Below are 576,716 nucleotides of genomic sequence, written 5' to 3'. Positions count from 1 at the left end.
GTGGAAAGTCACAGTAGGACCCCTGGTCGATGGTACATAAATCACGCCGTCTGCCTCAATGTCTTCCTTCAAACGAATAGCCGTCCCACTGTCACCGTCAGCACACGGCGTGTGGTAAGAAACACAGCCAGAGATATTAGGAAACGTCGCCAGGCGAACTTCCTGCAGAAGGGCAACATCGAGGTCTGACGCCCTCAACATTTCACGGAGCAATTTTAGTTTCACAGGGGTGCCAATGGTTTTGACATTGATGGAGCCAATCCTGTAAGTCTGTCGTGGAATTGGAACTGCTGGGACGCTCATGGAGGCACGAAGAGCACCAGCGAACAGGAACGTTTTCCCAGTAGGCTGCACATCCCCATCCAGTAACCGTGTCGATTAGCAGCCGCGGGTTCGTGCAGCAGCATTCGCTGCTGTCTCAACGGTGGGTGTTTCGTCGTCTACATCGTCAGACCACGAGAAGGTACGTGGATGGTGTGCGTCCAGTGGAGTACCTGTGGATTCCGAAGGCGGCGTCACGTCGGCGGTGGAAGAGTGGTGCTGGCTCAGCTGCTGTTCAACGTCTGTAGTTACAGCACCTGGTGCATGCAAAGATGGGTGTACCTCCGACGGGGTGCAGACTAGTTCTTCCACCACGGAATGGCCATGGGGGCAACATCTTGATAGTTGTGATCCTCATCGTGTTCAGACTGCTTCCTGCAGGTGTCGGACGGGGCGAACTGCTGTTTTCGACGTCTCTTCGGAGACCGTTGCTTGCGCACGTGATCTTCAGTGTCCGAAGACGCCTGGGGATCCGGATGGTCAGGCACAAAAGCATCGGCTGGCACAACTATGAAGTCAAGGGTCGTCCCCTGTCCTAGAGATTGCTCACCACCGTGCATGTCGGTAGGAGGAGGCAAAGGCGTCGGTCCGTCCGCAACAGCCTGAGTCATTGCTGGAAACGACGATGTGTCTGTAGTGGTGATCGCGGTCGAGGGTCGTTATGGAGAACTTCGACAAAAGGTCAGCAGTAGCGTCGTGCAAAAGGTCGTGGCCGGCAGGTCTTCAGGCGGCATCTGTGTGATTCTGCGTTGCAGACAGCCGGAACGGAGGTGTCCTCCTTTGCACATCCTGAGTGTCTTTGGCTGTCCATCATAAATTATAACTGCACGGTAGCCACCAATATTTAAGTAGGACGGTACATGTTTGGCTGGCCCTATGCGGATCTGTCGCACTCCATTGAGAACCGGGCATGTAGTGAACGAACCCATTTTTCAGCTGTATGACTAATCACCTTTCCATATGGGCGGAATGCCGGAGGCATCTGGGACTGATGTTCAGACTGTACTCCGAAGAGTTTTAGTTGCTCAGACTGTTAGCGCATGACTTACTATTAGGCACCAATATCGGCACGGTGAAGTAGGCTTGAAACACAAGCATCAGTCTAAATTACTGTTGCAGACTGTCATCTTGGTTCTAAACAATGTGAGCGGCGCTTTTCTGGTAAAGTTATAGAACCTGACGTTTTACAATGCAGTTTTGGGTTGGCCTTTCTGTATTTAATGATAATGTTTCGTTGGGATGGCATGAAGAATAAGTAATCTCTTTATTATGAAATCATTAATTTTTGTTTGTTATCATGATCCATAATTTATCATGAGATTAAGTTACCTTAAGGATAACAGCGTAATTGTTTTCTACAACTCACATTGACAAGGCAGTTGCAAACTCGATGTTGGATTAAGAAAAACTTGGGTTCAGCATCCCAGAGATCAGGTCTGTTCGAAGTTTAAATTGTTAGATGATGGGAGTTCAGAACGGTGTGAGCTAGGTTGGTTTTTTTCGTAAGATAATTTACCCACATTAGTACGAAAAGGCCATGTGGATAAAACATGTTTTATATTATTGATTGATGCTAATTGATTACTATTTTGAAAGATTAAATTTGTTGAATTTAGAATGCTTTTACGTAGATTTCATTTTTACAAGTAGTATCGATACTTCATGATTTATTCATATTGTGTTTTAATTAGTGTAGTTTTTTCAACTTTATTGGAGCTCAAGGTTGTAGGTTGTATTCAGATTCAAAAGGGTTAAAATAAAGTAGGATTTGTTGATATACCCCAGCCTTTTAGTTATACAACCAAATTAATTTGTAGGGAGCAGCATAATCTTATTATATCAAATTATAGGCTTTATTATTTTTCTCCTGTTTTTAATTTAATATTGTCTTTGGCTGTTTGAGTGATTTTTTCCTTATTTAACACATATGTGTTCTTTCTGTTATAGGTTTCTATTTTTTTGTATTGTACTAGATGAAAAAAAATGTTCAAATGTGTGAAATCTTATGGGACTTAACTGCTAAGGTCATCAGTCCCTAAGCTTACACACCACTTAACCTGAATTATCCTAAGGACAAATACACACACCCATGCCCGAGGGAGGACTCGAATCTCCGCCGGGACCAGCAGCACAGTCTGTGACTGCAGCGCCTTATACCGCTCGGCTAATCCAGCGCGGCTGTACTAGATTAGGTGTGTATATTTTAACAATGGCTGGTCGATCGTCAAATTCAAATATTTTCTTTATTTCGTTCTTCGCGTTCTTTTGCTCGAACTATTTCATATGAAGTTAGATTAGCTTTGATTTAATTATGTTTCATTTTCTTAATTTGTAGTTTTAATATATTTGATTTTATAAGTTATCAACTTTATTGCTGATATATGTTATTTCTTTCCCTTTGGCTTTACCTTGTTTTGTTTGTTGTTTGGCTGAGGCCAACCGAGCTCCTTTGGATCTTACTGGGGATTATTGACGCATTAAAGGAATCTGGAGAGGTCCTCATTCCGCACCGATGTTGAAGAACATGGTTCGGAAGTTGGAATTCGTTGACGCCACAAAGTCTTGTCAGGACAGGGAACGCTTGACGTAATGTGCGATCTTTAAGCTGTGCACGAACTATATCGCCACAGCTGAACGTGCTGTGCCCCACTGTCAAAAACTGTGGCGAACAGTTGTGAAATTGTATTTATAATGCGGTTGTAGCCTGTCATAGTTGCAGATGGCCATTACACTAAGCATCGTACGTAACAGGGAACATTAAAATAGTATGTAATTAACAAATGTTACCCTCTCATGTGGAAATTAAAACTTGTTTACTTCAATAGTATAATCATTTTTTCTCTTCCGCATGCCATTACCAATATTTCCCCGAAGTTTCACTGTCCTGCCATCAGTAGCTTTTCGTGATGGGTCTATTAAATAGCGCAAGTTTAATTATAGCCACCCTGCTTCTTTCGAAACCTTACGCGTATAGGGGACTTATGACCTAAGATGTTGAATCCCATAGTGCTCAGAGCCATTTGAACCATTTGAACCTTACGCGTATTTGTTGACAGAAATGTTTCAACACCGCCTCTAAAATCAAATTAGTCTGTTGCATCCATTGGAATTTCATGGAATGGCTTTTCTAACTTGATCTGTCTCAGCAGTCTTGTGCAAACCTTGCGGAATAGAGACATGAAGGGACGAAAATGGAACTCTTAATGGGAGCCTCCACCTTTTAGTCATGAATGTTTGAAATACTTACTCAATGATTTGACACTTGAAACAAGTCTAGCGACATGGAACAGAGTGTCTAGAGCAAAATAGCACTGAAAAAACTTAGAACGTTCTCTATTTCTTCTTCGCAATTCTTTTGTGTAATATTATTGTCTGCAAACTGGTTCAAATGGCTCTGAGCACTATGGGACTTAACTTCTGAGGTCATCAGTCCCCTATAACTTAGAACTAATTAAACCTAACCAACCTAAGGACATCACACACGTCCGTGCCCGAGGCAGGATTCGAACCTGCGACCGTAGTGGTCGCGCGGTTTCAGACTGAAGCGCCTAGAATCGCTCGGCCACTCCGTCCGGCCATGCATATGCAGAATTATTTTTTGATGTGATGTACATGAATGACCAATGTGCTTCTCACTTCCTTCAGCGGTAACACAGTGCTCGTCTCATTTTTTTCTGATGTTAACTCGATTAGCTAATACCTCAGTGAGTGCATCAGGAGATCTGTTACATTCTAGTGGCATTTCAATAGCTTTGAAGTGTAGATTAGTGTTCAGTCTTTGAGCTTTGCATAATACCCATGCATCACCATATTTCGGTGCACAAGTCGGCAATGCAATAAACATTCATTTTGAAGACTTTGAACAATACTTGGTGGCATAAATCTTTTAATCTTCAATGACTGTATACAAAAGTGTTCGGATAACGAGAGGCTATTGATCTTCGTCTCTTCCTGTGTTGTCTTTCAGGTGAACTTGTCACATCAGCGCAGTCATTATCGTAGCAGACAGCCTTTCCGAAACCCAATAATGTGATGTATGAAATCTTTCATACAGGATAAGCAGCACGAGTCAGTGGTTCAATAGAGCACAAATTAATTTTTCCATTGCGTAATGAACCTTCGTCAATATAGTGCTATGGGCAGCTTAAGCATGTAATGAAGCTCACGTATCTCAGTCATTTACTCATCATCCTCGATTTCTGCAAGAAGGACTATGGTCAATATGTAGTGGTATCACGAGCTGTATTTGATTAGTTTGTCCTGTGTTTTCAGCATATTGCATACAGCATATCCACACTTGTAAACAGTGCACTGAGGAAACAGAAGTGACGGGTTAGTAATACGCTCGTACACAGATGGCAGTAGTATCGCCTACGCGTGGTAAAAAAGGGCAGTGCATCGGCAGAGTTGTCATTCGTACTCGGGTGATTCATGTGGTAAGGTGTCCGATGTGGTTACGGCCGGACGAGGGGAGTGAAAATGGTTCAAATGGCTCTGAGCACTATGGGACTCAACTGCTGAGGTCATTAGTCCCCTAGAACTTAGAACTAGTTAAACCTAACTAACCTAAGGGCATCACAAACATCCATGCCCGAGGCAGGATTCGAACCGGCGACCGTAGCGGTCTTGCGGTTCCAGACTGCAGCGCCTTTAACCGCACGGCCACTTCGGCCGGCGAGGGGAGTGAAGACGTTCAGTGTGGAATAGTAGTTGGGGCTAGACACACGGGACATTTAGTTTCGGAAATCGTTAGGTAATTCAGTACGCCGAGATCCACAGTGTCAACGTGTGCCGCGAGTACCAGACTTCAGGCATTACCTCTTACGACGGACAACGCAGTGGCTGAAGGCACAGTACGGCGGAATCTGACGTTAATGGGCAGACACCGACGTGAGCGTACTTTGCTAAGAGAGCGCCACCGACTGCAGCGCCTGCCCTACGCTCCTGACCACATCGGTTACACCCTAGACGACTTGGCAACAGTGGCCTTGTCGGACGAGTCCCGATTTCAATGCTGATGGCAGGTTACGAGTGTGGCGTAGACCCCACTATGCCATGGACCAAGTTTGTCAAGAACGCATTGTGCAAGCTGGTGGTGACTCAATAATGGTGTGGGCTGTGAATTTGGTCCTCTGATGCAGCTGAGCCGATCATGGACTGTAAATGCTGTCTTTCGGCTAGTTGGAGACCCTTTTTCGGCCATGCGTTCACTTCGATTTTTGAGGCTGAGAATACGCCACGTTATGGGGCCACAACAGTTCGTAATTGATTTGAAGAACATTCTGGACAGTTCGAACTAATAATTTGGCCACCTAGATCGCCAGACATGTGAAGTAATCGAGAAGTCGATTCGTGCACAAAATACTGCATCGCCAATACTTTCGCAATTCTGGACGGCTATAGCGGCACCATGGCCCAGTGCTTCCATGGGAGAGTTCATAAAGGTGTTTGGCTGACGACCGGTTTCTGCCATCAGGCCATGTTCAAGCGTTTATGAATTATTTAAAGAGACAAGACAACAACTGTATTAAATGATCTATATGAACCTGAAACTGGCCTAATCTCCAAAACCGATGTTCACTCAAGTTGTGTTTATTGTAAGCAGTTATTTGTTCAACATTTTTATTTTATTTAAGGATGTCAGGGAGGGAGTGTCAATTACAAGCAATTATGCTGTGTACCCGAACAAAATGACTGCCAAGTTTTACGCCATTACCTGTTGTACGTTCCACTTTAATTTTATAACAAATGTATGTTCTGCATGTTAGATATTAATAGCATATTTTCGTATTGTGCCTGACTACATTCGATACGTCAGGCAGCGGTTCAAGACATTGATTCGATCCACACCTGCACCAACTGCTTGGGTCAGTGCCGCCGAAGATACTCTCGATAGTTGCTAGGGGACTGGCTTGGCGTCAGGTGTTGGTCCTTGCGGTCTTCAGCTACGAGTATCTGCAACGTCACTGCATATAATTGCTGAACATGGATACTTATCCACAATTTGTTCCTTAGGACCCCCCACTACAACTCATCGAAGTTCGTTCCTATCGTTTTGTTCGCTTTTCAACTTACTTACATCACACATCTAGGAGTGATAGGTCACACAACGATGGACAAACCTTTCTAAAAGACAAAGTGTTCATCGTCTCTTTCCCCACGGTGTGCGTGTACCTTGTACGTAACTTACCAGCCAGTCATTAGTTCCATACTACAGGGATAGACCCAAGAGACTTTTCCTCTTGTAGCACTCGTTCTTTTTTCCTTGTTCATGATTACTCAACCAGTTGACGTATGTTTGTAGTACACAGCGCAGTTGCTTAGCAGTCCCTGATAGTCCACTGGATTCCCGACGTCCAAGGCCAGCGAATGCTGATGGGCACCTACCGTCGTCATGAGGCGTCATCGAAAAGGTCTCTAACAATAGTTGTTCAATATGCTGTGACGCTTGATGTTAAGACGTAGAAAGATATATGCACGTGATTGAACTGGCAAAATAGGGTTCTCCAAATATAGGGTATCAAACTGAAGCAGGAGACAGTGGGTCCAACGCCGATTTCGCCGAGATGACAAAAATCATGGGATGCCTCCTAACACCGTGAGGCACCTTCTTTTTCCCGGCGTGGCATTGGCTCAAGGCGTCGTTGAACTTTATATTGAACTACGCTGCCTCTATAGCCGTCTATAATTTCGGAAGTGTTGCCAGCGCCTGAACTGACCTCTAGAATGTGCACAATTAATGATCGATGGGATTCGTGTCGGGCAATCTGGGTGGCCAAATCATTCGCTCGAATTGCCCAGAATGTTCTTCAATGCAGTCGCGAACAGTTCTGGCCCAGTTACAACTCCGTCGTTGTTACGGAACATGACGCCGATGAATCGCTGCAAATTGTCTGCAAGTAGCCAAACATAACAACCTCTGAGACGATCGGTTCAGCTGGACCAGAGGATACGCTCTGTTCCACGTACCGTTATGGAACCGCTACCAGCTTGCACAGTGCCTTGTTGAGAACTTGCGTCCATGACTTCGTGGGGACTGCGCCACCTAGAACCTGAACATCAGCTCTTAACCTATGGGTCTCATCTGACCAGTCTACGGTTTTCCAGTCAACTAGGTTCTATTTGGTAAGGTCACTAGCTCAGGAGAGGGGCTGCAGGCGTTGCCGTGCTATTAGCAAAGCCACTCGCGTCGGTCAACTGTTGGTAAAGCCGCTAAATTTCGCCGCACTAACTGATATGTCGGTCGTTCGTACCACATTGATTTCTGCTTTAATTCCACGCAATGTTGCTTTTCTGGCACGACTGACAGTTCTAGGCAAATGTCGCCACTCTCGTTCGTTGAGCGTCGTCCACTGCGTTGTCTGCAATGGCGGTAGTGCCTGAAATTCGGCACACTGTTGACATTGTGGATCTCGTAATGTTGACTTCAGTAACGACTTGCTATATGAATTGTCCCATGCGTCTTGCTCTAACAACCATTCCGCATACAAAGCCTGTTACTTGAATTCGTGCGGCCATAATCAAAATGGTTCAAATGGCTCTAAGCACTATGGGACTTAACAGCTGAGGTCATCAGTCCCCTAAACGTAGAACTACTTAAACCTACCTAACCTAAGGACATCACACACATCGATGCCCGAGGCAGGATTCGTACCTGCGGCCGTAGCAGCTGCGTGGTTCCGGACTGAAGCGCCTAGAACCGCTCGGCCACCGCAGCCGGCCGGCCATAATCACTTTGTAATTTTTCTGACATGAATCGCCTTAGTACAAATGACAGCTCTGCTAATACTGTACCCTGTGTTGTCAGCGAAAGAATGTATCAACACGACGGTGTACCAGGCCACGTCGATGTTAATGTCCGCTAGCAACTGGACAACACCCACCCTCATCACTGGGATTGGCAGTGGAGGTGCTGTCCCACCAGGTCACTACGATGTTAGTGTCCGCTATCAGGTTAACAACACGAACCCTCGTCGCTGGGATTGGAAGTCGAGGTTCTGTCCCCTGGCCAGCGCGATGGCCAGATCTCACACTTCTTGATTTTCTCCTTTGAGGTTACTTCAAGATGTTGATATGTGAAACTCCAGTAGAAACGGACAAAAACCTGCTTCCTACAGTCTAAGCTGCCTTTCACCTGGTACAACACACACTACGATATTTGAGAGAGTGCGGAAGTACATCATGCACCGTTGCAGTATATCCATCAAGACGGGCAGGTAGTCGTCACATTGAAAAATTACTATGAGCTACGTTGTTGTTATGCAGTGTACGCTATGTATGTCCATAACACAATAAATATGCGATTCCCAACATTGGTTACCCATAGCAGTATAATCAGTTGTGGACCCACAATTACCTGTGCCAATTTCATCCAAAAGGTTTGAGACCCCCAGCATAACACCCATCATACATGTTCTTCCATAAATGTTGTGACAAACTTCTAGAGACTGTAGGGGATGTCTTGAAAAAAATACATAAAACGAGGTTGGGAATCAGTATCTGGAATAGTCATCCAGTGAGGCTACAGGCATCGTAGTTATAGGCTCCGCCAACTGCCACGAGACCACTCCTCGGCAGAAAACATGACATTGTACGCCGTCGGATCGTAGGCGGAACGTCTCTGATGTTGTTTGTTGCTTGGTAATCCATCTGATTATCATGATCGCCAGTGGAGAATATAGGGCTAGCTGGGCCGTAGACAGGCCTTGCTTCCTGAGAACGTGATGCTGCCTTGCGATTTCGAACATGGATTTCCATCCACAGTTTATCGTTCTTCTGTATACCTAAAATATTGCATAGTTTAGAGGGTTCCAGGAGAAGATCGAGATGCGGGTGGACACCTGTGTCCGAAAGTGTCATGCACCGAGGCTTCGCTTTCATAGAAGACAAGGCCTTTCTACGCAGCAGCTAGCTTCATCTTCCGCACTGGCAATCATAGCAATCAGTCGCTATCACTGAATAACAAACAACACTTTGTGATGTTTCCCATCGGTCCGTCAGCGTGCAAATTCACGTTTGCCGTCGAAGTTGTGTCCTAAAAAATTCCTAGGACATTTTTTACGCACGGGGTACTCGGAAATACCCGTTACAAATATCTAGGACTTGTAGAGGGGAGCAAGTACATAATATTTTGAACCCTTGTCTGGGAACACACCGTTTTCGTCCTACGACGGCTTCAGGCCAGATGTTTAACTCATCCACTTCTGCTTGAGGAATTTCATTAGGCGTGTCGCAATACAGTTGTTAGGCAGCAACTGGAAAGGAAATATGCCGAAACATCCATTTATCATTTAAACGCATTTGTTTGTGTTAACACTAGAATATTACTTTCTGTACGTGCAGTATGGTGGGTTCTGTTCTGTTATGGGTTAATGTAAACAGTAATGTTTATGTGTTAATTCAAAACGGGTGTGCTTAAGTGATTAATGGATGCTTCGTTACGTTTCCTTTCGAACTGTTACCTAATAATTGTGCTGCGTCACGCCTAATTCAATTCTCCAAGCAGAAGCGGACGAATTAAACCTCTGAACTGAAAACGACCTAAACCGAAAACAGTACATTTCTGGAAGTGGATTCCTATTCAAAATATAATGTACTGACTGCCCTCCAGAAGTTCTTGAAGTTCCCAACGCAGTGTATATTGAGATGTGGTTTCTCCGAAGTTATAGCGGACAGTGCAAGGGATTTCCCCACATCCGCAACTATTTTTAAAGTTTATACCTTCGGAATCATGACACCGACCTAGTTTTCCTTCCAATAGAACTGTGTACTGTTTTTCTAGTACTGAAACGACCTTCAAAGAAGGCCTCAGTGACATAGCATGAGCTGAACTTGGTTGAACAGCAACAAGATAATTGCGCAGCAAAGCACAGTTCCTCCGTCAGGAGAAGATGTTCGAAAAACTTCTGCCGCACTGTACCAAAGGGTGGCAACAAACGCAGCTCGGGTACGATTCATATGTTAGCTATTATGAGTGTCATATCAAGAGCTGAAAATGTTTATCTTGAGCGTTGAAACACGTTATATGGCGGTTCTAGGCTGCCACTACTGTATGTTTAATTCATGTGCATTTACCGTGTGACAGGAACAAGTTATTTGGCACTTCTGAAATCATGGTCCTTACAGACGTTTTGCTCTAATTACTACTTGTAGAAGTTTCAATGCTCCACTACAGCTTGCTGATAGTAATGCTCGGATGATAATCTCTTTTATTGGGGCTTTCAAATGAGAACGAGGCAGATGGAAAAAAGTAAGTAAACTTTTGACTGTTTCAAAAGCAATCGCCATAATTGTTACTATAGGTACCGCACTGTGAGACAAGATGGTGAGTGCCTTCGTGGAAAAAGTTAGCGGATGCCTATGGAACCATTATTGTACCCAGCGGTGAATCACTTCGTTCAAATCACATCGATGGCCACGAATATCTTTTTCAGGGCTCCAAAGATATGGAAAATGCATGGGCGGAGATCGAAACTGTGTCGGAAATGTGTAGAGCTACTTAGCGAAACTTCGGAAGCTTACTTGGGTATATGTGGACCCGCTCAAACTAAATTTACGTCCTGGTATCCTGTTATTTGGCTTATAAAAATTGCCGTATCCTATTGGGAAAATGCAGTCTTTATCAGAAAAGAAATGAGAACTGACACTTTTGAAAAATGGACAAGAAAAATCGAGTAGACTAGAAATACAATAAATTTTTATAACTAAACCACAGTTACGACGTTCGGAGACTGAGAATGTCGTTTCCACCAGTAAAAACAGCAGGCAGAACATATTTCCCTTACGACTTACTCGGCGCAGAGTTCAATATCCTCACCAGTAAAGACAACGTACACAACAAATTGTTGTCACGAATTTCCATCTGCTATGAGAAAATACTGGTAAAATTATCATCGTATACAAGTCACAGCGTACCAGTTTCGGTTTGTACACTTTGACCACAAGAAAGATAAACTTTGATTTTTAAATGCCATTATTATCGTTGTTATTTGACATGTGATATTTTTTCTACATTTGTTTAATTTTCTGTTGCGACAATCATTTGTTGCCTTCTAATGCACCGTACCAAGTTTACAAAAAATAAATATAGCTATCCGCCAGTGACAAGTATCAAAGTTCAACTCATATTGCAAAATATTATTTTCGGTTAATGCTTCCTGAAACATTGAAATGGTGTACCGGACGGGTACGTGAATTATAGTTCTTCGAATTTCACGGGAAACTCTTGACTAATTGTGAAGCATGTTCAGAAGGCTCAGGGTTTAGCAGTAAATAAGCGAAGTCATGGAATGAATTCTTCGTTTGTCGTACAATTCACACGTGTCAAGATGTTTCATTTAAGCGCACATTCTGCTGGAGATTTCAATTTGCTTTCGGATGCGTTTACATTCAGAAATGATCAAGAAATGTAGCAATGTGTTCTTTTGTGACGGGTCATTTAAAGTCATGAAAACTCACTAAGCCTACAGCAATCTGTTAATATTATACCTTTCTTTGACTGCCAAAGAATCTAGCTCGTAAGAAGGCCAAGGTTTTGGCCATCCGATATTACTATGTAAATTATTTACTACAAACAGCTAGATATTCCAGTTCAATCGACATAGTTCTGGTCATCAAACCATTATTGAACTGCAGTGGCAGAAGTCACAAGCCATGCTGTATCCTAACTGTTCAAATCCACTTGGTGTACGGGAAGTTTTGCCAGTTGTGTAGTTTCACGGTCTATTCCCCGCGAAGATTTTATTACACGCACATGTGACAAAAATCTTCGTCAGATATTAATTCTTTTAAGGCTGTAGTAACGCAACCGACTGGCAGCAAACCTTCCTTGGATGATGCACTGGCAAAACGACCCATTGACTGAGAGCTTACTATAAAATATCGCAGAATCGGTAACGAAAGCACTAAGAAAATTCCAGACCTATCGATATTCTTTACCTGTGTACTACTACACTTTACTGGTTTCTATTTCGGGACATCAGAAAGTAAGTTACACATGTCGTCTCTCGCTAAGACCATTGCACAATAAATGTGGCGGTTTTGGCACTTTGTCTAAACTGCACACAGACTCACCGTGAAATTTTGGAATAAATGGACCAAATGCATTATCATTTTCAACCGCAATGAAAGCAAACCTTCTGCACCGAGTGAATTCAAACCTTTCGGTAGTTTGAGAGTTCAGCCGCACGGAATTGGAATTTACAATTATGAGAACGTTTACTCAGCGGTTCTCGAATGGCTGTGTGAGTAATGGAAGGATCTGTCGTCGAGGATCGATAGATCGTTCCGGCGGTTGTTCACGGGGACTTCATAACTATATCGTTTCATGTTCCTGTTCACTTCGTAGTGTCGTGCAGCATTCAATAAAAGTTCCTTTGCCTGGCATATTAACGTGTAACTTACTTGTCGAGGTCCCCTCGTATAATAGGTGCACCAATAATTCTCACCACAAGGGCCAAACTATTAAGTGATTTCACAGGTTGGTTTTGTTAATCCTGAAAATAGTACCTGAATTTCATCTGATAGGAAATTAAGATTAAACTGGTAACTCACACATGAGAAAAGCTTTTATAGCTGCAGTCGTCTCAGGAACGCATCTTCAGATGTACGTATAAATTTTGATACTGAATGTAACGTTTTAGATCGTCTTTTATATGTGACCAGAATGACTATTCCTATGAATTCAGACACAAACTTAAGACTACTGTTTCTTTTTCAGCCCGCATATTGTTAAAGATAATTGGCTCGACTCATTTCAACGGTAAGTAAGCAGTTTTACGTGAAAGAACCCTAGGACAACCATGATAATGTTTTATGCGAACTTTCAAAACTGTTACGTTCTCATCATGCATCCCTTTTATTATTATAGTCTCTACTGTGAATGTTGTGGATTCCTTTTATTATAATAAATCAAGCCTTAAATGATTAGCGCTTCAATTATAGTAAGTAATACTCTGTGCTTAGCATATTTCAATCTTTAAGGGTGACTTTATGAAGCTACAGAGAACTAAGTAATTCAATAATTTCGTCTAATAATTAGTAATATCCTAATTTTCTTTCAACTTCAATAATTTTTTGTCTAATAACATTGAGATGTATGATTGAAATAATACAAAAAATTCGCTGCAGATTGTCAGGCTGCCTTTAATTTCGTCTCCGTGGTACTAATTGTTCTCCACAGCGTATTTCAATTCTTCCTTGAAAGTGTAACGTACCATTGGGTCCAAAATAAAAACATAGTTCAAATGGCTCTGAGCACTACCTAACTAACATAAGGACATCACACACATCCATGCCCAAGGCAGTATTCGAACTTGCGACCGTAGCAGCAGCGCGGTTCCGGACTGACGCGCCTAGAACCGCTCGGCCACAACGGCCGGCCGGGGTCCAAAATCGATGAGGAACTGCGAAGTATCACAAAGCCATGACCGGTTGGCAAGAACAGAACTAAGGAAAGAATTTTTTCTGTTCATTGGCCTGCGGTTGCACCTATACAGCCAGTAAAACATACAGAGTTTTAGGAAACTAAAAAACAGACTTCAGTTACATGTCGAATAATGCAAAAGAATAAACATACAGTGTCTTTGTATAATACTGAAATACCGCTACGGTCGCAGGTTCGAATTCTGCCTCGGGCATGGATGTGTGTGATGTCCTTAGGTTAGTTAGGTTTAATTAGTTCTAAGTTCTAGGCGACTGATGACCTCAGAAGTTGAGTCCCATAGTGCTCAGAGCCATTTGAACCATTTAATACTGAAACAAATACATCGGTCCCTTAATATAACAATCACATCTCAAACCGAACGAAAGACCACCTTTACACAAGCGTGCACACACACACACACACACACACACACACACACACACACACACACACACACACTCACACATATATCCACACACAACTCTAACTTAGCAATTACTGTTTAATTCCAACTTTTTCAACAAATGGCACTAATACTTTATGAATATCAGAACTTGAGGTTTAATACGGGAGAAGGAAGTGAATGAAGGATGCAGAACAGCTCCCTTATTACAGTCGGATTTCGTTCTTCGTCGAGGACAGCCTATAAACATCTAATTAATGTCCTAGAGCGCGGCACAGTCGCAATATGTCGATGTAAAGGTGTTATCAGTGGCAGCAGTGCTTGAATTTCAACCTGTCAATGATCTTCAAACACTGTCTTTCGCTCCCTCCACCAGGTAAACAGTAGTTCAGAGCCCCATTCTCAGCACACTAGTGGCTTTCGGTAAATGCTGATAGGTTCGCCTGTATCAAGCGACCATTTGTGCATCTTTAGTCTCCCATGCCTCGTTCCAGACACTTTTGGTCAAGGCTCCAACCAGAACAATGAGGTCTTCCGTGGGAATGCGTCGCTTCTGCATGCCGGTCGTCACTTTGCCCTTATCAAATCGGTTGGCTTTTTCGTTTCACACAATCCCAGCATGGCTCTTGATCCAAAGACATATACAACAACTATTTGCTATGTAAAGTAAAACCTCCCTTTGTGCTTACCAATTAAAATTCTCTCGCCGTGATTGCGAGTCCGTGAGTAAAGATGGCGAGCCGCTTCGGTCATGCTGCAGCTTAGTGCTCTGACAATGGCTATGATTTCAGCAGTGTAAATTGACGCCTCTTTCACTAGACAAAGTAGTAGACTGTTGTTAATTTTGATATCAACATAGGCATAGCCGACAGAGTCCTGAACCAGATTTTGTTAGCCTCCAAATCGATTTGAGCGTATTAAATGGACAAGAAAACTTAACGTCCTTCAACAAATTGCTTTCACAACAAAGTTTTACGACATCGTCTGACTTTATTTTGCAATGGGCATTTTTGCCCAAACTCAAAGATTTTGTAAAGAACTTACCCGTTCTGTAGATAATGAAGTAGTAAGACGGAGTCGACAAGTTACAGGTAGCATGAAAAAGCTTTTAGACTGCGGCAGATCCGGGGTTGGCAAACATACACTTACATATTAAACTAGTAAATCTCTGAATGTCAAAGGACTTGGAGATGATACTTAGATAACAACGGAAAGAAACTCGATCTCCTTGAGGAACTTGAAATAGCAATGCATGGCGTTTAAGTTGATAATGAATATAAAATACAAACTAACGAGAATCGTAATATCTACAGTGAGATTTTGGATACCTTTCAAGGCTGGCATTAGTACGATAAACGTGAATAATCCTGCATAAATAACCGTTGGTATGGTGTCTCACATCTTTGTCACGTTATGGAACGGCTGAAAGCTCACTGCAGTCGGCCGGTGCTGTACGTACGGGGCGTAACATGTATACTACTGGTGACTGAGGATGCTGTGCTCAAGAACATTTTATCAGAATTAACGTCATTTGCATACTAAAAATCATAAACATAACAAGCAGTGTGTTTTTAGGTTGGTTGTACCTCCGAGTACATGTGGCAAGAGCAAGCAATTAATGCTCATTTTCCCCCAGGGAGCAAGTTAGGTGTTGAAGTGTGAACTAGTGCACGCTAAACGGCTGGTTTACACAGACAGGCCAGACTTAATCCACTTCGTGGTGCAGTACCACCACGCAAAAAACATGAGGTCGAAAAGTTTGTTATGTGGCTGTGGAAAGACTGTTCGACACAGAGGGAAAAAACCATCACACTGTTGTGTGCACGTATTAAGATGCCACATGGAACTATTTGCACATATACCCTTTACTCCCTGCGTGTTTACGAACAACCGATGCATGGACAGGAAGCTCAAATGGTTCAAATGGCTCTAAGCACTATGGACTTAGTATCTGAGGTCATCAGTCCCCTACACTTAGAACTACTTAAACCTAACTAACCTAAGGACAACACACACATCCATGCCTTTGGCACGATTCGAACCTGCGACCGTAGCAGCAGCGCGGTTCCGGACTGAAGCGCCTAGAACAGCTCGGCCACAACGGCTGGCGAGGGGCAGCTGATGCGAATAACCACTTTATTGAAGGTGCGCTTCGATGGAAGGACAGTAACATGATTAAGTGCGGTCTAACGCACCGCTTTCCGGGCGGGAAGGCGTGCCCGTCCTAGGTACGAATACGCCCTGCGGATTAGTGTCGAGGTCCGGTGTGCCGACCAGTGTGTGAATGGTTATTAAGGCGGTTTTCCATCTGCCTCAGCGAATGCGGGCTGGTTCCTCTTATTCCGCCTCAGTTACTCCATGTCGTCGATCGCTGCCCAAACACTTTCTCCATGTACCCGTACACCATAATTACTGTGCCACACAAACATTGGGATTACATTCGTCTGGTGTTCCCGAGGGGGTGGGGTAGAGGGGGGAGCCTGTTGTGGGGTTGTGAACCGCTGAGGGCTACGGCGGTCTCGAAGCCCCTCCGACGTTTCTAGGTCCCCAGTTCCATACAATTCAATACAAACATGGATAAGCAGAGAATAGAATATGGAGGTGCCATTTTTAAAGTAAGACGTTGACTACGTGTCAACATAGTTTCCTTTGTTTTTATATTCTGACCGTGTGTTCTTTGGAGATATATGTTATGTAGGAATACCTTAGCCAGCCAGATGACGGAAGACTGACTCCAGTAATACACCTGCCTAATATCGTGTAGAGCCCCCGGAAGCACGCAGAAATGCCGCAACAATGCGTGGCATGAACTCGAATAATGTCTGAAGTAGTGATGGAGGGAAATGACACCACGAATCCCGCAGGGTTGTCCATAAATCCAAGAGCACGAGGGGATGGAGATCTCTCCTAAACAGCACATTGCAAGGCTTCGCAGATATGCTCAATAATGTTCATGCCTTGGGAGTTTGGTGGACAGCGGAAATCTTTAAGCTCAGAAGAGTCTTCCTGGAGCCACTCTGTAGCAATTCTGGACGGGTGGAGTGTCGCATTGTCCTGCTGGAATTGGCCGAGTCCATCGGAATGCACAATGGACATGAATGGATGCAGGTGATCTCACAGGATGCTTGCATACTTGTCACCAGTCAGAGTCGTATCTAGAAGTATCAGGGGTTCCATGTCACTTCAACTGCACATGTTCCATACCATTTCAAAGCCTATGTCAGTTTGAACAGTCCCCTGCTTACATCCAGGGTTTGTGGATTCACGAGGTTGTGTCCATACCCGTACACGTCCATCCGTTCGGTATGTCTGAAACAAGACAGCCAACATGTTTCCAGTCATCAACAGTCCAATGTCGATGTTGACGAGCCCAGTCGAGGCGTAAAGCTCTGTGCCGTACAGTCATCAACGGCACACGAGTGGGAATTCATCTCAGAAAGGCGATGTTGAAGATGTTTAGTTGAATGTTTCGCACGCTGACACTTGTTGATGGTCCACCATTGAAATCTGCAGCAATTTTGTGGAAGGGTTGCCCTCCTGTCACGTTGAACGGCTCTCTTCAGTCGTCGTTGGTTCCGTTCTTGGAGAACCTTTTGTGGCAGCAGATATGTGGGAGATTTGATATTTTACCGGATTCCTGATATTCACAGTACGGGATAATCCCCACTTCATCGCTTCCTTGGAGATGCTGTGTCCTGTCGCTCGTGTGCCGATTATAACACCGCGTTCAAACTCTCTTAAATCTTGATAACTTGCCATTGTAGCATCAGTAACTGATCTAACAACTGCGGCAGGCACTTGTTGTCTTATATAGGTGTTGCCGACCGTAAAGCCGTATTCTGCCTATTTACATATCTCTGTATTTGAACACGCATGCCTATATCAGTTTCTTTGGTGCCTCAATGTATATTGCTAAGGTTTCTGTTCCTAATGTTATTGGTGGTTGTATGCTAAAGTTCTATAACAGTGGAAATGCATCTAGTGTGTCGTCTATAAAATTCCCAGAGAGTATTGTGCGTAGCGTGAAAGAGTAATTTAATTTCAGCAACGAAGAAATGAAAACTTTGTTTCGTATATGTGACAATTCAATTTCGTCACTTCCACGAGCTAGTTTGAATTCCTGAAATCTGTCGCGATATGGCACACAGCAAGAGACATAATTCGATCAATGAATAAAATGCAATATTCAGGTTTGTAAAGCCATCATACCTGACTGGAAAAACCACACGCAACAGTTAGGATCATGGCGCACACAAGTTACATAATTTACGGACTTAAATTAACGGAAAACTGATGTACTTGTTGGATGAACACGAGAAAATAACTCAGCATCCTAAAATATAGACTTACGTTGGAGAATTTCCTCGTTATTCCAAAATGTAAGGCTTATGATAATATTTTGACATCAAATCTCAAGAAAAATAAGAAACGTAATGTGAATTCTACAGAATGTCGTCTAAGAAATAACTCAATGGACACTTTCTTGCAGATTTCTCTACAAAGTAATGACATGTGAATGTGTTGTAAGGTATATAATTGTTCTTAAAAAAATGGGGCGTTGCCGGAGTAATGCTGCTTTCTGGGAAGATCTCAGTTTCTGTCGGAGCTGCCAACAAGTAAACGTTTAATGGACAGGGTGAGCTGTACAGGCGCAGCTTCCTGTACGTCTCGGGCCGGCGACAAACAGAACCCATCAACGGATTTTCCAGTCACCATGTGATTTAGAGCAAGTTGTCTGATCTTGCGGCTGTCAGTTGCCTTGCATTGTTGACTCTCTAGAATTCTGTCCATTCCAAGGTGCTCTAATTGGCAGATGGTGGATTAACTTCGTTTTCGCAAAGTTAAGGTGGTGACTGTTTTTGGTGCAAACGTTTACTATCCACTGGCATTTCATAGCGAAAGAGCTATGTTAATTTGTTGAATGTCTGATGCAGCGGGTTCCTTACAGAAGGACTGTGAATATTGCTTAGGTTTGTATTCTCCCTTGTGTTGTCTGTAGTGTATTTGGTGGGCCCCATTTAAGTTAAAATACTGTGCATTCATTAACTGAAGTTTCTTTTGTGTAGCTGTCAGCATACAACTGAAACTGCATCTGAGGACTTTCGATGTTGATGTTTTAAAAACATATTTTACATAACTATGATCTCAATGCTATTTGCTTTAACTGTACTTCGGTAATTGTGAACTTAAATTTTGTAAATTCATAAACACCAGTATAAGTGGTTTATTTAATTGTTGTTCACAAAATGTGGTAATAAAATTGTTAAGCTAACTGGGGATTCGCACCCTGAGCTTTTTTTTTTTTTTTTAGATGTATACTTTTGAGTTGATAATGAAAAATCATTTACTCTGGAATGCTGTAGCGCACATCTCTTATCATGGCACCATCAGTCTCATCTCTGTCACAGTATGAATAGAGTTTTGTGGTCATTGGTAACTTAATGTGTGCCCATTTCTGTGTTACTCTTTCTCTCTCTGTGCCTAATAGTCTTCCCCTAAATGCATCACATAATTTACTGTCTGTTTCTTCCTGCACAACCGTAACCGTGCCACTAAATGTGGACTGCACCTAACCCTATAGACTTACCATTTTGCAGATATTCATCCACACTTCTACATTTTACCTGCTGCCCAGGGAAAATAAGGATTTATGGCTTGCTCTTGCCTCATGTACTTGAGGTACTAACCAACCAAAAAACACTCCACTACTAATGGCTATTGTTATTAGCCTACAAATGACGTGAATACTAATGTCATATACACTCCTGGAAATTGAAATAAGAACGCCGTGAATTCATTGTCCCAGGAAGGGGATACTTTATTGACACATTCCTGGGGTCAGATACATCACATGATCACACTGACAGAACCACAGGCACATAGACACAGGCAACAGAGCATGCACAATGTCGGCACTAGTACAGTGTATATCCACCTTTCGCAGCAATGCAGGCTGCTATTCTCCCATGGAGACGATCGTAGAGATGCTGGATGTAGTCCTGTGGAACGGCTTGCCATGCCATTTCCACCTGGCGCCTCAGTTGGACCAGCGTTCGTGCTGGACGTGCAGACCGCGTGAGACGACGCTTCATCCAGTCCCAAACACGCTCAATGGGGGACAGATCCGGAGATTTTGCTGGCCAGGGTAGTTGACTTACACCTTCTAGAGCACGTTGGGTGGCACGGGATACATGCGGACGTGCATTGTCCTGTTGGAACACCAAGTTCCCTTGCCGGTCTATGAATGGTACAACGATGGGTTCGATGACGGTTTGGATGTACCGTGCACTATTCAGTGTCCCCTCGACGATCACCAGTGGTGTACGGCCAGTGTAGGAGATCGCTCCCCACACAATGATGCCGGGTGTTGGCCCTGTGTGCCTCGGTCGTATGCAGTCCTGATTGTGGCGCACACCTGCACGGCGCCAAACACGCATACGACCATCATTGGCACCAAGGCAGAAGCGACTCTCATCGCTGAAGACGACACGTCTCCATTCGTCCCTCCATTGACGCCTGTCGCGACACCACTGGAGGCGGGCTGCACGATGTTGGGGCGTGAGCGGAAGACGGCCTAACGGTGTGCGGGACCGTAGCCCAGCCTCATGGAGACGGTTGCGAATGGTCCTCGCCGATACCCCAGGAGCAACAGTGTCCCTAATTTGCTGGGAAGTGGCGGTGCGGTCCCCTACGGCACTGCGTAGGATCCTACGGTCTTGGCGTGCATCCGTGCGTCGCTGCGGTCCGGTCCCAGGTCGACGGGCACGTGCACCTTCCGCCGACCACTGGCGACAACATCGATGTACTGTGGAGACCTCACGCCCCACGTGTTGAGCAATTCGGCGGTACGTCCACCCGGCCTCCCGCATGCCCACTATACGCCCTCGCTCAAAGTCCGTCAACTGCACATACGGTTCACGTCCACGCTGTCGCGGCATGCTGCCAGTGTTAAAGACTGCGATGGAGCTCCGTATGCCACGGCAAACTGGCTGACAATGACGGCGGCGGTGCACAAATGCTGCGCAGCTAGCGCCATTCGACGGCCAACACCGCGGTTCCTGGTGTGTTCGCTGTGCCGTGCGTGTGATCATTGCTTGTACAGCCCTCTCGCAGTGTCCGGAGAAAGTATGGTGGGTCTGACACACCGGTGTCAATGTGTTCTTTTTTCCATTTCCAGGAGTGTAGTTGCAGTTTGGTTGTGTTAGTCAGTAACAATGGACGCATAGGCTTAGATCAATGAGGGTACTTGTTGCCAAGTGTGTACTTTGCTGTGCTTTTTGGCACCATGTAGTATGAGTAATTACGGTTAATGAGAAAGTGTGTGGTTTGAACTGAGCTACCCAAGCACGACTCACAACCCGTCCTCAGAGCTTCAATTTTGCTAGTACCTCGTCCCCTACGTTTCCAACTTCACAGAAGATGTGAGGACGGGTCGTAAGTCGTGCTTGGGTAGCTCAGTTGGTAGAGCACTTGTCAACGAACGGCAATGGTCCCGAGTTCGAGTCTCGGTCCGACACACAGTATTAATCTGCTAGGAAGTTTCATATCAGCGCACACTCCGCTACAGAGTGAAAAATCTCATTCTGAAAATAAATTACCGAATTTCCTCGGATAAGTATGTGTGACAGCTGCTACTACACAATCCTTGTAAATGCTAAATGCATCTCAACCGTCAGCTGTACTTTCTAAACCAACCTTGTTCTACCCATCCTTGTTCTACCGCAACAGTCCACATTCTTTTGGAAGTGCACGGGAACTACTGACTTTTGTCGCTCCTCTTTGCTACGCATGTCGACGAGATGATGTATTCCGCTAAACAATACAGTGGGAACGTCTCTTCTGTTCCTGTCTAAGGGTGCTTTAAGCCTGTCAAATGACTGAAGTATATACCGGAACACAGAGTTTCTTGCTTTTTGTTTGCAATATATTTGTCACTTATCTGAATCATTAGAAGGTTCTGGTTTAACTTGAAACTTGAGTGCGTACAGAGATCAGCTGAAGAATTGTAAGACAAAGAAGGGGAGGCTGGGCAGCCCACAAGAAACCTTCATGTCCAATTATAACATTCCTTCGATGGACCGCTGTGTTTGCTCAAACAAAAGCCGCGTGTTGGAGTAGTTCTGCCAGAGTAAACGGACGGTGGCCTAGCCGCAACAGATTTGCTGCCAAGTGGCACTAGAGCTGTAAAAGTATTTTTGTGTTCTTGCTACTCAGCGAACGCCAGTAGACAGTCATTTTATCGGTAGAGTTTAAAAGTCACTTATAATGCTGAGGTGATCAACTTCGATGCTGAACAGGTACTATATGCACTACCATGTTAAAGCATATTTGGGTTGTAGGTGGCAGATAAAAGAACTGACACGGGTGTTTAACCTAGAAGCTTTACTAGCTATTCTCTTAGTTCAGCAACAATACAGCTATTCTGTTGGTATGGCTTTGGAAATCTCAAAAGGTTGTGAAGTAATTTGTATCGGAAATCTCTTCGTTTTGTGATAGTGTTTGTTTATGGAGCATAGCATCTAGGAAGAGAGAGAGGAAGAGTTAGTATTTGACCTCCTATCGGCAGCGGGTTCATTGCAGCTGTAGGAACCAAGAAGGGCAGTAACACTGCTAGATCAAAGGAGAGACGCTCGGATTAAAAAAGACACAAGACAAGGATTTGCGCTTTCTCCAGTAATGCTCAACTGTACACTGGGAAACAAAATTACGGAAATGCAAAGTTTATGAGTATGATTAAAATTTAGTTTGAAAAGTTATAATTTAGTAAATGCAGTCGAGGTCTCATATCAAATGTTACTTTTTATCTGTCGATGACGGGTTTTGATCTACGAGGTGCATTCAAGTTCTAAGGCCTCCGATTTTTTTTCTCCGGACTGGAAAGAGATAGAAACATGCGCATTGTTTTAAAATGAGTCTGCGTTCATTGTCAATACGTCCCAGAGATGGCAGCACTGTACGGCAGATGGAATTTTACCGCCAGCGGCGCAAAGAACTGTTTTAAATACTTAAAATGGCGACGTTTTCCTTACTTGAACAGCGTGCAATCATTCGTTTTCTGAATTTGCGTGGTGTGAAACCAATTGAAATTCATCGAAAGTTGAAGGAGACATGTGGTGATGGAGTTATGTATGTGTCGAAAGTGTGTTCGTGGGTGCGACAGTTTAATGAAGGCAGAACATCATGTGACAACAAACCGAAATAACCTCAGGCTCGCACAAGCCGGTCTGACGACATGATTGAGAAAGTGGAGAGAATTGTTTTGGGGGATCGCCGAATGACTGTTGAACAGATCGCCTCCAGAGTTGGCATTTCTGTGGGTTCTGTGCACACAATGACGACCTGAAAATACGAAAAGTGTCAACCAGGTGGGTGCCACGAATGCTGACGGACGACCACATGGCTGCCCATGTGGCATGTTGCCAAGCAATGTTGACGCGCAACGACAGCATGAATGGGACTTTCTTTTCGTCGGTTGGGACAATGGATGAGACGTGGATGCCATTTTTCAATCCAGAAACAAAGCGCCAGTCAGCTCAATGGAAGCACACAGATTCACCGCCACCAAAAAAATTTCGGGTAACCGCCAGTGCTGAAAAAATGATGGTGTCCATGTTCTGGGACAGCGAGGGCGTAATCCTTACCCATTGCGTTCCAAAGGGCACTACGGTAACAGGTGCATCCTACGAAAATGTTTTTAAGAACAAATTCCTTCCTGCACTGCAACGTGTGCTGTTTCACCAAGACAACGCACCCGACATCGAGCTAACGTTACGCAACAGTTTCTTCGTGATAACAACTTTGATGTGATTCCTCATGCTCCCTACTCACCTGACCTGGCTCCTAGTGACTTTTGGCTTTTTCCAACAATGAAAGACACTCTCCGTGGCCGCACATTCACCAGCCGTGCTGCTATTGCCTCAGCGATTTTCCAGTGGTCAAAACAGACTCCTAAAGAAGCCTTCGCCACTGCCATGGAATCATGGCGTCAGCGTTGTGAAAATGTGTACGTCTGGAGGGCGATTACGTCGAGAAGTAACGCCAGTTTAATCGATTTTGGGCGAGTAGTTAATTAGAAAAAAAATCGGAGGCCTTAGAACTTGAATACACCTCGTAGTACAGACACAGTCATCAGCTCTACATTCGTTGGTGGTAGTAGGAACCGCTGCCGTGGAGCACTGTCGTAGTGTTCTGGAAGGCAGCGCGCGCGTGTCTGGCCCATGTCAGCGGCGCCTGCTGTCACCAAGGAGTGTAGAGCTGATGACGACCTCTGCAGGAGGTCGGAACCAGTGATCCACAGATAAAGAGTAATATTATGTGAGACCACGACTTCGTTTACTAATGAATTATAGCATTATTAGATCGGTTTTTACTGGAACAACGTTCCAAAAAATTTGAATGATTATAAATTATAAAATTCGCTGATGATGCATATATCTTCAGTGAAAGTGAAGAAGAATTCCAAAACCTACTTACTGGAATAAACAGTCTAATGGATACAGAATATGGATTGTAAGTGCAACAAAGAAGTATGAAAGTAACGAGGAGTAACAGAAATGAGATTAGTAATATTGTTTACATTGAAACTGAAGACCATTGATACCTTTGAGTTAATATGGCATATGCCGGACATTACAATAAGCAGAATAGCACAAGCGAAAAGGACCATCGTCATCTGTAAGAAGGCTACCAGTGTCAGTCATGGGCCTTAATTTCATGAATAAGTTTCTGAAAAAGTAGGGCTGCAACACAGCATTATATAGCTGTGAATCACAAAAAGGTGGAGTCCCGAAAAGAGGAAAATTGCTGCGTTTAAGATGTCGTGTTACAGAACAATACTGAAAATTAATTAAATTGGTAAGATAAGGAATGGGGCATTGGTAGTATTGTCATATTTGAACATCAGCTTTTGTTTAACTCGTTCGTAGTTCTACAAGTATGTGCAGAATTTGAAAAATAGTTTGTTATGGTCTCTATTCAGGTTGTTAGCATTCACATTAGGCATCATATAATGGAAATGTTCTCGTGGTTTGTTTGCTTTTAATTTTATAATCCATCGTAACTAAAATCAATATTAACTTCCACTGTTGTCATCCTAGTGTACTGCTTGAAGCTGCAATGAACTCATCTCATTTCTGCGATTTTCCTATAGCACATGGGTTTTCTGTAACATGGTTGCAGGGGCTGTAACACATTACCATGACACTGTTAATAATATGTAATAACACTGTTTCATTGCATCTATTTTAGCTGCCATTGAGTGCATGCCTCGGATTCTTAGCTGGCTTCGCCCGGCCGTTTGGCTCCCAGGAGCTGCTACTCGCCGCATGAGTCGGATTCTAGTGATGCCACACTTCCTCTTATTCTCTCTCTCAGTCGTCCTCGCACTCTGTGCATCTGCCTTCTCGCTTCCTTCGTATTTCTGTCTCTTTACATACATATTTCCCCAATTCTTATCTTTTTCCCAAGCTCTCTGTCTCTGCCACTTTCACATGTCTCTATTTTGTATATACGCACGAACACCGGAATCACTAAAATGTTATCTAGAAGAGGGATCTGCCCTGTTTCATGGTGAACAAAATGGTTCATCGTGTCATGTGACTGGGATATTTTGGACACCATGCTGGGCGTTGTCGCCGTACGTATGCTTTGATTATGCAAGACACTTTTAATGTCAGAGCGCTTGGTGCTGGCCAGATTGTTGATGACCACCCTTGGAAGCTCTAAGGATACGCCATGAGCGGAAACTATACCTGCAAGAATGCGAAGGTTACACTGTGCGTACCTGGATTCAGGTAACATCACAGCTGCCTAATCTAGACAAAAAACTGCTTTGTGTCACGGTCTCCAAGTATAGCTAGAGTCACTATTTAATGTGTCAAATGGAATAACTTTGTAAGGCGATCCGCTTTTCAGTCTGACCATTCAACGACAATGCATATTTGGAGAAACAGCTTCAGCAGGGAGCACATCGAGAAAGCTGTAACATATCTGATAAATGTTTATAATGATTGTCGGAGGCGTTATTTTGCTTCTTTGGGTGATAACGTTTCTACTTTAGTATTTGTGTAACTTCTACCGTCCATGATAAAGTAAGGGGTTATTTTAGTCAAAATCCTGAAAACAATCACAATACGATCGTATCATGTCGAACGCCTTGTCTTTTAACACTGTTAGGTGTCAAAAAACTATGCTGTCGAAGACACAGACGTCCTGTGTCACGCATGACTGTTTTCCTGAAGTCATATGCCAGTCTGTTACCGTCACAAGAACACAATCGAGATCATAATTTTACTTATTTTCGCCGACCTTATTCAGTCTGTCCAGTCCGTCTTCAGATCTGAAAACTCATCGCAGCAACTGCTGCGCGTTGTTCACTGAAGTCTACTCAGAAGAGAGCTCAGTTGCAGAGTATTGCTCATCAGTCTGGAACCATCACCAGATTGGTTTAACAGAAAACATGTAGCAGACCCAACGAAGGGCGGCGTGTTCCGCCACGGGGTCGTTTATTCGGCTCGTGAGCGGTACTGAGCTGCGCAGCAACGCAAGCTCTACAAGAGAAGTGTTGTGGATCACGGAGAGGTTTATGTGCTCAAATTCCGGAAAGAGTAGGGCAACTAATTAGTTTCTGTCAAATAGAATTCGCGAAATGACAACAAGGAAATAACCGAAAATACAACTAATACACACTGAAGGGTGGGCTGTGGGTTACTAATGTAGACGTATCACAAGCTGCGACATTGTCGCAAATAAAACAGTGACCCGTGCATACAATAAGTTTCCTTTAATTTACGTCTATGGTCACAAACATTTTGTTAACAGATTATCCGTTTCGGTCGATAATGACCATCATCAGATCTGCAGCAAAAAATAAGAAAAACATAAATATACTCGCTGATTGTCTACAGCTTGAAAACAAAACATAGTCCACAATGAAAAGTACTACTGACAAATGTATGCATTTGTGCGCTTTTAAATATGAAGAGGCACACCTGTTTTATAAAAACAAAATCCTAATGCACAGCAGCGATAGTGACATCGTCAAATGTTAAATGCAGAATCAGTCACCTTCTAGTTTTAAACGAAGGAGACTGCTTTCTTGTGGATTAACCAGTATTTCATTATTACTACTCTTCATGTCTGATATATTCTACAATCATTCCGATGACCAAAGCCTTCCTCTTTCCTTGTATCTCTTTCTGTCACTGTGTGTGTCTCTACCTCTCTCTGCTTCTCACCACCCTCCATACCCCAGCCCCCCCCCCCCCCCCCCCCACATATACACAGAACTGCATGGCAGTTCATCCACGCGCGAGCAGCACGCTCGTTGACGGACTTCTGGATGAATACGTAATTTCTGTTGGGAATTGGGAATGAGACAGGGGAGATGGAAGAGCAGGACATATTACGTTGCTGATTGCTGTCTCTGAACCCTACATATGATTTGCACCCGCAACCTCACTAGCTGTTTTCCTTTTGTTCGAGAGTGGAGTGCCGGGTATGTAATTATCTGCCGACCCTCCCACGCTCTCGCACCTTCGTTCCTTCCATACGTTCTCAGACAGCATTAACAATGAGCCCAGCCTCTGATATTTCCGTCTGTTTTCTCCCTTCTGCCCTCACCAACCTTATACCAACTACTGAGGAAAGCTTCGGTGAACTGTTTCGCGCTTTTTAAAATTAATTCAATTCCTTCGATTTCTCTACTTCAGTAGCGAATCCATCACAAGAAACCAAGGTTGGTCCTTAATTATCCCCAACGATCCTTATTAAATTATGTCGCTAAAGATCAGTCAGTCAATAGGTACAATCCAGAGCCCGACTATGATTTCCTTTGAACAAAGCGTATTTCTGAGGTGTCGAACATCCGAAATTTTAGTCATTAGGCTCTAAACAAAACGCTATTATCCCTCTTTGAATAATTATCTATCATTTTTGTAGATTTTTAAGTACTTCTCAAACTAAGAAACAAACTTTGTACTCTAAACTATGTTTCATATGTTAAAAGATTCCGGGTAAGTGCGAGTGGGACTGGTTCAAATGGCTCTGAGCACTATAGGACTCAACATCTGAGGTCATCAGTCCCCTAGAACTTAGACCCACGTAAAACTTAATTAACCTGAGGACATCACACACATCCATAACCGAGGCAGGATTCGAACCTGCGACCGTTGCAGCAGCGAGGTTCAGGGCTGAAGCGCCTAGAACCACTCGGCCTCAGCGACCGACTCGAGTGGGAATCGAGCACCAAAGGTGTATGTGGATAGTTCATCTATCCCAGGAGTCTAGAATCCCGTCTGTTTTTGTGCGTTATCGACGACGATGCTGGGCCGACATCGGTCCCAACAATTCCAAGGCTTTCCAGTACGGCAAAAAAATTTTTTTCGTGTGGCATACTTAAAAATCAACACTTTTTTGATTTTGTCCTTTACTTGTTCTTTGAAACCTTGCTTTCTGCCAAATTACATGATTCTACGTCAAAGGGAAGTGTTCTCCATACTCTGATGAGTATGCGAGAACCAAAATATGTGACATAGCTAACCTTGACTTAGAAGATTACATTTATTACACCACCAACGGAATATAAGCCTTAGTATATGACACAAATCTCAACTTGACACGTCAACCAGTTCCTGCGAAAAAGAAGTCTTAAAAGAGAGACGAACGGACAGTAGGATAATAATTGGCAAAAAAATGTGTCTTCCTGTGAGATAATTATATATTAATGATTCTTGGATTTTATCATTCACTTGTACCTTAAAACTTGGCTTCTTGACAAATTTCATGATGCAAGGCCAACATGGGGTACCGTATAGGTTTTGATGACTGAAATTGGACGTATCAAACTATGTGCCTTAAATGGCTTTATATTTCGACTGTTTTGGTTTAGAAGCATAAATTTACTACACCGCTAAGAGGTTATTGTCTTTAGTATGTGGCATGAAATTTTGACTGGCACGTCTACCCGTTACTGTGAAAAAGAGGTTTCACAGAGGAAAGAACAGACAGACAATCACATAGCAAATAACAATTTTTTGTGTGAGATAATTATAACTACAACAACAATAACAACATAACCACTATCGGATTATTTTCTATACATGTAGTGTGAAACCTACCTTCTAGGTGGACAAGAAGTACTTTGCAGATTGTGGTGCGTGAGTTTGTGAGTATCAAAATGTGAAACATAAGTAGCCGTACCTTTCGATAAAATTGCCGTAAAGGCTCCTATTTTCACATCGCTTAGGGACCATAGACCCCAGTATATGCTACCGTTCCACGGCAACAGCAGTGCGACGATCAGCTCAGATGATTAGGTGATCATCTTTCTAACACCAGATGATCGAACTTTAAGTATTCCCAAATCGGTTGTGTACACAACGAAAAGTTGTGGATTAAGCAACTGTCCTGCAGTCCCTTTACTTTTCAAATTACATCTGTACAGCTGCGGCTGGCCCATTAGGAGAACTCTTCGTGGCACTCATATCCGATCTCTGTCATTCAGTATCAGCGTACAGCTTCTCATCTTTTACATTCTTGTTACATGACTGCTCTACTCTGATGAACCATCTCACCACTCAGCTGTATTCGCCATGTGGCCATGAGCACTTAGAAACACGAAAACTCCTTTCAGCTTTTCTGCCACGTCTCCATCATACAGACCTGATTCGATGCAGCTGACAGGCACACCATGTTACCAACACGTCTTACACCAGCGGTCAGCAGTGGAAGGTCGGGGCATCTGAGAAATACGGGCCCACAACCAAGTTGTGACGTAGCACGTTGCCTTGCCCGACGAACATCGCGACCGCTCGGATACATCTGCTTCAAATGGCTCTAAGCACTATACTACTTAACATCTCAGGTCGTCAGTTCCCTACACCTAGAACTACTTAAACCTAACTGACCTAAGGACATCACACACATCCATGCCCGAGGCAGGATTCGAACCTGCGACCGTAGCAGCAGCGCGGTTCCGGAATACAGCGCCTATAACCGCTAGGCCACAGCGGCCGACGATACATCCGGGGCCAGGTGGTTAACCAGTATGCGAATGAAAAGGTACCAACTAAAGCTGAAACTTATATCACCTATAGCTTCACCCGCTGTGACACACGCCACAGGGCTCGTATGTCTTGTTCGCCCTGGGGAAGTCCCAGTATCAGTTGTACACTATCCACAGCTATCCAAAGCCACCACTGAGCTCACTTAAGGGGCAGAAAAATATTTGGTGAGTTTACTTACATCTTTTACCGCTTGTTATCCACAGAATCTTTAAGTTCCACTCCCAACCGGAGACCAAAGTTTAGTTCAGTCCTTTTCCACCTACCATTAATAATTATATGCCTTTTTTCCATTTCATAATGTCGATACAACAAAATTACAGAGCAATATTTGCTTAATGAAGATGTAGATTTCACAGTACTAAAAACTAGAATAATTTCCTGAAAGTAACCATGTGTGGTGTCACCGCCAGACACCACACTTGCTAGGTGGTAGCCTTTAAATCGGCCGCGGTCCGTTAGTATACGTCGGACCCGCGTGTCGCCACTGTCAGTGATTGCAGACCGAGCGCCGCCACACGGCAGGTCTAGAGAGACGTCCTAGCACTCGCTCCAGTTGTACAGTCGACTTTGCTAGCGATGGTTCACTGACAAATTACGCTCTCATTTGCCGAGACGATAGTTAGCATAGCCTACAGCTACGTCATTTGCTACGACCTAGCAAGGCGCCATTATCATTTGCTATTGATCTTGTGATGCATGTACCGTCAGACCGATGTTCACCAATTATGGATTAAAGTTAAGTATTCCAGCAGCTACGTACTTTTCTTGCTAGTATAACTCCTTTAACTGTTCCAGACCTCACGCCAGCCTGCGTGAGTTTAAACGCGTGCCTTTCGGCTACCCGTCACTGTGGATTGGCTGTCTTGCCTGTCCACAACACCACGCTTCTCAGAAAATACTAAAATAAAGAAGTGGTTTGTCTCCTTTGCAATTAACATCAATAATTCGATCTGTCGTTGAGTGACTACAGATCACCTTCAATTAAAATAAAATTTCGAATTTAATTTACACGCAGAGCTGTTTGGGCGTTTCCTCATAATCTGCCAGTTTAATAGCAGTGGATGTACAGTTTTTTGCAGACGAAGTTATATACTCTGCTGGAGGATATTTTGTCAAAGTTCTGACATGAAATATGCTGCTACTTTGGGGTTCTCACTAAATGTCTCGCTGATACTCGCCTTCAACGTAGCGCCCATGAGTATTTACACTTCTGTGTGCCTTTCTTCCATTACTTCCGCTGTAAACGTCTTTTTAATACGCTGGTGACATTCACTGACAGATCATTCTGTTGATAAGTGGGAACATTAACTAATTACATGCGCCTTTGACCTCGTTATCAACTGTAAGAGGAATATAGGAATATTTATGAAATTAAAAATTTTGTCACAGAAGTCGCCTCTCGTAGACACAGAACCATTTTCAGTTTTGTTTTTTGTTTTTTTCATCACTTTATGGATGGTTTGATGGGACTGCGACGGATTCCTTTCCTGTACCAACCTCTTGTTCTCACAGTAGCGCTTCCAACCTATGTTCTCAGTTGCCTGTTGTGTGTGTGAGATTCTCCGTCCTCCTCTACCGTTTTTGCCTACGGAGCTGTCTGTCAAGTATCAACGAAGTTATTAATTGATGTGTTAACAAGTGTCCTATCGTCCTATCTCGTCTTTTTGGCAGTGTTCTATAAGTTCGTTTCTTCGACTACTTCGTGCAGAACCACCTCATTCTCTATTTTAGTCCACCTATATTTCCACATTCTTCTGTAGCACCACATCTCAATCGAATGGATTCTCTTGATTGCCTATTTTCCCAGTAACCATGATTCATAACCATACAATGCTGTGCTCCAAAGGTGCATCCTTAGCATTTGCTTTCTCAAATTAAGGCCTACATTTAATACCAATAGACTTCTCTTCTTGGTCATTGCTTCTTCGATGTATAGACTGAACGTGGAGGTGAAACACTGCATCCTTGCCTTACACCGCTTTTAGTTTAAGCGCTGCACTCTTAGTCTTCCTATCTTAAGGTTCACACTTGGTATTTATACATGTGGCATATTACGCCTGTTTCACTACAGCTTACTCTTATTTTTCTCTGAATTTCGAAGACCTTGCACCATTTCACATTGTCGAACGCTTTTTCCAGGTCGATAAATCCTATGAGCGTGCCTTCATTTTTCTTCAACCTTCCTTCCATCATCAACGGCATAGAACTGCCTCTCTGGAGCCTTTACCTTTCCTAAAACCAAACAATCTATCAGATCCTCAGTTTTCTAGTCCATTCCTTTTTGCATTATTCTTGTCAGCAACTTAGATGTATGAGTTGTTAAGTTGATTAAGTGATAATCCTCGCTCTTGTTATCTTCAGAATTATTTGGAGAGTATTTTATCGAAAGCCTGATAGTTCGTCGTCAGTTTATAGATTTGCACACCAGCAATGGTCGTTTGGTTGCCATTTCCTCCAACGATTTTAGAAACACAGATATGATGTTATCTATCCCTTCTGCCTTATTTGATACAAATTATCAAAAGCTCTTTTAAATTCTGACTCGAATACTGGTTCCCAATAGCTTTCATATCGACTACTGTTTCGTCTTCTATCACGTCATCAGACAGTGCCTTCCTCTCAATAGGCCTTCACTGTACCCTTTCCATTTATCCGCTCTCTCCTCTGCGTTTAACAGTGATACTCCCATTAAATTCTTAACGCAGCGTCCCTTGCTTTTAATATCACGGAAGGTAGTTTTGAATTTTCCATAAGCTGAGACAGCCCTTTGCGGACATCAAGCGCGTGCCTTAACGTCCCTCGCTACTTTCCTAGCTCTACCATCACCAGCTTTCCTGGGAAATCTTGGCTTTTATGTATTTATTTTTTGCAGTAGGCGAAGGCAGGTGTTTCGACACCATACTCTGCCGCTTACACCGTGGTTCGTAGCGTTTGACCACGTTTCATCAACGGTTACTATGCAACAGTGAATGTCTGCTCTCTTCCCTTGCAGAGCTATTGTATGTCCTTTCGATATTTCCAAACGTACATGTTTGCAGTTCGCCGCTTTACATCGGAGGCTGTCTCCCGCAGTCGGAGACGAGACGTCAGGGGATAGTTTTACACATCGACCACGGCGTATCAGCCCGGAAGTTTTAAGGGAAGACAATGCCGGTCGTGAAAGCCTGCATTGAATGCACCTGTTTCTGTTTGTTAATTTTGTCCCTGGAGCACACAACGTACAGATATGGCTTATTGGAAAATGATTTTCGCCTTCTTCTGTCCGATGAAGGAACACCTGCTACAATACACGTTTTCGTCGTGTGAGGAGTTCGTGCAGGTGGTACAAGCGACATTAAGAAGTTTGTAAAGAGACCATCTGAAACAGATGTTGAGAGAGGTTATCGAGAGATATGATGTTTCTTGCAATGTGGTTTCTCAATAACTACTTCCTTTCCAAAATTTTTCCTTTACTTTTTTCTTGCCCTGGTGGATCATAAACATTCCTGGTAAAAAATGCAAAGCTCTCGTGACTATGTTCAGTGAGACCATGGCATAATACGTATGTGCATAGGGAAGGGTGGCAGTGTTAGTGGCTCTTTTTCACGGTCATCAGCAACGAGATGGAGCTCAGGAGGCCTCTCTATGCACACATTGTTTCCACTGTGCACACACTAACTTTGCCGAGTTTAGAGGTGATTACTGTGTGATACATTCATTCTAGGGTACTACCATGCCCCAATGTCAGGGACATACTACTGGGTAACGCCTTCAGCCATTTTGAACGGAATGGCATTGTGGGCCTGCGGGAGGATGGATGGACGTATTGCTGCGCAGGTAGAGCTCAAAGTTTCCACGATGTGTCTTTTCTTTCAGCACTGGTCTGTGGAGCATTACCACACGTTTAGACCCCATTTTGGACATCAGCGTAGTGTAAATGAACGAGAAAATGTCGGAGCTGGACCGAATATCATCCAGGGACGATGGAAAACAAGCAGCTTTAGAAGCTGTTGTGTCATCAGGACCATTAGCAATCGTATTCCTGTAGCAGGATTAAGACAACTGAGAGTACAATATCGCCAAGCGTAATTACTGTGGTGATGTGAAAATGTTGACTGGAGAGTAGTGTGGCACTCTGTTATTTTCAGTTACGAGATACTTTCTGTATGGAAGTGATGGATGCACACGTACATGGAGTGTACCTAGTGAGCTTACCATTACATATTACTTTCGACCACGACCCACTGGTCTAATCGGAGGCCTCATGGTGTCTGTGTGTGTAGGGGGGAGGGGGGGAGGGAGGGAGGGGGAGGGGGGCATCAGTTTCGACTCGCAGTGACATCTGGTGTTTCTGCAGGTTAAACTAACCAGGGTCCGGTACATGGACAGACAGTATTTCCTACGCTATTACCATCTCATCGACGGGAACGTGATGTGCTTTTTCAACACGACAGTGCACGTCAACACACGGGTGCTACGTGGTACTCTTCGTGGTGTAAAACGACTGTCGTGGCCACCAAGAGCCACAGATCACTCACCAGAAAATAAATCCACTCGTACAACAAGACCCTCTCTTATAGGCAAAATCTGGCGGTCCGTTTCTCAATTAACAATCTTCCAGTGTGCGCCTGTAGGATATGACGATATGTGCCCACACACGCCACCTATTTACCGTTCATGTAATGTCTGGCTGTGCGGTAGGATGCTTGCCGCTGTTTTTTCCTGTGGTGTACTTGAACCACGGTAGCACTTGTTCCTCGCCACTCTTTAGCACAAATTTTGAGCAATTTTTAGGGGTTTCACAAGCAAATATGGTGCCGCCTCCTATGAGTGGAAAGTATTCTCATAATATTGGTGGCCTGTGTGCATATTAATAAGAATTTTTCAGCAGTATGTAAACTAATGCCAAAGGCCTTGCTACAGTGGTAACACCGGTCCCCGCCAAATCACCGAAATTAAGCGCTATCGTGCTAAGCTAGCACTTGGATGGGCAACTGTCTGGGTCTGCCGAGTTCTGTTGGCAAATGGGGCGCACTTAGCCCTTGCGAAGCCAACTGAGGAGCTACATAATTGAGGAGTAGCGGCGCTGGTGACGAAATCTGACAGCGGCTGGGAGAGCGGTATGTTGACTACATGCCCATCCGCATCCGGTGCTGCCTAAGGGCTTAGGATGACACGGCGGCCGGAAGGTACCACTGGACCTTCACGACGAATTAGGACGGTGTTTGTTTTATTTTTGTGCATGTAAACTTATGCTTACGTACTTCATATCACTGATTAACAGGTGTACACACAGTGGTACATTGTCTTTGCAATGGCCTTTTGACACATTGAAGATGCGATGATGACAATGATATGCTATCGTAATTCGGCATTATGAAATAAAATAATAACAGCACTGATCTTGGCTGCAGAAGTTCTCCTATTTCTCACTGACAGATTGCTCCCTATGAACAAGTGCAATCTGTGTAATAAAGAAGTAACTGTGATCTCAGTTGTCAGTAAAAGTAACATGTACATGAGGGTGTAGCACTTTTTTCCGATATCTTACGTTGCAAAAGAAATACATACCAGAGGCGTGCACCGAGCTTGCGCGGTCGTAGCGTTGGATGCCGGGTGAGCCTCGACTCGCGCTGCCAGTTCAAACGGTGGATCCGCACCAGCAGGGCCCGCAGGGTTGAGCGGTGGCCCGCCAGAACCCGAGTCCCCGCGGCCGCGCGTGCCGCTCGGCTGCTCGGTAAGTCGCGCGCCCGCCGGGCATCACACTCTTGCGGGCGTGGAACGAGAGCCCTGTGGCCCGTTTGCAAGCAGTTTTTTACTTCGCACAGTATTTACCGACAAAGTAGAGGCATCATGGTGGACGTCAGTGGCGCCTTCGGCAACCTGTGGGGGCCTTCGCTCTTCTCCTGCCTGCGAGAGGAGTGTCCAGGGCCGCTATACGGCTGTCTTAGGAGCTATTGTATGGAAAGAGAGGTCTGGCTATTGTCCCCTAGCAGGTGAATTGGCAAGAAAATCACGAAGGGGTGTCCACAGGGCTCTGTCATGCGGCCACTCTTTTGGGATATAAATATGGAGCCTCTCCTGGAGAGCTTGGAGAACAGTGTGGATGTGCTAGAGGCGATAGCTTACGCAGACGACCTCCTTCTGCTGGTTGGCGGCCGGAGTCGCGAAGACTTTGAACCCAATATCAATAGGACACTAACAATTCTCACACAGTGGTGCCAGAACACGAGAGTGACTATTGCGCCTAACAAGTCGACATATCTATTACTGAAAGGCCAATTGGCCAGGAATCCAACTGTAAGAATCGAGGGCTCACCGGTGATTCGGCGTCGTGAGGCTCGGTATCTAGGAGTGATAATTGATGAAACGTGGAACTTTGCCAAACATATTGAAACAGCAACACAAAGATCATTAGAAGCCCTAAATAGTTTGATCATGATAGGACACAGCAGATTTCATCTTCCACCAGAACTCATAAAGTTGTATCATAATACCATTCTTCTTTCCATCGTGGGCTACGGATCTGGAGTGTGGGCACACAGGCTTACGAGGGTCGTGCCCTCTATGGCTGTGAGGAGGGTGCAACGCAACATGCTTCTACGCGCCATTGGAGCATACAGAACATCTCCGGGAGGGGCACTACTAACACTCATGGGGGTGTGTCCCCTGGACATTAAAATCCGGGAACAGGCAGCCTGGTATTGGGTGAAAAGGGGAGATGTAGAAAAGACTGAGAGCATCTTGGGAGTGCGGGTGGGGGACAAGTTTGCAATCAAATGGAGAGGGGAAGAGCTATGGCAAGAACTCTGGGACGCAGAGGCAACAGGCCGAAGGACTTACCAACTGCCGGCCGAAGTGGCCGTGCGGTTAAAGGCGCTGCAGTCTGGAACCGCAAGACCGCTCCGGCCGCAGGTTCGAATCCTGCCTCGGGCATGGATGTTTGTGATGTCCTTACGTTAGTTAGGTTTAACTAGTTCTAAGTTCTAGGGGACTAATGACCTCAGCAGTTGAGTCCCATAGTGCTCAGAGCCATTTGAACTTACCAACTGCTCCCAAACATCAAAGTACGCCTCCAACTTTCGCATTTCCAACCGAGTAAGGGACTGCTGCACTTCCTCACAGGTCATGGACCGTATCCGGCATATCTTTGCCGGTTCGGGGAAAGGGCTGCCCACCCCCTCGTGTGACTACGGAGACGAACAGGGTACTCCGGATCACGTGATCTACGAGTGCCCTATCTTCGATGACGTAGCCAGCGATTTAAGAAACCAGCTACCGAACAACGACACATATCAGCTAATTAGAGACCCTACCACATTCGACATAATAAACAGCCTTGCCAGCGAGGTATCAGCAAAGGTCCTGCGAGAATATCGAAGGGAAAATACATGAACCACCAGATATGACATGACTGTAGGCGACCCATCCCATTCCTCCAGGGCGTGGACTGGCCAATCGCCGTGACGGTAGGAATCCGCCACGCTCTGGAACAGGGGGATGGAGCGCCAACACCCGAATTTGACAACTGCGCACAGATAGTGACCTAGTAGTTATTTAACTTTTCAAGTAGATAGTAGAACGAACACCACAAACAGAAACTGCAGCGATCTTCGAAAAGGCCAGCCCGGTACCAGGGGCATGCCCACTGGGATTAGCTCAGTGGGCGCGGCCACATAGTAGGTTTATGTACAACTACTGGCACGCCTGTAACGCTGCAGGAAGTATCCCTTAGATTAGTTAGTTAAGACTAGACATTAGATCTTACCCATTAAGAAACTAACTCATCATCTCCTGTAGGAAGTAAGCTCACTAACACCTAGAAATAGAAGTAAAAATGCTGCTAAAACTAATAAAATGTAATGTAGATTTAAGACCCACTAATGTATAAGGTGGTGGGTTATGGTGTGTGAAACAGTTGGATAGAATAAAGAATTTTCTTTTTTTAAAAAAAGGTAGAGGCATATGGAACAACTCCAGGGGGGACACTAACAGTATTGATGGGGCTTTGTCCTCTCAGCATAAAGATCAGGGAATAAACGGCGTGGTATTGGGTCAAAAAGGGAAACACGGACAAAATAATTGAGTTAATGGGGATTCACGAGGGGAATAAATTAGAAAATAGACGTAGGGGGGAGGAGCTTTGGTAAGAACAGTGGGATATTGAGGACAAAGGTAGTAGAACATATGAATTACCGCCCAACATCAGGGAGCGACTACAGTTAAAACACTTCAAGCCATCAAGAGGACTGCAGCACTTCCTTACTGAACATGGACCCTACCCGTCATACCTTTGCCGGTTTGGGAAACGGGCTACACAAACGTGTGACAGTGGGGCCGCACTACGCACCCCACAACATGTGGTGTATGAGTGCCACCTCTTCGACGACATAGCGGCACAATTACGACAACAGTTACCAAACTATGACACGTATCACCTGCTGAGGCATGAGGACCACTTCCAAATCCTGAACAAGTTAGCTAATGAAACATCACACAAAGTCATAAATGAATTTCTACGGAACAATAACTAACAGATCACCTTACTAGACTCCGTAGACCTGTCCTGTTCCGCCGAGGCGTGGACTTGGCCAGCCGCTTCACGGCTGGGACTCGACACGTTTGGGATTAGGGGGATGGTGCACCTCTTACCCGATTCTGACACTCATCGGATTTGACATAGGACTAAGTATAAGGTTAGATGTAGGTCAAGCTAGGATAGCAACACTAGAGCAGAACTGCAGCGATTAACCACTGTGGGCCAGCCCTGTGCCAGCGGCATGCTGACCGCGATTAGCTCGGTCAGCACGACCAACTAATGTAGGTTTATATGCGCTGGCACACCTGTTACGCTGCAGGTAGAGTAGACTAGCATAAGTAGTAGACATAGTGAAATATTGGTAACTTTAAGACATAGCAGTAGTGCCCATAGTGGAAGAGTAATAGAACTAACATTCTTAGAATAAAAAGCTACCGTAGTAATAATTGTATTAGTATCAAGTAGGACCCAGTAATGTATTAGGTGGTGGGTTGCTTATGTATCATGTATTGAAGAATAAAGAATATATTCCAAACAAAGTACTTCACTTTCGGTATTGTGTTAAAGTAACTGATTGCTGAAACATCAGCAACAAGATGGTTACTGAAATCTCTAGGATTACTTGAACTTATTAAATCAACTTATTGTTAGTTGCGTGTAAAAATCCTCTGTATCTTTCGATGCAGTGAAAATAGATAATTTAGTTAATGGTCATCCTACTAATTAGAGCGTTTTTGTGAAACTGGGTATTTAGAAGTTTTTATTGACTAATAGGCATGTAACATTATTATATTACAAAAGAACTGTTATCATGTTTTATGTCGTTGATCTTTTCTCGCCATGTACATCTTTCCCTAGGCAGAGTTTGGCTTCCCACTGTAACTTATTTGAAAGAAATCTTGTTAAAAAGTCAACACTTGAAAATTATTTCTTCACGGACTAAATACAAACCTGTGTAACGAGCAAGACCATATGAATCGTTTATTAAAAGCCTTCCTGTTAGTGAAATACGTCTAAATTCCAGTCAAACTGAAGGCTTCGTTAGACTTCACGATTTTCTAGTTGCAATTCACTTTACTTCGGATGAAAATGTCAAGAATAAAATCACGGAACATTTGAAGGGACTTGGAAAAATGTCAGACACCATTTCCCTGCTGTATCTAATAAAAAAAACTGTGTTCGCAATCGCTTGGAAAACAATAATTTTGGAATCCACATGAACTGTAAATTAAAACGAGCAGCTACTCGAAACTTTTAGTGACTAAGTCACAGAAAATAAATCTTTGTCACAGATATGTTTCTGATTAGTCTTAAAGACGGAATTTCCAACGCTAACAAATGAAGCGGCAACAAGCTTAGTTGCTGTCGCTTGCCCATATCTTACCAACACATACACTAAAAATAAATCCAGAAGGAGACTCGAAGGTGAAAGTAATTTGAAACTGCCCTTATTTCCTGTGGTTCATAATTTCAAAGTTACGTCATCTGCAAAGCAGGCGGATCTTCCTCAACGAATTCCGAGAAAGGGTTGAACCAGTCAGTTCCATAGTGAAAACTCTTAGATCAATAGAAAAATAACCTATACATTGAACAATCAGAAAAGAAAACAAAAGAAAAATATGAAATATGAATTAAAGTTCACGGAGGAAAAATAAAAACTTTAAGGTTTGCTAATCACTTTAAGGTTTGATGATGCAATCCTGTCAGAGACAGCGAAGGACTTGGAAGAGAAGCTGAACGGAATGGACAGTGTCTTGAAAGGAGGATATAAGATGAACACGAACAGAAGCAAAACAAAGATACTGGAATGTAGTCGAATTAACTCAGTTAATGCTAAGGGATTTAGATTAGGAAACGAGAAACTTAAAGTAGAAGATGGGTTTTGCTGTTTGAACTGCAAAATAACTAATGATGGTAGAGGTAGAGAGGATATAAAATGTAGGCAATGCAATGGCAAGAAGAGCATTTCTGAAAAAGAGAAATTTGTTAACATCGAATATAAATTTAAGTCTTAGGAAGTCTTTTCTGAAGGTATATGTCTGGAGTGTAGGCATGTATGGAAATGAAACATGGACAATTAACTGTTTAGACAAAAAGAGAATAGAAGCTTTCGAAATGTGGTGCTCCACAAGAATGTTGAAGAACAGGTCGGCCGATCACGTAACTAAAGAGGAGGTACCGAATAGAATTGGGGAGGCAAAACATGTGTAGCACAACTTGAGCAAAGCAGCAGATTGGTTGATAGGTTCCATTCAGGAATATCAAGGGATCACCAGTTTAGTATTGGAGGGAAATCTGTTGGGTAAAAACGTAGAGAGAGACCAAGAAATGAATACAGGAAGCAGATTCAGAAGGCTGTAGGTTGCAGTAGCTATTCTGAGGTGTAGAGGCCCGCACAGAATACAGTAATATGGAGAGCTGCATCAGACCAGTCCTCGGACTGCAGACCAGAACAACAACAATGACAACAGAAAAGTGTATAATACTTAAATGATGCATACGAGACCTACCCATTGTGCAAAAGCTTCATCAGCCCTTTTGATGTGACATGGGTGAAATATAATAGGGCTCTTAAATCACTTGCTTTGAATTTAATTACTTCTGTGTTATAGTAAGTATTTTTTGTGTCATATCCATGATTTTAGATTGTTGTTGTTGTTGTGGTCTTCAGTCCTGAGACTGGTTTGATGCAGCTCTCCATGCTACTCTATCCTGTGCAAGCTTCTTCATCTCCCAGTACCTACTGCAACCTACATCCTTCTGAATCTGCTTAGTGAATTCATCTCTTGGTCTCCCTCTACGATTTTTACCCTCCACGCTGCCCTCCAATACTAAATTGATGATCCCTTGATGCCTCAGAACAAGTCCTACCAACCGATCCCTTCTTCTGGTCAAGTTGTGCCTCAAACTTCTCTTCTCCCCAATACTATTCAATACTTCCTCGTTAGTTATGTGATCTACCCATCTAATCTTCAGCATTCTTCTGTAGCACCACATTTCGAAAGCTTCTATTCTCTTCTTGTCCAAACTAGTTATCGTCCATGTTTCACTTCCATACATGGCTACACTCCATACAAATACTTTCAGAAACGACTTCCTGACACTTAAACCTATACTCGATGTTAACAAATTTCTTTTCTTCAGAAACGCTTTCCTTGTCATTGCCAGTCTACATTTTATATCCTCTTTACTTAGCCATCATCAGTTATTTTGCTCCCCACATAGCGAAACTCCTTTACTACTTTAAGTGTCTCATTTCCTAATCTAATTCCCTCAGCATCACCCGACTTAATTCGACTACATTCCATTATCCTCGGTTTGCTTTTGTTGATGTTCGTCTTATACCCTCCTTTCAAGACACTGCCCATTCCATTCAACTGCTCTTCCAAGTCCTTTGCTGTCTCTGACAGAATTACAATATCATCGGCGAACCTCAAAGATTTTATTTCTTTTCCATGGATTTTAATACCTACTCCGAATTTTTCTTTTGTTTCCTTTACTGCTTGCTCAATATACAGATTGAATAACATCGGGGAGAGACTACAACCCTGTTTCACTCCCTTCCCAACCACTGCTTCCCTTTCATGTCCCTCGATTCTTATAATTGCCATCTGGTTTCTGTACAAATTGTAAATAGCCTTTCGCTCCCTGTATTATGCCCCTGCCACCCTTAGAATTTGAAAGAGAGTATTCCAGTCAACTTTATCAAAAGCTTTCTCCAAGTCTACAAATGCTAGAAACGTAGGTTTGCCTTTCCTTAATATTTCTTCTAAGATAAGTGAAACGTCCCCTTGGAACAATTATACACGACTGTCCTTAAACAGACACACAATATTTTTAGCGCAACGCAATCTGACTTTCAAAAATCCCTACTAAAGAATGGCCCTGACTAACATTAACCTATACCTTTCACAAATCACTTACCTCACAAAAATCTTCGTTACTGGAACTACTGCAATACAGCGAGCGCCACTACTGCCAGCTAAATAAAAGATTCAAACTACGGAAGGAACTAACTACTGATAGGCATAGTTAGCAAATGAAAGATTTTAATAGAGAACAAACAATGTATTTACCTTAATAGTGTTGAAAATTAATAATATACATAGCAGTTGATGACATCCAGTCTTACAAATTTCAAAACTCCGCCATCTCTCACCCCACATCTACCGCTGCTGGCGGCTCACCTCCAACTGCGCAACGCTACGCGCTGTTAACATCCAGCTGCCCAACACGACAATGGCGAGTATTACAGCAATGCCAACCAGCCACAGACTGCACACAGCACAGCCAGTGATTTTCATACAGAGCTCTATGTAACATTGCCAATAAGAAAACATAAACAGCCTACTTACATAAGTCGTAAGAAGAATGCCTGTATTGCCTCACGTGTTCCAATATTTCTACTGAATCCAAACTGATCTACCCCGAGGTCGGCTTCTACCAGTTTTTCCATTCGCCTGTAAAGAATTAGCTTTAGTATTTTGCAGCTGTGAGTTATTAAACTGATAGTTCGGTAATTTTCACATCTGTCAAAACCTGCTTTCTTTGGGATTGGAATTATTATATTCTTCTTGAAGTGTGAGGGTATTTCGCCTGTCTCATACATCTTGCTCACAAGATGGTAGAGTTTAGTCAGGACTGGCTCTCCCAAGGCTCTTAGTAGTTCTAATGGAATGTTGTCTAATAACGGGGCCTTGTTTCCACTCAGGACTTTCAGTGCTCTGTCAAACTCTTCACGCAGTATCGTATCTCCCATTTCATCTTCATCTACATCCTCTTCTATTTCCATAATATTGCCTTCAAGTACATCGCCCCTATATTGACCCTCAATATACTCCTTCCACCTTTCTGCTTTCCCTTCTTTGCTTAGAGCTGGGTTTCCATCTGAACTCTTGATATTCACACAAGTGGTTCTCTTTTCTCCAAAGGTCTCTTTAATTTTCCTGTAGGCATTATCTATCTGACCCCTAGTGAGATAAGCCGCTACATTCTTACATTTGTCCTCTAGTCATCCCTGCTTAGCCATTTTGCACTTCCTGTCGATCTCTTTTTTGAGACGATTGTATTCCTTTTTGCCTGCTTCATTTACTGCGTTTTTATATTTTCTCCTTTCATCAATTAAATTCAGTATTTCCTCTGTTACCCAAGGATTTCTACTAGCCCTCATCTTTTTACCTACTTGATCCTCTGCAGCCTTCACTACTTCATCCCTGAGAGCTATCCATTCTTCTTCTACTGTTTTTCTTTCCCCCATTCCTCTCAATTGTTCCATTATGCTCTCCCTGAAACTCTGTACAACCTCTGGTTTAGTCAGTTTATCCAGGTCCCATCTCCTTAAATTCCCACCTTTTTGCAGATTACGCGTTATTTTTGTTTGTAAACGATCTAGAACGCCGCTTACCAGCATGTCAAACATTCACCAAAGGAGTGCAGACGATTCAGAAAGTAGTCCCTCGCGTGTGTGGCCAGTCAATCCCGCCATCCCAGAGCTGCCTGTTTTCCGGTTGCACCGAGCCCTGTTGACGCCCAGGCTCAGCCGGGGGCCTCGGCTGCGCATCGCGGCTCGCGCACTCCGTTGCCGAAGAAGCTGAGCTCGACTAACAGCAGTGCAGGCGACAGGACAGAGCGGTCGGCGGCAGCCGGGATAAGGCGAGTAAATATGGCAGATGCACGGCTCTGGTGCATGTACTAATGTCAGTCGCATAGACTTCTGATTTACATAAATGCCGAATTGTTACCTCGTGAAAGATTCACGAGTAATTACGAATTTGAGCGGTTATGGCATTCTAATTAAGAATTCAACTGGTGTTATCTTATTTCTGATCCTTTCCAGTGACTTATATGCGAGAGCTCCAGTACCAGACTTTTCTTTCTCTGGGACTTCTCTTTCTTCGGTAGGTCTGTGTTACGAAGGGTATGGACTGGATTCTCAACCGTTTCCCCATCCTTGAGTCTCTTTCTTAATCTGTTGGTAATTCAGTCCATGCCTGATGTTTCATCTAAATCTACACACACAAATGTTCGACAGAAATGAAACACCACGAGGAATGCATGCTCGGACATAAATGCAGATGCTAGACAAGCCTGCAGATTTAGGCTGTTGTATTTGATCACAAATGGTACCTGTACAATTTCTTCAATAGGTTGAAAGTGTAAGTCATGGTCGGGACAGTTTTCTGTGTAGATGTGAGGGCGTTACATTCGAGCTAAGTTAATTCGTAAGTGTGCGAATTCTTGGTTCTGGCATCCTCCGTGCTTTTCTAACCAAGATAGTCGAATGGGATAAAAAGAATATTAAAGAGGACAACTTCAAAAGTTAGTGAAGAACATAATGTCGCACTATGGAGTTCTAGAAGGTGAGAGTTGTAGGGCGAGCTGCAATTCCAAAATCACATGTTAGTGATGCAAATTCACGTAGCAGGAAAACTCATTGGCGGATGTATAAAACCTAGACTATGGAGCAATGTATGAAAATCATTTGGTCTGATAACTGTTGTTTCACACTGTTTCCAACTTCTGGCAGAGTCTACGTCTCAGGAGTCGTTTCGGTGATGATTTGGGCAGCAATACTACGGTACTGCACGAGCCCCCTGGCTACTCTGCGAAGTCACATTACTAGGGAGAATTACGTGAGCCTTTGGGTTGATCAGGTCCACCCCATAGTGCAATATTTGTTCCCCAATGACGACGCTGTGTTCAAAGACGAAACTTAGCCACCACAGTCACCAGACCTAAATACGAGTGCTATCGGCTCTTAGTGGTCTACTTTGGGGACAAGGGTGCGCTATCACTCTGCATCTCTATCGTTGTTACCTGTAGTTGTCACTATTTTGGCGGAAGAATGGTACAATGTTCTTGTTGTGTCTTCAGTCCAGAGACTGGTTTGATGCAGCTCTCCATGCTACTGTATCCTGTGCAAGGTTCTTCATCTCCCAGTACCTACTGCAACCTACATCCTTCTGAATCTGTGGAGAGTTCCTCTCTTGGTCTCCCTCTACGATTTTTACCCTTCACGCTGCCCTCCAATACTAAACTGCTGATCCCTTGATGCCTCAGAATATGCCCTACCAACCGGTCCCTTCTTCTGGTCAAGTTGTGCCACAAACTCCTCTTCTCTCCAATTGTATTCAATACGTCCTCATTACTTATGTGATCTACCCATCTAATCTTCAGCATTCTTCTGTAGCACCACATTTCTAAAGCTTCTATTCTCTTCTTGTCTAAATTATTTATCGTCCATGTTTCGCTTCCATACCTTCCTGATACTTGAATCTATACTCGATGTTAACAAATTTCTCTTCTTCAGAAACGCTTTCCTTGCCATTGCCAGTCTACATTTTATATCTTCTCTACGTCGACCATCATCAGTTATTTTGCTCCCTAAATAGTAAAACTCATTTACTACTTTAAGCGTCTCACTTCCTAATCCAATTCCCGCAGCATCACCCGATTTAATTAGACTACTTTCCAATATTCTCGTTTTGCTTTTGTTGAAGTTCATCTTATATCCTCCTTTCAAGACACGAATGGTACAAAAGTCCCTTCGAAACCGTACAGTACTTGTATGTCATTACGAGACTACCTGAAGGTGTTTTGAATGGCAGCGATTTACATACACTGTTTCAGGCATGGTAATGCATTCTCTTTTTGCGGTGATTCCATATTTTTGTCCGCTCCTTGTATATTCAAGAAGCTAGCTTGCCAATATTTTTTATTTTCTTTCTTGTTTCAATCCCATATTGAGTGATGGAGATTTACTGTTACATGTTTCTCTGCGTGCCCTGATTTCTATATTATTCCCATGATACCTACGTGAAGAGTACTGTGATGGCAGAAGTCACACTGATTTCTTCAGGTAAAGGGATTCTGGATTTACCTAACAGAAGTTCGTGAAAGCCATTTCGTTTTTCTCACGAGGATTCCTATTTAAGTTCCGCAAGTACGAACCTTGTCTTTAAAATAAGACCGTTTTAAAATTCTGCCTCTGCATCGCCGCAGTCAGAATTTTGCGCATGCGTGCTGTGTACCGCAGTGTTGATAGGCCCCAGACGCTATTAAGAGTCATTCGGCGTGTCTAAGTTTGTTTGTACTTCAAATTCCTCCCCCGATAGCAAATCCCGCAGACTGTGAAATACGGGCTGTGATTTATTTTCTTAGCGCTAAAAGCGTTAAAGCGTCTGAAATTTATCGTCGGATCAGTGAAGAGCACCGAGAAAGCATTAGGAGCGGTGGAATGGTACAGAAATGACTGAGAGCTGTTTAAGATGTCCATACGAATGTCCTTGATGAGGAATGAAGTGGGGAATCTTTAGTCAGTACTGACGATTTGGTGCAGAAAGTTGATGAAGTAGTAAGGAGGCAATAGACGCCTTACGATTTCGACATTACTTGAGATATTTACTCAATTGCCAAGAAATGTGTTTCACGTAACTGTTATAGAACGTTTAATTTATCAAAGTTATGCTCACGCTGGATACCGAAAATAGTGACTGAGGTGATCAAAGCAAATGTTTAGCCAGTTCTTTTACATTTCTAGAGTAGTACAGCGGGAAAGGTAGCGAGTGCTTAAGCCAAATCGTTGCAGGTGTTAGGCTTGTTTCGTTAACTTCCTTTTTTCCGGCTTTCGGCCGTATTACATCAGGAACACTGGAGGCGTCCAGTTTCCTCTCACGAGTAACCATAGAAGTCCAACATTACAGACACTTCAAAGACCGGGGCCTACCGTACCACCACTCGAATGCCACTGTCAGCGACGTCTCTGGCTGCGACTGTGATGACAGAGTGGCGGCGCAGCTGATGATACCACGGAGGGGGCCGTGTCCTCTCTCCGGCGAGTGAAGAACACTCTGCTCCGGAGGCGGCTGCCCTCGTGACGTAGGGCAGGCTGCCATGTCCCGTGATCAAACAGCAGACTGTATTCCGGGATGTCGTTTCGGGTGTCACATGTCCGTGTTGTAAGCTATGGCACTGAAAGGAGGATATTTTAGTATACATATGGCTGAGTACTTAAGTGCTCCGGGCTATATTCGTTCAGGGCTTAAGGGGATACGGAATCACCTATCCCCGCAATGTTAATATATGCCTACTATAGGGAACATTTTCTCACAAACTACTGGAGACAGAGAGGTAAAAATTTTACTGTATGTGCATTCATATGTTACAACAATACTGAAACAACAGTTTATTGTCAAAGTATTTTCTTACAGAGATATTGTACATTTATTTTTAAGTAAATTTTTTCCATCTCTTTTTACTAGACTATCACCCCTAAGTCTTTTGTAAATCAAGTAATTAAAAAATCGTTGTTTCAGTATGTAATAGGGACCTATGTCACTACGTCATAAAAATTTCAGACTTCTAGGTTGACCAGTACCTGAGATAATGTTCCTAGATGAAGTAAAAAGTAAACTTACGGGAAACGGAGAAAGAAGATTAAAACATTCCTGATCCGTAGCTAATACCCCCTTCACAGTCTTCATAATCATCTTCAAGTCTTCTTTTGGCACCCCTCTGCACCTGTCTTGCTTTTTTCACTAATGTCTTGATCATATTATCAGCATGCCTTAGTCTGTGATGATCTAAAAAGAACATAGCACGTACCGTACGGGAACCAACACACATACCCAACTTTTGAAGGACCTGGCATTTAGTTATATTTCCAAGATTGAAGGTTGCCACAGCATCATACACACCAAAATGTAGTGTATTAATTCCGACAAACACTGTTTTTGGGAGACGATGCCATATCACACTATTGAAGCACTCGTTGGGGTTCTGCGTTTTTCCGTGAAGACATTTCATCAGAAGACTTCTGTCAGCCAGATCTCTGAAAATGGGCTTTATTTCTGCCATGATGGCTGATGGTAGACTGTGATGGTGAATGTATTTCTCTCCTGTTGTTAGTCCCCTATTGTATTTACACCAGCTATTTTCACCTTTGGGGCACAAACCATGTTGTGGATGCTCATCCGTGGATGCGGTGTGGAAATATAAAGCCCATATAGCTCTCCTCATTTCTTCAAGATTGCCTGTATTTTGCCTGATTGCAAGGCCATAGCAGTTCTGAATGTGGTCTATTATGGAATCAGTCAATCTTCCTCTGCCATCCAAGGTTTCCCCATCATCTAGTTTTTTCCCTTTCATAACTGATTTTAACCTTCTCAGCCTGGCACCCATTCTCTTCTGCACATGTCCTATACATTCAAGTTTGCTTATATTTACACTGTTCCCATATGGTTTGCTTTCCAAAACTTCTTTGAATGCTTTAGAGTCACCATCTCCCAGATATTTGACATAGCGAACATTATACCACTGTGAAGAGCGATGAAAAATTTTCTTCACCCCAGCAACCTCCATGCCACCACTACTACCATAATAATTAGCAATACAGTCATCACTGTGTTCATTTTTCAGCCTGCCTGTGCACCTACAGTATTTAGACATTATTGCAACATCAATAACCTTGCCAGTATCAACACTAGTTGCTGTTACAACACCATTGTTGGAGGTGTGGCCCCTTTTCTGCCACGTGCCATCAAACGCCACTGTGAGGTCACGACTGCCGTCATTTTCTTCCACTGCTTCTTCCACAGCAACCTGCATTGACTTCTGTGCTACATCTTCAACTGCAGATCCTAGTACATAATTGTAAGCTTTGAAGGTGCACTTGGAAGATTTAGAACACCACATAGCATATCACCAGCTGCTTTGCCCTTACCAATTGCTCGCAATCCATAAACTAACCTAATATTTACACTATAAAGTTCAGTTTTCTTGTATCCATTATTTACAGTTACTGAAACCGAACTTGGAAACTTACAGCTGTATTTACAAACACTGCATATTAAATTAAACTGGGCAGCCAGGCCAACATGGGATTCTACTTTCAGAGAAACGTTTCCATGACATTTTTTGCAGCACAAACTGTTTTCAAGAGCTTCACACAATATATTCGTATCAATGAGTTCAAAAACTTCATTCCCTCTATCAAGTAAATTATATTTCTCTTCCAAATCTCTTAGTTTTTTATGAGAAGCACTGTTTTCATTTGGTGTAAGTTCGTTCGGCAAATCAGTAATAAGTGGATTCACATTTTCCAACAGTGATGATGATGAACTGCTTTGCTTTGCTAATGAATCATTATTTCTTTTCTTTTACCAGTTCACACGCTTTTTAAATACTTTTGCTTTAGCTCTAGGCATTTTCACTGCGAAAAATGAAGCACTAAATACGAAATAACTCAACAACAACTACTTTCTTATATCACACTGTTTACAAAACAGTCCCGCCACAAAGTCAAAGAGTAACTTGAGGAAACCAGAGAGAAACATTTTCGGGCAACTAGTGTATAAATAGTCGCTGGAAACCGGGATATTTGAATTCATGTCACTTTAAAGGTACTGCCAAAAAGTTCATGGTCAGCCACGAGAGACGTGTATAACTAAAGCGCAATACCCGATCTCACAAATATATAAAAATAAAATAGTTATAATTGTAGTAGAGCTATGTATGATACGTCATTTTAAAGAGGAAACATGGCAGAATATAATACGCCAATAAAAAAAAATTCGATTTTTTAACCCAAAATCCGATTCCGTATCCCCTTAAGGCATGTACTCTAAAAACAAACGGCAGGTGAGAAAGGCTTCCATTCTTCCGGTTGTGGACTGCAGTGTCGGATGTTTCTATATCGTGCCCAGCTGTTTCCGCTTCGCAATGCCTGTCGGCCGTGTTTCGCTTGGCGACGCATAACACTTTGGCCTTCCTGTGGCTGGCTCTGTTGGAAATCACTTCAGTTCTGGTGTAATTCTTGACCGAATGCGGTCGACACGCTACACAGGCGACGAAACGAGATTCGCTTACGTTACACCTGCGAAAAAGCAGCAGTCTATGGAAGGGCAACATTGCGTTCAATGTCACCCAAGAAGGTGAAGTTCAAGCAAACAATTTCAGCCCAGAAAATCATGTGTACGGTATTTTAGGAAGTGAAATGGGTGTTTTTTGTGAAATTTTTTGCCTCGTGATGACACCATAAAATCTACGAATTACTGTGATAACGTACAATAACTGCACCTTGCAATCCAAAACAAAAGGATGGCGTGCTGAGAGGATCCTTTGCCTCATAAGACTGTAAGTCCACACAGCCAATCAAATTCAAGACCTTATCAAATTATTTGGATAGAAACAATTTGATCACTCTCGGTATATCACCCTCTGTACATCCACAGTCTAGCGCCAAGTAACTACCACGTGTTCCTGCAAATGCAGCCGGCCGGGGTGGCCGAGCGGTTCTAGGCACTACAGTCTGGAACCGCACGACCACTACGGTCGCAGGTTCGAATCCTGCTTCGGGCATGGATGTGTGTGATGTCCTTAGGTTAGTTAGGTTTAAGTAGTTCTAAGTTCTAGGGGACTGATGATCTTAGAAGTTAAGTCCCATAATGCTCAGAGCCATTTGAACCATTTTTGCATATGAAGCTGCATATGGGTAGCCAGCGCCACAACGACGATGTCAATAGAACTCTGTTGCAGTGGTTGTCTGATCAAGCGGCAGATGTGTACGAGGATGGTATTCGGAAGATGGCTGTACGATAAATGTCTTAATACTGGCTGAAATTAAGTAAAAAAGTAGATTAAAGTACGCATAAAAATAAAATTGCTAAGAAAAGCCAGCTTGTTTTCTTTTTATTTCAAAGTGATACTGAAATGTTCGCCTCATACATCTGTACTCTTTCATGTGGCCTATACCCACCTATTGAAATTCCTGTTCCAGATCTTTTCACGTGCTTACTTGATGTTGTTGTAGTCTTCTGTCACAAGACAGGTTTGACGCAGCTCTTCCAGCTACTCTGTCCTGCGGAATCCACTTCATCTACACAGAAATACTGCAACCAACACAGTTCTGAACCTCCCAGATCTGCTGAAGCCCTCGCCTCCATGTACGATTTTTACCCAACACATGCTGTGGTGTACCGAGAGGTTGTAACAATGGAAAAATTGTAGGAGGATCTGCAGTGAATTGACGCATGGTGCAGGGAATGGCAATTGAATCTCAGTGTAGACAAGTGTAAGGTGCTGCGAATATATAGAAAGATAGTTCCCTTATCATTTAGCTACAAAATAGCAGGTCAGCAACTGGAAGCTGTTAATTCCATAAATTATCTGGGAGTACGCATTAGAAGTGATTTAAAATAGAATGGTCATATAAAGATGATCGTCGGTAAAGCAGATGCAAGACTGAGATTTATTGGAAGAATCCTAAGTAAATGCAACCCGACACCAAAGGAAGTAGGTTACAGTATGCTTGTTCACCCACTGCTTGAATACTGCTCAACAGTGTGGGATCCGTACCAGATAGGGTTGATAGAAGAGATAGTGAAGATCCAACGGAGAGCAGCACGCTTCGTTACAGGATCATTTAGTAATCGCGAAAGCGTTACGGAGATGATAGATAAACTCCAGTGGAAGACTCTGCAGGAGAGACGCTCGGTAGCTCGGTACGGGCTTTTGTTAAAGTTTCGAGAACATACCTTCACCAAAGCGTCAAGCAGTATATTGCTCCCTCCTACGTATATCTCGCGAAGAGACCATGAGGATAAAATCAGAGAGATTAGAGCCCACACAGAAGCATACCGACAATCCTTCTTTCCACGAACAATACGAGACTGAAATAGAAGGAGAATCGATAGAGGTACTCTGGGTACCCTCCGCCGCACACCGTCGGGTGGCCTGCGGAGTATGGATGTAGATGCAGATGTAGATTTTCTTCCGTTACCACGTTGAAAAATCCTTCCTTCCTTAGGATGTATCATGTCAACCGATCGCTTCTTCTACTCAAATTATGCCACAAATTTCTTTTTCTCCAGTTCTATTCAGCAATCATTAGTTACCTGATCTATGTATCTAATTTGCAGCATTCGTTTAGAGCCAATAACTTCAGAAGCTTGTATTCTCTGCTTGTCTTCACTAAGGTTTTCTGACGCATAACTTCAAATTCAACGTTAACAAATTTGTTCTTTTTTTTCATCAACGCATATCTTCCCAATGTTTTTTCACATGTTATCAGCGAAAAATACAGTTGAATCATAGTTTCAGAACAGACTGTCATTTTTGGGGAAACGAACATATAGGAAACAGAGCACACAACGCGATTTCAAGAAAAGAACAACAAACTTTGGAGAATTTTCTCGTTTATCCTAAGCCCGTATGATAACGATGTGTCACAGTACCTGCAATTATGTGGATTGAATTATTCATTTATTTTGCATTCAATAGCACGCTGCTTCGCCCGTGTATTCATCTTTGTAATATGAATACAGTGCACCTACAAGCACAAAAACAAGTGATTGTTAAGTCAAAAGACAAAGAAGAGAGTATATATTATATTATGAGACATTAAATGATAATGCCTGGATTACAGGTCAGGCATTCAAGTGAAATATTACTAAAAATACCGTTGGGTCGCCCTAATAACTAGCAAAAGTCAACGGAAATTAAGAAAAATTAATATATAGCTAAGAAGAACATGGTACAACGAAACATTTTATCACACCACCAGATATTAGAATTAAATGCTTGACTTCAATGTGTCTTGAGCGACAATGATTTACCATACCATTCTGTAAAAACGTGCTGGACTATGTTGGGCGTCACTTTGCTCCCGACAAGTCAGAGGGAAAGCGAACAACAAGATATGCAATGTGTGTGACAATACTCTTTCGATATGTTATTTTCTAGAGATCAATTAATGGCTTTTTATTTGTGTTTTAACTATTTTGTAGACGTAACTGATTTGAGTTATATACATTAGCCTGAAGTAAGTACCTATGAAGCTGAAACTGGACAGTTATTGGTGTTCAGTGCAGGGATATTGTAACCGATCCATTGTGAATGATAAAACCATTTCAAATGTCCTCCATAGGCTATCATATCTTTTATACAGACGAAGCTTCTTGCATCAACTTGTGTTACATTACTGGCCAGTTTCGGCCTGTGTCCATTAAAATGGCCTACAACGTGATGGCCCGTTTACACAATTACATTTATCTTTGCAGACCATGTCTGCACCCATTGTCTGCACATTTCGTCTACAGTATTCATTTACCATGTATATATTTTCAAGCCACAATGCAGGTTCCGCACAGTCTTGAATCAGTAGTCTAATAGTGAAAACTATTTCCTTGCAGCGGGCAGATTAAGTAGATTTGGTTACAAGATAATTCCGCATAGTGCAGTTATTTCGGAAGCTATGTTGGAGCTAAATACGAAAAAAAAAGACTGGTTTAACTACCTAAGACGAAGGGACATTATTTGTGGTGTTGTAGTATATGACACCATAAATAAGGAGAAATGACAATGTAATGAGCAAATGGATAAATGCTTACGATAGACTGATAGTAGTAATGACATACTGACAACTGCCAGAAGCTATGAAGATTTGAAATTTTCTGTTTCAACAGCCTCATAATTGAGCCACATCCTTCCGGGAACATGTTGCGCCGTGTATGAATTACACAAGCGCTTCATCTGGCCTGTACGCCTGGTCTGCGTTAATTCAAGCGCCTCCGGGCTTCACACAGGTCGAATTCAGACATTAACACAAGCAATTTTTTCCGTCTGCTCTTCACTCACACAAAAAACAGTTTCAGAGCACTCAGAAAATACTTCGAGGATGTGCTACCACATACAAAGAAACTGAGGGTTCCAATGTGAAGTTCTGTGGTAGGATATTGTTATGCAGCCAATTTGTATAAGTTCCGCACACTATTCTACTGAAATGTTTTGACAAATCGTTGCAGCATCTGTGCTAGCAGCCGATAAATATGCGGTTTAGGGCCCTAACGCATTTGGCCTCGGTTCCGACGTACAGTTGTGGGAGCACAGCCGTGAGGAGACGACAGGAACGCAAACACAGTACCCACAAGCGGAGTGACGCGGGAGTAAGCAAGCAAACAGTGGCCTTTCTCGACCTCCGCGATCGTAAGGCGTGTCACCTGCGTCGAGTTCCGGATATTTTGATCGTGAGATCAAAAACAGCGCTGCCGCCAACTCCGTAGCGGTGCTCGTTGATGCGCTAGCCAGCAAACGCAGGAAATGCCTCATTGGCTGTGTACAAAATTTGTAGTACAGTGCGTTTCAGCCTTGGAGGTTCATCTTCAGGTGCTTGATATCAGTTCACATCATGGTTTGGAACAAGCTACCACTATTCCTGTAAAGTGTACATATGCATATTATAAGGTGATACAAAGGTGTGAAATTTCTATCTACAGGATGTAACAGGTATTTGTGCAGATAACTGTACATGCAGTAACTTAGTGTGGTGGTTTTTTTCTGCGTCGAACAGTCTTCCCACAAACATGTCACAAATTTTACAAATGACGTCTTTTGTCTCCTGCTGCCCAGCGGAAAATAGTCGTTAATGGCTTGCTCTCGGCACATATTCTTGGAGGTACTAACCAACCAAAGAGCGTACGACGAAATAGTTATGATTAGTAATCTTCAAATTACTAAATACTGCTGTAGTGCCGTTCAGCGCACCGTCCGCAGTCATCAAGAGATACATCAGCACTTACACTGGGTACATCTTGCATATACATATATTGTTTCTAAGATATATATGTTGTTTGCAAAATGAATTTCTTTCTGCAGACATGTGGAATGGTTTCACCCATTAAATTCTGGCTTTTTTCCTGAAAGAGCGACTACTGAACAGTTGCAGCCACTTTACAACATAGTCACTACTGATATCTGCAGTAAATATATTGTTTCGTGAATGACATTTATGTACTGATAAAACTGTAGCGTCTTAATATTATCTTCCAAATAACTATAACCTGTGCACATATAACAATGTAACATATTTTCATTCATATACTCTTTGACGTTTTGAGCAAGTGTGCTGTCAAACTTAAAATGTTAGCAAACATGAAAGTACTTATACACATACTGTACCTAGGAACTATGTAACGTCTGCTGGAAACAATCTTCTTTCAGTCATCAGTCTCATTTCAGTTTACTGTGCATAGGCTGAACCCGATCCAGTGCAGTCAGGTATAATGTGACAATCACATCTGTGAGAAAAATTGTTACAACTGCATACCATTTGCTTGTACATATTTCTGTAATAGGCTGTGTTCACAAAAGATTTTAGAACTTGTTAAATGGTATGATTGAAAATGAAGTTGTTTTTAACAAAACAATACTATTATATTAGGGTGGTATGTTGGTAACAATGAATATGGTAATAATGAGTAAGTAATAGTAAAAAAACAATTACGTATTAGTAGTAACATTCAGCTTAATTATCTACACATATTGAATGTTATTACAGTAATGAATATTAATGAGGCAATATTTAACAGTATGCATCATTTTTAACATTGTTGTAATTAAGAGGACTAAGAACAGAAATGAGGAGTTACTGTCACCCAATCACCCGATAAACATATGAGTGCATTGTAAAGTTATGAAATCATTAATACCTATTTATATACACAGGGTGATTTTTTTCCACCGGTACAAGCTCTAGGGACCGACAGCGCGTATTAGACTGCCGTCTCTGTAACAATGTATGTTTGAAAAAATACTCTTTAGCATGGAAACCATGCATTTACAGACTTAAGTTGATTAGGCCTTTTTTTTCCTATCCTTTTATCGATCGGTCCCTAGAGTTTATAAACAGTGGAAAAAATAATCCAGTATATGACCCAGATGAGCTGGAATGGCGTCAGAGCACATCACGTAGTTAGGACGTGTACTATGTCACTTATCCCATACTGCTGTGATTTGCCGCCTTGTTGTGTTACAACTTTGGCAAATCACGCTTCTGATCGATTCACACTGAACAGAAAAGCGGTACTGAATCGGACGATCACAACTCATGAATGCTATTTCATTTATTACTCACGTTCTCGCAAGACATGTTTATGTCAATGGACATCCGACCCGGCGGCCTGACCCTACACTAAATATAACTGCAGTGGTCAGAAAACAATATGTCCAACATCAAACCCCCATCAGTTAATTTCACTGTGGGCAATAATCACATGTTTTACAATACAATAAACATAAAAAGTAGCATTTCATTTGAATATTGTACGACGTTGGCCATCAGAGTTGTGTCAAGCTAGTTACAGTAATTCAACGTCGGATTTCGTATCGCAATTGAAGTACTGAGGTACATGACGTTTTTATTAGAGAATCAATACATAACACCAAATCGACGCTTAGATATAATTTGTGATGCACACGTTCTCCACAAAATTACTATATACATTTCTTAATGACCACTATTTACTATAACTACCATTAAAAAGTGGACCATTTGCAGTGCACATAATCAATGCAGGTTGCAGCAGTTAGTGTTTTCACCCACGTAATGGAAACAAATTTAAATTTAACTACAAATCCATTCTGTCATTCTAGTTGCACAATTACCCTTAACCCTAATCACAAATGAAATCACATAATTTGACGCAACTCTGCAGTGCAATACAATGTACGTAATAATGTTTCAACTGAACAGATGCTGAAGAACTTGGATTATATAATTTACAAATTTCTCAATGATTTAAGCTTAGAACAAAAAGTTAGTTCAGTTATAAAAACTGATAGCTTTTACAAATCATCTCTAATGATCAAAAATTGGGTTATTTGTTATTCGTCATTGATTAGCAAGGAGACTACGCAGTGATCGGTTTATTGTAACTTTTTGATACTTATGGTACGTGGAGATCAAAGCTCAAATATCAGTCCACCAAGCTGTTAAATGCAACTTTCAAAAATTCTCGAGAAATTCGACTTAGAAGATTTCCCAACCATCTGTAACACAATGAAGTAAGATCGATTTTTGACAGGCAGCATGGCGTTGTGGTAACTTGCCTGCCACGTGTTCAAGATTACACTGTGGTAAAATATTTTTAAACAAAGTTGAATGTTTTATGTGTGTCTCCGTATAGAATACAATACACAGAGATAAAAATAATTTTAATATCTAAAGTTTCTCGTTAATTGAAGCAAACTATATTAACTATCTTTTAAAGATGATCAGTAATCACGTATTTCCATTTACAATGAAAACTCGACTTTTGTGTGATACATGTAATTAGAAGTAAGGGGACGCGCATTTTTCATAAAAATGATAATTATCTATGTGTTAAGTAGCATACATTTTGTGCATTTCGTGTTTTAATTGAACTGTAGGGGAAAAAAAAGAAATTACCGAAACGAGAATTTTACCAGCGATTACCGGTCTCGGGCTCTGCCGATTTTTTGCCCACATTTATGTCCTTTGCGCTTCGCGGAAACGCTCGTCGAACTTGCAACTTTGATCAAAAATTTGCGTCAGCTAGGAATCGAACGCAGACCACCCACTTGGCAGACAGGACTCTACCTCAGACCCATGCTACCTGTCGAAAACTAGACCTGACTCTGGGGTACTATGATGTTAGGAAGAATTCCTCTAACGCGTGGTAAAATTCTTGTTTATTAAAACACAACCGGTTTCGCGGTCTAAAGCCGCATCATCAGTTGCAGCCTACAGGGTAAAATGGAAAGTAGAATGTCACCACATTTTGTGGATATCAAAATTAATAAACGATTGTCTAAAATATGCTTGCAACGTTAAAAGATCGTAGGCATACACATCGCACTTCGACAAAATTTTACTGTTCAGTGAATAGTGTCAATACTATGGCGAATAACAGGTAACGAAGACGTGCTCCATTCATGAAGGACAAACTGCTGTTAAGGAAACCTGGGGTTTCATAGCCGTGTTTTAAGATTTGCCTGCATATAAAAAGAAAAATAATTCGTAGAGAACAACACTAAAAGTTTTGAAAGGGGTCGGACTAGCGATAGAAGATTGTCACTGCTAGCATGATTAGCCATGACACTATGCAAATTTCTATGTGAAATTCATCAGGTGGCTGTCTCTTACCCTTCTGACGGCGAGACAACTCGGTGTTGCACAAAGTAAAAGCGACCCGCACTAACGACAAAGAGAAACTAGCTGGCTGGCGGGACAGAAGCTGTTGCTGTGGGCGTGTGACTAGGAGTACTGCATACTAACTCCACACGGAAAACCTTAAAAGTCGATTTCCTCCAAAACATTTGGGGGCTGCATTGACTTGTTTTGGGGAAATTGGTACTGTTCTGTGGAATTAAACTTCACGTACTATAACTATCAAAAAATACAATTTTTGATTGCTGTAAGAAAGATAGGAAATTGTCAAATAATTAAGCACACTGGACAAAGAATTAGTTTGAACAGAAGATACAGGAATATCTGATAGGTTTTGTTCAGAAAGGATGGGTGCTACCAGTTTTGAATATCTATTCAGATATGAGTGTGTGTTAGAACACTATCAACACTTAATACATCGCGCATAAACGCACGTTCTAGTGAATGCAAGAGAACACATGTGCTTCATTATACAAAGGTTACGAACTCAGACGTCATGACGCTATGTACCGTATACTACACTGTAAAACGGACCACACAGTGGAAATTCCCGTCGAGATCAATCAACTACAAGTAAATTAAAATAGGACTTAGTGTCTATTATGCAGCCAGATCATGTTATGCCGAGAGCTAGCTTGTATTTCGGAACGTAGTCGATCATTTGCTTTCCAAAAAATCCTTCTCGTAATTAGTCTTAATTAACTAACGAAAAGAGAGGACACCTAGTGTTGGCGGCCATTTTTGAGCTCCACTCCTCCAGAAATGACAGACTGATGAGTAATCTGCATCACCTCGTTTATTCTGTCGAAGTCATTACTGACAGGGTATCCTGCGAATATTACGATGCTGGAAGGAGTCAGCCGTGACGAAACCGTTGAAATGGTAGTGGCACTCACCTCAGAGATGGATGGAAACGCTGAAAAACCCAAGAATACATGGCTATTACTGTAATTTTAACCCAGATCCTACTGTCAGGTACGTATTCACGAGTGAACATTCGTAATCAAGTTAAGACTGATCCTTGCAGATGAGATATATCCAGAGAAATCGATTTCTTGTTTGAGATATCGATGTGCAGCCTCACTGCCGTCACGTAGAAGTAACTATACCTCTGTTACCTACATCACTTGTTGCAAGGACGATTTTGTGGTAGAAACAACCAGAAAAACGCAGAATTAAAGTGTCTTTGAAGATGTAGACGGATGATACATCAGTTCCGTGCCTCTCTTGACTGGAATCATTTTATACCCACGTAGGTTTCCTGTGCTGATAGAGGCCGTCATAGTACGGCCGAAATGTCGATTTTGCAGATTGACTTTTAAAGTACTTTAAGTTTCATGCGACGACGCACTACAGCACCCAGAAGAACTTTTTTTTTTTTTTTTTTAATTCTCATTTTGTTCGCTTTTGTTCGTTGCATCTGCTCGGGGCGGACGTCGTAAGACAGCCGTTTAGGTTCGTTGTTGATCGATTAACTCAGTTTTTTATTACAGAGGGCTGCTAACCCTCTGACCGAACACGCTGAGCTACCGTGCCGGCAGGAACTCCATCATGCGGAAACACTTCATCGCATTACCCCTCACAACTGTAAATCCTTGGCGAAAGGAAAAAAAATGTTCCCTTCTAGCTGCTGCCCGAGAGAGCAAAACAGAGAGAAATTAAAATGACCTTTTATTGTGTTTTACATTCAGAGCTGTTTACACATCATTTAATTTCCTTGTGTTCCGTTCCGCATCTCATGAGCTCCCAGTAGGAAACAATTGGAAGGGAATGAAGCTGGAGTCCTTTTTATAACGTCTTCAAAGTTTCAACGCTCAGCGTAAGAGGATTGGTGGGAAAGTGGGTCACCAAGTTACAATGCACAGCTTTCCATTGCCTAGTTTGTATCACTCCTTTCACACGTAAAACTTTAAATATAGTTTGAAATCTCAGTCCGCTAGTTAAAACTCTTGAAAGCAGCTTTGAAGAATGTGTCTCTTGAACGTAACCAACTTGTCCTGCACGAGTGTTACAATTACCCATGCACTTACAAGCGTAAGCAATTTACAGGTACGCTTTAGGGATGTAAATGAAAATTCTGCAGCTGCAGTATTTAAAACCTATAAGCCACTTAAAAGCACTGAGATGTAACGAATGTAGAACACCAATCTCATAGAAGTAAATTTTATCGAAATGAAAAGTAATCTTCTATTTGGACACTGCACTTAACCTACACGTGGAGGTTTGAAATCATTGTTTGGTGACAATATCTACGATTAAGATGTGCACGTCACCAAAAATAGGCAACTGCTATTTAGAAATCCTAACATAATAACAAAATGTATGAATGTGTGTGAGTGTGTGTTGTGTATGTATGTATGTCCCACATCTCCTCCTACATCACTATTTCATAAAAAATTGTTATACATATTTTTTGCTGTCATGAAACAATTGCTGTTCAGGAGGTATGACGTTATAAGCAATGAGATGCGTGAACAATTGTCACAGCATGCATGACGTTTATAAATTGATTATTTCTGAGCTACTAACTCGATTCGCAATAAACTTCCCTCACATCATTCACATATGGAGCTAAATGCACCTAAAAACTCATATCATTGTACTAAACGTTTTTCGCGAGATGTGGCGCCATAAACTCTTAGGTTCGTGTAAAACTGCCTCATCCTGCACGACGTTTAAATTAATTTCTTCTTTGTTACTGCATCTATTCCCAACACATTTTGTGTACAATATCCACATATGCCGCTTAATGCGGCTGTAAAATTATTCTGTGACACACACACCAGAAGATTGATATCATAGAACTGAGAAGCGTGAGAAACTGCCATATGATGTATGACGTTTAAATTCATTACTTCTTTGCTAGTGACTCTATTCACAACATATTTCGAAGACGGTATTCAAACTATGGCTGTGAATGTGCCAAAAGCACATAGTTCTATAGGTATGACGTCATAAGCACTGAGATGCATGGAAAAAAGGCCAAATCACACATGAGGTTTTAATACATTTATCCTTTTAATAAAGACAATCATACAGTCAGGCCAACTTAAAGAAAACCCTGACAGCTGTCAGTGGTTTTGACAGCTTCCGGCTGCGGAACGCAAACTGCTGTAGGCGAAAGCAGTAGTCGTCTGTACAGCTATGAAACGGGGTTGCCATAGATAAGTTCAAAAAATTCCGTAGTAGCACCACCACCTAAAGAAAAGATTGCGGCCCCCTCAGTGTGACGTCACGCAGAGAGGACCAGGCTTGGGGAGTGGCTACACTGATAGAATCGACGCTCAAGTATCGATGCGGAAGTCCTGCAGTCTTTCCCAGACGATTTTACAGAATCTTTCTGGTATGAAAATTTTTCTTTTTACGTTGTTTGTAGCTTTTTATGTAAGCTTCATGGTGAAATGCCCACAGTTTCATTAATAGTCACAACATAAGAAATTTCATGTTTTTCATACTAGGAAATTCTCTTTTCACAAGCTGTCCATCACTCTTGAGAAAATAACGGTTCTGCTTTTTTTTTTAAAAAAAAGGTGTAGTAGTAAAATAAAAACTATAGCTTCTGCAATGTCAATGTAAGTAGGGTTCTGTATGTCAACCATGTTGCAAAACACTGCCGACCGCTGTGGCCGAGCACTTCTAGGCGCTCAGTCCGGAACCGCGCGACTGCTACGGTCGCAGGTTCGAGTCCTGCCTCGGGCATGGATGTGTGTGATGTGCTTAGGTTAGTTAGGTTTAAGTAGTTCTAAGTTCTAGGGGACTGATGACCTAAGATGTTAAGTCCCGTAGTGCTCAGAGCCATTTGAACCTTTTTTTTTTTTTCTTTTTTTTTTTTTTTGCAAAACACTCTCGTCTTTGCGTGCTATCATTCGCGAAAGTATCGTTTCGGTATGTAGAACGGTTTGCGACATGTTAGGAATGTGCGATCGGCTATGGACATCGTACTTGAATCCGTTTTCTCGAAATCGGAGACACACCCTCCTCCCGAGACTAAATAAAAATTAAACATCCTAGCTAAATTTGATTCTCACCTACGTATGGTACAATATGCACGAAACGTAAAATCATAGTGACACCTATTTTTTATTTCGCCGTTCTCGAATTTGTCATTTATATAGAAAATATCACAATAACGATGCCCATGAACGAAATGGTGGGCATTTCATCATGAAGCTGACATATAAAGTTTCAAATGACGTAGAAAAGTAGTTTTTTTACCGAACTTATTTTGTAAAATTGTTTGAGAAAGACTGCGTGGTGTCCGCCTCGCTCCTGTCAGCGGAGAGACTAGCCAAGTCTAGCCCTCTCTGGGTGACGTCACACCAAGTATCCAGCGGCCTTCTCTTTGGGTAGTGCTGCTGACTGTAGACAGATAATGTACATCTGTACATTATGCATATTTCTTCGTACGACTGTTTCATAATGTGAAATGTGTTTCACAAATTTTTTCGATATTACCCTACAAACTGACTTCAGTTTTTGTTTCCGTTTCTAATAGAAAACTATCAACATGAATATCCGTGCAATGAAAAGTTTGTCAGCTAGTACAGTATATTGTCTTCAGAATGGTGAAAACCCTGCGTCGGCCGAATGTGTTGTCACTGAATGATCTGAAAAGTACTAGTTAGTTATTTAACTTTATGTTGCATTCATTATTTCAACGATTTATACCAGAATTACCTGGAACCATTCCATGTGTAGGCCACAAATACACGGTTATTTAGTTTCTTGTTCCCTTACAAAACTATTGCGGTCATTTTATAAAAATAACATCAGACGCATGCTGGTACATGAACATTTTGTGGCTTAGGTTTCTTGCAGATTGATGATTTCTGTTTTTGAATAAAACTAAAAAATAAAATAATCCATATCTTACAAGATACAAGCAATGAGTCACTATTATACAATGCTCTGCTCCACATACACTCTCAGTAATTATGCAATTAAAGTGATAAAATAATTTATAAAACTATACCGAAAAAGCTAACGAATGCAAGTATTTAAAATCAGACTTTAACTCATCTTTCCTTGTTGTTAGATATGGATTGGTGAAGGAGTACCCAATCGCCGTCTCGTTCAATCAGATAAGTAATCGTACGTGCAAATGACTCTGAGTAATGACTTAACATCTGAGGTCATCAGTCCCCTAGAACTTAGAACTACTTAAACCTAACTAACCTAAGGACATCACACGCATCCATGCCCGAGGCAGGATTCGAACCTGCGACAGTAGCGGTCGCGCGGTTCCGGGCTGAAGCGCCTAGAACCGCAGGCCACCGCGGCCGGCCAATCGAATGTGCAGGGCGGCAACACTTTGTAGTCGCTGGGGCGGAGGCAAAACTTTCTGAAGGCACTGCTAACATCGCGTGAGCTGGGGTACTCCTGCAAGCAACGCGAAGGGATTTGGGGAGCGAGGGGATGATGGGGGACTAAATCTGGGCAAACGTGTACCTTATGTGACGCGATACATTTTTTCCATTGATGTCACGGAAACTTTTCTTGTCGATCCTTAGTCGAAAACGGTTGAGGGTATTAGTTGCAGTAGGGTCAAAACCAGTGGGGTCACTCGTGACAGAGACATAAGCTACACGTACACGACCGTCGTGGAATGAAGAAGGTAGGTCCAATGCGACCTGGACGCCGGATTGTTATTAGCAATTGCAAGTTTCTGTATTTAACAATAATTTTACCACGGCGCCGCATTATTTTACGACATACTGATGGTGGATCTACAGATTTGACTCTCATTCAAGCGTGAGGAAATTTAGTGAGCTCACGTGTTACTTTTCAGTGGCTGCTTCGTGTCACATCTGGGGGTATTGCTTAGCAGGATCAATTTCCGACAGAAGAAACTCTCTTGGTGAGGATTATTATTAACGTGGAAATGTTCTCTTTCTTCAGAAATTAGCAAATATTCGTGTGTTTACGAACTTATCATTTTGAGAAGTTCCGTAATATCTACATCTCTTCCGATTCAAATTTTCACCATTATTTATTATGCTGAAATATTTGGAATATTCAGAGTTATTTGCAGACTACTGTTGATATGCTATATTTATCTTTGCTCTTATTCTGTTCGTTTTAGCCAAATTAATATGGTGCAATCACTAAATATTATTATTTCACAATTTATGACTACATATAAGTAATCCTTGTTGAAATTCAGCAGTATTGCGCGGTAAAATGCATTAACCACCCAGTCAATTTGCACGACCTTCAAATCCTACGGTCATCATTTTACCATAATCAATGTGACCCAGAGCCTAACTGTCCAGGAACGGCAGCACAAATTTCTAGTTTTTCTGGAATGTTCCGAATGTCGTCTGCAGTTTTCTGATATTATGCCGTCCGAATAACCGTGATGTTGAAACGAGAAATACAGTATCGGTCTTACGCTGTTCCTTCTACAGACTTTCTACGGACTAATCTGCTTGAACCATACCGTTCTACAAAGGCTGCCTCCACTTCAATTACCTGTATAGTTAATCTAGAACTATGACTACCGCCGATAAAGAATGAATACTTAAGCGATTGTACTCTTCTGAGTCACCATACAGTGCACAATGCTAACGCAGATTCTGAAATGAGAAGTAGAATCTTGCTTTCATTTGCGAAAAGCTCTGATCTAATGGTTAAATTTGCTGCAAAGTGTTCCGTAACAATGTAACCTTATAGGATCACTTTGTTGTGCGACTGTTAAGAAACGTTTTCCTCAGGAACGATTACACGTATGAAGTTTAAATTTATGTCACATACTAAGGTCTTCGGTCCCTTGACGGCGTAAAACATTTTAGCTTCTGATGCAGGGAAAAGACCCTTTATGTCATACGAGGGGTGGAACTTAAATAGTGGCAACTATTTATTCACAACCGAAACAAAAGAGTTACATGTTTGGATCTGTTACTGTCCTTCAGAGTAGTCACCAGCGTTGTGTAGAACCCGTTGCCAGCGATGTGGAAGGCGTAGAGTACCGTTAGCAGAGCCTGTTCTGTTGATGGTGAAAATGGAGCGGTCTAAAGTTGTGGTGATTCTTGTATATGACTGTGATGGTGTTACCCTAACGCATTACGTTCCTTCACGGCAGAGAGTAAATGCACAGCTTTACTGTTCGTGTTCGGAGCGTCACCTGCGACCAGCTTTGCGAAAGAAGTGGCGACACTTTCTGCGCAAGCCACCCATCATTTTGCACGACAATGTGCGGGCGCATACAACGCAAGCTGTGGCTGCTCTGTTCAGTCGATGGGACTGGGAAGTGATGTACCATCCACCGTACTCCCAGGACTTAACTCCTTGTGACTTTGATTTGATTCCGAAGATGAAGGAACCACTTAGTGGCATTCGCTTCAGAATTGTTCCAGAGATTCGACAGGCAGTAGACCGCTCGCGTTACTGATGTGGTGCCCCTGCTCATTAACCTCGTTACTCGAGGCACCTCGCAATTCCTGTAATAGTTGGGGCTTTGTGTGCATCTGTACTGAAGGGATCATTGGCCGTTATCGCAAGATAAAGGTGCCAGACCGAGGAAAACGATGTAGTAGCTATGAAACTGTTATGTCAAAGTGTGGGAGCTCAAACTCACGACTACTCAATTAGATTTAATGTCCCCGTGTTTCCCTAAATTACGTAAGATGAATGCCGTGTCAGTTCCTTAAAATATACAACCCTTTCTTTTTATTTCGCCGATTTTTAAATGAGCGGTTCCTTGATCTCAGGAGATCACGGCATTATTTTCGACACACCTTAACAATACGGCCATATATTCGTTTAGGATGACTTCATCCGTTTCCCATCGAACTGTAACGGTGACTACTGTGGCCAGGTTTCCGTACACAACTTTCGTACAACAAAGAGAAAATATATGCAACTGCTTCCACGTTATTAGTCAGCAATTTGCGTCCATCGTTTTGCTATGACAGAGAAGCAAGAATCTTCCATGTAACTTCACTCTTATTAATTAAAGGAAATAAATTCCCTAAATGAGACTGCGGTCATTGAGAATTATTGCTAATGAAACCGCCTTATACATTTTCGTTTATTACGAGGTTACAGCTACTTTCATCGTGAGAAGGAACTCTGGTGATGGTAATACCTGAATCGTAAAAATAAATGAAGTATATTTAACGATCTAGACGTCTTTATTTGTTTAAAAAATTAATCTGAGTTACACAGGCGAAGTCACGATAAGTAAAATATTAGTTGATATAAACGAGACCGAATCGTGCCCAATACTGACGAATACAACAAATAAAAGACGAATACGATTACTAAAAGTTACGAGACGCATTCTATTAAAGCAAATCCGCTGATGTAATCTATCTCATGTGAACTGGCGTTGGCGCTTCACATTACGTTAATGATGCTTTCAATCTCTATGCAGCTGAATCTATTTAGGGGTTGCCGCTGTGAAGTTGTGCAACAAGTGGGAACCTGAGCTGTTCATACGAACCGGTATTTTTTTTCGTTGTCCATTTTCAGTTTAAAATCCCATTTCGTAATTCGTTTGAGTCACTACAGCAGCTCTCTGTAGATTGACCCACAGGAATAAATATTCTCCATTCACGCTCCAGTTCGTGTGTTCGCTTCCGTTATATTTCTGGCGTGCTCCATCCAACGTAGTCTTGCCGTTCTCCAACACAACACAATTTTTAAACTGTGGAATATATTTCTCAATCCACGCATGTGGAATATAATACGAAATTTCTTTTGTATATACCATACACGGAATACCTCTCTCCTGGTGACAATATAGGAAGCGATTAACAACGGAAAGTATTTCTAGTTTTCTGCGGTAAGCTTTTTTCTGTCATGGAAACCAAAAAGTACACGGAAGCAGATCGGATGTTGTGCTACAGTAGTACGTTAATACGTGTGCAGGTGATGGAAAATGTCCGCAAATCCTGCAAAGTGAAACGCAAAGATAGGGTAAATACAAAGTCTTTGAAACTCTTTACTATGATTAATGCTAGTTAGAGGGAAACTAGCTGAGACATTGAGGAAACGTTAACATAGTTGTGGATGGAGCGGGTGGCTGGTAAATTTTATAGGACAAAGAAATGTTACCGTGTATATCGCATATTCAGAAGCGATAGGATCATGGGAAGATATGAACAGACTGAGTGCGATATCAGGTTAGTGACTCATAATAAAACGAAAGCAAAGAAATAAACGCGGGCAGTGAGACCTCAGTAGTTCCTTTGAGGATGATACTCTGAATTTCCTGGCAGAACCAAAACTGTATGCCGGGCCTTCACACGAAACCGGACACTTTTCAGCGACACATACTACGTGCCCTACCAACTTCAACACTTCACTCAGTTTTTTTATTTCTTTTTATTTATTACAGAGGGAAGCCAGCCCACTGGTCGTACACGCTGATCTACGGTCCCGGCGGTAACTAAACTACCCTGGCACGATTCGCGCCCTGTCCTCACAGCTTTAGTTCCGCCAGTAGCCCGTCTCCTACTTCCCAAACTTCACAATACTGGGTCGTGAGTCTTGCTTGGATAGCTTAGTTGGTGGAGCACCAGCCCGCGAAAAGCTCAATTGGTGGAGCACTAGCCAGCGAAAGCCAAAGATCCGACTGGGAGAATGGGTCCGGCACACAGTTTTAGTTCTGCCAGGGAGCTTCATATCAGCGCACACTCCGCTGCAGACTGAAAATTTATTCTGGAGATGTGATTCTGTGTTTTGTCCTCCAAATAAAACTCGTGCACTGGTGGGGAGCGCCAAAGATGACCTCGGTTTGAGGAAGGCCAGCGTGTACCAGATTCCGTGTCAATGTGGCAAGTCGTATATTGGTCAGACGATGCGTACCGTCGAGGATCGATGCCGTGAACACCAGAGGCACACTCGACTGATGTATCCGAGCAAGTCGGCGGTCGCTGAACATTGTTTGTCGGAAAATCACGCCATGGAGTATGACCGCACGAGGATTCTGGTACAGACGTCGAGATACTGGGACAGCGTTGTTAGAGAGGCCATCGAAATTCGCACCAATGACGACCTCATAAACCGTCACTGTGGCTATAATCTTAGCAAGGCATGGGAACCAGCGATCGCGTTAATCAAGAGTAAATCGAGCAAACGTATAGTTGTGACGACCACGGCGGACAGAGCCATCACACCGACGTCATCTCAGACGACGTCGCAATCTGTTCCACCGCGCGACCGTGGCGCGGGGCGCGGACGGCGGAGGGAGCGCGCCGCGGGCGGAGGGTATTTAAATCGGCCGCCGCCGCGACCGAACCCAGTTCCCTCTGAGCAGCCATAGCGTACGGATCTCCGTGCCGGCACGTTCACAGGAGCTCAGTCCGTCAGTTCACCTGATGATGGCGACGTGTATGATCGCCGAAATATTGTGCCCGTTGGACACTATAGACCGGCAGCATACCCGTGGATATTTTGATTATTCTGGAGATGTTGCAGTGGATGAGATTTTCCATTGTATAATATAGGAATGTCATGTTGCAATGCAACTCCATCACAAAAACAATCCATGTCCGATATGACGTATTAGGATATTGAAATATCTTTCACACCTACGAATGTTGTATCTACGCGCTTTGCACTGTAGGTCTATGTGTTATTCTTCCTAAACGGCGCAACGTATAATATTCAGCACAAACGGTGGTCAAAGTTTCTTCAGTATTGGTGGAGCAATGTGAAGCCATGTTTCGTCTGCCTTGTTAAATTTCCGTTAGTGTCAACTCATTTTTATTTTCACATTTGCAAAGTTCTATTGACATAAATCGACACTAAGCACCATAAAGACTAGAACGAACTGGATTTATGTCGCCTCTTGCCCTTCGCATTATTCTGAATCTTTGTACTGAACAATGATTGGCACTGATGTTCACTCGAAACATTACAGCACTCTGAGCGCCAATGTAATTAAACGAAGAAGTACAATATTTTTGCACCGATTTCACATTACAAATACGAACAAAGACATTAAGCGTCGACCGTAGTTATACGAGAATAGCGACCACAGTCCGTAGTCTGCTTAGCATTTAGTTTATAGACTGATTAAACTACAGCAACAAATGGTAATTAATTAAAGAATAGTTAGCTGGGTGTCAATCATTCCATATTAGTAAACGGTGGTCGATGGATTGGGATTACAGTAAAAACACATGAGACAGGGAAAGGTATATCGGATGACACTGTAAGTAGGCTGTGTAGGTTCTTTTATTGGTAACGCCACCGCCACGTAGCGCTCTGTATGAAAATCACTGGCTGTGCTGTGTGCAGTCTGTGCTTGGTTTGCATTGTTGGAATTTGCTATTCTAGTGTTGGGCTGTTGGCTGTTAACAGCGCGTAGCGTTGCGCAGTTGGAGGTGAGCCGCCAGCAGTGGTGAATGTGGGGAGTGAGATGGCGGAGCTCTGAGAGCTGATGACCTGGACAGAGACAGTAAATTTGTAAGACCGGACGTCATGAACAGATATATATATTATGACTTTTGAACACATTTAAGGTAAATACATTGTTTGTTCGCTATCAAAATCTTTCATTTGCTAACTATGCCTATCAGTAGTTAGTGCCTTCAGTAGTTACAATCATTTATTTAGCTGGCAGTATTGGTGCTCGCTGTATTGCAGTAGTTCGAGTAACGAAGATTTTTGTGAGGTAAGAATTCATGAAAGGTATAGGTTAATGTTAGTCAGGGCCATTCTTTTGTAGGGATTATTGAAAGTCAGATTGCGTTGCGCTAAAAATATTCACTTTAGTGAATGTCTGAGTACGTTCAGTTTTGCTCAGCTATTTGAAAATCAAATAACATAAGATGTTTATCAGCACAGTAATTCATTAATTTTTCGAAGGGGACGTTACAACACGAAAAGAAAGAACAGATTCAGTTGTTTATTGCAGAAATGCTATAAAAGACGGAAACACGTTGCGCATGCCACTGGACAGAGGAAGTTTCGAAACAGGTGCGCTGCTGTTAATTTGGCGGCTACACCCACAAGAGAAATCATTTTTTGTATTGGCCTTGGGCGATGTCAGTGTATTGTTCAAGTGCAACGTGCATTCCGCCTTCGATTCACCAAGAACCGCCTCTGTACAAGCAATTTATGACTGGCGTACAAAAGTGGTGGAAGTTGGTTACATATGCAAGGGGAAGAGCACAGGACGGCCACTCACGCATCAGAGATGCACTTTGAATTCCCAAAGACAGACAGGCTAGGATCTTCAGCTTCCTCAAACAACGGTATGACGTGTTCTGTAACGAGGTTTGCATAGGACGCCTGCAGTCTGCAGCAATTGCGTCCTGGAATCGTAACGGAAGGTACAAATTTTCCATTTCATTTCTCCAGGAGATGGCAGAGGTCACCGTTTCTGAACGACTTATCTTCTCGGATGAATCGCCATTTAATCTATCCGGTAATGTAACCCGCCACAATTTAAGAACTTGAGGTTCGCAGAACACTGGCACGTCGAACATGAAAGAGACTCGTCAAAAGTGGACGTGTTTTGAGCCGTTTCTATTCACAAATTTATGAATCTCTAATTTTTGCGGAGGAAAATGTGACAGGAGTGTCTTACCTGGACATGCTGGAAAATTTGTTGTTTCCTCAACGTCACAAAGCTTCCAATGATTGCATTTTTTAGGCATGACAGCGTCCCGCAACATTTTCACTCGATGTGCGACGTTATCTTAACGACACCGTTCCACAAGTTCCTGTTCACTGCTTTTGGTCTGCAGCCTCACCAGATCTCACTCTTTGCGATTTTTTTCTTATGTTACATAAAAGGCAGAGTCTTTGTCCCACGTATGGCAGTCACTCTTCAAGAACTGAGAAATCGAATTGTTGAAGCTGTCGGTTCAATTACCAGGGACTTGCTGATTCGTGTGTCGAATGAAATGGACAACCGTTTCGTTGTTTCTCGAGCAGCGCATGGTACTCCTGTTGAGTGTATGGTGCTGTGTCCGTGTGACCATACAACTGTGAACCTCCCTCTATCCTGTAACATGCGCAATGTGTTTCTTTCTTTTTAGCTCGTCTGTAATAACAATAGAAATCTGTTCTTTCTTTTTGAGTCATCCTCTATGTCAATAAAAGCACAGTTCAACTTCAGATTTTATGAACAACGAAATGACACGTAAAACTCATTTGAGGAATTTCGTCATCCGACTCGGGTTTTCTCCAAAGTAATGTCCTTGAAAGGGCTTTGATCAGTGTGTTTGCGTTTTAAGCAAAGTCCAGGACAAACTGTATGACACAGGATTCGTTTCGCACAAGGCGGAAATGTCGGAGTACGAGAAGTTAAGATGTTTATACATATGACGCTGTCAACGTAAAGTTTTGTGAGTTATAGAACACTTTTATGATATATAAGGGATAGCCAAATTCAAAGGGGACATTTGTAAAAAAAAAATTGACCGTTCATTCTTTCGAAGCTAACGGTCATAACTGTTAATACATTCGCCCCACTGTGACACAAGATGGTCAGTGGCTTCGTGATACTATGTTTGCGATTGCCTACGGAACCATGATTGTACACACCTATTCTTCCAAAGCAAAGGGGGTCCACGTGTTACCAAGTTTGTTTAAACTATGCTATAGAAGTTTCACTGTTAAGTTTGTACAGCCCCCGTCTCTCCTCAAAAGGTTCCCATGTTTTGGGCCCTGAAGAAAGGCATCCGTGAACGTCGATTTTTTTGCGACCAACGGTACACAACCGCTTACAATCGTGGTTCAATAGACGACGGCAAACATTTTTCCAAGAACGCATTCACCGTGTTGTTTCAGACTTGGATAAATGTATTAACATTTATGATGATGATTTTTTAAATAGTGAAGTTACTTTTGTTCTATGTGTTTTGATTTCATTTAACTGCCCCTTATATAGCAGCATATCACTTTATTAGCATGAATGAGTTCGTTCACAAGATCCTTGTAATTTTCGGTTCTCCTGCTTCCCAAGATCAATGTTATCCAGTTACAGAAACAATGTCATACATGCAACTGATCAGGGCGTATCCTCCCTGTGCTGAGTCGTGGAAATTTCTTATGAAAATACTGAAATGCTGCTTCATTCCCGTCCACAGCGTGAACAAATTCTGTCATGAGCCCGAAATTAATGTGCAGTAGTGGGAGAACTATTTTGCTTGGATTCACTACAACAAGTTCGTCGGCAACAATTTTCGATTCAGTCACCAGAGCTACTCCTGGTGGACATTTCCTCTGTGTGTAGTGTTTTTATTTTAAGCAGCTGTCTCACTCACACAGGTAGCAGCAATATTTAGCAAACCCCCTTGCAAACAAACAGCATTGCGATGACGGAAATCTCCACACACCACCCATTCACGCTTACTCTAATTAGCATACTTGACAACGGATTTCAACAAGATACAACTTTCTTTACTTAAGGCAGAATATGCGACATGAATAGATGAACTTTCATTGTTGCTGTATAGCAGAACTACCTTCAGGCCTGTTTTTGAGCCACGTAAAGTCTCCACTCTATTTAAGTTCTATGTAGTGTTCAGATCTTCCGACAAACCGTCAGTGTCAAAGCAGAATGTAATGTCGCCTTCAGTACTGAACTGAAGCTCAAGTTTTCTCTGATGTTCCCGAAACAGAGACACATAGTGTCTCAGCTTGGAGATTCCCTTGTTGCAGTTGTGACACCAAGAGTACGGCTTTACGCTTTGGAACATGCAAATTCCTAATCAGATCACTGATTTCACGCTGTTTAATATTGTGCGTTTCTCCAGAAGACGAAGTTGATGGAAATGTATGGTCTGTTACTGGCGCATGACTGCACATGAGTCATAGTGTTAAGCAGGAATACCAAATTGTTCTGGAAGCGTCCAGCTTACTCAGTCATGACAAAGGAATCCTTGTAGCTATTCCTTTGCCTGTATCTCTTATAATTCCCGTAAGTGTGATTGTGAAGCGTAAAAACCTTACCTACAAGCCTCAGCGACAAGACAATTTCAACCTTGATATTTGTGTTCAGCCTATGTACATCTATAAAGCGCGGCCACTATTATTTCTGTAAAAAAAAAAACTGAAAATGTGTAGGTCAGTGCTACTAATGAAATTTTAATTAGTTCATGTCCGTAAAACTCAAACGGAAAAGATGACCGGGAGTATCATTTTGACAACATGTGGAAGAACATCCAATGTGTGGCGTTACGGTCGCACAAACGAGCCACATGGTTCGGTGTAGTAAGTAGTATCTTCCCCAAGGATGAAAGGTTATTCACGTTAAAATTCAGATTATCTAATTTATTCAATTTGACAAAACATACGCTTCAGCACAGGATGAAACTCAAATACGAGGCTGGACAGAAAAGAAATGGGCTGTAACAATTAGAGCCATCGAGTCGTAATCTCCTTTCAAAACCGTGCAACGTCCCGACTAATTTCATTTCCCAGGCACCGAGAACGACAGTTTCAGGTGGATCTTTGTAAGTTATATGTACAGGTTGCTTTCGAAATGATACTATTGCTACGTGTCTGTGCAACGCATATTTACATCATGATCTAGATTTCGCCCTTAGGTCATTTTCTAGTGTTACAATCGAAATACTAACCGTAAAAAGTAAAAATTATAAAGAGCAGGGCAAAAGTACACAAAATGAATATCAGTGTATGAGCAAGATGCCTTGTCACGTTACTTACACGTCAGAATACGGCAGAATTGTGTTTTACACAAGTGGTCGCCGAAAAATACTTATCAGGATGTTTAAACCAGTTGCCTCGTAAGTAAGTGTAAGAACATACGTGTGATATGGAAAATAGTTGGAAAGTTGCATGTCTGAAAAGTGTTGTGAAATTGTGATATAAATTGGACGCCCAAAAGAAAGGTATTAACTTCATTTCACTACATCTAAAAATCAGCTGACGTGAGCGTAATGGAAACGATCGTCAAAAATCATCACAGAGACATCACAATCTACACAATGTACTCTACGATACGTTAAGGAACAAAATAGCGAAACTGTTTATTTAACATGCTGACAGTTCTGAGGCCTAAGAGCTAGATCGTGATTAAGGTCACTCTGTATAGCGGTTACATCATTTCGAAAATGCTGCATGACTGCGACTTCACAAAAAGAAATAAATCATATACACGTTAGTCACAAACAGTCTGAAAGGCTTGTATGTGTGTTGCAGGGTAGGTTCGGATGAGAAATAATTGTTAAGGAAAAAATTGTAAAGAAAAAAATTTGATACGTTGGCAGTTTCCGAGTTAATTATCATCGAAGTCAGCCAATCAGGTTACTGCGCGCTCAGATACAACTAGTGTCAGTTTTTCTCACAGCGCAGCTGATGACATCGAGTGAGGTGGAGCAGTGGTTGGCGCACTGGACTCGCATTCGGGTGGACAACGGTTCAAACCTACGTCCGTGATTTCCCTAAATCGCTTCAGGCAAGTGCCGGGATGGTTCCTTTGAAAAGGAACGTCAGATTTCCTTCCTCAGCCTTTCCTAATCCGGCCGTGACCTCCTTCTCTAACGACCTCGTTGTCAACGGGGCGTTAAACACTAATCTCCTCCTCTTCCTCCTCCTCCTCCGAAATGTAGATCTGATAAAAATATGCTCTAGATGGTGATAACATCATTTCGAAAATGTACTAGACAAGAAGGAAAAAGTCGTAGACAGGAGTGTTAGAAACGGACTGGAAACATTATAAGGGTGTTGTGCTATTTAAGAAAACAGTTTTGTACTTTGCACTGTTCCCGAATTAATTATTATTGTATTTGGCCAATCAGACTACTGCGCGCGCAAATTCTAAAGACCCAGAATAAAAGTAGCTTCAGTTGTTCTCACAGCGTAGATGATGGCCCACGAGACTGCTGAGTCTTTGGCTGGGATTCGATGCTCACTACCATCCTATTTCCAGTTTTTGTATTGCTCTCTTGTTCTGTTTTAGGAAACCAATCCAACAACACGTCTGGTGACAATGACTGGCGGATCACTTAATTTTGCGTAATCTACAACCTGACTGACTAATTGCAGTGCTAATTAACTCGAAAACGACTTAACGTATTATTTCTCGGAACAACCCACCCTGCAATACCATTACAAGCTTTTCACACTGTCCCTAACCGCACTGTATATTGCACATTGCAGAATGAAGATCCATTCTTCATACACTTTGTGCAAAATAATATCAGAAAATGAACGTTATTTCATAACTACTGTAATGTAGGATTTAAGTGGAGTAAGTTTCGGGTTTCGGGTTGTGTAGGACTAGGCTTACTTTGAAAAACAATTTTTATCAAACCAAAAGATACCTTGCTCGCCGATGAACAAAGTAGCCATTGCAAAAACTGAATTTAAGTATTTGGCCCAGATATAATTCCTGAAACATGGCCATTAAAACAGCACAATAAATACAATAACATTTCTTCATCACAATAATAACACAAGTTGTCATTGAGAGCATCCCAAAACACTCAAATTGGGGCAACAACTAGAACACAGTTCACTATACTCAACCTCTTGACCGAAAAATACAGTAATCAGCAAATAAAAGTAGCTGCCAAACGGAACCAGTTACTACAAACAATGGATCAGAAAGCAGCTATCAGATTTAACTGGGCTTTCAAAGGTATTCGCGGGACATTACACTTGTCTACATTGAGATTCAAATGCCATTCCCTGCACCATGCGTCAATTCGTTGCAGATCCTCCTCCACTTCAGCACAATTTTCCATTGTTACAACCTCTCGATATACTACAGCATCATCAGCAAAAAGCCTCAGTGAACTTCTGATGTTATGCACAAGATCATTTATATATGTTGTGAGTAGCAACGGTCCTACGACACTTCCCTGCGGCACACCTGAAATCACTCTTACTTCGGAAGATTTCTCTCCTTTGAGAATGACATGCAACGTTCTGTTACCTAGGAACTCTTCATCCAATCACGCAATTGGTCTGATAGTCCATATGCTCTTACTTTGTTCATTAAACAACTGTGAGGAACTGTATCAAACACCTTGCGGAAGTCAAGAAACACGGCATATACCTGGGAACCCGTGTCTATGGCCCTTTGAGTCTCGTGGACGAATAGCGCAAGCTGGGTTTCACACGACCGTCTTTTTCGAGACCCATGCTGATTCCTACAGAGTACATTTCTAGTCTCCAGAAAAGTGATTATACTCGAACCTAATACGTGTTCCAAAATTCTACAACTGATCGACGTTAGAGAAATAGGTCTATAGTTCTGGACATCTGTTCGACGTCCCTTCTTGAAAACGGGGATGAGCTGTGCCCTTTTCCCATCTTTTGGAACGCTACGCTCTTCTAGAGACCTACGGTACACCGCTGCAAGAAGCGGGGCAAGTTCCTTCGCGTACTTGTGTAAAATCGAACTGGTATCCCATCAGGTCCAGCGGCCTTTCCTCTTTCGAGGTATACACATTGTCCAAATACTAGATCTACTAACCACCCCCTCAACCAGTTACTCACTACTAACAGTACTATGAACCAAGTAAAATAGTATTAGCGGTCATAATCCCCTGTACTACAGTGCACACAGTTCTGCCTTCTCTCGCAGCGCAATAGTGATAGAGAAGATTGCCACAGCTCTCCTCTAGAGAAAACAGCTGCACGTCCAGCTAGTATACAAACACAGTCACCTCAACACGTCACATTGGGCTCAAAGTCATTCTGTGTGGAATAGGACGGACAAATCTTTACACTCAATGCACATCGCATCAGCCATTTGCGGAGCACAATAACAGCTTGAATAAACTCCACCGATCAATATGACATACCTGCGCTCGCTAGAGCACACTGTTAGTTCTCCTCTTACAGTACATAGATTACAGCGCGTTCTCTGTAATAGCCATGCTCTCGCCGGGGAAAACACCAACTGCCTGCACGTGCCACGAATTGCGGTAGGATTGTACGTAGCAGGGAAGACAAATGGTCAACTTCGGTTTCCTGCGATAATTTTAGAAAAGTGTGTTTCATCTGTGAGGAAGAACACACATAGGACGCATGTGCGACCCGTTATTGAGTACTGTTCGAGTGTTTGGTATCCGCACCAGGTCTTTCGTAAGAGCGCTATTGAGAAAAATTAGAGAACCACCATTTGGGGTTGCCTGCTGAACGATTCTGTTGACGCCAACGTACGTTTCGCGTTAGGAGCGTAAAGATAAGATCAGAGAGATCACAGCTCTTACGTAGGCGTATAGGTAGTTTTACCCTCACTATGTTGGGAGTGGAGCAGGAAAGTAAATTACTAGTATTGGTTCAGAACACGCAGCGCACGTAAATGTAGAATTTCAGATTCATGGCACAAAATAACTAAGCTTGTATCAACATTAGTAAAATTGCGCTGCCGTTGTAAATAAACAAAGCGACAGTTGAAAAAGCAGCATATGGAATAATTTAAGTTTTCTTTTTTTCTGTCTTCATTCTTCTGACTGGTTTGAGGCAGGCCACCACGAATACCCATGCTGCGCCAATTTTTTCATCTCAGAGCCGCACCTGCAACATTCGTCTTCAGTTATCTGTTGGGTATATTCCAATGTCTGTCTCCATTATCTACAATTTTTGCTCTCTGCACCTCCCTCTAGTACCATGGAAGTTATTCCTGATGTCTCAAATTGCGTCTTATCATTCTGTCTCGTCTTCTTGTCAGCGATTTCCATATATCCCTTTCCTCGATGATTCTTCGGAGAACCTCATCATTCCTTACCTTATCAATCCTCCTAATTTTCAAATCAAATGGTTAAAATGGCTCCGAGCACTATGGGACTTAACAGCTGAGGTCATCAGTCCCCTAGAACTTAGAACTAGTTAAACCTAACTAGCCTAAGGACATCACACACATTAATTCCCGATGCAGGTTTCGAACCTGCGACCGTACCAGTCGCAGCCTAGGAAACTGAAGCGCCTAGAACCGCTCGGCCACAGTGGCCGGCACCTAATTTTCAACATTCTTCTGTAGCACCACAACTCAAATGCTTCGTTTCTCCTCTGTTCTGGTTTTACCTCAGCCCATGTTTCACTACCATACAATGCTGTGCTGCAAGGGTAGCCTACATGTTATACATTTTTTCCTCAAATTAAGGGCTATGTTTGATACTTCTAGACTTCTTTTGGCAAGGAATTCCCTTTTTCTGCCAATGCTAGTCTGCTTTCAATGTTCTCCTAGCTCCGTCGGTCACTGGTTATTTTGCTGCCTACGCAGTAGAGTTCTTTAAGTTCACCTACTTTGTCATCCGCAATTCAGAATTTAAGTTATTCGCTGTTCTCATTTCTAATACGTCTCGTTACTTTTTTCTTCCTTCGATTTACTCTCAATCAATATTCTTTACCCAGCAGACTTTTCATTCCATTCAACAGATCCTGTAATTCTTCCTCGCTTACCCTCTTGGTTCTTGTACTTATTCTATATTACCCGAGATTCCTTATAACTTACTTATTTTTCTTAGGATTTCGAACATATTGCACCATTTTGCTTCGTCGAACGCATTTTCCAAGACAATGGATCATATAAATGTGTCATGCTTCCACGATCGACAGTGTACGCAAACGTTTAAAACACATTTTCACACCTACACAGAGAATTTACTCTACACGCCGTCACCCTTTGGTTGTCAAGAACATGCACTTACAAGGTATAGCTCCATCTTCTGACCTCTGACTGGCTGTAATTTGAGGAGGTCTGACGGTGAACGTTCAGGCAGATAGTCAGTACGAGTGTGCGCCTTATTCTATTTCCTCTGAGTTCGTTACTTTTACGACGCTTTTGATAAAGAGTGGTGCACATTGCACAATGATAATTAATAAATATATGATGTTATTCCTAAAAGTACGTACTTATTCATTGTCAGTAGCTCAGCAGACACTTAAAATTATGGCTCTATTCGCTGCTGTGAAGGTGAGCTTCATCAACGGACCTACAACCGCCGATATGTTCTGGATAAGTGACACACCTATAGAAGAGGCAACATGGATGGATAGTGCATTTACGCCCTGTTCTTCAACAGTACATTTCCACCTGCATCGCTCACGTGAAATGTATGGCTATATAATTGTTCGCTTGAAATGTTATAGTGACAAGCTTCTTACGTTTTGTTTCGGCTTGATAATGGTCTACTGATCGAAACCGGTGCAATGAGCATAAGAGTAAAGAGCTAATGATCAACTATGATGAAGTTCGACACATTTCTGATTTGTTACGATCCCACGTCCTCCGGATTTCGGCGTTAATGTCTAATGGAGATGTAATATCGTAACTCAATGAAATGAATAAATCTCTAACAATTATTTCACATTTTAGAAGTGTATATATTCACGTCAACGATGTTCAGGAACGTTCTATTTACACCACTTATTCTGCCCACCTTCTCTCGTACTCTATACTTATGTTGTGGACAAGAGTATCTGACACATGAACGAGGTGGCGTAGTTATAATTCTGGTCCCGGGTTCCGAAGGTCCCTGATTCATTCCTCATTGTGCTACACTGATTCGGGTTTCTCTTTGTTTATCATAAGGCTAGGGCTGGATTAGTTCCTTTGGAAAGGTCAAAGTAGATTTCTTTCTCACCGTTTCCCGACGTGACGTACTTTGTCTGTAATGAGTTCGCTATCAAACCCAAATACTGATTTCAAAATGGTTCAAATGGCTCTGAGCACTATGCGACTTAACTTCTGAGGTCATCAGTCGCCTAGAACGTAGAACTAATTAAACCTAACTAACCTAAGGACAGTACACACATCCATGCCCGAGGCAGGATTCGAACCTGCGACCGTAGCGGTCACGCGGTTCCAGACTGAAGCGCCTAGAACCGCACGGCCAGACCGGGCGGCCTACTAATTTCCACTTTTAAATTTTGGACAACAATGAAGAATGCTTTTCACTCACTGATAATGCATCCTATTCTGTTAATGAACAATGCCGTGCCGTCAGCGACAGAAAGCAGAGCGCACGGAACACGACAGCGAAGCTTGAAAAACTAATTAAATCGCATAAAAGACGAAAATATACGTGCTGACATGTCAGAGACTAAATACGAACACACAATGTTGCTAATCAAATAATAAATGTCAGTGACGAGTGTAATATCAACTCTTTAGCCCGCTGACGTATTTGTGCTGGTGTATTTGGGCTGTCGTAGAGGAGAACAATACATGTCAGTCCCGCGCATACACGGTGCATCTGCTCCTGTGCTTCACGTATACAGAGTACATGGTTTGCAGAGAGCACAAATTAAAGAGATATAATATACGCTGAATAAATATCTAATTTAACCTCTAAATTCAACAAAACTAAAAGCTAAACGTATGTAAAGAGCTGACAATTATTCGCTTGACCCGTTCTAAGAGATACGTTCCACTCCTTCCAAACTAACTATGCAAGCATAGAAATGAAGTCGCTTACATTCACTGATATATGCTCGACATCAGTGGAGAGATTTACACCAAAAAAAGTAATAAGAGACGGAACTGATCCCGTATGGTACACGAAATAAGTCAGAAGTAGTTTAAAAGAACCTACAATCTACAGGATTTGCTATGTTCTACTGAAGCTCTGTATTCAGCGCGGATCAATGCGAGAAGCTCTTAACAGTTTCTACGACGTAACTCTGTCTCGATATCTGGCAGAAAATCCAAAAATATTCTGGTCGTATGACACACTCAATACCTGCACTCCTTGATAGCAACAGTAAATTTTACCGATGACTGCCACAAAAGCCGACAAACGGGCCGACTTGGAGCAGGAGAGGCACCACAGGACATTTTAATTTTCACTGTCTATGCTTTTACAAGTAAATTCATAAAACTGTGTCACCATGACCTGGAAGGATTCAGGATTCACACTCGTAGCAGCGGAAGTTCAAAAACATAACAAAATTTTTTTTTTACATGTGAAATTTCATCATTTTTTTCACTTTGTTATAGGTGCACTTTTCTTCATAAGAGAGACTGTTCGATGAATTTTGCACAGAATACAAACCATACTTACAGGTGTCTGAAACTCTAGAATCTATTTAATTTATGAAAAAATGAATGAGCTGTTACGTTTTAAACTTTATGTTTACAAAAAAAAAGTAGTCAATTATCTCAATTTTTACCACAGTTTTTAATAGATTTGGAAAATTCTAGAGTTTCATACACCTGTAAGTATGGTTTGTATGCTGTGCAAAATTCATTAAAGAATCTCTCTTACTTGTGAAGAAAAATGCACCTGTAGCAACAAATGCAGCCAACAATAAGTGAAGAAATTATGAAATTTCATATCTTAAATATATTTATTTTGTTATGTTTTTGCACTTCCACTGATATGAGTGCGAATCCTGAATCCTTCCTGGTCATTCTGACAAAGTTTTATGAATTTATTTGTAAAAGTGTAGACAGTAGAAAATAAAATGTCCTGTGGTGCCTCTCCTGCTCCAAGTCGGCCCGTTTGACGTCCTACCCCCCTTAAGAGTGTGCTGACATAATAGATCCATACTTAGAAAACATACATCTGTTCGCTTCACGAAAGATTGGTACCTAAAGACTGCAATATTGCTCAGGTCACATCAACACTCAAGAGGGGAGGTAGAAGTAACTCAAGACAATCGTTCTTCCCGCGAACCATACGCGACTGGAACAGGAAACGGAGGTAATGACAGTGGCACGTAAAGTGCCCTCCGCCACACACCGTTGGGTGGCTTGCGGAGTATAAATGTAGATGTAGATGTAGATGCAGATGAAGAAGGGAGGTGGAAATAACCGCTGAATTGTAAATACGAGTAACACTGACGTCAATTCGCAGTAGGATTTTGGAACATATACAGAGTTCAAATATTGTGAATTACCCTGAAGAAAACGGTCTCTTGACAAATAGCTTGCACGTATTTAGAAGATATTGTTCTTCTGAAAAACAATTAGCTTCGTACTTACACAATGTACGGGGATCTAAAAATTATTCATCATTTATAAACATCCAGATTGCTTTTAACAACGTCCGTCACAACAAACATCCAACTGATTTGCCTCCCTATAGAGAATTGCCTCAGTTGTGTGACTTGGTTCATGATTTTCTGTCTGAGTGATGACATTGCGAAGTGATTTAGACAAGATATCTGCGAGGTACGTTAAGTGGCAGTTCACTCAAAATAATGGAAAGTGAGAGCTCATCCACATGACTACTTAAAATTTATCAATAAAAATTCAAATCTCATGCACTTATTCGAGAAGGAATTATAAAATGTGTAATAGCGCACTGTACAGATAAATTACTTGAATATTTTAGTCAAAAGATGGATAGAAAATAAAAATATTATTTTTATTTGCAACCATTTCTCCTCAGATGCTGTTTTAATTATGCTTTATCATATAGATATTATAATAGGTCTACTGATCTCCTGTAGGAAACTTACAGCTATTTATACGAAATCTAGATGCATTATGTTAGTAGTTCATTAAAAAGTCAATGTAGATGTCTTACAAAACACGGAGAGAAAAAACGAACTAGAATTATTAAATCCATTAAATTTCGTTTACACGATAAATCAAACAAATCTGAAGGGGGTGAATTCATCTAAATCCTTCAGAACTACAATTAATAATATATTGTAACGATCACACACATAATGTTGTGGAGAGAGAGAGAGAAATAAAGACTGCCATATATGGGAAGAACAATAAGAGAGTGTAACAGTTCTCCACGGCGCTTGTCCTTCCCATTCTAGAGTGTTGCTACGCGGTTTGGATCTGTATCAGATAGGATTGACCGAGGACACTGGAAAGGTTTAGAGAAGGGCAGTTCATTTCATGTTATCGCGAAATAGGGGAAAGAATGTTGTGAATATGATAGGCGAAATCTTTGCCTTTCGCAGGCAAGTGCCCCAACCACTGAGCTACTCTAGCACGACTCACGAGCCGTCCTCACAGCTTTAATTCCGCCAGTACCTCGTCTCCTACCTTCCAAACTCCCCACAAGCTCTTCTGCGAACCTTGCAGAACTAGCACTCCTGGAAGAATGGATATTGAGGAGACATGGCTTCGCCACAGCCCCAGGTCGTGAGTCGTGCTTGGGTCGCTCAGTTGGTAGAGCTGTTGCCCACGAAAGGCAAAGGTGCCGAGTTCGAGTCTCGGTCCGACACACAGTTTTAATCTGGCAGGGAGTTTCATATTAGCACACACTCCGCTGCAGAGTGAAAATTTCGATCTGGAAGATAGGTTTTCGTTGCATTGAGATCTCTTCACGAGGTTTCAGTCACCATCTTTCTCCTCCGAATGGTTCAAATGGCTCTGAGCACTATGGGACTCAACTGCTGAGGTCATTAGTCCCCTAGAACTTAGAACTACTTAAACCTAACTAACCTAAGGACATCACAAACATCCATGCCCGAGGCAGGATTCGAACCTGCGACCGTAGCGGTCTTGCGGTTCCAGACTGCAGCGCCTTTAACCGCAAGGCCACTTCGGCCGGCTCCTCCGAATGAAGAAATATTTTGTTGGCACCGACGTACGTAGGGAGGAATGATTATCGTAGGAAAATAAGAGAAATCTGAGCTCGCAAGGAAAGATTTATGTGTCCATTCTTCCCGAGGGCTATTCGAGAGTGGAACGCAGAGCTGTTGTCTCCAGGTGGTTCGATAAATCGTGTATCAAGCACAGTAGCCATGTGGATGGAAATAGAGAAATATCTCAGATATCTTTCGCATGGATTATAATTTGTAATACATTAATGTATCAGTAAAAAAAGACTGTAAAACGAAATTTGCAAATCGAAATGTTACACCAATATTTCTAGCAAGAATATGAATAAGAATTGCAATATATGATCTGGTTATCGTACATTGCTTTTAAATAGCAAAGATTGTGACAAAAAATGAATAATCCATGATAAATTCTAAGAGAAACAGTTAAAATATGAAATTTAAAATCATTAAATATTGTGAATTAGAAAGATCGTAAGCAGAAGAAAAAAAAATAACAAAATGGAACTAGTAATACCTAAACTTAAAATTTATCAATAAAAATTCAAATCTCATGCACTTATTCGAGAAATCTGAATTATAAAATGTGTAATAGCGCACTGTACAGATAAATTACTTGAATATTTTAGTCAAAAGGTGGATAGAAAATTAAAAAATATTACTTTTATTTGCAACCATTTCTCCTCAGTTGCTGTTTTAATTATGCTTTATCATATAGATATTATAATAGGTCTACTGATCTCCTGTAGGAAACTTACAGCTATTTATGAGAAATCTAGTTCATTAAAAAGTCAATGTAGATTTCTTACAAAACACGGAGAGAAAAAACGAACTAGAATTATTATTTGGGTGAGTCAATCTAATTTCAGTAGTCTGTTTTCTCCCGTGTGTAACAATATAGTACGACACTGAAAGATAACATTTTTATAGAGAATGCTCAGTCTGCAATAATTAATATCAGTGCTCAGACTAAACTATTAATGTTTACCCAATTACTAATGAATTATCTAATCATGATGATCAACGAACAGCACGGCACCTTATAAGCTGGAGATAGGCCCACGGAAAGCAGTGAGGTTTATTGATGAGAACAGGATAAAATATTTTAAGAGTAATCTAAAGGGGGGGTGTATGGGGTGAGGTATTTGTAGAGAGAGATGCTAACGTCAAATTCGATTTATTACTTAGTAAATTTGTATCAAATTATCCAAAAGATTCGCTTAGCACAAGTAAGCCAACGACAACTACGGGAATTAAAACCTCATATAAAAGTAAGAAGGAAATGTATGTAAAGGACAGAGTAACTTAATATCTTACATTCTTTCACACTAGAGAAGGAATGTAGTATTTTAAGGAATGTCATTGAAGAGCCAGAAAGATGTATTTCCTGACAGAGATAAATAATACAGATAACAAGATTAAAACTATATGGGACATTGTCAAATGAGAGACAAGATAGCAGCTCAACATAAAAGATTCCATAACAAACTGAAAGACAATGTAGTGACTGATAATGCACAAGTTGCAAGTACTTTCAGAAATCACTCTCTAAACGTAGCAGCAAATACAGCATTAAATGGTTCAGTCGAAGAAGCAAGAGAGTACATTGAATTGTCATTCCACAAAATTTTAAGCAACTTGATGTAGCACCAACATTCTTCACGGAAATTAATACAATTATAAAAGTTCCAATAATGGAAGCTCTTGTGGGGTTGATGGAATTTCAAACAGAATTCTGAAAAGTTGTTTCAACTTAATAAGTAATATCCTTACTGATATATCCGATGCATCAGAGGCACTGGGAATGTTTCCAGCCAGGGTAAAACATGCAATTATTAATCATTTCATAAGATAGGTGGGTGAGAAGACAGACTGGAGAAAATTATCTTTCAATTTACTGCTAACATATTTTTCAAAATACTCCAAAATATTCCATTTTCAGAGAACCACTTAGTAATTCTTCCGAAAATACCGTTTACTAACTTTTCTGCTACTTTCTCTCTGACAGGGTTTATTATAACACTAGCATCGTCTGCAAAAAATACCACTTTTCCTTGCTGAATATTAAGTGGAAGGTTGGTCGCAAATATAAGGAACAGAAGTGGACACACAGCTAAACCCTTTATGATTTTTACCCTAGTCACTAAAATTTTCTGTCTTCCCGACATTGTCTGGATTACGAAGTAGAATCTTTTGCATTCTGCTTGTCAAATATGAAAAAAACCAGCAGTGTGTAAAGATATTACTTTCATAAAACTTGAGTTTTTCTAAAGGAATACCACGATCTACGCTTTCGAAGGGACTCAAAGAGCAACCGTCGTCTAGTAGTTTCAATGAGAAACTGCGCTGTTGCCTTCCTCCTCCAACGACACTTTATGAATTATCAATTATTTTTCAGAACGATAAGCGTATCGATCTGGCTGTTACGCATGTCTTTAATTTTTCCATGCCAAGTTCATACAGCTGTAATTCGGAGACATCCGACAGCCAAATTCAGTTTTTTTTCCTCTTCACATTTGGCCATATTGTTTAGTCCCGTATTTTCTTACAATTTATTAGTTCTAAGTAACACCCCATTCTGGGAATGCAGGTTTGCGCTCTGCCTAGGACTGCGCAAACAGTGAACATCTGATCTGAGCATGTGACTCTCGGTGCAGGCGACATAGTGCTGATTGTGGTGACAGAAGGACTTTGGTTGAAACTTACTGATAATCGTGTCTGATTAGTGCTAAGGACGGCGTACTGTAATCAGAGAGCATAGTATCACTTTGAACCATTGTTTGTCAGCTTGTGTGAGATCAAGACAGATCTCTAGTTATTTGTGTTCCAAACAGTAAACTATTACTCTTTATTGTGTGAATATTACCTTGGCTTTCAGTACTATTCATGTCAAGCTTTCTTTAAGTTTTTCATCGGTTGTTACATATAAATACGTACATATAGAAACAATAATCTCAAATTCTGAAGAGAGAGAGAAAAACAGAGCAAAAAACGGAACAGAGATGGAGTTCGGATTTTATAATATGTTTATGGCTAGTACGTATTTCGCAAAAGATTTGCTATACCTATAACGATTTAAAATCTGTCTCGCAAGATATTTTGGTGGCGTTACTTCATTTATTCAAAAACCATTGATCAATCCGTGTTCTGCTTTCTATTTGCAGTGTCTGGAACAGTGGAACCTCGGACCAGTGTAATTCTTATGGCAAATATATTTCATTATATCCATCTTTGCAGATAATGAAAACTAAACTGACGAAAAGGAAGTTCAATAGGTTTTCTGCCTAATCTGTGTAATATGAGACTACCTCATTCTGCTGTGTTATTAAACGACGTCCGTTTATTTACTTATCGCTGATTAAATATGTTGACGCACCGGAAGTCCACTTTGACTACATCATTCGCAATTTGTTAGTTAATGCACATATTGTAACAATAGTTTCTGTTGAAAATATTAAGAATGCGAAGTAGATAACACCTGACTACTCGTCCACATAAAAAATGGTTCAAATGACTCTGAGCACTATGGGACTTAACATCTGAGGTCATCAGTCCCCTAGAATTTAGAACTACTTAAACCTAACTAACCTAAGGACATCACGCACATCCATGCCCGAGGCAAGATTCGAACCTGCGACAGTGGCGGTGGCGCAGTTGCAGACTGATGCGCCTAGAACCGCTCGGCCACACAGGCCGGCCGTCCACATAACTTTTGCATTTCTTATAACTTTTTCAAAGTTCTCACAAAATATTAAATTTTCTTATATCACACCATGGAAGTACAGCCACTCTTGAACGCATTTCAGACACTCCGTCATCATGTAAATAGTACAGATGTCCACGAAGAGTCTCAATCTTCCCAAGGTTTGCCGTATTATGTTATTTTCCTCCACAGTTGTTCCTACTAAAGAGCGCCGTGAATGAACAGGAATGTGAGGTCTACGTAAGCAATGTCACAGTGAGAGGTGAGGCGCGCTGGCTGTGGGAAATGAACTTCTCGTTGTTGACAGTCCTGCTCCACTATAAACAAAATTAACCCGTTTCTCATGTACTGGGATCTGTGTCTTTACCGCTCTTATGAATGACATGAAACGATATTAATTCTGTTTCAAGGCGATTTGATTTCTTCTGCGCATACAAAGCTTGTGCGCGATGTTCTTATATGAAACTCGACTTACCATCTTTTATTGATTACTGCTACATTACCTTCCAAAGAGCCATCGTCCGCCTTATTACTGCACTGCTATTAATTCCCCAATGTGAGTGCAATTTTGCTGCTGTATCGAATCGCAAATATCCAGTGTAACAGGACTGGGTCTTTCTGTTGCTAGCCAGGGAGGCGCAGATGCTGAGGGCGGAAGGAGCGAATGCGCAGAGCGACAATTCAATATTGGGGCTGCCTTGGGCTACGCCGGTATAATGCCGTTGCAGAAACCCAGATCCCGATACGAGGGCTGCGCATTCGGAAGCAATAAGCGCAGAGTTTCAAGACGGGAAGCCAGACGGTTCCCTTCGCCCGCAATAGCTGTGGTCACGACTAATCATAGCAGGTACAGCGGAAATCCTGACTGGTTGCATCCCATAATGTAACGCGGCACGCCAAGGCTACATCAGCTGCATTTTTTCTTACTGCGGTATTTTTATTTTATTTTCAATGTCTCAAGTACACACAATCGATTCCGAGGCAATACTGCCTCGTCTTCAGGCACCCGTTGAATGTGCTTTATTAATCGTTTGCCGTAAGTACTGCAACTGTCATTATATGAAGAGTGGCGTCTATACTGCATCTACCACACAGACTAAAAATTCGTGTCAAGCAGTCTCTGAAAACGAGAAAACTGTCAAACTGCTACACATCCCCCATAATTTCGCATAGTCTTGTCTTTGTCTGCTTAATCAACTTTCTCCTCTACTGCTCAGGCCAGTGTCAAGTTAGCTACCGCGGATTCTTTAAGACGACAATTAACCTGTACATTTTTATAGTTATGATTTCCCGTATGCTTCCTTCAACATCTATGCTTCCTGATAGCTCTTCAATCAAAAGCAGCTCGTGTTCGTATCTAATTTTTAAACTTCATCGATAGCACCATATTCCTGATTTTCTTCTTCTTTTTATTACTCATGGAAGACATTTCACTTCAGAGGCCCCCGCCCCTACGAGGTGAAAAATTTCAAAATATTCTTCTTACCACCAGTTTCACATTTCTTACATAAAAACGTCTTGCACCGGAGGTACCTACATCAAACTATCGTCTCACATCAGCCATCCCTTGTCGTCTCCCTTCCCAGATAAAGGAATTATTTCACTTTTTGTACTTGTTGCTCCTATTTTTGCTACATAGATGTCTGAGTATAGTCAACCGTCTCTGGGCTTTAGCCACAGTCCTTTCAGAAATGCAAACATATACCATACCTTACAATGTAGTCGTCCTCTTACCGTCCAGAAGTTAAGGATGTGCCTTTTTAATTCCATTCGTTATGTATCACAGTTATAGCTCTGATATGTTTTCCTTTTCTAGAGATAATGTAATCTTAAGTCAGTATCTCTTAAATTTTTTTCTTCTACTTATATGGATTATTGCAACCAGCGATCAGTAGCACGACGAACCAGAAAGCTCGCCCTATTGTTTTCATATTTATCCGGTTCTGTAGCTCTCATTTCTCTAAACCTTATGGTAGGTAACCGGTTTCGTAGAGTTAATACACCTTTCCAGATACTTTCGTAGCTCCAATATTTCCTACGCAATTAAGTAATTCTGAAAGCATGTCAACAAGTGCTCACTTGTTTGAGCTAACAGTGCTTGACTGCTTCGTGAAACCAGTTTACTTAATCACCTCTTTCTTCCACATTATTGCCCACCTGTTGCTCTCTACTTTTTGATGTAGCCACTTTCTGCGAAATGAAGGACAAAAGTGAAACAAAAATGAAAGAGGCATCCAACGCACGGCATCAAACAGACCACAAAACCACGAACGTAACACACAGAAACAAACGTTAACACCTTCTGCTAATCACTTTACTTTGAATTGCGGAATATACAGGGAGAGGCAGCTAAAAAGGGCTGTTCGAAATTTATGAATAAACACATCGAGGTGCTGTTTTCACCATACTATAGCGGACAATATGGCAAATTTCCTGACGTTCGGAAATGACATTTGCCGTTAATAGTCACCGAATTACGACACTGTAACGTTCTGTCTGTGGCATTTGAAAGAAGCTTCTAAGAGAACTTTAACGACGTAACATGAATGGGAGTCGATGAAATAGTATGAACATGAGAGTGCTGCAAGCCACTGCGCCGCAGTCAGGGGAGAATGTTTACCAAACATCTACCCTATTATACCAGACGTAAGCAAGCACTCAACTCACTAACAGTTGGAGTGTTTGTTATGACGGCTGTCACACTAAATGCTCAAAATGTTGACCTTGAACGTTGCCACACGCTATAAAGTGCTTCTGTAGAGACATTGCTGCATTTGGAGTTAACGGTGGCGCAGGACCATGTTGTAAGGGATTTCGTGCCTGGGAGACGTTCGGTATTTCCTAACAGAACTGTTGCTCTAATTTCCGCCACAGATAAAATCACTGCCACGAGGCAGTAGATGCAATGAATATGAAGAGGATTGAAAGGGTCGGAATGTGATTTTATCAGAAAACTCGTATGGTCGATCCCTCTCCTACCTCGAGACCTACCTAGTGGCTTTTGCATTGTTTGTTACTGCCACTAAAATGCTAGTTTCTGTTCTTTCTTCAGTCGCTCATCTTTTCTCTTGGACCATTTTATTTTCCACACTTTAGGCTTCTGGCACTCTTTTTTAAAATGTTTGCAGATACAGTCGCCAGTGCTTGGCATGACCTGGATACTCCTCAGCAAACAACCTCAGCGCTGCTCTGAAGGTTTCACGACGTTAGCCATAAATGACATTCACTTTCACGACTGTCTTATAGACTGTGAAAGCGTCAGTAGCTTATCTGAATGCTACAAGAGCAGAAAGCAGACTGATGGCCTTCGCGCGAACACGTATAAACAACGTGTTTTCTTACATTCGGTAAAATAGGGCAGACGTTTGTGAAACCTCGCCGGCCGGGGTGGCCGAGCGGTTCTAGGCGCTACAGTCTGGAACCGCGCAACCGCTACGGTCGCAGGTTTGAATCCTGCCTCGGGCATGGATGTGTGTGATGTCCCTAGGTTAGTTAGGTTTAAGTAGTTCTATGTTCTAGGGGACTGATGGCCTCAGAAGTTAAGTCCCATAGTGCTCAGAGCCATTTTTTTGTGAAACCTCTTCTTCTGACGGCGGGATGGTGGTTTACGGCACGTTATTGGATCAAGTCTCATACATGTTATGGCAAGTTCTCCTAGAAGCTTCTTTCTAACGCCGCAGAAAAAGTATATAGTTCGATCAGGACGGAAACAAGTGTGTTGTCGTAATTCGGAGACTGAAAACCACAAAAATTACTAACGTCAGGAAATTCGCCTTCTTGCCGCTATAGCTTGCCGGAAACCGCATCTTGATGCATTTTTTTATTCAGGATATATTTGTGGTGGACTATCGTAGTGGTCTTTCCCTTGTATATTTCTGTGATTCGCCACAGCTTTTACACGAAATATTTGTTGCGCTCCTGATTATTGGGCAGTATTATGCTCTATAAGTCGCTTTTAAAGCACTTTGAAAATCATAATATTTATTTACATCTATAAAACTGTATTTAGCCTATTTGAGTAATGGTATAGAACCTCTGTACATGGTTCTTCAAACCACCGGACTATACATATTTCCGGAAAATCAGCGTCACCTACGGCCATAAATACGTTCTCGCCCACGAGAGGCTGGGATGGGCGATGGGATTGTACAGAGAGTGGGTCGTAAATTCGCGTGCAGTCCGATCTCAAACAGGGTGTCGAGGCAGAGGCGAGAGACCGAGGTGGCCACGAAAAACAGCCGGCGCCAAAACAAACACTGGCGAATGTTTTGGTCGGCTATTCCGGTAAACTGCTCTCATGTGACGTGAAGGTTCGCAGAACGCAAATGTTCCCCAGCCAGGATCGATCTATGCTTTCCGTTGCCTTGTAGCTGAAATGTAAGCTCACGTGGAGGACACAATTTAGCACTGACGCTAAATTGTTTGTGACATTTTGTTGAGCTATCACACAAAACGACAGTTACATGAAATGAATACACAATCTTAGCGTGTTTCAGAACTGCAATTAACTAGCTGTTGCTTAAGAAAGATGAAATTAAGAGCCTGAAGTTTCAAATTTTTTTTCCAAATAAAGTAAGCATAATTCAAGTCTTTGTACAATGTAAACGGCCACAAATGTTACAGTTAATAAAATATTCCGGACTGTTATGCCGTGGTCGGGTGGATTTTCCATTAAAACCCAACATTTCGTTCCCATCTGCGGAGGTATTTTCAAGAGGGATCCTAACTTCTTTGAGTGTCCGAGTCACGCCCTCTGTCGCTACTGACTGCAGCAAAATTCCGCTTACACCTGCTCCCGTTCATTGACGTGACGTCACTTGCTTTGATAATCCGAACACAATTGGCTTTTATTTGTTGTCGCCGTGTACTGTTGCTCTCACACATGTGGGAAGACGTGTACACATTGTCTTCTGCACAGGTATCCAGACGCTATTTAATTTCACGATATTCTCCTTCCTTTTGATATTCCTGATGTGGTTAACAATCTCTACGGCTTCCCTGCATAGCTTTTCATTGTATCTGCTCGCGACGTCCAGTACTTCCAGTACCTGAATACCATCAAAATGATGTGCCAGTTTTCAAGACAGAAGACGGCAGCTTAGGCCATACTATTTACCGGAAACCCACGCACTTACACCAAGATTCGAACCACCGCCCGCAACAAAAGCAAAGCATCATATAAACTTCGGCGGATAGAGGAAAGAACATTGCGAACCAGAGCTGCTTGATGAGGAATTAATACACCTCGCCAGTGCATTGCTTAAGAGTAGTTATGGATTCGCTGAGGTGAAAAGAGAATTACGACAGCCGAGCAAATATCGAGGCCCCTCACAGGCGCCGGTGACATCTGAAGTTTTCCTGCTTTTCGTTATACATGTTACTAACCGCATAGCAAATATCTTTGGTAAGCGGAACATCGCAGTAAACGTCAAGCCGAACTGAAACATGTAGAATCACCTAAAATCAGCCAAGGATGCTCGCAAAATTGCTGAAAAAATGGGAATTTATAGGATTTCGTTTAGTTGTGGGGAAGTCTACGTAGGTACCACAAAAAGAACGATGAGAAAGCACAAGCTAGGAGACCAATGCATTCATTTTAATAGGACTCAAGTATTGGCAGCCACAAGCGGATACATGAAATGCTATACAGTGAGGCCATAGAGATTGCTTAACACCCCAGGGTTTTCAATAGTAAGGTGGAGCGCAGGAAGTTGAATAGCATCTGGATCCCGGTGCTTAGTTGTGATAATTCATTGCACCCAGGCCTTTGATACGTTTTTTGGTAACAATTAGTACCTGTATGCTTAACCAGATCTCGAAGTTGTATTTGCAGCAGCTTGAGAAGGAGTTCTGAACCTCATGGAAAAGTCAATACTTCAGTAAAGTTTTATTCGTCGGATGATGAAATTAATGTGGCTGTGGTAGGATTATACTGCAAGAATTTTAACTTTTTCAACGCCACATTTTACACTTCTGTAGAAAACAACCACATGCATTTCTTTTGTCAACTCGAAGGGTACCTCACAACTAATTTCGAATGATTTTCTGTTAGCCATGCATGTCGAAGATTGTATTAGTATAATATGTATCATTAAACATTCGTGGATATAACGGATCTGAATAGCGTAAAACGACTTTGTGGGTGACTACAATCTTTCTAAGCAATATGCTGCCAAAGAATACGTTTTATTGCGCCTTACGTTAAAGTTTTCCCCTGTCTCATTCGCGGACGGGGCATGAGAATATCGACGTAGTGCTTCCCACGACTGTGATGATTTTGTTTGCGTGTTTCCGGTTGGAGGGGTATGAAGAGACTGAAGAACATTTGAATATTCATACGTGGAAAACAAATGCTTACGACGTAGTGTTTATTAATGTTTTCCTGTCATCGAATGTCCCATCATCTTCGGGCGTGCACTCCGCGCGAGAATATTGGCAATTCTTGTTCCAGTTTTTCAGTTGGCAGCCTTAGAGACATTCCCGACGTGAGTCTTTTGCAAGATTTTTAAATCACTTTACAGAGTACTGCAGAGCAAATGGGCATGTCTCAGAGATAACACTGATGCTAACAGGAGCTTCAGGTACACATAGGAGAGCTTCTGTAAAGTTTGGAAGGTAGCAGACGAGATACTGGCAGAAGTAAAGCTGTGAGGACGGGGCGCGAGTCATGTTTGGGTAGCTCAGATGGTAGAGCACTTGCCCGCGAAAGGCAAAGGTCCCCAGTTCGAGTCTCGGTCCGGCAAACAGTTTTAATCTGGCAGGAAGTTTCACATCAGCGCACACTCCGCTGCAGAGTGAAAATCTCATTCTGGACACATAAAGCTTTGCCTCAAAGCGTGAAACAGAGCAAGTGTAGAATCAGCAAATCCACAGTGCTTACAGTGCATTTGTTTGATTATTAGGGACAGCGTATCATGGAATGCCATGCAATGAAGACTTACATCAACAGTTCCATTGAGAGCGCAGACATGAAATGATGGATTTCCATGACTTGACGAGCTGGAAACCTTCGTTTCTGTAAATCAAATTGTCCGCTAACTGTATTTAGAAAGCGGCCTTGTCCACCGAACCCGAACCAATCTGTGCTCCTCAGTCCTCATGTAGCATACATGCTACATCGTTTTTGTTTTGCTCAGGCAGATAATTAAACTTTCTTGTGTTTGATTGTGGGATTTACTTTACACCTTGTGCTTTCTTTCATTCCTGTATGTTAATACTAAGATACCGAGGAGTACAGCACACTGGACTCGGAATCGGGAAGATGATGGTTGAAGTCACCATCTGGTGATCCTGATTTAGTTTTCCCATCGTTTTCGTACATCGCTTAAGGCAAATGCTAGGATGATTCCTATGATAGGGTATGACCGAGTTTCTCCTCCACCCCTCTTTAATCCGGACTTGTGCTTCGTCTCAAATTACCTTGATATCGACAGGACCTTCAAAACGAATCTTCCTTCCTTCTTCCTTTCTTGCCAGTAAGTGGCAGCATCGGCTTGAATGAAGCTGTTTACCGCAGTATCAGCGTGTCTTCGAGAGATAGAGGTAATTTCTGTTTATTTTCAACAGTTCTTCTCTAAGCTGTGCTTAGAATATACTGTAATATGGTAATATAACCTAGGCTAACGAATAAGCGAATTTTCATTTGATCACAGAAATATAGTCAATATTTTTTTATGTAGCCTTGGGCTTACATCCCGCAGCACTCCTCACTTTCTTATTCTAGGTGCACTGTTTTCAATATTTTATGTCGTTAGTATTGACTTCTATGACTGGTACATGTTTCAGTTATTTTCTAACCAAAATATTATTCCCTTTGAACCAGTCCTAAAATTTTCGTGAACCTCACTGTTTTATTAAATGTAGTGTTTTAGTACTAGTTTGAACGATAACAATGAATATCAACTTTTAATTTATAAGATTTAAGCTGAGGACTAAGGAGATTTATTACAGATACGGAAGCTCCAGCCTGAGATGTCGCCGTATCCGAAAATGTTGGTTACGCAACAAACGATACTGCACGGGAAGTTATTTCGACTAATCGCATCCCGAAAAACTGCTGTTTTAGCTACTATAATAACTTGCGCGCTCTGCGCTGATTAAAAAGACGTAACTCTGCTCCGATCGTTGACAGCCTATCATATACTTCAGCCATACAATTTCGTGAATCTACAGCAGTCTGTCGGATGTCGCGCCGCCAGCTGCCGCACTGAGGATAACGTTATGTGTCGGTCGTACGTGACAGAGCAGCAGAAAGTAAAACAGTTGCTCTCGCCAACAGCTTTCTAGAAATTTCTATCACTGCACTGAAATTATTTTCTTGTTTATCAAGGTGCATAAACGGTGAGCATTCCCTCTGTCTTTATTTTACCGCGACAAAAGTCTAAAATTTTGTTAATAATGTTAATAAACGTGACTGGGCGCCTACATACATGTGCGTAGTTTACCACTATGAGAATGCAAAATGACATATCCCACTTTTCTACGAATTAAAGAAGCAAATTTCTTTAGTACGAATTTGCCTGTGCGATCTTTCGACTTCTTGTTGCCACACTTTGTTATTGGAGGTATATGTTCAGCATAACTGACTCCAGCCATCACTCGTAATCATTTAGTAAGAGACAACAATTTTTTACTACTCATTAAAACAAGTACAGCGTTCGGCCTTTTCACTAACATTTCTTTCAAGAAACCGAATAATTTATAAATGTTAACTGCGTCATCCTAGAGATGTACGTATGGGTTTCAGCCAGTGTTTGCCACGTCATTAGTAATAGCACTGTAGCCCAGGTTAAAACCCGCTGAAGCTTCCCAAAGGTTAGTACATCACACACTGGACTCAAAGGACCGGAAATCAGTTTTTCCGCAAGTGTATGTAGGGGTCCTTTAAGATTTCCGCTCGTCTCTTAAAATATTCCTTTCTAATCGACACGTTCGGTTCCCTACCTCACTTCTTCCCATTCCAAACACCTGTTCCGTTCCTAGAGGGGATGTCGTCGTCGTGAATGTCGTCGTCGTCGGCGCGTTAAACAGCATTCCTCCTTCTCTTTTACTTAGTTGGCACGGAATTCTTTGATTTATGCTTACATCGTGAGCCTATCGGCACAACTGCAATTGGTTCTACGTCCACACAACGGTGTACGTTCCAGACGCTACATCTCACATTGCTGACGTCAGGAAATATTCTGCTCGCTTCCTTCCACAACCTTATTACTCTTTCACTGCATAGGGCCTTGAAGCAGGCTTAGATCTGTGACGTCGGTCGGTAGAATTTTGGAACAACTTCTACGCTCGCGTATTCCGAAATTTCTTGTGACCAAAAATCTCCTCCGTAGCAATTAAAAAGGGTTCCGAAAACAACGATCGCGTGAGTTCAAGCTCGCACTGCTCGTCCACGAGACTCAAAAATAGACGCGCAGGCAGACACCGTGTTCTTTGGCTTCCGGAAGGCCTTCTATATAGTTCTGCACTGTCGCTTGGTAAGCAAAATGTGAACGAACGCAAGGACAGACCAACTCTGTTACTAGACTGATAAGTTCTAATAAATACAACACAACATCCTGAAACAAGAAAGTCTTAGTTGCAAATTGTTTTTTCTATTTGTCGGTTCAAATGGCTCTCAGCACTATGGGGCTTAACTTCTGAGGTCATCAGTCCCCTAGAACTTAGAACTACTTAAACCTAACTAACCTAAGCACATCACACACATCCATGCTCGAGGTACGAAAAGAACCTGCGAGTGTAGTGGTCGCGCGGTTCCAGACTATAGCGCCTAGAACCGCACTGCCACTTAGGCCGGCTCTGTTTGTTGGCAATGATTCGTTTCGCACTTGTGTGGCATCTTCCGATTAACGTAGGAAGTAAAGTGAGGAGACAACATCTCTCCTCATTTTCAACGGAGAGACATTATCAAACGTAAAAGCAGCTAGTGTCGTGCATCGAAAGATTGTTTCAGGACCACTGCTTTTCATAACTTACACGGGGTGAGTCAAAAAGGACTTTGCCGGCCGGGGTGGCCGGGCGGTTCTAGGCGCATCAGTCTGGAACCGCGCGACCGCTACGGTCGCAGGTTCGAATCCTGCCTCGGGCATGGATGTGCGTGATGTCCTTAGGCTAGTTAGGTTTAAGTAGTTCTAAGTCCTAGGGGACTGATGACCTTAGAAGTTAAGTCCCATAGTGCTCAGAGCCATTTGAACAATTTTTGAAAAAGTGCTTTACAAATTTGGAATGAATATAGAAATTTATTGAGAGAACTTGCAGACTCGATAGATGTGTCATTTTATAGCAAACCTCAAATTCCAAATTAAAGTGTCAAGTGTCATTTTGGTTCGATGTGAGTACCACTTGTGATGGGGCTAACGTCCCACCAGTAGTCAATTTGTCCCACACTCGTTGCAGCAAATTGGGCAAAACATATACAACCAAGCGTAGATGTAATTTTTCAGGTCGACTAAACTGTTTGGTAGGTGAGAACGATACAAAAGGTCTTTCACGAAGCCCCAGACAAAGTAAATTCAGTGATGTGAAGTCTGGGGAGGGACGCCACCATGCTATTGGCCCTTTACGGCAAATCCACCAACCTGTTTATCGAGGAAATCTATAACTTCCGTGATGAAATGAGGTGGTGCATCGTGTGGCCTGTAGTACCCGCCAGGTTAGCCTAGAGCTCTGCTACCTGGACTCGGGTAGGCGCGCCGGCCCCAAAACGAATCCGCCCGGCCGCTTAACGACGGAGGTCGGTGTGCTGGCCAGCCTGGATGTGGGTTTTAGGGGGTTTTCCCCATCCCACTAGGTGAATACCAGGCTGGTCCCCAAGTCCCACCTCAGCTACACTCTGACATCTGAACACATTTGCACTATTCCATGGATTACACTAGACACAGACAGTTGGGTTACACTAATTCCATCCCGGAGGGTACGGGTGGCGGCAGAAAGGGCATCCGGCCACCCCTTCAATTAATGTTGCCAAATCCGTTTAACCTTGGCGACCCTGCGTCATTGCAGGAACAAGGCGCAAGCAAAAGAAAGAATCGTCTGACTTGTAGTAAACCATTTCATTTCCATCATCTTCATTGATCTGTGGAATTAAAAAGTTTTCCAGCATATCCAGATACACAGTACCAGTGGCAGTTTTCTCTATGTAGAAGGCTGTACTCTTTCAATTTGCTCAGGGCACAGAACAGTAACATTGTGGCTGTCACGTACATGTTTAAGGGTTGTGTGTAGATTTACGCTGCCCCATATTTTGCAGTTGTGTGTTCACCACGGCACTACTATGAAATGTTGACTCATGGCTGAAGTTATTGTGTTTAGGAATGTGTTGTCGTTGTCTATCCGACGCAACATTTCTGCAGAGAATTCGCCACGAGCAACCTTATCTGCATCATTAATTTGCTGTTCCATTGTGAATCTGTATGGATTCAAATGTAAACGTCTATGTAGTACTCGCTAGACAGTCTTTCGTGGAATGTCACTCTCGCGAGACGCACTTCGCGTTGATCTCTTTGGACTGCGGGGAAAGCTCTCTCTAACCCGTTCGACATAATAATGAACAAGCAGGCCAGCTGGTGATTATCATGTCACTGTGAACAACCCGACTCAGCAAAGTTCTTGTGTCAAGAGCTAAGTTTTGGCCAGCTTGGAGGTTCTTTGGCGTATTCAGTGAGAAATTTACCCTGGAACAGTTGTTGCAGCGTTCGTTTCATGAAGCAAAAACACAAAGCGAACGCGGTCCACACCAGTGAAAGTAGACAGTGTAACGGTACACGAAGCTGGCGCAGCCGGCCGGAGTGGCCGTGCGGTTCTAGGCGCTACAGTCTGGAACCGAGCGACCGCTACGGGTGCAGATTCGAATCGTGCCTATGGCATGGATGTGTGTGATGTCCTTAGGTTAGTTAGGTTTAATTAGTTAAGTTCTAGGCGACTGATGACCTCAGAAGTTAAGTCGCATAACGCTCAGAGCCATTTGAGCCATTTTAAGCTGGCGCTCCTGGTGGTGGATTGGGGTACTGATACACTACGTGAATCGCACTTGAGTTAAATTGCTACAAAATGATGCATCTACCGATTCTGTAGGTTACTTCAATAAATTTCAATACCATTCCAAAGTTGTAAATGCCTTTCTAACTCATTCTGTACTAATGACCTAGCTGATAACGTCGAAAGTTCCATGAGCCTTTTCACGGTTGGTGCTGTTCTATACATAAAGGGTGTATCCGTACCTGGGGTGGGGGTAAGCCTCCGTAAGGAGGTAATAAAAATAAGTTGACATTAGTGTGTACTTTTTTTCTTTACATTAGTTACAGTTAACTGCAAATACCATCATTGACACAATCGACGTATAGTTCGTACTGCGTCTTACAAACTTGCTGAAACTGACGGCCATCAACCTCAATGCAAGCATGACATCGGCAAACAAGATTCTGACACATCCTGACGAATATCCCTGGTGTGTTTACAGCTACAATTCTGGCAACTAATTCCATCTCCGTATCCACTGGGATCTCATACTTAAGCGACTTTAGATGTATCCATAGGAAATAATCAAGGGTATTCAGGTGAGATGACCTCGCAGGCCATGGAATAGGACCTCCCAATCCAGCGACTTGGAAGTACAGCACTGAAATGGTTTCGGACATCCACAGTGAAATTAGGCGTTGACCGGTCATGCTGTTGATTCGTAGCACGTTCTGGCATGCAACAATGTAAGTACGACACAACAGCGCCACCTGATGGACAAGTGAAGAAACAAAACCTGCGTCATGACTTCCTAGTAATCAGGCTCGTCCTCCCCGTTTCCTTGCAGGGAATAAAAAATATATACCCAAATAACCAGCACAATACGCTTAAACTTGTACGCGTGTTAGTTGTAAATAAGCTGGAAAGCATTAATGCCACACAAAGCGGTAGACGAGTTTACTTGCATATCTTCTTAAGCCGGCTTCTCCGATGTCAGATTCCCTCCCTGAAATTGTTCAGTCAAGCATTCTGTATGTCGAATTACACTTTTGCACGCTCTTATGGAAACACCCTCTGTAAGTAGCAAGATTATAAAATTGTAACAAAATGCCGGAAGACCTAAAGAGGATCAACGCTTGGAGCGTGGAGTGCCAGTTAACCCTCACCCAAAACAAATGTGTCGTATAAGAACGTACCCAGAAGAATTTTAATCACTATCAAAATGTATCGTGATCTGCATAAAGACCCATAATGGTCCGATTACACGATTGCAGGACGATAGCTGGAAGCATTTACATCCACCGAATATGTAGCGTTATGAGTGCGAATCGATTTAAAGTGGAACAATAACGTAAGAGTAATCGCAGGTGAGGTAGATTCCAGGTTGAGATACAGCGGAAGAATGCCCAAAAAAGTATCCCGCCCGCAAAGGAGGTGACATGGGAAACTCTCGTTCGACCAGTATCTGAATACTGTTAGTCACTCTGGAATCTGTAGCAGATGGGATTAATAAAGGAAATTGAGAAGAGCGGCGTGTTTCTTTGCAGGTTCATTTAGTAAGCGCAAAAGCGTCTTGTAGATTAGCAGCCAACGCCAGTGGCATAGACAGAGAGGTGTTCTGCATCACGAGGTAGTTCGCTGTTGAAATTCCGAGAGCGAACGTCCCTAGAAGAGCCAGCCAATATATAACTTCTTCCTACACATATCTCGCGACAAGGTCGTAAGGATGAAATTAGTCATTCGGGCACACTATGAGCCTTACCAGGAATCATTTTTCCCCCCCGATCTATTCACGAGTGGAACAGGAAACGGGGGAGGAGACAGCAGCAGTACTCTCCACGACCAGCCGTAAGATGGCCTGCAAGGTGTAGACGTGAATGCTGCCTGCAATGATTTTCATTACTTCGGTTAAAATACCTCAAGCTCCCTCATTCCCGACCCGTCTGCAGGAACAGATCGTTATCGCAAGTACGCGGCGACATTGCAGTAGTAAACAAGTGCAGTCGTCACTAAGGAAAACTGCTTTCAGGTCAGTTCTTTCCACCCCGATTATTCATTCTCACAGTAAGTCGGGCGTAGCACCTTCACTCCCGAATAATATTAGTTCACCACAGTATTATTGCACCTGAAAGTGTGGGCATTTCGGACGGCTTATTGTGAACTTTTATCTTGATATTTCACGAGGACACGCTGAAACATCGGACAGTGTATGCGCAACTGTCTTGAAACCATTGACAACGGGATGCATTTGCTTTAGCCCCGACTGTACTTGTTTACTGTTACGTGTTTTCAGTAACAAAAAATGGTTCAAATGGCTCTGAGCACTATGGGACTCAACTGCTGAGGTCATTAGTCCCCTAGAACTTAGAACTAGTTAAACCTAACTAACCTAAGGACATCACAAACATCCATGCCCGAGGCAGGATTCGAACCTGCGACCGGAGCGGTCTTGCGGTTCCAGACTGCAGCGCCTTTAACCGCACGGCCACTTCGGCCGGCTTTCAGTAACAGCCACGGAAGACCAAGTGCAGTGATATCGTGGTCGGGTAGCACGAAACTGCTGAGCATCTCTTGAAACAAGTTTTCAATAGCGGGGCGGCAGATCAATAAATTAGCGTTTCTCAGTGTACACTGGTAACTGAGAGCTTCTCCTTGGATTTTTTTTAAGGTAAATTACATATCCGCAAAGTATCCCCTCCTCACTGTTTAAAGGACTAAGAGGTCGTTTTCGACACAGTGCACAGCATCTTATATGACACGTAAATTTAAGATGGAGGGGCCGGGTTGTGGTTGGATAAGGAAAGAGAGAGCAAAGTGATTATTGATATCAGCGGCATCGGGACATTAAGCGGAATCAGCAGCACCGAGTGAAAATGTGTGCCGAACCGTGACATGTGCGAAATGACGGACACCACATATTCATGTAATTGATTCGCCTAGATAGGCTATTAATCCACCTTCTTCAATATGGATGCACAAGTGCGCACGACCTCTTGCGGGAATCTCAGAGCAGCGAGCATGGAGAACGTGGACGAGGAATACGAGTAAATGGCACTCGGTGGGAACGTGGGTCGGCCTGGAGGCGTGCCAGGATAGTCCACGCAAAGGTGATAGCGCTGTGTCCGGATGGCACAGTGGTTAACATATCTGCCACGTAAGCAGGAGATTACAGTATCGAAACACGCGTCCGGCACACATTTTCACTCGTCGATGGGGATTGCGCGTAATGTCCCGTTGCCGCTGACATCAGTAACTCCTTCCCTTCCCTTTAATTTCCCTTCCTTTCTTCCCTCTCCACCTTCAGTTTACGTATAATGTATCACAGCTACCGATTCCGCATGGTGTCTGTTCTATCGGACATGTGCGAAAGAACACGACGCATTCGTATATATGGTATGAGGTGATCTGCAAACGTCAATTTACTTCCTACGTTTCTGATTTTTAATTTTGTGTGTTCCTTACATCACGTTCTGGTAATCCTTTCCGCTTGTTCGATGTAGCTAGCCTTAATCTTATAACAACAGCAAATTTTAGTATATGGAACCATTGTCATATACGTCTTGCGTTATGTTAATGTCGCGACTTGTTGAGATTTATACACGGTGCATACATTAAGTTCCTTACGTTGTTTGTATGGAATTGTACAGGGTTTATAATCTTGACAGGCCCATGTTTTGTGCGTGTAATTTAAGATTTTCTGCAAAACTCTTTTCAGCCCCCACAGCAGAAATGTTTAGTCTAGGTTTATCTCCATCAGATGGATGTCATGCGAGACGACTGGGAGCTTGTATCAAGCTTAGCACAACATCAAGGTCAATGTTGTTCCCTCGAGGTAACGGTGACCATTACGAATTGTGGGACCTGAATAAAACGATGCTTTAAGAAGGCAATGACAGTATGGCATCAAGGGGAGAATGAACCAGGAGCTCGCTGACGACAGCATCAGAATTCCTGGAATCGATGATACCAGCATCAGCATTCCCGAAATTTCCTCTTCCTGCTCCACATTTCTCGGAGTGCCTCCCCCCCCCCCCCCCCCCCGGCACCCTAGACTTGATGCAACCCACCTCATGTTGCTATTAACATTAGCACGTTAAAGAGTTAGACGTCAACCGTATGGAGGGGCAATGCTTGATTTTCAATCTGAGGGTACAGTCTGACACATTAAACAATCAGGTGTGGTGAATGTAAACGACCTCTACAAACGTTTTACTGATGGTAGCGTGCGTGGTATGAATATAAATCAATTTTTAACATTGTATAAATGTTTGTTTTCGTTCAACACAAAATTTACATCTGAAAACCCTACAAAAGTGTAGTGTATCGTACTTTTGATGCAAATGCAGAAGAAGGTTTTACTCTTCGCCACACCCAACTATTTGTAATGCGCAGAGGAAACACTACGAGAGGAGAACACTGAAATACTCATAATGATTACTGACAAGAACACACGCATTTATTGACGAATACTCAACTCTGAACTAGTCGGTTCATTCAGTAGATTCTGAAGTTCAACTACAATTTACTTATATTGATTTTTACTATTATGATCTAACTTGATACGGTAAATAACCTCTGTGCAAAAGCATATCATACTCTGTAGAAGACCTACAATGTTATCTCTGTTGACTTCTTGTAGGAACTTCTTTGTAACTGTTTTGTTTATGTAAGATATTTTCTATGTATAAAGTGTACAGCAAGTTGTATGTGATGTTTAGTGTTGTGAGACTCTGCACAAATGGACCACAAGGAAACTGTAAGTACAAATTCTTCTAAATTTCGCCAGTAACTTGAAAAAAGATCGACGACCAACTAAAGATCGCGTGTACCTTATATGCTGCAGTAAAGTTAACGTAATGTAGCAGAATCTCAGATACCGAAAACATCACATACAAATGGCATAACAAAAACAAAAAGACGCACTTGAAAACGGGAATAATTTTCTGAAACGCGTCGTGCAAAAAGTAAAATAAAGAAAATCGTGAATGGTAGCAGAAGATTAGTTTATAAACAGACTAATAGCTTTCACAGGTGCAGGCTTTCAGAACCATTTATAATGGATCTAATCAGGTTCCCGGAATCAGTGACATCACATTGAGCATTCCCTGAATTCTGCTGTTAGCAGAGTATAAAACAATGAACTGCATTAGTGTGACATAACTACGCATATAAGCAATGTATTTTTAAAATCTTCCCACGAAAAATCAGTCAGCAGCTTTCTCCTCCGAGTGCGAAACTATGTTTTTTCTGGCGACCCACATACATAGGGGGGAATGATCATTGTAATAAAATGAGATAAATTAGGGCTTTCACTGGAACATTTATGAGTTCTTTTTTCCCGGATACTGTTAGAGTGTGGAACGATACGGAAATAACCTAAAGGTGGTTCAATGAACCCTCTGTGACGCATTTAATTGTGAATTGCAGATTAGTCATGTAGATGCAGATATAGATGAGAAAAAGAATAATTACGAAAGAAATATTGTAAATGTATCTGAAGAGCTATACTGTTAATGATAATAAACAGTACAACGACCCATCTTATATCCTACATATTCCCTACCCTCCACTTTCCTCAGTTACCACTCCTTTCCTCATCTAATTATCTTGGTACCACTTCCTTGTGGTTAGTCTCGGGAGGTATGAAGACTAAGGGAGAAAACCCCGAAAGAAAATCGGGAGTGAAACCCCAAAGGCCGCTGGAAGGCGTACTGCGTCCCCTCCCGGCAGCTCCTGCGACCTAAGTGATACCAGACGTATCCTCTGGACACTATCACTTAGGTCGAGAAGAAGACCGTGATACCTGGGCGACTCGCGTGTCTTCGTATTTATCGCCCAAGCATGCATCATCCTGGAGAGGACACTTCAGTGACACCTAAAGACATCGGAACATCACGGGAAGGGGCAGTCACCGGTTATAAGCTCTGTCAGAGTGGCGTCAGAGCTGAGCGCGAGGGGCCCCTTCCGACGTTGGGAGTGATCATCGCGTGTCACTGGACAGCTACCCGCCCGCCTCAAGCTGGGCAGCCCCCAGCCAATAAGGTGCTGTCGCTCCACTACCCGCCTGTTTCACGGGGTGTGTGGAACTTATGAGTGGTCTTCAACAAGCGGGTAGATAAAGTACACCTACGAAAAGCAGGAAACAATACAGAAACCGCCATTTCGTTTTTCCAACTGCAGTGTCAGGACCATGTGTCCAAGATACATTGACGATAGCCAAAAGGTTGATTTCATTCGTAAGACTGTAGTTATTGATAGGGAGCTCCGTCGCTTGAATTTGAACATGGTGAGACTACAGGAAACGCGGCTACCAGACACGGGCTCTATTAAAGATAAGTTGTGGTCCAACTGTCAGAAAAACAGCTCCTCCGAAGACGAAGACAAGAGACGTTATTACTGATGAAGGCAAGCAGATGGAGCACTGGGTTGAACACTACCTCGAGATGTATGCAACTATAAATGAAGTATGCAAGGATGCACTTGATGACATCAAACAAATGCCTGTTATGGAAGAGCTTGATACAACGTCCACTATGGAAGAAATTGGCAGAGTGATAGATTGTCTAGCTAATGGAAAGGCTCCAGGTGAAGATGGGACCCCTGCAGAGATTATTAAGTATAACAAGCCCATCCTCCTACAGCACCTACATTCACTTCCCACAACCGTCTGGGAAGAAGGCTATGTCCCACTAAGTATGTGAAATTCGAAGATTGTTACTTTGTATAAACAGAAAGGAGACAGAAATGATTGGAACAATTGCCGAGGCATTTCACTGTTGAGTGTAGCTGGGAAGGCTTATGCAAGAGTCATCGTAATGCGATTGCAATTCGTAGCATCTAGAATCTACCCAGAATCTCATATCAAACTCAGAGGATGAGCTGCAGTGTCTAATCAACTAGTTACCAAATGCATGTGGAAAATGTGGTCTTACCATCAGCTTCCAAAAGACTAAGATTATGGCGCAGGGAACCACTAACCTTCCATCCATCAGCATTGACGGCAATCCTCTACAGGTAGTTGCTTTTACCTCCCTGGGATCTACAATATGTAGCAACTTGTGTGTGGGCACTGAGATTGCCAACAGAATTGCAAAAGCATCGGCTGTCATGGATAGATTGAAGAACAGAGTATGGAATAATGGACTACTCACCTTAAAAACTAAATTGCAAGTATATAACACAAGTGTAATCTGCAACTTTTGTATAGGTGTGAGATATGGACAACTCTTGATCAGCACGAATCCCGACTGAACAGCTCTCATCCCCGTTGTTCTTCAGATCCTTCAGGTCTCTTGGAAGCCTCGTGAGCACAAACAGCATTCATTCACTCCTGAGCCACCCACGTCTAAGGTGGTTGGGACATACCAGGCGCGGATCCTGAGCGAATACCGAAAAAAGTGCCGTACAGAGAACTTAGGGAAGGTGTGAGACCAGTAGGAAGACAGCACCTAAACTTCAAGGATGTCTGCTAGAGAGATCTGACCAAGGCCAGCATTGATCTAAGTCAGTAGGAAAATACAGCTGGTGACCGTGTCAAGTGGCGACAAGCTGTGTGCAATGGGGTTGAGCTTGCAGAGAACGAACACATGCTAGAAGACAGCAGGGAGAGGGCAAGACAGCAGGATAGAGCGGCCTCTGGTGGAAGTCCTTTACATTTCGAGTGCCCAAACTGCAGTAGAGACTGCCACTCTCGAGTGGTACTTTTCAGCCATAGCAAATGTTGCAGAGTCTGCACAAACTATGCTGCACCATCACCCTTCGAGGATGGATGGATGCCATAAGAAGTTAGGAGAAGACCTGAGCAGCCTTCTAGATTGTGTCAAGATGATTCTGTGATTTACGGTTTCATAAAGTCATCCGAAGATCAAAACCAATTGCTAAATGTTTTGCACAAGATATCCACATGGTGTGAAAACTGGTAAATCACTGTAAATGAAGAAAAGTGCGAAGTCATCCACCTGAGTACTTAAAGGAATAGGCTAATTTCGTTTGCATCTTAAATCGTACTATAAACACTGAGGTGAAGAAAGACATGGCGTAGCGATACGCACTGTGAAGAGTTTTCCGACGTGATTATGGCAGCGCGACGGGAAGTAACAGACTCCGAATGCGGAGTGTTAGCTGCAGCTAGGTGCATAGGGCTTCTGTTTCGGAAATCGTTACGGAATTCAGTATTCCAAGATCCACAGTGTCAAGAATGTTTCCAAATTTCAGGCGTTGCCGCTCACAGCGGACAACACAGTGGCCGACGACCGAGAGCAGCGGCGTTTGCTTATACGAGGGTTGTTTTTTAAGTAAGTGCCGTTTTAATTTTTAAAAAAAGATACAAATACTTTTTTAAAAAAACTTTTATTTTCTGATTCTACACACTTTTACCTATTTTTCCTCCGAGCGAGGTGGCGCAGTGGTTAGACACTGGACTCGCATTCGGGAGGACGACGGTTCAATCCCGCGTCCGGCCATCCTGATTTAGGTTTTCCGTCATTTCCCTAAATCACTCCAGGCAAATGCCGGGATGGTTCCTGTGAAAGCGCACGGCCGACTTCCTTCCCCATCCTTCCCTAATCCGATGAGACCGATGACCACGCTGTCTGGTCTCCTTCCCCAAACAACCAACCAACCAACCTATTTTTCTACATAGTTGCCTTGCTTATTTAAGCACTTGTCATACCGTACAACTAAGTTTTTAATTCCCTCTTCAAAGAATTCGGCCGCCTGCTCCGACAGCCAAGAGTTCACGGCCGCTTTCACTTCATCGTCGCCATTGAAGCGCTGCCCGCCAAGATGGTGTTTCAGGCACCGGAAAAGGTGAAAATCGCTAGGAGCAAGGTCGGGGCTGTATGGTGCATGGTCCAAAACTTCCCAGCCAAAAGAATCAATCAAATCCCGAGTCTTTTGAGAGGTGTGAGGCCTAGCTTTATCGTGCAGGAGCAAAACTTCTTTTGCCAGCATGCCGCGCCTTTTGTTTTGAATTGCTCTGCGGAGCTTCTTTAGAGTTGCACAGTAGGCATCTGAGTTGATTGTCGTTCCTCGTGGCATAAAGTCCATTAGCAAAACACCGCGCTGGTCCTAGAACACAGTTGCCATAATCTTGCGCTTTGACAGCGTCTGTTTGGCTTTGACCTTGACGGGTGAGGTTGTGTGTCGCCATTCCATCGATTGTCGCTTGCTTTCGAGAGTGATATGGGATACCCATGTTTCATCTCCAGTGACAATTTCACTCAACATGTCATCCCCTTCTTCCGCGTAACGAATCAAAAAGTCCAATGAAGTGGCAAATCTCTTCCCTTTGTGGTCCTTTGTGAGGAGACTGGGTACCCACCGAGAACACAGTTTCTTAAAGTTTAGGTTTTTAGACACAATTTTGTACAAAACCGATCTTGAAACTTGTGGAAATTCCGAAGAAACAGTGGAAATTGTGAATCTTCTGTCCTCACGAATCTTTGTTTCTACTGCAGCCACCAAATCATCAGTGATCATAGAGGGCCGGCCTGAGCGTTCTTCGTCATGGACGTTTTGACGGCCATTTTTAAAGTCTCTAACCCATTGACGCACTTTACCTTCACTCATTGCATTTAAGCCATAAACTTCTGTTAACTGACAATGAATTTCTGCAGCTGATAGGCTTCTCGCGGTCAAAAAACGTATCACTGACCGTATCTCACACGCGGCGGGCGATTCAATAATCGTAAACATTATAAAGTAGCACAGCGATGCGTACACGTCAGCTACAGAGTTGCAACTTGCAGCAGTGTGAACGGGAAGGATACCGGAAAGTGGCGCGGTGGCTTGTTGCGGCGTCCGCGCGAACTACGGGACTATACGCGCGAACGGCCCTTACTTAAAAAGCAACCCTCGTAGTTATTAATGCTGACTGACATACAACACTGCGTGAAACAACCGCAGAAATCAATGTTTGACGTACGATGAACATATCCGTGATGCTACGGCAGCAGGCGACAGACTCTAGAGCCTCTGCTAACAGCACAAGACCGCCTGCAGAGCCTCTCCTGGGCTCGTGACCGTATGGTTTGGACCCTTGACGACTGGACAACTGTCGCTGGTCAGATGATTCCCGATTTCAGTTGGTAAGAGCTGACGGTAGTGTTCTATTGTGGCGGAGACCACATGATGCCATGGACCCAAGATGTCAACAAGGCACTGTGCAAGTTGTTGGTGGCACCGTCATGGTGTGGGTTGCGTTTACACGGAATGGGCTGAGTCTTCTGGTCCAACTGAACCGATCATTGACTGGATATGGTTACGTTCGGCTACATGGAAACAATGTACTACCATTACTGTACTTCATGCTCCCAAATAACCATGCGCCATGTCATCGTGTCACGTTTGTTTGCGTTTATTTTGAAGAACATTCCGAAAATTCAGGCGAATGATTGGACCACCCACCGAACATTTATGCGACATGATCGAGAGCTCACTTCGAGCACAAAATCCTGCACCGGCAACACTTTCGATTGGTTTCAAGAGTAATCCGAACAATTCTAGCGAATGATTGGACCACCCATAGAACATTTATGCGACGTAATCAAGAAGTCACTTCGCCCACAAAATCTGCTCTGGCAACACTTTCGCAGTTACGGACGTACACAGATATTTGTGCATAGGACTTCCAATGACTTGAGTGTATGCCACGTCGAACAGCTGCACGCTATGCGGAGGTATCCTATATCCTCAATGCAAAGGCATTCAGTTCAACTAAATACATGACAACATAACTTGCTGCACGTGAAGAAGAAGTATTGTACATAAAATGGAAACAACAACTTGGCAGAACACCAAGAAGTACAATATTGGGCAATCGCACCTGAGATATCACCTAAATTCTTAGGGATCGCAGTTGCGAATAGTTTACTTTTGAACGATCTCTTAGATTACGTTTTCGGGAAAGCGAACCAAAGACGGCGTTTTGCCGACCGCTGTGGCCGAGCAATTTTCAGCGCTTCACTCCGGAACCACGCTGCAGCTGCGGTCGCAGGTTAGAATCGTGCCTCGGGGCATGGATGTGTGTGATGTCTTTAGGTTGGTTAGCTTTAAGTAGTTCTAAGTTCTAGGGGACTGATGACCTGAGATGTTAAGTCCCATAGTGCTTACAGCCATTTGAACCATTTAGACGGCGTTTTATTTGCAGACCATTTAGAAGATGCAACAGGTCTTCTAAAGAGACTTGCTACACTACTTTTGACCGTCATCATGTAGAGTACTGCTGCACGGTGACGGGTCCGCATCAGATAAGATTAACAGAGGACACCGAAAAAGTTCACAGAAGAGCAGTTTGTTTTTTATTTTTGTGAAATAGCAGGAGGGGGGGGGGCGATATCATGGATATGAAACGCGAGCTGGGGTGGAAATCATTAAACCAAAGCTTTTTCTTTGCGGATGAATCTTTTCACGAAATTACTAGGTTAAACTTTGCTCCGGGCGTTAAAATATTTTACTGTTGCTCAGTTACGTTTGGAGAAATAATCATAGTAATGAAATAAGAGAATTCAGAACTCGCACCGAAAGATTCAAAGGTTTGTCCTTACCGTGTGCTGTTCGATAGCGCAACGGTATAGAAACACCTTAAGGTGGTTGATGAACCCACTCCTGGGCACCTACCTTAGAATTGCAGGTCACTCATGCGGGTGTAGATACAGATGTTACTGCTCAGTGTTATGGTGAATACGCAGAATCCCTCGTAAATCAACTTAAGCAAAGCCCGTTTTCAATAAATATTGGGCGATGAGAACAATGAGAAGATGTAAGTCGGTAGTTTTCCTCTTAAGGGAACGTAGACGGAATACATATTCATGGATTTTAGAAAACTGGAACAATGACGGCTGAACGAGAGTTCGGTGCCCGCTCCTTCCAGAACCCGATAAAGCTAATCACTGCACCATTGCACTCGGTGTAGACAAAAAATGGCTCTGAGCACTATGGGACTTAACAGCTATGGTCATCAGTCCCCTAGAACTTAGAACTACTTAAACCTAACTAACCTAAGGACATCACACACATCCATGCCCGAGGCAGGATTCGAACCTGCGACCGTAGCAGTCGCGCGGTTCCAGACTGAAGCGCCTAGAACTCGGTGTAGTCATACACGTGACAAACAACGTCCTAATAACAGTGACTTCGGTTGTGAAAAAGCTGCGTGTAAGCGCTATGATGGGAGTTTGACAGGGAGACTGATAACCTGAATGGAATTCTCCTGATATTTTAATGAGCATCGTTCTAAAATAACTGAAAACCTTCGTATATTTTTTACGAAACCGTTACGAAAATGTCTATATAATTCATATGCAGTGAGTGGAGAATTGGTGTCATGTTTCGAAAGGCAAGTAATACGTGCGACTGCTGCAGCCGCTTAAGATAATGTGACTTGATAAACACGGCAACAACACGCAAAAGCAAAAGGCCACAGTGTAATAGACCTCTATCTGGTGCTCTGCTCTTGCTAAAATGATCGCTGGGCTTACACTTTCCTGCCCTGACCGTGATTCAGACATTAACTTCCACTGCTACTTGCAGGCGTAATTAGTCATGGCCTGCAGCTAAATCACTGTGATTATGATCAAACTACTTAAGTAAATTAACAGGTCGAGCGATTATACAGCTACATTAATGAAAGTCTGTGATTGACTCTAATAAAGAGATGCGTTAAATAATACCCTTAGTTCGTGAAACAAGAAGCTCACTTAATCAGGTGACACTATAACACTGATTTGTAAAACATGCTTCAACTCTTCAACATTCACACTCATTGGATCGGCAGTCCCTGGTCGGCCAACAAGAGAAAATCACAGACCATATTTACTGCTGTACGCGAGAAAATGAAAGTAACTGAGACGCATAGCCGGCTGCGGTGGCCGAGCGGTTCTAGGCGCTACAGTCTGGAACCGCGCGACCGCTACGGTCGCAGGTTCGAATCCTGCCTCGGGGATGGATGTGTGTGATGTCCTTAGGTTAGTTAGGTTTAAGTAGTTCTAAGTTCTAGGGGACTGATGACCTCAGAAGTTAAGTCCCATAGTGCTCAGAGCCATTTGAACCATTTTTGAGACGCATATTTTCTCAGATTATGCAAAGACGGAAGCAGAACTTCCTTTAGCGTCAATTGTTTCATACGTTTTGTCCAAGTTAAGAGAAAGTTTTATGGCGTTAACTTGTACGTGTACCATCACAAATTATGACACTGCACAAAAGACTTCTGTCGTTTAGCTTATGTAACAGTCTCTTACTCGACAAGTAATGACCACAGCAATAATGAAATGTACACATCATATTTCATTCCAATAAGTCACGGAGATTAATAGGAAAGCATTACGCCAGACCGACAGCGCAGATTACAAATGTAATCATAGTGCTTGTTTCAGGTTCCAACAAGTGCGCTTGCTTTCTGAAGGTTTAGGGCTTAAATTGTCAACCATTTTCAAAAACCATTCGATTGTGTTTCAGGTAAATCCTGTGGCGGTTCCTTCAAGCATCAGGTAACCAACCAACCATGGTTTCGAAGCCTTGTGCAGGATTGGCTCAGGTGGCTGATAGTATTGGGCAGCTATGTCGCGTGAAGTCCAACGTAAAATCAACACGTTTCATAAAAAAAAAATTTCTTAGGACCTGAAGATGACAGAAAAGTGCGTGGAAACCAGTTGTCTTAAATAAAGAAATATTAATCCCACCTTGGCTGTTGAATGTTTTTAACAAGTAAAACAGATCACTCTTTCCGCCTCCTCAAAATGAGATTCAGTCTATAAGTTTAGTTGGGAATAGCATTATATGCGAAACAAGATTGTAAGTAAGGAAGAATCACTACTAATTAAACTATTTATAACTTCCCTGGAATAATTCATTATAAAATGTCAAATCTTTCATTTAATTTAATCTCTGCACGCATTGTGAAGTAGGGTTAGACATTCAATTAGAACACAGTTCTAAGTGAGAAATTTTATATAAAGTTGGAGAAAAGGCTGTACACAGAAGCGGAATAGATTCCCATGGGTTTCCTTTTCTCACTTTAGCTAGAAACCTTTGCCTTCTGCTGTATCGTTATCGTTTGGCCTATTCGTTTTGAAGGATACTGTGGACACATGATTTGGTTCAATAAATTATCTTGGGGCTGACGCTGCCAATTGAACACGAATTTTTTATAGTTTTTTATTTGTGTTTACACTGTTTTAATGTCTACCTTATGTTCACACTTACATTGCCTTGTAGCTTTAAAGAAAGGATAGCTGCAGCAATGACTCCATGAATTATTAGTTTTGGTTCGCGTCTTAGTACGTATAGATATACAAAATTATCCACTACAATGCCATCAACAAAAATTGCTCAATTGTACCGTTGTTCATCTCAAAAGAAATTTCAAAGAAGAACGCTAGGTGAAGACCAATCTGTTCTTGAAACAAGCTTCGTCTTGTACGACCAAGCTACAATACACTAACAGGCATAAACGGAAGAGAAACAACTAGTTGGTATCGTTGTGCAAGCAGCTTTTAAACTAGTAGTAGGTGTAATTGCTTTACGTATAAGCAAAGCAGACAGGAGAAGTATGGTTCTTCAAGTACTTAAAAAATTAATCTTTTGTGTTTTGATAATCTGAGGCTTGGCATTTGGAAAGTAGTGATACTATCCGCATCTATATTAATAAAAATATCATATTTTGTTTAGTACACAACTGTGGAGAGAATGCGCATCTTCCTTTGGGATATCGAGAACATCTGTAGACGGGACGGGGTGTTCTTTGACACAGGATAGAATTAACGGCTTTAGATTTCGTGGCTTGCCTAATCAGTCCCGATCGCTACAAATACGTGAGAAGAGTACAACGGTATTCAGTCTGCTGATTGAGTGTAATATGAATAGTTTGATGGATGAATCCAGTTAGAAGTTTTTGTTTCCACGATGAAGTAATTTGGGCTTTGCAGTAGAAAACGTGACTAGCCACACATGAATAACTTCTCGCTCATCAGTAATTCAGCGTGGAGAAAGTGTGAGTAGACTTTTTAGTACAGAAATGTACTGCTGAATTGTTAGACATGTTCGAAATATGCTGATTACATTGACGGTTTGCACCGAAACTAAAACACGGTCGATGAAGATTATGTCCTTATGTTTAACTATCGTAAAAATAAGAATTTAGCTAAATACGTCATTCATTCACCTACCTTCGACATGTGAGCATCAAATCTAACATTTTATACTTAAAAAGACATTTTCAAGTAATATCTTTATTTGTGTGTGTCAGTATCTTTGCATTACCCGACTTTAAATCGTAATCTCCACTTTATGTCGCTGCGATGTCACATTAGTGACTTGGTGAGCAACAAGAGTCAGGTCGGAGGCGCTGGGTTAGTTTCAACTTACTGTTCGCGTGAGAAATTCTAGTGGCGTTGCGGTTCATGTTATAAGATCTAGTTGCTCACCGGCAGTATTCACGCCACCATTAACATGCAAATATGTTGGGTTTCGGACTTGGTGTGTTACCATCAGCGGTTGGTCTAGGGCGTTGCTTACATGTTATACAGTTTATCTGTACACTAGGTGGACCTGTACGCACTTACACGTAGTAAAGTGTGTGAACAACGTTCCGATCAGGTTGTAACTACCATTGAACGGCTCCAGATGCAGTTTCTGCGCTCGATAAACCGTTTCTCTCTCTCTCTATCTCTCTCTTTCTCCTGTCATGGTTAACAAAAATCTGGTGCACCTTAGTTCGCTTGCCTTGCAAACACAGCCCGTCCTGTCTACACAACGTTCTGTTTACGCTCGTGCACATCGCATTAGACCATCCCTCCATGCGGTATCGTGATTGCAACGTTCGTGAACTAGAAGAACGTACTTTAAGCACAGCCAGCTGAATTTTGCAACTGCAACACATTGTCTTCGTAGTAATTGCGCTGCCACAAAAGGTGGAGGTGGCTGCTATTGTGCCCTACGGCGGCTATACGGGGGATCCAAACAATGCACTGGTGTGTGTACGTGCTTTATAGGTGCAGAATGGAAACGGGTGCTTATAATAAAGTGCACGTGCCCACGTAGGTCCAGCATGGGCTGTAATTATCATATGAAGCGAAACCTGGTAGATGTGCTAACACGTTAATGCGGAACCGATTTACTCTGGAAAACAGTTAAAGTTGTGGCTACCAGGTGCAGATCAGGCACAGTATTGTTTGCTCGACGGTGTGACATCCACGCTGTCGCTTGAAATGCCGTAAGATGAGTGAACAGAATGGTTATCGAGAAGAGAGACCGTGCCCTGTTAGCGAAACTGTTTCACGTGAACGGCAGCAATTTCTGTGCTGCATTGAGAAAGTATCGCTGACTGAAAGGTCTGAGGAGAGGGCCGATATCATTAAATGATAATGAAATTAGAAAACACGGATAAGCTAGATGTGGCACCTGGAAGACGTCCTACTCTCGTACAAGTTGTTGACGGGGTTGCTGATCCTGTAACCGACCATGCGGCACGTGCCCCAGGTAGCGCTAGTGTCTCGAGAACTGTCCACCCCATAGTCAATAGTATGGAAAGTAGCAGTGCAAGATCCAGACGGCATATTAACTGAAACTTCATGATCCGCAGCAAAGTCCTGAAGTTACTTTTAGAAACCTGGCGCCGATCGAAGTTGACGGCGTGTTGCTGGGCAATATTCTGTGGAGTGACGACGCATGTTTTACGCTACTGGATACTGCCGCATTTGGGATACTATGAAACAGCGTGTTATGGACGAAGAACCGTTGCACTAACCGTATGTAAATGCGGGGTATGGATTCAAAAGCATTTTTATTTTCGATTGGACCTTTTTTTTGAGGAGAATACACCCACAGGGTCTGTCGGGTGTACCGTGACGTCTTCACTTTATTGAGACCTCATTGTACAGAATGTGATTTCTGCTTTGGAAGAGTGCAACCGTATGGAAACCAGTGTTTCCATGCAAAATGTTACAACGTCTCATGTCACTCGCCCAGTGATAAATCTACTTAATGCAACCTTCAACCAACGTGTTATCCCTGGTCGTTCTCCAGGTGCATGGCCTGAGCCGAACCCATGGGACTTTTGGCTGTGGGGACATAAAAACGAACGCGTTTATCACGAGCACGTTTGGAATCTACCTGATCTGAAGGCCAATATACAGGAGCATGTAGCTCAGATTCCATCGGAACTACTGCGATCACCTGTGGATCACGCCAGTTTACTGATGCTGCAGGTCGTTTTCGGTGTTCATATTGAACGAATCATGTAAGCTGCGGTTAATAATGAAATAAACATTACGCTATTCTCACTTGTTTGATCTTTATGTCCTCGTCCCGTTTATAATAAAATACATAAGGGAGTTTTTCTATGCAATAAATGCGTTCGCAGTTGAGAATATGGGCAACCATTACCTGTGTAATGGATTGACGACAATGAGAAGAAGGCCACGTACTGGCAGAAGTAAAGCTGTGAGGAGGGATCGTGAGTCATGTTTGGGTAGCTCAAATGGTAGAGCACTTTCCCGCGAATGGCAAAGGTCCCTAGTTCGAGTCTCGGACCGGCACACACATTTAACCTACCGGGAAGTTTCATTGACAATTTGTGCCGGATCGGTTTTCGACCCAGGATTTCCCGTTTGCCGTGAGCTGTCACTTTACATTAGGCTATCCGAGCATAACTTACAATCAGCCACAAACTTCCATACGTCGTAACCATGTGTGTCCGAAGGAACACATATCGTAATTCGGAATAATACACGCACTGCAATATCGTACATTTCTATACATCTTTCTTGCATTAAAAGCGCCACATTTGCACCTGGTGACTAAAACTGGACCTAATTTTATTTGCATAAATCGCTTCCTCGTTAACGTATTACATTATGTACTTAGTTTCACTGCCATACGGAAAATATAGGCCACACAGGATCTACGTTAGTAGCTCCACTTTAATTATAACCACCCGGTATGCCGAATTACTTTAACTTCTGCAATAAATGGGAAGTCATTAAACTATTAAATACGCGAATCTGTGATTTCGTACGTGCATTCCCTGTGCATACTGTGGAGTATCCAGAGGATGCGAGGTGGGGTGGAATGACGACCCGTTATTCGTCCCCCTCAGCAGCTAGCCAAAGTCCTCCCTCGGTGGTGATGAGTCCGTGAAGTAAGTAGACATAAAACGCTTGGTAAATGCCTTTAGGGAAGGGCATCGTTCTTCTTAACAACACAGGCATTGCAGTATCATATTTACCTGCCAACACAGGGTGGCTAATTTTAATTACAATGTCCTCGCCTGTGCCTGAATTACATGTGTGCGCGAGCACAGAGTGTGACGGAGGAATAACCACAAATGGAAACTTGTGTCTGGTCGCGAGTCGTGCACGAATAGCCAAAAGGGTTAAGGCGACCGCTCGCATGAAGGCTGATATCCGGGTTCTAGATTTTCATTGTCGTTATACTATTATACAGCTGACATTTCAAATATTCTGTTTATCTTTCTTAGGTGAAATTTCTGACACTGATATGAAGGATTGTTTTCTAAAAGAAATGTGCGGATTTCGAGAATGAATCTTTCACTCTGTAGCGGAGTGTGCGGTGCTTTGAAATGTACCCTTAGATTAAAACTGTGTGTCTGACCGGGCCGCTCGCTGGCACTGCTCTTATCAGGTGAGGTTTCAAAGCACGTCTCACAATTCACCCTCACCGCTTTAATTCCGCCAGTACCCCTCCCCTAGGCTCCGAACCTTAGGGAAGGGCCGGCCGGTGTGGCCGAGCGGCTCTAGGCGCTACAGTCTGGAACCCCGCGACCGCTACGGTCGCACGTTCGAATCCTGCCTCGGGCATGGATGTGAGTGATGTCCTTAGGTTAGTTAGGTTGAAGTAGTTCTATGTTCTAGGAGAATGAAGACCTTAGAAGTTAAGTCCCATAGTGTTCAGAGCCATTTGAACCATTTGAACCTTAGGGAAGGTCTCCTGGGAATCATTGAAGGCAAGGGAAGGATAATGGCGGAAGTGAACACATGAGGTAGGGTCGTGAGTCATGTTTCGATACCCGATGGAACAAGTAAATTAATTTTTAATGTAAAATTGAACATTTCTAATGAAACCCAAGAACATAACACGTGTTACACTTCACGTCTTAATATTATTATTTTTAGTTATATAGAACTTGGGCAAATGACTTGCACCACATCATATTTGGACAAACCGTTCATATCATTTACGTAAATGTCCCACGTTCACTTTCTTGTAATACATACCTGGTTCCTTTTTTACGATATCGTACGGGGTGGTACCGTCATAATGTCACAAACTTTCGGGGAATACGGAAGCTATAAGCGAAAATCGTTATGATACCTCCTGCTGTGGAATACGTGTACCGGCCTAGTGTTGCTAAGACATGGGATAGAGAGTACGAATCAAGAAAGGGAAAATTTCCAGTAAATATAGGGTGCACGGTACAAACGTTACATGTTATGAGCACTTATTCTTTAGAAGAGAAGTGTTTCACAGAAGCGACGATGAACAACTGCTCAGGTCATAGCTCTGAAGGTATGTCAAATGGTTCAAGTGGCTCTGAGCACTATGGGACTTAACATCTGAGGTCATCAGTCCCCTAGAACTTAGAACTACTTAAACCTGACTAACCTAAGGATATCACACACATCCATGTCTGAGGCAGGATTCGAACCTGCGACCGTAGCGGTCGCGCGGTTCCAGACTGAAGCGCCTAGAACCGCTCGGCCACTCCGCCCGGATAAGGTATGTCATTTAGTGTCCTTTTGTGCGACACACTTTTTCTTGTTGTGGTCGATTCTGCCACTTCTGAAAGTTGCCTACTGTAAAATCTTAGACATAACAGTACCGGTACATTTATTCAAATGTCACAGGTATCACAAAGATTTTTGTTTATGGCATTTTCGACTGTATTTTCCGATTTGGTCCTTCCCGGGCCAGGGTCCTATGCATCAAATTGATACATTTTCCGTTGCCCGCAATGCCTGAAAGTTTCTAACATCAGCACGGAATGACCCTGTATATTTTTTGTCTCTTGGTATGATTATGTTACTTAATTACTAGCATTTACATATAAAAGCAGTTAAAATTGTGTATCAATATCCCGGAAAGAAAGTGTTCCATAACAAGCAAAAGTCAGTTCATGTAGTTTAAAAAGATGTTATTGTGGGTACGTTGGCATTGTCACCTGTTTCTCTGTTTCTTTCAACTCCTTGCTAGAGTAAATAACCTGAAATATGATGTGTTGGTGATGCATTAGCCTTATATTGAAATCTGTACAGCATTGTAGTTGTTATAATTAAATTACAATGAAATGAATACCCCTAGCTGCATACAGGAGTTGATATGAATCAACGGGGACAGTTGAAAATATGTGCCCCGACCCGTCTCGAACCCGGGATCTCCTGCTTCCATGACAGACACCCTATCCATTTTTTTGTTCGATATAGTTTATAGTTCATTGCGTTTAGTCTGGGCGGACGTCACAAGACATTCGTTCAAGTTGGTCGTTGATTTCTTGACTCAGTTTCTTTATCACAGAGAGCACGCAGCTCTCTGACCGAACACGCTGAGCTACCGCGCCGGCTCATGACGATGTTTGGTTTGTGGGGTACTCAACTGCGTGGTTATCAGCGCCCAAACAAATACCCAACCTTTGCTCAGTCCAAACTCGCCCCTTTCATGAATGATGATGAAATGATGAGGACAACACAAACACCCAGTCATCTCGAGGCAGATCCATCTGAGCCACCGAGGACACAGAGGATAGTGCGACTGCAGGGACTTGTCTCTGGCACGCCTCCCGTGAGACCCACATTCGCAACTTATTGGCCCGCACTATAATCATAGTGCCCCTGCATATCATACTCATTGCTCGCGGCTTTACTGCCGATTCCCGTAAGAGTTCGGGCTCTGTCCATCCGCACAGAACAAGATGGTCATATGACTGGTGAACCTTAACTATATATATATATATATATATATATATATATATATATATATATATATATATATATATATATATATATATATACTCCTGGAAATGGAAAAAAGAACACATTGACTCCGGTGTGTCAGACCCACCATACTTGCTCCGGACACTGCGAGAGGGCTGTACAAGCAATGATCACACGCACGGCACAGCAGACACACCAGGAACCGCGGTGTTGGCCGTCGAATGGCGCTAGCTGCGCAGCATTTGTGCACCGCCGCCGTCAGTGTCAGCCAGTTTGCCGTGGCATACGGAGCTCCATCGCAGTCTTTAACACTGGTAGCATGCCGCGACAGCGTGGACGTGAACCGTATGTGCAGTTGACGGACTTTGAGCGAGGGCGTATAGTGGGCATGCGGGAGGCCGGGTGGACGTACCGCCGAATTGCTCAACACGTGGGGCGTGAGGTCTCCACAGTACATCGATGTTGTCGCCAGTGGTCGGCGGAAGGTGCACGTGCCCGTCGACCTGGGACCGGACCGCAGCGACGCACGGATGCACGCCAAGACCGTAGGATCCTACGCAGTGCCGTAGGGGACCGCACCGCCACTTCCCAGCAAATTAGGGACACTGTTGCTCCTGGGGTATCGGCGAGGACCATTCGCAACCGTCTCCATGAAGCTGGGCTACGGTCCCGCACACCGTTAGGCCGTCTTCCGCTCACGCCCCAACATCGTGCAGCCCGCCTCCAGTGGTGTCGCGACAGGCGTGAATGGAGGGACGAATGGAGACGTGTCGTCTTCAGCGATGAGAGTCGCTTCTGCCTTGGTGCCAATGATGGTCGTATGCGCGTTTGGCGCCGTGCAGGTGAGCGCCACAATCAGGACTGCATACGACCGAGGCACACAGGGCCAACACCCGGCATCATGGTGTGGGGAGCGATCTCCTACACTGGCCGTACACCACTGGTGATCGTCGAGGGGACACTGAATAGTGCACGGTACATCCAAACCGTCATCGAACCCATCGTTCGACCATTCCTAGACCGGCAAGGGAACTTGCTGTTCCAACAGGACAATGCACGTCCGCATGTATCCCGTGCCACCCAACGTGCTCTAGAAGGTGTAAGTCAACTACCCTGGCGAGCAAGACCTCCGGATCTGTCCCCCATTGAGCATGTTTGGGACTGGATGAAGCGTCGTCTCACGCGGTCTGCACGTCCAGCACGAACGCTGGTCCAACTGAGGCGCCAGGTGGAAATGGCATGGCAAGCCGTTCCACAGGACTACATCCAGCATCTCTATGATCGTCTCCATGGGAGAATAGCAGCCTGCATTGCTGCGAAAGGTGGATATACACTGTACTAGTGCCGACATTGTGCATGCTCTGTTGCCTGTGTCTATGTGCCTGTCGTTCTGTCAGTGTGATCATGTGATGTATCTGACCCCAGGAATGTGTCAATAAAGTTTCCCCTTCCTGGGACAATGAATTCACGGTGTTCTTATTTCAATTTCCAGGAGTGTATATATATATATCGGCCGTATGTCAGTATACGAGACCGGTGCCGCTACTTCTCAGTCAAGTAGCTCCTCAGATTGCCTCACAAGGGCTGAGTGCACCCCGCTTGCCAACAGCGCTCGGCAGACCGGGTGGTCACCCATCCAAATGCCAGCCCAGCCCGAAAGCGCTTAGCTTCGGTGATCTGACGGGAACCGGTGTTATCACTGCGGCAAGGGTATTGGCCCTCCACTTTAAAAGGCTTTCAATAAAGAAATGGAAGGTAGCTGTTTCGCTTAGAGCTATGGAGTCCAAGCTCGAAACTGCGATCCATAATTATTACAATATTTACTCTCTTACTCATTAATATCTTCCTCGAGTTACTTAGTTACTTGAATGATCCACTAATCAAACTCAACATTTCGTCATGGTGTGAAACATTTTAGTTCATTTAAGAAAGTAGTACATGCGGACGAGCCACGTATGTGATTTTTTATTTAAATTTTAATTACTCAGTATCCTAGTAAATTTTTTTATGGAAGCTAATTAGCTTCTGGTGTATATGTTAATGTAGAACTACCTTTTGCCGGCCGGTGTGGCCGAGCGATTCTAGGCGCTTCAGTCTGGAACCGCGTGACCGCTACGGTCGCAGGTTCGAATTCTGCCTCGGGCATGGATGTGTGTGATGTCCTTAGGTTAGTTAGGTTTGAGTAGTTCTAAGTTCTAGGGGACTAATGACCTCATATGTTAAATCCCATAGTGCTCAGAGCCATTTGAACCATTTTTGAACAACTACCTTTTGTATTTAACATTACTGGTGTGCGCACGTTGACCCACTTCAGTTGATGTCAGAGTAAACGTCATCCTACAGTGCTGAAATGCCTAATAAAATTAACGCCTCCCACAGGAAGCGTGCGGCGACATCAGAGTCCCAAAGGACATGGTTTATCTTCTGAGCGCCCCAACCCAATAACAATGCTTCAATTACATTATTGTCAACGATTATATCTTACGCGGTCCACGAACCACTGCAGATGCAGTCGCTCCCTTTTGTCGCTGCTGGTAGACCGAGGACACGCAAGCACAATGATAAACTGTGATTAGAGTTCCGAAGAGGAAAGTTTTTAATCCGCGCCGTTGCACGGTGCTCACGAGCGAAGAGTAGTCAGTATAGAATTTACCAGATTATTACTGAAACGCCACATTGCTTTTTTTCAGCCTTTATCCTCGTGATGAAAGAGCTCCCTTTATCAAATTTATCGAAGTTCTGATTACTTTCCAACAAGTCTTCCAACACACACACACACACACACACACACACACACACACACACACATACAAAAACACTGCAAGCTTGGAACCACAACGCTTCTCTTAATATACTGAACACACAGAAAAACGACGAGCTAAAATTTTCGTAATTTCTACCAGTAGGAATCTGCTCTTCTATAAAATTCAGGAAACTTTTTATTGGATATTAGACACACGGTACGTAATGAGAACAATATGGACCAGATATTTTGAATGCTGACATCGCGACCTATCTTACCGTACTGCACATACAGAAGGCACAAAAGGACTCTACACACCGCATCGACACCGGTTTCTATTTTCCTTTCTTGTTCATTTCTTTCTCCCTCGCGGTGGGCGAGCTGTGAGCAGCAATATAAGCTTTCATACGCTTAGGTGATCAAAATACACTCCTGGAAATTGAAATAAGAACACCGTGAATTCATTGTCCCAGGAAGGGGAAACTTTATTGACACATTCCTGGGGTCAGATACATCACATGATCACACTGACAGAACCACAGGTACATAGACACAGGCAACAGAGCATGCACAATGTCGGCTCTAGTACAGTGTATATCCACCTTTCGCAGCAATGCAGGCTGCTATTCTCCCATGGAGACGATCGTAGAGATGCTGGATGTAGTCCTGTGGAACGGCTTGCCATGCCATTTCCACCTGGCGCCTCAGTTGGACCAGCGTTCGTGCTGGACGTGCAGACCGCGTGAGACGACGCTTCATCCAGTCCCAAACATGCTCAATGGGGGACAGATCCGGAGATCTTGCTGGCCAGGGTAGTTGACTTACACCTTCTAGAGCACGTTGGGTGGCACGGGTACATGCGGACGTGCATTGTCCTGTTGGAACAGCACGTTCCCTTGCCGGTCTAGGAATGGTAGAACGATGGGTTCGATGACGGTTTGGATGTACTGTGCACTATTCAGTGTCCCCTCGACGATCACCAGTGGCGTACGGTCAGTGTAGGAGATCGCTCCCCACACCATGATGCCGGGTGTTGGCCCTGTGTGCCTCGGTCGTATGCAGTCCTGATTGTGGCGCTCACCTGCACGGCGCCAAACACGCATACGACCATCATTGGCACCAAGGCAGAAGCGACTCTCATCGCTGAAGACGGCACGTCTCCATTCGTCCCTCCATTCACGCCTGTCGCGACACCACTGGAGGCGGGCTGCACGATGTTGGGTCGTGAGCGGAAGACGGCCTAACGGTGTGCGGGACCGTAGCCCAGCTTCATGGAGACGGTTGCGAATGGTCCTCGCCGATACCCCAGGAGCAACAGTGTCCCTAATTTGCAGGGAAGTGGCGGTGCGGTCCCCTACGGCACTGCGTAGGATCCTACGGTCTTGGCGTGCATCCGTGCGTCGCTGCGGTCCGGTCCCAGGTCGACGGGCACGTGCACCTTCCGCCGACCACTGGCGACAACATCGATGTACTGTGGAGACCTCACGCCCCACGTGTTGAGCAATTCGGCGGTACGTCCACCCGGCCTCCCGCATGCCCACCATACGCCCTCGCTCAAAGTCCGTCAACTGCACATACGGTTCACGTCCACGCTGTCGCGGCATGCTACCAGTGTTAAAGACTGCGATGGAGCTCCGTATGCCACGGCAAACTGGCTGACACTGACGGCGGCGGTGCACAAATGCTGCGCAGCTAGCGCCATTCGACGGCCAACACCGCGGTTCCTGGTGTGTCCGCTGTGCCGTGCGTGTGATCATTGCTTGTACAGCCGTCTCGCAGTGTCCGGAGCAAGTATGGTGGGTCTGACACACCGGTGTCAATGTGTTCTTTTTACCATTTCCAGGAGTGTACTTGCTGTAGTTTACTAGCTATAAGAAATTCAGAACGCCCATGGCCAGCTGTGCAGTAAAGTTTATCCTGATTTGGTTAATCATAATTAAATGACATCTGGCGTTTGCGAATTAAGCTGCTTGATGGAACAGGTGTGCTTAATGCTTCCAAAACGTAATCCAGACTGTCCAATAGCTTTGCAAAAGAAACAAAAAATTTTCTAGGTTAAAAAGGTGACAATATGTGGAAGCCATATAATTCATAAGATTAAAATAAGCAAAGATTGGAACAAGTTTGCTCTCCAAAGTGGTATAAGAGAACGTATTTTAACAGCTCTTACTAAGAACTATGAACTTAAACACAAACACTAAGAAAGTTCGCTCAACAGCTCGGCCTCAGTTCATGTTCAAAAGTTAGTTTCGAAACACCAGAGACCAAAGGCTGTCATGCATATCCCTTGCATTGCATTCACCCAAACTGATAACTTCCGCCAGAACACAAACGCGAGCGCGATGGAACTGCGCTTCAGATTTGTAGTGTTTCATATAATGCAATAGAACAAGCTGCCAATGCAAATTGGACAGCCAGTCTAAAACTCAGTAACATGTCGGCAAACCTCAGAAAAACTGCAGCGTCGGGCTACACAAACAAAAAAACTGCTCAGGAAATCAATTTTAGTCATGACGAACAGCCAACTGGATTCATACATGCGCTTTTCCGGTACAGGCAGTTGACATAAAAGTGCATGAAATCCAGAGCGAAGCGTTCCATCGATCAGGGCAACATGGCACGTGTCAATAAGTATGCATGTGGTTCGGTGCACGATCCGGGGTGGCCAATCATCTAAAACCCCCTCCTACAACCACGCCACAACTATCTCTGGCTCGCCACTCTTGCACTCGGTATTGCCGCTCTCTTCGTGGTGCCTGGCTGAGCCATCAGTCCACGACTGCCCCTGACTGGTCCAAACTCTTTGAATTTACACCGCCTTCCGCTTTCCACGAACACCCTCTTGCCCAACTGTGATACTCGCTGCCCCATTACCAGCTCACCTGGTATTAGGCTGAGAAGTCTATCACTCTTCAGTGGGCCATTAAATTAAACTGAATGTCTTAACTTTTTATTTCGTTAGTCTTTCGACTGGTGCGATGCGGCCCACCACGAATTCCTCTCCAGTGCTCGAAGTAGCCCCTGAACTCTACGTCTTCATGTGTTGGATGTATTCCAATCTCTGTCTTCCTCTACAGTTTTTGCGCTCTACAGTTCCTCCTGGTACGATGGGATGCAGTCGCGCGCGCACGTCCTTTTACTTTCCTGAACCAACTTCAGACCACGGTTCAGTCTAAAAATCCACGTTCGTTGTTTCACTGCTGATAATTCAGTCCACCTGCCGTGATAGGCTTTTTGAGTCAATCCCCCTCACTCTCTGTTGATAACATTGAGTCGATGAAAAGCAGAGTTCAAGAAATATCAACTACCTCCCAAGGAAAAGCAGTATAACTTAAGCTTGGCGACAATATCTCTAAGTTCGTAAAAAAGCATCGGACGTTTGGAGTTCTAACTGCATGCATAAAAGGTTTAAGGCCCACTTAATTCAGTTTTGTCGTCTTCGAAACAAATTTCAACTGGCTATCGGCTCTACATTTAGGTCAGGAAGTATTATGACTGCAAGTTTACTATCTATCCATTTTAATACAGTCTCCACATGCAAAGCAGCCAAATCTTACACGTGCAACCCGAATAAATTCCACCTTCTAAGCAGTGACTGATCCAGAGATACTCGCGATTTATTACATCGAGTCGTTCAGTGGCCTTCTTTAAAATAAGTCCTCGCCATAGTATTCCATGAACGTACACGAAAGAACCCATGTGCAGTCGTTAATCGACCAGATATTTCACACGCAAAAAAACTCCTAAACTGATGCACATAAAATTCTAAAAATTTCACCAAAGGGTTCAAAACTGTTGTCGCTTCATATGGACGGTAGTGAAACAAAAGAGTAAATGATTCTGTTCAGCTTAGCCGAAATATATGTGGTGTGGTTTCACATGTTCTCCTCAATAATTCGTAGAGCTGCAGGCCCTCGGGTAAATAGCACGGCCTTAGTTTCCCCCCGTTTTCAGCTGTTCGCTGTACTAACACAACAACGCCGTGTTTGGTAATGAAACAATGTCAGGTAAGTCAATCATGCAGGCTGTTGCCCCTACAACTACTGGAAATGCTGCTGCTGCCCATCAGAAACATTTAAGGTTCGTAGGAACCAGCAGTTAGTATGCCCTCTCCAGGAATGCCTGTCCGTTGTGGTCGCACTTAAATATGGCTATCCGAACAGTGAGGACACAGGAGTCCACGCTTCGTTACGGTCTATGGTTCATGGGCCGTGGTTGCTTACATGCCTCTTCATAACGAATATCTGTCTCACCAGAGGTTGTTCTTTCCGTTTCACTTGACTAACATACTTTCTAACTATACTCAAACTTTGGATCTCCCTTTTTAGATTTTGTAGCTTCCATAGCACATTCTGACATTCCACACGCCTTCCGTCAGTTATTCAATCTGTTTCCAATACTTGTTTTCACCCTAGCCGTCCGCTCCTGGATATAAAACTGGGGAACAACTGGGGAATCTTTTGCCAGTGGGGAGATCATCATGATTATTTTTCTGTTATAAGCCACATAGCCTATGGATACACATTACGCCTCTCTATTTCCGTGGTTCTCATGTCCTTCTGTATCCCCATGACGTTAATCATTGCTAATACGTAAGACTTTTAGGGGCAGTTTCTTACTACAAGGGCAAGGGGTGCTTTAAAACCGACCATTTCTCTGTTGTCTTTGACAAAGCCGTTGATGTGGGTGGCTCTTTGCAGCGCAAGTCTTCTGCTACCGTTGTCGACGATTTTAATTCAAAGTTTAAGCAACGGCTGGGATCGAACCATGGACCCAGAGCGTTTTGGTTATTGATCAACTTCGGTATCCCTATACCAAGGAGGTCACCCTCGCTCTGATACAGACAAAAACTTAAACAAAAAATATTAGCCAGGTGCTACTAAGAGTCACTTTCTGATGTTTCCGTACAAATTTAGTTATGTATATAGACCGTTCATTCAGCCTGTGAATAGAGAATCTCGACGAATTTGAGCTATTATCGAAATTGATACTGTCAAGATATCGGGCCTGGGAATTCTCGAGAATTTCGAGAACGCTTTAATTTTAATTTTAAGTATGCAAATGAAACAAGGAATAAATTTACAATTTTCTAATTTTTTCCTTACTTGCACTGCAGAACCTTGCTTCTTGCCCAATTTCGTGATTTTAGGTCAGTGTGTTCCAACCTTTGTTAGACCATTAGCCCTAGTCCTGAGTGCAATCAGACATTAGCGAGAACACCCTTCATACCCTATACCTCTGCTACCTTTTGCCCCCCCCCCCCCCCCTTCCCCGCATCCCGTCCTCCACATTATCATCAAATTTAGCGTTCTTGGAACGCTTTTACTTTCAAAATGAAGAAAGATGTGAAAGATGAATGATATTTAGTGTGTGTGTGTGTGTGTGTGTGTGTGTGTGTTAGCATGAAAGGTGAAGCAATTTGCGGTCTATGGCTACACACGATTCCTTCTCACGTAAGAACGCTAATTACCCTCAGTGAAGATAGACGCATGCTACAAAACATACTTACCCTGCATTACTCCTCTCCATATCGGCATGTGCTTAACCTATACTCTGCAACCACACTTTAAATCATTAAATCAAACAAGTTCAGATGTGTGCGTTATACTTACTGTTTGTGAATCGCTTAACTGCAGGATTCCGCGCTTCTGAACTGGCAATAATTGGATGACTTCAGGCTGTTAATGGTAGCCAGTCTAATAATAACAATAATAATAATAGCACTGCGTACAGCCTTACGTAGCTGCTGTGTAGTGTTGTCAATTAATTCATTTACTGTTTCGAAGAGAGTAATGAAGCAATTTCTGGACTATGCTAGGTGCCATCTACAACTTGGAGAACACATTTTCTTGAGATATTTAGCGTTTGTTATGTATATGTCTCACTTTTATCATCAGCAATATACAGACAAAGTACATCATATTTGTGTACTGGGTGGACTATATGAAGAAACTGTAACTTCCACCGCATGAATGCTACTAATTGAGAAAAAGTAATTGTTGATATCTTACATTAGCTGTATTAGATTCTCATAAAATTGTGCTAATAGTAATGATATATTTAGTTTCGTGACTAGCACAGAATCAGATCGTTTATGTTTTATCCCTCACAAAATTTCATTTTACCCCTCAGGGGGTAATTATCGCCAGGCTGGGAAACACTGTTCTAGGTCAACGGGATGTACTCTTTGGGTTATGATGAATCAGTTTGCGAGCATCAAAATATGTGACATAAATGGCCACATCTTTTGATTGTATTGAGCTATAATCTTTAGATTTTTACAGGGCCAAGTGACCATAGATTTTAGTATGTGACATAAATTTCAACTTGATACTTCTAAACGTTCCTAAGAAAGGAGGTTTCTAACAGTCGGACGAACAGTAAGGTTATACTATAAAGGTGCCGCTACTACAGACTAAGGTCTGGAGCCCTTAACAGAAGCACGTTATACTATCCGAAGTCGTGAACAGATCACTTTAAATTCGCTATTAATTTCAATGGTATCTGTTGGAGGCTCCTAATGCAGAGAGGGGAGAAAAAGTGCTGAGTGCTACGAAACAAAGGAATCAGGAGTTTCAGCTTCCGGGATTAAGCTGAGAAAGCTTTTGTCGTCGCAGAGAGCTCTCGAAATAAATATAGGCGTACCCCTGCTTCCAGTAGAGTTTTCGGAGAAGAGGCGAGCCGCTGAGCAGTGAGTTTCCGAATGTCAACTAAGGGCTTGGTGCGACGACCGCAGAGAGCTGTTAATCTCTGTATCTCGGCACGTGTCTAGGGAGGGGGGGGGGGGGGAGGGAAGCGAGGACATATATTGCTTCTACAGAATTCCCCTCGTCAGTCATTTCACTACCAAAGAATCACCATATCTTTGTCCTTCATCCTGGATGGTTTTCTCATCATACACTGAAGAGCCAAAGAAACTGGCACACCTGCCTAATATCGTGTAGGACCACCCTTGCACGCAGAAGTGACGTAACACGAGGTGGCATGGACTCGACTAATGTCTGAAGCAGTGCTGGAGGGAACTGACACCAGCAAACCTGCAGGGCTGTCTACAAATCCGTAAGAGTAAGATGGGGTGGAGACTTTTTCTGAACGGCTCATCGAAGAGCACTCCAGATGTGCTCAGTAATGTTACTGGGAGTTTGGTGGCCGTCGGAAGGTTTTAAACTGGGAGTGTTCGTGGAGCCACTATGTGACATGTACGTAAACTTCCTGTCTGATCACTTGCATCCATTCATGTCCATTGAACATTCCGACGGACTTGGGCAATTCCAGCAAGACAATGAGACACCTTACACATCAAGACTTGCTACAGAGTGGCTCCAGGAACACACTTTCTGAGTTTAAGCACTTACGCTGCCTACCAAATTCTCCAGATGTGAACATTTATGAGTGTACCTGGAATGCCTTACAACGTGCTGTTCAGAAGAGATCTCCACCCTGTCTTACTCTTACGGGTTTATGGACTGCCCTGCAGGATGCATGGTGTCAGTTACCTCCAGCACTGCTTCAGACATTAGTCGAATCCATGCCACCTCGTGTTCCGGCACTTCTGCGTGCTCACGGGGGCCCTACACGTTATTAGGCAGGTGTACCAGACATTTTGGCTCTTCACCGTGTTATACTAACAGTAGGGTTTGCAAAGAAATTGCCCTGTTTACACTTGACATTACTATGTTGGAGCATGCCAAATATGAAGCTGAAGTTGGTGGCTCAATCTTGAGCATTTTTTACCAGCAACAATGCTGCCATCTAAGTAGAAGATCATCCCCATCACCTATCAGGCTAGATGACCTAAGCAGTATTGTGGTGGCAATGTCACAGAGAAACCGATGTATAATCGGTTTCTCTATGAAGATTTTAATTATTACACTAATAACCAAGATGTTTTTGATGTCTCATTTATTTCAGGTTGAAAAAGTGCATCACATAAATTAATTTTTGTGAACTTCTTGCTGCTTCTGGCGCCCATATAATGTCTTCTATTTTAGGTATTGGACAGGCATCAACGACAGACTGTGTGTTGAAACTTCCTGGCAGATTAAAACTGTGTGCTGGACCGAGACTGCACAGTTTTAATCTGCCAGGAAGTTTCATATCAGCGCACACTCCGCTGCAGAGTGAAAATCTCATTCTGGAAACATCCCCCAGGCTGTGGGTAAGCCATGTCTCCGCAATGTCCTTTCTTCCAGGAGCGCTAGTTCTGCAAGGTTCGCAGGAGAGCTTCTGTAAACCTTGGAAAGTAGGAGACGAGGTATTGGCGGAAGTAAAGCTGTGAGGAAGGGGCGTGGGTCATGCTTGGGTAGCTCAGATGGTAGAGCACTTGCCCGCGAAAGGCAAAGGTCCCGAGTTCGAGCCTCGGTCCGGCACACAGTTTTAACCTGCCAGGAAGTTTCATATCAGCGCACACTCCGCTGCAGAGTGAAAATCTTATTCTAGACTGTGTGTTAATCATGATACGGAGCTCACTACAAAGTCTTAGAAAACGTTCTGAATTTCCCATAATGATGACAGGAATGGCCCACTGACCATTGGAGGCTGAAGTCAAGACGTTCTCATTCTGCAGGTGTTAAAACTCGCTGTGAAGCTTATTCCAGAGTGCAGACGTGCGTGCTTTAAGAAAACAGTGAAGGAGTGCAACATATACCTCAGAGGGTGTGATGCCGGTAGAGGGATGCGAAAAATCTGATATTTGTCTCTGATAGCCACGCATGAATGGTTGGATGCTGTTAGCAGAATAGTGAACTCCTACGTGTGGGATAACCTAAGAATGTTTGTAGCACCATCACATCAACCACGAGGAGTTGTACTGTAAATAAGACTGACTGGTACTAAACCTACACATTAAAGTGGTCGCCTGGAATTGAGGACATCCAGAGTGGCGAAATGTTTCCCAATTGACAGTGGTCGTTCATGAGTCTGTATCGATGTGCAAAACCACTTTAACGGCGTTAGGAACCTATTATAGAAGGGAGAATGGCCTGTACGCGCAGTGCATCGGTACATAAATCACTGATCACCTCAACTGATCTAGAATCCGGAGGGTCCAGGCATCTGCCATTCTCCAATCATTTTGAGCGGTGATTCACGAAACGTCCGCTTTGTGACCCATTCTTCCACAGGTCGCACATTTGGCACGGCGAGGGCAGGCAGCACTGTTGACGCTGGTGCGTCACAAAACAATTAGTGTACGACGGCAGCTGTTGAGCGCATCGTCTGAAAACTGTGTCTTCGCCTGTGTGACAAGTTGCTCGGCCTGTTGTGGAGACCAAGATGTGCTGGGGGGTCTTATAACACTGCCAAGGATCTCAGAGATTGTTTGAATACCCTAATGATGAGAAGACAGAGGGGTCCTTAAGCTTAAGGAGAACATTGTGCAATCCTTCATCAGGCGAGTGGTCGGTTATCATGTCCCTAACTAAATACATTGTGTACAAATGTTTGTAAATGACTGTTGACTGAATTTGTGGCAGCTAAAAATCGTTTGACAATCATCCACAACATGCAATTGGAATTAAAATAGTCTATTGATCGTGATTTCACATGAGCGTGAAGATCTGGATAAGCTTCTAAAGTAAATGTACACTTCTGGACTTCCATTGTTGTTGTTGTTGTGGTCTTCAGTCCTGAGACTGGTTTGATGCAGCTCTCCATGCTACTCTATCCTGTGCAAGTTTCTTTGTCTCCCAGTACCTACTGCAACCTACAACCTTCTGAATCTGCTTAGTTTATTAATCTCTTGGTCTCCCTCTACGATTTTTACCCTCCACGCTGCCCTCCAATGCTAAATTTGTGATCCCCTGACGCCTTAGAACATGTCCTACCAACCGGTCCCCTCTTCTTTTCGAATTGTGCCACAACTCCTCTTCTCCCCAATTTTATTCAATACCTCCTCATTAGTAATGTAATCTACCCATCTAATCTTTAGCATTCTTCTATAGCACCACATTTCGAGAGCTTCTATGCTCTTCTTGTGCAAACTATTTATCGTCCACGTTTCACTTTCATATATGGCTACACTCCATAAAAATACTTTCAGAAACGACTTCCTGACACTTAAATCTATATTCGATGTTAATAAATTTCTGTTCTTCAGAAACGCTTTCCTTGCCATTGTCAGTCTACAGTTTATATCCTCTCTACTTCGACCATCATCAATTTTGCTCCCCAAATAGCAAAACTGCTTTACTGCTTTAAGTGTCTCATTTCCTAATGTAATTCCCTCAGCATCACCCGACTTAATTCGACTACATTCAATTATCCTGGACTTCCATAGGCAAACAACAACCAACGCTGCAGAACATCATCCATGATAAGAAGCCTCAGCAAATGTTAATCAAGCCACACTATGGAGCTTGCCCGAGGTTTGATGTTTTTGTCGAGTGGCTGGAATGGCAGCGACAACATTCAGAATCCTTTCACCAGTATATCAGTGTGCGACAGATGGCTGGAGATTTCTGGTGCCGTTTTTTTGATGGCAGCCATCTTCTCCAGCAGCAGTTTTTGAGTTTGTTTCACATTTTGGAGAAGATGTAACACTCTGACATGGTTCATCCATGTTGGAACAGAAGGTACATGTCACTTCACTCGAAACTTGGAAGTCACATGAAAAAACCTGTTTACCTGCGATGTAGCGCATATGTGATTAACTTAGTTGCACAAAAAACACCTCACTGCCTTCTAATACATACCATGCCACTGGAGGTGCAATAAGAACATAGCTCCAGAAAACAAAGCAGAACATATTTATTATTAAAGACATGAGCTCATATCTATTCGTTCAAATAAGTTTAAGTTTTTATATTTGCAGCACTTGATTAAGTCAGAGTTACACTTGAATGGCGCAATAACTGGTGAGTTCACGTTGGTATGAAAAGGTTAATAACACAAGGCACTACCACGACCAGTACCAAAGTCCACTCAAGTGTCTGATGCAGTGACAATGTCTGGCAAAGTCGAGTGACAGCACCAGCTGTTCCACGCAGAGAATGTTGGTGGTTGGAATACAGCATTGAAGATCCTGCTCGTTCCTCCGTGAGTCACTGTTATACAGTTACTGTATTTAGCACCTGGCCCACAGAGCTTGGGGGGGGGGGGGTAATGAGCTACCCGGCTAAGTCTGCACACCATCCTATTTACCGTGTAGGCGCCAGGATGCCGCCAGGTCTATTTGTGGCCAAATGACCTCAGGAAGGCAAGTAGATCCGAGGAGTCAGTGACCACTTGTCGCGATCATGCTGCCTTCTGCTGGCCGGTGGGCGCTCGAAAGCTTCTGGTTGTCGTCAGCTGGAGGGCCCCTGTGACTTTGCTGTATGGGCTTGACGCAGATATCTTGCTGGCTGCTGTGTCAGGTGGCGAATGACCACGACATAGCAAAATTTGTGAACCAACGGACTGAGAAAATAACATATCTGAAATTGACTGGCATGCCCAGCATCCATTTTGAAGCCAACTGGACATATTTAGGTATGTTAGAACGTCAGTGGACTCCCAGCGTCCATCATCACAACGTCCACTGGTTTCAGTTCTTGGGGAAGAACTGTGCTGCCACTCCCTCACAGACATTCAGACACCTCGTTGAAAATATCTTCAGCAGAGTGGAGACATCGAAGAGCTGAAACGAGAGAAGGTAGTGACGCTGGGTGTCGAAAGGACTCCATGTACTAACATATCTAAATGTCTCTGTATGTCCATCTCTTTAGCGATGGTCGCGGGACTCGGCTCTTCGATTGAGGATGTCAAATTAAACACCTTTCAGCCGTCAATTTACAACCTTATTTTACAAGGGAACCAGTTTCGGCGCTTTATTACACCACCTTAAGGCCCCGACCGACGTTTAGGAATAATGTAACTCGCTTGTGATCGAAGCAGGGGCCAGCAATACTGGTGATGCGTGATGTCTGATGGCTCTAAGCGCTATAGGACTTAACATCTGAGGTCATCAGTCCCCTAGGCTTGGAACTAACTTAAAGACATCACATACATCCATGCCCGAGGCAGGATTCGAACCTGCAGCACGGTTCCGGACTGAAATGCCTAGAGCCGCTCGTCCACAGTGGCCGAGTGACACAGAAGGCAAGTCACTATGTGAGCAGCCCATAGTGACTTGCCTTCAATGTATTCTATTTCAAAAAATTTGTGACTAAACTTTATCGCTTGATATTTATTTTTATACATGACATGCCAGTTTGAGTGTTTTACTTCTGATGAAGGCACTCATAGCAGTGCCGAAACGTTGGTCAAAAGACTTCTTTTTTGTGGCCAAGGGCTGCAATTGCTTTAATTTTTACTGTGATTACAATTAGAACATGCTGTAACATCTACGTGGGTTGAGTAATGTCCTGAAACAAACCGATTACTCTGAAAGAAATCTTTGTCTAAAATTGGGTAAAGTGGTGGTACGATCTTTCATTTATGTTCGTGAGGTCAGGGATTCAAATCACCGTCCAGCTATCGAAGTTTATATTTTCCATAGTCTACAGCAGTTACTGGTGGCGCCTCTCTTATATTGAAGAAGTTAGATTTTGTAGCTATATTTCACCTAAATAAAGTTTTACTGGGTCCCTAGTGGCATCATAATCGAAAGATACGCTAAACACTAATCTTCGTTGCTTCCATGAATAGTATTCCTCACACATATGATAAAAGCCATTGTGATTTGATGCAGTAAAGTGGAGTGGTGGTTGTTGTAGTACTGGTGGCTTTACAAAGCACTCTGAAATAAGATATTGTTCGACCACAATATTATGGCATGTGTGGAAGAGGGTACATAGGTTGGCTGGTCGTGAACCAACGTATAATCGGGGCTGGTAGTATATGCACAACTGACCTGAAACCATAGAGAGTGTGATGTGTTTTCCGAAGTTACTCGTTTACTGCAACGTCACCGCGTGTTAACGGTACAGGTCAAGAGCAATAATATCATAGATGAGTAACGCCTTTGCTTCCTAGCTTCACCTGACTGTGTTGTTTTTGGTGACGTTGCCGTCTTCACTCCAATGACTGAATTGATGTCGCTCTTCATGCTTGCCTATCGCATATCAGTTTCTTTATTCTTGTGTAACTACTGCAGTATACAGCCATGTGAAACTGCTTACTGTATTCAAGCCTTGGGGCCTCCTTACAGTTTTAACGTCCAAATTTCCTCTCTGCTTTCTTTACCGCTTCCTTTTCATATCCTTCGAATATGATGACTGCAGTCTGGTTTGTGCACTAATTGTTGATAAATTTTCGCTCTCTGTGTTTTATCCCTGCTACGTTTAGGACTTCAAAGAGTGCATTGAGGTCAACATTGTCAGAAGTTGCTTTATCATTTAAACAACTGAATAAATTTTGTGGTATGAAACTGTATGAATGTCCTGTTTACTGCATAATACATAACGTTTCTTGCAGGTGTTTTAGAGGCTTACAAACATTAGGGCCACATGTTGGATCAAACGAATGCTGGTGAATCTACTCCACTCAGACAGTTGATCTATGCTGCTTTATAAAGACAAGACGTTGTTTGAAATTGTTGCCAAATATCTTGAAAAGTTCTTGACCTATTTACTCCAGATTTTTACAAGATGCTTTAATAAATACTTGGATTGACATGGGTTACATGTTTTAATATATACGTTATTTAAATACATAATATGTGAAGGGGAAATGCTGTTAACAAAAGTCTCGAAAAGATCTTGACACATGTACTTCAAATATTTATAGAAAGATCTAATAAACATTCAGATGTATATAAAATCTCGAAAAGATCTTGACCCATGTACAAAAACTTGAAGTACATGAATCAAGATTTTTGTTAACAGAATTTACCCTTTGTATGTTATATATTTAAATAACGTATGTATTGAAATATCTAGCCTATTTCAATCCAAGTAGTTATTGAAGTATCTTGTAAAAATCGGAGGTATATGTGTCTATGGTCGCCTTCACAGACGCCGACATTAAGGTCAATGGCGACTCGAAACGTGCAGCGCGCCACGGACGAGGATTATTATAATAGTGTTTTCTATTATGCTATGGGAGACATTCTCCTGGGCTTGCATGGAACCGGTGGTACTAATGGTAGACACGCTGATAGCAACGAACCACCTGCGTTCGTGTTTGATGTCTTCCCTTATGGCGATGTCACCTTTCAGCAATATAATTGTCTGTGTCTTAGAGCCAGAACAGTGCTACAGTGTTTGAGGAGCATTATAGTGAACTCACGTTGATGTTTCGGCGACCAAATTAGCCTGACTGAAATCCAGTCTGGTGCCATCAGCGCGTACGCAAATCAGTGGCCCGTTATTTACACGAATTCCATGGCCTGTGCGTAGTGTCACATACCTCCACAAACCTACCAACAAATTGTCGGATCCCTGATACGCACTATCAGTTTTGACTGCTTTACTTCAAATTTTTTTACAATGCTCCAATACGTATTGGCACAGACGTAGGCTATATACTTTTAATATAAAAATATATGCATAAATAATATATATATATATAATGGAATAAATCTTAGTAAAAACATTATAAAGTTCTTGAACGATTTACTTCAAATTTCTACATTATGCTCTAATAAACGTTCAGATGGGCATAGGCCACGTATTTTGAACATATATAGCACTAAAACGGATGTATGTACTATGTAAAAGAGAAAGATTGTTAGGAAATATTTTAAAAAGTTTTTCAGCAATTTACTTCAAACTTTTACATAATACTTTAAGAAATCATTCGGATTGACGTAGGATTTAAGAAATAATTGGAATTGATGCCCTTCGGAATTTTTTCCTAAAGTAAATATGTATGAAAATTGGATGTATGTCCTAATCTCTTCTCCTACCTCTCTTTGTCCAACTCCTTCCCCCACCCCCCTCTCATAATATCTCTCTCGCTCCTCTCTCTCTCTCTCTCTGTCCATCACCTCCGTCCCCCTCTTCCTGTTCCTCTCTTATTCCCCCTCTCTTTGTTCTTCTGCGCCCTCTCCCTCTGTCCATCTCATCCCCTTCCTCCTGTTTAAGTCCATTTCCTCCCCCCTCCCTGTCCAACTCTTCTTTCTCCCCTCTACGAACTTAAGCCTTTTTTATTGCTATATTCTATATCCATACATATTTAGCAATTGCGTGGCATAGCCGTGTTCACTAGTAAGATTATGGAGTATACTTGATTTTAAACCGAGAAGTATTATTTTAACGACATATAAAAAAACAGCAGATAACAGGCTTCCAGCTTAGGCCGATCGACAATTCAACTGTCAGCCGAAGCCAAGTACTCGGTGCTGAATTTGAAATGGCAGAGGTCGAGAACTCTCAAGCGAGTGAAATTGTACTTGAAGTTGCAGACTACCATCAAACTTAATAACCTCCGACAATTCAGAAGTCGGAAGGAATAATCGTTTTTCAAGAAGCGAGAAGAACTCCTCTCGTCGCTTCAGAATCACAGAATGAGAATAAATTTACAACCAGACTGTTCGCCATAGCTTTTGATTTTATAATTCTTATACGCATGGCTACTATTGTGAAAAGAAAAAATAATATCGAAAGAATGACAACTGCAACGAAAGATCAGAACATCGGTAATTCAAATTCATGGCAGAAAGTAGGGCGTGCATTAGATCCGAATAATAGTGGAAGAAAGAGAACTGTGTATTTACCAGTTAAACCGTGATTCTTTAAAGAATAAAGCAGCTTCAAACGTTTGATTACCGTTCGAATGGTTCAAATGGCTCTGAGCACTACGGGCCTTAACTTCTGAGGTCATCAGTCCCCTAGAGCTTAGAACAACTTAAACCTAACTAACCTAAGGATATCACACACATCCATGCCGGAGGCAGGATTCGAACCTGCGACCGTAGTGGTCGCGCGGTTCCAGACTTTAGCGCCTAGAACCGCTGGGCTACCCCGGCCGGCGATTACCGTATAAATGAGTTAATGTGTTAAATATTTGAAGTTAAGAATGTGAGCGACAAATGTTTAAAAGGAGTTTGCTGTTGTGCTTAAAATTCGTTGGAAGTCGGTAGTGCTTCCATTCCTGGGTAAATGAAGCGGCATCAGCTCCGTTGCCTCGAGACAAGAAAAGTATTACAGTTTGTTACTGTAATATTTGTCTCACTACGTTAATTAATTAACATAAGATAATACCTCTTAACGAATATATTATGACATATTTTAAATTTTTAAATTCATTTGGTAATTATTACAGTCTAAGACAAAAAGAGTGACACAACACGAAGGAAATACCAGAGTGTGGGAAAATCGGTGGGTGTGATGTACATCTACGGGAAAACAAATAACACAATTTCAGAAAAATCGGATGCTTCATTCAAGACACAGAGTTTCACAAACTGGGCAAGTCAATGACGTGTTGGCCCACCTATGGCCCTTAAAAAGGCAGCTATTTGGCTTGGCATTGATCGATGTCCTCCAGAAGGATATCGTGCGAAATTCCTTCCAACTAACGAGTTCGCCAACATCTTGGGCTAGTGGGTCTAATCTGCCAAAATGCACCAAACGTTCTCAACTGGGTGGAGATCCGGCAGACTTGCCGGACAAACAAGGGCTCGGCAAGCAAGAAGACAGACGGTAGAATCCTTCGCTGCGTGCAGGCTGCCATTATCTTGCTGACATGGGAGCCTAAGATGGCATGCCGTGAAGGGCAACAGAAGGGATCATAGATTATTACCGGCGGACTGCTGTGCTGTAAAGATGCCTATACCAAGTTATTCGGGTCTCCTAGGTGGCAAGGATTAATTAGACGTAGTATAGTTATTAATACAAACGTGAGAGAAACCTAGAATGTCAGATAAATGGTTCTGCTATGACAACAAATGGCACCACAGACCATCACTACTGGTCGTCGAGCCATATGGCGGGCGATAGCTTCCTCAGACAAGTCTTCGCCGGTCATCGGGACTCAGTTCGCAGCGGAAATCATCAATGAAGTTAATTCTATTCCAGTTACTAATATCCCAGGCCCAAATGACCACAGGATGTATGTTGGAGACCTCCCAGATGGCTGTGGGGTACCAAACACAACCGTCGTCCGTCACACGGCCCAACAATCAGGTGTGGCACACTTTGTTTTGTTGGTCCACATGTGGCCCTTATGCAAGCATTGATTGATAGACTTGTTGTACCTCCTTCTGAGGGACACATTGTCAAATCCTGTCCAATTATAGCGTTAAATCGTCAAAATCCTAACTGGCTGAGGGGCCATGACGATAATGCTGCAAACGTTGTCAATTGCGGAGAGATCTGGCGACCTTTCTGGTCAATGTAGAATTTCGCAGAACTGTTTCGAGCAGTCTGCAGCCGGGCATTATCTTGCTGAAATGTAAACGCAGGATGGCTTGACATGAAGGGCAAGAATGTGGACTTTAGAAGCTCATCGACGAAACGAAGTGCTGCAAAGGTGCAGCGGATGATAGCGAAAGGGTACTGGCTATCGAGCTGTATGGCGGGCGACAGTTTGGTATCTCGCCACTGTCTTGGCCATTTCCGGACACGTCTTCGGCCTGGAATCGCACTCACTCGAGTAGAATTATCTGCAGTGACGGGTCGCGCTGCGAACTGAGTTCCGATCAGCGAAGGCTTGCCTGAGTCGCCCCGGCCAGCAGAGGGATTCCAACCTGACTGTCATCCTCCATACTTGTCTACAGACAGGAGTGGTGGCATGGGATGCCATTTTCTTTCATAGCAAGACCCCTTTGGTTGTCGCCCGCGGCACATCTACAACACAGCGGTGCATCGACGATATTCCAAGCTCCGATCTGTTGACCTTCGTGGCATTCCATCCTGGGATTACATGTCAGCAAGATAATGCCCTTCCACACACGGCGAGAATTTATACTGCTTGTCTTCGTGTCTGCCAACCACTACCTTTGCCGCCAGAATCTCTTCCCACTTGAGTTGGAGCATTATGTATAAGGCCATCCAGCCATCTCACGATATTGACGATCTAATGCACAAATTGGACAAGATTTGGCACGATATTCCTAGGGAGCACTTCCAACAAATCTGTCAATCAGTGCCAAGCCGAATAACTGCTTCCATAATAGCCAGAGGCGGACCAACGAGTTATTGTTGAATTTTGAAGCTCTTGCTCTTGAATATATCATCCCATTTTTCTAAAATTGCAATCATTTGGTTGCCTGTGCATGTACATCACATCTACCATTTTTCGTCCCATTCCAATAGTTCCTTCTTTGTGCGTCGCTTTATTAGGCTCAGAGTGTATGCGAAATCATTGTTGTCTCTAGAAGCTGTTAGATAGGAAACCTGCAACAAGGAACGTGCATCATGAATCATGAATTAGGTTCGCCGTTTAGTAATAGAAATATTCTAGAGCTTCAACACGACATCTTCCGAAAATATCATATTAAACAAAATTCTCCAAATCAATTACAGCTGGCTGTGGTATGCTCTTCCGTTGCCACGAATTTACTGAAGCGAAGTCATAGCACGCATGGGAGCGGGAAAATTTTTTCACGGAGAGACCGACGAATAAGCAGTTATACAAATTCCAGTCTTCGTCTCCCTCAGGACGCTCTCCACCCACAGCTTTACCCAGCACCTAATTTCCCAAGCCTTGATTCTATTGCCAGTCATTCCTACTAGTAAGGATTTCTCGTGGACATATTTCCTCGCCGACCCTTCTAGTAAATTTTCTGCACGTTGAATTTTCCACAATGACTGACTGCATCACTCTCCAAATTATGTCATTCTCTTCTTCTTCAGATATTCTCTATATTTTCTTTTCAACATAGTAATGTGCTACGATGAATAATGTCAAGAATGTCCTCTTAAATTCGGTATCAGACTTTTGCACCGATAGATCTATTTCATTTGTGAAGGATTCCTTCTCCAGCACCAATCGTCTTCTCGTTTGCTTCGCTCCGTCAACCGGATTCCAGCAAATTATTACACTCCTCTGTACAAGTGAGCATCAACTGTGTCTTTGCGTTGGTTACCCTTAAACCGTATTACGCACTAAATACGTGCCAAAAGTCACTACCAACTGCAACCCATTGAAAGCACTGACACATTTTTTTTTCAGATAATTATCGATACAAGCGTCACGGTGCACCACTATTAAATCAAACATCACTGTCATTGTTCATTGTTGGTTCTAACCCGTTCTGAAGATGTTCTAATGAATAAATAGTTTTACTTCAAAAAATGGGTACAAAAATGGTTACAGTTTAATAATAAAAGAGTGGAATAATAATTTCCATACTGTTAAATCTACGAGGAAGGCTGCCTGCAATTTACAAAAACGTTTTGAGGAAAATGAATCTGCAGCGTATTGTCACAGTCTGGTAGTCCGTCAGTGATTGATGAAACTAAGCTCACAGGTTTACTAGGGTATATCTAGAGCCCGGATATCTATTCGCAGGTCATCTCTCGAACAAAATATTTCTAGAACTTTCGTGTGGAGAATTTTACATCACTCAACATTCAAACATTACACACCTCGTCTCATAAGCGAGCTATTGGAAGACGATATGATCATAGGCATTAATTCTGCGAAACAGTGTTAAATGAATAATGAGAAGATTATGATGAGTTGTTTTATAATTTGGAGTGGTGATGCAAGTTTCAAATCATCAAGCCATGTTAACAACCGCAATTACAACTAATGATATACAGAGAGTGACACTAACTGGAGAAAACTACCTGGAAATGGTGACAACTTGTGCGGTTCCTGCACGAGAAATAGCATGGGATGACTTGAACTAACTTCCCTTTCGAAATGATGGCGTATCAACACATACACAACAGCTCTGCGAAAATGCGTTGATGAGGTATTTGTTGGGAACCCAAAGGGGCAGTAGAAATATTATTCAGATCTTCTGACCTTGCACCAATGGATTCTTTTCTCTTGGTTTGTGTTGGAATATATGCTGCAAAACAGCAAACGATTGACGACTTGAAAGAAGCTATTTACAACCATTTTGAAGACTGATTCTAATGAACGACTGTGCATGCAACTGTGGTCTAGGTGTGAAGCTGCCCTCCGGAACGTGTTGACTGGTTGCGGAAGGGCGGTTGCGGCGTGGCGGCGACGGACTCAGGAATTCTATTTCATCAATCTCTGCGTTCGTCAGAGCGCCAGGCGATGGTGAATCCTGCCAAACCACAGCTCACATCCCTCTCTCGCCGACATCTTGAGGGAGGTATGGTCAGGGCGAGCACACACGATGGGTTAATGAAACAGCGTCCATCTATGCACGCTATGTGATCAAAAGTATTCGGACAACCCAAACACATACGTTTTTCATATTAGGTGCATTTTTCTGCCACCTACTGCCAGGTACTCCATATCAGCGATCTCAGTAGTCATTAGGCATCGTGAGAGAGCAGAACTGGGCGCTCCACGCAACTCACGTGGTCAGGTGATTGCGTGTCACTTTTGTCATACGTCTGTACACGGGATTTCCACCCTCCTAAGCATCCCTAGGTCCATTGTTTCCTATTGATAGTGTTGTGGAAACGTCAAGGAACACGCAAAGCACAAAAGCATACACGCCCAACTCGTTTGTTCACTGACAGTGTCCGCCGACAGTTGAAGAGGACCGAAATGTGTAATAGGAAGACATTTGTCCAGACCATCACACAGGAATTCGAAACTGCATCAGGATCTACTGCAAGTACTTTGACAGTTAGGCGGGAGGTGAGAAAACTTGGACTTTATGGTCGAGTGGCTGCTCATAAGCCACACATCACGTCGGTAAATGTCAAACGACGCCTCGCTTGGTGTACGGAGCGTAAACATAGCGCGACTGAACAGTGGGAAAACGTTGCGTGGGGTGACGAATCACAGGCCACAATGTGGCAATCCGATGGCAGGGTGTGGGTATGGCGAATTCCCGGTGAATGTCTTCTCCCAGCTTTCGTAGTGCCAACAGTGAAATTCGGAGTCGGTGGTGTTATGGTGTGGTCATGTTTTCAATGGCGGGGCTGACACCCCTTGTTGTTTTACGTGGCACTATTACAGCACAGTCCTACACAGAAGTTTTAATTCGGGGATTGCGATTGCATCTTTCAACACGATCGAGCACCTGCTCATAATTCACGGCCTGTGACGGAGTCGTTATACGACAATAACATCCCTGTAATGGACTGGCCTGCAATAGTCCTGACCTGAATCCTACGGAACACCTTTGGGATGTTTTGGAACGCCGACTTCGCACCAGGCCTCACCAACCGACTTCGATACCTCTCCTCAGTGCAGCACTCCGTGAAGAATGGGCTGCCATTCCCCAAGAAACCTCCCAGCATCCGATTGAACGTATGCCTGCGAGAGTGGAAGCTGTCATTAATGCTGAAGGTGGGCCAACAACATACTGAATTCCACCATTACCGATGGGGTGCGCCACGAACTTGTAAGTCATTTTCAGCCAGACATCAGGATACTTTTGATCACATAGTGCAGCATGTCATAGCGGAACGACACCACCGTGGGAGGACTCTGATTAATGTACTTACGACCGATGATGGGCAGCGTTTTGATACCCAATGGGATATGGGGGCTGCCCTTCACGCACATTACGTTATGCTGTACTCTGAACAACGTCACCACCCTGACAACATCACGGCGGTCTCCAGACTCTGCTTTGGCTCGGTTCCCGAGCATACGAAGATGGATCTGCTTGCTAACCTCGCATAGAACGAAGTCGCAATGCTATCCAGGCGGGATCTTCTATCAGATAGACTTTTCCTGACGGCCTCCCACTGGAGTGTAATCAGACATTTCGTCCCCTTCTGACGCCTCTACGGACGACAATTTGTCAGGACGTTCTGTCACCTTTTGTCTCGATTCCAGATGGCTTCTCCGATGGTTTCCCCATTCCCATCCAGAAGCCTGGGGGTACCTCACAGATATGAGATTACCGTCTGTTGACGTCACTCAACAGCGACACAAAGATATTTACCCGGCTGTTGGCTGCGCGGCTTAAACGGACAGCCCGGTACGTGTTTTCCGCCGATAAAACTTATTTGGGAGGTGCCAATAACATCCGCACAGCCTCTGTCGTTCTCGGGACATAATCGCTCGTGCTCGCGCTCATGGCATGCCTGGACGTTTGGCAGCTCCTGACTTCAGCCAGGCGTTCGATCCGGTCGATAACGACTACTTGGTAGGGGAGCTCCGCAGTATGGTCTACCCTGATACTATCGTCGATGTCGCAATGCATCTCCCTCGTGGAGCTGCGTCTCGTGTGCTCTAGAGTGGGCGTCTCACTCTGATCATCTCGAACCGTCGATTAGTGCGTCAAGACTGCCCGCTCTCTGCACTGATGTATGCTTTCGCCATGGTAACTTTGCTCTGTGGTCTCCGTCAACGCCTCTCTGGGATGTCTCTCGGCGAACATGTATTCAGCTGCACTGTTTAAGCAGACAATCTTGTCATCGTTCTTCGTAGAAGTGGTGAGGTGAGGTAGTCACCGGCAGGGGTACCACCTGCGGTGAAGGTTTTGGTAGCTGCCTAAAAGGCCGCAAATCGAGCGCCATGGCTATAGGTGGGGGGCTTTCTGCGGACAGTGGTACTCCTTTGCGTGTAACTGATACCATCCGATGGTTAGGACTTGATTTCGCAAGGGATCTGGGGCCGACAATTGTCCTCAAGTGGCGATGCGTACTTTTGTAACTACGGGTTGGACTCTTAGATCACCGGTTACGAGCACTCGATCTACTGCAACGGACACAATATGTAAATGTATAGTTGGGGCACGTATTCTCCAAGTAGCACACCACTTCCTGTTCCGCCATGGCCCGCCGCATATTAGCGGCATAGGGTTCATTTGTTTACCAGGGCGTCCTGTTCAGGATAAGGTACGAGACCCTCACCACCCCGTGGTGCAGGGGCTGTGTAGGTCTGCGTCATGTGCCTGATAGAGTGGCAACCCTTTTCCATTGGCTCTCGAATGGCATCGTGGCGTCGTAGTCCGAGGTGCTTTGCCCTACTATTTCTGGAGGCCCTTGCACCACACACTGTCTCAGTACCTACCAAGCTCTCGGAAGTCCAACACCTTCTTCTACTGCAACCAGCTTTTCCTCAAACTGGGCTACGTCCGTACTGTGATATTGCAGGTCACTCAACAGCGACACAAAGATATTTACCCGGCTATTGGCTGCGCGGCTTAAACGGACAGCCCGGCACGTGTTTTCCGCCGATCTATGGTTTCCTTCAGCAGCACAGGTCACGGAATGTGATGGAGGGGAAGCATCCCCATGTCGACTGGCGTACCGTTTGGCGATCGGTGTGCGCTCCTTATCTTGAAAGTGCGTCCTGTCTGCGTCGTATCTTACTGTCAATGGGAAGCACGTATGACGGTCACGCCTTCACAGGATTCACCAAGCAGACACCCCTTTGTGTGTCACTCCTGAGATATTTTGGACACAGACGAGCACCGCCTGATGTGCAGATCGCAAGAGATGTCTGGTTCTTGGTGCGACAGATGTTGTCTCTAATTAACCATACGACTCCTCATCAGATACCTCCTCTCTTAACAAGCGAAGACGAGCTCTGTGAAGTGGATCTGTGTACGCGCAGCTCACTACTTGTTTGCTGATGGCAGTTCTTTAATGAATATCAATATGAAGTTATCCGCAATCCAAAATACAGACAGTTCTTCTCCATTTATCTATGCAGCTTATTTGCAGTGTATTCCTTAACCCACCTCAGAGCTGGGTTGTTCCTGTCATGAAGAGTTGACTCCCACCTCTTCTACACTTTGAACCGATACATTCTCTGATCATAGGAATGTTCTTCTACAAAAAAACTATACATCGATAGTCTCAACGTGTCTGTTCTCGCTGCGCCTTCCTCCTCGCGACGTCGGTTTCCTGGTATTCTCTGTGATACTAATATTACAAAAATAAATAAATAAGAACAAAATGAAATAAAATCAAAGAAAATAAATAATAAACGATGTTCATTGTAACTGCACTCCGCGTTCCTTACGCTTTCTCCTTGGTCCCTGGAGGGTGGGTACGAGACATGGTGGCCAGGCGTCGGAATGCGACCTTTACCCACTTTGCCCCCACCCCTCCATTTGGGCGCCGGGAAGGTCGTAGAATGTCAGAAGTTTGAATGTGGTAGGGAAGCTAGAATATCTGAAAAGGGAAACGCAAAGGCTCAATATAGTAGATATAGTAGGTTACAGCGAAGTGAAATAGAAAGAAGACAAGGATTTCTGGTCAGACGAGTATAGGGCAATACAAACAACAGTTGAAAACAGTATAACAGGAGTAAGACTCGTTATTAATAGGGAGGCTACAAAGATAATGTGTTACTGTGAACAGTTTAGTAATAGGATTGCTCTCATCAGAATCGGAATCAAACAACACCTACAACGATAGTCAGCCTATATATGCTGACATCACAAGCTGCAGATGAAGAGACAAATTCAGTGCCTGAGGATATTGAACGGGTAGTTCTGTACACAAAGGGAGGTGAAAATCTAATAGTTACGGGGGACTGGAATGTGGTTGTAGAGCAAGGAGTAGAAGAAAAATTTACGGGAGAATGGGAATGGAAGAGGAGGAAGAATAATTTAGTTCTGCAATAAATTTCAGCTAACAATAGTGAATACTCTGTTCAAGAATCACAAGAGAGGGTGACATACTTGGAAAACATCTGGAGGTAAGGGAAGAATTCAGTTAGATTACATCATAGTCGGACAGAGATACCGAAATCACATACAGGCTTAGGTTACTAATTAGTAACGATGAAGGTCGGTTGTAGTTTAAGAGATTAGTCACGAAGAATCAATACGCATATGATTAGGACCCGGATGTACCAAGGAATAAAGAGATACGTTTGAAGTTCTCTAAGGCTATAGAAACTGCAGTAAGAATAGCTCAGTAGCAAGTTCACTTAAAGAAGAATGCACACCTGGAAAACAGCAGCCACAGAAGCTGGAAGGAAAGAGACAGGTACAAATAAGATAACGACAAAGAAACCATGGGTAACAGCAAGGACACATAAAAAGCCGACTAGTACAGATGAGAGAGGGTATTACTGGCCAAATGCAGTCTACGAATACAATATGTCGACCCCAGTTTATGAAAAAAAATATCTGAGAACATGCATTTGGAACGAAGGATTGCATGGAAGTGAATCGTGGAACGTGGGGAAAACAGGAAAAGAAGAAAATCAAAGCATTTGAGATGTTATTCTACAGAAGGATGTTGAAAGATAAGACGTTTGTTGAGGCCAGAAATAAACAGGTTCTCCGCAGAATCGGCGGAGATTGGAACATATGCAAATCATGGACACGATAGTGGGACAGGATGAGGTGACGTGTGTTAAGACATCAAAGAATCACTTCCAGGGTACTTGAAGGAGCCATAGAAGACAAAAACTGTACGTGGAGACAGAGATGAAACTACTGCAGAATCAGAATTCGTGGCTAACCTCATCAAACCGGTCGGCATAGTGTTGACCCCAAAAAAATCAGCAGGCGTCATTGAGAGTTGATGAAATGTGTGTGGGGGTAATATGTGTTACGTTATTTGAATTTGTACCAAAGGTTTTTCCAAATATATGACTTACGATCTGAGATCCAAATATTACCATCAGCCACAAAATGAGGAAGTGTACACCATCCGTCGAGGAGACTGAAATGTCACATTTGTAACCTGTTGAAGAGAACAACGCAAAGAAAAATTTGAAAGCCAAATGTGAAGAGGTACCGGATGAATATTGGTTTCGCTTCGGTAAACGAATAGGTACAGGTTAGCAATGTTGATTTTACATTTATTAATAAAAGAATAAATAAAGAAGGAACCTGAATACTACCTCACACAAGCAGAGAGGAAGTTTTTACATTATCTTACATTGAGCTGGAAATGGCGTGGCGCTTTGCGCTGATGATAACATCGAATCGTTGCAATCTTCAGTAAAGCGTTTCACAGAAAATTTCTCAACGTAAATTTGTCTCATATTCCCATTTGAAACACTGAAGTCTATTAGATCTTCTCCACTTGCTAGCACTTTGCAGTAACTGAAAATTTAATACGCCGTTCTCGGATTTCCTTAGCAGAAAACCCAATGTATCATTTCCAAGGAAAACTCCTAAGAGCCCTGTTCAGTATCAGTGCAGGGATTAAGTTACTGGAGAGAGCTCTGCACGATGCAGTAACGACATTTCAACGAAGGGCACCATATTAACTGTTGACACACATTCGTATTCCGAGTCACTCCTACTATTCTTTGTTTGGCAACAAGTTGTTCTAACAGATAGTATTTACCAGATCTGCGAATTACGAGTGCTACGAGCTCGACTTTGCGGTTTTCCAAATGGCTCCGCACTTTAGGGAGCCAACGAGGCATCACTCCTCAAGCGCTGCACTTCAGAGGCCAGCGGTAAAGTTAAACTCTCTGCCGCGCTGCGTGCTCCCGTTACATCGCCGGCACATTAAATGTTCATCGGGACCCGAGAGCAAACTACGTCGCTTGTAAGCACCCAGATTTCAAGGAAAATACTAGAGTGAATGCGGTGTAGCAGGAAATCGGTAATGCGTTCACTGAGACGTTACAGACGTACGTTACCGATGTTACCTACAAACTTCTGATTACACAAACAACCTAAAAAAATTATCATGCCGTTTGCTGACATTACATGCAGAAACACCAATAAAAGCTGTAAGAATTAAAGAGCTGGGAGACACGGAGCCTGATGGATACATTTCATCACGAATTTTAAAAGGCCACTTACTCAGAAGTAGCGATCTGTTATCTACAGCACCTCGTCGCACTTTATGATTGTGAATCAAAAGTGGCAAAAGCTGAAAAATTATAACAGACATAAATTTTAAACTTTGTAGATAACTTTGGAGCTCAGACAGTTCGCCTTTTGACCTATACTCGAGACACATAATACCACTATTAAACAAAGGTCGATTTTATAACCTCCGGCGAATGTATCCCTAAATACCAATAGCCTTTATTCCAACACTCCTTATTTATGAGAGGCTAGACATGTAATATCTGACATGCAGATCCATATTAACACGGAAGGAAAAATTCTGAACAGCGAAATGAGTGGTATGTGCAACACGTAATGAAGGAACGGAAGGAGAATGCATCGAACCAATTCCGTGTCGAAATGATAACGATATTATATTCACGTTCTGGACGTAGTACACTATGGATCAAAAGTATCCGGACAACCATAAAAACATACGTTTTTCATATTAGGTGCATTGTTCTGCCGCCTACTGCCAGGTAGTCCTTAACAGCGACCTCAGTAGTCATTAGACATCGTGAGAGAGCGGAATGGGGCACTCCGAGAAGCTCACGGACTTCGAACGTGGTCAGGTGATTGGGTGTCACTTGTGCCATACATCTGTACGCGATATTTCCTCCCTCCTAAACATCCCTAGGTCAGTTGTTTCCGATGTGGTAGTGAAGTGGAAACGTGAAGGGACATACACTGCACAAAAATTGTACAGGCCAACTGGTCTATTGACTGACAGAGACCGCCGAAAGTTGAAGAGGATCGAAATGTGTAATATGAAGATATCTATCAAGACCATCACACAGGAATTCGAAACTTCAACAGGATCCACTTAGTTAGCCGGGAGATGAGAAAACTTGGACTTTATGGTCGAGCGGCTGCTCATAAGCCACACATCACGCCGGTAAATGCCAGACGACGCCTCGCTTGGTGTAAGGAGCGTAAACATTGGACGATTGAACAGTGGAAAAACGTTGCGTGCAGTAACGAATCACAGTACACAATGTGGCGATCCGACGGCAGGGTGTGGGCATGGCGAATGAGCAGTGAACGTCATCTGCCAGACAGTGTAATGCCAACAGTAAAATTCGGAAGGTGTGGTGTTATCGTGTGGTCGTGTTTTTCATGGAGGTGGCTTTCTACCCTTGTTGTTTTGCGTGACACTGTCACAACACAGACCTACACAGATGTTTTAAACTGTTGACATACAATTAGGGTATGGCGATTGCATCTTTCAACACGATCGAGCACCTGTTCATAATGCACTGCCTGTGACGGAGTGGTTACACAACAGGTAATGGACTGGCCTGAACAGAGTCCTGACCTGAATCCTGTAGAACACTTTTGGGATGTTTTGTAACGCCAACTTCGTACCAGGCCTCACCGACCGACATCGATATCTCTCCTCAGTGCAGCACTCCGTGATGAATGGGCTGCCATTTCCCAAGAAAACTTCCAGCATCTGATTGAACGCATGCCTGAGAGAATGAAAGCTGTCATTAAGGCTAAGGGTGGGCCAGCACCATATTGAATTCCAGCATTATCGATGCTAGAGGGAGCTGCCACGAACTTGTAAGTCATTTCCAGCTATGTGTCCGGATACTTTTGATCACATATTGTATTTGTTACGTGTGCTGTATTTAGAGTAAAACAAGAAGAGGATGAAGTTTCAAATCCGATATTGTTTATAAAATCTGCAGATGTGTGATGTATGTCTTTATACTTCTGTATGCTCTCGTTCTTTTCTTTTCTATTTTTAGTCACCAGCGTTATGACTGGTTTGATGCAACCCGCCACGAGTTCTTCTTTTGTGCCACCCTCCTCAGTTCAGAGTAGCACTTGCAACCTACGTTCTCAATCTCTGTTTTCCTCTACAGTTTTTGCTCGCTACAGCTCCCTCTAGTACCCTTGTAGTAGTTCACTGGTGTCTTAAAAGATATCCTATCATCCTGTAACTTCTCCTTGTCAGAGTTTTCCATATTTTCCTTTCCTCTCCGATTCTGTGCATATCCTGCTCATTCCTTACCTTCTCAGTCCACCTAATTTTCAACATTTTCATCTCAATTGCTTCGATTTTCTTCTATTTCGGTTTCCCCACAGTCCATGTCTCACTACCACGCAATGCTGTGCGCCAAAAGTGCATTCTCAGATATTTCTGCCTCAAATGAAGGCCAATGTTTGATGCTAGTACACTTCTCTTAGCCAGGAATCCCCTTTTGGCCAGTAATAGTTTGCTCTTGATGTCCTCTTTGCTCCGTCCATCATGGGTCATTTTGCTGCCCAGGTAGCAGCATTCCTTAACTTAATCTACTTCGCAACAATCAATACTGATGTTAAGTTTCTCGATGTTCTCATTTCGGCTGCATCTCATTACTTTCGTCTTTCTTCGATTTACTCTTTGTCCATATTCTCTACTCGTTAGAATGTTCATTCCATTCAGCAGATCATGTAATTCTTCTGTATTTTCAGTCGGACAGCTATATCATCAGCGAATCGTATCATTGATATCCTTTCACCTTGAATTATAATTTCACTCCTGAACCTTTCTTTTATTTCCGTCATTGCTTCCTCGATTTACAGATTGAACAGCAGGGGCGAAAGCCTATATCCTTGTAACACACATTTTTTATCCGAGCACTTCGTTCTGGGTTGTCCACTTTTATTATTCCCTCTTGGCTGTTGTCCATATTGCATATGATCCGTCTCTCCCTATAGCTTACTCCTGCTTTTTTCAAAATTTCGAACATCTTGCACCATTTTACATTGTCGAATGCTTTTTCCAGGTCCACAGACACTATGAACGTGTTTTGATTTTCCTTTAGTCTTGGTTCCATTATCTGACCCAACGCCTGTATTGGCTTTCTTGTGCCTTACCTTTCCTAAAGCGCAAATGATCGCCATCTAACACATCTTGAATTTTCTGTTCCATTCTTCTGTATATTATTATTGTCAGCAATTTGGATGCATGAGCTGTTACGCTGATTGTGTGATATTCTCGCACTTGTCAGCTTTTGCAACACAGTCGGTACGTCGCCAAACTCACACAGTTTACACACAAACGTGAATAATCGTTTTGTCTCCACTTCCCCCAACGATTTTGGAAATTATGTTGGAGTGTTATCAATCTCTTCTGCCTTATTTGATCTTAACTCCTCCAAAGCTCTCTTAATCTCCAATTCTAATACTGTATCCCCTGCAATTTCTAAATAGATTTCTGTTCTTTCTTCAATCACATCAGACGAATATCCCCCTCGTAGAAGCCTTCAACGCACTCTTTCCACAAATCCTCTCTCTCCTGTGCTTTTAACAATGGAAATCCGTTTCACTTTAAATGTTACGACCCTTGCTTTTAATTTCACCGAAGTTTGTTTTGACTTTCCTATATGCTGAGTTAGTCCTTCCGACAACCTTTCCTTTTTCAATCTCTTCAGATTTTTCACGCAGCCATTTCGTCTTAGCTTCCTTGCACTTGCTATTTATTTCATTCCTCAGTGATTTGTATGTCTGTATTCCTGAATTGCCCTGAACATTCTTCTACCTCCTTGTTTCATCTTTCTACTGAAATATTTTTCCTGTTACCCATGGTTTCCTCGCATTTACGCTCTTTGTACCAAAGTTTTTCTATCCAACTTCTGTGATTGCCCTTTTCAGAGATTTCCATTCTTCTTCAACGGTACTGCCAATTGAGCTATTGTTTACTGCCGTATTCTTAGCCTCAGAGAACTTCAAGTGTATCTCTTCATTCTTTAGTACCTCCGTATCCCAATTCTTTGCTTGTTGATTCTTTCTGACTAACCTCTTAAACTTCAGCCTGCTCTTCATCACTACTGCTTTGTGATTTGAGTCTATATGTGTTCCTGCATACGCCTTATAATCCAGTATCTGATTACGGTATCTCTGCCTAAAATCATCCCGTATTACCCGGCGTTTTCCACCTTCTCCTCTTGTGGTTATTGAACCGAATATTCGCTATTATCAGCTGAAATGTGTTACAGATACCAATTTGTATTTATGCCCTCTCATTCCTTGTCCAAAGCCTATATTCTCGTGTAACGTTTCTTCTACTCCTTCTCCTACAACCGCGTTCCAGTCCCCCGTGACTAATAAATTTTCATCTCCCTGTATATACCGTATTACTCTTTCAATATACTCATATATTTTCTCTATCTTTTCATCTTCAGCTTGCGACATAGGCTTATTTACATGAACTACGTTGGTTTACTGTTGATTCTGATAAGAAAAACCCAATCATTGAACTCTTCACAGTAACACACTCTCTGCCTTCCTTCCTATTCATAATGAATCCTACACCCATTACACGTTTCTGCTGCTGTTGATATTACCGTATACTCATCCGTCCAGAAATCCTCGTCTTCTTTCCATTTCACTTCACTGACCCCTTCTACATCCAAATTGAGCATTTACATTTCCCTCTTCAAATTTTCCAGCTTCCCTACCACGTTCCAACTTCTGACATTTTTCGCCCCGACTATTTCAATGTTATCGTTTCGTTGGTTATTCAATCATTTTCTCATAGCCACCTGTGCTCTGGCATAACCCCCCCCCCCTACCAGAGACCCAAATGTGGGAGTATTCCAAAATCTTCTGCCAATGGAGAGATCATGACAGTTGGCCGCTGTGGTTCTAGGCGCTTCAGTCTGGAACCGCGCGACCGCTACGGTCGCAGGTTCGAATCCTGCCTGGGGCATGGATGTGTGTGATGTCCTTAGGTTAGTTAGGTTTAAGTAGTTCTAAGTCTAGGGGACTGATGGCCTCAGATGTTAAGTCCCATAGTGCTCAGAGCAATTTGAACCATTTTTTAGATCATGACCCTTTTTTAATTACAGGCCACACGTCTTGTGGATACAAGCTATGTGTTTTTAATGCAGTGGTTTCCATGGCTTTCTGAACCTCATGGCTTTGACTATTGCTAATTCTTCCACCTTTAATGGCAGTTTCCCTAGGCCCGCTCTTCCGACCTCTTTGACAAAGCCGTTTGCAGAATGAGGGCTACTTCTTACTTCTTTTAATTCATAGCGACGCAATCACTAAAACATTTCACAACGCGTGAAAGGCTTATGTGACTTTGTGATAAAGAGATATAAGAGGATACCCAATCATGCCTATCCTTTGACATGCGTTTCCTCCGAACTCAGCTACAGCACGCCTTTTTTTAATTACATAATATACAGGTCCGTCGTCATAATCATACGTCTTGTGGCCTTTACGTAAGACATATGTTCACAACTCCGAAAGAGGCGTGGTCGTTGAGAGGAGAGGGGGGGTGTTACAGTCTGATAATCATTTGGTTTTATATATTGATGACTAAGTAAAAAATCTGATGGACTAAAAGGTTTCGCTGATTATATTGCTAGAAAACACGCCTGTGTGTCCAAAATCTCTTCTGTAAACTTGCACGGAGACTGTAGATTCGGGGAACCAATTAGAAAGCTAAGAAGCGAGAAGAAATGTTCTCGCCGGAATTGCGACAATAGGGGAAGGAGGAGTGTTGGCGAACCGTTTCTGATCGCCAGATCATGCTTCAGCGTCTTGGGCTGGATGTCGAACCTCTTTGCAGGGTCTCATGGACTGAGAACATGAAAAACTGCTTATGGTCATGCGTCCCTTCTATGGGGACGTTAACCCCGACGGCCCCATTGGTGCATTTGGAGAGGTCTTGGTGATGTACCACCATCTCATTGTTATCACCCATCGGTATAAACAACACAAATAGACTGCTAACTCTACAGGTTCTACGTCTATAAGTGCGTTCAGACTCTGTTAGCTGCTGTGAAGTGATTGACTGAAAAACTCCCTAGTGTCCCACGAATTATCATTTGTTCGGTTCCATTCCGTGTGGATCGTGGGACATGTGACTGCTTAAATGCCTCTGAGCTCGCAGTGATTACTGTAATTTTGGCTTTGTAAATTATTGGGGGGTGGGCGGAGGGAGGGATATGTAGATATTATGTTCCTAGATTCCACACTTAATCCTTGTCCTTGGAACTAACGCAACGGTATCTCGGTGAGAAATGCCGTGGACCATTACTTTTTTGTTATTACTGGATCCTCAGTTACTGTTAAAATTTCCACTCGTCAAATAACCCTATTCAGTTTTCGCCTCCGTCAAATTTCTTAACACTGTTTCTGTGTCTACAATGAATACGGTTATTGGAATAGTGAGCACATATTTTTCTGATACGCAGCAAATTCCTTCGGTTGTAATGCAAGCATTTTTTTTTTAGTTACTTGGACATTATTACAAAAGGAATGCTAAATCATCCAACGTGCAGCTATCCGCTTTTTGTTCTGAGAGAAGGAAAAGCTCTGTTACGTTCCAAATGGATATATTGTGACTGAAATAATATTTGAGACTGACTTGAGGACTTTGGTGAATTCTGTTTTATGGATAATAGTCCGTGGTCTAGGTCGTGTTTCTGCGTCTAACGTTTCATGTCATGCTGAATATATCCTCACAGTGTATCAAAACTAGTTAACTTTGTAACTTAAAAGAACTAATCTACGTTTCTGCATTCCCTGAGTTTGTCCAGAATTGAAAGACGGTAAGTTAATTAGAGAAACATGCCTTAGATCAAGGATAAGAGAGAAATCATCAAGTTGTAAATCTAGTCTGTGGAAGTCTGCGTCATTAAGGGTGTCGCAACAGCAATGGGCAATATTTCGAGACATGTCAGGAACAATCATTCGAAGCAAAAATTTACATACGGACGTAAGCCCCCTCCCTAATGCTTTCCGAGATAGAAAATATTTACAAGTATTTGGACTGAACTCAGAATTGAATCCTGTGTGGCGCCTTTTTTGATTTCTCCGCAGTTCTGGCCAGGAAGATCACCAGACTGTAGGCCATTAGATTTTTGTTTGTGAAATTGGGTGAAGTCTGAGGTGTACAAAAGAGTGATGAGTACACGAGATGAGCGACAGCTTCAATATGACACATACGTTAATGATTAGAGGTGAATGTTTCAAGAATACATATTTTTCAGTCGATACTTCGTAAAAAGCATATTGTAACATTTACTAAGTTGTACATATGTACGCCAGACAACGTATTGAATAATACGAGAAATAAACAGAAATGTACATTAAATGTGTTCTTTCCTGAAACCATTATGAATAGTGCATATGTTCCTATGAAGATATTTCCTTCAAATTACTTTTCTTGTCACATCGTTGAATATTATCAATATCTGCTAGGACTCCTTGTATTTTGAACAATGTTGATCCGCTATAACTATCAAGTGTCACCATACTTCAGGTGATGATGCGAAAGATAGTACATCACAATACATTATCAGTAAATAACATTATTCCCCAATTATCAATAGTCTTATCTCCAAAAATTGGAGGACAATCGCGAATCAAGTTATCACAAGGTTCTACAACAAACTATCTAAAGCAGTCTGTTTTATGAATTGGTTCAGTAGTTCCTCGACATGGCAACACGATGAATCTGTATTGCCGAATGTCGTAATCTGCAATATGCACAGGGAACAGTTTAAGCTGCGCTATTCGCTATAAACTGTGTGCAGTGGAAATTGCGTGTATTTACGGCTTATGTGAATCACAGAAGGGCGAACGCTGTTACGATTTAGTGCCTCGGGAAAGCTCATTAAAGTGGCCATAATGAGATACCAGTACTTCATTTAAGCGGCATGAAACTATATAAAGTGTGCAACTGCTCTGGACAAATACCGAATTAATCAAAAAGTCAGATCCACTCAATGTCTAACTGAACGCAATTACTGGTAGTATTCCGTTATCAGATACACTGTGACAAAGGTCGTGGGATAGCGATACGCGCATATACAGATAACGGTAGTATTGCAAAACAAAACATAAAAGGACAGCGGATTGGTGGAGCTTTCATTCGAACTTCGGTGATTCATGTGATAAGATTTCTCGTCGGATTATGGCCGAACGACGAAATTTAACAGACTTTCAACGCGGGGGACATTCCATTTTGGAAATAGTTGGCAAATTCAAAGTTCCGCGATCCACAGTGTTGCCAAGAATACAGAATTTCAGGCAAAATGCAGTGGCCGACGGCCTTCACTTGACGGCTTAGAGCAGCGGCGTTTCAATGATGAGTTGTCATTGCTAGCAGACAAGCAACAATGCGTGAAATAACATCCGAGAACATTATCGGGCGCACGACGAACGATACACGTTAGGTCTGTGGTTGGTAATCTGGTGGTAATGGGCTGCCTTTGCCAACAGCATGATAACGCCTGCACCACCTGTCCTGGGCTTGTCACCATATCGGTTCGGTCCTAGTCTACAGCCCCGTGGCCTGGTCAGATGACTCCAGATTTCAATTGGTAAGATCTGATGGTGGGGTTCGAAGGTCGAGCAGACCGCACGAAGCCACGATCCGAAGCTGTCAGCAACACACAGTGCAAGGTGGTGGTGGTCCCATGATATTGCAGGCAGCGTTTTCATTAATGGACTGGCACCTATGGTCCAACTGAACCGGTCATTATGTGCAAATGTTTAAATAAGGCTACCTGGACAGCATTTGCAGCCTTTCATGGACCTCCTTTTCCCAAACAACTGTGGAATTTTATCGATCACAAAGAGCCATTCCGCAATTGTTCGTGGTTGGTTTGAAGAACTCTGGACAGTTTGAGCGAATTATTTGGCCTTCCAGATCGTCCTACATGAATCTCATCGAACATTTATGGCGCATAATCGAGAAGTCAGTTCGTGCACAAAGTCCAGCAACAACAACTGTTTCACAATTACGGACAGATATGGAAGTAGCTTGGCCCAGTGTTTTTGCAGGGGACTTCCAACGATTATTTGAGTCCATGCCTAGTCGAGCTGTTTCTCTACGCTATTCAAAACGCGGTCCGATGCACTTCAGTGTTGTTGTTGTTGTTGTTGTGGTCTTCAGTCCTGAGACTGGTTTGATGCAGCTCTCCATGCTACTCTATCCTGTGCAAGCTTTTTCATCTCCCAGTACCTACTGCAACCTACATCCTTCTGAATCTGCCACTTCAGTGTATTACTGAAATAAATCTCAGGATGTAGTAGTTGGTGCTGGTCTCTGATAAGGGTCGCCCAGCAAATAACTCTTTCACATCTATGACGACAATTACGGACTTGAAACAGAAAAATTATTCATATTTGCTGTAGCAATGGAAATTTTCAAAGAACTCACATTGCTGTATACATATACAATGTGTTACGTGCGTTTACTAGTTCGCTACACATTATTCGCTTAAATTATTCGCACTTCTGCCGTCTACGATGAAAGGAATGTCGTTAATATATGCAGTAAGCCAACCGCTACTACAAATCTTAAGCCGGCCGCGGTGGTCTAGCGGTTCTAGGCGCGCAGTCCGGAATCGCGCGACTGCTACGGCGCGGGTTCGAATCCTGCCTCGGGCATGGATGTGTGTGATGTCCTTAGGTTAGTTAGGTTTAAGTAGTTCTAAGTTCTAGGGGACTGATGACCACAGATGTTAAGTCCCATAGTGCTCAGAGCCATTTGAACCATTTTGAACTACAAATCTTAAGCTGAACTTCTGAAAAGTAATACGTCTCTCCACATAACATGGTGGAAATACGGAAGCCATAAATTAAGGTATGCACTTCACATTAGCACAAGTGTTCCACACGGCCACTATTCATGTGGTGGCAGGATTCAGCACGTCTCCTCTAAGATGCGCGTGTTCATCAATGCCTGACGTGTTCTGAGTGCACTAACACTCACCCAAAATGCGCTCCCGGTGTCTTCAAGACTAGCAACAGGACTGGAATGCACAAAAGTTTTATGTATCCCCCTTTTAAAAAAAACCACAGATCATTGCGGAGGACCTGGGAGACCACAGTATTGCCGAACAATGACCGATACACTGTCCTGGGTAGAGGAAGCCAAAAATCTTGAAAGAACTGAGAGCACTGCACGTAGCACTTCTAAAAGGGTCACTTGAAATGAATTGGGCCTTTGTGGTTCAAACCACTTTCGGGCGTGGACCATCTTGAGACTGTCAAACGGTCTGTATTCATACGAAAAATGGCGTTATATGCATACGTCCTCGCCATTAGCGTCAATTGTTCAACAGTGTTAAAAGAAGTCATTCAAAAGATACACTAGCTGTCGAAAGTTTACTTTCTGCAATTTACGCTTGCGGTATTTAGAAGTAAGCGTAGCCTTAGACATTATCAGCGTTATAGGACTGGCATCAATGCACTTGAGCATACGTTATAACGGAGAAACCACTTGCTTCCGGGCTATGTTCTCTCTTATTGCCCTCTAATCGCCCCTTTAATTTGTACCTGTAGTAGTCACATTGTGCAGAACAAACGACTAATTTTCGTCAGTTCCATTATTTGCAAGTACAACTGCGTCAAGAATTAGTCTTGACTGACATAGCCACTATGCTCCAACTGAGAGTCCCTTTTTAAAAATATACTCCAAAGACGTGCTGACAGACAAAACATGTGTGCCAGAGAAGGCCTGAGACGTAAATCATAGCTCGTCGCTGACAATGTTCTTACCCACTAACCCTCAATGCGATTCGTAACGACAAACCTCCAGTAACTGTATACTAGTTCACAAATTGCTCACAAACTCTCCTGTACACCTGGATTAAGTATAAAGACGGGAAGTAACGATTTGATTCTCTCTGGATCAGTAATACCTTTGGATTAGTTTCCACAGAGAACATTTTACCCTTCAGTCACATTGCGCAGCAGAAAACTTCTTGACAGAATATACCTATACGGCAGACTTGTTGTTGTTGTGGTCTTCAGTCCTGAGACTGGTTTGATGCAGCTCTCCATGCTACTCTATCCTGTGCAAGCTTTTTCATCTCCCAGTACCTACTGCAACCTACATCCTTCTGAATCTGCTTAGTGTATTCATCTCTTGGTCTCCCTCTACGATTTTTACCCTCCACGCTGCCCTCCAATACTAAATTGGTGATCCCTTGATGCCTCAGAACATGTCCTACCAACCGATCACTTCTTCTGGTCAAGTTGTGCCACAAACTTCTCTTCTCCCCAATCCTATTCAATACTTCCTCATTAGTAATGTGATCTACCCATCTAATCTTCAGCATTCTTCTGTAGCACCACATTTCGAAAGCTTCTACTCTCTTCTTGTCCAAACTATTTATCGTCCATGTTTCACTTCCATACATGGCTACACTCCATACGAATACTTTCAGAAATGACTTCCTGACACTTAAATCAATACTGGATGTTAAGAAATTTCTCTTCTTCAGAAACGCTTTCCTTGCCATTGCCAGCCTACATTTTATTTCCTCTCTACTTCGACCATCATCAGTTATTTTGCTCCCCAAATAGCAAAACTCCTTTACTACTTTAAGTGCCTCATTTCCTAATCTAATTCCCTCAGCATCACCCGACTTAATTAGACTACATTCCATTATCCTTGTTTTGCTTTTGTTGATGTTCATCTTATATCCTCCTTTCAAGACACTGTCCATTCCATTCAACTGCTCTTCCAAGTCCTTTGCTGTCTCTGACAGAATTACAATGTCATCAGCGAACCTCAAAGTTTTTATTTCTTCTCCATGAATTTTAATACCTACTCCGAATTTTTCTTTTGTTTCCTTTACTGCTTGCTCAATATACAGATTGAACAACATCGGGGAGAGGCAACAACCCTGTCTCACTCCCTTCCCAACCACTGCTTCCCTTTCATGTCCCTCGACTCTTATAACTGCCATCTGGTTTCTGTACAAATTGTAAATAGCCTTTCGCTCCCTGTATTTTACCCCAGCCACCTTTAGAATTTGAAAGAGAGTATTCCAGTCAACATTGTCAAAAGCTTTCTCTAAGTCTACAAATGCTAGAAACGTAGGTTTGCCTTTCCTTAATCTTTTTTCTAAGATAAGTCGTAAGGTCAGTATTGCCTCACGTGCTCCAGTGTTTCTACGGAATCCAAACTGATCTTCCCCGAGGTTGGCTTCTACTAGTTTTTCCATTCGTCTGTAAAGAATTCGTGTTAGTATTTTGCAGCTGTGACTTATTAAGCTGATAGTTCGGTAATTTTCACATCTGTCAACACCCGCTTTCTTTGGGATTGGAATTATTATATTCTTCTTGAAGTCTGAGGGTATTTCGCCTGTTTCATACATCTTGCTCACCAGATGGTAGAGTTTTGTCAGGACTGGCTCTCCCACGGCCGTCAGTAGTTCCAATGGAATATTGGCAGACTAGAAGTACGAATTTCTTTGTAGTTCTTTCGGCTTGCTGTCGCTACTGAAGCTAGGATCGGATCGTTCGTGAAAAGAACTACGCTTCCTTGAAAGTATGATATTGGCGGTATTATACAAGAAGGTGCTGGCCACAGCTAAGGGCCTTAAAATGTATTCATTATTAATTATTCGATTTTTGTACTGCTGCTGTTTAAGAGTCCTAATACCCCAATCAAAAGGGTAGCTCAACCAATGCTAATGCGAAACGTTTTGTCGAAGCTAATCACAATTGGATATCGGTCATTTCTGCTGGTCGTTCAGCTAGTTATGGTCAAAAATTTATCCATGTAGTTTCCCTCAATGTAATTCTCTCCATATGAATTTGAGAGTATCGAGACTACTACTGGAGGATCAAAGCCAAGACAAGCTGCTCTAAATATTTGTATATCGAACACACACTTCTAAAATTGGCCTAAACGCTGTTGATATGGAGCTGGTATCCGTACAGATATCATTGGTGATCTTGCAGCTCTCAAACAATGACATTACAATTTCCCCGTTGATATTTATCAACGCCTGTAAGGAGGTAAAGTTCTACATTTCATTGTAATTTCATTGTTCGAGAACTGCAAGATCACCAATCGTATCTGTTCTTTCGGACATGTCCGATACCATCTTCATATATATAAGGCTTACCATCCAATGATCTTCTTCAGTGCGGATGTACTCACATTCCCCGAACTCTTACGAGAATCGGTAGATTGACTGCCGCGAGTAATGAGTATAGTAGGCAGTGGCACTACAAATGTAGTGAGTGGACTGTAAGTTGGAAATGTGGGTCTGACGGGGAGCGTATTAGAGATAAATCTCTGCAGTTGCGCTGTCCTCTGTGTCCTCCGTGGCTCAGAGTGATCCGTACGCAAGTTCGTCTCCATACCTTTCGAACACTTGACTTGATCATGCGAGTACATACAATGAAGGGTTTCACGACCGGATGGTACTGTTGTTGATAATTCTTCCTGGTTATATGGCCATGGTCCATGGAACTCTTCTATTCCTAACGTTTCGTCCAATACTACGTTGGACATCCTCAGAGGTATGGCTGGTCCTGCTGAGTCCAGCCGACTGGCGAGTCGGGCGCCGGAGAGCGGCCTAAATACCGAGGAAAGTGGGCGTGGTCTAGCTTGCACATGGTAGCAGAGAGAAAACTAGTCAAAGATAAAATGTAACTACCGATAATAGTCCGTCATAGATAAAAATCACTTATCGATTCTGTAACGCCTCTGTCCATATCTCGCTTAATTTCAAGGCCTCTTCCTTTCTGTTAAAATTATCTTCATGTTTATAAATTTCAATAGCCTCCCTATACAGTCGTGGATAATAGTTCGTGGTAGCACTTAAAACTGTAGTTTCAGAAAAATTAAGTACATGGTCGCTTGACTGAAGTGCATGTTCCGCAACGGCCGATTTATCAATTTTTCCCAGTCGGCAAAGACTTTTATGCTCCTTTACACTCGTATTTACACTTCTTTTCGTAGTACCAATATAGACCCTGCCACAAGTACAAGGAATTTTATACACACCGCTAGATGATAATAGTGGCATTCTATCTTTCCTACTTTTTTGTTAGGTTTGAATGCCGGTTTCACTACCTACCAGAAAAATAGGACAAGTACATCATTCTGTTAAAGATAGAAGGCCACCATTATCATCTAGCGGTGTGTATAAAATTCCGTGTACTTGTGGCAAGGTCTATATGGGTACTACGAAAAGAAGTGTGAATACGAGGGTAAAGGAGCATAAAAGTCTTTGCCGACTGGGAAAAACAGATAAATCGGCCGTTGCGGAACATGCACTTCAGTCAAGTGACCATGTAGTTAATTTTTCTGAAACTACAGTTTTAAGTGCTACCACAAACTATTATCCACGACTGTATGTGGAGGCTACTGGAATTTATAAACATGAAGATAATTTTAATAGAAAAGAAGAGGCCTTGAAATTAAGCGAGATATGGACAGTGGCGTTACAGAATCGATAAGTGATTTTTATCTATGACGGACTATTATCGGTAGTTACATTTTATCTTTGACTAGTTTTCTCTCTGCTACCATGTGCAAGCTAGACCGCGTCCGCTTTCCTCGGTATTTAGGCCGCTCTCCGGCGCCCGACTCGCCAGTCGGCAGGACTCAGCAGGACCAGCCATACCGCTGAGGATGTCCAACGTAGTATTGGACGAAACGTTAGGAATAGAAGAATTCCATGGACCACGGCCATATAACCAGGAAGAATTATCAACAACATCCGAGTACAATTTGTCAACGCGTACCTCGCTCCGCCGGTCGAAATGGCCGAGCGGTTCTAGGCGCTTCAGTTTGGAACCGTGCGACCGCTACGGGCATGGGTGTGTGTGATGTCCTTAGATTGGTATAAGTAGTTCTAGCGGACTGATGACCTCAGATGTTAAGTCCCATAGTGCTCAGAGCCACATGAACCATACCGCGCTCCGAAACTTAATCATTACGCACACGTTCTCCCGATGACCGCTACTGTAGTTACCAAGTTCCAGGCGGCCTACGGTCATTTCGTCAGCGAGTGTAGGGTGTTCAAGAACCGTAACGAGACACTAACGAGGTGGCATTGGAATGATAAACGTATACAACAGGGAGCGCACTCTCTTCCTGCGAACGAGTCATCGCCTGCGTGCTGCGGACAAGGACGCCCTTCCTGGTTCACTGATTGAGGAGGTGTTGCCGGATCATAGAACCAAGGACTTATACAGTTACTTTCACCGGACACTGCCTGCTAATTTGATTGAACGCCGACATCCGGCAGTTGGCTGGAGGCGGACGTGGAGTAACTGACACTCACCTTCCTTCCCACTACGGTCAGGGCGCTGTGGTATGTGATAACGACTGAAAAATTCCCCACCCGACAACGTTTGCACATGATCCATCTTGTCCAGGATCCTCTCTGCTCCAGATGCGCCGTTGTCGACACCGACGTACACCGTTTCATTTGTGGTAAGGCTACCGACTGCTGGTTCCCCACACGGCGCATGTTGGCATTGTTGTTGAGACAGACGCCTCAGTCCGTATAGCCCACCGAATTGATCCACCCCGACCTAGCTTACTTCCCTGCGGCTCGTCATAACGCCACGGTGTGGGTTAAGGGTGTGGCATTGTCATACTTTTTTAATGAGAGCGTTGCATGATTGTTAGCTTACTCTCATTACTTAACGAGTAACTACTCGATTTTACGGCACAAAGCTTCGTATGGTCCGCTCTTTGCGAATTACTTGGGGTCGTTCTTTACGCGCCCTCCAGACGATTGGGGTGTACCGGGTGTGAGAAGAGACTGAGATATTCAACATGATGGACTGATCAGACACATAAACGGTAATTATAGGGTTTTTCACCCTCGCTGAACGTGAAGATGACCAGGACATCCCGCCGCTGCTGTGGACACCCCCGATAAAAAAAAAAGAAAAGATGTAAAAAAAGTATAACAAACATAAGAACAAAATGAACAACAAATAACATATAAGAAAGTATTGTACTCCTTCCGTTATCCTCTTATTCTTTTTTTAATAAGCTGTAAACAAAAAAAGCTGGAAGGAGCGTCTGCCATGTAAGCAGGTGATCCCGGTTTCGAATCCCGGTCGGGGCATGCATTTTCTAATTTTCAACATTTTTGATATTCATCAACGACTCTAAGCATCTAAAGGTCTAGACTTAACTATAATTTCATTAAAGGCTGGTAATCCTTGACACGTAAGATGGGAACAGTTTTTTTCTTTTCTTGTATAGTGTGAATGTCTGTAACATTAATTTAAGTATAAAAAAATGGGATCGTGATGACCGTACCGTTGAAGGAACAAAGTCCTCACAATACTAACTACAGTCTAATACAATTGTTTTCAGCTGCAAAATGTTTTTAATTCATCCTCACTGCACGGAGAATACTAAGTACATGTAGATCAAGTCCTCTTCTCCTTTTAAAATGAAAATGCCAACGAAACTTAGCCACTTGTTTAGTCCCTGTGAGAAATGTTTTACTCGCCATGCAGATTCTTACACGAGACACGCAGTAACGGCGGAAGCGGCTAATGTCTTAATGCCCTTAATGACAGCAGAGAAACAATGCAACTTCTTAACACCAAACCACCTGTCAAATTAAAATTTCAGTCTTGCTCTAATCGCTTTACAGCGTGAGCCTCCCTGAAGGTACGCACTTTCGGGTAGGAATAAAGATGAATCCAGCCATCGTAGTGCACTTTCCACGTTCAAAAGTACCTAAACGTGTACTCAATCGAATTATCACGAGATAAAGTCTCTATCTGCAGACACCGCGTCACTGCCCGCCGAGATCTGGCGTCCTGAAGCTTTGTAGCTTCTTTGGATGTGATCATTACTGGGCTCCCTGGTATACATGGTGACATAGTTCTATCCAGTTCTCAACTGCCTATCAGCGTGAGTCTAAAGCACTCACTTCTCTGTGTCTGTCTGTCTGTCTCTCTCTCTCTCTCTCTCTCTCTCACACACACACACACACACACACACACACACACTCAAACCAAGGAGTGGGGTGACGGCTTCTGCGAGTCACATAAAACGGCGCACAGCGGCTCAGTTAATCTGCTCGTACCCGGCCAGAGTTTCTTTGAGAGGGTAGGTTTTTGTTTTTTTAGAAAAAAAGAATTTTATTTACGACAACAAACACTATAATCACCAGTCACTTTTACATATTCACATACACCTTTATCTTTTACCCAAACACTAACACTTTTGTCAGAATTTACCTTACGTCTATTACAAGCATACAAGGTGAAAGGCAAATTAGACGTATAGTAGAACTTTCCAAAATCCTTATTAGCCTGTTTCGCAACATGATAGGTTCTAAATACAATTATATCACATTCAGAAAAAATCTCCAGACAAATAACATTACTAACACCACTATGTCGCCTAGCATCGGTGCAGTAAACCAACCATTTACATGAGAAAAATTTAGATGATACTAAACTAAAATAAAATTACATCCTACAAAAACCACAGGACCATGAAGAGTAGCATTAGCAGCAACAGGTTTAACAAGTGTTTTATTCTTCGTACTAGCAGCGGTAGTAGTCAACTCTGTATATTGAACGTCGTTCAAGACATACAATGTGTAGAAGTGTATTGATAATGTAGAGCTGACGACTACCGCTATTGATAATAAGAATAAAATACCCATTAAATCTATTGCTGCTCATGCTGTTCCTGATGGCCCTGTACTTTTTATACGATGTAATTTTAATTTTAGTTAGTTTAGTATCATATAAGCCTTTCCTCATGGCAATGGTTGGTTTACTGTAGCAATTCCTAGGGAACATAGTGGTGTTAGTAATGTTCCTGGTCAGGATAATTTTTCTGAACGTGATGTTATTGCATTTCGAAACTATCATGTTGCGGAACAGGCTAATAAGAATTTTGGGAAGTCCTCCTATGTGTCTAATGTGCCTTTCGCTATGTATACTCGTAAAAGACGTAAGATAAATTCTGATGAAACTGTTCATGTTTGGGTAAAAGGTAATGAAGGATGTGAATATGTATAAGTGAATGGTGATGGTAGCACATCAATAGGAGTTATTGCATTTGGAACCTATCATGTTGCGGAACAAGCTAATAAGGATATCCGATGCCGCTCTCCACGCTATGTTATCTTGCACAAGTATCTTGAACTATGCAATCTATGCATAACTGCTACAAGAAAAAAAAGAAAAAAGAGCCGACGCACCAAGAAGGAATTATCCAAATGGAACAGAAAGCGGTAGATGCATACAGGTATTGACAAACAAATATTACAATCTCAGAAAATTTGAATGATTTACTCAAGAGAAAGAGTTTCACAGACTGAGAAAATCAGTCTACCTCTGACCCTTGTGCAAGCAATTACTCAACTTGACATTGACTGACAAGGTTGTTGGATATCTTCCTGAGGGATACAGAGCCAAATTCTGTCCAATTTGTCTATTAAATCATCAAAATCCCGAGGTGGTTGGAGGGCCCCGTCGATAATGCTCCAAACGTCCTCAATTGGGGAGAGATAAGGTGACCTCGGTGGCCGAGGTAAAATTAGGCAATCACGCAGACAACCAGTGGAAAACCTCGCCGACTGCGGAACGGTATCACCCAGTGGAAATTCAAATGAAGTATGGCTTACCATGAAGGGTAACGAAACAATATACGCCGACGTTATTGTATGGCTCCTTCTGAGGGTCAGCAAGATAATCCTATAATCCTACCCTGCACTCAGCGGAAGTTTCTACTGTTGCTCTTCGTGCTGGTCAAGCCGAATCTCTCCCCAGCTGAGAGTGTTTGGTGTATTACGGCAGGTTCCTCCAGCCAGCGCGAAATTTTGAGGAACGCGCCAGTTGGGAGAATTTGGCACGATACTCCTCAGGAGGACATCCTACCACCGCATCGGTCAATGCCAACCCGAACAACTGCTTGCGTAAGGGCCAGAGGTGGCCAACACGTTATTGACTTGCTCCTCTTGAACAAATGACCAGTTTTTTCTGAACCTGTAGTCGTTCCTTTGTCTGTACATGTGTCTCTACCGATTTCCAACCTGTGTGGTTTCTTCGCGGTGCGTCTGTTTTTACTCTAAGAGTGTGTATTCGTTCGAACCTGCTTACTATGTTCGGAGCCTTGGACTTCCTCTACAATTTTTACTCTCCACACTTTTCTCTATTACCAAACTAACGATTACCTGATATCAAAGGTTGTGTTGAATCAATCGGTCCCTTCTTTTAATCTTGTTGTGCAATAATTTTCTATTTTCCTCACTTAGGTCCCTCTAAAATCCAGCATCCGTCTGCAGCATGACATTTCTAAAGCTTTTATTATATTCTTGTCTGATCTGTTTGTTACCTGTCACTTGGCTGCATAGCTGCACTCTAGACCAACGCCTTCCTAAAGGCTTTGTAACATTTAAATTTATATCCGATATTAACATCTCTTTTCCAGAAACCGCTTCTCAGTCTTCCATGGCTCACTTGAAGGTGACTGGCAGATATCTAGTCGAAACATAGTGGAGTGAAATTCACGATGACCGGCTGCATCCCGAAATCTCTTCGAGTGTTTAATTCGCCGAGAAAGTTTTAAATTTCACAACAGTTCTCTTGCTATTGCAAGTCTGCAATATACTGATTATCCTCTCTATATCGCCCTTCATCAGTTATTATGCTGCCAAAATAACAAAACGCACCTGCTCCCTTTTGTGTCTCATAATGAAATCTTATTTCCTTAGGACTGCTTCATCTGATTGGATTACATTTCATTACCATTGTTTTGTTTTTGTGGATGATTATCTGAGAGCCTCTTTTGAAGACGCTACCTATTTTATTCAACTGCTTCCAAGTACTTTGCCGTCTGTAACAGAATTATAAAGTCATTAGTGAACCATAATGGCTGTACTTTTCCCCGTGAACATTAAATCACTTTCGAAATTTATCCTTGTTCTCCATTACAGCTTTTTCACTGTGTAGATTTCATAACTTCGGACAAAAGTTACTATCCTGTCTCACTCGCTTCTCATCTGCGGCTTCCCTTTAATTTCCTACGACTTTTATAACTTCAGTCTGCCGTCAGACACCTTACAAATAAACTTACGCTGCAATTTATCCCTGCTACGTTCATAATTTCAAATACTATAGTACAGCGAACGTTGTCAAAAGCATACTTAAAATCTACAAATTCTATGAACGTAGGTTTCTCTTTCTTCAGTCTTCCTTCTAAGACATGACGTATTGCCGAGTGTGTTCCTTCATATCTCCTCAACTCAAAACTGATCCTCCCAGAGATCGACTTCATAGTTTTTTTTATTTTATGTTTTATTTAAACGTCAAGTTCCGTAGGACCAAATTGACGAGCAAATCTCCAAGGTAATGGAACGTGTCAGTACATGAACTTACAACATAAAAGTAATAACACATAAAAAATAAATGTTCATGAACCTGAAAAAAAGTCTGTCCATAAGTTTAAGTAAACGCTATCGGCAATTCAAAAAATCAGCTTAATTTTTCAAGAAACTCCTCGACAGAATAGAAGGAGTGGCCCATGGGGAAACTCCAGTTTCTGAGCCAAAAATATCCTACTAGAATGGGAAGAGTTACCCCAAAACATAATACCATACGACATAAGTGAATGAAAATAAGCAAAGTATACTAATTTACGTGTCGAAGTATCACTCACTTTTGATACCATTCGAATAGTAAAAATGGCAGTATTAAGTCTTTGAACAAGACCATGAACGTGGGCTTTCCACGACAGCTTACTATCTATCTGAACACCTAGAAATTTGAACTGTTCAGTTTCACTAATCATATGCCCGTTCTGTGAGATTGAAACGTCAGTTTTTGTTGAATTTTGTGTTAGAAACTGTAAAAACTGAGTCTTACTTTGATTTAGCATTAGTTTATTTTCTACAAGCCATGAACTGGGGTCATGTACTGCACTTTTCGAAACCGAGTCAATGTTCCACACAACATCCTTTACTACCAAGCTAGTGTCATTAGCTCTGAAGGAATGACAGCTAGTCCTGTTTTGACTTAGGTCTTCCAGTACTCGGTCAAATTCTTTTCGCTGCATCAAATGTCTAATCTCACCTGTGAATCTAACTGACTGTGAATCTAAACTGGTAAATTTGGACGTCAGCAGTGCTAGAACTTAGAGCTACTGAAACCTAACCAACCTAAGGACATCACACACAAAATTCAACAAAAACTGACGTTTCAGTCTCACAGAACGGGCATATGATTAGTGAAACTGAGCAGTTCCTAGTCATCAGCAAACAGAAATATTTTAGAGCTACCCATAATACTAGAGGGCATATCATTTATATAAATAAGGAACAGGATCGGCTGTTTTACATTTTCTTTCCATTCTGTAATACACTCTAAAATAAAAATATCGGAAGGGGGTAGAAATCGGCAGAGAAAACAGAGAAAAATATGTCACTAACATTCAATGTAACCTCCCAACAGTTTGGTATTCCGTCACCTCGCAATAATAACGTGACTAACCTCCCAATAAAAAATGTGACTCATATACAACCTTTCAATAATAGCATCACAGTAAGACTCAGTTTTTACAGTTTCCTGATGACCTCGGAAGTTAAGTCCCATAGTGCACAGAGCCATTTTTTAGCAGTGCTGCGTCATGGTCCTGAATGAATTGAAAACTCGTACCTCAATGAAGTCGCCGGATAACGCCTATATATCTGCTCCCATAAGAAGTTTTTCTGGTACAGCCCAGTGCAACGCTGGCCGCAACATTTGACATGTATAAAAAGAAACAACTAATTTTTCTTTACGATAATCAGGATGACCATGGATTGCAGAAATTAGTAAATTCTTTAAATTCAGATGATTGATTGTCAAAAAGTTAGTTTTATAAAAAAGATTATTTATTAAAAGATTTTTTCAAACATTTACGTGGGACTTGATACAACAATAGTACAAATTTAGTTGTAACAAACTACATATGCGCGCTGCTGCTTTTACCTTATGCTACATCGCTCAGGCAGCGCCATTGGTCCCCACGACCGGCCCCGCCAACTCCATACACCCAACTGTTAGCTACTACTTACTCCTAATGACACTGCTCTTACTGCAGGCACGGGAGGACGACGGTTCAATCCCGCGTCCGGCCATCCTGATTTAGGTTTTCCGTGATTTCCCTAAATCACTCCAGGCAAATGCCGGGATGGTTCCTTTCAAAGGGCACGGCCGACTTCATTCCCCGTCCTTCCCTAATCCGATGAGACCGATGACCTCGCTGTCTGGTCTCCTTCCCTAAACCAACCAACCAACCATCTTACTGCAGGCAACACTGCTCTCTGGTCTGCGATTCTCTTATAGCTTACATATCGCAAGCAGCACGTGAGCAATCCATCGAAATTACATCTGCTCCAGTGCGCTAGCAATAAATTCCATAATCATGGACCTCTTACACCATGTACAAACAAGCAAATGATTGCAATTTCAGAAAAATTGGATAAATTATTCAAGAAGAAAAGCTTCACAAATTTAGGAACCCAATAATTCGTTGGTCAGCCTCAAGCACATACGCAAGCAGTTCTTTTCAACTTGTTGGTTATCCGCCTGAGGCATATCGTCACCTGTTTTGTCCAATTGGCACGGTAGATCGTCAAAATCCCGAACTGGCTGGAGGGCTGTGCATATAATACTCGAAACGCTCTCAACTGAGGAGAGATCCGGCAACATTTCTGGCCAAGGCAGAGTTTTGCAAGCATGAAGAAAAACTTCAGAAACTCTCTCCGTGTGCAGACTGGCACTATCTTGCTGAAATGTAAGTGTAGGGCAGTTTTACATTAAGGGCAATAATACGAGGCGTAGAATATCGGCTACGTACCGCTATGTGTACGTATGATAACCAAACGCATCCTAATATTAAAAGACATGGCACCAAAGACCATCACTTCTCATTTTCGGGCCGAATGATGAGCGACCATTAGGTCTTAACCCACGACTGTCTTTGTTGTCTCCAGACAAGTCTCCACTGGTCATCGGGCCTCGGTTGTAATCAGGACTCATTACCGAAGACAGCTCTACTCCAGTCAGTGAGGTCCCAGACCAAAGACGTGTTAGGTAGCTCTCCGGACGGCGGTGGGGCACCAACCTGAGTGTCGGCCGCCATACGGCCTGACAGCTGGGAGCGATGGTCCGGGGTGCCACTTCTCTTCGCAGCATCACGCCCTTGGTTGTCATCCGCGGCACCTTCACAGCACAGCGGAACGTCGACGGGTCGACGGTCTTCTACGCCACACACTGTCGCTCTTTATGGCAGTCCATCGTGAGCTTACATTGCAGCAAGATAATGCCCCTCCGCGCACAGTGAGAATTTATACTGCTTGTCTCCGTGCTTACCAAACACTACCTTTTCTGGAAAAGTCGTCGAATCTCTTCCAGTTGAGAAAGTTTGGAGCATTATGGGTAGGACTCTACAGTCATCTCGGGAATTTGACGATCCAACCAGGCATTTGGACAGAATTTGGCATGAGACTCCTCATCATGGCACCCAACAACTCTATCAATGCCAAGTCGAATAATTTTCTTTCATGGACCAACTCGTTACTGACTTGCTGAATTTGCGAAGCTCTTACTCTTGAATAAAACATCCAACTTTTCTGAAATTTTAATCATCTGTTTGTCGTAAATGTGCATTACTTTTACCGATTTCCGTTCCATAGGGATAATTCTTTCAGCGTTTTGACATAGACAAATCAAAGTACAAAAATTGGCTGGTTTCCGTATTTCTTCATCTATAGTACTTCAAGGTTTTACGGAACATTGATTTGACGTTGACACGGATATATATAAAAACTACAAAGATTTATTACCGGTATTGCATAAAACTGAGAAGGTAAATGTATAAAAACGAGAAAAAATAAAACCATAGTTCTGGCAGACAACTAAAAGTCAAATGGACCATGAATTTGCGGAAATTGAGCTGTAACCAAATTTGTTAACCGGTAGGTGACAAAGCCTTTTTACGGCTGAATTTTCTCTGTTTTATGGACCAAATGATATGCTGTGATAACATGAATGCTAGCGTAAACGGCCAGTCTACACATATTTGATGATCTACGTGACCAAATTGACAACTCATGCTTGGGTGTTACACAAGAATGAATGAATCTCGTAGTTTCCGGCAGCGCGAAAGACATCTGCACTTTGATATTAAGCATATGGTGCTGTTCACCATTTACGGATTATTTATTTATTTATTGCAAATTTGTAGAGCTGTCACCCGATATTTTAAAACGTGTCGTACATATTATAACTTTCGTTTGTGATTTTTTGTTTTGTTTTTTGTTTTGTTTTTCTCCTCAACATTTGACACGGATTATTATTTTTTAAAATAACAACAATTTATAAATAAAAACTGTGATACGATAGAGAAGAGATTTGTTAATGCCATCACCCATTCTGACTGGCCGTGTATCTCTCGATATAGTTCCTTCGAGTTGCTAACCACCAATCTGTACAAAATAGTTTATAGTTAGTAGCAGAGATATGGTACTGCTAGTCGTATGCATTCACTTTAGGTATTCATCCATGTACAACACTGGGTGCTTTTTGGGGTAGATTTCCAGGGCCTTACACTACATTTACTCAAGTATTCGGTATTCTGACAGTTATTTGACTGATACGTGTAATTTGTCGGTGCTTTTTGACATGTTTTGTCTGATTCATAATTCCAGGTGTCTTATTTACTGTTACATCTCATCGTTCTTCTCCACCAGCTTCTCTTCAGTATCACTGATATCGCAGTGGGTGACGCTGTCCACTCTCTGTTGTGTCGCCTGTATAGACATGTCTGTTATGTCATGTGCAGAGGTACTCGTCATGAGTCGATTTTGAAATACGGGTTGTTAATGCATTTAATTGTGCCCATTGATGTTGGTCTCTTATCGCTGTTTATGTATCTATTTCTGTTTTTGTGTGGTCTAAGTGTAGTGCGAGCCTGCTCTTCATGTACTGCCCGCAGAAGAACACACTGTGTTCAGGGGAAACTTGTTCTTCGCGTGTGTATCTTGGTGTCTGTTCATGTTCAACTAATGACAACTTTTAGTTTTAGAATCAATAAATGCGATATAAATTACTTTGCTAACTAATGATTATTCCAGAATATGTAGTAACTTTGTAAAAAAGATCTTCATGTTACTGAAGAGAGATCTCAATTCTAGTTTTCACTTTTTATCCGTTTTGGTAAATTCAGTGCACAATCTATCTTTACCATCTTTCATATTTAAAAAGTTTGTGCAAGACTCCCATTTGTCGACTGTTAATGGTAGATGATATTGGTCAACCAGCACTAATTACCTAAATCTATTCTATAGTCTGCAAGCCACTTAACATTGTACACTGACAAATGATGCATTCAGACATGCCTAGCATAAGAATTAATTGTGCAGTCACGGTAAGTCGTTTCGAGAAACAAGCACACGTGCAAGGACTGGCGGAGACCCAACAGCGCTGCGTCACCTCTCTCGTAAGACAGGAGGGACGAGGCCGTACATTTGCAAACCTGTCGTCGGAGTGGTTTCCGAGAACTGTTTCAGACAGCTTGCCGAAAAACACACGGAACTGCAACACATTCAGTCAGCGGCCTGACTTGAATTTACAAATCGCGAGGTGCGTGTTATGAGTTGCGGGCGTTGCTTCCCCTCTGTTTACAGTGGCTGTGTTTAAGTCCTCGTCGCGGAGTGGTAAACAAGTCGATCAAACCTTAATCACTTCTCCAAAACTGTTGCGCCGTTAATTACTTGAGAGAGATGTCAACCGACATGTCTCTTACATTTATACGAGACACAAATAATCAACATTATTCCGTCTTAGAATTCTTTATTATTTGTTCTGTTTATCCTACAATAAAGGTAAGTAATTTTGTGACCGGAAGCGGTGTTAATTTATTTTTAAATGGTGTGACTAGTCGTTATGTGGTAGCAAAATACAATGAATATCCTTATGTCGTCATAAATGTGATTGACGATTACTTCTTGTGCACAGGGAAATCCTATTTCCAACAGCATTCTTTTCTCATGCACGGCCACTTGTGGAGAGAGTCATAATGCAAAACACCTACAAGGAGAATATGTTCTAGAGTCATCAATCCAGTGATTACAGTTTTGAAATTTACGGACTACTGAATTAAAATTAATAGATCTGCAAGTTCTTTATTAAAATCTATGTATGAAACGTATTACATGCTCGGTCTAGTCACATTAAGGCGACCTCAGCCTACGTCCGACGTCAAAATCCCATAACCACTCACAGGCGGCAGGTGGCAACGAAGTGCACTAGCAACAGTGCAGTCCTCGTCACGTGGAAAAAGGAGCGAATTATGTGAGTCAAAAGAAACATGGTCATTGTCTTTCGGACCAAGGGTGGAAGCATTTCCGAAACAGCTAAGTCTGTTCGCGTGCTGTCCTAGTTAGGGCATGGCAAAGTGGCGCTATCCAAAACCGGCGGCGAGGTAACTATGGTGCACAAGGGGCCACAGATGACGTGAGTGAAGGACGGCGGCGGACATGTGTACTGGTGACTAGACATGCAGCTGTTGAACAACAGACTGCACTTATGAACCAAGGGGCTACCAACTGTTTCTCCTGAATGACCATTCGTCAAACATTGCTGCATATCGGCCTCCCCAGCTGGAGTTTGGTTCGTGCACCCACACTGACTGCTGTTCAAGGGCGATGAAGCCTGGAATTTGCACGCCAGTGCCGCAACTGGGAGTCCGCTGAGTGGAGACAGATGGCCCAAACGAGGTTCAAAAAATGGTTCAAATGGCAGTGAGCACTATGGGACTTAACATCTACGGTCATCAGTCCCCTAGAACATAGAACTACTTTAACCTAACTAACCTAAGGACATCACACATCACCCAGTCATCACGAGGCAGAGAAAATCCCTGACCCCGCCAGGAATCGAAACCGGGAACCCGGGCGTGGGAAGCGAGAACGCCCCAAAGGAGGGACGGTGCCACAAGTATAATCTTGCAAAAGAGTAAAACAGTAAAAACAGGAAAAAATAACGCACCAAACCGTAGAATTCTTAAAAATAAAGTTGATTGACCTAATATAATAACCTTTCTTTACAACTGAATTTGATCCTTGTTTCGAGTCCTTAGTATTGGTTGGTTAATCTTCTATTTTTTTTATGTTTATACTTACGTGGAACTTGTTGAAATCGTACTGAACACTATGGGACATAACTTCTGTGGTCATCAGTCCCCTAGAACTTAGACCTACTTAAACCTAATTAACCTAAGGACATCACACACATCCATGCCCGATGCAGGATTCGAACCTGCGACCGTAGCGGTCACGCGGATCCAGACTGAGGCGCGTACAATCGCTCGGCCACTCTGGCCGGCCCGTCGACTAGTGATGCATGCTTACAACCGGTTATTCTCATGTTACTTTAATCTTAACTACAGATCTGGTGATGGCAGTATCAGGAACATCGAAGTAAATGAAGATACCGGGTGATCAAAAAGTCATTATAAATTTGAAAACTGAATAAATCACGGAATAATGTAGCGAGAGAGGTAAAAATTGACAAACATGCTTCGAATGACATGAGATTTTATTAGAACCAAAAAAATCCAAACGTTTAAAAAATGTCCGACGGATGGCGCTTCATATGATCGGAATAGCAATAATTAGCATAACAAAGTAAGACAAAGCAAAGATGATGTTCTTTACAATAAATGCTCAATATGCCCACCATCACTCCTCAACAACAGCTGTAGGCGAGGAATCATGTTGTGAACAGTACTGTAAAGCATGTCTGGAGTTATGGTGAGGCATTGGCGTCGGATGTTGTCTTTCAGCATCCCTAGAGATGTCGGTCGATCACGATACACTTGCGACTTCAGGTAACCGCAAATCCTATAATCGCATGGACTGAGGTCTGGGGACCCGGGAGGCCAAGCATGACGAAACTGGCCCCTGAGCACACGATCATCACCAAACGACGCGCGCAAGAGATCTTTCACGCGTCTAACGATATGAGGTGTTTTTTTTTTTTTGGTTCTAGTAAAACTCCATGTCATTCCAAGCATGTGTGTCAATATTTACTTCTCTATCTACATTATTCCGTGGTTTTTTTAAGTTTTCAAATTAATGCTGACTTTTTGATCACCCTGTATATTGAGCGGTAATTGATTCATCCTTAAACGTGCACAGTTACTGCAGGCTCTTCTTTTTTGTGCCTGTTTTCCACATCGGCATGATTAGTTTAAGTAGATATCGGACGAAATAGTTCAAATGGCTCTGAGCACTATGGGACTCAACATCTGAGGTCATCAGTCCCCTAGAACTTAGAACTACTTAAACCTAACTAACCTAAGGACATCACACACACCCATGCCCGAGGCAGGATTCGAACCTGCGACCGTAGCAGTCACACGGTTCCGGAAGATATCGGACGCCCTTATTCTTTGCATCCCATTACCCTCCTGGGACGTAATATGTATACCTCCATCTGTCTGAGTGTGGATTAATTCAAGTCAAAGTGAGCGAAAGTTTTCTAAATCTTTGCGGATCGTTTAACCGGCGGTAGCTGGATACCATCCCGTTAGTCATCTAGTGGGAAACCGCCTAGAAACCACATCCAGCCTGGCCCTCCTCGCTAATTCGACGGACGGCTTAGACCTGGGGCCGACACACCTCCCTGTGCGGCAACCGGCGCTCTAACGTGTACGGCTACAAGGGCGGATGCACGAAGTTCAAACTCATTTGCGGAGTTGATTTCCTTAATTGACGGGGCGGTAAATCAGACACATCTTCGCTGCCGAAGTTCTTGCAATTAAGGGTGCCTTTCGTTACGCGGCGTTCAGTTATTATGGGTCAAGGGACACTCTAGTATCTCGTGTAACGAGTTGTTGAACACCTGTGGAAACAAAGAGTGACTGACGTCCACTCCCGTCATTCGCACAGTGCTTTTTTTCTGGCATAAGGAGAAAAGTCCACCGAGAATGATCACAGACGTGAGAGATCTCACATCAGTTCCAAGGAAGATATTTTGGCGTAACACAGTCGAGTACGACGCTGAAAACCTGATTCTGCCATATCAACCTATGTAGACGTCATACTATTACTATAAAACGCATCCGGCTGGCTTTCCTGCAAAGGACGAAAGTTCAGCCATCTCCTTGTTATGAAGTCCAAACAAGACAGACAACACCGGAACTTTTCCAGCGTCTTAATCAGAGCAGGAATTCCCCGACCTACATCTGTGACGAACCGGTACCGTCCGCTGCCCACAGCCGACGATATCAGTATTGCCTGGTCTCTGCAAGAAGCCGATATCCAAATATAAGTTAGACACAAAGGACCCTGCTCAGAAATTGTGATTTATGGATTTTGTTGAGTGTGTGAACGTCCAAAGTCTACTATGAAGTTTAACTTAATGTAAGTTCTAATTCGAATGCTGTACATATGATTTTGTATACCAATTCCGCAACTACTCATTTGTCTGACTAAATGGTTAATCCCAGAGCCGATAAAAATCCAGACACATCTCAGTACCTTAAAGTAATTTTCATTCTGTTTCCCTACTTATGCGTCAAATACATTTTTGTTAGTGATGATAGTTGGACCTGGTGTCAGTCCCTGGAATTTTAACTTCTTCTCATTTCACTGTAGTTATGAGACGACTTCATAGTCGCATCTGACCTCTTTCAGTCTTTTCCCTAGCACCTAAATTCAGTCCATTGTTTCCTTATTTGCTTACTTTCATTCGTGGAATCGCCTGGCGGGACTCAGATAGTAGTCACACGCCATCCCAATCGAGGCCTACGGAAGTAGGTAACAGCAGCTAGGCCTACCGCTATAGTGATGGCTCTGGTCCGGGATGCCATCAGCTCCGACATCACCTCATGATGCCCTATCCAGTTCCCAGTATTTGTTTCCAATATATGAATCGTGAATTGCTTCGTATTGCACTCAATTTTTTGTTGCTCCCTCTCAGCCCATCCAAGACAGAGATATAATCAGTATTTGTTTCCGAAGCCTATAGTAAATTGGCACTCTGGACTTTTCTCTCCTCTACAACCTACTATCAGAAAAATGTGGTGAAACTTTTTGCCGAACGTGTTTGAACGTAGTTTTCTTTTTACACTTGTTCAATTTATGTACCTAAGTAACCACATTATCATAGCTTGCAAGATATCACGAAATGACTTTGAGAATCAAACCAAGGATGGAGCGATATTTCAGTGAAAATTGGAGCATGATATTTATCATGTAAGGCGTCACTGTCTTTGTAGGTCTTTCTTTGTTTCTAGGAGTTGTTTATTTAACTTGATATCATATTGCGTTTTATTCTTGTAACCTCCCCACAAAATTCTTTTCTCATTTAGCTTAACCTCAAAACAGAAAAATTTCTAAACTTCTCAACAGTAAAAATTATAATTATGTCGTTCACATTCAGTATAACGTCCCAACAAAAAAATAAATTCATTAACCTGGTAATTATACAATGTAACTAACCTCTCAATTAAATTGTCGCTCACTTATAAATTTTCAATAATTGACTGTGAATTTAACCTGGTAAATTTTGGACGTCAGCAGTGCTGAGTCATGGCCCTGAAGGACCTTTCTCAATAAAAAAAAAAAAGAAAATTCTTACCTCAATGAAGTCACCTGATAACGCATATATATCTGCTCTTACAATAAATTTTTCTGGCACAGCCCTGTGCAATGCTGGCCGATAGATTTGTCATTTATGAAAGGAAATAACTGATTTTTCTTTTGCAATAATCGGGATGATCATGGATTGGAGAAATTAGTAAATTCTTTAAATTGAAATGAATGATTCTTAAAAGTTACTTTTTATGACAAAGATTGTTATTAGGAGATTTTTAAAACATTTACATGGGACTTGAGATAACAATACTACACATGCACGAGGCTGCTTTTTTACCTTATACAATAATGCTCAGGCTCCGGCATCGCTGCACCACGACCGGCCCAGCCAACACGATACACCATACCAGACTGCTCGCTAGCAACAACTTACTGCTACAGCTACACAGTTCCTACTGCAGTCAACACTGCTCTCTGGTCAGAGATTCTCTTATACCTTACATATCGCAGGCAGCGCGTGAGCAATACATCGAAATTACATCTGCTCGGACCTCTTACATAGCCCTCCACTGGGGGGGCAAAAATTTGGCAGCGATGGTGAGTCAATTGGACTTGCCACGAGCCACAAATTTTTGCAAAATCTATTTAGTTACTAAGTCTACAGTCACAGAGTATGAACATATATATAAGTGCAGAACATGAAATGAAATAGAGTACACATGCACTGAGTACAGAACATATCAAGAAATGACAAAATGTATACGCAATGAGTACAAAACATATTAACAAATGACATAAAGTGCACACACACTGTATATGTCTTTAGCATACTTAGGAGAACGGATCATATTAACAAATGAAATAAAGAGCACACGCACTGTAAAAGTCTTTAGCATATTTAGGACAACTGATCATATTAACACATGAAATAAAGTGCACACGCACTGTAAACGTCTTTAGCGTATTTAGGACAACTGATCATATTAACAAATGAAATAAAGTGCACACGCACTGTAAAAGTCTTTAGCATATTTAGGACAACTGATCATATTAACAAATGAAATAAAGTTTACATGCACTGTAAAAGTCTTTAGCATATTTAGGACGACTGATCATGTTAACAAATGAAATAAAGTGCACACGCACAGTAAAAATCTATAGCATTTTACAAGAACTAGGAAAGGAATGGGAAGGATTGCATCATGGTTGTAGCACAGTAGGTTGCACGTAGTTGCACCGAAAGTCCATATCTTTCTACAGAAGCACAACACCAAGTGAGACAATCTGAAGTTCTCTTCCCTGAAGTATTTATCAGTGCAGCCAAGACACTGAAATGTTGTATTAATATTCAATGTAAACACTTTGGTAGTACATTAGGTACACCAAACAGCAGGACCATAATAACATGTCCATCGTTCAAGGTGGTGGACAGAATGATGTGTCAACACCACACTCTTGTAGAATCCATACTCTTTCACCAACGTAGAATTAGTGCAAAAACCAAATATAGTGCTCCATGATCATGAGGATGGACAGAACAAACGGATATTGCAGTAATATCTGGTAATTAGGTCAGAAGGTGAAGGGCATTAAGTCTTATGCTAGTCATCATTGAGAATTGCACTAGTCTATCAACCGATTTGAGTAATTATTGGCTATTTACATAGAATTTAAGTAGTATGTATGGAGTATTACTGAACATTATTCATAAGTCATCTCAATATAGTAATTATTGGCACTCATTGGCCAGTTACAAAACATTGTTTTATTCATTATTCAGAAGTCATTATTCAAAATGAGTTAATTATTGGCATAGCATTTATACATAATTCATGTAATTATAGTAATCATTGGCATTCATTGGCCAGTTACTAAACATGTAGCAAGTATTGAATATTACAAAACACTATTCATAACTCATCTGATTGCGGTAATTATTGGCACTTATTGGCCAGTTACAAAGTATTCATATAGTTTTACAAAACATTACTCAGTATTATTCACAAGTCATCATTCAAACAAGAGTTAATTATTGGCATAGCATTTATAGAGTATAACAAAAATATTATTTATAGAAATTATTGGCATAGCATTTATGCATTATTACAAAACATCATTCAGTATTACTCTGAACTCATCATTCAAGTGACATAGGACATATTTAAAATGTAACACACTGTAACCATTACTCAAGGTCTGTGGTCCAATAATACATAGATGTAATGGATTCAATACATCTGAGAAATTTGAATTATATCTAGAACTAGAAACGTATCTTAAACTGGTAGCGTTATTTCGTTGTATATTGGTAACAGTTGGGACTGGTAGTAATTTTTATTTTTTTTGCTAGCAATGCATTGCGTTGGGATGGATAATTAATTGCTGGGGCATGAAAATATTTGCTTTTGACTTATTACTGCAAATAACGATTAGTAACATCATTCGTCATGAGTCAGCTGTAGCAAGGTTATGAAACAAGTAGAGTATATGTGATCACATTCATGAATGATACACACAAATGGTAAAAAAAATGCAAGTACTAGAACAGGTTTAATGACTAACTGCTTATAGCACATTAATTTCATGAATAGCTTCTCCGGGAAAAAATGCAAGATGGATTACTGAGCTGAAAGAAGAAACGCATATTATGCTGAAAAGTAGTGATCTTCGAATTAACAGGTAATGAAACGTGTAGTCAATATGTATGTACTCTAGCTGTCTTTTCCAAAACATTCAGTCATTATACCATGCGACATAAGACATACTGTCAAAACGAACTGCAACAAATACTTAAATAACTACATAGCATCTCTTAACTAATAGTAAATATATAAACGTCATCATTATCATCATCTGCAAAGAAAAAACTTCATTATTCATATTACCATAACTTCATCACTATCATCACCTGCAAAGAAAAACCTCATTATTCATATTAGCATATTCTTCATATAATTATTCATCATCATTTATTATCATCTGCAAAAATGGACACTTCATTATTCATTATTCATATTACCATTTACTTCATACAACTATTCATACTTTAGGGTTTCTTATTTCTAGCATATTTCATCACTAAAACTAAAATGTGTAGTTCTGTCTGGCAGCCTGCATTGATCGCCTCGTATTCTGAAAGAAAAATAATTAGTCAAGACTGCTATCATATGATGTGCATAGTATATTCTGGATAATGCTTGTTAATTCTGATCCATTTACTCTTCATGAGAAGATACTGCATTTTCTTTCGTTCACTCCGATAGTAAAATTTCCATTTCAGAGTAGACCACTGTCGTTTGTTTAATTTATTTCTTGTACACGTTATTGCTTTCTGAAAATGATGTATAAGGATTAATATCTTGCATTTAAATCATATATACGAGGGCAGTTCAATAAGTAATGCAACACATTTTTTTTCTGAAACAGGGGTTGTTTTATTCATCATTGAAATACACCAGGTTATTCCCCAATCTTTTAGCTACACAACACTATTTTTCAACGTAATCTCCATTCAATGCTACGGCCTTACGCCACCTTGAAATGAGGGCCTGTATGCCTGCACGGTACCATTCCACTGGTCGATGTCGGAGCCAACGTCGTACTGCATCAATAACTTCTTCATCATCCGTGTAGTGCCTCCCACGGATTGCGTCCTTCATTGGGCCAAACATATGGAAATCCGACGGTGCGAGATCGGGGCTGTAGGGTGCATGAGGAAGAACAGTCCACTGAAGTTTTGTGAGCTCCTCTCGGGTGCGAAGACTTGTGTGAGGTCTTGCGTTGTCATGAAGAAGGAGAAGTTCGTTCAGATTTTTGTGCCTACGAACAAGCTGAAGTCGTTTCTTCAATTTCTGAAGAGTAGCACAATACACTTCAGAGTTGATCGTTTGACCATGGGGAAGGACATCGAACAGAATAACCCCTTCAGCGTCTCAGAAGACTGTAACCATGACTTTACCGGCTGAGGGTATGGCTTTAAACTTTTTCTTGGTAGGGGAGTGGGTGTGGCGCCACTCCATTGATTGCCGTTTTGTTTCAGGTTCGAAGTGATGAACCCATGTTTCATCGCCTGTAACAATCTTTGACAAGAAATTGTCACCCTCAGCCACATGACGAGCAAGCAATTCCGCACAGATGGTTCTCCTTTGCTCTTTATGGTGTTCGGTTAGACAACGAGGGACCCAGCGGGAACAAACCTTTGAATATCCCAACTGGTGAACAATTGTGACGGCACTACCAACAGAGATGTCAAGTTGAGCACTGAGTTGTTTGATGGTGATCCGTCGATCATCTCGAACGAGTGTGTTCGCACGCTCCGCTATTGCAGGAGTCACAGCTGTGCACGGCCGGCCCACACGCGGGAGATCAGACAGTCTTGCTTGACCTTGCGGCGATGATGACACACGCTTTGCCCAACGACTCACCGTGCTTTTGTCCACTGCCAGATCACCGTAGACATTCTGCAAGCGCCTATGAATATCTGAGATGCCCTGGTTTTCCGCCAAAAGAAACTCGATCACTGCCCGTTGTTTGCAACGCACATCCGTTACAGACGCCATTTTAACAGCTCCGTACAGTGCTGCCACCTGTCGGAAGTCAATGAAACTATACGAGACGAAGCGGGAATGTTTGAAAATATTCCACAAGAAATTTCCGGTTTTTTCAACCAAAATTGGCCGAGGATAAAAATGTGTTGCATTACTTATTGAACTGCCCTCGTACATGTATATATACGAAAACTTGTTTCTAGTGGTACAGCTAAGCATACAGCATAGCATGACAGAAAACGTATTAGGTCAAAAACATAGACAGTTTTCAAGTGCAAAAAATGTACACACAGTATCATAATGTAGTGGCAAAAAGTGTAGAATAGTCAAGATACTGAGATATCATAAGAAAAAATCTCAAAGTCAACTGGTGTTTGTTATATCTTAAAGATCACATAGTGCATACGGACAAAAATTCTACTTTCGATAGGAAAACAATCATACATACACAAAACATGGAAAACATGCACGGTCTGATATATAACTACAAGAAAAGCGACCTGCTAACCTTACCTTGCCGGGCACTTGCCAAGAAAGAAATACGATAATCATCAGTAAGTAGTCACATAGATAGAATTGCGTAAGTGGTCATGAAATATGTAAGTTTATCTGGAAAAATGTGCACGGTCTGATGTGTAACGACAAGAAAAGCGACCTGCTAACCTAACCTTGCCGGGCACTTGCCAGGAAAAAATATGATAATCATCAGTAAGTGTTCATATAAATACCTGGAAATGGCATTACAATGTGATAAATCATGAAGTGTATTCATTCAATAAAGAGTTTAATATTGGAGACAAGGTGATTTCCATTGCTTTTTGTGGTTCTCAAAGTTTCGACGTGTACTGCATTGGGGTGACGAATGCTGCGAATTCGATATGGACCTGTGTATAGAAGCTCAAATTTACTGCATCTACTCTTTCCTCTGTTGGATAAGTAGTGTGTATGTAGTAATATCTTCTGTCCAACGTGAAAGTCACGGCGTGTACAAACCTGTTTTTGCTGTCTTCTCCGGCGCTCTGCGGCACGTTTGATGTTGTTGAGCGCAATGTCAATTATTTCATGGTGGCGTAGTAGACGAGATGTAGGAAAAGATACTAGTTCTTTAATTTTGTTGGGTAGTTCAACATTTTTCGGTATAACAGTCGGAATAGCATAGTAGATTCATTTGGTATGGAGTTAATTGCATCCTGGAATGAGAGTATGTGTGTATCCCAATCAATATGTTTTTTTACGGCAGTATATTCTACATAGTTTACCAATTTCTTTCATTAGACGTTCACAAGGGTTCGAAGAAGCGTGATACTTGGATATATAGATCCGACAAATGTTTCTAGCTCGTAACATACGTGTCCATATCGCAGATCGAAATTGTGGTCCATTGTCGGAAATTACTTTCAATACATGCCCTACATGAAATAAAAAATGTTTTACAAATGCATTGGAAATAGTTTTAGCAGTAGCTTTGCGTAGCGGAGTGAAGGTAACAAATTTCGAAGTGAGTTCAACAGCGACAAAGATGTAGCAAAAACCTCTATTAGTTCTGGGAATCGGACCATAAATGTCTAAAGCGGCCATGTGTCTCAATTTAACGAGTACAGTGGGATGTAACGGAGGAATATGTGAAGTCGTGTCTGATTTAGCTTTCTGGCAGATTTTACATGACGCTAAAACTCGTCGAATACGTTTCTCCATGCTGGCAAAATAACAGTTCTGTCTCAGTATAAGAAAACATTTTTTGGCTCCGTAATGTGCGTAACTTAAATGAGTATACCAAATTAATTTGTTAACAAGTTCGTCAGGAATGCATAATAAGCAATTGTTGCTGTCAGGGTGAGAGCGGCGAAACAGAATATTATTGCGTACAGTGTAATGGTTTCTGATTGTAACATTATTCCTGTCTTGCCAAAGGCGTTTAATTTCTTTCCATACGTTGTCTTTGCTCTGTTCTTGTGCTATGTCTCGTAATGATGCCGAAATAAAATTTTCGAATGCAACTTGTTGAATATACATGAGGCTAGAATTTGCTTGGCAGAAGTTGGTTGCGATGTCTTACTGATTGTTGCTGAGAGAACGGGATAGTGCGTCTGCTACAATATTTTGTGTACCGGGAATGTGAACAATTGTAAAATTAAATTCCTGTAAATAAAGTTTCCATCTACTTAATCTGTCGTGTGTAAATTTTGCGGAAAGTAAAAACTGTATAGCTCTATGATCTGTGTAAACGGTCGTATGTCTTCCATAAAGAAAATGCCTAAATCTCGTAAATGGCCATACAACACATAATGTTTCAAGTTCTGTAACAGAATAATTGCGTTCAGCAGGTGACAGAATGCGACTTGCAAAGGCGATGTTTTTAGTTACTGTAGCGCCATCTTCTTCAATTTCCTGGAAAACGTGTATGCCTAAAGCGGTGTTAGAACTGTCGGTGGCAATGGAAAATTTTCTAGTAAGATCTGGGTGTGATAAAAGAGGTGCATTCAACAAGGCATGTTTCTAATTAACAAATTCAGACTGCGCGTGGCTATCCCAGGACCAAATAGTGTTTTTACCCGTCAACTGGCATAATCTAGGTGTGTCTAAAGCAGCGTAATGAATAAAATTACGTAAAAAGTTAATTAATCCCAGAAAAATGCGTAGTTGTTTCTTCGTCGTTGGAACAGCAATGTCACGTAAAGCTTGAAGTTTCTCCGGGTCAGGCGCAATGCCTTCTGCTGAAATTACATGTCCAAGAAATTTTGTGGTAGTTTTGCCAAAGTGCGATTTGTTAAGATTAACTGTCAGTCCTTGTGCACGAAAAGTTTGTAACAGTTGTTCCAGAATCAGATTGTGTTCAGACCAGTTAGCTTCTGCGATAAGGATGTCGTCTACATATGTTGTGATTCTGTCGGAAGTATAGAACTCAAACCGTGAATAAATGCTGCTGAAGAAATAGTTAAACCGAACGGTAATTTGCAAAATTGATAACAGTCACCAAAACAGAGAAAAGCTGTGTACTTTCTGCTGTTCGGATGGAGCTGAATTTACCAAAATCCCGATTTCAAATCTAACGTGGAATAAATAGCAGTACCATGATATTTCTGTAGAAGTTCTTCTAGTGTCTGTGGGCTATCTGTTTCATTAATAATAATGTTGTTCACATGACGTGAATCAAGTACGAGGCGAAGTGAGCCATCCTTTTTCTTAACAATATGGAGCGGGTTTATCTACTGACTAACTGCCGGTTCAATAATTCCTTGATCTAGCATAGCTTGTAATTCTTTCTTAACTTGCTCTCTGTGAATATATGGAATGGGATAATGTTAGGCTTTAAACGTGTCGTGCTGTTTAACTTGAAATTCATACATAAAACCGGACATAGTACCGGGGACGTTGTCAAAAACTGGGGCTTGCTGTAAAAGTATATTGCGTAGCTGTACGTTCGTCGTCTGTATTTGCACTGCTTTGCTTTGCTTTATCAGAAATCATTTGCATAACGTCATAGTCGGCTTCGTCTGGTGAATTGTAGTTGTGTACGTACATATCTGTGAACAATGTGGAATGACAGTCTATGTACACGATGTAGAAATGACCTCTGTTCGATTAATTGTTTGTTCTTCTACAGATAAAGAGGGTTGAAATTCTGATGCCAGTTGTACATTTTCATCCTTTAACATTAAATAGGAATTTTGAAAGTCAATAATTGCGTCATGTTGTACCAAAAAACTCGTACCTAAGACAAAGTCTGTTGTCAATAAGGGAACAATCCAAAAATTTGAGTGAAACGTATGATCTGCAATACAAAATCATAAGTGTGTCTGTAACTTTACATTTACTCCTTTACTAGACACTGCTCCTTTTACTTTAGTTTTGCATAATGGTAACGTAGTATAGGTATTCTCTTTGTTACATTCGTTGAAAGTTTCTTCGTTTATAACTGACATAGGTGATCCAGAATCGATTACTGCTGGAAATTTGGATGATCCAATCTTTACTTCAATGACAGGATGGGAAATGGTTTTTTGAATAGCTGGTTTTTCATGCAAAAGTGTGTCTCGGATGTCGTCAAAAATATAACATTTTCGTGAACGAGATTCTGTGTGTCAAAAGTATTGCTTGCGTTGCTGGAAGGTGCAACCTGTACTGTATCTAGTCAAATTCTATCTGACGTGCTGTTATTTGCGGGAGGATGCTGTGGCATTTCCACTATTTGTACTGTCCTGTTACTTCGTCCTGACGTATTAGGTTCGGGATGACACCTACTGTCTGGTTCATTCATGATAATCTGTTGTTGTGGTTGATTATGCTGCTGGTAAGACCGACTGTTATTAAACGTACGCTGAAAATTGTGCTCATTACTTTTACGGCTGTCATGATAGTCATTTCCATGAGGCGCGTTGCGATAGGAGTTGAAATTTTGTGTTTTCTGTATGTACTGATTTCCTTGTTGCGGTGCGTTACTATTTGGCGGAGCCGACGCTATACGTGTAGGCGGCGAAACATTAAAGCTTGGTTGACCTTGCAGACTACATTATTGGTTAGGTATGCTAACCGCCTGGTTTTGTAGATGTTGTGGGGAAAAGCCTCTATTGTTGCCAAATACGTTTGCTGTTGCTGATAATTATGAGGGAACTGCTGATTAAAATTTTGTCTGTTATTGAAATGCTGGTGATTGTCGTTCCTGGAGCGTCTAATGAAAACTGTCACTTTCGGATAAAACTTGTCGTATCAGGTTTTCTTTACTCATACGTAGTCCTAGATAGATCAATAGTTGAGGAGCTGTTTTGATAGATATAAAGAATAGTAGAAGAGAAGGCAGCAGTGCAGAAAACTAAAGATGAAACAGCACTACTACGGCTCGGGGCCCTGTGCACGCTATGGCACGTATTCATCAAAGTGTAATGAATCCCCTGAGGTCAATTACGTGCTGCAAATAAATTTTAGTTTCTGCGCTACAGGCAATGTTGGTGAAAATTCAACAGTAAATTGTTGTATCCAGTCCAATTCTAGTTTCTGCATTACAGGCCAAGCTGGAGAAAATACACAAGCAAATTGTCGTATCCAGTCCAAAGGGTGTATTTGTGTTCTGTCAGTTTAAAATACCTTAAATTTTTTCACGGATAAAAATTGCTTATAATCAACGCAATCGTCTCTGAATGTCTGAACAGGTTCAGGATTGTATGATAATCTGTTTATCTGTGACTGCTCGGAATCTAAGTCACGTACACTCTGTAAATTACCTAAATTATACTGGCTGTGTGAGTGTGACAAATGTTCAAGATGTGGCCGATGTTGTGACGTGTTACTGACTGAAACATTTTTCGTTTCTGACATTCTAAAATGTTCGTCAATTTGGCTGTTCTGTTGTTCAAATTTCTTATCGACTTCCGCATCCAGCGTGTGTTAAAGTTCTGCTGACATTAATTTAAACTCGTCGCGTAACTGTGTTGCTTTTTCAGAGCATTGTTTAGCGACTGGACTACTTTCATCTGTAATTTCGTTGTGGCTACATGTGTATTACTGAATTCTTGTGAAACAGATCTAATTTCTTCACTACTGTTCCTAGCACAAGCCTTACTTTCCTCACGTAATTGTTCGTTAGTATCATGACGTTGCATGGCAACGGCTGTAGTCTGTTCACTAAGTAGTTTGTTCAGTTCGTTAAGGTTGTCGTGTTTTACATTCCACTGTGTGAAACTTTGGTCAAGTTGTTCGTTCGATTCATTAAATTGTTTATAACTGTTGTCTTGTTTTTCATTAAGTTGTTTGAAACTGTTGTTTAGTTTTTCATTCCATTGTTTGAGATTTTCATTACGTTGTTTGTACGATTCATTAAGTTGTTTGAAATGGTTGTCTAGTTTTTCATTAAGTTGTTGTTTAAGATTATTCATTATTTTCATTTATTTGTAGCAATGATGCCATAACTTGATCCAAGCCAAAATTAGCGGCTCTATTCTCTGTACTGTGTGATGGTGTATCTGCATGTGTCACGTTTTGTGTAACCATTTGGTCATTGTCTGACTCGCGAAAAGGTTTGCTAATTGGATGTGCACTGTTGGTCATTACATCGGAATCAAATAAACTTGACGTGTTTTGTGTATATTGTTCACCTTCGTTAGAAACAATTATCTGTTCGCTACGTAAATTTTGCAAATCGGGTGTGTCAAGCTGGGCAGCTGGGCAGCGTTGTAACGGAACGTGCCTCGTCATCATTTGCCGTTAAATTAAGTGTGGACATAAATGAATTTGTTTGCTCATCATCTGGAATAAAATCATTACTAGTGATCGGTACACACAGATTATCTGTAATTAGAGGATTATCACTATTACACAGAGTGTCGCTAGTATTATCGGTCAAATTATTCGAGTCGGCTATTTCACTCATTGCACATCGCGGTGTATTGTTAACAGCTTTTCGCGGCATTTTTCACAAATCAAAACTAAGCACAAAATGAAACAAAGACGAAGCAAAAATGAACAAACACAATTACAACAAAGACCAATAAATTGCCGATGGTCTGTGGAAGAAAGAGTGACAAATTAGTAAATGCGTTGCGCCAGATGCAAACTACATTTAAGTAAATAAGAGCAGATATATAATTGACTACTTCCCAGAAATTCACAAACAAATACGATCCTGGCCGGTTGTCGCCAAGTGTAACCTCCCCACAAAATTATTTCTCGTTTAGCGTAACCTCTAAACAGAAAAATTCCTAAGCTTCTCAACAGTAAAAATTGTAATTATGTCGTTCACATTCAGTATAACGTCCCAACAAAAAAAAAAAAAATTCAGGAACCTGGTAATAATACAACGTAACTAAGCCCTCAATTAAATTGTCGCTCACTTATAACTTTTCAATAATTGACTGTGAATTTAACCTGGATAATTTTGGACGTCAGCAGTGCTGCGTCATGGCCCTGAAACATCATTCCCAATAAAAAAAAAGAAAATTCTTACCTCAGTGAAGTCGCCGGATAACGCATATATATCTGCTCTTACAATAAATTTTTCTGGCACAGCCCTGTGCAATGCTGGCCGATAGATTTGTCATTTATGAAAGGGAAACAACTGATTTTTCTTTTGCAATAATCGGGATGATCATGGATTGGAGAAATTAGTAAATTTTTTTAAATTGAAATGAATGCTGTTAAAAATAATGTGTGTTCCTACGCGAATTTCTCAGAGTGTGATTGGTCTGTACCATCGCGCATAAAATAGTTACAGAGGATTGGTCACTGATGACTCCAATAAAGAAAATAAAATAAAATAAAATAAAACGCGGGCATCATGCCACCTTCGCCACTAAGGTGTTGGCAGATATCTTGGGGGCCACGTGGACAATCGTGAGAGGTTCGTGGGAGCTGGAAGGGCAGTTGGATGTTTGCGCAATTGTATAAAATGTAGTCATATTGCGCTGGGAAGGTACAGAGATTATAGAGAATAATTTCGTAGCTGGTTGTGGTCAGATAAAACCATGGAGCAACTGTGGGTAAATTCAGTGTTGAGGTTCTCAGCTAAACTTTGGGCGACGCACTAGTAAGATTCTTGTTGGATTCAACAGATGAGTGATGGAAGACTGCAGAGGTGTGGAGCTTCTCCACTCTGCACGGTGAAGTTGTAAGAAACATGTTTAAGTGTGCTTAGTGGCGAGTTGTGGACGACAGAGTAATTGATAGTTTCGTCAGTATTTCACCATTCCTCTTTTGGAGAACGGTGTAGTATCACTGTTTCAGTTCGTGTTAGTGTCTAATTTGTACTTTCAGACAGAATCTTACCTAGTGGAATTCTAACTAGCCTCCCTCTGTGTGCCTCGTACACTCTTCGCTTTCGTATCCCGTAGATTCCTCGTGCTTGCAAGGGTAACATCCCCTCCAATGTAGCATCCATTTTCTCAATGCACAGAGTACGCCCCAAGGTGATCTTTCTCCCATTCAGTTTTCAGTCAATTGTGAATGTGTCCGGTATAGTTAAATAAATTAAGTTTCCATTCTTTTGCTGTCAAATGCCATGTCTGTTGGTCTAGAGAATAGTAAAAATATGTTGTAGTTTGAAAGAATTCTTAAAAATTATCAGTTTCCCCACTCGTCGTAGCTGTAGTCGGTAGTACAATAATAAGGAGTTTGATGGACTATGGGCGTAAATCCGAAAAGTGAATTTCCGGTAAAAGTAAGATGAAGATTTGCATGATTGTATCTTATTGAAAAACAGTTATATTTTAATGGTGTAATAATTCTTAGACGCCGGCCGAAGTGGTCGAGCGGTTCTAGGCGCTACAGTCTGGAACTGCGCGACCGTTGCGGTCGCTGGTTCGAATTCTACCTCCGGCATGGATGTGTGTGATGTCCTTAGGTTAGTTAGGTTTAAGTAGTTCTACGTTCTAGGGGACTGATGACCTCAGAAGTTAAAGTCTCATAGCGCTCAGAGCCATTTGAATCAATTCTTAGACCATACTTTTAACTTACAGGATCATTCCTTACAACTGAAGATATTTCTTCCATTTGTAATATATTATCCAAAATATGATGAATGGTTTACGCCCTTTTTTCCATCAAACCATGATACCTCTACAAAATATCATGAAAATTGAATGGAAAATTGATTTTATTATTTTATCATTCAGTTTAACTGTACATTAACAAAAAATATATGTTCATGGCCATTATAGTTTATGTTACTGTTCAGGATCAGTAGCTCCTTCACTGTTTACTCTGTCTAGAGGTTCTTCATACTTTTACTGTACCAGGAAGAAAGCGGAACTGGTCTTGAATGTCCTTCAATTTTGCTGCTGCTACAGTTTCTCTATAAATGACAAAAATGAAATATCTTCAGGGAGTTTTGTTTATTTCTTAATGAACTTAAAGGGTATAAAGACCTTCCAATATGATTTTGAAGCACCGATTGTACCATCACTGACAAAGTGCATCCTCACATATCACTGCAACTGGAAACGAAATTTCCTCTGTGGCTTTGATGAGAAGAAGCCCATTAAACTTTTCTTCCAATCTTTAATAAGCTCACTTCCGTCATTGACTTGAAATGGCTCTGGTTTCTCCCTGCATTATTTAAGGATCATGACACACTCTACTCTTCTTTTGAATGTGCAGTCTCCCTCTTCTTCAACTTTCTTCAATAAATGGCGAAATTCCGGTCACACTGACTTATTTTTGTCTGTAAAGTCAGTTTATGACTCATTACCACTCACTTCACTCATTATATCACACAAGTTAACATGCAACGCAGCTGAGAGTCGAACAATAACCTATACGAATTAAACATGGTGACAACTGCCTTCTTAAGATGATTGCTTAGCCAACACCAAAAATATTGAGCTGAAATTTTCAGTGTGAGTAATTCAAATATGGAGGTATCGATTTAGCACTTTGACGGAAATAGGGCGTAAATCAAATTACGCCCATAGTCCATCACACTCCTCTTGCGAAAGGTACATATTGCATGCAAAGATCTAGTAGTAGTCATCCTAAGGTTGTGACGAGTTACCGTTGCCTTAGTGGTGTTATATTAAGATATCCCTCTTAAATTCAAGGTTTGAGTGATTCATTTTTTCTATGGATGAACGTGGTACGGCCATTGCACTTATAGTTAACGAACCATTCAAAACCATAGCAAATATAGTTTGGATGTTTGATGAGGGAAGACACTACCACACCTTTATAGGTCAGGAACGATCATCTGGTAGACATTGCCAAGTTTTTTCAGTCATATTAACCAGACATCTCCAACGATTTGTGCTACCACTAACCATAATCAGTCAACAAGTACCTTTTAAAGTGAATTAATACAGCGAACTAAGGCCTCAAAAGTTAATTCGCCTCTGCAGGCGACATTGCGACCAAGTTAAGTAGATTAGATTCTCGTTACGATGGAGAATAAAGGAAGCTCAGATGATCCAAAAGTTGCAGGGAGGAAGGCCAGCAGTACGAGAGGGGCTTCTCCGGCGACAAATGGAAAATGGAGTTTGAAAGGAGAGTAGAACCACGATTTCACGATACCAGTAGTCCCATGAAATATTCATAGGATGATGTGCGGCATGAGTGTCGCTGTAATCTGCAGTGGCAAGTCGGGCTGTAGTTGATATACGGTGTGGTATTCGCTAAACGTGCGTTACAGATATGAACTAAATTCGATTTAAAAATCACTGAGGCGAAATCGCGTTTCTACAGTTCTGGAACGGAGAGAAACCATTGAAAGTGATCGCTGATTTTGAATGCAATAGATTATGATAAAGAACAATATGTAAAAATATAGTCGGTAACGGACAATGATTTAGTTATAGATCATCTGATAATGACGTTATCTAGATGTGTTTTTAAGCATGGTTCCACAAAATTATTACGTTTGTGATATCACGACCTACAGCTGAATTATAAAATAAACTTTCACTGTCGACTTGTAGCTATATACAGATTATTTTTTGTGAACTTCACGCCTCCCCCTCCAATAAATAACAATAATGATGTCCATAATAGCCACATTATTACGCATGTACGTAATAAATTCCAGAGGCGGACAATGATTTTGTTAGTGATCATCTGATAATAACGTTATGTAGACGTGTTTTTAAACATGGTTCCATAAAATTATTACGTTTGTGATAACACGACCTACAGCTGAATCATAAAATAAACCTTCACTATCGACATGTCGCTATACATAGATGTCAATTTTTATGAAGTTCGACGCCTCTTTCTCCAATAAATAACAATAATGATGTCCATAATAACCACATTATTACGAACGTACGTAGTAAATTCCAGAGATAGATAAATAGCTCTGTCTTACACAGAAAGCATGGAAGAGTTAGAATTCACTTATTCCAATTTTGAAAATTATTGACCTCATGTCCTCTACACCTAATAAGAGTATGTGAGGTAAATTTAGATGTGGCTTCAGTATCCTCAGTGGCATCAGAGAGCATTATCCTTTATGTTATAGGATAACTACAGGTAAATAATCACATCTCGGAACTATTTATTAATAAGTGGACAATCAATACCCATTTTTAACAGCATAAAACGATAATGACAATTTAGAAATTAGAAAAGAAATACTTCGCAAGTATGTGAGGCAGTACCAATATCTTCACTCAAAGTTAAATAAATAGTACTAATTCGTAGAAGAAAAATAGGTAGTTTAGTGTCGAAGTACTTCATATCACTCTTTAATTGTAAGATAAGACAGATATAAGGCTTGTCTTGTAAGTGTGGTAACGGTCATTGTCAAAGAAAACGGTTTTTGCATTTCGATCGTTAAGCAGAATAAACTGGTTTTACATACTCGTACACAAACAAAAATTAAAAACTAGATTGTGATATATTTTACAATATCAATTCGGGATTTCAGGTACGATCAACAAGTTAATCGTGAGTTTTAATATACAAACACATTTAACATTAATAATTTATTAACCATACTGAGAACGAAAGAAACTGTAATGTATTTCAGTCAGTAATATTTATACAGGGTGAGTCACCTAACATTACTGCTGGATATATTTCATAAACCACATCAAATACTGACGAATCGATTCCACAGACCGAACGTGAAGAGAGGGGCTAGTGTAATTGTTTAATACAAACCATAAAAAATGAACGGAAGTATGTTTTTTAAAACAAACCTATGTTTTTTTTTTAAATGGAACCCCGTTAGTTTTGTTAGCACATCTGAACATACAGTCCTGGAAATGGAAAAAAGAACACATTGACACCGGTGTGTCAGACCCACCATACTTGCTCCGGACACTGCGAGAGGGCTGTACAAGCAATGATCACACGCACGGCACAGCGGACACACCAGGGACCGCGGTGTTGGCCGTCGAATGGCGCTAGCTGCGCAGCGTTTGTGCACCGCCGCTGTCAAGTGTCAGCCAGTTTGCCGTGGCATACGGAGCTCCATCGCAGTCTTTAACACTGGTAGCATGCCGCGACAGCGTGGACGTGAACCGTATGTGCAGTTGACGGACTTTGAGGGAGGGCGTATAGTGGGCATGCGGGAGGCCGGGTGGACGTACCGCCGAATTGCTCAACACGTGGGGCGTGAGGTCTCCACAGTACATCGATGTTGTCGCCAGTGGTCGGCGGAAGGTGCACGTGCCCGTCGACCTGGGACCGGACCGCAGCGACGCACGGATGCACGCCAAGACCGTAGGATCCTACGCAGTGCCGTAGGGGACCGCACCGCCACTTCCCAGCAAATTAGGGACACTGTTGCTCCTGGGGTATCGGCGAGGACCATTCGCAACCGTCTCCATGAAGCTGGGCTATGGTCCCGCACACCGTTAGGCCGTCTTCCGCTCACGCCCCAACATCGTGCAGCCCGCCTCCAGTGGTGTCGCGACAGGCGTGAATGGAGGGACGAATGGAGACGTGTCGTCTTCAGCGATGAGAGTCGCTTCTGCCTTGGTGCCAATGATGGTCGTATGCGTGTTTGGCGCCGTGCAGGTGAGCGCCACAATCAGGACTGCATACGACCGAGGCACACAGGGCCAACACCCGGCATCATGGTGTGGGGAGCGATCTCCTACACTGGCCGTACACCACTGGTGATCGTCGAGGGGACACTGTATAGTGCACGGTACATCCAAACCGTCATCGAACCCATCGTTCTACCATTCCTAGACCGGCAAGGGAACTTGCTGTTCCAACAGGACAATGCACGTCCGCATGTATCCCGTGCCACCCAACGTGCTCTAGAAGGTGTAAGTCAACTACCCTGGCCAGCAAGATCTCCGGATCTGTCCCCCATTGAGCATGTTTGGGACTGGATGAAGCGTCGTCTCACGCGGTCTGCACGTCCAGCACGAACGCTGGTCCAACTGAGGCGCCAGGTGGAAATGGCATGGCAAGCCGTTCCACAGGACTACATCCAGCATCTCTACGATCGTCTCCATGGGAGAATAGCAGCCTGCATTGCTGCGAAAGGTGGATATACACTGTACTAGTGCCGACATTGTGCATGCTCTGTTGCCTGTGTCTATGTGCCTGTGGTTCTGTCAGTGTGATCATGTGATGTATCTGACCCCAGGAATGTGTCAATAAAGTTTCCCCTTCCTGGGACAATAAATTCACGGTGTTCTTATTTCAATTTCCAGGAGTGTATAAACAAATACGTAATCAGTGCCGTTTTTTGCATTGTAAAATGTTCATTACATCCGGAGATATTGTAACCTAAACTTGACGCTTGAGTACCACTCCTCCGCTGTTCGCTCGTGTGTATCGGAGAGCACCGAATTACGTAGGGATCCAAAGGGAACGGTGATGGACCTTAGGTTCAGAAGAGCCTGGAACAGCCCATTGCGCCCACATGCTAACACCTTTTTATTGGTGTTTTTCACTGACGGACATGTACATTATCATGAGAGGTGAGGTACACGTACACACATGGTTTCCGTTTTCAATTACAGAGTGGAATAGAGTGTGTCCCGACATGCCAGGCCAATAGATGTTCAATGTGGTGGCCATCATTTGCTGCACACAATTGCCATCTCTGGCGTAATGAATGTCGTATACGCCGCAGTACATCTAGTGTAATGTCGCCACAGGCTGCCACAATACGTTGTTTCATATCCTTTGGGGTTGTAGGCACATCACGGTACACATTCTCCTTTAACGTACCCCACAGAAAGAAGTCCAGAGGTGTAAGATCAGGAGAACGGTCGGGCCAATTTATGCGTCCTCCACGTCCTATGAAACGCCCGTCGAACATCCTGTCAAGGGTCAGCCTAGTGTTAATTGCGGAATGTGCAGGTGCACCATCATGCTGATACCACATACGTCGACGCGTTTCCAGTGGGACATTTTCTAGCAACGTTGGCAGATCATTCTGTAGAAACGTGATGTATGTTGCAGCTGTTTGGGCTCCTGCAATGAAGTGAGGACCAATGAGGTGGTCGCCAATGATTCCGCATCATACATTTACAGTCCACGGTCGCTGTCGCTCTACCTGTCTGAGCCAGCGAGGATTGTCCACGGACCAGTAATGCATGTTCCGTAGATTCACTGCCCCGTGGTTTGTGAAACCCGCTTCATCGGTAAACAGGTAGAACTGCAACGCATTCTCTGTTAACGCCCATTGACAGAATTGCACTCGATGATTAAAGTCATCGCCATGTAATTGCTGATGTAGCGACACGTGAAACGGGTGAAAGCGGTGACGATGCAGTATGCGCATGACACTACTTTGACTCAGTCCACCGGCTCTCGCAATGTCCCGTGTACTCATGTGTGGGTTCATGGCAATAGCAGCTAACACACCAACTGCACCCGCTTCTCCTGTGACGGGCCTGTTACGGACCCATTTGCGTGCTACGGCCATACCTGTTGCATACAGTTGGCGGTATGTAACGCCGGAAATGCATATCCTCCTATTTCCATCTATTGTACTATTATTTTTTTCCTTGTTTTGTTACCTCAAGATATGACATTTCTGTCTCTTTATATATTGTAATTGTTTTACTGTTTGTATATATATATATTTATGCACTCATGTCGATGTATAATTGATTTGTTTCGTAAATATTATTTGTATTTTTACGCTGGGTCTTGCCTAGGCAAAACTGCTATCGAACGATTACATCGATAGGTCGTGTGAAGAATCAAAGTGTGTAGGATCTTTGGTAGTGTGAACTCTGCCGCGTGAAGCGCGGGCGGAGGAGTGAGAGTCTGGCGGGGGTAGCGAGTGGAGCAGATGTGTTGTGTGACGCTCCCGCGAGTTGCCGCGCTTTCGGGGTTTGGCAGCATGTAATTGCGCTCGACTCGCGATGATAGTTTCTGACATGGTGTCGCGGACGGGAAGCATTAGCTGGCGCACATCAAGAGCCCGTTTCGCCTGGTGACCGTGTCGAGAAGAAGGCGCGCCAACATCCAGCTTCTGCAACAGCGACGGCCGACAATGAGTGACTGTCGCCACCTCCTCGATCGACGGCTTCGAACCTTCAATCAACCAACAAGGAAGACTGGAAGCACGTAAAGTTTTAGAACTGTATGGCAGACCTCAGCTTTTAATCTTGTTCCATTTGCCTCGCAAAATTACAGCAACTTAGCATGAACCTTTGTTGCTCATTGTCCCAATTGCATTACCAAGCAAGGTCCCTTCCTTTTCCGGAATGAACCCGAGTGTCGTTGAAATTCAGACGCCAGCATTAAAGTAACATCATTTCACTGCTTTAATCTCAAAGGTATTCATAGCTGGCTTCAATATTCAGATTACACAAGCACAAATTAAGAGTGCGAGTTTTGTTATCGTATTTTAGCTTACCTGTGACTGCAGCTCAGCTTGGTACGTACTAAATTTTACTATTGTTAATTGTTCAGGATCATTTAATTCAAGTTCAAAGTTAAATCTCTTATTTCTAAATTGCGTAGATTCAAGTAGTTTTTGAAATGATTGTTGAGGTAGTCCAAGACTAACTGCATTTTACTGAATTTCGATGTGCTTCAGAAAGAAAGCTCACTATTAACTTCAGTCACTAAATTAACTTTCGATTTTCCGGTTTTATTAATTCTTTTGCTAAATTAAGTCAGGGTGTAGCGAAATTTATTACTTCTGACAAACTTTCAGTTTTCACACTACACGTGTCAACCTTCAGTTGCCACGCTTCTAGTGCTAATTATATGTGTAATAATCTTTCTTTTTCAGTTACTATAGTAATTGTCCTTAGGACTGGCGACCGTGATTTCCCCAAATCTCAAATACCTAATTACCGCTAGTTAATTGTTAATGTAACGGCTGCACATTTACTTTCTTTATTAACTTTACCCCTTTTCAAAATTAATTTCCACCAGTTTCATTAGCACATTTCCTTTCATTTAGATGTAACCCTTTCCTCCCTCTCTACCGACAGGTTAACTTCGGTGACGATTGCTTTTCCAAAACTCCCATTAGGTACACGCGGTTTCATTTTTCACTGTCATTAAGGTCGGTAGGTGAGGGGGAGGTTACACGTGGCGACCGTGACAGGACAATCTCCAAATTTGAGGTTGTTCTGGACACGAATTTTCTTTGGTGCAAATGTCGTAACAAAGTACTGGTTACATACAGGCCGTTACGTCAGCGAGAATAAGTAGTGGGAGTAATCCTAATTACATTTGAGATTTGTCATTATATTGAAAATTATTAAAATGAGTGAAGGCAACAATTACCAAAATTTGGTAGACTTGGATACGGAACAATCGGTCGAACAGTGGGAAACGCGCACGGCGGTTCCCATTGTTCAGGGGCAGGCGGCTAGCATGAAAGACGCGACCGCCGAAACGCAACAAAGAGAGAGAAATGGAATTCCAAACTTTAGAAAATGTTTCGGAATCGGAAGCGAAAATCAAATCTGTACCCCTTGATGATGAATACGGGGGAACATATATAGAGGAACCAGCTACGGAGGTAAAACCGGTAGTCTCTGGGAATTTAACTGATTTATTGAATGCTTTGATTAAGGAAATCAAGAGTCAATCGGCAGAAATTATAGCTCTGTCTGCCAAGCAAGAAGCTCAGTCTGAAAAGATTGAACGAAAGCTAGACAATCAGAACAAAGCTATTAATGTTGTTAACAACAATGTTGGAGTTGTTAATACAAAAGTTGATAAAATCAAAGAAGATATTGTTGTAATTAATACCGAAATCGGTAATCTTAAACAGGAAATGATAGGCGTTCAGGCGGAAATTGCGAGCATAAATACTCGTTTTAATTCTGAAATTAGCAGAATCGAGAAAAGTGTAGGAGAAGCAGTTGCTCCGATCATCGAGAATAAGGTGACGGAACAAATTCAATTAGTGAAAAAAGAGGATCAACAGAAGGTGGAAACTTTAAAGGCTTTAGTGTCCGAAGTAGACACTAAAGTGAGGGAGCAGGCTAATACCTGTGAAGAGAAAAAGAGGGAAGTGGAAACGCTTGCGACAACCACTTGCCAAGTAATTACGAGAGTGTCGGAATTAGAAAAGAAACTTGGCGAAAAACAGAGCTATGTGCCAATCTGTACACATAGTTCGGAATTGTTGACGAAAGAGGAGCGGTTCGACCCCTTGAAAAAAGGCGGTATACACGCGACGGATTTCATTAAAAATTGTGAAAGAGTTTTACCCAGATCATGGACTGATGAGAGAAAAATTAATGCGATTATTGATGTGTTGGCTGGTGATGCCAAGCGTTGGGGCTTAAACCTCAACATTACGAACCTGACTTTTGACGAATTTAAAAATTTGTTTCTGGCTGAATACTGGTCAGAGCAAAAACAGCAAAGTGTCTGGCGCGAATTTGTCGTATCGAGGCCTTTCGATGCGAATTCGCGCGGTTCGATGAAGGAGTTTTGTGAGGGCTGGATCCGCAAGTTGGAATATTTGCGTGACCGCCGCTCGGAATCCGAAATAGTCTGGGAACTCTACAAAAAGCTTCCAGATGATACAAAACGCTACGTAGGGAGCAATCACAGGACAATCAATGATTTCCTGGGAAGAGTTGAGGACGACGACTATTGGCGCAATAATCGCGACAGTGGTAGAGGCCGTGGTAACAACAACGGGTACCACAGCAACGATAACCATGGGAATAATGCATACCGCAACCATGGCAGCAATAACAATAATGGTTCGGATCGTAACAACAATCGGTACAATGCAAATAATAACAGGAATGACGGAAACCAGTATCATACTAACGTGATACGGGCTTCACAGAATAGTAATAACGCCAGAGGGTGTGATCAGCCGCCTCAGCAGCATCCGGGGACCGTATCTGCTGGGACGAGACAGGGAAACCATTAGCCGCGCCGGTGAGGGGCCGACCGGGCGTGGAGAAATTTTGGCGGCCCAATAGCAGGAGAAAACCCAGGTGTCGTCGGTATGAAAATTCCGTGTGGAATAATCAACGGCGGGAGAGTGTGCCAGTGTTAGGAGAAAGGAGTGCGCCCACAAGTAGTAAATCAGCTGTATACATGGCAGCAGAAAATGCATTCACTGTCAGTGAGAACAATTTAAGTAGTGTTCCGGAAATCGATTATAAAGTGGCAGCTGTAATACCCACAGCGGAACTGGAGATTGAGTTTAAGAATGATTCGCAATTGTTGAGAGAAGATCAGATGTCGGATAAAACGTCCGTCATCGAGCGAGGGGATGCAGAGAGGGATGAGGTCTGGTTAAGGCAGTTCGGTCGCTTATACGACGAACTAAGAGATTATAGGGGCCTGTACGGGAGGAGTGTTTATAGGGAGCGCGGGCAGGATTTGCCGCGTCTCGTCCCACAGGAAGATAGTATTTGTGAAGTGATGGAAAGTTCTGGCCCTAACCGGCAGACTTTACCAGAAATAGTTAATGTTAATGGGGAGCACGAGCAAGATTCGTCGTGTTTCGTCCCGCAGGAGTTAGATGTTGAAGTAGTAACGGAAAGTTCTGGCCCTAACCGGCAGACTTTACCGAAAGTTATAGTGGTAGAAGTAGCCGACCCATCCGACGCAAACCTCCAGTTTAAACATTGCGAGAGTATTAAGGAGAAAGATTACGAAAATTTTAGTGATAGCCGGACACGATTGGTAGAAAAGCACATAGATTACAGCGTGTATGAGGTTAGAGCTGACATTATACAGTCAGACGATAGCAGTGTGGGCTGCGCAGATCCAGAGGAAGTAATTTCAGATGCTACTGGGCACATTCCTCCAGGTAGATTGGCGGATGAGATTAATCTGACCAAAGTGGAATCAACGAAGGTGACGATTAGTGAATTGATAGCAAAGCAACACTCACTAGTTGACGAGTTACAGGAAAAGGTTTCGGTATTGGAGGCGAAGCTACAGACTAAGTCTCAGGACAGACGTGTTGAAATTAAAACTGTATGTGAACAGAGGCTGAAAAAGCCGCCAGATAAACCGGATTTAGGATCAAAGCCGGATGGTTTTTTCTGGAATGACCTGGATATAGACGAAGATTTACTGTGGGAAAATAAAGAAACAGTCGAGGACAAGTGTAGACAGATAGTAGTGTCTGTTAATATGCACGACCTACAACTAAACGTGTTGATTGACGCCGGTGCAGAATTGAGTGCTGTATCTGGGAAAATATTTGAGTTACTGAAAGACAGACCTGGCATCGTAGTTATGCCAGTAACAGGAGTGAAAATTATCGGTGCTACTGGGAAGGCCAGTAAACCGGTCACAAAACAGATTTTTGTCAACTTCGAGATATGTGGGGCACGATTTGAACAAGAGTTTGTCGTCGTGCCAGACTTAACTACGGAAGTAATTATCGGGTTAGATTGGCTGTTAAAGTACCGTGCAGTGATTAACTGCGAAAGCAAAACGTTGACGTGTACGTCCCAAGATAAAACAATAGTAGTTAGTTTTGACGAGGCAGGAGACGGTGTGCATAGGCAGTACTTGAGACATGAATCTACGGGATTTTCTCCAGAGGAAATCCTGTTGGGTGACAGAAGTACAAGTTTAGTGGAAGAGATAATCAAATTCCCTCCACGGATTGACATTAGTATTGGTGTGAAAAAGGATCGTTTGCGAGAAGTAATGAAGCTAAAAGCCGATGCTCGCATACGTCGTCATGACACTAAAGCGCGTTTTGATTAATCAATTTAATTTTAATCAATTTAATCATGATCTAATCAACTGAAAAATCCAAGCTGCTAATTTAAGTTTTCAGCTGAGTCACAGTAGATTAAGCAACGTAAATATGATTTTGTAACTAGCTGTAAGATTTCATGAATATGTGTTTTACTAGTCATTGCCGATGTACTTAGACGCTGTTTTAAGTTTCAGGCTAGTACATGCGTGTGATGATGGACAGTGTTGAGTTATCCACTGTGATAGTATTAAGGGACTCCTTGAGATTACTCGGGAGTGAGTTTTTCCTAAAGAATTCAGTGAAACGGACGTTCTGGAAACGCCGTCACAAGGGCGAGTGAGATCAAGCGTGCCGCACACGCGGGCGCAACAATACTGGCGAGGCGAGCCGCTGTCGGCTCTTGTGCCGCTGTTGGCTCTTGTGCCGCTGTCGGCATTCTTTGTACTTGCGAGTACGAAAGGCGGAATAGTTTTTCTTCCCGGACAGCTGATGTGAAAGAATTCTGCTGTCAATATTTATGTTTTTTTCGATCTACTGAATATTATTTTCTTGTTTAGCGTTAAGTGGAATCTCATGACGAGATATTAATTATGAAAAGGTTATGTAAAAATGTGTATTCTATGTAATTAATTATTAATTTGCGTACTTTGATCTACCTGTTTTTATGACCATGTACTCTGATTAATTTTGCAAATAGTATTCCATTTCTCATAGTGTTACGAATTTTAATGATTTTGGAATAGCTAAACCATTTTCTATATCTTCTATGAATTTTAATATGTTGTCAACCTGTTTTATTTTGTGCAAGATGACAGAGTGGAATAAGATTAGGAGTTTCTCCACTCAATTATTATTGTCTACAAATTGGTTTATGGTTAATTAGACGAATGCTAAATTTTTTTGATGTTTTGAGCATATGCATTTCCGCTGTTTCTTTTTTGGGACATTTTCTGAGTCTGTTTACGTTACACGAACATCCTCAGACAATGTGGGGCACGTGTAACGCCGGAAATGCATATCCTCCTATTTCCATCTATTGTACTATTATTTTTTTCCTTGTTTTGTTACCTCAAGATATGACATTTCTGTCTCTTTATATATTGTAATTGTTTTACTGTTTGTATATATATATATATTTATGCACTCATGTCGATGTATAATTGATTTGTTTCGTAAATATTATTTGTATTTTTACGCTGGGTCTTGCCTAGGGAAAACTGCTATCGAACGATTACATCGATAGGTCGTGTGAAGAATCAAAGTGTGTAGGATCTTTGGTAGTGTGAACTCTGCCGCGTGAAGCGCGGGCGGAGGAGTGAGAGTCTGGCGGGGGTAGCGAGTGGAGCAGATGTGTTGTGTGACGCTCCCGCGAGTTGCCGCGCTTTCGGGGTTTGGCAGCATGTAATTGCGCTCGACTCGCGATGATAGTTTCTGACATGGTGTCGCGGACGGGAAGCATTAGCTGGCGCACATCAAGAGCCCGTTTCGCCTGGTGACCGTGTCGAGAAGAAGGCGCGCCAACATCCAGCTTCTGCAACAGCGACGGCCGACAATGAGTGACTGTCGCCACCTCCTCGATCGACGGCTTCGAACCTTCAATCAACCAACAAGGAAGACTGGAAGCACGTAAAGTTTTAGAACTGTATGGCAGACCTCAGCTTTTAATCTTGTTCCATTTGCCTCGCAAAATTACAGCAACTTAGCATGAACCTTTGTTGCTCATTGTCCCAATTGCATTACCAAGCAAGGTCCCTTCCTTTTCCGGAATGAACCCGAGTGTCGTTGAAATTCAGACGCCAGCATTAAAGTAACATCATTTCACTGCTTTAATCTCAAAGGTATTCATAGCTGGCTTCAATATTCAGATTACACAAGCACAAATTAAGAGTGCGAGTTTTGTTATCGTATTTTAGCTTACCTGTGACTGCAGCTCAGCTTGGTACGTACTAAATTTTACTATTGTTAATTGTTCAGGATCATTTAATTCAAGTTCAAAGTTAAATCTCTTATTTCTAAATTGCGTAGATTCAAGTAGTTTTTGAAATGATTGTTGAGGTAGTCCAAGACTAACTGTATTTTACTGAATTTCGATGTGCTTCAGAAAGAAAGCTCACTATTAACTTCAGTCACTAAATTAACTTTCGATTTTCCGGTTTTATTAATTCTTTTGCTAAATTAAGTCAGGGTGTAGCGAAATTTATTACTTCTGACAAACTTTCAGTTTTCACACTACACGTGTCAACCTTCAGTTGCCACGCTTCTAGTGCTAATTATATGTGTAATAATCTTTCTTTTTCAGTTACTATAGTAATTGTCCTTAGGACTGGCGACCGTGATTTCCCCAAATCTCAAATACCTAATTACCACTAGTTAATTGTTAATGTAACGGCTGCACATTTACTTTCTTTATTAACTTTACCCCTTTTCAAAATTAATTTCCACCAGTTTCATTAGCACATTTCCTTTCATTTAGATGTAACCCTTTCCTCCCTCTCTACCGACAGGTTAACTTCGGTGACGATTGCTTTTCCAAAACTCCCATTAGGTACACGCGGTTTCATTTTTCACTGTCATTAAGGTCGGTAAGTGAGGGGGAGGTTACAGGTAGATGTTTTGCAATGTGCGGCACGTTGGATGCTCTCTGTCCGGGTACCGTTCTGCATACACCCTGCAGGCTTCTGCTGTATTTCGTCGACACTCGCTATAGATGAGTATCATCTCCGCCTTTTCAGAGTTGGAATACACCATGGTCACAGTTCCTACAACACTACACTATCACAGACGTCTGGTAACACGGTGTACTACAGTTGGTCTGCATGCGGAGACAAATACAGAATAACAATTGCAGAAAGCGCTACATGCGGACACTGCGACAGCTAGACCAAACCACAACAGAGCACTACAGCCACATTCGTAAACACGGTCGTCATCGTAAACATGTCCCTGCAGATGCTGCTCGCCGACCGTGGCTGGTGTTTGTTACAACACGCAACTGAACGTCGGAGGTTTCAAGCGTCAACTTTAGGTTACAATGTCTCCGGATGTAATGAACATTTTGCAATGCAACAAACGGCACTGATTATGTATTTGTTTATATGTTCAGATGTGGTAACAAAACTAACGTGGTTCCATTTAAAAAAACGTAGGTTTGTGTTAAAAAACATACTTCCGTGCATTTTTGTATGGTTTGTATTAAACAATTACACTAGCCCCTCTCCTCACGTTAGGTCTGTGGAATCGGTTCGTCAGTATTTGATGTGGTTTACGAATTATATCCAGCGGTAACGTTAGGTGACTCACCCTGCATACTAAGAGTATTAGTACAATTTGTTTGACATTTGCAGACTTATTTCTCCACCCAACAATACGGCAAGGCCATTAAATCCGATTCCCAAGTCTTAAGATGAAGTAAATACATAAAATCAGCTGAATAATGCTCTTGTCAGTGGAAAAAAAATGCGATTGTGTTCGTCTTTAAGACAATCTGCACCAGGTGCCACAACCCTCATTCCATCTTCCTCACCAAAAATTTTGGTATTCGAACATATTTTTGCTCTTTAAAGGCAGGACTTTCTAAGTGATTCTACCCAACCTCTCTTTGTAGAGAAGCCTCCAACTGAGAATCTTCCCGTAATTGCCACTGTCTATCTGTTTCTCTCTCCCACTGTCTCTCCCATTGCCACTGTCTTCATCCCTGTCGCTCGCTCTCCCCTACCACTGTCTCCTTCCTAGCCACTTTCGTTGTCTCTCAGTCCCACTGCTATTGTCTGTGTCACATTCGGTTTCTCTTATATTGCCACTGTTCCATTCTCTCTTACAGTCTGCTATCTTTCCCTTCCTCTCTACACTCGTCGCTAGGGACGGTTTGCTCGGGGGTTTGGTCCCAACACCGGGAAATAATAAGACAAGGGTACAGTCGTTGATGAAAGCATGCAAATTTTTCCATGTTAAATTTGCCGGGCTGTGGGACACAGGGTCGAGCCACCCTCCCCTCCCAAACCTATATGCGGTCTGTAGTCATCCCTGTTTTTCATTTACACTGTCTCCTCGTTCATTTGCTTCTACTGCTACTGTCGCCATCGATGTCTCTTTCTCTCTCATTGCCACTGTCTCTCACAGACTGTAACTATCTCCTCTCTTTGGTTTCAGCACTGTTGTCTACATCCGTCTCTCTTTGTCTTTCACTACCACTTTCTCGCTCTCACCACCACAGTCTTCTGACTCTTTCTTTCCCATTGGCAGTGCTATCTCTCTCTTCCACCGTCACTGTCTGTCTGATACGCTCTAACACCACAAAAATGCAAAAAAAAAACAAAAAAAAAACGCGAAGATGTCGCACGCCAAAATGTCAGAAAGGCGGTATGAGGATTGAGGGAGCTAATTTCCCATATTTCTGTCAGTCTGTCAAAGAGGCATATTCGTCTTTTTTGTGCTCCCTCGGGAGTATTTTTCAGCTGGTTTCCTTGTTTTCCCTGTTACTGCTGTGTGTGCTGGCTAAATAAACGAATTTTTGTACGTCAGTGACATTTCGAGAGTTTATTTATAGAACCCGCCACATTTTTGACCTTTGACACACATAACCAACAAATAAGTACGCATTATATTAAGTTGACAAAAAAATCATTTCCCATCCAACGCAAGTTCATTTTACACTTCTTTAAATAAAAATGCACATGCGAGACAGACAGTATAGCAAAAAATACGGTGTTTAATTTTCAAGTACTAATAATTTTGTATGAGAAAATAATTTTTTGTAATGTAAGGTGCTTATACTGCCAGGTGAGACTATCGAGTAATTTCTAGTATGGTATGGGCGTGTGTCCATAACAAAGAGACAGTGCGTTGTAAAGTATTGCTGGCGAAAAACTGGTGATTAAAAACATAGTTTTGCGACACACAGAATTCTTGAAATGACCCCAGAATCCTTGTCATGTGTTAACTACGTCAGTTAAAACTACATTTACGCCTCAGAGCGGATATTAGGCACATATTTTACGTGCATTACTATGATAACTCTGAACCTCTTGATAACGGTAACGGATAATGATACCAAAAATAGTTTCAAGTTTCGCAGAGAAAATCATCTTGTGAACATATAGCACAAATTTCAACGATTTGTCATCAAAATAAATTAGGGAATTAGCCTAATCAACAACTAGTACTCTTGGTACGAGAAGATTGTGGTTTTTCTGTGCTTTTTCAGGAACTGTCAAACAACAGATGGTGTTTGGTGCTTTTATAAGCCGCCTGAGGCCTACATTAGCACACACCTAAAGTAAAAGAACCTAGCTATTTGCTCAATTTACTTGGGCGTAATTTTGCAATTTTGGGCCAGTGCTGTAGGATCGATAGAACATGTCAGCTCTTCCTGTGATTATAAAAATGGTCGCAAGGGTAAGGGATATACAAAATACTTCACATTTTATCTCTGTGATCGCAGATAGAAGACCCTCTCGCACACCCACAACAACGAACCCAATCATTTTAACTGACTTCAAGAACGCGCGATACGAAAAATCGGGATTTTACTGCGCGCCATTTTGGAATAAGTTGTTACTGTGCATATGGGTAATGACTTGAAAAAAGCATACGCCTTCACTGGTACATGTGCTTGTAAACCCTGCCCCTAGGTATTTTTATATTTGTTTTATTCATGAGAGTTCACACGATGAGTGAAAGGGGTGGTGTTTACCATAGATATGCATGCAGGTATCAAATTTTACCGTGTGCCTAAACCAACCTTCGCACTGTTTCCTCTGTATGTATTGTTCTCTGCTTAACGATAATACCTTAATGGTGACGGTCTCAGAAGGGTACAACTCCTTCGAAATTTTATATGACCTCTTTTTGCATCCAATTATAACGACAGCTACATTTAGAATATTTAAATTGTCATGTGCCATCCGTGGCTGCCACTCAAGTGTTACTGCAAGATCGTCTTTTACTACTTACAACTATCGCTGCTTCACTTATAAAATCACAGACTTGTTGCGCAAGTACACAAATACATCCTCTGTTCAGGATACTTCCAATATTTTCACTCGATCTAATATTTCGTCAAGTATAAAAATTAATTCCGCTTCTAGTTTGCAGTCCAACAATCACCTTGGGGTCACTAGTTACCCACCGTTCAGGGGCAATGAGATGCACGGGCCCTGCGATGTACATCAGAGCACAGGACACTACACGTCTCCCGAGCTGTAGCAACCGTCTCTGGTGAGGAACCAGTTACCACTTAAGACCACGTTATACTTTGTAACTACCTGTTTACATAAAATCACGCTCTTGATAACATATGGCAAAGTTAAAGACTTTATTGGGTACCTTTTCACTGATTTACTTATTTCCCGCCTAGACCCAGACGTAGCCAAGTGCTTGCACTGTATTGCGGGGAAGACAAGTAGTGTGACCCCACAAGTTCGTTGGAAGGGCCGTATTTCCCGTGGACTCCGCCCACTGTTGTAAAAATGTGCAAGATTCCAAGTAGTTCCCGTTGTTCTCGAGAACCGACGTCGGTTCTCAATTTTCAGTTCTCGTTTTGTAGAATCAGAAAACTATTGACACAAACATTTGTACTCGTACCACTTGCATGACTACAGGTGATGTAACAGCTAGCTATGCACCTTTTGACATAGTAAACTTAATGCTAAAGCTCAGAACTGACGTGTAGAGTAAGGGAATAACCTGCATTGGTGTTGTGTTGAAGGTTATAGGATGCAAACAGCTTGAGAGCGTCAAAACCTCGATTTAAATTGTCTTTTCTGAAATAACTGATAAATCTTTATGTAATATCTTGTCATTATTTTTATTTACTTATGTGGTTTGAATGTAAGCCAGCCGGGGTGGCCGAGCGGTTCTAGGCGCTACAGTCTGGAACCGCACGACCGCTACGGTCGCTGGTTCGAATCATGCCTCGGGCATGGATGTGTGTGCTGTCCTTAGGTTAGTTGAGGTTAAGTAGTTCTAAGTTCTAGGGGCCTGATGACCTCAGAAGTTAAGTCCCATTGTGCTCAGAGCCATTTGAACCACTTTTTGAATGTAATTAAATGTGTCAATTTAATTGTACTAACTTTTTTGCTTTTATTTTTTTTGGATCACTCTTTCTTCAATTGGAATTTTTGTCTACGTAACTTTAATTATTTTTATATATTAACTTCGATTTGCAATCATTATTTACATTTCTCATTCGACTTAAATTTTGTTTTATTTGCAAACCCCAATTCGTTTGAGTTTCGCCTCTGTTATTTTTTCGATACAAAAGTTGTGATTTCCGGAATCACCTGTATGTTTTCGATTGACTATTCTCGCTTTCTACTTCTCGGTTCTTAGTTCTCGATTCTCAGTTCACGTTTCTAAGTTATCGGTTTTGGCTCTCAATTTTCAATTGTTCAATCACGTTTCCCGCCTATCAGTTCTCGACTGTGCATTCATTTCCGTTGAGTAAAACAAGACGAATGCTCTCAGATCCGTATTTGTTTCTCTTTTGTGGCTGCTACCCTCTATAACAAGAATTCATAAAGCATAATCGATTTATTCATTTGTTAATCAAATTAGAATGTTGAATTTAAATATGTAAAAAACATATAAGGTGTTTGCAGCATCAAATACATGGAACTGTGAAACGAAACGTACCATTAACTTTCAATAATGGTTGCGGGTGTAAGGATTGTGAACAAAATATTTTGCAATCAAACTGTGATGAAAATGATGAAGTTTTTTAAAGATTTACGATATGGGAAGCGGCAACAATGTGCGTGGCTGCCCCGCAAGTACGACTAAAAGCCACAGGAAAGGTAGCAGTGGTTCGATCCCTGTCTGAGCAAGGGACGAAAGTTGTTAGCTGGCTAGGCGTTTGTGGTCTTGGGATAGTTCAGCGAATGCTGGAACGGTGGTTAGGGTTCGAATCCTGCGAGGTCATTGATTTCAGTAATGTATGTGCCAGTCTCTTTGAAATTTGAATTCGTTGAGTTATTCATATATGAAAAGAAAATCTGATAGACATGATGCATAATTTGTGAGATGTAAGGGCAACGAAAGAATTATACGAAGAACGGCCAATAATTCGGAACAAGAGCCCCGTGCTGACGCTAGTGGCATAACGCAGCCTACCTGCATACCATCCCCACCGCTACGACGCGCTGTTTCGGCGTGAAGAGGTGAAAACTGCAAACATGCCGAAACTAAATGTCAACGCAGTCACAGTTGTTATAACTTTATAAGATTTTGGAGCTCAGGTTGCCACTTAATCGTGACTTATTTGGTTTCACAGCCGGATTAGGTCATTCACACTTATACAATCAAGTGACCAAAGACGTGTGACATCTCCTAAGATCCCGTCAGACGTCATTTTGTCCAGTGTTGTGCAGATAGCCGACGTGACAGAGACTCAAAAAAGTCGCTGTACGTCCCGTGCAAAAATACCGAACCAAACTGCCTCTATAGCCATTTACAATTACGAAACTGTTCCCAGTGCAGCATTTTGTACGTGAAGTGATCTCTCTATTACTTTCCGTACATGTTCGCTGGGATTTATGTCAGGCGAACTGGGTGGCCAAATCATTCGCTGGAATTGTTCAGAATGCTCTTCAAACCAGTCGAGAGCAACTGTGGCCCAGTGACATGACATGTTCCTTGGGAGCTTGAAGTCCATGAATGGCTGCAAATGGTCTCCAAGAAGCCGCAAATAACCACTTCGAGCAAACAGTTGTTTCAGTTGGACAAAAGGACCCAGTCCATTCCCTGTAAACACAGCTCACTCCATTACAGAGCCATCACCACCTCGCACAGTATATTGGGTCTATGGCTTCGTGTACTCTGGGCTACACTCGAAACCTACCATCAGTAGTATATGGGTACGTTGAGCGCAAAAGCGGTTGTTTGGAAAACGATTAAAAAGGAAATAATGTAAAAGCGTTATTTTATATACAGTTAATTACATATTTATATACTTACAGGTTTTCAGTTAATATCCATATGAAAGAATATGATAATTTCCTAGAAGTACTCTTATATCGAATTGAATCGATTCTATGTTGTGCATATTAAGTGAGATTTTTCTTCCATATATAATTACATAAGCAAGAGCGTCATCTGCTATTTTTTCATGAAAAGCAGCACGCAACGTAATTGTCGTTTTTTATGTAGCTACTACATAATTTCTACATGTCATATTAATCACATAGAGAGGATAGTTTGTTATAAAATTATTTGGACTTACATCAACATCTCCTTTCAATTCACGAAATGTATCATAAGCTTTCAGATAATCATAAGGTGGATCTAAATTCTACATTTCTTGAGGATATACTTCATTTCTTCCGTTTTTAAAATACAATGCACATACACATTACAAGGTCAAATATTGATGAATCAATCAACTGATAATTTTTTGATTATTAGGAAATACAACAAATATAAAATAAGGCATATCAAACTCCACTGAACTATGGTAGTTTGCGATATCTAGCTCAAAATTTTTCCTGCCACTCAACCCAGTCACCTCTGTAGCTTGTAGTTCATAAAAGGATATTGGAGTTTTAGGGTTTCTCAGTATATTTTCTCTTTGCTCTAGTTCATAATTAGGCTCATATTTAACAACTGGTACTCTAAGTTCCATATTTTCTACTTCAATTTTACTTTCCTTTGGTAGTGTATCCTTTATTTCAACACCAACATTATTAACATCAGCCCATCTAAGAATACAGCCTTTTGCACTACAAGTCCATGTAAAAATTACAGTAATGTCTCCTTCCCAAACCATCTCTTTGCAACCTTCGAAAAATCCACCAAATATTTCTAGAGGATATAGTACTTCATTTGTTTTCTTTCTCATTTTATCATTATTAAGTACATGTCCTTCCAGACATATTTTATCGTTAACAGATGATGTAAAATTCAATAAAACTGATGATGAAATGAGAAGATGTTCAATTCTAGATAAAACATTATTTCACTTTCTTAAGGTTTGAAAGTCAAATAGTTTTATCACATGGTTGTCAATCAATATTTTTCTGCATTTTCCATCATATGTTGGATAATCAGTACCATCAGCTCCAATAATACTGAAGTTCATGTACAGCTGAGCACTATTAGGATGTACCTATCCATCTACAATATGAATATGAATTTCTGTATCCTTGCTAGGAATATTCAGGTTACTTTGGTTTCCTCATTTACAGGAAATGAGTAATACTGATAGCTTTCAGTCTTGTTCCTTTATAAAGAACAAAAATATCATTTCATCTCTAAAATAACTGTTACATTAGCACCATTGAAATCGATCATATCATCAATTTCATCAGTTATAGTTACAACCAAATCTTGAATTTTATCATGAAGTGGAACAAATAAAGGACAATAAGGCTCATAGATTGTAGTTGATTCAAACCCTACTCTTGGCTTAAATGAAGCAATAATATTTGTGTCATGATGGAAAGGATTATTAAGCTTAACATACATCCCATCCGCTAAATTAAAATTACATTTATTAATTCAAATGGTATAATTTTTGGAACATTATGAGCAACAACCATTTCATTAGCTCCTATAATTTGGTTACTAAATCCTAACACACTTCCTGTACTATCTTTTATATCTATATATCTATATACAATTTAACGTTACATTCAATAATAACTCTATTTAACAATTCATCAGCTTCAGTATGTATATTGGGCTTTTTTGAATAGATATATTTTTCTAGATTTTTCAAATTATATTGGCCAGTTGGAATTATTATTGTTTCAGCATTGCAATATAGTTTATTAGTATGAAATCCTACCAATGCTAAACTTTTAAAATTATCTCTTATAGGTGCAGTTAATCTTTTTAAGCTATGCCAAATTGTCACATAGTTGTATTATTCTACTCGTTTATTGGTCATTAAATGAAAACAGCCTGCATCCAAAAATGAGTATTTCAGAAAACAAGTGAAAAAAATAAACATGGTAAATTATTACCTAATTCTATTAGATGTGCTAGTATTGGTCCTAGTGGATGTGGTAAAACAATGTTCATGACTGGTAATTATATTTTGGCACCAGGATGGTTAAATTGGGATAAAATTCATCATCTAAACATCTATTCAAAAAGCTTAAATCAATCAAATTATCAAGAATTTATTGAATAGGTGTAAAAAATTGTAAGACAAAGAAGGTACTGAAATAGCTTCTTTTATTAGTAGCAATGATGAAATAATACCATTAGATGAGTGTAAAGATAATACAATTGTAGTAATTGATGGCTTCATATTGGAAAATCATGATATAGTAAGAGAATATTTCACTAGAGGCAGAGATAAAGGAATAGATTGCTTTTATTTAGCTCAAAGATAGTCAAAGATACCAAAACAACTAGTCAGAGATAATATCAATTTATCTAATATTTTTTCGAGTAGATGAAACAAATGTAAATCACCTTTCTCATGAATTTGTTGGTGGTGATTTAAGATATGATGAATTCAGGTATATGTGTAGTAAATGTTGGAATGATGATTTTGGTTTTATAACAATAGACTTGACAGATAAATCAAATGATGGTAAATACTGAGCACAAATTAAACATTTCACAATAACACAAGGTAACAAATTGCTACCCTTGAACATAAACATAAATGTAAACATAAACTGTTTCACATTATGTAATTGTTTACAAAATAGAATCTGCAGCTTGTTAAATAAGCTTAATGAAATAAAAAGAAACAAGAAGAATTAAAAGAAGAAATTAAAAAAGGTAAAAAGAACTGTGTGCAGAATATGAAAAATACAGAAAGGAAGATCAACCTGTTATTGATGCAATAGAACAGGTAAAACAAAGAATCAAAGATTTAGGTCATAATGTTTTGAAAGGTATTGAAGAAAACAGAGAAGTTGAAAAACAAATGATTCCTTATCATCATCATGTAGAAGACTTTGGCGATTGGTCTGATGATATTCCTCGCCAGTATGATTTTATATTAAGTAAATCAGAAATTCAATCTGCCTGAAGTAAATAGAAAAAAGTTAGAGGATGACAATGGTGTTAAAAAGTGTTAGTGAAAGAATGTTAAATATGTTAATCATAGTTAAGACCTGTTGGTACATTTAAAAATATTGGTAATTAGCCAGTTGAATTTAATGGAAATAAATTAAAAATTGGTGAAAAGACATGTGAAGGTACAGATGGATTAATGAACCTTTTAACCAAAAAGCAGATTACTATGAATGATATGAATGAATAAATTAATGGTGTAGATTTATCAAATCATGCAGATATATATGTCAGGAGCATTGAATTTTGATAATAATCCAAATAAAATAAAGTCAAGTGGAGGTGTTAAATACAATAATTTTATAAAAGAAATTGATGTTGTTTATTTTCCAAAATTATGATGATCACAATCAGATGCTACAATAAGTTCAGATGAAAAAATGGGTATTGGTGTAATAAAGAAATATACAGAAAAACCAGTAGAATACGTTTGGATGTATAATGTTAGATATTTAAATGGTAGATTAGCAGTAAGCCTAATCTGTCAAGAAGAATCTGCTGGAAATAAAAACTATCACAATGAGAAAGTTGCCATAGTACAGCTGTTAACGAAAATGAAAGAAAGATCTGATTATATAAAGGTGGTTTCCTACAATTACTATTAGCAGCATTACCAGATTCACCTACTATTGGTACATCAGCAGGTGGTGCTGCAGCATTTGCAAAATGCAGTCTTGAACAAGAAAAAAGGTGATAGAGAATTAGATGAGCAAAAGAGATGTATTGTAGAAATGGAAAAGAAAGGTACAGTGTTAAAGAAACGTTGCAAAAAATAATTAATAAGCGTTCTACTGCATTAAGTAATTTTGATGTAGAAAAGCTTGCTATAAAAATGATAATTAAATACTTTTGTGGCCTATTCATGATTGACAAGTAAAATAAAAAGCCAAAAAATTTGGGATGTGGAATCGTTAATTTGATACATCTGATCATGTTTGTACACACTGGATATGCTATTGCTGGAGTTTGTATGGCTATATATAGATCTAAATATTTACCTAGTAGAAAAATTGCAGTAATAGATAGAGAGCCAAAAGAGAATTATAGTAAAGAACCTACAGCGTGTTCAAATGGTTTAAATAATGATAATATTCAACATCCTCTTAATGGTGGTGAAATAAATATAGCTGGAGCAAAAGTAGATGACTTTAATAAAGGAACCAATACTGTTTATCAATATCACGGATGTGATTCTTGAGTTTCTCCCAGCGTATTTGATAATCAAAATATCCACGGGTGTGCTGCCGGTCTATAGTGTCCAATGGGCCGTTGGACACTATAGACCAGCAGCACACCTGTGGATATTTTAATATCATGGATGTTTTGGCATGGTTGTAAAAATGTTTTAAAAATGAAACAATCAACAATAAAATTAAGAATCAATGAATGATTTCTATCAAAAGACTTTGAGAAGGAGTGCAAAAATACGAATTCTTGATTCAGTCTGGTTGGGTTAAATCAGCAGAGTATAAAAAACTTAAGAAAATTAAACAGCGACCTGAAATTATATAGCCTTTGAATCCAAGAGATGCTTTTTATGGTGGTAATACAAATACAATAAAATTAAGAGTTAATCAGATGTTTTAATACTAAAATAAGATATATTGATGTTTGTAGTTTTTATCTAACAGTACAATATTATGATTATTGTCCTGTAGGACATCCAATATAAATATATACACCACAATACTATGGTAAAAAATAATATGGATTAATAAAATGTAAAATATTTGCACCTAGAAAATTGAACCATCCTGTTTTACCAGTGCATATGAAAATTGATAAAAATGAAAAACTGTTGTTACCATTGTGTATGAAATGTGTGGAAGAAAAAATAAATGAATGTAATCAGAATAACAACGAAAGATGTTTTATTGGTACTTGGACAACTGATGAAGTAAATAAAGCATTAGAAAAGGGACATAAAATTATAGAAATATATGAAGTGTGGAATTTTAGAAATAATAGCACCATGTTGTTGAAAAAACTACATGAAAGACTTACTAACATAAAATTATGATCCAGTCCACATAATTTCAAAGACAGTAAGGAGTATAAAAAATATGTGAAAGAAAAAAATGGACATTGAATTAGATCTTAATAATATAAAAACAAATCCAGGAAAAAGAGCTGTTTCTAAGATATGTCTAGTTTCATTTTGGGGAAAATCAGGACAACATCAAAATGTGAGTAAAACTGAGTATGTTAAAGATTTACAAAAATTCTATACAATATTATTAGATGATCGATTAGATAAAATAGATATAAATTTTATTACTGACAATATGATTCAGATTAACGTCAATTTCAAGGATTATTATGTGGAAAACAACACAGCCACTAATATTTTCATAGTTGCATTTACTACATCAAATGCTAGACTTAGATTATATGAGATGATAGATAAACTAGGAAAAGATGTTTATTTTGATTCTGATTCTTTAATGTATATTGACAGTGAGAAAAATAGAACAGAGGCAGTTTGTATGTTAGGAGAGTGGACAGATCAGTTAGGAACTAATAAATGGTTTTTAAACTGGGCTTCAACTGGCCCTAAAAGTTACTATTACGAAAGAAATGACAAAACCTCCATAACAAAGATAAAAGGATTTACATTAAACTACAAGAATCTTCAAAAGTTGAATTGTGAAGTTATGATAAGATTAATAGAAAATGAAGTAAAAGAAAAGGTACAATTAGAATACAATCAGATAACTAGAGATGTAGAAACTAAGAATTTAATAAACAAAAATGTTAAAAAAGAATTCTCATTTCAGTACGATAAAAGAGTAGTTGTAGAAAATTATAATACTCTTCCATATGGATATTAATTGAAAACCTGTAAATATGTAAACATGTAATTAATTGTATATAAATAATGCTTTTTCCATTGCTTCCCTTTTAATCGTTTCCCAAACAATGGCTACTGCGATCAACGTACCTATATATTACTACCATCAGCTCTTACCGACTCATATCGGCACTCACCGAGCCAGGCCACAGTTTCCAATCGTCTAGTGTCCAACAGATATGTTCACGAGCCTAGAAGAGGCACTGCAGCCTTAGCAAAGGCACTCGCGTCGGTTATCTGCTGCCATAGCCCAATAACGCCCAATTTCGCCGCACTGTTCTAACTACTGACTCTTCGCAAACACCGCAGCTGTCGGTGGTTAAGCGAATGCCGTCTGCCACACTGCTGTAAATAGTGAGAGGTGATGCGTGAAAATCGCTATTCTTAAAAAAAAAAAAAAAAAAAAAAAAAACACTGCCAGAACGATAGTGAAAGTGGGAGGGGAGACGAAATTTCACGCATTGAGATGGTACGTAATATTAGTCAAATGATTACAATATCGTGTGAAATTTACAGAAAACTTAGCAGCATGAACCTACTTACCAGTATGACGTTGCACACCTTTGTGTTTTGGATGCGTGCAGTGATTCGGAAAGGGTTGGCGCCATAAAGCCGTTGTATTTCCTCCTGAGGACGTATATAGAGTGCATACTGTCACTGGGACTGACTAAATGCCACAGATTGTCCCGTAGACGCTCTATCGAGAACAAGTACAGCGATGTAGCTGGCCAAGGTGGTACCTAATCATCAAGCATACAGTCAATGTGTGGCCATGTATTGTGTTATTCAAAGTGACAACACGATACTGTCATATAAGAGGTACCACAGGAGGCCACGTAATATTAGTAACAATCCATTGTGTCGTCAGAGTTGCCCCATTCTGTACCAGCTGTGACCTGGATTATACTCATAGTCTTCCCACAATAGACGCCAAGAGGACACAGGAAAGGTGAGACTACTTGCAGGCCGCCACCTAACTCACCGAAGATGGTCACCCATTGTAGGTAGCACCGCGATTCATTGGTGGAAACAATGAAAACTCTTTCCTGGTCAAGGGTCCACTGCACACGCAGCAGTCTGTGCTGTGTCGCTAACGCCAGAACTCACATAGGACAGTATTTTCTTAATCGGGCTGCATTTAGTCTCTCACCAATGGTGCTGTATGATACAGAATATTTCAGGGGTTCCATTACCTCTTCTAGAATGGTAGACAAACCTATAAAATTGCTATGACGCGCTTGGAGTAAAATGCGGCCTTTATCCCTCATGGTGGTCGGGCGTGGTTGCAAGAATCTTGGCGATGAGTATACCTGCCCTCACGTATCCATGTAAACTTGCTCGTCGAAATGCACCACAAATCTGGATATTGCATGGTTCGAGCAGCCACCCAAATGAACAACAAGGCAACTTTTTAAACTCTTGAGGTGCTGTTTCAAAAGGAATATCTATGTCCTTCACAGTGACTAGTCAACATCTGACGCAGCTGATGCCCCATATACACACATATCAAAAAAAGTTTTGCATCACACCGATTCCCAGAAATCCTGAAGATAGGCGTCGACTGACGATATTGTATCTCAGACACAGTCCATTTGACTGTTTAGAGATATCACTAAGCCCACCTAAAGATACAAACAATTACGCATCAGCAGCGCCTAATAGACGAGGGGGTCCGACGGCCGACCACTGCCAGTCACTCCACCAGGAAGGAGGTACACGGCTCGTGTTGTCTGCAGTTCAACCATGCCTCGACGGTCAATACCACGGTTCGATCGCACTTTGTACCAGGAAGGGCTTTCAAGAAGGGAAGTGCCCAGGCGTCTCGGAGTGAACCAAAACTATGTTGCTCGGATGTGGATGAGATACAGTAAGACAGGAACTGACGATGACATACCGTACCTCGCTCAGGCCGCCGAAGGGCTACTGCTGGATGACCGCTACCTACGGATTATGGCTCGGAGGAACCCTGACAGCAACGCCACCCTGTTGAGTAATGCTTTACGTGCAGCCACAGGACGTCGTGTTACGACTCAAACTGTGTGCAGTAAGCTGCATGATGCGAAACTTCACTCCCGACGTCCAAGGCAAGGTCCATCTTTGCAACTACGGCACCATACATCGCGGTACAGATGGGCCCAACAACATGCCGAATGGACCGCTCAGCATTTTCATCACTTTCCCTTCACCGATGAGTGTCACATATGCGATCAATCAGAGAATCGTCAGAGACATGTTTGGAGGCAACCCTGTCAGTCTGAACGCCTTAGACACACTGTCCAGGGAGTGCAGCAAGTTGGGGGTTCCCTGCTGGGTATTAGAGGTACTGGTTTGTAGAGTAATCTGGAGAACCACCTCTGGAGGTCCAGCTGTATGGTGGTACAACTTGCAATGTGTGGTTTTCATGAGCAATAAAAGGAGCGAAAATAATGTTTATGTTGGTCTCTATTGCATTATTCTGTACAGGTTCCGGAACTCCCGGAACCGAGGTGACGCAAAACATTTTTTGATGTGTGTCATAGACATACATCAAACCCGCTCTCGTAACAATAAAAATGAACTTGTACGAAATTATATTGACATCCAACCATATCTTCTGGATGTTTACCTATTTTGTCAGGCATTGTATTTATTTTTAATATAGAAATAAATCAAGAAAACTCACAGTTCAATTCATTACAGTCTCTAATATCTATGGGAGCATTTGCGAATCTGTACGTTACACAGCATGGCATATTTCCAATATATGTTAGGTAATACCCAAAAAAGTTGCTTGATAAGTACAGTCAGGATATTTCTGAATATGTACATCAACTCATAGGACGATACTCATACATTTCACACACTGTGTATCTCCAGATCAACAAAACATTTAATCATGTAGTTTCCCTACAACGCTGTCCGCGCAGAATAAATAAAGTTTAGAAATTTATACTTTTCCTCGTATTGCAATTTTAATGGAAAACACGGCATCTTGACAAGTTTCAGCATGAACTTTCACATATTATTTACAGGAAGACCAAAAATATTCTGGAAAGCCTGTAAGTGTGTTGCTGTTTCCGAGTTACTTAGCAAATCAGGTCGTTGCTCGCGCAATTTCTACTGGCCCACCTGATGTAATTAGTATCATTTGTTCTCATAGAGTAGATGATAGCACCAAGACAGTCCAGCCTTTGCCTGAGGTTCGATCCTCAGTGCCTTCCCGTGTCCATACTTTGTGTAGCTCTCTTCTTTGCTCTCAGAAACCCAAACGAAGAACATATTGGGCGCCACCGTCTCTGGCAGGGCGATTGAATTTGCGCGTGCAAAGTCGTCATAGGCTAAAGTCAACGCATGTTAACTGACAAACGGCGCAGCGTACAGTTTTTTTTTCTTTTAGACTATTTCTCAGCACAACCTACTCTGGAGCATCCTCACAACATTTACAGCCAGTTTCTGACTACTCTCCTATTTATACATCGAGACTGTAGAAGGCTACACGAGCCACATTCGATGATATTTGCCGTTAAACTCAAGGTGGAGCTGCGCTGAAGTGCACAATAATATGTAGCATAAAGTTTTATTTCACAAAAAAAGCAGCCATTTGGGCTAGCCACCACAGCTACGTCCCTTCCACGCCCTCCCCCACACCATCCCCCAATTGAAAACAATATAACAACATGTTTCCGAAAATATGTTCGTATAGGAAACGTAAACAGCCAAACCTTCTCAACCGACTCTTGATATAAAAGAAAGGTACAATATGTGATCAGAATTATCCGGACACTACCAAAAACAAACGTTTTTCATACTAAGTGCCAGGTACCCCATATCAGCGAACTCAGGAGTCGTGAGACACCATGAGAGAGCAGAATGGGTCTCTCCACGAAACTCACGAACGTCGAATGTGGTCAGGTGATTGGGTGTCACTTCTGTCATACGTCTGTACGCTAGATTTCCACACCCCTAAACATCCCTAGGTCCACTGTTTTCGATGTGATAGTGAAGTGGAACGTGAAGGGACACGTATAACACAAAATCGTACAGGCCGACCTCGTATGTTGACTGACACAGACCGCACACAATTCAAGAGGGCCGTAATGTGTAATAGGCAGACATCTGTCCAGACCATCACACAGGAATTCCAAACTGCATCAGGATCCGCTGCAGGTACTATTACATTTAGGCAGGAGGTGAGAAAACTTGGATTTCACGGTCGAGCGGCTGCTCATAAGCCACACATCACTCCAGTAAATGCCAAACGACGCCTCGCTTGGTGTAAGAAGCGTAAACATTGGACGATTGAACAGTGGAAAAACGTTGTGTGGAGTGACGGATCACAATACACAATGTGGCGATCCGATGGCAGGGTGTGGGTATGGCGAATGCTCGGTGAACATCTGCCAGCGTGTGTAGTGCTAAGAGCTAAATTCGGAGGCGGTAGTGTTATGATCGTGTTGTTCGTGGAGGGGGCTTGCATCCGTTGTTGTTTTGTGTGGCACTATCACAACTCAGGCCTACATTGATCTTTTAAGCACCTTCTGGCTTGTTGAAGAGCAATTCGGGGATAGCGATTGCATCTTTCAACACGATCGAGCACCTGTTCATAATGCATGGCCTGTAGCAGAGTGGTTACACGACAGTAATACCCCTGTAATGGACTAGCCAGCACGAAATCCTGAACTGAAACATACATAATACCTTTAGGACGTTTCTGAATGCCGACTTCATGCCAGGTCTCATTCCCCAAGAAACCATCCAGCGCCTGATTGAATGTACGCCTGCGAGAGTGGAAGCTGGAATCAAGGCTAAGAGTTGGCCAACACCATATTGAATTCTCGCATTACCTATGGAGGGCGCCACGAACTTGCAAGTCATTTTCAGTTCGGTATCTGGATACACACATAATGTAGATGTGTCACGCTTATTGCAATTCATTTATTTAGTGGGGTGGATCCTATAGGAGAAGGTAAGCTCTTGCACCCCTCCGACTTTTTAATTGACATTTACCGAATGTGGATATACTTCATATTGCTAACATATAAAGAAATTGTGAGAATTTGAAACTAGATAAGCCACTGTAATATCTCCAGTGACCAGCTGAGGATTAGCAACCTACAGTTGAATTAGTACTCTTACAATTACATCTTTAATCACATACAAGTATGCGGTAGAGACTTCAGATTATCTAGCATATCTAGAAATTTAGCGATCTGCACAATATGTTACTCAAATGAAGTCATGTAGTAGTGGTCTCTAATTGTAAACACAGTAATTAAGGGACGACGAACTTTAGAAGTAGTTGTATCAAATTTTCATCCAGTCACACGATATTGTTTCACATTTTGCACGCATCGCATAAGGCCAACTGCTGCAGCGTCACTTTCTAAAACACACACGTCTGGTACCTTCTCAACTGTTAAGAAAACAGAGTATGGTCTACATTTAAAAATTCTTCATTGGTGGCCAGAGACTGAGCAATGTCAGTCATTCTTTTTCTTTCGTATTATTTGTGTGCGGGCATTACCGACACGTTACTGAATTCAGTACTGTTATGTTTGGTAGTCAACTACTTCTGTGACATACCCGTTCTATAGCTTAACATACTCGTTCCCTAGTTTGGAGTGCGTCTCCATAAACCCTTCACTGCTCTCGATATCTGCAGTCAGCTCATATGCAAATGGGCATGGTGTAATTTTCATGCTGATAGACTAACACTTTATCGTTTCCCACTTGTTATTATCTCCCACTCTTTCCCATCACAGCCACATGATGCGCACCTATTTGTGAAACCTGTAGGACCAAATAACCAGCGTCCTCAATTGATACACAAGAGTGACTTGTTCCTCCGTCAGTTCAAAATAAATGCTGGTAATTTCACCTTGTTCGTTATTATGACTGGTAACGTTGGACGCACTTTTGTCGTCTCTCAGACTCTCGTTAATTGTGCGAGGAACACATATGCAAAACATTAGTTGTTAATGACTTACAGGACTTGGCCTGTATGTAAATACGGTGTAAATACGCTAATTTTAAATCTCTACATTGCAAACGTTAGCCGGCCTCCAGTTCATAAAGCAAGAGATATGCAGCTCTGTAGAGAGCTGCAGACAGCACGAGCCTGCAGTAATAGCCTGTTGCTTAAGGAAATAAAATTTTGTTTACATTTGTTGATTGGTTGCTACGCCCAAATATCAGTTGCGTAGATGTGACTGTGGAATTTCATCACTGATTAATATTTGCACAGGTTCTCATTCGGCAGAGGGTAACGTCAGTTTGTATGCTATTAAGCCCGCGGAGCGCAAAACCTTCTCTGCTTATAACGGAAAGTGTTTTTCTGTTGCACCAGGATTAGACATCCAATTCTAGCGTTTTGGCAACATCGGCTCATTTTATATTTCGAATACTCACGTGCTGCAGACTATCATTTATGCACGATCCAAGTTTTCACTGAACCGTACATTCATGGTGTGTAGTTAACAAAATTTCCATGGCCGTGTCATAATATTTACGTATTACAACGTGTTTTCCCTAATGCCCTCGTCAATCAATAGCTGACTTTTTACACGACTGAATTAGAAAAAAAAACTAACTAGAAATCTACAGTATATTTATTGGGTTCCAGATATATCTTCTGTAATTAGACTGTTGTTGAGAAACATTATGCTGTGTATGGAGAGAAGTCTGGAAAAATAATCTGTGCTGGATGGCATAGGTATTTTTTTGTCGTCTTGTAAACGCATCTCGTAGACAAGATGTTTAGTTCTGAAAGGGCTCATTATGAATTCCACATGAAAAATTTCATGTCGTCAGCTTCTCAAAGATAAATAAGCAAATGAGAGTTTGGGCACTAAAAGCTTCTTTGCACTTTCCGAGATGATAACACAGAATCGGCAAAATTTAATGTCGTTAACTGTACTGTGTGGATGAATCTCTCTGTATTTCACACTAAATAGATGATAACTCAATGATTTACCATGCCCGTTCACATCCTCTGGGTCTATTAACACTGGACGGAGCGTTTCATCTAATACGATGTGAACGTAGTAAGGGCGCAGAGTAATGTAATATCCAGATAGGCATAGGCACTTACAGAATTTCAACTGCGAAATCTTTCCAGGAATTTAAACAGCGTATTAATGGTTTGAAAAAAGCTGTCGATTATTGGCCAATCAAGTATGGAAAGAATATTTTTGTTGTAAATGCCGGGAAAAATCTCCAAAGTGTATGGAATGGACAGTATACCATATAGCTCTGATGGATTTCCCTTCGCTATAGGAAGTCATCTAGAGTCAGTGTTTCTCACAGCAGGTTAGTTGTACAAGCTACAACGTACCACGTCTTACTTGTCAGAGTAACATAAGTCATATCAACATTTATTTATCAACCATTACAATATTTATTTTTCAGTCACGACATGTTGTGGAACGTCAACTTCACAGTAAGCTATTAGTAACAAAGCGAAACTCCGTTGAAAAGTACGGAGTTACATTGCTCACATGGATAATACATAGCCTAAATGAAAAAAAATTGCATCTAATGAGCTATGTCTTACTTAGCTAAATTTCAGGTGTAAAAGTGTCTAATGAAGATGTACATATAAATATTATTTAGAAAGATCACGGTTTTTCAAATAAACGTAAAACACTTTTTATTTTATTTCATGTTTCGTTGTAACAAAAGACCAACCTCAGACATGATACCGACTGTAATTACAGAACATATGAAGGGCTTATTTCAATAGTGGTACAAGTCCATTACCACCACTTTCCTGCCCATAATGCTTCTGAAATTAATGATCCAAATAAACAGAAAGAAAGATTCATCTCTAGCAAGAAGCCGTATGCTTGAAAATTTCTGGTATCTCAACTGCAGATTTTCCAGCGCTCATTTAACTTTAGGTCTCTGTATCTCCAAATGAACAAAAATGGACTTGTACCCCTATCGAAATAAGCCCTTCATGTATCAAGTCATAGTACTGAGCTTTATTGTGCCTGAGTACGTTGTTCAATCTAAACTCATCGTTTTATGAAAAGGGACATATTCCTACAGTGCCAAATACGATTATTTCAACATACTTAAAAAGTATAAATTATTGACTCCTCAAAATAATTTTTATTATCATCTTGCACAGTTCATTGCCACTGCCGAAGTCTATTTGGAACATAAGCCTCTGGGTCACCTTTTGTCTTCCCAAAAAAATTATTCAAATGGCTCTAAGCACTATGGGACTTAACATCTGAGGTCATCAGTCCCCTAGACTTAGAACTACTTAAACCTAACTAACTTAAGGACATCACACACATCCATGCCCGAGGCAGGATTCGAACCTGCGAGCGTAGCAGCAGCGCGGCTCCAGACTGAAGCACCTAGAACCGCTCGGCCACCGCGGCCGGCTTGTCTTCCCACAATGTTTGTTTAAACAAGGTGATCATTACAGATTGCTTAATATTGTGGTAACGGCCCATTAGACGTCATGGCTTAGTGTGAAAGACTGGAATTTTTAACTAAGCTCAGGACTATGTACTCGTAGAAACACATCCATTCTTTTGATGGGACACATTACAAGCCCCCTGCCATTTTGTCTCCCTCTTGGTCTTTTTCCCTTCTCTTTCATCTCTCGTATCTTTCTGGGTATCCTCGTCTCCTCTTTTCGCTTAACATATCCATCCCATGTAACCCCAAATTCTTCTGTTCCATCCTGTAATGATTCCTCCTAATGTCCTGATCCTCAAACTGCTTTAACTGTCCACCTTTTTCACTCCAATGGTATTCCACATCATCACAGTAGCATGCATTTTGCTTCTGTGTCTTCCTTTCGTTACCCAGCTTACCGAGCATACATCAGGGCTAGGACGCAGTGCGTCTGATATACGGCCCTTTTGCTTAGGGACATCTTTGCTCCATTGCAGACATTTTGCACGCTTCAGAAATAATTCTGCTCGCGTGTCCCACTCATTTAGTTCTCTTTCGTTTCTTTCAGCTTCCGAGATGAAATTCTCCAGCTACCCAACTCGTTCCCCGTCAGTTGTTGGTGCTGTTCTGCCCATCTTTTCGTTTCTGATAGTGACCATCATGTCACATTTATGTCAAATTTCATTCCCTCATAGGACTTGGGAAGAAACATAGGTACAAAGAAGGTAACTGGAAAGAAACCATGGGTATGAGAAGAAATACTTCAATTGATAGACGAAAGGAGGAAGTACAGAAATGTTCCGGGAACCTCAGGAATAGGAAAATACACGTCGCTGAGGAATGAAATAAATAGGAAGTACAGGGAAGCTAAGAGGAAAGGGCTGCAGGAAAAATGTGAAGAAATCGAAAAAGAAATGATTGTCGGAATGACAGATTCAGCGTACAGGAAAGTCAAAACAACCTTCGGTGACGTTAAAAGCAAGGGCGATAACATTAAGAGTGCAACGGGAATTCCACTGTTAAATGCAAAGGAAAGGGCGGAGAGATGGGAACAACACATTGAAAGAATCTATGAGGGGGAACATTTGTCTGACGTGATAGAAGGAGTAAAAGGAGTGGATTTAGAACAGATAGATTTTATAGGAGGTTTGGAGGACTTAAGATCAAATAAGGCAGAAGGGATAGATAACATAACTTCTAAAATCATTGGTGGAAGTGGCAAGAAAACGATTATTCACGTCCGTGTGTAGAATGTATGAGTCTGGCGACATACCATCTGACTTTCGGGAAAGCGTCATCCACACAATTCCGAAGACGGCAAGAGCAGTTCTGACACTGCGGTTAATAATAGAAGCAAGACTAAAGAAAAATCAAGACACGTTCATAGGATTTGTCGACCTGGAAAAAGCGTTCGACAATGTAAAATGGTGCAAGATGTTCGAGATTCTAAAAAACGTAGAGTAGCCTATAGGGAGAGACGGATCATATACAATATGTACAACAGCCAAGAGGGAATAATAAAAGTGGACGACCAAGAACTGTTCAATCTGTACATCGAGGAAGCAATGATGGAAATAAAAGAAAGGTTTAGGAGTGGAATTAAAATTATAGATCTCAGTGATACGATTCGCTGATGATATTGCTACTCTGAGTGATAGTGAAAAATAATTACCTGATCTTCTGAACGGAATGAACAGTCTACAGAGTATGGATTGACAGTAAATCGAAGAAAGACAAAGGTAACGAGAAGTAGTAGAAATGAGAACAGCAGGAAACTTAAATTATGGTCACGAAGTGAATTATTTGTAGTTTTTGACCTTCTGCGGTGTACAACACTCACAGACACTAAGATCGCAATTACAGTTCCGTTCGTCCTGAAACCAAGAGAATGCACGCTTACGTTTGAAATATGTAGTCACAATTTAGGCTATAACATTCCAGAACTGCTGATGAGTGGAGTTTACTCACATATTAAGGAACAAATACATGCTACGTTGCACTCCAAAACATGTTCAGATGGTGAAGGAATCAAGTGATAAGAAATATTTCCTTCTGAGGTATATCGCTGGGCCTACAGCGCCAAGAGAAACGACAGAACTTCACGTAATCGAGATCTTTCAGGCTGTCGATGGATAATGGTCCGAAACGGAGTCCTGTCGGTGGTTTGGGGCGAAACAGGAGAAAAAAGCTGGGGCACGGGAGAGATTCAGTCAGTGATTGGATGGAGAGGAGAAGCGCGGGTGGCGGTGGGGGAGGGGTGGAAGAAAATTGCCACCCTCTCGAGAAGGATCCCGCGGACGCTCTTTCACAAAGTTGCAGCACATCGAGAGCTCTGTGCGGCTCCCAAAGCTGCGCACGCAAAGACTCGCCGACTTCCCAACAATTTTCAGTTTCGGACAATAGAAAGCTTCCATCTCTGCGATATTCATACGGTAACGTGGTCGAATTTTTCTCCTAAGCAAAAAAGATTTAACTGCCTTAGAAATAAAACAAAGCATATCCATTGCTGATGGTAACGCCTGTGCATTGAAAAAATGGTTGTTTTAGTCACCTGTCTCAAACAGTAATGTTTCGTGCTTGGGCTGGCAGTGACACATCTATACTGTGTTCTTTAGCGTTCAAGGAATGAATTTATCTCACTTATCGAGAAAGATTGTTCTTTTGCCTACAAGACAGGAAAGTCAACGCTTACCATCCTTCCAAACACAAGAATTTTGGGCGCGACTCACTAGTGTTGGGAACTAGGTAGGTAGCTGAATAATTATGGTGTTGTAGAAAGAGTCAACTGACTACTGGGTGGACCCGAACCCCACCGAAAAAAATCCGGAGGCTGTTTAGGGATATTGTTTGATTATTTTCGTGTGGCAGACCCTTGGTCACCACTGAAGAAGTACTGTTTTCTGTCAGGAACTCTTCAATAGAATTACGCAGCTCCTGTTTTACTTACAGTGTGGGACTGTATCTCGTGCCTTTTAGAAATTTGAAGTTTGTTTTTATTAAATAAATACAATGTGTCCAACAGATTATTTTACTCTGATATTCATGGCACAAAGTGCTTCATTACTTTAGAAGTACCCACACGGGTGATACAAGGAATCCCATCGGCTGAAAGTATAATCTGAAGGTAACTATTTACTTTTCAGATAACCAAGAAATGTCCATAGACACATTTTAGTCAGTCTTCTTAGAAATACCAGAGAAATTTGTGTAACCTCCAAACAACTCCAAGTGTTCTCAGCTCTATTCGGTCAGCCCCAGATATTTTATCTCTCATTTATCAGCTATTTCAAAACTTGGAATTACCTGTTAATGTGAAAACTGTCTAGTTTCACTATCGTTCGGTACATGTTTTGCCATAAGAGCCCTAGAAGTCGCTAGGTAAGTCAGTTCGTACATCTAATAAGAACATGTACAGTGAAGCAGTGTTATCAAGAATCCAATCTCAGAAATTGGCTTTTACCTTGTATATGCAAGCTCAAGCTTCAAGAGCAATAGACAAAGTGTATGACTTGTGTTGAGCTGGTTTTCTATTTTAAATCTCACAGTTCGCGATTTTTAGTTGGTTGTCGATATTCACAAGAAGCTCGACAACCAACTAAAAATCGTGCGTTTTCTTATATATTGCAGTAAAGTCAACGAAATGAAGCAGACTCTCACACATCGACAACATCGTATAGAAATGGCATAACAAACACAAAAAACGCACTTGAAAATGGGAATCATTTCACGAAACACGTCGTGCGAAAAATAAAATAAAGGAAATCGTGACTGGTAGCAGATGAGTTATCTGTAAACAAACCTGCAGTGTAACGAAAAATAAAGATGTCTACTGTAACGGAAAAATTATTAAAGGGAGAAATGTTTTAAGATATCTAGGATATAATAATTTTTCACGTCATTTAGGAGCGACAGTGAACGTAAACTACAGTTTTAAGGAAAAGCAGTCGGCAACAAATCATTTTTTTTTTTTTTTTTCGGGGAGCTGTTTCGCTCTATATAACTCTTTTTGACTAGACTCTGAAATGTAGAACGTAACATGACATGTTTGAAAAACTTAATCCCCTTAAAAAGCGCCGACCGGTGTGGCCGAGCGGTTCTAGGAGCTACAGTCTGGAACCGCGCGACCGATACGGTCGCAGTTTCGAATCCTGCCTCGGCCATGGATGTGTGTGATGTTCTTAGGTTAGTTATCTTTACGTAGTTCTAAGTTCTAGGAAACTGATGACCTCAGATGTTAAGTCCCATAGTGCTCAGAGCCATTTGAACCTTAAAATCAACATCAAAGCCAGACAGCTATAAAATAAAACGTTGTGTTTGCCAGATGACATCAGCAGCTCGTACACGGAGCTGCTGTATCGACTGGTACATGTCGTCAGCTGTTAAATAGCTAGCAAAGTAGGCGTTATAGGTGGGAAGGTCCGCACACGTTTTCTTTCATCCCTAATAAAAGCGATTAAAATCCACAAATAGCGTTTGTATAAACAAATATATTTGTGGAAGTTAAGTAGTTATGTATTACATGTAGATACATAGTATGATGTTTCTCAATATACACATACGCTGTTTGTGAATTTTAATCGCTTTGTTAAGGATCTCGTGGTGAATGGTGGGCGGAGCTTCCTCTGTTTAACACCAATTATTTGATAGTTAGTTAGGAACTGATGATAGGTGTCACTAGATACTCACAGCAGACACATGAAATGGTTCCTCACTTGATATTTTAACACGTGATTTCATCTTACATTCCTCAAAATTTTATTTTTGTGTTTCAGACATAATTAGGAATTGAAAAATTTTCGCAAAGGCAAATATTATGATATAGAAATCATATTATCCACCTGCTGTGACCTGTGTATCAGGACAAAGAAAGTTCTGTGTAGAATACAGGCATAAAAGATGTGCTTTCAATTAAGGACGCTGGGTATGAGGAGCAGACACAGCATCAGAAATGAAACAATGTGAAATATGCTTCGAAACAGTCTCGTAAAGAAACAATGGAGAAAAGTAGGGTGAAATAGTTTGACTGTGTTGAATGAACGGGAAAAGACAGAGTACCAAGCAGAATTCGGAAATGAACATACTCTGGAAGAAGACCGGTTGGAAGACCACGAACAAGATGGAGAGACGAAGTGAAGGGCGATCCGGATCAAGGAGGACTAGAATGGTCATTCGTGATGCAGCTGTTGTTACCCATACTCAGCAGGATCTGAAGTCTCTTCTTACAATGCGCTGGTCTTGTTCCACAGTGATCTTTGCGTAGGACGACGGGTGTAACTTACTCTCTGCAGTCCGGACATACTTGAAGGCATTCCAAGACATCGAGTTGTCGTTTTGTATCGCAATATTTGCTGCATTTGGACGTTAGCGATTTGCTGTATAGTCAAGCGCTCAAACGGTGACTGGTAACGCATTGGCGTTACTGAGCGTCAGTCTCTTTGTAAACGAGCTCTAGTAGAACGACCGTCAGTAATTTCTGTCTGGAAGTACTGGATGAATTTTACAAGGTAAAGAATCATAAACAAAGACTCATAAGTGCTGAAAATACGTTTATCAGTAAGGCAGGAAGGGAAATATTTTGTCACAATGCTCTTACAGACACTGTAAGTGCACCTGAAAATTTCATGTGGCAAACCCGCTAATGTCAATTCCTCCTTTGCAGCTAACATCTGCATTATTACGTAACCAGCCAGCACAGTTATCGTCTTGTCACTGGAAGTGGAAGATTATAAACGGTGTTCTCGTTGAAACTCCTGAGGATGAAATCATCGACCAAAGACCCGGCGGGATAGGTGGCTAAATGCACAGGTTCTCTGCAGCTTAATGTGTATCAATCCAAAGGACCTGCCAGATCTCGAATTAGGTGGTTGCATATTTTTGTGGAAGAGTGATAGCTTGTGGAAATGATATAAGCCCTCTAAGGCAAAGGGCTTTAATTGACGTATAAGAACATTTGTCTTGTGATAGTTCTATCGAGGAGGAAAAACGGTCCTACCCGAAATCGTTCTGAAATTTTACAGAGTATATTTCGTCTTCCATCGTTGACGGATCTGCGGTAACACAGTCGTGTAATAAACTCACTGTCAGTGCACAAAATACGTTTGTTTAGCACTGTGCAACTTCCCGCCTCTTGAATTGATTAGAAAAACAATATTATTTTCTTCAACAAATCATTTCCCAACGTACGTGTATTGCACGTCACATAACATTCGAAGACTATGGAATCTGCAGTGCAATTAACTTGAAGTACTTCATTTTCCAAGACAGAATCACATATTTTCAAATACTGACGAAGCTCTCTGACAATTCTGAAAATGGAAGAAACGTAGCTGGCTTTCCTTGAGTACGTAGTCGCTGGTATTGAGATGAGAGGGCTGAAGATCGACTTATTTACTTCACAGAGAAAGCTTGGCCATCTGTACAACAAGCGCGTATGCTCTTTGAGGCCGTAATGCTCTTGGCAGTCACACCCAACGTTGCCATCAATTTTAGTTCGGAAGAATCTTGCTTTTCGGCACTTAGATAATAGAGACGACTTTTTCCAGTCAACTGCTGATGCCGCTTCCGATATTAGAGCAGGTAGTTCTGATTCTAAATTCTCAACATTGTTAATATGAGGACAGGACTTACTCCCGATCGCACATTCAGTAATGTCAGACAGGGTCCCCTTCATAACTGCATTTATATTACTTTACTGATCTATAATTAATAAACTCCAGATCGCGTACATGGTTCTCAATATGGCGTGTTAGTGATTCAGTTCAGTTGTGCCTTGGTACTTATTGAACTGAGTCTTCTTATAGTACCCGCTGCCAGGTGAATTGAGCGCGTATAATTGAAACGAACACTTCTCAGACATTTTCTCTGAAGGTTGATGATCTAATTATTCATCCTAGTGTTCGTATGTTAATGCACTGGTTCCCTTTGGCATAACTTGTAGATGTCAGGCTTTTATTTTTGATGTTGTTGCCAGCTTTGAATCAAGGATTTAAAATATATTTGGAAGTTTTTGAAAGCGTTTGGCTATTTGCTGGTAATTTCAAATTGTCTAATAATCTTGTCGGTTGTATCGCTGAATGAAGTCCTTCACTTCTGCAACTTTCGAGGTGTTTAACTGCCTCGAAACTCGCTTAAGACAATATTCTGGATTTACCTGTTTATGCTTATTTTCCCTAAGATAGACGCTCACAGCAGACTATCCACTGATAATAAAATCCTATGTAGTGGATATACTCGATCTTATATTTGCGATTTAAGAATTGGCAATTCTATATTACTGTGCACTTAACTACAATCACAGGGCTGGTATTTTCAGACTCAATGTAGTGAATACAATGCTTATACGATCCTCTACATATTTAATCCGTAGCTCCGTACTTACATCAGCTATAAACCTGTTCCTTTGTAGCCGCTGAGCATAACGCGTCTGTTACGTTTTGTAACATACATTCTAACACGCGTCAGGTTTCTAAAGCCATGATACCCGAATGGAAACCGTTTCCCAAAGCAAAGCAACATGCAACGACTTGGATCATGGCGCAGCCAATTCATATAATTTTTGGATCTAAAGTAACGGAAATCTGACGCTATTTGACGTACTTGCAAAGTGAACACCATAAAGCAGCTCGTCATCCCAAATGTAGGCTTACGTACATCAACTTTCTCGTTTTCTATATGTAAAGCTTAGGGTAATGTTTTGAAATGAGACCTCACGTAAAAGGAAAGAAAAGTAATGTGAATTCTATAAAAGTGTCATTGAAGAAATAACTCAGTGGACAATTTCTCAAAGATTTCTGTACAAAAGACTGAAATATGAAATTGTTGTACTGTATAAAATTATTTTTAAAATGAGTTTGTTTCCTCTTATGTGAAATTGCTAAAGGCTAAATAAATATCTTTAAAATGGTCTTGTGGATAGCGTTTGTAGCCCTCGTCCGTAGGGTCCCAGTTTCAATCCCTGGTCGCGTTGAAATTTTTCCGCTCACACCTGTGTGTATGTTATTGTTTGTTGTCCTCATCATTATTTTACCATCATTGATAAGCAAGTCGCCGAAGTGGCGTAAAATAAAGAGACTTACACGAAGCACCCCGAACGTTGCGAACGGCGTTTCCCGACCAGTAAAGCCATACACACATTTCATTTCATTTTACCGATATGCGCGCACAGCCGCATGCAACAGCTATTATTCAACAAATCAGCGTCAGATGCAGTCATTATTTAAGAATAGTTTGATATGAACACGCGTTATACCGTTGATAACTTTCAAATATGACTTCGGTTTGGTTTCCATATTTTTTGTGGGGGTAGTACAAACCAAACAACGAAAAAAAAGTTCCGTAAATATAGACTCCAAAATGCATACGTTAAGAGCTATGGGTACTTGTTCAGTAGAAGAGAGATGTTTCAGTCTAAGATGAACAAATGCTCATATCTCTTACGGTACGCATTTTAAAGCCCATGTTTACAAGATATTTCGATCCTTACTACCACTTCTGATAGCTGTGTACGCAACAGTGGTAGCAACTACAGAAGCGGTACATGTATCCCACCGTCGACAGGTATCAGAGAGATTTCAGCCCACAACATTCGACTCTGTCGTTTCCGCAACAGCGTCTCTCGCCTCAAACTCATAAATTTACCCTTCTCCATAATATCTATCTGAATGTTTGTAACATCATGGAATCACCCTGTACATTTTATGGGGCTTTCTATGTAATTATGGATATGATATTTTTCTGTTTTTTGCGCGCTCTCAACATGTATGGAAATGTGCTCCTTGAAATCCCTTGATTCCAATCGCATTTGAGAATTATGAGTGAGAACTGGTGTGTGATAAGGTCGATATGACACGATGAAATGTGATGAGAAATGAAATGTGCTCTAGATACGAGAGGGCTTAAACAACAGCTTACTGACAAACGTAATTTGGCCAATTTTTACACAATGATAGATGTTCTCAAAATGAACAAGCACATAAACCTTCCTTTCTCTGAAATGTTGTATGCTGGAGGAATCGTTGTCGTAGGGGGAAGCAAGCTGTGAATCACCTGATTCTCCAGTGGAAGGACAGGTACTCGGGATGAAAGCGGGAAAGGGCAAATAAATTGTGCCAAGCGCTTTGACAGCTGCGCAAAGCACTGCACCACAATGGAATGCCGCCACTGCGCCGTGTCTTTGTGCGAGCTAAGCGTGGGCTGAAGTATGTGTGCGTGTGTGTGTGTGTGTGTGTGGGTGTGTGGGTGTGTGTGTGTGCGGGAGGGTGGTGGGGAAGCTTCGGCAGAGCTGGGACAGCGAGCGCCTGCTCAAAGTTTGGGGGCGCCCACGTTTGCTGCTGTGGCGTTTCTGGGCACACAGACCGGGAGGCATCGTGCTACTAGGGCAGTGGTACTGCAGCCTCTACTCGGTGTTGGTGGTTGGTGTTGTTTGGATACACGACACCCACTGCTCCGAGAAATTCGACCGCTTCGTCACGCAACAATACGTTTTTATATTCTTATTCCATTGCAGTATTTATTTCAGATAGCGTCTGTGAAATCAGTCTTACCATCTGCCTTCGAAGATACTGAAGACATTTAGAACACATAGCTATCTTTGTCAATCATAGTTTTCATGTTGAATAAAAACCGCTGCAGCTGTTGTAAATACCTTATTAAAGCCATGACCGGTTTAGTGATTTCAATTGTTTGTTGAATTGATTTGTTTGATGTATTGTTTGTTTCAATTACATACAAAAACATATCTCAAAACTAAAATCAAAACCTGACAAATAACAGTAATGTGGTTACCATCAGCTCAGTTGCAGAGATTGCGAGAAGATATACATTGCAATGACTGGCAGGACATTTGACACAAGACATAAAGAACATATCAGAGCATTCATTCAACATTTGCGGATCACCTAAAAGAAGAACACCATAGTCCAAGCAGTATTGAAAACGATATGAATATAATAAAAATCAATAAAAACAGACACTTCCTCCCTTTCCAAGAAAATTTCCACATACAAAAAGCATTAACGCAAAATAAACAGTTGCTCAATGACCAGATATATTGAAAAAAAGACTCTATATAGAATAATTGATGAAATTACATGAAAAATAAAGTAGCCTTTTCCATCCATCCCACCTTTCCACTCTCCCACAACACCCCACCTCACCTTCTCCACTAACCCACACTCAATTACACTGCCGTATGCTTATGTCCACTCATAATAGCTTCCCCCTTCCCTAAAAAAGTATAAAAATAAAAAATAAATAAAAAAATAAAAACACACACAATTAAATAGAATAACACGCATACAATCTGAATTTAAAAAAAGTTGTAGTTCAAAGACACTAGTGGAAAGGTTATGTTAGCAACACTACAAAACACAAACAACAATAGATACTTGAAGTACAGTGGTGTGCCAAATTCGTAGTGTTACAGAGTATCTAAAAAATAGACGAAAATTATCAGTGTCAAATCATAAAAACATCGATATGCTAGCGGGCCGCATTTCCCGATGTAAGCGAGAAATCAGCCGAAAAATCATCGTAAGTACAAATTAACCTATTCTTGACGAACCGGGATTCGACCTAAAAGTCAGATCAAAATATAATTAACATAATTAGATACCACCGATAATGCTTTACCTCGATAAAACGAAATGCATCTGGTGAAAAAATCACGCATTTTTGTAGTTGCAACGACAAACCCAAAAATACCTCCAAGAGTCAGGAGAACTCGTAGACACATGAATAAAACTCTAGAATCGGTTATAAGCATAGAATTTAGAATGAAACATAGCCTTTAGAAATGACAAGTTCTAAAAATTTTAAAAATCCTTACAACTAAGAGATATATGAGAAAAATTGAAAAGAATTAAAAATTTCAAAAAGGAGAATAGTCTTATTAAAGGCACCAAGGGAGAGGATGTACGAGGGTGAGGGGAGGACGAATAAAAAGGGCTGTTCATTTAAGTAATCAAAGTTAGCCAAAAACGATTTACGACTTAATTCAGTTTGAGAATTAAATGTTTTGTTTGAAGGCTTACTTAACGCCTGGCAGATCTACAGCTTCTCAGAGATGTTAAGAACGATACCATCACGTACCATATGCAAAACTGTAAGACCTGATATTATGATGGGATGAGGTCAGCGCAACACGAGGCACTTGTAGGAACGGGAAAAGACAGTGTGGGTCAAACGGGGCACAGCGGTGATGTTCTCTATCACATCATGGTTGGGAGACAGCATTGGGTGACCTGCAAGTACAATTGCAACCACATTTAACAGAACTACGAAGCATGCAATATCACGCTCTACAGTGACATAAGAACTGCGTGGAGGTATTCCCCTCGGGCGACGATCAGTACGCTGCGTTCCGTTGACGCCCTTACATCGGCATGATCGTTTATGATGTTGCCAGCGGCATTTGGACTGGGTGAGGCGTGCTCTTCTCAGCTGAGAGCATGTTGACTGAAAAGTGGTTCTGAGCCTGTTCCCCCCTAGGGCGAGATGTGGGAGTAAGTAATGCACCCAGGAGCAAAGTCGGAGATGATGGTTTCGTGATTTACCTCGAAATCTTCGAACACGGTCAACTCTTCAGGCCGGGCGGGGTAGCCGCGCGGTCTGGGCGCCTTGTCAGGGTCCGTGCGGCTGCCCCCGTCGGAGGCTCGAGTCCTCCCTCGGGTATGGGTGTTTGTGTGTTGTACCATAGCGTAAGTTTAAGTTATATTAAGTGATGAGTCGGCTTAGGGATCGATGACCTCAGCAGTTTGGTCCCATAAGACCTTACCACAAATTTCCAAATTTTCCACTCTCCAGCCAAATTTATTGTGATACTATACTACATGCCCATGTGTTTATTCTCAGGGGTTCATTCGGCCATTACTACATTTTCATGGGTGGAAATGCCTCATCGAACAACGCGGATGGAGGACCTCTTGAAACGAAAGACATATTCGTCGAATGGTCTGGCCTGCCCGTTCTTTCGACACAGCCGGTCGATTACGTGTGGGGTCTTGCAGCATGGCCACGTGCACCACCGACCATCCAGCAGTTGTCAACCGTGAACAACTTCCTTACCGACTTTGTGGCCAGTATGTAAACACGTTCCAGAACAGACATTGCTGTTCGTAGTGATTACAGACTCTATTAAGAACCATGTGTCATCTTTTCTAATTTGCAGGGGACAATGACGTCAGTGTAGTTATCGTCTTTCATTAGAAGTGTGGCTTTAGTTCGTCTCATTGAGTATTCCTTGCAGTTATCCTTTAGTACCATACTGTAGCAGTGTACGTATTGCACACCAGTTTAGATTACAAATGGCGAAAACCCAAAAAGTGCTCCCGTTTTATTTCATGAACCCATCCAGAATATGGAAACAAACTTTTCAGCAAAGGATAGCAGGCAGAGGGGCACGTAATTCCGTCGCATCGATTTCACTCCTCACTCATATATAAAGAGAGATAATTAATCAAGCACGACGGGGTGCTGGAAAGCAACGCCTCCGAATTTTTTTATGTGAAAACTCTTACATATTTTTTTAAATTAAACAAAATTGATTAAAGTTCTACACCTTTGTTCTTCAGGTCTATATATTTATTTCTCAACACATTCACCCTGGCGACAAGACATTTCTCCCATCGAGAGACCAGGTTGTTGATACTGTCACTGTAGTATGTTTGACTATGTTGACGGAGCCACAACCAGAGCTCTGCTTGCACCGCTTTATCATTATCAAAGTGAAATTCACCAGGGTGTTCTATAAGTTTTGGAAACAGATGAAAATCGGGTGGGGCCAAGTCGGGTCTGTATGGTGGATAATTGATGACTGAATCCAAGAGTCGGATTGTTGCAGATGTCGAAGCAGTCGTGTGTAATGCAGCATTGTCATGCTGAAGAAGAGGATACTCCATGTGTAGATGAACTCTTAGAATTCAAAACTCGATTACAGCACGGCGTTTCTTACGGAACCTTACACACTGCCATGTCATGCGTTACAATTCGGAGCCCTCTAGCAGCAGAGGGCAGCAAGTATGTACACATGAAGAATAAAGATGCAGAATTTTAATACCTTTTGTTGTATTTAAAAACCATAATGAATTTTCACATAAAAAACTCCGAGGCATTACATCTGTGTACGCCGTAGTATCTTTTTTTCTAATGAAAGAATATCCTTTTTATTAATGTTTCAGGAAACGCCTTGTCCCTCTTCTCTTCAAAAGCAAAATTTATCTTATTCATAAATGCAACGTTTTCTGGTGTTTTGTCCAAATTCCAACCACTTGCATATCTATAGAAACTAAAATTCTTTATTCTTCTTAAAGAAAAAAATTTAAAATTTTTCTCCTTCTTTATAACATACTTTTATTGCAGTGCCTGTATCCTAATTCATGTGAATAACTGGCATTTAAAATAAAGCTAGTAAGTAAATTAGAATAGAGGTATGTGAAAGCTGGACAGTTAGAAAAATAATGGGTGCAATAAAAACTACAAAGGGCTGGAAAATGAGAAGTAATGAAAAGATCTACAAAAGTACAGAGAAAATATCAGAAGTAAAGATGATGGAAGAAGATGAATCTTTTTTGGACACCTCTGCCACATGAAAGAGAAGAGGCTCACGAAACAAATATTCCTGCGTTTCTGGAAGAAGAAATCGACGTAGCGTGGATTTCAGAAATAAGGAAAGATATAGAAAGAAACAATATCAAAGAATCGGAAATACTAGACATCAGACTTTTCAAGAATAAAATATTAGATTTAGAAGGCTTTCAATGCAGAAGAAATAACAAATCGGGAACAACACGCACAGAAGGAAAGAAAAGACATCAATGGGAGAAGAAGAAGGAGTACTGCAAAATAGGAAACAAGAAATAAAAAAGAGAAGCTGAAGTTGTTACTTAATCCTAATTGGTCAACAAGAAAATAAAAACAAAAGAATCGGAAAAGCATGTGTTTTACATCCAAAATAAAATTCACATGATTCACTAACCTACTCATCGATCTTAAGCTCTCTTACGCACAGGTGCGTGGCTCTAGTGTAGTCAGCAAAAGATTTTTGGCAAATTAGTTTTTTTCTGCTATTTATGGTATAGTTTTGCTAGTCTGCACTTAAATTTCATTAAACGCGTAACTTATGGTACCACGCAGTTTACGAATTGGCCCGGTAGTTGGATAATCATGTTATTTTTCTGACACGATTATCGCTTCTTCTGGTGACAGTACTTCTTGGAAATTGTCAAATTGCTCTGAAGCCCTCCTTTCTCTTCTTCTGTAAGTGTCCAGGACAAATCTCCAATGAATGTATCAGTCCCCACACGTGATGTAAATGGAAGGTGGTGTTTATGGTGTCAGACACAGACAAACTATTATTCTTACGACGAATGTAATTCAGAAGCAAATATAAATTAAGCTTTTGAAGTCATCCAACCAACAAGGTACATCCTTTCAGCTGGTCGCTCTGATCAAATGGAATATATACGGATAATACCAGTATCGAATCCCCGTGACTTTGAATATGTGGCCGCGCGGAGTGAACTCGCGGTTCGAGGCGCCATGTCACGGATTGCGCGGCCGTTCTCGCCGGAGGTTCGAGTCCTCCCTCGGGCATGGGTGTGTGTCTTCTTCTTAGTATTAGTTTAAGTAGTGTGTAAGTCTAGCGACTGATGACCTTAGGAGTTTGCTCCCTTAGGAATTCAGACAGATTTGAATATGTTTGGGGCTAACATAACTCACAAGGATAAGAGACGTTAGGTCAGAGGAATGCGCTTTTTTTCTATTTCGATTCCCATCTTCCTCATTCGTTCTCTCTGCTTTCTCCAGTAACCTTGTCTCGTCGACTTCGTTCATTCTCTGACACTGCAGTGCCAATTACTGTACGTGATAACAAAAAAAAGGCAGTTTCTTGTGGACTAACACATCATGGTAATTGAAAACAAATAAAATTCTTTTACAATCAAGAACTGGAAAAAGGTAAGTTAACAGTAAAATACGCCACATTGTTCTGTAATGTCACTGCTAAATAATCTCATTTGAAAGTCCATGCGATGATATACAGGGTTCGTGGATGGTATTGTTTGAATTACATGGTACGGCGTCGAAACTGCGCTTGCGCGAAATAAGTGTGCGCGTACTGCATAGAGGAAAGGCAGTCATTTGTAATTATGGCCCTGTGGAGCTCAGAGCATCGAGCATTCGCCATCGAGGGTTACTTCAGAAATAACGAGTCTCCCACCACAATTCAGCGACTCTGTCGTCACCTTTTCGAGTTGGAACGACATCGTAAAAATCTAGGATCATCGAACGATTGTACGGTGGGTGCAACAATTCAGGACTACTGAATCTTGTGCAAAGAACGTAACCCCAGGATGACGAAGGACCCAGCGCACCGCGAAGCGAGTGGAGGAGGTGCTTGAAGCAAACATCCCAGCTTCTAGCCGTTCTGCTGTCAGACAGACCTTGGCGCTAAAAATGTCAGATCGTTCCCTGCGACATATCGGCCATCATTGTAGGTCGTACAGAAACTCAACGAAAAAATAAAGTTGCCCGAGTAAGCTTCATTTTGCGCTTCCTGTGACCTCTAGGAGCCGACTCATAGGTGCGAAACCACATACAGTACGTTGTTATATTGAAAACCAAATAAAGAGCTTGTACTACATGTAATGACAACTGTTTTTCCTTGTTTTTAATGTGTTTTTCAGTATGTATGTCAATATGTTTCGACGTTCTGGCCTTTTTATAACCTACTATTTACTCTGTCGGACCCTGCAGAAGTACTCATCACTGGCAGGTATTCAGTTTTAAGCTCACGTTACTGTGTTTCAAAAAATCTCCAGTGATTTTGTTAGGCGATATATTTTCTGATGCGATGCCAGAGGCGATGCTATTGACAAACTGGCGTTTCAGCCTGCTTTGTCTCATGCTCAAAGCAGCCAGCTGCTTGCTATACTGGACATGTAAAAAGAATTTGTCATTAAAATCAGCTTCTTATGCTGGGTCGCACTTATGAATTGAGACGTCTCTGAGGTCAGTCCTGTGGAGGTGCCTGCAAAACCTTCCGCGGTGGAAACAAATACTTGCGTTGGACATTAGGCGGCATATTCCGCACGTCCAGTACGTAAACCACATGATTCGCGGGGAAGAGGGGAGGAGGGTTGGTGATAGATTATAGTTTTGGCAGCGTCTAAGCTGCCGTGTTTTGTACCAAAGCTTCTGCCCAAGCATCACCTGCAGTCAAGTTACAGCGTGGTGCACATGCTCAGTTTGCTGTACGTCTTGATTGTCCTATATTTACAGAAAATTCATTGAAGTCCCATTCAGATGCAAGTGGACCACTTTCTGCATCACAGTCATAAGATGGGCGGTTAATTGCACTCTCTATTGCTAGGTTGTCGTTCACTCAAGACCCAATTACCTATTACAGCAGTTTCGCCGCAGTGTTCTTTGTCTATCACTACTTTCTGGAGTTACGTATTCGAGCGTGCTGATAAGGTAATAAGTCTGGTAAGGATTCGAGGGACCATTTATGAAATTCCTGGCACATGAAGGACGGAGAACAGATAGAAGTATCGGTCACCGAGTTTTCCCAGTAAGGCAAGGGTTACTATCGTGGGCGGAATAGTGTTTAACAATATGAAATTGGTCTTTTGTTAGTGCCAGATTATCTTCTCTGTATCGGTCTATCACTTGGCAGGCCCGTCGTGTACCAAAAGCATTAAGGAAACCGATTAAGGAAGATGGCTGGATCTATAATAAAAACTGCAATTCCTTATTTAATACGACATCTCCGAGAACGTCGAAATAATGTATTTTTAAATGAACGACCACTTTGTTTCACGCACGCTGATAATTACCGTAGGTATGCCTGCATCGTAAGAGTGACGCTGGTATCTCGGACTAATCGGTCAGTGGTACCGTTGTCTTTACATCGGTATTCTTGAGATACAATATACCGGTAGATGAGGAATCTAATTAGGGAATTAGGCTCGCTCCACTTCAACTTAATATGAAAAACTTTCAGTTCTTTCTCACTGATAGATAAATTTATCTGAGCATTTTGTGTTCCATTCATCCGGCTGAAGATGAATCTGTTGTTGCCTTTAACAAGTAGGACTGTTACTGACATCGTACTCCGATGTGACAGCTAGGATCGACAGGCGGGTCGAATGTTGGAGTCATTGAATAAGAATTCTCCGTAGCTGGATTTTCTTGTAACAGCATTTTCTGAATATAACTTATTTTCTGCCTATGGTAGTGAACGTATAAACTCTTTGTGGCTTAATACCCTCTAGTTCTTAGTACAAAGTAAAATGGCAACCAGCCACTGTTAATAATGCACTTTTTGTGACAGTTTTAACTTTCATCTTTACTCAGTCACAGTCAAACCATGTCAGTTTTTCATAAAACCGCTTAATCGCCATTTTCGTGCATGAAGAGATTAGACTGGAATTTAACCGGAACGTTCGGGATACCTAATTGGATCTCGTTTATTGCTGATAACCACACAGGACAAAAAAAAGTGCCCATCACTCAGGAGGCACCACCATAGGCATCCATAAAGTGGGAGAGAGTGGGGCGACGGCAAGAGGGTACATTTACCTTCTCCTGGAACATAGGTACAGAGCTCCCACACGTTTCTGCCAGCGATTCCACTTAACGGCACGATGCTGAGCCCAGCTGTACATAGTGTACTCGTATCTCCAGCAGTCACGACATATCATGGATGTTTTTGCTTACCACACTGTTCACGGGAAACTATGCCAACTCGTAGAAGCGGAGATTATTTGTGCGCTGTTCTGCAGCAAAAGTGGATATGAAACATTTCAGACCTGTGCCGAAGTAGTGTCCTCACCCCTTCCTGTGTTGCTTCGTTACACAGCACTGCAGACTGCACATCGGAATCAGAACAGTAATTTACTGTGTTCTGTGGACAAAAAATGGTTCAAATGGTTCTGAGCACTATGCGACTTAACTTCTGAGGTCATCAGTCGCCTAGAACTTAGAACTAATTAAACCTAACTAACCTAAGGACATCACACACATCCATGCCCGAGGCAGGATTCGAACCTGCGACCGTAGCGGTCACGCGGTTCCAGACTGAAGCGCCTTAAACCGCACGGCCACACCGGCTGGCGTTCTGTGGACAAAGAGCACCTATGATCGCATGGCGGAGCTTCTGCAGTGCTCCCTGAAGAACTCGACCGTGCTAGTATACTGTAGATGTTTGCAATACCGTTTCCTGTGAATGGGGATCGAGAGAGCAAGGGAGAGAGAGAGAGAGAGAGAGAGAGAGAAGAATAATGGTCGAAAAGAATCCATTTACGAGGATTGCGAACGTCTTAAGCCCTGTGGTGTGCAGCACAGCCCTAAGTGCTTCCGTAAATATTGGCTGCCTCAGTTGAATCTTTCTTTTTCAGTTATAAGTCGTTTACGGACTTGATGCTGCCAGCAACGGATTCCTCCCCTGCGCCACCCCCTTCATCTCTGAACAGAAATTGCAATCTGCGTCCTCAATTGTTTGCTGGGTGTATTCTAGTCTCTGTCTTCCACTACTGTTTTACCCTGCACAGGTCCCTTTAGTACCGTGGAAGTTATTCCCCCATGTCTTAACCGGATGTAATTTCTTCCTGTCTCTTCCTTTTGTCAGTGCTTTCCAGTCCAGTCCTTTCGTAGGTGATTCTGCGGAGAGCCTCCGCGTTCCTTATCAGTCCACCTAATTTTCAACAATCTACAGTACCCCAATTCAAACGCTTCGAGTCTCTTCTGCTCCGGGTTTCCAAGAATCCGTATTTGACGACCATACAATGCTGTGCTCCAAACGTACATTCTCAGAAACACCTTCCTCAAATTAAACCCTATGTTTGATACTAGCACGGGATTAGCCGAGCGGTCTTGGGCGCTGCAGTCATGGACTGTGCGGCTGGTCCCGGCGGAGGTTAGAGTCCTCCCTCCGGCATGGGTGTGTGTGATTGTCCTTAGGATGATTTAGGTTACGTAGTGTGTAAGCTTAGGGACTGATGACCATAGCAGTTAAGTCCCATAAGATTTTACACACATTTGAACATTTTTGAACTTCTTCGTCAGGAGTATTTTACTGCTAGTACTGGTCTGCTTTCTATCACGTCCTTGCTCCGTCCATCGTAGGTTACTTTGGTAACTAGGTAGCAGAATTCCTTAACTTCGTCTACGTCATGCTTACTCATTCTGATGTTAAGTTTCTCGCTGTTTTCATTTCTACTACTTCCCATTACTTTCGTGTTTTTTCGATTACTCTCAGTTCATGATCTGTATTCATTAAACCGTTAATTCCATAGTACAGATTCTGTAATTCTACTTCACCTCCGCTCAGGATAGCAATTAAACAGCGAATCTTATCATTTTTTTAGAGTAAACAGCAATTTCACTGTGCGTTACTACATTTATTTTATGTATTACCTAGATTTCAGCCTTAACGCCAATGTAAAGTACAATGTTAAAAGTTGTTAGACCATTATTAAGTCATATCTGTTAAATGTCTTAATGATAGCCTTGTTTACTTGATTTGAACTGCCGGTACCTTAACAGATATTACTTAATAATAGCCTGTCAACCTTTAGCATCGTACTTGATAATAGCATAGAATCCGAAATCTGGATAGTACAAAAGATAAATATAGCAAAACACATTCAAACGACGATTTACTCTTTTAAAAAAGTATTGCATGGCTCTGGCTCAACACCATCAAAAATCTTGTCATTGATATCATTTCTCCTTCAATTTTAATCACGCTCTTGAATCTTTGTTTTATTTCCGTCATTATTATTTCGATGTACGTATTGTACTGTAGGGGCGGAACACCATACTCCTGCCTTCACGGCCTTTCTAATCAGAGCACTTCACCCTTGCTCTTCCAGTCCTAAGCTGTTAAAGGTCTATTCTCGCAGCTGGTTTGAGAGCAGCACTGGCAGATTTCTCACAATCACTTGGTCGAGTAATGGCCTTGGATTACTCCTTTTCCAACCAATCCAAATAATGTTGCTTTAGATGATATTTTATTCAACTTTTGCTATGCCAGTCAACATTAAAAATGTAAAGCGTGAAAGTAATGCAATAAATCCATCAATGAGGTGAGGTGTACGTTTCGTAAGGGACCCGGGTGTTATAGATGCTATCGCAGTTGACTAAGAGCTTTTTTAAAGATGTAGTCCGTTTATCACCGGTTTGAGAACATTAAAGTGGCTCACCCAGCGTGCAATCGTATGATGGTATAAATTTATATCGTTGAATAGAAACTGTATTACCCGTATTGATATTAATAACATCGAAAGATTGCATGCACTGTTGAAATATGCGTATCACGTAGCCCTACCTACTAGAGTACTGAGTAGATAATTTTAAATTATTTGAGATACAGTTAAGTACTGGGGCACAACAAATTATCAGACTCACAGAATGAGCTATATCTAAAATGGCAGTTTTAGAATTTTGCACTCTCTTGGATACACGTCCTGCACACCCATGGCATCATGATAATAATGTGTAACACTCCCTCTAACTTGATACTGACCTAGAACTGGCGACGAAGAAAGTAAATTTCTTCCTGCTCTTCCGTCTGAAGGTACATTCCGCAGAGTTAGCAGCATGATGAGCTGTAGACTGCTACGTTCACCCGCTGTCCCCAACAGTTCGTAACATTTCATATGACATTAATACAGAGAAAATTAGTCTGTGTGGGAAATGTTTCCTGAGTATTCGTGAAACCGGCGGCACATATGAGCAGCACTACAAATAAGGTTGTTGGGACTCCAGTGTGTCCGCAACGTCCTACAGTACACAACTCAACCACTTACCTTTCTGTAAACGACACAAGCGGCGAAAGATAACGATATTACCTTCTTAGACATCGTAAATAGAAAACAAATTTATAGAGCATCACATTAATAAGTTTCTTCAGTTCGCTCGCGGATATCTTATTTAACTAAGATATAAAATTTTACTTCAAGATGCACTTTGAATTTCGAAAAAGATATGGATCTTAGTGAAACTTAGCAATCGAACACAAAGAACTGCATTACGGTACCAATTTCCGTGGCGTTATCTCGCACATGGACATCTCAGCCAGTTGAGCGTCAATCAGTGCTACGTACGTCACTTCTAGTGGCGGCAGTCTGTCAGATAGCACCGGCTCACATGTTTGCGAAGCAAAGATAGCGGGCTGGGTAATGATTTCTGGGATGACGTTCGTGCGCCGAAGCGTTACCGTTAGATCCGGGTAGAGTAGTACCAACTTTTCTGCGATGTCCACAGGCGGCGAAACTTTCCAATTATACGGCGATAATGAAGCAAAGGCATGAGTAGAGCAACCTTCAGCTGCGAATTTAATAATTTTCAACGATAACTCACAGTTTCTCGCGTAAATTCTCTTTTATCGCAAATGAGGTTTCTCTCACACTAATATATTGCTATCTGGCATTCTGGCTGTGGCTTTTGTGTTCCAGAACCAAGCGACACATAGCTTGGTAATGAACCACTTAGTGTGCTTCAAGTAAACAAAGTGATTTTATCACGACAAAGAAGACGAATGACGGTGTCAATGGCATTCTGTAGTCCTTGGCACCGGCAAAGATAGGACTCTAACCGGATGTACCCTGTCAAGAAGAAAAAAAAAAGATGACCATGAAACATGAAGTAAAACTTTAATAAATTTCCATCGACACCCGATTGTCGACACGCAGAATATTAATCCAGAACCTCCAACAACGAGGAACAAGATATTATACAGCATCGATTTCGTGTTTTTCCACATAAAACTTCCGTGGAATTTCGAAATTAATACAGCATATTTGGCATTTTTCTCCACGCCTCTGTTCGTACTCGGTATCAAGAATTCTGAACATTATATGTAGCACCATGTCAGTTGCAAGCAGTTTCACGTGACCTAACACTGCTTACGTGCAACTTCGCCACTTATTTATGAAAGCAGCTTCTCACGTGGTACTAGGGAAGAGACTGGGCAACGTTCCATACATTCTCTCTCTCATTCTATCTCCCTCTCTTTCTTTTTTTTTGTGTTTTCGGCCTTCTGACTTGTCTGATATGGCCCGCCAAGAATCCTCTCATGTGCCAACCCTTCCATCCCAGAGCTACATTCCCAATTATTTTCTGAATTTATTCCAGTTTCAGTCTTCCTCTACAGTTTCTACCCTCTAGACCTACCTCTAGTAACATGGGAATGATTCCCTGGTGTCTTAACAGATGTCGTATCGTCCTGTCAACACTCTTCTGTAACACCACATATCGAATGGTCCACTGCTCTTATGTTCCTGTTTTCCCACAGTACGTCTTTCACAACCATCCAGTGCCGTGCTCCAAACGTACAATCTTCGAAAATTCTTTCTCAAATTAGGGCCTACGTTTGATACTAATAGAGCTTGTTTGGCCAGGAATGTCCGTTTTGCCAGTGTTACTCAGATTTTTATGTCTTCCTTGCTCCGTTCGTCATGCGCCATTTGGCTGCCTATGTGATCACCAATCCTGATGTTAAGTTTCCCACTGTACCCGGTTCTCCTACTTCTCATTACTTTAGTCTCACTTCAATTTATTCTTAATCCATATTCTCTAGTCATTAGACGGTTCATTCCATTCAGCAAGTCGTGTAACTCTTCGTTACTATCACTAAGGACACCAAAGTCATCAGCGAATCTTATGATTGATGACCTTTCACATACAACTTTAGTCCCACTCTTGAACCTTCATTGTATTTCTATCATTGCTTCTTTGATGTATAGACTGAACAGTAGGGGCGAAAGAATACATTCCTATCCCACATCGTTTTTAATCCGAGTCTTATAGTTCCAGCTCGGTTCTTGTACATACTGTATGCTACCCGTCCTTCCATATAGCTTACTCCCATATTTCGAGGAATTTCGAACATCTTGCACCATTTTACAATGTAGGACGGTTTATTAAGGTCGACAAATCTTTTGAACTATCTTCATTTCCCATCAGTCTTGCTTCCATCAACTACAGCATCAGAACTGCCCCTCAGGTGCCTTTAATATTCATTTAGCCGTTCCTCGGGTGGTGACTTACATTCTCACCAAATAAATTTTGATCACCAGAGTTCTATTCCAAAAAGTCCCACTAGCATACTGTAAATCGATCGTAAAGCGCATGTTCCAATTCATATGTGTGTTTTACGAAGAGGCTACAGATTCTGTTGCCTACAGAACAGACGTGTACATAGCTGTTCTGTATGAGCCACCAGTGGTGGAGGATAGAATGTTCAGACATCTAACATAATGACAGTCTTGACTGTAGAGCAGCAGCTGTCACGAGGCGGAATGTGATCTCGTAGACGAAATTTCCTGGCAGATTAAAACTGTGTGTTGGACCGAGACTCGAACTCGGGACCTTTGCCTTTCGCGAGCAAGTGCTCTACCATCTGAGCTACCCAAGCACGACTCACGCCACGTCTCACAGCTTTATTTCTGCCAGGGCCTCGTCTCCTACCTTTCAAACTTTACAGAAGCTCTCCTGCGAACCTTGCAGAACTAGTACTCCTGAAAGAGAGGATATTGCGAAGACCTTAGCCACAGCCTGGGGGATGTTTCCAAAATGAGATTTTCACTCTGCAGCAGAGTGTGCGCTGATATGAAACCTCCTGGCAAAGTAAAACTGTGTGCTAGTTCTAATTTCAGGACTGCTAGTTGTGCAACGTTCTCAGGAGATCTTCTGTAGTTCGGATGGTAGGACACAGGGTACTGGCAGAACTAAAGCTGTGGGACGTGGCGTGAGTTGTGCTTGGGTAGCTCAGATGGTAGAGCACTTACCCACGAAAGGCAAAATCCCGAGTTCGAGTCTCGGTGCTGCACACAGTTTTAATCTGCCAGGAAATTTCATATCAGCGCACATTCCGCTGCAGAGTGAACATCTCATTCTGATCTCGTGGATGCCTGACACTGCGAAAGCACCATCTAGGTGGGTGCATCACGCTATTTATGAGATGTACTTCATTTATCTCTATGCCTTTCGAATAATAGAACATGGTCCCTCATTACAACTTCGGGATTCCTGATTGTCGACTTGTGTCTTACAAAATATAGCAAAGAAAGTGAATGCCAGAAGCTGGTCAGGCTGAGGTGCAATCGCCCTTTCCGTACTGCTACATTACTCTACACAGACGTGACACTGGTTATGGGATACCGTACCGCAGCATCTATTCTCCGGCGTAGTGCAGCAACTAGACAAGGCATGGACTCAACTAGTCCCCTCCAGAAATACTGAGCCATTGAGCTGCCTCTAAGGCCGTCCTTGATTGGGAAAGTGCTGCAGTGCAGGATTTTATTCACGAACTGACCTCTGGATTATGTCCCATGAATGTTCGATGGGATTTATGCCAGGTGATCTGGGTGGCCAAATCATTCGGTAGAACTGTCCACTATGTTCTTCCAACAAATCGCGAACAATTGTGGTCCAATGTCATCCATAAAAATTTCAGTTGTTTCGGAACGTGAAGTCCGTGAATGGCTGCAGATATTCTCTATGTAGGAAATGTCACCATTTCCAGTCAATGATTGATTAAGTTCGACGAAAGGACCCAGTCCATTCCGAGCAAACATAGCCCACACAAAAGTTGGGACCATAGCTTCGTGGGGTCTGCGCAACACTCGAACCCTACCATCAACTCTTACCAACTGAAATGTGGATTCACCTAACCAGGCCACTGTTTCCCATCTGTGTAGGGTTTAACCAGCCGAGGAGAGGCTCTGCAGGCGATTTCGTGCAGTTAGCAAAGGCACTCGCGTCAGTCGTCTGCTGCCATATTCTATTAAAACCAGATAACACCAGATTTCGTCGCACTGTCCTAAAGGATACGTTCGTCGTACGTACGTCACTTGATTTCAGCTGTCATTTAACGCAGAGTTGCTTGTCTGTTAACACTGACAGCTCTGAGCAAACGCTGCTACTCTCGGTCGCTAAGTGAAAGCCGACGGCCAATGCATTATCCATGGCGAGAGGTAACGCTTGAAATTTCGTGTTCTTGGCTAACTCGTGAGACTGTGTTTTTTGGGATACTGAATTCTGTGACGATTTCCGAAATGGAACGTATCATGCACTTAGATTCAACTGCGATTCGGCATTCAAAGTCTGTTAGTCCCCTTCGTGTGGCCACAATCACGTCAGAAACGTTTTGTAGCAGCACCACCATTTAGGATAGGGAACGTTAGTTTGTTGCGATATTCTGAGCACAAGTTACAGTCAGGTGCAGGTCAGATTGCAGTGGGTCATGCATACCAGCACTTGAAAAGGCAAATAGAGGCCACAGGGGCCTAGAACTGCCAGAGAAGGCACACAGAGCACTTTGTATGGTGTAAGTCACAGGCAGAAGGGGGCCACTGCCGGCCGGAGTGACCGAGCGGTTCTTGGCACTGCAGTCTGGAACCGCACGACCGCTACGGTCGTAGGTTCGAATCCTGCCTCGGACATGGATGTGTTTGATGTCCTTAGGTTAGTTAGGTTTAAGTAGTTCTAAGTTCTAGGGGACAGATGACCTCCACAGTTAAGTCCCATAGTGCTCAGAGCCATTTGAAGCAAGGGGGCCACTGGCCAAGCTAGCGTGTTAGGAGTACGTGACGCGAAGCGCCGCCCTTGGTAAAACAGAGGCACACAGCCGAGTATAAATAGGTGCCATTTTCTGACGAGATTCATTCAAGTGTGGCACCTCTCCTGAACTGTGGGGTGTGACACACCACCGGGCTGCATGCAGCAACAGATGGGGCGCCAGCGTCCCTGTCCACGGCGGGTCGTTGGTTCGACCTTCTGAGGCCGACACGGGGTCCACAGCCAGCCAGCGGCGGGTCGCTCTTTGGCTCGCTGCCGCGGGTGGTCGTCTCGGCTCCCGACACACGCTGGAGACTTCCCGAGCCGATGGTCGCAGATTCACGCCGGATCGCTGTGGCTTGCTGCTGCCGCGATCTCAGCTACGCAAGCAAGGAAGAAGCAGCGGCGGGGCCCGCATACGGCTCCCCGCAGAGCAGCACAGAGACAACGAGGATGGTGGCTGCTCGCAGCCATCCTGACATCATGGGAACTCAGCAAGCCGGCGAAGGCCGGCACAACACAGCACTGCGTTGCACAGGCCGCTGGCGTGCTCAGTGATGCAGACCAAGTTGAACGAGGACACTGTAGTTCGAAACAATAAATCATTTGGAAAGTTCTCTCCAAGTTTTAATACGGCACCTCCTGGCACTCGCCCACTACATTCGGTGTCTTCTCACTACATTTGGTCATCCAGAACAAGACGCCACTACAACGTGAATCGCCTAATTACAAATGACCGCTCCGCCAGTGCGCTGTCCTTTCACACCTTATGTACGCAATGTTACTGCCATCTGTATATATGCATCTCGCTATCCCATGACATTTGTCGCCTCAGTGTATGGCAGCAAACAGTGCTGCAGTATGGAACAAAAGTGCACAGTCAGGCGAAGTTGGTTAAGCTAAATCCGGAAATAAGAATAATTAGTGGCATTACTAAATTAATACCATTTCATGGCTGTCTGTAGGATGTAATATTGAACCATCATCAAGTAAACGAGAAGCGGCAGCTGTAAGAGTGTTCCAAAAGCGTACAAGTCATCAAAACTAACTTCTGTACCACCAGCTACAGAGTATACCTGCCAATCCATTTAAATCCAGAAAACCTAAATGGCCAACTCAAGATGCGCCACTTGTGTGCCATGAATGGAAGGAGGAATGCCAGAAGTTTCCTGCAGCAAATTAATGGATTTAGTCTTCCCAGGGAAATATGTACATTTCTGAATAGATTCCGTACAGGGCATTGGAGGTGGGGTACCTGTGAGCATGAGAGTGAATGCAAAGAAGCCCCAAAGTGCGACTGTGTGGTTGCTGGGCAGAATTACACAACACTTGATCGAATAGTGTTCGTTACGAAAATTTCTTAGCGGATCTAATGATCTGCGTTTGGTTACACCAAGATCTGTAGACTGGGTAAGTGGCTGAAATATTCAGCTGTAAAAACTGTGGTGTTTTATATAATGTTTCTTTAAGTATATTTAATAATTTATGTACTAAGATCTTAAACAACAATGTAAAATGATCACATAAGCCATACAAATAATAGCAGTAGTTCTACACCTAATGAATGTCACTCCCCAAGCTACCACAGTATTTACTAACTAATCTACACATAGAGATACATCAGTTTTAATGTGAAATTCGATACATTTTGATTATTTACTCATTTTTTAATATGTGCACGTCTGTACGTAATGCCATCATTTTGGGCTGCCAGCTCACCAGCAATTTCTTTCATTTTGCGCTATTGGTTTAATATTGACGATGAACCGTGGTAACTGGCTAGCAGCATTTACTTTGGCGCATCATGGCTTTTTTAAGAAAATACAGAAACGAAATATCTGAAGACGCATCTCCACTAATGCGATACGGGTCGTGAGTTTTTAATACAAGTATTTATTCACCCTGTACAACTTTGGCTGTGGTTGCCCGACCTCTAAACCGATTAGTTATTCGCCGAACATACTTCAACCCTATAAATAGGAAATGGAAGGGGGAGGCAGGAGTGAGAGGGCAGCTCAAGCACTCGATGCTTCACACTAAAGGCGTGTGTGCTTACAACTGTTGGTTTCATCACGCGATAGCAAATGCACTTGAATTTGAAAAGTACTTAAGATATTTTGCAGTACCTGCTTTTATGGTATCTTAACGGTTAAATTGCTTCAGTGTCCAAAAATCAAGAATACTCTCGAAAAGAGAACGTATCAAGATGTCGGAAGGATTACTGTACAAGCTACAGCTTGATCACAAGACATTTGGCATACAACAGTGCGAAAAACATACTGTTAGAAAACTTATGATAGTAAGATACACTATTTGTAAGACAATAACAGAAGTGCGAAATCTCTTCCACAATAAAATAAGCTGTTAATAGGGGATATGGTTGGCCCTAAAAAACGCACATACTGACAGTGACGTGGCGTACTCGCTGTGAGATGGTTCAAGAGCTCTTTTGCCAGTCCTCACCAAGAGCGGTGCGGAATTCTGGAACTGTCCGTGGTGGAGGCTGACGGAATGCAGTCCACCTCCCTAACGCATGTTCTATCGGATTCATATCCGCTACCTCACTGGCCAGTCCATGCGACGGACATGTTCAGCTTCAAGAAATTCATCAACCGGAGCTCCTCGATGCGGACAAGCGTTATCGTCACTAATGAGCCACTCTGGACCATGTACATCTCTGAAAAGACGAATATGTGGTTGCAGTACCTCATCTCTGTACCTCTGCACAAGCACAGTATTTCACCTACCATCAGCTCCATACGGCCGTTCAACATGATGTCTCCGTCCACTCCAAACCGGTCTCTTTCCACGATGTTCACGCAGTTGTGTCGGCTGCAAGGTTCTCTCCAGAGTAATCCGCGGCGTGAATCATTTTTCCTACAGAAGTAGGGTTCATCTGTGAAGAACACATTCCTCCATTCACTCACGGTCTGGTTTCGATGTTGCCGATTCCACAATATAGGGGCCCATCTCTGTGTTGGAGTGAGCAGGATGCAAACAGCCGTTCTGAACCTCCGATACACACTTTGTCGCTAGCTGCAGGTTCTACAGCCAATTGCAAATATACTACGCTTACGTTGGCCAGTTAAGGTCAAATACCGGTTCCGCTGTAGGTTGGTTATTCTTGCTCGACCGTGCACTGCCCTACGGCGAATAACTCCTGTGTCTCGACACCGTAGCCAAAGACTAACAATGACCCAGCAATACACAGTCTTAATGGCGTCTTAGTGGCGTTCCAATGTCAACTTCACCGAAATAGTAGACTCTGCTCGCTATGAATGGGCAGTCAAGACCGAGACATGAGTGGTCTCATGCAACGATTGTGTTTACCTTTCGGTTACGCCGTTATTCTCAGCACAGTGTATTCCTTTGCTACATTCAGCGAAGAAGTCCCTCATGGGTAAATACTTACGGCGATGTTGTGTTACTGCTCACACTTTCGCCGTTCTTTCGCGTTTTTTCGTTGCAATGGTTAACTTTTGGACACTGTTATGTGTTCCAACATCCCCCACACACATACATGTAGGTGCATGCGCTAACAATATATGCTTGTCTGTGTGGTGGAAGAGAAGGTTGATTGTATCAGATAACGTCGCTTCTGACGCGGTCCCTCTGTCGTAATTACGTAACCAGTATAACAGATAAGAACCATATGACAAACTACGTTTTCATACTTACCAGTCTACTGACTGGTTTGATGCGGCCCGCCACGAATTGCTTTCCTGTGCTAACCTCTTCATCTCAGCGTAGCACTTGCAACCTATGTCCTCAATTATTTGCTTGACGTATTCCAATCTCTGTCTTCCTCTACAGATTTTGCCCTCTACAGCTCCCTCTAGTACCATGGAAGTCATTCCCTCATGTCTTAGCAGATGTCCTATCATCCTGTCCCTTCTCCTTAACAGTGTTTTCCACATATTCCTTTCCTCCCCGATTCTGCGTAGAACCTCCTCATTCCTTACCTTATCAGTCCACCTAATTTTCAACATTCGTCTATAGCACCACATCGCAAATGCTTCGATTCTCTTCTGTTCCGGTTTTCCCACAGTCCATGTTTCACTATCATACAATGCTGTATTCCAGACGTACATCCTCAGAAATTTCTTCCTCAAATTAAGGCCGGTATTTGTTATTAGTAGACTTCTCTTGGCCAGAAATGCCTTTTTTGCCATAGCGAATCTTCTCTTGATGTCTTTCTTGATCCGTCCGTCATTGGTTATTTTACTGCCTAGGTAGCAGAATTCCTTAACTTCATTGACTTAGTGACCATCAACCCTAATGTTAAGTTTCTCGCTGTTCTCATTTCTACTATTCTCATTACCTTCGTCTTCCTCCGATTTACTCTCAAACCATACTGTGTACTCATTAGACTGTTCATTCCGTTCTGCAGATCATTTAATTCTTCTTCACTTTCACTCAGGATAGCAATGTCATCAGCGAATCGTATCATTCATATCCTTTCACCTTGTACTTTAATTCCACTCCTGAACCTTTCTTTTATTTCCATCATTGCTTCCTCGGTGTACAGATTGAAGAGTAGGGGCGAAAGGCTACAGCCTTGTCTTACCCCCTTCTTAATACGAGCACTTCGTTCTTGATCGTCCTCTCTTATTATTCCCTCTTGGTTGTTGTACGTATTGCATATGACCCGTCTCTCCCTATAGCTTACCCCTACTTTTTTCAGAATCTCGAACAGCTTTCACCATTTTATATTGTCGAATGCTTTTTCCAGGTGGACAAATCCTATGAAAGTGTCCCGATTTTTCTTTAGCCTTACTTCCATTATTAGCCGTAGCTTCAGAATTGCCTCTCTCGTCCCTTTACACTTCCTAAAGCCAAACTGATCGTCACCTAGCACATTCTCAGTTTTCTTTTCCATTCTTCTGTATATTATTCTTGTAGGCAGCTTCGATGCATGAGCTGTTAAGCTGATTGTGCGATAATTCTCGCGCTTGTCATCTCTTGCCGTCTTCGGAATTGTGAGGATGATGCTTTTCCGAAAGTCAGATGGTATATCGCCAGACTCATATATTCTACACACCAACGTGAATAGTCGTTTTGTTGCCACTTCCCCCAATGATTTTAGAAATTCTGACGGAATGTTATTTATCCCTTCTGCCTTATTTGACCGTAAGTCCTCCAAAGCTCCTTTAAATTCCGATTCTAATACTGGATCCCCTATCTCACTTAATCGACTCCTGTTTCTTCTTCTATCACATCAGACAAATCTTCACCCTCATAGAGGCTTTCAATGCATTCTTTCCACCTATCTGCTCTCTCCTCTGCATTTAACAGTGGAATTCCCGTTGCATTCTTAATGTTACCACCGTTGCTTTTACTGTCACCAAAGGTTGTTTTGACTTTGCTGTATGCTGAGTCTGTCCTTCCGACAATCATATCTTTTTCGATGTCTTCACATTTTTCCTGCAGCCATTTCGTCTTAGCTTCCCTGCACTTCCTATTTATTTCATTCCTCAGCGACTTGTATTTCTGTATTCCTGATTTTCCCGGAACATGTTTGTACTTCCTCCTTTCATCAATCAACTGAAGTAATTCTTCTGTTACCCATGGTTTCTTCGCAGCTACCTTCTTTGTACCTATGTTTTCCTTCCCAACTTCTGTGATGGCCCATTTTAGAGATGTCCATTCCTCTTCAACTGTACTGCCTACTGCGCTATTCCTTATTGCTGTATCTATAGCGTTAGAGAACTTCAAATGTATCTCGTCATTCCTTAGTACTTCCGTATCCCACTTCTTTGCGTATTGATTCTTCCTGACTAATGCCTTGAACTTCAGCCTACTCTTTATCACTACTATATTGTGATCTGAGTCTATATCTGCCCCTGGGTACGCCTTACAATCCACTATCTGATTTCTGAATCTCTGTCTGACCATGATGTAATCTAATTGAAATCTTCCCGTATCTCCCGGCCTTTTCCAAGTATGCCTCCTACTCTTGTGATTCTTGAACAGGGTATTCGCTATTACTAGCTGAAACTTGTTACAGAACTCAATTAGTCTTTCTCCTCTTTCATTCCTTGTCCGAAGCCCATATTCTCCTGTAACCTTTTCTTCTACTCCTTCCCCTACAACTGCATTCCAGTCGCCCATGACTATTAGATTTTCGTCCCCCTTTACATACTGTATTACCCTTTCAATATCCTCATACACTTTCTCTATCTGTTCATCTTCAGCTTGCGACGTCGGCATGTATACCTGAGCTATCGATGTCGGTGTTGGTCTGCTGTCGATTCTGATTAGAACAACCCGGTCACTGAACTGTTCACAATAACACACCCTCTGCCCTACCTTCATAACGAATCCTACACCTGTTATTCCATTTTCTGCTGCTGTTGATATTACCCGATGCTCATCTGACCAGAAATCCTTGTCTTCCTTCCACTTCACTTCACTGACCCCTACTATATCTAGGTTGACTTATAGAGTTTCTAATTTTCAATACTTTATTCACTGTCAAGTTAAGTGTATGACATTGTTTACTGTGTTTTCGCTTAATGTACATTCCACTATTCCCGTAGGAGACCAGGAGTCGTCCTTTTACTAACTTCCCAGTACGCTCACGCAGAAACTGGGCCAGAAAGTTGTGAATTTCTCGTCGTTTGGAAGGGAAGCGACGGTTTTCCTCTCCTTTATTATCAGCCAGTACTCGTGCTTCTTCTGTAATGGTTTATCCATCCACAGAACGTTGAACCCTTATCATTATTGCTAAGACATAAATAATAATCAATCACTCCTTACCTGAGTCAGAACGAACATCTTTTTCTAATGATAAAAAGATGTGTAACATTTCTTTTTGATAAAAAAGAGAGACCCTCGTTGTCGTATGTACAGATGAAAAGTATTTGCCTGTTAAAAGAGTTTGCTTCCACAGACGAGCGAGAGAAACCTTACGCAAAGTTAGATAAAATCCTTCCACTTCACGTAAAATGTTCGCTGTCGTTTTTCACCGGCTTTGTGTTATTGTACAGTCGAAATAGGGATTTAGTTTAGAACACCCTCTGCTTTTCATTCGCGTAGCTACGGAAACAATGAAACTGGTGTATTGCCAGAATTTACGTAAATCAGCCTCGAGAACAACTTGCTGCTTAGCGAATAAAAATGGAGTTCTTTCCAGGAAATCAACTTGTTTCACTTCTAGAAGGAAATGCTCATGATCATAAAATTTTTGGTAAGGTTCTCAGGTACCGTGTCATAGATGGTGGTAGCGTCTGGGTACAGCGTGATAATATTTGAAGATCCACTTTCAAAACGCCGTAATAAAATCCGCTGCTCAGGATGACGTCAAATTCGAACGGAGTATTGTCGACGAAGCAGGACAAGTTATGTAAACAGAAAAAAACTACCGAAAATTTGTCCTCTAAAAATCGCTGTAGGCGTCTTAATGTAAATGGGTTCGGCTACAAATGAGAGATGAATCGTAGTACGACGGCTGTGGTGTGAGTTCGGCATTAAGCCTACTGTGGCTAGTCCTTGACCAAAAGGGTGTGCCGTTCAACAGTTGTGACTCTGCTAGTTAGGTAAACTCATCCACAACGGCGACATCGCATGTGAAACACATCGGAGGGTCTAAGGGTCACATTCACTATACCTCGTGTAGTTCGCGCCTTCAGTTCAACTACTTTTGTAGCCTCACAGCTAGAAGTCATACGGATGAAGATCGGGTGATCACAATGGCAAGGCTGTAGCAAACTTATAGCTGATAATTATAGCATTATAGCAGTTCCAAAATGCTTCTGCAGCAGTTGCTTCACTTGCTGTCCAATGTGCGTTGAAGCACCGTCTCGCATAAAAATGATCCTACGCACACATCCATGTTGTTGAACGGTTGGAATCACGTTAGTGCGCGAAAAACTCTCAGATTGAATCGTGATACTCTCTTAGAATAACTCAAGTTTTATGAAATTGATGGCTTTACATACAGCTGCTTTGGATCTTACTTGACAGTCAGAGTGCAAACGTTGTTCTGAATAATTACGACAATTTTAGTGGTGATGCTATTAAAATAACCATGGGAGTCCCACAGGATTCAATTTTAGGTCCCCTCCTGTTCCTTAAATGTATGAAAGACCTTGCACTTGACACATCACGATGAAAATTGATATTTTTAGCAGATAATAATAGTTTTATAGTAAATCTCATTCAAAATAGCCCCAACAGAAGACTCGGTACATGATATTTTCCAGAGAATTTTTAAGCGTTTCTCTGAAAATGGACTCTCTCTAACGTTTGGAAATACACACTACATTCAGTTCTGCACGACAAATAGAGTCATACCAACAACTGACGCATCATACGAGCAGGAGTCGGTACATCTACATCTACATCTACATTAGTATTTTGCGAATCACGCTTAAGTGCCTGTCAGAGAATTCATGGAACCACGTTCACAATAATTCTCTATTATGCCGCTGTCGGACGGCGTGCTGAAAAAAGAAGACCTATATCTTTTCGAGCGAACTCTGATATCTCTTATTTTATGATGATGATCATTTCTTCCTATGTAGGCCAGCGTCAACAAAATACTTCCTCATATGGAGGAAGATGGTGATGATTGAAATTTCGTGATATGTTCCCTCCGCAACGAGAAACGTGTGTGTACTATCACACAATATTACAAATCCACTGATTTGCAGGAACCTAAAACATAACATCCACATCAGAGTATTTTAAAGCAACATTTGGTTGAAATTCCAACAAGTAGTGATATTAACAAAAAATCGCAAATGTAACTTTAACTATCAGCAAGAAAAGGAAATTTAGGGAAACAGCTGACCTAAAACTATGTAACGGAGAAATTTCAAAAGCTATGAATCAAATACCAGTAGTTTATCCAATAATGATACAGAATTGGAAACCAGAAACTCAGGTAGAGTCAATAATACGGGAACTGAAGAAAGAAAATAAATTCATTACGAGACGACAATGGTAGGAAAGAGATGGCTTATAAATTAGCAAAATATCACAGTAATAATAAAAGAAAATGAAGAAGAACATGAATTCAGATTTATAAATACTTACATTGCAAAGAAACGGTTCTAAAGATTCAAGAATAGCGATCGCTGATTACAGTGCTGCAGAAAATGGCGCAACAAGTACAGAGGAACTAAGTATACTACTGAAAACCCTTAAAGACAGGAAATCTCCAGTGTCAGATGAAATGCATTTTGAGCTGCACGAATATGAGGCTATGATTCTAAATTCAGGTTAATATATTTAATTAACCATTGTTGAGAAAGCAAAATCATACCCGAAAATCCCTCTGTTTAAGAGAAATGATACAAACATGTAACTGCCATAGAACATGCCCACTAAATGTTCTGATATGAAGTATATGCTGAAACAATAAAAAGCCTCTCTTTTCTGCAATAATAGTGTTCGGAATACAGATATCTTGCATGGATACCACATTTGTCTTAAAAGGGACGTTGGAGAAGAGAATAACTTAAAAACCTGCGTTATCTTTTGTTGATTGCTTAAGAGTTCTTCACGTGGTAGATACGTAGCAGTTATGGACCGTAATGAAAAGCAATGAATACACCAAACACTTGGTTTAAGTTATTCAAGAAGACAAAACTTGTTTTAGATCCGGGGCATAATTTAACAGAAGGATTTGTAATTAATCAAGGTGTCCGCCTAGGTTGTAGCCCCTGTCCAATGCTCTTCAAAACATAATTATGTGTAAATGAAATAATTAGAAACTGGAAGGAACATAACGGAATAACAATATCAATTTCGTTTGCGTGGCCATCCTCCGCACCAAGCACAGAAATATTTATTTTGCTGCAGCTTAATTTATTTTTTCCAGACGAGTTTCGCCTTTTTCTTCAGTGGGTTATATAACGATACAGTTTTGTTAACGTTTTTGTGTAAATAAGCAATTACACACAGTTTGCTGTGATCTGTGTTTCCTGCCATGTGGTCTGGAGGCCGCAGAACCACTTTGTTTCCGAAACACAAGTACAATTTTGTACTCCGAACTATTTCACTCTGTTCACCATGTTTCTCCTTCGTTTTTGTGGCGTACTATCACTCTTTTGCCACTAGATATAGCTGTTTGTTAGAACACTGTGCTTTTAACAACGTAAATATTGTAACTTCATTTGTGTTTCCTCCTCTTTGGCTTATAATATTTACGTTGTTAAAAGCGCAGTGTTCGAACAAACAGCTATATCTGGTGGCAAAAGAATAATAATACACCACAAAAAAGAAAGAGAAACGTGGTGAACAGTGTGAAAAACTTCGGAATACAAAATTGTGATTATGTTTCGGAAACAAAGTGGTAGTGCGACCTCCAGACCAGATGAGAGGAAACGCAGATCACAGCAAACTGTGTGTGTTTACTTATTTACATAAAAAAACCGCGACGTGAACTGTTTCATAATCTAAAACTTACAACATTGTGTCATTATAGATACCTTAGAGGAAAAAAAAAAAGGCGGAACGCAAGTTGCAGCTTCAAAAGGCGGTTTTATGTACAAAACAAGACTAACGACGTGTTTATAGACACTATGCTTTTCGCATATGATCTTTTCTGCTCCAAGCATTTTGAGATAATTTGATGAATTCTTTCTCATGGGTATCTAACAGTGTCTCCTAACACAGGAATAGGAATTATAGAATTGGTCACATTGCAATCTTATATGAGATTTCGTTTAAACATACGTAGTATTCAACAAAGCTGTCTTCAGTTCGCCGACCCCAGTTCTGATTTTATGTGACCCTAACAGTATGATACTTTCATGTACGTTGTACCTTTCAGTGTACAATCCTGTAATGTTGTTGATCTTATTTGATACATCTTTTATATATACTGAGATATTAAACTTCACACCCATTTTTGTGAAGCATTAGCCGCCCAGTATAACGTATTGGTTTCCTTTGGACAAATACCAACACAGGCGCCACAGGTACGTGAATATCGGTATCTAATACGTTCCAAAACACCGCGCATAGAAACGGGATGTTTATGGGACTCATTAATCGGGTTCTATTTGTGGTACAAAGGGTTTTGAATAGGTCTAAGGCTGGGGGGATCGTCTTACCGTTTCTACACCACAGTACAGGGTCAGAGTCTGAATATTACAAATGCACTCCGGCTTAGGAAAATGGAACAAATATGTTAGTTATTCTTTGCATTTGATGTGGTCTAACGTGTGCCTTAAGAGGCCTATGGACGCACCATTTAGTTTATCGGCGATTGCTGAGAAAACCAGAAAAACCTGGGTTAGGATACCAAAACCGCGCCGCGAATTCTGAAACGGTTATGAACAGAAAATAACTGTAAGGTTTACGATGTTTTCCTGAGACATCGATCTCTAGAACCTTGGACATTTTCCTGATACCTTTATCCATTTGCGAGTAAAATCTGATATGAGGCGAAAAATAAATCATAAATATCTGCAGCGACTATGCTCTAGGCAGTTATCTAGAAGCGCAATCTTCCTGTTTTCAAGAATCTTCATCCATTATCGAGAAACAGCCAGAAATATTTTCGGGCACTGAAACCAGGCCGCTGATTCCAAGAAGGCTACGCACAGCGAATGGCCGTAATGTTTACGATATTTTCGTAAGATTCCGATCTTGAACAAACTTGAAATTAAGGTACACTGCAAATTGTCTCCGCTTTCATCAAAATGGTTCTGGAAACCCCATGTTGTGGCAATGAAGCACTGCACAGCTTTTGTGCACGTAAAATCCGATTTGAGATCTCAAATTAGTTTTGCGTTACTTCAGTTTCGTATAAGTAAACTATTCTGATCCATAAAGTTCGTTTCATATGAGTGACATGCTCTATTGCAGCAGGGAGAAGAAGGAAACCGGCGGAAAATTAGTCTGAACGGACCACAAAAAAGGCGAATATGCTCCTGTTGGAAAGACTCTGCCTGAAATGTCGGGTAGCAGCTGCCTCGTTCTGCCTTCCTCAGAACCTGTAAAAAATTCCCAGCAATTTTATTATGCGAGCTTATTCGCGCTTTATTATGTTGAGAAAGGAGGAGAGAATGTCAATGTGAAAGCAATAAATACTGGAAGACAGTAGGTAGTGGTTGTGGTATAGAGAGTGGGAACGGCCCAATGGCAGCGTAAGAGATAGAGGAATACAGCATAGTGGAGAGCGACAGAAGAGAGATAGCATCAGAGGGAAGTAGAATGTGTCAGTGGGAGAGTGATAGCCAGACAGGATCTATGATAATGACAACGAGGAAGAGAGAGATAGCGACAGTGGGAAAAGACAGCACCAGTGTCAAGGAATGAATGAGATAGTAGAGTAAGAGTAATATCAGCAAGACAGAGTAAGAAAGAGACACCGACAGTGAGAGGAGATAGTATTTTCAGGACAAAACGAAGGAGACTGTAGCTGTGAGACAGGGGACAGTGACAGTCAGACACAGCCACCAGTTGGGCTGAATTTATGAATGAGGATGAGCAAGTGGGAGTGGATGGGTATGAGCGACTTCTAGCAATGGACTAATCAGTGTGAGCGAGTTACAGACAGGTGAGTCTGTAGGAGGGAGAGGCGAACTGCTTCTCGAAAAAAGAGCGAAAAAATCTTGAATTTGTCGAGGAATATAGAATGAGGCGGTTGGTATCCTCTTTTTCAGTCAACCTTTCAATGAACAGGAGCGTATTCGCCATTTTTACGCAGGTGTAATATGAAGGGCTTATTTCAATAGTGGTACAAGTCCATTACCTCCACTTATCTGCATATGATGCTTCTGAAATTAATGATCCAAACAAACAGAAAGAAAGGTTCATCTCTAGCAAGAAGCCATATGCGTGAATTTTTCTGGTATCTCAACTGCAGATTTTTCAGCGCTCATTTAACTTTAGTACTCTGTATCTCAAAACGAACTAAAATGGAGTGGTACCACTATTGAATTAAGCCCTTCATTTGTAGATGAAGTTATAGATGTAAGTGCAAACATAGAACGTACTGATCGTCGATTGGAGTTTCACACGCCCCTGATTTGTCATGCATAGAACGTGTCGGAATGGAACGGGGAGATATTTGCTTTCATGAACTGTGTTAGTCACGGCAAGACGTTTCTCAAGGTATCAGAGGCTGTTTGCTTTAATGCCACTACGAACGAGAGAGTATTCGTGCCGATGGGTGGGCGGGAAGGGGCCACGCATACTTTTGTTGATTAAAAATATCAGTTTTGAATGGTATGACAGTTTAATCGTCTAATACCCACCATGTGATTAACATCTCCAGAAAGTGTAAGACTTTCAATTTCCGTGAATGTACTTCGTATTCTTTTCTGCTCTCTCACTGGTTACCGGAAAACCTCACCTCCATTAGGTTTCTTGAAACTGATGCTTTGCCGTACAGGAGAAGTGCCTTTCCTGAAACTAAGCAGTTCTGGACTACAGTCTCTGGACTACAGTCTACACTACGGGATTGTAGTGTTCACAGATCGCTGAAATTAAGGCTTGCGTTAACACTGGTAACCCTCACTTTGCGACTGGTCTTTTACTGTATGTTGCTATCAATGAAGACTTCCCTTCCGCGTATCGTTTAACACACTATTGGGCTTCTATATTTTTCACCTTGTGGCGTGAGTGTCCGTGTCAGTCAGGATACCTGAAAACTGCACTTTGCGCCGCTTTACTTGGCAATGGTCGTGAACGCCTTTTGTAGCGCAGTGCTCGGTCAGCTCGTTTCAGGCCGAGGGAAAAAACAAAAAGTGAAGATCTAAAATCCCGACAGATGTACATAGCTAGGTCGTTAGCTGTTTTAATGGAGAAAATAATTATTATTACGCATACACATTGCTTAGTTGGCTCTGAGCACTATGAGACTTAACAGCTGTGGTCATCAGTCCCCTAGAACTTAGAACTACTTAAACCTAACTAACCTAAGGACATCACACACATCCATGCCCGAGGCAGGATTCGAACCTGCGACCGTACCAGTCGCGCGGATCCGGACTGCGCGCCTAGAACCGCGAGACCACCGCGGCCGGCACATTGCTTAGTTATCCAGTTTTCCTGACAATACCCACCTACCGTCCGATAAGTCCATAAAACATTTTTTTGTCTTTTTTAGAATGTTTTTTCTATGTCTGTGCAAGTGATTTACGTTTTGCCTGCTCCCACATCAAAGCACCTTCTTGAAGCTTAGCCCATTTTATGCGGATAAACCTCGCATAAACGTGAGTATATTCTTTTTCATGCATTTATGAGTAACTGATGAGTAACTTCAAAAGCACAGAAGTCCGCAGAAGCTGCGCTAAAAGTCGCAGATACAAGATTAAATAGGAATTGTTGAAAACAAAATCTGAAAATTCTACATTCAGCTGCTTGAACAAATTGTAATGTTATTCTGACACATTTCTCTACACCGGTGGTCTAGGGGTAGCGTCTTCGATTAGTAAACAATACGTTATCGGTCCCGGCTTTGAAACCCGCTACCGCTTAAATTTTGATTAAAAATCAGCATTGGCGGCCGAAGATTTCCGGCATAAGAAGTCACCCTCATTCTGTCAACGTCCTTCTCAGACGACATAGGAGCGGTGAGATGTTCAGGCACTCTCTTGTCCTTGAAAACCAACGAAAGCGTAACGTTCTACAAGTCGAGGCGCGGAATGTCAAAAGTTTGAACGTCATAGGGAAGTTAGAAAGTCTGAAAATGGAAATGCAAAGGCTCAAGTTACATATAGTAGGGGTCAGTGAATTGAAATGTAAAGAAGACATGGATTTCTGGTCATATGAGTGGAGAGTAATATCAACAGCAGTAGAAAATGGTACAAAGGGAGTAGGATTCATTTTGAATATGAATGTAGGGCAGAGAGTGTGTTACTGTGATCAGTTCAGCAATAGGTTTGTTCTGATCCGAGCCGATAGCAATCCTAGACCGACAACGATAATTTAGGTACATATGCCGACGTCGCAAGCTGAAGATGAGAAGACGGAGAAAGTATGTTAGGATATTGAAAGGGTAATAAAGTGTGTAGAGAGAGATGAAAATTTAATAGTCATGGGGGACCCGAATGCAGTTGTAGGGGAAGGAGCAGATAAAAAGTTACAGGGGAATATGGGCTTGGGACAAGGAATGAGAGATGAGACAGATAAATTGAGTTCTGTAACAAATTTCAGCTAATAATAGTGAAAACTCTACTAAAAAATCACAAGAGGAGGAGGTATACTTGGAAAAGGCAAGGTGATACCGACAGATTTCAGTTACGTTACATCATGGTCAGACAGAGATTTTGGAATCAGATGCTGTATTGTAACTCTTACCCAGGAGCAGATATAGACTTGTATCAAAATGTACGCTCGTACTAGTGATGGAGAGTACGCTCAAGTTTAAGAGATTAGTCAGGAAGAGTCCAAATAAGTGAGATACAAAAGTACTAAGGAATGACGGGATCCGCTTGAAGTTCTCTTAAGCTATAAGAAATAGCTCAGTAGGCAGTACAGTTGAAGAGCAATGGACATGTCTAAAAAGAGCAATCACAGGAGTTGGAAAGAAATATACAGGTACAAGAAGGTAACTGCGAAGAAGCCATGGGTAATAGAAGAAATACTTCAGTTGATCGACGAAAGGAGGAAGTACAAAAACGTTCAGGAAAATTCAGGAATACAGGAATACGCGTCGCTGAGCAAGAAATAAATGGGAAGTGAAGGAAGCTAAGATGAAATGGCTGCATGAAAAATATGAAGAAATATAAAGAGAAATGATTGTCGGAAGGTCCAGGGGAGTATGTTACATTCATCCTGGTGCTCTTCGAAATACGCGTGCGTACTGCGAGCTGTGTGACATGTTGTATTCTCCTGTTGGTAGATACCATCGTGCCGAGGAGAAACGAACTGCCTGTAGTCGTGCATTTGATACGCAAGGATAGATGCACAATTATGTTGATCCACTGTGCCTTCTTGATTGATGTGGTCACCTGGAAATGCCACGAAAATATTACCTAGATGATAACGCTGCCCCCTCAGACCTGGTCCCTTCCGACGACTATTGCAGGGCAGTACACGCCAGAGAAAATTTGTACGATAGAGGGAAAAGCGTGATTCATCTGAAAACGCCAACTGTCGCCGATCAGTGGACACGCTGTTGCAGTATTGGTGTACAAATTCCAGCCTTAATCGTCGTTGAACAACAGTTAGCATGGGTGCGTGAACGAGGCGCCTGCTGCGGGGGCACATATGCAGCAACGTTCGCTGCGGTCTTTGGGAGATTACTGCTGTTTCAGTTGTCCAACAGTCGCACGTCTGTTCGCTCGTACACATCTTCGCAGCCGACTTTCACCGCTATAATCTATGGCGTGTACAGGATAGTGCAAAGTTATCGAGCACGATATACCTTAATCACGGCGACACGCAAACAGTTTGCAAATTTAGCCTGACCCTTAATGTCAAAGATCTTGTCCTTTCGGACTTCAAATAAATCGCTCCGTTCCAGCATTACGACAATGAATGCATTTTTTTTCGCGTTCCCTCTGACGTGCTTTATATACCCTCCACTGCTGGGGCTGCCACCTGCCGTTCGTCAGTGGTTACGGGTGGTTGACGTCGGACACAACAGGTGGTCACGTTGACCCTCCTACTACCAGAATCTTTTTGTTACACTACCGCTGGGGTCAATATGACCATAAGCAATTACCACGGTATATATTAGCAGCATTTCATCTAATTTAGTCAACTGACATCAAAGCATACATTACTGAATGAAAACAGGTAAACTATGTACTGCGGAGTGGCGGTAACTCACCTGAAGATGGCTGGACGTTTGCAAGCCGAAATATTGCTGCAAGAGGTCAAATGACCAAGCTGCAATTCCGAAACCTCATAGAATATTCAGTACGCCGGGAAAACTTCAAGAATCACGGGGCTTAAGTAGGTCGCTTTTACAGTGACTGTAATTTATTGTAAAGGTACAGCAAAAATCTGTAGGTTTTCTGGTATCTGGCTCCGCAAAAGTTGAATCTCCGGAGAAGGTTGACTTCTTTCCCTCTCCTTCCCTAATCTCAAGGGACCGATGACTTCGCTGTTTGCTCTCCTCCCCAAAATCAACCACTCAACCAGTCCACCAGAGGAAATGGACCAAAACCAACGCGCCTCTCGGCTCGCCACGTATACGCCGGCCAGTAGTGTCTCTCGTGGCCGATCGAAATACGGCCGCTAAGCGACCGGTCACCCCATTCGATCCTCGCGTCTGATATTGTCTGCTACAGTCATCGCTGTACTATGGACTATTGAATAACAATCTCACTTGGCACTTGGTATTTCCCTCTGGTTGCGATTCGGATTGTGTTTTTTCTGTGCTATTGGCTTGTTGATACCGTTGTGGTCATGGTTTCCTCTTTGTACTTCGTTACTTGCATAGGCTAGTTTGGTCTCAAATTCCTCGTCTGTGTCCCGTCTGCAGTCAGTCAGCCACGCTTAGCTTGGCTACCACAAGGTTATGCGTCCCCTTGACCAGGCGGCCATTCCGCCTTGAGGCTTCAGGTGTTTCTCTCCTGGGTCCTGGAGTGCGCTCATTTCCGACTACATGCGGATGTAGCAGGTTTCAATAGTATTCACGTTACCTTCAAAATCGTTTACTTGGCCTACAGAGATTTTACTTCGTTGCACATCTAAAAGACAAGTTTACCTTGTACATTTAACTATATGGAGAAAATACATAAGTAGTACTTACAGATTACAGAGTTTGAGCTGCCAATTGTGTGCCGACAGTAAATTTTTAACGAAAAGCATTATAACTATATTAGATATGTTTGTGTATCTCTTCACATTATGTCTTAACCGATACATAAATCGGCCAAAAAATATCTGGAAAAGAATCTCTAGATTGATTTAAATACACAGATGAACAATTCATTCCTGATCAAAGTCGAATTTGGGACATGACAACAATATGTGGTATACATCTGCTTTCAACTGAGTATTACAGACACAAAATAGTAAATGATGATTCTATGTCCATGCAGAAAAAATATGCATGGTTAAAGGGGAGTTGAATGATGATAGATATCGTTCATTAGTAAAAATTTGGCCCATAGGGACTTAAGATTGAAATACCATAAATTGGTAGGAGCAGGGAGGAAGTGGTGAGGTTCTGGGCCGAAATAACATTACATATAATGAACAACATGCGCTGTACACTTCATACTACAATTTCTGATGACATCGTGCGACAAGGAATAACAGCTTAACAGTATGATGGTTGATCCACATGAAACGAAACTGAAACCACAAATTTTACACATTGAGTGTAGCTCAGGTGTCGAAACTCATATGAGTTTCATAGACTCTAGACAACAAGTAAAAAATTATAGATCCACTTGATACACAAATTCAACCCCCTGCCGAGTAACGTAACTGAGCTTCCGAAATTTTAAAGTAATCCAATTACAACATTTCCACCTGATCAAGCTAATATGAACTTGCAACTATAGTAGAACTCATTAAACGTTGCTAGTGGGGTTATGACCAGGTTTAGTACAGTGAATATATTTTTAAAAAGCATAACAGTAATTACAGAACTTCAATTAATGGAAAACTCTTAGAATTGAAAGTGTGAGTGCACAAAAATGAAATAGCATTAATCTCAGGCAAGCAGCCTTTTCAGAATGGTATCTTCCTATAGGAGCCGATCTGTTGTATTACGAGGCGCTCAATTCAGACAAACAGTTAGATAAACGGTAACGAGAGCTTGAAATTAAATAGCAAATTTCTGTTACTATTAACCCCTAGAGTACAAAGAGCTCGAATAACGGAGTACTAAAGGACTAACTTACATCAGGATGACAAAAAAAAAAAAAAGGTTACTTAAGACCCTGACTGCAAATAATAACAAACAGGTACAAGTCCCACTGTCAAATGGCTGCTCCGTGCGTTTTTGAACATCAGTCATCGATGTGGCCTTTACAATAGATTAATCAGGGCAGAGCATTTGGACAAAAATACCACCACAAGCAACCCACATACGTAAAACATCAGGGAATGCGTACGCTAAACAAGGACCAAATTAGTGGTATCTGAAACAAACAACTGATACTGATTTAAAACTTAACGAAACGCGACCGTCTTGTGTTCAGCAAATTGTTCTAAGCTTGACAGGAGAGTAAATGCATTACTCGGATTTAAGACGTAGGCAGGGCGCGGGAACAGTACAATAACCACGACAATTCTGATCGGTTCCTGGAGAACCCGGAAGAAAAGAGCCACCGCACCACAGCTTAAGTCTCAAGACCAATTAGAAATAACATGGTGGGCAGGGGCTACCAGAAGGAAGAAGACTCCCGTAACAGTTACCACGATGCTACCAGCTCATTGGGGGCTCCACAAGACTCCGCGCTTCAGAATTCCAGAATACCACGCAGTACCTCGACTTATTCTTCAGGATGCTGACAGAGCCCCAAGAGACACATGTACCGCTAGCAATCGCAAAGCGGCCCACGCTATTACTCAAGTTAGAGCCATACTGAACACACCAACAGCCAACTGCTGTGGCTCCTTCGCCACACTCCGCGTCACTCGCAGCACTTAGCGGAGTCGAACCACAACCCACGCAACGCGCACGCTCCCGAATAGCCTCCCACTCTCTGCACAAGAAACCCTCCAGCGCGAAGTTTGGAGACAATAAGCGAACCAACCGAGGAGGTAGCAGGCGCAGTAAAACCATTGCAAAAATGACTGATACAAGGTAGTCGCGGACAGCTCAACCTCGTCGTTGACGGGAAATAAAACTCTTAACATTCCTTCTACGGGATCGCTGAACTTTACCAAAGGGATGCCACACAGGTCCATTGGACCACTATGACGAGAGAGATGGTAGGATTCTTTCATCATGTCGAACAATCTATGTCTCTAATGGATGTTTTACTGAAATCACATACGGAACATAAGCGGGCCGCAGTCCTCAAATATCTTACCATTGCCAGCAGAGTATTAATCCAACAACTAGACCAAAGATAAAATGAATTGGAGAGTTATCTGCGTATATGGGAATTATGTAAAACGTTTCTGTTTCCAAGCTATGTGTTCATGGGATATATTGCTGGTCAGTTTTGCGTTCTAGATATCGCAATGATTTAATTAAACTACGAATATGCCCACATTAGTTTCTAATATCCGTTACTAAAACTTAATCTCATCGACTAAGATACGTTAAAGAAATATATTTGTCTCCCACTGTACATATGCTACAACCACTTCTATTGAAAATTCGTTTGTGGAAGAGTCAGAGCTGTCTCGAAAAAGAAAGTGTATGTTTAGATATTTCAAAAAGCTTTTTGTTACGATATTTAGTGCACGACCAACACTCTGCGGCCCCAAGGTGCACGCCTTTTGGAGCAACCCACTACTTTCAATGAAGGCCATTTTTAATTCCTGATATAGTTGTGATCATGAGGGAACAACAGCCTTTTACATTACTTGGAACACCAAGTAGAGTTTACGTACAGCAGACACTCAAACTGGCTGATGTGTAGGACTGCTAGTTTCCTGCCATCGAATCTGTCAATGGTTTCCTCAGTTGGAGCCTTAATTCTGTGCGGTGCGGGACAAGGTAGAAAAAAGCTCTACCCAGCGCACTCTATGGGGGTCGTCAAAAGGACTTCAGCCCCCGTTCCATCACGTACGGGAGCTGTTATAAAATTGTAATAGTGTTTTACGCTTTTTTTGTTTAACGACGACGTTGAAAGCTTAAAAAATTCATTTGTCCAAAACTGAAATTAATTCATACGTAACATGCGCGACTGAGCAAAAAAATAGGACACACAGAGTTCATCAATGTTTACTACCACACTGCAGTATTGACTCCAGACGTTGCCAGTGACTAGACAAAACACTACAGTTATGCAACTTCTGGGCTTTCATAGACTATGTGATCAAAAGTGTCCGGACTCTCCCCAAAAACATACGTTTTTCATATTAGGTGAATTGTGCTGCCACCCACCGCCAGGTACACCATATCAGCGACCTCAGTAATCATTAGACATCGTGAGAGAGCAGAATGGGGTGCTCCGCGGAACTTACGGATTTCGAATATGGTCAGGTGAATGAGTGTCACTTGGGGCATACGTCTTACGGGAGATTTCTTCACTCCTAAACATCCCTAGGTCCACTGTTTCTGATGGGATAGTGAAGTCGAAACGTGAAGAGACACGTACAGCACAAAAGCGTACTGGCCGACCTCGTCTGTTAACTGACAGCGACTGCCGATAGTTGAAGAGGGTCGTAATGTGTAATAGGCAGACATCTATCCAGACCATCACACACGAATTTCAAACTGTATCAGGATCCACTGGAAGTACACGATAGTTAGGTGTGAGGTGAGAAAACTTGGATTTCATGGTCGAGCGACTGCTCATAAGCCATACACCACGCCGGTAAATGCCAAACGACGAGTGAACAGCCGAAAAACATTGTGTGGAGTGATGAATCGCGGTACACAATGTGGCAATCCGATGGCAGGGTGTGGGTATGGCGAATGCCCGGTGAACGTCCTCTGCCAGCGTGTGTAGTGCCAACAGTAAAATTCGGAGATGGTAGTGTTATGATGTGGTCGTGTTTTTCATGGAGGGGGCTTGCACTCTTTTCTGTTTTGCGTGGCACTGTCACAACACAGGCATACATTGATGTTTTAAGTACCTTCTTGCTTCCCACTGTTGAAGAGCAATTCGGGGATGGCGATTGCATCTTTCAATACGATCGGGCACCTGTTCATAATGCACGGCCTGTGGCAGAGTGATTACACGACAATAACATCCCTGTAATGGACTGGCCTGACCTGAATACTATAGAAGACCTTTGAGATGTTTTCGAACGCCGCCTTCGTGCCAGGCCTCTCCGACCGACATCGATACCTCTCCACACTGCAGCACTCCGTGAAGATTGGGCTGATATTCCCCATGAAACCTTGCAGCAACTCACTGAACGTATGCCTGCGAGAATGAAGGCTATCATCCAGGCTAAGCGTGCGCCAACACCATATTAAATTCCAGCATTACCGATGGAGGGCTCCAAGAACTTGTAAGTAAGTCATTTTCATCCAAGTGTCCGGATACATAGTGTATTTTGGTTATAATGTAATTCTGAATGACAGCACTCTGCCGCAATGGTGCTCCTTAGTTTGATTAAATTATCACGTGACGGAGCTAAAATACGAGTAAAATGGTATTTTAATCGAACTAATGGCATCAAGTATGATAGGTCGTTCTCACTTGGTTACTGGCTAGGGAACAGAGGGGCCGGGAAAAGTAAGCGCTGAACTATGTCTTGCGTAATCAAGTGAATCGTATCCTGCAGCTGCTGTTGCGAACAACAGTACTACTTCTGCAGTGTGTTCACTCTTACTTCATTTGTACTACTGTTGAGCTGTGGTACCACAAACCTGCGGCAGAGCTTCATCTCCAACGCTGCCCATTAGCCGATAAGAGTGTTATCGATCGCCTGTGTTCAGATTGAGAGTAGTTAATCTCACGCCATTTCATCTCCCAACATCACAGAATGCGTGATGAATTACTCTGCATGATGAACATTGAAGCATTCTGCGACAAATCATAGCTTTCTGACAGGCGGAAAGTCGTAGAGGAACCGCATCTACCAGGATCACGCAAATGTTTTCATATTTTGTAAGAATTTACACATCTGTAGCAGACATGGGTGTTGTTTTAACGTACATAGCGAGTGTCTAAAGTGTAACATTTCCGTCAGGAGCAACTGACATTCCAACCATGTAAGACAAAAGATATCATGCAAGTGCATACAGCATTAGATACTCTAACAAGCCCCACAGTCTCTAGACGAGGAAACCAGGCCACCGTTTATACACACTATAAGAGAAAAAGAAAAAAAATCGACATACCACGAAGGAATTATCTGAATGGAATGTAGATCGTTAGATGTAATACACATGTACAGACAAACAAATGGTTACAATACCAGGAAAACTGGATGATTTATTCAAGAGAAAGATCTGCTCAACATGAGCAAGGCAGTAAAGCGTTGGTCTACCTCTGGGCCTTACAAAAGCACTTATTCGGCTCGGGATGTAGGATGTCCTCCTGAGCGACATAGAGCCAAATTCTCCCCAACTGGCACGTCAGATCGTAAAAACCAGAATTGGTAGGAGGGTACTGGCCATAATGCTCGAAACATTCTGAATTGATGAGACATCCGCCGACCTTGCTGGCAAATGCGGGGTTTGGCTAGCACGAAGACACGCAGTAGAAACTCTCGGTGTGAGCGGGCGGACGTTATCTTGCTGAAACGTAAGCCGAGGATGCCTTGCCATGAAGGGCTACAAAAGGGGGCGTAGAATATCGTCGATGTACCGCTATGCTGTGAAGGTGCCGCGGATAACAACAAAAGAGGTCCTGCTATCGAAAGAAATAGCACTCCAGGACATCACTTCTGGCTGTCGGACCGTGTGGCTTGCGGCATGCAGTTTGGTATCCCATCACAGACCGGGGCGTCTCAGACACGTCTTCGGCCTGGAATTTCAGTGGAGTAGAATTATCATTAGTGACGAATCTAGCCCCTATGGTTAGCGAAGCTATTTCCTTGGAATAACTCATCTAGTTTTTTCTGACACTATAACCGTATCTTTGTCTTTACAGGTACATCAGATACACGATTTCCTGTCAGTAGAGTATATTATGTCCCTCCACTGACCCCATCTCAATCTCAAGACGAGACTGTGATTTCCTTCTTAAGGCACAGGACTGCTCCAAAACCGTGTGAGGTGGAGGGGTGCTTAACGCTTTGAATTGTATTCAGAAGGAGGAGCTCTTAAATCTGTCTCAAACTAACATGGTTTAAGTCTCTCATTACCCCACAACAGGATAGTTCCCGTAAGGTATGAGGCATATGCAGTTATCTACGTCCACAGAAGGTAATGTGGGCCCCGTACTTCTGTATCTACATACACTCCTGGAAATTGAAATAAGAAGACCGTGAATTCATTGTCCCAGGAAGGGGAAACTTTATTGACACATTCCTGGGGTCAGATACATCACATGATCACACTGACAGAACCACAGGCACATAGACACAGGCAAAAGAGCATGCACAATTTCGGCACTAGTACAGTGTATATCCACCTTTTGCAGCAATGCAGGCTGCTATTCTCCCATGGAGACGATCGTAGAGATGCTGGATGTAGTCCTGTGGAACGGCTTGCCATGCCATTTCCACCTGGCGCCTCAGTTGGCCCAGCGTTCGTGCTGGACGTGCAAACCGCGTGAGCCGACGCTTCATCCAGTCCCAAACATGCTCACTGGGGGACAGATCCGGAGATCTTGCTGGCCAGGGTAGTTGACTTACACCTTCTAGAGCACGTTGAGTGGCACGGGATACATGCGGACGTCAATTGTCCTGTTGGAACAGCAAGTTCCCTTGGCGGTCTAGGAATGGTAGAACGATGGGTTCGATGACGGTTTGGATGTACTGTGCACTATTCAGTGTCCCCTCGACGATCACCAGTGGTGTACGGCCAGTGTAGGAGATCGCTCCCCACACCATGATGCCGGGTGTTGGCCCTGTGTGCCTCGGTCGTATGCAGTCCTGATTGTGGCGCTCACCTGCACGGCGCCAAACACGCATACGACCATCATTGGCACCAAGGCAGAAGCGACTCTCATCGCTGAAGACGACACGTCTCCATTCGTCCCTCCATTCACGCCTGTCGCGACACCACTGGAGGCGGGCTGCACGATGTTGGGGCGTGAGCGGAAGACGGCCTAACGGTGTGCGGGACCGTAGCCCAGCTTCATGGAGACGGTTGCGAATGGTCCTCGCCGATACCCCAGGAGCAACAGTGTCCCTAATTTGCTGGGAAGTGGCGGTGCGGTCCCCTACGGCACTGCGTAGGATCCTACGGTCTTGGCGTGCATCCGTGCGTCGCTGCGGTCCGGTCCCAGGTCGACGGGCACGTGCACCTTCCGCCGACCACTGGCGACAACATCGATGTACTGTGGAGACCTCACGCCCCACGTGTTGAGCAATTCGGCGGTACGTCCACCCGGCCTCCCGCATGCCCACTATACGCCCTCGCTCAAAGTCCGTCAACTGCACATACGGTTCACGTCCACGCTGTCGCGGCATGCTACCAGTGTTAAAGACTGCGATGGAGCTCCGTATGCCACGGCAAACTGGCTGACACTGACGGCGGCGGTGCACAAATGCTGCGCAGCTAGCGCCATTCGACGGCCAGCACCGCGGTTCCTGGTGTGTCCGCTGTGCCGTGCGTGTGATCATTGCTTGTACAGCCCTCTCGCAGTGTCCGGAGCAAGTATGGTGGGTCTGACACACCGGTGTCAATGTGTTCTTTGTTCCATTTCCAGGAGTGTATATGCTCCGCAAGCCGTCTAATGGTATGTGCCTAAGGGTAGCTTGTCTATCACCGTAACTCCCCCCACCCCTTCACTCCATTATTTTCCTGATCCATTCGCGAACAGAGCGTGAAGAATGAAGGTGTTGGTGTCTATTAGATTTTAAATAATAATTAATACTCAGTACCAGTCTTTTGTTGTAGTTGACAGAGGTGTCGAAGCGCAAGCCACTTCCCAGGCATACATAGTTCTCTTAGCAACGTAGATTGAATATCGGCGTAAACGTATGGACGAAGTTTTGGATAGTGGTTCTTTAACATTCCAGATTATGTCCGGGACGAATACCACTTACTCATTGGGTATCCACTTCGAACTACTCTGCGCAAGAAAATTAAAGGACCAGTTACGGAAACTTGGTAATTGTCTCCCAATGCGACAAAGGAGTTTTAAATTTCTCTTGAATCGTCCTGCGTAAGGGCGCAAAACCGTGGCGCCCTGCATCACCCACAGGCTCATGGATGCTTCAAACAGCAAGTTGTCAACACATGCAAAGAAAAAACCAGAGTTCTGGAATTCATGTTACGTGTAAGGTCTACTAATTATGTCACTGGCATTAAATTTCTCCACAAACATTTACCAAATGCCAATGTGGACGTGTCACATGATAGGAATGTCCTCACAGCCCCTCGTACCCACATTTTACCCCCGTTTTTTGACACCTCTGCGCTGGAGCTCTGAAGAGCGACGCTCAACGATGAAAGCACATGGATATCTAATGATTGGGGAAGGACACCGTTTCAGACACACCGACGAAATGGCCTCAAGGGCTTCATAGACGGTGTCAATGGAACCACCCCTTTCCCTTGGGCGCTCATTCCTACACATTTCACAGAGGAAAACGACAGGTATCAGTGCGGTGAGCAACAGCATGACGTCCTTGATAATCTTCGACACTGATAACACCTCTACACTTTTCACTCTTTCTCTAGCAATGTCGTGGGGCTGCATCCCTATTCAACGTGTTTGCGCCTATTTTTTGAACAGTGCGATTGCAATTTGTTCTTTTTTTGTAGAGGTTGCAGCCACAAGGGGCCGTTCAAAATCATTCGACGAAGTCTGAACGCGATCTGAAGGAAAAAAGCATGCTTATTCTTTTTCAGCCCTCCTGTTCCACATCCTCTGGTAGCGAGCTCACAGTGGGTTGCGTCATTTACACATCCACCAGTCAAACGGCAACGGCCCAAACCCACCATTTTGGGAGAACCCTCGGCCGCACTCGCGGACCTTTCTCGAGAATTTTAAAAATGGACAAGTGCAGAGACAACCTGTAAAGTAGTCCTAGGCACTTGCAGACAGGCAATTGGAAACAGAGTTGTGTGAAGTGGTTGTCTGCCTTCACGCACCTAGACCAACTTCAAGGGTTATTTTTTTTAAATATACAAAATAGGTTAGCGAAAGGTTTTGCCAGACTGTGGGGTTTTAGAGAAACAATTTGCTGTTTGTTTCATGCATGTGTCAATTCCCACCTGATCACGCCACATAAGGGCACGAAACAGGCTGAGTGACATAGGAAGCACCCACTGCTGCTTCGGATCACATTCACATTACGTCCAATGGTATTGAGTGTGCCTTTTTAGTTCCATTCTGTAAGCGAGGGAAAAATTGTGGGTGCGTTGCACTCCAAAGGAGTGAATAGGGATGCAGCCCCAAAATGTCGTTAGAGAAGGGTTGAAACATCTGGAGGTGTCGGCATTGTCAGAGGTTATCAAGAACGTCGCTCTGTTGCTCGTCGCATTGCAAACTATGTTTCGCCTCTGAAACATATGGCAATCAATGCCCCAAGGAGAGGGATCGTTTCATTTACGTCCTTTATGCCACCCCCGGGATTTTTTGCGTCGATTGAGAGCGCTGATATGTCTGAAATGTTTTCCTCGGGTACTCACAAGAAATCCACGTAATTTCATCACAGGTCGTCGCAGTTCTTAGCTCCATCGGAGAGACGTCAAAAAGAAGAGCTACAATTTGGGTAAGAGGGGCTGTGAGGACCTTCCCATCGTGTGACACGTCCGCAGTCGAGTTGGGCAGAATTGCGATGAAAATTTGAGCGACTGTGATATCATTAATCAACGTTACACATACGTGAACTCCTAAGCTCTGGCCTTTCTTTCGCACGTGTCGAGAGCTCGACGATGTCGCAGGGCGCCCAGCTATTGGACTATTTCAATTGTAGGCATCTTAGAGAAAAATTCCAGACTTCCGTATCACAATGGGAAACAATTATGAAGTTTCGAAAAAGTGATACCCTAATTCTGGTTCCCTAAGAAACGGCTCATTATTCCGTTTCCGGTAGCGCTAGTGGAAGCCATCAGTTAGCTTCAGGAACTCTTCTGTCTTACACTGGCAGTGAACACACTAGTTACAAAACACTGTAAATTTTATTCAAACGTAGTTAAATGGTTATTTTGAACATTTTGCGTTGTAAAGCGTTCCCTATATTGTTGGTACGTTATGTTTCTGTTTCTTTCCAGTGATTAATTTGATTGTGAAGAGAAATAAGAAATGAGCTCTAAGATGGAAATGAAATGTTTCCGAGATCATATCCATATCTTTTTACCTTTATGTATGAGGTATATTTCCTGAGGTACCTTTCCTGAAAGTTTGGTGCTAGCTTTTCATTACACCCTTTGTTTGTGTGGTGTGCGTGCTGTAAGACCTTCGGTACACACACCATCAGATTATTTGACTTGTCGCTCTAACGAAGTAGGCGAGTGTCAGCAATATGTCTCGTGGTCTTATCGTGGCGTGTTTATCTTCTGCCGTTAGGTCAGACGATAGAAATGCCACTTGCACGCTTAGAGTAGCAGATTGACGGTGACCAACTTTAAACAGAACTTGATTAATTTTCACACACATTTATTAAAATAAAAAAAATATAGACATTCTAGATGCTGTTTACAATTGACAATCTGAAGTTCCTTTGGTCTTGGTACAGTAATCTTATTCTCACATATCTCTGTTACTTGACAAAGTGTCTATACATTTCTCTTCATGGCTATGTACAGAAATATGATAATCTTATTAGGCGCAGACTGAAACTTGACTATAGACTGGTACAGACTAAGGCAGACTAATGCAGACTGATGCTGACTGCTACAGACTGTTGCAGACTGACTAATTGGAGGTCTGTACACTCGTTATAATACCTCGAGCGTTCAGGTATCACTGCACGAGTGTGATCCGCGAGGAGAAAACGTTCTACGTTAGCAGCAATCTCATTGGCTGCGTTACATATTAATGCGCGGATCAGTGGAAGCAGAATTTATTCCGTCTCTAAGGCAGCGCCATCTCATAGTGCGGAGACGGACGAGCGCTGCGCCTGCGCTGTTGTGCTTAGCGGGGCGCGCTCTAGTGGGAAAGTTGTGTACGCGCTGACTACGAGGAACTATGTAGACACCTACTGCCACCTACTGCCATGTACTCCATATCAGCGACCTCAATAGTCATTATACATCGTGAGACAGCAGAATGGAGCGCTCCACGAAATCACGGAATTCAAACGTGGTCAGGTGATTGGGTGTCTCTTGTGTCATACGCCTTACGCGAGATGTCCACACTCCTAAACATCCCTAGGTCAACTGCTTCCGATGTGACAGTAAAGTGGAAACGTGAAGGGACACATACAGCACAAAAGCGTACAAGCCGACCTCGTCTGTTGCCTGTCAGAGACCGCCCACAGTTGAAGAGTGTCGTAATGTGTAATAGGCAGACATCTATCCCGGCCAGCACGCGGGAAACCCAAACAGCATCAGGATCGACTGCAAGTAATATGACAGTTAGGCGGAAGGAGAGAAAACTAGGATTTCATGGTCGACTGGCTGCTCATAAGCCACACATCGAGCGAGTAAATGCCCAACGACGACTCGCTTGGTGTAAGGAGCGTAAACATTTGTTGACTGAGTAGTGGAAACACGTTATGTGGAGTGACGAATCACGGCACACAATGTGACGATCCGATGGCAGGGTGTGGGTATCACGAATGTCCAGTGAACGTCATCTACCAGCGTGCGTAGTGCCAACAGTAAAATTGGGAGGCGGTGGTGTTATGATGTGGTCATGTTTTCCGTGGAGGGACTTGCACCCCCTGTTAGTGGCCCTATCACAGCTCAGTCCTGCATTGATGTCTTAAGCACCTTCTTGCTTCCCACTGTCGAAGACGGATTAGGAAATGGCGATTGCATCCTTTAACGCGATCGAGCACCTGTTCATAATGCACGGCCTGTGGTAGAGTGGTTACACGACAATAAAGAACTGGCCTGCACACAGTGCTGACCTGAATTCTATAGAGCATCTTTGGGATGTTTTTGAACACCGACTTCGTGCCTGGGCCTCGCCAACCGACATCGATACCTCTCCTCAGTTCAGCTCTCCATAGAGAATGGCCTGCCATTCCCCAAGAAACCTTCCAGCACCTGATTGAACGTATTCTTGTGAGAGGCTAAGGGTGGGCCAACACCATATCTGAATTCCAACATCGCCGGTGGAGGGCCCCACGAACTTGTAAGTCATTTTCACTTTTCCTTTCTTTGTTTCGAATGAAAAGTCCGTTTTTAGTCAAATACATTTATTTACTTTGTAACAGGAATTTGAATACAGTTGATGTTTTGATGATGCTCGATCATAAATTTCGGATGGACAGTTTAGATAATGGACAAAGTAGAACATTTACCAGGAATAATTACTTAACAATTTTTAATTCTAGTATAAATTAATCCATTGTCCAATATTTGTCGGCCAGTGTTCACAAATATTCGTTCTGCAATGCTGTCATGACAAACATTACCATTCAAAGACAATACCAGTCCTTCAGAAGACACAGAACGTACTACCAACGATAAATACGATTTTTATCTCATGTGTTTGTTGCACGTTTCTAGGTGTCTGTGCTGTTATTAAAGTAGCTCTGACCGTTTTTTCCACTTTCTATAAGTTAAAACCAAATTTTTCAAGCGATGGAAATGTTATGAATAAACAATATTCGTTCTAAAAAGCGTTTTATAAAAGTCTTAACAAAACTTCTATGCCATATTTATATCCCGGCCATTGAGCTGGCTGTTAGTAAAAAATCACAAAGAATGTCATAACAGGCAACACAAATACCATAAAATACCGGTTATTTACAATTAAAATACTTTTATCGGCTTTATTCGTAGCAGAGAGCGGTGAATGTCCCTGTTGTTCCTACTGCACCATGGTTGCCAAATTCGCTTGTAGAGTCTCAAAGGAGAACGAGCATTGATGGATTGCATTTGTCACCTTCGTAAGAAAGTAGCGCGTTAAGTCACGAAGCGGTGTCGCATTGAATGCACAAGGTAACCCCTGGCCAGCCTTGTCGGTACTGTGGGCAGCAGCCTTTAAAGTATCGTGAATGAAGTGTTGTGGTTCTGACTTGTGTTTTGAGTTGTTCACTACATAACCTTTCAACAAGATAACAAGACCTACTTCTATACAGAGGGTGTTCAGCTGAACACGACAGTACGACCTCTATATCTCTCACCTATGGCTCTCACAGATAACATCTGGTCATAGTTTAACTGGGGACTGGTTCGCCACCTCTGACCAGCCACTTCTTGTTGAGCTTTGAAAAGGAGTTTAGGCCGCATGGAAGGAGATATCCGTACCTGCCGATGCCTACCCGGTTTAGAGCCGTTTTTCCCTCTGGATGAGGTAGCTCTGTATACGTATTTTAGTATCCTGTGGACCATCAAATCATCGCAAATAATGTATACTTTCTATTATGCTGCATACGCATACTATGTGAAGCTTTGCAAGCTTAGGCATCCGCGGCTGCTGTCATTGTCAAAGAATACTTCAGGACCTGTGAAAGCATTGTCAATATGTAAAATCCTCAGCCGTTTCGGTCACTGTAGTAAATGCCTTACATCAAGGTGTTTTGAAGTTAGAAAGGTCGTTTGCAGTCACCAAAACACCCTGAGGAACGTCATTTGCGACAGTAGCCGAAACGTCAGACATCTGAAGATACTCAGCTCCTCTGACCGACCCTCTTTGCTGTTGCTGCCTCCCGACTAACAGTACTCCCCGTCTCCTTTTAAACTTGCAGGTCCGCCTCCCGTGAATCCTAGTATTGTATGCTGACACCGAGAACCTACCGATTATTGAGTGAATTCTAGTCATTGGTAGAGTTTTAGATCCTTGACTACTTTTAGTTAAGTGTGTTGCTTCAATCCTACGATAACGTAATTAGTAAACGGAGGGTAGTTTTAAGTGCTATAATAACATACCATGCCGTAAAACACTGTAAGTATACAATAAATTCCCGTTACTAGGTGCAGAGGACGAACGAAGGTAAGAAAAATTCCAAATGCAGCCAGTTGATCAAATACCAGTTACGGTTGATAATTACCTCAGGTGAATTCCTATTTCAGGAAACATTTTTGCTATCTCGCTAAAAAGATTTTTATATTTGTCCAAAACTCACAAATGCGTAACAGTTAATATTTTGTCTTCTTGGGCTCCATGTGCGAGATACTAAAACATTTATTATCTCTGATCGTCTGTCACTGTTCGCTTGGTAGCTCTGTGAACATAAATTTCTACAGGATTAGTACGTAATGATAAATGACGAAAGATAGAATTTCGTAACAATGTGTCTGTATGCCACATAACGTGATAAAAAATATGTTGAATAAATTCACAAATATATCAAAACTGACGTATTAACGAAATAACTATTATCACAGAAACATCACAAAGACTCAGTAAACAATTAATATGAACTGCGAATGTAATTGCAATCTCTGTTCCTTTTGAAAAAGGATCCTCTTTCTTCCCTTTTGATTCTTGGTAGCGCAAGAATTCATTTTTTGACGAGGCACGTTAACGTGTTACGTTTCATGCAATATTTAGCCTAAATATAACCAAATATTACTTAAAACTGTCGCAAACGTTTTTCAGTAACATCTCCTACATTCATGAAGTTATATATTTCAACACTTCACGCAAATTTTATAGGGGAACATTGGTGCAGAGATCAGCGCCATTGTTCTAAGTGATAACGGTCCAGAGTTGTAACAAATTTCTTAGTATTCGCTAATTTTGACAGGTAAAAATAAATGCAAATATTGAAGAATTCTCTTGATGAACGGTTCTTTCTTTGAACAAGTTAAAGTAAACAGTGTTTCCAATATTGAATCATATGACTACAGCAAGTTCCGTTTTTCAATCCCCGCTTAAGGGATATTGTAAGAATCTTTAACCGCAGCATTTGCAGAAATACAAACTTTAATTAATTCCATGTATGGAAGTGAAACATGGACGATAAATAGTTTGGACAAGAAGAGAATAGAAGCATTCGAAATGTGGTGCTACAGAAGAATGCTGAAGATTAGATGGGTAGATCACATAACTAATGAGGAAGTATTGAACAGGATTGGGGAGAAGAGAAGTTTGTGGCACAACTTGACCAGAAGACGGGATCGGTTGGTAGGACATGTTCTGAGGCATCAAGGGATCACCAATTTAGTATTGGAGGGCAGCGTGGAGGGTAAAGATCGTAGAGGGAGACCAAGAGATAATACACTAAGCAGATTCGGAAGGATGTAGATTGCAGTAGATACTGGGAGATGAGGAAGCTTGCACAGGATAGAGTAGCATGGAGAGCTGCATCAAACCAGTCTCAGGACCGAAAACCACAACAACAACAACAACAACAACAATTAATTAGAATCAATTACATTAATAGATCCCTCACTGAATTAGGAATTACGGGTATTTTTGGTGTCTTTTAATATAAAACATCGTGTCGGGCAAACTAACTGCGAGACGTACCACAACTGAGTCACTGACATAGAAAGAACCACCACAACAAGTTCTTTCGTTACTTTTAACACGCACTCAATACATTCTAACTAACTTCTGGCTAATACTTCATGTGTCACAGTAATATTTTATTGGAAAAAATGACGGCAAAATGCATAAAACGGAGCTTTCCGTAAAAGCTTTCCCCTTCTTTCACTAATTAACCAGAACTAGATCTCTTATACAATTTCTTTCAATGGCCTCCATAGCCTACAATGTGGGAATGGAGCTCCGGCTATTCGAGGATGTCGGTCAAAATTACTCGTATATAGTTCTTGCCTATGTACAACATGGTTGATATGAAATATCTGGAAAACGCAAAATGCAAATACTTTCTCGATTTTACTTCTGCATTAGCCTATTTCATCGCATGTTGATAAGTGGAGAAATCTATATCACGTATAGACCGTTGGAACATTTTTTTCCTAACTACAACACGGCCGGCTATGCAAATGGCAAAAGTCTGCAAGCACGGCGAAGTCCCGTGATCTGAGATCAGACTTATGCATCCATGTAGTATAAAGATCACTCAGTATAGAGAAGACCGGCGTCTTTGCAGAGAGATGATGATCCAGAGAGTAAAAATGTGAATCACTGCCTCACTAAAAGTTACAGATGACAACATACTTGAAACAAATCGTAAGTAAAATGTACTTAGAACATTGGGGGCGTTACAATGAAACTGAAATGTTATACATTACAAGTGATTTAAGTTCAAGGTCGTGTATAATTTTTACTGTTTTGATTTCGCGTAATGTGTCGTAACTACAGCAACTTGTCATGGAAATTTTGTCTGGAAAAATTAATATTAACGTTTTCTTCCCGTTAAATGTGCAGACAAAATGAAAGAAAAATTCTTGGAAGAAATATGAGATGAAATGGGCTCCCACAGTTGCCTTACTGTCGCCTATCTTCATGTGGCACACGTTACGAGATTTTTCTTGTCAAGCGTCGTAGCACCGTTAGTCCTGTAATCCGCGTGTACCTAAGAGGGTAAGCCGTGGTCAAATGTTTTTTTAGCGGATTAGACTGTACGACGTTGCCACGAGGCTTCCGAGTGGTATTTGCCCGTGCTCCACAGATTAGCTCTCATCGTTCTTGGGGCTGGAGCTGCACCTTTTTTGTTATTAAAGATGCGCTTAAAGCGGCATTTAATATCACACGATTTTCGCAAAGAGACAAGAGGCTGTATATATTATGTTCTGTCGGAAATAAAAACGAACTTTTAGCTCATCTCAAATAGGTTGCTGAACTGTGACACGTGTACGCACATGTTACCAACGTACAAGAACTCTCATGACGAGTCCTTAAGAATGTGATAAATGATATGGGCAGTGATAAGACCCTTTTCAGGACGCAGCATATTACGTACAGTTGACATTATATGAAAAGCGGATACTAAAAAAGTTCTATCTGCCGAATTTCACATTTGTCGAGAGAATCAAAAAACACTGTATATCATTTTGTACACAACTTATTTGCATCCATTAAGTGAAAGGTTATTCTGATATAAATGAAATATGCTGATCACCTCATCATTCATTAGCTCTTAGTCAGCACTGCTTATTTTCACAGCGTCTACAGACATTCGAATAATTTTTTTACTACTTGTCATTTTGAAATAATAGGCATTTATGGGTAACTAAAACGTAAAAAATACTGTATGTGGTAAACAGTGATCCAGTGTAATAGAGGACCTGAAGGCCCTAATAAGATTAGGTTCAATAAATAAAATAAAATAAACAAAAGTGGAGTCCCCACAGAAGTTGGTAGGCATCGCAACCAGCAGAGGTGACTATTGTTCTACATACTGTATTACTAGCCGAAATGATGATGGGTGGAAACACTATCAAGCCATCCAGTTGTATATTTCATATGTTTTCCGTAAAATATCCAAAGCTACGTCGGCGCGGTTCTTACAAACGGCACTGTCAGTTCAGGTTTCATTCCCTATGCTTGCTTAAACCGAGCATGTGTTTCGTCACAAATGACAGAGTTACTGACGTGCCGTTAAACCCTCATTTTGATTTCTTCTTTCCCCAGCCATGTTACGGATGCAATATAATCAATCCCTTATTATGAAATTTGACTCCGACCAGCGAAATCTAAGTATTAGACCAAGTACTACCGTCCTGGAAACAGAAAAGGTTTTCATACTATGCAGGGAGTTCTGAAATTCCCTTGAAATACATCTGGGACTTGTGGAGGAGACTGAGTGGACAATATTTTCGTTTGGAACCCATGTCCGTACTACAGTCTTTTGAAAACATGTTTGCTAAGTAATTATGGAACAGGTATTCATGCTGATGGATGCTTACGTCGTATCGGCTTACGGCTTATGTCATTTGACGTTTATCCTACTCACGTGTCTGTGATGTTAGAGCAATATGGCTAATTACAGGCTTGCAGAATGCACCGACATGATCTTTCGTCGCCTTTATCAGGATTGTTAGCCACAACGTCCGACAGCATCACATGCCCTTTTCGCCACAGTTACGCAACCGCTTCGAGAAAGGGCACTCTTACCGTCAACAGATGTGACTGACGCTCCAATGACACTCTGTACACCCGAACTGAAAGATATCGTACTACGTAATTTGAAAAGAACCTGACAACGAGTAGACGAGCTATTGCAACAGCTATGAATGTTGGTAGCAGCAGCGTCTATTAAGTTCTGCGTGACTGACAACTACATCCATACCAACTATAAAGGATACAGTCATAATGTCAGCAGATTTTGTACCACGCATTGAGTTCCACACGCAGTTTCTGCGCCGCTGCACCAACGAGCGTCTAGTATTTCCACGGCGTGTTCTCTTCACAGATGCATGTGAATTTACTAGGGTTTGTTTTCTCAGTTCTTGAAACAGCCATGCCCAGGCAGCCGAAAACTCACGTGCGACGCACGACCAGAATTCCAGCACGGATTTGGTATCGACGTGTGGGCAGGTATTCTGAGTGATAGTGCGATTGGACCGTAATTCTCCCCATCTACTTGACCGTCCTGCAACTAGTATTGGGTGAGGTATTGGATGCTGTGACTGACAGTACAGAAGACGTGTGATTTCAGCATGACGTCGCATCCTTTCAGTTTTCACGTTATTTCCGGGATCATCTGGAGGAGCAATCGGCACAGACGCATAGGCGGATGAGGTCCAATCACATGACCTCAACGGTCACTGGATTTGACTCCTCTGGACTTTTTCCTCAGGTGTCGAATGACCTGTTCGGTTTAAGGGATCCCTGCAGAGACAAAAGAAGACCTGATGGCACGAGTTGTGGTCGCTGCCGGTCACATTTCAGAGACACCCGGTGTGACAGAGCGTGTACACTACGACATCATTCGCAGGCAAAAAGTGTGCACAGCACTTAGTGGTTGCCACATCGAATCTTAGTCGTAGTGGATCAGCATGCTAACCCTCCTTTAAAGAGGACAAAGTACAAAACCGGTTTAACTGTAAACAACAGTATTTGTGAAAACTTATTAAGTTTTCATTTTGTTTTGTCGGTTATTAATGAGTGGAATTGTAAAACACTTGTTGTACTGAAGCACACATAATAAATTACTTGTAAATGTGGTCAAGGTAACAACATATTTTCAAATATTTGTAGCACGTAATCGGTATGTTTCCTGACTTGGGTTCCATTCCCAAATATTATCTACTCAGTTCCCTCCATAAGTTCTAGGAGCTTGTGAGGGGAATTAAAGAGCGCCCTGTGTAAATCAACGTGTTAGCGTTGATTCAAGAACTTTGAGACGAAGCCGAATGCTGTAGGGAAGAGCAATAATATATTTGCTATATACTACATGGTCCGCAATTCCTCTACCAAACTGTCAGAAGTTTTGCAGGGATATTAATGTTATCGACCTGTAGTCTCCGGCGCGTCTGTTACCGAGTAATTTCATTTCGTTTTTATTTGTCACTTCCGCCCCCCCCCCTTTTTTTTTCTTTTTTTGGTGTCTGTATTGCAACGAAAATATCCCCACAACAATGTAGAGCTTGTGCTTTATGACTTGTTTGGATACAATCATTTATCATTCCCTCATGATACTTGATTTGTCAACAGTGACACCCACATTAATCTTCGACCGCAAGCTTGCATACAGTAATGCTCAGTTCTGTTGCGTGTTTCCTTTTCCTAGGTTTTACTATGACAATGATACACACCGGTATGGACAGGTTTAGTGATGCAGAGTTATTCGATATGTACTTCGTGTGTTGGTTCAGTGAATTTAGTGCGAGAGTGATAGAACTACCCTACGCTCAGCTGTTTTCAGAGAGAAGGCTAGCACATCACAGTAATATTGAATCTGGCTGAGGGTTAACTGTTTGTATTTTTCTGCAAACTGTGACATCTAATAATTTTATGTTTAATTTAATGTATTGCAACGCGTTTCAAGACTGTTTCACCCAGCACCTGGCGTTCATGCGTACTTGAAGAAAAATGTTAATATAAATTAACATCGAATACTGTTCTTCTGCTGCAGTTGCTATTGGGGGGAAATACCAGTGGGGTAGGGGATGGAGGAGAGCGGTGGGTGGTCAGAAATCGATATCCAGTCGAGGTTCCTGCTGGAATGAAGCTGTGCCTCCTTGTTTGTTGCTATAGATACCACAGCCAGTGTGGAATGCAAGTAATTTTGGATCAGTTGTTATGGCGCGGTAATAGTGTGATACACTTTTAATACCGTCTTTCGCGGGCAGTAAGGCGTACTTTTTTTCTTCGAAAAATTGCCTTAAAAATTCAGTGCTCCTTGTACCCGAAATTAATATAAAAATATCCAGTGGTTGATTTAAAATGCCCCCCAGTCTTAAAAATAGTCATATATTCGATGCTGCGAGGAAGTGCATCTCTACCTGGCAATACATGATTCAATTCACTCAGAAGCTAGTTTTAAACCGATATACAGTCAAGCAAGTCTGTCAGTGGATAAAACAGTTGTGGTCTATGGTGAGATAAGACATTATTGTTTAATCTCTCAAGAAGTGTGGCATAAATAACGCTCTCGATGGCAGTGAAGACCATCTTATATACCAAGAGGGCAACGATTACGACGAAGAGAAAGAACAAGAAGAACAAGAAGGTTCAGATGACGATTTTTAGGGATTTTACAGGTCATTTCGGTTTTATACACTCTTTTTTCAGTCTGGCCATGTAACCTAATAATAAAAATCGTAAACATGTTTAATATTTAAAATATTTGCTTAAAATCCAGGTGAGTCTTATAGCGCATAGCGTTTTACAGTTCGCAAAATACGGCATGTCGGTTGTTCACTTACGATTTTAATGTATTGTAGCTTCGTACTCGTCGTAGGCATATTGGCAGCGTTGTTATGCAGCATCCTTAGTCTGATACTGACTTCGAAGTATTTCACTGCACAAAAGGCGTAGGCAGTACACACTTACTAAAATATGACTGCCTTTTAATGTGTGTATGGGTATGGGCTATGGATTCTGTACAGTGATATTCTTGATACTGATAATTTGTTACTCATTTGTTTCATACTCGTACGTTTAAAACTATTGCATTAAAAATGGCTTAAGGCAACCGAAGAATTACGAGTTTTTGAGTTCAGGTATGTCATTAAGGATATTATCTCCGTTTCTTACACTTTGAATCAATATGTCCATTTCTTCCACACTATCCATTCTTTTCTTTACCTGATTGTATGCATAACTTCAAGGTAGCCTTTCATTTTGAAAGAGCGATCGGTGTGATTAATACGTGTTGACACCACTAATTCTCCAAATTTCTACAGTCTATACCAGTCTATATGCTCTTTAAACCGAATTCAGTAATTTCTGCCAGTCAGGTCTGTTTAATAGTTATTGTGCTGGCTGCAGGTAATTTTGTAAATGACAGACGTATCAATTTCAGGGTCCGATGGTTTTATATTGTGAATAAGCTTCACACTTAGGTTGTTGACAGTGCTGATGCCAATTTTCATCTTTGTGCTTTTGCATAACACAGCTGATATATCAAACATTATACTGTAATATAGCATTTCTACGTATGTAACAGTTTGGGTGCTGTCATTTGTGAGCATAGTAGAATGCTGTTCGTTCGGTTTATTTTTTGTCCGTTGCGACCTGGTATTAAGGACTGAACGAGTGCATCCGTTGTTTACTGTATATTTGATGATTTTATTTGCTGTTGGATTTCTGTAGGTTGAAGTGAAAAGTTGTGGGCTCTGTATAGAACTGATCTATATGTAGCATTTTTGGAAGCTGGGATGTGTATAAGAGATTGCAGAGGTGTCTACACCAGAATGTTTCCTGTGGACATTCAAAGTCAGCTCAAGTTCTGTTTCGATATCTCATGTCAAGAAATGGTATGATAGTGTTTCCTTCATACGCAAGTATGAAATAGCTATTTTCATGCGGGCTGTTGTCTTTATTGAGAGGGTTGTTACTTTATCATCTGTGCTATCAAATACAATGACAGTATCATCCGTGTACAGACTATCTGCACCACAGATTTCCCCCCTCCTCTCTCTCCACACATCCCATAAATAGCAACAGCCACTCCGGCAGCAGAACTGTGAGCAACATGGTATTTTCTGTTAATTTATATTAACACATTTTATCTTTAAGCAACAAAGTGCATTTGTATGCATAAATACCTGATGAGCAAAACATGCTTAAAATGTCTCGCAATACGTAAAACAAAAGTAATTACAATCAGGCTACTTTCCATTCAGAAGGCTGTTGCACTCAACGACTGTTATATTGACTTGTAAATAATAGATTTCAGCTAGCAGTCGTCCTTTTTGAATTTAATTCGCAGATCTAGATTTCAGCTGGAAACTATCCATTCTCAATGCACTATCATTTTGGATCAGTGCATGTAATGCCTGTTGGTCGGGCTTCACCCACAGTATTCAAAGAACTGTTGATGAAGTTCGACCAACAGGCATTACATCCATTGATCAAAAATGATAGTGCATTGAGAATAGATAGTTTTTAGCTGAAATCTAGATCTGCCAATAAAATTTAAAAAGGACGAATGATAGCTGAAATCTATTACTTATAAAGTAATTATATTGAAATCGTAGCAGAATAGCGTAAATAATTATCCCAGATTGCTACGATTCCTGAAATTATCAATCATGGTCACAATTATTGTCTGAGGGTTGTTGCATTATTGTGTTTTGCCTTGTGCGTTTTAGTGTTTGCATATTACAGGTCTTTTAAGTATTGTGAAGGCATTTTCACAGAAGTTAGGTATCTGGGGTAACAAGCTGAAGAAACGATAACCACATCATATGTAAACGGTCACTGGCGCTCGTGACAAAATACCTAGTAAATATCTCGGAGAAATCTTACAAATTTTGCAGATTAAATTCGGTCACACGCAGCATGCTATCCGGCGACAAAGTTGTAGAAAGAGATATCGTACCGTTAATATTGTTGGAAAGGCAATCAAATAACACTCATTTAAACTAAACTTACAGTTTTTTTTTTTTTTTTTTAATGCCAGAACAGTCGGTCTTGTGCGACTACACAGTAACGGAATTCAGCCACAGAAAGAGACAGAGATGGACAGAGAAAAGTGGTGGAATTCGATGCAGGCTTACCTCTTCGCAGTGAAAGTGGGATAAGTGTGCTCATCAAACACCAGAAGGAGATACTGGTACAAATACCCTGTGTTCAACGGATATTCGTTGGTCTAGTTTTTCTAGATCGCAAATTCCCAGATGCAGATATTAATGTATAACTTACGCCCAAATACATCACGTTCATTGATGGTTAATGAAGTTTTTTAAATACAGAATATGGCAAGAAAATTAATTCGTGCAAACAGTGCCCTTTTGCCAAAATGCTAAACATATTTCCACATATTTAGTCACTCTGTACCAGCAATGGGTACTGCGTAATTCCAAAATGCATGTAACTGTTTTTGACATGCTCTAAAGCTCCAGTGACAGAAACAGAACAGCAGTTACCTTTTCATACATAAGCATTTACATATAAACTATAACCGTTTCAAAAGAAACGCCCTGAAATTTTTGATCAAAACATTTCAAATGCACAGGTACACGACGGACTTCCCAGTTATTTAAAAGATCAACAAACCGATGTTCTATAACAGTGTTCAACCAGTAGTTGAAGAAAAGAAAGCGGATCAGATATTATTTAATACCTTACTTCAAAACAATTCATAAATGAATTTCCGCTGTTTATTTATTACATGCACGTTTGATACCACGATTGTTGAATATTTCAATCTGTTGGTGTTGCAGTGTGACCAACTACTTCCTGGTGAACCTGTCAGCCGCTGATCTGTTGGTGACGCTGATCTGCATGCCCATGGCGGTCAGCGGTTCCGTCAGCAAGTTATGGCTGTATGGCAGCATCATGTGCAAGCTCACGCACTATATACAAGGTAAGTCACAAAATGGCCCCTTATCCCAGATGAGAGAAAGCTGAAGTAAGACACTTTGTCTGAAAGGCAGTAGAAGAAATATCGAAGACGTTGAGCTGATCGTTGCTATTTCGTAAAGCAAATGGTAAATGCTACCATAATTTATTGGTTGTACTCGACAGTTTTTTCCTTAGAGTGTATAAACACACCAGAAAAAAATTACCCACCTCCAAGAGATGGAGCTAATGTTGAGTAACGCCACTTCCGTCGGCTCTTTAGTAGTGGTGTTAGTTCTGAGAAGCAGAATGTCCACACTTCTCTCCAGGCCTACCGTCTCCAGTTTTACAGCTACCGGCCCGGTCCGGACGCCGTCTCAAGTACACTTACGGTGTACTCAACGAATGTGATGAGAAGACCGCAAATTTTACTGATATTTAGGCCAGGCAGGAGCGCGAATAGGGCACTTGTGTGGCAGAGCGGACTCAAGTAAGACTCATGATAATATGGGGGACCGGAACCTATATTTTCGTAGAATTGTTCTCTAAGCTCTGATTATTTAACAGCGTGCGACTCACAGCCTTGATAATATAGGATTGCGTGAGGCGCCTTTAGAATTTGTTGGAAACTCATGTCTACGTGGAGTGGTCATACTGACAAAAAAAAGTAAACATAATCTCAGTGATTGTATTTCCTGTTATCACATACTGCTGCAGGATATCTTTACTGTAGTGAAATTTTATTAAAAGAAATCTTTTCATGAAAGAAAGTGTGTCCTTTTTTTAAACGTAATAATCTTGGTCTTTCCGAGAAGCCTCCAATATCTGAACTTAACTGAATGTTCCTACTTTTTACCTTAATACGAAATCAATTAAATATTTACTTTCTTTTCCTTAATAATTATGGTGCGTGTCTTTTACAGTGTACGTTGATAACGGAACGCAATGAAATTATAATGAAATTATTTCTACGCAAGATGTCAATGGTCGGCTGTTGGACCAATCTCGTTGTTTATCCTGCGTCCTGGAAACCTTACAAATAATATTTTTACTTCTGCATGAAGGTCGCCATGCACATGAAAGAAAAATGCACAATCAGCATAGATTACCATATATTATTTAAAATTTACAACTTACAATGCGGAATGGCCGCCGTAGCGTGTGTTAGCTTCGAGACTGGAAGACAGAGCGAGTAATAACGATAGTCTTTGTAGTTTCTTTCGCCAGCGAGTAAAAGAACGATTAACTGCCATAAGATCCTATACCGTCGTCTTATACAGTTTGTATCATTATTATTTCATTTTATTATAAAAGACCGTTAATACAGCTAATTTCAAGAGCATTTTCAGAGATTTTTTTAAAATTTTCATTGTACTTTGTTTTTTGTGTCTGACCTGTCGTACGATTTAATATTTTGTATCGTGTATCGGTACACAGTATCAACATTAATTCTTGATTAGACCCAGTGAAGCATTCAGGATGCGGGGATCGTGGTGCTGCGGGTAATAATATGGCGTGTTTGTTCTCTAGTTCCGTAAGTTCAAATGTTTGTTAGCCTTGTGCGATGGTTTTGGATACCACAGGCTTTTACGCGGCCGTGAAAACTGTTTGTGCTGACCGTCAGATAGGAACGGAGAACGTTCTGTCCATATCTTCATTCCACAGATCCATTTCCCATCTCGCCTAAACTGAAATGGAATTTTGTAACTAAGAAAACTGTAAGAGAGTCAGCAATCACAGCGATAAATAAAAGTCTACTGTATTATGACGATACAGTGAATTATATGGCAACTAATGTTCACACGCACGACGAATTGGTTCTTCAAATAATTAATGTTTCGTTTCGCACTCAGCAATCGAAACCGTTGAGAGACGATTTCTATTGTTTGGTCCCATCTGCGAGAAGTTAATGGCACGCCTGTAACGTGGAGAATAACGTCTAACAATTGCCACAAAGATTTATATATAAAATACCGGACCGCTCACAAAGCATTCATAATCCCATTAGACTCACTTTTCCGCAATTTCACTAGCTATGTTCGATATACCATTTAGCGGAAAAGATACTTCTAGCAATTACTAACGCAATCGCAGGCTTAACTGATGTTAACAGGTTCACAATGGAGCGCACCACGTGTTCATATGACTGACAACGATTGCACAACCTCTTAGCTGCGCACACCTCGTTACTCATATAGGCCCTGTGCAAGTGGCGAAGGGAACGCTTGCTCTAAAACTGCTTCTAGCGTTGGCAGCAGTGTCAGCCACTACCCTTTGTAACTAAAAATTTAGTATGTCATTATTAGTTGAGTACTAACAACTATACAAATTTTTCTTAAGTGTCTCTGTATATTATGTACATTCTATAAAATTCTTAATCCAATAACTTTTAAATTTGGAACCCCTAAGATTTTCAGATGGTCTGTCAGTAGATGTTGGCCTGTGAATTGTCTCAGTTTTGGCTTCCGTATCTTGACGATTTATAATATTATCTTTATACTTGGCGCTGCTTCATTATTACATTCGTATAACGAATATAGTGCTGTTATCTTGGCTTTGTAGCTTATTAACAAAGTTTTGTTAGTAAAACTACTGTCACAAAATGTAACTACAAAAACTTGTTTTTCTTAATAATTGTAAAAGTAGATTAGGTATCTTCATGGAAACGTTTCCCATACATTTTCATGAGAAACGGAACCTAATTACAGAAGTTTAACTGTGGAACTTTAATATTATTCGCTTGCAACGTTTCTAAAAAAGTGAAATAATTCAAAAAGTAAAAGAGGTGTAAAATTCTATCACGTGTTCTCTTGATGAACTCCAAAAGTAGACGTTTGAAGCTCTAATACTGTTTGCCTATTAGAGTTTTACAAAAACTGGTTTTGGAGCAACTAATTAGTGGTTCGCATTGAGATTCATAATAGTTAACATTTTCGTAGTCTAACATAATCTGACCAAGCTTTGAACCGATATTTAAACGTTTAAGATATACGTAAGTATATTTCGCATTTGTTAGCGGCTGGTGACATACGCTTAGGTACTGTGGTGGACTAACCTTGACGTAGCGACTGGCAGAAAAGTTAATAATTCACTAGCTGTACTTTTATGGGTTAGCTTCGCTACAGGATGTTGACTGTTGCGCTTCATCTACAGTTCGAAATGCTTCCGGACATATTGTATGGGATTAAGTAAGAAAGTCCGAAACTTTATTTAGGTGCGATAGATCCAGCAGAAACTAGTCTTTGATGTTTAGAGTCTATGGAGCAACCAAACTGCTGGTTTGTTGACTGCTACCTTTCAAATGCTGCTCCAGAGAGTGTCACTGGAAGTTATCTTTGATACGTTATTTTCTTTGGTAGAATCTTGGTATCAAGTGCAGAAGAGAGCTATTCTTAGTTGTGGTTAAGTCACTGAGTGCTATAATAACGAGATGGGCTTGTTCAGAGTAATGTTTGCTATTAATATATTTAAAGATTTTGGCAACTTTATATGAAAAAAGTTGTGAACTTTATGGATGTGGTAGTTTGTAATAATACGAGTAAAGTACAGATTTCTAAGAAAAGTATACTAATCTTTTCCTAGCAAGCCCACACCTCATTTCTGGAGCATATGAATGGAATTTATCCGCAAGATAATCTGAAATTATCCTTTATCCTGTTTGCTGTAATATTCACGTCATTGGTATATACACTCCTGGAAATTGAAATAAGAACACCGTGAATTCATTGTCCCAGGAAGGGGAAACTTTATTGACACATTCCTGGGGTCAGATACATCACATGATCACACTGACAGAACCACAGGCGCATAGACAGAGGCAACAGAGCATGCACAATGTCGGCACTAGTACAGTGTATATCCACCTTTCGCAGCAATGCAGGCTGCTATTCTCCCATGGAGACGATCGTAGAGATGCTGGATGTAGTACTGTGGAACGGCTTGCCATGCCATTTCCACCTGGCGCCTCAGTTGGACCAGCGTTCGTGCTGGACGTGCAGACCGTGTGAGACGACGCTTCATCCAGTCCCAAACATGCTCAATGGGGGACAGATCCGGAGATCTTGCTGGCCAGGGTAGTTGACTTACACCTTCTAGAGCACGTTGGGTGGCACGGCATACATGCGGACGTGCATTGTCCTGTTGGAACAGCAAGTTCCCTTGCCGGTCTAGGAATGGTAGAACGATGGGTTCGATGACGGTTTGGATGTACCGTGCACTATTCAGTGTCCCCTCGACGATCACCAGTGGTGTACAGCCAGTGTAGGAGATCGCTCTCCACACCATGATGCCGGGTGTTGGCCCTGTGTGCCTCGGTCGTATGCAGTCCTGATTGTGGCGCTCACCTGCACGGCGCCAAACACGCATACGACCATCATTGGCACCAAGGCAGAAGCGACTCTCATCGCTGAAGACGACACGTCTCCATTCGTCCCTCCATTCACGCCTGTCGCGACACCACTGGAGGCGGGCTGCACGATGTTGGGGCGTGAGCGGAAGACGGCCTAACGGTGTGCGGGACCGTAGCCCAGCTTCATGGAGACGGTTGCGAATGGTCCTCGCCGATACCCCAGGAGCAACAGTGTCCCTAATTTGCTGGGAAGTGGCGGTGCGGTCCCCTACGGCACTGCGTAGGATTCTACGGTCTTGGCGTGCATCCGTGCGTCGCTGCAGTCCGGTCCCAGGTCGACGGGCACGTGCACCTTCCGCCGACCACTGGCGACAACATCGATGTACTGTGGAGACCTCACGCCCCACGTGTTGAGCAATTCGGCGGTACGTCCACATGCCCACTATACGCCCTCGCTCAAAGTCCGTCAACTGCACATACGGTTCACGTCCACGCTGTCGCGGCATGCTACCAGTGTTAAAGACTGCGATGGAGCTCCGTATGCCACGTCAAACTGGCTGACACTGACGGCGGCGGTGCACAAATGCTGCGCAGCTAGCGCCATTCGACGGCCAACACCGCGGTTCCTGGTGTGTCCGCTGTGCCGTGCATGTGATCATTGCTTGTACAGCCCTCTCGCAGTGTCCGGAGCAAGTATGGTGGGTCTGACACACCGGTGTCAATGTGTTCTTTTTTTCCATTTCCAGGAGTGTATTTGGCACACACATAATACGTAAAGTAATTATTGATTACTGCTCAACATAGTAGGGGGCTAGATGCTCAAGTATTTACGATCCACATCTGGTGCGATGAAGGGAAGAATTTTAAGAAATTTCGAGCTGTGCTACTGGATTTGTTGCCGGTAGTTTCGATCGACACTCGAGTATAATTCAGCGCACCGTGAATTTAAATGGGAATCCCTAAAAGGAAGACGATGGTCTTTCGGTAAAATACTAGTGTGAAAGTTTAGAGAACCTGAATCTACGGGCACGAATGTCCATCTCCCGTAAGGACATGAAGACAAGATAAGGGAATTTAGGGTTCGTACACTTGCATATTAACAGTTGTTTTTTCCCTCTCTCCATTTGCCAGTGGAACAGGAAATGTCTGTTCAGCGTATGGTGGCCTGCATGTAGATGTTGAGTCTAGTACACCTATGTACACTATGTTAAATATTTAATACTTATGTCCTTGTAGGATATGTTACGGAATTCACTCATGCGTGGTGTTGGCTTATTCCATCCAATTGTGAGACTGTTGTTCTCTAGAGCTTCTTCTCAAGATCTGAGTTAAAACCTAGAATTTATATATCTTTTGCTCCACGTTTTTATAAATAACTTTCCGTACTAATGAGTTCGCAATAGCTTTTAAATTTTCTTCTTCGTCGCAACGTCAGCCAAGTCATCTCTACCTTAGTTCTTTCGTAAATAAGAGTAGTCGTATTCATTTTTAAAATTCATCTTCCTTCTCTTGCAACAAGATTGAGTTGTCAATGTAATAATATTCGGGAAGTCAGCGCCATGGAGGTATAATGGTCTGTGCACCTCCAGCCCAGAATGGTGATACATGGAATATCTGTTGCCACATCGTGGCAGACATTGACTTTCGCGAAATGGCTTCTATAATCGTTCCATGCTGAAGACGCATGTCGTCTCTCTCGATTTAACTGACCAGGTGCAAAAAAAAAAGCATAATATCTGTACTTTTATAGCCAATATATTATTTCATGCTATTAGTTTCTTACTACATTAATAACTTTCGGTTGTGAGTGTCACTTGTCTGCAAGAAGACGTAGGGATACGCTTGACTCCCCATCACCCTCTTCTGGGAACACACGTATTTCGTAATCGACGTCTTTATTTCGATGTCAGTAATATTATTATTATTCACTGCATAGTATTAATTTCAATAAGCTGCACGTTGACTCTCATTTGAGTGAAAGTAAATTTCGAAGAGTACAAGTATTCATTACAAATTGCAAGTTCAGTTTAACTTTAATTACTGTTTATGCTCGTTTGTAGAACATCCAAAGATAATCTGACTGATAACAAGCTTATGCTCATGATCTCTCAAATAATGTGCCCACATCATCACAGTTCGCAACGCCCAATACAAACTACAAATATAGGACTATTAATCGTCCGTAATGTTAGTCCACCTGAGACTGAGGAGGCTTCGGTCGATTTACTGTGAGCGCGTAATATGGTTTCATAGTATGTGCACAATTGACCCCCATGGGATCGACAGCACGATGTGTTTTTCTTAGTCATCACAGATCTAGATTACTGTAACGCCACTCCACGCTTACAATAAAGGTTACATGCAATAATATCGATGGGTGAATATTACCTGTGACACGTAGCATCCCAAGATAAGGAAACCACTGTTCTTCCCGTCTCCATTGGCAGACTACTAAGGTAGAATACTACAAATACTAGTCCCATATTAAGATCAGAGTCCATTTCCGCCTGAGAATATGCTCAAAATTTTATCAGCTCTTCCTATCTGAGCTCCCAACAGATTTCTCCAGGTAACTTAATTTTACTCTGTTTTCAAGCGATAAGACTATTTAGCTTCTAAATAATCTCGTGGGTGAAGTCAGTACGTAGTTTAAATTCGAGATCTGCGGCAAATAGCTGGCGAACCACTGTTTTCTGTGTATCGTCATACAGGAATAAGTTAGTAGAAATTATCACATCCACACAAAGAAAACGATACCTGAAGCATGCAACAACTATCACCGTTATACTTTAGCAAAAATCTTGCCGAGAACCACAGAAAATTATAGTCGCACGTATAATCGCTATGCGGTCGAACGCTGCTGTCCAGCAAAAGCTGAACAGTTTGGGGTGTGAGGAAAAAGAAATTTTCGTCTGCCAACATAGCTAAAATCGTTATTCATGTAGACGACCAGTTTCGTCTATCCTCTATTGCCATCTTGGGATTTCATCTTTAAGAAATCTTTCACGCATTAGGATCGCGCAAACATTCCGTCATTTGACTGTTTGACGTCAGTAATAGGCGTCCCTGGCGGGAAGAAACTACTGAAAAAACAGTGAAAACAAATAATTCGCCACGTTCAGATCGAATCCCAATCCAGCTTTAAAGGGCTCAACGGCATTAGTCCTTTACTTAGCTTGCATTTATCGCAAATGTCTCCCCCAAGCGCAAAGCAAGAAGACAGCCAACAAAGATATTACAAAAGTTGAGCATTGCAATCCTGGTATTCACAGTAATAATTTGTTTGCAGACGGACAGAAAGCGTCCTTTACGCATGTTTACTTTCGAGTTTCTTGAACAACAGCTCCCGCTTCCGAGGCAGGTGAACAGCAGAAAGAGAAATTACGGGGAATTACTGTAAATTATGGCCAAAAAAATAAATCGTGCACATATCCACTGGAACAGTTCACAGTTCTCTCAGGCCTTTCTTTTCTCGTTCCCGGTTTATCGTCACCAAATTCATTTCTTTTACTACGTAACAACAGTGTGATTCAGCTGCCTCTACCGATGCAATTTTATGCCACCCGCAAAGTTATATCTGTCCCTCAAAATCCACGTAAGTAATTTTCATATTAGGACACTCACTACGGGCAAATTATTAGTCCTACAGAGAAATGCTGGTCCTTTGTAGAAAAATTTCCGACTACACGACCTATTCCCGCTATTGGACCTTCTTTGGTCTCTGTTAGACTATTATGACACCAACATGGTCGTTTATACCGTTAAAATTGCTTCAAACGTGCCCGTGAAGATGAAGGGAAAACGACTTGTAAACGTTACGCTAAAACTATTTACCTTGACAATTCGATCCAGACCTGACGAATACAGTGACGTGATTGTTTATTTTAAGCTGTTAAAAGTCACAGTAGATAGGAAAAGCTTACAAAAACGTCAATTTAAAAAAAATTTTAAGTGCTTGACTCAGTGGCAAACTAAAGCCAGCCAACGAAGACCAAGTAAAGCTGAGTGTGGAAAATAATTCGTGCAGTCGCAAATTTTTGTACAGTGGTGGGAGGGGCTAAGTGTGGGAGTGGGGGGAGCGTTTGTAGATTACTTTTGTACGTTTAAAGCCTGCCGCAGTGGCGAGCGGTTCTGGGCGCTTCAGTCTAGAACCGCGTGACCGCTACGGTCGCAGGTTCGAATCCTGCATCGAGCATGGATGTGTGTGATGCCCTTTGGTTAGTTAGGTTTAAGTAGTTCTAAATTCTGGGGGACTTATGGCCTCAGATGTTAAGTGCCTCAGTACTCAGAACCATTTGAATAATTTGTACATTAAAAAAAAAAAAAAAAAAAAAAAAACTCAAACTACGATCTCTATGGAAAACGTATCTCAGTATAGACTAATATTTATCGACACTAAAGTCTCTGTATGAATAATAGTCATCGCGTAGTGAACGAGAGAATATGAAAATCTGGCGCGCGCGTTCTGAAGGCCAGATATATCATTGCGGATTGGATAAAATGACGTCGGTTAGAGTAGCTGAATCGCCCTGTGTAAATATGTAGGTAGAACCATCATAATGCTCAGCCAAAGTAGCCTCAACGTCGTGTATCATTGTTGCAGTTTGTGTACCGTTTTTTATTCTCTATAGTACAACCCTGGGAGTCCCTGTCAATTTAAATAACGAAATATTCGTACAATAGGACTGAACTATCGGAAAAACTAAAGTTATCCAACTTTTTTCCGATGCTACAGTCTTCTAAAGGAAAATTAAAATAGCAACACTGATCGAATGTTCGTTCTTTGGTTTAGGAGAGTGTAATGCACCATAATAAAGCTGATCTACTAAATGTTGCAGTGGATTTTGTCTTTGGTAAAGTTTGAAACGGAGGAGAGCCTAGAGTAAACAAGCAGCAGAGCCAAGTTTCTGGAGGACTTTCAAAGAGGCGTAGCGCGTGGAAGCTATGGGGTGGGACGATCTCAAGAAACTGTGCTTCAAGGGCAATCAAAAAGTTGTTTATTACTTTCACTATATTGGTTATTGGATTTCCCGTGCTTTCAGTTTCCCAGAAATGATTAAAGATAATGTTTAATTCGACTCAGAAACTCCATTGCAATATCGTAGGTACAGAGTGTCGCTCATTCGACAACAACGATCTCTTACATCAGTTCCTTTGTAAGGAAATGATCCGAAAGTCTGTAACCAAAACTTGACAGAGAAGTAAAAGCATAAAACGCAATGGATTTTTGATAGAATCCGACTTTGTTCGGAAATAGTCGCACTCAAAAATTTTGAAAGGATGCTGCTGAACCCATCATCGAAAATTCGATAGCAGGAGCCATAATATCGACGTTGTAACAAACGAGTAACATTTAGCAGCCCGAGCTGCGCCGCGCACGTGGCGTTAGGCTTCCCAATACAATAGCTCCAACGAATGGCTTCGGCCGCAAGCACTTTCCAGAAGCTGTATAGTTTAAAACGTGCTTCGTCTGGACGACGGAAATAAATCCATGAGCTTCAAGGGCAGCAATGAAACCCTATTCGGAAGCGCTTTATTGAAAAAGCTTCGAAGCTATTTAACGCTGTTATGTTGTATAAAAAGCAAAATTACTTTATTACTTGGCTTGTTTCAAAAATACAAAAAATGGGGAATTATTTGTTAAATTACCTAATTTATCGATCGTTTACTTTTCAAGTTTAGGCTGGCTAAATTAAGGAATATTGTATGTTGCTTATAATAATAAGAAAGCAGAAAGTTGCACCTTCAAGGTTAGGGACGTTTAGATACCATCAAACTATTGATACATACTCACATGAGTAATACTCAGGTCGTCTCGCGATTCTTCTTACATGAGTACTAAAACAGTATCGGTACCTGGTCATGGTTATCCGCTTTTAACACATTAAATCCTTTTCCTGAGTCACAGTTGAAAATAATAAACACTCACCAAGCACAGATGTTGCAGTGACGATAAAGTATTGTTGAACACTTTTGTACAAGCACGGGAAAACGACTTTCATGTCTTGCCATTCTTCAAATTGGTTGCTTTTTAAACACCTTTCAGGTTTCACAAATAACGGTATAACTCATCATTTTCATGAGTATCCGTTTTGCTTTCTGTGGCCACGTGCTAGCTATCTGTGATGTTTCCAAAAGTATTCCTGTGTTACAGTAGGCGAAGCAGCATCTTCCTCAGATTCAGTTGGGCTGGTTTCTAGCTGATAAAAATTACCTTTGAGTTATTTTATGGCTCGCCCGCGTGCCGCTGGATCTTAAAAATGCAAGTTTTTTAACCTTGGATCCAACATAGTAGCAATGGCTGTATAATGTAATCCAATTAAACCAGGCCTATCCTTCAGCTCTCTCAGTAAAACGTCCTTACAATCTTTGACATCTGGTGATACTAATATGATGCTATTAAGTTCTGTTGACAAACAGTCATTAGTGTAGCTCTGGATACCTTAAGATACGTAAAATCGACTCGATACAAGTACTTTTCCGTCTACACCTACTAAGTATTGAAAGCATGATTCGTTTCTAAAAGAACTCATATTGAAACAAAAATATCGCGTAATTACTTGTGTCTACCTGTGTCTGAACACCCCAGTAAAAAAAAGAACACAGAACACACTGTTTTATCCTCTGTCAGTAACGTTCACGTTTGTCGACTTCTTGTTGGTGTGAAGTAAATATTATTTTTGAAACATGTATTAGTGCACCAATTTGAAACATGCAGCTATCGTCTGCCATCGAAAGTCTTGACGTGCACAGCTCCTATTATGTGTTAATTTTCGCCGGCCGGAGTGGCCGAGCGGTTCTAGGCCCTACATTCTGGAACCGCGCGATCGCTACGGTCGCAGGTTCGAATCCTGCCTCGGGCATGGATGTGTGTGATGTCCTTGGGTTAGTTAGGTTTAAGTAGTTCTACGTTCTAGGGGACTGATGACCTCAGAAGTTAAGTCCCATAGTGCTCAGAGCCATTTGAACCATTTTGTTAATTTTCTCGCTTTAGCCTAGTGCGACATTTGTTATATAGATAATGTATAAACAGGGATCATAAATCCCCTGGGGAATAATCCAGCAGCGACTTAGTAACGCGGCATGCTTGACACCAGCACACAGCACGGTCCAGGGCAGTGCTTTGCTGCAGAAGTACTGGTTATTCTTCGTATTTTTGCTGTCCCTGTTAATACATACGAGGTGTGGCTATAAAAAAACCGGACTAGTACTGGTGAAACAATAAAACGAATGCAATAAGGCTGAAAGTCGCGTGGCCTGTCACGTGACTCTTGCTCCGCCTACTGCTCGAGTTTCATCTGCCTCCTGCACTCAGTCTGCCCGTGGCGTCTGTTTTAAGTAGTTGACGTTTTGTCTGTGCGTCGGAAAATGTTGAGTGTACAGAAACAACAGCGTGTTAACATCAAATTTGGTTTCAAACTAGGAAAATCTGCAAGTGAAACGTTTGTAATGTTACAACAAGTGTACGGCGATGATTGTTTATCGCGAACACAAGTGTTTGAGTGGTTTAAACGATTTAAAGATGGCCGCGAAGACACCAGTGATGACACTCGCATTGGCAGACCATTGTCAGCAAAAACTGATGCAAACATTGAAAAAATCGGTAAACTTGTTCGACAAGATCACCGTTTAACAATCAGAGCAGTGTCTGAGTTAACAGGAGTTGACAAGGAAAGTGTTAGGCAGATTCTTCATGAAAGTTTCAACATGAACAAAGTGTGTTCAAAAATGGTTCCAAAGTGTCTCACAATTGAACAGAAGGAACGCCGAAGAATGATTTGTTCTGACATCCTGGAAAACATTGAAAGTGATCCCACCTTCTTACAAAATGTTATTACTTGCGATGAATCGTGGATTTTTACTTACGATCCCGAAACTAAACGCCAATCGATGCATTGGAAAACTCCTGGTTCTCCACGACAAAAAAAAGCACGAATGTCAAAATCGAAATTCAAGGCAATGATGATTGTTTTTTTTTGACATCAAAGGGATTGTGCACATTGATTGGGTACCAGAGGGACAAACAGTGAATCAGCATTAGTACATTAGCGTCCTGGCTACCCTACGTGAGCGAGTACGGAGAAAACGGAACGATTTGTGGAGAAAAAAGTCATGGATCCTTCACCAAGACAATGCCCCAGCTCACAGTGCGTTGTCAGTGAAGACGTTTTAGGCAAAACACAACATTACCATCTTAGATCATCCACCCTACTCACCTGATTTGGCCCCCTGTGACTTTTTTATTTTCCCTAAAGTCAAGTCAGCTTCGAAAGGAACTAGATTTGAGACTGTTGAAGCAGTAAAAGGAAAATCGACGGAAGTAATGTATGGACTTACCGAAAATGATCTGCAGCATTGCTATGAACAGTGGAAAATTCGTATGGAGCGGTGTAGAGACCGAGGAGGAGAGTACATTGAAGGAGATAACATGAAATTGTAAATAATTGTAAATAAATGTTTTTTCCAGCATCAGTCCGGTTTTTTTCTAGCCGCACCTCGTATTCACAAAAGAAATATTGCAGTAGACTGAACTGGGACCGTTCTATCGAATGGGCACGTAATACGCCGCTTTAAATAAAAGATTTTCTGTATTTAACGGGAAACGAAGCGACGCTTTTCGACTGCAATGGCCCGCGCATGATAGACCTCATGAGCAGTATTCGTTTGGGCTGACTCCAGATACACAATGTAAAATCGAAATTGTATATATCTCACGAGAAACAGACAAAATAGTCTGACGACTCTTAGAAGCGACACCCTGTTCACACAGTCGAATGTCTCTGTCAGTTTAAGATTTCGTAATGATGTTTCTCTCACATTGAGTGTAATAAACCCCCAGTGAACAACGGAAATAGCTGAGAATTCGATATCAATGTTTTTTCGGATATTGTAGTATCTCCTATGTGCTATAACCATAAGACGATTGATTATCTTTACTAAATTCGCTTTACGTTCATGATATTATGTACAAATGACGTCAAAAATTTGAATGGAAGTTAAGTGTTAAGGCGTGGAATGTCAGAAGTTTGAACACGGTAGGGAAGTTAAAAAAATTTGGGAAGGAAAATGCAGACGCTCAGATACAATGGAATCAGTGAAGTTAAATGGAAAGACGAGTTTTGGGGTAATATCAACTGCAGCAGGAAATGGTATAACTGAAGTGGGTAGGAAGGAAGCGCAGGCAGTGAGTAACTGAACAGTTAGTGACAGGGTTGTTGTAATCGGAATCGACGGTAAACCAACACTGAACGCAATAGTTCAGGTATGCATTCCTACATCGCCAACAGAACATGAAGAGACAGAGAGAGTATATGAGGATATTGAAACGTTAAATCAGTACTTAAAAGGAGCTGAAATTCTAATAATCGCGGAAGAGGGGAACGTGATTGTAGGGGAGGGGGTACATGAAATGATTACGGGAGAATATTCACATAGTAGCAGGAACGGGAGAGGAGAAATATTATTACAGTTCTGCAAAAAATATCAGTTAGTAATAGCGAAACACTGTTGGAGAATCACAAGAGGAGGAGATACATTTGGAAAAGATTGTGGAAGATTTCAGTTATATTACATCATAGATACCGGAGTCAGATATTGGAAAGTAAGGCTTACCCAGGGGCAGGTATGGACTCAGATCATAATTTAGTAATGATGAAGAGGAGGCTAGTGAATATGGGATTGCTAAGGAATAGGGAGACTCACATGAAGTTCCCTGACACTGCAGGTACTACATAACGCGTAGCTCAGTAGGCAGTTCTGCTGAAGAGGAATGGACATATGTAAAAAGGACAATGACAGAAGCTGGAAAGAATAGCGCAAGAACAAGGAACGTAACTGCGAAGTACAGATGATCAACGAAAGAAGAAGGTAAGTACAAAAACGTTCAGAAAAATTCAGAGATACAAGCTACACAAGTCACAAACTGACGAATTAAAGAAGAAGTGAAAGGAAGCTAAGGCTAAAGGGCTATAGCAAAAATGCGAAGAAACAGAAAATAAAGTGATTGTTGGATGATGATGATGATGATGATGTCTGGTTTGTGGGGCGTTCAACTGCGCGGTGATCAGGCCCGTCCACAGTCCCAATTTTGACACAGTCCAATTCTTTACCCAGTCAAATCGAGTCACTGTCACGAATGACGGTAAGATGATGAGGACAACACAAACACCCAGTCCACGGGCAGAAAATCCCCAACCCGGCTCGGAATCGAAGCCGGGACCCCGTGATCCAGAGGCAGCAACGCTAGTCACTTTTTCTACCCCTTTTATTTTAAATATGTTGAAGACTAGAGTGGTCAGTACTGAGCTGGAGGAGACAGGGTGGGCAGGGGTCGAAGCCCGAGGCCTGACAGCGATCCTCCCCCCTCTCCCTACCCATCTCTGAATCGCTCCCCTCTAGTTTTTTGCCCGGGAACATGGTAAGTAAACAAAACACTTTTATTTGTACAAGCATAAATACCATAGGAGCGCCATCCTTCCGGCGGAGTCCACTCGAGACATCGGTTTGGCTTTAGGAAAGTTAAGGGCACTAGAAAGACAGCTCTGAAGCTTCGCTTGATAATTGAAGAAATACTGAAGAAAAATCGTGACACGTTCACGGATCTGTCGACCTGGAGAAAGCGTTCGATAATGTAAAATAGTACATTATGAAAAAAATATGCTAAAGCTGTAGGGAAAGACGGGTCATACACGATATGTAAAAGAGTCAGGAGGGATCATTAAATCCAGAAGACCAAGGATGTAAGGCAAAGGTGCAGTCTTCCGCTCCTACTGCTCAACCGCTACGTAGAAGAAGCAACGACGAAAATAAAAGTTTAAGAGTCGGATTAAAATTCCAGCATAAAGGATATCAATAATAAGATTTGCTGATGGCATTACTATCATCAGAATTAGAGGATTTGTTGAATGTGATCAACAGTTTAATAAGCGCGGAAAATGTACTGGGAGTAAATCGAAGAAAGACGAAAATAATGAGAAGTAACAGAAATGACGGCATAGTGAAACTTAACGTCAGAATTGTATATAACGAAGTAGGCGAACTTGGAGTGAACCATGACGGATGGAGGATATAAGAAGCGGACTTGCATTGGCGAAAATGGCGTTCCCGGCCAAGGAAAGTCTGCTAGAATTAAACATAATTTGAGAAAGAAATTTCTGAGAGAGTACGTTTAGAGCACAGCAGTGTCTGTTATTGAATCACTGACAGCGGGAAACCCAGAGCAGAAGAGAATCAAAGCATTTTAGAAGAGGTGCTGCACAAGAATGTTGAAAATACGTGAACTGGTAGGGAAAGGGATGAGGAGGCACTCGTCAGAATCGGGCAGGAAAGGAACTTATGAGACGGCGACGAGTAGAAGGGACAGGATGATAGGACATTAGTTAATACCTCAGGCAATAACTTCCATGGTACTACAGAAAGCTGTACACGTAAAAACTGTAGGATAAGACAGAGATTGGAGTGCATCCAACAAATAACCGAGGACGTACGTTGCAATCGCTGCTGTCAGATGAGCCACTCAGAAGGCTAATGACTAAAAAGAGAAGACTTGTTCTCCGCACCCACCGAGGTGATGTAGAAATTAGTACACTCGTATTCCGGGATAACGGTTCAAATTTGCTTCTGGCCATCGAGGTATAGGTTTTCCGTGATTATCCCAAAATTTCACCAGTCTTCCATATTCCCCGCAGAGGTGCATGATCTTATATCGTAGCTGTGGCCTAGTGGCTGTGTAAGTACGAGTGAGAAGTGTAACCTCGTTTTCACGTTGGTCGGCAAGGAGCTCGACCACACGATCAACGGCGACTAAGCAACTGCACGGCCCTAAGCTCGAACTTCAGATCTTGAGGACGGTGGGGTGACATCAGCTATGATAGGCCCCCAGGCGGTCTACCAGCTAGAGGGCGCTATGACATCTGCCTCCGAGCAATAAGAGTCCATAGGTGGTTACTTGTTGAACCATGTATAGTAAACAGACTCGTAGGATCGTAGATAGACCATGGTAGGTCTCCCAAAAGAGAAGATGGTCTGCAGACATCAGTGCAATTACAAATGGATAGTTTTTATATGGGCCTGCCTCGAATGTGTTGCTAAGTCACAACAGAGCAACAGCCCAGCCATTCAGCAACCAGATCACACACTGAAGTCGCTCTGCCTCTCTGCTGCCTCACTGCTGGCCCCTCTTGTTGGGCGTACCGAGTGGCAACCGCCTTGAAGCCTTGGAAACATTAGTTCCCCTTACAGCAGGTCGCCCCTGATGTAGATCCGCCCACGTAGCCCGAACTGTCCACCTTCTGTGGGCTCTTACATTAGCCATAGCCAGAGTCCCAGTTTTACACAACCAGGCCAAGTAAATGAACTACAGCGGAATGCGCCTCCCACCATCTGGGGCTCCGAACCACTGCATCTCAGCCCATGACAATTCTGAGAAGTCTCCTATACCTTGCACATTCATAATAAGTGTTTTCCATGGTAAATCTCGTTTCAAATGGCTGTACTGTTAATCTAAACATTACTTCTAAGTTTAGTCCACCGGACTTTCTCCGATTCCCCAAATTAACATGATTCCACTCAACTGTCATTCACAAAGTAGATAACCAAATTCCCCCTTCTCAACAAATTCCTCGGGAGTTGCTTACCAGTAAATAGTCCAGCTCAGTGATTTTCTCATGCTAAGCATTTCTCCTTGTTTAGCAGGTGGCTTCTTTTCTAAAACGTACTTAACTAAGCACTATTTCACTGAACTGTAACACGAAAATGTACAAAAAAACTAATAAAAATACTGCCAAACTCTTTTCCCCTATACAAATCATCTTCAGCAAGCCATCTTTAACAGTAAGTAGTCTTACTTCATTGATCGCTCTAGATCAGCCAACTTATTTTTTACTCATCCAGTGGTTCCTAAAATTACCCTCAGAAACATCTTCAAAGCTATGCTCATACAAAAACTACATTTGGTATTACCACTCACAATACACTTTTTAGGCACACTTCTAGCCTCCCTCTTATGAAGGAAGATAGGCCTTTCTGCTGCATACATATTCGCACTTTATAGACCAATAGCTTAAGTTTGTTTTGTTTTTGATCTGTCTTATGTTTGCAGTGATGCAAAGAAGGGAGATTTGAGAGAGAAAATATCTACTTCTGTCTCCAAATTGGGATTGTAGGAGGAGTTGCAAGTGGCATACCTGTCATTCAATTTACAGCAGTGGGAAACTTCCGAAAACCTTGGCCAGCACTGTTGGCGTTTCCACCTTATGGACATATCTCACCTTGCGCAGTAGCACCTGCTGTCTCACCGGTCATTCAGACTGTACTCGTATTTGGCAGTTCCTACCTCCGTACGTGACTAGTATGGTTTGTATACTTTGGACTAGCTGCTCTGGTCGTTCGAGGTGAACTTGTCATTGACTGCGCTCGACGAATGGCCATTAGGCCACCCTATTGACGAGTGTCTTCTTAATTGCTTCTTATTTGTCTTCTCAGGTTGACCCTGGTGGTCATTCGATGTGAGAGTCTGCGCCTCTTGTTGTTAGCAGCCTTCCATGATGCCCCTTTGCGCGCTCGTCTGCACCGTTAGTGACTCCACTTGCGGCCAACGACGGCAGGCCTCCCTGAACAGGAGGCAGGCCACTTCCATCTCCGCGTTAAGCGCCATCCTAAAACGGGACTTAGCCTTTGGTTGGGTGGCATTGACGTTGGCATATGGGTCGTTCTTCGCGCACGCATTTGGCATTCCACCTTCAGCCACTGCGGCGTCTTGGAGTTCTCGCTTATCCGGTGCTGTCCACCTCCGCTCTACCACAAGCAACCGACTTTTCCCTCCAACATTCTCACTGGCGGTGGGGGAAGCAGGCTTGCGCTGGAGAGGTCGCCTCTACCGACTCGACTCTGATCTGGCTAGGAATTCGCGTCCTTCCTGCAACTTAGCCTATTTCAAAGCCTCTTCTTGGGTTGGCTGGCTTCTATGGAGCCCGCCTAGGACGTCTTCTTTTCCTGTTGCACCTCGCTGCCGATGTTGCGGCCAGAAAAATTTCTGCAGCCCCACCAGATTTCGACACTGGCCCACCGAAATAGGCGCATGTTTTATCTTTCGCGGGCATGGTTGACTGGCGTGCTTGCCAGTGCGCTAGACACATACCGTCTGGTTGCGGAAATATTTTGCCACAAGACCCTCTCGTTGACACTTACAGCACTGTGGCTTAGTGCCGAATCTCGCCGAGACAGGATTCACTTGCACGTTAAAGCTCGTGAGCTTGTTGAGCTCATAGACTTTATGGGGCGGCTGGTAGGAATAATGTTGTTATATAAAATGTTTGAATGTTGAAGCACTTCCCGGCGGATTAACCATATGTGCGGCGGCTGGTGAAAATTAATGTTGTTATTGAAAATGTTTTGTAATGTAGAATGTAAAACCAGTTCCTATTATTTATACTGTTGTTTGCCGTTCTCAACACTGGCTCTCTAACTACAATATTGGCAACCATAAAGTGATTAGCAAAACATGAAGCCTGTAATTAGAATTGCTAGTGCCCACTTCATCTGAGAAACACACTTATAGCTACAGCTTATAGCTCTGAGAAATTAGGAGATTGTCCGGGATTCATAATCAAAAACGATTTTCTAAAATAGTTCAGTATATTATAAAAGTCACGGATGAAAAAAAAAAGAATCCACACAATCTGACTAACAGAGCAGTTCAGAGTCTAATGCGCTGATGCAACTATAACTGTCCAAATTAAATATTTAAATGAATGCTCGCCATAATTTGATGATAATGTACATCAAACGCCACGTTAAATAATGGTAGAATGTCTGTCCCGCGGCGGCACGTGAAAATACGACATACGCAAACTGAAGATAGATCATTAAAGTCATCCCAGAATTAGCACTTCATTCGAAAATGATTTCATGGTTACGCGTATCCCGAGTAACTTAATACGGCATCCGAGGCTGTTTATAGCAATGATACCGGCGCGACGCGACTCCCGACACAGATGGTGTGCTATTCAGCGTCTGGAGAGAACTGGGGCCTTCCTTCCTCGCGCAGCGTTCTTATATATAAAGCCGCGGTGCGGACAGCTAAGGGAACGCCTGATCAAATCGGCTCTCCCGACTAGCCGCTGGGCTAGTAATGCACCACATTAAGTTATTGAATAAATGATTGCTTCCTTTGCTGATGGCTGATGAAACTCTCAATTTAAATGTGCATTCAACACACAGGTAAGTAATCATAATAAAAGTTTGAAGTGGCTAAGTTAAATATTTTGGGCGAGAGAATTAATTTAATTACACTGCACGCAGTAGACGAGCTCTGAGCTTGCCCTTTGGAGATACGCTATCGCTATAGTTTTATAGTTATTCAAATGAAACTTCTCACATCTTTATGGTTATAGCGGATCTCCATTCTACTTAAATATAAACATCCTAGCCTTATTTATTAGCCTACTTAATCTATCTTGCTTCCTTAATTTTTAAGGCAAAACCAGAAAATATCGAAATGCAACTAAAATCTTAATTTGTGAGATCCAAAGTACTGTCTCTATTAAATAATTATGAAAAAGGAATCTAAATATAAATTTTTAAGTTTCTATCATTCTGTTGCGCCAATGAATTTTACAGAAAAACGTCCAAATTTCGAAAATAGTTAAAGTTCTCGAACTGATATTCAGCATATTTTAATTTAGTATTACTCCTAACATGCTAGAACCGTTTCAGGTTATTTACTTGATTTTTAAAGTATTGCGCAACATTTATGACGTCAGAGCTAGTTACCGCGGACTGGCTGGCACACAGTGGAAAGACTGATGTGAAATTACTACGGCGTGAGTAGGCTGCTTCTCTACAACTTGTTCGGTTTCGTTTCTTCTTTGCGAGTTTTCACCTATTTCTACAGACGAAGAGCGGTGGCTTCTACTTACTGTTTCTGTTATGCAGCCTTACGGCCACATCACCAAACCCAGCGCGTAGCAACCCTCCGCGGACTTGCCCCCACTGGAGAGCCGTGGCAGCCTTGACTGCTGCTATTTTCTTCTTTCGCTGCGTCTTCTCCGGTGCCGAAACTATACATTGGCCGAGAAGATGCTTGAGAGCCACATGGTTGGAACCTCTAGCTGAACGTTATTGTCTAGGCATTTGACACTGATTTACCCCTTCGTGGTGTCGTCGAGTCTGCCAAGGAAGTGTAGTGAGTCTTCGCCCTGATACTGGACGAAGATAGGTTGCGTCGGAAATTCTCAGTCACAGATGGTCTGCTCTGCGGTCGTGTGATGGTCGGTCTTCTGTCTGTGCTCTTCGGGGTTGACGGAAGTGACGACTGCGAGCCATTTGTTGTCAGGCCTGCCTCTTTCGTCCTCCGAGACTACGCACGGTCGACTGCACGGGTCGCGCCACTGACGCGGCTCCGGCTGCACTTGTCTTCTTCTGGTTACTAGGTGTTCCTTTCGTCACAGCGCACACATATAGGCACGACAATTAGCTTTCGTTCTGATAACAGGTGCGCGCACCCCGTGAGCTCTTCTTCACACAACAATAGCCGAGCTCAGCAACAGCTATGCTCTCGGTGCAGTTGCCGCAGTGGAAATGACCACCATATACTTCCGCGGCCCTTCTAAGTAAGGGGCTCCCCTACAGGTGGCTGCGAATCAGCGTCCTTTGGAAATAAATGCACCCGTATTACCTCATTGTCGACAACATGCTAAACACAGCTACACCATCGAAAGATTCCCCAGCAGACTTCACACGATCTACAATAAAATTACAGTCTGTGATCCCACTGTGCGTGAAGCAAAAATATTTGTGGTACATCTATCTCCCTGTACACGTGGCCCAGGCTTCACAGCCTCTAAACAACAGCCATTATCACTCAATAGCGTAGATACTACTCCACCTGCATCAACATCAATGGTGTTGCTACTCACAGACCGATTCACTTCAGTACACACACTATTCGTCTGGCACTACTGCTACTTTAAGCTCAACATTTTCGCATGACATTAGACAGAATTCCATGTTACTCTCCTTAACTTCTTTAATGTTAGTACTATGCACATCAGTTGAGGGGCGCTTCAGTCATGGAATGTGCGGCTGGTCCCGGCGGAAGTTCGAGTCCTCCCTCGTGCGTGTGTGTCTGTGTTTGTCCTTAGGATAATTTAGTTTAAGTAGTCTGTAAGCTTAGGGACTGATGACATTAGCAGTTAAGTCCCATAAGATTTCACACACATTTGAACATTAGTTGAACTCACCATTAGCTAATTTCTCCTTACTTTCTCCTTACTTACTGCTTCCAGTTAAACACCCTCTCACGTTGCTTCGAAAGCTTAATATTCTTTACCGTCGGGGAATACGTATATACTGGGGGTTTCAGCCCCCCACTCGTCAGAGTGGTGTCGCATTTTCTTCACCTACTCCTGAGGAATATGACTGGGTTGAACTTGGTTCGTTTCCTTCTCAACTTCAGAGTGAAAAGCAATTTAGGGTGCAAAGTTACATATATCAGTGCCTCGCATCTTCTTTTTGGGGTATCATCAAATTGGGTAAATGTAATTGGATATAAAAGCTATCCGTCGTAAAGTCACACAGAATGGGAGGTGGACCTTAATCATGCCAGCAAATTTCGCCATAGGAGCACAGCATAGGACCACGTCTTCAGAAGTCATAACATCGGCTGTATGCATTACGAAAGGTCCGTTTAGCGATCACTCTGAAATAAACAAATGCTGAAGATTTCATGCGTAGATCGCATAACTGGTGGGTACTGAATAGAACTGGGGAGAAAAGAAATGTGTGCCACAACCTGACTAAAGGTAGGGGTTGGTTGATAGAACACTTCCGAGAAATAAACGAACCAAGTATTGGAGGGAAGTTAGATGGAGGGGGGGCAGGGGAGGGGGGGAGAGAGGAGAATCCTATAAGGATACCAAGAGAGAGTAAGCTGATTCAAAAGGTTGCAGTAGCTATTCGAGAATGATGAGGCTCGCACATAAAAGAATTGCGTGGAGAATTGCATCAAACCAATCATCGGGTGAGGACCACAATAACAACACACCAGTAAAATACCGTAGCAATTAGCTCATCCTTCTAATAGTTCCAATGACTATGTTATGTAAATTGAGTTGAAGATAAAGTTTGAACATAACGTCGTAGCATAAAATGCTGCAGGAACTCTCAGAAATGGTAATTAAAGTAATAGGTTTCACCTCCTTTACGGTCTACTTAGAATACGTGGTATCTACCGAGGCAGTCGTTCGGTTGGCATCTTGTAGCATCGATCGACTATACTGCTGTAGGACTCAGTAGTAATGAAAAACGTTGCGTTGCCAACGTTTTGGTTAGAATGGGTCGCGATAAAGTAACTGAAATGGAGGCTGTTTGAGCTAATCTGAGGATGACATATTTAAATCTGTAAGTCTCGGCCACAAGACAATATTTAAGTGAATCGTGTACTGTAGGAAAACTGGTGCAGAGGGATAGCAAATCCTAAGATGTGGTTTTACACAGGGAGGCTCAAAACCATCTGGCCCTAGAAGAAATATTCGATATTTCAGTGCCTGTGTCATTCCGAATTACGATGCAAAATTTTTGTGGACATACATGCGTGTAAAAAGGAACTTTGCAATGTAATTTAGAATAACACAGGTATCCGCCGACATCGGGCAAGCGACTTTCAACGTAAAATATCTCACCTGTACAGGAATGTACATACTGGATGTACGAGTGCAGGCAGCAAGCACATAGCTGACGAGATTTGGAAGTTTGTGTCTAGCCGTGGGTCTTGCACGGATGGCCAAATGGTAAGGTAAGCGCTCGCGATAAGGGGAAAATACGGGTTCCAATCCAGGTCCTGTACTAATTTTCACTGTCGTTACTCAGTTCTACAGCTGATGGTTGTCCATGTTCGCAACTGCGAATACAGTTAATGTACAAGAAATGCGGGGATTGTCTATACAACTGGCAAGGAAAAGAATGCATAGAAATCCTTGACTGTAAGAGAGAACACGGCGATGAAGAATATGTTATGATATAAGGCGACAGATACGACGGTAGTAAGGGAGCCATAGATGATAAACTGTAGGGGGAAGCTGATTCCGGAATGCATCAAACAAATAAATGAAGCTGATGCATTCAAAACTTAAAGTACTATAATGATTTGAAGAGTTTGATACAGTAGAAAAAAACCTGCCGATTCATGTAAATACCGAGGACTGAAGATAAAAATAAATATCTTGATTAGTCTATTGCACACAAATGGCAAGTTCTAGATACAAATATCATTAACTAGTTATAGATCACACATATATCAGAGTTTTGAAATTATTTTTATTTGCTAAATACAACGCTGCATCTGGGTTCCATCACTTGTACCTGTACGTTGCAAGAACAGACTAATGGGTTGGTTGGTTGGTTTGGGGAAGGAGACGAGACAGCGTGGTCATCGGTCTCATCGGATTACGGAAGGATGGGGAAGGAAGTCGGCCGTGCCCTTTCAGAGGAACCATCCCGGCATTTGCCTGGAGCGATTTAGGGAAATCACGGAAAACCTAAATCAGGATGGCCGGACGCGGGATTGAACCGTCGTCCTCCCGAATGCGAGTCCAGTGTCTAACCACTGCGCCACCCCGCTCGGTCGACTAATGGGAAGTGAAGGTGTGCAGTCATGCAAAATGTAAGGAATGTCGAAGGGGTTTCCAAACATCAGGCGCAGGTGAGCAACTGCAGTGCTCGATGTATCTGAATGCTTGTCGAAGTCTCTGTACAGGTGCAATAAGGTCTGCAGGTGGAACCGAGTATGTTGCCAAACTAGGGTGGAGGTGTTAGAGGGATCCTTATTCGTATTATTCATGCCCATGTCAGTGTTTCAAGTCGTATCCCGTTATCGTACCATAGAAGGGTGCAAAAGGGATAAACACACTTGCTGATTCGGAACACGCTCAAATTTCATCGAATGGTTTTGAACGGTTCCTAATGGCTATTCCCTGTGTACCTCATCATGCATTACGGTCACACTCCAACACTTCACTACACAAGAGTAAGAAGACATTCAGTGTTTCTGCACATCGGTTAAATCGGGGGGGGGGGGGGGGGGGGGGGGTTCATCAGTACCTCATGTCAAGAATTTCATCCTGCTGGTGATTGCACTGTGAGTTGCCGTTTTAGATCTCGAAATTTTGGAATCAACACCCAGAGGGGAAACGATAGTCTCACTGAAGGCCGTTATGCCTCCTCTTTAGGCCTCTTGTCTCAATTTTTGGTGACGGTGTGTCTGATATGTTGCTTCCAAGCACCCATAAAAAGCCGCGATTTCGAGATTGGATGACGCTTTTTTGAGTTGCAGAGGGGTCAGAAGAAGGGGTGAAATGTGGGTAGCAGGGGTAGTGACGAACTAACCGCCGTGTGGCTTGTCCACGGTGTCACTGGGCAGAACTGCCAATGTTGCTGGAGGCCAAGTGTCAACACTTAACGTCCCAAAAGCTTTTGTCTCATTCTACACCAACGTTGGTGGATATCAAACTATATTGTTATCGTCTTGTGGATTCCTCGTAGAGAGGATATAGCATGTTACCTTCTATAAAGAGTCATAGATTTATCTTAATATCCTGGCAGTTACTAAATTATGATACTGAATTATTGGTGGTTCAGTGCCGTGACTCTCTTTAGAACCACATGAAGGATCGCACGCTAGAGACCGCCACAAGCATTTTTCCGAATTTTCTGCTGTTTTCGTTGTTTTGAGACATGAGGGTGTGTTTTATACAGCGTTTATGAATATTACGAGTTCTGCATATTTAACTGCTGTGTTACGTAATTTTAGAAATTATGAAACGTAGGCTGAAGTTCAAGAGAAACGTCCAAAAAAAAAAAAAAAAAAATTCTGTGTGGATTCAAACGTGCCGCTGAATTACTGAAACATGATGAGACGCATTTGAAGTTCGCTACGGATGTGGATAGTGTAATAATGAACATCACAGTAGGCAGAATGAGATTTTCACTCTGCAGCGGAGTGTGCGCTGATATGAAACTTCCTGGCAGATTAAAACTGTGTGCCCGACTGAGACTCGAACTCGGGACCTTTGCCTTTCGCGGGCAAGTGCTCTACCAACTGAGCTAGCGAAGCACGACTCACGCCCTGTACTCACAGCTTTACTTCTGCCAGTACCTCGTCTCCTACCTTCCAAACTTTACAGAAGCTCTCCTGCGAACCTTGCAGAACTAGCACTCCTGAAAGAAAGGATATTGCGGAGACATGGCTTAGCCACTGGCTGGGGGATGTTTCCAGGAAGTTTCATATCAGCGCACACTCCGCTGCAGAGTGAAAATCTCATTCTGGAAACATCCCCCAGGCTGTAGCTAAGCCATGTCTCCGCAATATCCTTTCTTTCAGGAGTGCTAGTCCTGCAAGGTTCGCAGGAGAGGTTCTGTAAAATTTGGAAGGTAGGAGATGAGGTACTGGCAGAAGTAAAGCTGTGAGTACCGGGCGTGAGTCGTGCTTCGGTAGCTCAGTTGGTAGAGCACTTGCCCGCGAAAGGGAAAGGTCCCGAGTTCGGGTCTCGGTCGGGCACACAGTTTTAATCTGCCAGGAAATCACAGTAGGCAGTTCAGCTGAACAAGAGTTGACATCTGTAACAAGGTCAGCCACAGATATTTGACAGTGAGACATAGGTACAAGAAAGGTAACTCCGAAGAAACCTAGGTTAACAGAAAAATAAATATGATGGACGAAACGAAGAAGTACTAAAATATTCAGAGAAAAACAGTAATACAAGAATATAAATCGGTTAGAAATCAGTTGAACAGGAACTGCAAGGCATACAAGGCGAAATGGCTGCAGGAAAGATGTGAACAAATTGAAAAAGAAATGATCATCAGGACCGCTGACACAGAACATGGAAAGTCAGAATCACCTGCAGTGAAATAAAAACAATTATTTTAACTTTAATAGTGCAATAGTAATTCCTCTGCTAAAGGCATAAAGAGCAGATAAGTGGAAAGTGTTCATTGAAGGCCTCAATGACGGGGAGGAGTTGCCTGACGACGTGACAGAACAAGAAACTGGAGTCGATGTGGACGACATACGGGATACAGTATTAGAATTTGAAAGAGCTCTGGAAGATCTGAGATCAAATAAGGCAGAAGCTGTGTATAATATTCCATCGGATGTGCCAAAATCGTTGGAAGAATTCACACCCCAACGAGTGTTCAGGTTGGTGTGAAGAATGTACGGGGCTGGCGAGACTGGCCAGGTGCGATATCATCCACACTGTTCCAAACATAGCAATCGCATATACTGTTGACAATATTAATATACAGAGGAGTGGAAAAGAAAATCACGGATTTCTTAGATAACTACCAGTTTGGCTCTAGGAAAGGTAAAGGTACCAGAGAAACACTTCTCATGTTCTGCTTGAAAGTGGAAGCAAGGCTGAAGAAAAATCGAGGTCAGCTCGTACGACTCACTGACATAGAGAAAGCGTTAGACAGTATAAAATCATGTAATATGTTCGAGATTTTGAAAAACAATTGGAATAAACTACACTAAAGCGCCAAAGAAACTAGTGTAGTTACGCATATTCAAATACAGAGATATGTAAACAGGCAGAATACGGCGCTGCGGTCGGCAACGCCTACATAAGACAAGTGACTGGCGTAATTGTTAGATCGTTTAGTGCTGCTACAGTGGCAGGTTATCGAGGTTTGAGTTTCGCCGTGGTGTTATAGTCTGCGCACGAGCGATGCGACACAGCATCCACCAAGTAGCGATGAAGTGCCGATTTTCGCGTACGACCATTTCACGAATGCACCGTGAATATCGGGAATCAGGTAAAACATCAAAACTCCGACATCGCTGCGGCCGGAAAATGATACTGCAAGAGCAGGACCAACGACGAATGGAGAGAATCGATCAACGTGACAGAAGTGCAGTCGTTCCGCAAATTGCTGCAGATTCAGCAAGTGCCAGCGTGCGAACCATTCAACGAAACGTTATCGATGTGTGGTTTCGGAGCCGAAAGTCCACTCGCGTACCTTTGATTACTGCACGACACAAAGCTTTACGCCTGGACCCATCATCACCGATATCGTACTGTTGATAACTGGAAACATATTGCCTGGTTGGACGAGTTTCGTTTCAAATTGTATCGAGCTGATGGACGTGCGCGAGTATGGAAGTAACCTCATGAATGCATGGACACTGCATGTCAGCAGGGGACTGTTCAAGCTGGTGTGATCCGTGTGCAGTTAGAGTTAATGGGACCCCTAATACGTAGGTAAGCATCCTGTCTGGTCACGTGCATCCATTCATGTCCATTGTGCATTCCGACGAACTTGGGCCATTCCAGCAGGACAATGAGATACCGCACACGTCCAGAATTGCTACAGAGAGGCTCCAGGAACACCCATCTGAGTTTAAACATTTCCGCTGCCCACCAAACTCCCCAGGAATGAACATTATTGAGCACATCTGGTATGCCTTGCAATATGCTGTTCAGAAGAGACCTCCACCCGCTCGTACTCTTACGGATTTAAGGATAGCCTTGCGGGATTCACGGTGGCAATTCCCCCCTGTGATACATCAGACAATCGAGTCAATGCCATGTCGTGTTGTGGCACTTTTGCGTGCTCGCGCGGGCCCTACACGATATTAGGCAGGTGTACCAGTTTCTTTGCTCTTCACTGTAGTAAATATTGTGTACAAAAACCAAGAGCGATCAGTGGGACAGGAAGACCAAGAACAAAGTGCTCGAATTAAAAAGGTCACAACACTGTGCTTGAGTCTCTCGCCCTTACTTTCGAACTTATACATCGAACATGCAATGACGAAATTAAAAGAAACATTCAAACTGGGATTAAAAATCAGGGTGTAAGGTTATCAATGTTCAGACCCACTGATGACATTGATATCCTTCATGAAAGTGAAGATGAATTATAGGATCAATTGAATGGAATGAACAGTCGAATGAGTACAGAATGTGGATTGAGAATAAACCAGAAAAAGACCAAAGTAATCACATGTAACAGAAATGAGAGTAGCGAGATACCTAACATCAAATTTGGGAATCACAAAGCGAACGAAGTTAAGGAATCCTGTTGTCTTACAAGGATCAAGAGAAGTCTACTGGTATGAAACAGATTTCTTAATTTGAGAAAGAAATTTTTGGGAATGTATGTCTGGAGAAGTATAGTAGTGTATCATGGACAGAGGGGAAACCTGAAGAGAATCGAAGCGTTTGAGATGTGGTCCTACAGAAAAATGTTGAAAATGCGGTGGAGTGGAGTGATAAGAGAATGAATGAGGAAGTTCTTTGGATGCTCGGCGTAGAAAGGGACATACAGAAAACATTGACAAGAAGAAAGGTCTGGACGATAGGATGTGTGTAAAAGCACCAGAATACAGCCAACATGGTACTAGAGGAAACTGCAGTTACTAAAATTGCAGAGGAAGACAGAGATTGGAAAACATGCAGGCTGCATGTGCTACTCTTAAATGAAGAAATTTGCAGAGGAGAAGAATTTGTGTTGGGCCACGTCAATCTTCTAAGAAGACTGATGACTAAAAAATAAAGTAGACTGCTAATTCACAAGTTACATAGTTCAAATGTCAGTATAATTCGGAATACTTTAATAACTAATTACATAGCATGTGTGTAGTTAAGCCATGATCGCAGTCGAGGGCGACCTTGTATTTAGAAACCGAGATGTTCTACAATGAAACATGTTACATTTGGAAATGAACTGAGTTTCTCTAATGTCTTGACAATTTTATCTGTCTTGAAAATGGAAATATTGATTAGTTTTTCTTAACTGGTAAGTAGTTTTTGGTAATACCTCTTTTTAACTTGATTTCTGTTACTGACTTCTGGTGTGTAGTAGAGTAATAATGTAGCATGCAGATTATTCAAGATAGTATCGAAAAGATACTCAATATTAACACTTTTAAATTTGAACTGATTATTGGTTCCTAGATAGGTACCATTTTGTAACTTGGAACAGTTTTTCACATTTGGAAAAGGCTTACTTTTATGTAGTAATATTAGTAATTTCCAAAAAAGACTGCAGCACGCATAAAGTGAATGCTGTTATTTCAATACGGAATAAGGAAGCGTATTACATGGCTCGCTATGCGCAAAAGTCAAACGTGTTCCGAGGATACAACATACTCCGCTACTCTTTGAAGCAGCTTGAGCGAACGGTGAGTTAGCACTTGATGAAATTTCAAAGTTGGCGGCTTGGTTTATACGTCCGGTAAGTCCAAATTGTGCACTTCGCTAAATATAACATCTTATGACTACAGTGGCAACAGATCACACTTGGAATCAGTTAGCTCTTAAGTGGTCCTGGGCATAAGTTTTTGCGACATGAAGTGAAATAATCACATAACGTCAGTCTTAGGTAGAGCATATGGCCAACTTCGGTGTATTGAAAGGACAGTGGCAAAATATAGTCAGTTTACAATGCATATTCCATACATAACATGCTAGTGCTCTTGTATTTGGCTCCATACCAGATATTACTGACAGGAGGGACTGAACGCATACAATGAAGAGCAGAGCAAATGGTCCTAGATTTGTTGGACTCTTAACGGAAGTGTGAACACGACCTGACACATGCTTAAAGGAAAACGCTATTGATCATGCGAGAGCGCATTTATAAAGTTTTCAGAACCACTATTCAACGAGGAAGCTGTGAATATGCTACATTCTCATATATAGAGTGTTATGGATAGAGGTACAGATGTTATGATCGTTGGTATCTTAAAAAATACCCACTTCAGTGTGTTAGTTTTTTTTTTTTTCTGCATCTGACAGTCTTCTCCCAACCACATCACGTAACTTACAACCTGATGTTTTCTGCATAGTCGAAACTGCTCCACAAAGTGGGCCGCACCTCTCATTAGGTGTTAACACTTCCACACTTCATTACCTGACACGCTGCAAAGGGGGAAGTAAAGTTTAATGGCTTGCTCGTGCCATACTTATTTGGAGGTGCTAACCAGGCTGAAAACGTAAGACACCTAATAGCTGTAGTTCTTAATCTGACCATGAAGGCGCTCTGGATTGGCAACAAGTAGGACAGAGACATTCAAACTGTAATTCCTCCAGTGTAAAATAGGCAAATGGAAGGACTCCCATCACTTGGTGTGATGAGAATTACCCTCTGCTACGCACTTCACAGTGTTTAGGAGGAGAAAGATTTAGATACAAGTGAAGAGGAATTTTGTGATATTTCTTTTACAGTAATCATTGCTTACATTTAACTGATGTCAACTTTAAGCAAGAAAACTTCTATTGTAGACAGTACGAGAAACATGGTGTCATTAGTTTCAAGAGAAACACATCAGTGTAGACAATTTGATCTCATGATTGTATGATGGGCATATGCCGTCTATTTCTAGCGAATGTGCAAGGTAACATTTTGGTCGTATTGGTTAGTAGCTCCATCGAACGTCATTAAAACACAGCAGGAGTTATTTAAATTCGCTTCACAATGGATGTCGACTGACGGATGTGACGCGAAAATACGTCAGCGGGAAACAGGAACTGCCATCATAAGAGATGAGGTACCTCCATTTAGTTTTTATCCGTCGGCGTAAGCCCATTTTTCATGACCAACAGTGACGCGTAGCTGCCACACCGTATGTCTCCCTGCCCCACCCACACCCTCCCACTGCCTGTATCTGTCACATATTCGGGCGCTAATACAGACACACATCCTCTGTTACTATCTCACTCATAGAAACACACACACGCGCCCACGTCAGCAGAGAGAAAATGTACACATACTCAATAGCATATTACACAATACTGTAAAATATAGCAGCGTACCATTCCTATTCACTGTATACTTTCATTACCTTTCATTCCTTACTTTTCACTGTAGGCAATAAGATTGCTTTTTGGGAGGTGGTTTCGAAAACCATTTTCGGTTGTAATGAACGTTTCAAAGAAATGAAAGATTTTGGGATATTAACTGAGTAGACATCAGCAGTACGACATTCCACACTAAAGATGGACTACCTTCAGCGTTACGATCGGCGCAAAACCGGGTATTTACACCAATTAAGAAAACCTGCCAAGTAAGTGTAGTATTCCATTAGGAACTAATAACTCCTGAATTCCGCGAACAATTATCTCCTATTCTTCTCGACGGTAATCCAGTAATTTCTACAAAAGCAGTGAATAACGTGGGTGTATCTTTGCATGAGCATGTCGTATGGTCAGTATACACTGTCGCCACATGCAGGAAGAATTCTGCTTGCCTCCATGCTCTAAAGAGTTCCGAAACATTTTTCCACAGTATGTGAAAATACAATCAGTGCAGTCACTCGTCCTACCAATAATCCACCATTTGGAAGATCCCAACTCGTCACGAGTACTGGGAACACTAGATGATTAGAGCTATCTTTGAGTGATTGTATGCATTAAATTCCAGTCTTCGTCTGTATGGCCATGCCATGTGCATCGCGCCCAATTAGGCAGACAGCGGACAGACAAGTTTCCTGATTGCAACACGCTAAGCTTACTTCATCAGCTTCTATCGTTTCAGAGATACCGAAATCAGATATTGGATTACAAGGCATAAACAAGAGCAGATATAGACTCAAATCACAATTTGGTAATGATTAAGAATAGGACGAAAGTTAAGAGAATACTTAGGTATCATCAGCATGCGAAGAAGTGGACTATGGAAGTATTAAGGAATGAATTGATAAGTTTGAAGTCCTCTGAAGCTGTAGATACTATGATAAGGAATAGCTCAGTAGGGAGTTCGGGTTAGGGTGAAGTTATATCTCTAGAAACAGCATAAGGTGGGAAGAAAAACATCGCCACAACAGCGAAGGAACCATGTGTAACAGAGGAAAAGCTTCAGTTCATCGATGAATGAAGTACAAAAATGTTCAGGGAAATTCAGAAATACAGAAACATACGACACTTAGGAGTTACATTAACAGTAAGTGCAGTGAAGCTAAAGCGAAATAGCTGCATCAGAAACGTGAAGAAATCGAAAAAGAAATGGTTGTCGGAAGGAAAAGCTCAGCATGTGGAAAAATCAAAACAACCTTCGGTGTAATTAAAAGCAACGTTAAGAGTGGAAGGGAATTTCAATATTAAAAGCAGAGGGGAGTAAGGATAGATGTATGGAGCACACCGAAGGCCGTCATGAGGGTATAATTTGTCGGATGAAGTGATGAGAAGAAAGAAGTCGGTAGGAAAGGGATAGGCGATCCAGCGTTAGTAGCAGAATTTAAAAGCTTTGGAAGACTTATGACCAAGTAAGGTAGGAGCGATAGGTAATATTCCATCAGAATTTTTGAAACCATTGGGGAAAAGTGGCAACAACACGGCTAATGGCATATGTGTGCAGAACGTGTGAAACTGGGGATATATCTTCCGACTTTCGGAAAAACATCATCCACACAGTTGCGTAGATAGGAAGAAGTGAGAATCTGTTTGATGATGATCAGTTTGGCTTCAGAAAAGGTACAGGCTCCAGAGTGGCTGTTCCGACGTTGCGCTTGGAAATGGAAGGAAGACGGAAGAAAAATCAGGATACGTTCGTAGGATTTGTCGACCTGGAAAAAGCGTTCCACAGTGTAAAATGCAGATTACATGTGCTACATCGTAGAAACGTTAGACCTCTACAGTCCTCTATCCTGCATTTTGATCTGTTTTTCTGTATGTCGTTCATCATCTGTGGCGTGTGCTTGGTATTTGATATCCTTAATGGCAAAGGTGGGAAAGCTTTTGGTGCTGTTGCCCGTTTTACTGGTGGACCTTCATCACCATCACCCTCATCATCATCATCACCATCATCATCATCATTGTTCGAGGCTGATCTTTGCTCATTTTCTGGTACACCATAGAAAATAAGATTCTGTGCACCATCGAGCTTGAAAGCTTTATATCGCATGGTGTCTTTTATTATAAATTTATTACTTTGCATTGCTTGTCTATATCCTAGCCAAGTTGCTGCAACAGCAAAATCTATGAAGTGGTGGATCACACGTACTGTCCATTTGTTAGTTCTGCTTCTCACTGGGTATTTTCCCCACTACCCTATCCAACAGACTCTCTCCACCAATATATTTGTTATATTTGCTAACTGCATTTGACCTAGGAATTTGGACATAAGCCTTATCTTTCTTTGATCAACGTTGAATCTGGACAGTGGGATGAACACCAAAAGTAAAAGATGCATGCAAATAGGTTTATTGTCAAACTATTTCATTGCAGCTATTTTTTCAACACTCCTTACAACCGGATCAAAAGAACCTCTGCTCTCCCTTTTGCAAGACGATTAGCCATAATAGTCCCAGTTGCTAAGATTGCCCCATGTGTTAGGAGACTATCTAGTAAGGGGACAGATGTGAAGTATCTATCAATGTTTATTAGTGACCCAGGTGGCAAGGAATCTGAAAGCTTTAGAACACCATTCCAATATCAAGGTTGTCTGGTACTGGAATTTTTCCAGACGTAATGTTTTTACCCTTTCATTCCTATAGCAAAACGTCATGTGGTATACCGTTGGTTGTAGCTAGCACAAAGTTCTTCAAGTCAACTGAGTGAGGTTACCCCTAATAAACTGTCTTGTTCTTACTTGACCTGTAAACGGTATCATCCGCTCATCTATACATGCATGCGTTGGTCGGGGATGATTTCGAAATGTATTTCTTAGTCTGTCAAGGAGTGGTCGTATCTTCCAACAGCTACCACTTCGTTTGGTTTCCTATAACACAGCATTGTCATTAACCAGTTTCAGATCATTTCTTATCAGGTAAGACTTGTCCCTGCTACAAATTTGTATCTAGCAACTACTTACTCTGTCTCCATTTTGCACTTCTGTGTTGGATCTCACTCAAAGGTACCCCATCGTCATCTGATTCGGATGATGACTCATCGTATGCTTGAGTTTGTGATCTGACAGCAATATCAAGCTCATCTTCTTCTTCTTCTTCAGATAGCTCAAATTCAAAAATATTTGGATCCTCCACTGCCAAAAGTTCCGCTATGTCTTCACCAGTTATCCCTACATCAGAGAAAAATGGGATTAATGGGTTCATTATTTTCATCAAAGTAATACAATAAACACCCAATATATTTACACGTAAGGGAATCACGTAATTTAATAAAGGACAACGATAGAAAACAGAAGATCATTTAGAAAAAAATTAAGAAACAAACACATGCGCCACTAAAACCAAGTAAACAACGGGACGAGATTTATAGTAACAGAGTCCCAACCTATCAGGGATGATACCCGCTGCTAAGTAGAACATTTTGTTCATGACGATATATTTATTTACGGGATAAATGAACCATTTGCGATTATAAATATGATTCTAAATGTGTGAAATTGCAAAAGATAAGAATATTTACCTTTTTTAATTCCCGATGTCGTGCATGCTGTCGTAACACTCACTTTCCAGGTGCTGTTGCTACCTGTTGACGGCGTGAAGAAGTTTAAACAAATGACGAACCGAATGCGCTGAATGTATTCTCTGTGATACTCTCGCTAGAGTGGTCGAAAATCGGGTAAAAAATTTGTAGACTAGAGGTATCACATATAATACCTACAGACGCTAGAGGTTAATATTCAAGGTGAAAGGATATCAATGTTAAGATTCGCTGATTACATTCCTGTCCTCAGTGAAAGTGAAGAAGTATTACTGGATGCCTTGAATGGACTGAGACTGAATCGAAGAAAGACGGAAGTAATGAGAAGTAGCAGAAACGATAACTGTGAGAAACTTAACATAAGAACCAGGGATCATGAAGTAGACGAAGGAATACTGCTACCTAGGTAGGAAAGGAACCCATGATGAACAAAACAATGAGGACAGAAAAAGCAGACTACCAATGGCAAAAATGGACATTTAAGGAGAAAAGAAGTCTATCACTGTCAAACATATGCCGTAATTTGCGGGAGAAATTTCTGAGAATGCAGGTTTGCAGCATAGCATTGTATGGTACTGAAACATGGTCCGTGGAAAAATCGGAAGAGAATCGAATGAGTTTAGATGTGGTACTACAGAAGAATGTTGAAAAATAGGTTCAGGCTGTTGAGAAATGAGAAGGTTCTCGACGGAACTGGCCAGGATAGGAATTTATGGGATATACTGACAAGAAGAAGGGATAAGAAGAAGGGACAAGGAGTATAGTACTAGAGAAACCAACGGCCTCGCTACAGCGGTTCCCGTCACATCACCGAAGTTAGGTACTGTTAGGCTTGGCTGTCACTTGGATAGATCAAGTGCTGTTGGCAATCGCGATGCACTCAGCCCAGCGGTTGAGGAGCTGCCTGATTGAGAAGTAACGGCACCGGTCGCGAAAACTGACACCTTCCCAGAGAGCGGTGTGCTGACCACTTGCCCCTCGGTGTCCGCAACCAGTGACGCCTAAGTGCTGAGAATCACTCGGCGGCCGGTCGGTACCGTTTGGCCTTCAATGCCTCTTGGGACGGTGTTATGGTACCAGGGGGAACTTCAGAGGGCGAAAACTGTATAGAAAGATAGAGACTGGAATACATCCAACGAGTAATTGAACACATAGGTTGAAACTGCTATTCGGAGATGAAAAGGTTGGCAACACACACTCTCCTCTATATACCTATGCTAGCTGTGTTCAGCCAAGAAACACCTATTTTCAGAAACTGTTCCTCTGTTGCTGCTGTCTATTCTGGAGCGCTTTGCCCTGCACCATACGCGCTATTAAATGGCCTACTGCTTTTAAGGAGCAACTGAAACACTTCCTGCTGTCACCCAGTGACGTGGCGCAGTGGTTGGCACACTTCACTCATATTCGGGAGGACGACGATCAAACGCACTTCCGACCATTCAGCTTTTACGTACATGTTGTTTCCCTAAATCGCTTAAGGCAAATGCTGGGGTGATTCCTTCGAACAGACATAGCCGCAGTCCTTCTCCATCCTTCCGTAATCTAAGCTTGTGTTTCGCCTCTAATGACATCGATACTAGCGGGACGTTAAACATGAATCTCCTCCCTCCTGTATTCAGTGTAACGGATCCCAAAAAAATTGTGGGCGAGTCAGTTTTACCTCTGTCAAACGACAAAATAAATGCTCCCAATTTCTCCCATTAATTCATCTTGACATTTTCAGTTCTCAGTCAGTCGTGTCACTTTCTACTCCCCCTCATAACGTTGTGTTTCTTAAAGTTTTCTTTCCCTCTCTCTTTCTCATCTCTCCTTTCATCTACATTGCTCGTATCACCCATAGTTCCTTTTTTTTCCATCAGTCATCGTTTTATGCAATCCATCACGAATTCCCCTCCTGCGCGTCTCTTTTCCTCAGAGTCGGACTTTCACTCCAATTCCTGAATTATTTGAAGTATTTATACCAATTTCATGCTTCCCCTACAGTTTTTACACTCTACAGTTCCTTCTAGTACCATGGATGTAATTTAGTCATGCCTTAACACGTAATACATCATGATGTAGGTAATTGACGATTATACCTGCATGAACCATGAACCTTGCCGTTGGTGGGGAGGCTTGCGTGCCTCAGCGATACAGATAGCCGTACCGTAGGTACAACCACGACGGAGGGGTATCTGTTGAGAGGCCAGACAAACGCGTGGTTCTTGAAGAGGGGCAGCAGCCTTTTCAGTAGTTGCAGGGGCAACAGTCTGGATGATTGACTGATCTGGCCTTGTAACACTTACCAAAACAGCCTTGCTGTGCTGGTACTGCGAACGGTTGGAAGCAAGGGGAAACTACAGCCGTAATTTTTCCCGAGGACATGCAGCTTTACTGTATGATTAAATGATGATGGCGTCCTCTTGGATAAAATATTCCGGAGGTAAAATAGTCCTCCATTCAGATCTCTGGGCGGGGACTACTCAAGGGGACGTCGTTATCAGGAGGAAGAAAACTGGCGTTCTACCGATCGGAGGGTGGAATGTCAGATCCCCTAATCGGGCAGGTAGGTTAGAAAGTTTAAAAAGGGAAATGGATAGGTTAAAGTTAGATATAGTGGGAATTAGTGATGTTCGGTGGCAGGAGGAACAAGACTTTTGGTCAGGCGAATACAGGGTTATAAATACAAAATCAAAACGGAGTAGGTTTAATAATGAATAAAAAAATAGGAGTGCGGGTAAGCTACTACAAACAGTATAGTGAACGCATTATGGTGGCCAAGATAGACACGAAGCCCACGCCTACTACAGTAGTACAAGTTTATATGCCAACTAACTCTGCAGATGATGAAGAAATTGAAGAAATGTATGACGAAATATAAGAAATTATTCGGATAGTGAAGGGAGACGAAAATTTAATAGTCATGGGTGACTGGAATTCGGTAGTAGGAAAAGGGAGAGATGGAAACGTGGTAGGTGAATATGGATTGGGGTAATAAATGAATGGGGAAGCCGTATGGTAGAATTTTGCACAGAGCACAACTTAATCATAGCTAACACTTGGTTCAAGAATCGTAAAAGAAGGTTGTATACATGGAAGAAGCCTGGAGATACTGACAGATTTCAGATAGATTATATAATGGTAAGACAGAGATTTAGGAACCAGGTTTTAAATAGTAAGACATTTCCAGCGGCAGATGTGGACTCTGGCCACGATCTATTGGTTATGAACTGTAGATTAAAACTGAAGAAACTGCAAAAAGGTGGGAATTTAAGGAGATGGGACCTGACTAAACCAGAGATTGTACAGAGTTTCAGGGAGAGTGTAAGGGAACAAATGGCAAGAATGGGGGAAAGAAATACAGTAGAAGAAGAAAGGGGAGCTTTGAGGGATGAAATAGTGAAGGCACCAGAGGATCAAGTAAGTAAAAAGGCTAGGGCTGGTAGAAATCCATGGGTTACAGAAGAAATATTGAACTTAATTGATGAAAGGAGAAAATATAAAAATGCAGTAAATGAAGCAGGCAAAAAGGAACACAAACGTCTCAAAAATGAGATCGACAGGAAGTGCAAAATGGATAAGCAAGGATGGCTAGAGGATAAATGTTAGGAGGTAGAGGCTTATCTCACTAGGGGTAAGATAGATACTGCCTGCAGGAAAATTACAGAGACATTTGGAGAAAAGAGAACCACTTGCATGAATATCAAGAGCTCAGATGGAAACCCAGTTCTAAGCAAAGAATGGAAAGCAGAAAGGTGGAAGGAGTATATTGAGGGTCTACACAAGGGCAATGTACTTGAGGACAATATTATGGAAATGGAAGACGATGAAGATGAAATGGGAGATATGATACTGCGTAAAGAGTTTGACAGAGCACTGAAAGACTTAAGTAGAAACAAGGCCCCGGGAGTAGACAACATTCAATTAGAACTACTGACGACCTTGGGAGAGCCAATCCTGACCAAACTCTACCATCTGGTGAGCACGATGTATGAGACAGGCGAAATACACTCAGACTTCAAGAAGAATATAATAATTCCAATCCCTAAGAAAGCAGGTGTTGACAGATGTGAAAATTACCGAACTATCAGTTTAATAAGTCACAGCTGCAAAATACTAACACGAATTCTTTACAGACGAATGGAAAAACTAGTAGAAGCCAACCTTGGGGAAGATCAGTTTGGATTCCGTAGAAACACTGGAACGCGTGAGGCAATACTGACCTTACGACTTATCTTAAAAGCTAGATTAAGGAAAGGCAAACCTACGTTTCTAGCATTTGTAGACCCAGAGAAAGCTTTTGACAATGTTGACTGGAATACTCTCTTTCAGATTCTGAAGGTGGCAGGGGTAAAATATAGGGAGCGAAAGGCTATTTACAATTTGTATAGAAATCAAATGGCAGTTATAAGGATTGAGGGGCATGAAAGGGAAGCAGTGATTGGGAAGGGAGAGACACAGGGTTGTAGCCGTTCCCCGATGTTATTCTATCTGTATATTGAGCAAGCAGTGAAGGAAACAAAAGAAAAATTTGGAGTAGGTATTAAAATCCAGGGAAAAGAAATAAAAACTTTGAGGTTCGCCGACGATTTTGTAATTCTGTCAGAGAAAGCAAAGGAATTGGAAGCGCAGTTGAACGGAATGGACAGTGTCTTGAAAGGAGGATATAAGATGAACATCAACGAAAGTAAAACGAGGATAATGGAATGTAGTCGAATGAAATCTGGTGATGCTGAGGGTATTAGATTAGGAAATGAGACACTTAAAGTAGCAAAAGAGGTTTGCTATTTGGGGAGCAAATAACTGATGATGGTCGAAGTAGAGAGGATATAAAATGTAGGCTGGCAATGGCAAGGAAAGCGTTTCTGAAGAAGAGAAATTTGATAACATTGAGTATAGATTTAAGTGTCAGCTTCATGAAGCAGCTCTATGTCGTCCAGCTCTCTTGGCGTGTGCTGTAAGAGCCATAGATGTTCAGCAAAGGTGGAATTATATACGTTTACCCCATTTTTACCTAACTTGTGTTCTTTATACCTAACTTTAATGGGTCTACCTGTCTGCCCTATGTAATAGTTTGGGCAGTCGTTACAAGTAATTTTGTATACACCGGACTTAATGCTGAGTTCTTCTCGTGCTCCAATATTATGAATTACTCTACGTTTGAGGCTATTATTTACGGAAAAAGCAACTCTATAACCGTATTGTTTCTGTAAAAGTCTTTTAATCTTATATGAAACGTTCCCTAAAAATGGAATAGAAATAAAGTTATTACTCTCATAGTTTTTTGCCCTGTTATCTCCTAAAGTAGAAAATTTTACAGCTGTTTTTTTCTTAGCAAATTGGTCAATTAATTTAGGGTCGTATCCATTGTTAGTGGCTATTGATTTTAACAAAAATATTTCATTTTCAAAACAATTCTGTGCTAAAGGTGTGCTCACAGCGCGATGAACTGCAGAATGAAAAAAGGCGATCTTGTGAGTTTGAGGATGACAGGAATCTGCTGGAATAATATTATCAGAAAAAGTTTCTTCACGGAAAATGTCGAAGCTAATGGTGTTACCCGATAACTTAAGTTTCAAATCAAGAAAATTGAGTTCTCTCTCGTTATTTTGTATCTCTTTTGTAAATTTCATTTTCTCGTGGAAACTGTTGAAAACATGAAACAGTTGTTGTAGATCTTGGTCACAACCATGAAATAGTATGAGTATATCATCAACATAACGAGCATAAAAGGAAATCTTATTGCCTAACGTAGGGTTGTTTTTGAAGAAATTTTCTTCTAGTGCATTCATAAAGATATCAGCAAAGATGCCAGCTAACGGGCAACCCATGGCTAAGCCGAATGGTTGCTCATACATTTTACCATTAAACTGAAAGTAATTGTAATCTAGTACAACCTGCAGTAGTGACATAAGTTCCGACAACTGTAGCTCACTTAAAGTTTTATGTTGTCGAATGTTACCTTCAATAATCTTAAGAGTGATATCCACTGGAACATTAGTGTATAAACTTACGACGTCAAAAGAAACCAAACGAGAGGAAGAAGTGATCTCTATTGATTTTAGCTTTTTATTACCTCAGCACTATTTTTAACAGAGTAATTGTTTTCAAAAACAAAGGCTTCTTTAATTTTAGTGTGTAAAAATCTCGCTAATTTGTGATGTGGGCTCTTTATTCCATTAACAATGGGACGAACTGGGTGTTGACTTTTGTGTACCATAAACTGACTTCTAAGCGTAGGTGCTCTAGGGTTCATGTTAATTAAGGTTTTCTTTGAAACTCTTTCATAAGATGTTTACTTCTCCTTAACGTATCTCTAATTTGCTTTTGTAACGTAGGGGTATGATCCTGCTCAATTTCAAATATACCATTTTCTTCGAAAAAAGCCAAAGTTTTAGCAATGTATTCACTTTTATAGGCTACAACAAGCGAATTTACTTTGTCTGATTTAGTGATGAGAGCCTCATTATTTCTTAATTTACGGTTAATACTAGTAATAATGTTACCACCTCTCTGTTTTAAATCACTGTTTTTTACCGACTTGACCTCTCTTTCTATAATTGCGCTACATTCATGAGCTATCCTATTTTGTTGGGATTTTTCAGTTTTTACGGAGTCAAGACCAACTTTAAGGTCAACAATAAAATTATCTATCACTTTAGGATCGTTAATATCAGGCATGAAATTGTATTTAAAACCTCTCGCTGGCATGGCGCTTTCTTGAGGGGTAAAGCTTATAGAAGTTTTATTTAGTACTCTGTCGAAAAATTGGTGTTCGCAATTGACAGTTCTTTTTGCATGAACAACATTAGATTTTGGGGTAACATTTTCCAGACTCTCGCGCATTACAGTAGTGCCCTCTCTCGTTAGATGTTCCAAGCGCAAGCTTTATCCGTTTGACACTAGGACACAGGTAAATTTGGTTCTATATTTCTAGTTTACATAAATGTCTTTAATTGGCGTGATACGCTTTATTTATTAAGACAAAGTTTGAATTAACACAACCTTTAATAATTTTGATGCGCTTATGTATGTATTTATGGATTGTAATATGCGCGAGTCTGGCACATGCAAGTGCCCTCTCTCGGCGAAACAATCTACCTTAGTGCCTTCACACTCGTGTCTCAACAGTTCATAGGCGAAGTAACATTGTTAAACTGTTCGCTTTGATCCTGTACCCATTACACATGTTGTACAAATGGAGATGATATTTTAATTACTGACGACGCCTTTTGGAATAATTGTTTCATTATTCTCCAGTGCATGATGTAATTTTAGTAAGTACTAAAGAGTGTGTGCCTGCATTACTTTAGCAATTTCACCGTTATTTAAGTTTCTGTTTCTCACTTTCGTTGATATGGCTTTTCTAATGAATGTGTCTTTCTATTCAGGAAATGTACTTCTGATGAAGGTATATTTATATGTACCGAAACCTTGGTCAAGAATTTTAATAAAAAAATTCTATCCTGCAACTGTTTTTGGCTGCCATCCTTTATTGTTTCAGATTACATTATGGTTAGGCAGAGATTCCGAAATCAGAAACTGGATTGTAAGGCGTACCTAGGAGCAGATATATGCTCAAATAAAAATACAGTATACATGAACATTTGGCTGCAGTTTAAGAGATTATTCAGGGAAAATCGCAACGAAATGAAGTGAGATGTGGAAGGACTAAGGAACGAGGAAATACGCTTGAAGATCTCAAAGGCTATAGAAATTGCGATAAGGAATAACTTAGTAGGCAGAGCAGTTGAAAAGGAATGGACATTCCTAAAAAGGGTAATCACAAAAGTTGCAGAGAAAAACATAGGTAAAAACAAAATAACTGCGAAGAAATTTTGGGTAAATCGTGTTATACTTCTATTGACCGACGAAAGAAGGAAGTACAAAAATTTTCAGGGACGTTAAGGAACACAGAAACACAAATCACTTAGAAATGAGGAAGTACAGATTATCTCAAGTTAATGTTTGCAGGAAAGATGAGAAGAAATCGAAAATAAACCGGTTGTCGGAAGGACTGACGCAACATACAGAAAAGTCAAATGAATCTTCGGTAAAATGAAAACCAAGGCTGGTAACATTAAGCGCACACTCGGAATTCCACTGTTAAAAGGAGAGGAGAGAGCAGACAGGTGGAACGACACACTGAAGGCGTCATGTGGGTGAAGATTTGTTTGATGTGACAGAAGAAGAACCAGGAGTCGATACGGAAGAGATAGGGGATCCAGTATTAGAATTTAAAAGAGCGTTCAAAGACTTAAGATACAAGAAGGCAGAAGGGATGGATAACACTCCATCAGAACTTCTAAAATAATTGGCGGAAGTGGCAACAAAACGACAATTTACGTTGGTGTGTAGAATGTATGACTCCGGCAACATACTATCTGACTTTCGGGAAAATATCATCCACACAATTTCGAAGACTGAAAGAGCTGACACGTGCGATAATTATCGCACAATCAGCTTGACAGCTCATGTATCCAAGATGACGACAAGAAAGTATACAGAAGAACGGAAAAGAAACTTTAGGGTATGTTAGATGAGGATCAGTTTGCTTTAGCAGAGGTAAATGCACCAGAAACGCAATTCTGACCTTGCGGTTGATAATAGAAGCGAGACTAAAGAAAAATCGAGACATGTTCATAGCATTTGATGACCTAGGAAAAGCGTTCGGCAACGTAAAATAGGGCAAGGTGTTCGAAATTCTGAGAAAAATTGGTATAAGCTTTAGGGAGAGACGCATAAGATACAAAATGTACAAGAGCCAAGAGGGAATAATAAGAATGGACGACCAAGAACGAAGTGCTTGGATTAAAAATGGTGTTAGTCAGGGATGTAGTCTTTCGTCCCCATTGTTCAACCTATACATTAAAGAAGCAGTGATGGAAATAAAAGAAAGTTTTAGGAGTGGGATTAAAATTCAACGTGAAAGGATAGCAATGATAGGTTTTCCTGATGACATTCCTATCCTGAGTGAAAATGAAGAAGAATTACATGATCTGCTGATGGAATGAACAGTCTAATGAGTAGAGAATATGGACTGAGAGTAAATCGAAGAAAGACGAAAGTAATGAAGAGTAGCAGAAATGAGTACAATAAGAATGTTAAAGTCAGGACTGTTGGTCAAGAAGTAGATGAAGTTATGGAATTCAGCTACCTAGAGAGCAAAATGTATCACATTTTATGCTCAATGTGACAGATGCCAAACACCCTGCAACAATCGTCGGAAGTATCTAGGCAGGAGGAGGGAGCGTTGTGATCTGGGGAATGCCATGTGTGGGATTGCCTGGGTGACATCGTCATTATGGAAGGCACAATTGATCAACACAAGAATGCATCTACCCTTGGCGACCAAGTCCACATCTACATGCAGTTTGTTTTTCCTTGGCACGTCTAGTTTTCCAACAGGACAATGTAATGGGTCACGCACCTCGCAGTATTCGTGCATAGTTCTAAGAGAACCAGAATTAGCTTAGCACACACGCCGGCCACCAAACTCATCGAATTTAAACGTCGCTCTAGAACCTCCATCGGTTTAATCGCGTCGTTGATTCTCGACCGACAAAACCTATCGCTGCATTCCACGGTACTGGTGTTGGTATGACACCTTCGAGAACCACATGGCTGGTCTTGCTGCACGTCTAGCAGCAGTTCGAGCTGCAAAATGTGTTTGTTCAGGCTTTTCACAGGTGGTCAAATTAATGTGACCTGGCAGCGTACTTGCACCAGAACGTTGAGCCAAGTGGAATTATTGTCAATGCCAGAACACTGAAGAGAAATGACTAGTAACCAAGCCTTATCATCTTGGGGTCCGGTGGCAAAGGGAAGACCGATTCGAGTCCATAGCCATTGCTGAGCGATTTGCAGACCGTGGAAGGCGTTTAGAGAGCAGCAGCTTAATTGTGAAGCAAAGAGCGTGGCTTTCACAGCCCGCGGAAATCCGCTTCATTGTGTCCACAGAGAACGGCACGCGTCTTTGTGACGCAGGCGGCGCTAAGCGAGCGGATTCGATCATACAGCGTTAATTTGCATAGGCTCATTAGCGCAAACTAGAGCGAGGCAAACTCCGGGCGCAGGGAGTCGCCTGCTCCATTATTTCGGCTGAGTACCAAATTAGATTCCGCGTGAGCTATTGTATTTCGTATCTACAGTGAAAACATTTTGAGTATGACTTAGAGACTTACTGCTGATTTCGAAAGATACTTCATTCCACATTTAACGACTATAATGTGGCTATAACACTCAATGTTCTGACAGTGTTACGGAATGAAGAAATGAGAGAAAAGAAACGACAGCCCAATAAAATTTTCTCAGTTTCAAGCCACGTCGACTTGGTCAACTGCTCACGAGCTTTCGGCAGAAATCTCTTGTGCCAACTGTCGTGTAGATGCCGCTGCTTTGATTAAATACCAGTAGGACAATCGAAGAAACGTGTGCGTTGTGCTTCTTTAGATGATTGCCAGTAACAACTAATGGCTTAATCATGTGATCACAGTAATGAAACCTGGACTTTTTAGTGCCTAGATACCTAGACAAAGCGGCACAGTGTGGAGTAGCACACTGACACATCTCCTCTATCGAAAAAACCTTGAATGAGTAAACCAAACATAAAAGCAATCCATTATGCATTTTTTAATGAAAGGATATTATGCATAAAGAATTTGTTCCTCGAGGACAAACTATCAACGAAGCGTTTTACAAATACGTCCTTGAGAGGTTCAGCAGTCCTTGTGTCTTTTCCGAAACTGAAAAATGTCTTAAAAGGAATCATTGTCGGACTCTGGAGGACACTCGAAAGCGTGTGACGGACATGTCAAAGCCATTCCAGTCGATAGACAATATTCTAGTTAGAAAAAAGAATAATAAAATCTTTGGTAAATAAAAAATTTGTCATACAACTTTTCTCACACACCTCGTTAACTGCAGATATAAGACGACCGTTAGACGTCCTATGGATTATTCCGAGAGAACAATGTACCTGTATTGTTTGTTATTATTATTATTATTATTATTATTATTACTATTGTGTATGTAAACTCTAAACTAGTTCCTATTCTTAAACTTTCATGTATGTGTTGTGACGTTAAGCTGAACAATGCAAATGATGACTCACGCAAACGATATTTGATGATACGAGTCGACAAATCACTCTAAAACTGATCACTGTATAGCAATTAACTTTTACCCGGGATAATTAGAAAACCTACAACTGTGTACCAAATAAGCCGTGGTGTGAAATTCTGTGTTGTACGTTGAAGTTAAGCAGTGCTCCAGTGCATGACACCACGGTACTCGTACGTGTGTTGCAATTCCATCACACAAAACTAGCAGAGTAAAAATGCTGCATAAAATTACAAACTCATCTTTGAAATAATAACTGACCTGAATGCATCTGTTAAAACGGTTCTGTACGTTTTGAGTACTCAAACTGACCCTGATGATGCCGGCTGCGGTGGCCGAGCGGTTCTAGGCGCTTCAGTCCGGAACCGCGCGACTGCTACAGTCGCAGGTTCGAATCCTGCCTCGGGCATGGATGTGTGCGATGTCCTTAGGTTAGTTAGGTTTAGGTAATCCTAAGTCTAGGGGACTGATGACCTCAGACAGTAAGTCCCATAGTGCTCAGAGCCATTTGAACCATTTTTTTTTTTTTTTTACCGTAATGATTTTCACGTGCAACTCGTGACTGTGATTAACCTTTCTGTTTCCTGACTGGCCCCAACAAATTTTCATGACTTATCTTGCAGTAACGCAAAATTGATACTACTCCAAAGTTATGAATGTTAAAAATACAGCACAGTAGCAAAACCAGTTAAGCGAAAAAACCTTTCCAAGTACCCCAAGGAAAAGCAGCTATAGTAATCACAACTATGTTCCGCTAAGTGCAATGCAGCAACACAAAATTACAAAATTAAACTTCCGTGAGGAGACATTGGGAAAAATTAGACTTACTGAATGATTCAAAAGAGACCACCATTTAAGAACTCTGTTACGAAACACTGATTCCTTAATAATTACAATCGTCTTCAGAAAATTGACGTGTGATTAAAGAAAATATGACTCTGCCATGAAATTAGTTAGTAGAATGGTAAAGGAACGATGGTTTTATAACTCTGAGCAAAGTCTACCTGAGCAGAAACTTTGTTTAATCATGTCTCGACAATCGAACGAACTGACCCTAACCAATAAAGAAAATCCATGCTAAAAATGTGCGTTTCTCAAACTCGTGATAAACTGAGCGCAAGCAACCAACGCAGCGGCATTACCTGAATATCTTCACACTTTCAAATCAGTCTTTACAAAATCGTATTTCGGAAAAGCAACACCCTCAGCGTTTGCCTCTCTGTGTTCTGCTAGTTGCCTTCAGAGCGCCCAGCCACGTGACCAACAGCCGACTGTCTCTCACCTCTTTCTCACAGAATGCTACAATGGGAATGACTATGCTACTGGCAACTGAAGATCACGTGGCTTGTACTCAGAACCTCTGTAGCGCAAGGTACCGACTATTGAAGATATATGCTTGAAAATTATCCAGTGAACTAGTGTGAAATATGACACGTCGAATAAAAAAAAAGATTTCACATCACTTTCATTCAATATCAGAGATAGAAACGTTACAACTGTCGTTTCACGAGCATTTCACGACACACAAAAAAATTCTAAACTGCCTAATATGACAATCTTCCCAATGAAGTACGTCTCGTATTTTCCGTAATTATTTCGAATTTCTAAGTAGACATCTTACAGAACACGATGTTCTGCGATAATTGAGACGCTGTCCATGCTGATTCCACTGTAAGGGAGCTATCGACCTCTTGACATTATAAAAGTTGCTGATTGTGGTTACCGTTCATTCTTCCACATCGTTCTCGCTTATTCCTCAAAGAATCAGTAATCGACTGGGAATTGGCCCTGTGAATCGGCCACCCATTAAACCTGCCCCAATACTGGTACTAAAACGAACCTAATGTGTTGTCGCCATGACTGCTCGAGACGTTACATATTCCTGTTCGAAGCCAGTACGGTAATTTATTACTTTCTGTGTCAGTCTCGCCTCACATGTAAATTCAATACAAACTGTGCGTCTCCTGTGCTCCGTCTAAGAATCCATTAGTAGATCTATAATGTGGAGTAGCGGTCTTTGAGTTGAGAACTTCTACATGTTTCAAGTGATAAGGATATCAGCTCGAGCAGAACTGACCACGCACAAACGTGCTTTGTGCCTTTCGTGCACTTGTTTGAGGATTACCTTGTACTCGCTCCTCTATATCAGGTGCGTGAATTCTGCGAGGTGTACTGCGATTCTTTTGTTCTTGGTGCGAAAGACACAGCATCTACAAGTCACTGGAACAACCTGCTGGACGTTTTTTATGGTGCGTGAAGGATATAATTTGATGTGCATGACACGTGGTCGGCTATTAAACACGTTGAAAAAACCATAGTAGGAATAATACGCCTGCCATTTCGCGTGTGGCCTAATATGCTGACACAGGTAATAATTTGCCTCTAGCACATGTCAATACAAGATTATAGCACACTGAAGAGAAAACAGAAATGGAATCTTGGGAATGTGAAGAGTGATAACATTAAGAAAGAATACAGTCACTACGTAGAAAATAATTAGAATACGTAAGGAGAAATGCAGAAGTCACTGGAGAGTAGAATACCATTAGAAGTAAAATATTGGAAGGGGATAGAAATGGGAGACATGGCCAAAACGCGTAATATGGAAGAATGGATAACAGGAAATATGGTGGAAAATAACTTTGAAAGAAGGCATAAGTCACTATACAAAACTGAACCACGAACTAAGATAGTTAACTGACCAGCCTAAGAGAGGATTGGATGAAGAAACAATGTGGGGAAATGTCATCGAAGCTGCTCAACACATATGGAGAACTGGTCGGTAAGGTCGTATCTGACGCAAGAGGCTTTGTAATTGGCGTATCAAAAGAGGACTTAAACAGGGTGTTGAAGAGTATTGCAAGAAGGAGCAAGGTGTATAGAATGAAGTTAAATTTAGGAAATAGTTAAGTAATGGTACTAAGCAAGACTGAAGCTCAAGATAATATATTCCTAGATGGAAGAAACGACAGGGCAAGTAAAATTCTTCCTGTACCAGGGACGTTTGATGCCGCGGAATGAAAGATGTATAGAAGAAATAAGTAGGACAGCCCTGGGAAGGAGAGCATTTGAAAAGGTGAAGCCGTTACTAACGTCTAGAATAACTCCATAGGAGCTGAGGAATAGATGTTCTAAATGTTATGTCTGGATTGTAGTGTTATACAGCAGTCAATCATGGACAGTAAAAAAATGGAAGAAAGATATTTAGAAAGTTTAGAAATGAGGTTGCGGAGAACACCGCTTAAGATGAAGTGGACTGACATAGTTTAAAAAGAAGAATTAATGAAGAAAACAGGGGAAGAGTGGAGATTACTGGAAGTGACGAGAGAAAGGAAAAACTCTTCGCTGGTACATATATTGCACAGGAATCGTCTGCAACAAAGAATTACACAGGGAAAAGTCGAAGGACTGAGAACAAGAGGCAGGAAGAGAATAGTGGATGACATTAACAGAGCATTAATATGTGAACAGATGGAAGAAGATGCTCAGAAGAGGAGACGATGGAGTGCCTTCAGTTCAAACCTGCCACAAGACAAATATACTAAAGAAATCTTTAATCTGTTTCTAATGCCAGCACAACCTGAATACATACGTCCTGGTCTATGTAGGATCCAGTTATAAAAGTTAAATAAATATGTTGATTTAGTAAATAACACATTTCTCAAAATTTTAAGGAACCGGTAACCTTCAAAATCTAATGAGTCACTCTGAAGGAAAATACCCAAGATTAAAACACACACACACACACACACACACACACATACACAAACAAACAAACACACACGTACAAGCGCCTCCCCCCGTATACCACGCTCTCAAATGCTCATACTACTTAAAATTATCATCAGAAGCTAAGCCAGTGATTTAGGTCACCATCAAGACTAAATATGGTTGAAGCAAAACTTAACACGTGAAAAACAGTTTCAATGCTACACCTGTTCACGAAATGTCATCATATGTTGTGTCCCACTTGTCTGCCTCACCCTAAATAACTTTTTTTTCTAAAGCGGCAAAAGAAAAACTGTTTCAGTCAATTTTTATTAACAATATTGATTAGTTGTTGCTGAAGGTGCCCCCACAGGTGCAGGGGATATGGCATAGAGGCTAATTATTTTATTCAAGAATACACTCATTCTCTCCAAGAGCTGTTCAAAGTGATATCAACATGTACTACTTTATCCACAAAACTAATAGCTATGGAAATGATAAAAAATACATTTCTCCAATTTCAGTATCACTTCAGTGCATTTCATTAAGAAAGACATTTAAACTTCTCGAGGTGCGTTTGAATTGTATTAATACTGTACAGTAATGTATTACAGTACTTATGGCAATGCAGAAGTAACATTGTCCCTTGTATTAACTTTACGACTAGATGAAAAACAGAGCGTTTACTTCACATGCTCAAAATTGTGACTATTGGCATTCATACATAAGATGTATGTGGATGACGGTCGGTATACATCGTGGTACTACTTCCTTTGTGAAGCTAGTCGATTCTAAAACCGAATGAAAATAAAAATTGAAGCATCGTACAAGGTGACTAGTCGAAATTACGTCTGAAACCCCGTATTCATCACGTTCGCACTGTTTCACATCCTTAATCGATGAATGTTTCACAGTTGTAAAACTTATGTCGGACAACGGCATCACAGTAAGAGGACTAGGCACAAACACAGGCAGTAACACAAACAGCAGCAGGAAGGAGTCAATGATTAATGCCAAGCAGGTGAAGAGTGGAAGTGTAAAACGATCTAAGTGCCCGACTCTCATATGTCAGAAGACTGGAAAACAACGTATCTCTTTCTTGTGCATCTTCATTGTACACAAAAAATGATGAACAATTCTGATATCTTAGTATTGTGGTACCAACTCATCGCTGCAAAAAATAATGGGACAGATTAGAATGTAAATAACTCACTAAGAACGTAGCCATGGCACAGATCTGAGTCTACGTGCCAATAAGAAATTATTTTTACCAAGAGCCATTAATGCAGAGGCACTATTTTTTTAATGATAATACAAGCACTGAAATGCAGCAGTAATATTTTAACAAGTACTGTCACCAAAAACCAGTCCTCATTTCTTTTACATCAGTTTTTCAAGAGAATAACAAAATTATTTTCATGAAAACAAATTCCTCAGTAAAGACCTCTGCTTCTTCTGACTTCTGGCAACACGTCAACAGGTTTACCTGTTCGGCAACTGATAAACATATAAACATTGTGAGGCGGCGGCCTCATCTTGGCTTTTTCCTCAGAATTTAATCAGCGTAGAACCGCGTCAGATGTGAATAATTCAACATTGCGTTCCGATTTTCGTGAGGATATGAAACATGAGTGATTATGCCATTCTATGGGTGCTGTAGTTAGTTTTATCTTCATTGCAAGTTTCCCTAACCTGTTTAGAGTACTAAATTTTTTACTATCAAATATTTATGTGTGTTGGAACGATTTCTGGAGCTGCATATGGGGGCCTCTGAACTCGGAGCTCTCACGTGGGCCTTCGTAACATCCTATCAGCAGGCAACCTCCGGGCGAGAGATGAAGAGACTGGCGCTCACCGGACAATGGCTAAGCCGCTTATAGCGGAAACAAAAGTGGACCGGTGGTTCCAGTTTCGGCCGAAAGCGGTCCGCATAATATTGTCCCCGAGCCCGAGGCCAGGGCGAGGCGAGCTATCCCCATTATACAGAGCGAAAGTGGAAAAAGTGACGGCTGACATGAAGAATAAACCAACTTTCAGCTGGAAGGCATCGGGACACTACTCGCTAGTCAAAATAATATCGTCTCGACAATGCTCCGTGGAACAAAGTCTCAGAGCCTTCCATGGGAATTTAGACCCGTAAAAATTCCATGCCTGTCTCCGGATAGCTTATGAGCAGGGGAATCGGGCAAGGCGGGTTCTGCTTCGTGAAGAAGGTGCTGATTCGTTACTCCACAGTTGACACTTTGTTGAGAGCCAGATGTTCACAATAGTTTGCAGCTATTGGAAGGGCGTTTCGGAGCTGCCGTACGATTTACCGCTAAGGGAGACGCGAGCGCTGCTCCTAGTTTAGACTGGAAGCCAGGTGCGTGAGGAGGGCGTCTTATACCGGGACACCAAGTGACTTGGCCCTTCGCGTCTTGAGTCTTCAAGTTTTTATTTCGGAGTGGCGCCTGCTACAATGGAGCGCGGAGACTGCGAGTTCCGCCGCTGTACAAGCAATCCCGCCCACGCCTGATGCAACACTCCGGCGGAGCTCAGATTCGTCGACGGCCGCCACGCACGCAGTTCACTCACGGTGGTGAGACGGGACGGCACTGCAGTGCCAGAGGTTGGCACACAACGGTTGTCAGAACGGTTAAATTCACTGCGGTTCCTGGTATCTATGCGGTGTGCAAGTTCAGAGGCGCTGCACGAGCATTCCTATTCTATTTCTTTTCTTGTGAGGCTAACGGGTCAATTAATAACTCACATTATTAATTACTGTAGGAGATAGCCACGACGTTATCGATTCTAAACGCAGGTGTTCTCCTTTTCCACAACATCCCGATACTGAGACACGTAGCGCAGTGGTCATCACACTGGATTCGCATCCGGAAAGACGGCGGTTCAAATCAGAGTCTGGACATCTAGATTTACGTTTCCCGTAATTTCTCTAAATCGCGTAAGGCGAATGCCGAAACGGTTCCTTTGAAAGAGACGATTTTCTTCTCCATCCTTGTCTAATCCGAGCTATTGTTCCGTCTACTGTGACGTCGTTGTAGACGGGACGTTAAACACTAACTTTTTACTTCCTCCTCTTCCAAAATCCCGATTCTTTTTTTTACTCAATAGACAATTCATGAACATTAAGTTACTGCCGTTTATTTAGTAACCGACATTTGGATATTAAGTGCCTAATGACTTCCACTGGTGACGACTGAATATTATTATGTATTACTTCATTTTTGTTTCATAGTTAAATCATTAATTTCACTTATTGTCTCATTTAATAAATTATGTATTGCAATACCTAGGAGTTTCATTTGGTATTTTGAAGAGGAACTTTTGACATTGACTGCAACGGGTTCTTTCACCACAAGCTATCGATAACGACCACGATAAAATGTGGTAGGATAACTGGCGTTTCCTTTATGCGAGTAATTGGTTCACCAAGATGGTTGCCAGTTTCACGGGGACTCCCTGCAGTGCTTGATCTATCGTGTCAGAAGAAAAGAAAGAAAAAACAAGTTAAACTATCAGATCAGGAAGCACTCGTAGGGTCGATGGTCAGTTGCAAAACACCGGCTTCTTACAACATGACTGGTCTTTCAGACGAAGCATAGCATGGCCTTTCCTCTTTGAATACATCGACAATTTTCAGTTTTTTTGTTTCACTGCAACAATTTGAAGTAACTATTTCAGATGTATGGGTATGAGATACGTGTATCACACTGCATTTGGAGATCAGTCACAGCCGGCCGTGGTGGTCTAGCGGTTCTAGGCGCTCAGTTCGGAGCCGCGCGACTGCTACGGTCGCAGGTTCGAATCCTGCCTCGGGCATGGATGTGTGTGCTGTCCTTAGGTTAGTTAGGTTTAAGTAGTTCTAAGTTCTAGGGGACTGATGACCAGAGATGTTAAGTCCCATAGTGCTCAGAGCCATTTGAACCATTAGATCAGTCACACCCGCATAGACATCAGTATTTCAGTGATGTGTTAAAATCAAAGAAGTAAGTTGCATAGATTGGAATGTCACCGAGTTTCTTCATAGTCTTAGCTGACTCAATAATCGTGCGTAAATCATGCCGAACACAGGCAGTTGTAAGCTAAGGTGGAAGCAATGTTTAGCATACACATCATAAACTTCCTAGTAAAGAACGCTTGAAAATTTTTAACGATAATTTGACGTTTGAAATAAATCTAGGGACACGTAGTTGAATATCGAGGACACAAAAGCACTGAAAACGACCTTCGAACAACGCAGCACTACGGACCGTTCTGAACAAAAGTAAAATGGCCCTTTTGGACTATTTATCTAGATTACACCAGTAATGTGTCCAATACACCTTACTCCTTTTAAAACACGCTATTAGTGGAGTATCACAGATCGGAAGGTGGCTAGCTAATCGAAATGCGTCTTATAAATACTATTATGATTGGATCATAATGAATGTGTGCATAAATTAGAGATTGTTCTTCCAGATGTTTTTCTAAATTATTTAATTTTTCCATGTTTATATCGAACGATATCACACGTAATTTTTTTCTTTTTTTTTGTCATCGGTCTTCTGACTGGTTTGATGCGGCCCGCAGGGATTCCTCTCCTGTGCTAACGTCTTCATCTCAAAGTAGCACTGTAACCTGCGTCCTCAATTATTTGCTGCGTGTATTTCAATTTCTGTCTTCCTCTACAGTTTTTGCCCTCTACAGCTCGCTCTAGAACAATGGAAGTCATTCCCATATATCTTAACAGATGCCCTACCATCCCGTTCCTTCTCCTTATCGGTGGTTCTCACATGTTCCTCTCCTCTCCGATTCTGCGCAGAATCCATACCTGATAAGTCCACCAAATTTTCAACATTCGTCTGAAGCATAACATCTCAAATGCTTCGATTCTCTTCTGTTCCTGCTTTCCCACAGTCCATATTCCACTGCCATACAATGTTGTACTCCAGAGATCCATTCTCAGAAATATCTTCCTCAAATTAAGGCCGATATCTAATGTTAGTAGACTTCTCTTGGTTAGGAATGCCTTTTTTGTGATAGCTGCTCTGCTTTTGATGTCTTCCTTGCTCCGTCAATCATTGGTTATTTTACTGCCCAGGAAGCAGAATTCATTAACTTCATCTAATTCGTGATAGCTCTTTTTAAAGATATGCATTCCTCTTCAAATGTACCGCCTACTGAGATATTCCTTATTGCTGTATCTACAGCCTTAGAGAACTTGAAGCGTATCTCGTTCTTTGCGTATTGATTCTTCCTGACTAATTCTTTATCACTACTATAACCTGATCTGAGTCTGTATCTGCTCCTGGGTATGCATTACAATTCAGTATCTGATTTTGGAATCCTGTCTAACCATGATGTAATCTAACTTAAATCTTCCTCTATCACCCGGCCTTTTGCAAGTATACCTCTTCCTCTTGTGATTCTTGAACACGATATTCCCTATTACTAGCTGAAACTTGTTACAGAATTCAATTAGTCTTTCTCCTCTCTCATTCCTTGTCCCAAGCCCATATTCTCCAGTAAGCTTTTCTTCTACTCCTTCCCTTACAACTGCATTCCAGTCCCGAATGACCATTAAATTTTCATCCCCCTTTACGTACTGTATGACCCTTTCAATATCCTCATAAACTTCCTCTATCACTTCATCATCAGCATGCGACGTCGGCATGTGTACCTGAACTATCGTTGTCTGTGTTAGTTTGCTGTCGATCCTGTTAAGAACGACCCCGTCAGTGAACTGTTCACAGAAACACACTCTCTGTCCTGCCTTCCTATTCATAACGAATCCTACTCATGTTACACCATTATCTGCTCCTGTTGATATTACGCTATACTCATCTGACCATAAATCCTTGCCTTCTTTTCGCTTCACTTCACTGACACCTGCTACATCTAGAATGAGCCTTTGCATTTCCCTTTTCAGATTATCTAGTTTCCAGATCACGTTCGAGAGTCTGAAATTTCACACCACGACTCGTAGAACGTTGAATGTTCACTCTTTTTCTCATGCCTCCCCCTTGGCAGTCCCCTCCCGGAGATCCGAATGGGGGGCTATTCCTGAATCATTTTTCAAAGGAGAGATCATCATGACACTTATTCAATTACAGGACACATGTCCTGTGGATACACGTTTCGTAGTAAGTAGCCTGTTTTTATGTTGGCAGATCTTTAGATTGTGCGTCCTCTGTAAGGGACTCTGCGGCTGGTCAGATTCGCAGTTTGAAGCTAATAGTTAGCAGTGATGGAAGTTAGTAGCTAGTCGTCTGCAGGGATGGAAGTTTGAAGCAGTGTTAGCGTGAGCGGACAGTCTGGACGTGTGTCCGTCATGGAGATTTAATATTGGTTGGAGACGAATTGTAAAATGTGTTTAATGGAATTATTGACGATTATATAATAGTTGGAACTGGATGTTACATGATTAAGGTAAAATCTGCTAAATACATTGTTCGTTCTGCAACAAAATCTTTCCTCTGCTAACCACATGCCTATTAGTAGTTAGAGCCTACAACGGTTAGAATCATTTTATTCAGCTGGCTATATACTTGCTGTATTTGCTGTAGTTCGTGTCATGAAGGTTTTCTGTGAGGTAAGTGACTTATGAAATGTATGTGTTATTGAGAGCATTTCTTATAACTCAGGGCCATACTTTTACGTTAATTAACAATGAGATTGCGTTATCCTTGTATATTGTGGGTCATAAATGAATAGAATAAGTTTGAGCTGTATTTGTCAGGAACTGTTCTGTAGGTCAGAAACGATATGATAAAAAAATAGCAAAGTGACGGTACGCTTAGTTTCACTCAGAAGTTTTAGAAGGTTCAGTTCCATTAAACAATTTAAGTAAAAATGTGGAAGTTTCACCTTCTCAGTTATTTCAGTTTCAGTAAAAAATATACATTTAGAAGTTTCACCTGTCGACCCTTAGCCGAGGAAACCTCACTCGAATCTTCTGATTTTCTTGTACTTCAAATAATTAGTGCATGATTAGAAATTAGTTATTGTTTACTGCTAGCGCAAAATTGTGTATGGAATTTCCCTTGTTGTTGTTGTTTCTTATTGTTCTGCTATATTGTAGTGAGCAAAGAAGTTGTGGCATGCACGTGGATTTCCACTATGTATATCCTAGTCGGTTTTGCAACTAATTAGATATTGATTATTTTCAGTGCTATTTTAGTATGTCTTCCTATATTTGCTTTTCAAATTGTTTTCTTTGCGTTTATCCTTGTGAAATACTGTGACAATCATTGAGCGTAAAACTAGGCTGCAAAGCAAACTGAGAAATGATAGTGACAATGAGTGTAACGTGGTAGCACCACTTAGTAACGAATTGAGAAATGTTCAAAACAATAATTTCGTAATTGAACATAGGGACATGGATGAGGCAGTAAATAAGGGTGTAGAAATTTAAAAAAATCGGTGAACAGAGAAGTACTGTCGATCGATGGGTCGATAACAGTTCCCCTCAGGAATGCGAAATAACAGAACAAATGTTGCAAATATCGTAGATTTAGGTTTTGCGTCATTACCCTTTTTTTCACTTTCGTCAAGACACACTTTCTGCTTTTCTATATATGAGTATTGCCGGTGCGAAAGACTGCCGAAAAGTGCAATGGAAAATGTTTCAGTCACCCTTGCATTGTGATTGTATTTAATTCAAAAACTTGATGAAAATCTTCAAACGTTAGACACAATGGAACAAACGACCATTGTACACGAAAATCACGACACCTTGCAGGCTAAAAGAGACTGCTGCATCTACGGATATGGTCACGCAACATGTAAATCATCAGGAAAACTTAAAGGACACAGTAGATACAGAGCGGTACGAGGACATTAGGAAATTTAAAAAGAGTCAGATACAAATCAATACGTAACACAAAAGAGAAATGCGGAAGTACAAGATCAATTGGCACAGGTGTTGCAAGACTTATATATTTCAGAGGATGTTCGAGCTCCGACACAGGAAGAGGTATTTAGAAATACGGAAAAGTTACAAAGCAATAATACATGGTATTTCGGAGATCTTGAAAGGAGTCGGCAAGGTGAAGCGAGCCTTGAGAAGGAACCGCCGACACGACATAAGAATGACAGATTTGCGACTCGGCGACACGACGACTTTGACTATAAGCTATTGACCACATCGCGTAAATTCAGAACATTCAAAAATTTTAGTAATGATGTACATCCACAGGCTTGGCTTTAACAATTTTCTTACTGTTTTCCTCCTAATTGGTCATTAGAGCAAAAAACCACATTTCTCATGTAAAACTGTTTATTCAGAAATAATCTGCTTTCTGACTTAGTCGTTGCTATTAAATTTTACATTTCAAGCTACTATTGCGCTTTGTCGCATTTCGCATGCTGTATCTGTTTTATGTCTACAGTTTTTGTACGTTCTTCTGGAAAGTAAAACATGTTTTGGTAATGACTTTCGTGGCATACCTACATTGAAACCGGTATTTTCGTAACACAACAATACGTTACAGTACAGTACTTTCAAGGTCATAGCAATGAATGTAGTAGCTACATTTAGACGCATAGCATTTTATTTTTGTATAAGACAAGCTAAGTACATTGAATTTTGGAGATCTTTGCCTACGAACGACGGTAACTACGACACTTGGTACATTTTTACCGTTAACCGATGACAGAAATTATCTTACAGCAAGAAGCATAGTTTAGCGCTACAGGACCTCATTTGAGTGAGTAAATTTTGTACTCGGAACAATTTTAGAAATATTTTTGAACCTCAGTGATACGGAGAAGGTTTTCGGCGATAGATTTCATTCTGCAGTTTTAATCTGCAACATCTGGGGTGTAACTATATTATCCCTCATGGGAAAATACAATTTTATACATCCGTACCATATTTGTCCAACACAGAATTACACAGCTATCCGGTCATTTAACTGAGAGGAATAAACTAATTTACTACGTCTGTGACACACATTTACATCATTACACAGTTCGATTACTTTGCACTTATGAAACTGTACTTTGTCTGCATTTTGTGAACTCTTCGCATATATTTTCGGAACCATTGTGATACAGTAAGAGCTTTGAGTGATGTATATTGTATGGGACCATGATTTTTGAAGTACGTTTTAGGTAGATGACACTATTGAAACGTGCAGAGGGCATTTTTTTTAAGGTTTTAAGATTATTGGAGGAAGCTACGACGATTTTGAGATTTGATTGATGTGTTACGACGATATTTTTACGAGGACGATGTGCATTATGATGTCGAGATATGGTTATGATCATTATGAAAAGTGAGTAGATATATGAATGTGAACACCAGAATGCCGACGGATATTTCTGCACAGTATTATTTGTGAGATTTCCTATCTACACACTTATGTAATTTTTCAACCTGTAAAAATTTTTATTTGCATCAATCCATCATTGTAGCTGAAACTGCTGTCGTAAATATGTTGGTAAAAAGTGTATGTGACCTTGACGTAATGAATGCTCTGCTGCGCCAGGCTGCGCGCTAACCGCCTGGAAAAAACCATTGTTATGTTGCCTTTCAAATTTAATGGTGTCGTTTGCCGCTGTGAAGCAAGGCGCACTCCTGCAAATGCTCGCACAGCTGTATAAAAGAGAGGCCATTGACCTTGCTACATTTCTTTGCAGAACGCAACACAAGCACGACAAATTATTACTTGGAAACATATGATTATACTTTGGAGCCGGCACTTTAAGCTACTTACTGAAATTCTTATGAAGTGATGAGACGTATTCTTAAGTTTACGCACCTGATTATGACAAGTGTCTTTCCACGAGAGAATTTCTACTGACTTATGAATGCCATATGGCTGGTGAATGATGTTTTTATGTTTTGCTTTGTACATATTTGCTTCTTTTATTTGATATCTAGTTTCTAGTTGCCCTACAGTATTGGTTTTATAAAATAAAATTTAATACGTATGCTAATGTAAACACTTTCTCTCAACAGATCCAGTAAATAATAATTTTGTGATCCACGTACAAAAAAAAAAAGAGCACTTGGAAAGGAAAGGATAATAAGAAGGAGAAGGGTCTAGTAACAGGAATTGCATGCATAATTTTCTTTTCAAGAACTTGGTAATTTTCTTTATAGAATAAGTTGTTGTGGTGCGCCACTCTAGTGTTAAGATGTGACATAGATATCGAGATGTAAATAGACATTTCCCTTATCTGCTTTGCTTGTGCTTTCTTGTGTTTAGGTATAAGTTATTGCATTTGCTGCTGCTATTTGTCAGGCATCGCCCTACTGAATTTTGAGTTGTTTTACTGTGTTAAGCCAGTTTTACCAATGATTTATTTTTTCTTGTTTACTGATTATTGCCTTATATTGGTTGTAATGTTGCATTTCTTTTTGCTAATTTAGATATGATGCCGCTTGCTTAGCCAATTTTCATTTTTGTATTTGTTGTTTGTGTTAATCGTTTTGTGCTGCTGCATTGTCTCGATCTCTAATTTATGTATCTGAGCTCAGTGGATTTAAGTTAGTTTAAGAAGGGTATGTTATATAAGAAAATGAGTTGTGATGAGTTGGGAAGAAATTTATTGAGAAGCTATAAGAAAAAGGTTTGGCCAAGGAGTATTTTAGAATGAGGAATAATTACTGTGAAAAACGAAATGAACAGATAAGTAGGGTACAGTGACAACAGGTTTAGGTAGGACTTTCTTGGAAACAAATGATAAGGTAAGAAATATATGAAATTATAAATACAGAGAGTTAGGACTTTTCTGGGAACAAATATGGATCTAAGGAGATCTCCTAGAATTAAATCAGTAGTTTTGGCTGTAAGTTGTAGAGGGATCAGCATGAAGGCTATTATTGAAAGGAGAAAAATGAAAGAGAGGTATACAATGCTCACCTCCAGTACTGCAGTACCAAATGTTACACTGAAAACAGACCCTGTCCTTTCCTTTTGTGTTATTCCACTATGTGTTAAGGGTACGCCTGCGTGTCTGTGTTCTTCCTGTATCTGTGTGTTTACCTGATAATATAAATTTGGTAAAAATTTTTTTCCTTCTAATACTAAGCTGCAATCGCTATGATGAGGAATCCCGTTATCCTTAAATCTTATCTGTGTTTATAACATATTCTTTACATTGAAAGGTGTTCAGACATTATTTGTTCTGTTATGTTTTCTTTTAATGCTCATATGTCCAATTAATGTGTCTAAGGATATTATCATCTTTTATTTATTTACTTATGTCAAAATTCCTGTAATACTCATATTTATGTTTATTTTTATTCTTTTTGTAAAGCCTGTATTACTACAAATGTTATCAGTATTATCATGTTCTTTACTGTAACGATGTTTTCTTTACCTTTGTAACTGTATTCTTATGCTGAAAAATTGTAATAGTTCTCCAAGTTCCATAAATAGTAGGGATTCATTTTAGTGCTGACATTTGTCTATTGGTCATACTGTATGTATAAAATGTGAGAGGTTATATGACTGTTAGTGTTTGCAAGTGTGTTGATAATTCAGCAAGGGACTTGTTAACATCATACCTGGTTCTAAGGATACTGCAAAAAAAAAAAAAAAAAAAAAAAATAGTGAGCAAGTGGTGGTTCATGGACATCCTATATTATCCTCATGACTGTTCAATCGTGATTGTGCACCCACACATTTGCAACAGATGGTAACTGGCCATCTCTACAAGTACTACAGTGGGTCTGCACCTTTGGTCGCCCATTACTACCATAATCTCTACAAGGACTACAGTGGATCTGCACTTTTGGTAGCCCAATACTACCATAATCTCTCCCAGGAATACTGTGGTTCTCCTCTGTTGCAGCCCATTACCAATCTTCATGTCAAGAGTCAGCACTGTGTCTCCGTTGGGAAGAAAACACTACTTCTTCAAGACTGCATGGAGGTCCACTACTTTGTGTGCATTTGTTATTACTGCTCAGCCTTTGTGCATAAAACTGTCATAGACTACTCTTCTGATGAATGATTAGCACTGTCTTTAGTAAGTTACTAACTGTGTGCATCTGATCTATTTGGTATTGTACATATAAAAAAATTTAACGAATTAACATTGGTCACTGCCCAAAACACTTTGTAAAAATTTTTGGGAGGAGCAGGGGGGCTATGTAAGTAGCCTGTTTTGATGCTTGTATGTTGGCAGCGCTTTGTACTGCATTAATATCACCGACAGGGCTGTGCGCCATCTGTAAGAGACTCTGTGGTTGGTTGGACTCGCAGTTTGAAGTTAATAGTTAGCAGTGACGGAAGTTAGTAGTCAGCAGTGATGGAGGTTTGAAGAAATGTTAGTGTGAGCGGACGTTCTGGACGTGTGTCCGTTATGGAGATTTAATATTGGTTGGACATGGATTGTAAAATGTGGATAATGGAATAATTGATGATTATATAATTTTTGGAACTGTATGTCACATGGTTAAGGTAAAATCTGCTAAATACATTGTTTGCTCTGCAACAAAGTTTTTCATTTGCTAACCATATGTCTATTAGTAGCTAGACCGTACAATAGTCTGGATCTTTTTATTTAGCTGCCTGTATATGCTGTAGCTCGTATCATGGGCATTTTCTGTACTTATGAAATGTATCGGTTATTGTTAGGGTTTCTTCTAATTAAGGACCATCCTTTTGTGTTAATTAACAGTGAGATTGCGTTATTCTTGTATATTGTGGGTCATAAATGAATATAATAAGTTTGAACTGTATTTGTCAGGTATAGTTCTGTAGGTCAGAAATGAAATGATAAAAAAAATAGCAAAGTGACGGTACGTTTAGTTTCACTCAGCAGTTTTAGAGGGTTCAGCTCCATTAAGCAATTTAAGAAAACCGTTGACTTTTCACCTTCTCTGTTATTTCAATTTAAGTAAAAAATATACATTTATAAGTTTCAACATGACTTTAATGCAGTGATTTCCATTGCCTTCTGCATCCTCATGCCGTTGATGATTGCCGATTCTTCAGCCTTTAGGGACAGTTTCCCATCCCTAAGAAAAGAGAGTGCGTTGAATCCCCGCCGCTCCTCTGCCGTCTTTGGCAAGGCCGCTGGCAGAATGGGGGTGACTTCTTATGCCGGAAGTCTTTGTCCGCCAGTGCTGATTGTTGATCAGAATTTCATCAGCGGCGGGACTCGAAACCAGGACCGAAGACGTTTTGATTATGAATCAGAGAAGCTACCTCTATATCACGTGTTACAATACCGAAATCAAGATTCAAAAGAAGAGGTTACTGAATCTACTCGTATGCCGTTTCACACAGAAAGACGTCGCCATTCCTTGATGGTAAAAAAATGTTGACACACCATTTACTTTTCCATCCGGCAGTGTTGTACGTTTCAGTTCCGTGGATTTCCATTTCCAGAAAAAAAAAAAAATTACGCCAAGCCGTTTTCCAGACAGTCACTGGTGGCAGGCAGTAAATGAGTTCAAATAACAAAGCGTATAGTGTACGTGGCCACCACAGTAACAACCTTGAGTGAAAGATAACTAGTCTAGTCACATATCAGCTGCGGCCGCGAACTCAACTCCAGTCCTCCACCAGCACTGGAGGCTGAAACTCTGACAATACCAGGCATTCGTGCTGGCGAAACGTCAGAAAAATCATCAGACAAACGCTCGCCGATGAAACAGAGACAGTAACCAACAGGCAGTTAGCTAACAAGTGGCCCCGAAAGCTTTAACATTATTATTACCAGCCCTGCATCAAAATTTGTTTATTTCTCCAAACGTCAAATCTGTTATCGTGCATTTCGGTTAAAAGCATCTCAACGTCCTGACAATGCTTCGGCAATTACTGGCTATTTTCCTTTTCTGTTGTTATTGTATCTAGCCACATATCTAACGACAGGAGACGAATGAACCTAGACCTACCTACACACCCACAAACGGCCGTACAATACGTGGCGGAGGGTACATTGCATCATTATCATCGGTTCTCTGCCCTGTTCCACTAGCGTACTGCACTAATGAAAATTTTGTGTTTGCATCCCCTAATATCTCTTTTCGTACTCTCACGGTACCTGGACCAATAAGTGATGTTTTCTTTATTTCAAGGATTGCTATTCACGTTAAACAAGCATTTCGATTACAGCTTCGTATGAGCTATAGCGACTTATTACTGTTAAGTCATCTCTGAATTCGTTCGTTATCTATCGTCGTGCCTGCTTAATAGCCCTATCACAATATGGAACAGTAGAACTGGTTGCAGTAGCGTCTCGTACGTTACATTCTTTGCCGATTCTTTGTGTAGCGACCAAGATCGTTAGTTACCCTCAGCTCTTGTGTTTACGTTAGCTGTCAAAGGTTTCACGCTCCAGCCGCCACAGGCAAAACTGTCTAGATGGAAAGGCCGAACAACTACTAGAATTCGAAGGTGTGACTTCAGCGAGAAGCGGCGAAAGTCAGCAGCCTTCTTGTGTGGTATCACAACAAAAACTCGCTGTGCTATGTAATCGTTACGAGATTGTTACTTAAGTACACAGAAATCGTATTCAGTGTTATTAAGTTGTGTTTATTTGAGTTTAACGCAACATAATATATGTTTATGCAGATTCATGTTTATTACGGCTATGAAGCGTTCGCGTACTAAAGAGTTTTGGAAATTATACAGCACAAAAAATGCCAAGAGTTCAATTTTACCAAACACGATATAATGAGACAGAAATGGCTACACCCAATATCAAGGCGGGATTTCGCTGTTACTAATCATTCAGCGGTCAGTTTTGTTTTATATATAATTTAGTAATGTATGATTTAGGTTATGGTACATTATTGTTTGCCGGATCACTTGGATCGAATATATTACGATAAGAATACTTCACTGCTCATTTTTCAGGCAGGTCACAAGCTTTTCTGTGATAACGAGATTACCTGCGAAGTATCTGCCACTGACGAGAAACTCATAACTCCACCACTTTTAAAACCACGACTTGATTCAAATGGCGTGCCGGACACTTTTCCAATCTGTCCACCCTATTTATCTTCAGCTGGACGACCATCCAGTGAGGGACCAGAAGACAAAGCACTTTGGAGATAGCAGAGTTGCACGAAAAAATCAATATTAGAGGGAGCAGCCTCATGAATTTTATATAACAGCTTTCAGGAATTGAAAGATAAAGTTTATGCAATATCTTTACAGACGAATTAGGTGAAAATAGTGAAAGAATAATGTATTTTTTATGTTTATCGATCTATCTGTTCAGTACCTTTACTTAGTGTAAATGGCGATTGATAATCATTTGAGAGGGGAGATCTATTCAAAGGGTTCCTTTAAACCAAATTCTAGTCTCCGAATTTATTCTTACACTTGCAGTGATAACAGAAAATTGTGTGAATATAACAGACTGATGTGCATGATTCTGTAATTTTGTATGACTACACATATTGTTTGTAAATATGTGAATGTTTCATTAAACGATTACTGTACATTTAAAAATGTCCCAGATTTTCCTAACACGGCATACTCACGAAACTAACGCACATTTTTCCAAAGATGTCAGTGGCTTCGTTTACAAATGTGCTAGTTATGTTGTATTTCCTATGCACGAAATTAATAGATGTTATGCGTTCTTAACTGGTCTTGCCTCATTTCCACGTAAGCAACTATACCTGTTTTTCTGTTATCAAATCTCGTCCAAGTGTCAATTCAAAAATCGTGCTTTCCACAAGTACACCATTGTTTAGGTGTTCGCTGCTGTCTATCACGGTCGCTGCTTGGCTATGACGTCACTATGTGTCTTTTTGGTCTTCTAAGTGTTGTTGCCAGAGGTGCTGAGATTTGGTTTGTTCCCTCTGTGTGGCGTGACGTTCCAGGAATGTTACACAGGTCGATAATTTATTGGCAGTTATAAACAGTTCATGTCAAATTATGTTCCAGCGCTGTCTTCAGGTATCCGCAAATATCTTCTCGGTGTCTATTTGTTAATATATGTCATTCATACCTGTTACACTGAAGTTCATATGTGGTACAAGTTGCTGAGTATTTCGAACCTGCCATTGTAGTTGTTCGGACGGCAAACACCTACTTTCGCCGACTATTGCTTTTTCCGAGAACACTTTCAACAAATATGAATATCCTTATCTTCTCCACTAATACCGACTGTAAGTGAGTGTACCATGTCGTATTGCTTTAATAGTCAGCCCTAAAATTTGTGCCATGTAACGTGCTCGTATGATGTGCACCACCAATCTTGTAATGCGACACTGTTGGTTTCTATCCTTTCATGCTGTCACAATCTTACATTTCGTGACATTTAAAATGGGCTATGATGCACTACATAAAGTAGAAATTTACTCCACATCTTTCGCTCGTTCTTTAAGATCCTTCATCTTACTAAGTTGATTGGAATTTTAAGGTCCGTTCCGTGCTTACAGGAACATCATAAGGAATTAAAGAAGGTCCACCTCATTACAGATGATAGTTATTGCTTTGCTTCAATACTTAAACATGTTTCACAACATTTGTGGTACCTTCAGTGGGGTTCTTTTTTATTATTCCTGTAATACATACATAGGAATTTCATGTAGGTTAAGAAGCATGATACATCACATACTGTTATTTAAATTAAAATGTACTTTACCTTTAGTTTACATTTTATGCATCCTATGCCTGCCAATCGAAAAAAAGCCGTGAAACCAAAACGACTGTTAAGAGGGGGTAAAAACGCATATTATGCAGTGAAACATGTGTCCAAGGTAAAGAAACATAACAAGACCCAGAATTCACCAACGGGCGGAAGGAAACGGAAGTAAATGCTGCTAAAATTCACAAGATCTATATCCGTAATAATATTACAAAAACGAAAGTGTGTCTGTCTGTTATATAATCACGACTAAACCCCTGAGCCGATTTTGATAAAATCTTGTGCGGAGACCGGGTTCAACGTTGAGGAAGAGTTCAGGCTAGTTAAGAAAGTGATTGGGGAAAGATATTTATTGATTTGTAGAATATTAGGCTAATTAGAAAAAGCTATATACTATGTGCAAAAGTAATTCCCTCTGAATTTTGAATACTATTATAATTGGGATTTTTTTTGTATATAGCTTCCACATAATACGTTTCAACGTGATTGGTACAAAGCTTATTCAGTCCTCAACATGGCTAATCAATGTTTCCATTCTAATATTATTAAGTGCAAAAGTAAATCTGTCTGTTGTGTTTTCACGACTAAATCACTGAATTCCTGGAACCCTGAGGAAGACCACAGGCTACTTTATTAAGTAAAAATAGTAATGTAAATAAAAACATCGACATCAGTAAATTTAGAGAACGTTTAAGAATGTTTAAATCTGTTGCATAATGTACAAGTTGCGCAATACATAGCTTCAATAGCATGATGCACAAATGTACTTTCCTGCTCACACCATTCCGCATGTTCCACACGACAACGGCGCGCTTATGGCTTAATGCGTTGTGCCAAGGGTCAGGGGGGGGGGGGGGGGGAGGCGAGAGCACGTCTGAGAAACTATGACTACCCAAACAGCCACACATGTAAGGGCAGCTGCCGATATTGCACGTACATTAGCTTAGTTACGCACTGTCACTCAGATTATCATAACCACACTACTTATATGTGAGCACAGCCACAGGTAAATCTAGTAATCTATAATAACCAAGGGGACCAAACTGTTCTCCATACCATAGCCCCCCTAAAATTTTAACGAATGTCCACAGATCATTCTAAATACACAAAAAGCCTTTATCTGGCAAACTAATAAGTGACATACGATACGACTGTACTAATATATATGTTTTTAAATGTTGTATTCCAAGCGAAAATTTTTTTCAGACGATGCCCTAACATCTCTATGTTTGAGGACGACAAGGCGTATTTAGTTAAAATTGTGGCTGATTTCAGCTGGCAACTACAGGGCATACAAAATGTATATAAAAGTAAAAGTATACATGCAATTTAATCACACTATATTGCATCAAATTCCCCAACATACATACGATACAATCTGCATATATTTATTTGGGAACAACAAAATAAAACACTACTGAGGATGTGACAACTGTGGTGAAAGTAATTTGGGTATTAAATGAAAATGACAATTGATAAGTTTTTTGGAGAATGATACTACGTCATAATTAAAAAAGAACTATATTGAAGAAACCCACGTTTCGGCCACTTTCAGAGTGGTCTTCATCTGGGCTACTGATGTGCTTCAGCTGTGAGGTGTCGCTTATATTTTGTCATTGCCAATCATTAAGCATGACATTACATGATAATTTTAAAAGGTCGTAAGTATGATTAGTCACTGGAGGCTGAAGGAGCAGGAACTTTATTATAATAGCTTGCTACGTTGGAGGGAGTGGAGACCTGCTTGTCTGTTGTCGGCGAGTAACTGCCGCCGCACGGCCTGCTCCCAGCAAGAGGAAAACAAGATGCCACGCCTCATTCACCGATGAGCACCAAACATAACAAAGAGTGCAAGAAGCAATGGACAACAACACATCCCCATTTCCTACACTGCAGCAACCTATTATAGCAAAGTTCCCGCTCCTTCCCCCTTCAGTGGCCGATCATGACTATGATCTTACAAATTATGACAAAACGTCGTGCTCTGCGAGCAGCAACGACAAAAATCTAAGCAACTCCTCACAGCTACAGCACATCAGTAGACTCAGAATGGCCGAAACGTTGGTTTCTCCAATACAGCTTTTTTTTACATTATGACGAGGTACAACACTCAGAGAACTTTTAGTCAACTGACGTTGGTCGCGGAAGACTACGCAGTTGTATGAAACAACAATTGTGCACTTACAAAATTTTTGTACTTTGTGCACGTGGTCTCGTCAGCTTTCTTCGCTTGAGGTGGCAGCGTTCAACGGCTGCTGCGATAGTCTCAGTCGACATTCAAGCGGAAGTGTTGGTCTTCGTTGATCGAAACGTGATGCGATTTGAATCCTGGCGCAGTTCCAAGCCCGCACTCGTAAGGTAGAGTGGTGGGGCTGCGAGCAACAGTTCTGTAGTTCTGCTGACAAGGGCGCGGGATGGTGTTTGGGGCGGGGGGGGGGGGGGAGGGGAGGAAAGGGGGGAGGCCAACCAGGCTGCTTTCGGCGCTGTTTCCGGGCCACCGAATGACCCGCTTTCGGTTCTTTAGACGTCGTGTGTGGGTGGGCGTGTTGATAGCGTCGGCCTCTGCGTCAGCATTTCCCTTTCATTGGCTGACGTCTTTGCAAGGCCCGACAAATGGCGGAGAAGATATTGTGAGTGTGCGTGTGACGCATATAGGGTAGCCTTTGTGTGCGTATTGGTGAATTTACACTTTGTTAAAAGAAAGGCTCACTGGCTGGAAGATGAAGTAAATCATTGTATTATGGTTTGATATGGATCTCAACAATGCTCCTACTCACTTTTATGTAATTTTTTTTCTTTTTGGAGCGCAAGTAGTTGTCTGATAACGTTTATGATATCCCCTTTCCACTTGGGATCACTGTCACTGAGCTGTAGACACAGATGTTCATTACTTTCTAGTTTTACGTATGACCAGCAAGCAGTTTAAGGTAGTTGAATAATCGGATGTTTACTGACGGATTCTTTCAAACTTCTCGCAGATTGTGTACTATCCTAACAATCAAAGTTCTTTCCCTCCTCTCTCATTTGTAAAAATGATCCAGTACCATGTTAACAGAGTGCGACCTGCCTTTGATGCTACGTTGGTCACAGTTCCTTCTGGTAATATTTACGAAATTTATAAACACATATTGTCAGGAGATGCTTCGTCGTTCGTAACACTAATCTTGTTGGTCCCGGGTGTTCATCAGCTCAACATCACACGGAATGACTATATAATTCCTTTCGTATAGCGCAACAGCGACTTGCCAGTTAGGACACCGACTGAAAAATTAGGTGTATGAGGAATTTCCTACTCGCGAATGATTCAAATCACAGAAGATAACTTCCAGGAGCTGTACATAAAACAGTCTCATTACGTTCTCCAGGCAAAGTAATGACAATATTACTAGTAACGAAGAAGTTGATATGAAGTATACATGAATACAAAAGTATGAGATCTCCGAGATGCTGAATCATAATTATCAACATACCCAAGTCCAAAGATGTTGCTTCCCTACTGGGACTCGTACTGAGAAAATGAAGAACGCAAACTGTGACATAAATTCTTTTGTTCTTTTCGGCATTTGCAGCCATATTTAAAATTCAGGTGCTTGAAAATGACAACGTCAAAATTAGCTAATCGTAGGAATTAAATAAAGGACGTTAACATACAATCTATGACGGACCATGTTTTCATTTGTAAAATATTGTGATTTGCTGGGAATGCACATTTTCCTATTTAGTGTGCCTGCTTTAATACCTGCCAGAGGGATAATTCTTAAGACATTGAAAAACTGAAAAGTTTTATGAACAAGGCTAGATGAGGTATCCGAATCATGTGAAAACGAGAGGTGGAGGACTGGAAAACAGTGTGTATATGTGAAATTTGAAGTTCCTTGGCGTATAAAATGTCCTAACAACTTACGGGATTGGAGACGGGTAACGTCTTCGACAACTGTCGATATTTAGACAGATCCACATTCTGTCGTTTTCAATGCACAAATAGTACGAGAGATCGGTGTGCTAGGAAATTTAAATCCTCGATATACGGGTCATATGCAGAAATATAACGTACGTACCGTAAACACTTATTCACCGTATAGCCTTTTTAAGCCAAAGCCAAAATAAATAAAAAATACCGTAAACACTAGCACTACTACACAAACAAGGACGATCAGCGTCATAAATTATCACATGCCAATTGTTTGACCAAGGAGAGAACAAGATTCCAAGCAAAATTTAAACCAAAACATCAGTCTTCGTTTACAACGTCACTTGCTGATATAATATCAACTGCTTTCTTAATAACACCATCCTAGTATCTGGAAATGAATGCCAGGACCACTGTGTTGCTATATTCCTTAGTTTCGTCGGTGCCAAGACACTTTTATGCAACAGCAGATTTGCTCAGTTGCTGTAAGGGAGTGATAGGCTTATGTTCAAAATACCGGTCCTACACGGTTCTGGTGTATGATACACAAAAACTGGAAAATATTTTGTAGACATCCACGCTGCGTGAATCAAAATCTTTCTTCACCAATCCTAAATGGGTCCTAATCTTAGTTGATGGTGGTAAAACGCATACCGTGTTTCCGCGCAGAATTTGATCAATCCTATTGGAAATATTGACTGCGTAAGACGAAAATGCCGTAGACTTATGCGTCACATCGATGCTTTCACCACTCATATGAATTACGTATGGTCGATAGCGCAACACAAGTCTCATCAGTTATTCACTATAACCATTCTGGCCTGAGGTGATACCGAGTTGAGCTGACGTACTTTCAGGTTCCAAGGTGACGTAGCCCCTATCAAGCAGTCTCTTCACGCTCAGCCAGACGATGACGTCAGTGTGAGTTGGCTTTCAGTAAATAGCTTGTACAAGCGCAGCATCACACTTCCTCCTGACAAAATCATCAGATACGCAGCTATCTTTTCCACCTCCATCGTGAAGCAAATACTCCGATGGATTGAATTCAGAAGGCTGTTCTCACTCCCATCAGGCCAAACAAAAAAAGTATTATCTTCGTATCTGAAGAAGGACATAACTTTCAACGCCGCCTATTCCTAGGCCTTTTTCCAGATATCTTCCTTTACAAAATTGTCTATGAACAGGCGAGAAAGCTTTCCCCTTTTCAGCTCCATATTCGTAGAATATTGTCATGATCACTGAGTAAAATGTAAGTGGATGTCAACAAATATCAAAATAGGTTAATTTATTCAACACCGAACCTAACTTCAATCAAACATAGCTAATGGGAGAGAGGAATGCATTTGATCAGAAAGCCCACACAAAAGCTACAAAAATATTCTATCTTTAAAAAGCAGTCTCTCCAATCGACAGAAATTCCCCGAATTCTCGTGATGGACACAACGGTCTGATAGAGCGCTTAACAGGTGTTTTGATACACTGCAGTTCGAAGCATCAGCGCTACTGGCAATAGGCCAAGGAGGAACCTTTTCCTGTTAGAGATTCGGAAGGCCATTTAGTCTAGGAGCACTGTAGAATGAGAGTTAAGGCTTTGGTAGTCTCTTTCGACAAGAAACTTTTCTTCATGAGGTGGTTAGTCTTTTTCTCAGCCGTTCCCATTGGTTCAGCATTGAGCCAGTGATACTCCAGATCAGACAGTAAATATATCATATTTTTAACGTAATCCTTTCTGTGCAACACAACTATGGTTGAGATGCCTGGGCTAGCAGGACAGAGCGGATTAGGTTGTGGAAGGGGCCAAAATGAGTACCTGTCAGTTGCACTCAACATAAAAACTTGATTTATAAACACACAATATTACCAAACTTTAATCGAATTCCTTTGATTAACTTTAGATCAGTTGAAGGCTACATTCAAAATCCAAGACACAAGGACTAAACAAAATTGAAATACAAAATTCTTCTGGAGGTTTCACCCAAGAATACTTCATAAATATTCAAACTAATCGGCTGAAGGCATTAGGAATTTAATTGTAATGGAGCTAGGCTCGAGGTCGCATATTAAGCAATAAGAGGAGTTTCAATCAAAAGGCAAAAGGACTTATCTTAATACATTTCATATAAAATAAAGAATAACAATCTCCTGCCTTAAGGGCAAGACAAAAATATTAATTTAAAAGATATTAACACTCGGCTTAAGGCCACTTATCAACCAAATAACTAAAACCCAAACAAGGATGTTAGTATGTAACAGACACGGAATGGCGCTCAGAAGTTTCCAACGGTTGGCCTGGAATTGTAACACCAACGCCCGTTTAAGCGAGACAGGTAGCATGATCAACAATGTATAAATTGGAAGGCAACCCTACCGACAGACAGCCGACGAAACAACCAACTACCTGATTTCGGTAACCAGACAAAAACACTATAACCAAAATGCCAGCGAGGTGAAGTGACCAGTAGCACTGGTCTTCAAATATTGGTTTGTTAATAAGCCAAGGCAGAATGACTACTGACACACATCAACATCGCGAAGCCTGTGGAACTACACGCCGTGGCGGGCAGCACCAACACGGTAAAAATGGTTCAAATGGCTCTGAGCACTATGGGACTTAACATCTATTGTCATCAGTCCCCTATAACTTAGAACTACTTAAACCTAACTAACCTATGGACATCACACAACACCCAGTCATCACGAGGCAGAGAAACAACACGGTAAGAAAACACTCACTCGCTGCTCTGTCGCAATCGACCAACTGTCTACTGCAGTACGCAGACAGCATTACAGCATTTAAACCATTGTTCAGCCGAACTGACACAGGTTACACAGTGTTGCACGTAACACTGCCACGAGAAACTCGAACACTCGTAAAACGAATCACTGATGAACAACTAGAACAAATCACCGGCGGACACACACACAAACCCGAAGGCCGGTCGGAGGCGAAACACGCGTCGTCTGACCAGACGACCGACCAACAACCAACCAAGGTCGTCGGCACTCAAACCATGTGCGTCCACTGTCCGTCGGGAACTGGGAGACACGGCGATCCGGGCACATTGGCTCGGACCCAATCATGCAGAGGTAACTCTTGCCCATTGGCAACGACGTCTCCGCACAAGAAGGAACCGACCTACGTCCAGCAAGATGACCCAGTGACGACGCCCAGAAACGGTCAAAAGACTAAACACACGTCGCCCAAAGAGGTGACAAAGTGAACGACCGACCAGCGGTCCGCCGCGTCCCAACTCCAACTGCTCCAGGTCCGATCTCTTTCCACGACACACCACGACTGCGGGAAGTAATAGCCGTCCAGCAAAGATAATACGGCAGGGCAAATATCGATACGCACTGCTACTGCCACTCACGGGCAGGCAAGACAGTAATTCAGCGACACCAGTAATTGAAATTTGAAATGACGAGATGGCCGTACAGTAAAATAAGATGTTACGTAATAGATGGCACGAACATGAGCCACGCACGGCTCAATGGAATTGGCCTTGTCCGCAGATATGATAACAATATCAGGAGCCAGCTCGAGTGAACGCAGTTCCGCCCTCTTAGCAGTTAGATTAATATTACTCTTTGGGAAACATGACCCATTCGACACACAACACATTCCAGTGTCGATGCAATGCTTAAACCTTTCCCTAGCACGGACAAAGCTGCATTGTCCAAAGCTTTCTCCGTGACGTTAATAAATAATCTCGAGAAGTAGTATTCTGCACCAACCCAAGGAAACCTTCATACTTGTGCGAATGCGACAAAGAAGCACTATCCTCCAGTCCCCATAAACTGCCGAAATTTTCAAAACTGCCATCAAATGATAGCGAAATAAATCCTTTGAAACAAAATACAACTCTCGGCGATTAGATGTCATCCATCTCCCGCAAGTAACGATGAATGATCTCCTTGTTGTGACACTTAAGTGTCTCCTAGCGCACAAACTGTTGAGCACAACTTACAGAATTGAAGCCAGGTGACGTCTTCGACCACTGCCGGTATTTCGACATGTGAACACCCTGCCGTTTTTAAGGCTAATGCTACGAGAGTTCGTTGCGTAATGAAATTTAAAACCTCAGTATGTGGGACATACGTGCAAATACAACACACACACACACACACACACACACACACACACACACACACACACTTAACACTAGCGCCACCGCACAACCAAAGACGGCGAACGTCAGAAGAGGGGAGTATTAAATATCAAAGGGTGAGAAAGTAGGATTAATTCAGTCACTCTGTTGATTCACCAGGCGATGAGCAGGATTCCAGGCAGACTTTAAGTAGAAACCTCGGTCTCTGTTTATAAGATCTTAACTGCCTTCTTATACAGAGTGATGCAACTGTCCCTACCATTCTCGTTTTGCGCAGTCCGTAATGCTATATATGGGCTTCATAAACCACACACGAGATTTTCATATTCTCCTGTTGGCCACGTTCATTCTGCTAGTCCTACAGAAAACATGAACAGTACCTTCTTGGGGGAAGTTTAACGTAGCTAAATTTTTGTACTGGGGCGCTTTTTTGCCGAATTCCACGGTTTTCTAGTTATTCAAGAAAAACTTATGGAAGTGACCTTCAAACGCACCTCCACCCCACATTCTTGCCTCACCAACAAGGATTTCTAGTACGTGTATTTCGTGGTACTCTCTTCTACCACTGTAAATTTCCGACTAGATGAACTATTCCCGATATTCGACTTCTTTCGCTCTCCATTGATTCTGCTATTACACCGCCAGCCTATTGTTTATCATTATTAATCTAAACATGATCTTGAGGGTAATAAATGAGAAACTAGTTTCCTAAAAGCTACACTACAACTAATTACCTTGGCATTTTGATCCAATCTCTCTCTTACCAGAACATTAGTTTCGCAGTTAGAAGACCTGACGACTACAATGATGCTGTTAAAATTCATAAAATTGTTTGATAAAATTTACCCAAACATCAGTTGCTCGACTGAACTGGTGGCGTAATAAAGACAGTCAATGAAGACCAAGAAAGGTCGAATGTGGGAAATAGTTAGAGCAGACGCAAATATTTATACACTTGTAGTAGGGAGAGCGAAGAACAACATACCAGAAATCCTGATGGGTAGGGGCACATTTTGGGAGTAGGAGGGTGTTAGAAGGCCACTTTTGTATGTTTCGCTTGAAGAATTCGAAAACTACTGTCTCCTGCGAAAACGTATCGTACTACAGAACTCAGCTATATTAAAATTCATACCAAAAGTTTCTGTTCATGTTTTCTGTAGGACTAATACTTTGCATGCGGTGAGAGAGAGTGTATGATAATCTCTCGCGTGGTTTATGGAGGCCAGCTTTAACATTGCAGGTTGCACAAAACGACAGCAGAAGGGGCACGTGACTCGCCCTGTACATGCTACAGCAGAATACTGCCTTCGCACCAGACATCTCACAGATTGTATAGCAACATGGGGATTCTGACGTGCACTTCCAAAGATTGGAATACTGTTGTTAAGGGAGGAGCAGAGGTTAAATTAGCAACTGACGTAAGAAATGGAAATTTTTGCTTAAATTCTTCTTTGAATTCTTCTCCCTCTTTGATTAAACAACAGAGGAACAGATTTAATGGTAACTACCTACTGGCTAGTAATTAATAACCACTATCGGTAACTTTGGTTGTGTGTTGGTGACAGTGTTCGCAATGTTTGCGTTCTCTTTCTATATACGCCCACAAACCGAGGTTTTAAATTTCCTAGCACACCTGTTCTTTGTTGCATTTCTGTCTTGCAAATGAGGTGTTGTGTACTACGATTATTATACCGTGGCGTATGGCATGTTTTGTACCTAACGTTTAGTCTCTTAATGCTTTTAACACCCTCTAAAGCTATAAAAACGTAGTTGTTTTCCAGTTTTAAAGCAGCACAGCAAGGCGAAATGTTCATAGTAAGAGTGCCATGGTTATGGGGCTTGCACAGCAGAAGAGTAGGCGCTGTTCGCCGGTTAACCACTATGTCCCAAACCTTGTTTAGTTTCAGTCCCTTTTCCAATTAACATCTATTTTGTATTCGATATTCTATGACCACACTGTTCATCCTAGCATACTAATGACTGAACCTAGGGCAAATAGCAGTGTTGGAAAATTTGGTTGTTCCGTGGTCCCAGCGCAATATCGGCTACCATTTGTTTGTTCACGTTGCGTGTTGCGTGTTCTTAAAGCGGGCGTTCGGGCATCTCTTAGTAGTTGCTACATACGCCTGACAGAATTTGCAAGGGCTTTTGAATAATTCCGCCGTGGCACGCGTGGGCAAAAAAAGGGTTCAAAAGGCTCTGAGCACTAAGGGACTTCACATCTGAGGTCATTACCTCCCTAGAACTTAGAACTACTTAAACTTAACTAACCTAAGGACATCACACACATCCATGCCCGAGGCAGGATTCGAACCTGCGACCGTAGCGGGCGTGCGGTTCAAGACTGTAGCGCCTAGAACCGCTCGGCCACTCCGGCCGGCCAAGCGTGGGCAGTATTTAAACACAGTAATAAGGCACCTTTGTTGGTAGTTTTTAATCACCGTCTTCGTGTCATGATGATGATGTCTGTGACTCTCTTGAAGATTGGGAGAAAGACTTTCGCCTTAACTGTTACTCCAATGATAAACGCACAGTCGAGGAATTCACTGGAGATAGCACATGTTCAGCGTGGGGAGTGGAATCGATCTATTCCCTTTCAGAGAACACTACCCACGACTTGCCTCAGGAGATTTAATGATACCAGGAAAAGGCCATAACCGGGTGGGTGGACGATTAATTAAAAGTGAATCAACCGGAAGCGAGTAGCATTATGATAGTCACAGATCCCTCCCTCTCGAAATGAAATTACGATCACTGTCTGGTCTTTTATAGATTATAATTAGCTGAGAATAACACAATATATTCTAGCAGGATTGAGTTGATTTACTGAAAATACGACACTGTTCAATCCGATGAGTTTCTTGCAACAGTGCCTGATGCGATGATTGTAAAAAACTACGAATTTTTTAGAATAGTGAATAAAATGTAGTTTTAAAGGATTCATTCCATCTCTAATTCACTCGATGACGCCAAATTCTGCAAACCAGCTAAAGAGAACATTTGGATTATCTTCGTATTTCTCTTTTGAAAACGAAAAACAAACGTGCTCCCCCAACGCTTAAACTTTACACATCCTTGGTATGCATGTTACCCAAGTCTTCCCTAGTTATCCACGTGACAGCTACAACAGCAGAGATGGATAAGCGATGATTAGTCTCTCGATGAAAGTCCATGTATTTCCGATATGAAAGATATCCATAGAATTTAAGAGAACACATAAGGAGGAATTCATAACATTGTCACTAAAACTGCTATAGCTATTTTCCTGAGATCATTTCCTGCAAGAAAAAAATCATGTTTCTCTTAAAGATCTCTGCACTATCATTGCAACCAGTTTGAACTTAAAGATGTTCAAGACACACTTCAAATGAACAGCACATTTTTAGTCAATTTACAGAAGACAAAGCTATACCAGTAGTTGTCCAGAAACAGATATTGAATGAAAACTGCGAACGTTGTGTGGTGTAGGGCTTCGATGGGAGATTCTCTGGACACATCATGGCATTATGCTACTCTGACGAAGATCCTGACATCTGTTAAACCAATACTAAGTAAGTTTATGCAATATGCTTCTTACAATTCACATACATATATAGCCAAGGTCTAAAGATTTATTGTATCCATAATATTGTAGGCTTATGAAGAAGACAAACTAAGCAGTCAAGCACAATAAAAATATATTTAAATGTGATGCCTGGAGCTTATCGTAAATATATTTACTGTTGTTGTTGTTGTCGTCTTCAGTCCTGAGACTGGTTTGATGCAGCTCTCCATGCTACTCTATCCTGTGCCAGTTTCTTCATCTCCCGGTACCTAATGCAACCTACATCCTTCTGAATCCTCTTAGTGTATTCATCTCTTGATCTCCCTCTACGATTTTTACCCCCCACGCTGCCCTCCAATGCTAAATTTGTGATCCCTTGATGCCTCAGAACATGTCCTACCAACCGGTCCCTTCTTCTCGTGAAGTTGTGCCACAAACTCCTCTTCTCACCAATTCTGTTCAATACCTCCTCATTAGTTATATGATTTACCCACCTAATCTTCAGCATTCTGCTGTAGCACCACATTTCGATAGCTTCTATTCTCTTCCTGTCCAAACTATTAATGGTCCATGCTTCACTTCCATACATGGCCACACTCCATACACATACTTTCAGAAACGACTTCCTGACACTTAAATCTATACTCGATGTTAACAAATTTCTCTTCTTCAGAACCGCTTTCCTTGCCATTGCCAGTCTACATTTTATATCCTCTCTACTTAGACCATCATCAGTTATTTTGCTCCCCAAATAGTAAAACTCCTTTACTACTTTAAGTGTCTCATTTCCTGATCTAATTCCCTCAGCATCACCTGACTTAATTCGACTACGTTCCATTATCCTCGTTTTGCTTTTGTTGATGTTATATCCTCCTTTCAAGACACTGTCCATTCCGTTCAACTGCTCTTCCAAGTCCTTTGCTGTCACTCACAGAATTACAATGTCATCGGCGAACCTCAAAGTTTTTATTTCTTCTCCATGGATTTTAATACCTACTCCGAATTTTTCTTTTGTTTCCTTTACGGCTTGCTCAATATACAGATTGAATAACATTGGGGAGAGGCTACAACCCTGTCTCACACCCTTCCCAACCACTGCTTCCCTTTCATGCCCCTCGACTCTTATAACTGCCATCTGGTTTCTGTACAAATTGTAAATAGCCTTTCGCTGCCTGTTTTCTACCCCTGCCACCTTTAGAATTTGAAAGAGAGTATTCCAGTCAACATTGTCAAAAGCTTTCTCTAAGTCTACAAATGCTAGAAACGTAGGTTTGCCTTTCCTTAATCTTTCTTCTAAGATAAGTCGTAAGGTCAGTATTGCCTCACATCTTCCAATATTTCTACGGAATCCAAACTGATCTTCCCCGAGGTCGGCTTCTACCAGCTTTTCCATTCGTCTGTAAAGAATTCGCGTTAGTATTTTGCAGCTGTGACTTATTAAACTGATAGTTCGGTAATTTTCACATCTGTCAACACCTGCTTTCTTAGGGATTGGAATTACTATATTCTTCTTGAAGTCTGAGGGTACTTCGCCTGTCTCATACATCTTGCTCACCAGATGGTAGAGTTTTGTCAGGACTGGCTCTCCCAGGGCCGTCAGTAGTTCTAATGGAATGTTGTCTACTCCCGGGGCCTTGTTTCGGCTCAGGTCTTTCAGTGCTCTGTCAAACTCTTCACGCAGTATCGTTTCTCCCATTTCATCTTCATCTACATTCTCTTCCATTTCTATAACATTGTCCTCAAGTACATTGCCCTTGTATAGACCTTCTATATACTCCTTCCACCTTTCTGCTTTCCCTTCTTTGGTTAGGACTGGGTTTCCATCTGAGCTCTTGATATTCATACAAGTGGTTCTCTTTTCTCCAAAGGTGTCTTTAATTTTCGTGTAGGCAGAATCTATCTTACCCCTAGTGAGATAAGCCTCTACATCCTTACATTTGTCCTCTAGCCATGCCTGCTTAGCCATTTTGCACTTTCTGTCAATCTCATTTTTGAGACGTTTGTATTCCTTTTTGCCTACTTCATTTACTGCGTTTTTATGTTTCCTCCTTTCATCAATTAAATTCAGTATTTCTTCTGTTACCCAAGGATTTCTACTAGCCCTCGTATTTTTACCTACTTGATCCTCTGCTGCCTCCACTACTTCATCCCTCAGAGCTACCCATTCTTCTTCTACTGTACTTCTTTCCCTCACTGCTGTCAATTGTTCCCTTATGCTCTCCCTGAAACTCTGCACAACCTCTGGTTTAGTCAGTTTATTCAGGTCCCATCTCCTTAAATTCCCACCTTTTTGCAGTTTCTTCAATTTTAATCTGCAGTTCATAACAAATAGATTGTGGTCAGAGGCCACATCTGCCCCTGGAAATGTCTTACAATATAAAACCTGGTTCCTAAATCTCTGTCTTACCATTATATAATTTATCTGATACCTTTTAGTATCTCCAGGATTCTTCCATATATACAACCTTCTTTTATGGTTCTTGATCCAAGTGTTAGCTATGATTAAGTTATGCTCTGTGCAAAATTCTAACAGACGGGTTCCCCTTTCATTTCTTACCCCCAATCCATATTCAACTACTATGTTTCCTTCTCTCCCTTTTCCTACACTCGAATTCCAGTCACCCATGACTATTAAATTTTCGTCTCCCTTCACTACCTGAATAATTTCTTTTATCTCGTCATACATTTCATCTATTTCTTCATCATCTGCAGAGCTAGTTGGCATATAAACTTGTACTACTGTAGAAGGCGTGGGCTTCGTGTCTATCTTGGCCACAATTATGCGTTCACTATGATGTTTGTAGTAACTTAGCCGCACTCCTATTTTTTTATTCATTATTAAACCTACTCCTGCATTACCCCTATTTCATTTTGTATTTATAACCCTGTATTCATCTGACCCAAAGTCTTGTTCCTCCTGCCACCGAACTTCACTAATTCCAACTATATCTAGCTTTAACCTATCCATTTCCCTTTTTAAATTTTCTAACCTACCTGCCCGATTAAGGGATCTGACATTCCACGCTCCGATCCGTAGAACGCCGGTTTTCTTTCTCCTGATAACAACGTCCTCTCGAGTAGTCCCAGCCCGGAGATCGGAATGGGGGACTATTTTACCTCCGGAATATTTTACCCAAGAGGACGCCATCATCATTTGACCATACAGTAAAGCTGCATGTCCTCGGGAAAAATTACGGCTGTAATTTCCCCTCGCTTTGAGCCGTTCGCAGTACCAGCACAGCAAGGCCGTTTTGGTTATTGTTACAAGGCCAGATCACTCAATCATCCAGACTGTTGCCCCTGCAACTACTGAAAAGGCTACTGCTCCTCTTCAGGAACCACGCGTTTGTCTGGCCTCTCAACAGATACCCCTCCGTTGTGGTTGCACCTACGGTACGGCCATCTGTATCGCTGAGGCACTACAGTTGCTTAAAACTACAACCAGAATAAAATAATAAAATAGGACATCTTTCTTTTGAAAACGCTTCGTGGCTCCCATCTGTCTTATCCTCTGGACGAATGGAGGCAAACAGTGTGTTCCCCAACCAAACGAAGCCTCGCATCAACAGCGGGCCACACCCAGTACTGACGGTCCGCATCGCCACTGACTTGCTGCCTCCACGCTACCCTCTCAGGCACAGTACTGTTGAGCTCCCTCCTGCATGTTTTCTCTTAGGCTGGAGGATTCCAGCGGCCATTTGCTCCTTGGCTGTCTAAGACCGATCTGTGATCGTCCATCCTGTATCACAGCCAGCCGGCAGATCCTGGGTCAGCCCCCACTGGTATCAAAGAAGCTCTGCAGTCACGCCAATGCCTGACTCCCAGCGAAGAACCGCACACTTGTCAGCTGCTTCTCGCGGTGACCGGGCGCTAACTTTCTTACAGTGTGGCCGATTCCGTTCCGGCCGTGCAATTCGTCTCCACCACTGCGACAACCCCATGGACAAGCCACGGCGATGCAAAACTGGCGTGCCGTGCAAGGCGGCGAGCGCCACACGGACACTTGTCAGCCAGTGCCATTGCCAACAACGTGCTTGAGACTCGCCACAACTGTTCTCCATTGTCACAGGAAACCTAGGAGTGGCGCTGCGTTCGTCAGGTCACCAACACATAAGCTCTCTGGCGTGACAGGCGCGAACTGCTGGGTGAGGCAGGAACTCAGGCTTGCCGTGAAACACCTATTTCACGGCACAACAAGACAAACAGTCATTAAAAATGTCCATGTGATAGTAGCAGAGAAGCACAATATGTCAGTACTCATGCGCCAGGGTTAGCTGTCTCTTGTGTTGCAAAACGTAGCACATAAAAACGGGATTCCCATACTTCGGGTTCTGTTGCTGATATAAAGGTAGGATCAATTATTTTGGAAATCGTTTGGGTTAAGAACCATTTGTATACTGAACAGAAGGATCCTCGTACTATAAATATGTTACAATGCAACGTCGACATTTAAATCTTACGCACTTACACCAACTGAGGAAAAGAAAGCAAATCGGCTGGATCTTCCTGCATCACATTTGATTTACGGTACGTCTTAAAGAGCTTATGGAGACGGTATCAAATCATGGGCGGTTCCTGAGAAAACCCGGAGAATATGGTTCCTAGGTCCAAAACTGAACCCCGGATTCCGAGACTGCTACACACTCCAAACGTCTGAAATTTTAACGATATATTCTTAAGATCACTATCTCCAACAGACTAAAATCTTCTAATAACTTAATAGGTTTCCGAGATACAGAGGTTCAGAGTAACCCTACTTGTACACGTAAAACACGCACGTAGAGTCCTATGGGAGGCGAAAACATTATAAAGGACGTAGCACGGAAAAATATGATGTAAAGCGTCTTCGTTATCATCAGAACGATTCTGGAAACCCCCTTTTGTTGTTGTAGTACTGAAACACGTGGAAAAAGTTTTGTACACATAAAATTTCTTCTGAGCTGTAAAATTATGTAGTCCTGTGTTATTTTACCAGCCCATAAAATTCTATCCATATGAGTGACGTCCCCTGCTTTTGCAGCGAATAGAAGGTAACCAGTGGAAAAATGTCCCCATTTATTAAAAGACTGACTGAAAAGTTGGGTACCAGCAGCGTCACCGTCTTCAAAAATTTTTCCATGTATTTTGTCATGGTTACATATTCGCACTTTTGAATGTTTAGAGAGAAGAAATCATTGATAGTAGGAAAGAGATGGAAGAGTCATAAATACTGTAATATAGTAGACAGTGGTTGTGGTATAGGAAGTGTGTAGGAGACAATGGCCGTAAATGAGGAAGAGAATGACAAAGTGTCAGTGGATCATAGTTGGCAGTGACAAAGCAGTGCTAGGAAAAGAGCGAAGGAGGCAGTGCTATTGAGAGAGGACTAAACAGAAGGAGACAGTGAATGTGGGTGAGGGCTGGTTATAATGAAAGACAGAGTTATTACAATGGCAGCGAAGAGGGTAGTATGAAGGAATGAATGAGAAAGTAGCTGTAAAACAAAGAGAGAGATTGTCACAATGAGAGTGACCAGTATTTGTAGGACAAAACAAAGGAGACTCTGGCTCTGAGACAGGTGACACTAATAGTGAGACAAAAAGGTAATGACATTGAGTTGGGCTGTATGAGACTGTGAGGCTGGAAAATGGGTATGGATGTGTGTGAGCAACTAAAGTGAACAGCGATGGACTTGTGGGAATAATTTGTATAGGTATTGGCCGGCCGGGGTGGACGAACGGTTCTAGGCGCTCCAGTCTGGAGTCCTTAGTTTTTTTCTTTTTGGTCATCAGTCTACTGACTGGTTTGATGCGGCCCGCCACGAATTCCTTTCCTGTGCTAACCTCTTCATCTCAGAGTAGCACTTGCAACCTACGTCCTCAATCATTTGCTTGACGTATTCCAATCTCTGTCTTCCTCTACAGTTTTTTCCCTCTACAGCTCCCTCTAGTACCATGGAAGCCATTCCCTCATGTTTTAGCAGATGTCCTATCATCCTGTCCCTTCTCCTTATCAGTGATTTCCACCTATTCCTTTCCTCTCCGATTCTGCGTAGAACCTCCTCATTCCTTACCTTATCACTCCACCTAATTTTCAACATTCGTCTATAGCACCACATCTCAAATGCTTCGATTCTCTTCTTTTCCGGTTTTCCCACAGTCCATGTATCACTACTATACAATGCTGTACTCCAGACGTACATCCTCACAAATTTCTTCCTCAAATTAAGGCCGGTATTTGATATTAGTAGACTTCTCTTGGCCAGAAATGCCTTTTTTGCCATAGCGAGTCTGTTTTGACGTCCTCCTTGCTCCGTCCGTCATTGGTTATTTTACTGCCTAGGTAGCAAAATTCCTTAACTTCATTGACTTCGTGACCATCAATTCTGATGTTAAGTTTCTCGCTGTTCTCATTTCTACTACTTCTCATTACCTTCGTCTTTCTCCGATTTACTCTCAAACCGTTCTGTGTACTCATTAGACTGTTCATTCCGTTCAGCAGATCATTTAATTCTTCTTCACTTTCACTCAGGATAGCAATGTCATCAGCGAATCGTACCATTGATATCCCTTCACCTTGTATTTTAATTCCACTCCTGAACCTTTCTTTTATTTCCATCATTGCTTCTCCAATGTACAGATTGAAGAGTAGGGGCGAAAGGCTACATCCTTGTCTTACACCCTTCTTAATACGAGCACTTCGTTCTTTATCGTCCACTCTTATTATTCCCTCTTGGTTGTTGTACATATTGTATATGACCCGTCTCTCCCTATAGCTTACCCCCACTTTTTTTCAGAATCTCGAACAGCTTGCACCATTTTATACTGTCGAACGCCTTTTCCAGGTCGACAAATCCTACGAAAGTGTCTCGATTTTTCTTTAGCCTTGCTTCCATTATTAGCCGTAACGTCAGAATTGCCTCTCTCGTCCCTTTACTTTTCCTAAAGCCAAACTGATCGTCACCTAGCGCATTCTCAATTTTCTTTTCCATTCTTCTGTGTATTATTCTTGCAAGCAGTTTCGATGCATGAGATGTTAAGCTGATTGTGCGATAATTCTCGCACTTGTCAGCTCTTGCCGTCTTCGGAATTGTGTGGATGATGCTTTTCCGAAAGTCAGATGGTATTTCGCCAGACTCATATATTCTACACACCAACGTGAATAGTCGTTTTGTTGCCACTTCCCCCAATGATTTTAGAAATTCTGATGGAATGTTATCTATCCCTTCTGCCTTATTTGACCGTAAGTCCTCCAAAGCTCTTTTAAATTCAGAGTCTAATACTGGATCCCCTATCCCTTCTAAATCGACTCCTGTTTCTTCTTCTATCACATCAGACAAATCTTCACCCTCATAGAGGCTTTCAATGTATTCTTTCCACCTATCTGCTCTCTCCTCTGCATTTAACAGTGGAATTCCCGTTGCACTCTTAATGTTACCACCGTTGCTTTTAATGTCACTAAAGGTTGTTTTGACTTTCCTGTATGCTGAGTCTGTCCTTCCGACAATCATATCTTTTTCGATGTCTCCACATTTTTCCTGCAGCCATTTCGTCTTAGCTTCCCTGCACTTCCTATTTATTTCATTCCTCGGTGACTTGTATTTCTGTATACTTGATTTCCCCGGAACATGTTTGTACTTCCTCCTTTCATCAATCAACTGAAGTATTTCTTCTGTTACCCATGGTTTCTTCGCAGCTACCTTCTTTGTACCTATGTTTTCCTTCCCTACTTCTGTGATGGCCCTTTTTAGAGATATCCATTCCTCTTCAACTGTACTGTCTACTGCGCTATTCCTTATTGCTGTATCTATAGCGTTAGAGAACTTCAAACGTATCTCGCCATTCCTTAGTACTTCCGTATCCCACTTCTTTGCGTATTGATTCTTCCTGACTAATGTCTTAAACTTCAGCCTCCTCTTCATCACTACTATATTGTGGTCTGAGTCTATATCTGCTCCTGGGTACGCCTTACAATCCAGTATCTGATTTCGGAATCTCTGTCTGACCATGATGTAATCTAATTGAAAACTTCCAGTATCTCCCGGCTTTTTCCAAGTATACCTCCTCCTCTTGTGATTCTTGAACAGGGTATTCGCTATTACTAGCTGCAACTTGTTACAGAACTCAATTAGTCTTTCTACTCTTTCATTTCTTGTCGCAAGCCCATATTCTCCTGTAACCTTTTCTTCTACTCCTTCCCCTACAACTGCATTCCAGTCGCCCATGACATTTAGATTTTCGTCCCCCTTTACATACTGCATTACGCTTTCAATATCCTCATACACTCTCTCTATCTGTTCATCTTCAGCTTGCGACGTCGGCATGTATACCTGAACTATCGTTGTCGGTGTTGGTCTGCTGTCGATTCTGATTAGAACAACCCGGTCACTGAACTGTTCACAGTAACACACCCTCTGCCCTACCTTCCTATTCATAACGAATCCTACACCTGTTATACCATTTTCTGCTGCTGTTGATATTACCCGATACTCATCTGACCAGAAATCCTTGTCTTCCTTCCACTTCACTTCACTGACCCCTACTATATCTAGATTGAGCCTTTGCATTTCCCTTTTCAGATTTTCTAGTTTCCCTACCACGTTCAAGCTTCTGACATTCCACGCCCCGACTCGTAGAACGTTATCCTTTCGCAGATTATTCAATCCTTTTCTCATGGTAACCTCCTCCTTGGCAGTCCCCTCCCGGAGATCAGAATGGAGGACTATTCAGGAATCTTTTGCCAATGGAGAGACACTTCTTCAATTACAGGCCACATGTCCTGTGGATACACGTTACGTGTCTTTAATGCAGTGGTTTTCATTGCCTTCTGCATCCTCATGTCGTTGATCATTGTTGATTCATCCGCCTTTAGGGGCAATTTCCCACCCCTATGACAAGAGAGTGCTCTGAACCTCTATCCGCTCCTCCGCCCTCTTTGACAAGGCCGTTGGCAGAATGAGGCTGACTTCTTATGCCGGAAGTCTTCGGCCGCCAATGCTGATTATTTATCAAAATTTAGGCAGTGGCGGGGATCGAACCCGGGTCTGAAGACGTTTTGGTTATGAATCAAAGACGCCACCCCTTGACCAGTTTAGTTAGGTCCAAGTAGTTGTAAGACCTAGGGGACTGATGACCTCAGAAGTTAAGTCCCATAGTGCTCAGAGCCATTTGAACCATTTTTTTGTATAGGTACTGCGGAAGGTAGAATCAGGCAGCTGGAACCACCATTTTCAGTCAGTCTTTTAATAAACAGGAGCATATTTCTCTTTTTTGTGGTCCGATAGGAGCCTTTTTCCGCCAATAATCTACCTACTGAAGAACTAACTGCAACAAAGACACGCGTTTGATTCGCTAGTAGTTAAAGTTTCATGATGAGAAAATGGTGACTTTTATATCAGGGATATATATACCCTTGGTATGTACTGTCGATGGCTGCTCTGTGGTAGTCAATGCCACGCTTTCCACATCTACGTATTTGACAGTTTATTTGATGCCTTCTACGAGGATTGCCCAGAAAGTAATTCATCGCACTTTCTTTCTTCAACAATTCTTTATTGAACATAATGAGAATTATACACACTAAAGTATGGTGTATTATCTAGACACCCTATTTTTCCACGTAATCCCCATCCCGTTCGATGGCCTCCCTGCAGAGCGAAATAAGGGCGCGTATGCCCTGTCGGTACCAACCCTTGTCCTGGCGACGGACCCAGTGCTTCACTGTGTGAACTTCCTTTGTTGACTGACAAGTGCATCAGCAACTGCCGAGTCGCAATATGTCTGTCCTCGCTAATTACATCATCAGGTCGCTGCAACATGTCAAGTGTGACAGCCGTGTATGGGACTCCCTGACCGCTGCAAATCGCGGTGGAGCTCAACCGAACCGCCTTCTGCTAACCTCACCCTACGTGCCCTGCGACTTCTGGAGACAGCAGATGGTGTATAGACTTTGCACAAGCGTTTGTGAGTGTTCCCCACGGTTGCTTTCTCTGCAGTCAGAAATTCAATGACGGCACGTTACTTGTAACGTACACCACCATCCTGCAATTACGCTATCTGCCGGAAGTGACGGAAACCTGCCGCGCTCACTCAAGAGACTTCAAGTAATACATCCGCAATTTTTTAATTTTGTAGCATTGTTTTTGGCTCAGAAAAAAATGCGGTCCATTAGTTTCTGGGAAACCCTCGCATAAACCCCACAGATAGCGGGTTCTGAGACGTTTGTATCGAGTTGTTTCTATTATCTATTTTTTTGTGAAAACGTCCACTGTGATATAACTGCAGACATAATGCTTTCAAGCTACAAAACCATTCGACCAATTCGACAATGTAATCAAAGGAGACCAGGGCGCTTAACTGATGTAATTATTTATATCTCTGAGTCAACTGCAATTCACTTTCGTGCCATCTGCAACGGGGAGTCAAAAATTTTTAGTGTGATAGTTGTTATATTCGCTACATATATCGCTGTCTATCTTTCTGATAGTGGGTTCCGTTGTTCAAGGTCCAAATTACCGGTCGAAACACCGTTGTACAATGGCTTGTATTATCGCATTAAATATTACAGCCCGCTTCTCTTTATTTCTCAATGACCGTGGAAAAGCTGCTGAAATGCAAAGAACAAAAGGAATGTTGTTCTATCCTCCCAAAAACTGCTTTACACCTAATCATCTTTATTCTCATAACAAAGGGATTGGAATTGAAGTGGATAACAAAGAGAAGCATAAACATGAAAAATTGTTGAATTTATGTCTTTTGACTCCATTAGAGAATTACCACAGTTGCAGGTTTTGTCGTTTTTCGCAGGTGTGGCCGTGGGCGCCAGCGTGTTCACCATCACAGCCATGAGCATCGACCGCTACCTGGCCATCAGACACCCTATGGCTTTCCGGAAGATATTCAACCGGCGGACCACGATCGCAGTAAGTCAAATCTTAAACATTAATTCTGTTTGCGCATTATGAAACACAGTTAAGGAAAAAGTATATACATCACATTGATGGCCATAAGTTGCTACTTTATTGAGTTGACAAATCCTTGCACACCTTTCACATTTACGTATTCCGTGGTTTTCCTAAATCGCTTAAGGCTGAAATACTTCGTCTGCATCTACATCTGCATGACTGCAATTCCTCTGGCAGAGTGTTAATCGAACCATCTTCATCCTACGTCTCTACCGTCCCACTCTTGAACAGCGTGCAGGTAAAACGAACATTAAAATCATTCCTTGCGAGCTGTGATTTTTCTTTTTTTATTACAGTAATGACTTTGGCCTCTGAAGGCAGGTGCCAACAAAATATTTTTGGATTCGAAGGAGAAAGTTAGTGATTGAAACTTGGTGAAAAGATGCCCATCTCGCGTAGTATATCTGCGGCATTCTCTCACCTATTTCGGGACAGTACAAAACGAGTTGCCATTCATTGAACTTTTTCGATATCCTTCGCTAATCCTATACGACGCGGATCCAACACAGCGTAGCAATATTCGAAAAGAGGCAAACAAGTATACGGTAGGCAGCCTCTTTAGTAGGTCTGTTGCATTTTGTGAACGTTCTGCAAATATGTCTTTGATCAGCTTCCCCCACAACATTATATATGCAATCTTTCCAGGTCAAGTCATTCACTGATATAATCCCTAAGAATTTAACTGTCGTGTTACCGAAATTTTGTGGATTCATTTCAGGGCTCTCCAAAGCACTGCGTGTGTGACAATGTGAAACGTAACTGAATCTGAAATTAATGAAGATCAGGCATACCCTTGAGTTCCAGCACCGAATTAAATGCGCGCTGTAGAATTACTTACCTTAGTCATGGTCTTTGAGTAGCGTCCTTCTTGAGTAAGCAAACCGTTCTCGGACACGGCCTGGGACACCGCCACTGTTTCAATTTAGAGAAAAAGCAGTCAGCAGTAGCGGCCTAAGACTTACGCAATAAGAAGTTACCCTCAGACGAACAGAGTGTCAGGGAACACTCTTGGCCCTTGGGACGGGAAACTGCCTCTAAAATGCGGAAGAATCATCAATGACCAATGGTATGAGGATGGAAAAGGTAATGGAAGCCACTGCATTGAAGATGTATGATATGTACCAATAGGACATGTGACACCTAATCGAAAAGTGTCGCCGGCTGCTGTGGCCGAGCGGTTGTAGGCGCTTCAGTCCGGAATCGCGCGACTGCTACTGTCGCTGGTTCGAATCCTGTCTCGGTCATGGATGTCTGTGATGTCCTTAGGTTAGTTAGGTTTAAGTAGTTCTAAGTTCTAGGGGACTGATGAAATCAGATGTTAAGTCCCTTAGTGCTCAGAGCCATTTTTTAAAAAAAGCGCCAAGATGATCCATTGGCAAATGATTCCTAAGTAGTCCTCCATTTGGATTTCCGGGTGGGTACTACCAAATGGAGAGGTAATAATTTCCACAGTGAAACTCTTTCTCGGAATCTGCCAGAAAACCCAAAGAGATTCTGGTCATACATAAAGCACACCACTAGCAAGAGGCAATCAGAGCCTTTACTGGGCGATAACAATGGTGAAAACACTCATGACAGTGTCACTAAAGCGGAATTATTAAACATCGTTTTCTGAAACTCATTCACCAAAGAAGACGAAATAAATATTCCTGAATTCCAATCAAGAACAACTGCCATGGTGAGAAACATAGAAGTTGATATCCTCGGGTTAGCAAAGCAGCTTAAATCACTTAATAAAGGCAAGGCAGGCGGTCCAGATTGTATACCAGTCAGGTTCCTTTCAGAGTACGCTGATACAATAGCTCCATATTTAGCAATTGTATACAACCGCTCCCTCACAGAAAGCTCCGTTCCTAAAGACTGGAAAATTGCTCAGGTCACACCTATACTCAAAAAGTGACATAGGAGCAATCCGCTGAATTACAGGCTCATATCACTAACGTCGATTTGCAGTAGGGTTTTGGAACATGTGTTCGAACATTATGAATTACCTGGAAGAAAGCGATTTATTGACACATAGCACGGATTCAGAAAATATCGTTCTTGCGAGATACAACTAGCTCTTTATACTCATGAAGTAATGAGTGCTATCGACAGGGGATATCAAATCGATTCCATATTTTTAGACTCCCAGAAGGCTTTCGACACCGTTCCTCACAAGCGTCTTCTAACCATACTGCGTCCCTATGGAATATTGCCTCATTTGTGCGACTGGATTCGTGATTTCCTGTCAGAAAGGTCATAGTTCGTAGTAACAGACGGCAAGTCATGGAGTAAAACAGAAGTAATATCTGGCGCTCCTCAAGGAAGTGCTATAGGGCCTCTATTATTCCTGAGCTATATTAACGAGGGCATAAGAGACAATATGAGTAGTCGTCTTAGATTGTTTGCAGTTGATGCTGCCGTTTACCGCCTTGTAAAGTCATCAGATGACCAAAACGAATGGCAGAATGATTTAGATAAGATATCTGTATGTTGCAAAAAGTGGAAATTGACTCTGAATAAAGAAAAGTGTGGAGTTATTCACTTGAGTACTAAAATATATCCCCGAAATTTCGATTACGTGATAAGTCACAATAATCTTGAGACTCTAAATTTAACTAAATACTTAGGGATTACAATTACAAACAACTGAAACTGGAACTATCACATAGATAATGTTGTCGGTAGAGCAAACCAAAGACAGCGATTCATTGGCAGAACACTTAGAAGTGTGCTACAGGTCTACTAAAGAGACTGCTTACACCGCGCTTGTCCGACCTATTCTGGAGTATTGCTGTGCGGTGTGGGAACCGCATCAGGTGGGAATGGCGGATGACATAGAAAATGTTCAAAGAAAGGCAGCTCGTTTTGTGTTATCGCGAAATAGGGGAGATAATGCCACATACATGGTACGTGAATTGGAGTGGCTATCATTAAAACAACGGTGTGTTTAGTTGCGACGGGATGTTCTCATCAAATTTCAATCACCAGTTTACTCCTCACTTTGTCCCCACTTCTGCTGATTAAAACATTCTGTGGGCACCCACCTACATAAGGAGAAATGATCATCACTATAAAATAATTGAAGTCAGGGCTCGCACAGAAAAAATTAAGTCCGAGCTTCTCCCGCGCGCCGTTCGAGAGTGGAACAGTGATCGACAGCTTGAAGGTTCCTCATCGAACCCTGTCCCAGGCACTTTATTATGAATAGTAGAGTAATCACGTACATGTAGATGTAGTGACCTACGAGAAAAAAACTAAATAACCAACTAAAGGGTAGCGTACTGCGAGTCGGAGCATCGAATGTCAGAAGTTTGAACGTGATAGGGAAGATTGATAATCTGAAAATAGAAGTGCCGAGGCACAGTCTAGATATAGAGTGGATCAGTGAAGTGAAATGGAAAGAAGGCCAGATGAATATATGGTAATTTCAACAGCAGTAGGAAGTTATGTAATGGGAGTAGGATTCGTTATGCGTAGGACGGCAGGGCAGAAAGTGAGAGGGTTGTTTTCATCAGACTCGACAGCAAACCAATATCGACAACAATAGTTCAGATACACAAGCCGACGTCGCAAGCAGAGGATAAGGATATAGAGAAACGAAATGTAATTCAGGACGTAATGGGAGGTGAGTATCTATTAGTCATGGAAAGGGGAAGAAGACATGGCTACGGGAGAATACGATTTTGGTGGTAGAAATGAGATATGAGAAAGACTTGTTGAGTTCTGTAATAATCTTCAACCACTAATAGTCAATACTCTGTTAATTAAAACAGGTGGAGGCACACTTGGAAAAGGCCGGGATGTACTGAAGGATTTCAATCAGATTACATCACTATCAGGCAAAGATTCCGAAATCAGATATTGAATTGAAACGCGTACACAGAATCGGATATAGATTCAGATCACAATTTAGAAGTGATGAATGGTAAGCTGAAGTTTAAAAGACTAGTCAGGAAGAATCAATGCGCCGAGAAGTAGGATACGTTTCTAACAAGGAACAAAGAGACGCTTGAACTTCTCTGAGGACGTAGATACTTAGATACTAAAAGCTCAGTAGGCAGTTCAGCTGAAAGCAATGGACATCTACAAAAAATGCTATCACAGGCTCTAGGAAGAAAAGTGTATTTACAAGGAAAGCAACAGTGAAGAAACAATGGGGAACAGAAGAAATACTTCAACTGATCGACGAAAGAAGGAAGTACAAGAATGTTCGGGGAAAGTCAGGAATAAAGAAATGAATGTCACTTAGGAATTAATTATAAAGGAGGTGGCGGGAAGCTATGGCGAAGTGGCTACAGAAAAAAATTGATGAAACAGAAAAAGATATCGTTGTCGGAGAGACTGACTTTGCATATAGAAAATTCAAAACAACCTAACAAACTTCGGTGGCATTCAGATCCATGGCGATAACAATACGAATGCAATGCGTGTGTCAAATGAAACGATTCTAAGAAAAATAGGGACATGCTATTGACAAAGTCATGTAATATACAATATGAGGGAACAGTGAGTGTGGAAGTCTATGACCTAATGGAGTGTATGACAGGGATGGATGTAGTCTTTCGCTCCTACTGTTCAATCTATACATCGAGGAAGCAGTGACTGAAATAGAACAAAGTTTCAAGAATGAGACTAAAATTCAAGATGAAAGGATGTCAGTGATAAGATTTGCTGATGACATTGCTATCGTTGTGAAAGTGAAGAAGAATTACATGATCCTCTGAATGGAATGAAGAGTCTGATGAGTGCAGAATATGGATTGAGAGTAAATCTAGACAAGACTCAAGTAATGAGAAGTAACAGAACAGAGAACAGCAAGAAATTTAACATCATAAATTGGTGATCACAAATGAGACGAATTAAGGAATTCTGCTACAGAGGCAGCAAAGAAACCCATGACGGACGGAGCAAGGAGAACAATAAAAGCAGTCTACCTCTGATGAAAATAGTCTTCCTAGCCAAAACAAGTATGCTACTATCAATACTAATTTGAGGAAGAAATTTATGCGTATGTATATTTCGAGCACAGCATTGAATGGTAATGTGACATGGACTCTGGGAAAACCGCAACAGAAGAGAATCGAAACGTTTTTCAGGTGTGGTGCTACAGAAAAAGCTTGAAAAATTGATGGACTGAAAGGATAAGGAATGATGAAGCACTCAACAGAATCGGCGAGGAAAATAATACATCGAAAGAAGAAGGGACAGAATGATAGGACATCTGTTACAACATATCTAGGAACTATAGAGAGTGAAAACTGTAGAGGAAGAGAGTCTGGAATACATCCAGCAAATAATAACGAAGGGTGCAAGTGGTACTCAGAGATGAAAAGGTTGGTACAGGAGACGAATTCGTGACGGGTGAATCTGAAGGTGAGAACTGTTGCAATATTTATCATTTAAAGGCAATGGTTGTGATAATAAACTCAGTGTTTCAGCAACACTATGATTTATTGTAAAAACACATGAACTACGCAAATGTGTACCTTAGCATAAAGTGTTACCGCGCATTTTAGGTTTGAGGAGGTTGCTGTGCCATAAGCGCAAAGTAGGGCGACTCCGATGTGGAGAAATAAGCACCTACATGTAGACAAGGTATCAGTGTGACATGTCTTTCCCACGTGAGTGCGGTAAATGCGGAAATGTGAACTATGCTGACGTTATTACCAAATCAATACGCCTACGTCCCTTGAGCGCATGGTTACAGATGACGAAAGCTAGCGCGTCCACTGGTAACAGGAGTCGAAATCATCGACCATCCACAATCTTCTCCCCCAAGAAGATCAAGAGACAGCAATCTGCTGGAAAGGTGATGTTTATCCTAATCTTTGATTGCCGGGGCCAGTTGCTTATTGATTTCGAAGAACTTGGTGGGGCCATCACAGGGGAACGGTACTGCACAACATTATACAGAACTACGACGTTCAGTTAAGGCGAACCATCCATGAAAACTGCTACAAGGAGTACTGCTTCTCCATGATAACGCTCGTCCCTATGTCGGAAATGTCGTAACGCAGAAGTTACGCCAAGAGGACGGCACCCGAGCACCGGCCCTGTACTAATAATATGTCCCCTTGCGATATCTGTCAGACGAGGACGTACGGCAGGCAGCTATTTATCCGCGCAGCAGAGCACGGTTTTTTTTATTAAATGGGTGTCTTCAGCCATGTGGATCGGTAGGATTTTTGTCTCACTGCTCACAGCGATCCTGCCTAATTCGCATATCGATTCTGGTCTTTATGGCCTTAAAATGGCTCTGAGCACTATGGGACTTAACATCTGTGGTCATCAGTCTCCTAGAACTTAGAACTACTTAAACCTAACTAACCTAAGAACATCACACACATCCATGCCCGAGGCAGGATTCGAACCTGCGACCGTAGCGGTCGCGCGGTTCCAGACTGAAGCGCCTAGAACCGCTCGGCCACACCGGCCGGCTTTATGGCCTTAGAACCGAACGTTTTTGATCGGCGCATATATGAGAAATGCGAAATAAAGGTCTGGATTGGCAAAGTTACCGAAAAAGATGGAGTTGCATAATATATCGGGTTTAGTTCTGTGAAATAGTTACAGTAGCTTGTCTATGATGATCACAGTGGTTGTTTGATTTTTTTAATTAGAGGTGGAGCCCCTCCACGCTAACACCGGCATGGTCGCCAACTCAAAAGGTCTGCTGCAATCTCTGCATATGAGTTAGTTTTCACTAATGTGAGGTGTCGCAGGATGTGGGTACTACGATGTTTGCGTACGTCTGGTTAAGGTTAACCATTAATACGCGCCCATCTGGAGAAAGATTGGGTCGAAAGTCGAACGAAGGGTAGCGGTTTGAAGGGCAGAGGAAAAAAGTGCCAAGGCAAGAGCCAAGGGAAAAAAACCTCTGCGACAGTTAGGTCGGGTAGTTAGAGCAATAGCGGATGTCTTACTGACTGCGACAGGTTATGCAAGGGTAGGCTTTGTTAGTAGTGGGTATCATGCATGTCGATTCCTTTGTAGTTGTGAGGTGCTGTTACTCGGCGGCTGGCGCTGGGTGCCGGTGTTGATCTCTCGGTCGGCGTCGGCATAACTGTAACAGTTAGGTTCATCCTCGTTTTGTGTCCGATAGGTCATACATCAGATGCACAGTGAAGGGTGATGTTGGCGAGTTGTTTGTGCGTTAGTGGACGAGCTCGTCGGTTTCCCTGCTGTAGGCTGTTGTGTCGGATTTAATGGCAGCTGGCACAACCAGTCAACGCTGCTGATGTGCTGGGGCTCGCCGACGTTTGTCGCTTGTTGGTGTATGGCAGCTTTCGATAGGTTGTTATGCCCTAGCTAGCAGTGTCTTTGGCCGCTTATGCTTCCACCTATAATTGTTGTGGGTGTTTGGAACCAACATCCAAGAATTTTAAAGATCTGAAGATCAGGAGTCAATGCTGGCTATCCTGCAGTTGAACTACAGTACTCTAGATTTCCCTAAAATGACAAAGCTGTAAGCGATGCTTTCCATAATCTTCAGTGTACTGTGAGCAGAGAGGCGAGACAGCGACTCTGTGACTTGAGAGCTGAGCTGCAACTTAGCCTCCGTCACCTGTCCGTGACTTCTGCCCTGAAACTCCACCAACTTCCGTGTCTCTTCACCCTCTACGACCGACTCTCTGCATCTCTCCGCTTTTCCCCTCTCCTCCCAGCAGTCTACTCCTGTCTTCCACCAATTCTCTCAATGTTGCTACAGCTCACCAATTACGTAATTCTTTGTTTGACAATATTTTGTGCTCAGGAATGCCAAAACGTCAACAAGTCAATGAATCGAATTTCTTCTCCACTTTTGTAACTGGCTTCCCACTGAGTGTCACGTCATGATGTTACTAATAACACTCCAGTCTGTGTTCGTTAGGCGAACAGCTAGCCCCACATTACAGGTCCTGTGAAATTCTAAAGAGCTCAATACAAATCTAGTGGCCAACGCTGCTCCAGTAAGTACGTCAGTGCTGTACTGTCAAGTTGCTAGGAAAGCCAGGAGGCATTTATCCCTCTACGTATATCATTTAACAAGCTCCTAGCACCCACCACGTGCCAAGAGAGTTCTGTCTTGGCCACTTGACAACCGCCCTCCATGTGTCAGAGTGACTTCTATCCCCCGGATCCATCTACGCCTGCACATTCAACTGGGCCTCACAGTGCGTCCCCTGTCATAGCCTGAGCACTCCTCAATTCCAGATTTAGCCCATAAAGCAAATCTGTGAACCCAGAACAATACTAAACTACAAGAGATTAAGACGAGGAAGTGAAATCGTCTCAAACAATCACTGTGATATCATGACTCCAAATACACTAATGAAACTCTTATCCATAAGTATAATTAAAGGTGAACAAGCTAGCTAGAGGGTTTGCGACATTCACACTTTTTATTGTTTTGTATAGTCAACTGCCACATTTTTCATAATACAGATATTTTGTCTAAATCATTTCGCAATTGGTTTCTATCATCTGATGACAGTATGAGTCAGCAAATGACACCATCATCTCCAAAAAGTCTAAGAGGGTTGCTCAGATGTCACCTAAATCTTGGTACAGTAACTTGGCCGGCCGCGGTGACCGTGCGGTTCTAGGCGCTCAGTCCGGAGCCACGGGACTGCTATGGTCGCAGGTTCGAATCCTGCCTCGGGCATGGATGTGTGTGATGTCCTTAGGTTAGTTAGGTTTAAGTAGTTCTAAGTTCTAGGGGACTGATGACCTCAGATGTTAAGTCCCATAGTGCTCAAAGCCATTTGAACCATTTGAACTGTAACTTGTCTATGATGATCACAGTGATTGTTTGGAACCAACATGCAAGAATTTTAAGGATCTTGGGAAGCACCAAGTATCACTTCTCTTATATTTTGAGTCTTTCCATCAATTACCAGGAATACAGTCGGACAGCTGAGACGATTACTCTGCTGGCACACAGTTTCACTAGAATTCACTTCCTTCGAAAGGAGAATGCTCATTTAGTCCTCCAGCCTTTATTAGCTTTTCGACGATTTCAAATTCAACCATAGCCTCCTATTCATCCCTCCCTTATAATTTTCCTTGCTGCAATAATAGGTGAAGTCTGTCCCTTCTTCCTCTCTAGCTGTAATGTTGAACTGTAAAACTGTTTGCAGCCTTAGCTGACGCCCAGCCGCTCATCCAACTCTGGGCCCTGCCACTCTGTTATAGATGATCATGGAGCTGTGGTTGGGAGACGCTGCTGCACGCCTCATCGCTGGCAGAGGTGGTGCGCAGGTAATGCAGCACTGAGACCAGCAACTCTGCCTCATGCGATCATGGTGCTGTGGCTGGCCACGTGGCCTTTAACCCTCCTCTCGTTGGAGCTGTGTTCTTTCTCACTGGTTGATGCCCAGCTATTCTTGCTACTGTGAGCCCAGCCACTCTGGTACAGTTGATCATGAAGGTGTGGTTTGTGGTACTAGCGTTCACCACCCTACCTCTACTGTTGGACGCCTGCTCATTTGATTGGATGATGACCTGATACTCCCTCCAATCTGAGAGTTGCTTCACTATTATAGGTGACTGTGTTGCTGTCGCTGGCGGTGCTGGCCATTATCTCACTGCTGCTGTGCATCGATTCACTGGCTGATTTGATGCTCAGCTACTCCTGCTACTGGGAAATTAGTCACTCTGTCACAGGTAGAGTTGTAAAACTACCGTTCCATCACAGACTATCGTATGTAAACGTAGACTACGGTATTTTTGCGATTAGCTTTGGCCAGCTAAGGGCATAACCGCGTTACACATATGTTAGGTGTGTTGCATATGTATTGGGCGTTATCTCTTTTCGATTGCCTTGTTTGGTTATGCGATCAGTTCTTACTAGCTTTCCCTAGAAACTTTTAGCAGTGAACCATCTAGATCTGAATGAAGGTATATAAAGGACTGCATAAGCTATATAACATTTTTGTTCCACGTATTTGTACTTCTTTCTGTTGCATGAAAGTAAAAAATGTATCAAAATTGAGATTATCAGTGTTCAATTCAGGCTTTATTTCAATATTTTTGCTTTGTAACGTGATACAGAAAGATGTTGAAATAAAAAATTCAGTTTTATCACATAGCACTGGAACACACAGTTGCCTTAAAAAAGAAAGAAAGGAAAAAGATAAAATTTAAAGCAAATTGCTAAACAATGTGCTACTGAGTAAAAAACGTGGGCGTGTAAAACGGACCTGCATCTTAGTGCTTTGATTACATAAATGTGTTAAGTTACGCATCAATTGGTCTTTATTACGTAGAAAGTGCAATTTATATTTTGCAAGGATACAAAAGACGCAGTGGAATAACTCTGAACGATGTGCAGATTTAATTATGTACAAAAAAACAAAAAACAAAGAGAAGTAGTCGTGTCCCAGTTTCTCTCTGACACATTCATTTATGTTTCTTTCCTTACCAATGCTACCAATATTATAGGTAATCCGACCATTTACTGTGTCATTTATGTATGCTCCAAAACTACCGAACCTTACTTTTGGTAGAGCACAACTCTAATTTCAGGTGAACATGATGTTTCGGATGACAGCGCTACCCATCATCTCGTCGCTGCTGTGCGTGTAACCATTTGCTACTTCTTTAAATTTGAATCTTGCCACTCAGTTACAGGTGATCGCGGTTCTATGGCTGATGGCACTGGTCACCCTTTCAACGCTGCTCCGCCCTTACTCTCTAGCTGTGGGAACGCCCGACTACTACATCCACCGCGAAGCTGGCAACACTGTAATAGCTGGTCATTATCTCACTGCTACTGTGTGTGTCTAATCGCTAGCCGAGGTGGTGCGCAGATACTTGTGCTACTGTGAAATTAGCCACACTGTTGTAGGAGATTGTGATGTTGCGGATGGCAGCGCTGGCCATTGTCTCGTCGCTGCTGTGCCTTCACTCACGGGCTTGGCTGATGTACGGCTACTTCTTCCAATGAGAATATTGTTACACTATAACAGGTGATGGTTGTGGCTCAAATGGTTCAAATGGCTCTGAGCACTATGGGACTCAACCTCTGAGGTCATCAGTCCCCTAGAACTTAGAACTACTTAAACCTAACCAATCTAAGGACATCACACACATCCATGCCCGAGGCAGGATTCGAACCTGCGGCCGTTGCGGTCGCACGGTTCCAGACTGAAGCGCCTAGAACCGCTCGGCCACAGCGGCCGGCGACGGTTGCGCTGCGGGTGGCTGCACTGGACATCCCCTGGCCGCCGCCGTGTGCCTGCTCGCCGGCTGCGGCGGCTCCCAGCCACTCGCGCCGCTGTGAGCGTTGCCTCTGGTTTGCAGGTGATCGTGGTGCTGTGGCTGGCGGCGCTGGCCATCTTCTCGCCACTGCTGCGCGCCTACTCGCTGGCAGAGGTCGCGTCCGGCTACGCGTTCTGCTACGAGAGCTGGCACGACAGCGAGAGGCGCGGCGCCAGTCTCGCCTTCTTCGTGCTGGTCTACGCCGTGCCTGGCAGCATCGTCGTCATGGCGTACTCGCTGATGGGGCGACGCCTCTGCGCCATCAGCCCCCCCTTCTCCGAGGACAGCATGGCGTCCACCAAACAGGTCAGCTGCTCCCGACACTCACTCTGAACAGATCAGCATCACGTAGTAGGGTTGCTATTAAACCGATACTTTAAATACGTGAAGCGGACATTTTGAACCACTCCACGACTTCAATTCACTCCATCATATTATGTTACACAGAGTGTTTCCGTTGCATAACTATTAGAATGTTCCTTAGAAAAGCAGAAGCTGACCGACAGCAAAGGGTAGTGTAGAATGTGTAAGAAATAACAAGAAACTTTGCTTCCATTGAGAAGATACCTACAATTAGAGCTATTAAAGAAATATATATATATATATATATATATATATATATATATATATATATAAATATATATATATATATATATATATATATATATATATATATGTGTGTGTGTGTGTGTGTGTGTGTGCTCTCAATTATCTTGTAGAGAAATTAATAGAAATTTATGCTTCGTATTCAATATTGGCCCCACAAATTTGTACCATGAATAGGGTAACCGGTAGCCTATTATAAATTATATGAGAAATAGCCAAGTGAAAACCGAACACCTGCCACAATGGGACGATTCAATGGTACCACTCAAAAGGAATCACCGCACGTATTAAGACATTAACCCCGATGGCAGTTGCGGTTGTGAACCCGTCAGCAGCCGACTGCTTTCCACGAAACACGTACTGATAGTCTCGTCTCCCAGTGAGATAAAGGTCTTAATGCGCGTAGCGATTAAAATCGGACAATCCCACGGCCCCGTTGAGTCGGATGTTTGGTTTTCATTTGTCTGCGTCTTATGCCTGAAGAATTCAGTTGGTATGTTTCTCTGGATGCTGATGAGCTCTACTTCGATTATATCCCATTCGCCTGTTTATGTTAGACAGTTTTATATTACCTCAAATGCATTTATTTACACTGTCGGCAGCAATAATTCTACCATGCTTAATCGCGCGTCACCATTGTCTCTATACTTTATTGTCAGGACTGGGGTTGAATGATACGCTCACGTTAAAAAATGTTAAAGAATACATATCTAAAGAAATAAATAAGATTAGCCTGCAAATCAGAGAGCGGAAGCCGGTAAGGTAGTAACAATTCGTTACTTTAACAATCTAATAACGATATGTACAGACAAATGCCAGATTAGCTCAGTATTTCAGTATGGAGTAGATACTAACCTAATGGATCAGATATGAATGAACCCATAACAGATCATAAAAATTTCAACACAGATGGTTCCTATCGGCCTTACAGCCCTGCCTTCGGAATGACTTTGTGAGGACAGGGAATAGAAATGAATCTATCACGATTCAGAAAAGTTAATTAAGTGGATGTATGAATTAGTATTAATTTTGCATTTGAATTTGAATTCCAGAATCGTTCCAGCTATTTATCCATCCATCTGAGGCATTGGACAGTGGCAGAAAAAGCCTCTCTCGGAACCAGCACAATATACAAGTTTTACATGGCAGTACACAGTTTGGTAGCTCGTCCCAGACTGACTCTTGTTCCACCTTTTCTACCTACGTCAACCACAATTTGCGCGTGCTACACAGTTCCGTTCCCGAGGGGAACCACTACACCTTTTATATACCAAAGAACTAAGAACCCTATGTGAGGATCAGCAGTTTACATAACAGCAACCAAATAAATTAAATAAAACAGAACATTTGTACATATTGACATTTCTACAAAAAATTATTCACACAGAAATTACAATTATATGTAGTAAGTTTTGTTCCCTCCAAACGGGACAAAGAATTTAAATGACAGATACACTACATTACATAGACTCAAACCACGATATCAAAGTTTTAACAAAGAAAGAAGTATACAATTTCATGTTATCGATTCAAACACATTTGCAGATACTCAATGTTATAACATTAAACCAAAGCAAAAAAGCAAACTTAATCCGTACACCATTAGAGGTATGGTGTTACAACTACCGTACAGAGCTGTGCTCCAACTGTATATTCTTAAAAATTCCTTCCTCAAATTAAAGCCAATTTTTTAGACTAGTAGACTTCTCTCGGCCAGTAACGCACTCTTGGTCTGTACTAGACTTCTTTTGGTATCCCCTTTCCTTTGTGAGTCCGTCTTCATGAGTCAGTGCTTAGAAGGCAACCATGTTCCTCAAATTCGTTTACTCCGTATTCACCAAATTTTATGTTAAGATTCCCGTTGTTCTCATTTCTGATACTTCTCATTACTTTCGTCTTTTTTTTTTTTTTTTTTTGGTTCACTCCCAGTCCTTATTCAGTGTTCATTGGGCTGTTCATTCATATAGCACATTCTGTAATTCTAAAATATTCTGTACTCATTGGACTGTTGAGTTCATATAATACTTCTAATTTTTCTTCACCCGCACTGACTATAGCAATATCAGTGAATTTTATCAATACCCTTTCACCAGGACTTCTTCACGCTACAATTCGAATCAGACTCATATTTTGTCTAATTATTTTGAGTTCTCCCTAGTGTTACTATCCTGGACAGAAGAGAAAAATTGAGCTCGTATTGCTCTCCAAGGGCGTCTCCACACATCCATTGTGGTTGCTAGCCCACTGTGACCTTAGAGAAGGGTTTATGCGTGCGTGGGAGAGGAGGGAACTGGGGGAGGAGCACGTAAGCAGTCAGAGTTATCAAGAACATCGCCCTTTTGCTTATCATAATGCGAAAAGTCGTTTATGACCATTAGATATGTGCGAATTAACAGGCCATGAAAAAAGGGTCATTGTGGTCTCTACTATACACGGTGCTAGGGGCACAAGTGACGATATTGTGAATATGGGTACATTAAAATGTACTCACTTCGCAGTGGTAGTTGCTTTTTCTGTGTGTGGCTGGCCTGCACGGTGGAGATCGGACATATTTGCACGGTTTTGTTGCGATATTGATAGTCACCTGACTCAACGACTCATCGTGCTTTCGTTCACTAACATCTCTCCGTATACATTCTGCAAGCGCCTATAAATATTTGCGATGCTCCGGTTTTCCGCCAAAGGAAAGTTAGTGACAGTTCTCTGCTTGGAACGCACTCCCGTTACAGACGCCATTCTTCAGACTACCTATAGCGTCGTCACCTATCGCAAACTCTTGAAACTATGCGGCCTGAAGCCCGAATTTTCGACAGCAAATTCTGCATTTTTTCAACCGAAACTGACAGGGACAACATGTGTTGCGTTACTTGCAGAACACCCCCGTATACTACACGTATTTGTTTACGTATCTCACTTCTCTCTCCAGCGAATTTTTCCGCGTAGATTCACTTTTACTCAGCTCAATGTACGTCACGTCGTATCTTCTAAGCTGTAGATCGTACAATGACATAATTATAAAGGTAAATCCAGTGTTATATGTATCTACTACGAAATCTGCTGCGAATAGACTTAGTAGGAAGCAAGTAATAAATTGACACTTGATTGTTGATACGTTAGGTTTATTGCGTGAAGAGCAAAAATGTAGTAAACGATAAACTTTTTTCCTCTCATTATTTTCCGGGGGTTCCGGGAAGGAAAAGATTAGAAGAAGTTTGAGATTATGGTTAAAGATGAAACTTCCTGGCAGATTAAAACTATGTGCAGAAGAGCTTCTGTGAAGTTTGGTAAGTAGGAGACGAGGTACTGGCAGAACTGAAGCTATTACGAAGGATCGTGAGTCGTGCTTGGGTCGCTCAGTTGGCAGAGCAGTTGCCCGCGAAAGGTAAGGGTTTCGAGTTCGAGTCTTGGTCCGGCACACAGTTTTAATCTGCCTGGAAGTTTCATATCAGCGCACACTCCGCTGCAGAGTGAAAATCTCATTATAAGTGTAAAGATTTTTTTTCTAGTCATTAAGTGCTTTCACTCTCAAATAATGGTTAAATAATGTATGGGTGGTCGCATGTCGTGGGCTACACTTCCACCCCTTTGAAGCTGGGTAGCTCTTACCACAACGGTTTTTCCGGGTAGCAAGTGATATGTATACATAGTTTGGTTGAAATCGGTGTAGTAGTTTAGGGGACATACATACATATAGGGTGATTTTTATTAACGTTGAAATCCCTTGAAATGGCGTAGATGACGCTGTAATAAATAATCTCTGTATATAAAAGGCTATGTCCTGACTGACTGAGTGGCTGACTCTTCATCGCCCAGCCCAGACCGCTAACTATACAAGTATGAAATTTTGAGAAGGTGTGGATATTACACTGTAGGTGTCGTGTAAGAAGGTATTTTTCGAAATTCCAACCCTGAGGGAGTGAAATAAGAGATGATAGGTGTTTCTTTAAAACTGTTGCTATTAAGGAAAATTTGAAGCTGGACCTACGAAAACTGGTATTTGGTTTTTCCGTCAGAAATACGAGTTTCAGTAGTTTTGGAATTTCTTTCCTGTGGGGGTGAAAGAGTGGGCGAAAGCTTTGTTTGAAAATGTGTCATTATTAAAGAACTACTAAAGCATTTTTAAAGCTACAACTATCAAAATCGGTATTTGACTTTAGTTTGCAAATGAAAAAACACGTGTTTCAGTATTTTTGGAGATTTAAGTCATAAGGGGGTGAAATAGGGGGTGAAACATTTTATGAAAATAATTCCTCCCGAAAAAAGTTTTTAAAGCTAAGTCTTCGAAAATTGGTGTTTGGCTTCTCGGTTAGAGATGAAAAAATACGTGTTTTACTATTATTGGAAATTTAACCCCTTAAGGGGTGAAATAGACTGATTCACTACCTCATCATCGCCCAGCCCAAACCGCTAATGACAGAAACTTGAAATGTGGGTATGGTGTGGATCTTTTACTACAGGCATGGTTTAAGAGGACATTCTCTTAAATTCCATTCTTAATGGGTTGACATTAGGAAAGAATGGCTTTTTGAAATTTTGTCGCTATTAAGGGAACTTTGAAGCTAGAACTAGGAAAACTGGTATTTTGTTTGTCAGTCAGAAAATCAAAGATACGTGTATCAGCATTTTTGGAACTTCAGCGGCTAAGGGGATAAAATATTGTGTGAAATTTTTTTTAAAAGAAACATCTACTATGGAACTGCTAAAGGATTTTTAGTGCTAGATCTGCGACAGTTGAGATTCGACTTCCTGGTTAGAAATAAAAAAAAATACGTGTTTCAATGTTTCTGGAAATTCAGCGCCTAAGCGACTGCAATAGGGAATGAAAACTTTTAAGGAAATATTTTGTTACTTTAAAAAATGTTAAAGCTAGATATTAGGAATATTAGGATATTAAGGAATATTTATTAGGCGATAAAAGTTGTGCTATATAAATATTTCCACAAGAACGCAAAATGTATGATTAACAATCATCCAGTACCAGATCGCGTTTTGGTGAGAAGTACATTCGGAAAAGACAATGCTTACATGTCCTTCATTAGCGTGAAAAGCTTAAAAGGTGCTGCAATTCGTGAACAAAAAAATCCTGTAACATAAAAAAATCTCTGCAGGCCATAAGGTCTACGAGAGCGAGGCAGCGGGTGCTAAGCTAATTTAATATAAGGACATGCGGTCGCAAATACTAGGACGTACCAAACAAGTGGATGACGTATGTTGAACAGTAGACGTCACAAGGTGACGTAGATTGCCACAGATGCAGCGACTGGGGTTGTCGATCCTACTCTCGCTGATAGAAGCAGTGATACACTTAACTCCACTTCGCTAGTCTGTTTTCGTAAGTGGAAACCGACTCAGCGTAGTGCTGCCCCTAACACTAGCGTACCAGATAGCAGAAGCCAAGAACGAAAACAGAGTACTCTGGCGGAGAGAAAAAATGGTTCAAATGGCTCTGAGCACTATGGGACTAAAGATCTGTGGTCATCAGTCCCCTAGAACTTAGAACTACTTATACCCAACTAACCTAAGGACATCACACACATCCATGCCCGAGGCAGGATTAGAACCTGCGACCGTAGAGGTCACGCGGTTCCAGACTGAAGCGCCTAGAACCGCACGGCCACACCGGCCGGCGGCGGAGAGATGTGTAGCAATGCTCTCTAACGTCGAGGGTAGAATCGACAAGTGCGGAGAGGAACGTCAGCTAGTGACGTCACATGTTCAACATTTGTCAAAAACTTTCGGGGTATTTCCCATCATTTGCAACGCGATGAGTCTCATATCAAATTACTTATTTAGACGTTGTCTACATCTTTTCGGGGGTTTTTAAACGTTAATGTGAATCACCCTGTACATTCATTTTCATGATTTGGATGTGTTCAGTCCTTTCAGCTGTTGCTTCCTTGCAACTCTCTCAGAAGAATACTTCCCGGCCACCATGTGGAAATGATTCGCATTTGAAAACAAGAGGGTGGACCCGGACCACCATCCATCTAGCCGGATTAAGGGAGGACTGGCACAGTATCTCCTCACTGGAGAACTAGATACTAGTGTTCACAATACCGACCATCAGTAAACGACGGATGGGGCTAGAAAATAATACACCGTGGTGATAAAAGTCGTGGGATACTTCCCAATATCGTATCGGGCCTCCTTTTGCCGAAGTAGTGCAGCAACTCGATGTTGCATTGATTCAACATGTCCTTGGAAGTCCCCTGCTGAACTATTTAACCGTGCCGCCTCTATAGCCGTCCATAACTACGAAAGTTTTGCGATGCAGGATTTTGTGCACGAACTGACATCTCGACTATGTCCCATAAATGTTCGATGGGATTCTTGTCCGACGATCTGGGTAGCCAAGTCATTCACTCGAACTGCCAATTGCGGACAATTGTAGCATGGCGGCATGGCGCATTGTCATGAATAAAAATTCCGTCATTGTTTGAGAACACGAATTCCATGAATGGCGGTAAATGGTCTCCAAGTAGCCAAACGCAACAATTTCTAGTCAGTGACGCAGTCCACTCCATGTAAACACAGCCCACGCCATTATGAAGCCACCACCAGCCTCCACTCTACCCTGATGCCAACTTGCGTCCATGGCTTCGCGGTGTCTGCGGCACACTCGAACCATGCCATCAGCTCGTACCAACTGAAATAGCGGTTTATCTGAAGAGGCCACGTTTTCCAGGTGTGTAGGGTCAAACGGGTACCGAGCCCAGGAGAGGTGCTGCAGAGAGTGCTTTGCTGTTAGCAAAGCCAGTCACTTCGGTTGTTTGCTGCCATAGCAAAGTTCGCCGTATTGTCCAAATAGATACAATTGTCGTACGTCCGACGTTTATGTCGGCAGTTCTTTCACACAGTGCTCCTTGTCGGTTAGTAACGATGACTCTAAGCAGACGCTGCAGGTCTCGCCCGTTAAATGAAGGCCGTCGGCTACTATGTGATGAAAGATATTGCCTGGAACTTTGTATTCTCGGCTTAAGACACTGTGAGACAGCTGTGAACTGGCTAACGATTTTCGGAATGGAACGTCGCATGCTTCTAGTTCCAACTACCACCAACTGTGCACTGGGTGTTTCCGTAAGATGGTTCAAATGGCTCTGAGCACTATGGGACTTAACATCTATGGTCATCAGTCCCCTAGAACTTAGAACTACTTAAACATAACCAACCTAAGGAGATCACACAACACCCAGTCATCACGAGGTTTCCGTAAGAGCGTGCCAGAATGTAGCAGAACATAGAGAATGCAACACTGAATAATTTGATACAGGGAACCTGAGATCGGAGAAGCAAATCATAAGTTTACTCACACTATGCTGTTTATTTACATGTACATTTTTATTTCCTGCAAGGGAACAAGGAGGACGAGCCTGTTTACCAGGAAGTCATATTTGCAGATTTTGTTTACTTTACTTGTCCATAAGGTGACTCTGTTGTATCTTATTTACATTGTGCCATGACAGGAAGTACTGAGCCTCGTGATGCCAATTGTGGAGTTACTCGACCGAATAGTAGCGGCTCCGGTCAGAGAAACCCATCATAACTACCGGGTGAGCGGTGTGCTGACCACACGCCCTCCTACACACATTTTCAGTTGAGGATGACACGGCGGTTAGATGGTCCCGATGGGCCACTATGGCCTGAAGACGGAGTGCTTTATGACAGAAAATGCTGTGAATCAACTGCAGGCCCATTCATTACTCAGTGCTGCTCAGAGACCTACAGTACAATACGATGGAGCAGTATCGATAAAGTATTTTCTGATCGCTGGATTGGAAGGACTTATCCTAAGGCCGGCGAGGTCACCTTACCAGAAACCACTTGATTATTTCGCTTTGGCGAAATCTGAATACGGTGAAAAGTGGATACGGAGATGGAATTACTTGACAGAATCGTAGCTGCCCGTGATGTGATTCGACACAGAACAGGGACATTTGTCAGGGGGCGTCAGAGTCTTCGTCGTCGATGTTATGTTTGCATTGAGGTTGATGGCAATCAGTCTAAGCACATTTTGTAAGATACATTACAAATGGTACGTTCATTGTGTCAATGATGGTTCTGCAATTAACTAGTGTAAATGAAAAAGTACCCAGATGGTTGGTGAGTTGAATTGGCGAAATGGACCACATATCGGGGTCCCCGGTCCCATCGGATGACGGAAGGATGGGGAAGGAAATTGGCCGTGTCCTTTGAAAGGAAACATTCTGGCATTTGCCTAAAGCGATTTCGGGCAATCACGGAAAAGCTAAATCAGCATGGCCGGATTCGGGTTTGTACCGTCCTCCTCGCGATGCAAGTCCAGTGTTCTAACCACTGCGCCAGCTCCCTCTGTGAGTACCCAGTAATGTGGTTTGATTCCTATTATCTCCCACCCCAGGTTCCCTACCTTAAATTGTATCCTGTATGGCCTGTTAAATTTTTGCGCACTCTTACGGAAACACCCTGTATGTGAAATCGCCATACCATGACTTTCGTCCCCTCAGTGTTTACACTATGTGATCAAAACATCCGGACACCTGGCTGAAAATGACAAGTCTGTGGCGCACTCCATAGGTTATGTTGGAATTCAATATGGTGTTGGCCCACCCTTAGCCTATGCCACTCTCACAGGCATACGTTCAAGGTTTCATAGGGAATGGCAACCCATTCTTCATAAAGTGCTGCACTGAGGAGAGGTATCGATGTCGGTCGGTGACTTCTGGCACGAAACCGGCCTTCCAGAACATCGCAAAGGTGTTCTATTGGATGCAGGTCAGAGCTCTGCGCAGGCTAGTCAAATACAGGGATGTTATTGTCGTGTAATCAGTCCGCCACAGGCCGAGCATTATGAACATGTGCTCGATCGTGTTGAAAGATGCAATCGCCATCCCAGAATTGCTCTTCATCAGTGGGAAGCAAGAAGGTGCTTAAAACATCAGCGAAGGCCTGTGCTATGATAGTGCCACGCAAAACAACAAACAGTGCAAGCCCCCTCCATGAGAAACACGACCACACCACAACACCTTCGCCTCCGAATTTTACTGTTGGTACTACAGACGCTGGCAGATGACCTTCAACGAGCATTAGCGATACCCACAACGTGCCACCGGGTCGCCACATTGTGTACCGTGATTCCTGACTCCACATAACGTTTTTGCACTGTTCAATCGCCCAATGTTTACGCTCCTTACAGCAAAGGAGGCGTCGTTTGGTATTCACCTTCGTGATGTGTGCCTTATGAGCACCTGCTGTACCATGCAGTGGGTTCTGAGGCGGTTTGAAGTTCCTGTGTGATGTTCTGGATAGATGTCTGAGTATTACACATTCCATGCGGCTTTTCGCGGATGATGCTGTAGTATACAGAGAAGTTGCAGCATTAGAAAACTGTAGCGAAATGCAGGAAGATCTGCAGCGGATAGGCACTTGGTGCAGGGAGTGGCAACTGACCCTTAACATAGACAAATGTAATGTATTGCGAATACATAGAAAGAAGGATCCTTTATTGTATGATTATATGATAGCGGAACACACACTGGTAGCAGTTACTTCTGTAAAATATCTGGGAGTATGCGTGTAGAACGATTTGAAGTGGAATGATCATATAGAATTAATTGTTGGTAAGGCGGGTACCAGGTTGAGATTCATTGGGAGAGTGCTTAGAAAATGTAGTCCATCAACAAAGGAGGTGGCTTACAAAACACTCGTTCGACCTATACTTGAGTATTGCTCATCAGTGTGGGATCCGTACCAGATCGGTCTGACGGAGGAGATAGAGAAGATCCAAAGAAGAGCGGCGCGTTTCGTCACAGGGTTATTTGGTAACCGTGATAGCGTTACGGAGATGTTTAACAAACTCACGTGGCAGACTCTGCAAGAGAGGCGCTCTGCATCGCGGTGTAGCTTGCTCGCCAGGTTTCGAGAGGGTGCGTTTCTGGATGAGGTATCGAATATATTGCTTCCCCCTACTTATACCTCCCGACGAGATCACGAATGTAAAATTAGAGAGATTAGAGCGCGCACGGAGGCTTTCAGACAGTCGTTCTTCCCGCGAACCATACGCGACTGGAACAGGAAAGGGAGGTAATGACAGTGGCACGTAAAGTGCCGTCCGCGGTGGCATGTGGAGTATAAATGTAGATGTAGATGTAGACGACGGTCTTCAACTGTTTACGGTGTGTGTGTCAGGCAACGGACGAGGTCGGCCTGTGAGCTTGCGTGCTGTACGTGTCCCTTGACGTTTCCACTTCACTGTCACATCGGAAACAGTGGACCTAGGGATGTTTAGGAGTGTGGAAATCTCGCGTACAGACGTATGACAAGTGACCCCCAATCACCTGACCACATCTGAACTCCGTGAGTTCGCGGAGCACTCCATTCTGCTGTCTCACGATGTCTAATGACTATTGAGGTCGCTGATATGGAGTACCTGGCAGTAGGTGGCAGCACAATGTATTTAATATGAAGAACGTATGTGTCCGGGTATTTTTGATCACCTGTCGTATGTTCAAGATAGTTGGCATCGAGGTGATGGAGGTAAGTAGGAGTTGGTCGGGCAAGTTGGCCTTGGAGAGTTGTGTTTAGCGGACCTGTCCCTCAGTCCCTCAGTACGCTGGGTGTGCGTGCGCAGGGCCGGAGCGTGGTGCGCGAGCGGCGGCGCGTCGCGCGCATCCTGCTGCTGCTGGCGGTGCTGTTCGCGCTGTGCTGGCTGCCGTACAACGCGCTCTCGCTGGCCACCGACATGCTGGGCGGGCAGGCGGGCGCGCCCCTGCGCACCGCCCTGCGCTTCACGCTGCTGCTGGGCCACGCCAACTCGGCCGTCAACCCGGTGCTCTACTGCTTCCTCACGCGCACCTTCCGCTCGGCGGCGCGCGAACTCATCGTCTCGCGCAACTCCCTGCTCGCCTCGCGACACCACCAGAGGCACAAAGTAAGTTGCTACAACGCGGAGGCGGCCCTACACACTCGCAGCAAGCGGGGACACACTATGAAGGAGAACCTCGTAATCTTTAGAAAGCCGCTGTGCTTGTAGTAACTGTAGTAGTAGGAGGAGGAGGAGGGGGAGGAACGAGAAGGAAGTGCTACGGTGCTGGGCCGAAACTACACTACTGGCCACTAAAATTGTTACACCAAGAAGAAATGCAGATGATACACGGGTATTCATTGGACAAATATATTATACTAGAACTCACATGCGATTACAATTTCACACAATTTGGGTGCATAGATCCTGAGAAATCAGAACCCAGAACAACCACCTCTGGCCGTAATAACGGCCTTGATACGCCTGGGCATTCAGTCAAACAGAGCTTGGATGGCGTGTATAGGTACAGCTGCCCATGCAGCTTCAACACGATACCACAGTTCATCAAGAGTAGTGACTGGCCTATTGTGACGAGCCAGCTGCTCGGCCACCATTGACCAGACGTTTTCATTTGGTGACACGTCTGGAAATGTGCTGGTCATGGCAGCAGTCGAACATTTTCTGTATCCAGAAAGGCCCGTACAGAACCTGCAACATGCGGTCGTGCATTATCCTGCTGAAATGTAGGGTTTCGCAGGGATCGAATGAAGGGTAGAGCCACGGGTCGTAACACATCTGAAATGTAGCGTCCACTGTTCAAAGTGCCGTCATTGCGAACAAGAGGTGACCGAGACGTGTAACCAATGGCACCCCGTACCATCACGCCGGGTGATACGCCAGTATGGCGGTGACGAATACACGCTTCTAATGTGCATTCACCGCGATGTCGCCGAACACGGATGCGACCATCATGATGCTGTAAACGGAACCCGGATTCATCCGAAAAAATGACGTTTTGCCATTCGTGCAGCCAGGTTCATCGTCGATTACACCATTGCCGTCGTTCCTGTCTGTGATGCAGCGTCAAGGGTAACCGCAGCCATGGTCTCCGAGCTGATAGTCCATGCTGCCGCAAACGTCCTCGAACTGTTCTTGCAGATGGGTGTCCTCTTGCAAACGTCCCCATCTGTTGACTCAGGTATCGAGACGTGGCTGCACGATCCGTTATAGCCATGCGTATATGATGCCTGTCATCTCGACTGCTAGTCATACGAGCCCGTTGGGATCCAGCACGGCGTTCCGTGTTACCCCCCTGAACCCACCGATTCCATATTCTGCTAACAATTATTGGATCTCGACCAACGCGAGCAGCAATGTCATGCTACGATAAAGCGCAATCGCGATAGGCTACAATCCGACCTTTATCAAAATCGGAAACGTGATGGTATGCATTTCTTCTCCTTAGATGAGGCATCACAAAAACGTTTCACCAGGCAACGCCGGTCAGCTGCTGTTTGTGTATGAGAAATCGATTGGAAACTTTCCTCATGTCAGCCACCGGCGCAAACCTTGTGTGAATGCTCTGAAAAGCTAATCATTTGTATATCACAGCATCTTCTTCCTGTCGGTTAAATTTCGGGTCTGTAGCACGTCATCTTCGTGCTGTAGTAATTTTAATGGCCTGTAGTGTACATTTTGCCAAAAAGTTATTTATTACATGGAGATTAGATTTTAATATCAGAACTCAAAACTTTTCTCCGACAATTAAATATCAGATACCCTCGCTTCATTTTACAGGTTGTAATAACATCATGCTACAAGAATGACAGCTTAACAGTTTTATAGCAACACACATGAAATCAAGCTGAAGTTACAAGTTTTATGCACTATAACTCAGGAGAAGAATTTTTCGAAACTGACTTCAGTTTCATATGCCTCAGATAATTTAAACCCTGAGTTAGAAAACTTAGCTGGTCTTTCGCAAATTTTGACCTAATCCAGTTCCTGAAGAGTGCTTGCAATTACCATCTAAATTACTAAAACTTGTAAAAGGCTTCATAGCAGAGTATTTAAATAATAATAATAATAAATTACATAAAACAATGTAGTGAACACTTTAAAATTTAAGCTTCATTACACGAATACCAAATAATGTAATCTCAGACACACAGTCTTTTCAAGCAGTAGTTATCTATAGGAGATGATGCTTCTGATTAGGAGCTCCATGCGAGCAGTAGTCAAAGCCTACAATGAAATGCCATTGACTAGCTAACACTTACTACCCTGCAACATGAGTAATTAAAACCTATGAAACGACCCCTTAGAAAAATTATGAATGACTGTGCTAGTAAAACCTCTTACGTTATTTGATTTTCAAACAGCTGAGCAAAATTCAACATACTCAAACAGTTTTCTCTTTACTTATTCTGATCATCACTACAGTGACACACGATATTTTTAGCACAACGCAATCTGACTTGCAATAATCCCTACAAAAGAATGGCCCTAACTAGCAATAACCTATGCCGTTCATGAATCACTTACCTCGCAAAAATCTTCGTTACTCAAACTACTGCAATACAGCTAGCGCCAATACTGCCTTGCTAAATAAAAGATTCTAACTACAGAAGGCACTAACTACTTATAGGCATAGTTAACAAATGAAATATTTTGATAGAGAACAAACAATGTACTTACCTTAATAGCGTTGAAAACTCAATTCATGACATCCATCTTTACATATTTCCTTTCTCTGGCGAAGACACGTCCAGATCGTCTGCTTATAGTAACCTCTCAAAACTCCGGCATCTCTCTTTCCACATCCACCACTGCTGGCGGCTCACCTCCAACTGCACAACGTTACGCGCTGTTCACATCCAACTGCCCAACACTACAATAGCGAATATTCCAACAATGCCAACCAGCCACAGACTTCACACAGCACAGCCAGTGATTTTCATACAGAGCGCTACGTGGTGTTAGCAACATAAAAACCTAAACAGCCTACTTACAGCTAGATACTTAAGAGCATGCCTTCAAATAGTAACACGTAGGTACAAGTCCCACAGTTAAATGGCTGCCTCCAAGGTTCTTAATAAAACATCAGCCACCAAGGTGGCCTTTACAGTGTGTTAACAAAGAAAAACATTTTGGTAGGAATACCTCAAAGCATAGATTAGTTACCACAAGCAGCAAAGTAAAGCATAAGGGATGGCACTTATGCCCTTGGTAAATACGTAGCTGTTGATCTGAGTTTAACAACACACGACCAGCTTGAGGTCACAGCACTGTTCTAACGTTGACATGAGAGTAAACGTAACTCCCCTTTCATATGTAACCTGGACGCGGGAACAGTATAAGTAGCTTCTCGGTAGGGAACCACCGGCAGATATCGTAACCCTCCAAACCACCTAGAATTAACACAGAGGAGCCAGGAGGCAAGAATAAGAATAACTGACACGACTCCCACAATACTCGGTCACAATATCACCAATTAATGGCAATCTCTGACGGAAAAATTTTCAAGAGAACCATCGAGTTATCCAGGAAGCTATACGCGCAGCAGAACTACAGCAAAAGAATATGAGAAAAGCAAGCTGAACGGCCAGCTAAAATCGAGACAGATGTAAAAAGGTAATCGCCATAACTGTTAATATCATTACATTTGCCCTCAATATGAGAATATTTGTCCGGTAGTGAGACAAGACGGTCAATGCAATCATGCCTATGGAATCCCGATTTTACACAGGCATGCACCTCTTCATCCGAAGCTAATCGACGACCGCAAATCTCTTTCTTCAGGGCTCCAAAAAGCTCGTGGCGAGAGATCGGGACTGTATGGAGGATGTCTAAGGGCTTCCCGGTGAAATGTCTGTAGTGCAGTCGACACAACTTTGGCCACAAGTGGGCGGGCATTAGCCTGCAACGGAATGTTGCTGTCTGTCAAGACTCTTTCTCGTTCGGACTTGATTCTGAGCTTCAATTTATGCAAAATGTAGTTAGGTGATCAATTTTCTGCAAACAGTCACATAACGGTAGCCCATTTGTAATGAAAAACGATTTGGTGGGAATATTTGGTTGACGCCAAGGAATATGATAAACAGTAGTACGAGTGATTATCAGCAACTGATTAATATAGCTATTATCTTCATTCGATCTTGATTCGTATAGGTATGCTTTACAGAATTGTGAGAACGTTGAAAGGATTCTGCCTGGTGCAGAAAGCACACGGACCACTACAGAGGGTATGAGGGTGGTTTGATAAGTCTGGAAAATTTCCACGGAAGAATGGATCAGTTTTGCTTCGTCTTCATGATGGGTAAGCTTGATTATTCCAAGGATCATATGAAGAATTTCAACAATGTAAAGTGTGTAGTTCATTGTTGACAGACGTTCCAAGTGATCAGCGCGAGGAGATGGTTGAAAATGGAGAGAAACGAATTTAGTGTTGTTATGAAACATTTTCATTTCGAGGGCTGGATTGCCGCACAAATTAAATCAGAACTGGATGAGGTTCACGTGCACTGAGAATCATCACTGAATACGATTTTCTTTTGGATTAATGAACTGAAACGCAGTTGCACAAAAAGCCTAGACGAAGCGTGCTCTGGCTGTGGAGTTGAGGTTAGTACAAAGGAAACCATTGATACAATAAAGGATACGGTAACAAAAGACAGCCGAATAAAAATTCATGTGATTGCTGAGAATGTAGGTGATTCAATTCGGATACTGCGTAATATTCTGCACAGAGAATTTGCTATGAAGAAGCTGTGTGCAGTTGGGTGCCGCATTCGTTCACAGTCCACCAAAGGTGCATCCAGAACATTTAAACACGATGTCTAACGTTGTTTAATCGTTGTCCGCAAGACTTTTTGCGCCAATTCGTTACTGTTGATGAAATCTCCATCTATTATTACCCAACAGTGTCAAGACGGCATTCCAAACAGCGGACAAAGGCAGGTAAAATGGTACCGAAGAATCAAAGACCATTTTGTCAGCTGGAAAGGTGATGACCACTGTGTTTGGTGATTCTCATGGACTCCTCATAGATTAGTTGGAAAAATAGCGGAACCATAACTGGACCCTATTAGGCTTCATTGTTTGATAGCTTGAAACTTGCATTGGCTGAAAGAAAGATAAAGGTGGGCACGCAAAAAAGTGTTCCTTCACCGGGATAATCCGATATGCGATAAAAATGACGAAAAAATGCATCTGTTCCACATCTACCGTATTCACCATAGTACTTAACGCCAGTGATCTCTTCCTGTTGCCTAATTTAAACCTTTGGTCTGCTGGGAAGAAATTTTCCTCAGATGAGTAAGGGTTCGATGCAGTCAAGGAGTGTTTTGAGGAGTCCGAGAGAACCTATTTTTCTGATGAGATGAATAAGCTGGAGGATTGTTGGACCAAGTGTATATCCTTTAAAGGAGACTGTGCCGAGAAGAAAGACGAACTGTTTATGACAGAAAAAATTCTTGCTTTTTTACCAGGGTTATCAAACCACCCTCAGAAGAGAAGGCTGCCTTCTTTAGGGCCATATCGTCGAAGGCCTCCTGAGGGGCGAGGATCAGTGAGCCAAGACCAGACAGTCATTTGTGACCCTGCGGCACAAGCACCACCACTAACATTTTACAACGTGGAAAGAGAGAAACGTTTTAACAGAAAGCACTTTTGTGCACAAAAGTAGAAACCAGAGTGTCTTTCCGGACGGCACCAAACACCACAGATCTCAAAAACGGAATGGGGACCCACAGTATTGGGGCTTCGAAGACGGGAGACAGCGCTGGACGAATTGACTCTGCAGAAACCAAATGTTTACGTGACATAAGAGTTTCAGGAGTCGTCTCGCTTAAGTAAACTACAGATTATCAGAGAAGTTCGGCTGTGCTGACAAAGATTGCCTTATTGTTCACAGAAACACATAGAGAATGAGTGAAACGAATAGTCTCTGTGTAAGATGGTAGGATGAACGTTATTGGTTCAGTAAAAACAGGAGAGTTCCAGAGATGAGGACTAGCGTGTTGAAGGAGCATTTTTACAAGTCGGCTCTCGGAACATCCACAGCCTAGCCAATCTGAAGTAAGGCATACGATCAGAAATCACTACTTCTTCTCGTCCTTTATTGTGTATCTGAGTGTCTGTCTTCGACTTGGTGGCTGCCAAGTGTCGTCGCCATAGGTCGTGTATCGCGAGACTCAGAGAAATTACAGGCTGACTTGCATTTTGCGCTAGCGGGGTGGTTGGTTCCGCCAGTGACTGATTCTGTCTGCAGCCTGTTCAGCCTCCACCCACAGCGTTAAGGTGAGATCGATGCGCAACCGTGCGGCTAGGTGTAGGGGAACTAAAGTCATTTAATAACATTTCGACGACTTCGAGTTTCCCTTTGAAGACGCTTTTGGAATCAGTCCAACCACACGTTCGGCGTATTCTTTTGTACTATACTATCTGTTTCCAGTTAACATTACGAAAACCAGCACAACTGCAGTTAATGCATTTGCGTGGTTATTAGTATCCTTACCCCCAACCCGTAAGTCAGATAAGCCAGGCTTTATTACATTAATGTTGCCAAAATTTGTCATTTGTTTTTTCGATAACAAAGTCGCAAAAAAATTAAGGTGATTGTCATTCGTTTCTCGTATAGAAGTCATACGTTTCCTCATTCATTATTTTGGAGGGCATCCGAGTTACTGTGACGCCTACCAGACTTATAATTTATTTAAACACGGGTTACACTGCGGTGTCCGCGTACCACTCTGCGTTAATTGTTGCGCCTCGTCCCAGACAGTGAACGAGCAGTGGGTCCTCGCAGTAAAAGGAACAGATCATCGTGGCTTTCCCGTAGCTGGCTAATACGGCTTTGGATTTTTTTCACTGAGGGCGAATCAATGTGCTTCCATCGTTTGCTCTGACGCTTGCTCTCCGGCTCAAAGCGGTGACACTGTATCTCACGTTCCGCAAGAATAGAGGACAGGAAACGATATCCTTCATCGTGACGCCGTTCGAGGTGCTGCAGCGTTAGCGACATTCTGTTCAACTACCGCTCTTCCGTCAGCCTGTGCGGAACCCAAGGCGCACGCATCTTTCGGAACTTCAGATGTTCTGTCGTAATGGACTGAGCGCTTACGTGACTGACGCCATCGTGAACCGAATGTCTTCTACCACGTGCCCCTGACCGACTGCTGTCTTCATTGACGCCCGACTTTTCCTAAATCTCTTTCATCAGTTTGCGACTTGTCGTAGCTGTGCTGGGAAAGTACCAGAGCTCCAAGCCCCAACAGAAACCACTGACGCTCAAATCGTTATAGGTACTGAAGGGCGGCCAAAACCAGAAATAAGCTCAGCCGAATTTTTTGCGAACAACCTAACGATGTTCCGAGAGGATAGGCTAAATACGGTCGGCGGTGGCGTGTTTGTGGCTGTTAGAAGTAGCTTGTCTTGTCTCGAAATTGAAGCAGGTAGTCACTGTTAGTTAATATTGGTGGAGGTCACTGATGGCAACCGAAATAAACTAATAACTGGACCCTTTTACCGACCTCCCAATTCAGATGATGCAATTGCTGAAATGTTCAAAGAAAACTTCGATTTCAAACGCGTACCGTACTCATACAATTATAGTTGATGGTGACTTTAATTTACCGTCGATATATTGACGAAAATACATGTTTAATTCCAGATGTACGCATAAAACATCATCCGAAATTGTGCTAATCGCATTCTCTGAAAATTATTTCGAGCAGTTAGTTCATGAGCCAATGCGAATAGTAACCGGTTGTGAAAACATACTTGACCTCTTAGCAACAAATGATTCTGAGTTAATAACGAGCGTCAAAACGGATACAGGAATTAGGGTTATCGTAGCGAGATGGAATATTGTAACCCCAAATCCTCCAAAAATAAACGAAAATTATACCTATTTAGAAAAGCAGAAAAACATTCACTTGTCACCTTCCTGAGGGAATCTCCACTCCTTCCAAATTAACAATATAAGTGTAGACCAGATGTGGCTTGAATTCAAAGAAACAGTATCGGTAGAAATCGAGAGATTTATACTAAATAAATTAACAAACAACGGAGCTGATCCTCCTTGGTACACGGAGGGGGTCAGAACGTTGTTCAGGAACAAAGAAAAAAACATGCCAAATATAAACAGACGCAAAATCCCCAAGATTGGCAATCTTTTACAAAAGCTCGACATTTAGGGCGGGCGTCAATGCTAGATGCTTATAATAGTTTCCACAACGAAACTTTGTCTCGAGACTGGCAGAAAATCCAAGGAGATTCTGGTGGTATGTGAAGTATGCTAGCGGCAAGACACAATCAATGCCTTCTCTGCACGATAGCAATGGAGATGCACTTCAAGACAGTGCTGAAAAAGCAGAGTTCTTAAACACAGCCTTCCAAAATGCCTTCACAAAAAAGACGAAGTAAACATTCCAGAATTCCAATCAAGAACAGCTGCCAACATGTGTAGCGTGGCAGTAGATACCCTTGGAGTAGTGAAGCAAGTTAAATCACTTAATAGAAACAAGTCTTCCGGCCCAGACTGCATACAAAGTACATACCTTCCAGAGTATGCTGATGCAATAGCACCCTACTTAACAATCATATACAACCGTTCGCTCGACGAAAGATCCGTACGCAAAGACTGGAAAGTTGCACAGATCACATCAATATTAAAGAAGGGTAATACGGGAAACCCACTAAATTACAGTTCCATATCACTAACGTCTATATGCAGCAGGATTTTAGAACATATATTATGTTCGAAGATTATGAAGTACCTGGAAGAGAACGGTGTATGGATACACAGCCAACACGGATTTAGAAAACATTTTTCTTGTGAAACACACCTAGCTCTTTACTCACATGAAGTGCTGAGCGCTATTGAGAAACGATTTCAAATTGATTCCGTGTTTCTGGATTTCCGGAAGGCTTTTGACGCTATAACATGCAAGCGGCTTGTACTGAAATTGCGTGCTGATGAAATATCGGCTCAGCTATGTGACTGGATACGTGATTTCCTGTCAGTGAGGTCAAACTTCGTAGTAACTGACGGAATGTCATTGACTAAAACGGAAGTGATTTCTGTCGTTCTACAAAGTAATGTTATAGGCCTTTTGCTGTTCCTTTTCTATACAAACGATTTGGGAGACAATTCGAGCAGCCGTCTTAGATGGTTTGCAGATGACACAGGATATCAAAACAATGGAAAACGATTTATAAAAGATATTTGTAACATGTGAAAATTGTCAGTTGACCAAAAAAAAAGAAAAAAAACGATAATAAGAGTGGAAGGGCATTAAAGGCAAGCAGCGGTTGGGAACGGAGTGACACAGGATTATAGCCTGTCCCCGATGTTATTCAACCTGTGTATTGAGCAGGCAGTAAAGGAAACATAAGAAAAATTTCGAGTAGGAAATAAAATTCATGAAGGAGAAATAAAAGCTTCGAGATTTACCGATGACACTGTAATTGTGTCGGAGACAGCAAGGGATCTGGAAGAGAAGTTGAACGGAGTGGTTCAAATGGCTCTGAGCACTATGGGACCTAACTTCTTTGGTTGAAATGGCTCTGAGCACTATGGGACTTAACATCTATGGTCATCAGTCCCCTAGAACTTAGAACTATTTAAACCTAACTAACCTAAGGACATCACACAACACCCAGTCATCACGAGGCAAAGAAAATCCCTGACCCCGCCGGGAATCGAACCCGGGAACCCGGGCGCGGGAAGCGAGAACGCCACCGCACGACCTCGAGCTGCGGACAACTTCTTTGGTCATCAGTCCCCTAGAACTCAGAACAACTTAAACCTAACTAACCTAAGGACATCATACACATCCATGCCCGAGGCAGGATTCAACCCTGCGACCGTAGCGGTTGCGCGGTTCCAGACTGTAGCGCCTAGAACCGCTCGGCCACTCCGGCCGGCTAAAGGGAGTGGACAGTATCTTGAAAGAAGGATATAAGATGAACATCAACAGAAGCAAACCGAGGATAATGAAATGTCGTCTAATTAAATCAGGTGATGCTGAGGGAATTAGATCGGTAAATGAGACATTTAAAGTAATATATGAGTTTTGCTATTTGGCAAGATAAATAACTGTTGATGGTCGAAGTAAGGACGATGTATAATGTAGACTGGAAATGGTAAGGAAAACGTTTCTGAAGAAGAGAAATTTGTTAACATCGAGTACAGATTTGTTAGAAAATCTTTTCTGAAAAGATTTGTGTGGAGTGTAGCCGTGTATGGAAGTGAAACATGAGCAATAAATAGTTTAGACAAGAAGAGAAAAGAAGATTTGGAAATATCGTGCTACAGAAGAATCCTGAAGATTACATGGGTAGATCACGTAACTAATGAGGAGGTACTGAACAGAATTGGGGAGAAGAGAAATCTGTGGCAGAACTTGGCTAGAAGAAGGGATCGGTTGGTAGATCATGTTCCAAGTCATCAAGGTATCACCAATTTAGTATCGGAAGCAGCGTGGAGGGTAAGAATCATAGAGGGAGACCAAGAGAAGAATACACTGAGCATATGTAGATTACAATAGTTACTTGGAGATAAAGAAGCTTGCACAGGATAGAATAGCACGGAGAGCTGCATCAAACCAGTCTCTGGACTGAAGACCACAAAAACAACAACAGTAATAACAACAACGGAAAGTGTGATGTCATTCACATTAGTGCTAAGACCGCGTTTTATTGGCAGGACACTTAGAAAAGGTAACAGACCACTAATGAGACTGTCTATACTACGCTTGCCCGTCCTCGTTTAGAATACTGGTGCGTGGTGTGGGAAAAAGTTCAAAGATGGGCAGCACTTTTTGCGTTATCGCGAAATAGGGGAGGGAGTGTCACTGAAATGATGCAGCATTTGGGATGGGCATCATTAAAACAAAGGCGTTTCTCATTGCAGGAATGCGAAAATATTTTGTTAATGCCAAGCTACAGAGGGAGAAACAATCACCACGACAAAATAAGGAAAATAGGAGCTCGTACGGAAAGACATAGATGTTCGTTCTCTCCGCGCGCTTTACGAGATTGGAATAATAGAGAATTTTGAAGGTGGTTCGATGAACCATCTGCCAGTCACTTATACGTGATTTGCAGAGTATCCGTGTGGATGCAGACGTTTATTCCATGCAGGCACACGCGCACGTTACGTACTGTGTTTGCGATAGGACACGTTCGGGCAGGGATTTCACTTTATGACCCTCCTTCCGCACTTAAAAATCGCGCTAAACCTCGCTCTTCCTCTGTCCCAGCCCAGAAAAGTCGGACGCACACACAACTCTCTGGCCTCACGTCGAGCAGGCAAAAGGTACAGCATTGAATATTCGCGCTGTTTCTTCCTGATTCCCAGTAGAGGGCATGTCTATACACACACTTACCGGCGTTACCAATTTACGCACCATGCTCGTCGTATAACCTGTCTAATTTTCATTTGACTACCCATCATATTCGAACAGTTTTACGGCTTCATTGCCGTGTAGTTTGTTCGATTTTCTCTAATACTTATCACCTTTTAGAGATTTTGTGTGTACTGAAAGTTGAATTTAGCTAGACAACATTTCTGGGCTATGATTATTTACGATTTTAAGAAATTAAATCAACATTAACTCTTAAACAATATTAGAATCGTCTTAGAAATGCATGTGATGAAGAAGTCCCATCTAAAGCAACAATTTATAACTGGCACAGCTAATTGAATAGGATCAATTTTCTCTTAGTGATTAATTTCGTGAGCGACGTTCAAAAACTGATGTTTACTTATAAACATATAGCCACTGATAGACCAGTGCTTGTAGAATATCGGCAGACAGATTATAAATTTATTCGCACGACATTCGCATTTGTATAAGTGAAATCCAAAACATCTCACATCAACAATTCGACGTGACACAGTTCTGAATTCGATGGATTCCCCATAAAAGAGTCTCGATCAAAAACGGCAACGCACCGATTTGTGCAGAAAAACACTGTACATTTCATGCATGGCATTTCTATTTTGGTTTGGGGTATCGGTGCAGGCGGTCAGTCGAGCGTTGCTTGTTATGATCCTGAAAAGGAAAGTCAATCAGATCAGACAGAACCTTAGCCTACAAGAGTCCGTTGAATTCACATGTTCTTGAGAAGATGCCTGATAATTTTCTTTTTTTCCAGAAACGGGCATTAGTGTCACTATAACATTGTAAGACAGATTTGTAGTTATTGGCGATTGTAGCATTAATGTCTATTTTTCACGAAATTTTGAAAAATTTTATGACAATTTTCCATCACTACAATACATCAACACTTACAGCAAAACTAACAGCTAAGAATCTGGTTGGACTAAAGGTCTTGACCATGGACCCTCCACCATGTAGCCCCGATCTAACATCTTGCGATTTCTTTTTGTTTCTAAGAATTAAACGTAAAATGCGTGAAATCACTTTTTCGTCATCAGATTAAGTGAAACGTTGTTTCTGAAGCTTATCAGGACGAGCGAAATCACGGCTTTAAGAACAGATTGAATCGAATGCAAAAATGTATTGATTATAAGGGAGAAGATTTTGAGAAACAGTAAAATTATTTAAATTTTTCTGAACCGCGCTGGTTGCTTTTCTAAAAAAAATTTCTATCGCTGTCGTATGGTTCAAATGGCTCTGAGCACTATGGGTCATCAGTCGCCTAGTACTTAGAACTACTTAAACCTAACTAACCTAAGGACATCACACACATCCACGCCCGAGGCAGCATTCGATCGTGCGACCGCAGCGGCAGTGCGGTTCCAGACTGAAGCGCCTAGAACCGCTAGGCCACCGCGGCCGGCTCGCTGTGGTATATGGAGTTGTAACCATTAATCGTTTTATAACTCGTCTTAGACTTACGATATATTACCATTACAGTGAAAAGAGGTAATGCATTATGTTTCTTGTGAGGCTGGGAACAATGGGCAGAAGATTGGAGAAGTTGAAGCGTTTGCTACAAGCTGGTAACAATGAATCATACTACAAGGAATTAATAATCAATATATCTCACTGTGTATTTCGAACCCATTACTAATGACTGAGTTACAATAGTTCGGAAGATTATGCCAGCATAAACGTTTACTGCAGCAAAGGAGCTCACGATTGGTATTTCATATTGTGTAGGTGGTGATCCTTGTGTTCTACGTCTCTGATAAAGGAAAATCAGATCGCCTGGAGGCTGCAAAGACACATCCTTGTATTCAACAACTAGTTTCTACTGCTTTAACAGCATTTATATTCTATACACGGTCTGAACCGGCCTCGAAAGGCATAACGGTACAGACCGTCCGCTGTGTTGTCCTCAGCCGACAGGCATTATTGGATGCAGAACGCCGCTAAGTGCGAGAATACCAGCACAGTCAGGTTAACAGCTCATGCATCCAAGCTGTCGACAAGAATAATATACAGAAGAATGGAAAAGAAACTGAGAATGTGTTAGATGACGATGAGTTTTGCTGCAGGGAAGGTAAAGGCACCAGAGGGGCGTTCATTGCAGTTGATAATGGAAACAAGACTAAAGAAAAATCAAGACGTGTTCATAGGATTTGTCCTCTCTGACACGAAAAAGCGCTCCACAATGTCAAATGGAGAAATATGTTCGGACTTCTGAGAAAAATATGGGTAAGCTATAGGGAAAGACGTGTAATATGAAATATGTACAAGAGCCAAGAGAGAATAATAAGAGTGAACGACCAAGAACAAAATGTTCGGATTAACCTACTGTTCAATCTATACAACGGAAGAGCTATGACGGAAATAAAAAAAAAAGTTTCAAGAGCGGAATTAACATACAATGTGAAGTGATATCAATGATCACTGATGTCATTTCTATCCTCAGAGAAATTGAAGAAGTAATCCAGGAGCTGTAGGATGACAGGAACAATCTAATGAGAACATAATACGGATCTAGAGTAAACAGAAGAAAGAGGAAAGTAATTAGAAGCAGCAGAAATGAGAACAAACAGAAACTTAAAATCAGGATTAGTGATGACGAAGCAGGTGAAAAGGAATTCTGCTACCTATGCAGCAAAATAACCCATGACAGATGGAGCCTGGACATAAAAATTAGACTAGCACTGGCAAAAAAGGCGTACATGACCAAGAGAAATCTGCTGGTATCAAACATAGGCCTTAATTTGAGGAAGAAATTTTTTGAGAATTTACATTTGGAGCACAGCATTGGTTGGTTGTGGGAACACCAGAAAAAAAGAGACTCGAGGCATTTAAAAATGTTGAATATTAGGGGGACTGATAAGGCAAGGAATGAGGAGATTCTCCGGAGAATCTGAGTGGAGAGGAATTTATGGGAAACACTGACAAGAAGAAGAGACAGGACGGAAGGACATTTCAAGCCATCACGGAATAACTTCCATAGTACTAGACGGAAACTTACAGGGTAAAAACTGTAAAGGAAGACAGAGATTGGAATGTATCAGAAAATAAGTGCTGCTCTGAGATGAAGAAGTTGACGCAGGAGGATTCGTAGGGCGCCGCATCAGAAATCTGATCAATAAAGAAAATAATGGAGGGGCATGTACTACTCTCGAAAAACCTAGATGGTGATCCATTCTAGTGCTAAACATGCCCGACAATACTCCGGTGATCTGACGGGAACCAGTGTTATCGCTGGGGCAGCGCCGTTGTTTTTTAACTCTACCTGGTCGAAAGCAATTATGATGTACTGGAAGACTAGTGCCAGCTATTGTCATATTATGTTATGAAATATTAAACATTTTAAAGATTAATCTGCAAAATTGGCAGAGTCGTTAAAAACTATATGTTTTACCGAACACATGTCCATCATTAAAAGATTAAAATACATCGGTAAGCTGCTCCATCATCTTGCACGCTTGAAGCTGCCATCACGGAATAGGACAAAGAAAATGACTGACCTACACCGCAGGTCGTAATGTGGCGTAAGTCTGTGTGTGTACTGCACGTTGAAGACGGACATTGATTTTTTAAGAATAAACTTCTTTATTTTCAGGTTCACTATATTCAGTGGCTATCGCTGTTAACATGTGCATTTAAAAATGCTTATAAAGTTTAATGATTCATAACAAGTGATGACATTGGCTCACCATAGTTGGCCAGTATGTCACTATACCTTCGAACAGATGATAAATCTATTGCAACCAATTCTTGACTAAACTAAGACCATACTGCAACTTCCCGGTGCTCAAGTCTTAGTTTTCCTTTAGCTACGGTCCAGTTTAAGGTATATTTTGTTCGAGGCTTTCCACCGTAATATACGAACACTGATACCTGTGTGTCTGTCAGGTTCTGAAATAAAATAGGTCTTCCACCACAATCCCTTTACATAATACACTTTACAAGTGCAGACAACAGTGCTCTCTGCTCAACGCAAAACGTTCACTAGACAGGTCACACTTACAATATTTAAGGTTCACCGCACAGTTTCAAGCCAGATATCGTCATTACAGCTTAAGAGTATATTTTACATTTACATTAATACCTTCTTTCGCGCCACTGACACGTATTTGCGTAACAAAGACCCTGTGCCAGAAAATAGGAGATTCGCTCTGAAACACTCCGAATTTTCGAATCTGTCTGAATTCACTTATTAATACCTTGTCTGTTATAAATTTGGTTATGGATCGAGATAAAAGACAAGTAATTAAAATTGAGGAAAAATTATTTGCTCGTGCTTCTGAACTATTACGCATTGGAAGGGAAAATGTAATCTCTTTCATTCCACTAGAAGGTAGCCATTTAGAATCATACTGTAGAAAAAAGTTTCCTTTTCAACTGCTTGACGACATAAAAATTCCCTGCGATTATATTCCAGTCCTTTACGCATTATTTTATCGAGAAGGGGAATGTGAAACTGTCGATGGCGATCCGTCTGTCGTACGGAAACTAAATTCTTTGCGGATACTTTGGCTCTACTCGAGAAACGATGGCCCTTTGCTATAACCGTACCAGCCTGTCACTTTTTATCACAGAAAACGCGTACATGGCTGTACATTCGCACTCATAACTAAGCCTTATACACATAGCAGTCATTGACACCTGTTCCACTTGCTGCCAAAGTTATGTTCAGCAGAAATATTACGACAGCAGTGAGACATACAAAAAAATATATGGACGAATACTTCACCAGACTGCAGTGTACACGAGCTTCTAAAGCACTGATTAGCAGGTACCCAATTGCAATACGACAGGAAGCTTGACCAATGCAGTTTCTTCAGAAATCAACAGCATCTGAATTCATTATTTATCATACTGCCCCAGTATCCCTCGTCATACGTACACAATGTGTAAGGAGGACCTCATTCGTGTCATATAATGCACAGTTAATTTGTGGATCTACTGCTGTCAGATATCAACATAGTGCTCAGGCAGAGTAAGGAATTATATTTGGAAAGATAGCTTCGGTCAAAGAAGAGATAAAATACTCGCCTTTTATAAAATCATTGTAGAGATAATTGGCTGTTCTCACTCTGATACCCAAAGCTAATATCCTAACTTTTACTTCACAGCATCCAGCGACGACTGTCATCACACACCCGGCCTACAGACTGGCTGATCTCACTGTGCTTTGATCGTGTTAGAGAAACAAGTAATTCTGAAAGGATGTTGCAGGCATACAGTGAGTAGGAATGAATCTAAACTGCAGAATTTTGGTAATGAATGTGCCGAATTACATTCCCTCTCTCGTAAGGCTTCATATTTTAAGTTGCGTATACTAAGATGAGCAATTGAATTAGGGATCTTTGCTCTCAAAACCATTTATTTTTAATCAACAGCCGTTCCAATTTAAATGAAACAGTTCGCAGAAAACGACAGTGCGTGTAATTACCCGTTGACAGCATTGCTGGTGTCCACAATAGTATGGATGTCAGGTGACCTCAGAGACGAATCACGTCTCCTTGTCAGTCTTATTTACAGACTGAAACATCAGGGGCATTAGTACGCTGTTCCGGTGATTCTTTGCAGAGTATTTTATACACTATAAATTGAAAAAGGCACCACAGTGGTGTAGTATTGTACACCATTTATTACTTCAAAAACCACGTTTTGGTTGTTACATCATCAGCAGGTGCCAAGATAACTATGTTTGTTGTGTGTTTCTGGGATCAAAAATTCTAAGGAACAGTCATTGAAGTGCACAGTAGAATTACTATTAAGAAATATATTTTGTAAAAGTAATGATGGGCTGTATGGCAATGACCAATGCCCATAAAGGAAATGTAAATTCTAAGAACACAGTACTAAATTCACAAAGGAGTTTGGGGCTAAATCCATAAACTATTTAGATCCAACCATAGACAACAGTAGCCACACTCACATTTCCAAGATTTTTCAGGACACCTGACACTATTCACATCGTAATAAATACCAATTTTCAACACCCAGTTTCCAGAAACGTGCTGCCTTCCATTCATTTTTTTTTAAATTGCCTAATATACATCACGATGAGTGATGATAACTTCGAAACTGAGTGAAATGAAATTAAACAAGTAGCGTCAAGCAGTGTCTACACTGCTGCTTTGTTGGACTCCTTAATTCATAATTTCCTCACCCTACTCTCAACGCACAACGTCGAGAACCTACTGATTGGATGCACCATTTAATATTTATAAATTAAGGAAGTGTCTCTGACAGGACCAGCGATCTAAAATCCGTCAAATTTGAAAAAAAAATTGTGAACAGCACTATTGGACACGCGTTGCCCAGTGGTACAGACAGCACTGTAAATTTGAAAAAGAGTGGAATATACAAAATCACATGCAACTATGGTAAATTCCATGCAGGCCACAATGACAGGGCAATATCCACCCCCTGAAGGATCACGATAAATGTATAGTCTGTTTTTGCAGATCACCTAGTTAAAGATGTCCACAGTTCGAAGATGCATCATGAAGAGTTACATGACACATGCAAAGCAAGCAAGATAAACTACGCTGAAATAACTGTCATCAGTAAACAAATGTCCTCTGGCCCAAGCTTCTAACTGCAGATACTGCTAATACCCCCATCGAGACCACTATGTAAATTACCCCTCCTATTCACGTTCTGAGTTTTTCTTTAATTTTACTTACTGTGGTTTCACTTGGTATGCCCAAATTTTCCTTTATACAATTACGGTCGTTTCATTTACGTATTTGGTGTCACTAGTTAAACTCTATATGTTTTTGAGATTGGACCTTTTAAAGACAAGATTATCTTGTTTAGGCACCCCCTTCGAACTTATCCCTGTCGGGACGAAGGGACTGTTGGGAATGACCGAACTTAAATTGAGGGATCGGTTCTCTCATAAGCCAATTCTGAATGAGCTAAATTAAACAGCGTCCTCTCAGTTGCGCACTCATCGATGTATTCTTCATGTAGCTACTGTCGTCTCAGGTAAAGTTGAGCATAATTCGTAGGACTGAAATTCGAGGCGAATGTGATTAAATTTCCCTTCAGTTCGCCTTATTTATCAACATAGTTTTTCTATAATTCTTCCCTTCATTCATGTACTTTTGAATACGCTGTCTCCAATGATCTCGATTACAGCGGGATGTTAAACAATGTTTTTACATTTTTCAGTGTCTGTAGAGAGTTCACTATAGAACTAAGAATTAGAAACAAGATCCGGTGGATAGCATTGCGGAACGTACAGACATTCCTGGAGACTATGAGAATGCCAGGCTTATTTCATTTAAGGCAGCACTGGCGTTTACTTCAGATCTATTATAGGATGATACAATAAAGAATTGAATCTACCTGAACCTACACTCTTAGTGTTCATTTTCGAATCTATATTTGTGTGCTGCGGAGCCTGGATCACATTACGAATTGAAGTTTAATATCTGACTCTAAAATGACATGTAACGTGATTCATAAATCTAAGCAACGATATTTTTATTTCGAGCGTTCAGTGACGGCGTTACAGGATGCTAATGTTGTGTAGTTAAGGTGGTCTCTGTACGTCGTAGCAGAAATGCTGGTCTTGATATATGTCTTTTGGAGTATTTTCGTAAGACTTATTTTCCGCGGCGTGTGAGATTAATACTAACGCCACTTAACTGAAAAGGTCCCCTTATGCTTGTGATGAGACGCCTGGCGAAAAGACTTTTTTTCCTCCGCTGACATTAAGCTCCTTGACGTTATTTGAGTATTGTGTGGTATGTATACTTTCAGGACATAGCTGACCATAACTGATCCTTTTATTAGGTACTATTAAGTTCGTGTTAGATAATGATCATGATGATGATTATGACTGAAAGGAGGGTTTGAAACCAAGTACGATACGAACCGATGTATCTCCAACTCGAGTGCATAGTGACGTCGGTTACCGGTGAGCTGGGGGGAGGAAGGGGGGCTTAATTCCGTCAGATACGACGAGAACATACCCATGTCGGCAGTCTGAGACAAGACAGAACCTTCTTCTGATTCAATTGCTCATTCGTGTGGTAGTTACAGAAGTATTTTCTTGTACGTTGCAGCGGTACTGCAAGCAGCGTAGCAAATCCATGTGAGACAATGTCAGAATTCACGTGGAAGATACCACGCTTTTTTACTCACTGCCTCTGCACAGAGAAAGAATTCTCATCTTTTTGCACTGTTATCCTGCACAGTAGTTTGCATGGATGGTCGTATTTGGTTATGAACCTCGAGACTAGACTCACCATGCAGATAAGTTCCTCGATTCTGAAAGGAATCTTTCAATGATGTGTGATTCACCCAGTGAGACGACAAATATAAGGCAGGCAGCAAGCCGCAGGATGACCTTACACACTGCTCCTCTACCATTTTCTTTACACTGGCAGTGTTACACGTTTTTATGAATATTGCCGGGTTTAAATTTCCTTAAACAGTACAACGAAGTTGTCAAAAAAATTTCGAAAAATATTGTTTTGAGATTATATTTCCAAGAGCTGTTAATTTCAAAGCATCTGCAATATTTCATAATCCTTGACAGCTGAATCTTGTAATCTGTAAGTTTCTGAACTAATACAAGACTTGGTAGTTCTAAATTTGGTGGTTCCGATCTCCATATTAGCAACATTCTTTTTTTTTACTTTTTCGTAAATTTCATATTTAGCAAATAGATGCAAATGTTATTGAAACAATATTAATTATAATTTTTGCATATAAAATGACGTATTTATTTTTAATTACTAAAAGCAATATTCGCATTAAATTAAAGTTTGATGAAAAATAAACAGCCTCAATTAGTGAATGAAATACTCCTTTATTCAGGAAATTAAACATATTAATGATGAAAATTATATTTTGCACTTCGAAACATGGCAATTCGTATGTTAATAGCAAGTTTTAAGTTATTTCCGTACGACCATAATTAAAAATAAATATATGTTACATCTGTTCGGAAATTACGATCAGCATTAACATTTCTGTTTCCCGTATGAACTTTGGAAGGTAGGAGATGTGCTGGTGAAAGCAAAGGTGTGACGGACCATAAGTCGCGCTTGGGTAGTTCAGTTGGCAGAGTTCTTGCCCACAGAAACCAAAGGTCCTGGGTCTGAGTACCGGTGCCACACACAGTTTTAATGTGCCACGCTGTTTCAGTATTTCTATTATTAAATACGTATGGAATTTAGATAAACCGAAATAGTATTGCTGATAGCGAAATTCACACTACCAAATTTAGGCGTTCAGCTACCGACAACAGTGTAGGAGGATTACAAATGTTTTGTAAACAGCGTTCGGAAACCTTCTAACCTTCGCTCTTTCCTTTTTGACAACTGCGTCGTACTGCTTTAGGAAATTATGTTAGTGCAATGAGCTTCAAATGCTAAACATATGAAGAAAATCGAAGACGATTCCCTAGTAAAAGAGACACTATGCAAAGTCCCGCTAAACACTGATTCAGGTTGTAATCGCGCAGCATGGATAGCCACTCCTGTAACCATTTCGTGAATCTGCTGCTGGGATTTCAGATCTAACAGAGATGCTACTTGCCGTCTGTAATGTGCATTTATTCTATCAGGATCACAAAGCGCATTATTTACAACATAATATCACGGAATCGAATTACCTTGAACGTTTTATGAATGTAATCTAACGCGCAATCAACTGAAGTACTATATCGACGGCTTATAATCATTATCTCATATCTCAGACAGCACAAATTTTACAGGAGGTGAAATAAACTTATTTTGATCTACGACTTTTTCATTCTATCTGACCTAATGTCTGTATTTTCTTTTCACAACCGACTGTAGTATTTGTGAAGTAAAATATCTGGGACATTGACAAATATCTTAACTTGCAGACAAATAGAAGAGTACATACTTAGTGACAATAAAAGTATGCTTTGGATGTTGAAGACTACTAAAATCATTAAAACACATGTAATAAACTCCATAAGTTACGCGCGGTTTCCCACTTGAGATACGAGATTTTTTACCAAGTGCGGCAATAAAAACATGTTTGATCTTTTGAGCTGCGAATATAAAAACAAACCTTAAATGGTGTTTTCGCCCAATGTAACGTAATGTGTACAACTACTGAAAGGAAAGAAAAAAAAAAGATTCTGAGCACCTGTAAACGAGGTTATCACAATCGCTCCTACTTTCTCTCTCCCTTTCTGTTTGTCTCTCTCCCTCCCTCCACCCCCCTCTCTCTCTCTCTCTCTCTCTCTCTCTCTCTCTCTCTTCATTAAATTTCAGGCCTTGATGTTGTTATTAAAATTTCCGGTGCTAACGTGCCATCAGCTCACGCGAACGCTCTAATATAAACTCTGTGCAACTGCTGTAATATCCCACCACAACTGTGGCTATGTAATTCTGAAAATGTTATGAACAACTCGAACTTCTTCAATATCAGTTAAGCATGCTTTTGCATTTAAATCACATTTCGAACTGCTAACAAAGCGCACTTGCTCCTTTCCGAGATAATGTATCATTTTCTCAGTGAAGTAATTTATTTAACACAAGAGATAAATTTCGAAAATGAGTCAGTGATATTTGCGGATATCTTTGAATAAAGTCGTCTAGGTTGGCGAACATAGTGTTTTCATTTATAACGACGTCACGACAAAGCCATCAGCAGATAAGAATTTGGTAACTTTTAAAACAATGTCCTGTGTCACCAAAAACAAAACCTAGCCATCGGAAAGGTCTCAGCTGAAGTAGTTTTATTGGTTTTAAGTACGTCGTAGTAGCGGAAACGTCATTATCAATAAATTATTTACTATGCGGTATAAATGGCTATATTCATAGACAATATTTTTCGATCATTTCCTAAGACAATTTGTCAGTACTTCGGATCTCTGTAAAGCATTAACTGCAAACTGATTCTGTTAAAGCTTATGCATTTAGCACTTTCACTGCAGTGCGACTGTCAATACCCTGTTCATTCTTATTTCACCAGTTCCCAGGACAGATTATTACTCCTACAAAGATAACTGAATTACAGTGCACTGATCTCACTTAGTCACCATAAAATCAACGTGTAGTACGGTACTACTATTGCAAGACTTGGAAAGCTTGAAAATAATTCAAAAGAAAATAAATGGATGTATGTAGCCTTGCACATTACAGACAAAATAAAAGATATAACTGTTTGTAAGAGTTGTATGTGATCATTTATCTATAAAGAATTCGCATACTATTGAAATTTTGTTTCTTTCTGAAATAAATTTTGCATTTACGTATTCAGCAAATTATGTTTCATGCTGTATGTCCTCTGGCATTGCTATCAAGCAGATGTATGGTAGGTAAACTGGTTTAATAAAAATCTTACAACACTATTATACTACACGTAAGTTACATTATTTTGGTATTTTATCTAGTCCACTGAGTAGACAAAGCTGTTTCAAATGCGTCCATTAAAGAGTTGCTCCTCCCCCAGCAGACTAGGAATGGGACCGAGAGTCTCTGAACTGAGATTATTTTGGAGGGAACGTCCAGTTTAGCATCTACGATTCAACCGAGGGAAACTACCCAAACATGTTGGTCGTAGCGATTTTAGCTCATCGGGCCCTTTTTTTTCTTTTTTTTGCTCTTTCCATTCTACACTCCAAGGAATGGAGAGGAGTTTTTTTTTAAATTTGACTCATTACAGGGTCATGTTTCTGTTTAACCAATTATCAGACGAGCTGATAGTGCGAGTGCGACTTATCAGTTCCAGGATTTACCCGAAGGAAACCTGCTAAGAACTTTGGTCACAAATTGAGGATTTGAACTATCTGAATTTATTTCTGGGACCCTTTGATTCATTCTTCCGAACAAAAAATTAAATTTTGTCCATATATTTGCTGAATGTTTACTATGAATGCGGGTGTGCGCTGCTTTATTGGGTGTGTTATATAGTGTGGTTTTGTGACGACTTACATGGTTTTTTTTTTAAACTTTTCATTCCCTATCCTTAGAGGTAGAGCAGAATCAAGAGTCAAGGCTTTTTCAGCCAAATAGTAGGCGAGTTGATAGCAATGCCCTCCAGCCAATTGGCTGCCTCCCAAAAACCTTGCCCAGTGAGAGGGGATGGGAATAATATCGAATTTAATCTTCTGACAAAATACGTCCCACCATGTAGCTGGATCAGTAGCAGATGCGTAGGAGCTCGAGAGCGGACAATGGGCTCCATCTACATTAATGTCATGAAGGTCAAGGTTAATTTCAGATCAAAAATTCTCTCGCCAACGACATCCCCCATCCTTCCCCCTCTCCTTGCCCCATACATCATCTGCCCTGGCATCCCCTGCCCCCCCCCCCCTACTCTCCCTCCCTGACTCACTCCAAAATAACAATCTAGCCTTCTTGTCCTACGTTAAAATGGCATTGTATAAATCCAACATGGCATATATAGCCGACTTGTGCTATTTAAAAATCCTGAAATTACACCACAACAACCCCACAGCTATCTGTGCAGACTCCACAGAAGTTGGAGATACATCCAGTTACCCTGAAGCAGGTAGCATGATGACTGAGCAGGCAATATCCTCCTGCATCGGCTGTGGTTTCGTTTCACACTGCAGTATCTTAGGACGTTTGCAGTCACACCATTATGTGCTGATTGGGGATGGTGCGGCACTTGTAGACTTCTCTCACACCTGCCACCACTCAGCGATGGGGTCTGTAACAAATTTTTATCCACCTACGATCGCTACCACTACGAGCACTCTCCTACAGGTTGCAGCGTATGCATCTGTAGGTGTACAGTATTGTGTAATTATCAGTAAACTCTTCCGGGCTAAGTTGCCGTGGTCGATCTGTAGAACTTCTTCTCCCTGACGTTTCGTTCTCAACTGCGGAGAACATCTTCCGAGGTGAGTCGACGACTGGCTGCTAGGAGCTGGGGCCGCCGCTTATATAGAGATCGTGACAATCGATTGCCTGCAATCGAGAGAACAGACGATAGCCAGAGATAGCTGCACATCGACGCCATGTGACGTGTGGTGGCGCCCCCTACGATCTCTATATAAGCGGCGGCCCCAGCTCCTAGCAGCCAGTCGTCGACTCACCTCGGAAGAACTTCTACAGATCGACCACGGCAACTTAGCCCGGAAGAGTTTACTGATAAAGACGCCGGCCGTGAAAGCCTACATGGAATGATTCGACGCCTCTACGGGGAGGAAATGTCAACTAGGGTACGACGACTGGAGAACCTACGCAAGAAGAAAGGTCAACAACTTTGCTCACTCACTTTTCTGCTACGCTGTCGTGATACCGGTATAGTTCCCAAGTTTTTAAAAGTGAGAAGAATGTTTCATTCGCCACAAGCTAACCGTATTTATTCTCGTATGGAACTGGCATTACTACGTGAGCGGATACATCAGACACGACGAGGACTGGCGGTATGTGATGGCCAACTGCTAAATCTTCATTTACTTATTAGCAATACTATGCAGTTTTGTCATTGGAACAAAGTGGACAGTTTAACATTTAGATCTATGGAGATTAGTGCAGAAGTGTCTTCCAATAGGCAGAAGGACAAGTTTGATCGTCTACAAGAGGGTCGACAGGAAACAGCGATTCCAAACAATTCCCAAACGGTTATTAATTTATCGGAAAAAGAATTGTCTAAGGAAGAACTTTCTGTTCTGTCTAAAGGAGGGAATTTTGCAATAACTCCATCCAAGATTCCTGTGGAGGACATTATTGCTAATATAGAGGCAGGAATTCGTCAGTTACCATCATATTCTGCTGATGAAATTAGAATGGAAACCTCCAGGATATTACGCAAAGCTAAGCCACCCAGCAGCAATCTGTCTCAAGGGGAAAGGAAGGCATTGCGGGAGATCAATGCAGACAAGAATGTTATTATAGTTGCCGCTGACAAGGGAAATGTTACTGTTTTAATGAATACTGAGGATTATCACAAGAAGATCAGTGATCTCCTGGAACCCAGCACATACAAGAAGTTGAAAAAGGATCCCACAACGAATGTGCTGAATGCCACCAAGCGTCTGATAAAACAGTCTTCAATTCCTACAGAAGTTAAAAAGTATCTTTGTGAAACGGAGGCTTATCCTCCGAGATTATATGGATTACCAAAGATACATAAGCCTGATGTTCCTTTGAGACCAATAGTCAGCGCACTTGGAGCTCCTACCCAAGAACTAGCCAGACACCTTGCCTCTTTGTTACAACCTCACATAGGCAAAACTGAGAGTCATATTAAAAACTCTCTACACTTCATTGAGAAATTGAGGGAAATTACTGTCGGTCCTAATGACATACTTGTCAGTTTTGATATAGTGTCTTTGTTCACGATGGTTCCAGTTGATGAAGCTCTCTCCCATATAGCCAATATGTTCCCTACTGATATAGTAGCCTTGTTCCAACACTGTCTATCCTCAACCTATTTTCAGTATAATGGTGAATTTTATGAACAGATCGATGGGGTAGCCATGGGAAGTCCCCTAAGTCCCGCAATTGCGAATTTATTCATGGAATATTTTGAACATCAAGCATTGCAGTCGGCCAAAAAAAGCCCCTCGAAGTGGTATCGGTATGTGGATGATACCTTTGTAATATGGAATCAAGAGGAAGAAGACTTGAATGATTTTCTGGTACACTTAAATAGCATCAACCCAAAGATTAAATTTACTATGGAGAAGGAGAAGAATGGACAACTTAACTTCTTGGATGTATCAGTTATCAAACGGGCGGATGGGACCTTAGGCCATAAGGTCTACAGGAAAGGTACACATACCGATCGCTACCTCCATAAGAACTCAAACCACCACCCTAGGCAAAAGAGGGGGGTCATAAAAACACTAGTGGATAGGGCCAATATTATCTGTGAACCAGGCTACTTACAAGAAGAACTAAATCATTTACGAATGGCCTTTGCGAAAAATGGTTATACAAAAAACGAGATTAATCGAGCACTTCACCCAAATAGAAAAATGCCTAAAAATAGGAGACAGCAACAACCATCAGCTGGAAAAGTATTTCTTCCGTTCATCCACAATATCACGGATCGCATTGGAAAAGTACTAGCCAAGTTTCAGGTAGAGACCATTTTTAGACCTACTAAGAAAATTAGTGAATGCCTAAGATCAACAAAAGATGCTCGTCACCCCCTAGCCACCCCAGGGGTATATAAAATTCCGTGTAGTTGCGGCAGGGTTTACATAGGAACTACCAAAAGAAGCATCAATACACGGTTGACGGAGCACAAAAGAAACTGTCGCTTGGGACATATCGACAAATCGGCAGTAGCGGAACATGTTTTTAAGGATGGAGATCACGACATAAAATTTGGTGAAACAAGCGTGCTAGCGAGGACGTCGCACTATTATACACGTATGTATAGAGAGGCAATTGAAATCCACAAACATCAATACAATTTTAATCGTAAAGAAGAAGGATTAAAATTGGATAAGATATGGCGGTCGACGTTGCATCAATCACGTGACAATCGATTGCCTGCAATCGAGAGAACAGACGATAGCCAGAGATAGCTGCACATCGACGCCATGCGACGTGTGGTGGCGCCCCCTACGATCTCTATATAAGCGGCGGCCCCAGCTCCTAGCAGCCAGTCGTCGACTCACCTCGGAAGATGTTCTCCGCAGTTGAGAACGAAACGTCAGGGAGAAGAAGTTCTACAGATCGACCACGGCAACTTAGCCCGGAAGAGTTTACTGATAAAGACGCCGGCCGTGAAAGCCTACATGGAATGAGTATTGTGTAATGTTTGGTTACAGCGGAGAAAGATACCAGTATCAGTTATCAATCGGGAACCTCAGAGAATTAAATTAAGATTTCCGAATCATACTACATCCCATCTTAGAAGAACTGAGAACTACGAGATAGAAGCAAAAAGAGTGTAACAGAAGCACCTTTATAAAGTGTATGAACACTTAAATCTACTCCAATTGGAGTAGATTTAAAATGATATTAGGAAGTTACCGAGATGTCAGGGAGAGTTAAGCAGTAAGTTCAGAATTTGTAGAATAGATAAAGTGAAATGAAATCTACGTAACATTAAGGAGGGGACCGCACGAGCTCAATGTTTCTGCAATACAAGACATAATGTGGCGGGATGAACAGCTCTGTATGGATGTGGCCATCAGCGGGGAAACAAATACCGATTTATCTGCTGTACCTCTAAAAAACTGATTTACGTTAATGAGGGAAAGCTACAATTACCTTTACTGGTTTATCGGTAAACTTTCTACATATCACTTTAAAAAATATTTTTTTTAGGATATGTCTCCGTTCTGTAGTCTTTCTCACTCGATAATGAAGGAGCTAAATGATGAAAAAAGCATCGCTTGATAATGAACTGGTTCTATTTCAATCCTTGACCTTAGTTATTTCGGTATTTTGAAATTAAGTAAACTACTACATATGTTTCAAAGAATTGACTGTTAAAATGTTGTCGTTGATCCCTTAATGTTTCACCAACGAAATAATACAAAAACAGGTGGGCTCTCTTATTTTTCCGGTGAATCTTTTAAATTTTTGCTGAAAGACAGCCATGTTCAAAACTGCCCTTTACGTTTTGTGCATTTTAGTTCATGTATTGCTACAAATGAAATTTATGTAACATATAGAAATCACTTTTGAAGCTGTAAGGTGAGTCAGTATCAAGTTTACACATGATACATGTTGGATGTTCGCCACTGTAAGCTATAATGTGCCACACCCAGAGAAATATATGTGGTGACTGTTCTTTCAGACATGTCCAAAACAACAGGCCCTATTTGGATCCGGTAGCCATTATGAACCTATCAAGACACAAAGGAATTAATGACATTAGCTGCCTGTGATCACCGATTTAAATCTGTCCTGGACACTACACATCTATACATGTTGGAGGACTTTGAAGCCTGACATGTGCTGAGGCAAAATGTTTTGCAGTACCTCTTGAAAATTGGCCAAAGGCAAAAACTACAATTGTGAAATAAATGATTTCTATAGTCAACGGCAAATATGGTGATCTTTAGAAATTTTACATGACCGTGAACCTCGGCCATGAAAAGTTAAACTTTGACTTCTGCAATGCAAAGTTCCTTGCTTGGCCAGCGTTTCTACTACTTTGTTTTACAATACTGTTTCTTGATACTTAGTTATGTAACTGATGTTCATTTCTGTAATACATACTTCTGTATTCAGTCAGTAATATAAATATTACAAAATAAATGAAGAGATATCTATGAGGCACTGTGTTGTAGTGTTATAACCTATTTTCTGCAAGTGGTTCTTCATTTTGCAGTGCTTATTTCAGTGTTATACCTTTTCTGAGTTAACTTATATCATTGGATATGTGTCATCGAACCATTAAAAACATAAATTTAGTGTCAGGCACACACAAATGAATACAGTTTATTATTCAATGCTGCTTATGTCATGGTTGTCGAGACCTGTTTCTGTCATGCTGTGTTGTATTGGTAGTTACTTCATCGGTGATAAAATTTTATTTTTCTAATGTTTGCAGTACTATTGGGCTCACAACAAAAAATGCCATGACTATCATTACAGTACTAGTCACCTCTTTGTATACATTTGTTTACATGTCAGGGTCCGTGGCTGTCAGTTTCTCTCCGGTGTCTGGCTACAATTTTGTAATCTATGATTCCATTGTTCTGATTCCCTAGTGGTAGTGAACTATGTCTGAGACTGTAGTCAATTTTCTATGCAACACTGGTCTATGGATCTTCGTTTCTCCTTCTGATGTAAACCAGTGGTAAGTCTCACATGTTCAGTGCTGGCAGAGCAGAAACAGCTACAGTCGACTATGGCGGCTGCAAGCAAGGCGAGAGATTTTGTAAAAAAAAATTGTTATTACAATGCGGTATTTGATAAGGAGTACAAAACAACCTGAAATGTTTAAAATAGTTAAAGTCCATGATACAAACTCGTGAAAATATATGACGCAAGACAGTCAATCCCATAACATTACTAACTCCCTTTGTTGGTGTGAATTTAGAAAACTATCCATCAGTCTGTCTTATAGACAAAGTATTGAAGAAGAAACGTCGGTGGGAAGGCTACGATTCGATAAAAACACAACAGTGGATTACTGTAATCCAAAGTGTGATTTTAATACATTGTAACATCCACTGTACAAGTAGTAAATGATGTTCAATCTTTTCATGAAAGCAATGAAGTGGTCATCTCACCATCAATAAAAATTTTGAGACAACAGTCACTACATGATAAAACAATTTCCCATTACGTAACGCCATTTGTCACTGAGCACTGAGAAATGTTATGAATTCCTATCGGCAAATTCCTTACCCTAAAGTGCTAGTTACGAAGTGCTAGTTACACTCCCGTTAAGGAAGCGATTCTATGGTCACTGCTTTTTCATTTTAAAATACGATAATACCAACAGTGCAGTATTCAGCGGTAGTAGTCGACGGAGGAAAAGTAAAGTGTTGAGCAGCACATTATCGCAATGTTTTCCTCAAAGAATGACAGAAATTGAGCTTAGATAAGCAGCTACTGCTACATGAAGCTGATGTCTAGAGTATTGAGGAGTATGATTGTGCATCATTAAGTAAGGACTGTGGGATCCTTCCCATTCGTTTAATAAGGGTTGCTAGGAAGCTGTTTTCCCGGATCGCTAGACAACAGTTCAAGCAAATCATATTAATGGAGTTTATTACAGTAAACTGGATTGAAATACTTAACTTTGCCTTTTTACAAAGTGGTGTGGCAAGCAATTGGCGATATGGAAATAATAACTGTCCTATGTAAACAATTTTCATGCAAGCAAGTAGTAGAGTTCACAAATCACGGTTATTGTGTTTATATCACAGCTCGTCTTCTAGCGCCCGACTCCTAGTGCGGCCGAGACTAGCTGGAGCGGAGCTTATATTCTGTTCGTATAGGGGCCGCTGCTGTCGTGGTGTCGTCATAGTCAGCGTTCTATTGGCTGACATCGTCTCACAGCCATCTCAGTTGTTACGTTCCAGGCCGACGAGCCGGCACTTGATGTTACGCCGGAACAGAAACAATCTGAGAACTTGGAGGAATAGTTTCTTGTAAATAACACAAGAAACTATGTGACGTACGTTCCACTGAGAACGTACTTTCCATTGTGGAAATCTTAAGTGGATGTAAACTGTTTACATCTTACTAGACTGTGTAAGTTTTATGAACAGGTCTTTGCAAATGTCTGTACCATGTTTCGATTAAGTTTATAATCATGCGCAGTTGCTATAGCTCAGTCAGTAAGATAACTGATTCTGAAGCAAAGGTTCTTGTATATGTTTGAATCCTTTCATCACTGTTACCCAACTGACTACCAAATATTTTGTTGCGTCTAAAAATGAAGTAAAATTCGTACAAAAATGTGAAACAATTAAAAAAGAAATTGCATGAGATTTTACTTATCACGCTGCACCTGAACTCCTTAGGACCAGATGGCTCATGATCATAACTCTTTCCATATATGCACTGTGGTTTACTGCAACGTTTCGTCTGCTATATTGGATGTGCGTCATTAAAATCATATCTGACCTGAATTTCCTTAAAATTATGAACTGTTTATTGCTTTTGTATTTTTTCTCTTCATATACTGTAAGCATATGTCACGTGCACTATTTAAAATTTTTTTGTTAACTTTCCATACATTTTGTTCTACATGTAGTATGTATCGATTTTATTAACAGCATTTAATTGCTCATCATAAAGAAGTACAGTGATATGGAACACGTTAATATTGATCTTAAACTGAAACCATTTTCTGACATATCACAAGATTTAATTGCAAAGTAACTATAAGTTTTAGGTATTTCAGTTTACATTGACACTTTATATTATAATTACATGTTATTACCCCAGCTTCCCAATTCGGCTTTACAGCATTTCAATAAATAGCTCAGTCAGTAAAATAATTCATTCTTAAGCAAAGATTCTCGTATAGATTTATACGTGAATAGGCTATCCCCATTACTATTCCCCAACTTACCGAACTGTAGTGATGACACATTTTGTTTCATCTAATAAAGTGAGACTCACAGAAAAATGTGAGGCAGTTCACAAAATCGACATGGGATTTTACTTATCATGCAGCACATATTGGTTGTTGAGGGCTGATGACAAATGATCATAGCTCTTTCCATAGACAGATTGAAACTCGGGCAACATTTTATTTGCTGTATTGGATGCGCATCGTAAACATTGTATCTGAACAAAATTTCGTTACAATTATGAAATGTTTGGAGATTGTTCCTTTTGTACTTTTTCTCTCCATGTATTGAAACATAAATAACACGTATTATTTTAATTTTCTGGATACTTTTCCTTACGCTATATTCACACAAGCACTGTATTCATTCTTTAACAGCATTGTATTACCCGTGACAGAAGAAGTACAGTGATGTGGAACACGTTAATATTTGTAATATATTCTATGATGAGCTTAAACCGAAACCAGTTTCTGATGTCTCACAAGATGTAATTTCTAAATAACTCTATGTTTTAGTCGTTCACCATTTGTTCAGCCGCTTTGACATTACCTGGTAAACTGAAACAGTTATTTTTTGAAAGGGTCACGTTGGCGGCAAGTGATCTGTGAAAATGTTGAAGATTTTTATATGTAGTGCCTTAACTGTCCAGTTCGCAATATTTTAACAATTATTGATTACTAGTTTCATCTGAACAATTGGACCTCTTCTGATAAATTAGTAAAATGAATGCTGTGTCTTTATCGAATCTTGAGGTTAGCCAGTGTACTCGTTTTGCAAACTGATTCTAACATGGTTGGTTGCCCAACTGGAACTAGTAATAAGTAATTGTTAAAATATTGTGATGTGGACCATTAAAGGAAGACCAAGTAATGAGTTGAAAAGCTATCGCCAAGTAGCCTCTTGACAGGGTAACTACAAAAGAATCTCGTCTACAATACTTGAGAAAATTTTGATTCAACAAGCTGGTTTTCTCCCAGAATGCAGTTGCACAGAGGAGATAATGTTATTCACGACCTACGTAGAAGCAGGCTTTCGAAATAATTTAAAAAATGTCAGTTGCATTTATAAATATCCTGACAGGTGTTGACACAGTGTGGAGACACTGTCTTCTCGTAAATTCATTCAGATAATGTCAGGAAGAAAATGAGTAATTTTTTAATGGCATGCTTGCTCGTAGGTCATTTCAGGTCATACTGCTTAATCTGTACGTCTCTGATATGTCTGAAACCAGATCTCGTAACTTCGGACTGGCCCATGACTGGGTGCTGGCACTGGGACATCGAAATTTTGGAGAAACCTAACTCATTTTCCGAGGACCTTTCAATAAGTAATGGAACACTTTTTTCTGATAATAACTTTATTTTAGTGAGAATTCCAATGCACTTTATTATTCCCCACTATTTTGGCTACAAAACCCTGTTTTTCAATATAATCTCTATGCAGTCTTACGCCACCGACAGCCTCGAGTGAGAGTTTCCGCACGTACCTACATTACAGCAGTCGCAGCTGTGTGAGGGCGAATGGCATGCGGGAGATCGGGCAGGTTTTCGCGACCTTGTTGCGGTTTTGGCAGATGCCTCGTCCGATGACTCTTTGTGCTTTTATTCACTGCCAAGTTCCCGTAGAAATTCTGCAAGCGTTATTCATAACAGTGATGCTCCGCTTTTCCGCCTAAAGCAAATCAATGACCGCTCTCTGCTCGGAAAGCACCTGTATAACAGACGCTATTTTCGTCGCTACTGTAAAGAAACTGGTTCTCTAGTGTTTAAAAAAACCTTTTAAATAATAAAACATGACCTAAACAAAGAATCTGACTACCCCTGTCAGTCACGGACAAAAAAAAAAAAAAAAAAAAAAAAAAAAAGGAAAGAAAAGAAAAGAAATTGGAATAGTCTTTGTCAGATCGTGCAGAATCTTATGTGAGATCAATAAGACGTCAATTTTAATCTAAGTATGGTATGCCAATGTTTACGTAATAAAAAAATAAATTAGGTAATTCAGTACAATTATCATACAGATGCCATAAATCAGTTTAAAGGGGCCAAATGAACAATCAAAATCAATATAATTCCAGTAAAGCTGCAAAAGTAAAAACAAATTATTGTAGGGGCCTACATAGGCATCGCGCATCTGCTAGATGCCCACGAAATACATAATTTTGTTTTGAAGCTGACAGCCAATGAGAAAATAGGTGCAGTTTTCAAGCAATAATGGCGGACAGCATCAGCTGGTAATATACGTAATTTTATGGTAGCTAATTTTACTACACAAAAAATAAAATACGTACTCCCTCCAAAAGAAGTTACAAACAAACATTAAAATAAAATTATAATGAGCAGCAAAATGTCTGAGAAGAATTTTGAAAGAAAATTATTAATTGAACTTTGGCGGGTTTTCAACACTGTCAAGAAGACGAAATAATGGAAAGAATATTTATTGGAACTAAACAAAATTGAGTTGTTGTGGCAGTATTTTTAAATAGTTAATTTAACTGCAAATGTCTTTAAGTTTGAAATGAGAGAGAGCGTAATAATTTTCATTTAATGTCTTAACTGTTGCTGCCGGCAGTGGGATGACGTCAGCGGTGGTCCGCGCGGACGATGTGTGAAGTGAATCCTGGATCGTGGCGTGAAGATAATGATGGATCCTCCTGTTTCATTAATATTCCAGTTACGGCGGTGGTCCACGTCTCCGTTGTAGTCGAATCAGCTGGCAGCACTGGCGCGATAATAATAGTTCCAGTGTGCGCGTTGTCGTTACGTACGTGACGTTTTATTATTAAAAGTCTATTAATAACGTGGTGCGGGTAGGTCGGAATTATGCAACGTCTTTAGCATTTAAGATATATATCTGGTTAGTGCCAATACTTCGTTCAGTTCTTTCATCGTGATGCCACAGGAAAACAATCACGTGTGTTTTTCACTATAACAGTCCGTTAAACATCAGTTCAATTACCTCGTCGTCTTTAAGACACTGTGGACGATATAATAAATGTTTGTTGACCAAATCACAGCACTGTTCTTTTACTTAACAGTTTGGTTTGGTCCACTTTCACGCAATTCTAACAGTTAGTATCTCCACGCGACAATGGTGTCTGGGTCATGGCTAATTTTCACAAGTTCCCACAGTTTGTAAAATCGCCACCGCAAACACTCGATATACTTTTCAGGTTTTACTGTTCACTTAATAATGCACAATCTCCTATTAGCACAACGGAAGCACTGTAATTAATTGTTCCTCCGCGTATCACCGTCTTTCACGCCGAAATTTGCAACGTTTTATACCCGCGAACCGACCACAATACCACAACAACTCGCACGCTCTCTATCGATTGTCGTTCGCTCTCTCTCTCTGCCACAATATTTCTCCGAGCCTAACCAAAGATTTACAAACCACATAGAATCAGAACATTCATATTCGTACAATATAAAATACAAAACAGTAGCAAAATGAATGAAGAAACAATGTGACGTGTTAACAAATAAAGAATAGTTGAAATAAATGATACATACGTAGTACGACAAGGTAATGCAAAAAAAAAAAAAAAAAATATTATTACCTTTCGGGGACGCAATGTCTTTACACTACGTACAGCGCCGCCACAACTTCGTGAAACTGTAGGCAATGAAGCGGTTGTATTCCACGAAATCCCACAAACATTTCCGCATTTTTTCCAACCAAAAATGGCCAAGAACAAAATATTGTCATCGGAACGTCTGATCTAGCGGTAATGGAAACATGCTTTTGGAGACGGAGACTGAAACCAAAGACCACCAAGAGAGAGGCGGCTTGCATTCACTCGAGCTGCAAAGCGGCAAATAGACCGCTACCATGTTTCCGCGACTGACTACTAAACCAAGGTCAGGACCCAAAATGCCTATGAACCGGACACTGTCATGCAGTCAGTATCTGGTACGAACTAGGAGCAGGCCCACATAAGCCGTGCGGAACAACTTGGGACACCACTGCTGAACATGTGCGCACCTCAGCATATGGGCTGGTCTACTCTCCTGTGGGCTGTGAATATAACTGCTGCACAGGGTTTCGAAACTGGAACCTGTACCTTTTGTGGGCAAATGGCCTAGCATCAGAGACATCCAGGTACGATTCAAGATCCTCTGTTTCGATGCACACGTCGTGCCTACCGAGATGTCTCGGTACAGGATTTGCCTGCGAAAGGTAAAGGTTCATGGTTCGAGTCCCGGTCAAGAAATTTCTAATCCGCACATTCTCGGCAACTGAGTGAAAATTCCAAATTGGTGTTGGGTCAGTTAGAAGACAAAAGTTTGTGGTTCACAGTTTCTCACCATAGCAGTCTCCATAAATGGACATTATTTTCTGTAAATATCTCCGCCCTACCTCGTGGTGTAAGCACACAGTGCATTAAGCGATGATTCTGACGTTTTGATAGCAGGGTCCTAGTAGACAAAACTAGAATACATGTTCGCTTAGGTCTGATCTCTTTCTTGCTTAACAGTATTAGAGACATGACAGTATACTCAAGATATAGACATAAGACTCATGAGCAATTAACAGTTCTATTTAACACTTCGCATGCACAAATTATGTTAACGAAGTTCACAACATACATGTGGCTGTTGGACCCGTCATTATTGAGTGATAATGTGGTACCAGCATATTCGCTATCAATTTACATATCTTCTAACAGTTCATAAAATTATAAAAAATTCTCTCAGTATACCATTCGAATCTTTGACTAGGAATGAATCACAATTTAGTCATTGTGTAGGATTTAAATGCATTGCTGAATTTTCTAAATACACCAAGTGCAACACATAATTCACGTAGGAAATATAATGGATGACAATAATCTGCCTCATTGACAGTCGTTACTTGGGCGAGGATATCCCGTTTTATATTATTCTTCACCACTGCACGACTTTGGCTGTTCAACGATTTTCAAACTTAATGTAATATTGTTGAAATGTGCCGGCCGGAGTGACCGAACGGTTCTAGACGCTACAGTGTGGAACCGCGCGACCGCTACGGTCGCAGGTTCGAATCCTGCCTCGGGCATGGGTGTGTGTGATGTCCGTAGGTTAGTTAGGTTTAAGTAGTTCTAAGTTCTAGGGGACTGATGACCTCAGAAGTTAAGTCCCATAGTGCTCAGAGCCATTTGAACAATTTTATTGTTGAAATAATAAAACAGGACATACACAAGCTGTCAAATGTACATTTATACGATATTTCCGTGCCTGATTCTTCATAATTACGATGCGGTGTTATTTCGGACACGCACGTGTGTGTGAAGGAATAGCAAAGGCACTGTAGTATCGGATTTGTCTGCCCTGCAGACTACAGGCAAGTGAATTTCAATTAGAAAAATCTCCTCTGTAAGGGAATATACATATTGAATGTGTGAGTGTAGCTTGTAGATACATAGCTGACGACACATGTAAGTTTGGGACTAGCCGTGAGTCGTAAGCGAGAAATCTGGGTTCGTGTCCCGATCCAGCCCAACTTTCATTGTCTTCATTCCATTATATAGCTGGGGGTTGTCCATATTCGTAACTGCGAATATATTTCACTAGGAATTATTTGTGTTATAGTTGTATTCGATGATACATCAGTAATTTATTTACAACTACTACACATCTGAAACCACACGGTAGCGAGAAACACAAAATAAAAGGTTATTCTAAGCCGAGTAACGTCAATTTCGGACTATTCTTCATCTTCTTTTTATTATGTCTTCGTCCGGCATCGACACAGGGTCTGCATGAATATTAACAGATTCTTAGCGCACCTCAGTCATTTCTCATGATTTCTTAGTACTTCAGAATCGGATTTACTTCCTCACACATTCTTCTGGACTATTTTCTTAAACTTTATCGTTCCAAAATTGTTTTGTGAGATTCTATCTATGCTCCTGGGTACGCCTAACAATCCAATATCTGATTTCAGAATTTCTGTCTAGCCTTGATGTAATGCAGCAAGAATCTTCCCGCATCTCCAGGTATGTTGCAAATATACCTCCTCCTTTTGCGATTCTTGAATAGAGTATTCGCTATTATTAGCTAAAATTTATTGAAGAACTTAATTAGTCTTTCTCCTCTCTCATTCCTAGTGCAAAGTCCGTGTTATCCCGTAACCCTATCACCGATTCCTTCCCCTACATTTGCAAACAAGTACCCCATGATTTTAAAATGTTCATGTTCCTTTACTTAGTGAATACCCGTTCAATATCCTCATGTACTTTCTCTATCTCTGTTCCTTCTGCTTGCTACGTCGCTATGGGCACATGAACTATAGTTATCAGCGTTTGTTTTGTGTTGAATCTGTTGAGAACAATCCGTCACTGAACTGTTCACAGTAGCTCATTCTGCCGTCCTTTTCTATTCGTAACGAATTCTACTCCCGTTATATAATTTTCTGCAGCTGTTGATACTACCCCACAATCGTCTGAACCGGAAACATTGTCCTTCCATTTCACTTCACTCAGCACCATTGTATCTAGACTGATCCTTTGTATTCTGCTTTTCAGATTTTCTAGCTAAGTAGATACTTCCTGTGAGTATGGGCAGAGATCATTGTTGGCAACCTGAATAAAATAATAATAAGACCCTTTTACCGACCTCACAATTTAGATGATACAGTTGCTGAAACGTTCAAAGAGAACTTGAGTTTGATTTCAATTTCAAACACGTACCCTATTCATACGACAATAGTTGGTGGTGACTTTAATTTACCCTTGATATGTTGACGAAAATACAAGTTTAATTACGGAGGTACGCATAAAATATCATCCGAAATCGTGCTACACGCATTCTCTGAAAATTATTCCGAGCAGTTCATGAGCCCATGTGAATAGTAAACGGTTGTGAAAACACACTTAACCTTTTAGCAATAAATAATCCTGAGTTAATAACGAGCATCAAAACCCATAAAACTGATACAGGGATTAGTGAACAAAGGGTTGCCGTAACAAGATTAAATATTGTAATCCCCAAATCCTTAAAAAATTACCTATTCAAAAAAGCAGATAAAAATTCACTTGACGCCTACCTGAGAGACCATTTGCACTCATTCCAAACTAATAATATGAATATTGACCAGATGAAGCTTGAATTCAGAGAAATAGTATCGTCAGCATTTGAGAGATTTAAACCAAATAAATTAACAAACGACGGAGCTGATCCTCCTTGGTACACAAAACGGGTTAGAAGACTGTTTCAGAAACAACGAAATAAACATGACAGATTTAAACAGAGCGCCAAGATTGGCGATATTTTACAGAAGCTCGAAATTTAGGGCGGGCTTGAATGCGAGATGTACAACGAAACTTTGTCTCGAAACCTGGCAGAATATCCAAAGAGGTTCTGGTCGTATGTGAAGTACGTTAGCGGCAAGAAACAATCAGTGCCTTCTCTGTGCAATAGCAACAGAGATACTATCGAAGACAGTGCTGCCAAAGCAGAGTTACTAAACACAGCCTTCTGAAATGCCTTCACAAAAGAAGACGAAGTAAATATTCCAGAATTCGAATCGAGAACACCTGCCAACATGAGTAACGTAGAAGTAAATATCCTCGGAGTAGTGAAGCAACTTAAATCACTTAATAAAATCAAGTATTCTGGTCCAGACTGTATACCAATTAGGTTTCTTCCGGTGTACGCTGATGCGTTACCTCCATACTTAACAATCATACACAACCGTTCGCCTTAGGAAGGAACCGTACCCAAAGACTGGAAAGTTGCACAGGTCACACCAGTATTCTAGAAAGGTAGTAGGTGTAATCCACTAAATTACAGGCCGTATCGTTAACGTCGATACGCAGCAGGATTTTTGAACATATATTGTGTTCAAACATTTTGAATTACCTCGAAGAAAACGGTCTATTGACACGCAGTCAATATGGGTTTAGAAAACATCGTTGCTGTGAAACACAACTAGCTCATTATTTACATGAAGTGTTAAGTGCTATTGACAAGGGATTTCAGATCGATTCCGTATTTTTGGATTTCCGGAAGGCTTTTGACACGGTACCACACAAGCGGCTTGTAGTGAAATTGCGTGCTTATTGAATATCGTCTCAGTTATGTGACTGGATTTGTGATTTCCAGTCAGAGAGGTCACAGTTCGTAGTAACTGACGGAAAGTCAGAGTAAAACAGAAGTGATATCTGGTGTTCCACAAGGTAGTGTTATAGGCCCTTTGCTGTTCCTTATGCATATAAACGATTTGGGAGACAATCTGAGCAGCTGTCTTAGGTTGTTTGCAGATGACGCTGTCGTTTATAGACTAATGAAGTAATCAGAAGATCAAAACAAATGGCAAAACGATTTAGAAAAGATATCTGAATGGTGCGAAAGTGGGCAGTTGACCCTAAAGAACGAAAAGTGTAGGTCATCCACATGAGTGCTAAAAGGAATTAGCTAAACTTCGGTTACACGACAAATAGGTCTAATCTAAAAGCCGTAAATTCAACAAAATACCTTGGTATTACAATTACAAACAACTTAAATTTGAAGGAACACATAGAAAACGTTGTGGGGAAGACTAAACAAAGACTGCGTTTTATTGGCAGGACACTTAGAAAATGTGACAGATCTACTAAGGAGACTGCCTTCACTACGCTTGTCCGGCCTCTTTTAGAATACTGCTGCGCGGTGTGGGATCCTAACCAGATAGGACTGACGGAGTACATCGAAAAAGTTCAAAGAAGGGCAGCACGTTCTGTATTGTCGCGAAATATGGGAGAGAGAGACACAGAAATGATGCAGGATTTGGGCTGGACTTAATTAAAATAAAGGTGTTTTTCGTTGCGACGAAATCTTCTCACGAAATTCCAATCACCATCTTTCTCCTCCGAATGCGAAAATATTTTGTTGACACCGACCTACACAGGGAGAAACGATCACCACGATTAAATAAGGGAAATCACAGCTCGTACGGAAAGATATATGTCTTCTTTCTTTCGCGCGCTGTACGAGATTGGAATGATAGATAATTGTGATAGTGGTTCGATGAACCCTCTGCCAGGAATTTGAATGTGATTTGCAGAGTATCCATGTAGATGTAGATGTAGATGTAACGAAATGTTATCGGAAAAAGGGGAAAACGTCCGGCAGAAGGAAAATAAACAGTTACAAAATGTAGCAATAGATGGCACTGTAAGCATCATAATTTAATAGTGCGCGACTACAAATAACAAATCGATCATAAAACAATGCCTAAGGTGTATGTTAGACATCAATAAAACTGTACTACTTAATGCGCATGGGTGTACAGGTGTGGTACTATTAGTTACGTAAGCCCATCCACCACGGCAAGATCATATCACATCGGATAGTAAAAGACGGTTTTTAATTGTCCTGAGGCCAAAAGCCGCATAAATAGCATCAATCACGTCGATTTTTAATTGTCCTGAGGCCAAAAACCGCCTAAAAAGCATCAATCAAAATCAAATCGAATCATTAATTTCCATGTGACTGGCGCAAAACATGTTTACTGTGCTGACCACCGTTTTCTGCAACAAATTGAAATACACAACTAGTCGAAGTATTTCCGGGGTCACGTTCAGAATGTGTTGCGCAATGCATGCCTTCAATGCAGCTACGTTTGCAATCGGAACACAGAACACAACGTCTTTCAGACAGCCACACAGCCGGAAGTCATACGGATTATGAAGTGTTGGCAGAAGAGTCAACACCGTGTTGCTAGAGGAGGCCGAAATGCACGCGTTAAGCTCACACAGACTGGCGTGAGGTCTGGAACATTACAAGGAAATGAGAACTTAGAAAAACGGACGCAGTTGCTGTAATACTTAACTTTAATCCATAATTGTAGAACATCGCTCTTGATTGCACTTGCTTCACAAGATAAATATCAAATGCTATGGCGCCTTGCTAGGTCGTAGCAAATGACGTAGCTGAAGGCTATGCTAACTATCGTCTCGGCAAATGAGAGCGTATTTGTCAGTGTAGCATCACTACCAAAGTCGGCTGTACAACTGGGGAGAGTGCTAGGAAGTCTCTCTAGACCTGCCGTGTGGTGGCGCTCGGTCTGCAATCACTGACAGTGGGGACACGCGGGTCCGACGTATACTAACGGACCGCGGCCGACTTAAAGGCTACCACCTAGCAAGTGTGGTGTCTGGCGGTGACACCACAGATTAATGTCAGGTGATCGGGACAGCCAGGCTGTAGGCAATGCGGCTAATAATTCTAGCATTTCCGAAATGGCGCTTCAGCAGCTGAATAACTGGATTTGAAATGTGCGGAGGTGCGCCATCTTGCACAAAAATGATCCCTTCCACACATCCATGTTGCTGGGTACTTTGAATGACGTGGTTGCGCAAAAGACACTCATAGCGCTTACCAGTGACGGTAAGGGTAGCACGACCGGAAGAACCTGTCCCTTCCAAAAAATATGGCTCTGTGATGAATGATGCCGCACCACACAGGGACGTTTTCAGGATGAAGTTGTACTGGTTCATCTGCGTGTGGATTTTCCGTTGCCCATATTCAACAGTTCTATGTATTGACATATCCTGTCAGATGGAAGACGGCTCCGTCTGTCCACAAAATCGTCCACGGCTAATCATCGTCCATTTCCATGCGAGCTAGAGATTCTAAAGGAGAGATCTCTCTTGCTGGCAGGTCAACAGTAAGCAACTCGTGCACATGGGTAATTTTGAATGGATAGCAAAGAAGGATGTCTCGAGGGATTCTGCGCACCGTGCTCGGGGATATGTCCACTGTTCGGGTAATTCTCCATGAACTACACGTTGCACCCCACCACTCGTCTCCCCCTGCACTGCTGTGGCCACCGCTTCCACTGACGTCGAATCAGTTCGTTTCTTCCCTCTACCAGGCTGCACGCCAAAAGAACCCGTCTTTACGAATTTCCGAATCATTATTTCCAGACAAGCGGCAGCCATCGGACCAACGCGTTTTCTCAGAACCTTCAGTGTCCGGAACTTCAGCTGAACGACATGTGCACAGTCATGTAACACAGCTTTACAAGCAGAGCGCGATCCTGCATTGAAGCAGTCATGGCGAACGTCGCAGACGCGAAAGGAGGTAAAGCCGTGTACCCGGCATGTTTATACCAACTTAATTGAGATGTTCGCATGGCAGGTGTTTCCTTTTACGTATTTTGATACATACAGCGCCATCTACTGATCAATTTTCACACTATTTTCTTCTTCTGCTGTACGTTTTTCCATTTCTCCGATAAAATTCCGTTGCAATTTGACGTCACTCTGACCAGTACTGTTAGTTCTGCAGAGTTTTGAAAGTTTAACTTTAATTATAACCACCTTGTATATGAAGCTAGCCCCTTCCCATTGTTCCAAATACGACAATATGACAAATTGATCCATCTTTATTTATTATGACGATACTAATCACAGTCTGGTTAAAGATATACCTGCTACGCTGAAGATGCGATGAGACATAGGTTATCTGTTCAACTCCGTACTGAAGCTAACGTACAAGCGGATATTCCGAAGTATATTACTTATTTATCCACTCAGTGTACCATGTTGCACCCTTAGAGTCGGCGTGAACGTGTACTGTGGGTTTTTCGGATCAAAATTACAAACACGTTGACTCATGTCTGAGACAGAATTAAGAGATAGAAGATACGTAATTTCTAGGACCAGTTTCACCGTACCCTCACATAATCTCCTAGGTCTACGTCGGAACAAGGTAATACAGCTACATTTCGTTAAAGTCAGCCACACTATTAAAACTTCGATTCCTGATCAGCTACATAATTATTTCCGTTGTTATCTTTTATGATTTCTGTTGCATTTCATTAGACAAGCATAAACCCACAAAGAAAGAATAGCCAGTCTATATTGCGAAATGGCTTTTTTATTTATTTAATTTTTCACTCTTTTACTCTCACATGAGCATCATCACGCACATTGGGGAAAAACAAGTTTCCAGTACAAATTTATGAGTCATGAATCAGCCACAAAGCTACATTGTCAGTTAAATAAAAGGAATTGCGAAATCATGATCCGAATTGAAAAAATTAGCGTAACCAAGGACCAACTCACCGGGTAAAAGCACTCGAGCACCACTGGCAAGTGTAGGGAAAGCCTCGCAACCACCAAAAATGGCACGTCATCGAATAACATTTATGATACGTCCACCGGGTAAAGCCTCTCGAGGACCAGTGGCAAGAGCACAGAACCTCTCGCAGTCACCAAAAATGGTAAGTCATCCAATAAAATAAACACCCACCTACGGAAATAAATAAGAATATGTTTCGTTTCGAAGAGAGGTAAGCGGAACACACATCATGTAAATAAGGGTGGAGATAAAGGAACAAAGACCTAAAACAGCTCGGCTGTAGTGCACGCGAGTAATATAAGGAATGAAATCGTACGAGAGTCACACGTTACCTGTGCTTACGTGTACTCCACGTGTACGCCACGTTGTGCATGTCTACGCCATAGGCCAGGTGTACGAAGCGTCCTTATGGCTCAAGTTTACGGCTCCTGCTACAGAGCTGTGAATGAAAGTGACCGGCGCCGTACTAGGTGGAGCCGCAAGACGGGAAAACAGAGAATGTGTTGACTGATAAAACATGATCTCAGATCCCTTATGTAAAACAAAAACAAGGAAGCACAACCAAACAGTATCAATGTACAAACTAAAGCCACGTGTGCAAATACAATCCTTTAAAAAGTAACATTTTATAGGACGACGTGCCATTTTTGGTGAATGCGGAACGTTCTGTGCTCTTGCCAGTGGTCCTCAAGTGTTTTAGCCGGTGAGTTTGTCCTTGGTTACGCTATTTTCACGATTCGGTTCGTGGTTTCCCAGTTGCATTATGTAATTGACAATGTAGCTCTATAGCTAATTCCTGGCTCATAAATTTGTACTGAGGAAACTTGTTTTTCCCTCGGATGTCTGATAATGCTCAAGTGAGAGTTAAAAGCGCAACAAATTAAGTAAATAATAAACAATTTTGCAACCAAGATTGCCTATGCCTCTCAAGATGTTGTACCATTAGCAGAAAGATAGAGTGGTGTGATAGTCAGAATCACTACAGTCATTCATCCGTATAGGGTTGAGTGAAGGCCATACATCATCTTACAACTACGGCTGCTTCTGACGAGGCAACCAGCAAGCATTTATAACTGAGTAGATTTCGCTCTTTTAGATTTTGCACTTTCTACATAGGTATGATTCCCGGCAAGCACAGTGGTTGTTCAAGGATTCCAAACTGAGTGATGTGATACGTATTTAAGACACATGGCGTCTCTGAGAATTGCAAAAGTTTACACGTACATTTTTCGGGTAAAAGAAATGTTTTAGCAGCTGATAGTACAGGCTAGTTCGAATAAGACATTCTATGTACCAAGTGTCTGTGTTTTTCTTTTCATAAATATTCCTGGTTATGCAGATAAGTTCTCATTTTGCATGTTGGTACTCCAGTTGATAAGGGTACACTAATCAAGTACCTCTTTTTAAATTCAAGTCCTGAAGTTGCGCTTGAGTGTATATAAATGAACTGGCGAGCAGCCTCGGCTTCGCAAGGTAGCACTAATTTATACGGACAGAAGGCATGTGTGGCGTAACCGTAATTTTGATACTAGGCACTGTGTAGACTTACGACTAAAGCTCAGAGATCAACGTTAGGAAACCGAATACCATCACTTTAACCGATTTACGCAGCACGCACCATTTGCCACCGCACCGCAGCGCCTAAAGGTGAGCGGGCGGCCCGACCTGTTCCTGGTAACAACGCGAGCCGAACATCAAAGACGCCTCTCCTTTGTCGGAGGGGTGGCTGCGCCAGGCTGCCGCGAGTATTGAAATTCCTACAGTAGGTCCAGAGAGCAGTCTTCACATTCAGACGGGAAAACGCGGCGGTGGATTCTAATTCATCATTATTCAGCCTGTTTCCACGAAATAATTATAAATTATACACACAAAACTTGCTCGTGAATCAGTTTGTTTGCGAACACCGGATAAAATTCCCTAAAATAGCCCCAGATATTACCCCGTACATACAGACAGAAGGGAGCAAGGAACTTCACTTCATACAGTGTGTTTCAGTGAGAGCGTGCAAAAATTAAACAGGTCGTATAGGATGCTCCACTGAACAATTTGAGGTTCGGAAACTGGGATCGGAGAACCCAGATTAAGGAGATAATTGGAATAAAATCACATTACTGTGTACTTTTTTATTTACATTGGTTAACTTCACATACCATCATTGACCAATGAACCTACGATCTGTAACCTATCTTAGATAATGTGCTGAAACTGACGGCAATAAATCTTAATGCAAGCTTGACACGGCGAACGAGATCCTGACTCACCCTGACAAATATTCTTGGTGCGTTTCGAATCACATCACGGGCAGCTCCAATTTTGGCAACTAATTCCATCTCCGAATCCACTGGGATCTCATACACAAGTGACTTTAGATGTTCCCATAGAAAATAATCAAGGGAATTTATGTCGGGTGACCTCACAGGCCATGGAATAGGATCTCCCCTTCCAATCCAGCGACCAGTAAATAAAGTGTTGAGATGGTTGCGGACATCCACAATGAGGCTAGGGACTGTCTTGCTGCACCAGCATCCCCTCACAATAGCCAAGAGTACGTTCTCCAACAACTCAGGCAGAACTCTTTGCACGAAACTCAAGTACAGGTGGCCATTCAGACGGCCAAGCAGAAAATATGGCCCAATGAGATTGTCGCCACAATGCCGACCCAGATATACACAGCAAAATGTAACTGATGGTGTGACTCAGCTACAGCCCGAGGGATTTCCTCATCCCAGACATTGCTATTCCTGCTGTTCTAGATACCATCACGATAACATCAGGCCTCGCCAGCTAACAGCACGATTTGGAGGAAATCTGGTCATTCAATCCACTGATACAATGCGACCGTTGGTGCAAAGTCAGTCACAAGCATTGCATGGACTCTTTGTGGGTGATATGTGTATAATTGTTGTTCGCGGAGTTCAAATGATATACGACGTCTACTTGTCGTGAGGTCCGCTGCAACACATTCCTGCACCTCGTCTTCATAATCGGGTGTTCGAGTTGTCCTCTTGTTGCCAGGCCCCTCGTTTCTTCTTTGCAGTGGACCAGTCTCCAGCATTCGTCGAGAAAAATTATCACTCATCGTGACGGATGCTGCCTGGTAAGAAATTGTTCGCTGTAAAGCCATTCAGCAGCGAGAGCATTGCAACATACTTCCCCAAACACAAGGTGCATGTCAGTGAATTCTGCCAAACTGTACTGGTACTGCTCCATCGCTTTGTACTGCACGTCTCTGCATAGCGCTGAGGAGTGTATCGATCTGTCGTTGATTCATAACATATTCTGTCATGAGGCAATGTAAATAAGATACAACAGAGCCACTTTAGAGACAGTTAAAGTAAATAAACTTGTATCATGACTTCCTAGTAAGCAGGTGCGTCCCCTTTGTTTTCTTGCAGGAAATAAAGAATTCATTTGTAAATAAACAGCACAGTGCGTGTAAACTTCTGCGCATGTTATTTGTAAATAACTTGGACTACAATAATGCTAGACGGTTCAATTGGCTCTGAGCACTGTGGGACTTAACATCTGAGGTCATCAGTCCCCTAGACTTAGAACTACTTAAACCTAACTGACCTAAGGACATCTCACACCTCCATGCCAGAGGCAGGTTTCGAATCTGCGACCGTAGCAGCAGCTCGGTTCGAGACTGATGGGCCTAGAACCGCTCGGCCACAGTGGCTGGCTAAGTAATGCTAGACAAAGCGGTAGACCAGTTTACTTCCATATCTCTTTGGCTTCACCTACCCCAGGTTCCCTACGACAAATTGTTCGGTGGACCATTGTCTATGTCGTGTTACACTTTTCATGCCCTTACGAAAACACCCTGTATACATAGTAAGGAGAAGGGATTAGTCAACCGTGTTTGTGATTGCGTTCGGAAATTCTACTCTCCCGTTCAAGAACTTTGCAAGTATTTGCAAGTGCTACTATAGTAATGGGAACGCTGATGCCATTTCTGGCAGATGACTTCCTAACAGCAGAGTGCCAGATTCAGAGTTTTTAAACATGTTCACTGAAATGCCTTAGAAAGGTACAAGACCCATGAGATGTACTTCAGCTGGACGTGCAAATTAACAGAGTGTAGTTGCTGTTGAAGATGATATTCAGATAACAGTACATAGGCCTTAAACAAGCACATACAATAAGTAAGCACATATATCCTTATCATTTACAGGGGATTTACGACCTTCGATATGGAGATCAATGTATGCGACTATAAATTTATCGTTGGATCTTTATGTTAAACATTATTCTATGAAGAACGTAATACGATCGCACAACTGAAAATCTGAATGCACAGGTACGCATTACTCAACTTTCTAAAATAAATTGCGTGATTAATCTCTGAAGTAGGGAAACAGGCTTTTATTACGTTTTCACGGAGTATCTCTTGCCTCCCATTCGCTTCACAACGACACAACGTTTGCACGAATCCAGAATTGCTGATACTGACACTACCACTGAAGAACACATGGCAGTGAGATAAGCGCGAATATATTTTCCCGTACAGTCTGTCGATATTATGGACGCCATCTTTAAATACACAGAAATAGGAATAGACCTGTTCGCACCACACCAACATGTGAGTTGTAGTTTTGTGACATTGGGTCTTCTCAAAAGCGGTCCCTTCCAAATATTTCTTGATTTGTCTGTCAGTGCTTTTGGCCTTCTCTGTAATTTCCAGTCACGACACTCACTCCTTTTCCAACGTTCGTTCAAAATACACTTCTGGACAAAAAAGATGAAGCATCCAGAAGAGGGGGACGGAACGAAATGAAACGTCAGTTGCAGAAATGGTATGTGATGTTATTTCAGTGATTAAAAAAGTCGATCACAATCTACACACTTAGTAGTGCGAGATCACTTACCAGTATGATGTTGTACCCCGCTGGCCTAGATGGATGCACTCCTTCAATTAAGAAGGGCTGCATGAAGCCGTTCTACCCCCTCCTGAGGAACGCTGGTCCATAACGGTTCTAACTGATCCTTGATACCCTGTGTACTTTCACTGGTACAGAGTTGACGTCCGACCTGGTTAAACACGTTTTGTCGGTGACGTATCTGGACATCCTGCTGACCACGGGAGTGCCTTAGCATTCAGAGAAAGTTCACACAACTTTCCACGTTTGGGCGAGCATTATGCTGCTAAGAAAAGGAATCTCACGTTAATGCCCCACAAAAAGTAAGACCTGAGGACGCAGGCAGTCCATGAAGTGCCGTTCTACTATCACAGTTGATTCAAACACTCGAGGCCTGATCTGAAGCCACATGCAATGGGTCCCCACACTATGACGTCATGAGTAAAACCGCTTTGCCTGCATCCCCAAATTACAGAAAAAATCGTACTTCGCCGCTGCTCGCACGCCGCCATAATCGCCGACGATGATCACCCATAATAGTTGAACCCGATATAATGCTGTTGCTCAACAGTCCAAGCACCTGGTCACAACACCACTTCAAATACAGGCATTTGCGTTGCGATGTTAGCAGCAGCCTACGAATATGACGGTAATCCTCCATAGCCCGGCTACTGCAGTTCCCTGACCAACCGTATGGGTTGAGAAAGAACGTTGCAGGAAGTCCCTTGTCGATTTTGGATGACGGGCTCAGATGTGTAGTGGTTAGCGTGTCCTTGGTGCATAATATGGCGATCCTTGTCTGTGGTGTTTAGACGTGGTTGGTCGGAGTCTATGCAATGAATAAGTTGTCCCTCGACTACATGTGTCTAACATTAGGGCAGTTTCCTCCAAATAATCCACTAATCTGTACACTGGACGATTCTGACTTGCTTCTCAGGGGCATATTGATTGTGACAGTCATCTGCGAACATTGTACAAAGCGTTTATTGCCATTTTAATGTTATTATTAAGATCATACGTTTAAAGTGCATCGTCAGTAAGGAAATGAACCAGCTGATTCGAAACTAGTCAGCAAATGCTTGTACTGCATCTGTGACAGATTTTTAACAAATCCTTGATGAATACTGACTGTCTACAACAGGAACTAATGCTTTGGCAAAACAGAGACAAGCAAAACCCGTACAAATATTATTCATAATGTGTGCCGCAGCATAGCCACAGCTCCGTCGAATAGCTGTCAGGTCATCAACGCTTCAGCGGATTCTGCCTTTCTGCTGTGTCAATGATACCACGGCTCTGGCTTCACCATCATGGCTGGAATATGTGTTAATTGCCTACGGGCTTCGGGCGGCAGTACCTGCAGTATCAGCATGTAGTCTCTCATGGAAACACGCCCGGCGATCGCTCTCTGATCTGCTTCCATTGAGTTTCCTGTGTTCAACTGTGGTTGACGTCTACTTATGTTCACCCACGCTAAGTAAAACAGCTGCGGCACAACAGTGGTTTGCGTTCGTTGTTTATGTCTTGCCTAACATTCCAGGAATCATGTACTTCCCACGAAAATCGCATACCAAATATTCACATCGGGCAATTATTAATCGGCACTGTGTAGTTCTATGTAGTGCTAGGCCAAAAGCGCGTCTAGTTTTTGAAAGGGTAGCGTATGATTCAGAGGCGGTTTGAGCCAAACATCGATGAATCAATTAATATTTAGAGATCAGAGCTACCCATTAGCTTTGGCTTGTATCGAAACAAACGCTGTGTTATTACATCAATTAAAGTACATTCTTATGTATTTCACAAAGGCTGTATCGTAATTAATTGTAAAGACTGACACAGGTGAAAGTATATGATAATAAAAGCAAAATAAATGTAAAACGGTTCGACCTACAAGCCGTTTGCAAGGTTATTGGACATGTTTTGTTACGAACCCGACTGACATTAATATGATTTTTTTTTGAGTCATCAGTATTGTGACTGGTTTGATGCGGCTCGCCACAAATTCCTCTCCTGTGCCAACCTCTTTATCTCAGAATAGCGAATGCAAGCACCTGCAATCTAAGTCCTTAGTTGGTAGTTCGATGTATTGCCATTCTTGACTTCCCCCACAGGCTTTACCTTCTACACTCCCTACGGCACCATGAAAGTTAATTCTTGATATCTTAACAGATGTCCAATCATCCCCTCTTCTCGTTAGTATTTTCCATAAGTTCCTTTCCTCACTGATTCTGCGGGGAACCTTCCCTCTAATTTTCAACACTCTTCTGTAGTACCACATCTGAAACGCTTCGATGCTCTTCTTTTCCGAGTCCCACTGCTCATGTGTCACTACCATACATCGCTGTTCTCGCACGTTTCTTGGTAGAGGAGGTTTAAACACTGAATCTTTCACATAACCCCACAGAAAGAAATCGCATGGGGTTAAGTCGGGAGAGGGTGGAGGCCATGACATGAATTGCTGATCATGATCTCCACCACGACCGATCCATGGGTTTTCCAATCTCCTGTTTAAGAAATGCCGAACATCATGATGGAAGTGCGGTGGAGCACCATCCTGTTGAAAGATGAAGTCGGCGCTGTCGGTCTCCAGTTGTGGCATGAGCCAATTTTCCAGCATGTCCAGATACACGTGTCCTGTAATGTTTTTTTCGCGGAAGAAAAAGGGGCCGTAAACTTTAAACCGTGAGATTGCACAAAACACGTTGACTTTTGGTGAATTGCGAATTTGCTGCACGAATGCGTGAGGATTCTCTACCGCCCAGATTCGCACATTGTGTCTGTTCACTTCACCATTAAGAAAAAATGTTGCTTCATCACTGAAAACAAGTTTCGCACTGAACGCATCCTCTTCCATGAGCTGTTGCAACCGCGCCGAAAATTCAAAGCGTTTGACTTTGTCATCGGGTGTCAGGGCTTGTAGCAATTGTAAACGGTAAGGCTTCTGGTTTAGCCTTATCCGTAAGATCTTCCAAACCGTCGGCTGTGGTACGTTTAGCTCCCTGCTTGCTTTATTTGTCGACTTCCGCGGGCTACGCGTGAAACTTGCCCGCACACGTTCAACCGTTTCTTCGCTCACTGCAGGCCGACCCGTTGATTTCCCCCTACAGAGGCATCCAGAAGCATTAATGTGGTGTTGGCAGAAGAGCCAACAATGTTTTTCTAGAGGAGGCCGAAATGCACGCGTTTAATTACACGCTGACTGGCGTGAGGTCTGGAACAGGACAATATCTTGAGAATTGCAAATAAAGTAAGTAGTTGATATAATACTTAACTTTAATCCACAATTGTAGAACATCTCTCGTTACGGTACATGCGTCATAATATTAATTATCAACTGCTATGGCGCCTTGCTAGGTCGTAGCAAATGACGTAGCTGAAGGCTATGCTAACTATCGTCTCGGCAAATGAGAGCGTATCGGTCAGTGTAGCTTCGCTAGCAAAGTCGGCTGTACAACTGGGGCGAGTGCCAGGACGTCTCTCTAGACCTGCCGTGTGGTGGCGCTCGGTCTGCAATTACTGACAGTGGCGACACGCGGGTCCGGCGTATACTAATGGACCGCGGCCGATTTAAAGGCTACCACCTAGCAAGTGTGGTGTCTGGCGGTGACACCACAATTAAACTGCGCATACCATCGCCGAATGGAGTTAGCAGTTGGTGGATCTTTGTTGAACTTCTTCCTGAAGTGTCGTTGCACTGTTATGACTAACTGATGTGAGTGAATTTCAAGCACGTCATACGCTTTCTCGGCTCCTGTCGCCATTTTGTCTCACTGCGCTCTCGAGCGCTCTGGCGGCAGAAACCTGAAGTGCGGCTTCAGCCGAACAAAACTGTATGAGTTTTTCTACGTACCTGTAGTGTGTCGTGACCATATGTCAATGAATGGAGCTACAGTGAATTTATGAAATCGCTTCAATCATTTGTAATAGCCCTGTATTTTCCCGAACGATGGCTTCTGTATTTCCACAAAATGTGTTGTTATTCATACACACCTGGTGACATAAATAAGGTGTTTTGTGGCACAAACTACTTCACAGCGATGTGTTCTCTGCAGGTGACATTTTTTGTCAACAAATGAGATGCTTCGCAGTCGCAGAGCAGCAAACGCTACCTGTAAGCAGCACGGAGCATCTTGTTTGGAAAACACACGTACCGCACGTCTTCTGATCTGGTACCCGTATGTGTTTAGCTTTCTCAACCCTTATCGAACAACCACCAAGGAAGTTGGGTTTTGTTTTGATTTTTTATATTTGTTTTACTTTGACGACAAACCTTTTAAAGTGGCTTACCTCTGAATCATCAAGCCGTTACATGCATGGGATCGAAAACCGACCTGTGCATCATCAGACTGTTTTCGATAACGAACTGGAATGTATTGTTGACAATTTCTCTGATACTTTTGCCTATTTTGTCGAATGACCGAACGGGAAACACTATTAATATGCCGGCCGGAGTGGCCAAGCGGTTCTCGGCGCTACAGTCTGGAACCGCGCGACGTTTTCGATAACGAACTGGAATGTATTGTTGACAATTTCTCTGATACTTTTGCCTATTTTGTCGAATGACCGAACGGGAAACACTATTAATATGCCGGCCGGAGTGGCCAAGTGGTTCTCGGCGCTACAGTCTGGAACCGCGCGACCGCTACAGTCGCAGGTTCGAATCCTGCCTCGGGCATGGATGTGTGTGATGTCCTTTGGTTGTTTAGGTTTAAGTAGTTCTAAGTTCTATGGGACTGAAGACTTCAGAAGTTAAGTCCCATAGTGCTCAGAGCCATTTGAACCATTTTTGAACTATTAATATACACTACATTAATACAACTGGTGTCTCATTATAATACCATACAACGAATGGCTATCTTAAATATGAAGTCTTTTGTCATACTCTAGTAGCTTTACCAGATTACAATATAAATACGACAATATGGCTGTGAGAGAAGTTACTGAATAAAAACACAGTTAACAGAGTATCAGTGATATGGTTTCATTAACAGATTTGTGAATTTTCTGTCGCAGTTCCACAGTATTTTATATTTCGTACCTCTAGACCAACTGGTCACTGAACCTAGCGAGAGAACTTATGATGACACAATTTCTAAAGATGTCGTTCTGAGTTAGATATAGCTGTTTGTAGCTCTGTCGCAGTGGAGGTAAAATATTGCTCTCGCGCCAGTTTGGTACTGAGAGCCATTGCCTCTTACTCTTTACAGTGCGTCGACATTATCATGGAACAATCAGCCAGCTGCAGCGTTCGTCGCCGCCTCATTGCCTTATGATGGCCGACACACAAAATTCGCAACGTAAACAATAGGATTAGTTGTAGCTGCTGCGAGAAAGTAATTTTCGCTGTCTCTAAAAATATAGTTGATGACACGGCAAAGTGGAATTCATTCAGAATCTGTGACTGGTGTTCCACAAATATATCAACTTAATCTTGCAAGATAAGCCTTTGTGATTCCAGGAACTAAAAAAAAAAACGTATCACAGCGTTGCCAGACATGCTCCATTACATTCTCATAACCTTATCATGGTCTTACCGGGATGGTTATGTTTCTACAGGCAGTATCTTTCTTGAATGGGCTAACAATTTAGAAGTGCATCTTGTGCATCAACAATGCAGCGGCTTAATTTCTTTTCCTCTATAGTGTCATGAGGAGTATTCTAGTATTTATGGTGAAGGAGAGAAATATAAAGTTGAACGGACCACAGCAATAGATGCAAAAGAATATAAATGTAATCCTTTGAGTTACAGATCCATTTCATTGACATCACCATAAATCAGGACGTGTGAACAAACACTTTGCTCCAACGTTATGAAATGCCCCGAAATATGTTACGTATTGACATGAAACTATCATGGATTTAGAAAGCACCACTCTTATGAGACACACTGTGTATAGAGGCTCTCAAATTGATTCCGTATTTGTAGAGTTCCAGATAGATCTTTGAGATCAGTCCTCGTAACCGGGTTTCATCCTCATTGCTTTCCAATGGAGTATCATCTCAGTTGTACGATTGGATTCTTGATTTCCTATCTGAAAAGTCATAGTTCACAGTAAATGATAGGATGTCACCTACTGGAACGGAAGTGATGACTGTGATTACACAAGTAATTGTTTAGGATGAATTGTCACGTTTTGCGCCGTGAAGATATATTTTCTGCGTGATTTTACAATTAGTATTGCTCTTCTGGGAAGTTTGCGTCAACAGCATTACCTGCCAAAAATCTAAGGGAAGTGCTCTGAATGTTTGCTAATTAGCTTATGTACATTAGAAACAGGGGAACGACTACGTCAATTTAAATATGGAATCAGAGTCATCACTTGGTGATGTCCTGTCATTTATTGTGAACTGAGACAATAGAACAGCTACTGAAAATTCACACATCTATTAGTCAAATCATATGACTGGATACTCTGTTAACTGTGTTTCATTCAACAAGTCTTCTCACAGTCACTTTCTCTTATTCACATTGTAGTCCCGTGAAGCTACTTGAGTATGACAAATGATTTCGCGTATACTTGACGGAGCAATTCACTGGATGGTATTATGGTGACACACCTGATGTATTATGGCAGGGCATGTTCACAGAGTTTCCCATTGTGTCTTTGTACAAAATAGACACAAATATCAAAGAAACTGTCAACAATATATTCCACCTTGTTATCTAAACTCGTCTCTTGATGTGCAGGTAGTTTTTCAATCCCTTATATGTATTGACTTGCTGATTCTTCACCTCCGGTAACTCCAAGTATAGAACGCAGAACTGTGCCGTGGTTCCAAATCGACATTAAAACTCCATTCGCTACTGACTGGAACAGAACTGGACTAGTTTTGGCTGCCAGAGGCGGAAATCGCTGCCTATAGGAACTTCGCCGCTAGTAAGCTGTCTTAAACTAGCAGTGTTATTTTAATTCATGAAACAGTCGTCGCCGGCTTTGTGGCCGAGCGGTTCTAGGCGCTTCAGCCGAGAACTGCGCTGCTGCTATGGTCGCAGTTTCGAATCCTGCCTCGGGCATGGGTGTGTGTGATGTCCTTAGGTTAATTAGGTTAAGTAGTTCTAAGTCTAGGGGACTGATGACCTAAGATGTCAAGTCCCATAGTACTCAGAGCCATTTGCACCATTTTTGAAAACAGTCGTCAAGATGGGTAATAGGACTCCCATTTCTTATTTTAAGTGAGATTTTGGAAATATTGGCACTGGACAGGAATTCGAGCTCCGATTCCAAATTTTCTCTGGGTTTGAACCATTTGATATGATACTGTTCCATCATTTTGTTGATTCCTCATGATGCCAAGCTCCTCCTGATCTCTACGATCGGTTCGATCCTAGCTACTAGTGAAAGGAAATTTGATTGTTGACACCTGTTCGTGTGTGGTCAACAACGACGATATATGCAGGGTTGGAGTCCCACGCAGCTCACAACTATTCGTTGCGTTACGTCCTCCCGAACACGTCCACATCCCGCTACTGGTGAAGAAGCAATAAATTTTTCGTGTCCATTGTAGCTATAAGACAATATGTGTTAGAATCCCTGCCAAACAAAAATAGTTTGTATCAGCGTTTCAGGTCCAGCGGTTCCAATATCAGATTCTTGGATTTTGTATCCCGCCTGGATAGGCGGCGCGTGGATCTGCTCCTGTGAACTGCTTCTGCAAAATAGTCCGAGAGTGAGGGACGCGAGTAGGAGCAGGAAAAGGCGAAGTACTTCGGTACTGCCTGTAGATTTTACAAGTTTACAAAAAAATGTGAGTACATAAATGGTTACTTAACTTTTGGTACAAATGAGCACGTAGGTGCGAAGCCGTTCATATATCGAAGTTAACAGTTACTAGAAGTTACAAACGCAAAGTATATAATAGCTGGCCCCCCTACAAGTAGAAGCCAAGTTGCTAGGTCGTCTGCTCTTGACGAAATGGGCTGAATGTGGAGCGGCGCTCGTTGAGCTCCACAGCGTCGCGTGGGCTAGAGGGCGCTGTGGTCGGCGTTGTTCGTCCGCTCTCGTAATGCCAACCGACGAGAGCGCACCTACGTTGTGGCATCGTCACTATCGATACCACATTGGTGAACATATTTAATGTCTGATACCGGATTGCGCTTAGTTAACAATTCATATAGGTACTGGGTTCTACTGCCCGTCCACTACCACAACTTTACTTCGTGGCGTTACACATTTTTGCGTTGCACTTTATTGCATATCTTTCATTGTTACTTCTCAGGGGCGATATGAGTTTCGTCGGGTTCCTTGTGCAGTGCTAAATGTATCGTTATTTCCGGGTTCGGACATTAGGCCTTGTGAACTCATACTGGTGAACACTTTGATATTTTACCTCTCTTTATGCCTAGTCTCGATCAAACATGCAAGCTTTGCTTGGTTCACAGTGGGTTCAAATTCAGATCACGAACGAAAACTCGTGATTTTAGGGTGTTACTTATCGTAATGGATTTTTTTCTAATATTTGTTCTATCGTGGTATTAGCCTCCATCTGGACTGACTGCCATAATGAGCAGTGTTCTCTGGTACTCTCTTGTGGTAACCACTGCGTATAGTCAAACGACGTATCGCCTGGTGCATCGGCGCTTACAGAACCTGCGACACAGCTACGTTATTTCCGCTGCATTCGGCAGTGATCTAATGTGTTGCTGTAATCCGTATGTCGCCACTGTATACTTCCATCCCCCTTCTTCTCCTGCTGTAGCTAACAAGTCGCTTCAAGGCAGCTTTCTTACAGATTCCTATGCTATTGCTTATTCCCAGAGTGCTATGGGCTCGTCTATATCGCCATGTAGACGATACATTTGTTACGTGTCCACGCAGTAAATAAGAACTTCATGCTTTCCACAATTTCTTAAACGGAATTCACGCAAAATCAAATTTACCTTGAAGGTTGAGAGTGAGGTCGGTCTCCCGTCCCTAGATGTGTTTGTATACAGAAGATGTGATAACGCTCTACGTCACACAATGCATAGAAAGCCGACAAACACAAACGGGTACTTAGACGCCACTTGGCACCACCACCCAGCCCAGAAGCAAGCAGTGCTCAACACTCTGTCCTCACGTGCCTTCCGTATCAGTGATGACGCCAACCTGGAATCGGAATTGGAATTTTTCAAGAGGAAAATGAAGCCAAATGGCCATGATTGCTGTTCAATCGGCAGGACTTTTAGGCAGAATATTAATCACGCTAATAAGCATAACGAGGAGCCACCTTCACACTCCGTTAGACTACCGTTCGTTTCTGGGGTCACTGACCGCATAAATAGAGGAGCCGCCTTCTCACTCCGTTAGAGTACCGTTCGTTTCTGGGGTCACTGACCGCATAAGTAGAATTCTAAAGAATTCCTTAGTCAAAGAAACAAGATTTTTCCCGACGGGAAACGGATGCACCTGGTTGTGTCTACAATGCAGGCGTCTATCAAGTGACATGTGGCTGCTGCAGAGTGTATGTAGGCGAAACGGGAAGAACTGTCAAGGAACGCATTAAGGAACACGAACGGCACACGCGGCTAAAACAACGTGTAAAATCGGCAGCAGCGGAACATCATGAGAACTGTGGCTCTGACATCGATTTTAATAACGTGCGTGTGCTGGCTAAAGAATCCAACGTTTATTAAAGAACGGTCATAGGCTTCCGGCATCGTGACTCTCCGACATCAAGAAAGTCAATATGCTGTCGCCGTGTGCGAGCAATAGAAACAACGCGTTGCAAGTCACTTCGGCGGACAATAATACAGGGTGATTCAAAAAGAATACCACAACTTTAGGAATGTAAAACTCTGCAACGACAAAAGGCAGAGCTAAGCACTATCTGTCGGCGAATTAAGGGAGCTATAAAGTTTCATTTAGTTGTACATTTGTTCGCTTGAGGCGCTGTTGACTAGGCGTCAGCGTCAGTTGATGCTAAGATGGCGACCGCTCAACAGAAAGCTTTTTGTGTTATTGACTACGGCAGAAGTGAATCGACGACAGTTGTTCAGCGTGCATTTCGAACGAAGTATGGTGTTAAACCTCCTGATAGGTGGTGCATTAAACGTTGGTATAAACAGTTTACAGAGAATGGGTGTTTGTGCAAAGGGAAAAGTTCTGGACGGCCGAGAACGAGTGATGAAAATGTAGCACGCATCCAGCAAGCATTTGTTCGCAGCCCAGGAAAATCGACTCGCAGAGCTAGCAGAGAGCTGCAAATTCCACAATCAACTGTATGGAGAGTCCTACGAAAAAGGTTAGTTATGAAACCTGAACGTCAACTACCTGAGGCGATGGATCGGCCGCCAGGCAGCCCGTGACAGAGCACTTCATCACTGGCCTCCAAGAAGCCCTGATCTTACCCCCTGCGATTTTTTCTTATGGGGTATGTTAAGGATATGGTGTTTCGGCCACCTCTCCCAGCCACCATTGATGATCTGAAACGAGAAATAACAGCAGCTATTCAAACTGTTACGCCTGATATGCTACAGAGAGTGTGGAACGAGTTGGAGTATCGGGACGATATTGCACGAGTGTCTGGAGGGGGCCATATTGAACATCTCTGAACTTGTTTTAGAGTGAAAAAAAAGCCTTTTTAAATACTCTTTGTAATGATGTATAACAGAAGCTTATATTATGTTTCTTTCATTAAATATACATTTTTAAAGTTGTGGTATTCTTTTTGAATCAGCCTGTATTTTGCATTAACATGTCCCCACTCCTGCCCTGTCTGTTTCGCATCTAGCCAATAACGATGGGCAACCAATAGCAGCAGGAGGAGTTTCAGCCCATATCCCTTCTCCAGCGTAAGTGTGGAATTGTGCCTGTTTATCCAATGTCGATGGCGTACCAATGGTAGCCACAAGAATTTTAACCAATTACAACCACTTCCCCAGCACAAAAGCAGGAAAACTGTTCTTTATAAGAGAACGCGACACTGGGCTCTGACAGTCTTCTGACAATAGTGGACACCAAAACATCCTGAATAGGATCCCAGCAGAGCGGTCGAAAGGTCGAGTATTTTAGATGGGGAAATATGACGTTGCCAAAGAACCCAAAATATTTTTAACTTTAGATTCGTACAAGTCTCACTTAAGACTATGTAGCGACACAACACTATACTTTTGCATCAACTAAGGCATTCTTTCATAATGAAATCAGTGGTGGCTCCTAAACGCAGAAGGCACATTCACAATGATGTTGCCAGCGGCTCGTTAGGGGACCCATGTTTACTGGAACACTTTTCCTTCTGTTGTTGTATATTTCCGGCTGTGCAATTAATGTTGATACACACCGTATATCTTTGTTATTCAGTAGACGAGAAAAGCCGGCCGGTGTGGCCGTGCGGTTAAAGGCGCTTCAGTCTGGAACCGCGTGACCGCTACGGTCGCAGGTTCGAATCCTGCCTCTGGCATGGATGTGTGAGATATCCTTAGGTTAGTTAGGTTTAATTAGTTCTAAGTTCTAGGCGACTGATGACCTCAGTAGTTAAGTCGCATAGTGCTCAGAACCACTTGAACCATTTTTGAAGTAGACGAGAAAAGCTTGTGAGGGGATGGAAATATTGTAAAACAATCATCTAGAAAGAAATTTCTCCTTTGGCGCGTTAAACAGAAAATTATAAAAAGACATGAAAGAAAATGCCTGCCACAGCTACGCTTCCATCACATAATAGATACTCGCAGTATGGAGTTCAGTTTTCTTAGTAGAGGGATTTTCCTCTTAATCGTAACAACTTTCTTACGATAATTTAGTTCTCATCGATATATGATGAATATCATCTTGCACGGTGTGTGTGTGGATACAGACATCGCAGTGAAAGCACCGTACAGCGAGAAACAACTGGAGACTCAGAAAACGAAAAAATAATGCATTTGAAGCCAGATGAGTCTTCCTGAGAGTTGATTGAGAATTCACTTCAAATTACGCGTCACTAATTACGCCACCCGTGTAATGGCGATAGCTTTGAATAGCTTCACTTTATTACTCCTTTCATAAAATAGAAAAAAGATACAGATGAAAATATAACGTTCCACCAATAATGAGCTCATTCGAGACAGAACAATACCACATATCTGACAAGGCTATAATAGGCACTCTTCTGAAGTCTTACTGAAGGAACCATATTGAATTTGCTTGAAATAATCCAGAGAGACGTCAAGCAGATTGGTCGGATAATGATTGCAGCCCCATTCTACCCGAAACGACACTGTTGAGTTGACTGCAAAACCATGTCACTCGTTCTAAATAAATGAACTTGGAAAAATGTCGGACACTGCGTCCCTTAGGACGATACACACTACAACTCACAACTAAATATATTTTGTGTGTTTTCCTCAGGCAAACTATTATCTCTGAGTCGGTTGCTTAAAATGGCAGAACTACACTCGTGACAAAAAATTTCACCGGCGTGGAAAGCAGTAATGCAGCAACAGGCTCTAGACGCTCCGATTTGTGGGAGAAAAGACGAAGGTAGGTGGAAAGGATCACAGAAACGTCATTGTGTACTCCTGGCTATCTACTTCCTCATCGTATTTCATGGAACATGGTAACCACCTGTTACGTTTCCGCCACAGAGGAGTTCCTTGTCGACCATTCATTTGTCCTTCGATGTTTCTTCCACTGTTCAGCCTGTATGATAAAACTTATCTTCCTCTTCTTCCATTCTGTAAAGGTACTTCGTTTCTTTCATTTTTACCTTCAAAAATATTTAATTCTTTCCCCAAATTGTCATTTTAAAACCTATGCCATTTCCGGTTACCTCTCATGAATATCAACAATTTCCTTTCTGACACTAGTATCTTACTAAGTTCTTTAGTACTCGTCACACGTGTCTCTATTATCAGAGGAAACCTAGCACAGCTGTTAGTATACAAAATTTCATTCTTCTTCCATTTCTCATTTTCATCTATAATTATCATCAGGTTCTTTCACATATGGCCTCATATTTATTCAGTTTGTAATCGACATTGTGATCACTGTCACAAGGTATCCCACAGACAATGTGTTGATAAAAAAATGGTTCAAATGGCTCTGTGCACTATGGGACTTAACTTCTGAGGTCATCAGTCCCCTCGAGCTTAGAACTACTTAAACCTAACTAACCTAAGGACATCACACACATCCATGCCCGAGTCAGGAGTCGAACCTGCGACCGTAACGGTCGCGCCGTTCCAGACTGTAGCGCCTAGAACCGCTCGGCCACTACGGCAGGCCAATGTGTTGATAGCGAGATACTTTTTCAGTAGGTACATTGTATAGCTACATCCGTTATAACTAATAATTTTATCTACACCGAACAAGCAAGGATTCGATGCAACCATTATTGAAAAGTGTTGCCCGTCTGAGCTTCATGCTGATGCTTATCCAAAGCATAGCCATTCATGATCTCTATGGCCTGGTATCCATGGATACATGATAAAGTGTGAAGTTACTGCTGAGCCATCAGCATATCAATGTGGATGTCAGAAAGAACTCTACACAGAATCCCTGAATTTAGTTACTGTTTTCACACGATAGGTAGCTTAGTGAATTTACTTTAGCAATCAGGGCTGGCCCTAGCATACGTGAAACATGGGCGCTGTTAGGATGATACAGTAGAGGGATTCATCAAACTACCGAATAAAACAGTGGACACTATAAAATCCTATTTATTACAATTGGTGAACTTAAAATTAAGTACATATGCACAGGGACATGAGGTCGTGCATTCCTTTGAGTATTAAGACAAGTTTACATGGAATTAAAATAACAGCTGCTTGGCAAAGGTCGAGTGACGAGGTTGAGGCGAGAACGTCAAGATTGGCGCAACATTTGGGGCAACGATTAATTTCGCGGAAGAGTTACAGAAAGAATAATACATGCACCCACTACCTTCATGGAGCACATTCTGAGTTCGAGGATGTACTTGAATTAGAAACTTAAAAGCTGTAACATCAAGCTGAAAATTCCACGTACAAGCTATTAGTCGGTTTGCTAATGCTGCAGTTGAAAATTCCTGGCAGATTAAAACTATGTGCCAGAGCGAGACTGGAATTCGTGACCTTTGCCTTCAGTTGGCAAGTGATCTACCAACTGAGCTACCAACGCACGACTCACGACCCCTCCTCACAGCTACAATTCTGCCAGTACCTCGCCTCCTGCCTTCCAAACTTCACAGAAGCTCTTCTGTGAGACTTGCAGAACTAGCACTCCTGGAAGAAAGGATATTGCAGAGACATGGCTTAGCCATAGCCTGGGGTATGTTTCCAGAATGAGATTTTCACTCTGCAGTGGAGTGTGTTCTGATATGAACGGTCCTGGCAGATTAAAACTGTGTGCCGGAGCGATACTCGACCTCGGGACCTTTGCAAAGGTTCGGAGTGCGAGTCTCGGCCCGGCACCTGCTTTTAATCTGCCAGGAAGTTTCATATCAGCGCACACTCCACTGTAGAGTGAAAATCTCATTCTCAGTGCTGCAGTTGCACACCATACTTGGCATTGCCGGTACATGTGAGTGACTACGGTGGTGGCTGAAAATTCTAAGACATCTGACCTGTCACAAAAGGAAGAATCCCTCTCAGATGAAGCGTCTCCTGATGAGTCTCGGAAGAAAGTAAGTTCAGAGAGTTCTCCCAGCAAGAAGTGTTGGTTTTACTTCTGCTCCTTTTTAAGTGCAAATGTCACTGTTATTTCTGAATGCCGACTAATGAGGTATGTTTTAATATTGCAAAAATGTCCCCTCTATTCTCAGTCTAAAGATAACCAGCTAGTCGTATGGGTTCTTAATGCTGGAGGTCAGAAACAAGCAAGGGCGCTGATGACCTCGATGTTGAGCGCCCATAAACCCCAACACACACACACACAGAAACAAGCAGCTCCTGACTCCCATTAATTGTGTTATTCCGCGTCTTGCCCAGCCAGGCCTTCTCCAGGTACACACAATGATTTCTCTTCTCACATTGCACAGTTGTAGCTATTCTTACTATTTCTTAACAGACTAAACAACAATGCATTTCACTTGGCATCAGCCTAACGGCTGTGTATCTTATGTACTTAAACAAAGAAGCACCGAACGGCTTCCTGTCTCAAACTTCTGCAGAGATTTCATCTTCGTGCCTACATTTCTGTGAATACTGGTTCCTTCAGGGAGCCATAATACTGCTCTCGCTAACTGTATGGTTGTGGGGTGACTCTTTTTCGATGCCAGCGAACTGTCCCCATTAAAAACATTATACAATGGTCTTCCGTTATTTAGGACACAGGCAGATGGTGCTTCTAGGGCGGAGTGAGGCTTACACTCAGCGTACTGTTCTGAACATTGTACCTTTTCTCCTCCTCGCCCTGGCGGTATTTGTCCTTTGAAAAGGCCTATGGTCCCTCATAATGGCCAGACACTAGGTATTTCCCATACTTGGCTCGTCCCTGCTCAACTTGTACTCCGTAAGACTTCCAATTACAAGTATATAGACCCCTAGAATAAGAATTTAAACCCCTAGAATAAGAATTTAACAGGAAAATATAGAACTGCGAGAAGGCAATCACTGACGTTAACTTTATTTATACTTGTACTCTCGTTTCTAGCTTGGGTTAGTTTATATTGACTTGATTTGATAATTTGATAGGATTTAATGATAGTTCGTGACAGTTTTGACTAAAATGACCGCATAGTAATAAGTGTAGCGCATTTAACTAGTATTCAAAACACTCTAAATTCCAAGTTGGAGCTTAGTTATTGTTTATATTTGGAATCAGAAACCATAAGCAAACCTCATTCAACCAATAAATCCGTCAGAGGAAGATGAGGCGTTGTGATTTACTGGTATTAAGGAAAATGTGGAAGTGAGGGACCACCAGTGTAATTTTCTTTTTACACAACCTGTTTATTTAACAATATGTGATAGTAAATTTGTTTTCTTTACACATTGACAAATTTGTGACATGAATAGGCTTTTACAAGAGAAATCAAAACAAGAACAATATGACAATAATTACAATGGCCCGGACTTGCAGCCCGCCTGTTATCGGGTGAAACAGCGGTGTTTACTGGACCCAGTTTCTCTTATTAAATGCCCTTCTGCAACACATTAAAACATACAAGTAACATTGATGACAAGAGTGTTTCAATTACTCAAACAAATGACGTAATTTTTTATTTGGAAACTGTAAGTCGAAAGGTTCGACGTTGAGATGCCTACCAATACTTAAAGCTTAAACAAATTAGGAAACAATTATGACAATGATAAGGCTTCCTTCAAAGGAAGCAACCTTTTCATTTCTTTCAGCAACAAGGTGCAACTGGATCCCAACCCGTCGCTTCTGACAATCTTATTCTGACTAAAGATCTGGTGACAGTTGGCTGTTAATATGTCAAAAGTCAAATTACTTCACAGTTGTGAAGGCCGCTCTGAAGGAACGTTTTAAAACATGTAGTGTAAGCACTTATTGCAAGAGAACTCACTCGGCGGAACCACAAGAACCAGTTAAAAATATATCAATAATGACCCGGTCTTTCAAAGCCAGGAACGCACATCTTAGTACACAGGTAGTTCAGATTATCTCAAACACAATTACAATCAAGGAACTGACCGGGTTAACATCTAAATCTAACCACAAGACCCCTGTTTGCTTAATGGAAACCTGTGCCTTGGTACAATTGTTCCGACTGTATTTCCGACCAGGAACTGATTCATTGGAACATTAAAGATAGGATATTTTCAAACGAGAACTAGTGTCTAGTACAATACTACGGTCTATATTACGGTTCTGGGTGCTTCAGTCCGGAACCGAGCTGCTGCTACGGTCGCAGGTTCGAATCCTGCCTCGGCATGAATCTGTGTGATGTCCTTAGGTTAGTTAGGTTTAAGTACACTCCTGGAAATGGAAAAAAGAACACATTGACACCGGTGTGTCAGACCCACCATACTTGCTCCGGACACTGCGAGAGGGCTGTACAAGCAATGATCACACGCACGGCACAGCGGACACACCAGGAACCGCGGTGTTGGCCGTCGAATGGCGCTAGCTGCGCAGCATTTGTGCACCGCCGCCGTCAGTGTCAGCCAGTTTGCCGTGGCATACGGAGCTCCATCGCAGTCTTTAACACTGGTAGCATGCCGCGACAGCGTGGACGTGAACCATATGTGCAGTTGACGGACTTTGAGCGAGGGCGTATAGTGAGCATGCGGGAGGCCGGGTGGACGTACCGCCGAATTGCTCAACACGTGGGGCGTGAGGTCTCCACAGTACATCGATGTTGTCACCAGTGGTCGGCGGAAGGTGCACGTGCCCGTCGACCTGGGACCGGACCGCAGCGACGCACGGATGCACGCCAAGACCGTAGGATCCCACGCAGTGCCGTAGGGGACCGCACCGCCACTTCCCAGCAAATTAGGGACACTGTTGCTCCTGGAGTATCGGCGAGGACCATTCGCAACCGTCTCCATGAAGCTGGGCTACGGTCCCGCACACCGTTAGGCCGTCTTCCGCTCACGCCCCAACATCGTGCAGCCCGCCTCCAGTGGTGTCGCGACAGGCGTGAATGGACGGACGAATGGAGACGTGTCGTCTTCAGCGATGAGAGTCGCTTCTTCCTTGGTGCCAATGATGGTCGTATGCGTGTTTGGCGCCGTGCAGGTGAGCGCCACAATCAGGACTGCATACGACCGAGGCACACAGGGCCAACACCCGGCATCATGGTGTGGGGAGCGATCTCCTACACTGGCCGTACACCACTGGTGATCGTCGAGGGGACACTGAACAGTGCACGGTACATCCAAACCGTCATCGAACCCATCGTTCTACCATTCCTAGACCGGCAAGGGAACTTGCTGTTCCAACAGGACAATGCACGTCCGCATGTATCCCGTGCCACCCAACGTGCTCTAGAAGGTGTAAGTCAACTACGCTGGCCAGCAAGATCTCCGGATCTGTCCCCCATTGAGCATGTTTGGGTCTGCACGTCGAGCACGAACGCTGGTCCAACTGAGGCGCCAGGTGGAAATGGCATGGCAAGCCGTTCCACAGGACTACATCCAGCATCTCTACGATCGTCTCCATGGGAGAATAGCAGCCTGCATTGCTGCGAAAGGTGGATATACACTGTACTAGTGCCGACATTGTGCATGCTCTGTTGCCTGTGTCTATGTGCCTGTGGTTCTGTCAGTGTGATCATCTGATGTATCTGACCCCAGGAATGTGTCAATAAAGTTTCCCCTTCCTGGGACAATGAATTCACGGTGTTCTTATTTCAATTTCCCGGAGTGTATTTCTAAGTCTAGGGGACTGATGAGCTCAGATGTTAAGTCCCATAGTGCTTAGAGCGGTCTATATTTTCGACCAAAGAGCCGACCGAGTAAAACTCTGAAGGGTCGGGTGCAAATCAGAAAATAATTAGTGCGCTGGGTAGACCATGACTACGAGGATCACAGTGCGTTACCCCCCTTTATCAGCAAACAGCTCCACGGATCCACGGTGCGTCGCGGCGGCCACTGAGTGGTGCGGATGACAGCCGGGTGGAAAGGGGCAGCCAGGCCACGCGCGGTTGGCGGAGGGGATGTCCGCCTGCTGCTTGTAGTCGACGACGACCCCGGTGAAGTGCTCCGGTATCTTTCCTCTGCGCAGGCCCTCCTTGCGCAGCTCGTGGCTTCGGCCGCTCGGACCTCGCAACCGCCTCTTGTCGCGACACACCGCCAATCTCTAAAATTGGTGCCTCCTGTCTAGGGCCAGCGAACCCGTATATATATCGGAAAGCGAAGAGCTTCTGAGTACACAACCCACAGATACGAACTTTTTCTCGTACATATTGGCAACGGGGCCGCAAGAGGAATAGTCGATACTACCCTTGAGCTAGTGGCGCCACACAGAACAGTCTACTAACTTAACAGCGCCTTGGCTCAGAAGAGGTCTTTCAAGGCAATTTGTGGGCCTTAGGATGATAAACTGCCCAAAATGGCTGAAGAATCGACGATGATAAACGGCATGAGAATGCAAAAGATATTGAAAGTCATGACACTTGGGGCACATAAGGTATATCAAACGGACATGTAACTGAAAGTACCATAAGGATCTCTTTATTGGAGAACAGTTCTGGATATCCAGAAGGGAACTGCCAAGAGTGAGATAATCATATGAAAAGTAGTGAATAACCAACGAAAGTATAACAGTCAACGTGCTGAAGAACGGATTGTCAGAAGTGATACGCAGCCAGCAGACAGAGGTTGCTTCGGGAGTGGAAGGACTGGGCAACGAAAATTGAACATATTTCTTAATAGCAAAAAAATTTGTATTATGTGCTGCTGAAGTGTAAAATTCGAAGAAGATAACAGTTTTATCGATATCATAGCAAAATTCAAATGCTTGAGGTATAAACAATCAAGCCGATTTCCGGTGGAATCTCGGGTGACAAGATTCAAAGCCCGAAGTCGCCCCCTAGTTTGGACGCTCCGCAGTACGTACTTATCAGGTTGCGCAAAAACCTGACCCTTATAAAACACAAGTACACGCTCCCTTAAAAACAAATCCAAAAAATTAAAGAAAAGCAATTTAAGATAAACAATTGCAAACCGCTCCAGACTATTTTAGTGTCCAAGAACCGACAACAAAGTCAGTAGCAATTGCAAATAGAGGACAATTTTTTTCAGTCATCAGTCTTCTGACCGATGTGATCAAGCCTACCATTAATACCTCTCATGTGCCAATCTCTTCATCTCAGAGAAGCACTTGCAACCTACGACCTCAATTATTTGCTTGATGTATTCCAACCTCTGTCTTCCTATATAGTTTGTACCCTCTAATACCATAGAAAATATTCCCTGACGTTTGAAAGAAATCCTGCCATCCTGTCCCTTATTATTTTCCCTGTTTTCGATAGACGTATTCTTTCCCTCACCGATATGCGCAGGACCTCCCCATTCCTAATGTTATCAGTCAACCTAATTTTCAACATTCTTCTGTGGCACCACATCTCCAATGCTTCGATTCCCCTCTGTTTCAATTTTACCACAGTCCATGTCTCATTAACATACAATACTTTACTCCAAACGTACGTTCTTAGATATTTCTTACTTAAATGAAGGCCTATGTTTGACACTAGCACATTCCCTCGGCCAGGAATACCGTTTTTGCCAGTGCTAATCTGCCAAGTCTGCTTTTGATGTCCTCGCTGCTCCGTCCTTCATAGGTTATTTTGCTGCCTAAGCAGGAGAATTTCTTAACTTCATCTACTTCGTAATCACCAAGCCTGAAGTCAAGTATCTCGCTGTTCTGATTTCTGCTGCTTCTCATTACTTTCGTCTCTCTTCTGTTTACAGTGAACTCATTTTCTGCCCCATTAGACTGTTCAATCCATTTAGCACATCCTGTAATCCTTTTTCACTTTCGCTGACGATACCATGTCATCAGCGAATCTTATCATCACCTTGGATTTTAATCTCACTCCCGATCCTTTCTTTCATTTCCGTAACCTCTTCTTCGAGGTATAGACCGAACAGCAGGGCGAAAGATCACATCCCTGTGTTACGATATTTTTAATCCGTGCACTTCGTTCTTGGTTTTTCATTCTTATTCTCCCCTGCTGGGTCTGGTATATATTGGTTACTATCCCTCTTTCCTACAGAATACCACTATTTTTCTAAGAATTTCGAACATTTTGCACCATTCGACATTGTCGAATGCTTTCTTCAGGTCGGTAGATCCTATAAACGTGTCTGGATTTATCTTTAATCTTGCTTCCATTATCAATGGTGAAGTCAGAATTGCCTCTTTGGTACCTTTTCCTTTCCTAAAGTAAAACTATTCGTCATCTAACACATCCTCAGTTTTCTTTTCCATTCCTCTATATATTTTTATTGTCCGCTACGTGGATGTATGAGCTGTTTAGTTGATTGCACGATCATTATTGCGCCTGTTGACTCTTGCAAATCTTCGGAATTGTGTGGATGGTGTTCTACCGAAAGTCTGATGGCATATCGCCAGACTCATACTATTTACACACCAACGTGACTAATCATCTTGTTTCCAATTCTCCCAATGATTTTAGAAATTCTGGTGGAATGTTATCTGTCCCTTCTGCCTTATTCGATCTTAAATCTTCCAAAGCTATTTTAATCTCTGGTTGTAACACTGGACGCCCTTCCTCTTCTATATCGACTCGAGTTTCTTCTTCTGTCACATCATCAGACAAGTCTTCTCCCTCGCAGAGGCCTCCAGTGTACTATTTCCACCCACCCGCTCTCTCCTCTGCGTTTAACAGTAAAATTCCGGTTGCACTCATAATATTACCACTCTTGCTTTTAATTTCACCTAACGCCGTTTTCACTTTTGTGTATGTTGATCCTGTCCTTCCGATTATCATTTCTTTCTCGATTTCTTCACATTTTTCATGCAGTCATTTCGGCTTAGCTTCCGCACACTTCCTGTTTATTTCGTTCCTAAGTGACTTGTATTTTTGTATTCCTGATTTCCCGGAACATGTTTGCACTTCAAACGAAGTATTTCTTCTGTTACCCATCGTTTCTACACTTTTACCTTATTTTTACCTATGTTTTCATTCCCAACTTCTGACTGCCCTTTTTAGAGACGTCCATCCCTCTTCAACCGAAATACCTACTAGACTATTCCTTATCGCAGTATCTGTAGCCTCAAAAAACTTCAAGCATATCTCCCACTTCTGTGTGCATTGTTTCTTTTCAATTAGTCTTTATACTTCAGCTTATTCTTCATCACTACTAAATTGTGATCCGAGTCTCTATAAGCTCCAGGGTACGCATTACAATCCAGAATCTCGGTTTACCGTGATGTAATAGAACTTGAAATCTACCCTTATCTCCAGGCCTTTTCCAATTATACCTCCTCTTGAGATCCTTGAGTGGGGCTAGTCTCTGTTATCAGCTGAAATTTATTGCAAAACTCAGTCTTCCTCGTCTCTCATTCATACTACCAAACACATATTCCCCTTAACCATTTCCTCCACTCTCCATACAAACGGATTCAAATAATCCATGACTATTATATTTTCATCTCCGTTTACGTACTGAATTACCCGTTCAATATCCTCACATACGTTCTCTGTCTCTGCATATTCGGTTTGAGACGTCGGCATGTATAACTAAAGTACTGTCGTCGGTGTTGGTTTTCTGTCGTTTCTGATGAGAACAGCCCTTTCACTGAACTGCTCGCACTAACTCACTCTCTGCCCTACCTTCCTGATCGTAATCAAAGTCACTCCCGTGATATCATTTTCTGCTGCCTTTGATACTACCCTATACTAACCTAATCATAAATCCTTGTCTTCTTTCCATTTCACTTCACTGACCCCACTATATCTACATTCAGCCTTACCATTTCCCTTTTCAGATTTTCTAGTTTCACTACTACGTTCAAACATCTGACGTTCCATGCCCCGACTCTTAGAACGTACTCCTTTCGTTGGTTATTCAGTCTTTTTCTCATGGTCACCTCCCTCTTGCCTCCCCCCCCCCCCCCTACAGTTCTGATGGAGGACTATTGCGGGATCTTTTATTAATGGAGAGACCATCATTACACTTTCTCAATAACAGGCCACATATCTTGTGGGTACACATCATGTGCCTTTAATGCAGTGATTTCCATAGCCTCCTGCATCATTATGCCGTTGATCCTCGTCGATTCTTCCGCCTTTCATTGGCAGTTTCCCACCCCAATGGCAGGAGAGTGTCCTGAGCCCTGGTGCGCTCCTCCAACCCCTCTGACAAGACTGTTGGCAGGATGGGGGTGACTTCTGATGCCAGAAGTCTTCGGCCGCCTTTGCTGGTGGTTTTTATGCAAAATTTAAGCGGTGGCAGAGTTGGAAAGTATAGCGAATATTGGTGACCAGTAAGGCAGTATTACCCTAACGAATTGTTAACGCTGTACAAGGTAATCCTGACCAGGCAGGATACTTACGTGTGATAACCCAAAATAAATAAACTCCAGAAATTCATTATTAAGCGCGAAAACAGTGATGAAATATATTGATCTGTACTCAGATCGAGTGATTGATCTGAATCTTTTGAATTTACAGATTTGGCTAGGTGCCACAGGAAACTACACCTTAAACGTTGCAGTGACGAAGATGCATAAAAAAGAACATCATTAGGCGTTAAGTAAGAGCATGCCCACCTAACTAAGTGCTGGGTTATAATGATTTTATTGCGGTTGACACATAGCCACAGGACAGTCCCAATTTGACCAGTTCTAAACACGCTGACCACTATAGTCCTTTGAAAGAGATATGTCACTGACAATACGTTCTCACAGAGGCAGTGGATGTTGTTCCGAGGCAAACAGTTCCCTCTTGCGTGGGCCTGCCCCCACACAGTATGCCGTGCACGCCTCGTTAGACGGGCAGCAACTAAATTGATGTCTTCGGATGCCGGTGGGCTGGTAGCGCAACCGTGTGGGCTCGGACCTCGAGTCCGTTGTTCACACGAAAAACTTCCTGGATCGGCTGCTCGGTATAGATGACTGATTCCATCCGGTCGTTTACGTGCTGCTCTGCTCGGCTAAGCCTTGTCGTAGCATCCAAAAAAACAAGTGCTCGCCGAAAGTCGACAGTGAACCCCTGAGTGAGCACGCAGAGAGGCCGCGGGCGCCGGTACACACTTCCCTCCACCGGCTGCCCCGCTAAGGGAGCTCGGCGTGGACTATGCACGCCTTCTGTCAGCGGACGTTCCCCGCTTTTTATTTTTTTTATTTTTTGTTTTTTTATTTATTTATTTTCTTCTCCTCTGCTGATACTGGATTGTATCTATAGCTTAGCTCTTTTCAGCTATAGACTTTTATTCCGTTTATTTTGTTTCAATTAAGGTAGGAATAATTTATTTCATTGCAAGGGCAGATAGGTATAGCACTTGCTGGACAGAGGAGGACATGCTAGTCCCAGCATTTGCTTTACAGCTGTAAGAGGAGGGGAAACCTCTGCAAAAATCTAGACTGGGACTGAGGAATGCGCAAAGTGCTAACTTGATGTCTTAACTGCCGCTTGAATCACGTCTTCGACTCTATTCAGAAGTCGGTTCTCGAGCTGAGGGAAAAGCTTCCTTGCTGAACATCGGCCAGTGCATCTATCGTCACCAACAAATCCATCCCAGAATACATGGCTTCTAGTCGTGGACTGCCTTCCGCCACTGTAGCGACTTTTCCATCTCGGTGTCTCGGCTGAGTCCGGCCCCTACAGTCACTGGCTGGGGTCGCCGGTTGGTCACCGGGTTCAGGGGCCGCTGCCGGGCCAGCTTTCACCTACTCAAGAGATGTTGTTCCGCAATTCCCTCGTCTTTGTCTCCTCTCTTCTTAGCGATTTCTTCCGACTTCGCTTGTTTCTTGTCTCCGACGCTTTTACGAACTCTGAAGGCCTTGTAGCCACACTCGCTCGCAACATGTGATCGCCCACAGCGGGCACACGTTAGATTATCTTCAATTTCGTGTGCACAGTTGCGGTTCTCATTACTACCGGCACGCTCAACACATTTCACTTTATTGTAGCAATATCCTGATAGATTCCCGTGCGCTTGACATTTATGACACCGTGGTTTAATGTCAATTCCAGTTGGGATATCGTCTAGCCTTACTTCGAAGCCAACCAAGTCCGTCACCTTCAAGATGTCTTCTGTATTCTTTAAACTAACCGCACCAGCAGTCTGATCTACTCCAAAAATGAACAACGGCGGTTTCTTCTTGTTGGTTCGGCGTGAAGTTTTACCATCCACGGCTTTTCAGCACCCGTCGCACTGTTTTGATGTCGAACGTCCACGTTAGCCAACATACCCGAGCCATAGCTTGTGCTGTCTTGTTCTGAAGGGCTGTCCTAATTGGATCTTCAATAATATAGTCTTTCATCAGCATCCTCACTTTGACCTGGTCACTCGGACAGAATATGAGGACCTCAAGTGAGTTATCACTATCCATCGGTGTGATTTGCATCTTCAGTCAGCTCCTCATGGGTGTCAATCCAGTCATCCTCGGTAAATCGGACAAAAACCAGATAGTCATGTGCCCAGTGTCGGCCTCGACAAGGGATTTCTTCTTCTTAGCTCTGTTCTTATATTCCCTGCTGCCATACTTCCTCCGATTTTGCAGAAGTCGACCTTTCTGGCCGAACAATCGTCCTCTTCTGCTTGTTGAGGTCACCTCTTCCCATGCTGTACCTTGATGTGACACAGACGATTTGCTTGAATGTAAAAACAGCAGAAGCATGACAATCTGTTTCTCCTGACAGCTGGCACAACAGATTTGTTCTTCAGCAAACAGCAACGACGGCAAGAAGCTACTGCTAAAGTCCGTAAAACCCTCGCAGAGCAGCGGCGAGACGGAGTGGAGCATCATGGATGTGCGCGATCGGCAGCGTCTACTACTGCCTACTAGCTTTCTTGTGCCTGCGGTGCAAAGAGCAAACCACGACGTACCGACCTTGGATGAAGCCCCGTCTGGTATATAGTTTTAATTGCACCATCTTTCATTTCACCATAGATTCATTCTCGAAATGGAAAATAAGTTAGGTTAACGTCTTCTGCCTAGTAGTGTTATTCTACCATGGAGTGTAGATATTGTATGACAATATACACGCACCGGTTGCCTCATAATTAACAGTAATAGTTCACCAAGTGAAATCAGATCGAAATAGAAGCAATAACTTTCTACTCAACGTGAGTCCGCAAACCCACAGACAGTGAGATTATCGCGAAATGTGGTTACGAGGCGTTACAGCCAACAATACGAAATTTGGCCTAGCTAGTACAAGTACATTCGAAATGTAAAATTTTCCATTACCCCTCCGTATAATTGGACTGTAATTTCACACACGGCCCACTTTAACATGTAATATTACTAAACGATGTTACATGTTACAACTCATTGTACATTCGTACTTGATAAGACAGATGTCCCACGTCTGATAGACACAGTTCTGTGGTGCAGTGCTGTCTGCTCAGAATTTATTCAAATAACCCCGTCATCTGACAAATCTAGACGAGACTCTACAGTTCACTACTTCACTTCATAAAACATACCAACTGTAATGATATACACTTCATTTTCGGGATGACCCCAGTCGACAATAATCATAAATATAGGGGACAGCTGATCCTAGAGGCCCTGTTTATCTTGGACCATATTGGTGAGTTTCCAAGATGATACCACAAGCAAGATTTTCATGTTCTCTGGCTCGTTATGTACAAACTATTAGTCCTAAAGGGAAATGAAGATGACCTATTTGTAGGGAATTTAATGTAGTTAGATTTTCTACTGGGATGCGTTTTCGCTAGAGCCCATATTTTCCGAATTATTCAGTAAAAGCAAACAAAATTGGCCTTGAAAACCGTGGCCTCCAGCGAAAACGCATCCCAGTACAAAATTTAAAAACATTAGAGTTCCTACAAAAAGGTCTTGTTCATTTTGCCGACGGTATTTGAAGGCGTTTCAAGCTTCCTAAAAGCCAGTGTTAGGGGGGGGGGGGGGGGGTTCTGAATCACTCTGCAAACTGTCTTTCTTTAGCAGCCACATGTGCCGATGCCCCATCATCCATGCATCACATTCTCCAACCATGGGCCATGGGTGAAATATTAGCCGTCTTAGATTGAGACGTAACCGAAAACTTTTGATTTGAAATAAATTTGCACTAATGTAGACAATATTTCTGACTGATTCCTGTGGCCACTCAGTCACAATTGAGGACCTCAGCTGTGAACAGTGGTAAGTGGCAGTCGGACAGAAACAGCAGTATGCTTGTAAAACATGGTGACGATACGTGATGTCCTTTATTCGCATTGGTTGCTATTTCCACGGTAAACCCAGAAATTGCATCTCTGTCTCTTACTTCAGATTGTCACTAATGGAAGCTTTGTCAGGATATGTGCATGTAAACAGTGGTAAATCTCAGAAACTATAATCAGGTAAATTTCAATAACTTTTTATGCAAATTAATAATGTTAAATTGTGTCCCTTATCATAGTTTACGTGAATTTACTTGATATTTTGACGGCAGAAATGTTAGGGTCGTTATTAACATTGATTGCGTGCTGTAGTCACGCGACTGTAAAATTAATTATCATTGTGAGATTAAAAATGACGCACAGCGAAGGAATTATCCGAGTGCGACGGAAATCGATAGATGTGATGTACATTGCAAATAAACAAATGACTACAATTTCAGGAAAATGGATGATTTATTCAAGAGGATCAGCTTCACAAATTGAGTAAGTGAATAATGCATTAGTTTACCTGCGGCATTTATGCAGGCAGTTATTCGTTTCGTCGTTGCCTCATAGTCCTGAGGGATATCGTGCCAAATTCTGTCCAACTGGCAGGCCAGATCGTCGAAATCCCCAGCTGGTTGAAGGGCCCTGCCAGTAATACTCCAAATGTGTTTTTCTGGGTGGGGATCCGGTGACCTTGGTGGCCAAGGTAGGGTTTGGAAAGCGCGAAGACAAGCAATGGAAGTTCTCGCCCTGTGCGGACGGGCGTCATCTCGCTGAAATGTAAGCCCAGGACGGTTTGCCGTGAAGACAACAAAACGGCGTGTGGAAGATCATCGACGTAACACTGTGCTGTAGGGCGCCGCAGATGACAGCCAAAGAGGCCAGGCTACAAAAGGACGTTGCACCCAAGATCATCACATCTAGTTGTCTGCAAAGATCAGCTGTCTCGGCGTTGCCGCTCGCCGCAGTTACCGGAGCATTCTGGCGTCTTCGACTAGAGCAAATCTCAGATGTAACGGGATTCGATGCAATATTCATCTGGTAGCAGCTGTCGACGTTCAGTAGATTTATCCCGATGGGTATTTCAACGGATTATTTTCTAATGGAGTCCGAAAAAGATGTTGCTGTGGCCAAAATTAATGTTTTGTCATACTACATTAAACGTCCGTTGGAGCGGATGTGCTGGGTTGTAGAGGGCGAGTGCAACTTACATATTCTGTGCAGCGTTCTTCGACTAGGCCACACCACATTGGCTATTTTGTGGATTCTTACCTTCCGCAATAACAAATTATCCTTTACTAATCCCAGCAGGTCCGAAATCTTAGATGGAGGTCCTAAAATGATTTTCACCTGAAAATTAGTAAGGATTCTTGGTATTTTAAAGGAAATATTTCCAACGAAAGGAAGAAAAGCTTGGGACTTAGCTGGAGCGTTCTCTTCTATATACACTTCCCGGTTCCTCGTTTTAGCTGAGAATGCCCTGGTAATTTGCCAGGTAGAGTATCCATTGTCTCTCAACGCTGTCTATAAATGTGCAAGCTCTTTAGGCAAAGAATCAGCATCCGACGCTGTATGAGCACCATTTGCAAGTTTTATAAGCACATTCATGCTTTGTAAGGTGATAGCAACTTCTAGAGTGCAAGTACAAGTCAATGTTAGTGTTCTTACGGCAAACAGTATGTCCCAGAGAGTTGTCACTATTCCGTCTAACCGTAACTCACCATAATTCTCTAATTCAACATTAAATCGAATGTTCTCCTAAATGGAATTAGGATGACGTAAAATTCCAGTAAGTCTTCCGTAGGGCCACACCATGGCAGTATCATCCACGTACCTCCAAAACATGGTTACCCTCATGCTCATAAATTAAGGATAATGCTGATACGTGGTGAAACAACACTCTGATGGGCGGTTTGCGGGTTTAAATCACCTCGGGGTATGACCATGCGGTGCATTTCACCGGCGGTCGTCGCACGGTGGCACTGGCAGCAGTCCACATACGCAGAGGTGTGTTGGTGCATGTCAGAGTACGGTCCAGAGAGTAAGTGTTCAGACGCTTTAAGGTGCTAATGGTGACTGTGTGTTGAAAAAGGCTCAAAGAACTCATGTTGATGACGTTATGAGGGGTAGAATACTAGGGCGACTGGAGGCTGGTCAAACACAGCAGGTCGTAGCACGGGTCCTCCGTGTGCCACGACGTGTGATCTCAATATTATGGCAACGATTCCAGCAGACAGGAAACGTCCACAGTGTACAACACCACAAGAAGACCGATATCTCACCATCAGTGTCTGCAGACGGCCACGGAGTACTGCAGGCAGCCTTGCTCGGGACCTTAGTGCAGCCACTGGAACAGGTCCTCGAAACACACATCTACAGACGACTGAATAGACATGGTTTATTCGCACGGAGAACTGAAAGGTGTATTCCACTGACCGCTGGTCACAGGAGAGCCCGTAAAGTCTTGTGTCAAGAACACAATACATGGTCATTGAGACAGTGGTCCCAAGTTATGTTCACAGACGAGTTCAGGTATAGTCTGAAGAGTGATTCTCGCCGGGTTTTCATCTGGCGTGAGCCAGGAACCAGATACCAACCCCTTAATGTCCTTGAAAGGAACCTGTATGGAGGTCTTGGTTTGATGGAGTGGGGTGCGATTATGATTGGTGTACGTACACCCCTGCAAGTCTTTGACAGAGGAACTGTAACAGGGTAACAGGTCAGGTACATCGGGACTTCATTTGGCAGCAGTATGTCCGCCTTTACAGTGGTGCAGTGGGTCCCACCTTCTTCCTGATAGCCGGCCGGAGTGGCCGTGCGCTTCTAGGCGCTACAGTCTGGAGCTGAGCGACCGCTACGGTCGCAGGTTCGAATCCTGCCTCGGGCATGGATGTGTGTGATGTACTTAGGTTAGTTAGGTTTAATTAGTTCTTAGTTCTAGGCGACTGATGACCTCAGAAGTTAAGTCGCATAGTGCTCAGAGCCATTTTTTCTTCCTGATAGATGATAACGCACTGCCCCATCAAGAGAGGGAGTGCCTTGAAACAGAAGATATCAGGCGAATATAGTGGCCTGCCTGTTCTCCAGACCTAAACTCCATCGAGCACGTCTCGGATGCTCTAGGTCGAAGTATGGCTGAACGTCTTCAAACCACTAGGATGCTTCAGGAGCTCCGATAGGCACTGGTGCAAGAATGGGGGGCTCTACTTCAGCAGCTGCTCGACCACCTGATCCAGAGTATGCCGACCCGTTGTGTGGCCTTTGTACTTGTGCATGGTGATCATATCCCATACTGATGTCGGGGTGCATGTGCAGGAAACAATGGCGTTTTGTAGCACATGTGTTCCGGTCCAGTTTTCTCAATTCATCACCAGTACCGTGGACTTAGAGATCTGTGTCGTGTGTGTTCCCTATATGCCTACGCTATTAGCGCCAATTTTGTGTAGCGCCACACTGTACGGCACCACATTCTGCAATTATCTTAAATTTATGAGTAGGAGTGTAGTTTAAAAGCCACTTACTCAAGCGTACTTTCTTCAAAATTCTCCATAAAGAAGTTAACCATCAAGGGAGACAAGGGGCTGCCCAAGGCACCGCCGTCAGTTTGTTCAAACTACGGGTGTTCCAGGTAAACATAAAATAAGTTGGGGAGAGAGTATGCCGAAACAAAGTAGTGTTGTCCACCTCTTGTTGACCCATTGGCACTAATTTGTCAACAGTTTCATGTAGGCATCACTGCTATGTTTCGGCACACACTCTCCTCAACCTATTTTATGTTTGACCAAGATTATTTTGAACAGGGTGTTGGCGTCGCCATGGCAGCCCCTTGTCCCCCCTGCTGGCTAGCTTTTTTATGGAGGATTTTGAGGAACGAACACTTGAATAAGTGAATACTTCCATAGTGCGGCCCCACGGAGAAGATAACTTATTGGAGTTTTTGCATCATCTTAATTGTATTCAGGACAATACTCGATTTACAATTGAATTAGAGATTTACTAATGAATTACAGAAACATGGTTGTCTCACATTCTTGGGTGTTCTGCCTAGACGAAAGAGTGTCAGCTCTCTGTGCTATCGTGGTCATCATAAGTCCATTTGTACTGATTTGTAATTACGCTATTCAAGTTACCATCACGCATACTAATCCACGAGGTGCTTAAAACCCTTGCACACAGAGCCCGTACAGCGTCGGTTGCAGATAGTTTGACTAAAGACCTTGCACGTTTAAAGACAGTGATCAGAGACAATAGATAATCTACCCGGCAAATTAACAGGGTATTCTCAGCTACAACCAAGAACCGAGAAGTGGATAAAGAGGAGAAAGCGCCAGCAAGGTCCCTAGCTTTTTTTCCTTCCGTTGGAAATATTTCCTTCAAAATAACAAGAGCCCTTACTAATTTTCAGATGAAAGTGATTTTAGGACCACCATATAAGATTTCGGACCTGCTGGGATTAGTGAAGGATAATTTGTTATTGCAGATGGCGGGAGTTTAGAGAATGCTTTGCCAGTGTGGTATGGCCTATGTAGGAGAAAACAACACACACAGTGGAAGAACGCTGCACAAAACATAAATTTTGCACTCGCCTTATGCAATCCAAGTCTGCAATTGCCGAAAATTGTATCTCCAACGGACATTCAATGTAGCATGACGAAACATTAATTTTCGCCGCAGCAGCATCCTTTTGAGACTTCATTATAAAAAAAAAAAATCCTTTCAAATACCCATCGCTGTAAATCTTATTAACCGTGACAGTTGTTACCAGCTGGATAATGTGTGGAATCCCGTCATCTCCGAAATTTGCTCCAGACGAAGGCTTCAGAATACTGAGATGTCTTCGCCTAGCGGCAACGCCGATGGCAGTTGATGTCTGCAGTTCACGAGTGGGGCCACTGCCGGCGGACAGTGTGGTCCTTTCGTCACCGCGACTGACGCATACACGGAAATACTCTCAGCGCGCTACATAAGACGGAGCGGCGAAGGTTTTCCCCAGTCTTCGATGGTTCACCGGAAAATGAGTGGCAGGTGTCCCGTCGAAATATCGTGGAGCTAAGTTTACGATGACAGACTCCGATTCTGGAATCTCTTCGAACATTGAATTCGCCGGGAAAATTTTGAATTTCACATTTCCTTAAACGTTGTTGAATGTTAATCTCCTGTTGCATTGCTGTATATATGACAGATAATTGAATACCTCTGAATATCCATTTACAGGTTACTTCGCAGATAGAGGACGATAATTTCCCAATGCAGTCTGTTTCTATGCGCTCGGGTACCTTTAATATCGTTATTACTCCTTCAGTGGTTGTGCGATATATCTCATAGTTAGACATGTAGCAGAACTACTCTTCAGACAGAGGATCGTATTATCCCGTTGAGCGCGGCATTAAGATAGTCCATAACTTACACTAATACAGAGCAGTGAACGAGCTTTCGCAAATCTGTCAATCGGAATTTTGGTTTCTCGTGTTCAGTGTTCTTTGGCTGCAGCCGTCCATGTGCTCAGCCTGTGATGCGGACTGTAGTTGTTTTTGAGGGCTTTCCATTGGTATGCTGCGTAGTATTATTGGCCCTGATATAGACTACCACATCGCCTTCAAGAAAGAAAGACATTTTTGGTAAACGAAATATGATGCATTCTACTACAAGAGTATAACTTTCAGGCAAATAAATTCCTAAGAAAATTTTAGCATTAAGTCGACCCCCTGTTTCTTAAAATAGCAGTTCAGAACATTTTGTTCTTCTTCTGTAACTATGCATGTGGCCTACTTATCGATACCGTCAAAAATAATTACTAGCAGCTTTGTAATGATACAACGAAAGCAGGTGTCTTTGCAGAACATAGGCTCTCCATGTAAAAGTCAAATACGTAACAACCATGACCCCAAATATATGTATATAATTTTTTTTGGGGTCGTGGTTGTTACGTATTTGTCTTTTACATGGAGAGCCTATGTTCTGCAAAGACACCTGTTGCGCTTGTGTTCAGTTCGTCTTATGCAATGGCTATTGACAATCTTGTGGAACTCTAGCAGGCATCACGTATTATGTTAAGGGATGATGTTTTGGCGAATGTGTAATGTACATACTAATTTTAATTTTGACGTGCCAATGAAATTTTTTTTTTCTTATATAACCGGAAATTCAATGGAACGATATTGTCTTTAGACGACACAAGCGGTTTCTAACAGCCTTTATGAACGTATGTTGTCATTTGGTTTTTCTATGGATTAATGTTGCATTATTTGTCTATCAGTCAGTAGCATGTCTTCAAATTTTATTACATATCTGAAGACGCTACTAGTCTTACCAAAACCAGCTATCTACAATAAAGGTTTTTTTTGGCGATCTTGGCTAAGAACTATACTATTGGCCAATAAAAATTGCTACACCAAGAAGAAATGCAGATTTTAAACGGGTATTCATTGGACAAATATATTATACTATAACTGACATGTGATTACAATTTCACGTATTTGGGTGCAAAGATCCTAAGAAATCGGGACTGATGACCTTCGCTGTTTAGTCCCCCTTATACATCCCAATAACCACCACCACCTAAGAAATCAGTACCCAGAACAACCACCTCTGGCTGTAATAATGGCCTTGATAAGCCTGGGCTTTGAGTGAAACAGAGCTTGGATGACGTGTACAGGTACAGCTGCCCATGCAGCTTCAGCACGATACCACAGTTCATCAAGAGTAGTGACTGGCGTATTGTGACGAGCCACATGCTCGGTCACAATTGACCAGACATTTTCCATTGGTGAGAGATCTGGAGAATGTGCTGTCCAGGGCAGCTGTCGAACATTTTCTGTATCCAGAAAGGCCGGTGCAGGACCTGCAACATGCGGTCGTGCATTATCCAGCTGAAATGTAGGGTTTCACAGGGATAGAATGAAGTGTCGTAACACATATGAAATGTAAATTTCATTGTTCAAAGTGCCGTCAAGGCGAACAAGAGGCGACCGAGACGTGTAACCAATGGCACCCCATACCATCACGCCGAGTGATACGCCAGTATGACGATGACGAATACACACATCCAATGTGCGTTCACCGCGATGTCGCAAAACACGGATGCGATCATCATGATGCTGTAAACAGAACCTGGATCCACCTGAAAAAATGACGTTTTGCCATTGGTGCTCCCAGGTTCGTCATTGAGTACACTATCGCAGGTGCTCCTGTCTCTGACGTAGCGTCAAGGGTAACCGCAGCCATGGTCTCCGAACTGATAGTCCATGCTGCTGCAAACGTCAACGAACTGTTCGTGCAGATGGTTGGTGTCTTGCAAACGTCCCCATCTGTTGACTCAGGGATCGAGACGTGGCTGCACGATCCGTTACAGCCATGCGGATAAGATGCCTGTCATCTCGACTGCTAGTGATACGAGGTCCTTGGGATCCAGCACGGCGTTCCGTATTACGCTCCTCAACCCACCGATTCCATATTCTGCTAACAGTCATTGGATCTCGACTAACGGGAGCAGCAATGTCTCGATACGATAAACCGCAATCGCGATGGGCTACAATCCGACCTTTATCAAAGTCGGAAACGTGATGGTACGCATTTCTCCTGCTTACACGAGGCATGACAACAACGTTTCACTAGGCAACGCCGGTCAACTGCTGTTTGTGTATGAGAAATCGGTTGGAACCTTTCCTCATGTCAGTACGTTGTATGTGTCGCCAACGGCGCCAACCTTGTGTGAAAGCTCTGAAAAGCTAATCATTTGCATTACACGTCATCTTCGTGGTGTTGCAATTTTAATGGCCAGTAGTGTTCTTCTGCTATGTAATCACTACAGGTCACACCTATGAACTCAAAAAGAGTAAACTAGAAGCATTCTGTGGTTAGTTTTCAGCAAGGTAATGCTTTTCTAGGGCTTGTCTTCGTGCTTGCCAAACCGTATCTTGGCCAGCAAGATCTCTCCCCCACTGAGAACGTTCGGATCAGTGCGGGCAATGCCCTCCAACTAGCTGGGGATTCTGACGATTTAACGCGGCAGTCGGGCAGAATTTGGCACTGTATCCCTCAAGAGGACATCCAACAACTGTGAAGCCTAATTACTACTAGCATAAGGCCAGAATTGAGGTAACACGTTAACAGGCCCTTTCTCATGAATATCTCATCCAATTTTTCTGAAACTGTCAGCCGCTGTGGCCGAGCGGTTCTAGGCGCTACAGTCTGGAACCGCGCGACCGTTACGTCCGCAGGTTCGAATCCTGCCTCGGGCATGAATGTGTGTGATGTCCTTAGGTTAGTTAGGTTTAAGTGGTTCCAAGTTCTAGGGGACTGATGACCTCAGCAGTTGTGCCATAGCGCTCAGAGCCATTTGAACCATTTTTTTCGGAAACTGTAATTACTTATTTGTCCCTAAGCGCCCATCACATCTACCGATTTCCGTCCCGTTCGGATAGTTCCTTCGTGGTGTGATATTTATATTGTTTTAGAGTGTATTAATACGCTGAATCATAGATTAATTTTTCCAAAAATAATTAATGCAACTGTTAGCATCGTGAACTGAAATATTGCCCTCTTTTTTAGTTTTTACTTTGAGAGGACTCACAGTAACGATTATCTACCCTAATTTAAGTGTACACAGTTACCAAGTGAAAATATTAACTACCGACTCATGTATTTTTAAGAAATTGTGGATACAATTTACGATTTTAAAAACGCGTCGTTATTTTAGGAAAATTTTAAACTAATTATTTATCTGAGTAAAAAAGTCACAATCGTTGTTCTTCAAGGAGCTTATTCATCAGATTTTATAGATCCTTTAGTGCGAAATTTCTCTTATTAAGGAATGAAATTGTTTACAGCCGAAGTCTTCAGTTATCTCGTAAGGGTTTATTTGTAAACCCATATTTACTGCAGCATTTTTGTTTGAGTTTTCGTATAGTTTCAGCCAACTCATTTTTCTTAGCTGATTATGATACAGCCTGGCGACAGATACAAACCCTGCTTGTTGAAATGCAGTGCAGCGTCTCTTTTCTCCAAAACTTTTATGACGTCCGTGTTAACAACGCAGTTCTCCTGAGCAGTATACAACGGTGGAGTGCTTTAAGGTGACGGTCCTTTCGTTATATTAGAGGTGGTCAACGAACGGTTTAGTGTACGGCGGGCGAAAATAACGTTCCTGTCCCACGTGCGTGTGTGCGTGGGCAGCTGTTAGGGCAGCCGAAACGAGCGGGTGACCTTTGAGCGCCTCGATGGCGGTGTTTACTCCCGAGCCCTGTGGCCAAATGTCAGCGCCGTTGGCTTCATCACCGCCGTGCCGAGCCTACGAGGCTCGCCTGACGCACGTTCCAGCAGGTTTTAGTGCCTGCTGGAGTCTGGCCAGCGCAGAGCTAACAGGGGAAGGCGATGTGTGGTTCCTGGGGGTCGCTACGCATACTGCACGCAACCGTTTGCACTGTACTTGCAGACGTTCGTGGGGCAAGTCAAGCGAGGGTCGTATTTTATGTTGCACATTGTCATTAGACGGCGCTATATAGAATTATTACCATTGTAATATTAACTTGCCAAGTTCTATTGTTGAAAAAAAAATAGGCTCAGAAATCGACGGAGTAATTTGTATACAGCTCAATTTGAAAACAGCAGTGTCGTCAAAAAATGTAATTTCGCATGGTTTTTTTTTCGTATAATTGTCGTACTGTTTCATTTTATGACTGTCGTAATGTGTATCGGAAAAACAAAACACCGGATAGCTTCGTTCAGTTTTCGGGAATCAATAACGTTCATCATGGTTGTATTTCTATCAGAAAAGACTCTCATGACTGCGGACCCAAATCGGTTGTTATGCGAAATATGTAGACGCTTCGCATAACCAGAATGAAGATTATCGCCATGTGACTTATCGACAGATAAGAGCATTCTTAGGCATATCTGAGACTACAGTGTCTCATGACGTGTAAAAAGTACAGATTAATACGTGAGAGGGGGCTGGAGCACCTGCGAGCAGCTTGTGGCAATGTTGCCGTCGTTGCTAACACACTGGTATTGGCGGAATTGTACGTCTCTTTGATGAAAGCCACCTCGTCACACATTCCCGTTTATTATGGAGTACAGCGACTGGTTCACTTTTTAGGTGTTGCCAGCTGCATTTGATGTGGTCGATTTGATTATTTATAATTTGTGTCAGTTCTAAGTGGTTGTGACGTCGACGACTTGTCATCTGTTTACTGGGAAAGTCCACCTCTGCATCGGGCTGTGGGTGGAAGAGGATGGGCTGTCCTGACATGTATACTAACTCCTTCTGTTTTAATGTAACTAAATAAAATGTATCAGTGTAGCTGATATATGTATACCTAGTACAAAGACCTGTGGATGTATGAAATTTTATTACCGTGGCAATCTCAGACTCTGTGGCCTGTCAAGATACGTGGGCATTGCTTACACCTACTATTCTTGTGTAGTAGACACTGACAATCATTTGGCTAATGAAAAAAAGTGTCGCTGATCAATCGTTAACAACTCCGCTGCATCATAAATGCAAAGCCACGGACTGAATATTTGATAAACTTTGTCTCTTGATTGTTTCTTAATGTAACATGACACAATAGAATCTCTATTAAGGCAATGTCCTGATGACTGACTGACTGACTGACTTAATCATCATAGCCCTGCCCAAACTTCAGATTTGGAAAAGGTTAGGATCCTGTACCGTAGGCGCCGTTTAAGAAGGGATTTTTCGAAATTACAACCCTAAGGAGTTGATTTAGTGGATGAAAGGCTGTTTTGAAAAATGTCACTATTAAGGCAATTTTGAAGCTACACCAACGAGAATTGGTATTTGGTTTCTTGATCAGAAATATAGAAATTCGTGTTTCAGCATTTTTGCAAATTTTACCCCACGGTGCGAAATATTGGTTGAAACGTTTTATGAAAATATTTCATTGCGAAAGCATTTTTAAGCTAAATCTTGGGAAACTGATGTACGGCTTCTCGAATGGAGATGAAAAATTAAGTGCTTCACTGCTTTTGGAAATTCAAACCCGAAGGGAGCTCAAATCGGGTCAGACTGCTTCACTACCTCATCATCGCCCAGCCCAGATCGCTAAGGTTGGGGTTTGGAGAAGGATCTTCTGCTGTAGGTATTGTTTCAAAGGGATTGTCCGAAATCCCACTCCTAAGGGGATGAAATAAGGGATGAAAGGCTTTTCGAAAGTACGTCCCTATAAAGGGAATTCTGAAGCTAGAACTACAAAACTGGTAATTGGTTTTCCAGTCACAAAATAAAAATAGTTGTTTTAGAGTTTCTGGAAAACCAATCAGTAACGGGATAAAATGGTGGGTGAAAGTTTTCCTTGAAAATAAATACTTACTGAAGAACTACTAAAGAATTTTTAAGGCGACCTATGAAAATTGGTTTATGGCCTCTCGGTTAGAAATAAAAAAAAATGGGTGTTTCAGTGTTCCTGAAAATTCATCCCCTAACCGAGTGGAAGAGGGGATGCAAATTTTGAAGGAAATATTTCCCAACATTAAACTTAAAGCTAAATTTATGAAAACTGGCATGTCACTTCTCGGTTACATAAAAAGAAATATTCGTTAGCGCATGAAAGTTTGCTGTTGAAGTTATCTCCACATGAACGCAAAAGGCATGTTCAACAAAACTTTGTTCCTGTCCGTTCCTACATATTCCCATTTTCCTGTATTCATTAAGTTCTTTTGTTTTATTAAAGTTGTCTATGTGTTCCATGTAGACTGTAGTTTCAACTGTTAAGGTTTTCTTTTAACTGATACTTATATTATTGTCTATGTTTAACACCTCTTGTAGTTTGCTCATCAAATATTGTTTATATTTTACGTGGTTCATTTATTTAACGCAAACTACTACATAGCCACAGTTTAGAATATAATGTCAGTGTTAAAATGCTAGATTGCATTTACTGTATGTTCCCTCAAACTACTCCATTTTCCTGCATTTGTTTATTTCTATTTATCTTATTGATATTGCTTAAGTTCCTTATGTATTCTGTAGTTACATTGATAATTGTTTCTTCTTTTACAATTGGTGTTTTATGTCACTATCCATGTTTTATACCTCCTGATGTAGCCTCGTCCAGTACTAATTTTATTTTATTTTATTACTTTTGTTTATTAATATAAACTGTTATGTAGGCATTCTGTTCCTATTTTGTGTTGAAGTTTTTCCTGTCTACCCCATTTTTATTTATTTACTGTTCAATGTTTTACTTTTTCATTGCATTACCACCACACTGTCAAAGATGTTACTTACTATACGTTACTGCTTCAGTCTAGACGTATTACTTCTCTTCCAATGCTGTTTCCAAACATTGCAACTTCTTTGATGACAATACTCAGTATATGCCGGAAGATGGCCTTGTAAGCCGAAAATCGGTTAACACAATAAAAGTGATATTGTGGAACAAAAGCAAACTGGTGCTTTTCATTCACTAAAAACTTTGAACTCCAGCTACCAGAATCTCTTTTTGGTGAGAAGCACATTCGGAAAAGACCATGCTTATATAGCCTTAAATAGCATGAAAGGCTTACAAGTTGTTGCAGTTTGTGAAGAACATAAAAATTCGATTAAATTAAAACAAAAAACAAAAATCTACTCTGGGCATACAGCCTACGCGAGCAATGCAGCAGGCACGAAGCTAGTCCGAAGATCATTGTTTCATCCATGAGGTGTCAAGCTTGTATGTGGCAGCCGACAACTGATATCTTGGCTAGTATCAACAGCAGCTGTCCGACAAAAATTGGAACGGACATTATATCTTAATTTACTGTGGGTTCTGATTTTATGAAACGCTATTTTATTCTTCAAAATTCACGTTAACCCTACAGATTAGAGGACTCAATTATAGTAACTGTAGAAATTCTGCAGAGAATGATAGTATTTTAAAAAGTTCGAGTTACAACATACCATAAGGCGTTCTTTCACAGTAATGAGATCAATAATGTGACAATATTATTTTTAACTTCGCAGTTTGTAGCTTGATCGTTTCTGGCCTCAGTTTTCCTTCTCTAACATCAGGCTTGTAAAATGTGGCCATTGAGTGTCTAGTCGCACATCCTTCTCACTTAAACACGCCCAAATATTCTCAATTAGCATATTATTAATTCCGAATTGCATCTACATTGGCTCCAGTCCAGCACTGCAGCGAGTTTTCAAACAGATCTCACACTTGACGAAGTATCCAATCGCTGACGAGCGAAATTCCTCGCAACTGAAGTGGATTACAAATTGTGTGGAACTCTCTTGATTAAACCTTGATGAGTAAATTTCGCAACATGTGTACAAGCGTTTTGTGCTTACATACAGTTACAACACTCATTAAAACAACATCCCTCTAACTCGGGTATGACGCAGTAACAGTAAATCTAAATTCCAAATAATACAGTATCTATCCTGTAATCCTGTAATTTGGAACACTTTTGAAATGGAAACCGATGACGTAAAAATTTAAACAGGGGAGCTATGAGTCATAAATAAATAATGCATAGATAGGACGACATATAGCAGATATTCGCGGAATCTGTACTTCGACATGCTTTTAAATCATGATGAATACTCGATGTTTAATTACCAGTTACTTAAGTAATAGTTGCGAGGAAGACGTAAGAATGAAATTGTTGTCTTAACTCATGACGTACAAATTCATTGGCTTGACATGAGTTTACACACTAATCCTAGTAGTCAAAAACAATCTATGAACTGTAATAGAATGGGTGTTAGACGCATACACACACGCTAACTCTATAGTGTGGAGAAACATGCTGAAGGTAGATTTTCTAGATTTAAAGCATAATCTTTACGTGCTAGTTAACATATCTAGTTTGTTGAGCCCTACCATAATGTAGTTATACCGACGCACAACCTCGCCGTGTGACTGAGACATGTCTCTTTAGTTTTGTTTCAATGTCACACTTTATCTTGTGTACCACTACATACAAAATTTTATGTTAGAACTACATATAAGTTATGAAACCATTTACAGAATATCACTGCTTGATTCAAGTTCACCACATACTCTGAGAAACCACGCCTTTTCCTTTTCATATCATCACACTACATACGCTATACCTTTAATATTCATAACAGCAACAACTCAAAAACCCATACCTGCACATGTGGGGCAGAGAAAATCCACATGCAACATTGGAGCACGTTCGTGACAGCTCCACAACGTTATCATGTTTTGTACCCTTAGCAAACTGAAAGCGTACAGACAGCCCTTCTAGTTCATGGAGAAAACTGCCACTGGTACTGTGTATCTGGATGTGCTTAAAAACTTTTTAATTCTGTAGATCGATAAAGATGACCGAAGTGAGATTGTTTACCACCAGCAAGGCAGAGCACCACCTCATTTCCGTACGGAAGCTCGAGGTTTCCTCGATAATCGCTTCCCAGGTCTATAGGTTGGCCGTGAAGAGTCAGTCGCATGGGCACCTCGCTCCCCAGACTTGACACCACTGGATTCCTTATCTCTGGGAATCCTTTATAGACAGTGTGAATGTTCCTCCCCTACAGAACAATGCAGCCGACGTGAAAAATCGCATCCATGCCGCAGTTGCACAAGCTACGCCAGATTTACTGCAAAGAGTGTGGAAAGAAATTAGTTACCGGTGGGATGATTGCCTCGTCACAAATGGTAGTCACATCGAACCAAATTTACGCCTGCCACTTCCATGTGAAACTTGAGGTTATTTCCTACAAAATGATACACCTACCGATTGTGTAAGTTGCCTCGACAAATTTCTGCACCCTTCCAGATTTATAAAGTCCTTTCCGACTCACCCTGTAGTTTGGTTTCTGTTCCAATTTTAGATAATCTTTCTCTCCTCTATTTTGTCCTTGGCACCTTCAGACTTACAAAGAGTGTAGTCCAGTCAACATTTTCAAAAACTTTCTCTGTATCTGCAAATGCTGTAAAGGTACGTTTAACTTCCTTCAATCTTTCTTCTAAGATAAGTCGTGGGGTCTGCAATGTCTTGTCTGTTCCCAAACTGATCTTCCTCGAGGTCGACCTCTAGCAGTTTTTTCATTCTTCTGTAACTAATACTGGTGCATATTTTGCAGTCATGACTTATTCAAATGGGTTCGATAGTACGCACACCTTACAGCATCGGCCTTCTTTGGAACTGGAATCATTACATTCTTCCGGTAATATGAGACTATGTCACGGGTCTCATACATCTTGGACACCACGATGAATAATTTTTGCTTTGCGCACCCTTCCAAAAATTTCAATAATTCTGAGGGAATGTCTTCTATTCCAGGACTCCTGTTCGTAGTTAGGACGCTGACAACCACATCATTGGGCGCCCTCAGGCTGTTCTAGGTAGATCCTAAGATGCTCTGTGAAACTCTTCTCGCATCATCATATTTTCATTTCCTTTTTTGCTTAGCAATAACTTGCCATTTGATCTCTTGGTAGTCATACAGTTGCCTATTTCTCCAAAGGTCTCTTTAATTTTCCTCCAGGTGGTATCGAAAGCTCTGTCTCATCAATATAATGCATTATCAGTCCAAATCTTTCACTTTGTCCAATTTCTTTTCCATGTATAGAAGTCTCTTTCACTATTAGTTAGTGAAGATTACATAACTGGCAGTGCAAAATTCTACCAGTCGGCTTCCTCTTTTATTAATACCGGCAGTCCATTTCCTCTTTCTGCTGTTCCTTCTGTTTGTTTTCTTACTGTCTAATTCCAGTCTTCAGTCACAAGTAAATTTCTCTCTCCCTAAACTACGTATATAATTTCCTGTGCCCCACCGTACATTCTTCCTATCTCTTCGTCGGCTGTAGGATTGGTAGGCACATAAACCATTACTACTGTGGTGGATGTTGGCTTCGTATAAATCTCGGTTACAGCAATGCATTCATTAAGATATTCGTAACAGATTACCTGCATTTCTGTTTACATAAACACTACTACTCCTGTATTACCCCTACATGATTCTGTGTTGATAAATCCGTACTCACCTGACCGGAAGCCCTGTTCTTCCTGTCACCGCACATCAGAGGTTTGTACTATATCTAGCTGGAAAATATCCATTCCTCCTTTTTAATTCTCTTACCTTTCTATCCGAGTAAGTGAAATAACACTCCACGCTCTAAACCGTAGAACGCTGGCTGGTTTTTCCTAATGACGACATCCACCTGAGCAGCCCAAAAGTGGTTCAAATGGCTCTGAGCACTATGGGACTTAACTTCTGAGGTCATCAGTCCCCTAGAACTTAGAACTACTTAAACCTAAGGACATCACACACATCCATGCCCGAGGCAGGATTCGAACCTGTGCCGGCCGCGGTGGTCTAGCGGTTCTAGGCGCGCAGTCCGGAACCGCGCGACTGCTACGGTCGCAGGTTCGAATCCTGCCTCGGGCATGGATGTGTGCGATGTCCTTAGGTTAGTTAGGTTTAAGTAGTTCTAAGTTCTAGGGGACTGATGACCACAAATGTTAAGTCCCATAGTGCTCAGAGCCATTTGAACCATTCGAACCTGCGACCGTAGCGGCCGCGCATTTCCGGACTGTAGCGCCTAGAACCGCTCGGCCACTCCGGCCGGCACCTGAGTAGCCACCAAATGGATAACCGAATGGGGACCATTTTACCGCCAGAAATTTTACTCAGGAGGATGCCATCATCATTAAGCCACACAACAGAATTTTAGGTCCTCAGGAAAAGAGAAAAGGCTTTACCCTAGCGTTCAGTCGTTCGCAGCACCGATGCCAATGTTACAAGGCCAGATCAGTCAATCATGCAGACTGTCGACCCTGCAGCTAGCAAGGATGCTGCTGACCCTCTTCAGGAATCACACATGTCTTTCAGGCCTCTCTGCAGGTGTCACTCGTTGCAGTATGGTATGGTTATCAGTATTGCTGAGGCACTCAAGTTTTCCCACCACAGCAATGTTCATGGTTCGTGGGAATTTAGATCACAAGTAAAAAAGGAAAAACAACCATTCAGACCAAGTGTCCATCTCAATGGACTCCCGTTTACAAATATGAGTAACACCGTCATGTTCCTGGGTTAATTTTGGTATAAAAAGTGTACAATTATTTTATAAATGTCCGAATACGTACAAGAACTGTTCCCTCTAATCCCCAAACATTGAATGAAATATATACTGATATTTCCCATGCTTCCTGTGTGCGGTCATCGTGTCTTGTACAACACTCAAAGTTGTCGTCGCTTCACCACGAAAGATCACGATTGCCGAGCACCAAGTACCTCAAGACTTCCGTTGAGATCTAATAGCAGCTGTAAAATTATACACGATATTATACGCCGGGAAGTATCTGTACATCGAAAAAGAGGAGCATGGCGTTGTTTGATCGAATGTAATATCTGTCTAATAAGTCACCTGTACCTGGGATTGCCTCGGCCCACATGCTGTGTGATGGCATCGCGTTATAAGCACCCTCCCCTCTCGCTACCCGTTATTCCTGGAGCAGAGTAACAGCCGTAATGAGGTTGCAGGGAAGCGACCTGTCAGCTTCGTTAGGGCACTTCCGCTTCCTGTTTCCGCATCACCCCCCTTATCTTCTACCCCTTCCTCCCTTCCCCTCCGTCCTGCCGGCTGGCGAAAACCATTCGAATGCGGCGCATCCAGCGCTGCTGCTGCTCATTTCGGATTCCAACAACCGATTCAGAGTCAGCCAGCTAGGAATAATCGTCTACAAGCGAATTGCGGCGTTCGACATTGAAGAAAGAAAGAAAGAAAAACGACAAGGTTGAAAAAAGGGAGAATTACGTGTCTCAAAGGGCAACGCTTTAGCGATGAAAATGTTGCAACGTCGCAACACAGTTCACTTGCAATATTGGATAAGTTTGCCGCGAAGGAAGTTCAGGTTATAACAGAACAGTAACGAATTATTTTCATATTCCCACATACGACAAAGAGATAAGCCTCTGCATAAAACATACGAATACCTATATTAGTGTTTCGTATAGAAAGCTTGCTTTACTCTGGGATGCAGTAAGTGGCTGTTTGATGTTGGTAAGGATGTTGTCGTTGTGGTCTTCAGTCTGAAGATTGGATCGGTGCAGTTCTCCACGCTACTCTACTGTATGAAAGCCTTTTCATCACCGGATAACTGCGGTACTGCCACTTACTTCCGTTTGAATCTGATTACTGAATTCATCTCATGGTCGTCCTCTACGATTATTACCTCCTCCCCCTCCCCCATCACACTCACACACTTTCGTCCAATACTAAGTTGGCACTTTCTTGATGTCTCAGAATGTGTCCTATTAACCGACCCCTTCTCCTAGTTAGGTTGTGCCACAAATTCCTCTTCTCCCCATTTCAATTCAGTACCTCTTCATTACTTACGTGATCTACCCATCTAATCTTCAGCATTCATCTGTAGCGGCACATTTCAAAATGTTCTATTTTCTTCTTGTGTGCACTGTATGTCTGTCGTCCAGGCTTCACTTCCGAATATGGCTACAGGACTTTCTAACTGTTAAATCTATATTCGATGTTAACAAATTTCTCTTCTTCAGAAATTATTTTTTAGCCATTGTCAGTCTACAATTTATATCTTCTCTACTTCCGCCATCATCCGTTATTTTACTGCCCAAATAGCAAAACTCACATACTTCTTTATATGTCTCGTTTCGTAATCTAATTCTCTCAGCCTCACCTCATTTAATTTGACTACATTGCATTATACTTTTCTACCTTTTGTAGAAGTTCATCATATGCACCTTTCAAGACACTGTCCATTCTTTTCAACAGCTCTTCCAAGCCCTTTCATGTTTCCGGTAGAATTAGTGTCATAGGCAACCCTCGAAATTTTTATTTCTTCTCCCTGAACTTTAAATACTTCTCCAAACATGACTTTGGTTTCCTTTACTGCTTGCTCAACGTACGGATTAAATAGCATAGTGGATAGGCAACAACACTGCTGTGGGGCGCCGTGTTAGACAGAAAGCGATGGAGAATGTACTGTCCATAGTTTCTAGTCGGGAAGTCCACATTCTCCTTTTGTTCCCTGAAAGAAATGTATCTAGTCCCTGTTTACTCAGCGGGGTCAGAAAGTATGATTATAAATAAAAGTTTTAAGCTCTAACTGCCTGTTATATTTGATAAACTTTCACATGATCTTTCGCCCTGACTTCTAATAATCGAAGTTAATTGCTCACCACAAAAGTTGAATATAATCTCACCACTTGCCATGCGGTTTTATTAACATTACGAGCGGCACACAAACAGTTAACTCCGTGAAATCTAAGCGATGCGGGACGGTGTACAGTCCTCGCGAGTTCACTTCCCATTTGTGCCAAAAGCATGCGTTTAGTTGTAGCCTGGCTGTGACGTCACCCAAGGCAGCGCGTAAACCGGCATTTGACTGACGCGGACCGCTTGATGGATGGCTGCAAACTGAAGTCACTCACCGCCTCTCAGGCCGTTTTACGTACGAGCGCAGTGGACGGCCGAAGGAAACACCTGCCTTCATTCGCTCTATCCCCAAGTAAATGGCCGCTTTCTCGGACATACATCATTTTACAACACTGTTGTGCATTAATTTAGGATCTTCGTAATTTTTGTATGAATGAAATCAATTTGGCTATAATCACAGAAAAAGATCTAGCTCGCCTGCATTTAAACTTCGTAGTCTAGAATTTTTAGGTGGGAACTGACGGTAGATCATGACCTCTGAACAACAACTTTAAGAGACCGTGTGTTGATTGATAGTTACATCAAAGTCTTGAAACTTGCTACCGCTCTATTATTTAACGGATTTCATTAGGTACCGTAATCGAAACCTTCTATCATTAATATAAATGATACTTAATCTACTACAAGTAAGGACGTTTTTCTCCAAATTTAGTTCTCAGTAAAGTATTCGAAAGTATTAGAGGTAGCTTAATGGCACCACATAGTTAAGGTTCTTACATGAAATTGACGCTTCATACCAATTTTCACATTTCTGCGTCTAACATTTAGCGCCATAAACTTTTTAAAAAATCCGATTTTTAACAAAATATCGTTCTGATCGAGATGAAACTTGTAACAGTTGATTTTGACACACATTTGCACGTTCTGACCAATTTCTGGATTTCTAGCTTTATTATATAGCGCCAACTGTTTCTATTTTCAAACCATGAATTTATGGAAACATATTGATCTGATTACTCTGAGATTTGATAATTTAAACAGTATTATTATTATTATTCTTTTCGTATCCAGGACAGTGCAATAAAATTATTTACAAAATCAACCATATGTGCGATATGTGCATAGGAATTTATACAAGTAAAAATGGTTTTGTTACCCAGAAATGGGCAGTCTTGATTCCTAGCACATGTGCTGCGACCAGGGCATCAAGTGGGCAGGATTCAGGCAACTTCGGGCAGACCAACAGGTGAGCATCATCTTGAGGTTCTCCGCATTCGCAGGCTGCATCTCCAGAAATGCATCCCCGTCGTTTCAAGTTTTCTTTGCACCGCGTCAGTCCAGTCCGCAGTTTGTTCACTGGTAGGGTAGCTGGAAACCAGCAGCAGGCTCTCTCTTTGGGTTTTGGCTATTATTTCCAATTATTTTGTCCCGCCACAGTTCAAGTCGGCGAGTGGAAGGCGAAGATGTAATTTAAACATTAATATTCTAAAGCGTATGTTGACAAAGTTCGTAAAACCAACTATAATTTCTGATTTCATCCTTAGATTATGGCGCAGTACTTTGCATGCTACGCACAGCCGCGTTATGATGACGTGGCGCTATTACCAATGAACTGGGGTAGTCCTGACATGCCTGCTCGACTCTGTATCTCTCAAATGATACAGACTTGTTTCGCCACAATGTCTCACTCTTTTCTCAATCATTGTTTACTTTTCTTACACCTCGTCTCTTACAACTGTCGTCTGGTTTCTGTACAAATTGTATATAGCCTTTCGCTCTCTGTGTTATACCTCTGCTACCTTGGAATTTCCAAGAGAGCATTCCGGTCAACATTGTCAAAGACTTTCTCTAAGTCTACAAATGATATAAACGTGGGTTTGCCATGCCTTAGACATGTTGTAGCGTCAATTGCCTCGCATACGCCCACATTTCTACGAAATCCAAACTGATTTTCCCCAAGGTCGGCTACTACCATTTTTTCCGTTCATCATCCTTTCTTGGTAAGGACGGTGGAGACCTTTTGAAAATTTCAAGTGATCTCCATAAGACATGTAACTACTTCAATAATTCTAGAGGGAGCCGTAGAAGGCAAAAACTGTCGAGGAAAACAGGGATTGGAATAAATCCAGCTAATAATTGAGGACGTAATTTGAAATTGCTAATCTGAGATGAAGAGGTTGGTATAGAAGAGGAATTCCTGGAAGGTCACATTGGTCAGAAGACTGATGACAAAAAAGAAGTCTGAGAATAACTGAAGATCAGTCTGAAGAAAAAGTTGATACCCATTACCGAAGTCAATAATTGTATATCCGAATGGTACAAAGAGATCGAATGCATTATGCTGAATTACGGGTGATGTGAATGCACCTATTTTCTGATCCATATGATTCGAAACATGAACATGAGCTTCAATAAAATGTTCTTGGGTATTAGGCTGTGTCATTGTATACTGAAGCGCCAAAGAAACTGGTATAGCTATGCGTATTCAGATACAGAGATATGTAAACAGGCAGAATATGGCGCTGCGTTCGGCACCGCGTACATAAGACGAGTTTCTGGCGTAATTGTTAGATCGGTTACTGTTGTTACAATGGCAGGTTATCAACATTTAAGTGACTTTGAACGTGGTGTTATAGTCGGTGCGCGTATCGAGCAGATGGACGTGTACGGATATGGAGACAACCTCATTAATTCATGGACCCTGAATGTCAGCAGGGGACTGGAGGCTCTGTAAAAGCGTGCGGCGCGTGCAGTTAGTGTGATACGGGACTCCTGTTAGACCAGATACAACTCTAATAAGTTGCACGTTCGTTATCATCCTGTCTGATCACCTGCATCCATTCATGTCCATTGTGCGTTCCGACTGACTTGGGTATTTCCAGCAGGACAAGGCGACACCCCACACGTTCAGAATTGCTGCAGAGTGGTTCCAGGAATATTCTTCTGAGTTTATAAGCTTCTCGCTAGTCACCAAACTCCCCATGCTTTGCAACGTGCTTTTCAGAAAGCTCCACCCCTCGTACTCTTACTGGTCTATGGCCAGCCCTGAAGGATTCATGGTGTCAGTTCCCTCCATCACTACTTCAGACATTAGCCGAGACCATGTTCCGTCGTGTTGTGGCACTTCTACGTGCCCGCTTACATGAAAGATCAGTTTTAGCAGCAGTGCAGTAACTCAGAAACTGGACTAGCAACCAGTGCTTTATTGTACCATATCGTAGGGTCAAATTAGATAATACAAGACCACACGTTTCGACGGGCATTAATCGATTTTCTTCAAAGAGTCCATACTTCTAGCAACATTGTGCAACATGACTGAAGTGTCACTTTTACGTAACATTATAATAATTCCCCATTGAGACGCAGAAATGTGAAATTAGGGCCAAACATGGCCTCAATAGTTTCCCTCGTAATGATGCGAAAGAGTGCCGTCTAGTGACTTTACCACTGGAGTCGGTGATGCTTCACACTGAAAGATGTCAACACACACGAAGAAAAGGCCAGAGCTCAGAAGTACATGCATGTGTGTGTCTGTGTGTGTGTGTGTGCGTGTGTGTGTGTGTGTGTGTGTGTGTGTGTGTGTGTGTGTGTGTCTGTGGCTCAGAAGTACAGGGTGATTATAATTAACGTTAAACTTTCAAAACGCTGTAGAAATAACACCAATTGTCAAAATGACGTCAGATTCAAAAAAATGCTTCAAATGGCTCTAAGCACTACGGGAATTAACATCTAAGGTCATCGGTTCCCTAGACTTAGAACTACTTAAACCTAACTAACCTAAGGATATCATACACATCCCTACCCGAGGCAGGATTCGAATCTGAGACCGTAGAGGTCGCGTGGTTCCATACTGAAGCCCCTAGAACCGCTCGGCCACATCGGCCGGCACAGGTTTTAAAACCACATAGCAATAATTCATTCCAATCAGACGTTCAAGTTCCCATGCAAAGGGAATACTGTTCACAATGTCAGTGTGCTAAGTAACCCTTGCCACAGGTGGAACATTGCGTGCATCCATACTTCAGCTGTCCGAGGTGGCCGAGCGGTGGTGTTGTAATATTGTCACATGAGTAAATAAAACGGCAAAGGGACACTCTAGTCCCTCCTCCTCCTACCCTCACAACACCTTAATTTGGCAACCACCTCGGTGAAGGCACACCATTGGTGGACACATTAAATATGTCCCTGTTCAGCGGCATCCAGCATGTCAGCTAACAGGGCTTTATACCACGAAGTGGCAAGGTGTAACATGTATCTGTCTTGTTCATAGCATGCATACTCAAAGTTGTACGTACTATATGATGGAACACCTGGCGTGGCACTGTAATACCTCGACTGTTTTATGCATATTGAAGGCCTATAGTTCACACGTGACAGAATGGTGCAACCATTGTGTGATGTGTCTACCACTGACCAGTTTTAAGGATGCGAGGATTGCAGTACATGTTTTCAAAACTAGTAAGCCGGTAAATATGGTAATAAAACGATCTTGCCAAATGAATTGGTTTTCAAAAAAACAGTACGGTACAAAATCACTGATTCCGAGGCACTGGTGTGACACGCAAACATTTCGACACGACTCACAAGGGGAGGCCGCCAATTGTGAAATTCAGATTCGATTCATACTGCGCATAATAAAAGCTCATGGCCACAGGTGTAATGTGGGAAAGCACCAAGATGCACTTCTCAGCCGTTGTCGAGAAAATCGAAAGTTAAAAGAAACCGTTGCGGTGAAATGCTCTCTACGATTAATAATTTTCTCCAGCGTCGTGGTGCAGCGGTAAGCGCTCGGGTTCGTAATCCGAAGTTCGCCGGATCGAATCTCGCGCCATGCAATTTTTTTTATGATTAGTTTTTTGTAAATCATATATATATATATATACTATTAATGAATTGCTTATGCATGTTGGTGAAGGCGGATCGTTCTCCAATTGTATAGCCTCCATTTTTCCGTTTGTTTAACAGGGTGTAGCAAAACTCTCCCGTCCGCACTGATTTTCGACGATGTTATAAGTTGCGCTAGGGACCGCATCTATCTTCTTTCGAAGTTAGCAGGCAACTACTCTAGTTACGCGGCGGCTCGTTTCGGCCCATTCAACGTCTGTTCTTCAAGTGTAACGAGCGAGTAACGGAGTTAATATTTCATACCTGCCACAGCAAATTTGTGTTCGTGGGGTCTCTGTTCTAATTCGAACGTTTGACTTACGCTATACGTATTCGTTTCGGAATATCGTTTCTACGTCTTCCGTTAACTATACGTGGTTAACATTATGAAGACAATTAATAACATTTGTGAAATACAACTTTGTTTGCGGAAAACATAATGATGTTCGAAGTCGCCAATTTTTCCACGACAAACGACTTTCAACAACTTATTATATGCATAATTGTTGCAACTGATTGCCGGGAATTATATACATATTTGAATTACAAAAAACAAATACTATAAAAAAAAGGTTGCATGGCGCGAGATTCGATCCGGCGACCTTCGGATTACAAACCCGAGCGCTTACCGCTGCACCACGACGCTGTAGAAAGTTATTAATCGTAGAGAGTGTTTCATCGCAATGGTTTCTTTTAGCTGTCGATTTTCTCGACAACGGCTGAGAAGTGCATCTTGGTACTTTGCCACATTACACCTCTGGCCATGAGCTTTTATTATGCGCAGTATGAATCGAATCCGAATTTCACAATTGGCGGCCTCCCCTTGTCAGCTGAGAGTGCTAGATCGCTGAACTTGCGCCTGGTGGTTGCACACAAAATGTAAAGGCCTTCATTGACAGCCTGACAGATAGCCCGACCCCTCCGCCAGCCCGTTCGCCGACCCATTCTACCGTGTCTGTAGATCGACGACTGGTGTGGTGGATCCTATCTGCTTACACTGACTGAAAGTAGACTGGCAGGTAGCAGTCGGGTGCAGTTCGCTGCACAGACCGTCGACCTAGACCACCGACCCGACCACCGCCTTTCGCCTATACACAGGCAAACAGTGCTGGTTGGCAGACCCGTCTGCCTGTGTATGAGGGCCTTAAGGGGTATCTAAAGGGGTGACTGTCAACCAGTGCCTAGAAATTAATGAATGGCTGTCTTTGTAGAGGCAAATTTTTGAAGCGTCCAACAAACGTGCCTGAGTTGCACCGATGGTGTTGCTGAACGGGAGAGAGACACTTTGCCGAGTCATTCATGCTTGGTCAATATTGCAGCCTCAATGTTCAAGCCACAGGAGGGCGCAATACAGGAGGACTGAGAAAGTGTACACATTCTTTGCTGCTTTTAATCATAATTAGATTTCGTTGAATGGTTTTGAATGGTCTCAATTAGCTCTCCGCTGTACATTACAGGAAGAATTGTGGTCGTGCTATACTCCGAAGGGGCGTGATCACGTTCATTGTGGTTGCAGGTCCACGATCTCATTTTAGAAAGATTGAATCGTCTTGATCGGGGAGTGGAAGTCAGCAGTTGACGCACTTGTGTCCCCCGTCCCTTAGTCTCTCTCGCGTCAATTATGAGGGGCGATATGTCTGAAATGTTTCCCCAGTCCAACCATTTCAACGCCGAGCGTTAGAGTTCCGTCTTGCATCGCAGTGACCTCAAGACAGGGGTTAAAACGTTCATCATGTGACACGTGCTTGGTGGCATCGGGCGGTATTGTGGTAAAATTTGGTGCCACTGTGACATCCACCTTACAACTCACAAGAATTTATGAGCTTTGCCCTTTTTCTTGGAACGTCTCGACACCTTGCGGTTTGATGCATTACAGAGCCCAAGGGTGACGTCGCAGAGAGTCTTCGAGCCCAGTTTCAAGCTGCCACTTCGCAATGGGAGGCAGTTACGGAGTTTTGAAAATGTGATCCTTTAATTGTATACCGCAGTGTATTTAGATCCTTCAAATGACTCTAGTGAAACTCAGTAAAGACAATGTTTCATTTTACTGTAATTTATGGCTTAATGCGTAGGAGAATTTAGTTTGATATCAGTCCTAGAAGTCTACACATCTTACCTTGTTGAAATTATTATATTATCCGACAACAGCTCATCGGGAGTGATGTAAGTCTGACCTTACGCTTTACTGGTGAGCTCCCCGTAAGTAAAGCTACACGCGATTCAAAGCGGGGCTTTTGACGATGGTGCCTTGACCTTGTGGTCGAATCTTCGACTTGCACAATGTTGACCCCTAAAGTATTTACTATGACCTTCGCAAACTTCAAATATCCGTAAGTAGCATGGTTTAGAGAATCGATGTGACCTTTGAAAGTAAAATAAGAAGCAATATCTGTACGCGGAACACTTTAATGAAGAGTGACCGGAATCTACAGGCGCTGTCCCGTAACTTTGGAGCAATGCAATTCGTATCAGTGTTCTCACTTTGGTGCTGGAATAAAAATTGGGCAATTGTAATTTTAAACCTAATTGAGAAACAAACAATCTATGACTTAATTTCTCTGACTTTCACGCGCGAGATAGACCACAATACAACGCAGAAGAAACACGAATAATCATTACAGCACTGTATTCTTGAGCGTAGGCTTGATTACCTTGAACAACTTTGATGCATTAATAATTCAATGTAGTAAGTAACACTTCTTTGACCGAAACTAATTTCTGTACACCTCGTTACAGAAATTTGCTGCGCACAGTTATGGTGGAATGTGATAGGTTCGTCAACTTCTTCATCTACATGGAAACTAAATGAAGAAACGAATTACGTGAAACGACAAAATGGGGCGAATCTACTGACATACAAACACGAGTACAGAAATTTCGGAAATGTCCCGGAGAATTTTGTAAAAGCGTATTTTGCAAAATGTTCAAATGTGTGTGAAATCTTATGGGACTGAACTGCTAAGGTCATCAGTCCCTACGCTTACACACTACTTAACCTTAATTATCCTAAGGACAAACACACACACCCATGCCCGAGGAAGGACTCGAACCTCCGCCGGGACCAGGCGCGCAGTCCATGACTGCAGGGGCTAGACCGCTCGGCTAATACCGAGCGGCGTATTTTGCAGATTGTATGATGAAATTTCTGCAACCTGCTGGTGTCTTGGCCCATAAAAGCTCCACCGCCGCTTTCTTTCTTCTTCATCGTGAAATGATGGTGAAGTCAAAATAATGACTACCTTTCAAAGTAAATGAGTTGCTCCAAGAACTAGTTGGCGGGATGGTGTATCCTCAGATGCAAGCTTCACTTGTTAATTTCCGAGTTCTTCGTACTTTGGTTTCTAATTCTCCCATCTTTTTATAAAGTCGCTGTAGTAGATGATATGTATAAAATATTCATCGTTTTTTAACGGAATGATCTGGCCCTAAAGGTGTGTCAGCCGACCTCTCACAAAGAAAATATTTTGAGTTTACATTCCGTCTGTAACTGTTACTGTGCTTTTTCTTATTCCCTCAATACTTTTTGGTTTTCGATGCGTCGGTGAATAGAGTACAAGAAATCATTTAATGGTAGCAAAAATATGAATACTGGGTATCACAGGGATGAAGAACAAAACAAGTAGTACTGGTAAAAGAATTTTAATGAGATTTTCTTCACTCTTTAAAAAACATGCGACATTTACACCATTCTTTTTCCAAAACCATTAAATTCCTAGACTTGGTTCGATGTTTGATAAAAGTTAATGTAAATCAAGTTAAATATCTAGCGTCAGCAGTATTTTTCTTTTAGGATTACGTGAATAACAGTACACTGACACTGTAATAACATTGATCGAAAAAATTATAAGCGGTTTCTCGCGTTGCGTTACGTCACGTTAAAGCTGAAAGGATTGAATTTCATTGTAACTACAGCAAAATTCAGTTATAAAATAAATTCAGTATTTCCCAAGGAACATAGAACCATTATGACGTGAAGATGAGAGTCCCGTCAACGTCGAGGTCATTAGAGACGGAGCACAAGCTCGAAATGTTTCGAGGATGTGTAAGAAAATAGGCCTGCTCCTTCAAAGGAATCACCCAGGCATTTGGCATTTTTGTGCAGTGATTTCGGGAAATCATGGAAAAGCTAAATCACTATCCAGACGCGGAATAGAATCGTCATCCTCCCGAAAACGAGTCCAGTGGGCTAACCACTGCGTCAGCTTTTCATTTCATCGCTACTAAAGAGAAACTTTCTGCATAACTATTTTCCGGGAACAAGTCGGTAGTTGAAAATCGATACGCAAATTAATTGGGACATGCTCATATTGTACACGAATTTTAAGTTGGTTAGGTATAACCAGTTTCATCACATCACTTGTTGTGCTCTTTACGAACTATAGTTGCCTTTACTATGAACAATAACTGTTGGTCTATTCCCGTTCATTTGAGTACTCCTATTTATGGCAATAGCGCCTCTCATTTCTGTATTCTCGAGAAGAAAACTTCGTCATTGTGTTAAATGGACATTTCACCTGAGAAGCAAAGAAATAGTTGGCCTTCATGACTACAAGCGACATTGCCTCCGCTGCTGGTGTGGGAAAAGCTAGTTTTTCAAAGGTTAGTCTCCATTCAGAGGCTGTTGCACGCAGGGACCGTTATTTTGATTTGTAAACAATAGATTTCAGCTATCAGTCATCCTTTGGAAGTTATACTGGCAGATCTAGATTTCAGCTAGAAACTAGCCATTCTCAATGCACTATCCTTTTTTTGGTCAATGCATGTAATGCCTGTTGGTCTGGCTTTGTACACAGCTCACTGAATATTCTTTTCAAAGCTTGTTGGGGCGTATAGTGATAACCCTTCATTTCTCCAGAGAGAAGAGGCAGATGTGGACGTAAACGGAACACCTCCCCTATAACTGACAATATACATAGAAAATCATCCTTCATCCTCACAAGAGAAATAAAAAACTTCAGCGAAACTTTTTGGCTACTGCGGTTGATATTGACTCTTCAGTGGTACGGCGAAAGATTCTTGACTGTGGGCAGAAGGTACGAAAGCCAGCAAAGAAGCAGTTGTTAACACATGCTATGAAGAAAATCCGGTTTGCATGGGCCAAAATATACAAATCTTGATCTCCAAAGACTGGAAAAGTATAATTTTCAGCAAATAGTCACATTTCATTCTTCAAGTATAGGGAACAAGTGCCGTCAGATGAAACATTCATGAAGCAGTGTGAGCGAAGTACGCCGAACAGACTGTAAAGTACCCTCCCAAAAACATGTTTTGGTGTTTCTTCACTGCAAGTTGCCATTCGACAGTAGTTTCAGTTGGTGGCATGATGAATTCAACCACACAACACAAGGAAATCTTTAGGCACAGGCTTGTGCCATTTCTACAGACTTCTTCAGTTGTTGGAGGAACTTTTCAACATGATCGCGTGTCGCACTTCTAAAGCTGACAAGACGTTCATGGAGGAAAACGACATTAGTATGCTTCAGTGCCTGGTAACTCACCAGACTTAAATCCCATGTGGAATTTTATGAGTATCGTGAAACAGCGTCTTAGTTAGATGGACTGTTCAACAAACGAACGCGTGTTAGTAAATGGGTAGAATTGTGATTTTATAGCGACAAACTACCAAACATTTGCTCTAATATTGTCGAACGTGTTCAGAAACTCATTAAAACAAAAGGAGGACACATTAGTTCGTAATATTCAGTAAACTGTGCTGTAATATAGTAATAGATGTGTACCAGTTAGGGTTTAATCGTGATGTAGATAAAGATTTGTTAACTCACAGGCGAAATATGATGAGTTGTCTCCCGTTGACTGTCCCTTTCATTGCGCATATAGTGCTACACTCGCTACATGTACCTCACGAAAACAGCGAATGTTATACGTATGAGTGGATCCAGATTTATATCCTGTCGTTATCTGCGTCATTTAAGAGCTAAGGGATGAAAGGTCTCACTGCAAACGATGCACTGGAGATTTGAAGCGACCGCGCCGATGTCTCCCTCAGGGTGGTAAATGTCACGGCCGGCGTAATGGTACTGAGTCGAAAAATTTACTACCCACGGCTGGCAGCATTCAGATGTTATATTTTTCCATTTACTATGATTAGTGACCTAAGGGCACTACTCAAGATAGCTGTGTGGACATTAAAAACTTCAATAACGAGACCAGGAGCGGGACCAGATCACTCCGTTGAGATGTGGTGAATATTTTAGACAAATCACTCGATCTACTACACCACATATAAGAATGATAAGACAAAAATACCAGAGAGTAAAGCACGAAGAAACGTAAATGACTTACCGTCATCGAAAGAGAAACTGAAAACGAACATTAAAACTTCAAGGCGCACACATAGAAAACGCACATTCAGTCAAATAAAACTAGTATTTCTACATTCCATACAACCAATGAAATTGCAAACAATTTGTAAGTCTGTATGACACAGGGAGGGAAATTAGCAAATCAAGCTTGCTTTCGGACGAGACACCATTCCGTCAATAAATTCTTCGAGCAAGTCAGCTGTTTCAATACGTAGTTTTTAAGATGGTGACTTCACTATCATTTCACGATAAAGAGGAAAGAGGGAAATAGCCTCTAAAATGATTGTTAAGGGAAGGATTGTGGTGTATGAACCGTCTGTCCAAATTGATATAAGGGTTTCATTATTTCCTAAAAAGAGTTTCACCGATTTAAGTGTTAGTTACTCCACTGAGCCCATGACCTTGATATCCCATTTCCATTAGCTAGGAGCGCTGGTCTATGGGGTCCCATGATGTCATCACCAAACAGAATGGCATGATCTCTACCAAACGGCGGGAAAAGCAATAGAACCGAGCGCGGGATGTAAAATATTTCCGCTTTTGGATTCTATCAGTGAGGTTAGGAGGTGAACTAGCTCGTACAACAGGAGCACTACGAAACATACTGGGTGATCAAGAAGGTTAGACAGTATTATATATGAAATCTAAATGTTGTAACGTAATCAGTATCTTATGCCTATAAACCTTTCTTTTGATATTGCCTATAATTTCGACTTGCACTTGTAGCAGTATTTGAGAAAGGTGTATAAATAGACACAATCAAGCAAGCAAAGTTAATTCGGGATACAAAGCGAAAAACTAAACTTTCGATTGAAAAAGTTGGTGCCTGTAATTAGCTAAACTGACAGCTTCGCAAAAAAATTTGCGTGATGCACTGGGGTGACGAAATTCATTCCAGCGGTGATAATGACAGAAAAATGGGGAAATCCGCAGACGTAAGTGATGCTGACAAAGCATAGACTGTTATGGGCCGGTGCCTACGAACGTCCATTTTTGAAATGCCATTGGTGGTTGCCTACTCCCTTGCTACTTCGTGAATATCCATGAAAAGTGGCGCAAGGACGTAAAACCACGAGTATGCGATAAGAAGTTGGACGTTCACGCCCTGTCACAGAACATACAGGCCGGAGTCTTGCTCGCTCTGTAAAGAAGAATAGGCGGCGATGATCTGTGGCAGATTCGGCGACAGAGTGGAATGCTCGTGTAGGCACAAGTGTTTTGGTGAAACCAGCTCAGCGCACGTGCTTGAACATGGGGCTCCATAGCAGACGACCCCTGGTGGTTTTTCACGTTGACCCAACCACATTGTTAACTGCGACGGCATTGGACACAGAATCATCGAGATAGTACCGTGGATCGATGGAAACGTGTTGTCTTGTCGTATGAATCATGTTTGACTGAAGTTCCTCATAATGAGAAATGAGAAGCAGTGATCATTATGTATTTTAAAGAATTTTTTTTATAGCCAAGATCGCATTCAAAACGGTCTGTTATTGACCGGTTTCGCTAGGTAAGACTGTCATCTTCAGATCTTTAAACACTTTTTTGATTGTACGTGAAGTTCAATTGTCCATCAATTACTCATGCCAATTTAACATTATAGTGGACCCTCCACAAAAATGTTAGCTGGCTGAGTACAGAACGCCCAAAGGGACATTACGCACAATCAAAAAACATTTTATGGCTCTGCAGGTGACAGTCTAACATGATGAAACCAGTAAATAGAAAAAAAGTTTTGAACGCAACCATTTTTGATTCATCACACAACTTAGCACTTGATGCGGTGAGGTAAGATATTCACTTTCAAATGTAACAACTGTAAAGAAATAATATTTCCCAAATTGGGATTGCCAATGAAACAAGGAATGAGTTTTGAATAATACGATGCAAAGTTACAAACGGTACGCAACGAAGAAAAATGGAAATCTTACCCAGGTAGTGAATTATTTATTGAACAAATCGAATCTACTAATATGAAAAAGTTAAATACACCTAAGGAATAATTATCTTAAAAATTTTTTATACATCATCTAATTTCTGTTCCAGGTGCACTTTTCTATACAGTGTGGCTAGTTTCCATTTCCGTCTATCGTTTTCAGATATCTGTAGTTGCTTCAGCAAGCACCGTGCCTATATTGGAACTACACACGAGATTAGCTTATAACCATACAGATTATTGGAACTGCACATCAGAATAATGTAGTATGTGTAGCCCCGACAGAGACACGACGAGTTGCTGACGGTACTAATTAGATGATCCAGGGAGATTGAAACTAGTCATACTGCATACAAAGGTGCAACTGGGACGGAAAATGAGTGATATTTTAAATTTGTTTGCATCAGTCTCCTCCTTTTCCCTTTTCAATCATCTGTTCCTCTCCACCCTCTTTCTATCTCTTGCTATCAACGTCCCAACAGCAGGTTAGTGATATTTATCCCCGCAGCATTTCTTTCCGGATAGTAAGTAACATGTCTATCAACTTTGGTTGAAATCGATCTAGTGGTTTAATAGGAGCTTTTTACCCGCGGCTATGCCAGATTACACACATGCGATAAAAATTTCACGTATATTTAGCACATTTCAGACATATCTGTACACAAATTTGAACTGTATATTTTGCGAATTTCGCCCTGCAGTTTCGTTTTCAAGCAACTGAGCCTTTATGACGTCATAACATCTGAAAAATGTCACGTACAGAGATATAACTTCGCACGCACATTCACTTGTACATTTTGGTACTCTTCGCGAAGTATATTGCGAACATCGTTTGTGGTAGAGGGGTAATAAATTGTAATGCCATGCATGATACGGCAGTTTTTCACACACGTCACTGACGATGACGTCATATCTCCTGAACCAAGGTGGTTATTAGCGCCACGAGACTGGTAACTGATAGCAAGGGATATGTGCACCAAGTTTGGTTGAAATCAGTCCTTTGGATTAGGAGGAGATATGGAACACACACACATACCAACCCCCACACACAGACAAGTGCACATACGTACATACATCCCAGAATTTAGTCATATTGACACGTATAATGGCTTGATACTTTTACGTTAGTAATAAACTCTTCAGTCGACTAGACAGGATAATCGCTAGGGAGAAAAAGAAAATCAAAAAGATAATTTTTGAGCCCACCTGATTTCCATCAGTTGAACAAAATATACTGACGGGAAAAAATGCTACATGAAGCAGAATTCGTGCGACATTATCAACAGTTAGCAGACGTGTTTCCGCATCTGAAGGATGATGCCTATTCACAGTTCGCGCCAGTCGCATAAGAGAGGCAATAGAGGTTTGCTTCAAATACACGCTGTAATGTGAGCGTTAGTTACCTTTGACATTGGACGTGGTGAGTTGATATTAGTTAAGAATGCTGCTAGGGTAACAGAGGCGCCGGTATCAAGACTTCACAAAGTCTGAACGAGGGCTACGAGAAGATGGATGTTTTTTCTGAGATGTTGCAGAAGGACTTGGTAGGAACGTAAGCATTTTCCCTGATCGATGGCAACGGGGGTCGCTAGAATGTACAGAAGCAAGAAGACGGCCAAGTGGCAATGACGAGAGGGAAGACCATAGTGTTCAACCTGGGGCTCTGGAGCATCCTACCGCATCTGCACCAGCAATCTACGCAGCATCTGGCGCAACGCTGACACAACTAACTGTTACAACTCGGTTACTTCAAGGTCAGCTCCGAGCCAGATGCCCTGTAGCGTGCGTTCCACTGACACCAAACCGCCGCTATTTGCGACTTCAGTGGTGTGGAGCGAGATATCAGTGCAGGACATGGTGTAGGTATGCTGTGTTTCCTGGTAAATGCTGGTTCTACGTAGGTGCCAGTGATGGCGTGATGGCCGTGTGGTGAATAGAAGGAGTTGAGGGCCTGCTACCAGCCTGTCTGTATCCTACACGTGGAGTTATGGTCTTGGGATACGATTTCGTATGACAGCCGGAGCACTCTTATGTACCCACCCTGACTGCAAATTTGTACGTGAAGCTGGTGATTCGACCTGTTGTGTGGCCATTCATGAAGGGCATTTCAGGAGGTGTTTTCCAACAGGATAAACTCACCCAGAAATCACTGTTGAAGCCCAAAATGCCCTACAGTGTGTCGACATATCGCCTTCGCCTGCTCGATCACCAATTTCCAATCGAGCACATCCGGGACATGATCGGACGGTAAGTCCAGCGTCATCCACAGACAGCGTTAACCTTTAGTCTACTGACCGACCAAGTGTAACAAGCTTGGAAATCCAGTCCACAAACTGTCCTCTACTAGTATCTATCCATTTATTTTAATGAAATTTTGCTTTTCCTAATTAGTCAAATTTTGGAAAAAAATATTATAAAAATGTACTTACGGCTACGTGTTAAAGTGTTGGTGCACGTTTCCTCCCGTATGGCCGTCGCAGGCGTCTGCGACTAGAAGCAATTTTTAACACCTAGATGTCTGTCTGCGCAGTGTATGTTACTTCATTTGCCACTGTTGACTTGTGCTGTTATTCTTTCGGTGTTCAACGGTCCTGCTTGTGATAGGCACATGTTTATTTTGGTGCATTCTTTCATAACAATTGTCTGTTCTACAAACTGAAAATGTTACGGAGAAGAGGAGATAAGGGAATTGTTGGAACAGTTGTCTGATTCTGAAAACCCGCCTAGTGAATGTGTATCTTCCAGTGATGATAATAAGGATGTAGACGTCGCTGAACAAGATCTTCTTCAGGGGAAGTGTCGATCTTTACGAAGATGTAAATTGAAAATTGTGTCGAGGGCGACTTATTGTTTTCCCGCAATGGAAATGAAATACATGCTACCACTCATCAAGCTGGAATTACTTGCAGGTGGAGCAAGAAGGATGTATTAAGAGAAGACCAAGGACCTACAAGTTCCATGATTAGGAACTGAGATAGTGAGGAATATTGTCTTATGCTGCTTTTTCATGTACTCCTCATTGACGGAGTGTGTACCTGGAGCAACATCGAAGGTCGAATTGTTAATGAGTACTGGATGGATATAGATATGCATGTCCTAACTGGAAATTAATATTTTAATTTTGACTTCCGTCAACTGCCCTGTAAGTTGGCGTTAAGCAATATATTTTGTAGAAATGTGCCTCTTCTTGTAATATCTCTCCATAACAACTAACCATCTATCTCCTTACATTCATACTACGGGCAGTCCACACATGTAAATAAATCCCACATGTAAAGAGAAAAGGACAGCATATGCATATTCGAGAACTGAGTCACTTTGGGGTGTTTTGTTTGTGTCGTCAGCTGAAATATAATTACAGAAATGATTTTCCCTTTGTTGCCATGCGTATTTTCCTGCAGTCCTTGCGGGACTAGCCGACTAAGACGAAAGGAAATAACAGATGAAATGGCTTAGGCGCATCCCAGCAAATTGTTGCCACAATAAATCTTTCACTCCGTATGCAGCTGCTGAGTGAAGGAATCATGTAAGGGAAAGTATTGTTATGAGTGGCTGTATGGAGATAGAAAACTACTTGAATTGAATTTCGGCGGGGAGAGGATGTACTTGAAGACCACGAAAAAAAAAATTAGAAAAAAACTAAATTTGTCAATTGCTGCTGACTTATGTTAACAACATATTTCTTTAAAAAGGTACCTGTAAATATCGTTTAGCTCACCCTTGGCACTATCAAGGCCCACTCGGTATCGTGCTCTACCAAGGAAGGGTTGGGGTACTTTATAAAAACCAAAATTTTTTTAATGGAAGTTGCTTTAATTATTGTTGACTTTTAATCACAACATACTTCTCAATAAATATTGATGTGTAAATAAGGTTGTGAACCTGAAAGTATTGAATATTGCATTAAGGTTAAGTGTAATTGAAAAGTTTTAAATGTTTACGGAATTTGGTAGGAAAATTTATTAATAATAGAAAATATTTTTTCTAACATTTTGAGATACAATCTGATTACATTACAATATTTTCAAAAGGTGTACATCAGGTATTCCCCAGCCCCCCCCCCCCCCCCTCCCCCGACATCCTCTGTTATTGCGCGATTTAATGGAGATGAGTAGGAGAAACAAGCCTGTGCTGTTCGAATACAGTGTTAGTATTGACACAGTCAGTTCGATTAAATATCTAGACATCACGCCTGAAAGCGACAAGAAGGGGATCGAACGCCAAAGTTCGGTTATAGGGAAAGCGAGTGGTCAACTTCGAGAGTAGCTCATGTGTGAAGGAGATCGCATACGGAGCACTTCTGCAACCGATTCTTCGGTACTGTTCAAGTGTTTGGGACTCCAAAAAGGTCATATTAAGGGAAAAGTCGAAGCAGCTCCGAGGCGTACTGCTATATTTTTTAATCGGTTCGTTAGGTCAAAATGCGTCTACTACAGAAAGGGTACGTAAACGTTATAGGTACAGAAAGCTGGCTTAAGCCAGAGATAAATTCTGCCGAAATTTTTACAAAGGTACAGACGGTGTTTAGAAAGGATAGATTGCATGCAACCGGTGGTGGAGTGTTCGTCGCTGTTAGTAGTAGTTTATCCTGTAGTGAAGTAGAAGTGGATAGTTCCTGTGAATTATTATGGGTGGAGGTTACACTAAACAACCGAACTAGGTTAATAATTGGCTCCTTTTACCGACCTCCCGACTCAGCAGCATTAGTGGCAGAACAACTGAGAGAAAATTTGGAATACATTTCACATAAATTTTCTCAGCATGTTATAGTCTTAGGTGGAGATTTCAATTTACCAGATATAGACTGGGACACTCAGATGTTTAGGACGGGTGGTAGGGACAGAGCATCGAGTGACATTATACTGAGTGCACTATCCGAAAATTACCTCGAGCAATTAAACAGAGAACCGACTCGTGGAGATAACATCTTGGACCTACTGATAACAAACAGACCCGAACTTTTCGACTCTGTATGTACAGAACAGGGAATCAGTGATCATAAGGCCGTTGCAGCATCCCTGAATATGGAAGTTAATAGGAATATAAAAAAAGGGAGGAAGGTTTATCTGTTTAGCAAGAGTAATAGAAGGCAGATTTCAGACTACCTAACAGATCAAAACGAAAATTTCTGTTCCGACACTGACAATGTTGAGTGTTTATGGAAAAAGTTCAAGGCAATCGTAAAATGCGTTTTAGACAGGTACGTGCCGAGTAAAACTGTGAGGGACGGGAAAAACCCACCGTGGTACAACAACAAAGTTAGGAAACTACTGCGAAAGCAAAGAGAGCTCCACTCCAAGTTTAAACGCAGCCAAAACCTCTCAGACAAACAGAAGCTAAACGATGTCAAAGTTAGCGTAAGGAGGGCTATGCGTGAAGCGTTCATTGAATTCGAAAGTAAAATTCTATGTACCGACTTGACAGAAAACCCTAGGAAGTTCTGGTCTTACGTTAAATCAGTAAGTGGCTCGAAACAGCATATCCAGACACTACGGGATGATGATGGCATTGAAACAGAGGATGACACGCGTAATGCTGAAATACTAAACACCTTTTTCCAAAGCTGTTTCACAGAGGAAGACCGCACTGCAGTTCCTTCTCTAAATCCTCGCACAAACGAAAAAATGGCTGACATCGAAATAAGTGTCCAAGGAATAGAAAAGCAACTGGAATCACTCAATAGAGGAAAGTCCACTGGACCTGACGGGATACCAATTCGATTCTACACAGAGTACGCGAAAGAACTTGCCCCCCTTCTAACAGCCGTGTACCGCAAGTCTCTAGAGGAACGGAGGGTTCCAAATGATTGGAAAAGAGCACAGATAGTCCCAGTCTTCAAGAAGGGTCGTCGAGCAGATGCGCAAAACTATAGACCTATATCTCTTACGTCGATCTCTTGTAGAATTTTAGAACATGTTTTTTGCTCGCGTATCATGTCATTTCTGGAAACCCAGAATCTACTATGTAGGAATCAACATGGATTCCGGAAACAGCGATCGTGTGAGACCCAACTCGCCTTATTTGTTCATGAGACCCAGAAAATATTAGATACAGGCTCCCAGGTAGATGCTATTTTTCTTGACTTCCGGAAGGCGTTCGATACAGTTCCGCACTGTCGCCTGATAAACAAAGTAAGAGCCTACGGAATATCAGACCAGCTGTGTGGCTGGATTGAAGAGTTTTTAGCAAACAGAACACAGCATGTTGTTATCAATGGAGAGACGTCTACAGACGTTAAAGTAACCTCTGGCGTGCCACAGGGGAGTGTTATGGGACCATTGCTTTTCACAATATATATAAATGACTTAGTAGATAGTGTCGGAAGTTCCATGCGGCTTTTCGCGGATGATGCTGTGGTATACAGAGAAGTTGCTGCATTAGAAAATTGTAGCGAAATACAGGAAGATCTGCAGCGGATAGGCACTTGGTGCAGGGAGTGGCAACTGACCCTTAACATAGACAAATGTAATGTATTGCGAATACATAGAAAGAAGGATCCTTTATTGTATGATTATATGATAGCGGAACAAACACTGGTAGCAGTTACTTCTGTAAAATATCTGGGAGTATGCGTACGGAACGATTTGAAGTGGAATGATCATACAAAATTAATTGTTGGTAAGGCGGGTACCAGGTTGAGATTCATTGGGAGAGTGCTTAGAAAATGTAGTCCATCAACAAAGGAGGTGGCTTACAAAACACTCGTTCGACCTATACTTGAGTATTGCTCATCAGTGTGGGATCCGTACCAGGTCGGGTTGACGGAGGAGATAGAAAAGATCCAAAGAAGAGCGGCGCGTTTCGTCACCGGGTTATTTGGTAACCGTGATAGCGTTACGGAGATGTTTAATAAACTCAAGTGGCAGACTCTGCAAGAGAGGCGCTCTGCATCGCGGTGTAGCTTGCTGTCCAGGTTTCGAGAGGGTGCGTTTCTGGATGAGGTATCGAATATATTGCTTCCCCCTACTTATACCTCCCGAGGAGATCACGAATGTAAAATTAGAGAGATTAGAGCGCGCACGGAGGCTTTCAGACAGTCGTTCTTCCCGCGAACCATACGCGACTGGAACAGGAAAGGGAGGTAATGACAGTGGCACGTAAAGTGCCCTCCGCCACACACCGTTGGGTGGCTTGCGGAGTATCAATGTAGATGTAGATGTAGAAACGCAGATGGGAATCCCTAGAAGGAAGAATGTGTACTTTTCACGAAACACTATTCAGAAATTATTGCCTCTTCATGGCATATCTGATACAGCAAGAGTGGGTAGTACTTTGAACGGTAAATAGTCTTGGTTGCACGGAAAACAAACTGAAATAATAAAACACTTACATACACGTATTGAATTAGTTCTAAAAGATCAGCTGATCACAAGAAACCACACCTATTAAAGACTGGGTATTAGATTTAAAATGTTTCGCTGAGTAGCACCCTGTAGCAGTATTATACACATGACTTCCACAAGATAACTGTAGGTGCCACATTATATTTAGTTTACTACTAATGCAGCTGTGTTTTGATTATTTTACTGGTAAAACTTATGTCGATAATCACTCTTAGATTCTTATGCTGAGGTGTACTTGAGCGTGTGATTCACGTTAAAACACACAACAACCGCTTGTCGAGCAAAGAAGGATACCACTGCATTTAAGTAAAGAGCTACTCGTACATTACTTTTATTAATCAAACCCTGTTTTAGCTTCTTTTATTTCCAACTAAAGTATTTAAGAAAATGTAGTTTATTGTATCAATTTCTCACATAACGTTTGAAGTAAAGTTAAGGATGAACGCAATGCTCCACCTTGGGGAAGGGTTACTTAGCACACTGACATTGTGAACAGTCTGCCCTTTGCATGGGAACTGGAACGTCTGATTGGAATGAATTATTGCTATGTGGTTTTAAAACCTGTAAGTGTGGACTTATGAAAGCTCTGCATTTTCAACTGTTTAAGGCAAGGTTTGCAGCGAGGGTAAGTTTTCTGAGGCTTTTCACACATGGTAACTCTCAATAACAGAGTCATAACCTGTAGATATACACAATAATCCACAATGATCTGAAGGATGCAACTTAAGCAGTATATTACAGAAAGTTCTATAGTAATTCTTTTAATTTTCAGTATAGGTCTGTGGAATAGTATGGTTCAAATGGCTCTGACCAATATGGGACTTAACTTCTGAGGTCATCAGTCCCCTAGAACTTAGAGCTACTTAAACCTAACTAACCTAAAGACATCACACACATCCATGACCGAGGCAGGATTCGAACCTGCGACCGTAGCGCCTAGAACCCCTCGGCCATTCCAACAAGCCTGTGGAATAGTACCATAAACTGGCATATATTATTTTCTTTCTCTTATAAATTTACTGATCATGCCCCAAAAGGGCGAAACGTGTTATTAAAGTATTATTTCTCCGGCAACCAGGACTTTTTTTTTTTTTAAGAACTAAGAAAGTTCAGAAAACTGGAAATTTTTGACAGACTGCAGAAATTCCTTACTGCAGAGTACTGGGTTGTTGAGGCCTCTACTGTTGTCAGGACGGTGGAATATCGAAGGTGACGGAGCAGACTAATACGTACAGTGGGTGATGATGACAGTGCGACCTGTTGTTGAGTACTGCTGCTCGAATGGTTGCAATCCGCACGAGGTTGGTTTGATGGAAGACATCGAGGCACTTCTGAGGCGGGCTGCTAGATTTATTATCTGTGGGTTCGAATAACACACAAGTATTGCGGATATGCTTCGGTAACCCAAATGGGAGTCTTTAGAGGGAAGGCGACGTTCTTTCCGAAATACAGCGAAGATTTAGAGAACCGGCTTTTGATGCTGACTACAGAACGATTCTATTGGCGCCAACATACATTTCGTATAAGGGCCACGAAGATAAGTTACAATAAATCAGAACTCATGTCTAAATGCAGACATTCGTTTTTCCCTCGCTCTACTTGCGACTTGAACGGGAAAGCAAATGACTAGTAGTGGCACAGAGTACCCTCTACCACGCACCGTACGGTGTCTTCCCGTGTATGTTGGTAGATTAGATTCCTGAGTATTTATTACTACTGGCTGAAGCAGTTATGATCTGTCGGGCCTACGATGAGTGAATGTAGTCTACTTTTCTGGGCTCATCAGCGGCCTTCAACATCTTCTGTTTCGTGAGAATGACTTTCAGAGCTTCAGTTTGTTGCTTTTCCTCCGTATCAGCAGGCAGACAGGTGTTCTTGTGACACTTTTACTCTGTCTTACGAAATCAGGCTGCGGTATTACAATAACATATCATGTTTCTGAGTTTACGATTCAAGCTTCTGACTCGCATGAGGTGAGGCGAACTCTACCAAGTCCATTATAATTATCCGGGCTGTTATGCCGTGGTCGGTTGATGAATTTTGTCTCAATTCCCAACGTTTCGTCACCGACTGCGGGAGACATCTTCTAGGGGGTCCGTAGCTCGATGGAAGGTCCAACACACCCACTGGCTCGCTATTGACTGCCGCTAAATTCCGTGTCCGCGCGCTCCCACACCGCGGCGTGACGTCACGTGTTTTTGAAAACGTCAGTGCAATTGGCCGTCCCCGTCGCCGTCGATCGCCGTTGCCATCACCCAGTAGTGGACGGGTGGTACACATCTTCTTTAACACCGGCATCCATATACCGTTTAATTTCACACCATCCTCCTTTGTGAACCTGAGTTGCTCGACGCTGAGATGGAACATCTACACAATGCACTAATGAAGAACGGATATTCGTCCACCGAAATAAAACGTGCGTTGAGGCAGCCACGCAGAAATCACACTGACGTACAGGCTACTGCAAAATCTAAGGTTTTCCTGCCGTTTGTTAAAAATGTAACGGAAAGAATAGGGAGGATCTTGACGAAGCGGAGTATTACCGTAATTTACAAGCCCACGTGGAAGACGCAGGAATACCTTAAGCCTGCCAAGGACGCTCGCAAACCTTTGGTAAAAGCTGGAGTGTGTAGGATCCCATGCAGCCGTGGTGATCTTTATGTGGGTACAAGTAAAAAAACTGTTTCTAAACGTTTGGAAGAGCACAAGGGAAGTTGTAGAAGAGGAGAAACGGAACGATCATCTGTTGCGCAGCATGCTTTCCAGCCAGGGAACCACAATATTCGTTTCGAGGAGACGCAAGTACTAGCGACCACAACCGGATACGACGAAAGGCTCTACAGGGAGGCAATCGAAATCGCTAAACACCCAAATAATTTCAACCGAAAGGAGGAGGGAGTGAAATTAAACGGTATATGGATGCCGGTGTTAAAGAAGATGTGTACCACCCGTCCACTACTGGGTGATGGTACTGACGTTTTCAAAACACGTGACGTCACGCCGCGGCGTGGGAGCGCGCGGACACGGAAATTAGCGGCAGTCAGTAGCGAGCCAGTGGGTGTGTTGGACCTTCCATCGACCTACGGACCCCCTTGAAGATGTCTCCCGCAGTCGGAGACGAAACGTTGGGAATTGATACAAAATTCATCAACCGACCACGGCATAACAGCCCGGATAATTATAATGGACATGATATTTCCGGCCGTGAAAGTCTACATTTTGATCTCTACCAAGTCTGTTACATTTTCCGCAATGTCCGCTTTGTGTTTGTGTTTGTGTTTGTGTGTGTGTGTGTGTGTGTGTGTGTGTGTGTGTGTGTGTGTGTGTGTCGACAGCAACACAGCGATTTTGCTTGGCTTGGTGCTGGCTGGAGAGAACTTCGAGAATATTTTACATTTGTCCCGTCTTGTAGCTGTAGATTTACGGAACATGCAGCAGTCCTCAGCAGTTAAGAGGCCTAGGTCAACTGCAAAGTCTAACAGAAATATGAAGGTTCTACTAATAGGCAGTTCAACGGTAGAGGTGTAGGCCAGCAGTTGCGAGAAGTGCTCGGGAGTGAGTACCAGATCACCAGCATCGTGAAGCCTAGTGCAGGATTGCCTCAGGTGCATAAGGGAGTTATGTAGGAATTTTACGAAGGAGGAACAGGTAGTGATAGTGGGTGGAGCAGGGAACAGTCTTAATAGGAACGGGGAATATGATGTAGGTGGTGACCTGGTAATGATAGCTACTCAAACTGGTGGCACTAATGTGCATTTCGTGCAACTGTTTCAGCATCATGATCGGCCTCGCCTTAATGCGGCTGTTAGGCGGATTAACATGGGGTTGGGGAGGGCGCTGATGGCAGAGGGCATAGGTCAAATTTCAGTGGTTCCAGTTGGATCTATCAGTAGATCGGGTTTCACTAGGCAAGGCCTGCACCTCAATAGGCATGGGAAGCGGAGGCTGGAAAAGCTTATAGGTGACAGTGTAGTGGGTGGTGGTAGGATCACTCATGGAAAAACTCCTGTAGAAGTTTGTGTTAGAGCTGCAACTTTTTTAGATTGAAGTTAGATGATAGGTATACCTCATGAAAGGAAGTCCCTCAACTACGGGATCACCTCCAGAGATCATGTTTAAAAGTAAAGACGGAATTAGCATATTTCATCAAAATATAAGAGGTATTAGAGATAAAGTTGGTGAACTGATTATAGATGTTGACTCTGAAATTATTCGTATGTCAGAGCACCACATAAATAATTTACCAGGATACTGATTAGCTGGCTGTTTTTCAAGGAGTTCCTTGTGGGGTGGGGGTGTGGCTATGTACGTAAAAAATAGTATTCCATTTGAGTCCATAGACATATCACAGCACTGCATTGAACAGATATTTGAATACTGTGTAGGGGCAGTTAAGTTTAGTGAAACTAAACTTCTAATTGTTGTTGTTTATAGGTCCCCGAACTCTGACTTCATAGCATTTCTGCTCAAGCTAGAGAGGGTTCTTGATTCACTTTGTAAGAAGTATCTGAAATTAGTTACATGTGGTGACTTCAACATAAATTTTGTATATGATGGTGCAAGAAAACGGTTGACGGTAGATCTCCTAAATTCATATGATCTGATGCAGACTGCGTTTTTTCCAACTATGGTGCAAGGGAACAGCAGCACAGTCATAGACAATATTTTTATTCATTCTTCATTACTAGATGGGAATTATGTGAATGGCCCTTCAGACCATGATGCACTAATTTTCAGACTGAAAAGCTTTTGTACTCATATGTCCCATATAATTACAAACTATGTAGGAAAGTTAATCCAACAGCAATAGAGAGTTTTTTAAACCTTCTCAAGGAACAAGAATGGCAGGATGTTTATAGTGCCGATAACCTAAATGATAAATATAATACTTTCCTTAACACATTGCTCATGCTCTTTGAGTGTTGCTTTCCAACGGGGTACTAGCAGTATTAGGCAGCCTGGGTGACTGACTAATGGGATAAGGATCTCATGTAGAATAAAGCAGGCATTGTATCAAAGTGTTAGAACTAGTCACAATCAAGCTCCAGTAGTCCTTTACAAACAGTATTGTAAGGTGCTCAAAAAATGTTAGGAAAAGAGTATGTGCTATGCAAACAGAATACCTAATTCACAGGATAAAATTAATACCACATGGTCAGTTTGAAGAAAGTGTCTGGTCAGTAGCAGAAGGTCGACGATATAAAGTCAATTCGTAGTAAAAATATATCTGTTACTGATAAATCAGATATATGAACAGTATTTAACAATCATTTTCTGAGCATTTCTGGTGAATTAAATAAAAATGTAGTTTCTTCAGGGATTCATATAACTCTCCTGGCAAATGCCTTTCCGAGATTGATGTCTGAAATACTAATCTGTGGTACAGACAAGGGGGAGATTGAGTCAATAGTTAAATCACTGAAGACTACGGACACTCATGGATATGATGGTGTGCCTAGCAGAATGTTAAATTACTGTGCTGAACATGTTAGCCCTGTATTTGGACATATTGATAATTTTTCCTTTAGGAATGATCAGTTTCCTGAACGATTAAAGTACTCAGTTGTAAAGCCGCTTTATACAAACGGAGAAAGGAATAATGTAGATAATTTTAGATCTATGCCATCAATGTTTGCTAAAGTTATTGGCATTGTTCGGCGGGAGGCCCCATTCGAGGGAGTTCGGCCGCCGCATTGAAAGTCCTTTTTAGTTGACGCCACTTCGGCGACTTGCGAGTCAATGACAGTGAAAATGATGATGGACACACAAACCCAGTCCCCTGCCGGAAATATAACCCCAGCCCCCTGCGTGGAAGGCAATAACGCCACCACAACGCTTCGGGGTGGACGCTAAAGTTATTGAAAACGCTGTGTATGTAAGGATAATTGATCATTTTATATCACACAATTTGCTATCAAATGTACAGTTCGGCTTTAGAAGTTGTTTAACAACTGAAAATGCTATGTTCTCTTTTCTCTCTGAGGTACTGGATGGGTTAAACAAACAGTTTCGAACGCTGGGAATTTGATTTAACTAAGGCGTTTGATTGTGTTGATCACAAAATATTGCTCCAGAAGTTGGACCATTACAGACCACAGTGAGTAGCTCCCAGTTGGTTCACCTCTTACATTAGCAACAGACAGCAAAAGGTCATTATTCACAATGTTGAGAATGGCTATGATGTGGGGTCTGAGTGGGGTATGGTCAAGTGAGAGGGGGACGGTGCCCCAGGGATCAGTGTTGGGGCCACTCTCGTTCCTTATTTATATAAATGATATACCCTGTAGTATTATGAGTAACTCTAAAATATTTCTGTTTGCGGATGACACTAGCTTGGTAGTAAAGGATGTTGTGCACAACATTGGCTCGGTTCCAAGTAATGTAGTTCATGACCTAAGTTCAGGGCTTGTAGAAAGTAAACAAAGTAAGACTTAGTTTGTACAGTTTCTTACACACAATTCAACAAAACCTGACTTTTTAATTTCACAGAATGGGCATATAATTAGTGAAATTGAACAGTTCACATGTCTAGGTGTTCAGATAGATAGCAAACTGTCGTGGAAAGGACCTTGTTCAAACACTTCATGCTACCATTTTTACTATTCGAACAGTATCTGAAGCGAGTGATCGTTCGATACGAAAATTCGTCTACTTTACTTACTTTCATTGATTTATGTCGTATGGTATTATATTCTGGGGTAACTCTTTCCATTCTAAACGGATATTTTTGGCTCAGAAACGTGCGGTTGGGCAATAAGAGGTGTAAGTTCACGAACCTCTTGTCGACTCCTGTTTACGGGTCTGTGTATTTTGACATTGGCCTCTCAATATACATATTCTGTACTGTTATTTCTTGTTAACAATATTAGCTTATTCCCAAGAATAAGCAGCTTTCACTCAGTTAATACCCGGCAGGAATGAAACATGCATCTGGATCGGACTTCCTTAACTCTTGTGAAGAAAGGTGTGCAATATACTGCTGCATCCATTTTCAATAAGCTACCACTCGAATTCAAAAATCTTAGCAGAAGTCCACGCGCTTTCAAAGCGAAACAGAAGAGTTTCCTCATGAGTCACTCCTTCTATTCTGTCGAGGAGTTCCTCAATGCTTTCTGACCTGAATTTTCCTTTATGTGGCAATACTCTTAGATGATTTTTTAAATAATTTTAGATGCAAGATTTATACAAAAATAAGTACCGTACCTGTTTCCAGAACATACGTTTTACACTTGGCTTCACTTTATGGACTAAAATAACTAATTATAAATTATTCTCTGTTGTAATAAACAACAACATGATGATTCAATAACTACCATGCAAAGTAACAACATTCAGTTTCACAGTGGAGTTTATTGGACCAACCACATCCGTGTATTCTGGTGGTGACCAGCTGCTGCCCACTGCTACATTGTCTTTCTGTTATTGTCATAGTAATGCTCAACAGTTGGCAGCACTTGTCCATAATGAAAAGGTCAAATATTCAAAAATGTGCATTTCAAATTTCTAGTGGAAAAAAAAATACTTCTGTTGCAGCTAAGAGAAATTAAAATTTAATGTACACAACTGTAGCCAGACGGCCTGAAAGGGTTAAAATTTAAACTGGTTGTATTTTTCATTGCGTTTACTTAAACTTATGGACTGACATTTTCGGGTTCATAAACACTTTATTTTTATCTCATATTACTTTTATGTTGTACTTTCATGTATTGACACGTTCCATGACCTTGCAGATTTGCTCCTCAATAACTTGATGTGCCAATAAAAAAATACTTGATTTATGCTGCATAACACTATTGCCACCATTATACATATTATACTTCAGATCACCTTTAGTACTGTTTGTCTGTAAGAAATATTTCACAACGAGTTCAGTCACATAGCACCTTCGTGGTAGGACATGCCAAACAAATTCCATGGAGATAAACTGAGGAAAGTAGTGGCAGAAGCGGAAGAATGTAGGTAGTCGTTGTTCCCTCGTTTGCGACTAGAACAGGAAAGGGAATGATTATCAGCAGTATGTGGTAGCTTCCCTTGCAGGGTACAGTGTGTTAACTTTAAGGTGACCGATCCTCTCCGTAGCCCTGTATCGGCAAAAAGGCGATAAAAGTCGAAATTCTTCGGCCATTAGTAATTTATTTTTGTCTGTAGCGAACATTATCTTGCCGACAGCACTGTGTGAGGTAACCGTTGTTTCCTGATGTATTACTTTGTTTTATTTAATTGTATTTCGAACTGCTTCCTTTCCTTGTGGTAAGTGTACCTTACTGACGCAGTTACGACCTTTCTTAAAGATGTCGATACGTAAGATGATTTCAGTTCCCTTTACTAGTATAATGCAAGCGGTTCTTACTTCCGCGCTCGGTATCTGCTTTCACAGAAGCATAAAGCGCTGTTTACTACACCAGCACTGCTGTGGGCAATCGAGACTCCCGCTCCCCGGGATTTGTCACCTCTCCACGTGGCAGCCGGTGTGGCTTTCCGCTCCCGTCTTACACTCAACACACTGCACGTATATAGACGTAGATGTAGACTTACGCGTCACTTTGTTCTTGTCGATTGCGGATAGAGGCGGGCACTCGATCACCGTTTGTTTATGTGATCTAATTGCTGGATATTCTACAGTTGTGGCGGACGTTTTGTCACTATTTGTGTCATCTTGTAGCAGATTCTAGAATTGTGTCTGTCACTTGGTCTCTGTGGTTTGTGTCACGATTTTCCTGCAGATTCTAGAGTAGTCCTTTGGTTCACCATTTGTTCTCAAGGTGTTGGATCGTGAGACCATGTTACACTCTTAGATAAACTTAAGTTACTTGAAATTGATGGTTTAACACAAAACTAGTTTGAACCCTGCTTAACAAAAAGAACGGAAAGAGCTACGTTGAATAGTTCAGACACTATGGGAAAGGTAGAAAATTTTAGTGATTAGGGAGAAATCACAAAGGGGGTACCACAGGGTTCACTTTTTGGGTCAACTCCTATTTGTTATATATGTGAATGGCCTACTTGAAATTCAACAAGCAAAATCGGTGCTTCTTGCTAAGGGTACTTTACCAAATCCCATTACAGAGAAAGTAATACAAGAGATTGTTAACGATGTTTTCCAGATTATTATTTTCTGGAAATGGAAATTTGCTTAATTTTGAGAAAACTTTCTGTGTTCAGTTCTGTACAACATTGTCATACGAACACCTGATGAAGCACATCACGAACAGGCGTCGGTAAATAGGGCAGACTGCTCCGGATTTTTGGGTGTACAAGTTGTTGAAAACTTGAAATGGCAGGCAGCGTATTACTAAGCTTGTCATTCAAACAGCTAAGTTCAGCTGCTTAGGCTTCTGGTGTAAGAGTTAGTCCTGAAATTTAACAAATCAGCCTCCTGATATATATTGTATATTTTCACCGAATAACGTCTCGTAGAATAATTTTCTGGGGTAACTACTCACTTAGAAAGAAAGTAATGACTGCACAAAAGCGAGTGGTAAGAGCAAAATATTTGATGCTCATCCGCTGGTGTCCTATGGGAAACTCTTCAAGGAATTAGGCATTTTAACTGCTCCATCACAGTATTTGATAATGAAATTCATCATCTATAATCCATCACAATTTGAGAAGAGTAGTGATGTCCTCACCTGAAACACAAGAGGAACAAATGACATTTATTACCCGTTATTAAGGCTGTCAGTGGCTCGGAAATGAGTTCAATATGCATCAATAAAAATATTTCATAATTTTACCAATAACATAAGCTCTCTGACAGGTAAAATAGCAAGTTCAAAAAAAAAAAAAAAAGTAATGAAAATATGACTTCAAAAGCAATCGCCCACTGTGAGACAAGGCGGTCATGAAAAAATATTTGCTTTTACCATCGGAACTAGGATTGTCCTCAGGTATGTATTTGTTCGTCCACACTAAATCGACAGCCAGGACTGTCTTTCTTGAGGACTCAAAAAATATAAAACTGCATGACGAAGGATGGGGACTTTACGTAGAACGTGTAACTGCTTGACAGCAGAACTTTTGTAGTGTAGTCGAAACAAACAGCTTGAGAGCGCCAGGAAAGCCGTCATGACCTTTTTCTTTGACTGTTAGGGCCCACTGCTCACTGACTTTCTGGTACTCGGCGCCGCAATTAACGCACATCTGTACGTCGGCACTTTGTACAAATTGAAGCGCACTGCTGGGTACTACATTTTTGGAGCCTTGCGGGAAGACATTCGTGGTCTTCGATCTGATTCGGACAAAGAGGTATACGCTTATGTACAAGCACGGTTTCGGATGCAACCGTAAACAACTTTCCATGAAGTCATTGACCGTCTTATGTCACATCTGATCAATGTTTTAATGGTTATGGTGATAATTTTTGAAATGATAAACAATTTACTAACCTCTTTTCCGTGCGTCTCGGTTTATTTTGACTTCCCTTTATACAGGTTTATGCAACCTGCAATGTTATATCTCACCTTCAGAAACCACGCGCGGGTTTTTCATATTCTCTCGCTCGATACGCGTAAACTATTTATATGAAAAGGATGTTTTCGTAGGTAAATTAATGTAGTTAAATTTTTTACTTGGATATGTTTCTGCTCGAGGCTGGAGTTTTCGAGTTATTCAAGAGACCTTAAGACTCACCTCCTCTCTTACAGTCAGTCCCCGCCGGTCAGTATTTCTAGTGTGTTGTTCATGGAAGCCCCTCCCGCAACTCCCCAATAACTTGTGACTGCAGGTGTTATTTCTCACATTCCAGCTTTTTTGGTCCTCATTGACTGGCCTTATTACACCGCCTGCCTAATCGACCACTTACAAATTGTAAAAATGATCTTTATATAAATCTTACCTAATAGTTTTTTGAATTTTAATAACTCAAAATAAAGCGTTAACATCATTGTATTCGTCAAGACTTCTGACTAAGAAGTTACTGTGCTTTAAAAGGTAAGTTTGGATTGAAAAATCAAGGTAATTGGCTTTAGCGTAACATTTACAAAAGTCTTTTTTCATTCCTTACCCTGATGTGCATGTTTACATTTAAAAAATTGAGGAAATAGCCAACAATAAGGTGACGTAAGAGACCAGTAAATATGAACCAAAAATGGTCGAATATTGGGGATAGTTCTTGATGGTGCAATGGTGGGAGGGAATGCCACGAACAGCGTAGCAGAAATTCTGACTGGTGAGGTGATGTGGCCTGAGGGTTACTTTTCTACGTTTCTCTTGAATATCTCGAAAATCGTGTGTTCCAGCGAAACGTATTCACACAGAATTTAGCTACTTTAAATTTCCTAAAAAGTGGTACTGTTCATTTTTTCAGTGGGACTAATAATTCAGCGAGCGAGGGAATATGCATATCTCGCCTGTGGTTTTGAAAGACAGATACAATATTGCGGGTCACATAAAACTACGTTGGTAACAGCAGGTGAACCACGTGGTTTGTACATATCCTGCAAACTGACCGGTTTCACATCATTTAGATAAGAGAATCGTTTGAATGATTTGTGGACATATAACTAACAAACCAACTAATCAAATGTGTAATTTTGTTGCAGCAGATTCTAAAGTTATGTGTGCTACTTCACTACGTGCTTCTATCTATCATATTGCTGGTGCAGCTTTCATAGTAGTGGCTGCGCTTGGGTCACTGTTTTGTTTGTGTCATCTTGTTTCAGATTGTGGAGCTGCGAACGCCAGAGGATGAGTGTTGGCATTTTCCTTGCGCCATCTTGTGGCCGCTCATCCCGAGCTATGGCTGCCAAATTGCTGGTGCGGATGTTCTGTTTCCGCCGCCTTCTGATTGCAAGTGCCAGAGCTGTGGGTAGCATGGGTGTTTTGTTTCTGTCGTCTTGTAGTTGCAAACTCCAGAGCCGTGGCTGTCATTGACACACGTATTTTGGTTGTATCGTCTTTTGGTTGCCGATCCTAGAGCTGCTGTTGCCACTAACATGGCTCGATGTGCACTTGTATCATCTTAGTTTACATCGTCTTGTGGTTGCAGATCCCAGAGTTGTGGCTGCCACTAAGTTGGTGTTGATGCTTTGTTTGCATCTTGTGGATGCATATCCTAGAGCTGTGGCTGCCACTTTGTTGGTCCACTTCATTACTTTGTGTCGTCTTATGGTTGCTGATCTCAGAGCTGTGGCTGCCACTCTGTTGGCATGGGCGTTTTGTCTGCATCGCCTTGTGGTTGCAGATCCAAGAGCTGTGGCTGCCACTCTGTTGGCGCAGGTGCTTTGTATGTGTCATCTTGTGGTTGTAGATCCCCGAGCCATGGCTGCCACTCTGTTGGTGCAGATGTTTTGTCTCTGTCGTCTCGTGGTTGTAGATCCCAGAGCTGTGGCTGCCACTCAGTTGGGGTGGATGTTATGTCTTCTGGTTGCAGATCTCACAGCCGTGGCTGCCACTCTGGTGGTGTGGATTTTCTGTCTGTGTCGCTTTGTGGTTCTAGATCCCAGAGCCGTGGCTGCCACTCAGTTGGGGTGGATGTTATGTCTTCTGGTTGCAGATCTCAGAGCCGTGGCTGCCACTCTGGTGGTGTGGATGTTCGTCTGCGTCGTCTTGTGGTTGCAGATCCCAGAGCTGTGGCTGCCACTCTGTTAGCGCAGGTGTTTTGTCTGCGTCATCTTGTGGTTGTAGATCCCAGAGCAATGGCTGCCACTCTGTTGGTGCAGATGTTTTGTGTCTGTCGTCTCGTGGTTGTAGATCCCAGAGTCGTGGCTGCCACTCAGTTGGGGTGGATGTTATGTCTTCTGGTTGCAGATCTCAGAGCCGTGGCTGCCACTCTGGTGGTGTGGATGTTCGTCTGCGTCGTCTTGTGGTTGCAGATCCCAGAGCTGTGGCTGCCACTCTGTTGGCGCAGGTGTTTTGTCTGCGTCATCTTGTGGTTGTAGATCCCCGAGCCATGGCTGCCACTCTGTTGGTGCAGATGTTTTGTCTCTGTCATCTCGTGGTTGTAGATCCCAGAGTCGTGGCTGCCACTCAGTTGGCGTGGATGTTGTGTCTTCTGGTTGCAGATCTCAGAGCCGTGGCTGCCACTCTGGTGATGTGGATGTTTTGTCTGTGTTGTCTTGTGGTTGTAGATGCCAGAGCTGTGGCTGCCACTCTGTTGGTGCAGATATTTTGTCTGTGTCGTCTTGTGGTTGCAGATCCCAGAGCGGTGGCTGCCACTCTGTCGGCGCGGGTGTTTTGTTTGCGTCGTCTTGTGGTTGCAGATCCCAGAGCCGTGGCTGCCACTCTGTCGGCGCGGGTGTTTTGTTTGCGTCGTCTTGTGGTTGCAGATCCCAGAGCGGTGGCTGCCACTCTGTCGGCGCGGGTGTTTTGTTTGCGTCGTCTTGTGGTTGCAGATCCCAGAGCTGTGGCTGCCACTCTGTCGGCGCGGCTGTTTTGTTTGCGTCGTCTTGTGGTTGCAGATCCCAGAGCGGTGGCTGCCACTCTGTCGGCGCGGGTGTTTTGTTTGCGTCGTCTTGTGGTTGCAGATCCCAGAGCTGTGGCTGCCACTCTGTCGGCGCGGGTGTTTTGTTTGCGTCGTCTTGTGGTTGTAGATCCCCGAGCCATGGCTGCCACTCTGTTGGTGCAGATTTTTGTCTCTGTCATCTCGTGGTTGTAGATCCCAGAGTCGTGGCTGCCACTCAGTTGGCGTGGATGTTGTGTCTTCTGGTTGCAGATCCCAGAGCGGTGGCTGCCACTCTGTCAGCGCGGGTGTTTTGTTTGCGTCGTCTTGTGGTTGCAGATCCCAGAGCGGTGGCTGCCACTCTGTCGGCGCGGGTGTTTTGTTTGCGTCGTCTTGTGGTTGCAGATCCGAGCGCCGCCACGCGCGGCGGGTGCCAGCCGGACCACGTCCAGCGGCAGCGGCTTCGACTCGTCGGCGCACAGCCCGCATCGTCGCTGCTACCTGCGCGGGGGGGCGGCGCACGGCCCCTAGGACCGGCCTCCGTCTAGCGGCTCGCGGCGCGTCCGCTTCGCCAGCGGCGCCTCGTCGTCGGGCACCGCCAGCAGGGACCTGCTGGCCACCGTCCACCTGTACGACTAGCGCAGCCGCGGCCGCTGGGCGGACAACCCAGCCCCCGCCCCGCGCCCTCGCCGGGGCTGTCCTGTCCCCGTCGGCGCGGGAACCTGTTCGGGGCCGAACGCTTGCGCAGAGCTTGCCGCTCGCTCGACTCGGGACTCAGTGAGCGCTCTGAGTCGTCCGGCGAGTCGGGTCTGTCGTCCAAGTCGGCGCCGCCGGCGTCGCACGGCCGGGTCGAGGACTTCCCGGCGACGACGCGCTCGTACCACAGGGGCCCGTGGCTACTGAAGCGCGTGGCCAAGATGTGGCGATCCGTGAACTCTCACCACAGCCACAACTCTGTCCAGTCTTCTCCCTCTACGGCATCCGCCCCTTCGGTGATGCAGATCTCTGCTGCAGAGAGACATCCTACAAGACTGACGCAACTCAGTGACTCCGTTGCGGGTCCCCTTACTATGACTGAACTCGATGATTTCCCATGTGAGCAATCAGGAAACTCGTCCACAGGTACTACTGGACAGGAGACGACTGTGCGTGAAGCTTTCGCTCCTGTGAAACAGCGATCGCACGAGTCCATCAGCTCCTCGTCAGCCACTTACTACACTGCTGGTAGTTTCTTCACAGCAGAATCTAACGTATGAACTTTAGCAAGTCCAATTCGAGTGAGATTTCCCACTATTTCAGTTTCTTATTGCCTTTCTGTATCGACATCGAGGTTTATAAACTATATTAAACTTAATCTAAGTGACTGTGGCAATACGTCCACCTGCTATTGTGGGTCCGTTGGACTGGACTGTCGATTGCAACTCACATTAGGCAAAAACTCTAATTTAAAATTAATGGCGTGCATTGTGGAAAAGTACCCACTAGAATACTGATCGTAGAATGAAATGGAACAAAACTCGATTTTCATAATGTCTAAGATACTGTGTAACCTAGTCATAACAACGTGTGTTAATCAAGGAATCATCCTTCGTGCATTAATTAATATAGTGTATTGTTTCCATTATGGAAACAATGTGTTGTGTACAATTTCGTAGTTTATCAACTTCAATTCTAATCGGTGCACATCAAGTATAAAACGGAAATATGGCTCCAATGGCCTATGCTGGAGCCATTATGAAAAAGGTCACACTGAATTTTCATAACAACGAAAGTAATAGTCTGAAGTACTGTAATGTGACCAGCAATATCTGTTGGTTCCAGCATGGAATTAATAAGTTTATTGCTGTTATCTGTCAAGTTAAAGTCGACTACGAGCTGCTGTTACACATATCTGCAAAAACACACTTTCAAACTTCATACACTTGCAGAGCGACACTCAGCTGACGATGGTACCGGACACACTGTTTCCCAATGCAATGCGAATGTGCTGCCTATTGACCCAGTATGAAGGCATTACGTTTACGACGTCTTCAAGAGTCTCAATCTTACTTTTCATTGTTACAATGAGCTTTCTTTGCTTCTGCAGAATCGAATCGTTGGTTTAACCATATCAGTGGTGCTACCAAGATTTAATGAAATGTGATGAGAAACTCATTTCGTTTGTGACTCTGAAAATTCCAGGACGTTTCCTAATGGATGGTCTGTCATCAGCTTACACAGTCGCAGCACAGTCAACAGTAAATCATTTTATGATGGTGGACGTGCACCTCGGTAACGTGATATTTACTTTTCCTATGTGTTCCTAGCTTGGTTCATTCGAGAAATTGTAAGACATATAGTGGTTGCAGCTACGACCTTATTATTGCATTAAGGTAATAACTTATTAAGGATTTGTTTGTGAAGTCATCTTCTGTTAGAAATATACAGGTTAAGAGAGTAGTGGAAGACGATAAACTGTAGATTTTGTTTCTTACATCGTTACCAACCTTATCGATGTTGAAATTGCACTGTGGAATAAACTAATGTCATTAGTCTCTCTTGCCGGAGAGATGAGGCCCCTGATGTTGGGGAAGACACACGGGCGTAAGCTACATACCGAAACGCAATGCACCAGTGTCAAAGAAAGTGATGATCGACCATCACGGGTGGCGATGTCCAAAGAAGCTACAAAATGATTGATAGCCTGCTTGAAGAGGCGAGATGTAGGGCTTCCTTGGCAGCTCTGAAAAACGATCGCAATTTGTCATGACGACGACGCAAGGAGGTTGACGCTTCCAAAGCAAAAACACTTCTTGTAGCAGGGCGGTGTGCATAGCCATTCACTTCCCAAAATTATTACTGCTTTTTCCTTGAAGTATTTGTTAAGCTGCTTTAAAAAAAATCCGTTTAAGAGTGCATTCAGTTAGATCACTTCTCTCGATCTCCAGATCGAAAAGTTCGTTTTATCTCTTTATAAGTCTCTGTGGTGGAGAAGAATTGGACTAGTAACGCAGTTAGAAATCTCATTACTGATGACAACTTTGAAACTCAAACGACTCTTTTCTACTTTCAAGATAGAATGTATTTACTTTTTTTATCCACTTTGAGTCCCAACAACATGAAAACAAAAATATTTTAAAATAACTTACAAAAGTTGCTGTTATTATCGTAGTGAGCAACGGATACAAGCCGAAACCGTCAGAAAGTAAACCCTCAATTATTGTATGGAGTTGGTTTCGCTTTGGAACATAAAATTTTTTTCACTACATTAACCGTTGTTATCAATGGAGAGCAATTGACAAATAGTGGACACTCACTTGTTTTAAGGATCTGGTCTCATTTTGGAACCATGGATCATATAGTTTTCAAGCACCCATCTTCCCATGTGATACATCCGAAAGCAAATTACCATCCTTCATAGACACAGTCCTAGATGTCGAAACTTCCTTGAACACATGATACATAAAATATAGTATTAACGAAATGTGATTAGAAGCTCATCTCGATTGTGATTCTGAAAATTGGCCTGAAATTTAATAAATTTTGTATCAAAACCACGTACGGGACCAGTGGTTTAATTTCGAAGCCACCCACAAAAGCAATAGTGTAAACTCAAATTTAGCTTACGCAGCAGAAGAAGAACATCTTATCCGAGATCTCTACAAAAAAACTTTGTTGTACATAACCGATTTCGATAAAACTAAGTTACCATTCAGCTCTTCACAAAGGTTGCTACAAACATCTTGTTTGTAGTAGCAAAACAAAGCACGTCATGCCTATCAAGCGCCAAAAGAATAACTAAGACAGTTAATCTTGTGGCTCCCTGGGAGGTACGACGTGTTATGTTATGGCAATGATGTTCCGGCGAATTGTGATGCACATAGTAATTTTAATTTTGACGTGACAACTCATCGCTCGTTTCATTATTTATGTACCTCAGAATTCAATGGAAAGCTTTTATGTGTAGGTGGCACAAGACGTTTGTAATAACCTTTATGAAGATCTCAAGATAGTAACTTACTTTTACGGAAACCGGTTATCTACAACAAAGTTTTTTTTATAGCGATCTCGGTTACGAAGTTCTTCTTCTCCTAATGAATCACTACAGATCGGCCCTACGAACTCAACGAATCAAACTTGCGTTACAATAACTTTAGATATACTTACTTTCAATGTCAATCAACTCACTATGGCCGCTATAAAAGAACCGACTGTCACACTCTCCTACAACGATGTAGCTCAATCTTCTCGCTGACAGTTGGTTTGGAGGGTATGACGACTGCTACAATGCACTACATTCGTAGAAGTGCCCCTGGGTGTCTCTGTGTAGCAGCACCATAGGAAGTTTCATGTTGAAGGCACTGCGGCTTAAAAAAAAATGTAACGAACTGGCTGTTTCAGGCAAACTGGACTGGTTAAACTGTCATATTGACACGTAAGTCACCAAATTCTGGTCAAATTGTAGGACGTCATTTACGTTTAGAGCAATTATTTTGAGTTAAAATTGGAATTGAGTTGTTTGTAATTCCTATGCCCCCTTCGACATTTCGAGAAACAGTTGCAAGTCATTACTATTCAACTGAAAAGATACATATCATTTTCGCATGGGAACTTTAGTGATTACTGTCTGCCTCAATGATTACATTGCCTGCGCCGAATCGTTTTGCGAAAATACGCATCGCCTCCTGTTCCAGTCCGATAATGAGGAGCATTTTACAAGTTGCGCTTGGGATATCAGGAACGATGTAGATCTGTAAATGAATACTGTAAATATTCAAATAATATTGTACCTTAACCGCTTTTGCTATAGGATTATGGAGGTTTCTGTGTACCGAGTTCAGACACATTTTAAATGGCTTCTGGCCAGCAACTGTTAGGAAGAAGGAGCTCCCAAGTTATAACTGAAGTGCTGATTCTCAGAAAAATTCTTAATCGACGTATACTTTACATTTGCTATTCCAACAAGCAATACAGGTTTCGAGTGTGACGAAATCCTTAACCTAAGGTCTGCTGAGTTTTTGTAACATAAATTGTACATAAATCCTGATCGATGTTGTTAAAATAGGTTGCTGAGGGTAAAATAATATTCATTAAGACGCTGAAAATAGAAATGGTGCAATGAGTTTTAGAAATATGTTACCTACATTCGGCGACTGTTATCTTAGCTCGCGAACTTCTTGTAGTCGCATCCGTAACTCGTGCAAAACTCCTTGTTGGGTAAGTACGTGTTGTTTTTTCTTGTAAGTCTAAAGGATGTTATCTGCACAACGGAATATTAATTACATATATCTTCAATTGCACTGCAAAACCAAATACAAAGAGTTAATTTTGTCTTCAGTGACAAGGAAAATATGAAGTGTATTATTGTGCGCATTTTGCTAGTTTTGTAGCTGTGTTGAATTATTATTCTCTGTTACGCATCTGTTGCAGATTCTCATAAGTCTTGTTGTATGGGTGTTTTACGATGTAGTAAGTACCATGTAGAATTAAAGAAAATGTTTTGTAATAAGAAATATCTGTGAATCCCTATCTGTTAGTGTAAGGAGAAGGACGTCTTGCGACTCATTGTCAGTGTGTATTACAAGTGTACCCATCCGATTTTCCTCCTTGTTCGGTACCGGAATAAAACAAAGCGAATCGATATTTGAAATTATAGTTGTTATTCTCACGAAGTTCTCCAGGAAGTACAATCTGCGTACGACGGCTCCAGTGTCATGGGCCTTGCATCAGCTACTTCAGATTTATTGTTAAGACTTTTGATTTATGCCTGCATCTCTCAAAAGGGTGCAGCTCTGTCTATAATGTATGGTTAGTGTTATTAATGTTAATTGTAATGTGTATGTAATATGTGTGTGAACGGCTTGTATTTGTTTCTTCTGTCGTTGTTGTTGCTATTGTTACTAAGCACATAGCCTCAGGGCAGCATTCGTTTCACCAAAGTCAATAAACGTTGTGATTATACATTTGTAAAATAAATGCTTTAATGATTTAAAGCGACTAACTGATTCAGTGCCACGTTTCTAATGATCCAGGAATGGATAAACTATTACGTTCTATCCGTTGCCTCATTCCTTAGACAAGAGATGCAATTAGTAAATTGATATCAATGAGTAGGAACGTCAAACTGCCGCATTTATATAAACTGTTTAAAGGAAATCTCTAACCTTATGTATCTGTTTCAGCTATTCAGTTTCCTGTGAAATATCCTTACTTTATGCTAGCCAATTACCGAGAATGTGAGTATAATGGGAACTTTCGCTTTCATCATCTTGTTGTAGACTGCATCTGTCTATAGGAGTAACATACGCCACAAGAAAACTCATCAGAAATTCTTATTATTTTCATAGTTGTTCTGAAGTTCTACATTTATCTGCCAGCACCGCCCACATTTTCACATTTGAATAAATCACACAAGTCTTTTTCCTTACTCAGCAACGAAAGTGTTAGTTTTACGAGAGGCGTAATCGTTATTTGCGCTATAGCAGAACTTTTGCCACAAATAAAGAATCCACGTAAGAAAATAATGAAATTTTTAACGATAATACATCTACATCTACATTTATACTCCGCAAGCCACCCAACGGTGTGTGGCGGAGGGCACTCTACGTGCCACTGTCATTACCTCCCTTTCCTGTTCCAGTCGCGTATGGTTCGCGGGAAGAACGACTGTCTGAAAGCCTCCGTGCGCGCTCTAATCTCTCTAATTTTACATTCGTAATCTCCTCGGGAGGTATAAGTAGGGGGAAGCAATATATTCGATACCTCATCCAGAAACGCACCCTCTCGAAACCTGGCGAGCAAGCTACACCGCGATGCAGAGCGCCTCTCTTGCAGAGTCTGCCACTTGAGTTTGTTAAACATCTCCGTAACGCTATCACGGTTACCAAATAACCCTGTGACGGAACGCGCCGCTCTTCTCTGGAGCTTCTCTATCTCCTCCGTCAACCCTGAAACACATATATGCAATCATACGGAAGCCATCGGAAAATTATTACCAACTTGAATTCTTCAATGAATTCTATTCATAAACAGTATCGTCTTATTTTCAGTGAAATAAGCTGTCAACTTAAGCCTCTGATGCAAGTGAGATTGTGTGACACGAGGCTCGACAGTCCTACCATGTAACAAGGTGAGTAACAGAATTAACTACTATGGCTAAAACAAAGATTTTATAATATGCCCTAGAATTGAAACGAGCACATTATTAATTGTTTCGCTCTAAGTTTTGGTTACATAGCCATCTCAAAAGCTAGTGTCATTCAACTACATAGAAAATAGAAAAGGAAATTTTAACAATAGGAAAATATATGAATCTTGGTGAAAATATGGAATATATGGGCGGCAGAACGTTTCAGTATACATGGATGGAGAGCTAGAGGACTTAAAAAGGAACAGGAACTTAGTGAATTATGTGAAAAATGGGAATTGGTATTGAAATATTAGGAAAGGGAAGATTGCATGACTTTAATCAACAGCGAAACGCTAAAAGACATTATTCTCTTTCGTTTCATGCTTTTCTCCAGAAATTCGCCTTCTTCCCTCTCTTGTCTTGTAGCTCATTAATCAACCATTGCAGATATTCACACTTGCTGACATATTTCAACAGCTCCTTCATTTTTGCTTGACAATACGCTAGGTCAAAATACACTTTGGACATCGTTTGATATACTCTATCTTTTCGTAGAAAAAGGTACAACTGTGTACATACTGAAATGAGCAGCTATCAGTTGGATCTCGTGAGAACGAAGAAAAGTGTAGACTGAGTTCGGATGAAAATATTTCGGTTGATTTAAGAGCTGTTATAGAAAGATATGAAGACATGGATTTGACAAAATCGATCGGTAATTGCCACGACGCTATACACAGTTCTTAAGAATACACAAGTAAATTTCCAATAGACATAGAAACATTTTTTTGGAAACAGGAAAATTCACAGTGTCAGTGCAATAGCGGAAAGCCGGTGCAACACCCGTTGGGGGAGGTCACCAAGTGAGAGGTAAGTGATGCAGAGTTGAAGTGGTTTCGCAGAACACTGGATAGGTCGGCGGAAATGAATGTGCGTGCTCGGCAAACAATAACCTGACACTCATGATTTAATGTGTTGTACGGCACAAGAATAATACACATGAGATTGGAAAAGAAAATTGAGGGTGTGTTAGATGACGATTAATATAGCTTTAGGAAAGATAAAGTAGCAGAGATCTAATTCTGACGTAGCGACTGATAATGGAAGAAAAACTAAAGAAAAATCAGGATACCTTCGTATGATTTGTCGACCTGTAAAAAGCGTTTGACAGAGCAAAATGATGCAAGACGTCCGAAATTTTGAGAGAAACAAGGTAAGCTATAGGGAAAGGCGGGTAATGTGCAATATATAAAAGACACAAGAGGGAATAAAAGAATGGACGACCAAGAATGAAGTGCTAGGATTACAAAGAGTGTAAGACAGGGATGTATTCTTTCGTCCCTACTGTTCAATCTGTACATCGAAGAAGCGGTGATGCGAATAAAAGAAAGGATTACGAATGGAATTAAAATTCAAGATGAAAGGTTAACAATTATACGATTCGCTCATAACATTGAAAGTGAGGATGAATTACATGATATGCCGAATGAAATGAACCGTCTAATGAGTGCAGAATACGAGAGCAAATCTAAGTAAATCTAAGAAATACGAAAGTAATGAGAAGTAGCAGAAATTAGAACAGCGCGAAGTTTAACATCTGGATTGATGGTAATGAAGTAGATAAAGTTAATTCTGCTACATAGGCAGCAAAACAACCAATGAGGGACAGAGCAAAGAGGATATCAAAAGCAGAACAGGACTGGCACAAAGGGCATTCCTGGCCAAGAAAAGTCTGCTAGTATCAAACATGAGCTTTAATTTCAGGACAACATTGCTGAGAATGTACGTTTGAAGCACAGCATTGTATGGCAGTGAAACATGGACTGTGGGGAAACCGGAACAGAAGAGAATCGAAGATTAGAAATGTGGTGCTACAGACGAATGTTGAAATTAGGTGAACTGATAAGGTAAGGAATGAGGGGATTCTGCGCAGAATCGGAGAGAAGAAGAGTATATGGAAGACACTGACAAGAAGAAGGGGCAGGATGACAGGACATCTGTTAAGAAATCAGGGAACGACTTCCACGGTACCAGAGGGAGCTGTAGAGGGCAACAACTCTAGAGGTAGTTACAGATTGGAATACTTCCTGCAATAATTGAGGACGTAGGTTGCATGTGCTACTCTGAGATGAAGAGGCTGCCAAAGGAAAGGCATTCGTGGCGGGCCAGATCACCCAAGTCAGAAGACTATTGACTCAAAGAAAAAAAGAAAAGTTATGCAGATTAGTCAGAGATAAAGTACCGTAAATTGATGCGATGTGATACCATAACGCAGGAGACCTGGTTCCCTCGCATTACTGAGGAAAGCACATCCATAAATATAAAAAAAGACTGCACACATATATGTATGTATGTTCAATGGCTCCTATTAAACTACTGAATCAGTTTTAACCAAACCTAGTACACATATCATTTACTGTCTGGAGAAAATCGCTGTGTGTGGAAGGGGGGGGGGCGGAATAAGGTCGACACATCTTTCATAGGGGGGAGAGGGGGGGTGAAAAGTACAACAGCTCACGGCGCGGAAATTCGCAGAATTCGTCCAGTATTTGCGAATAGAGCGCTTATTGACTTGCAACAAACATTACACACAAATTGATACCTTTAAAACATTTTTTCTCTGATAACACACACATAATGATTAAGGGAGGAAAGTTTATCCCTTAACACATTTTCGCTGTTCATGCAGTAAAACTCCCGCATCAGATACGGCGTTTTAATTTAATACTTAGTAAATAAGTATTAACTACTATACTGACGCCACATTTTTCAGAGAGTATCTACATAAACAACTGAATGTACCAGCAAAGTTCAGGAAATACGTCATAAACACTGACATGCGTGAAAATCTGCCGCATTATGGATGACGTTTGGTACTCTGTGTGTTCACATTTCGCAGACAACAGCCTCATATACCGCTGGATGTACCTGAAAAATTGTGTCATTGCACAGCACATAGTTCAGCAGATACGGCACAAGCCCTCAGCTGCGCGGAAATGAAACTGGAGAGCTAAATTCGCTAGAGGTAACATGTTGAATACGCTTGACATGTGCGTAACCGGGCGAAGGAATGGGCAAACAACTTATCCTAAACCCCTGGAGCGTTATCAAACAAATTCGGTGCAGATAGTTACGATCTCGAAAGAAATAGTGTGAAGAACCAACAGACTCCTGTTGAGGGGAGCATAGTAATGTGAAGGCAGAACGAAGGTGTAGGAGATGGACAAACGGCGAGATACACACAGATACGTGTGACGAGGCGACGGACAAAGAAAGGGGAAGGGGGGATGAACAGAGAGAGTGGAGAGGAGGAGGTGGACAGAGAATGGGAGGAGAAAGAGATGGACGGGGAGAGGGATCGACAGAGAGAGAGAGAGAGAGAGAGAGAGAGAGAGAGTGGAGAGGAAGAGATGAACAGAGAGAGGAGGAACAGAGAGAGTGGGGGAGCATATGGAGAGAAAGAAGGGAGAAGAGGAGATGGACAGCCGTAGGAATGAGAAGGAGATGAAAAGCGAGAGGGTGAGGGGGAGATGGACTAACAGTGTGGAGTAAATACATTTCCAGACAATGCTAGGTACTCAGCTAGTTGTAAATAACTGTAAATGTGGGGCTCCTGTTTATGAATGCGTCTGGTGATTGGTGACTAACTATGCGTGTGATATTAAAAATTTCAATGAAACTTCACAAGGAAGACATTTGGAAACCCTTGAGAAATTAGCAATTTATGTTGCTAAGCAAGAAAACTTCGAATAAATTAATGAAGGGTCATAATGAGTATGTAATGGATGTTTACTTAATATTTTTTATATAATTTTATCAACAAACATTATTGATTTTTCCATCTGGAGCTGCATGTGAACACAAAGTGTCGAGTTTTCCTGCTGCATAGGAAATAAATATCCAAATTATCCGTTATAGGTGGAGACTTTAATCAGGCGTCTATTGACTGGGAAAATTACACGTCTATCACAGGAGGCAGAAGCGAAGACTCGTGTGAAGTTATTCGAGGAGCGCTCTCAACATACAACTTCGAGGAATTGGTTAGAAAACCAACTCGAGATGGGAACATATGATATATCTTGGCGACAAACAGACCTAATCTTTTTGAGGAAGTTAATCTAAGGTTTTAGCGACCATAATGTCGCTGTAGCTTCTACGTCAGTGTAAGCTGGGAAAAAAGGGAGGTATTGAGCATCTTCAGTCGGAATTTAAAGGTATTGTCCACCAAGTGCTAGATATGTACCTAGCAAATGTGCAGAGATGTGCCTAGGGGAGAGAAAGGATCCACCTTGGGTCAGCAAACATATTAGAAAGTTGCTGAGAAAACTAAGAATTTTACACAGTCGATTTAGACGTAGTCACTGCCCTGCTGACAAACAGGAATTATTGGAAATGAAAACAGCTGTCAAAATGTCAATGAGAGATTCTGTTAACGAATTTGAAAGCAATATTTTATCTGCAGATTCTAAAAGTAGCACCAAAAAATTTCGGTCGTACGTAAAATCTATGAACGCTACAAATAATTCAATTCCTCTCTTGCTGCCAGTGCGGGTAAAAACAGAAGGCCGAAATTCTAAACCTAGTTTTCAAAAATTAGTTTACAGTAGAGGACTGCAACACCATTCGACCTTTCAGTTATCGAACAAACGCAAGTTTGGCTGACGTAGTGTTTAGTGTATCTGGGATTGTAAAACAGTTAAGGCCCTCAGACGCAAGGAAAGCGTCTGGCCCAGACGGAACCCTCGTAAGAATTTATGTTGACTATGTTACAAATGTAGTACCATTCTTATCCATCATCTATGAGAGATCACTGGAACAGCGGAAAGTTCCACGGGACTGAAAGAAGGCCCAGGTCATAGCAATCTATAAAAAGGGTAGAAAATCGGATGCACATAATAACCGGCCAATTTCACTGACATCGAATTGTTGTAGAATAATGGAACACATTTTGTGTTGAGCCATAATGATCTTTCTGGACTCTGAGAAGCTCAACTGAAGAAACCGGCACAGTTTTAGGACACAGCGGTCATGCGAGACACAGCTGGCCCTCTTTGTGCATGATATACAGCAGGCTCTAGATACCGGCTCCCAGGATGATATCATATTCCTCGACTTTCGAAAGACGTTGGACTCAGTTCCGCACAGTCTGTTGCTCCAAGAAGAGCGCGCTTTCGGTCTATCCGATGACATATGCGGTTGTTTTCTAAGAGACAGAGAGCAGTATGTTCTCCTGAATGGCGAGACTTCAACAGAAGCAAGCGTAACATCAGGTGTGCCCCAGGGCAGCGTAATAGGTCCGCTGCTTTTTTCGATTTACATAAACGATCTGGTTCATGGTATTTACGGTGGCATTAGATTATTTGACGAAGATGCTGTGGTCTACAGGAAAGAAATATCACACGAAAGTTGTGAACAAATCAATGAGGATTTACAGAAAAAATAGTAAGTGTAACCTACTGCGCATAACAAAGCGAAAATCCCCATTAACGTACGAGTACAAAATAAATGCCCAGTCTTTGGAAGCGGTAACATCCGTCAAATATCTAGGTGTGACTATTTAAAAGGATCTCAAATGGAACGATCAGATTGCTCAACTAATGGGTAAGGCGAACTCTAGATGGTAGGTTGGTTGGTTGGTTTGTGGGATTAAAGGGACCAGACTGCTACGGTCATCGGTCCCTTTTTCCAAATCCTAAAAACACCCACAGGGAATAAAAACGAGTAACAGAATAGAGCACAGACGACACAGAAGAAGAGAAACGTAGATAAAGACCAGACAAGACGAACTAAAATCACACAGAGTGTGACGGTGGTTGGCCGACCATAGGAACAAAAAAAAGGAAAAGCCAACCACCGAGAACACATTAAAAACTGAGTTTAAAACCGTAGGCCAAAGGCCAGAATCAACTCAAAACAATAAAGTAAAACACAAACACTCAGATTAAATGATAAAAACCCCCTGCCCGAATAAAACGTAAAACTAAGCCAGCCATAGCAGGGTCGTCAGATAAAAGGGCAGGGAGCGTGTCAGGTAGTGCGAACGTCTGCCTGAGCACAGCAATAAGCGGACAATCCAATAAAATGTGCACCACAGATAAAACCGAGCCGCAGCGACACAATAAGTGGCCGTGTGTCAGCCGAGTGTGCCCAATGTGCAGCCGGCAGAGGACAATTGAATCTCTGCGAGTGGCTCGCATGGATGACTGCCACACACGCGTCGTCGCCTTGAGAGAACGGAGTTTGTTTGGCGTGGGCAGATTGCACCATTCAGTGTCCCAAAGCGAGAGAACTTCACGGCGTAAGACTGCCCGCAAATCAGTCTCCGGGAGGCCAATGTCCAGGATGGGTTCACAGGTGGCCTGTTTGGCCAGGCGGTCAATATGTTCATTGTCCGGGATACCGACATGACCGGGGGTCCACACAACGACCACAGAACGGCCGCTACGGGCAAAGGTATGCAGGGACTCTTGGATAGCCATCACCAGACGAGAACGAGGGAAACACTGGTCGAGGGCTCGTAAATAGCTCAGGGAATCGCTACAGATGACGAAGGACTCACCTGAGCAGGTGCGGATATACTCTAGGGCACGAAAGATGGCGACCAGCTCAGCAGTAAAAACGCCGCAGCCGGCTGGCAATGAATGTTGTTCATAGTGGTCCCCTAGTGGTCCCCCGTCAGTGTAAACAAAGCCAGAGCCCTGATACGTGGCCAGGATGGAATAAAAGTGGCGTCGGAAGGCCTCTGGAGGGACTGAGTCCTTCGGGCCCTGTGCCAATTCGAGCCGAAGGCAAGGGCGAGGCACACACCACGGGCGTGTACGCAGAGGTGCCCGGAAAGGAGGTGGAACAGGGAAGCTCTTTGACGTGGACCGCGATCGGACAACCCGACCTGGGCCGACGTTCTGGCAGATGAACGACTGACCGCGGGAACAGGACACGATAATTTGGATGCCCAGGCAAGCTAAAAACATGGGCAGCACAAGCGGCCAGTAAATGTTGGCGCCTCAATCGCAATGGAGGGACACCAGCCTTCACAAGTACGCTGTCCACAGGGCTGGTCCGGAAGGCACCATTGGCCAGTTGTATCCCAATGTGTAGTATTGGGTCCAGTACCTGCAACGCAGATGGGGATACTGAGCCATAAGCCACGCTCCCATAATCCAGACGGGACTGGATTAACGCCTGGTAGAGCCGTAACAGGGTAGATCGGTCGGCGCCCCAGCTGGTGTGGCTCAAGCATCTCAGAGCATTTAGATGCTTCCAACACGCTTGTTTAAGGTACCGAATATGAGGCAGCCAAGTCAGCCGGGCATCAAAAACTACACCCAAAAACCTGTGGGTCTCCGCCACACCAAGAAGTTCGTTGTCAAGAGAAAGCCGCGGCTCAGGAGGGACCGTTCGGCGCCGGCAGAAATGCATAACGCGGGTCTTGGCAGCCGAAAACTGAAAACTATGCGTTACAGCCCAAGACTGCGCCTTGCGGATTGCGCCCTGTAGCTGACGTTCAGCAGCTGCAATGCCAATAGAGCTGTAGTAAAGGCAGAAGTCGTCAGCATACAGGGAAGCGGAGACAGAATTTCCCACGGCCGCAGCGAGCCCGTTAATGGCTATTAAAAACAGGCAGACACTTAAAACAGAACCCTGTGGCACACTGTTCTCCTGAAAGTGGGAGGAACTATATGAGGCTGCGAGGATACGACAGAAAATTCCGGATAAAGATCGGCAGAGGACCCCGAAGACCCCATCCATGAAGCGTAGAAAGGATGTGATGACGCCATGTCGTATCGTACGCCTTCCGCATGTCGAAAAAGACAGCGACCAGGTGCTGACGGCGGGCAAAGGTAGTACGGATGGCCGACTCCAGGCTCACCAGATTGTCGGTGGCGGAGCGGCCTTTACGGAACCCACCCTGAGATGGAGCCAGAAGGCCCTGAGACTCTAGTACGCAATTCAAGCTCCGGCTCACCATCCGTTCAAGCAACTTGCAAAGAACGTTGGTGAGGCTAATGAGACGGTAGCTGTCCACCTCCAAAGGGTTCTTGTCCGGTTTCAGAATGGGGATAACACTACTTTCCCGCCATTGCGACGGAAACTCACCCTCGACCCAAAGACGGTTGTAAAGGTCGAGGAGCCGTCGCTGGCAGTCCACTGAAAGGTGTTTCAGCATCTGACAGTGGATGCCATCTGGCCCAGGAGCGGTATCAGGGCAAGCGGCTAGGGCACTGTGAAATTCCCACTCACTGAATGGAACATTATAAGATTCTGGATGGTGGGTGCGAAACGAAAGGCTCCGACCTTCCATCCGCTCTTTAATGGAGCGGAAGGTAAGGGGGTAATTCGCAGAAGCGGAAATCATAGCAAAATGCTCTGCCAAGCAATTTGCAATGACGCCAGAGTCAGTACAAACTGCTCCATTCAGTGAGAGCGCAGGGACGCTGACAGGGTCCGATAGCCGTAGACGCGTCGAATCTTGCCCCAGACCTGCGATGGAGTGACATGGAGGCCAATGGTGGACACATACTTCTCTCAGCACTCCTGCTTGCCTTGGCAGATAAGGAGGCGGGCTCGCGCACGCAGCCGTTTGAAGGCGATAAGGTGGTCCATGGATGGATGTCGCTTGTGACGTTGTAGCGTCCGCCGGCGATCTTTAATCGCTTCAGCGATCTCAGGCGACCACCAAGGCACAGTCCTCCGCCGAGGGGACCCAGAAGAAATGGCAGATTCTGCTGCAGTAACGATCCCAGTGGTGACCGAGTGAACCACTGCATCACTGGCGTCATTAGAAAGAGGCTCAATAGCGGCAATGGAGGAGAACAAGTCCCAGTCAGCCCTATTCATAGCCCATCTGCTAGGGCGCCCAGAAGAGTGACGCTGTGGCAGTGACAGAAAGATTGGAAAGTGGTCACTACCACACAGGTCGTCATGCACACTCCATTGGACAGATGGTAAGAGGTTAGGGCTGCAGATCGAAATGTCAGTGGCGGAGTACGTGCCATGCACCACACTGAAATGTGTGAAGGCACCATCATTTAAAATGGAAAGGTCGAGCTGCGCCAATAAGTGCTCAATGGTGGCGCCTCGACCGGTCGCCACAGACCCACCCCACAGAGGGTTATGGGCATTGAAGTCGCCCAGTAACAAGAAAGGTGGCGACAATTGGGCTATCGGTGCAGCCAGGACATGCTGCGCAACATCACCATCCGGTGGAAGGTAAAGATTGCAGACGGTAACAGCCTGTGGCGTCCACACCCGAACAGCGACAGCCTCTAAATGCGTTTGTAGAGGGACAGACTCGCTGTGAAGAGAATTAAGGACATATATGCAGACGCAACCAGACACCCTTACATAAGCTGCCCAGTTCTTATAATAACCCCGATAGCCACAGAGGGCGGGGGATAGCATTGCAGGAAACCCAGTTTCCAGAAGAGCAATGCAGAAGAAAGGGTGAAGACTGATAAGATGGTGGAAGAAACCGCTGCAGTTTCACTGGAGGATGATATTGTCCATGGATGGGAAAGGCGTGAAGGGACTGGGGAGGCAGATTACGCCTCCTGGGTCCCTGCTGCTACTGAGTCACCAACTGTACAACAGCCATCCATTGCGTCCGAGGGAATGGCGAGATCCAGGTCCTCAGTGGACGCCAGAATCTCCACCTCATCTTCAGACGCAGAGTTAGAATGTTGCGGGGGGCAGGTGCCACCGCAATGTCAGGATGCTTGGGAGCCTTTTTCTTGGATTGCTTTGCGTGCTGTGCCTTCGGTGGTTCTGGCTGGGAGGGCCTCACTGGGTCAGTCTCAGGGACTGAAGACGGCCATGACGCCCTACAACCAGCGACCGGTGGTTGTTTGAGATACTTGCAGGTGTCCGCTTTGGCACCGGGCAAAGCCTAGGATGGGAGGGCCCCAAGAGACCCCTTCCAGGCGAGAGGAGCCGAAGAAGGCTCACACTTCTCTGGCTGGGAAGGGGGAACAGATGTCCCTGATGGTTGGGGTGGTGTTGCTCCTGAAGTAGAGGGAGCAGGAGCAACAGGGAGTGAAGGGCCCTCCACCAAGGGGGCCGGTGAATTCTGACAGAGCTGAGATCGAACTGTAGGTGACGACACGGTAGAGGTTCGAACCGGTGTTGCAGCAGTGGCATAGGTGGATGTCATGGGCACAGGATGTAGCCGCTCATATTTCCGCCTTGCCTCGGTGTAGGTCAGGTGGTCCCGGGTCTTATGTTCCATTATCTTCCTTTCCTTCTGGAAGATCCGACAGTCTGGTGAGCAGGGGGAATGGTGTTCTCCACAGTTAACACAGATGGGAGGCGGAGCACATGGATTATTGGTATGCGAAGGACGTCCACAATCTCGACATGTGATGCCGGAAGTACAGCGAGATGACATGTGCCCGAACTTCCAGCATTTAAAACACCACATTGGAGGAGGGATATATGACTTCACATCACAATGGTAAACCATCACCTTGATCTTCTCAGGTAAAACATCACCTTCGAAGGCCAAGATGAAGGCATCAGTGGCTACCTGATTATCCCTCAGACCCCGATGGAGGCGCCGGACGAAGTGAGCACCTCGTCGTTCTTCAACACCTCGTCGTTCTTGGTTGGCACGTAGTTCATCGTCAGACTGCAGAAGAAGATCCCTGTGGAATATAATACCCTGGACCATGTTGAGACTCTTATGCGACGTGATGCTAACTGAAACATCCCCCAACTTGTCACAATTGAGCAACCTCCGTGACTGGACAGAGGATGCTGTTTTGATGAGTACTGAACCAAAGCGCATTTTGGACAAGCCCTCCACCTCCCCGAACTTGTCCTCTAAATGCTCCACAAAAACCTGGGGCTTGGTCGACATAAACGATTCCCCATCAACTCGCGTACACATGAGGTACCGGGGTGAATATTCTCCGCTGCCTTCTTTAGCCATACGTTCCTCCCATGGAGTGACCAGGGAGGGAAATGATCTTGGATTGTATTGCTTGCCGTTGAGGTTAGACCTCGATCGCTTGGAGACTGCTGGTGGAGGCCCACCAGCGAGAGATGATGTACCACGCTTCATTGCGGGTCATCTGCCCTGATGCCACCCACCCTGACCAGGGGCTGTCCCCACGGGCGCCACCCATCCGCGGCAAAGATCACCTGGCAGGATGGCCTTTGCCGGGAGTCCCGATGCCCCAGAGGGATAGGCATCTACTCCTCGGCATACGTGGGGAGGTAGCAGCTCAGGCATCAGCTGTGCGATCCCTGTGTAGTCATGGGGCTACCACCAAGAGGGTACATGACGACCCCACCACAACGGACTGGCTACCGTGCTGGATGTCGGGTGTCGAATATCCATATGTGTCAGGAGGGCAAAGATGGAAGTTCATAATGGAGGGCATGTATGCTGCCCGGAACACACAGCAGTTGACGGGGCTGGAAGCTCGGTGTAAGGCCAACTCCATGACAATATTGGTTGTGTCAGATCTTAATGCAAGATGGATTTAAGATGCACCACGTAAGGCGTCCTTCCCCAAATGGTATGCACTAACAGAAAATTTTGAAAGGTAGTGGTCAAACCCCTTAGGGGCCATCACATTTAGGCCGAAACGTTTGAGACTCCTTTTAGTCGCCTCTTACGACAGGCAGGAATACCGCGGGCCTATTCTTACCCCTGAACCCGCAGGGGGGGGGGGGTTTATTGGTAGGATCCTGAAGCGATGCAGTCCTTCAAGAAAAGAAATTACTTGCAATACTTTAGTTCTTCCAGTCTCAGAGTATTGTTTGTCTGTATGGGAAGCATACCAGTTGAGTCTGATTCAAGAGATCGAGAAGGTCCAAAGAAGGTCGTCAAGATTCGTGAGTGGTACATTTAGCCATCGCGAGAGTGTTACAAATCTTATAAAAGGTTCAAGTGGGACACACTTGCAGATAGACGACGATCTAAACGGAAGGGGCTGCTCACTAAATTCCAAAATCCGATCTTCGCCGAGGATGTTGAGCATATATTATTACCACCAACTTTCATATCGTGCAATGGTCACTATTCAAAGATAAGGGAAATTAGATCTCGTACAGAGGCGTTCAGACAGTCGTTTTTCCCTCGCGCGATCCGCGAGTGGAACAGAGGGGGGCAAATATGACTTTGCCGAGAATAGTGCCTTCCGCCACGCGCCGATTGGTGGCTAGAGGATTATATATGTAGATGTAGATGTAGATGCGGGATCGCCTACTACGTGCTTCCTGCCACGCCCGTGCCCAATGACCGAGGGCAAATAACAATCAACAAGGAAATGATCAGACGAAAAGCAAGATGGACGCCCAATTTCGGTGCCTACTTATGGTGACAAACGAAATCATCAGCATCACGGTCAATGTTAAATGTTGCCATTTAACAATACCCCCTAAGCATAGGATAATTTTCATTTAATATGAAACTCTGTTAAAAATAACATTTTACGTAATGTGCCTGTTTTATATATATATGCAGCACGTTCAAAAAGCACTAGTTACAGACCTTATAACGCAGTTTTACACATTTTACTGACTTAAGTACTTTCCTTTTAGTTTTCAAATTCGGCGTTTTATGAACTGCAGAAAACAGATGGTTTGCTGGTAATTCTTTTTGACACACACGCAGTCGTTACGGTTACTACAAGCCACACCACAAGTTTGGAAACGGGGCCAAATTGCTAGTAGTTTACTGTCGAGTTGAGATTTTCCCACAAAAATGTTTTATTCAAATCTTACAGAAACTAGCAGTACGGCAATAAACAGCCTTTTAAACACGCCGCTAACGGCAATCAAGTAATTTGTAGCAATACCAGAACTTAAAAAATTTCTTTTTTCAAAAAAAACACAGAAGTTAGCAGTAGAGCAACAAACAACCTACCAAAACACGCCGCTAATTTAACGATCATTAGTAAACAGGCTACTGAAGTAAATACAGAACTTTGTTAATAAAGTACGGTGAGGTAGTGAAGCTACCAACACCGCCATTAAAACAAAAATCAAAGGTCTCAGCAAACACACGATTAATGGCAATAAAGGATTGGAGGAATTAAAAAAGTTTTCAAACAAAAGTGTCCTGGAATATCATTAGAACATAACAGATATGACGGACCCGTGTAAGGCGGCCACAAATCACCCACTCAGGGGTGCTTAGGCTTGGCAGAATACTGACCAATTCAAATACGCCCGTAAACACAATTGCCTCTCTCAGGCTGGTCACTTCACCGACTATTAGCCAGCGAAAACTTGTAAAAAGATGGCTTAACTTGCTGACAGAATTAGAGCTAACCTCGTGCAAGGAAACATTACACCACACAGTCCTGAATGAGCGACCACATGATCAACCAACAAGAAGCATGAATTTACTCATAACACACGACAGAATAGCCAATCAATTAAACTGCCAAAACTATACCTCCCATCGGACAGTAACGAGAGGAGGAGGAAAGATCACTGTCTTCAATTACACCGGTGCCGGGGACTGGAAACCCGGATGCTGGAGGCCACAAGGCAGAAGAGACGCTGGTTACACAAAATTATTACTTAATGATTAAACCTTCCACTAACTTAGTTTGCAATTATGCTCGAACAGGCAGTACACGACCTCCGATGGCAAGGATCCACACACCCAACCGCGCACGCGTCGCCAGTTACCCAATGCGCCACGGTCACGCGACAACACGCTCTGTCACCGGAGTTCACGTCTTCTCTGCAACGTTGACGGGTAATGACCGCTCCTTCATGCCAGGTGTCTCCTTTTTAAACCCCAGTGTTGAAACGGAGGACTTAAAGAAGCTTCTTTCACCAAGGTGAAATGAACAGCAACTACTCGTGGGGCGATTCTGTATACAACCAACCCGCGGGGAGGTCTTCCGTCAACTCGACCCGCACGTTACACACAACCGACATACATCACGTGGCCACTCGGTACAACCGACCACGCCTGGTCCGCGTTGGAGAGCCACACTGACCTCCCGTGTCCACCAGACTCTCTGAGCGCACCCCCTACTTCCGCGCCACCACACGAAGTTACCACCGTCAAAGATCTCACTTCCTCCATAGCAGTTTCCCGAACGCAAAAATGCAGATATCCATAGCAGAGAGAAGAGACAACCAAGCAGCCACTTAATGACAGACAACATATCAAACAAACATGTCAGGGGAATAAAAGGAAAACCAATGCAATCTAAACACAAGGTGTAGCACGAGTCGATACACGGCTCACTTTTCTTCTCCTCCAACGGTCTATTCATTCTTTCACTGAGATTCCTCCTCTTTCCTCTGTTCAGGACAAAAATCTACTTTGCTTTTCACGGAAGCCCAGGAACAAGTCAACTCTCGTTCGAAATACTTCTTTATCCCAGACACGTTTCTCACTGAATCCAGCCTCCTCCATAGCCTGCTTTATTCCCACGACCCATGTTGTGGTCACCTTTAGTTTGGTAATATTCTTTGTCAATCTGCTTTCACTTATTCTGACAGCCGGCCGAAGTGGCCGTGCGGTTGAAGGCGCTGCAGTCTGGAACCGCAAGACCGCTACGGTCGCAGGTTCGAATCCTGCCTCGGGCATGGATGTTTGTGATGTCCTTAGGTTAGTTAGGTTTAACTAGTTCTAAGTTCTAGGGGACTAATGACCGCAGCAGTTGAGTCCCATAGTGCTCAGAGCCATTTGAACCATTTTATTCTTACAAGGTTCCCATTAAACAGTAGGATTTTCTTTGCGTACAGTGTCTGTGGTGTTCTCCGCCTGTTTTTTTCTTTTTTTTTTTTTTTTTACATATCTTCATTTATATTCTTCCTTGCACCAGAGCTTTCAGTCCTAGAATCTTACATAAAATTTTTCTTTCCTTCATTTCTAGTTTTTCCATTTCTCGATTATTGTTCAGTTTCAGGCGCTAAGAACCTTAAAATGCTTTTGGTTCAACAACCGTAGTGTAGTGCATAATCGTTTCGCAGTAGGAGATTGCTCCCTACAGCTATTCTGTGCTAACATATACGCTAGTTACGTCTTTCTGGCTCGTTGTTCTTTGCATCTTAATAAAGCCCTTCGGCCTGATCCATTCACTAAGAGCTTTAAATTTATCTGTCATTTTGATTTTTCCAGACAGTGTAGTCAGATAAGTTTTCCAATCATGGTTATATTCCATATATTCTCTTTTTTCGTAGAAGATCACGAGTCCTGTTTCTCCTCCTATTTCGTGTAGTTTTCCGGCTTTTGAGTTTCTTCTTTACCATTAACTAACAATACTACACTATCAGCGAACGTTAAACACTGCGCCTTCCAACTCTGCTTCTTTGGACCTATTCAGATTCCTTTTGCTCCTTCTTCTATTCGTTTCCTTCCAAATCAGGTTCCTTCTAAATTAGCTTTTCCGCGACTATGTTAACCAAACTGAACGACGGTAAATCTCACTGTCTAAACACTGTCTCAATCTGAAAGGGTCCTGAAATTTAACCACGAAATTATACTTCGGAGATGATTTTCAATAGCGTTTCCTTAATAGTTTCCTGAGCTTCCATTTATTTCGAATTCTTCCATGACACTGAAAAGCGTCTGCCATTTGATCGTGTTAACTACTTTTTAAAGTTTACTAACAGTAGTATTTATACCCCTAATTGGTCTTAGTATGACGGAGCTTTTCAGATAGAAAATGTTTCATACCGGATCTTCCTTTTCTGAATCCTTCTGGGCATGCATCTATTTGATTATACACTTGTTCCTCTACTAAACTCAATAAATTTTCGGAAATTACTTTGCACGTGCAGTGCTGGACTAGGCCTGGATTCGAGTTTGTACCGGGGGTTGAACATGCGTGGACTTAGTTTCCAACAGCGTTTCTTCAACGACATATACAGGGTGTTTCACTAACTCTGTAAGTTATGAAGTAATAGGCGACGGAAATATTTATTGCGGTAGGTCACCATAAGAAACGTTACACTATCTGCGGAGAAATGAACATAGTTTGTTGTGTTATTATCCAAGTAGTTACAGAAAAAGATACAATTTTTTAAATGGAGCAGTAGTTGTTTCTACATGGACTGGAATCAGTAACAGCAACTGAGTATACATCAGTTAAAATTACATTCCTATCACTTTTAGTTTGGGAGCTACAAGCCTGCAAAGTTTCCAGGGGAGATACCACATGCTGTACATACTACATGGCTGTGTGGTGTGTGATGGATGTTCCGATGGTGGGGAATTAAAGGAGATGTTCAAATGTGTGTCCACGTTCCTGAATGCACAATGCAGTGTGCCTTGTAAAGGATCTGCGGACGAGGTGTAACATCGCTGGTGTCACGGAGCAACATGCTTCCTCGATGCGCCGGTTTATATCAACTGGGGATGTGGGCTCAGTGACATAAACATGATCCTTTAGATACCCCCACAAAAAGAAATCTAATGGTGTTAAATTGGGCGACCTTGCAGGACATGAATGAAGACCATGGCGCGCCAACCACCTTCCTGCAAACCTGTTGTTTAGTTCATCCACAACAGCATGCGCAGAATGGGCTGGGTGACCATCGTGCTGCACCCACATATGGACTCTCGTGTGTAGTCACACATGTTCAAGGAGACCACCCAAACTGTCGGCTATAAACGCGCGAAGTAACTCACCTGTCAGTGTACCTGGGAAGTAGTGTGGACCGATGATTTCATCCACAAGGTTTCCACACCATACATTAATAGACTACCTACGTTGACGGTCGACAGGTCGTACCCACCGAGGATTGTCTGCGGCCCAGTAGTGCATGTTTTGGCGTTTCACTGCACCATAATTTGTGAACGTGGACTCATCAGAGAACATAACACCTTGTAAAGACTCGCATCGCCCATTGACAGAATGTAACTCTCGCACGGAAATCGTTCTCATGCAGCTCCTGGGTCAGCGACAGGTGGTACGGGTGAAACCTGAGGCCGTGTACTTCAGGCCACACAGATGTGAGACTGACACCAGTGACTGCAGCAACTGCTCGTAAGCTGACATGAGGATCGTGGGCCGACAGCTGTGGCCGAGTGGTTGTAGGCGCATCAGTCCGGAATCGAGCTGCTGCTAAGGCCACAGATTCGAATCCTGCCTCGGGCATGGATGTGTGTGGTGTCCTTAGGTTAGTTAGGTTTAAGTAGTTCAAAGCCTAGGGGCTGATGACCTCAGATATCAAGTCCCATAGTGCTTAGAGCCATTTGAACCATTTTTGAGGACCGTGGTGTACTGCAGCTGAAACAAACACCTCAGTCTCCTCACATCTAGCAGTTCTTCGTCTGTTACTGCTGCGCATTACCAAGCTGCCTGTTTCCTGAAGTCGTTGTTCGGCACGTAAGAACGTAATGGCTGCTGGAGCTCTTCGCCTAGGATATCTCACGGCGTATGCCATGGCTGCTTCAGTGGCATCGTGTCGGCACTCGCCGAGCATCGGCAACATATCAACGTACTCGTTGTTCGTGTATGCCATCTTCATCCGATGTCAGAAACTGTGGTACATTGAGCCTCGTTTATTTGTGTGGCTCTAACTGTCGGGTATACGGCCGTGTGCGGAGACAGTCGGCAGTCTATAGCAGTACATAGAGGAAGCTTCTCGCTCCGTGACGCCTGCGACGTTACAACTCGGCCGCACCACATTTAGAAGACGCATTGCGTTATGCGCAGCGTGTGTGGTATCTGCCCCCGAAACTTTGAAGCGTTGTAGCTCCCAAACTAAAAGCGATAGAAGTGTAATTTAAATAGATGTATACACTGCTGGTGTTAATGAATCCAGTGTATGATAGAAGCAACTATTGTTCCATTTAAGAAATTGTATCTCTTTGCTGTAACTCTTTGGATAATAACACAATAAACTATTTTCATAGCTCCGCAGACAGTGTAACGTTTCTGATGATGACCTACCGCAGTAAATATTTCCGTCGCCTATTACTTCGTAACATACAGAGCCAAACACATTTAGTAAAACAGCCTGTGTGTGTGCACACAAACACAGTGACATGAGTAGAAATCATTGGCAGTTAACAAAAGATGGGAAATAGTTCTTACGTAAAAATGGGCATCAAGCAACAATAAATAACGAAATAAGAAACCTGTATGCGTGAAACTCTAATCCGATTCAGCCCCTGTGACACATAAGCGGGCTCCAAGCAAGTATAACAGAACAGGAATCATAATCTTCACAGTTTCAGCCTGCAGTAAGTAACACGTGGAGTGACACTAAATTTACGTTATGATCAGGCAATGTAATAGCGCGGTATAGTTAACGAATCAAATCAGTGTGGGAGGTACATGTATTTCCAAACGTCTCCACCAGCAACTCACTACTGCTACAGACAACAACAATGCAGGACGGTACCCACACTGTGGACAACAAACATCAACATAAAATTCTGAAAACTTATAGATGTGTACAACAGTTGGAGGTACCCCCATGGTGACTTCAAAACACAGATCTTTTTGGGTGTGCACAATTTAAAACACACTCGGCATGACAATAAAACACAATACAGAATAAAAGCTCTTGCGCCCACAATGCCACGCCGTACCACATCTCAATACACAACACATATGCTAGTAAAGTGGCTGCCATCATAGTGCTCCATACAGCCACACAACAGCATGAGCCTAACAATATGTCAGCTGCCCACCAGTCACTGTGGACCACCAAAGCAACTCCTAGTGCTCTGTACTTTACAGCAATAACAAACCTGCGCTGCTCACCGCCTCTGACTGTGGCTGTCGTTTTCTGTTGTCTCTGGTAAAAGGCAGCAAACCGTCCTCCAGGTAGGTGGTATCCATAACAGCTTGGCTACGCCCCGTGTTGACCGCTATGACCATGTCGGCTACACGTCTTCGGGACACACCACGCTGCTGACTGGAACTTCCGTCTCGGCAACTGGCCGCCATTCAACTCGCCGGTAAGCTCCAACTGTGTCCCGCGATGACAACTTGCGCCCCCCATTCCACACGTAAACAAGTGCGAACAGTGCCCCGTAGCAGGAGCATCGCCGCCCCAAGGCTCGTCCACCACTACCCCCTGTCACTTCCGTCAGGGGTGAAGCCGTACTCGCCGCATCTCCTCGGCACGCTGACCGAAAACTCCAGGCCCAGCACGCCGATGCGGGCACCCTCAGTTGCCCCGTCGATCCATAGCCCGGGGTACGCGCTGCAGGTCGGTTAGCGGCTTCCACCGCGGAGGCTTCCAGAGACGTTGCCGTGACCACTCGGTGCAGCTGACTCTTCTCTTCCGTGTTCTAAGGCTCTACCTAGGCTCAGAGCGGGACAGCTGCGGCTCCTACGCCACCAACGGGTTCCTCTGGCCAAACTTACGAGTTACAAGGCAGCGCAGCGACGGCCGGCTGAGCGGGAAGGAATTCAACTGTGCATTGAAATCCACTCCACTTAAAAAACTGTTATTAATTAAATTGCTTGGTAGTTTTTTTGAGTCAGTAGTGCCGCCCTTCCTACGGAGAGATTGCATCACTTTCCCGTGATAGGGTCGACGTGCTACTAGGGAAGTGGCATGGTTAATTATAAGCATGGTGGGATGCACTTCCTGTCGCCACACTGTTACCCCCACCCCCTTCCAGGGGACGGAATATGTGTGCGCCAAATGTTTGCGTGTAATGTTATTCATGTGAAAGTAGACGGAAGTTTTCTAAGTGTTGGCGAATTGTATAACTGAGGCATGACTTAACTAGCCCGTTATTCACCTGGTGGGGTGTGGGAAACAACCTGAAAAGGAATCCAGGCTGGCATACAAACGCTCACTGTTAATAAGCCGTGTGGTTTCCATCCGTATCTGGCGCACCAACCGTCCCACAAGCGACGCTTTAATACGCATGGTAATATTATGGATCTTATCGAGTCCATGAACCATGGACCTTGCCGTTGGTGGGGAGGCTAGCGTGCCTCAACGATACAGATAGCCGCACCGTAGCTGCAGCCACAGTGAAGGGGTATATGTTGAGAGGCCAGACAAACGTGTGGTTCCTGAAGAGGGGCAGCAGATTTTTCAGTAGTTGCAGGGGCAACAGTCTGGATGATTGACTGATCTGGCCCAGTAACACTAACCAAAACGGCCTTGCTGTTTTGGTACTGCGGACGGCTGAAAGCAAGGGGAAACTACAGCCGTAAATTTTCCCGAGGGCATGCAGCTTTACTGTATGGTTAAATGATGATGGTATCCTCTTAGGTAATATATTCCGGAGGTAAAATAGTCCCCCATTCGGATCTCCTGGCGGGGACTACTCAAGAGGACATCGTTATCAGGAGAAACAAAACTTGTGTTCTACGAATCGGAGCGTGGAATGTCAGATCCCTTAATCGGGCAGGTAGGTTAGAAAATTTAAAAAGGGAAATGGATAGGTTCAAATTAGATATAGTGGGAATTAGTGAAGTTCGGTGGCAGGACGAACAAGACTTTTGGTCAGGTGACTACAAGGTTATAAATACAAAATCAAATAGGGGTAATGCAGCAGCAGGTTTGGCTCTGAGCACTATGGGACTCAACTACTGTGGTCATCAGTCCCCTAGAACTTAGAACTACTTAAACCTAACTAACCTAAGGACATCACACACATCCAAGCCCGAGGCAGGATTCGAACCTGCGACCGTAGCAGTCGCGCGGTTCCGGACTGCGCGCCTAGAACCGCTAGACCACCGCGGCCGGCGCAGGAGCAGGTTTAATAATGGATAAAAAAATAGGAGTGCGGGTAAGCTACTACAAACAGCATAGTGAACGCATTATTGTGGCCAACATAGACATGAAGCCCACGCCTACTACAGTAGTACAAGTTTATATGCCAACCAGCTCTGCAGATGATGAAGAAATGGATGAAATTTATGATGAGATAAAAGAAATTATTCAGGTAGTGAAGGGAGATGAAAATTTAATAGTCATGGGTGACTGGAATTCCAGAGTAGGAAAAGGAAGAGAAGGAAACGAAGTAGGTGAATGTGGATTGGGGCTAAGAAATGAAAGACGAAGCCGCCTGGTAGAATCTTGCACAGAGCATAACTTAATCATAGCTAACACTTGGTTCATGAATCATGAAATTAGGTTGTATACATTGAAGAACCCTGGAGATACTAAAAGGTTTCAGATACATTATATAATGGTAAGACAGAGGTTTAGGAACCAGGTTTTAAATTGTAAGACATTTCCAGGGGCAGATGTGGACTCTGACCACAATCTATAGGTTATGAAGTGTAGATTAAAACTGAAGACACTGCAAAAATGTGGGAATTTAAGGAGATGGGACCTGGATAAACTGAAAGAACCAGAGGTTGTACAGAGTTTCAGGGTGAGCATAAGGGAACAATTGACAGGAATGGGGGAAAGAAATACAGTAGAGGAAGAATGGGTAGCTTTGAGGAATGAAATTGTGAAGGCATCAGAGGATCAAGTAGGTAAAAAGCCCGAGGGCAAGTACAAATCATTGGGTAACAGAAGAGATACTGAATTTAATTGATGAAAGGAGAAAATACAAAAATGTAGCAAGTGAAGCAGGCAAAAGGAAATACAAACGTCTCAAAAATGAGATCGACAGGATGTGCAGAATGGCTAAGCGGGGATGGCTAGAGGACAAATGTAAGGATGTAGAGGCTTATCTCACTAGGGGTAAGATAGATACTGCCTACAGGAAAATTAAAGAGACCGTTGGAGAAAAGGGAACCACTTGCTTGAATATCAAGAGCTCAGATGGAAACCCAGTTCTAAGCAAAGAAGGGAAATCAGAAAGGTGGAAGAAGTATATAGAGGGTCTATACAGGAAATGGAAGAGGATGTAGATGAAGATGAAATGGGAGATATGATACTACGTGAAGAGTTTGACAGAGCACTGAAAGACCTAAGTCGAAACAAGGCTTTGGGAGTAGACAACATTCCATTAGAACTATTTATAGCCTTGGGAGAGCCAGTCCTGACCAAACTCTACCATCTCGTGAGCAAGATGTATGAGACAGGCGAAATTCCCACAGACTTCAAGAAGAATATAATAATTCCAATCCCAAAGAAAGCAGGTGTTGACAGATGTGAAAATTACCGAACTGTCAGTTTAAAAAGTCACAGCTGCAAAATACTAACGCGAATTCTTTACAGACGAATGGAAAAACTGGTGGAAGCCGACCTCGGGGAAGATCAGTTTGGATTCCGTAGAAATATGGGAACACGTGAGGCAATACTGACCCTATGACTTATCTTAGAAGAAAAATTAAGGAAAGGCAAACCTACGTTTCTAACAATTGTAGACTTAGAGAAAGCTTTTGACAATGTTGACTGGAATACTCTCTTTCAAATTCTGAAGGTGGCAGTGGTAAATTATAGGGAGCGAAAGGCTATTTACAATTTGTACAGAAATCAGATGGCAGTTACAAGAGTCGAGGGACATGAAAGGGAAGCAGTGGTTGGGAAGGGAGTGAGACAGTGTTGTAGCCTCTCCCCGATGCTATTCAATCTGTATATTGAGCAAGCAGTAAAGGAAACGAAAGAAAAGTCTGAGTAGGTATTAAAATCCATGGAGAAGAAATAAAAACTTTGAGGTTCGCCGATGACATTGTAATTCTGTCACAGACAGCGAATGACTTGGATGAGCAGCTGAACGGAATGGACAGAGTCTTGAAAGGAGGGTATAAGATTAATATCTACAAAAGCAAAACGAGGATAATGGAATGTATTCGAATTAAGTCGGGTGATGCTGTGGGAATTAGATTAGGAAATGATACACTTAAAGTAGTAAAGGAGTTTTGCTATTTGGGGAGCAAAATAACTGATGATGGTCGAAGTAGAGAGGATATAAAATGTAGACTGGCAATGGCAAGGAAAGCGTTTCTGAAGAAGACAAATTTGTTAACGTCGAGTATTGATTTAAGTGTCAGGAAGTCGTTTCTGAAAGTATTTGTATGGAGTGTAGCCATGTATGGAAGTGAAACATGGGCGATAAATAGTTTAGACAAGGAGAGAATAGAAGCTTTCGAAATGTGGTGCTACAGAAGAATGCTGAAGATTAGATGGGTAGATCACATAACTAATGAGGAGGTATTAAATAGAATTGGGGAGAAGAGGATTTTGTGGCACAACTTGACCATAAGAAGGGATCGGTTGGTAGGACATGTTCTGAGGCATCAAGGGATCACTAATTTAGTACTGGAGGGCAGCATGGAGGGTAAAAATCGTAGAGGGAGACTAAGAGATGAATACACTAAGCATATTCAGAAAGATGTAGGTTGCAGTAGGTACTGGGAGATGAAGAAGCTTGCACAGGATAGAGTTGCATGGAGAGGTGCATAAAATCAGTCTCAAAACTGAAGACCAATACAACAACAATCGAGTGAGTGCTTAAGGACAAAATTTCCTGTCATTTGTTATTGTTTCTTGTTTCCACATATCACAGATTCCGTGATTTAAGTCATTTAAATATTTCAGCTACCATTCTATCCTCGCTAGGTGCTTCATTGCTTCTTTTTTATTTCTTTGACGGTTTTTTTGTTTCAAATAGTTTCTGTGCTTTTGATCTATATATTCTCTTATAAATTTTTATTTAAATCTATCGATAGCACACGTGTATAATTATTCTTAAGCCTGTAGAAGCAATGACGGAAATCAAGGAAATGTTCGAGATGGGTATTAAAATTTAGGGTGAAAGGATATCAATGATAAGACGCGCTGATGGGATTGCTGTCGGTAGTAATGGTGAAGGAGAATTACAGGATGTGTTGAATAGAACGAACAGTCCAATGAGTACAAAATGTGGATTACGAGTAAACCGAAGAAAGGTGCAAGTAACGAAAGTAACAGAAATGAGAACAGCCAGATGTAGGACAAGTTAAGGAGTTTTACTAACTTGGGAGCAACTTAATACAAAACGGATGAACCATGGAAGACATTAAAATCAGACTAGTCCTTTTGAAAAGGGCATACCTGGACAGGAGAAGTATACTAGTATCAGAAATAGGCTTTTATTAGAGCAACAAATTTATGAAAACCTACATTTCGAGCACAGCATTGTATGTGAATCATGGACTCGGTGAAAACCGGAGCAGAACAGAATCGAAGCATTTTAGTGGTGGTGTTACGGATGAACGATGAAAATAAGCTGAGCTGATAAGGTAAGGAATGAGGAGAGTCTCCGCAGAATCGGCGACGAAAGGAATATATGGTAAACACTGAGAAAAAGAAGGGATAGGACGGTTGGACATGTTTTAAGACGCCATCGAGGAACTTTCATGGGAATCTGAAGCATGTTCTACAGTCATAGTTCGCAGTAGTTTTTAAACTTCCAAACACAGGGTAACATCATACATGAAGAACCACTAGTCACGCTACACCTTCGAGCAGTTCACTTTGATAGTGATGAAGCTGTGCAAGCAACGGCTGTGGCTCTGCATCCGCCAAGAAAGTCAAAACATTCTACGGTGACGGTATCAACAAACCGGCCTCCCGTTCGGAGAAATGTGTCTGTCGCCAGGATGACTATGTTCAGAAATAAATATGTGGACACGAAGTGTAAAGCTGTAGATTGTTAAGAAAAGTTATTTAAAAAGCCTTTGGAGCTTTCACATAACTTTTCAGCTCACCCTCGTAGTTTCCTTCGTGATGCACTTCCTTACAACACCCAAAAAACATATACAAAACTGCAAATTTTAGCGCACTGAACGTTTCTAAGTGTTGTGATACGGTACCTTGCCGTCGGAGCTTGCACTGGGTTTGCAGATAAATGCGCCCCGTCGTCATTATCCTCGTTTACGGGCTACAGCCGACAGAGCACGCACACACTGATTAGCTAACGAATATCAGTAGATACAGGATGTTGCAAAGAGATTTATCCCTTTTAACTACTGTATATTAGCTACACGAATGGTGATAGAAACAATATTTTTTTATCTGTTTACTTTTGAAGAGGACAGTTCCATTTTGCAAGTGTATCTCATTCACATGCATTCACATACAAACTTGAGGAATATTTAATGTCAAAGTTTCATTTACATGTCAAAAAATGGTCAATGTGCCCTCTGCCGGACGCCCGAGGAACATCCAGACGTTGGTCAAATTCGCCGTATACCTTAGCGAGCCTGTCTTGAGCTACTCGGACTCACTGCAACCACTGCAGATGGATGTTGTGCGGCGTCGGAGTTAGCCCAAAGTTATTCGAACAGGAGACACGTAGACGAAGTCTTTCAGAAACCTCAATAAAAGGCATAGTTCATCGTTAACAAACGTTCTGGTATGCAGCTAACAGTGTGATGGTCCTCTGTTCTAAATAAAAAATGAAATTTTCGGCATAGTATAAACCTTTTCGCGGGAATCAGAGCAAAACACCTTGGACAGTGGGTCTCAAGATCAACTATTATATGTGGCTCATATGTTCACTTTTCATGGTGGTTCACGTATTCATTTAAATGAAATGTAGACTCTTCACTGGACAGGAAACAAGAAAGGAAATTATTATTTTCCCTGTCCAGATCCATAATGAATTCACAGACATGAAAACACTTCTAAGAGGTTATATAAGAAATAACGCACCACAAGGAAAATTTCACAGCTGCCGCAACGAGTTCGAGTACGGAATAGAAGGATTGTCCCAAAAGAACAACTTCCAACTTGCATTTCAGTATTTGGAATTTATCACTCAAGTTTTCCGTTCTGCTTTAAAAATAAAACTGCTTAATATTGCACACCTTTCAGTGCAGTGTGTAAGGAAGCGTTATCCAGATACAAACCGTTTGTGTTTCTAGTGTACACTGAATTAAAGTTGCACATTCTTATGAATGAATCGAAATTGTCAACATCAAATCCCTTGATGGAAGAAATACGCCGAAACGGCAGAGTAAGTACTCCAAGACACCGGAGAGGCTACCTACACGAAGTTTATAAACTAACCGTGCAGATTAGAGAAGGGCAAACTGGTTCATCCTTAGGAACTAGTTCACTGGTGATCGCTCTTTTCTGAGAAACGTTCATTTTTACTCGTTCGCCGTTCATTCGTGCATGGTATATAGTTCTTATGAAAAACTGAAAATTAGTGAAATAGATGACTGAAGATGGAAGCCGCCAAGAGGAGACACTTGCCTCCCCTCTGGAATACAGTCTTTTTATTCATTATAGAATTCTCACACGATTGTAGAGGTAATTTTCGTGATTCTGTAAAACCTCTCGTTTAGCCAACTGTAGCGTTATGTGGCTGACCGCAGTGAAATAACCTAAGGTAGCGCACGAAAAACCGCCCCGAGTGCGGACTGCTCGCCAATTATTCACGATTTGCTGACCGCTACGAGCAAAATAGATAAATATGTAATAATAAGGCAGTAAAGAGAAAACATATAAGGTAATGCCAATAACAACTTAGAAACAATAGATGACGACCGATGGGCGACAATAAGCAGTCTTGGGGCCTATTTTTCGTGCGCCACTCTGTACCACTGAAATAGCATTGTAGAAGTTATCGTATTCTCTTTACAAAATGTGACACCACATACTAGATTATGGGGCGCGGGTCGGTCTGTCTTCCATAACAATGAACATACTGTTTATCCTTTGATCAAAAAATGACGGAAAATTGCCACTCCTGTGTGCCGTGCCGACTTCCTTTACGTGTTTAATAACAAAAAAACTTGCCTTTTTATTAGTATGTCTCCTGCCGTTTATCAAAATAATGAAGTACGCTGATGTGCCTTTTTGTTACCCCAAAAGATATATGTATTACATACCACGCAATTTTTATGTAATTTACGCAATTATAAAATACTTTTTAATTACCGGTCGTGGATGCTGAATTGAATATGGAAATAACCAAAGTCCAGAGATCAAAAAAGGTTTGAAACTGATCTAGAATGTGCGTGGGCAGCGAACTAAACGAACAACAACTCGGTACTGAACTAACGAGGAGCAGTCGGCAGTGGAACTGCGACGAATGGCCACCCGAAGAAGGACGAGTCCGGCCGATAGACACCGAGACCGAGACAGAGGGGAACGTGACCGAGGCTGGAACGAGACCGAGACAGAGGGGAACGTGACCGAGGCTGGAACGAGACCGAGACAGAGGGGAACGTGACCGAGGCTGGAACGAGACCGAGACAGAGGGGAACGTGACCGAGGCTGGAACGAGACCGAGACAGAGGGGAACGTGACCGAGGCTGGAACGAGACCGAGACAGAGGGGAACGTGACCGAGGCGGGAACGAGACCGAGACAGAGGGGAACGTGACCGAGGCTGGAACGAGACCGAGACAGAGGGGAACGTGACCGAGGCTGGAACGAGACCGAGGCAGAGGGGAACGTGACCGAGGCTGGAACGAGACCGAGACAGAGGGGAACGTGACCGAGGCTGGAACGAGACCAAGACAGAGGGGAACGTGACCGAGGCTGGAACGAGACCGAGACAGAGGGGAACGTGACCGAGGCTGGAACGAGACCGAGGCAGAGGGGAACATGACCGAGGCTGGAACGAGACCGAGACAGAGGGGAACGTGACCGAGGCTGGAACGAGACCGAGACAGAGGGGAACGTGACCGAGGCGGGAACGAGACCGAGACAGAGGGGAACGTGACCGAGGCTGGAACGAGACCGAGACAGAGGGGAACGTGACCGAGGCTGGAACGAGACCGAGGCAGAGGGGAACGTGACCGAGGCTGGAACGAGACCGAGACAGAGGGGAACGTGACCGAGGCTGGAACGAGACCGAGACAGAGGGGAATGTGACCGAGGCTGGAACGAGACCGAGACAGAGGGGAACGTGACCGAGGCTGGAACGAGACCGAGACAGAGGGGAACGTGACCGAGGCTGGAACGAGACCGAGGCAGAGGGGAACGTGACCGAGGCTGGAACGAGACCGAGACAGAGGGGAACGTGACCGAGGCTGGAACGAGACCGAGACAGAGGGGAATGTGACCGAGGCTGGAACGAGACCGAGACAGAGGGGAACGTGACCGAGGCTGGAACGAGACCGAGGCAGAGGGGAACGTGACCGAGGCTGGAACGAGACCGAGACAGAGGGGAACGTGACCGAGGCTGGAACGAGACCGAGCGACGTGCCGTCGAGGGAACCAGACCGACCGTTTCCCGTTCCCGGGAACTGCAAGTAGAAAGCCACGACCGAAAGGAACTACGAAAGACCGTTCCTTACATTTCGTTTCTCGTTCCTTCCGTTCAGCTTTGTGAAGCGTTCCTTTTGACCCGTTTGATCGCGAACGACACATATCTAGCGCAGATCTGTTTAATACCACTTTTCTGGCCTAACAACAGTCTTGGTGAATGCACAGAGTTGACACAAAATATGGCACCGTACGATATAATTCAGTGGAAGTAAGGAAACTAAACAAGGCTTAACGTTTCAGTAATGGAGACGGTGGATATCGCAACACGATAGCAATATTCAATTTCTGCAAAAGATCGTGATCGTAATATGTGACGAAACCGTCGCTGTATCATTCATTGTACGAGGTACAGAGGCGAGCGAGTGTGCCGGGACTTGCCCCAGTTCACTGCTACCACCGCCACGTCATCATAACACGCCTTTGCTTACCATACAAAGGATTAACCCATAATCTGTGAGCGAAATTAAAAATTAAAATAACTTTCCCAAACTTTCTCAGTATATTACCATTAACATAACTATCAGAATGTTTTGCCAAATACATTATTCTAACAAAAAAAAGTGGCATTAAGTAATGAAACTAGAAAGCTAAAAATTGTTCTGAATGTGCCAATGTGTCACAATTAAAAGTTACAAGTCTCAACTTGATCAGAGAAAAATTTTCGTCAAAATCGGCGTTTTTGCGAAAAACTGAAGGCGATAAATATTACACTCAGAAAGACGAAAATTTGTATATAGCCTCCGTTCGATCTGAAAACCGTATATCTGTGACACCAATAAGCTACCTCTATTAGCTTTCAAGTTCTTTACTAAAAACAAAATTGGAACCAAAACATCCTTATTCTTTATGGCTTATCATGTGTACTTGTCATAGAAAGTTTTAACTACAGCACTCTATTACATTCATTAAATAGTACGGCTGTACCAAGTTTCAGGATTGTATTTTAAGTAACAATCATTAGAGGGAATCTTAAAGAGGCAATTCAGAGGTCATGTTCTACTGTCGGTTCCATTCAAAAAGTTCTAGCCGGCAAAGTTTAAATGCAGTGGAGCTAAAACTTATTCAATAACTTAGGTATACTTACTGTAATTATACAAAAATTAAGAGGATTGTAAATTGTTGAATTACTGAGGTATTAATTAATACGTGTCGAGAAATGGGCCATTTAGATGCTGCTACATGTGCCTAAGGAGTTTGACAGCAGCACCGATATATCAGTTTGTCCGTGACAGTCAAACGCCTGCATGCGCTGTGAATTGGATGACGTCACAGCCAGGCAGCTACCAACAGCGTTCTTGCTAAAAGTAGCAAGTGAAATGTCGAGAACTGTGGACCGTCCTGGATTGCTTAGATTTCACGGAAGTAACTGTTCGCGTAGCGTCCGTAATGTTGATAAAACCACGTGGCATGTGGCGAGATTATTTTCCACTTTTAAGGTGAGCAATTAACTTTGATGATTAGAAGCCAGGGTGACCATTTCACTTGCAATGCCCTTATAGATCACCTCTGAACTTTTAACAGTGCTGTTTCCGATAGGGACATTATCATCATTATCAGGAATATTATTATATTTTGTACATGTTAGATTTTAAAGAAAATATCAATCAGAACTCAAAAATTTTATTTAGAGTCATTGTACCTGATACCGGTGAGTAAATAGCAGGTAGGAATTTTTTCTTTCAGTGAGCACAATGAGTAATGTAGTGTTGCAGACGGGAGATAATTATGGTCAGTATGTCCTCCATCGCTTTCTGGCTGACCGCAGAAATAGTTTCTAGTATCTTGTAAACTGTGAGAATAGATGTAAAGCATGCACAGACAACGTAAGAGTGTTTCCGTTAAAGACATAACAAAAAAGTAATGACCACTCAGATAATTTACTCACCACCACGCAAATACTTCCAAAATTGCCTCCCATTTTCCCTCAGTTCAGTGAATTTAAAATGGTCGAACTCACTGCCAGATCTCACTTGGAACAATAAAATTTCCGTTATACGAGGGTTCTGTGTCAGAAAGTGTATGCATAGCATTTTGTTGCGGTTAATCACTAATATATTCTCTGAAAGCCACATAATGATATCAACGAATACGCCTTCATCTATATGATTTATATCACGTTCCATCTCTTTCGCAATAACACCTGTGTCATCTCCAAAGAGAAATACGCATCTCTGGGCCATCTGTCATTTTTAGTGCAAGTGAAGATAAAATTGCAAGAACTGAAGCCTGTGTGCTTTGAGGCAGAATCGTCACCACAAGAAAATTCGACAGACTAATCGGGGATCGCAGAATATCAAGCAGCACGCCGAGTGCACTTCTGCGGACTACGAGCAAAATTCTGTTGAATGCGCTCAACGTATTCAACGAGCAGACGGGTGTTGCGTGTGGATTTCCCCGTGATGGCATTATCCAATGTTTTGCACTGCAGCAGGTGCAGCAAGTACCACTGAAATAGGGAGGCCAAAACGCCTTTCGTTGCTGTACTAGTGCCTACTCGACCCTTTGCACGTTGGGTAATGAGTGAGCGAACGAGCTAATTGCACGTGAGAGACCCTATCGGCAACCACACGAAATGGGCAGCTTACGTGTGACATCAGAGTAAACTGTTATTTAGGATGCATAAGTTAAAATGTTCTCCAAGTTTCACTCTTGACTAGTGTAAAACATTTAGTCAACACAAGTGATTCTTGTTTGTGGGGAGCTACATTGGAAATTCCTTTTTTCACATTTTCCAACTAGTTTTCTGTTATACAGTACAAACACATGTTGCATGTATCGTGCTAAATGTGGATGACGGACAGGAGATGGGTTTTTAGATTCCAATAGAACATTTTCAAATATACAAATCAGAGGACCGAGCAGATCATATATGTGAAAGAAACTATGGTGTGAAGGCTTCTGCAGCTACTCAAATTTCCAGTCGATCGATGAACGAACCGTTGTTTGCTACATTAACTTTAAGTTCTTAGGTAATGGGATCTCAAAAGCATACAACAGGGTGGAGTATGTAGGCAACATACAGAGGAGGATGGGCACTGGGCTGAAGGAGTTGGAATTAAGCCTGAGAAATAAAAGAACTTTCTGTGATGTTTTATTTTCTTTATTTTTTCAATCATAACCGGTTTTGGCCTTACAAGGCCATCTTCAGATTCTACGAGCGGCATTTGATAATAAGTGCTCATGCGTTTCGGCCCTCAAAGGCTGTCTTCAAATGTTATGGACTGCATATGATTAACAAGTGTTTATGCGTTTCAGCCCTCAAAGGCCATCTTCAGATGCTATGGGAGACAGTTGGACATTTATTCAGCAAATGCCGCCCATAGCATCCGAAGATGGCCTTTGAAGACCGAAACTGGTTATTACTGTATCATAAAAACGTAACTGTGTCATAAATAATAGAAGACCTTTCAATAAGTCAGTCACTCTCTCCGCAAACGGAATACCTTTTTTTCCAAGAAACTTTCTGAAGGTAAAACGATAATGGGCAGTCTAACAGGCGAAATTATTGACAAACTACAACAATACCATGAGATCGCCATTAAATGCAACAGAAATAAGTCTTTCAACAATCTCATATGGACTCGCTTTGTTGAGAGGAAGACACTCAGAATGTGGTCTGTGATACTGTTATTGCTTTAATGACAACATCTTTTATAGGGTGAAAATGTTAAAGAATATGGGAATTAATCCTAGAGTAAACTGCAGCAGACAACTTCAACGAATGGACACGGTTCACTTCGATAAAGAGCAGTATGCTGCAGAAATGGCCACTAAGGAGTCCAGAAGGGAGAAAAGAATAAGATCCATGGAAAATAATCAACAGGATAATACGCAATATGGTGCAGCGTGCTTCTGATTGAGTGAAGATAAAAATAACATTTATGAGAATTATTGATTCCAAACTTTGAAAGCTTTTATTGAAATTTTGAATTTTCTCTAAATCTCAGGAACCACTAGGGACAGAGTTGTAACAAACGTATACTTAGTCGGCTGAAGAAAAATAAATGACGCCATTAATGATTGTTCAAAGTACTTTGTAGAAAGTACAAAAATTATATAAAATTTTAACCTTATGATTAAAAAATTGTAGATTCCAAACCATTAGCTGAAATGCAATTATTTTCAATCAGTGCACTAAGAACATAACGTCCTGTAAAAGATTCATGTCCATTGTTACAGTGGTTTCTGAAATACATGAATGTCAAGTAAGGAAATGTAACGGTGTCGATAAGAGCATTTCAGCTTCACAAACACCTTGTAAGTCGTTCTTCGAATATTGGAGCGAGATGATTGTGGTTGAGTATCGAGATGTTTGGTGTTCCATTTGTGCGGGGTAAAGAAACACCTTCTCTCTTATGCTCTGTAGTCATTAGGGGCCGCACCTCTAAACAAAAAGCGCCTGTTTCCTCTGCTTTAGTTTATCAGGAAACAAGACAAAAAGTTACATTTCGGAGGTGCTACAGAAGGGAAAGGCCGAAGACAGATGAAGAATTTAGTGAATGATGAAACAAACATCAAACAGCTAGTGTGCAGGAATGTGAAGTTATCGTCAAAAACAAACATTTGAGTGCCCTCATTGAGTAAAAAGTTCGTATTACTTTATGGTCACAGTTTCACGTTCAGACGAATGGAAACATGCGAGTAATATCTAAATTCCGTGACATTATCATCGGAGTATAGCCTCATTAATATCGTACGACGGTATCTACTTTATATCGCAAAATGGGGGTCCCACATGTAGTCAAAGAAAAGAGTTCTCTTTTCCTCAAGTAAAGCCAGAAGTGGATTTGTTGATGAGCATACTTTGCAAGTAAGTATCGAAAAACCTTTCTTGTATTCATTTTATTTGGTTTCATATTTGCCATGTTATTGACAAAGAGAGTCCGTGAGCACATTACATATATTTAATCAGACAGTCTGTTTCAGTCGATACTGACACAAACAGTTCCGGTTTCCACGGACTGGTAACTACCAATAGCCCACAAACAGCATACGGCCAATTTCGGTGACGAAGCATGTTAGTGTTCGACTTTGGATACTAAAGCCTTGTGATTTACAGGTAATTCCGCACTAATTTCACCTCAAAATTGCATTTTTGAAAAAATGGTTTCCATTTTGATCCTTTTACTGAATTTAGCAGGCCATGTTGTGACATTTTTGTATCCACTGGCGCACACAAAAGCACGACATAAACAGCGCTACAAGGAGACTTGTTCAGGGCTATGATTAATAGATTATGGTTAAGCTCTCCGTGAAGGTAATTCGCTTAATTTCTGAGGTGCTATTAGCGTCGTCAGGCAGAAAACTTCGTCTCTACAAAGCTTCAAGACAACAACGCTAGATATGTAAAAAGTGCAGTAATATAAATCTCCAGCGCCGATATTCTCATACACAGATGAAAAAAAAAAAAAGAACACAACAACCAAATATAATTAATGTAGAGTAATTATATTCCAGGAATATATTTGTCTAGGTAACATATTTGATTCACATTGCAAGATTACAGACAGAAATAAGCGCGACACAAGCCGTCGCTAATGTGAAATGTTGGTACATGAATAACGCTTGCAGCTACCGGAATACTGAACGCAGGCGTGAAAACGCGCTGGCATTGTGTTGTACGGGTGCAGCATGTCGGTCTGTGGGATGAAGCTCCTCCATGCCTGTTATTATTGGTCGTCAATACACGAAGTGTTAATGTTGATTGTGAACGACGCTGGAGTCCCATAAGAGCTCGACTGGAGACGAATCTGGTGATCGAGCAGGTCAAGGAAACATGTCGACGCTCTGTAAGGTACAGGGTGTTTCAAAATGAATATATGGGTTTTGAGGCTTTGTAGCGCATATTACATTCACCTTACAATTATAAATAATACACGAAATGAAAGAGAAACACAAACAGTTTTTCTTACAATTATTCAGTGTTAACATCCATCACACATCGATTCTATAGGTGAGTTGATCCGAAAACTTGATGAATATGTCAGGAGTAACTGTTACAATAACATTGTTTTTAAAGTCGTATATATCACCTGGTATCGGATGCACATAACACACGATCGCGTCAGATCGTGTGTGATGGTGGAGGTCATGCATAAAATGCTGTGTCAACCGGCCCCTTGCGCCCAATCCACCGGTCGGATGCAAAGTCGTTTAACCAGTCGCATACTGAGCTATACTAGTGAGGCGACGCACCATCTTGCTCCCAAATAAAGAAGGGTTGTTCAGCTTCTTCCCAATTAAGCTCGGCCCATAGCTGTACCATATCAAGATCAGAAACGTCAGTTAGAGTTGATTCATCGAAAAATAAAGGCCCATAAACTTTCAGCGGGAATATTTCTTGGGGCCTAGCGTGAAAGACTCGCTTTCGTTCAACACGTTTTTCAGTCACTGTTTGTCATTCCATACTCTTCTCATTGCGCACAGATATACAAACAAAATTGTTTCTGTTGCTCTTTCATATAGTGTATTAATTACAATTGTAAGTTGAACGTAATAAATTCTACAACGCCTTAAAACCGCTATATTCATTTTGAAACACCCTGTATACTGGGTTGCAACAGCGGAATGTGGGCAAACGTTTTACTGCTGACAAATACCCCCTGGGAAGGTGTTCATTTACGGAAGGACAACAGTACAGTTCTGTAGTCAGGGTGCATAGGAAAACCACGAGAGTGCTACTACAGATATTCAAAATCGCAACCCACGCCATAATTCCCACGTATAGGTCCAGTGTGCACATCACGCAGATAGGCTGGTGGCAGGCCGTCCACTGGCTTACTTCCAGCACACACACACGGTCACCACTAGCAGGGAGACAGAACCAACTTTCATCAGCAAACACACGACATCTCCATACTGCTCTCCAATGACCTCTCGCTGGACACCACTGACGTGGCAAAATGACGGTAATTTACGGTCAGTGAAGTGCGTGCTACAGGGTGTCTAGCGCGGATCTGTCCTTCAAGTAAGCAATTTGTTACAGTTGGTCGGGTCGCTGCGGTGCCAACTGGTGCGCAGCTGGCTGCTACACGTGCAGTACGATGTGCCAGAGCCGTGAGATCAACACCACCGTCTCCCCTCTCGGCAGTGCCACTTGTCCGTCTGGAGACCGGTCTTTTTGCGATCACTCTCGTGATTACCGATACCAGTTATCACGAACGATGGCTACACTCCTACCTAGCCTTCCTTCAGTATCGCAGGAAGAACATCCAGTTCCTCGCAGTCCTATTACTCGTCTTCTTTGAAATTCTGTGAGATGTTGATATTGACGTCGTTCTTCACTCACATCAGCTTACCACTTTCAGTCACGAAGTTACCTAGCGATCACGGCCTTTACAGCGTGTACGTAAAGCAAAGTTGATTTGGATTCGTTTATGCGACTGGCCTGAAATCTGGATAGACTTCATTATGCTTCATATTTCAGATGTAGAAACACGCCTTCCA

The 576,716-nt window shown here is 42.2% G+C and overlaps 1 protein-coding gene across 1 annotated transcript; it reads left to right on the top strand.

Annotated features, from left to right (window-relative positions):
* Positions 1 to 294,498: 294,498 nt before the first annotated feature.
* On the top strand, positions 294,499 to 532,533 carry LOC124619652 (gastrin/cholecystokinin type B receptor-like). Its single transcript, XM_047146184.1, has 6 exons — positions 294,499 to 294,509; positions 294,880 to 295,022; positions 383,432 to 383,547; positions 394,858 to 395,121; positions 406,028 to 406,327; positions 532,384 to 532,533. The coding sequence occupies exons 1-6, from the start codon at positions 294,499 to 294,501 to the stop codon at positions 532,531 to 532,533; spliced, it is 984 nt and encodes a 327-aa protein (XP_047002140.1).
* The last annotated feature ends 44,183 nt before the right edge of the window (positions 532,534 to 576,716 follow it).

This window comes from Schistocerca americana, chromosome 6 (genome assembly GCF_021461395.2).
Source record: "Schistocerca americana isolate TAMUIC-IGC-003095 chromosome 6, iqSchAmer2.1, whole genome shotgun sequence".
Taxonomy (NCBI): Eukaryota; Metazoa; Arthropoda; class Insecta; order Orthoptera; family Acrididae; genus Schistocerca; species Schistocerca americana.
The sequence above is the reverse complement of the archived record's forward strand: the minus strand, read 5'-3'. Positions and strand labels throughout refer to the sequence as shown.

What these genes read in the sequence shown, in the direction of transcription:
- LOC124619652 (XM_047146184.1), top strand. An exon ending in GCATGGCGTCCACCAAACAG is followed by an intron (nt 395,122 to 406,027) that starts GTCAGCTGCTCC and finishes GTGCGTGCGCAG; the next exon opens with GGCCGGAGCGTGGTGCGCGA. An exon ending in GACACCACCAGAGGCACAAA is followed by an intron (nt 406,328 to 532,383) that starts GTAAGTTGCTAC and finishes ATCTTGTTTCAG; the next exon opens with ATTGTGGAGCTGCGAACGCC.